The sequence below is a fragment of the Drosophila nasuta genome, chromosome 3 (genome assembly GCF_023558535.2).
Source record: "Drosophila nasuta strain 15112-1781.00 chromosome 3, ASM2355853v1, whole genome shotgun sequence".
NCBI lineage: Eukaryota > Metazoa > Arthropoda > Insecta > Diptera > Drosophilidae > Drosophila > Drosophila nasuta.
The window spans coordinates 25,002,551-25,468,894 of record NC_083457.1 but is presented as its reverse complement, the minus strand read 5'-3'; the positions used below and the strand labels follow the sequence as shown (position 1 = coordinate 25,468,894).

Genomic DNA, 466,344 nt, shown 5'->3' with positions numbered 1-466,344 from the left:
AAATAAAGTTTATTTTTTGAATAATTTAGTTTAGTGTTGTAATACAGTTAAATAATTACATCGGGGATTATACGAAACTTTATAAAAGATCAAAGATTTCCCTGTGAATGAGATTTCTTTATCAATTGTAACTGATAAAATGAAAATGAAGGAATGAAAATATTATTTTCTTTTTTATAATACTTTCTTGAAATAGAACTTTAAATGAAAAATATGATTTTATATATCTTTCATATATATCGAATCCCGAACTTTTGTTGCTTACTTCACTAAACTTAATTTAGAAGCTTTCGACTTCTTATTTAAAATATTAAGAACTGACTTTATGACAGAGTTTTCTTAAGCAATTAGGTTCTCAAAAAGCCAGAATTTCTTTCTGAAAAGCCTTAGAAATCGAGATGTCTATTTAAAAATGCATGACATGTGTCTGCATCCTCTTCATGCTCTTTGTAGTTGATGGCACTTAAAATTTTCAGCTGGGTCTTGAAACACACATGCGGACACACACACACACACACACGCATTGGGTGTGCAGCATCTTAAATTTGTTATTGGCGTCTGGCGACGTCGGGCAATTTGATTTTGCCGTCTTCTACTTAGCGTATGCCACATTGAGTCCTGTTTCAGGTCCTTGTCTGACTGACTGCGGCTATCCCTGGGATGCGTCTGTCTGTCAGCCTGTTTCTAATTGTTTTTCTTGTCTGCTTGTGGATCTTTTTTCTCAACGTTTGCCCCTCATCTCGACGTTTGCCTCATTAAATACTGCAAAGTAGCTGGCAGACCGTTAAGTATTTATTTGCTCAAGACTCTCGAGTGGCAACAAATAATGATTTTAGTTTAGCAGCCTCGATTTCGAATGTGGAATGAAGCTTTGTGTTTAATTGAATTTCGTCATCATCGTCGAACTCAGCGGGAGCCAAGGACAGAAGAGACACATCCTGTCAGTTAGTTGACAAAATACGCAACACATTTCCGTGTAAATAAAACGAGAAATGCGAGACGATTTTTCGAAAATGTGAACCAAATGAAAATTCGCCCTTTTGGTTTTTACTTGTATTAATTACATAAGATTTCTTTAGTTTTGTTTTCGTGTGAAAGATGGCAATCCGGACAAAAGGCGCTGCCAGGGTTGACACCCTCTGTCCAATGACATTTACCCCTCTATAGATATATCTATGACAAATGCTTTGCCTATTGTTTTGCATCGCATTGTTTCTCTTTTCTCGCTCTCTTGACGTAACCTTCCCCCCAGCTTCACCGTCGAGCCCAATTTCATAGCATTTTATGGCATTCGGCGAGTGCGTGTGAAATTTGTCAACTCTCTGCATAACAGACAGACAATGCCAGCAGCTATATATTTTATCGTTTTACAGTTGAATGCCTTAACTTGTCGCTCTTTCCCTCTGATATTTCTATGCTAAAATCCTATAGTATTTTGCCAAAAATTAAGCCACTTTTTTCCAGCTGACAGCTGTCATAAATTGCCTTCGTACTTTGAATAGATATTCGCCACAAAAACTACCAATAAATAATACTCTGTAAAGGCAAAGCAAGCTTAAAGGGTAGATTGGAGTTGGCAAGTAATGGGATAATTTTTAGTTTTTTTGCGTATATCCAATAACTTTCTTAGCTTGTGGCTCGATATTTTCGGTATTGAAAATATTTTTGATAGATTCAGATAGTTGGTGAAGTTAAAAAATAATTTTTAGAATTCTTTTGTTACCTAAAAGTTGCATATTTAAAGTTGTAACAGACTTAAGCAAAATAGTCATTGTCGTAGTCTTTTTCTCCCATACAAATTTTCAATAATTGGGCTATTATTGTAGCTTGATATTTTTGATTTTTAATTTATGATAAGCAAAAAATAATGGTTCAGCTCTCTTTTCAAAATTTAGTTACTTAAGAAATGTTTCCATTTTCATAATAGATATTTTTCTTTGTTATATATTTTAGCAAAAAGGAAACTGAGAAGTTACTCATTCATAATCTTTTATCTTGCACACAAATTTTCAATTAGCTACTTAGGTCGGGTTATACAAAATAAGAGTTCTCTCATTTTTCAGTAAACAAAATGTGTCCCCTACTCTTGTCGTTTCATATTTCCACTTGTCACCTCAAAATCCCTATTATTTTGGAATAATACTTGCGGAGACTACATTCATTAAAGCATCTATTGTATAGACAAATCCTTTGCATCGGAGACTTCGTTTAGAGATATCAATCTGCAATTTCGACCCTCGACACTTTGTGTGTGCATATTTTAGCATATCATCTGCAAATCCTGATTATTTCAGAACAATTGATAGAGAAACACAAAAGTTATACAAGAAGTTCTCTTTTTGGCTATTATTAGTTTTCATATCCTGTTCCACTTAGACGTACACGTTCAGAGATCATCTCATATTTCAATCAACAGCTACATTTTTGGCAAAGAATGGCAAAAGAATAAAGTTCTAACCCTCGGATAATCCTCAGATGCGGATTTGCCCAATGTACGAGTAGAAATTGACCATATGTTGGCTTATTTTGCCATTTCGGCGCCTTTGTACAAATTTTTGATGGATGGACTGTAAATAATTCGCTGTGTGGCCGACCGAGCTAACTAAATGAATTGTCTACCTGGCTGGCTGGCTGGCTGGAGGCCAAAGAACTGTCGGCACAAAAATAATGAAATAATGAAATTTTCGTAAATTATCATGACGCAGGTAAATGAAATGAATGAAATTTCGCATTAGTCATATGCTTTAATTAAGCGCAGCTACTTTCGTATCCAACTTTAAACATTTGCTACCCTCAAACACAACATTTAATTCTATTTCGATGCACCGGGGGGTGCATAACAATTAGTTGGATTTAATTGACTCGATGGCGTCGGCCAGGAATGTCCCATATGGTCACCCTGAAAACCCTTGGCGATTAGTCATAATTTGTGAGTGAATTTAGTTTGACTAGCATTCTAAATAATTTGTGCACAGTTGCCATTAGTGTTGTTATTTTTTATGGATTTATGGTCATGTTTCCTGATAATATGCATAATTCAACTGGAATGAGTTCTAATTGAATTGCTTGCCTAAGGGATGGACTTTTGTTTAACCCTTAACTTTTAGAATACTACGAAATTTATGACGCAAGCTTGAGTTTTGGGTAAAGAAGTAAACAAAATAGAATTTCTTATATAAACGCGATAATATTGTACTGTTATTTTCCATCTACAAATAAGAATTATTAACTTGAAACAGTTGCCTTTTTTTAGCATGAATATTTATAAATTAAAATTCTGTTTTCATAATTATTTAGCTTAATCAAGTAATCGAAGTAGCTTTAACAATTTCGAACCACATTTCAACTGTTTCTTCCTACTTTAAAATTGTCTGAAAAATCTCACTTTGCTACTCTGAAAAAGATGAAAGAAATACCACAAATATTGCGTATACGTAACATGGTCTGCTGCTCCATTAAATATTTATGTATTTACGTTATTAATGCCATATTTTCGTTAGGGTCAACCTGTTTACATTCATAAAAACCGAAATCAATGGCGTATAAAGTATAAAATTACATTGATCCGTAGTTTATGTATGCTTCAAGGGTACCTCAAAAAAAAATACGTATATATAAAAGATAAAAAAAAAAAAATTGAGAGAAAGAAAAATGAATGATAATAAACGAGAGGCAGGGTAGCGAGCGCTTCATTGATTGCCTTTTAAAGTGAAATACGAAACCACAAGTCATGCCCCAGAAAAAAAAGGATGCGACAGGATGTGTGTCGGCTACGACGGAGAACAGAGAACTCAGCACAGCTGTGAAAAGTGTGTGAGCGATGGACAAGCGAACAGGACAGCTGAGAGTGAGACTGTCTGGGACAATGACGTCTCTAATTAAACTGAAATATGCCCCCCTTCCATTACCTTCCCTTTACCCCACTTATACGCTCGTTGTTCCCTTTTTTTAATGAAGCTAATATTTCCGTTGCTCGCAAAAAATCCAGCAAATCCTGGTTGTGCTTAAATCCCTTGAACGTGTGCAACACGTGTGCGCATGCAACGTGTTAAACTCGCATAATGAACTATGAAAACATGAACACAACAACGAGACGAGTAAAACGAGATCTTTCAGGGCGTTTGTTGTTTGCCCCTTTGCACACAGCTTCGAGCACAACAATAACAGCAGCAGACTTCAGTTTTGAAATACGAGTACAACAGCAATTTCAAAATACACTTTTTCTGTATGCGTATTTTTCTTATCTCGCCAACATAATCTATGGGCTAAACTAATCCGCAAGCAAAACATGTAGCACACTCACACACACACACACACACACACACACAAACGCACACACACGCACGTAGAAAGAAAGAGTCTGAGCCTAAGTAGATGCAAATCTAAGAAAACAATGAGTTATTTTCAGTTTCGGATTTTTTTTTGTTATTTTTTTGCTGGCGTATCTTTAAGGTACATTTGTATAGCTGCCCGACCAATGTGCCCTGGAGGCAGCGTCAGCGGCAGCGGCAACTTCGCTTGCTTATTTGCCTCATTTGAAATTCGTTGAACTGAAAACATTTGATTTTTGTACCGAATTGCAGATTTATCTTTAGCTGCCTCAGCCTCTGCCTCTGGTCCTATTGAGGCTGCGCGTGGCTTCTCTTCGAGATGAACCTCAACTTGGGTTGGGCACGATTCAGCGATATCAATGACAATGATGAAAAGCCGTATGTATATTGGGCAATGTTATGTTTTAATTACATCTGAAATTGTAACTTCTTATTGCATATTGTTTTCTTTATCAAAAAACTCTTATAGAAAATGTTGTTTTCATCATACAATTTTTTTAAGAAAGTGTTTACTTTTTTGTATACTTTTACATTATTAAAACTCATATTGAAAATCTGATTTTTTAGAATAATGAAATAATAATTATTATTTCGGTTTTTCACTAAACTTTTGAATTTTAAGATTGGGCAATGCAAATTTTTTTTAAAATATTAATCTTAATTTAAGATTAAAGCGTCTTGGTTCAATTAGGACATCATATAGTATAATCGTAATTCAAGATGTTATTCTTGATTATTTTTCTTTGTAGTTATCTTATTAAAGGCTTGTATTTAAGTTTTTGTTTTCTGTGCTGGAAAATTGATCAACTTTCAAGATAACATGTCATTTATCACAAATAAATATCTGTCTACTCACAAGATATTTTTCTGAATTAAAAGTCTTATTTGAAATATTTTGCTTAAAATGTTATATTGAAAAACTATTAATTTTACTTTTAATTTTAATATACATTTATGTTTGTCTATTTAGTTCTTCCTTAGTAGCATTTTATACACATCAAATTTAATCGTCAACGAAACCCCATTACAACTCATCAATATATGTTATATTTTTCTATGTTTTCTTGTTTTGGTTTCATTCAAAGGCTTCTCTTATTGTATTTGCCATCATCAGCAGCAGTTCTGGATTCACTCACGCTTGGTTTCATCTCTAGTTTTAAGAAGCAGCGCAAAAAAAAAAAAGGGTTTTCATTTGGCACACTATTATGTTGGATTTAAGTTAACATTTTTTTATTTTGCTTTCATTGCGGAGTCATCAAACTATGAGATACAATTTGAGTAAGAGATTGTGAGAGGCAGCGAGGAGCAGAGACGAACAAACAATTAGGCCTGTCTACTCTAAAGGTAAATTCGCTTTACAGTTACTGCTGGCAGTTCTTTGACAAGATTATGTTCGATATTACGGCCGCAATTGAAATTCGTCTTTTGTTTGCACAGGACTTAAAGAAGGGAGAGAGAGCGACGAAGGACGAGTGTCGTACATATTGATGGGCCAGTTTTGCTTTGCTTGTTGACATTGTCTGGGAGCAGGGAGCAGATCAACCCCCAGTGAAAGGAACACAGAAAGCGATTGAGTGGGGGAGGCAGGAATATACAACATAGGAACAGAGCTAGAACATATCCTTTTAATTCATGCCTAACGAAAACCCAAATGCAATTTGACCAAAAAAGATTTAGAGGACTTTATTATTGAGCTCCGAAACCCGAGCAAAATAAATTGCCATTGCGATGAGAATTCTACGAGTAGAGCGAGAGAGAGTATGAGAAAGAGAAAGAGAGGGAGAAGTGTAGAATGTCTGGCCGCAACCCGCTGTGTTGATGTCAATGCCGGGGGCGGTATTCTATGTCAAATACAACATTTTCGGGGGTGTTTTCCTTTTAGTAGAAAAATACAGAAATACCAAAAATAAGAAATAACGAAACAAAGTTGCATAAGGAGTGCTGTGAAAATCAATAAATATTGTGGCAAAAATGCCATGTCAAAGCAAAATCTGAATTCCAGGAATGCTAAATGAATTTGTTTTAATCGTTATCTCTCCATCGTTGCAGTTGATAGTTGTTATTACCTCCCGCATTTTAGTGCCGTCGAACATGTCTCATCCTGTCTGGGAAGCAAGAAATAAAAAATCATTTCAAGTGCATTTCGAAATACACTCGAGTTTTGCCTTTTTTCATGCACGAACTGCAAAACGCGCTCGAGTGCAGCGAAAAACAATTAAAAGCAAATCAATTTTCCAGCGACGACGCTCGTGAAAAGCAGGAAATGCCATCCTCTCTCACACACACACCACACACTCACTCACACATACCAATATTGATGGTAGTACATTTCAAAGTACTTGATGCCGTTAAGTTATCAGCACCCAAGCGGCAACCATAAATGCGGTAGGCACCACAGACGACTGTGGCGGAGGGGGAACGTGGCAATGGGACACATGGGAGGGTTTTTGGTTTGAACATGAAACGTCCATAAGCCAAGCATAAAAACACTTGTGCGAGTGTGGTTGGTCTGAGATTTAGCCTCGACTTAAAATACCCTGTGAGCAAGAGCAATGAGGGAATGACGAAATTTTAAAGAAAAGTTTGTTTCTTGTAGAAACTTTTTACTCAAAGTTTTTTATTGATTATACATTTATAATCCTCTTTAACTCTTAGAAAGTTAACTATGTAAAAATATAGTAGATTATTTTGATAGAAGTGTTTTGATAGAAGTGTTATAAATTTATAACTTATGAAAAAAAGTAAACAAATATTGGGGAAATTTCTATTAAAGATATAGACGAATTACAAAAGATTTATATATCTATATGTACTAGATATATTAGTAAAAATGTACATTAATACAAACATTATAAAAGACAAATACTTTCCCTCTAGAAATATCAACTAAGGTGGTAATAAAGTAATGATAATAAAATGTATTTAAGAAATATGTACCATAATATTTACTAGGATATCTCCTAGTCGATACAACCCAGCCCAAAACTATTTACAGTTTGTTATCATTTAGCCAACGAAGCGTTTGATTAATATAATTAATTGAGCGGTTCCTCAGGCAAAGCGAACGCTAAAGCAGCAGCAGTTGAAGGAGGAGGAGTAGCAGGAAAATGGGTATGAAAATGAGTGCCCAACTCGGAAAACTCAATTGCACACGAATCTGAACAGTTGTGTTGTGAGTGCAAGTGCGAGTGTGTGTGTGTGTGTGTGTGTGTGTGTGTGTGTGTGTGTGTGTGTGTGTGTGTGTGTATGATAAGGGACAAGTTCAAGTGCATTCTGGGGTCGTTTTTCCACTTTCGAGGGGGAAGTTCAAATCGCTTAACAAATTCCATCTAATAGAAATGCATTTTTAAATCAATTTTAAAGCGCCGGCCGAGAGTCAACGCAGCTGGGTTCCAGTTTTCTTCGCTTTTCTTCGCAACACAATTTTCATTCCACAAATTTTCCCCGTGTCTCTCAGAACTCTCAAATAATCCGCACAGCTTCGCATTTGTCACGTTTTATCACGTTGTCCGTGCAGGGGAGGGTTGACTGTGCATAGACGACCCCTTGAAGATCCCGTGCACTGAATTTTATTGAAGATATTGCATTAGACTTTGGCCTAACTACACGCATCTGTATTTATATATGTGGGAGTTGTGGGAGTGTCTTCACATCATCATCATCCCCCTTTGCATGCAAATCCTTTCGCCTGCTTTTTGATCTAATGGAGCTATTTGGAAGGCGCATGCAAAAAGCTACGCAGTTGTTTCAATTGAACTCGAGTCCTGCCTAAGGGTATTGTTAGCTCCTTGAAGTATATCTTAAAGCCTCTGGCGCTTAATAGTTGATCATCATTTATTGTATCGCTTTAATGCGCATTTGAAATTGAAATCACGTTAGTTGTGAATTCCCAATTGGGTTAAGTAAGTCTTTTTTAGAAATGTTTTATTCATATTATCTGACTTACATATTAGTTAATTATAATTTGCTGTTCCCCTAAGGGGTTTTCCAAAACACACGTGATTTTTTTATATTAACTTAATTAATTTAAATAACATTTCGACTTGTGTTATATAGAATTTACACACGCTGAGTAATTAGCAATTTTAATTGAGTGTCAAAGCCAACAGCTTATGCGTTCATTACTTGTAACGTGAGTTACAAAGCAGCCAGCTTTTGTTTCAATCACTTTCTACACTAAGCTCGCTTTTAAATCATGTGGAATTTGTTAGTCTTAAAGTCTGAAAGGCATTTCTGCTCTACTGTCAACCGCAATTCATATTTCGCATGCACTCTGACCGCATTTGAAGTTGACAGCTTCTGCTAACTTGTTGCACATGAAGCGTAAACCACAAGACAACGCATAAATGAAGCTCTACTCAAAATTCTCGGCATCATTTGAAAGGTGTGAGTCGAAGCTAAAAAGCCAGTTTAACCGCAAGTTCAACATACATACATATATAAAGAGACGACTCAGAATTGTAACTTTAACCCTCAGCAACAACAACAACAGCAAAAAGAAAAACCCCACTGGTGTAATGTATGCAATGTGTGCTCTGGTGGCAAATGAATTTGCAGCTCATATTCCTGGCCAAGGCGTCCTGTGGGGCAAGTTGAAAGCAAAAATTCGATTTATATTAGTGTCAATGCAGCAAATATAGCGCAGACCCAAAGGAGCTATTTTTATTGACCATATAACACACATGTACTGCCTGTAAATGTGTGAGTAGTGTGTGTGTGTGTTTGCGGGGTGTGTGTGTTTAATACTTATATGTGTTGCAGTCTGTGATTCCCTGGATAGTTTTTGCTATTATTTTTCATGCGTATTGATAAAAGCCAACAGCAAACAAGAGAGAGCATGAAAGACAAAGAGGAAGAGATAGAGGTAGAGAGAAGGAGAGAGACTCATCTATATCCATGTGGTCCTTTATTGCATTATTATGATGTGCTCTATACTCTTACCCCCTCTCGTACCCCGCATTGAATCTATACCCCCGCATAGAACAACAAAATAGTAAAAGTCAGCGAAGCGCGAATCTTACACAAACCCAACAGGGGAGAGGAGCTGGCAATGAATTGGTTATCTAGGGGGTAAAGAAATCTCAGCCCACATGCTCTGTCTCTATATGAATCAGCAATTGAGAAAGCAGCTCAACTTTAAATTAGTTTAAACTGTCTGCAAAGTTAGTTAAAGGAAATAAAAAACTCGCTGATGCTGAAAAGTTAGTTTTGCGCTTAAATCAAAGTCGCATCAATGAATAGCCAGCATCAATTTGCAATTTTCAACAGTTGTCGAAGCACGACAGAAACTCCCCTCGAACTGTGAGCGAGGGTTGCCATTGTCATGCGTGCTTGACTCTGGCAGATACTCTACAAAAAAGTTGCGAGTACATAGCCTTACACGCGAAGATATCAAACGATTTTTCCATGTCTTAAAATCGACATTGTGGGAAACAGAAAGTCTGTAATTATCAGTGTTTTAATGTAATCATTATCTTGGGTAATTACAAACCTCATATGATCTTACATTTGGGGCATAAACTTGGGTAATTATATAACTCACATGATCTTAAATTTTGGGTTTTAAATAGTGTAATTATATAACTCATACGATCTTCAATTTGAGATCAAGTCGGAAAGAAGTACATAAACAGATGTCAAGTATAATTAAATATTCTGTATAATTACTGTTGCAATCTGAGATTATAATTACTTAACCCAACAAAACACTTAAGTGATTCAGAAAGAATTACAGATTATACAAAATCGAGAAAAATATTATATATTCGCAGTGTCAATTTCTGGCACAATTTTTTTTGTAAAATATGCTAATCGGTAAAACATTATAAATTAAAACTTAAATAAATTTTAGATGAAAATTTGATTATTGGAATTTATATTTGAGAACAGAAATAATCACAAAAATTTCGAAATTATAAATAATTCAACAACTTTTAGCGGCTTTTGAGTAAACAACCAAAATTCTGGCTATTACAAAGTAAAAATAAAAACAACAAATATATATACTCTAAATATTTCTTATAAAAACTAAATAGAAATTTTTAGGGTATCCGTAAGTTGTTGTGTTTCAACTTGGAATTTCGCGCATTTTTTATGCCCTGCACTTAACAATTTGGCACAGCAGCGACAACGACAAAGGCTAAAAGGGAAATTTCGCATTTGTGATTTTCTTTTGGTGCGTTTTTCTTTTTTTTTTATAGCTACCCCCTTTTTGTTTGTGTTGTTGTTGTTGGTGTTGCTGTTGTTGGGGGTAGCCCGTGTAATAGGCCTTTCGTCGCGTGCTAATGTGATTTGGCTATTAATTTTCCATAGTCTGGCGTTTCTAAGCCTTGGCAAATTGAATTGCGTATCGCAAGGACGAGCAGACGACGACGACGATGAGTGTGTGTCTAAGAGGATGTCTGGCAAGTGGCAGACAGACAGGATGCGGCGGCTTTGGTTTCCTTTATCAGTCGGTGTCTGTCTTCAGTGTTCACCTCAGTCGCGGTTCTTAAATTGTATTACACTAAAACTGATAAATTTAAAATCGATAGCGTGGAAAGGGACAGCGGATGATGGAGGTGCGCTGTGGTGTGGTGTCGACTCAAGTGGGCGGGGACTTTGTGGGGACACTCGCTGTGCTATTTGTCTTAGCGATTGCCTATTGGGTTAGAGGGAATTCCCCAAACGTTGCCTTACTAGACATTCGGGCTAATTTATTGTGTTATCTTTTCCAGCGGCTGCTCCTCTGGGTGCGTTTCGAATGCCTGTCCAAAAATAGCGCACACAAAAAGGCGATAAACGATAAAGGAATATAAATTGCTTTTCCCCAGCAAAGTGGCCCTCCTAATGGGAATAGAAAAGGCAGCAGAGGTGTATTATATCAATTAAATTTCGCTTTAAAGCGAATTTTTACCAAAAAACATAAAAAATGATGCAGTCGATAGCAGAATGCGGCCAAGACAGGTAGCAGTTCATTAGCAGTTGGCAGCGTGAGATGTGTGAATACCCTGCAAAGAAACAGGTAGCGAAGCATTATCCGATTGTGGATATACCCTAAAACAATATTTACCATTTTCTATAACTTACAGTGCTTAACATTTGTAAAGATTTTTTGACTATAATAATAATTATCTTATAGTAAAATTGCTAATGGTTGTTTTAATTTCATTTTTAATATTATAAAGAAGGTTGAAAAAGAGTTCGGCATAAAGATAAATTTTTACTTCGTAATCATACTTTTGCTAATCTTTTTGTGTAAAATCAGACTACATTAAATGTTATCAAATACTTTATTAAAAAAATATATTATTAAATAATTTATTAGAATATATATTATAAGATAGATTACTAATAAACCGGAAGTCTTTTTCGTGTTGCTGTCTGCAATGTTGAATAATAATGCTATACTAACATTTACAGGGTATGTAAATTTATAACACCTCTAAAAATTTCATCATTTTTACTTTCGGCAAAGTAGGAAAAACATAATATATAGAAACACCTTAAGTAAAAAATGTATTCCTATTGTTGCCATTCAAATCGATTTTCACAACGTTCTGGCACTTCAAGCCACCTTTACCTAATTGTCCTGCTTGCAGGGTAGCGAAAACTATCCTTGGTTGAAAACCCGTCCCTCTTTTTTTCCACATGACTCGACTGTTTGTCTGGCTCTGGCAAACATAATGGCAAATTGTAACAATTGAATTCGTTTGCTTTTGTGAAACTGCATTTAGAATTGATTTTTAACTCTATTGTAAAGTCTGGGCAAACAGTTTGATAAATGGACGAGACCGAGAGCAGGTGAACCTGCATTTCCTGTGGTATCTCATGCTGTGCAACCGATTGTGGCAAGTTCGCCAAACGAACCGAGAGGCAGCTGGAAAAGTGTCTCAGATGCGACACATTCACTTTTGATATATTAATTGCACAGAATTGAGTGCTAACTGTGTTGCGTTGCTCTGGGTATCAGTTGTCGCTTACAAATATAATCGAACAATTTCCTTTGATTATGCTCAGGATGTGTGGGAGTGTGGGAGATGAGGGAAAAGGTTGCAGAGGGTTGCTGGGTGGACTTTGGGTTGGGTGACTTTATCTGCCCCCTGAGCATAATTTGTGTTTGTTCAAGGCATTCGCTGTTAACGCCATGGCTGATAAGGTGGCGCCACGGCACGTGACCCCCTAATGAGCATTTGTTCAAACAGCAAATGGAGCAAAAAGTAAAGGGAGAGAAGCCAGAGAAGAGAGAGAGCAGCGGGGGGAAGCAATGCAAATATCACAGCGTTAGATTTTCGTGGAAGTAAAGTCGCTTGCTGTGTGTGGCAAGAACTAGATCATAAAAAAGTCATTTACTCTCCTTACCTTCGGTGACCATAAACTATAATCAACAAACAAAAACTGTGTAGAATTCTGCTTTGAGAGCTGCGCGTAAGAGAGACACCGTCAGGTAGCCGGATATTTGAGTTTGTTGGCCGTAATTAGATGCCGCGAGCAGACCCAAGATTTATATTGGCCCATTTGTTGCTGTGCCGCTTTGTGCGGTCACCGGAAATTGCCGCAACTTGGCCCATAAGTCAAAGGCCAAGCCAAAGGCAAAGGGCTTGGTTAAATTTCGAATATTATCAATTTCAATTTCAATTGCTGCACAATTTGTTAACAGATTTATGCCTGGGAACGGTTGACACCCTCTCTTCCTTCTCTCTGTATCTATGTCTGTATTTCCCCCAACAACTTTTCTAATTAAAATACGTAAATCAGTTGTCGCTTAGCCTCAGTCCCCCCTTCAACTTCCCCATCTTGTAGTTGCCTACACTGAGGGTTGCTTTCGCTTTGCCGCTTAATTAACAACCAATGTGACAATTTTTGTACTTCGCCGCAGACAATGAAACAATGAATTTCAATTAAAAAAGTCGTTTCCTCTGGCAACAAAAATATTGCCATCAAAATTTTAATATTTCATTTTTTTTTATAGAGCATAAATGGCTTGGTCAATAACCCAACTCCCATTTGCATTTGCATTTCCCTTTCCCTTTCCTTTGCCACTCACATTCCCATGTACATTAAATTCCTTTTTGTAAAAAAAGGTTCACAACAAGTGCATAAAAAGTAAAAGTAAATTGCGAAATGATAATTATTATGGGAAAGTCGACAATCTTAATACTCTGTTTGCTGTTAAAAGTGTTTATGGAAACCCGTTCTTTTAGTTATCAATTAATGTAAGATTAACTCTATTAAAACTGAATAAATTTAGATTTATGTAGCGATTCAATAATTAAAGGAGAATATCTTTAATTGATAAATTAGAGTAAAGTAGATCCCCAATCTGTAAAAATATTTGCTTCTTGATTCAATACAGAAAGTTTTTCAGTTTTCTTTATCAAGAATATCTTATAATTATTCGTCCAATGTAAGCCTCTTCATATTCATGCTCTACTTATATTTAAGTCGCTTCCAACAGCTAACTAAGCCTTTGCGAGTGCGAGTAGAGTATGTCAATATAACAAGGGAAAAAGTAATGCAAACAATTTTCACCCCACTTTTCTCCCTTTCGTTTACACGCTTCAGCGTCAACTCGAAATTGTACTTGAAGCGTTGGCCCCAGTGCAAAAAAAAAAAAATAACACAAAATAACACAAATATTTGTGCAAATAAGTATTGCCAAGTGGCTGGGGAAGAGGCGGGGGCATGGGCAGGAGCAGACATTACAGGAAGAGTGGGAGAACGGGGTGGAGATCCCCTCGTTTTTGGTCATACCTTAATGATTTGTCAATAGTCGCATGTGCCACTGGCGTTTATATTGGTTGAGTAACATGAGAGATGTTTATGAATGTGTAAGCGTATTATGAGTCGACACACACCCAAACTTCTTCACCTTCTTCCCTCGCAGTTACTCCCTCTTTCGGGTGAGCCCTTCCCTTTCGGTATTGCTTCAGACATCTTTCGGACATTGCCATCATATTTGCACATGCTGCCGAGTATTCGCACGTCTTATCGACATCTCTGGCTGCCATGTGGTATGACTTCCCCTTCGTTGGCATCCCCTTACCGGGCCATCAAATTCCGCATTATGCCACATATGGACAGGCCTTCAAAAGTGTGCCAAATGTATCGATGCAATACGTGTGTTCTCGATGTATGCTCGTTGCCCTTTTGTTTATATTGCCACAACGAGAAAGAGAGAGAGACTCCTGCGGCGGCATTTGGTTCAGAAATTTTATGCCAAGCAACAGCAGATGCTCACTTGAAGCTGAGCCCTAAAATGCAGCATACAGCAACAGCAAAGAGTAACGACAACAGCAACAACCACATCGAGTATAATAACAACAGGCAGCAAAGGTAAACTACAATGTGTGTTTGTGTCCAGCTGACATGCTGCTGTTTGGCCAGTTATGATGTACCTTTCGGTATCTCCACTTACGTTGTGTGCTCCTTGCTGTGCGTAAGTATTCATGAGATGGCTTTGACAGCTGCCAAACAATTGCTGTTGTTGGCTTATTAGCAAAAGCTGATTAACATTCACTGGCATTTATCTCGTTACCATTATTGCGAAATGTTTGTAGGGGAAGATTGAAAATTGTATCAAGTAGTTGCACCCTTAATTGCAGTTACTTATTACTCTAAGTTACTGCTCTTCAAACACTGCTAATTAAAATGCAGCTATTGGTGAGTGGTTTTCCAATTTGAAGCATATTAAATAGTTGCATATTCAAGTTGCTTAATAAAAAGTGTTGCATACCTTCAGGCTGTGTGTGAAAAGTTCATAGAGATTATGCTACAGCCTGAAAGTATGCAACATAGCTTTTGTAATGTTACATAGTTCAACAAAAACTCAACTTTCGCTATAAATGTGTGTTTAAAGTGTGGCACTTAATATTTATAAATCTGTATTTAACTATTACAAGATATAATTATTGTCATTCCAAACATATTCTTGTTGCAGTTAAAGTATAATTGAAACTATTTATGTATATTAGAACTGAATATTCTGCAACGCTCTGTTGTATTTGGCAATTTGGGGCGCGCTTAAATGACAATTAATTTTCATAATTGATGGCTGTTTTATTTGTGTGGCAAACTACGAGCGCAGCGCAGCTTTATTATGCTTACAACATTGTTACAAGAAGCTTAACACAAAAGCAGCTCAAAGCCAATTTCCGCCAACAACTTGCAGCTTGAACTGAAACAAAGCCAACAAAAACAACAAATTGGTTTGGGGAAAAGACGAAAAACTGATGAGTTGACTTGACTTGACTTGACCAACCACAACAATGACAACAACAGCAATAGCAACACATAGATAAAGACGATGAAGAAGAAGAAAAGTGTTCAAGTGGACGCAGACAAATGCGAGGTCAATTACACGCGCAATTGGTAGCGCCACAAAGAGAAGACAAGTGCGACTACAAGAAAAGGGCGCAACCGGCGCAACAAACCCACAAACACAAGCAGCGAGAGACAACCACATAAGTAACCAACACACAAGCAATTGCCATTAACATTAACATTCACATTAACATTAGCTCTGCGAGAGATCTGCCAAAGCAGCTGCCTGAAGCTGTACGCATTTAGGCAGAGATTAACAGTTTTTGGTTTTGGACCCCTTGGAAAATAGCAATTAACACGATGAGGTCAAGTCGTGCCCGCCAACGGGGCTCATTACAATGGGCCAATGGACAAGAGTTCCATTGCGCGGCTAAAGACTTGTCGAAAAAATTATCATATTTGACTATTTCTTGTGCTTGGCTTTTGTCTCTCATGTGGTTAATGTTTTGGTTCCTGCTTCGCATCAGTTTCAGTTTCATCTTCATAGTTTTCAGTTCAGCTGCGCACTTGTTGTGTGTGCTCTGACACTGAGATTTGTCTCAGACCTTTTGTTCTGGTTTCAAAAAAACGCAAATAGCAATCGGAAGTATGCCGCACCAAGAATTTTGATGAAGTTGATGCCCACCAAGAAATGTGTACCGACAGCTAAAGGGAACTATCTATTTTTGGCATTCTCAAGTGCCCTAGAAGTCAACTTAACTCATTTTTTGTGTATCTGACATCGACTGTGGGAGCGAGCAAAGCCATTTGGCTGGCTTAGCTGTTAATGACACGAGCTGAAAGTTAAACTCGATAACTAGTCTAACTTAAGCTTGTTGTATTCAATTTATTCAGTTTGATATTGAATGTGAAATATATTAAATAAAAGTGATGCACTTCTCATTAATATTTTCAGCCAGTGTCATTGATATTTACGGTAAAATATATTAAATATCTTTGATGCTTCTCTTATAGATATTTTCAGCCAGTGTCATTGACATATTTAGTAATAATTTGTTCAGGTTTTTGACTAATTTGTTGACTAGCCCTAGCTCAGCTTGTATGGCAATGCGATAATCGTCAGCCGTTTATCTAAATTAATTTGGCGACAGGTCGTAAGTTGAACTCGGCCCAAACTCATTTAAATTAATTCAATAAAAAAAATACATACTATAATTATGTACGTGTTTCTTGTTATATAATCACAGCCTGTCGGCGACTGAGTAGTCAAAACATGGACAACAACAAAAAATAAAATATACTTTCACCATAAATTAGATGGTCGGCACATTTGTGTCTTCAATTTGGGGCTAAATTTAATAAATATTTATAGTCGATTATGGTTATTTCATTGTCTATGTCGGTTGTTGTTGTCGCTTGTTATTGTTATGTGCTTTGACTTCTCAGATTGATGGATCTGTACATTGGAAATGCAATCAAACAAATGCCCAACTGTGAATGACTGATTTGATGAAACCCATACTTTGCCAATTTACACCTTAACCTGTTGCCCCGAGCTGAGATGTTTGCATTGTTCGCATTCCAGACTTTAGATATTTGCATACATGAGATTGAGTTGCGTTGAATTTTGTGTGGTTTTGTGCCCGCCAGGCTAAGGCTAAGACTGAGACTGAGTCTGAGGCTGTCTGTCGCTCGTTCATTAGCTAAACAAACTTTCTAGATTATTCCTCGCAAGGGGATTTTCCTCTGTTGCCCAAAAAATACGAATCACATAGCATCTTAATTATTTCTAATACTTTGGCTGACTATTCAAACATCTCAATTTAAAGTAATTTGCGCATCTTAAAGCTATTTTTGGCACGCATCGCAATTCCAGCAATTGTAATCGCTTTTAATTGGTTGATGAACAATTTATTAACTCTAGAAATAACTAAGAAATAGCCAAGACTTGGTTGTCTAGATAAGTGTTGAAGACGACGAGATACTCTATTAAAGTCTTCAAATATTTTAGGTAAAAGGTATATGAAAAAAAGTATATAAACGATAATCGATTGATGTTCAATTTAGATAGAAAGGATTTGCGCAAAATTTACTATAATGATGATAATGTTTAATTTATATTTAACATTTTAGATGATAATAATCAGAATCAATGGATTCAATGAGTCAATTTTTATTTAAATATTTTAGATAGAAGAAGTTTTATAATAATGAAACTAATTAGAATCAGTTTATGTTCAATTTATATTTAAATATTTTAGATAAAAATTATATGAATAAAACTTATAATGATAATGCTGGTAATCATAATCGATTGATGATTAAGTGAATAGTTAAAGATATAATTAAATTAATAATAAGAATAATAATCAAAATCAATGTTCAATTGATACTTCTACAATTCAAAATATTTTAAACAAATATTAAAACAAATCCGAATATAAAACTTCTTAACTTCTGCCTAGTTTAAAGAGTAAACCTCGCCTTAACAATCCGCGCAGATTTATCATAATTGAGCACATTTAGATGACTGCGTAGCAGACAGTCAAAACTAATGATGAAGAAGAAAAGAATTTACAATGAGTCAAAAAGCCGGTACTTAACATTGGCAAATGGCTAATTGCTTGGCCTTTGCGGGGGGCAGTATAACTGCTGCTGGTCAAGAGAGGTGACTTTGCCACAGTCTAGACTCTAGAGGACTGTCGTAGACTTGAGAGAGTCTTAAGAACTGGAAAGGTCAGTTGCCATGCAAATAATACAATTAACAATTATAAACAAGCGCGCAAAAACAAAAACAAAAACAATAAAGAGTAGTTATTGAAATAAACGCTTGATTAAAGCAAAGTTCAAGTTCGGCAATTAGAAAACAATGCGTAACGTATAAAAAATAGTTGTTTTATGGCAATTGTGTTGTTTTAGCCGGAATTGCAGGTGGTGGGTGTTTTAGCCAAATTGCCAAATGATTGAAAACCGAATGATATTTGAAACTTGAGAGATTCGCAATACGAGATTTAAGATTCGAGAAAAAGACATCATTAATTTAGTGGATTTCGTTTTTCGCTGTTGTGGTTGTGGTTTTGTTTTGCTTTTGTTGACGGTTTTGCTTAACGTGGCCATAACAACGGCTGCTGTTGCTTCTTCGGCTGTGAATGTGACTGTGACTGTGACTGCGGTGGCTTCTCAGTTTTAAATTGATTATTAACAACCTTAACGGTGCATGTTAATTGATGTTTTGGCGCCACCGAACTACTACTACATAGCAGCTACAACACCATCAACATTAGTGTTGAGCGTGCTGCAGATGTCCTTGCCATTTTGGCCAGGTTCATTAAACCGCCGACGAAATGAACTCATAACGCAAATCGAATCAAATTAAATGTTATCATTAAAATGCGTGCGCTTCACGGGGAGTCCATCAGCCGGAAATATTGCGCAAAGGAGAAGGAAAAAAACCGAAACAGAAAACGAAAACCAAGTCGTAGTCGAAGTCGAAGTCGGCGACCAAAACAAAAAAAATAAATAACCTAAAATATATATAAAATAAAATAAAAACAGGGAAAAAGATATTGACTGTTAAAACCATAAACTATTTTGAAATGTTTTTAAATATACAACTGTAGTTAACTTTAATGCTGAGGGCGGCTCCGGCACACTTGGCGTATGCGCAATCTTGTAAATACGCTCAACTTGCCGCTGGCAAATTGTATTAAGGTCTGTTTAACCATTTGCTCAAAGGCCACTGCAAGCTGCGCTATTAAAATATATACAACCAAAACTCAATTCAAGTTTCGAATTTAAATTACACGCTCAATCTTTCAGTCTCAGTCGCTGTCGCAGTCGCAGTCGCAGTCTCAAAATATGTTGCAAATAATACGCATAATTAACAAATGATAGCATGCATGGGGCGCCTCAAATGTATGGGGCGTTACCGGCCAGTCAGCCAGACAGTCGACAAGTCAACCAATCAGCCAACAAATACCTCAACAAAATCAGCGCTAAATCGAAATATCAAAAGTGGCGAATGCACGCGAAATATTGCCAAAATTTATTGACGAGAATATACCTGCACTGAAGTCAATACAAATTCGAGTGGCAGTGAGTGGACTAAATAGAAAAATAATTATTATCTACACCTAGATTAACAAAAATTAAAGTGACAGTGAATGGAATAAATAGAAGAAATATTTTGTTATTTACCCGAAGTGTAAACGAAAAATTTAAACAGTAAACTTTAACTTCAAATTCTTTTTCAAAGATTTTGTATAATATTTTATTTAATGAAACTTCGAAATACATTTGCTGACTAACCGGACGTCGTGCCAAATAACATTTTCATAATTTTGTTTAACTCTAACTGCGAATATAATAAAAAACATGACACATAAAAAATTTAATTACTCTCGAATTTTTTCATAATGAGTGGATGTGTAATATGTGCCTTTAGATATAAGTATTAAATTTTTTACTTAATTGTGGATTAAAATGAAATTTTAGAATGAATTAGAATTATTGAAAGAGTTGTTATTATTTATTTTAATATTGCTGCTCATTTAACTACTTTGTTGAATGTATAAAAAGAGTTGAGTAAAGTGTTTATTAAAATTTGCATATTTTATAAATATACTTTCTTAAATTCACTTCCTTTTAAATAGTGAATTTAACAAGTATATATTAGAGAGTAAACAAGTACTTTAGGGTATTAATTACTATATATTTTGTAAAGCTACAAGAAATAAAACAATTTATTCTATTTAATTGTAAACTATATATTTTTACTCTTTAGTAAGGTATCATGCTATAAAATAAGCAACTAAATGAATTATTTTACAAAGATACTTAATTGAGTTTTTTACGGAACATTTTTGGTTTGACGTTGTGAATTAATGAGGTGTATGTTAGCTTAGAATTAGTGCTCTTGAAAGATATTTTAACTAACCTGTTGGATACAATTTTAAAAACAATATTTTGCTTTTTAGACTTTTAATCTAAAAAGTATAAAAGAATATCTTTACGTACCAAAAATCATCTTGATTTCTAGAACATTTCTTATTAATATGAAAAACATTTTCTTTCAAAAAAATGTGTTATAAAAATGCAAAATATTAATTTTCTTATTTAGAGCAATCAAATAAGATATATGTAACTTATAAAAAATTAAAATTCTTTAAATCGTAATTGAAATGTAATACAATATTTCTTTATTTGTTTAATGAATTATCATTTAATTCATATTTATTATACATATTAAGTTGTACTTCTTCGTTTAACAAAACTATTGAAAGTGGTCTAGTATCTAGTCCTAGTATCTGCTTAACAAGTTGACCCTTCTGTTGCACTTTGGCAAGGGTATTAATATTGAAATTGAAAAATCAAGTGCAGCGCGTTTCATACGCAGTCGAATACCCAAAAGCCAAAAACCAAATTCGAAGGTCAGCGCCGCGGCATGCAACAATTTGGTGGCGTCGCACTTCACTTCACCTCGCTTCGTCGCATTCGGTTCCATTCGATTGGATATGCTGCAGTGTGTAGCTGCTGCCGTTGCCAGTTGCTGCTCTTCATGATGTTGCTGATGTGGCTGTGGCTGCTGCCTTGCGGCGCATTTTATTTCTTCATTATGTACGAAACAATAAAATTTAATTGAACGTTAAATTTAAAACGCAGCACGAGCGGCCGCAGCGACTAAAAAGGAGCAAATTAACTCATTGTTGCAAAAAGTTATGCAAATGGGGCGTAAGGTGCCGAGCAAATTAAAATGGCATTAAAATTTATATGCCAATAAAAATAAAATAAAAGAAAAATGCCACCAAAAAAAGCACACAAAAAAAGAGAGCAATGCGGTAAAAGTGTCGATTGGTTGTAAATAAAATGCTCGTTAATTTATGTGGGCGTATTTTATTTTATTTCTTTCTTTTGCTGCCCTTTTTGCTGTCGTCAGACTGAACAGTTTCCCCTTTGCTCTTCCCTCCCTCAGCAGCCTATTTGTCATGCATATGGATGCGCAAGAGGCAAATGTAAACTGATGACGGTAAACATATTATATGCAAATTAATTGAACTGTGGGAAAATCCAATTGCGAGATAGGCTTTAAAAAAAATGTTTTCAACACCTGAAGTTTGATACAGAAAAATCATTGTGGATAGCAGTTGAAACTTCGTTTGGAAATCTGTTGTAAATATATTTAATTTGAGATAAGAAATCAGTAATTTTGTAGAATAACAGTTTGTAACGGATAAAATTTATTGGTTTGTTTCCGGAATCCAATTATACTATACAATCTATTTGTTGATCTGTAGCATCGGAAAATGTTGTTTAGGAAATAGTTATTAATCTAATAAACGCCTTAGTTGATTAACAAGATTTCAATGCCAGAAGAACTCTTTTATGATCTACATAATAAGAAAAGACTTCAATAGATCTTTGGATAGCATAGTTTAAAGTTTAGATTGATTAACAGCCGTGAAGATTTCACACTACAACACGAGCTTTGTTTATCTACAATTGTTAATAATACTGTTGCTGTAATCCAGTAGCTGAAAATACTTTACAATCATATCTTTCGTGAGCCACATGTATTGAAGATGCTTTGGGAAAAAAGCAATGATCCATAACAAGATTACATAGCAAATAAGTGAGCAGAAGTTTACCTCGATTACATAGATCAATTGATCTACAAGAAGTAAAGATGCCACAACATTCCATTCAAAAACCTTCGCTGATCTACAATTACCATACAGAATCCGACCTTCTGGTGTAAGCATTAATTTTCCATAGACCTTAGAAGAGCCAAATTGTTTGGGATACGCCCCTAAAAAGTGCAGTCATAAGACAAAAGAAGAAAAGAATCGTTTGAACTATTATAATGTATGATATATGTGTTGTGATTATTGAGCATAAAACTAATATGCTGACAGTTAAGTTGAGAGATTAATGATCACTGCGCTTTGCATTGGCATCAGCATCGGTATCGACATACAATGCGCTTTTTGTTGCTTTTGTGGGCGATGATCATCGATGTTATGTTTATGTATTTATTAGTGTTCGATCACATTGTGTGTGGTTTCTTTGGTCGGTTGTTTTTTTTTTTGACTTCCAATTCATTTGACTCTTTCGACGAGTCATCGAACCTGTGGAATTGTACGTTTATAATTTATGCAGACAGACAATAAACATCAAGAACTGATGACTTCAATCAACCGACAAAAGTCCATTTGTTGTATGTATTATATTTGTGCGGAGGTTGGGTGTAGCTTTTGTTTTGAGCTCTCCTCTTAGCGCTCTCAGCGCTGATTCATGTTGACCTTCTTTGGTCTGATCTTGGCTTAAAATGAAATACATTTTAAATACACACACACATTCACACACATCGTGTAATAATTTGAGATCCAAAGTCACACAAATTAGCACAAAATTAGCTAAAAAGCATCTAATACTTAGTTGCTCGCTCATCCTAATTTCCATCTTCGTCACAGTTCGCGAGACTTCTGTCTCAATTTCAATCGCAATCTGAGTCGCAGTCGCAGTCTCAGTCACAGTCACAGGCAATTTACATCGTCTAACGAAAGCCCCCCTACAAACGGTCATAAATTCTAGTTTTAAGTTCCAACCGCAGCAACAAGTTTTTGTCGCTGTTGTCGTTCGCTCTCAGCTCTCAGTTGTTGTTGGTAAAAACCCGAAATTCACATCCGCCTACAGAAGCGTTGCCAGGGCGGATTTGGGTCTGACTCTGACTCTCTGACGCTTCGAATCGAGCTCACACAGCTCATCATCTAATGGCAAACGAATACGAATTTAGGGCATTTATTATGGCGGGAATTTTCGATTTTTCATACTGCAACTGCATGTTTACAACTTCATGATACCCTACAAAAAAGGTTGTTTAATATTTTATGCTAGCAAACCATGTAAACTATTAAATCACTTTTTTTATTTGTATTTTCATACACAACATAGATTATTTTAAATTTAAACATGAAGTATTTAGTACTGAACTACCTTAAAAAGCAAATAAAACTTAGCAATCGTTAGTTGAATGATTTATTATTTGAAATTTAATCAGTTTTCTATTCAAATTAAACGCAAATTTTGTTTTTGACACTAAGATAAAATATGGTGTGAAATGCAGTGATACCCTTTGTTTTAGAATTAAATAAATTTAACCTTTTTTTATTTTTGACACTAGGAGCATCGAATGCTCCGATACTATGAAAGTCAATTGAATTAGAGCATGAAAATAAAAATAAATTAAATTTAAAATGTAATCAGTTTTCTTTTGAAACTAGAAGCAAATTTTGTTGTTCACTCTAAGAAAATGAAAAAGTCAATGCTGTTCACTCGAGTTAAATAAATTCTACACAGTTTTAAAAGACATTGGCACTCCGTTACGTATACGTAATATTAGCATGGCATTGCAGTTCGTGTGTTCTAGCTACAGTTATGCCCCCCCCCATGGGCATAATTGATGTGAAACCACCTCATTAGCTTGACTGCGGCTGCTGCGGGGTATAATCAGTTATTTGCTTTGTTCAGCGGTTCAGCAGTTTCAGTTTTCTAATGACTTTTCACACACAAACGGATCGCACTACAAATGCTTGAATAAGGGGCAGTGAGGGGCAGCAGCAGCGGGGGGAGGAGACGGGCATTCATTGTATTAAAGTTGCACAGCTGCAATGCGCGTCTGCCTGTAATTATCAAGCAGCCGAATATCATTTTAATTGTCTAATGTCAGCCCCTGCCCCCGAGGCAGATAGTGAGGGGGGGAATGAAGGTGAGGAGGGGGCGTGTCTCACGCTGACCATTTGCCATTTTTGCATCTGCAATTAACGCGCGGTAAATGCGTGCAATGTGCAAAAGACTTGAGCACTTGAGAGACGACGATGTTTAAGCCAAAAAAGCCATTGACGTGACGAGCTGTCCGTTGACTGTCCGCTGGCACTGTAGTGCGGGGTCTGGAGATGTCTGTCAGTGGCTGTCAAAGTGGAAACTTCACTTGTAATACTTTAAGCTGGCGAGAGAGATCGTCGATCGTCTGGGCTGTTTGCCTTTTGTTCTACTACAACGAAAAACTCTTTCATAATGCTCCATTAAATTTTATGCTTTCATAGATCAAGATGAACAAATAAATTTGACTGCATGTGACGAGTTGTTGTTGTTGTTGTTGCCATTGTCGTTGTTGCAGTTGCTTTTGCTGTTGCTATTGCTGTTGCTTTTGTTGTTTTTCGGGGTACAGTGGAAAAGGTCTGCGATCATTGCTGCCCAACCAGCCGTTGAAATGAACTTGAGCCCCAGCCCAAGCTAGCGGCTTGGGTGCTGACTGTTTGGTCCATGGTTTATATGGTTGGCCCAGTTTTTCGCAGACGGTTTAAGCCATTCTGAACGGAAGCGCTTTGTTTAACGCGCCTTCAGACATTTTGCAAAACTCTTCAGCCGAATTTTCAGTAAATGAAAACTGAGACCTCTGAGAGAGGTTTTGGCTTTTGGCTTTTAGCTTTTGCCTTTTATCGGAAGCAGTTGAGCAACTGTTACAAAATAACTGAATCATATGGATTTATGATAGAACCCATTGCATCTGCCTCGCTTGGTCATAAAGCTGCCAAAACCTTTCTAATTGGCAGACACAAAAACGACAGTCGAAGGACAGTTGAGAATTTGTTGCATTTGTTGTCTTCAATTAGCTCATCAGTTCTCTTAATTATGCCATAAAATGAATCATAAATATAATCACATTTTTTGGGGCGTGTATTTCAATTTGATTTAGTTGATTTTATTGGTTTGTTTTTGGTGTTTAATTAAAGTGCCACAGCCCGGACATAGATTTAGAAAAAAAGTGTTTAGCTTTTTAGCTTCCTCGACTTTGATTTAATGGTCAAGTGTGAATACATGTGAGTAGTATTATATTAACATATGCTGGCACTTGAGTTCATTCAATGTTGACGTCACGAGATGGCATTCCTGCTCTCAATGATTATGGCCATTGGCTTATGGCTTCATTTGCCTCACAGCTGCTGCTACACACAGATATAATCTTTGGCTCTGCTACATTTTTTGTGTTTCATTTCACTTTTGTTTGTTTATTCATTTGTTGTTTTCATTGCTGTGCTGTTGTTGTTGTTGCTGGCCAGAAGGAGGCGTCAAGGTCAGACGTGACATGCACAGCAACTTGAGCGCCACTCAGCCAGCGGCTGCACATCAACATGGAGACAGACAACACGTCACATCATCAACAGAGGGCCAGCCAAGTCGAAGCCACGACACCGACTTCAACACACGTTGCTTGACCAGCTAGCAAGCTACCCAGCTCTCTTTCTTGACCGGATCACAACGCATTGCCTCGGAATCGGATCTGAAATTGTGACTACACACATATGTACTTTTGTACAGCGAAAATGCACGCGCTTTTGTCTCAAGTCATGAGTGAAACGGGACTTGCCACTTGCAACTTGAAATCTACTTATTTTGTCACGCCAATGTGCATGTTGCAACTAACTGATCGATGGCTATCAACAAATTGACCCTCACAAATGCAATCACATACATATATTCGTATCTTAAGCAATTCATTTCCATGCGAATGCAGACGAAGCTGCGAAAGCACATTAAAGCTTTATGCTGGCGCAACTTTGTGAACTGCATTTTATTGCAGCTTGCTTAATTGTTGAGGTGCGCAAATATTAAGTAGTTAACTTAAGTAAACTAAAGTGACATTGTTTAAAAGTACAAAATAATATTTAAAATAAAAACTTCAAATTATTTTAATTAAAAGTTTAACTATTAAATGATTGCACTACAAAATATTACGAAATATTTCAAATATTAATTCAACGGTTTAGTATTTTAAATATAATTTAATTGCAGCTTGCCTAATGATGCAGCTGTACATATAAAGTAATTAACTAGACATATTGAACAAATGCTTGGAGCAAAGCTAAGTAAATTAAAGCTTGAAATCGATTTGTTGAAACGTTATTCCAAAGCATTTAAAGTATATTAAAAAGTATGTATGCCAAGGGATTTAAAATATACTTGTAAAATATTGAAAATATTAATTATTTTAATATACCTCTTAAAATTTTATTAATTGTAGCTTGCTTTATGGCTTAGATACATAAATTAAACATCCGACTAAGTACTTTGAACATTGGTAAATTAGCCAAATTTATTGATAATATTAATGTCATGGAAACGTTTTTTAAACATAATGTTATTTATTAAAATATTGCATTGTAAAATAATATAAAATATGAAATAAATTATATAGCTCTAATTCATTAACTGAATTATAGCTTGCTTTACACATATCACGCATTCGTCTAGGTATTTTGAGCAAAGCAAGAGCTGTAGTAAATTTATGTTAAAAGTATAATTTAAATATATTAATGCCATGACTAGAAATTTTACAAATAATGAAAAAATAAACAAATTAATGAATATTAAAAAAAAAGCACTGCAAAGTGAATGTTTCACAATAATTGAATTAAGTGAGCATTAAAAATATAATTTCATTATTTAATCTTAATCTTAATCTTCATAAATTGACATATAAATTTATGTATATTTAGTAATTTACAAATTGTTCAACTTTATTTCGCCACGTCTCTTAAGCTTATCAAAGAATTAAATATTATTTGGAATCGATATTTTTATCTCTTTATTATCACCCCACATAAAGTGCATTAAAAACACATTGCTTTAAGCAAACTGCATTGCAATTAAGTCCTATTAGGAACACTACAGCAAGCAATTGTGCAGCTTTGGGTTTTTATCTTATCTGAGTATCTAAAATGTTAATTGTTGACTGATTACTATAAAATCGCATTTAAGCTGCAATTAAATTGCATCAATTGCAAGCTCGAACTTTGACTACAGTTAACACTAACTGGCTTTGGCTTCACGTATTAAGACATCATTTTGCGGTTGTTTGATTCGTTTCCAAATCACATGGAATTTTGATGGTTGAATGCAGAAATCTCCTCATAAAAAAAGGCACAACCAATTAAATTCTTATTATCGATATCAAATTTTTTTCGCTGTGAGCTTTAGCAACTTTATGGGCATTCTTTTAATAGTTGAATGTAAGTTTTTTTTGCGTTTTTTATTTATTTGGCGATTCTGAATGCTGTTCTCAGCAGCAGCAGCAGCAGCAGTTTTTTATATTTTATCAATTGAATTACGCAAAGTTCAGAGTTCGAGACAGTAGCAGAAGCCATGCATGCTGTAAAATATATTGGCCAATGTCTTGTTGCCAAAACTGTTGAAATTCTCTAATAAGATAATTTGAAATGCGCCAAATTTGCGTTATTTATGAACTGCAACTGCAACTGCAGCACGCAGAGTGTTAAACGCTGCATGCAGCATGGGGCGTGGGGCGTGAGGCATGAGGCACATGCAAAGTTGTTTTGGAAAATTTGTTTGGGGCGCAGCTGGCGCCAAATGTGGCGCCAAATGAATATTTCAAAAATGTTTATTTGACACTTTAAACAAAAACAAGTTTCAGCTGCGCGATTCTGACGATTGCAATAGTGTGTGTGTGTAGATGCTCTTTATGTGTGTGTGTGAAGTCTGTTTATGTGTTTTTGGAAACCAGTTCAGTGTTCATAGAAAACATAATGCGTGATTGATATGAAACTGATCTATTAGTTTTTTCGACTCGCATCAATGCAAATTAGTCACAGAAAAAAGCAAACAAGCAAAGCAAAAGGTAAGCGAAGCTTAAATGCTCTTTTAATTTTGTTATTTATCATATAAAACAATTGTAGAGTTTATTTACATTTTATATAGAATTACTTAAATATATGGTATATTCTAAATTAAATTTAAGCAATGCAAACAACTAACGAAAATTGTAAAATTGTTAGAATAACAATTTGAAAATATATTTAGATTTAATATAGAATCACTTATATACATATTTTTATGAGAATGTGCAAAACTAATACTATTTAACTTTTTTATTTGACAATTACTGAAACGCAAATGTATATATTTTTATTTAAAGTTGGCCATAAAATTGTGCATAACCATTATAATAAAAATAACAAGTTTTTAAATGACACCCGATTCTTAATGCGTTACACTTTTCCTCACAAACTAAGAACACCCAACTGCAAGGGCATTTAAAAAAACCAAACAGAAAAACAGACAGAAGAATTCAACAGGCAGCTAAGTAAGTAAATAAATATCGTTTCTCCTTGACGGCGTTATATTAATTAGTGGCTTCTTCTTCTAAGTATTTTAACCAAGTTCGTTCTATGCAGATGCCAATTTGGCGTCGTCGTCGTCGTCGTCGATGAGTTCTGCTGCGCCGAGTAAAGTGAGCAACTTTATGAGTATGTGGCTGACCGCCAGCCAGCAAAGCGGGCGGCAGTCAAGCGGACAGATACACAGACAGACGGACAGACAACTGGAAACAGTCAGTCCAATGGGGCGTATGAGCGATGCTTGAGTTTATGTTCAACTGGCGACGCGTTGCTTTTAATGTCGCTCATTATTTACGCATAATAAACAAAAACAGGCGGCGGCAGCAGCTACAACATGCTGGCCAACAGGCAGGCCAAGTTGGCAAAAAGCCACACACATTGCTCACAGCGTGAAGCCTTTTGCCGCAATGTCGCTATGCATTGGCGTTTCCGTTTCACTGAACTGCCACTTGGCACTTGCCGCTTGCCACTCACCTCTTGCCACTTGCCCGCTTGGTCGCTGCCCACGACTGCTACGTCTTGTGGCCGTAAAATTGCGTCACGCATTTGCCGTAGAACATAATTCAATTGTGGACATTAAAGGCGTTACACTAGACTGACAACGCATTGACTCGACTCTGATTCTAAACGATTAGATTTGAACACAATACATTCGCTGATGACACTTTTCTTGAAGATGGCGTTAAACTACTTTTGATAACAATTAAACATTTTAATGGTGACACATTTTCTACTAATTTCGTCTTGTATGACTCTTGAATTCAAGGCGAGATTTAATTCGAAATTAGGTGGGTTTTTGTTACTAATGAAAATTTAACAACATTTTTGAGATGACAACTGTGTATTCTCTATGTAATTTCAATTTATAGTTAATGAGTAAAAACTTCTTTCTTCTAAACAATTTTAGTGAATTTCATTGGCACTCGCAGTTTTATGCTAATATCATCTGCATGTGCATTTAATATATAATTGTATAATAAAATTCACACGCAACAAGAAAAACCAATAGGTGAATCTGTTTCGCAAGAGTTGTCACAGTTTAGTGATCTTAAAATCGTTTGTTCTTAGTCTTCGTGACTTTTGACTTTATGTTTAGAATTTAAATATAAATTAGGTATAGCTGCAGTAGTTTTCTATTCTCAGAAAGTTCTTTGTTTTATATTGAAAGTTCTATATAAAAAATGAAACTTTTATTCAGCTTCTTTTTATTAACTTGTATCGATTATTGCTGACACACATGTTAACCCATTAAGTATCAACCTAATTAGGCATACGACTACTGGAACAGTCATGTTTGGCAACGCCTTCTAATTCCAGTCTGCTGCTCGATCGAAGTACAGTTGCTGGCAACGGGAAGCACCAGCTGTCGTCAACGTTTCCCCACACATGGCTGACCAATTAAAAGTATAAACAAATCAAAAATTTATATGCATATAAAACAATTGAATGCCTAACGTGAATTTGCAAATTTGACTCTTGATATTTGTCGGCGTTCTTGATTTCAAATAATCTCATTACGAGTCTCTCGCTCCTTTTCAATCGCAATCGCAGTCCCAATCGAACTGGCAAAGCAAATGCATTTAAATGCTGCCTACAAATGGTTTAATAAGCGATTCGATTGCTTTGACAGCTGCGGCAAACAAATTATGGGATCTACCTAATGGCATGTTTAAAACAACAGTTAATCGATAAATTTCCTAAGTGACAGACAGGTCTGGGCCTATAGGGCAATCACTTAGCTTCGATCAATGATCGCCGATCTGGGGAGACCTTCGTTGCTTGGAGCGTGAAAGGTTTTAGAGCCGATTAAAAGCTGATCGGACAATCCAAAAGTTTTTTAATTAATAATCCAAACTTCTTCCTATAGAAATCGCCTCGAACTATGTGACAAACTCTGGTCACTCTCAACTTTGAAGAGCTTAAATTGTCACTGCCTGAATTTCAATCGCAATCGCACTCAGAGTCGTATTACTCGCCTCGATTACGTGATTGGCTTTGGGCCAATATCAAAAAGTCATTGGCTGTTACACGCCCACAACAATCACAACAACCACAAGATGGATTTCCCTCCTCTCTACGTCTCGGATCGACAACACTACACACACACATTTGATGCGCTTCATTGCCTGCGGTTGATGTCATAAGCTATTTATTATTTGTGTTGTTCATGCGCTTTAATTCACTTTCAGTTTCAGTTTTATTTTCCTCGCGTTTTGTTATTGTTTGCTCATTTCATCAATCAAAGTCACTGCCACCGCCATCGCCACCGCCTCTGCTACCTTTTCTACCATTGCCACTGCCACTGACACTTCGCACTTGGCACTTGGCACTTGGCACTCTGCTTGGAGGTTTTTTTCGTTCGTTACGCTGCTGCTTGGCAAAGTGTCAATGTCCTTGCGCTGGCAAGTGTAACAAATTTGATTTTAAATTTGGATTTAATAGTTCATCGTTTATGGAATACAGCTACCGAATGCGACTCAAATTGAAGCAAGTCAGTCAAGCTTATAGAATAAGCTCTTGGCCGAGCTTTAAAACACTATATTTTCTTCTAAAAGCTTTCAAAGTTGATAGAATCTTAGCTCAAATCTTTTTTAAATAATTAAGAACTGAGCTATATTTATATTTCTAAGAGCTTTCAAAGTTTCTAGAATCTTCGCTCAAATCCTTTTAAATAATTAAGAACATTAGACATTTTTTATAATTTATAGCAAGATTGTATCTATTTATGTTTTTAATGACCATTTAACTATATATTATAATTTCGATTTCTTATCGAAAGTAGTATATTTCCTTCTAAGAGCTTTTAAAGTTGTTATAAATTTATCTACTCTATTCTCTATGTTAATAAAAATATACAAATATTTTTTTTATTCTCCTTAATAATGTATATTATTTATTTAGATTGAATTTTAAGTTTTTTATTAAGGCTTGAAAAATTGTACTAGTTGTTTACTTAAAAGAACTTTCAAAGTTGTTGGTATTTAAGTTCAAGCCCCTTTTAGGAAATTTTAATTATTTATTGCAATTCTGCAATCGTTATGTTATTCTAATGGTCGTCTCTTAATATGCTTTAAAGATTTAAAACGTAATTTGAGCTCTTTATTGAGCTTTAATGTAAGAGCTTTTAAAGTCGCGGTACTTTAGCTCAGTCAACTCTTAGGCTCTTTTATAGTATTTATTGCAAGTCTGTTTATATCTTTTTAATGGATATTAATAATATGCTTTAATGATTTAAATTGTAATTTAAGTGCCAAACACTCAAGCTAGATGCCAAACATTCACGGTCTATTAATGCTATTTTTAGATTTTACAGTTTCGAAGAACTTAGTGGCCACTAAAAGAGTTAATGTGCTTTTAAAGCAAAAATAAATCTGTGCTTTAATTATTGAATTCTACAATTATGCTTGAACCAAGCGTTGTCATTGTTTCAAAGTCACGAAATGTGTTTGGGTTAAAGGCATTCAGTTCATATCATTTATGTGCTTACAAAGCTGTTTGCACTGTGTGAGTGTGTGAGAAAAACTTGAGGATGCTCTAATACAATTTTAATAAAACTGTCACGCTCTTTTCCGGAGTAAAACAAGTGAGTGAGGAAAGGGCTGTTCGCGCTTTGCGAGTGGAGAGTTCCGCATTCGCAAGCACAGACTTGGCGATTATTGCTTATTATGTGGCGGAATTAAATTGTGTTAGCGTGTGAAAAACGGAGGACACGAACGCACTTAAAGTAGCCCAGGTGTAGAATTATGAGCAATTTGTCGAAGCGTAAACACAGCAGCAGCAACAACCGCAACAGCAACAGCCAAGACAAATACCAATGGCCAAATGACATTGAGAATAGACATAAAAGTGGCCAAGAAGCATGTTCAGCTGATATTTCGCACCTTCTGTTTTTTTTTCGCTGCTGTTGTCTTTGACTGTTAATTATTGTGGAATCTAATGACAATGGGAATGGTTTTAAGCATGCATATAATTCTTTTGTGATGCCGCCTCAATCACAGGGAATCATCCCCGTTCAGCTGATCTCATTACGTGCTCTTCTAAATGCAAATTAAATCAATATGCAAATCGCCGTCGTCGAAGTTAATTTCTTATTGAGCTTCTTTCCGATTTGATGTTCTTAAGAACAACACCTAAACATTTCAATACGATATGTATTTAAGTTATATTGATATGGTTATGGTAGATGTTCGCTGCATATTCAAAAAACAAAAGCCGACGAATTGAGGAAGACAAACGTATATCGATCAAGCTGAGCCTTAAGCAAGTTCTCTATGCAAAAAATACACGTTCATAAATATAAATTAATTTATGCTCAACCCAAAACAACAACAGAAACAAAAAATTAGCAAACTTCAATCGGTTAATTAATATGAAATGAATACAAATCAATTTTGTTCCCCCGCGTAAAGCAATGATCGCTGAACAACAATAAAAAGCGCATAAAAAACGCCAAAATGATCGAGTTATAAACATAAATATGCATATATCGTATATAGTTCAGAATAACTTTGTCGTTATCTGATTCTCAGTCTGTTTAGAATCTCAGTTCTCAGGCTGAGATAATGTTCAGTTTTGCAATCATTAATTTCGTTTTATTGCCGGCACACTTCAACACAAAAACCATTTCAGAAACTGAATGAAACCATAACAAACTCCTTAATAAAATCATTTCGATTAAGAATACCCAGTAGTTTAATGGCTATCGGAATGGGGTGTGATGAAGGTGCAGCCATTAAATAATGGCATAAGGGATTATGTTAAGAAAGATTAGGATATTCTATTAAAGAGACAGAGATTAAGAATTTGTTATTAACAGAATATTATATTTTTAATGTCTTTGTGTCACATTTTAATGGCAACACCTACATCACACCTCGTTAACAGTATAACATATTGTTAATCTTTTTCTAGCATAATCTTTTCTACCATCATTTAATGGCTAAACCTTAATCTTTAAAATATTTGTAATAAAGTAATAGCAATTAGCTAAAAGATTATGTTAGAAAGTGATTTAAAATATTATATATTAAATCTATCATATTTGTGATAAGCTTAAAACCATAAAAAATTAAAAATAATTTGTTAGAATGAAATTAAAAATTGAAAAGATTTAAATGGAAAATATTCATTAATATAAAATACATAAGTTCTTAAACTCCCTTTTAAATACATTTTCGCAGCTATTAAAAATATTTCAGCCTAGTCCCATTATGAATTTAATTGCTTTACAATCAAAACAAATTCTCAGAACTTGTAGCGTATTTTCTCTTTTAGCACTATTCTTAGTTATTTTTCTTTGGAAACTAGTTGGTGGGTAAACTTTTACTTTTGTTTATTGCTTTTGTCGCCAGAGAAGGCAACATCTTTTATTCTCGTAGACACGCTCATTAATTCAGCTGTCTGCCCAAGTGTTTTTCAGCCATTGTGCAACGGGTTTTTTCTACTTTTTGGCCGCATAGAACATTCAACATTTAAACTTTTTGGAGGTGTGTGTGGGTCTTTTAAAGTTCTGTCTATCAGCTCCTTTGCCGCACAATGTTTATTGATGAGCGCACATTAAGTGACAATGTCTTGTTTTGACTAAATATTCCTGCTTCCAAGCTGTAATTAATTACGCCTAATTTGAATCTGAATGTGACTTCAACTTGCAGTTTTTCGCTATATTTCTTTCTCTTTCTCTCTCACTTAGGCTTTGACTGTTTGCAATTGTCATGAAAATTGCATACAAAACTCGTCTATCTCAGACGGCGCATTTATAAGTGCCAGTTGAAAGGCTTCGAATGCAGCTCGAACTCAATTAAAAATCTTATAAATTGCTCTCTGCATCGCTTAACTATTCAAAATTGCGCATACGTCGTGTGGTGCGCACAGCATTTTAATTAAAATAAACACAAACAAAAAACAGAATAAACCACGAAGGCTGTTGGCCAAAAGGAAAATCACAAGCAACTGTATTTAATTTATGCTTTCGACTGCAATCATCAATTTTATTCTCTGTGTTTTTCTACTTTTGAATAAATGCAACTAAAAATGCAAAAAAAACTGTTTTCGTTTCAATGTGCTGCAATGGAAATAAAAGTAAATATAAATGAATACCAAATAAAATATTTTTTTTATTTTATAAATTTTATATTAAATATTAAACTTAAATCACATATAATGATGCCAATATTTTCATTGCAAATCAACAAGATAAACGCTGTCTGAAAACATGTTTGAAATTATAAAAAAATAATTAAAATAAAAAGTTTCTTTGAAATATATTTTTTTCAACTAATATTTTGCTTGTTTTCGTTTTAATTAAAAATAGTTTAATCATTTTAAAATATGTGAATATCAATATAATTCAATTTGACAGCAACAAGATATCTTGTTCATTTATTAGCTAATTTCAGTTTATAGTTTTTTAATTATTGACAGACTCATCAAGTTTATAGCGTTACGAGTTGAAACGGCAAATTTAATATTGAAAAATATTCTTAATAATTAATTTTGTTCAGATCGTTAAATGTTTTGTATGGCTATGGCTATGGAGGAGGGCTGGGTCCAAGTCAAATGCCTCGACGCGGACAACTTACGCCCCATTCGAGTGGCATTTTGATCCAAGGCTTTGTCTTGGCAGATTGAATAATGATTCACCATTCACACCGACTGGACATGACTGACCTATGTTAATGCAACATATTAACGGTTATTTGTTATTTGTCAGAGTAATCAGAAAAAATGCAACAAGTGACAGCTGAATTTGCAGTCTCTGTCTGTCTGCCCCCCTCTTTTGCCCCCCTCCTTCGTTGACTGCCAGTTGCTTGTCAATTTTTCACAACTTAACATTATTTGTTGTGTTTATCAAATATTATTTTTATTCTTCTTCTACATCTGCTGCTGCTTCTGCAGCCTTGTGGCCAAATGCTGTAAACTTCAATCTTTGGCTGCTTCAATAATTTGTATTTGATTTTTATCGATCCGTTCGTTTCCATTGCACTGCTTCTGCATTGGGTGTATTAGTTTTGAAAGTGTGTTTGCCATGAATGAGAGAAATAAAAACGAATTAAGATCAATTTCAACTTATGATCGTCATTTAACAAAGGGCATTCCGCGGTCTGCCTTCGTTTTAACTGCTGTTGTTGTGGCTTCCCTTTTGCTGATGTTTTCTTCTCTTTTACTATATTTTATAATCGCAATAATCTCATTGAAATCATTGAGCAAATGGACATTTTATGCGCATGCCTGATGAGATTAAAAACTCGAGAGCTACTGTGCAAAATTGTCCATTGTTGTTTAACGATTATTTCGAGCCATTGATTGATATGCGGCCATTATGATTTTTGCATATTAAGCAAATTTTTATGATCAAAATATGAAAATAAAATATTAACTTTTGCTATAAATGCTCAACCGTGTGTGCATTAGTGTGTTTTATTATTATGGTTGGGATCAGTTTCTGAGAGCCAACACGTGTTGCCAGAGAACTCAACTCGGGCTGCACATCAAGTTTTGAATCAGAGTCTGGACATTAATCAAACGAAGCGAATCAATCGCAATATTGAGTTGACTATATGAAATTGCCATTGTTCTACGCTGTTTTGAATTAATTACAAAATATTATTTTACCATATCGGAAATACCAGAAATACATTCGTAAAAATCTAATAAATATCAATTATCAAAAAATAATAATAAAATTATAATATCAAAGGTACAATTTGTCATAAATATGCAAACATAATCGATGAGCAATGAGCGATTTTCGATATTCGATTTAAATTCGCGAATATTCGCGAAACTTGTTTGTTTGTCACTTCGAAAACGGAGAAAGAGAACATTTTTCTGTGTGTGGAGTCAACAGACCAAAAACAGTTGTATAAACTTAATTGCGATCGTTAAGACACGTAAATTTTTCATTAATTGCGACTTTCACAATTAACTCAAACGCTGAAGATGGTCAACAGATTAATTTACAGAGATTCTAAAAACAGACTTGCCCCGGCCACATTCCACATTAAGAACCAAAGAGTTGAACCACTTAATGTTGCACTCTTGGGGATTTTCCTGCAGCGACATTCTTAGCCTCTCTGACTCTGACCTTGACTGTGGTCAAGTCTTGGGTAGCATCTACAGCAATGTGAAGATCTCACTTGCTGCCGCCTTCAAGGCCGTTTGTTGACGCTGCTGATGAAACTGAAGACGACGTCGACGACGACGGCGATGAAGAAGACGAGCCGACAAAATAGAAGAAATTGCTCTGTGCTGCGAGCGTATGTTGTTACAAAATGTGGTTTAGACCCACATAATTATGGCCCAGAGAGCTACGTGTGTGATTACACACACATTTTGCTTTGTGACTTTGTCGGAACTACGCAACCAGATGACTGGCATCATCTCGTACAACACAACTCCCCATTCAAGTTCTCTTTATTATTTTTATACCCGCTACCCATAGGGTAGAAGGGTATTATAACTTTGTGCCGGCAGGAAATGTATGTAACAGGTAGAAGGAGGCATCTCCGACCCTATAAAGTATATATATTCTTGATCAGCGTCAACAGCCGAGACGATATAGCCATGTCCGTCTGTCCGTCTGTCCGTCTGTGTGTCTGTCCGTCCGTCCGTATGAACACCTAGATCTCAGAGACTATAAGAGATAGAGCTATAATTTTTTTTCGACAACATTTGTTATGTTTGCACGCAGATCAAGTTTGTTTCAAATTTTTGCCACGCCCACTTCCGCCCCCGCAAAACAAAAAAATCGAATAACAAGCGTAATTTTAAAGCTAGAGTTCCGAATTTTGGTATATATAATAACTACTATAGTAGTTATGATTTCTGAAAATTTGGTTGCGATCAGATAAAAATTGTCGAAGTTATAAAAGAAATATTTTTGTATGGGCAAAAACGCCTACTTACTAGGGGTCTTAGTTGCTTTGGCTGACAATCTGGTATATTGTGCCGTCTATGGTATATTTTGAATGCGGTACTATGTCGATATACCAAATATACCATTTGGTATATTTTTAGTATTTTTGCAGTATATTCGGTATATTTTGAGAAAATACCGCAAATTATATTTATTTTATTCAAAATGGGTAGCGGGTATCTCACAGTCGAGTACACTCGATTGTAGGTTAGGTTAGGTAGGACCGGCTGCCCCAGTACGGGGCAAAGCATAGACCAGTGGAGGTCCGTAGCTGAACCGGTAGCTTATCTACGTCTCAGAAATCGCGCAGTATGGATGCATTTTTGGCAAAAGCCAGCAGCATCCTAGGAGATAGCCGTGAGACGTCCCGAAGATCGTTGTGGCACGGCGAATTAAGGTATTTCAACCGGAGTCGGGATAACGCTGGGCATCTACAGAGAAGATGCTCAAGTGTTTCCTTAACCCCGGGTTCGTTGCATTTCCTGCACTGATCACTGTTCGTGATGCCCATCTTTACAGCATGGACAGCTGACATACAGTGGCCAGTTAAAATGCCTAGCATTAGCCTGCAGTCTTTCCTTGAAAGCTGCATGACGAATTTGGTTAAGTTTTTGTTAGTAGAGGCACACATCAGCCTTGCAGTTTTGCACGAGTTGGCATTACGCCAGCTCGCGTCCCACTGAAGTCTAGAGCGCACCTCAATTTCACTGCCTAGAGTTCGCAGGGATATCGGAACATTGCACATGTTGCCAACATCGAGCCCCACTCCCTCTTTGGCGAGAGTGTCTGCGATCTCGTTGCCATCGATGCCCTGGTGGCTTGGGATCCAATAGATTCGCACGACCGCAGATGCGTTCAGCGACTCTATTGCTCTTCTGCTGTCCAGGACAACTTTGGACTTGACCACATCAGAGTGCATTGATCTTATTGCAGCCTGGCTGTCAACAAAGATGTTAATAGAGGTGTGATCACGCTGTAAACCCCGAGCCAATTCGGCAGCCTTGCCAATGGCAAAAACTTCCGCCTGGAAGATGCTGCAATGGTCTGGGAGTTTATAGGATTGTTTGGAGACCGGGTCCGGGCAGTATACGGCCGCTCCGACACCATCATCCATCTTCGAACCGTCGGTGAAGAGGTTGAGGGCTTCGGGAATGCATAACCCTTCCCGCCAGCACTCCGGTTCCAAGAATATAGTGTTAATATGGTCAGTACTGGTAAGGGGATAGTATAGTCCAAGTCTCTACTAGTCTCCCTACCAATGGCGCTGTGACCATAGCCTAGCAGACCCAAATTGCCAGTTGCGGCAATCCGTAGGGACGATTTTGCGGCTATGGATTGCGCGTATAGGTGTAATGGTTCCACACCAGCTATTACCTCGAGGGCTTTAGTTGGCGTCGACCTGAGAGCGCCTGTGATACACAGTAGCGCTTGACGCTGTGTCCTTTCCATGATGGATAGGTACGTCCTTTTTTCAGTGGCCTGCCACCACACTAGAACACCGTAGGTGAGGATAGGGCGAACAACTGAGATGTATATCCACCGCATTAGATTAGAGAGAGGCCCCAAGTGCAACTAAGCATCTTCTTCGCCATGTACAAAGCTCCGGTGGCCTTCTTCACCCTTTCTAACACATTGAGCTTCCATGTCAGTTTGCTGTCCAGGACCACACCTAGGTATTTTACTGCTAGGCTCGGCTTTAGCATAGAGCAGCCTATTTTTGGGGGGGACCACGCAGGTACCTTATACCTCTTCGTGAAGAGGATAAGGTCCGTTTTATCCGCGTTAATGCTGAGCCCGGCTGATTCGGCCCATGCTTTAACTTCCCGCAAAGTAAGTTCCATTACGGAACTAAGGGTGGTTGGGCATTTCCCAGTTATCAAAATGCTTATGTCGTCAGCATAGGCAATTAACTTGGGGCCCGTCTAGTAAATTTTAGAAGTAGGCTATTTACGACCAAATTCCAAAGGAGAGGCGAGAGAACCCCACCCTGGGAGTGCCACCTCGCACTACCTTTGTAATGGCCGCATCGCCCCACGTAGCCACCACCCGCCTGTCACAAAGAAGGCGGTTGACCCATCTGTGGATCGCTGGTGCCGTGTTAATTGAGGTAAGGCCCTTCATAATAGCATCAGTGGTGACGTTATTGAAGGCGCCTGAAATGTCAAGAAATGCACCCAAGGCATATTCTTTATAGTGGTCCGCTTTTTCTATGGAGGCTACTAGAGCATGGAGAGCAGTCTCAATGGACTTGCCCTTTGTATACGCATGCTGATTTGGGGACAACAGATGCATTGAGTTGCTTCTGATGTGCAAATCAAGTAGCTTTTCCAATGTTTTTAGCAGGAAAGAGGTTAGGCTGATAGGCCGAAAGTCATTTGGGACCACATGACTGCATTTGCCCGCCTTGGGCAGGAAAATGACTTTCGAGGTCCTCCAAAGAGTGGGGATATGACCCCATGCGAGGCACGCCGAATAGATACCCGATAGCCACGGAACAATCGTGGGCTTGCTGGCTTGCAGCATTGCTGGCGAAAGTCCATCGAGACCGGGCGACCTGACCTTCGCAAAGGAGTTGATAGCCCAAATTATTTTGTTATCTGTAATTAGACTGGCAGGGAGTCTCATAACTGGGAGACTAGGAAAGAGCTGCCAGTCACTATTCTCTATTCCAATACATCCGGGAAATGAGTTGAGAGCAGTGCTTCAAGAGTTTCAGCACTGCTCTCCGTCCACGCTCCATCGCCCGACTTGAGCAGACTAGGACTGGAAGCCTGCTTGGACAGCAGCTTCCTCAGTCTGGAGGTGTCTTTGATGTTATCCAGGTCCGAGCAGAAGGTTCTCCATGAAGACCTTTTGGATGATCGGATCATCTTCTTGTACGACTTCAGGAGAGACCTATACTCGTCCCAGACATATTCGTTGTCCGCCTTCTTAGCAAGTTGAAACATGCTAGTAAGCTCTCCACGTAGCGATGAGAGATCTGGGTTCCACCAGGGTGGCTTCGATCTTCTCGTCGGTCTTGAGAGTCTACAAGATTGGCGAAACGCTGAAAGTAGTCCTGCAGAAAGGACATTGACATTAGTTTCTAGGTCCTGCACCGAGTTGATGTTACCCGGCGAACCAAGAGACTTGGAAACAAGGCTAGAGAATTTCGCCCAGTTCGTGTTACGGGGATTTCTGAACGGCTGAGCCGCAGGTACCCTGTTAAAAGGAATGGTAAATTGAATGTACTTATGGTCCGAGAAGGAGGGTCTGTCCAGGACCCTCCACTCTTCAACATTGGTACACTCAGTTGAAATCGTTAAGTCCAGCACATTACTGGAGGTGGGACCTACATAGGTAGATACCTCACCCCTGTTGGCTAGTCTAAGCTTATGGTTAAGGATAAAATCAAGAACTGACTCACCCCTGTCGTTGATGTCGGGACTTCCCCAGACGCTATGGTGGGCGTTGGCGTCCGTTCCGATAATAATATGCTTATTGGAGGAGCAGACCATGTCCACCAGCCTCCGCAGCTCGTCAGGTGGAGCCGGCTTGTCGTGGGCCATATAACAGGATGCCAGCAGCAAACATCCTTCACGGCTCTCCAGCACCACCACGGTTAGATCGTCGTTGCTGTAATTAGGTAGTAGATGAGCTTTTAGCCCCTTCTTTACAAGGATGGCAGTTCTCGATCTGCTTACCAATGTCGGGACGTATAAATCATAGTTGGGCGACTTCAGTCCAGCCACCGTGTTGCCCGACGCTATCCACGGTTCTTGGACCAAAGCCGCGTAGGCGGACACTTCCTACACTCGATTGTAGCTTTCTTACTTGTTTTTTGTGTAGCTCGCACTCTCTGCAGTCCAATCAAAATTTGGCTGTGGGTCAGCTGGCTATTAAACTGAATTTGTTGCGCCTTGATTTAGTGCGATAAAATGATATCGAAATGTGGTTCGACAGAAACCAGTTCAATCTGACTCTTCTCGATACCCAAGAAAATTTTTAAATAGTTCTAGTTCTCGCACAGCGATTCAGAAACTTTGAACGACTTGATTATGCCAAACTTATGTTAATCGCAAACGCCTTTTAGTGAGCCTTTGACGATGCGACGACAGCGCTCAATTACGTCAGCTTAGTGGCACGAGACCCATAACCTATAGAATCTATGGCCGCAGTCATTATCACGATTTTGGGGCCCCACAATCGGTAATCATATGCATATCCGCTTTTATGAGGGGAGCCATCACACCACGGGGTGCAATCACAACAAAGTTGCTCGATTTGGTTCATTGGGTTAACATACCCTGTATTGCCAGCTCTGGTTTACAGGGTATACTAAGCTTTGGGCAAATAATTACTTGAAATTGTGGATTACTGGCAAAACACTAAAGTATATACTGCTTAATATTGTGTACTGCACAATACTAAATACTGCACTAAAGTATATACTGCACAATACTAAATACTGCAATTAAGTATATACTACATAATAGTATATACTGAATACTAGTATATACTGCACAATAGTAAATACTGCACACTGAACTACAGTAAATATTGTACTGTAAAATAGTAAATACTGCACAAAAATATATACTGTCACTATAGTATATCCTGCATAATAGTTTATACTGCACTGTAGTCTAAACTGCACAATAATAAATACTGCACTAAAGTACAAACTGTTCTGTAGTATACCATATATATTTTAAAGTGTGAAATTAAATAGAACTTCTTATAGAAAATGACAGAACTTTTGGGTCCGACATACCTTTGAAGTGGACCCAGTCAATTATAGGGCATGTACATATAAAGTGAAATTAAATGTCATTAAATTTCACAGTATTCTGAAATTATTAAAAAATTCAATGATTTCGCTTAGACTTAAAAACCGATCAATGAATATTTAAAAACACTTCAAATTTAATTAACTTTTTTTTCTTTTTAATTTGCAAATTCCCGCTAAGTCAAGGGAATCAAGAAAATTTTCTGGCTGTTTAAAAATTTCAAATTTAAGTATTTAAAGAATCTGACACTAAATACTCAGAGACAATATGTGAATATCTGTGGGCAATTCATCAATATCGTATAGCTTTACATTTAATTTATTGCTTCTTCTTGCTAAACAATGTGGAGTATGTTGTAGTCGAAGCATCGCTCTGTCGTTCAGTGTCATTCTTAATGTGTGTGTTCTTGGTTTCTTAATTTTTTCTATTTTTTTTTTTTGGTAGTCTCTCATGCGCATACGGTAGCTTAAAGACATTTGTCAGCTTCACTGATTAATAAAGCAGCATTGGAACTTGATCTGAGCATGTTTTAAGAATCCATTTACAACTTTTATAGATTTAATGGGCATTTTGGCACCACGACCACGAGCACAATCACAACCATGATCAATCGCAGACATTTTCAATTTTTCCGCTGCTGGCTGCTGGTTGGTGGCTTTTGGTATTTGCTTTTTCAATGATGAACTCGCGTATTCTAATTAATTTTAACCAAAAATGTAATTTAATTATCTAACATATTCGACAACAAAATACAGAAAGAAATACAAGTAAAAAAACACAAGACAAGTTAGATATATACAAAAATATTCCACTCGCAACGAAATAGTTCTGACAATGCCAAAGACTTTAGTTCCGTTTGTCATAAAACTGCCGGTAAAGATCAAATTTGATTTTATATTATGTTATTGGCTATTTTGTTTTATAGTTTTGTTGTCTCACCCACATTTCGGCTTTTCAGTGTGGAGATTTTAAATAAATTATCACATTTTTTAAATATTTCCCAAACAAATTCGAGCACCAAAAATAGTTCAACGCATTCGCATTATGCAGCTCTTCAATAAATTTAAATCGTTTTCATACTCTATTAGGTAAATGTAGTTTTGTGAGTTGAGCTGCAGATTAAGTTTTTTTTTTGTACCCCCAAAAAGGAATGTAGAGTATTACTTCTTTCTATGCAAATTAGTCGCAGTCTTTCTATGGTCAGTCGAATAATATAAATGCTATTGGTAACAACCTGCCAGGGTATTAACTCATAAATAAATATATTATTTTTAAAGACTTCTGAACTACTGTCTAAGCTTTATTAATTATTCTTTTGTTTGCTTTGAAACAGGATTCGAATAGGAACAGTTTATCATATCATTTAAAGTTCAATCAATCTTATATTATCTTGATGCCTTGATCAAGTGAAAGGAGCCTGACGTCAGCTCTAAGTATAGAGCTAATGCTGATTCACTCCCATTAGAAATATCCGTATCATAAATGCTTAACCACTACTCATAATCAATGCAGTGGAAAGACACATGAGTAAAGCCCCTTCTTGGCCTCCATGCATTCTCGAGTGAGAAGTCATAGCGCCAAAAAGAAAAAAAACAATAAAATCAAATGACCTAGGCCTTTGTTTTGGTTAGTTCAATAACCCATGATGGATATTGTTATACTTCTAGCTAAATGCTAATAAATGAATATGAATCACAGGTGCAAAGTTGTGAAATGGTTTAAATTTAAACTATTAGTATTTAGTATCGTTAATCAATAACTATCGCTACGAATCTTTTAAGTATTTATAAGTTTTTCATTATATTAAATCTTAAAAGTTGAATCTGAATTATAAATAGTACTACAAACAATTCAAAGTATTTTCAATCGTTATCGTTAATCGATAACTCTCATTTCCATTATTATAAGTATTTATATGAGAATATGTTTTAAGCTTACATAATTTAAGCGAAACTTGTTTATATTTCATATCGACATGAGATTATTTTTTATTTAAATACGTATTTTATTTTAATTCTGGAATTTCTAGCATTAATTTAGTTAAATGCCCAAAACCGGTAACGAGACAAATAACTTGTTCTGATTCTAGGGTCCATATATAGTATATGTGTTACCTGTACCATCCACCAAGCAGCTCGGGTCACTTTTTGATAAATTCAACCTTAATATTTTTTGGCTATTTTTGTTCCGAAAATGTTCAAAGAATTCGCGTGCCAATTGTTTATATAATTATATTGCGGGGTTTACTCGCAGTTAAGATCGATAATTTAGACAAACTTGTTGCCATCATTTTCACAGCTCTGCGAATTATTGATTGTACATTATTAAAATCAATATTTTATTTCTGGAATTTCTAGCTTTTATTTTGGCCAAAATAAAAATGCCGCAAAACCTGTCTAAGGCGATGATACTCTAATAAATATTTATGTATACCTCTCAATAACATGTTATGACATGCTAAACATTCGGCTAGGAGGGACTTGGAGATTGCCCAAGTACAGACCACTACAGACCACTCACATTGTTTAATCGAATTTCACTAAGTGAATGCACTCATTTGGCTTTTTTGAACTCGACATAACAATAATGCTCCATTTCGAATGGCAGCCACACTCACAAAAAAAAGGGAGACTGAAATGCGTTAATTATAATGTGCATTTGATTTGCGAATCAGTCTGCTATTGACCCGACAGCTACTGTCCAACAGCTGTCCGGTAATTGCTCAATAATACCCCATGTCTATATATTGCTTTCATCAGTGGGCATTAGGGCGTCTCGAAGGCCTCAGGTCTTGGCTGGCCCAATAAAAACAGACCGCAACCTCGGACAATAGAAAACTCGATCAGAGTTTGTTGCAATCTCTCTCTCACTCGCGTAAATTGGAAAAAAAAGACTTTGAAAATTTCAGAGTATTCAACAAACAACCCACAAATGATAAGCTTTAACTATGACTTGCAGTTGAATTGGTTTGAATTGCTGAAACATTTCGATGCTGCTGGCATTATCATCAAGCATACTATTATTTTACTCGCAATCGTGGTAAAGTGCGAAATGTCGATGCTACCTTGACCTGCTTCACAAACTTGGTTGGCAAAAATCAAGCAGAACGCTCTATAAAACCCCCCTGAATGACCTCATTAAATTGTCATCAATTAACCATTTATTGTTAGCAAGTGATAAGCGTAGCGTATCAAAAAACTCATCTTTGCTTTTTGGCACATGCAAAAAGCCACCGATTTATAATTAGCGAGGCCTTAAAAACGTTACGAATCCAGTCGGAAGACAAATTGTATTAAATTTCGATTGCAACATAAATTGGTGTGTTACGGTTTTTCAGTTGATACCACATGGTTAACAATATATTTCAAGTTGGTAGCTTAATTTCTCCATGCTTCGTGTTGTTCAACTGGGTCTCTTGACTTGATTCCGACACTGTCTTTTATTTTTTGTGGCTATTATTTATTTTTTTTGTTGCGAATGTCTTGGCCAGGCATCATGATCAATATTTAATTTTGTTAATTAATTGTTTTGTTTATCTTGTTTAAAGTATTCGCATTTCTGAGCATCATCAACAACTGGTGGCTGTCCAATGTTTGCCTATGATTCAGCCATGTCTCTCTCCGTCTCTCTGAATATCTGTTAAACAAATGTGGCAATGACTTTGCGATGTTGTCTGTGACGTTTCGGTTAGAACATCTACCCGGATTTTGTTAGCGGCATTAATTGCTAGCCTTTAATGCGTTGGAATTTAATTGTTTCCCAGCCAACAAACTTTTTTGCGTGTATAAAGTAAATAGTAGTATCGCAATAATAATAAAATCCCCCGCTAAAAAGGAAACTGCGGGCATAGACAAAAAGATTTGCAAAAATATTTTAGCTATTTGACAAATTGCCTGTTTGATTAAATTGAATTACCTACCGTATAGAATACGAATAATCATAATAAAACAAAAATACTACTACTTATATTTGCCTAATTCTTTCAACTGCAAAACCAACAACAAACAAACAAAAAATCAATTAGCTGCTGGTCTTAAAATTCCACTCGAAAATGCAAAATAGCCCACAGAATACACTAAAACAAAAGGCAACAACAAAGCGGAAAGACTTTCAGAATAGTCGTAAGACCAAGAAACGCTCCCTCTGCTACGCCCCCTCTGCTGCCCATCAGACGTCAGTCGCTGCTCTGTTTAAGCTTGCACGCCCGCACTAGAGTCAACCATCGAGCCATCGAGTCACCAGCGTTGCCACCTGGCAAGAGATCTTGCTCTCTCGCACAGTTGCTCCTCAACCGCTCTCTTACTGAGAGCAGCAGCAGAGTGCGCGCGCTGCCAACGAAAGTGAGCAAGAAGCGCAGCAGCAGCAGCTTTGGCGTTGGTGTCAGCAGATGCTACGCTGCTTGTTGCTGCTGTTTTGTTATTGTCGTCTTCTGCTTAATTCCACTTGTTCGCATCTTACAGCAGCGCCAACGTCGGCGTCGACGTCGACGTCAAACTATTGTGTTTCGCTGTGTGGCTTGGGTGCTGCGCGTCAGAAGCTGCGACGTTGGCGGCGACGCTGGCGCTTCTGAACGTTTGCTGCGCCGCATATAAAAACGACGAACTTGGTAAAAATATTCACAATCATATTGAAGTATTGAAGTTGTACGTGCGTTCTCCAAATCGTTCAGTTTTTGTGCGAGTTACCCAAATAACACTAAATACAAAATACAAAAATATTTAAGTGAGTGCTCAGACATAACCTAATTTACCAAAAACAGAGACAATTTATAAAGAATAAAAATATTAAATATAAAAATTATATTAAAAACGAACTCTAAAGTTTAAAGACTTTGTGATGCAATTTTGTGAACAAGTGACAAGTGCCAGGCCCAAAGGATATTTAGTATAAAGCATAACTAACTATATTTTGAGCTTTGCTAAGGATATGGAAGATATCTTCTATCTATTAAAAGTCACACATACACACCCACACACACATAGACACATATTTTGTGCCCTCTCAGTGTTTGCAGTGTCATTGCAACCGAAATGAACCGTAAATTGTGCCGTGACTTTTGTTTTGTGGTTGAAAATTAAATTCATTTGCGGTTGATTGATTGATGGATGGTTTGATTGATTCTGCCAACCACACAGTTGCACTCGCAGTCACAATCCCTAGCTACCTAGCCAACGTCCGTCCGTCCGTCCGTCTGTCTGCCTGTCTTGGCTGTGCATTGTGTTTAACTCACTTGAAATTTATTTGCTAGAGATGCGATCTGAACTTTGCGCCGTTGTTGCAAAATTGCATGCAGCAGTAGCAGCATCAGAAGAAGAAGAAGAAGTAGACAAACATTTGCTGTTTCTTATTTTAATTTATGTGAAAAATCAGGCACAGAATCCAAACAGCTTAAGAGCTAACCAAACACACATAGACGGAAGTCACATACTTTCCAGCAGCAGCAGCAGCAGCTTAGTCAAACAAATTTGCATATGTATTTGTATGTCCAGGCAGAACCACTAGAACCACTGGAATCACCACTGGCCGTTAGAACGTCCGCATTCATATGTCCGTGTAGTAGACAAGTCAAAACAAAGCACACTGAATTAATGTGCTGCATTTCATTAGCAATTCTGTAGTTAGTTTATTTGGTTGTTCTAACACCACAAAACACAAAAAAAATTAAATACTAAATTGATCAAAATAAGAGAAAAAAGCGCAAGCAAACAATCAAGTTCGTTGCCTAAGTCTTTTGTTTCGCCATGTCCATCAATTCTACCCCCGCCGCAGCGCCTCGCATTGAAATGTGTGTCAATGAGACATTTCATACGAAACGTCCGCCTCGAGGCGGGAGAATTCCCCAACCAATTATGAATCTGCGCATCAATCAGAGATTTTTGAAGCGAGAGCGAGGGAGAGCGCAAAGCAAAGCGTCAATTCTGAGCGCCTTATTATATTTTATACTATATAGAGAGAAAGTATTAGAAACTCGCCAAATTGCCAGCTTTTTAATGAGCGCAAAATCACACACACACACACAAAAACAAACGAAAACAAAAAATCGCATAACATATTTTATGCAAATTGGCAGCAAACTGCGATTTGTTGTGGTAAAAACCAACAAATTGTGATTTGTTTTTATTTATATCCAAGCATATCCATATCGATATCTACATCTATATCTGTTTGTGTGCCATACACGCTGTCGTAGGGTGTTATTTATAGCATTGACTCATGTCGCACGCATCCCACCGAAAATCAAATGTGTTTGGTTTAGTTCTAAATCTTGTTTATGTTTTCAAATGTAAATCTATTCTTGTTTGTTTTCTTGAGTCAGCATTCAGGATTTAGCCAACTCTGTGTGTTCTAAACAGGTCTGCGACTACTTAGATGTCACTTGTCTGTTTATCTGTTGTCAGTTGTCTCTTGTCAGCACTTAGCTACTGATACGTCCTGTCCAAACAAATTGAAACTGCGTGTATCGACTAAACGCAAAATGCAAATGAATCAACATCAAGTTTGTCAATTTAGACGCTAACTTGTCAGCTGCCATCAATTATGAAATTGCCGCCGCAGCCGCCACGAAGAGGGAATCCGAGACGCTGAGAACTCTGACCAAACGTTGCGTCTCTTTTTTTGCGTAATCCAAGCGGCCAAACCGCTTGGCCAAATGCCTTAATGAATCGACAAAATAGACAAAGAGGCAGCCAGACAGTCAGACAAGCAGCTAGACAGATGAACAGACAGACAGACAGACGGACAGTTAGTTAGACGTATCCAACAGATACATCAACTCCAACAGCAGTCGCTTGGCTTTGTAATTTATCTGACTTAGAATCTTTTGACAAATTGCACAGCAGCCGCTGCGCAGGGGGCGAACAATAATGTGATTAAACATATACTAACTATATATATATTTCGTAGACTTGTACATATCAAGTCTTGGGCATATCTTTGGCCAGTTTTCGGAAGTCTGTTTGGCCAAAACGAGTTGGACTTCTGAAATTCCTTTGCGCAAACAACTTGTAGACAAGCGCCCAAAAGGCTGGCTAACAGACACCCAAAGTAGACTCCGACTCCGACTGGCCACCAGTCAGACAGTCTGTCGAACTGCAGCAGCAAAAGCAACAGCAGCAGCAGCAAGTGCCATTTGCCGTGTTAACCAAGTTGTTGTTGCTGCCATAGCTGGCGATCTGCAGCAACAGTTGCAAGCACAGCGTGTAGGCTGTTTGCTGCTGCTGCTGCTGCTGCCTCTTAACGTTGTCGTCTCATCGTCTTCGGGGCATCCGGCGCGTGCACTTTTATGGCATTTACATACGTTCCTGTTGCGAAATTATGTCATCACGATATTTTGCATTTCATTGATGACGATCAACTTGAACTACAACAACAACCACAGCGACAAACTTTGATCGCCAGCTGTTATTATTGCTGACGGATTTAGTCAGCACATTCTCAAGCTTAACAAGTAGAAAAGCTAGTTCACAGTTCTATTTTTAGCTGTTGTTGGGGAAATAATCAGGAATTTCAGCAATATACAAATTAATTTGACAGCTAGAAGATTCTCAAAATGTGCGACTCACTTCCTCGAATAAATAATTTATATATCCATATAACTTAATTTTAGCTGTGTTGTCAACAGTTTATATTCGAAAATTGTATAGAAATATTTTAATGTAATTTTAATATTTTGTATAAAATTTAACTGCCAATATATACAATTTCAAATCAGAATGGTTAGAAATATTTTACTTAAGTTTTCTCATTGTTGTCAACTGCGAATATATGCAAAAATTAATTAATTTAAAATTGGGAACAGAAAGTAATCTTTTCTCAATGATATGACAAAAATTAAATCAAGATGAATGGAATACTTTAATGTTATTTGAATATTTTAAATTATACATTCCATTTCTTTATGTTGTCAACTGCTGATATATTTAAATTAAATTTCAACAATTGTAAACTATTTTTAAGACCATCTAATAATGTTCACAATAAGGTTCCCATTTCAAGTTGTATTAAAAACAAACAAATTTAAATTGTTGAACTTTGTAGTCACATTTTTTTCCATATTTATTTCTACTTATTTTCTCTTATTCACTATACAATTAGATCACATTTTTTCAAAATTTCTTTAAGTAAATTTAAACAAGTTATGTTTAAATTACTCAATACTGTAATTGTGAATTTCCCTATGTTAATGTTTACTCATATTTTCTCTTCAACTTTTGCCATTTGCAGAGTACAATCTTTAAATCAAATCATCAAACATTATGTCGCGGTTTCGAAACCTAATGCTGCCACTGGCCACACTGCTGGTGCTGAGCATGCACGATGCCGTTAATGCCAACTACAATACGAACATGTTCCTCAATGGCCAATACCAGAACGAGATCAAAGAGCAGCCCGAAACACATTACTCCGTGAATCCCGCATCGAATGTCTTCCTGCACCACGCGGTCATCAGTCGTCAGGCATCGCCATTCCAGGCGCCGACATATCTGCCTCCACTGGAGCAACTCAAGTGCGGCAATGGACAGCAATGTGTGCGCCAGGATCAGTGCATCAATGGCTACTACAGTCAGCAGCTGCCAAAGATTCAGGTAAGCTATTGAATGAAAACGATGGGCAAGGGAAGGGGAAGGGTAGAGGAAGGGGGATTGGCTAGTCAATTGCATAATGCGCATTGATTGTGTCTGTCTGTCTTGGTTTTACCCAGACATTCATGAAATATACGAGTAAATTGTGGCAGACGCTTGACAAGCTGCTGCTGCTGCTGTTGCTGCCGGCAAACAGACAAAAGCAACAACAAAATAAAAATAAAACAATATTAAAAGCCTGTCTACGGCCGGATAATGTTGAAAATATTGCAATGCGCTTGATTAGCTCGATCTGATCAGCATTTCTGCTGCTGCTGCTGTGTCTGCATCGTTACCGTTATTTTCCGGTTTGTCAGCTGAGGGCTGAGAGCTGAGGGATGGCTTCATTTCGTAATATTCGCGCAGCCGAAATAAAAAGTGAAGTTCATGTTTAATTGCCGCGCCGCGAAAAAGAAATTTATGTAAATGCCGCAACAGTTGTGCTCAATTTTTTTTTTTTAGCCACATAAATAACATAACAGCAACAACAATTGATGCACCTGCCCCACAAAAAAAAACAGCGAATCAGCGCGTCAGTGAAACCCTTTCAGTTTCGGTTTGCTTCCTGACTCGGCAAAAAAAACCCCAAATAACAAAAGACTTAGGCAACAAACTTGATGCTATTTTGAAGTGCCTATCGAATGAGCTTGCACATAAACTATGCATTTTATTTTGCGCTTATATATTGCAAAACCAACTGAATTATGTTTTTTAATTAAAAATTATTGAAGACGATATGTTTGGCTGCAGCCGAGACTCTGCAACGATCGCCTGAAGTGCACATTTGACCCATTGACCAACGGCGACAAGTTTGGCAACTCGAAATAACAACAAATGCAATTTTATTGATGACAAACTTAATTACGGACGCGGCCTAGGAATGTGATAAGTAAACGGCAAAGAAATATGTTGTAGGAAGAGCAAAGGTAGATAAATAAGAATACACATCAGAGAATAGATTTTCTCGTTTAAAAAATTAATAGAATAAAACTATTAATAATCTTTTCAAAAAGAAGTGATGATATAGATCTTAAATTTTGACAGCTTTTGAAATGTAGAATTGTACAAATTATTTCTGTTTGCAGAATTCTATAGGCCTAAGAATTTTTGCAGATAATTGATTGTCTCAACTAGGAAATACTCTATTAAATAACCTGTTCTAATATTCCTCTACAAATTAACGCAAAAGAGTACAAATATTGATCTCAATTATGTTGTCAGGTTAACCAGATGTTTGCCTTGTCAAATTTTTGAAACTTAACAGCTTTGTTAGCAAATTAGAAGAATGCAAGTTGCCAAAGAAAATCAGATTTCAATGAGATTTAAAAAAAAAGGTGTGCCTAGACACGCTTATACTAACCATAAATCTTAAATTCAGTCTCGATCTTGACACTAGAAATACTTCAATAATAATTTATATAAACACCCAAGTGGAGACTTATCAAAACTGATCGTTGTTTTTATTTTAAATGAGCAGCCAAAAATTTTATAATAAATTAAGCTTATAATCAATTAGCAGCAGTGTTTAACAAAATATAAAAAGTAATTTAAGTAAAATAAATCAAATGAAATGAACTCATAGAATATAAATATATGTGCAAAGCAGAGCAGAGGAGTGAGAGAGAGCGAGATGTTGATGAGGCGTAGCTAATAAGGCTTAATTTAGTGCGTGCCAAAATGGGCAGCTTATGTAGACAAGTTGAGGCAATTTGGAGTGAAGTGGAGTGGAGCTCAGAGCAATGAACCTGGAAATTGTGTGTGTGTGAGAACACAACGATTAATAGACATATTTAGAAATCGAGCTGAGATATCGCGGATGATCGAAGCTGTTGAATGATTAAATTAATTGATTGCACGTTTGCTCACTGAGCTTGATTTGATTTGATTTGAGCTGAGCTGAGCTTCAATTAGCAATTAAATTAATTAAATGTTAATCAATCAAAACCATATCGGCAAACTAGCATCAAACTATTGGCTAAATATTTGCTGAGTCAACTTGTTGTCTGGCCATTCGAATAGACAAAAAAAAAAAAAACAAAAACATAATCATAAGGCAAACACTGGTCGCGTGGGCGTCCCTCGTTTTGTAGCTAGCTGGCTCTGACTCAGCTATCTGTTGGCCAAATTGGGTAAACGAGCTAACGAGCCAAACAACTACCAACCAGCTGCTGCTGCTGTCTATGTTAACTTGACTTTGACATAGAGTACAAACGGAGCAGGTTGACAAAAATTGAACTGACTAAACTGACTGCCAAACAACTGTTTGCATTTCCTCAACAATTCACAGGCAAATGCTAAACGGCAAACCAATTTTGGACATCGGAATGCTTCAACGATCTTCATTGCGAATTCTTTTCATTATCGCATCGCGTGTTATTATTTGATTTGATTATTATTATTCTTATTGTTTTTTGTGTTTTTGTTAGCACTCGGCGTGCCAAAGCTCTTAAATCAATAGTCAAACAAGCAATCAAATATTTGCTCAACAGACAAATTTTTGCGCACACTCGTAATTAAAATAAAATACGAAACAGCGAATAAAAAAAAACAATAAACGAAAATAAATAATTCCCAGCACGATGATGATGTCAAATCGCGGCTGTGATTATTATTAAGCATTAGTTATTTTTATCTCAATATTCGTGGATTGAGATTTACGTCTAGAACGTCGCATGTTCCGTTTGTTTAAGGGTTTAACAACCCAGACTCAAACTCCGAAAAATCCACATCCAGAACGCGAACGCGGTTTCTCATCCGGTTGGACGAGAATAGTTTTGAATACTCGTAACTCTCGCTTACACGTGCGCACTTGTCATGAATAGTTGACTTTTGTTGGCATAAACAAGTTATGCGTTCAGGCAAGTTCAAGTTGAAAAACTTATCATAAGAGCGACTGTGAAGTGTGACGCAATAATAGAGCTCTATAATCAATTTATGTATAACATTGCATTTTATGTCTTGATCGTGTAAACTAGTTATGCTAACACTCAATTCGGATTATATTTCATTTCATAAAATGTATTATAAGGAGAATACAAATTATAATAGTGCAAATTATATATAATACAAATTTATGTAATGTAAATTTTAAACAATAACTTAACTCTTAAATGCGTAGTCAACATTATGTCGAACACTTCGAGTGTTGTGTTCATCGTGTAAACGAGTTCGATTTGCATACTGAGGCTGCGACTTACTTTCAATTAAAGCCAAGCTTATAAATAACAGAGTGTTTTACAGCCATTTGATTTGCCATTTCATATATATCATCATCATAAAGTTGTTCGTTGGCACGATTTAGTGTTCACATTGATTGTTACCATGCAAATAGGAACTTAGCCCTATCGAGAGTAGAACTTCGATGTTCTTGACAAGAAATTCTTGTTTTAACGTGCGTTAACCATTTCTGAGCGTGTCCAGTGAGTAGCTGTGATTTTTTCTATTTTTATTATTTAATTTTTATTAGTCAAGGCCGATCGGTTCGTTATATATATGTATATAAAAAAAAACTATGTGTTGGTTTTTGTGACTGTAAAATGTGAACATAAATTAGGCAGCCATCAATTTGGCTTAAATAGAGAGCGAGCGAGAAGCGACCAATAAGCAGCTTGATTGATATACTAAATAAAGAATATAAGTATATATTCTGAACTGGTTTTTTGCCTAGGAAATAAGCTCAATTAAGATTAATGGCTCAATTGATGGACTTAGCAATGATTATGTTGAATGCTGAATGCTGCAGCAGCGTTTAAAAGAGTCGCACGGCCAAATTGGCCAAGTTAATTGATTTGCAGCGACAACAGCTAGAACGCCTTTGGCTACTGTGAAGAACACCTTGGGCATACTTGAACTGTTGAACCTCAGCGCAGATAACATCATTATTATTATCGTTATTAATTTGCAATTGTTGCCAGTGTGGCAGCAACAGAGGCAAGCAAATTAGTTGGCCGAGGCGTTGCGAAGGTTCCATTAGAACATCGTAAAACCGTTGAACGAAGGCGGCAAAGTTCAATGCGAATGCAGCAATGCCACAAAACAGAAAGAAAAACGAATTAAAACTATGAAAATTAGCGAAGCACAAGAACATGTGAAGAGGAAGGCAGGGGACAGTTGGGCAGCCATGTGAGGCATGCAGCATGTTTGGACATTATTTTAACACATCATTTATGCAACTGCAATGGCTGCTGACCTTTTGCCAGAGGCGGCAGCACTTGTTGACAACAACAACAGCAAACAAGAAGAGTCGCAGTGGCAGCGACAGCGGCGTCAACGATCGTTTAGGCCGCTTAATTAATGCCGATGCCAACGAGTGGCAACTTTATGGCTAACAGTGTTGGTCAAGTACGTGGCTACTAAAACACATTGATTGATTATGCGACAAGGCAACTGGACACTAAGCTCGGCCACAGAGCTACACTTCGCATTTGTCAAGTTCGTTGCTGCAGTCATTTGTTTTTTGCTCCATAAAACTAGATATGTAGCTTAATATATAATGAGGATTAGTGTTGTAAGTAGAAACAAGTTTGTTGCCTCAGTCATTTGATTACATGTAGTGCAATAAAAGATTTAAAATCTACTTTGCTGATGCAGTCATTAGAAATTGATTAGAAGTGAAAAATAAAAGGAATCGATACTTTTTCTTTAATATAAATTATTATTACATTTTAATTTTTTTGCTGTTTGAATATAGGTTGAACTGTAAATTAATATATTTTATTTATTATGAAGTATTTCTTATAATACAACTAATGATAAATATTTTAATTTAACAGCTATTTCATTAGAAACTGAACTTTTTTAACATTTTATTTATAGGAAGTATTTCTAATAGTTCAAAATTCATCAAATAGAAATTAACAAATGGAAGACAATAATTCAATATGAATTATTTCATATAGTTAAAAATAAACTTTATAGATTTTCCGTTTCATCTGGATTATTTATTAACTTGATGCAACTTTTATCTTCTCTTTACAGAACTGCAGTCCCGAGTCGAACATTTGCTGCACCTACCGTCCAGCACCGACGACAACGACAACCAGAAGAACGACGACAACAACCACACCTACACCATTTGCCACCTGTCCACGTGACTCCGATTGTGTGGCTCCACAAGATTGTCGCAATGGCGAAATCAGCGCCATCAACTATGTGAAAAAGCAAGGGGTAAGTTGTCTCCCAAAAAAAAAAACTCAAAAAATGAAGACAAATTTGTCAGCTTTAAACCGTTTAATTGGCTCACGTTGTGCAAGATACAAAAAGTCTGCCTAAAGAAAGAAATAATCATTAGCGTATCAAAAGCGATGCGAGACGCAGAAGAGGAAAAACCATTAGAAAAACAAACGTAGCAACTGCATAAAATCGCATTTTGATGTGCCAATGATGAGAGATGCCCCGAAAACAAAGCGTTCCACCGAACCACAGTCAGAGTCGGATTCAGATTCGGAGTCGAAGCTACCGTTGAACGGCAATCGTTGCACATTTCACAAGCAGCTATTAAGAAAACGAACAACAACAACAACAACGACGAGTTGCAGCTTATTAGCACACAATTAGTTTACATTTTGAGGCGAAAAATATTCTTTTGTTGTCGATCTTGTTGTTGCCTAAGTAGATACAAATTGCATTCACGCTTTGATCTGCTTTTTCTTCGACTGCTGCTGCTGCTGAGAATGACGAATTGTTTGCGAGATTGAAATCTAATCCGACATGACAGCGCATAGAATTTGCTCAGACATGAGTCAACACTAAATATTTCATGTGGGAGTTGCGAGGAGCGGCAACTCAAATTTCCAACGCGAACAGCAGATTATTCCGGCTTCCATAAGCTTTGTCTCATTCCAATCAAATTCGAATTGTAGATTTTATTTTTGCATTTGTTGAAATTCTAGAAGTGAGAAAACAGCAATTGATTAAAGACATTTTTCTGTGTCTGAAAATATCTCAGAAATCATAGATTTTAATCTATTTAGTGGAGTTCGTAATTTTTTTATCCATTTTAATTTTTCACTAAATTTATCATTTGGTTTTAAACTGAACTCGACATTTCGATCAAAAATTTACTGCATTTGCCTTAAAAATGTATTTTAATAATAATTTTAATAATAATAATAATAATAATAATAATTTTATTATATTGTCAAAATTTATGCCACGTTGCTTTCAAGAGAAAACTTCAACTGCTTTAGTTTGTAAACTTTTCATACAATAAATGCAAATAAATGCTGCTACCGCAAAAGACAATTGCATGCAGCGGTTGAATCTTGTATTCAGTTCAAAAATTTTAGAATAATTTCGTGCATGAAATAAGCAAGAAAGCAAAATTCGTGGTTGCCCGAAGCAACGATGCGATGTGATTAACATACAGTGCCATGCAAAAGTATCTGGTTTGCTTGTACTCGTATTTGCAATGACATTGCCAGCGACAGAGAGAGAGATAGAGAGAGACGGCGACAGATGTAGTAAGAGCGGGCGTCGGGAGTCAGTGGCAATGTCAAAACGAAAGACTCAGGCAACGAACTTGATGCCGTCAAGTGGCAATCAAGCAATGGAATGCAGTTGAACTTACGAAGTAATGTGCATAAAATGCATTCAAGCCAAAAAAGTGTTAAATTACGGCCTACCAGAATAATCAGAGAGTGAGATGGCTATACAACCAGCAAGAAAGAGAGCGCGAGAGAGAAGGAAGAGAGCGAGATGGCGCGATGAGACTTGATACGGAGATGGCGCTGAACGTTGAACGTTGAATGCTGATCGCTGGCATTGCAATTGCATAATTTGTTTACATGCAACCGGCCAACAAAACGGGTCAGTTGCGTAGCAGTTGTTGCACGCAAAAAAGCAAGTGAATTATGTTGCAGCAGCAGCCGAGTTGCTGCTGCAGCCACGCACTTAAGTAAAACTGCAAACTGAAATTGTTTCACTTAGCTGATGTTTTTCTGTTTTCTTATTTCGGTGGGCCACAGCCTCATAATTTGCCCAGCACAGAGAAAGAGCCGAAGTCGAAGGGAGTCGAAGGGAAGGAAAGGGAAGGGAAGGGAGCGACAATTACGCACCCAAAAAGAGTGCCTCGAACTCGTTAAGTTATGCAGGCATTGACGCCAATTGCGTGGCATGCTACAAAATGCACGCTGGGGACAACAACATCGCTGCTCGCTGAACCAGTTGGGGCAACGCTGTATTCCCCCCTAATTTACAAGAGTGCGAAGAGGCAGAAATAACTTAAGTAGTTTAACAGTGAAAAATGCGCGGAATGCAACGTTGCAAGGTCGTTGTTGCCCCTCCACACAGTTGCCAGACAACATGTGCTACATTACTATATAGAGTCTACTCAATATGGGGCACTTGGAGAGTGGGCCTAGGCCAGACATCACTCGCTCACATCGCTCTCTTCGTCGCTCTTGTAATGCGCATATCTGATCAATTAATGTTTACATGCAACAGACATACCAGCGCATGCCACATGCCACACGGCTTTGCTCCCCATATCGGATATTGACCGAGTGTGCTGACCTTAAGCATCAGCATTTGCCAAGCTGATTGATAACACTTGCAGCAACCTTAATGGATGCGATTCGCCTGGCCAAAGGATGTCTGCTATAATTATGCTGATGATTATGGCGCATATTTTCATTATGGCCATTTATCATTTAAGCTGCTGTGCATGTTGCATGTTTTACATTTTGTAACATGCCGAACATTGCGTGAACTTCACTTCTTCTTACCCCCCTCCCCTTCCGCTTCCCCAATCTTAATCTCCATGCTTGTTTTTTTAAGTTTAGTTCCAGTTCGAGCGTAATTTATGTAAAACGAAATGTTTTTCCCGAGCCGGTTTAACACGTGCAACTTTGACAAATTTTTAAGCTCTGTTTAAACCTTGTTTATTGACATTATACATAGTAAATTATGTACGAGGCAATTTATTGCAACCCCAACAGATATTTATAGAGAGACAGCCCGCCAGCCAGCCACGGCGATAAGTAGCTTAAAGCTTGCAGCAACTTTCGGAAAATTATCGGGCCTCATTTTAATGTTAAAGGTTTTCAATCAGCTTTTTGATTGCGTTCGAAAATGCATTTCAGTTGTAAGCGATTTTAGATTACTTTCAGTTTCACGTTATTTCATTACTTTGATATTTATTTTTTAAATCGATTTAAAATATATTAAAACAGTAATTAAATAGTTTAAGCTAAACCGTTCTAAAAGATAAGTTTATTAACTTAATTCTACAATTATTGATGTAGGCAATGAAGAAGAAATATTAAAAGCAGTAAAAATTAAAAAGCAATTAAATCAAGTACTGATTTTTCCTAGTGCCCTAAAAACAACTCTACAAATTTAGGCTAATGACTGACCTTTTCCTATAAATTGAGGATACAAAATAGACCTTAAGCATCATCATAATTTGCCTACAACATTCGACAGTAATAGGAAGCCGAGCTCATAATGAAATCTGTGCAAATCATGTCCATTAAGCAAAAGCCTGACCTAGCATTCCACTTGACATGCATTAGGCAGTGTTTTGGTTTTTTTTTTTTAGCTTTTTAAGACAGATTTGCCAGCTGTTAATGTTGCGTTATTTCAGCTTTTACTGGACACTCAGCCAGCAAGCTGACAGTTTGAAGAGCCAAAACAAAAACACAAAAAATTAACAAAAATAAACTGTGAGCTGTAAGACAAAACATGAGAAGAAGCAAACAAAAAACAACAAAAAAAACAGCAACAAAAGGCTAACTCAGCAAACAGAGCATGTCGCCGACTGCATGCAGAGACAACAACGACAACAACAAACGACAACGACAACGACAAGAGCAATAATAATGTTAATAATAATAATGATGATGCTGACGACGATAATGATAATCGTAATGATTATGATGACGATGACGACGACTATAACAACATCCAAGGTCTAGGTCGTAGTCGTAGTCGGGCGACAGCCAAAGAAACAGAGTTGGAAGCGTAGACGAAGGCGGAGATGGAGATGGAGGAGGGAGCGGGAGCGGGAGCTGACAACGGGCCAGTCGTTGACAGCGTTTAACATTTGTTTGTTGTTGCTTTTGTTGTTCGTATTTTATTGTTTTGTAGCTGTTTTTGTTTCTTTTGGCTGTCTTTGACTTGGGCACAATCATAATTATTATTAACATTATTAATATTGTTATTGATCGTTGTGACTGCCAAATGCATGCATTTGATTATCTATGATTTTCTGTTTTATGTAAAATAAACATAGAATCAAACACCCTCACACACACACACACACACACACACACACACACACACACAGAGATAAACATAGCAAGCATAATTTATATGAGTCTTTAATGACACTTTGGCATCGTCCATTGGACACATAATTAATAGCTCTTTGAGCTCGTCCAATTCGTTTGAATTTATTTGCCATCCACTTGGATCGCGCGATAAATTAACAAATTTTACAGGCGTTGTTGCATTATTTATGTATGCGTTAGAAGCCGTTGTGAGTTTTGCATGCATAAACAAAAGACTTAAGCGACAAACTTGCGCCATCAAATATGCACTTCAGGGCCGGACACAAAAGCAAAACTCTAAGCAAAAAGCACATAAAAGAAGCAAAGCAACAACAACAACAGAAAAAAAGAATCAACAAAAATGTGTTGTTTTTATAGGCGCATAAATTGTCGACGACTTCAGAAGAAGTTGCAACAAGAAGATGCAAGGAATTTATAACTGATGGTATTTGCCACATTAGCGCTGTCATAAAAAACAATTTCGAGTTGCCGCTGAAACATTTGTGTCATAAATTTCAATTTAACATAAGGTGCAAGCTGATCACTTGACATTTTCGCCAAAAAGTTTAACTGCAAGGTTTCAATTACAGATTACGCTAATGACACTAGCCGCAAAAAGCCAAGATTAATCTGCAAACTATGTGCGGGTAGGGAATTTGCTTAGAGCAATGATTTGCATTCAAAAATTCCAAAAACTTTTGAATAATATTTCAAATAAATTGCATAAGCTGCGCAGAGCTTTGACCAATCTTCTGTTACAACAAAGATTAATCACATTAATTAAAAATTCCATTAAAAATATGTAGAACATTAACTGTACTAAGCTAATTTTATTTGAGGCATAAATATAAAGAATTTTAAATACACTTCTGATGCAGTTAAAGAAAATACGAAAGCAGCATAAAATTGTGCATTAATCTGTCTTAGCTTAATCATTTGTCTATTATTATTATAATTCTTTAAAAAGTCTGAACCGAACCTATAAAATTTGGCATTAATCTGACTTAGTTTCAACATTTATCTCTTATTATTACAAAACTTATAAGTATTGATTGAGCCCCCTTTTTCAGGCAATTCATAAGCAATTATAAGACCTAAGCTAGTTAGTCAGTTTATCTTTAGGCAAGTGTCATTTAGTCTTGGCCAGTTCGTTGTCTAAGTCATTTGTTTTATTTTTCATTCGTTCCTTTTGGGTACCTTGCTTACTGAGCTGAGCTGAGTTGGGCTCGCTGTCCGATGCTTAGCAATGACATTAAAATAAATTTCATAAAATTTCATATACTTATTGTAATTGCAACATTATTAACAAATTGCAGCGTACACAGAAAACAAGCCGCAACAACAACAACAGCAACAACCGTGGACAACGTACAAGCTGTATGGCCAACAAAATTTATTAAAAGCATTTTGGCGTCATTGTTGTTGCTGGCGATTACATATTTTAGCTGTCGCCTGTACAAGCAGTCGCTGTTGTTGTCGTTGTTGTTGCTGTTGTTGTTGTCGCTGTTGTTATCTGGCTGCTGCAAAATGATTGATCATAAGCAAAGGCAGAGACAGGGACAGAGGAGGAGAGCGCATCAGGTGGAGGGCTGCTGGCTGCTACAGACTTGTCATTGATCGGCAACAAAAGCATAATAAAAAAAAACAATATATGTATATATGACCAGTTGTTGTTGTGGCAGACTTAATGATAACATGTATTACATAAAATTTAATGCGTGCGCCTCTCGATCAATGTGCAGTGAATGATGTCTACATTAAGATAACATTTGATTAGCGCCTTAATTGATGAAAATTATGCCAGAGGGTCAGGCTAATGATAATGATAAGAAATTAAGAGGGAAGAGCTGCCAGCGCGGAAGGACAACCACAAGTCGCAATTGTTGTTGTTGTTCTTGTTGTTGCCTTGGAACGGAAGCACATTCGCCATTTAATTATAATTATTAATTTGTCAAGTCAGGCAAATCTCGCCAGATGTCGCATTCGCTTTTCGCTTAATTTTTGACAAATGTGCACATTATTTGCTGTTGTTGCACGGTTCCCAGCAACAACACTTAACACGCCCCGCAGTAGCAAGATCAGCTGCTGCCGTCTGCTGCTGTTTGCTGTCTTCTCTCTTCTCTCGTCTGTCGGCTGCCTCTTGAATTATGAGTTACAAATTGCGCGAAACAATAAAACAGAAGGTCGCGCTCGTTGACAACTCGGCCGTGTGAAGAGCCTCAGCAAGCCACCGCCTGGGATCGGTTTCAATTTGTCTTCGTTTTCATTTTCGTTTGCTCATTTTCATTTTCATTTGCGTTATTTCTTCTTCTGAATTCGCATTGCGATTCTCTCAATTCTTTTGTCGTGGGTGTTATTGCTGCTGAGTAAACATTACGATTGCGTAAGCATTCAGATTCTACAACAAACTTTATTGCCCATATGCAAATGTGATGGCTACAAAAAAACACAACTAAATTACATGCTGCACAGATAAAAACTGCAGATAAATTGCATCTTTCAGAGGTGTTACTTAGAGCGCTTCAAAATCAAGACCAACTCACAAAACTTTGCGAAACTTGGCCTCATAATACCGCATAGATTTCCTTTCAGATTTTAGTCATTAAAAAAAGAATCGTTTGAGTACAAGATGATGGATAATTTTCAATGATAGAAACATTTCAAAACTTTACCTGAAATATAGAATAATTAGTTAAACAATTGTGAGCATCTTTTATTCTACAAAATATTTTTAAACATATCTATTGTTTCGATTCTAAAAAGTCCATTTATAAAACCTATATCATTTTCTTAATAATTGAATATATAGAATATGCATTCTTTCAATTCAAATCAAAGCATATTATAAATTCTACTAATTTGTTTAAGAATTAAATATCTAAAATTTGTATTATTTCAATTCTAAAAACTAACTCATTATAGAAGCATTTTTATTGAATCTAATTTAACTTGCATAAATCAACTGTGATTTATAGTATAGAGTAAAACGCATTAATTGGGCATTCGTAGTTTAGAAAACACATATAATTAAAATGTTGACGGAAATATTGTAAACAATTTAAGGAATGTTTAGTTAATTCTACGAATGATACAGCTACGCTCTTAAAAGCCCATTAAACTCAAATATATATTTAATTTCGTAAGCAAACCTGTCTGCGAATCGACTATAATAATTATAATTCTATTACTTAATCTAAAAAAGCCGCCATGACTAAGTCAGAAGGGTATTTGAGCATCAGCCAAGCGCTAACAAAACATTTTCTATTATTATGTTTGCTTATTAATTTCTATAATTTTGATATAGCGGCACTTTGATTTGCCAACTGACTAATTGCCCGTTGAACAAACCTGTTAATGCTCACACATATAGTATATAAATGTGTAGATGAATATATATTAATTCTATAAATGTGTCTAGACATTATTTATGCAGCTTTTCGTATGGATTTTCATAAATGAAATTCGGCAAAATTTATTTAGTCATCATTTATGCTTATTTTGCTTTTTTGTTTGTCACGCACCCACGGCGATGTGTGAGTTGGAATTGTTTTCCGTTTGTCATAATTGTGAAGATAGATGTTGGCATATAAATACGCAAATTAATAGACACATCGAGTGTGGAGTGTGGGTCTATGAGTGTGAGTAGGTGTTGCCATTAAACAAAAGACTGAGGCGACAAACTTGGCGCAGCGTGCAACATTTCCAAATGCTGTGCGATTGCAGCATGAAGAAGCATGCAATAAATAGGTGCTAAAAAAAAAAAGAAGAGTGAGGCAGCAACTGACAGGCCACATTGGCGAGTTTAATGAGCGGGTAGCATGCCGCAAGTCAAGCTGTAATTTGATGCGCTGCCTCACGGACATTAACTGCAGCAACACGACTTTGCTTCGCTTCGCTGTGCTGTGCTGTATTGTGTTGTGTGTGGTGCAAGTGCTGTTAATTTGTGTGCAAAATCGATGCACTAACCTGATCTCTCTATCTCTCTCTCTTTCTCTTACAGTCCAATCGCTGCTATGCCCCCGAGGTCTGCTGCCGCATGCCATCGACCACGCTGACTGAGGATGGGTACATCTTCAACCTGCCCGACAAGACCTTCCCGCTGCCCACCAACCCCACCGTGCCCGCCGTGCGCACCACCCAGCCCGCCTACCGCCCACAACCCACCACTGCAGCGCCCGCTCCCCGCCCCACCAACGAGTATCTGCCACCGACGACCACACGTCGCCCTTCGGTCGATTATCTGCCACCCCAGACCACACGTCGTCCCACCTATCAGCCACAGCCGACGCAGACGCGCGCCACTCTGCCGCCACGCCCACAGACCACACAGCCACCCTACCGCCCACAGCCAACGCAGCCAGCGACCACTCAGCCCGCCTACCGTCCACAGCCCACGCTGCCCACACGTCGCCCCACCAACGAGTATTTGCCTCCAGTGTCCTCTAACGAGATTCCCCATCGCGAGCCACGTCCCACGCAGCCACCACGCTACGAGCCCGACCGTGTGCCACAGCCCTCGAATGAGAAGCCCGTCTATCGCGGCGAGGATCAATTGTCGCCCCAGATCTTCCCCACTCCCCAGGCTGTAGAGGTTCCCAAACATTTTGCCAAGTGCGCTTCCGCTTTGGTCTGCACCCCGGAGAACTATTGCAATGCCATCGGTGTTCTGAGCGAGACGCCCCTGCAGCTTAGCGCCATGGAGGCTGCGTTCCGTGTGCCACTCACCGATTGTCTGGTGCCTGAGAGCGGTGCTCCCGGCAAGTGCTGTCGCGATCCCAACTACGTTGATCCCTGGCCCGTCAATCTCGCTGGAGTCTGTGCCACACGCAACAGACGGTAAGCAGAAGGTCTCTGATTGATCCTTATACTTAAGACTAATCTTTCAACTTTTCATTGCAGCACCAAGCCCACGGGTGTGAAGGACATTGATGCCAACTTTGCTGAGATTCCTTGGCAAGCAATGATTCTGCGTGAGTCGAGCAAGTCGCTGCTCTGCGGCGGTGCCATTATTGGCGATGAATTCGTGCTGACTTCTGCCAGCTGTGTGCAAGGGTAAGTTAACAAAATTATAGAGATTGAAGTTAGCTAAGTTGTCTTTTCTCTTTAGCGTGCCAGTTAACGATGTGCGTATTAAGGCCGGCGAATGGGAGTTGGGCAGCACCAACGAACCTTTGCCCTTCCAGCTGTCGGGTGCCAAGACCATCGAGGTGCATCCCTCATACGATCCATCGAGCAACTCCAATGACATGGCCATCATCCGTCTGGACAAACGCTTCGAGTTCGCCACCCATGTGCAGCCCATCTGTATCAGCGACGAGGATCCAGGAGCATCTGAGCACTGTGTCACCACCGGCTGGGGCAAGCAGGCGCTGTCAAGTAAGTGCCTAGACTATATATATCCATATAGATGTCAAAGTAATCCCACTTTTCCTTGCAGTCCATGAGGAGGGAGCCATCATGCATGTGACTGAGACGTCGACGCAGGCGCGCAGCAATTGTGGAGCTGATGGAACTGGAGTCTGCAGCGCCACCAAGTTCGATGCCTGCGAATTTGATGTGGGCAGCGCGTTGGCTTGCGGCAGCGGTTCCAATGTGAAGCTCAAGGGCATCTACAGTGCAGAGTCCAACTGCGGCGAGAATCAATCAGTGCGCTTCTCCAAGCCCGATATCAAATGGATTAACCAACAGTTTGCCGATCGCAGCAAGCCCCTGTTGCTCAAGCGTTTCTAGAGCGTAACCAACGTAATAAGCAGACAATGAAGATTAGGATGAACGAAAGAATGACGCTGCGGAAATCCATGAAGCGACAGCTCAACTGTTGCGCACACGTTTTTATTAGTTGAACTATTTTTAATTTAGCCAACTTTTGCACACTGCTGTTGAAAAGTCTTCCACCACCAAACCCCACCCCACCACAACCACCTAAACACACACTACCACACTCGCACACACACTACCAACACACTTCACGCACATACAATACTATATAAACTATGATCATAATCATTGACAGTCCCCACTTTCTAATTTATTCAAAAACAAGCTCTGCCCCCGTTTAGACTTCTCTCACTCCACACTTGTTTATTTTGTTTGCCAACTGCCAGCAAATTTCAATTCTATTTTTTTGTTTCTATAAATATCGTAATAATGTAGTTCAAATAAGCGTCAACAATTTTTCACTGTTGTATTTCGAATGCTCACTGAAGTCCAGCAAAGTTGTAAAATATTTAATTTTAAGTCTTAGTTTCTATGGACAAGCCTCGATATAAAATGCCAATAATACACGGATGAACGACAACAATAACAACAAATCCAGAATACCCGAAAATAAACATATAAGAAATTGAGATTATAAAAGTATAGAATTTTTTGTCGATTTTTTCTACTACATTTACTTACTACTCGTACCTAGGCTTAAGAATCTCCCCCTTAGCCGTGCACCCTTCACAAACACCCACACCCACACACCGTATCCCTGAATCGATCACGAGATTTACAGTTATTTAAAAACAAAAACAAAGCTTTTTCCTATATCGTAAATCTCTAAATCGTAAATATATATAAAATATGTATATGTTAAACATGTTGTATAAAGTGTCTATGCATCTAAATTTAGCTTCTTATTTAATTTTTAAATAAAGAGAAATTATTTAGAATATATATATTTGTATATTTGTCTTTTCTTTTGTGTGAGTGTGTGTGTCATCAGTTTCGGGCCAGCTCATAGTTGTCTATATACCATCTAACAGAGGCATCAATGGCCTGCTTAAAATCGGTAAACTGAAAATCGGGTAATAAGCTTCGCAATTTGGCATTAGATGCCGTCTTCTTGTACTGTCCATCAGCCTTGCTCGTATCACAGACGAGTTTACCCTGCAACGCGAATACAATTAACATAGTTACAGCTCTCACACATGTACGTTTTGGCCTACCTTAAAGTTAAACGCCTTGGCTATACCCTCAGCCACCTCGTAGATGGTAACCTCCGACGACTCGTCAACGCTGAGCACAATGGGCTCCACACTGTTGTAGCTGCGCAGCACCCAAATCATCAGCTTGGCCAAGTCCAGTGAGTAGATAAACTGACGCAACGGTTTCCCACTACCATACACTGTAAAGATCTTATCGCTCTCCTCGATTTCCGGCTGCTCGGTACGCAGCTTGTGCATGCGATGAATCATGCCCGGTATAACATGGCTAACCTCGGGCTTGTAGTTGTCATGTGGCCCAAATATGTTGCAAGGTATCACCGACGTATACAAATGCCCATGTTTATCATGATAGGCATGGTTCTGTATATCTATCAGACGCTTGGCATACGAATAACCGTAGTTGGATGGATGGGGTGGACCATTATGCACCATCGTTTCGTCGATGGGATAGCTGGTCTTGTCGGGAAATATGCAGGTGGACAGGCAGGAGACAACCTTGGTGCAGCCTTTGGTGTGTGCGGTTTGCAAAACATTATCGTTGATCAGCAAATTGTTGCGCTGCAATTTCATTGTATTTACTTGGAACTTGATAGCAGTAAATTGATGACTTACCAAGAAATCCAGATTGTTGTTCATATTGTGAAACAGTCCACCGACCATTGCTGCTAAGTGTATCACATGCGTTGGTTGCACTTTATCGAACAGTGTCTGCGTGGCAGCCAGATTCCTAAATTGTTTACATTCCGCATACAGTTTGCTGTGTCATAAAAAAATAGTGCAACTCACGTTAGATCCGCATCTTTGGAGCCGGCAAAAAACCATTCCTCGTCGCTGGGGTGTTCCTCTTTGATAATAGCCTCAAGGGCTTTACCCACAAGGCCTGTTCCGCCCGTTACCAGCACTTTTTTCATTATTATAATGCTACTTCAAAACTTTTTCTTATCAACAAAATAAACCGCCTGATGGGCGAACTAGCAGCGTGACCAGATTACAATAAGCTTTCAATGTTTACATACTCCACGAATGGTCACACTTTCGTAATGTCAGCTGTGTATCAAGTCACAATAATGTCGATGTGTCGCTATCGAAAATACCAAACACCAGGTTATCGATTACATTTCAAACGATATTTTAGTTGTTCGTCAACCAGCCAGCCGGCAGCTTGTAGTGAAAATTTGTTTATGCTCTGAAAATGCAAAATAAATAAATAAACAATATGGATACGCAAATTATTGATTCTGTTAATGATTTTTTGGTAAGCATCAGTGCAGCAGCAAATAAAATTTTTTAACACAACCAGCTAATTCAAACAGAAAGTGGACTCTATCGACGAGGCGTTTGTTAGCGTCATTGTATTCAAGCCGGAGGACGACAAAGCAAGCAATTTTACCAATAATTTGGGTGAGTACATAACTAAAATGCGTTTGATTTGGCATTAAATGACATTTTGCTGTAGTTACTACATTTGCCAATGTTGAGAATCGGGAACAAGTGCTGCGTGCGTATTTACTACGCGCTGCAGAAGCCCCCAGCTATCATATGCAGGTGTTGATGGGGGCTCTGCCGAAACTAGTGGATGCACACCTCATCACAGCCAGGTAAGCAAACGTGGACGCAAATAGGGTAGAAAAACTAACATTGCCAACTTCCAGAATGCTTTGCGACAAAGTCCTGTTCTGTGAGAAACTCGACTATGAGCGTCGAACATTTTGGATTGAGAGTTTTCGCCTTATTAAGAAGGTTATTGCCCAGGTAGACTACAAGGGTGTACGTGAGATTATGAAGGCTTGTCGCGACAAGGCACAATGGTTTCCACTCAACGTAAATGTCACATACCTGCCACAGCTGATGGCAGTCGAAGAGATCTTACGCTTCATATTCGATCGCAACAATTGCCTGTTGCCTGCTTACTTCATAGCTAACGAAATAATGCGACCATTTCCCTATCACTGGAAACTCAACAAGGTGATGACAGACTTTGTGGAGGAATTTCGCACCACAGCACAAATGGTGTCGATTATTGGACATGCAAATATGCTACCCATTGTGGAGCACTTTGGCTATGCGGATCATTTGATGAACTCGTGGCGTCTAGATCACAGCACATTAAAGTTCAACTTCAAAGGCAGCCTACCATATGAACCAGAGTTGCTAGAGGATCAGACCCCGCTGTTACGCTACGTGTTGGAGCAGCCATATTCTCGTGAAATGGTTTCCGTTATGCTAAATTTACAGAAGCATCAGAAGCAACGCTACAATGCACTGGAGGAGCAGCTAGTCAATCTGATAATACACGCTATGGAAATGACTGAATCAAATGATGCCACTGCGGGCAGTGGCTTTAATGCTTCCGACGAGCAAATCACGCCCAATGAATGGGTGTGGCTACATTTGTCTTCACAATTGATATACTTTGTGCTATTTCAGTTTGTCAGCTTTATGCACATTGTGCTCGCACTGCACGAGAAGGTAGAATAGCTTAATAATCACCGCATAAAAATCACCGCATCTTCACTAATATTTCATATTCCATTGTAGCTGTCTAAGTTGGAGCTTCGCAAGGGCCGCGACCAACTAATGTGGATTCTACTGCAGTTCATCTCGGGCAGCATTCAAAAGAATCCAGTAAGTTAGCTGTAAATCTACAAGATCAACTCACTGGAACTACTTTTTTTTATAGATAACCAACTTTTTGCCAGTATTTCGTCTGTTTGATCTGCTCTATCCCGAGCAAGAGCCACTGAAGTTACCCGACTACAATAAGTCTTCCATGGTGCGTCACATGGCGCCCATTTGCATCTGGATTCATTTAATGAAAAAGGCTCGTGTGGAGAACATGAACATAACTCGTCCACTGCCCATTGCTCTGAAGAATCATCATGAGTAAGTTAATACAATTTGTTTCTGAAAGAGTCTCTGGGTAATCTTGCACTCCTTGCAGCTTTCTTCAACATCTGGTGGCCCCAAATAACATGATGAACGCCACACTGGGCAACGATTTTCGCATCATTCTCATTTGCAACGCCTACTCCACGAATCAAGAGTATTTCGCACGCCACATGAATATATTATTGGATGCCATGAATGGCAATGCCAAGACAGCTAATGGTACCCCAATTCCAGCTGTTACCTACTCTGTGGCAGTGCTCGACAGTCTGACAGTGCACAGCAAGATGTCACTAATCCACAGTTTTGTCACACAAATGTTAAAGCAGGCACAAAGCAAGACAATGGTGCCAGCACCTGCTTTAATCGAAACTTACGCACGATTATTGGTCTACACAGAGATCGAGTCGCTGGGCATCAAAGGTTTTCTGAGTGAGTTTAGTAAAGATTTTGATTGTACATTTATTTTATGTGCTCTTGATTTTTAGCTCAATTGCTGCCAACGGTGTTTAAGAATCATGCTTGGGCCATGCTGCATACTTTGATGGAAATGTTCTCCTATAGACTACATCATGTGCCCACTCATTATCGCGTTCAGCTCTTGTCGCTGCTCTATTCTCTCTCCTCCGTGCCACAAACCAACAAAATGCAGCTTAATCTTTGGTAAGTTTTGCTATCGAGTCAATCGACCCAGCTAATAATTGAAATCTTGCAGCTTCGAATCGACAGCATTGCGCCTGATTACCAGTATTGGTTCCGCAGAATTTCAATCGCAATTTTCGCGTTACATGAATGACAAATCGCCCGGCACTGTGGCCTCCAATGAGAGCGAGGAGCTGAATCGTCTACTTATCCTAACATTAGCACGTTCAATGCATGTGCATGGCGGAGGCGATGAATTGGCTGGCTGGTGCAAGGATTTCTTGGGCAATATCATGCAACATACGCCGCATTCGTGGCCAGTTCAATCGTTAAATTGTTTCCCGCCAGCACTCAGCGAGTATTTCACACAGAATAATCATCTGGCAGAGAATAAACAACAGCTGAAGAAATCCGTGGAGGAAGAGTATCGCAATTGGACATCGATGTCCAATGAAAACGATATAATTGCTCACTTTATCAGACCCAATACAAATCCACTATTTCTGTGTCTGCTCTTCAAAATCATTTGGGAGACAGAGAGCATTAGTCCCGTGGCATACAAGTAAGTTATTTGTGGATAAATCCAAATTGACTTTAAATTGATATTTGCTTATAGAATTCTGGAAGGGATCAGCGCACGTGCTTTGTCCACGCACTTGCGCAAATTCTGCGATTATTTGGTCGCTGAAGTGGCCAGCTACTCAGATGGACGAGACTTTGTCCACAAATGCGTGGATACCATTAATAACATGATCTGGAAGTTTAATGTGGTAACAATTGATCGCTTGGTCCTCTGCCTTGCCTTGCGCAGTCATGAGGGTAACGAGGCACAAGTTTGCTTAATCATTATCCAATTACTGCTATTGAAAGCGTCTGAGCTGCGGAATCGTGTGCTAGAGTTCTGTAAGGACAACAATCCCGATCACTGGAAGCAAAACAATTGGTTAGCAACGCTTTAGAAACATGGTTTAATCATATCTAATTGTGGTATCTTTTTTTTTAGGCATGAGAAGCATCTGTCATTCCATCAGAATTACCCAGAGAAATTCGCTCCCGATGAATCTGCGTCACAAATTCCCCTGCCCGTTTATTTTAGTAATGTTTGTCTACGTTTTCTACCTGTCCTCGATGTGGTTGTGCATCGTTTTATTGAACTGACAATACCGAATGTGCATCAAATTCTTGGCATCATTCTGGATCATTTAAATATACTTTACAAATTTCATGGTAAGTGATTTATATATTGCTTCGTAATTCATTTTATTAAATTAATTTTATATTTCAGATCGTCCTATAACTTATTTGTACAATACCTTACATTATTATGAACGTATTCTTCGCGATCGCTTGCCGCTAAAGAAGAAGCTAGTCAGCATTATAACTAGCGCCTTCAGTGAAATCCGTCCTGCTAACTGGAGCGTAAGTGAGCCCTATAAAGTATATTTGCAAAGCCAGGATACCTTGTGGACCCCCGAATTAAGCTACTACATGAATCTCATTAGACGTTTGGCGGACAGTGAGTAAACTCTGCAATACGTTGCTATAGTTGTTCTCTAATTCATTCTCTCTTTAGCCATAAGCGGAAAGAACGTCTTCTACACAACGGACTGGCGTTTCAATGAGTTCCCCAATGCCCCAACTCATGCGCTTTATGTTACCTGCGTTGAGCTGCTGGGCTTGCCTTTGGCACCTTCAGTGGTCGCAGGCAACATCATCGATGTGATAGTCAATGGTTATGCGGTGATACCTCAAAAGGAGATCCATAGTTACATCAATGCAGTGGGCATTGTGCTGGCCGCTTTACCAGAACCCTACTGGAGTGCCATCTACGATCGCCTGCAAGACATGCTCAATACACCCAATATGCTCAACTGGACGTACCGCTTCAATGCCTTTGAATTATTCAATTTTAAGACTGTGCGTGAGGCAATGCTGGAGAAGAGCTATGCCGTTGTGCTGGCAGTGGCACATTCTGTCTTCCATCACATGGGCGCCTTCAAGCTGGCCACGATGACACTGTATATTAAGGAGAAGCTGAAGCCGTGTGTGCGCACCGAACAACAATTACTCTACCTTTGCCACGTCTTTGGACCTTTCCTGCAACGCATTGAACAAGAAAAACCGAATGCTGTGGCAGGCATTGCCATATTCCTATACGAAATGCTCGAGACTGTGGACAAACAGCATGGGCCGAAACCACTCGAGTATATGGATCAAATCTGCGACTTTCTGTAAGTCTATTGTATAGAACATTTTACGAAATTATTAATATTGGTTACATTTTATTCCTATGCAGCTATCACATAAAGTACATACATGTGGGCAATATTATTAAGAATGAATCAGAGGCGATTATCAAGAGACTCCGACCGCTGCTCCAAATGCGTCTACGCTTTATAACCCATCTGAATCTGGAGGATATACATACCGAAAAGGGGTGAGCCGTAAAGAAAAGAATTTTATGAAATATTCGGAGTAGTATTTTTACATATTTCTTTAATAATTATAGTACTGATAGCAATGCGAATGCCAATGCCAATGCGACAACGAATGCAAATCAAATGACACGCTCGCCACTGCAACAAGTGCAGCAACAGCAACAACAACAACAGCAGCAGCAACAGGTACAACAACAGCAGCAAGCAACAGGTGCTGTGTCGGGGAATGCAACAACGACAAGCGTGCCGCTGGGCAGCGGTGGCAATGCTCAGCAACAAATGTACTTGCAGCACATGCAACAACAGCAACAACAACAACAGCAGCAGCAACAACATATGCAAAATATGGGCATGCGTCACAACTAGACAAACTACCACTTTTACACCTAGCTTAAGTTTAGTTCTATGTATATGTATTAGTATTTATTAGTGTATAAATGCAGTATAGAATTCACAAACGAACGTAAACGTATATGTAATTCTTAATTAGCTTAGTCCGGAACTACTCGATGTTCTCAATCCGGTTTAAGCTATGCACGCCAGTTCACCTCGTGTCTCTCAGTTGTGCTGACGATACTGCTCGAGATGCACGCGCTTTACTCAGCTATTCTATTGATTTTTCTTATGCCAAGGAGCATAAAGAGTGAACTGTGCGACCGAGGAACCGGTGAGTGCAAGGAATTGACGGACACAGAGTGTCCAGACATCTTCTACAACCAACATCTAATTGGTGCGAATGTCAAGTACTGCAATGAGTTCGAAGACATCGTCTGTTGCCCCTTGCCGCTGAATGTGCAGCAACGTTTGATGGTGGATGAGACGCGGCCGTATGAGAAACGTGAGTGAAAAGCGATTGCATTGCAGCTACTAATCCTTATTATTCGTAGAGTGCAAGCGCTTCAACGAAATGAGACCCACTTGCCGCAATGTACCTTTTATTATTGGCGGTACTAAGGCCGAGGCTCGTGAGTTTCCGTTTATGGCATTAGTGGGCAGCAAGGAGCGCAACAAAACCGAAGTCAGCTGGGATTGTGGAGGTACGTTGATACATCCCAGATTCGTGGTAACAGCAGCTCACTGTCTGGTGACAAATGAGAAGAAGGAGCAGCGTTTGGATCCCAATTTCGATTCACCCAAGTTTGTGGTGCGTCTTGGTGAATTGGATTACAACAGCACTACCGATGATGCGCAGCCGCAGGACTTTGGTATTGTTAACTATGTGGTGCATCCTTCCTATGATGATGATGAAGATGGCGCCTATAAGCACGACATTGCGATTATTGAACTCGATAGGAATGCAACCCTCAATGAATATGTTGCGCCCGCTTGCTTGCCACCGAGTAGCGGAAATGATAATCTACAGCTTACTGCTGCCGGTTGGGGATTTACCAAAAACACCGGTAGCAAGTCATCTCACTTACGCAAGGTCACACTTGATCGCTTCGACGATGATCTGTGTATCTCGCGACTAGATCTCGAGATAGATAGGCGTACACAGTTCTGTGCAGGTTCAATCAACGGCAATGGAGACACCTGCAACGGCGACTCAGGTGGACCCATCTTTGTCCAGCATCCGAATTACAATTGCCTGAAAATACTCTTAGGGGTTACCTCTTATGGTCGGATTTGTGGTAAACAAGGTCTGCCTAGTGTCTATACCAAAGTACATCTCTACACCGAATGGATAGAGACCATTGTCTGGGCCGAGTGAATGAGGGAGAGATCCAAAATAGTTTCACTAATCGTTTTATTATACAATGAATTCTGCAAAATATACATTTTGTAAATAAATATGCTTAAAGTTAAACTTTAAAAATTAATGTAAATCATTATTGCCTTTCTAGTATGTATGTATGTATGTATTAGCAATTAGGAATTCCTGATTAAAAATTACCATGAAATCTGATTTGGGTAAACCGATTCAAACGTATACGTAATCATCATTATAAAACATTTAGACAATATCGCCTCTGCCAAAACAATAATGCATTTGATATATTTTTACGGAATCAATCTACAACACAACAGCACATTAGCAAAATGGGTTCCTGCATTAAACTATACACCCAAATATTATTTGGAATAGGTCTTACATTTGGACTTACAACTCAAGTAAATACATATTTAAATAAATTAATTAAAATACTTATTTTAATAAAATTTTTAGATTTACGCGCGATTTGAGTTTACTAACTTGGAATGTGTTGCAATAGATAAAGCGTTCGGCATATTCGACTATTGTTATCTAAAGTCCGTTAATCGTACTTATAAATACGCATCAGCGAAATATTTGCCCCTTCAAGTTCCCATCAATAACATCGTTGTATATATCAATCTTATTTATTTTTACTGTCTGCAAGCAACTTGCTAACTACATTTTCTTTACACCATTTCAGTTACAAATTGAACTTATGAAACGCTTGAATGGCTATAAACCATTTCTTTACAACATTTCTTTTGATTATTGTCGCTACATGAGAAATCCCAATTCAGGAAATAAGGTACAAACTTTCTTTTTAAGCCTTGTTCAACCTTATACTAATATTAACCACACATGCCCTTACAGCGTAAGTATTGGAGAATCACTTAAAATTAATAATCAAGAATTTAATTTTAATAGGAGGATTTACTTATGGATAAACTACCGATAAGCTTTCTCGACTACAAATTAACAAAAATCTTACCGCTTCCTGAGGGAGACTATCGCGTTCGAGGCACCGTGGTGGTCAGTAGCATTAAAAGAGTTTACGTCAATACCTATTTTAGGATATTTTAATGATTAACTTTATAGCTTGTTATCTGATTATTACAAGATTATTTATCAATATATTTGAAATCAACGTGACACCCGCAATATTTTCCAACTATTAAAATAATTCCTTGTCTGTCTGCTTCATTGTCTGAAAGAACTATCAACTCACTGACCAAGAGATAAATACTAGAAGGTTGAAATTTTTGTGTATCATAATACTATAGTTAACGATTCCTTATCATTGAATCGAACTTTGATGATACATACAAACTTCATACACTCATTCACATACCATTACCTAGAATTATTAATATTCACATTTTCCAATTTTGTTTAATTGAACGATTATCTTCATCTATGTTTTTTATGTTAAGCTTCAATAAATATCTGTAATACAGAGTTCGAAATTTTTTTTAGCGCAACCATTTGAATCAAGTACACAACACGGTGACATAATGGATGGTAGCAGTCAACTCCATACCAAAATAATAATTGTGCTAATCTTCATATTGGGACTCATAACTAATGTAAATATTCACATTTTAATAAATACACAAAGGGTGGCCTAACTTTTTACGTTCTTTCAGATATATTCGAAATTTGAATTTACTAACCTAGAATGCATTGCAACAGATAGAAAATACGGAAAATTCGATTATTGTTATCTAAAGTCTGTGAATCGGACATATAAGTATGCATCAGTGAAATATTCAACATCTGAGATAGTTTTCAAAAACGTAGTTGTATGTACAAATAGTGAAATTTATGTCACCAAGAAATCTATTAGTATTATAATTTCAGATAACATTAGCAGTCGAGAAACGCTTGAATGGGTATAAACCATTTTTGTACGACATTTCCGTGGATTTCTGTCGATACATGAAAAATCCCAATCCATCGATTATTGTTATCTAAAGTCTGTGAATCGGACATATAAGTATGCATCAGTGAAATATTCAACATCTGAGATAGTTTTCAAAAACGTAGTTGTATGTACAAATAGTGAAATTTATGTCACCAAGAAATCTATTAGTATTATAATTTCAGATAACATTAGCAGTCGAGAAACGCTTGAATGGGTATAAACCATTTTTGTACGACATTTCCGTGGATTTCTGTCGATACATGAAAAATCCCAATCCAGGAAATAAGGTAGCAAATTTCTTCTACGGTCTTATTAAACCGTACACTAATATTAACCATTCTTGTCCGTACACTGTGAGTATTGAAACCATCATAATGGAAGTCACAATCAGTTTTTTGAGCTACAAATTAACGGATCTTCTACCATTTCCTGAGGGAGACTATCGCATTACAACGTACATGATTATAAAGGATATTAAAAGAACTAAGATCATGATTTATTTTAAGTTATTCTAATCTATTGTAATATTTACTTATAGCAACCGAATCAATAAATCAATTTTCTCCATCTGTAATGTATAAAAATCTCAAAACAATACACATAGCAATCGAATGTTGAATTGCTTACTAACTGACTCAACTATTAACTCACAGCCCTACCGGTAAATATCGACTTTTACTATCTAATTCAACTTTAATAGTTGACAATCTGAATCTATACTAAGTTATGCTTCAATAAATATTCGCAATACAGAGTTCGCAATAGTTTTGAGCGCATCAATTTGAATCAAGCACGGATCACGGTGACATAATGGGTGGCAGCAGTTCACTCCACATTAAAATATTAACTGTGTTAATCCTTATACTAGGATACATAACAAATGTAAATATTAATATTAAAATAAATAAAAATAATTTAATTTTTTATGTTTTTGTTTTCAGATATATTCGAAGTTTGAATTTACAAATATGGAATGCATTGCAACGGATAAAGAGTTTGGCAAATTCGAGTATTGTTATCTAAAGTCTGTAAATCGTACCTATAAGTACGCTTCAATGAAATACTCAACATCTGAGATACTTCTCAACAACATAGTTGTATTTATAAAACACAAAATATATACCAGCTACGAATCTGTAATTAAATATATATTTTTTATTATTTCAGATAACAGTAGCAGTCGAGAAACGCTTGAATGGTTATAAGCCATTTCTTTACGACTTTTCCTTTGATTTTTGTCGCTTCATGCGAAATCCCAATCCAGGAAATAAAGTTGAAACCTTTTTCTACAGTCTTATTAAACCATATACTAATGTTAACCATACTTGCCCTTACACTGTAAGTATCACACCTATTTAAATTTTAGTCCAAATTTAAAATAACTTATCTATATAGGGGGATATAATTGTGGATAAAGTGACAATCAGTTTTCTGAATTACAAGCTAACGGAACTTCTACCACTTCCAGAAGGAGACTATCGCATTACAACGTACATGATTATAAAGGATATTAAAAGAACTAAGATCATGATTTATTTTAAGATATTCTAGTCTATTGCCAAATTATGAAAAAATTTTGCTACTGTTCTGACACAAGATTCTGTCAGAATTCGTATTGCGTAATAGCTTGGCTCTAATAATTTAAATGTAATAAATAGTATTTGTATTTTAATAATATAGTAAATTAAATCTCAATTAAAAACAAATAAACTTGAATGCAGCACCGTGAAATAATCAAAGAAATATTGATTGTATACTTAAATAAATATAGATATATAATATCATAACTTTATTTTGTTTTGTCAACCATTTGAATCAAGTACACAACACGGTGACATAATGGATGGTAGCAGTCAACTCCATACCAAAATAATAATTGTGCTAATCCTCATATTGGGATTCATAACTAATGTAAATATTCACATTTTATTAAATAAACAAAGGGTGACTATATTTTATGTTCTTTCAGATATATTCGAAATTTGAATTTACTAACCTAGAATGCATTGCAACAGATAAAAAATTCGGAAAATTCGATTATTGTTATCTAAAGTCTGTGAATCGGACCTATAAGTATGGATCAGTGAAATATTCAACATCTGAGATAGTTTTCAAAAACTTAGTTGTATGTACAAATAGTGAAATTTATGTCACCAAAAGATCTGTTAGTGTATATATTTCGTTATAATTTCAGATAACAATAGCAGTCGAGAAACGCTTGAATGGCTATAAACCATTTTTGTACGACATTTCCGTGGATTTGTGTCGTTACATGAAAAATCCCAATACAGGAAATAAAGTTGTAAATTTCTTCTACGGTCTTATTAAACCGTATACTAATATTAACCATTCTTGCCCGTACACTGTGAGTATTGAAAGCATCTTAATGGAAGTCACAATTTATAATATTTAATCTGAATAGGGTGATATAATTGTGGATAAGGTGCCAATCAGTTTTCTGAGCTACAAATTAACGGAACTTCTACCTTTTCCTGAAGGAGACTATCGCATTACAACTAACATGATTATAAAGGATATTAAACGAACTAAGGTCATGATTTATTATAAGTTATTCTAGTCTATTGTGAAACTTACTTATACAAACCGAATCAATATTTTAATTTTTCCCACCTGATGAAATAAATCTGTAATGTACATATAAGTACCTCAAATCAATGCACATAACAATCAAATTTTGAATACTTGTTTTAGAATTCAAGGAAATAAATAAATTAATCCATATCTATGCATAATATATGAAATTATTTGCTTGACTGTTCAATGACTGACTCAACTATTAACACACTGACCTAACGGTAAATATCGACTAATTCAACTTTAATAGTTGAGAATCTCAATCTGTACTAAATTATGCTTCAATAAATGTTCGCAAAAGTTTTGAGCGCATCAATTTGAATCACGGTGACATAATGGGTGTTAGCAGTACACTCCACGCCAAAATAATAATTGTGTTAATCCTTCTATTAGGATTTATTACTAATGTAAATATTAACATTTAAATATAAACAAAGAATAACTTCATTTACTTTTTCAGATTTGAACGAAATTTGAATTTACTATTGGGTTGCCCAAGAAGTAATTGCGGATTTTTTAAAAGAAAGTAAATGCATTTTTAATCAAACTTAGAATGAACTTTAATCAAATATATAATTTCCATTTTGTTCGATAACCTTTTGCCATCTTCCCGGCAAATTTTGTATTCCACGCTCATAGAACTTCTGGCACAAAGATCGAAATAAATGGTAGTCTGATGGTGCGAGGTCAGGGCTATATGGTGGATGCATCAAAACTTCCCAGCCAAGCTGTCACAGTTTTTGCCGGGTCATCAAAGATGTGTGTGGTCTGGCGTTGTCATGATGGAAAATGAAATCTTTACGATTGATCAATTCTGGCCGCTTCTCGTTGATGGCTGCATTCAATTTGTACAGTTGTTGACAGTAAACATCCGAATTAATCGTTTGGTTCCTTGGAAGCAGCTCAAAATATACCACACCCTTCCAATCCCATGGCTCATCTTTAAGTGAAAAATCTCCAGAACGGAATTTGCGAAACCAATTTTGACACTGTCTTTCTTTTAAGGCTTTATCACCATACACATCACGTAACTTTTTAGCAACTCTCTCTGCGCTTTTTCCTTTACGGAAATAGAAAAGTAAAATATGACGAAAATGCTCTTTTGTGGACTCCATATTAAAAAGGGCACCAATCAAACAAATGTAAACAAAATTACGCGCACTTTTTTCTAAAGCAAGCTAATAGTGACAGCTAATAACTGACAAAAGAAAGAATGCAATTACAGAGTCACAAGCAGTTAAAAAAATTATAAACGCCGACTATATGAAAAATCCGCAATTACTTCTTGGGCAACCCAATAATATGGAATACATTGCAACGGATAAAGAGTTTGGCAAATTTGAATACTGCTATCTAAAGTCTGTAAATCGTACTTATAAGTACGCATCAATGAAATACTCAACATCAGAGATACTTCTCAACAACATAGCTGTATATATCAAACACAAAAGATATGCAAGCTACGAATCTGTAATTAAATATATATTTTTTATTATTTCAGATAACAGTAGCAGTTGAGAAACGCTTAAATGGTTATAATCCCTTTCTGTTCGACTTTTCCTTCGATTTTTGTCGCTTCATGCGAAATCCCAATCCAGGAAATAAAGTTGAAACCTTTTTCTTCGGTCTTATTAAACCATATACTAATATTAACCATACTTGCCGTTACACTGTAAGTATCACTCATATTTAAATTTTAGTCCAAGTTTAAAATAACTTATCTAAATAGGGCGATATAATTGTGGATAAGGTGCCTATTAGTTTTCTGAATTACAAGCTAACGGAACTTCTACCACTTCCAGAAGGAGACTATCGCATTACAACTTACATTATTATAAAGGATATTAAACGATCTAAGGTCATGATTTATTTTAAGATATTCTAATCTATCGCCAAATTAGTTATTTCATAAGTTGGAATTTTGTAGTATGAAAAATTATTCGACCGTTCTGACACAAGATAGTATCACAATTCGTATTGCATAATAGCCGGATTCTTATAATTTAAATGTAATAAATAGCATTTGTATTTTAATAATATAGTCAATTAAATCTCAATTAAAAACAAATAAACTTGAATGCAGCACCGTGAAATAATCAAAGAAATATCGATTGGATATTTAAATAAATATAGATATATAATATCATAACTTTATTTTGTTTTGTTAAAGTAAATATACACAAATAAATCTAATTAAGACCTTACCTAACATTACTGATAAGCTTCTTAGTCAAAATGTCAATATACTCATCAACCGATTTATTTGAAATGGACGACAATCTTCTATATCATGTTCTGCTTCAATAATTATCCGCAATAAAATACCAAATAACAAAATATCATAATAATAAATTCATATCGAGTTACCAAGTTGAACGCGACACAATGGCAAATCTTAATGGAGCTTTCGGGATCGTATTAAATATCATAATTATATGTTATATCTCAACTCATGTAAGTATTAAAATAAGTTCAAAATTTATTAAGTGATATCCTAATTATTCCTCCTAGGTAAACAGCGATTTTGAATTCACAAATATAGAATGCAAGGTTTCTGATGAATTTTGCAAAATCGAAACTTGTTTTTTGAAATCTATAAATCGCACATACAAATACGCTAGCGTGAAGATACAACTGTTGAAACCTATAAACAAATTTTGGGTACGATTTAACACATATCACTAAAATGTTAAATACTTAAGAAGTAAAATATTTGTAATATTTTAGGCTCACGTGACTTTCATGAAACGTTTAAATGGATATAAGCCATTTCTTTATAATTACTCCGTTGATCTTTGCAAATTAATTCGGAATCCTAAATCAGCAAATAAAGTGGCGCTTTTCTTTTTTAGTCTTTTTAGTTCATATTCCAATTTAAATCACTCATGTCCTTATGTAAGTAATTGCAGTTGTTAAGTATTAACATTTATTACCAAATTGATTTCTTTTCAGAGTGGGTTTCTTATTGTGGAAAAGCTTCCCATTAGTCATCTCAATTATAAACTTAGCAAAGTTCTACCTATACCTGGTGGTGATTATAAGATTGTCTCCCATTGGATAATGGACAATTTTCGTGCTATGGATCTCAATGTTTATTTTAGAATTTAAATTATGCTCAATGTTAATGCTGCCCCATCAATGAAAATATATTAACTGCGGTAAATGTAAAATATGTGGCAACGCTTTAACATAGCTTTCGCTCTCTCATTCTCGCACTCTCAGTGGATGCCACTGCAGCTCAAGCTCAGCTTAACACAAGAGCTGCCAGTTTAGAAAAAGTCGTGCTTCGAAACAGACGTGTGCTGTCCAACAGTTGTAGTGTGTGAGCTTTTTATTGCCGACGCTGTCTGTGTGCAAGGCACGTACGAATAATACTTTTGACTTGTGCCGCGTTGCATTGCAATAAATCAGGCGAAAAAGTATTTGATTAATAAACAAATGCAGCCAATCGAAATGTACATTGAATGCGCATTCGATTTTAGTTGATTAACACATCGACAGTGTGTGGGTGCAATCTTCTTTTGTGGAGTGCGCAACATTCCGTTGCTTTAGATTTTTCGTATATTTGGAACTAACGTTAAAAAGTGCCGCGATTGCATTGTTTTTGTTGTGACTTTGATCGTGTGCTACACCTCGCGCGCGTTGTGCTCCCCTCTCTATTTCTCTCTCTCTCTCTCTCTCTGTGTCTCTCATCCATCTACTCTCATCAACTTCAACTACCTAACCGTAACTTGCAAGCGCGTGCGTGTCGTAACTTTTGATTAGCTGTCGTCTCATCGCAGTCGCAGTCGCAGCAAAGTCTTTACAAGTCGAGAAGCCTCAGTGCACCCTCTGGAACATTGCGCTTCGCGTCGTATATATTTTTGTTCGTTTTTCGTAAGTTATCGCCGCCTACATCGCATATCTTTTGCAGTTGCAGTTGCCGCATCGAAGGTGAGCATCAAAGGAATTCACGTTTCTTTTTGTTACTTCTTTTTCTGTTTGTTTTTGGTTTTGTCAGTTATTGTTCTTTGTGTTGTCAGGAGAAGCACACATTCACACATAGAGCTATAAATAAACGCAAAAAAGAACTGTCAGGGAGCTCAGGTGTTTTGGCATTTGGCCAGGTTGTTGCTTCAGGTATTGGGGAATCAGAAGCGAAACCTGCAATAATCATTTAGCATTCACAATTGGCACGAAAATATACTCATATTCATCATCATCATCATCATCATCATCCCCGGTCCCGGACAAGTATGGGATGCTGTCTCAATGATGATGACGATGATAATGCTGAGATGAGATCATTTCTAAAATCAAAGAGCAATTCTTTTCGAGCTCGAATTGGTGGCAACCGCAAGACAAAACAAAAGAATGGCCAACGACAACGACAGCAAACAAAACAAAAAACAATTCGACAAATTCCTGGTGTATTTGCTTGTAAATCATTAATCACTTAGGAAAGGTTTTCGACAGACTGACTCAGAGGTGCGCACTTAAAGACTTTCATTAAACAAATGAAGATTATTTTGTATGTTGTATTTTGACTGTTGCGTGCTGTAAGAACTTTTGTCTGGGACCAAAGAATCTGCTGTTAATTAATTGTAGGTTTCCTTACCTTATAAAAATACTTCTCTCAGATGTTGAGCCGCTTAGCCAAAGCTGTTAAAAGGTTTGATTGTATCTACACTTTGCGTTTTGAAAGGTGGCTTTTAAGAATCCGAAATGACGGAGCTGTTTGTCAGTCAACATCAAATTGATTTCGGCCTATAGCACAAAGTGGGCTAACAAATTGCTAAAAACAAACAACAATAGCGAATCAAATTGGAAACAAATCTATATCACATAATCCGCAAGTCACTTGCCACTAGCTGAAAATGCGGCTAACACAAATGACCTTGAGGGTAATAACTCTTCGGAGCAGCTAAAGTCTGTTAGTCATGCCTGGAATGCGGTTCGGCTGCATTGCCAATTCGCTGGCTTTTTAGCCAGCTGCAAAGCACAAAACAGCTAACAAAACCGGATGCCATCTGCATGCATCTAACAGCAACTGAACATGGTTCGAACACAACACAACTGCCCCTGATCCGATTCAATATCGAACCCACACAACGAACTCTCTGAGTGCAAGAAGTATTCTATTATATTCTATTGAACAGTCACAGAACAGACACGCAGCAAACGGAATTATGAATCGTTGCTTATATTTATAGAGATTTTTATTAACATACTTATACAATATGCCACAAGGAATTTCAATAAGCGAAACGACAATAAAAAATCAAGAAGAATCAAGCAACAACACGACTAAGCGAAACCAGTCGGAAAGATTTGTCTAATGGTGCGCGGGGGCCGAAACCGAAACGGCTAAAAGCAAACTGGTTAGAAATATACACACACAGACGCACACATACACACACACACATACAGAGAGTGGCTGATACTCAATTAGAGATTTAACGTAGTATTCGTTGACTGTTGTTGTTGAATAAAAACCTTGGAGCGCATCTTGACTCTTCAAGATTGAGTGTATAAACGACGGCAAAGCACAACATGTAATATTCGATTTATCCATCGATCTGACTAACTGCGCATCTTCTCCGATTCTCCGATTTACAATCTATAGATATACAAGTACAAGTACATGCACTTGTCTATGCCTGACTGACAAGGGAAGTGGCCGCAACGACTACAACTTCGATTAACATATCGCATTCCAATTCCAATGTTGAGTTTTGTCATTCGTTGCCGCTTGCGAAACAATTGCACACGAGTGTAATCAAAATTTTTATTTGGCCATGTTAATGCGTCAAGTTCGTTGCCTAAGTCTTTCGTTTCGTCTTAATTCCCCCTTAAGGTTAGCGTCACAGTGTGCCCGCACAGCCAAGACAGTAACCTGACCTCATCGAGCATACAGTAATATCCGCTGGAAACTAAAAAAATCTTTGTCGGACAGTCGTCTGAACAGTTTGGGGTCATTTTTGAGAGCACTTCCACCCGCTGCTCACACAGCTGTGACCTTTGGCTATTACCCTTTCGAATTTGTCGCCCATTCAAGCTAGACTTTGTAATGTATATAGTGAACTAAATATTGCACAATTATAGAAATGCATAGGCTTTCAAGGTGAAATTTTAGATACACTTCAAAAGGCGAGATGTGTGTTTTTCTCAGTTATTTATTTAAATTACATGAATATATAATGCATTTATTTTTTTTCTAAAATTATAATATCGCTTATGCAAGTTAAAACAACTAGACTTTGTTATGCTTATAGTTAACTTTATATTCCACATACTTGCTACGTATCCATAGAAATAAATTGTTGACTTTTTAGAGATAATCCAAGCACAAGTGTTGTATTTTGTAAACTTATTTATTTAAAGTATTATGATGCGCATTATTATCTTGCTAACATTATTATGTCGCCTATTTACCAACTCATTGCACAACTTAGCAGTGTGTTTATAGAAATGAATAGTTGCGTTTTTAGACAATTTATTTATCCTAATTATTATTATACACATTGATAATAATGTAAGGAAATAAATAGTTCGGGTTTCGTGAATTTATTTATTTAAAGTATTATTATACATGCCTATAATATAATGTACTTATCTCCCTTGCTAAAACTGTATCAATTATAGGTAATATGTTAAAATGAAAAGTAATTGTCAGATTTCACACACATTAAAAGATGAGCAACTCCCCAAGTAGTTGTAGCGTATATCGAAAGCAAAGTTAACTGCCTCGCTCGCACTTAAATTCCCAATATAGGGTATCTAATAGCCATGTGGTTTGCCATTTATAGCTATGCCAATTGCTTTGGCCGCATTCGGCAATTTATTTCAATGTCAGCACAGCAGCTGCATCCCAATTATCAGGGTTTGTCTGGCAGCAATTGACAATAAATGCCGTAAGCCGCACATATCATCAGCGATATGACGCAATGGTCTGGCAGTCAATCGGCTGGGCGCGTGTTAATCTATTACTGAGTATGTCTAAGTCAAATTGTAAATCAAAGCACGGCCCATTTACGTATGGGTCAACAAAACACCAAAATAGAAAAGTAAAGAAGAAACACAAATAAAGTTTATAAAAGTCACGCAAAATTTCGCTGAAAATGACACAGAAAAACGCCATTTAAAATTAAAATTATTCAGCGAAATTTGTTATTGTTTTTATACTTATTTGTGTGTTTTTATGTTTTATTTTTTGTATCTGCGAAAGTTAATGCAAATCATTTGGATGCGCCAAACAAAAGGCGCATCATTTATGCCGTTAATGAATTTTTTTTCATTTTTTAATATGTAAAAAATTAATAGAAGCGGCAAAAGTTGCAGAATGATGAGCATAAAAGGCCCGAAACGGGTTTTTAGCCAAGCCATCAATTTAACAGGTGTGTACAGGTGGTTGGCACCAGGTGAGCGGTGTCAATATGAAAAATAAAACTGCTTTAAACAATGATTTAATGTTTATAAATACAATTTACGAGCCACAAATCAATTTGTACTAAACGCTGCTCCTCTCCATGAAACTCAGCAAACAAGTTCAGCAAATTAAACACCCAATAACACAACAATAACAAACAGGTTGATGCGACAAGTCTCAAGTGCGGGGCCTAAGTCAAGACTCCAGTTGTCTCCTCTGGCTGCCATCTAATACCAACAAACCACTGAGGCAAAACGGCCATCATTTCATGAGCACAATTGTTGTGTGCTTGCCATCTTGATGAAATATGATCTTATAGGCAATGTTTATGCTGTGTCTATAGTAACTGCAATAAAGACAACAGCAACAAATGTTTAGGGATCAAGTTTGCCAGACAATAAACTCGACAAGTACTCGACTAACAAATAAACGCTTAACGCTGTCGCCTGAACCCTGACCTCGACTTTGACTAGCCATAACTATAGCTTTAACTTTAGCTATATCATTTGTTTTAGCTTTAGTTATTGCTTTGGCTTTTGGCTATTAAAAAAACCTTAACACAAAAACTTGTGTAGCTCGTTAGGCTTGATTCTTGTGAAAGTTGATTGCTGTGGCTTTCCATAATGCCATTCAAATTAAATAAATAAAACAAACCAGAACCGAAAATTCGCATAAATTCGCTTAGCAGTGATTATTGTACAGTATATCGAAGCTTTGCTGTACCACATTGCTGTCAACATATCTGTCGAGAGCTACCCATAACGATCGACAGCATTCAAGGCGTTGGACATTTTGTAACATAATTAAAATGGCCTTTGATAAGGTATTTAAAAACGAATGACTTAAGACACGAACTTGCTGCACCAGTTCGACTAGATTACAAAATTTAATTTTATGTTAATTTTGAAATCTAAATACGCAAAAGTATTTGTAGCACATCAGCTCAAATTTGTTAATTTTTTACAAATTATAACTTTTCGAGTGGCGCATTCCAAGGCAAATCGAAATAGAAAACAAATTAATAGAAAAGTGGCAACTTTCACTGTAAATAAATAAATAAGCAACTGCTTTGTTGCTGAATGTTGCTGAATGTGTTTATTTTACTAATTAAATTGATTAACAAGCGACAGCAAGACATCAAGACAGACAGACAGAGCAGCTAACTGGGCCCCCAAATGCCAAATGTTGCACATTTGCACGAGCACAACCACGCATCAACGTCACTTGAGGACGCAACTTGGTCAACTTGTTAATCAACGAGGCAAACACACAGAGAGCCAAAGCCAAAGCTAGAGCTTAAGCTAGAGCTGGAGCCACAGTTACAGCCACAATTTCGAGTTGGCCAAGTGGCGCTATTTATGTCACGAATAAAACTAAACCAAACAGTTGGACAGCTCAGATGGCAAATAGCCTGATAGCAATTATAGTAGGCCAAATTGGCATAAAATGTGGATTTGTCAATCGCTAACTCGTCGCGATTCAACTCGACGCAAAGCAACTCTCTTTCAATGCGTGACATTCCCCATTCCAAATCAAATTCCCAGTTACTCGCATGTTGAGAAATTTGTGCGCAAATTGAAACCGAATCACACACTCATAACACTCATCATACTCATCATAATGACGATGACTTTCGCAGCTTTTTGGCTCGCACAGCAGCAAACACTCAAGCAGCTCTGACACCGTTAATAGCCGTTGGCCATAACGCATACGCCATGTTTGCCCGTGTGTGTGTGTGTGTGTGTTTTGTGTGTTTCATGGTGCGTGAATCGAACTTATCAAACTCAAAATTCAACGTGCAGTTTATCAATAAAGCCTGATTAGAAAGTTTGTGTGCGCCTTGAATATCATTTATATATTTTATATTTTGTGTGTGCTATTAATTTTTTTTATTAGATAATAATAACAATAAATTTATGTGACATTTTCTGAGCAGCTTTGAGCGCACCCATAAAGTAATCCCCTATAAAGAAAATCTTATTGCTACGATAAAAATGTTTTATAAACAAATTATTACAGGAAAATTTGTTTTATTTATTACTACTACTATACTAAAATGTACTTAATAAATATATTAAGCCAATAATATATTTTTAACGAGTCTATTCTACTAGAAACAAAATTATTATCCACTCTTAAAAGTAGAGTTGAACATTGGTTAGCAATAAAATATTTAAAAACGCTTTCATTATTTTGTAACTTTATTTGTATTACTATACAACATAATTAAATGGCAGATATATATTTAATTAAAAATAAGAAAATCAAATAATTAATTTGATTCCTTCAAAGCGGGCAAAATAAATTACAAATTTAATGTTTGACCCGCATTTTGAGCTAACAAAATTGTGTTTCAATCAGCCCAACTTCCTGTAACGCGCCCAACGTTTATTACACAATTTTTAAACAACAATTTAAAATCAATTTCAGCTCTATTACTTTGGCTGTAGTTTTGGCAAATTTTTTTTCTAATTTTGGTAATTTCTCGTTAAAAATTGGAGCGCGCTTCTAAATTGTTTGCTTGTTTCTTTACCAATGGAGGCTGCCACATTCGTTACAGTTACAGATACAGATACAAACACAAAGATACAGATACAACAAAAAGCTAAAACTAAAGCTAGAGAGAGATACAGAGATAGTTGGGAGCACTTGTTGCTGTGGTGGCAGATCGCATAGTGTGAGTATCTATCTATCGTAAAACCATTAATAGCTGACTATTTTGTTTTGGGCCAGCAACCGGTTTCTGGGCACACACACACTCGCACACACTCACACTCTTCGCTGGCGGTACAAATTTGTGTACCTTTATTGAGCTGCCTGTGTGTATTTTGTGTTGTGTTGTGTTTTTTCTCTTTTCTTATTTTGAAAATTGTATCTCAAGCTGAACATGAATGAGCTTTTCGAATATTTCGTAACCAGTTGGACTGCATTTTTCCCGCAGCTTGTGCTCGGCTCTGCTCTGCTGTGCTGTGAATCGAACATGAGTAGCGTGGCCAAAATGTTTACGTCTTGGCCATAATCGATAGCCCACAGCAGCAGGCAAAGTCAAGTGTGTGCCTGTGTGCGTGTGTAACTCAAAGAACTTCAACGCACAAATTTCGACGCGGCTTTCAACAGCTTTAAATGTTTGACTTAATAGCATTTCAGCTTAATTAATAAAGCCAAGTTTCTAATTAATTAAGGGTCTCTTGAGCGCATAAGCGCAGCTTCACCTTTAAGCTTATGCAATGCCAGAAATTTTGCGTATTCATTGCGTGTGAGAGAAATGTATCTTGTATCTTTAAGACGTAATTGTTGTAGTTGCTTGTGTTATTAGCTGTTTCTTTCGTTACGTTTACGTCGCTTTCCAGCTGTGTGCCAAATTGCCTAAGCTCTTGGAAACATGTGGAAATGCGAAAAGGTGGAAAATGTGGGCATATTGCATTACCAAAAAAAAAAAAACAAACGAAAACAAAAAAACTTTTTGAATTCGATGCGGGTCGCATACAATTTCGTAGCGGGAAACCGCTCCCAATCAGCAATCTACAATCGACAATTGAGAAATTGGCAATTGGTTCTAACCCAGTTGTGATCTATGCTCTAAATATTTTTTCAATTAATTTTCGAGTGCTGCGACAGCAGTTTCTTTATTATACTTTATGTTTACACTTCGCATAAACTTAATTAGCCTTTTTTTTACATATGCACTTGGCGCTTTCCGTCGTTGTTGTTGTTGTTAACTAGCTTTTGATATGTATGTGGTTCAATGTCAAGCATTTTGTGGTCAACGTCTGTCATAGTTGTCGCTGGTGCGCGCTCTCAATGCCAGACAATTTCTAGAGTAACCAAACGAGGCAAGTCGCTCTCAACAAAAAAAAAAATAAAATAAAGCGACTATAAAAAACATGATGAACAACCCAGACGAAACCGAAGCAAATGGCCAACAGTCAACAGCTGTTCGGAAGTTGTTGCTACCGTTACGGCTTATAAAAGATTGTAGATTTTTTGTTGTATATATATTTATATATATATATAGTAGAGTCGTTGCTCGGTCTGGCATTGGACAATGACTTGGTAGATTATTGCCTTCGGTGTCCAGGCGCAAACTTTAATTACACTCGGGCTCAAAAGAAACCAGAAGTGGAACGTGTCTTCTGACTACTGATTCCAGCACCTCTCTTCTTTATCTGCGTTCCAATTCGCAATTCTATTTTAAATTGTCGACATTTCTTCTGCCATCTTTTGCCAATCATTTCGACCAACTAACACCAATTGCCGTTCATTTATCTTAGCCACATGCAATTTGCCTGTCAAAAACAGAGCCACAATTTTGTAGCCATATCAAAACAATTCGTGGCGCGGCACACAAAACAAAAACAAAGCCAACAACAAAAAACGTTCAACTTGTGCCACACATTTGAGCCGCCCATTTCGGTCGCCATTTGTTAGCCAGATTTGTTGAGATTTTCCACGCCCACCAGACAGCTTTCAGCTACGCTTGCAGGTAGCTGCCACAGTTTAGGTACAGTTTATTTATGAATTTTGCGAACAAATCAAGGCAGAATTCACCTGCAAATACCCTGTAAAATAAATTGATGGAATAAATGGTTAAAGACTAGATCTTGGCAATAATAAATATTTGTTTCTATCCTTACTATAAATAGGAACACAATTGTGATTTATGTTTTACTGTTCTCTATCATTTATTAGAGATTCAATATGCTAGGCACAAAGATTTTATAAGGAACAGTGCCAAGTTTAGTATTCCCAAATAATGCATCCATAAATTTCTTAGTAATGATAATTTTGTCATATGCAAATATGAGCACATTTAAAACAGCAATTGAAATGCAACTGCTGCACTATATTTTACCATTTTTCCTGGCCAAAAATAATATCTTAAGAACTGAGCAAGATACAGCATGCTGGTAGAATACATTTTAAACATTTTAAAGAACATCTACTCAGGTGAAAAGTTATTCTAAAACTTCATATAATTTGTGTATTATTATGCATAAATATATTTAATAAAGAGTGCAAGCTAACAAGACCTTCAACTCTATACATAGACTTCCTGCTGTTAATTATACGAGCATATACTTAAAACATTCTTCACTATTATACTGAAAAGGAAACATATTAAAACTTATAGCAGAAATACATTAAATGAACATTTAGTCTTAGTTAAAATCAACTAGAATTGTATTATAATTATTAATTTGAATAGGACATTCAACCAAACATGAAACTATACTATAAATACATTCTGCTCATATTCTAAAACAATGTTTGCATACTAAATTAACACTTAACATTAGCAATAATAACTAAATACCATATTATAATTAATCTTAAGATTTAGAATTTTAATCCGAAGGCAAAACTTCATTCTATATTTAGATCTCTTCATCTACCACTAAAAGATTCTTCCCATTTTTGCCTTCAAAGTTCCCTTGAAAGTCTTTGGCATTTACAGGGTACATTTGCTTCTTTTAGAGTCCAATGGCTGCATAATTCTTCGATGTTGTTGCTGTTGTTTCTCAAGCTGATTTGTGGCCCGTGTTAAGCACGTCATTTGCTTTGGCAGCTGTCATTGGCTTTGATTAGTTTGTTGAACGAATGCGGCACAAACAGAAAAAACCTTCGATTTCACTTCAAACTGAACCAGCTGAAGGAAGGCGTTGTAGTTGTCTGTAGTTGATATCGCATAGTCAAGTACTCTCTGCTCTGTACATTGAACTGCGTTTCACACGCAGCTTTTGGCTTTTTTTTTTTTTGCTTTGAGCTGTGTCCATAGCCAAATCTGTTGACGGCTTTTGATGTTTTGAGCTGGCTTTATGGCTTCATTACACGCCATGGAAAAGTCTGTCACCGGCTGCCCGAAAAATACAAATATAAAAATATATATACGTATATATCTTTCAACACATTTTGCGGGATTTTCCGCCTTGTCTCTTGTAGCTGTTATGAAAATCTATTTTAATGGTTTTTGCGGCTGGGAAAATGAGCAGGCATTGTTTTTGCTTTTACGAAAAAAAAAGGCAATAAATAATCTTTTTAGAGCTCAACGAATTATGCAATTGAACCTTTGACAGGCACTAAAACAAAACTCATTTAAATACTAATAACTAAACTATGTGCATAACACAAGAAATAAACACTTTGCTGACTGACTGACACACTTAGTCATTGGCAATCAGTTTAACAATGGAAATTTAAAGTAATGGAATTTTTTGTAACTGCAATTTAAAATATGTAATGACGAGTACAATTTTTTACATATTCTTATCGCTTAATTCAAAATCATTTAAAGACTTGAACAGCTGCTGCACTTGAAGAAAACAAATTCCACAATTTAAAAACTATTTTGTTAGTAGTAAAAAAACTCGAATTCCAAACTAGAAATTGTGTCAAGACTATATTAAAATCATAGCTGAAAATACTGGAAACACAAAGCTGTTAAAAATATATAACAATATTTTTAGAAAATTAATCTATTAATAAGAAATTTCTCCACTGCTTGTTTCAATCAAAGCAGCAATTTAACAAAAGACATTTTGAATATAAAATTAATTTTTTAGCTTTTAATATGTTCTTGACGCTTATCAATTAAAATCAATTAAATCTTCAGCAGCTGCTGCACTCAAAATACAAAATTTGTATAATTTAAAAACTATTTATTTAGTAGAAGAGAAAATTCAAATTCCAACACAATATTTTATTACAAATCATGTCAAGGCTACGCTTAAAATAGCAACCGGAAACACAAAGCTATTAAAAATATATAAATTTATTTTACAAACAAACATTCGATTAATAACCAATTTATCCTCCTCCTTATGTTTCTTCTCTTTACAGTGCCCCAGAAATTGTAAACAAGTGAATATAATAAATATAATGTGTCAATATTCGTAATTGGTCGGAATATTCGTGTAACGAAAGGTGTGCTCTAAGCTTTGGCTGATTGCTGTTGTTGTTGTCTGGCGGTTATATCATTCCGTCGACAGAGAGACGCGACAACAATACGCAATACATTTGCAATAACTAAGCAACAGAAATTACACAACAACAACAATAATAAAGACGACAACAACATCAAAAACATGAAACTGTCCATCGATAAAAGACCCAAAGGCGTGGCCTGCACCGCGCTCTTGGTGCCCTCGATTGTGTGTCTCTGCCTCGGCCTGTGTCTGTTGCAGCTGCAGCAACTGGGAGTCGAGGCACACGTGGCCCTCACGTATCCACCTGCACGAGCTTATGACTTGGATTTCTTGGATAATGCGCGCACAAAGGCGCCATGTGGCATGCCCAAAGGTAAGTTCCGAGTTTCCGAGTTTGGGGAAAGGCATCGCATCGAAAAGTAGGTCTGAGAAAATACTTTACTCCTGTGGTGGCCGGACAGGCAAAGATTTGACCTGCATTCAAGACAAGACACCAACCAACCAACCAAGTAACCAGTCAGCCTCCAGCTTCCATTTCTAGCCTTCAGCCCAAGCATTTATTTGCCTACAATTTGCTGATGTTTTTTATATATCTCTCTCTTTAAAAGTGTTGTTTTTTTTTTTATTTTTTGGCCAACAAAATATTTGGTTTTGCGGCTCGTGGGAATTATGGCCGGTTTTTTTTGAATGGCTTTTTGTTGCTTTTTTGGCCAGCACTTGCAGCTGGCGCCTGACTGTGCCACTTTGCCACCGGCAACTGTGACTGCAACTTCGACTGTGGCAACGAATGTGACTGTGAATGTGACTTTGACTAAGTCTATGTCCAGAAACACTCACATGATCGTAAAATGCTAGTGGCATGCTTAACCCTAATTCACAGTGAATCCTGCCACTTAAGTAAAGCCTAACTACGCTTGAACAGCCTTAAGCTTAATCCCTATCATAAAAGAATTTTGATGTTTTATGGTAAAAGGGGTAAAATTTCTGAGAGTGTATGTATATGAAAGTGCACTTTATTGTAGCCACACACATAAATCAATTAAATTCTAGTTAAAGTTTATAGTTTTATCATCTAAAGCTAAACTACTTTACTGAGCTTATCATTTGACATAACAAGCTATTTCACTCGCGAACAAATTTGCTATTAAAACTTGAGAGTTCAAAATGAATTCCTATCAATAACAAATCATCAGCAGTTAAGGAATTATTCCTATATAATAAGAAGACTTTTGTTCTATTTAGAAATACATCGATTAAAGTTATATCATCTAAAGCTAAATTACTTTGCTCAACTTACCATTTGGCATTAAAATCTAATTCATTCTCGATAAAAATTTGCTATTAGCAGATCTATGCCTTTTTCAACAAACAAAAGCTATAAATAAAGAATTATCAACAGCTACCTTTTATATTACCATACTATATATAATATACAATTGTTAAGGAAGTGTGCAATTATATTGAAATACGCTTTAGCGATTATTAAAGTTAATCGCAACTATTCTAAATTTATTATTTAAAAAAAGTTCGCTTTTAGAACTTGTATTTTAGAACCATCATTCAAATTTCAGTAAAAGCAAAATTCACTTAAAAACTTTATAAAGATGCTCTACATTAAATTTACCAGTTTTTAATTCCCCCTGCGGCACATTAAAAATAGACAAGTTTTGCTCGACTTGTTTATTAATTATAATTTTAAATTGTTCTATAATTACTGCTTAAATGCCAGGTATTAAGTTTATAACTACTTTTTATAGTTTCCCTCATTTTTTTATATACCCTGCGCCAATTGAATACACACAGAAGAGTAACTTCGTTAAATGATGATGAAGAACATACAAAAAAGTGACGATTACATATGATGAGAATAAAGAGATTATAAATTTGATATTTGAGTAATAAAGAAAGGGTATTTCGTAGTCGTGCAATTGCGTATAAAGTACTCTCACTTGTTTCAGAATATTTTTGCTCTATCGTCATTTGCTGAAACCTGTCGAACTTTAGAATAAAACTGGCCAAAACGTAAAAAAAAAACATTTATCTTACGAAGCACGTATTTATACTTTAAACACATTCATTCAGCTCACTTTTAGTACAGTTCAGTTCATGGGGTTAGTCATCAAATAATCGGCATGCGAGTTGTTTATGTTTTGGGGCACGCTCCAGCATTCGGTATTTCGTATGATTTAGTTTAGGTTTCTTGCTAGTTTTTTGAGCAAACAAAATGTTGGCATAATCCCATTGGTAATTGTTTTGTTTGGGCAAGTATTTTAGCCGCATTTAAATTGGCCATGCACGTTCGATTCACACAGAGCCCCATTTGTGAAATACATGTGCATACAGCGAGCATTCATGAGTGGTATTCAAGCATGATTATGATTAACATATACATACTATGAAGTATTCATATGTGCATTCGCGCTTGCATAACGATTTCAGTTTCAAACTCTGTATTTGAGTTGGAGTTGGAGTTGGAGTTTTGTATTGTTGCGTCTTACTTAACTATGATTATTATTGTTGTAAGTGTATGTAGTGTTATAGTAATATTTGTATTGTTGTTGTTGCCGCAAAGTGTTACCAATTAATTTGCATACAAAACAGCCGCGATGCCATTCACTTGTGCGCATATTTTTTTTAAATTGGGTCATCATTTGTTTATTTAGATGGATACCCTGGAATAGTAACTGAAGCAAGGCCTTAACAAATGCTGTAACTTTTACTTAATCCAAAATACGTGTAGGATACTCATAATACGCTTTTTGAGTTCACTTTCTATGTTTATTTGGTGAACAAACTTATATGATATATAATTACTATCTTGTAGACAACACTTTTACTACTCTATAAAGACTGTTTATCACCTTGCAGGGTATCTGACAGCTGTGCTCCGCATTATGTCTGCTTATTATTAACAGTTTATCTTACAGCTTCGAATACTTTCAAAAATGTTGCCCACTTGTTGCTGAAGTTTTCTGACATTTGATGTGCGGCTTCATCTCACCTCATCTCAAACATGTGTGCACAGAAACATACCTACATATACATATATGTACATATGTATGTTTAAGTAGATATCAGATATGTGTGTATATAAGTAATATTATAATTAAGCTAGCAGCTGGGCACATTCGGTTGCCTTCGGCTGAAAACACACACAACACGTGTGTGGCATCAAAATGCCAAATCAATTCAATAGCGCATAAATAATTACAAATTTTGTATATACGTATATTCGATTTTAAATATATAATACTCGCTCAACGGCATTTTTTTGCAATCTTTTATAATTTTTTTTTTTTTTGTTGCGGTTTTTTTCACTTTTCTTAATTATACACAAGTGCTCATTGCGTATACGCAACGTGCGCCGCCTTGAGCATACTTTAAGGCCTGTGCCCCGTGCCGCATGCGCTCAATTTCTTGACTAGCCCGGCCAGGTTGGCTAGTCTGGCTTGGCGGGTCTGTCCCCCCTCTTCCTGTCTCCCTGTTTCCCTGTCTGCCTACCGGTTGCACGTTTAACCCATTTCGGGGCATGACAACTTTTGCCTTCGTTTGCTTTGGCAGCGACTTTGGCTTTTATATTTTTTTTTACTTTTCTTTGCACTCCGAATCTCGTACATTGGCCAGCAGGTTCATTCCTCATGATGAAGACGACGCGGCAATAATGATCGTAATAATAATGATGATGTATGTTGCCAAGGCAGCGAGCGCTGCAAGTGAAAAACTTTCACTTATGGCCATTACTTAGTTTATGGCCATTGCGCCACACACACAACACACAGCACACAACTTGCAACTGGCCAAGAGATGCCATGCGTTGCAATCTGATGCTGCAATGTGGCAAGCTTAACAACTGTATCAGGCAACTCCCAGTGACCGCATTTTCCAGTTTCCAGTACTCTCCGTATTGTAGTTGCCCTTTCTAAGTGAAGCGACTCCAACTGGCAACTGGCAACTGACAACTGGGCCACAATGTGGCAGCCTCGTTGATCCCACGTTGCATCTTGTTTGCATTTGTAACTCAATTTGTTAACACTCGCTGCTATTGCTGTTGTTGTCGCTGCTTCAGTTAAGGACCACAACGTTATTTTGTTTTGATTTGTCTCTGTTTTTTCTCATCTCGTCGCGTCGCGTCGCGTCTCTCGACAACTGACAACTTGACGTTGTTGTAATTGTCTCGAAATGGAGGTCAAGTTGTGGTCTACAGCCGCATTGAGTCACACTTTACAATGCGGTTGCAGTCTAGCTTTAGGTTCAGGTTTAATTTCTGCTCTATGTTCGAAGCAATGGACAAATGATTGCACACACTAAAAAAATAGTGGAATGAACTCGTTCCGTTGATGGTTTCTTAAGTAGATTCTAATTATCGTTTATGGACTTGGCCATAAAGCCGTAAACTTCCGCGTGCTTCAGATAGAAACTGCTGCACCTTAATGAGTTCTAGACTAACGCCTTGCAACTTCAATGTACTTAAAAAAAATCATCAATTAATTTTATGATAAATTATCTTAAATATTGTAAACTTTAATCATTAAGCAAAAGCAATTTTAGTAAGTTTTTATGCATTAGACATAGCTATAACATAGCTATCTTTATGAAGCTTTTAATTACACATAGAGAGCTTCCATGTGCTTTAACTATAAATTAACGAACTTGGATGGTCAAATGAGCTTTACATCAACTTTAGAGCTTCAATGCGCTTTAGCTATAAATTTTCGCGCTTTAATGAGCTTTAGCTATAAATTTGCGTGCTTTGATGCAATTTCGATATAAATTAGCTACAAGCTACTGCTGATAGCAATGTGATTAACTATACTCTACACTAGGCGAAATATTTTATCAGCTGCGTAACTTTGACATAAACATGCAACAGAAATGTGTATATTCAGATGACAGCTCTACTTATACAACAACTGTTAAATTTATCATCCTAAAAATTTGTTGAATATTTCTCAAGACCCATTTATCAACAACTGAAGCGAATTGTTTTGCCATTGTTGTTGTCGATGTCGATGTCGATGCTAAGGCTGTTTTTGTTGATCAAGTTTATTATTGTTGCTGCTGTTGTGAGTTGTATTTGTAAAACGAGCGCCATATGAATACACTCATATTTCAATTTCAATGGCCATTCATTTGTTGCTGAAATGTCGCAGTGGGATTATCATACGAATCTCGACAGCATTCACTTGCACTAGACCCATAAAAAAAATGCCACAGAATATCAATGAGAGCGCGTACTACAAAACGACACTTCAAATGGCATAAGTGTGATGTATAAGGGTTGCACTGTTAGAAAAATATTGTGTAAAAGGAAATAATTAAGAGAAGCGAAAAAGTTAACAAGAATTCGAGTTATCAAATGGAATATAATCATATATACAAATAATTTAAACTAACGAAAGTTATGATTAAGTATCAAGATTTTCCTTATAAATAATCCCTTCCATAATACAAAGTAAGAGTATGTAAAATAACTTTATCTCAAAACTTTTAAATACAAAAAGGAAAAGTGTGCATATATTGTTATGCTTTATACGAAAATACAATATTATAATATAAAATATATATAAATACTATACAATGTACTATTGAAATATCTACTGAGTATTATGTTTAATTGGAAATATCTACCCAACACTTTTTCTTAGATTTGTAACACTAAAATCGTACATTTTTTATTTTATATGTTTTTTTTATGAGTTTTAACATACAAACAGAGAACTTAAACTTTTAAATGCCTTTCAACTTATATCATCTTTTAAAGTAGAATATACATACATCTAATTTATCATAATTTCTCTCAGTGTATTTGCCACCGTGCGATACATATCGAGTGGCATGCCATAAATAACAACCACACAGGCGCTGCTGTTGCTGCTGCTGTTGTTGCTGCTGTTGCTGCTGCTGTTGTTGCTGCTGTTGTTGCTGCTGTTGCTGAAGCTGACGCTGGGGAGCCGTCTAACTGGCTAAGACAACGTCACGAGCAATTAACTAAAGCGAAAACTCCTTGACCACAAGCAGGCCATGCCAGTTACCAGATACCTGTTGCAGTTGCCAATTGCTGTGGCAGTTGCAGTTGCAAATGCAAATGTTCAAAACTTGCTACGTAATTTGCGGCCAATGAAACGATGGCAACATTATGGCCCCATAGTTTTAGGGTTGCCAAAGTAAAATGAATTTTACAGCATGTTATACTTGCAATGCTCGTTGCCAATCGCCGCCACTGTCCAACAGTCACTGCTAAAATTTATTGCACACTGCGATGCTTCGTTAGCTGCCGACACTCAAGTTTATTTGTCAACCTTTTCACGTTGCCCCAATGTGTGTGTGTGTGTGTGTGCGTGTGTGTGTTGCGGAAGTCTTTGCAACGACACGCCATATTTGGCCTTACCCCCACCCCCTCTCTTGGTAATTCCCTAGCTACGCCATCGTACCTCACCCCTGACCATTCACTCGCCTGGTGCTGCAAACACTGCAATTAGAATGCATGCAAGCACCACATTCTTCCACACATTCTACATTCTACTACAATACAGTGTTCAGCATTCAGTATCGGGCAGCAAATTGGCCCCAAGGTTCGTTGGTTTTGGCATACCATTAAGAAAATGATGCAAAGACCCCAAGTTCTTATAGAGTGAGTGGCCTCCCCACATATTCCATTCGCCCATTCCAACCATCGACTCTGCAGCGAACAGATCTTGCAAAAGTTGGCTCAGAATATGGGTAAAAGCAAACATTGAAAATAAATCTGTGAAGTTTGTTAACCTGGCTAAGCACCTTGCTTACGTCAACATACGTTACGCAATTGATATATTACGTTTAAGGTTCTTTTAATAAATAACAAAAGTGTTGCCTAAAGAGCTTCTACTTGGCTGCAAAATATGAATGATTAAGTTTATCTTCAAATATTTTAAAATCTATATATATTATTTAGTTTATGACAGCATTCAGAACAGAATAACAAAACAAATAATTGCTTTTTATGAAAAACATATATTCATTAGATTCACACATTAATTCCAAAATCTATTAACTACTCTTTTAAATAATCGTTCAGCATAATGTCATTAAAAGCGTAATGCGGCAAATGGAATGCGGCTATAAGATCTCGCTTATTTGGTGATTGTTTAAAATGATAATTAATTATGGCAAATTAATGCTAATTGTTTATTTATTTAGTTATCACAATTTCCGCTTATTATTATTATTATTACTATTATTATTATGATGCCCGCAGTTCGAGGCAAATAGTCAACCCAATGATTACTTTTAATTTCTCTGCAGGTTTTCCGTAGCCCATCATCATTAGCAAGCATTTTGCGCTGAAATCAATCAATAGTTCATTAAAAGGCTTTTCCTTAGCAAAAATTAATTGCATTTTAAATAACATAAATAAATTAGTCACTCGTTTTTTTCCCATCTCGTGTTTATGTTAATAAAAACTGAATAAGCTTTCATGCGAAAACTATGAAAATGAATCGAACTCGCGTTAAGTTTGGTGCTGAGAATCATTATCATTAACATTATCAATTTCATTTTGATGTCTGGACAAACGACGCATCAGGTTCGACTTTCGAAATGTGCGGCGAGTTCAAGCGCAACACTCAAACTCGAATCCGAGTCTGAATAACGAATAACGAATACGAATACGAACTCGATATTCATGCAACGCAGCCTCCAAAATCAAAGGTGAACAACTTTCGCGCTCGTGAGAAATATGACAAGAGTAAAATCGAAACAAAATATGAAAAATAGCCGTAGAGAGGGACAGCAAAGGCGAGAGCGAAAGAGAGAGAGAGAGAGAGAGCGAGAAAGAGAGGCTGCATGTGAAATGAGAAATCACTACACCTGCCAATTTAGTCTCAGTCTGTGGCCCATTCCCTGTTCAGTTCCCATTTAACAACTGGTTCCGCCCAACCAAATTGCCTTGCTCCTGTTGTTGTTATTTATTAATGGCCACAATTGATTTATCGTTCGGCTATCAGCATATTTTTTTGTAATTTGGCGCTGTTTTTTTACCTTTTTTTTGCCATAACTTAACCCATTTTTCTGGCGCTTTGGAATTGTTTTTTCTTATATTTATTTTTTGGTTTGAAGTTGTCAAAACAACTTTGGCCAGATGTATGTGAAAAATGTATGTGCCACTTAAGTACAGGTGCAGAAAACTTCCATATACACTTGAATGATTCAATGATTCTGTTCGCATATCCACTTCAATTACGCCATTGAAATCAAAAGTCGCAAAAGTCGATTGGTGACCTACAAAAGCGGCAGCAACGTCTACAGATAGTGATCAGCATACCCTGTAAAAAAAGCGAGCTTAAAGAGGGGTCCCATTAGTTAAGAATGCGAAAGATACTTTTAGATTAAATTTAATATATTTTATTTATATATTATGTAGGTCTATCTATATCTACAAGTATATGTTTTATCATCCTTAATTATAATGTGCTTATATCATATCAAATTTAGAGCTTTAAGAAGAGTCGCATACGTTGAGAATGCGAAAGATACTTTATGATCTTTATATGTTATTTGTATCTATGTAACTTTGTATATGCAAATATTTATATATTGTTTAGATTTATATTTTATCTTCCTCTACAAACAACTATCACATTAAGTGATATCTATTAGTCTTACCTTTCAATTATTCTACTGATTCTTTATTGTTATTTTCTGCTCGTAATCAGCGACATCATCGACAACATCGCGACAAAAAACACTTCTGTCTATTGCTGTCTGACCATATTGGGCAAATTGTGCAAAAAAGACTGCACAAGACTGAGGCAACTGAATGCATTCAAGTGGTCATTCAATGAGTGTACTCATAATATTTGGCCAGTCGCCAAGCCAAGCATTGAGGATGGCTAACAGTCTGTTCAATCTGTTGTGCCACCAAAACAGCAGTCATCATAATTTTCCAACTTCCTTATTTGTCGACGCTAGACAGAGGGGCTAAAGAGTGGCCAGGGGAAGTGCGGGAAGGTGTAGCTTAAAAGTGAGACTATTGCGCTCCTGCTTTCGCTTTCAGCAGCTTGGAGTCTGGGCATCGCTATAACCATTTAATGGCTTCAATTAGCGGCTCGATCCGTGTGTATTGGCTGACAACGATGTGCGATCTACGCTTTTGCTTGGGCATTGATTGGCCAGCTTCCCCTTCCCCACTCCTGAGCTGAGGTAAACTGCAATTTTTCACAGCTGCGACGAGGTTATCGCATTGCTCTTATGCAATAGTTGCGAGCATATGAAATTTGTCGACTCGCGCGGCAAGAAGAAAACAAGAAAACTTGTAATGCGAAGATGTGTGTGGCACTTGGCCACACTCGTTGGTGGCTCGTTGATTCGCTGCTTCAGTGGCTCAGTGGCTCAATTGCTTTTGGTGGTTCGCTAACTTCCTGTACTTAGGCGGCCTCGCATGGAGACTGGGCTCGGCAATTGCTGGAATTTGGTACGCAGGTGTGCAGAGGAGAGTTCACAAACACAAGTCTATTCATGAATATACCCACTCGAGTGCACTCAAAAGCGCAATGCTACGCAATGCAGAACCATAAAACCTGTTCAGCTCGACTGCTGGCAAAACATTTAATTATGCGATACATATTTCAGTTAAGCCAATTGCAATTGGTTCTCTCTCTCTCTCTATATCTATGCAACTGTAATGCCTGATCAGCCAGGCCCAACTGCATGGCCTGTTAATCAGCAAAGACGATGACGAAGAATAATCATCGCGATTATCGTCATCATCATCATCATTATCATTGTTGTCTACATAATTGCATTGCCCCATTTGTTAGCTTTCTTTGAATAGACTGCAATTGACTTGTGACTCTTTGGCCCAGAGCTTGTTTGCTTGTGCTTCCCAAAGCCATTGTGGCAATAAGATTGTTAGAATGCCTATTTACGGTCATCGATAATACATAATCTTGTAGAGCTTCTAAAGGTAGTAATAACATAATGAATGCTTTAGAAATTGAACGCATAATTAAATGTAGCTTTGACCATAGAGATTATTATTGGGTTGTAAAACAATGTTTTAATAATTTGATCAGTATTCTATCTAATGAATACAAAACTGGTTGTTAATCCTCTCTGCACTAATGTCTCTAATCTAATATTATCTATTCCAGTTAAAATAAACTAATACTTTTTTGAGTAGTAATAATGAAAAATATTAAAGATATTAGAAGTTATTTGATTATTGCACTTTATATCAGTGATCGATTCATTAAAAGCAAATTCAATAATTAATTCATAATTTTTATTTATGCTACCTTTTTTAATTCCGAATAATGTTAAATCCTCCTTAATTAATTTCCGGCATCTAATGATGAACCCTTTTAATCTAATACTTGCAAAGTGCTTGGCATGTCAACAATAAATGCCCCTCATGTTTGTAGTTTAGTTAAAAGTATTTAAGCAATGTAAACAGTAAAACTAATTTGCTGGGAACATCTTGAATTAACGTTAATTAAAATTCTTATCATTTGTTTTCATTTGTTGTTTCAGGTTCCATACGCACCTCTTTGTTGTCTGGCACACAGTTTAATGTTACTTGGCATTTGGCCTATGCACACAGGGTAAGTTAAGGAGCCGACTGGGGAGCTGAGCTTGGGGCAATTAAGTTGCGCGCTAATCAAGATACCAGAGACGCTGCACAATGGCAGTCAGCGTTCTTATCTCGACTCTCGAGTGGAGCATAATTAGACAGACATGTGCATCATGCTGGGCATCGTAAATGATGTAATGATTGCCACACATGCACGACAACTGAAGCCTAGATATGTATAATACTCAGTATCAGACTTAGACCTAGCCTGAGTCAAAGTCAAAAACATTGCGTTAGAAGTTCTCATTATTGAAAAGGCCAATGGGAATTACCTTTTGAAAGCAAGTCACAAGTTCTCAGTCATTGTTTTGCGCAATCTTCATTATATATAACAGAGAATTGCCTTCCAAAGTCACGCCCACTCGCACCTCCCATAACCAAGTACATATTGGATTCAATGCGCAATTAAAAAGTTCATTTCATGCTTCAATTTTTCTAGGGCGGCTTCCGTTTGCAATTGCTGGATGCACTCGACAGACCCGTATTGGATCTAACACCTCACGTTAATGGCTCGGAATTTGTGCGCACAGATGCGACGTAAGTTTGCTGATAAGCTATGCTGTGATTCTACCTCTAACAGATCCCCCATCACCTACAGGGCTCAGTCGTATATGGTGAGCATCCCCAAGGATTTCGAATGCTTCAATTGTACGTTGCGTTTGCTGCGTCAGGCCGATGAATGGTCGACTGCCTATCGCTTCTGGTCCTGCGCTGATGTGGACATCAAGCAGCGCAAGGATTTCCGTGAAACCTGTTCAGGACATGGCAAAAACATTGCATCGCGCTGCAAGTGCGATAAGAACTTCTATGGTCCACAATGTCAGTATCACGATGAGTGCAGCAGCAATGCCGACTGCGGTGTCCAAGGCAAGTGCATTGATATCGACAGCACCTCGTTGCCCCGTCGTCAGTGCTACTGCAACTTTGGGTGGTACGGTATTGGTTGCAACAAGCGTTCTCCCTATAAGTCGACCAGCCTGGATCTGACTTCGTATACGATGAAGGAACTGTCGCCTGACTATCATATGTACTGGCGCCTGCTGGAGGAGCAAAAGGAGATTGAAGTCGTGCTCAAGGTTAACAGCACCTCTTGGGTAGGCTTGGGCTGGCGTCCACGTGGCATGACTCCGGAGTGTAAGAACTTCCCGTTGTTGCGTGATATGGGAGATTTGACAACAACCCTCGAGAGCTCGGCTCCCGAGCCAAAGAGCGAACCGGAGCCTAAGAGCGAACCGGAGCCCAAGAGCGAGCCAGAGCCAAAGAGCGAGCCGGAGCCAAAGAGTGAACCGGAGCCAAAGAGCGAACCAGAGCCCAAGAGCGAGCCAGAGCCAAAGAGCGAGCCGGAGCCAAAGAGCGAACCGGAGCCAAAGAGCGAACCGGAGCCCAAGAGCGAACCCGAGCCTAAGAGTGAACCAGAACCCAAGAGCGAACCTGAACCCTCAAGTGAACCTCAAGCAGAGCCAGCTGCCGAACCGAGTGCTAAGACAAAGCGCGTTGCCAAACACGATCCTGACTTCGGCAACATTGATGGCGTTACCTCAGTGGCCACCAGTGTCTCCTATCGCGTCAGCACAAAATCAGGACGTAGCCGCCGCCAAGCAACAGGTAAGAATTCTTGCACACTGCATAGTTTTCGCACTTGCATTCAATTAGTTTAGCTTAATTTTTGAATTAATACAAGTAGTTGCAAAACACACAACAAATCCTGCAGATCCTGTAGAGAACTTACTGCATTCAATTATTATTATCCTTGTTGTGCTTCTACTACGAATACTTTCAATCCCGCACCTAACACTAAGCACGCAAATCTATTCTCTACGACAAATACTATATAACAACAGAGCCAAATAGCACAGCGGAACCAAAGAGCGAACCAGAGCCAACAAGCGAACCGGAACCAACGACAAGCGCACCGGAACCGAAGAGCGAACCTGAGCCGAAGAGCGAACCGGAACCAAAGAGCGAACCTGAACCAAAAAGTGAGCCTGAGCCTAAAAGTGAACCAGAGCCCAAGAGTGAGCCGGAGCCTAAGAGCGAACCAGAGCCCAAGAGTGAACCGGAACCTAAGAGTGAACCGGAACCCAAGAGTGAACCAGAGCCCAAGAGTGAACCGGAGCCTAAGAGCAAACCTGAGCCTAAGAGTGAACCGGAGCCCAAGAGTGAACCTGAGCCTAAGAGCGAACCAGAACCTAAAAGCGAACCAGAGCCCAAGAGTGAACCGGAGCCTAAGAGCGAACCGGAGCCCAAGAGTGAGCCCGAACCCAAAAGCGAACCAGAACCCAAGAGTGAACCGGAACCTAAGAGTGAACCAGAGCCTAAGAGTGAGCCAGAACCTAAGAGTGCACCCGAGCCCAAGAGTGCACCTGAGCCCAAGAGCGTGCAAGCTCCCAAAAAGTCCGCAAATCTTGAGTCAGCAGGTAAACCCACACGCCTTGGTAATGGTATTGCCTTTTCGATCCCCCGATTTTCACTGTATACTAACACAGTAGATCCCACAAGCCACACACAATTCACAACATTCCTATCTCAATGGAGTATCTATTATTGACATAGTTTTATTTCCCTAGAACCCAAGTACAAACTTAACCCGTATACACCTCGGCACGACTTCAATCCCATGGACTGCACGGATATAGTCATTGGCTCGGCACGTGGCATGGCCAGTCGCGTGGGAGATTACTACTCTCGGGATCGTTCCACACCCAAATTGGACGAGGTCTTTGGTGGTAAATCCGATTTGGCTTTGGGTACCGGTTTCGAGGAGAATGGTGTGACCACCATTATATTCCGCAAGAAACTGGTGGCAACAGAACCAACCGATCACACACTGGACGATGCGCTCACTCATGTTATCTGGGCAAGGGGTCAGGAACCACAGAAGTATGTGCATGTGCCAGCCTCCGGTTTAGAAACTGAGCCCTCATCCGTTAAGGACTTCTATCAACCGGATGAGCTGAAATACCACGGACATCAAATGCAACGTGGCGTCACCCAAATTAACTTCTTTGGTAAGTATAAAGAAAATAGCAAATGAAAAAACATCTTATAACTCCACAATTCCCTATAGAAAAAGATAAGTCTGCTGCTGAAGTCGATCGCAATGATCTGAGCACAAATGTGCTTGATAATGATTGTTATGGCCACTGGAAATATCCCTCAAACTGCTCGCCCCAGGAACATACTTGCGAGTACTACGCTTCATGGGAAACCGCTGGACGTGGTGATGATATCCGCTGGCATATCGAGACAACAAACACACAAACCTGGACTGGCATTGGCTTCAGCGATGATCAGCGCATGTCACAAACTGATGCCATCATTGGCTGGGTTGATGGACGCAGTGGTCGTCCCTTCCTCATGGACACCTGGGTACTTGGCTACGCTCCACCCAAATTGGATGATCGCCAGGACATTACCAATGCATCCGGTCGCATTGAGAAGGGTGTGACCATCTTAGAGTTCAATCGCAAACGCATCAGCAACGATGAGCAAGATCTCTCCTTCACCGATGATCATTGTCTGTATCTGTTCTTCCCCGTGCTCGGTGGTGCCTTTAATGTTGTTAACAAGAAGACACGCAAGCACGAACAGGTGCCAGTAGTTTCGCCCCAACGCGTTTGCATCAAATCCTGCGGCAAAGGTATGAGAACTTTCTCACTTTCATCGGAGCGATATTAATAACTCTCTTTTGCAGAACTAGAGGCTGTTTTTGTGGGCACTAGCACACCAGCGCCAAGTCGCTTAGTGTATGCCGTAGGTGTGAAGTTGATGAACTTGGCCGAATCCTTTGAAGCACCCAAGCCTGGCACTGTGGACTTTAATAATCTGGCAGCCACCATTTCGGACTCCTTCAATGGCATACTCTCGCCCATTCCCGGTTACTACAAGACCGAAATTATTGGTTTCGAAAAGTAAGTTACTTCTGTTTATTGGAGATTCCAACGCAAAATTCTTATTATCATTACCCGAATGTTCGCAATAAGTTTGTAATTTAATGTAATCAAGCAGATATTCTTATTGAATAGTTAGCTATTCATTAGAGTCGCCAGATTGTATCCCTGACTTAAAAATTGCTGTTACATTTTAACTTCTTCTTGTAGAGAGGGCAGCTCCATGGTAGCCAAGGTACAGGCGCTGTTCGACAAGTCCGATGTGGAGAAGAAGCACGCCCTGGATACGAATAACATTGAGAAGACAAGCGAGGCGGCCGTTGAGAAGAATGCGGAAGTTATCAAGACAGCGCTACAAGATCAATTGGCTACCGGCAAGGTGGGATCTCTAACAGTGGATCCACAGTATTTGGACTTTGAGGCTCTCGAATGTGAGCAGCTAATAAAATGATAAAGATTTCAAATTTTTTAACAAGAACTCTATTTACAGTTAAGAGTGCTCAAGAACCCAGTGCTAAAGACACGTTGCTGTCCTTCTTCGATCTGTCGGAGACACGTTTGTATATTGTGCTAGGTTTGATTGCAGCCCTTGTCCTAATCGCCCTGATTCAAGCCTTCTGCACCATATTGAAAACGTCTCGCAAGAGCAAAAATACCAAGGTAAATGTTTAAATAATTCAATTTAATGTATTTAGTTGCAGCGTTTTTAGCATTAACTTGACTACTCGTTTTGTTTAGCTCTAAGCTTGGCGCACTTAATAAGAGTTCAATGCTGACACCGATTAATAATGTTTATTCAATTGTATAATGTTATTTTAAGCTGGTTTACGTAATACCCGATGAATGGCGCATATATCAACAGCGACAGCACCAGCGATACTATCAGCCCTCTAGCGATCTATAAATTCGAAAACAAAACCCACCAAAACTCTAAAAAAAAAAAAAAAAAACCGAAAAATTAAAAAAAATATTTAAAAAAAAAAAAAGTATAACTCACTGCCTGAACTGAACAAAATCGACAACTGCCCAAAGTACTTAAAGTATAACCCCAAAAATAGTTAGCCAAATACATATATCAGATCTGCGCGGATATCGTTAAACATGTACTATATACGCTCTATATGTGCTGAGTCGCGTTTATCAAAATTCTGTTACAAAAATGAATTCATTGGTAATTTAAATTCCTTTTTGTTAATTGTTTATTTGTTTTGTACTTATTAACAAATGACTTAATTTGTGACTACTACCAACAACTGCTAACATCTAATCAAAAACCCATAATACTGGAAGGTTTCTTTCTCTCTTACTTTCTTATTCACACTCTTCTCTTTCTTTCTCTTTCTTCATTCCTGAATACGATTTAACTAAATGTTGTTTTGTTTCTAATTAATTTCAATTTCATCTATTTACTTAATGTATTTCTTTTCTGTAGCCAAACCAGTTAGCATTTGATTTTCATACTAAAAACTATGGTCTCTTATCTTTCACTATAATATTTCCATTTACATATCTTCTATCTGTAGCCGATCTTTGCTTCTTTTTTGGCATAAACGCAAACACACAACAAAGCACATTCCAAAAAGCAATTATAGTACATAGTCCCTCAACGATGTCTGGCGCACTGTAATTCCCCAGAGTTCTGAGTTCCGTTTAGATTTTAGATCGTATTTGTTTCTCGAACTCGTAGCAAATGCTGACTGGTTATGCGCTAAGATCTGAGAATATCCCACAAACACCACCCCATACTCCAAGACTTGCATTGTAATTTTGGTGTAAATTCTATTTGCTTGCAGGAGAAACTCATACAGAACTCTCCCTGGAAAGAGTTTGCCTCCAACACGAACTATGCCTTTGATCCATATGGCGAAACCGAAGAGAAGCACATGACAAGCAGCACCACCGCAAAGGAGAAGGCACGCAATCGTTCCACGTCCAGCAGCCAACAGACCACGCTGCCCATGTCCCACTCACCCACAAGCAAATCCCAGATGTACTATGAAAACACCAATGGCAAGAGCAGCAGCAATGGCCATGGCAATGGCAACAGTCGCTCTAACGGTCGCCACATGACACAAGAGAGCAGCGCCGGCGGCAGTATGTCTACTGCTCCAGGACCTTATTCTCGAGGTAGCTATGCGGAACGTGCTTATTCGCTGCCCCGCCAGAATCATCATTATCAACAGAGCTCGGCAAACATGCAGCCATCTGGTTATTATACGCACGATCGTCGGGCTGCGCGACATGAGCGCGAGCGTGAGCGGGAACGAGGCGAGGAGCGACGTCATCGCCATGAGCGGGACTCCAGCTACGATAGATCCCGCGATGATCCGCGTTTGAATGGCGGCGCTGATACGCCGGACTTTTACTTTATGCCATCGCAACGCAAATACTCCGGCGAAGTAGTGCGCGTCTATGTGGACTACAACAAGGATCCGAAGAACTAGGAACAGACGCACACACGCACACAACAAAAACATCCTCGATGAGAGTGCATGCACAACAAGAAAGTTACAATTTATTTAAAAAATCTTGATTTAAGCTTTTCTTCTATCATTCCGTCCTTCTTCCACAACCTCAATCTGTTGCTTCTCGTTTCGATTGCCATAAAGCAGTTTCACTGCATACGTTTCACAATGTTGGGGGACAAGGGATTCCCCCTTTTCACTTTGGGTGCGTAAGCTTTATAATGACGCACACACAAAAAAACAAACAAACACACAGAGACAAACAGACACAAAGTTAATGATGCAGTTCAGGAAATGTTTAAACAAATGACAAAAAGAAATCCACAGTTTAGTAAATTGTAAATATTTTGCATAGAATATAATGGTCTGAACAAGTAAGTATTGATTCAGGACTTTTGCAATGTTTTCTCTTCAATGTGCAAAGAAAAATAGTCACTGTATTTAATCAAATTAAATATATGTATGTTAATCTAAAGTTTAATAATGTTGAGCGCATAAACGACGATAATACTCGTACAAAATGTTTAATTTTACATTACAATACATTAATTAAGTACATATTAATAAAGCTAGACATGTAATATACAGTAAATGCGTGCGTTTTATTTATTTACTTCTTTTTTTAAGTACGACCCTTTGGTAATATTTATGCATTTCAAAAATGACCGCCACGATAGCATTTTCGATTGTCAACAGTCGAATATAAGTGTTGCAAAGCAAGTCTATTATCGATAGTTGAGCTCGATAGCCCGTGTGACCATTCCCCTAGCGAAATATTCAATATGTAGCCACACTGAAAACAATCATATACCATCCCTATTGCTTGGAGATTCGCGCGCTTTTTTTTACTGAAAAAATCTGTATGCTCTGTAATTAGACGCATAATTATAAAACTTGTGTGTGTTGTGTGATAAAATAATTGAAAATAAACTAATAAAGCACTTCAAAACAATCGCAACACAATGGATGTTGATGCAGAAGAGGGTCAAGCGTACCACACGGTGCAGTTGTCTACAAAAGAAATGCTAAAAAACAATCGACGTCAACATTACTGCAAAGTGAGTGAAAAATCAACAATTATGATGCGTTTTCTGCTTACTTCAGCACTTTCCACGTACTTATGTGTTCATATATTTACTGTTTTCAATTAAATTAGATGATTGACCTCCTCGCCAGCAGCTGCAAAGCTTCAGGCTTGGTAAACACCTCGTTCACTAACGAGGAACTCGTTCAATTCTGGTTGGGCGACATTGCGCCTCTGATGTTTGATGATGATCGCAGTATACAGAATAGCGCTGTTGCTGCGCTAGCTGAGGCTCTGGTTGCTCTAGATGTGACTGTCATACATGAGGCCAAGTGCTGGCCACAATTGCGCAGCGAGTTTGTCACAAACTACACAAAGAACATTGGCGAGATGCGCGATGCCAAGAACAATAATTGGCACAAGATCTGGACCCTATTAGTGCAGATCATGGACAGCGAACTGCTGCGCGGCTGCACCTACATCAACAAATTCCTGGCAGTCGTCGAACTGGGCTTTCGCAATCCCGACAACGGTGTGCGCTCCGAGGCCTTCCTTTGCTGGCGTGTGCTCATCAAGATCTTTGCCGCCTACAATGAGCTGGCGGCGGGTAAACGTTTGAGGCTTTTGCTTATACCCTTGCGCACATCGCAGTCGCGTTCAGCACACGTCAGCAGCATAAAGTTGCGTGTGTGGTGGTATCTGATCACTTGCCTGGAAGATGAGCTGCCAAAATTGTTTGACAATGTGGTCGAATACTTCTTGAGCTTCCTCTTTGGTAGCGGCTCCAGCAAGGCCACAGCCACAGGCTTGGCGCACAGTTATCAGACAGCCCGTGAAATGGCCTTGCCCTGCCTCGTTGCACTGTGGAACATAGAGCCAGCGTCGGAGGGATTGCAACGCAGCTTACGCGAGCTACGCCTCGAGACGCTCTCACAACCATCGCCGCTGATGAACATCGAACACATGCAGGAGCACTGGCGTCCCATGCTGGCAGCCGTTATAGCGGCAATTAAATTGGTTTCCCAGCAGGATGACAGCACCGAGGCTGAGCAGGAGCTGCTGCACCTGCTGCTGCGCAATCTGACGCTCGCGATGCATAAGCTGCGCGTCGCTCCCTTCATTGTAGCCAGCTGTGCGGAGCTGCAGAAGACGCTGTCTGGAGATGGACGCATTGTGCGCTCTTTTTTCAACACATACGCTGGCGCCGCTGCGGTGTCGGAACGCGTCGACTCGTTGTCAGTGCTGGAAGCCTACATGAAACTCTGCCTAAAAGCGCGCTCCGAAGTGCCGCCTGCCATACTGCAGCGTTGCATTACACTCATCTATGCGCCCGAGCAACTGGAGGCTCACAACACCAGCGAATTTCGGCTGCTCAACGACTTTGCCGTGCTGTTGATGCAAAGCAACGATGACGATGATTACGAAGCCTTTGGCGTCAAATTGCACATTTGGCGACAGCTATCGCAATCGCTGCTTAGCTATCTGCGCGAGAATCCCCTTGAATATCGTGTAGCCCACAATGCCATGCTACTGGACAACTGGATTTTGTGGCCGCTGCAGTCGTGCGCCAGTTTTGCGGGACGTCGTGCTCACAGCGCCTTCGATGGTGTCTTCTGTGAGCAGTGGAAGCAACTCGTCAATGCCGGTCACAATGCCAACGAACGTAAAGAATTTGTCGGTCAACTGAAGACAGCTCTCGTTGATCTGCTGAAAAACAGCAGCAAAGAGGAGCCACATTTTGCGGAGCTCTTTGATATATATGTTGGCGCAGTGCTCAAGCTGGGCATCTGCAAGGATGCACCGCTCTACAAAGACGTTTTCGGCGTGCTACAGGCGCTCTTTGAGCGTCCAGCGTTGTCGCAGTCTCTTCTCGAGGGTTGCCTCAACACGCTGCGCAATCTGCTGCTGGAGCTGCGACAGAACGAGCTTATGGTCATCTTTGATGCACTGAAACCAACGCTGGCCGCTGCTCTGCAATGCTGGAGCAAACGTAAGTGCGACGGTAGCTTCCTCAACGAGTGGAAACGCGCCATACAGGAGAAATTCCGCAAGCTGGCGATGAAGAGCATGACCAATCAACTGAAGGAGCTGTTCAAGGGCGACGATCTGTTTGTTATTATACCGTCCGTGTGGAGTCTGAATCCCGACAAGCTCACTGATCGTCAGAAGGAGCGTTTCGCCGAAAAGTCGGACATACCAGCTCTCTACAATGACATGAGTCAGTCGCAGGACTCGTCCATCAAGCCCTGGACACCCAAGAAAGTGGTGATTGCCAAGAGTAAGCAGTCGGAACTGGCGATTGGCGGCGATAAGGAGGATGGCAACGAGGCTAACGATGACGTTGTGGTCATCGATGAATCGCCCCCAGAAGAGTTGCCAGCGGTGCCAGCCACGCCCACGCGTCGCCGTCAAACCATCGATGAAGTACATAGCACTGAAAAGTACAATTTCCGCAAACCACGCACACCACCTGAAGAAGAGGAGCGGGCTACAAACAAATCCTCAACCGTCACCAATGAGGACACACCCATTCGCCAGACGCGCCAACGCGCTTTGCAAAAAGACAACAAAGCCGAGCAACCTGCAGCTGCGGCTGCTACCGAAAAATTGCGCTCACCTCGCAAACAATCGGCGCCAGCAACCCCGACGACAGCAGGTAAAAAGGGATTATTGTGATCTGCTTCTAAGAACCTTTGTCTAATTTTTGTTCTATGTTTTTGCAGCTGGCAGCAAACCTGTTGTGTCTCTTGCTAACAAGTCGAAAGATGCTGTCAAAGCCATCAACATGCAAAGCGAGGATTTGTTTGCCGACTTGGCAACACCAACACCACTACAGCCAAGTGGACATCTGCCGTCCGAGCTGTCCAAGAAGGCATCAAGTGCGCCGGAAACCCAGCTGAGCTCCTCACCCGAACACCTGCCAGCGGAGCTCATCACCGAACCCTTGCCCGCAGCAGAGATGTCGCCTAGGAAATGCACACCACGACTATGCAATCTGGTAAAATTTATATGTACTTATAATATATGGGTAATCCTCTGGCGGAATTGTTGCGCGCGACATTATTTACAATGAAAAAAACTTAAACTGAAAGCATTGAAAAAATAAGTAAAGGTTTTTCTTATAGCTCTGGATTAGCATTATATTTAGAGCAAAGATCGATTTTACAAATTTTTTGTGTTTTACGATATATTATATAAATTCATTTATTATTTGGATTGTGTACGAATTCGTTCATTTTTACAAATATCTTAAAACTAACAAATAATTGCGAAATCATTCTTAGCTCTAATTAATGTGCTAATCAAGAGCAAAAAGAATCATCCTAATATAGTTTTATATATTATAGTTTTAATAATTAATAATTGCATAAATTTAAAACTATCCCAAAAATAGTTTACATTTTATATTCAATATTGGAGAAAATTTAACATTGTAAAATTATACTGATAGTTGCTTCGACATCTTTGAGCACAACCAAAATTATTTTACAAATTAATAGGAAAATCGCTAAATGCAGCTTATTTGCTCTAAATCTTTAACCCTTTCGGGACTACTGGGACAATACGTCCCAAAATTTTTCATTGCATACTTGGACAATACGTCCCAAAATTTTTCATTGCATCGTATTTTCTATAATTTTAATGCTAGAGCACTTGTGAAATACAGTACATAATTATTTTTAGTCATCTTTCAGAATCTGAAAAAGGATTTTCTCTAACTATCTTGGTTTTCGAAATAAAACCCCGTCCCGAAAGGGTTAAACGTAAATGCTTCGATCACTTCGGATTTCTGCATAAGTTTTCAGATTTTCTGTACAGCTATGAAATTACTATCAAATGGTGCCACTTGTCGACCTAACAAATGTATTCGAGCAATTTTTTGTGGAAAGTTTTAGATTAACGCACATCTGCCGTTGAGTTGAACTATTTATCAGCTCAGAAAAAGTATTGTACGATTTGCAAGTGTCAACTATTATGGAGAACACATTAGTTTGAAATTATTTCTTATAGAACTTTTGTAAAATATGGTTTTGCAATTAGCGACATTATTCCAATAATTTCTCTTTCACTCTGGGTCATTATCTAGAATATGAAATTAGATGCAGCTGCAATATTAATTTAATTGTATATTGTTGCACATTTAAACAGATCTTTACAATTTGAATTATATGTATAATTCAATTCTATTACTAACAAAAGTGAAGAAAAGATTGAAACTCAATCAACGAACTATCTCAATTAACCAGCTTTACTGCTTTGCTTACAGAACTCTCCGCCGGATCGCAAGCAGACTAACAACTCGTCGAGTCCCACGCTGCGTCCCAAGCCATCAGCTCATCTGACAGGACGTGGTGCACAGCTGATCAATATGATAAGAAACAAGAAACTGGATACTGCAGCGCTCTCCTCTTCCTCCTCCACCTCCAGCTCCGCCTCGTCGTTAGCCGGACCCTCGACACGTAGCCAGTTGACGCCGGCGCGCCTCACAGAGCGCTCTGAGCTGGTGTCGACGCCCACCTGCGAGCTGAACGAACTGCCCGTGGAACACACATCGACGCCCATACTGCAGGCCAAAGAACTGTTGATCTTCTCGAAACGATTGCCCTCGCCATCGGCTAGTCCATCGGCATCCATACTGAAGCGCAAGTTGCGCTGCGAAAGCATGGATGACTTTGAGTCGCCGGCAATGAAACGCAAGCGCGTCAGCTTCCACGATCCGCCCGTTTCGGTGACAAAAGAATATTTGCGAGATGCCGACGAGACGCGCAGCAACAAGTCAAAGCGTTGCCTGCTGCCGGACAAGACAACAGCAACAGCATCGCCATCGGAGGCACGACAGGCGTTGAAGCGACGCGGTCGCTTGGATAGCATCATTGAGATTGAGAAGTTTGCCCATGAACAGACGGCCAGAAGTGCGGACAAGTCGATGGACAAGAGTCAGGATGCCATCGAGGATGAGGCATTCGTCACGCTCAAGTGGAATGAAACCACAACAATGACAAACACCAGCCACGTTGCCGATAAGCCAGAAACAGATGGGGCAGCAACAACAAGCACAACAACAGTATTGCCCCGGCGTGACTTGGCCATTTTGGACACAGATGCCGCACTGGATCTGGTGGTGGAGCAATGCTCGCTGGACAATGTGCTGGAGCGCTACTTTGCCAAGGCCAGTGGCTCCAATCTCAAGAGCGCTCACACTCTGGCCAAATTCCTGTCCCATCAGATGAATAGCAACGACAAGTTGAAGACCAGCGTGCTGGAAACGCTCTCGGAGAATCATTCCAAGGAGTTTCTGGATCATGCCGTGCGCGAGAATCTCTCGTCTGTCGTGTGCGATCGTCTCAATCCCAACTCCGTGCTGGAGTACATCTGCGCCAAGTCCAAGATCAACAACAGCTGCCGCAGCAATCTGTTGGCCCAGGTGCCGGGCATGATACGCCTGGAAGCGGAGCGTATGTCGCTGCTCCAGCAACTGCTGCAGCAGTGCAGCCCCAGCGATGACCAGTTGCTCGATCTCATTGGCCAGCTGATGCAGTTGCGAGCCGACAAGACCGGCGAACGCAACAGCAACAGTGCCGGCAACAGCTGCGGGGGCATCGCCAACGACGACGACAATGTGGCCGAAACCGCTGCAGACTCATCCTCGAATTTGTGAGTCGCACACCTTAATTACTTTATTTGAACAAAGTATTTCGTATTTAATTCACTTGATTGCGGCAATTTGTCATCCGTCAACCGACCCTCCTCCATTATTATTTTTTCTTAGTTTAAGTTATATTTTTAAAGCTTTTTTCTCCCTGTTTTATGCCAGCTTTGTGGCTAATCTTGATTACAATTACATCAAATAAACACAAATATTTTAAACCCCAGTTGCTGGTACTTTTATTACTATATAAGTGGGTTATATGTTTTATGGAAGTTTAGAAATATTTCACAAACATTGTAATTCCTTGCTATGAAAGAAAGTATTACAAACTACTCTAGCTTTAATAATTTGCTGCACATTGATGTAGGCTTCAATATAAAATCAGATTTTAAGCAATTCGAACTATTTAAAAATAACTTTCAACTTGAGTGTCCGATATTAACCCACCTTTGTACCTTATTCATTAGTGGTAGTATGTAATAAATGCTGTGAAAACCACTTCTTGGCAATATTACATTGTTATTTAAGCGTAGTTAAATTTATTATTTTTACTTTGCTAAAATTTCATGATAGAATTGACCTATTTTTTAGGAACAGTGATACATAATTTCTACTTGGAACATTACCATCAAATTTTGTGTGTCTAACTCGTATAATCACTGAGATCTATGTAGTTATTTAAAGAGACGATCAGTTCGGCAATGAATAAACAGTTAGGGGTGAAACATACAATTTATGGCTGGTCACAAATTGTATCTGATATCAACAGAGACTGTGAATTGCGTACGCGCCTTGCCCTAGAGAAGGTGATTCGCTAATCCGAATAGCGTACAAAGTAAAATTCAAAGTCAAACACTCATATTTGTGTATTTCCATTTGCCCCTCTACGGGTAGAATGCCATTGATAAGGTTCACGTGCGCCCAAATCGTTTGCCGCTACAACTACATACATACTATATAGTTCTATACCGTATCTTGGCAAGCTTTATCAGTCTGCGTCGCGTCGCGTCACGTCGATGTCTATCCCGTTGCCTTGTCCATGTGTGTTTGTGTATGTGTGCGCGAGCTTTAAGCTTCCGCGTGGGTGTCAAGCACGCAACAGATGCGTGCGATGCAAAATTCTTTAAAATATATATTTACCTGAACAATTCTATAGATACGATATCATTGTGATATGATACAATGATCGTATACGATACGATACAATGTGAGTTTTTATATTGTTTTAGTTTTGGTAAAACGAAAATAGAGGAAGTCGCGTCGCGAAGGTTATTTGTAGGTCTGCTTGGCTTTGTATCTGTATCTGGGTCTGGGTCCAATTATAAAAATAGCAATGGAATATTTCAGTCTTTCTGTTTTTTTTTACTCGACTGACTAGTCTACAAAGTACTGGGCACTGACCTAACCCACCAGCGCAATGACGTCATACACCATCATCATGATCATCGTCTAGTCTCTGTCTACGGGGCAAATGACATCCACGGCATCTTCACTTCCCCTTGCACACGGTATTCCGACGTCAGCTGACAATTAACACTGGACTTGGGACACGTTTTTTGCTTCTTTTTTTTTAAGGGGTTATTCAATTTGTTAGAGTCTCTCTACTAAATGATTCATTCATAAATGAAGTGAAATGCGTTAAGCACTTGACGAAATTGCGCTTATCTTTAGGAACCGTTGAAGAATACACTAATCAGCATACAAGTGGAGCATTTTGGAAATTATGCTAATCCATTTCAAAGTCTTATCTGTTCCCAACTTGCTTGCATAGAAACTGATGGTCAGAGAAATAATATAAGATTCCATGTATTTCAATTCTATAGAAATATTTGAGTACTTCTGCTGAAGTAACATATAAGTTTATTTATTCAAAACAAATTCCAAATTCGAGTTTTATTTATATTGCGCGCAATTATCGTAAGCTTTGGCTAACAGATTCGACATTTGCTGAGCAGTGTGTTATTATTATTATATTTTTCCTTCTCATGTCGACGCATCGTGTCACAATTTGCCACTTTTATCAGCTTAGATATTTGAGCATATAGTGTATAGATAGACCCTCAAATTGAATAATCACTAAGTAATGACGGAGTCGAAATTCCTGCTCGACTAAGAGATTCCGCGGAAATTGTATATTGTTTTTGTTAATTTGATTTCAAATTCACATTGAAAGCACAGAGAACTTGATTCAGTTGATAAGCAAGTTAAATTTACTTGGGTGAAGCCTAGCAATAGTGTATGCAATCTACCGCAGTTCAAATCAAGTATACGCAGCGAATGCCAAGCAGAGACTCGCCGCATTACAGGGTAGAATCGAGCACAAATATGTACCCAAAGATATGAAATGAATATAGAATTCTGCTCGCTGTGTCGGCCAGTTACAAAAAGCAAAAAGCATAATATAAAACGACGCCGTGTTGTGTTCGGTTCATCCACAAGGTGAACTCATTCAACACACTCACGCTACACGATTCACACGACTGCGAATAGTTTTTAGTTTATTTCATTTTGGCGATTGCTTGCTATATAGAATTGTGCTATAGCCAATTAGCTGCTTGGAAGCGAGAGTGAGTGTGAGTGAGAGAGAGAGAGAGAGAGATAGGTACGTACGTACATATAACAGCTGTTTATTTTTGGGGGGTTGTGTCGTAAAGAAAGAGAGAGTGAGGAGCAGAGCACTGTAATTTGCAAAAGTTCTCTGAGCCAAAAAGCTGCACATGCAACAGCAACGACGACAACAACAACTGCATCCCCAGCCAACGAACCTGTCGGGCCATACAGCTGGGTCAGCCTACAGACCGACGACGACTATCAAGCGAATCAGAGCTACGCAGCGGCAACAGCAGCAGCGGCAGCAGCAGTTAGAAGTGTATTCCAGCTGAGACGACAACGACTGCTTCCAGCATCAGAACATCAACAACACGACTACGGTAAGCTTTAATACTCATTTTGACCTAACGCTAAGCGGACGCGGCAGCCACAGCGCCGCGAAGAAGAAGAAACTGAAAAAAGTGACTAAAACTCTGATGTAATCATTCGCTGTTACGCCCGCAAAATAGAAAAAAATTTTTTTTTTAAATTTCAATTCAGTTCCCAAAATCTTCTCGCTGCGTTGTCGTCGGGTTCGTCATTGTCATCGTTGTTTTCGTCGGCATTTTTGTGCCTGGAATCCTCCAAGGTAAACAATTCGTTTTCGTTTACGATCTGGATGAAGACGGCACGTTCTAGCGACGCAACTTAAAAATTGTGTGTGCCCACAATTCAGTTGCAATTCCCAAGTCAAAGCTCATGTTGAGTCGCAGTTCCTACATCCCCCCTCTCCCACGGCAAATTACTATGGAACACAACGCTCCGCGCCCATATCGATTTAACACACATATGTGAATGTGTGCATACCTAACGTATTATTTGTTCCACTCCCCGCAAACGAACGTTGGAATGAAACACACACTTCCAATGCTGCGTGCGCCGGCAGCGCTCATTAAAAAAAAAGTTCGCAACAAAAAGCTTTAGAGAGTACGCTCTCTCAGTTTGTAGTTCGAAAGAGAAAACAACACCTAGAGAGCGCGGGCATTTTAAAAGAGCAACAGTTAAAGCGGCGTTAATATGCCAATTAAATTTGTGTTTTAATTTGAAATTTGTCTTTTTAATTAGCAACAGCAAAAGCAAAGCAATAAGAGCGTGAGCGTGAGCGGGTTAAGAGAAGATGTCGTCGCGTATGTTTAAATTCGGCGTCACGGCGGCCAGCGCCTGTGTTGGCTCTGTGATAGCGTCGTGGAGCATCGATCGCTGGAACTCTCCACATGTGGTACGTGTTGCATGCCTTGCTTGACTTCCCTCCGGAATTAACTAAAAAGTGTACTCCTTTATTTGTAGGTCAACAATGCCGTGCAACGACCCCCTAAACGCAAGCGTACTCTGCCCATGCGCAGCGAACAAATCAAGTCTCTGATGAGCGGCGAGGAATTCGATGTGCTCATTATTGGCGGTGGCGCCACCGGAGCGGGTTGCGCCCTGGACTCTGTTACCAGAGGTATGTAGCATAGAAATCGAAAGTGCCATGGCAACTAAAAGTGGATATGCCACTACTATTGATGTCTATATTTCTTTCTGCCCGCCTACACCAACTTTAAGTCCTGCACCACGTTCTTTCTTAGTAACTGTCAACTGTCAAACAGATGAAGTCTGTTTTAAGAATAGGCAACCTACGATCCTACTCAAATCTCTTATACACGTAACCAGTAATGAAATATTACTCTCTCTTTTATGGCAGGTCTGAAGACGGCACTCGTGGAGCTGGATGACTTTGCCAGCGGCACCTCATCGCGTTCCACCAAGCTGATCCATGGTGGTGTGCGTTATCTGCAGAAGGCCATTCTAGGCGTAAGTGCTTGACAGTCATTGAAGTAGTTCATCCCTTAGTGCTAGTCGTAATGCTTGTTCTCCTTATCGCTCCGCTACAGCTAGACTTGGAGCAGTACAGGATGGTGAAGGAGGCGCTGCAGGAGCGTGCCACAATGCTTGAGTCGGCGCCCCATTTGACGCATCCGCTGCCCATTATGCTGCCTGTTTACACGTAAATAGCAACCAATCCTAGCTGTGATTATGTTATGTTAATGTGCAATGCTAATCGTTATCTCTTCCTCTGTGCAGATGGTGGCAAGTGCCCTACTATTGGGTGGGCATCAAGGCCTACGATCTGGTGGCAGGTGATCGAAATGTGAAGAGCTCGTATCTGTTGTCGAAGAACGATGCTCTTGAGTTGTTCCCCATGCTCAAGAAGGACAAGCTGTGCGGTGCCATTGTCTACTACGATGGCCAGCAGGATGATGCTCGCATGTGCCTTGCCGTTGCACTGACTGCGGCCAGACACGGTGCCACCGTTTGCAATCATGTGGAGGTCAAGGAGCTCATCAAGAAGGACGACGGCACCGGCAAGAAGGTGCTGTGCGGCGCCAAGGTAAAGGATCATATTTCTGGCAAGGAGTTCACCGTGAAGGCCAAGTGCATCATCAATGCCACCGGCCCATTCACCGACTCCATTCGCAAAATGGACGAGCCGACGGTGAAGAGCATCTGCAGCCCCAGCTCGGGTGTGCATATTGTGCTGCCCGGCTACTACAGTCCCGATCAGATGGGTCTGCTGGATCCGTCCACCTCAGATGGTCGTGTCATCTTCTTCCTGCCGTGGCAACGTCAAACCATTGCCGGCACCACAGATCTGCCCTGCGATATTACGCACAGTCCCCGCCCCACCGAGGATGAGATTCAATTCATTCTGAGCGAAATCAAGAACTATCTGAATGCCGATGTTGAGGTGCGTCGTGGCGATGTGCTGTCTGCCTGGAGCGGCATTCGTCCGCTCGTCTCCGATCCGAACAAGGACGACACACAGTCGCTGGCTCGTAATCACATTGTCCACGTCAGCCCCTCGAATTTAGTCACCATTGCCGGCGGCAAGTGGACCACCTACAGGGCCATGGCCGAGCACACAATCGATGCAGCCATTAAGGGTGAGTAAGCGTTAATATGTAGATTCTTCATCGATCTAATCCATTCCTCCTATCTGCCAAACAGCTTGCAACCTGAAGCCTGAGCGCCCAGAGGCTGTGACATCTTATCTGAAGATTGAAGGCGGTCAGGGCTGGACACCAACCATGTACATCAGACTTGTGCAAGATTTCGGACTCGAGTGCGAGGTGGCACAGCATCTGGCCAAATCATATGGCGATCGCGCCTTTGCCGTCTCCAAGCTGGCAACACTGACTGGCAAACGTTGGCCCATCATTGGCAATCGCATCCATCCCGAGTTCCCCTACATCGATGCAGAGATTCGTTATGGTGTGCGTGAATACGCTTGCACTGCCGTCGATATGATTGCGCGTCGTCTGCGCTTGGCCTTCCTCAATGTGCAGGCCGCACAGGAGGCATTGCCTGTCATTGTGGATATTATGGGCGAGGAGTTGCAGTGGTCCAAGGATGAGAAGGAGCGTCAAATCAAGCATGCCACCGATTTCTTGGCCAACGAGATGGGACACTCGATCAATCGCACATCGAAGGAGAGAATACCGATTAAGCTGTCCAAGGAGGAGATTCAGACATATGTGAAACGCTTCCAGTTGATCGACAAGGACAAGAAGGGTTATGTCTCCATCAATGACATTAGACGGGCACTCAAGAGCTTCGGCGATGGCGATGTGTCTGGCGAGCAGCTGCACGAGATTCTCAAGGAGATTGACACCAACATGAATGGCCAAGTGGAGCTCGACGAATATCTACAGGTAAATGGCATTTTATTTGGTAATCTACGAGCATTGCAAATTCAACTGTATGTATATCAAAATTATTAGATGATGTCGGCGATCAAGACTGGCGACGTGGCCTATTCCCGATTTGCGCGCATGGCCGAGCTGGAGGAGCAGAAGCACGAAGCGGCCAATCTCAAGCAGAAGATCAGTGTCGATCGCTCCGGTGGCGGCCTCTAAGCGACTTAATGATGTTAACGACGTCGATGGTTATGATTATGATGATGATGTTCATCTACAAATCATGCACATTTTCTATAGCATTAAGTTCCACAACGAGTATACAAACAAAGCTATCCAATTATTTCTCTTCTCTTCATTTTATTTTATTGTTAATAAAGTCTTGAAACTTACTCTCCCTCCCTCTTTCTCTCTCTCAGCCAATTATACAAGTCGATTGTTCTGCCTGTGGTTTATTAGCAGAAGGTGGTGCTGGTGCTACAGCTGGCTGTCCATTCCGAGGCCTTCGCTGTGGCTCTCCACGCTCCTCGCGATTGCCTGTAAATTCCAAGAGTATATTTTAATTTCCATAACAAGCTGCGATGCATTGCTGCACTTACTGTAGGAGGATCGCACAATTTGATTGATGTCACTGGTCAGATTGCCAGCGGCTCTCTTGAGGTTCGCATGCTCAGCTATAACACAGTTGAACATGTCCTGTCGCTGGGTCGGTGTGAAGGCAGCAAACATATCGAGATTGGGATCCCAGAAGAAGCGTAACTTGCCACGGCGCTGATTCACTGCCAAGCAACTGGCCAACTCATCGTACATCTATCACGAAGAGAGAGCAAACACTTTAATTGAGTTCGGAGCGATATCCCCAAACTTAACTTACATCGATCAGTATCTCGTAGAGTCTCTTGTTGCTCCAATAGGACACGGGACGCACCTTCACCTGCCACAGCAGCACCGTCTTAATGTAATAGCTTCGAACATTTGCCATGTTTGTCTTTGAATCACGGAATTTCTTCATCAGCTTGATGACATCCTTCAGCTTTTGTTTATTGTGCATCATTTCCTTTTCGGCATCATAGTAGGAGGCCCGGAATGAAATGTTGTTCGCTTGGAATGGCTTCATAGGTTTCGGTATTGCGTCCCAATACGGTATGTTCCGGAAGAATCTGAGCTCTTCGCCACCCAACACATTCTGCCGTTCACTTAGCCTTATTGCTGGCACAAAATCAACCGAATATTTGTAGGGTGAATTTAAAAAAATTGTATGAGCTGGACCGCATCGTCGGTAAATTATTTGCGAGGTCATGCCGTCCACAATAATCCGTTTTTCCATTTTATTGAGAGCTTTGGTAAATGCACCATTTATTAGATCCTGCAGCTTATCCTCCAGTAATAGATTTTGGGCCGTAACTATTTTCTTTAGGGCTGTAAATGAATCCTTTTGATGATCCTGTCGCTGCAGGATATTTAGCACCTCAGTCATGTCGAGCGTAACATTTCCCGGTTTCCGTGGATCTCTCTTAACGATGATCCGATCGTTTTCAGGAAATTTCAGGTAGATTACCAAATCGAACTCATCGGGCTTTGTAATTTTCACTTTATCGCCATAGCTTCCTGTAATATAAGATTTCCCATAATGCTATTACCATTACTTTTCTACTCTGGTGATCATATCTTATCGTAATGTTTAATAGATTATCTATTGCTAATAAAATTGACTAATGATTGCCTCTTCTTATCTTGAATAATTTATTAAACCTAGTCAACTAAATTCATCGCGTTTTGCAGAAGTTGATAAAACAAAGGAAGTAATAATAAGGTGAACGAAAAGAAACAACTTGGCAAACACTCCGTATTTGATATAAGTAATTGGACATTTTTATTAATAGGTACATATGAGTAATTCTCTGAGGGATGTCGCGTGCGACCATCTTTTCAGTTAACAAAAAAAAAAACAAAACCTGAAACAATTTTAAAAATAAGAAAAGGTGATTTTAATAGCTCTATATAAGTACTTTAATTAGAGTTAAGAATGGTTTTGGAATCTTCTTCCGTTTTGTTTTCAGTTCTGATAATTCCAAAAATTAACAAATTCGTACGCAAAACCAAAAACTAAACGAATTTATATTTTTTATCCTAAAACAAAACAAGTTTCTAAAATCAATCTTAGCTCTAAAAATAGTGCTAATCCAAAGCTATAAGAATAACCTTTACTTATTTTTAAAATTTTTTTAGTTTATGTTTTTTTCTTTAACTGTAAATGTGGTCGCACGCGACATTTACCAGAGAATTAACCATATGTTCTTTTTTGTATGCCTCGATATTATAGAAGAAATTATATCTTATTTATTTCATTACGTATTTATTGCTTCCTCGTCATCAATTAAGGAAATAAATCTTTTAATTCATATCTAATATTTATATTGAAAAAAAAAAAAACAATGCAAAATTAAAGGAATTGTATATTTTAAAACAATTTAACAACATCCGGTGTAGGAAATAAAATGTATCTTAAATTTGTTGTTAAAGTATCGCATAAACTTTATCAAATTTAAAGCACATAATTATGTGTATATATATTATATGTATATATGTATACATAGTATGCATATTCAAATATTTTGAAGGGGGTTGGTCACGATCTCTTGAATTATACCTAAACACTTCAACGTATTCTAAATGCACTGCAAATTTAAAAATGCCCTTTACAAAAAGTATCTAAGCAAACCGCATAAGGTGAAAATGACACTTGCACAAAGTATCTTTGAGATTCAATTAAATCAATCTGAACTCTGGCTTGCAATCTTGCAGTTGATAACGCCACGTAAGCAAAAGCTAGCAAATAATTAGCTCTCGCACTTTCTACACAGGCTACTGGGAATGTTCCCGACCATCCACTTAACTTACCGCCAAGTTTGTGTCCACACAACCATTTTCCCAAGGGCATCTCAGACTTAAGAGTGGAATAAATAGTATCTCGTAAGGCATTGTAATGGTTAGTGTATTTTTTTTCGATGTGCATCGATATTAATAAATTCCGCAATATTTCTTTGCAATTGATTCTCCAACGACGCCATCCTTGGACACTACTTTCGCTGCTTTAGTTAATCTCAACTCGTTGAACGCGTACTGCAAACTGAAGTCAAGAAACACAAACACAAACGATGAAGACTATAAAGGCGCACTCGCAACACAGACCGAGACGCCGCGGCAGTGAGAGAGACAGAAAGTGAAAAAGATTCCCAGCGGCACAAAGCAGAGTGATCGGAACAGAGATCTGTCGGAATAATAGGTTACCAATGTGGAAACCGTAATGGATGGCTGGCTCTAGTTCTATGGAAAGAATGATGCAAGGATAACCAAATGGATTTGTAATAATAATACAAATAATGTTTTGTGCATACATTTTTTTGTGTACTCCTACATTTTGAAATCGTTAATTTAAAAGTCCCAAAGCGTTGGGGTTTTCTGCTTCGGGTTTCGGCGAGAAAGAAGGTTTCATGTTCTCGCTGACTATGAGAGAGATAACGCTTATCTGCGAAAATATCAATACAAATAGCACTGGTCGCTTTACATCGGTTTTAATTTCACTACAATTATATTTCAAATTAAAAAACAATTTGGATATAATTCATCTGATTTGATAAAAATAAAAATGTGACTTCTGATTGGACTTATTTTCAGTTCAGTGACGTCACTTATATAAAAGTCAAGTAACTCGCATTCTTACACCATGCGAGAACCTATGGAATGTTTGCGAGAGTCTTCAAATTCTATATATGTATGTACATGTATGTACGTATAATCTATAAACAAACCAAGCATACTTCGAACGCACAAGCTGGTCAGCATGTTAACTGAATTTACAACCATGTGAACAAATTTGAGGCCTTATCGCATGTCTTCGGGCTGCTTGCAATACTTAGGGGAATTCCGGAATTATTATGTTGGATCTTTGGAAGCCAAAATAAAAAAGTGCGTTTCTCCCATGTGTACATTTTATGAAATTGACTAGATTCGTATTGTATTGACTGATTTTTTCGTGACTATAATATAAATTTCCCATCTATCCAAGTAAGGACGTGGATAGTCACACCTCAGCTTATTATCATGATATCTCTTTTGTAGTTTAGTATATTGTATACAAAATTTAGTGAACCTCGAAAACGGTGAGATATTGATTCTTATTATATTGACTGATTTTTTCGTGACTGTAATGGAAATCTCGCATTTATCCAAGTAAGGACGTGGATAGTAACACATCAGCTTATTATCATTATATCTATCTTGCAGCTTAGTATACTGTATACAATATTTATATACGGTAGAACGATAGATTGTCTCACAAACATTATTTAATTAAAACATACTCTCTCGTATCTGTCTTACCTTTGGCGTTAGATTAGTTAGTTACATATACCGTATTTTTATCATATACATAATTTTTCTCAAAAAAGTGAACAAATCAAAGTATTACATATTATTTAATTTAAATGTGATTATAATTAAAACAAAATGAGCTTGAAGATCAATAAAAAGAAAAATGTTTATTTATTGGAGATTAATGCGTTTGTTAGAGATGTTCTTGCACAAGATCCTAATTCCCAACTCCCATTAGCATGTCTCGGATTATGAACTTGAATTGCATTTTCATACAATAATAGAATATATGATATAATATCTTCAACGAATGAAGTCGAATTATTATAGCATTTACTACGATTTACATTAACAACAAAAATGGTTAAATAAATATACATCTGTATTATATTGTCAATATATATCATATAAAAAAATATATATAGAATGAATCTACATGTCAAAAGTTAACTTTTAATGGCACTGGTTATGTGATTTCTTGGAGAAATTCGGGGATCAAAAATGGCTTCAATATTAACCTGGCAGCCTGAAAAATATGAATGCAAAATATACAAAAATAAGGTGTGAGCAAAATAACTTACCGCTTTCCAGCAGAAACAAAGCACGATCGTATAGAATAATGCTCTCCACTAAATAAATAAAAAAAGACTTAAAATCAATATGGAAATTGTTTATAAATTATTTCTCACCGAGTGGTGCCAGCATAAGACGCAACGTATAGAAGCACACAATGCGTTCCCAGTGCAATAAATCACTCTCAATTTGTTTGTTGTCAAGCTGCGTAGTCTTCAGCGCTTCGAATTTCGTACCATCGATTGCACGCCGAAAGTAACTGTCAAGAAAGAGTGCTCTACTTAAATATCAATTCAATACTTCAAATTGATACTTACTCATTAAAACTCATGCCAGGTGAATGCTTCACATTGCGGAGAGCAGAATGCCGTTGATCGGGAAAATTATGCACAATGATCCGCTCGGCTGCGGCACGAAGTGAGTGAATCTTTAGATATTCATATTGATCGGCAGTGAGGCGATCGTAATACACTTCAATCGCGTGACAAGCAATTTCCCGTGCCTCATAGCTAAGCTGGCAATCGTCGTGGCAATGTAGTTGTCGCCGCAGTTGCGAACTGATCGGATAACCATGTAACTCCATTTGAGGCTGTGTTTGTCGCGTGCTCATCTTTTGGTAACAACAGCCAACGAAATTAAGAAACTTCGCCTGCTCGCAGTTGAGAAACAAACGCATTAACGTCGCTCCCAGATCGCCACAGGGATGCAGGCCAATGATACCAAATTGAAAGTCTCCGGCTGGCAACTGGAAAGCCTCGCGAATGCTCTCGATGAACTCCGCGGGCTTTGTGCTGCTGCTCAGACGCTGGGTCAGATGTGCGGGCCGTTTAAAGTGCTCTATTTCATGGGCTTCAAGGAATTTATGAGCCATGCTCTCCAACTTGGCATCAATAGCTACGGCTTGTTGATTCAATGCCGGCTGCATTTCCAAGCAGCATACTTTAATGCCATAACCGTAGCCCAGTATGCGAGCCAAGTGTCCCACGCCGGCTCCAAAGTCAACCACGAAGTTAGTTGCAGTCTGTTGACAGCTTCGGGCACAAATTGCCGCCATTCTCTTGATTTCGCGTGACTTTTTTGGCTTCACGCACTTCATGAACATGAACTTCAGCTTGCGATGCTCCAGCAGTGGACAACTTGGCAATTCAATCTACAAATGGATGCACACCAGTTTAACGAATCGCTCAGCATTTGCGTCGCATTTGTTTACCAACTTCTAGCTGTCGTTTTGGTGTCCTGCTAATGTTCAAAGTTCGCAACACCTGACGCAGGGCCAGCAGTTCCAAGGGCCAGGCAACACGTGTAGGCCGCAACTCATTGTCATCACTCTGCAGCAATTCAGCCAGCACCTCCACTGGTAACTTTTCTAATTGACTTTGCCAGCTCAAAGGAAGTTTGTTCCAATGATTGTCCACATAAAAGTCCTGCAAATCAATCAATTGTTAATTTCGCCGATAAGGCAATGTTCAACTTACTTACCGATACATAAGAATTAAGTAACCACTCATACTTTTTAACAACATTTAAACTTATAGCCAGTTTCTTGGGTAAATCGTGCATATTGACAGACTCACGCACTCACTTAAACAGCTGATTCCAATTTGTTGTTTACAATAACAAGTATTCTAATATTGCCAGTGCTGCCAATGTCCAATGAGTGTGACCTAAAATCCATTTTTAAAATACGATTTTACCGAAAAATACCATTGCATTAATGTAAGGTAAACTCTATTCACTTTTATTGAGTGTAACTATTATTAAGAATAAACATAAAATATTTAATATTTTTTATTAAACATTCCTTTATAAATCTTTCCAACAAACGCTTTGAAACCCTAAAATATTATTAAAATATTAACATTGTTATATGATATGCTGTCTTCTAAACGTTCAAAAACAAAATTAAAAACATGCAAAAGTTAAAACAAATTGAAGCTCGACTTAAATTAGACGCTTATACCAAGCATAATGCCATATTAATTTATTAAACAGAAAATAAAGTGAAAACAATTTGAAATTTGAGGACTGGTATATTTCAATATATTTTCAGAGCTAAAACGGTATGTTTTTAAATTAACCTTGCGGTTACACTGTTAACGACACAAAATAATAAAAAGCCCGAAGTTTCGGGTCTAATTGGACCAACAGAAACGAATAGAAAACAATTCAAAAACAGTTTGTGTGTGCTTTAAATAAAATTGTTGGGTACGAAGTGATTAAATAATTTAGTGTGTTTATTTGTTTATTGTGTATGTTTGAATACTCCATTCTTAGGTGGAGACAAATACAGATACACACAGTCACGAAGAGCAAACACATACATACACACATATTTGGCAGCTAAAGCGAAGTGAAAATGCATCTGCAAGAAACAAATGGCAATATTTGCGAGCAGATATGAAAGAAAACTACCTATTGATGACACTGAGGCCATAAGCTGCGAGATCGCAACCGTCGAGGAGGTCGACGGACATACGGTAAGTGCATTGAGCGCATACATATGTAATTGCAATATTCCACAAAAGAAAAATCAATAATCTGCGACGACGCCGCCGCTGCCAACGATTTGTTGATGATGACGCCGATATCGTATGACTAACTGACTGTGTGTGTGTATATGCATTTGTGTGTGTGGTCCTTTTTTCAGGAGTATTTGCTGCGTGTGCAGAGGGGAAATAGCTGCTGGAATGTTCTACATCGATACAATGACTTCAATAAGCTGCATCAAAGTCTTCGTATCTCTGGCATCGATCTGCCGTTGCCTGGCAAGCGCATCTTTGGTAATATGCGACCGGACTTCATAGCTGAACGGAAAGAAGCACTGCAAGTTTACATAAACACAATACTAATGAATCCCATTTTGGCATCATCGCTGCCAGCCAAGCGTTTCGTTGATCCCGAAAGCTACTCTCAGTCATTCCACGGTAAGTTCAATTGGGTTATCATCATATTGACCGTCCACCTAATCCCGTTTCTTTATTACAGATCATGCATTACAGAATGCGCTACTATGTCTGCGCAATGATACGGTTTGGGCTTTAGGCGCCACAATGGGCGCCATAGGCTGGCGACTGCGTAAGCATTACTTTAAGGTGACCACGAAGCCGCCAGAGAAGAGCAGCAACAAGTTGGTGAAGAGCGGTTCGCAGACGCAGCAAAGCAAACACTTTGCCTCGGGCAGCAATGGAGGTAGTCACTCCATCTCCATTGATGCGGGCAGTGTGGATCCCAATGCGGAAATGGTCGCTGAATGGTTGGAGTACGGTCCGGACAAGTATGTGGAGGAAAAGGAGATGAATGGTGTACTGAAGAGTTTGATGGGCTTGCAGCATCCGCACATTGAATCCATTGTGCTCGCTGCCAACACGGAAAATGGTTGCCTCTTTATCAGAAAGTGAGTTCCTCTACTCTCTTGTATTACCTATTACTTATATATGCTAAACAAATTTACAGATTCCATAAGCATGGTACTCTCAAGGATGTGCTTTGCATGGCCACGCCAAAGAATCCATTCCTGAGCAAATACGGCAATCCCAAAGGACGCACTGCACTCTCCATGAAACAAGTGGCCACCTACGGTAAACAGATATTAGATGCTTTGATCTTCTTGCACTCTAAAGGCTATGCTTATGGTAAGAATTTGTCGTTAAATCTTTTCGATTTAAACAAAAAACAAATCTCATTTTCTTATCTTTAAAGGTCACTTGCATTCAGGCAACATTGTTATTGTGGATGATTGTGTTAAGCTGTTGGATGTCGAGAATCATCTGCTGGGTGTGCCTGCTTTTTATCGACCATTCTTTGTGCAACACAGCAAGATTCATGCCATCGAGACAATCGATGTCTATTGCTTTGGTCATGTGCTCTTCGAAATGGCCATGGGGTATCCGCTGCAGGAGTCGGTTGTGCGGCAGATCACGGAGTGTCCCGAGGCATTAAGTATGACTTGATAACGAGATTACATTGCTTTGTATATTAAATCCACGTTTAATTAATCACACAGAATCACTATTGGAGAGCATACTGTCGAAGGAAGCCTGCAAGGCTGGTCTGCCCACATTGGATCAATTGATGGGTCACAGGTTTTTCACGCAGTATGCAACCGAGAGTGCATCCTCCGCTGAAAAGCCACACTTTAAGCTTTCGTTGGTAAGAGTGTATTAATCTGTAATTTAATACAATTGCTGACTAGTTAATCCCTTTCACAGAATGCCAAGGAACTGCTTCGTCAGGCTGCTGTGAAGAGCGAGAATCGTTTGCGCGACGAACAAAAGTCGGTGAAGAACCAAAAGCGCATTGTACGCGTCCAAGAGCTCATGAGTTCTGAGGAGGAGAAGCGCAAATCAAAGCAAAAAGCAGTTAGTATTCACTTTTGAGATTATTACTTATACTTAGTTCAAGTAGAGTTGCATTATGCTTTGTATATACTCTGGTTATTTATTTATTTATGCGCTTACTGAGAAGTTATTTTTTTGATTTTGTGTACGAATTTAGAAATTAGAGCACAAACAGTCGAAGCTAAAGCAACAGGGGTCACTCCAAGCAAGCAATGGACGCTTGTCGCTGGTCGCTGCGACTGCTGTTGCCTCAACAAGCGCAGCTGCTGTTGGCGGCAGCGGTGGCGGGGGCGTGGGGCTAAGCACAGCAGACTCATTCAATCGCTCCGACAGCACACCCGAAGAACCACCCATACTGGCTGGCCACAAAAGTATAGCTACATATTTAATTTAACCTTCATTGTAGTTGCTCTTAGCAGTTGATGATGGCTTTCAACTATGCATTCAAACTAATGCGATTATTAACTCTTCACAGCGCACACAACTATTGGAGGTCAGACAGCGCGCCAGGAGTTGCCTAGCAGCAGCAGCGGTGCTGTGGGAGCGTCCGTGGAGAGGCAAACATCGACACCGAATATGGCATCGGAGGACGCGGAAGCTGGCGAGGATGATGAACCCACACGCTCTGCGCTGCTCGAGTCAATTTGCAAGTTTAACCGCGGCTCGCTGCGCAAAGTGCGATCCAACGATTAGGATGCGAGTGTAGATGGAGGGGAGGAATGTTAGATGTGTCATGAATTTTTCATTAAATACATTTTGGACCAAATGTGGCGTTATGAAATAACGGTTCCATTAAATTAAAACAAAACCAAAAATAGCGAACAAAAGACGTTGAAAGGGACGCCTAAATAGGCTGCAGAAGAAATCAATTGAATAACCAGCAAATAGATAATTACAAAAACAAAACAAAAAAACACTTTGGTAAAACGAATGCATCTATTTATGGGCATCGACAACACAAATAACAATCCAGCATAAGTACTAAGTATAACTATATTTACTAACGAAACCCACTGAATCTGTGTCCACAAGCAACAAAAACAAAACGAATATTCGCAAAATGTTTTATGAACAACTCAATGATAAAAGATAAATAGTTAAATATGTACGTCTGTCTATACTCTCAATATATATACATATATATGATAAGTTATGAATCACACTCGGTCGAAGCGGCAAAAATGTACGCAACTAAAGCTTTACATATACATATACAAAACTACATATACATATATACAAAAAAAACATGACCACTACACGACTGAGAATTAAACCTTTCGTACGAATATCTTAAAAATGGAAATGGAAACAAAACCACAAAAAACTTTAAAAACTTTCCAAAAAAAATCTTAACTTATAAGTCTGCACCAAAAAAAAAACATTAATCTAAAACTATATATGTATATGTAACAACCACAAAAGACGCATATGTATATGTAACTTAAGTACACACATTGTAATTTGTTCCTTGATGTCCAGCTCCAATCGCCATTGTCAAAGATTGAGGCCAAAAACAAAAAAGCAAAAAAAAATTATGCTGCACTTCCATTGTTATTTTGTTTACTTTTTATTTTGTTTTTATTATGTTTTGTTATAGACAATTTCTTATTGATTATGTGTGTAATGGAAATAAAATCTCTGTAAATCAATTGATATATACAATATACTTAAATTAAATGTTTTAAAATATGCATAAATGCGAAAGACATACATACATATATAGAGCTACAGAGCGCATACACTCACACATACATATATATATATATAGATATATATGTATTAAATGTAATAATATAATTGGGCCATAATGAGCACGTACCATAAGATTTAAGTGGAAATCGTAACAATTGTAATTTGATATATTTACTCGTACTCGTATGTGCATGTGTCTACTATGTGTTTTTTATGTAACTGACTGTGTATATGTTCGTATGTATGTGTGTGTATATGACATATACATACATACCTATACTGAAGCAAATTCAACGTCTAACGAAATACTATACATATATATTATATACATATATACTATATATATGAGAAAGCATATTATACTATATGTAAACCGAATAAAGTGTAAAGTATTTATCGTTGTAATTGCAATTACTTTTTATGAGCCAACATTTATGTAATAGACATCCCTGACTCCTTAATATCTTTCTTAATTATTTAAGTCTATAGATTACAGACGTGAACTTTGGCATACTTAATGATGAACAGCTTGTCATTGATTCCCGAAACTTTCATTGCAATCAAATGATCTTTTGAGATAATCATCTGGCACTAGCTCAAGCAAGACTGACTGATTGACTGCCAGTTGGCAGCATTATCAAAGCAAAGGGTCGCGTGGGCAAGGTCAGGTCAACGCGCATAATTGTGGGCCATTTATTGATTCAACATTTGGCCAGAGATTGTGGCATTGCCAGGACGACGACTACGACAAGCCAAGTCAGGCGGCAGGCAGCAGGCAGCAAATGCCATCATAATAAATCTATATAATAATCATTTGCGGTTTTATGGCAAACCGCGACGCACTTAAGCAGTCAGTAAATTTGTGGGAACACGCCACATCGACATGGCCAGCGCAGCGAGAAATTGGTCGGGTTTGGTTACGCTTTGCCTGGGCCAGGAACGTGAGAAGGTACTGCGATTGATTTTGTGATTACCTACACCCGAAATTCGCGACATGAAAACATGGATACTTTATGTGTGTTTAATGAACAAATGCTTGTTACTAGCAATTTTCGTGGTGGGGGATTCCGTAGTTTAACCCAAAATTTGGCCAAGTCACGCATGCATATACATATGTACTATAGTTGTTGCTCCACGTGCAGTTCATCCAGCCAACCAGCACATGTAATGTAATCCGATTTTCCTTTTTATCCGACACTTTCGTTTTGGCACCATGCAGAGGCAGGTGAGCAGCCAGCGCGCATCCCTGACCAAGTCGAATGTGGCCGCCGCCTTGTGTGCTCCTCCAAAGGTAAGTGCTGGACAACAAAATCAAATAGGAGCTCTCATCTTGTTGCTTCCTAGACTGCCATACGGTATCTGCCCACGTATCGGCTGGATCCGAAGAACCCCTTGAATAAGGAACGCTTGGAAATTGCCATGAAGGAAATCATGCATAGGAATTACAACGATGAGTACTTGTTTCATCCCAAACAATCGTATCACTTGGCTGCCCAGGTCAGCGAAGAGATCAAGAGCACCATCAAATTGTTCAATTTCGATAGGTAAAACTGATATTTTTCTCTAGCTGTAACTATATGTATTGTGCTGATTCTCTCGAATTCCCGCAGATATCGATATATTGTGTTAGTAACGCTTGGAGAGCTGATGACTCAGGGTCTTTGCTCCATGGTGAACTTCCTATGGGATGCCGATAAAGATGGATATGTTTCATACGCCATCAAGACACCGAAATATTTCGCACTCTGCACCATATTTTACTTGTACTTAGATTGATAACTGAAAGTTTCATATATATATTTGTATAAGAATGCAGGAAATGTGTAGTAACTCAATGTCGATAAGATTCTAAGAATAAAAGCATTACGTTTGAAAAAAATTGAGTTGAAAATTAATGAGATTACTATTTAATATACTCTTATATATAAAATATTTTGCTTTTTTTTTGGTAATTAAGTGCTTTCTTTGCTAGAATCATTTTTTTGTAATAAAGTGCTTTATTTGCTAGAATCATATAAACTTATGAGTTGAATTAAATTCTTCCTATTTATTTCAAAACATTGGACTACATCTCCCATTAATAAGAACAATTTTGGCATTGCATGAAAAATTAAATTTGTAATTTCATTTATTTATAACCAAATTTCAAAATATTTTAATGTGTTGCAAAAAAATGAATGAACATTAATAGAGATGCTGAAAATTGCATGAATTATTAAGAAAAATGAGAAAAAATGAAGAGAGTTCCTTACAAGACTTTTGGGCAGCACCTTCTATGGCTGCTTTGGAAACCTGTGAAGAGGAATGCATTTTCGATTTTTCTGGGCACTTTTTCACTTTGTTGTTGCACAGTTGGAACACACAATAATCATCATTATTAATAAGCCACCACATCACTTGCCGATCGAGCAAAACAATATTAGAACACACACAGAATCGATTTCGGATTGTTCATATTTATTTGAATATTTATTTTAATATAATAGATATATAATATGGTGAAGCATAATTAAGATGCAGCATTATTCAGTTTGTTTAATCAACTCACAAATTCAATGTAATTACTTGCATTTCAGCATTTTCTACGATAAATATTTGTTGTAACTTGTGTATACATCTTCATCTGTTATTAAGGGAGTTTCATAAATACAATATAAATTTTATATATGTACTATATATGTGTATATATAGTGGCCACACACATGCACGCACAGGCACACACTCACACATTTTTTAGAACGAGAGAGTCTTGGGATCATCATGAGTAAATAAAGTATATAAATCAATTAAATTGTGACACTGTCGATATATTTGAATACACCACTATCGAGATTGACACAGAACTGAACTTGTTATTGATTAACTGATTGGATTGATCGTTGTTGTTTTTGAAGAGCAACCATAAGAAAACCAATGTAACATTTGCAAAACCCATTTAAACAATTCAAACATTTTGAAACAAATGCTACACGACGTTTTCTCTTCGGATGGAAAAATGAAAGAACATGACATAAGGAACAGAAACGGAACTACGAAGTACGCTCGAAACATTGCAAAAAACTTTCTTTCGGATCGGATCAGGTCACTGCACAAAAATCATGATTGATTGATATATATATATATATATAGGCAATCTACATATATGTATATAGTATAAGGATAAGAATAGAGTCAACCACTTTTGAATAATAAACGCACATCATACCTAGGGATTTTGCAAGGGATCCTTAAGAAAACAGATTCACTTTATGAGACTCATATATCATGGTGGGGGTCACTTTTTCCACTTTATCTTTTTTTTCCTTTTTCACAAAAACGAAAACTTTTTTTCCAAAACCAAACGATAACGCTCAAAACTGATTAAACTTATTAACACAATACAAAAGAAGGTAACACAAAACTTTTCTTTTTTTTCTTGTTTTTTACATAATTTTTAACTGCTTTTGTTTTGAAACTTTTTGTTTTTGTTGTTGTTGTTGGTTTCAAGATTGATTTGTTGCTTATTTTTTAGATTGCACAAATTGTACATGGAGAAATTTGCAAAAAATTTATGATAAATACAAAGCAAAAATTATTACACTGTTTTTCTTTGTTGTATATAATAATAGTGAATACAAAAATAAATAATTAGAATTTGAATACTTTTGGCACAATCGTAATATATACAAAAAAAAAAGAAACTGCAACTGTTAAACTGTATAAATTATTTAAACTGCAACAACTTTTACACTCTCACTACACAGAGAATAGTTAATAATCAGAATTATGCAAGATCATAACAATGATTCGATTGGTCTGCAAAAAGAACAATAATTAATATTGGATTAATAAAAAATAGAAAAACTCAGTTCGCATCGACTTCGACATCATTTGAAATCGAGTTGGTGTGTGTGTCTCTAGGTTGGTTAGTTGCTTGCGTGTTTTCTGATCCAAGGGATCATAGGATGTTAATTGTAACTTGATTTGAATTATGCTTCTACCAATTACAGCAACATACATCTCTATGTATGCTGCGTATATTGTTGTTGTTGTGTAAGTCTACGACATCTAGTTATGCATCATATATATGTTATATATGTATATGCATATATATATATTACGTATCTGCAGAATCTTCCTGCAGTTCTCCTCTTTTCTCTTGCTGAGCACTGTGAGCAGCAATCTCTATGTAGCCCACAGTTTGTCTTTAGGCGGTGCCACCACGCACCACCACAATGACCAGATGATCCTCCTTCAGTCCCTCCTCGGTGAGGCTGTGGCAGGTGCGCTTCAGCAGATCTGTTGAGAAGTCACACGGCGGAAAAGCGTATAGCACGCCTGTGGCTTCCGTCTCCTTATTTAGCAGCGATATAACGCCAGCTGCTTCCTTTTGCTTCAGATACGAGACGAGGTTGCGTAATGGGCGCGTCTGTACGCTGGCATCATCACAATCCGTATCCACTGTGGAGCCAGCGAGGCCCATGAAAATGGCATGCGATGATGAGGAAGCAATACGCTTCTGCACATCCTCCAACTTGGGCGGATCAAGACGTAATCTCTGTGTAATGCGCAAATTATGCTTGCCCTCCTCGTCACGCATCAGCGACTCCACAATGTCCGTGTCGCCGTCGGTCAAATGGAACTTCGCCGGGAATAAGGAACTCTTTAGGATGAGCGCACCAGTCCAAATTGTGCTGCACTTGCGCGCCACCTCGGGCACCGTAGCTGCCGAACCTAGTGCATCGTTGCGGCGCGTCGACGTATCTGAATCGGAGCCGGGCGAACGTGCACGCTTCAATGGCGAACGGGAGCGGGAACGCTCGACGCCCGGCTCGCGAGAACTGGAGCGAGCACGATCGTATGACTCGCCGGGGGGACGACGCCATTCATCGTCTGCACCACCAGGTGGCGGCACCGATGATGACACACCACCCATGGCACTCGGATGCGGTGGCCTGTGCACATCGTTGTGATAATGATACATGCCACGTCCACGGCCACGATAACCACCACCACGACCACGGTAACCACCACGCGGAGGATATGGAGAGTAGCCACCGCGGGGCGCATACACCGTTTGCTCCTCGTAGTAGGGATCGTATTCGGGTCGTCTGTACTCGATGGCGCTCTCATCGTATGCTGGCTTGGCAGTCTTAAAGGGAGCCGCTGGTGTTGTGCCCGGTAACTCGGCGAAATCTGTGCGCAAACGACGCTCCGGACCGCCCAAGGGGGAAGCCACGCATCTCCTTCACAGCGGCGGTGGCAGCTTCAACTGTTTCGTACTGAATGTAGGCATAGGGTTCGCCCTTCTGATATTCAATCTTTTTGATGGCACCAAAACGATCGAACTCACGTTCCAGCTGTGTCACCGATGTCCAGGCACCCAGACCGCCAATCCACATTCGTGTGGCCGGCGTCACTTTGCCGTAGCCAATTTTACACTGAAATTTGCCAATGTATTGGCCAGACAGCTCGATTTTGGCACGATGAGCCATGTCAAGATTCTGATAACGTACAAAGGCGAACGCATTGCCGGTGCCAGGTGGCGGTCGTTTAATGTCAATGTCATCGACCACACCATATTTACCAAAGATGCGACGCAGCTCGTCGTCGGCAATGGTAACCTCCAGATTTCCGGCAAAGAGCGTGCGCGTCGATAGTGGATCATCCTCGGGCTGTACGTGATGCAAATAGTTGGGAAACTTATCCTTTTTTGCTCTCGGGTTTCTCGTAGGGTACATGCGGTCTTGGAGCCATCGGACGCATTGGTGCATACTGATGTGGCGGCGGATGTCCATGCAAATGATGGGGATGGGCATGTGGATGACCGCGATGGCCCATCGGTGGGCCACGAGGTGGATGTGGATACTCATGGTGCATGGGACGATATTCGCGTGGATGCACCGCATGCGGATGAATGGGTGGACCATAGCGATCATAAGGATCGATGGGTGGACGACGATGGTCCAAGGGAACTCCCGGTCCCATGGGCGAGCGGGAATAGTGATAGCGTTCATAATCCGGTGGCGACATCGAATGACGCGGTCTAAGACACCGAAAGAAATATTGTAATAGAAGAAATCTTGGAGCTTAGCTAGCTTCTTTTACCTGTACTCCGGCCGCGTTGTCGACTTATAAACGGGTTCAACAATTGCCATCTTATCGTATATGATCAGTCGTGGCTTATGATGCTTTGCCTCGCGTGCATCTTCGGGCGTGCGAAAGCACACGTAGGCTACACGCTCGTCCAGATCGTGTGCCAGTCTAACGCTGAAATCACCAAACTTCTTATATTCGCGGTATAGTGTCTCCTCGATAAACTCATCCGGCGCCTTTGGAGGCAAAGCGCTAACGCACAACACCTTATAGCCAGCCGGGCGCTCGGCAGCTGGAGGACCACGCATATATGGCTCCCGATGCGGTGATCCGTAACGGCCGCGAGGACTTGGCGAACGCTCCAAGCGACGTCGCATGCGCTCAGGGGAAATGCGTTCGGGTGAATCCCCGGGAACACCACCGCCATTGTCATAGCCGCGACCCATGCTGCGTGAGTTACGAACGAGGTTGCCTCTACCTGGTGAGCGGGATGCGCTGCGCTTCATATTGTGGATTTTGACTGTAATTCGATCGAGATCAGCTCCTTCTCTATGAATACTCATGAGCAGGAGCGGATAATCGGATAATTACGCCAATTATGTGACTGCCTTTTGCTTGTGACAAAGTCTGTAAATATGCATATTTATTAGTAAAGGCATATTTACGATACACACACATGCATATGTATAAAAATCAAATAGCCGCAAAGCAAACGAAAAAAAAAATGGCGGCCCACGACTTTAGCGTCGACCCCGACGTATGTAAAAAAAAAAGAAATTACGACTATCATTTAATATACATTATACACGTTTCTAACTTAAATTTACTTTACGATTCTTCTCCCGTAACTTACCACCAACTTTTTATACGGCTTTTTAGTGTAGTGCACGTTTATTGACTAATTTTAATATTGGCACTGAAAATTCCGACTTTCTGCGGCTCGCAAATTCTTTCTGTATGTGTCGAAAAAATAATGCGCTGCAGCAAGACCAACAATTTCTCTTCTAAATATACTACATCGAAAAATATACTAATATACTAACAAAAAAGTGTAGAATTCCACGCACATATATCGCATTAGAAAAATATTGTGATGCTGCGTGCTTGAACAACACTGATATTTTCAGTTTTCTTAATTTTTCTGCAAATCATTATGAAAATAGCTCTCCAAATAAATAGCTCTAGTTAGTTTGGTATTTTTAGTGTTGTAAATTTAATAACGGGGCACTCAGGGCACCATATCGATGACGACGCTGTTTTTCTGATGTATCCGATGTAAAAAATGCCAGGGCGGTCGGATATTTCAGAGGTTGTTTTATTGTAATAAACGGCCACTGCATTCAACATTGTTATTGTTTGTTAAAGATTATTAGTTACAACGGATTAGCCCATAAGGTCCATAATTTTGTAATTATTAACAGTTGCATTGGCACTGTAATATATGTAGATATATGTTTCCGGCCGCATTCAAGATATGCAAAACTTGCACATTTCAACAAACCCTTAAATGTTTGTATTGTTGCTGTAAAATGCACTTCCCAGCGAAACGTCCAACAGCTGTTTAGCGATTTGAAGTTCATATTACTTACTATCTAAATATACAATACATACAAACACATATTGCTCTCTCGCTTGTTCTTGCTTGCGCTCTCACAGCATGTTTGTTGTTGTATGCCAAACAGATGATGACAACAACAATCACAAATGGAAAATAATAGAATTGAGCGGCGTACGCTTAAAAGTAAAATATGCCAGCGTCTGCTAGTCATTCTACTTGTAACAATGTCTGCGAGCGGTTCTCAAATTGTAGATGGCGCCTCGTCTTCCGAGGTGTCCCCAAAAGATCAGGCGCGTTACGACCATTATCGCATCTATAATGTCCAGTTCGACAATGAGCAGCAGATTGAGTTGTTCCAGAAACTGGAGGCTGAGAGCGACAGCTTAACCTTTATCGGGCATGCTCGCGAAGTTGGACAAAAACTTTCCATTCTGGTTGCTGCACATCGCGTTGCTGATTTTGCCGATTTGCTGGCAACGTACAAAGTGCAGCATCGTGTGTTGGTGAATATTTTATTTACTTGTTTGTTGGTTTCTTGATTATAAGTGGTGTGTGTCTTGCAGACGTATAATTTCCAGGAAAAGATCGATCGCAATATGCGCGAAGTGCTGCCAGAACATGTGGATGTCTCTAAATATGATTGGCAGCACTTTTTCCACCTCAAAACCATCTACGATTGGTTGGATCACATGGCCAGCAAATATCCTGAACAGATCAGTGTACTGGACATGGGCAGCAGCACCCAGGGGAACGCAATTAAAGGCCTTCAACTGGGCAAGAATCCGGCGAATAAAGCCATTTTCATTGAAAGCGGAATTCATGCCCGCGAATGGATTGCACCGGCCACAGCCACTTACATTATTAATGAGCTATTGACGTCGCAGGATGAGCGTGTCCAGCAGCTGGCAAAGAACTATAATTGGATTATATTTCCATGCGTCAATCCTGATGGCTATCGTTACACCTTTGAGCATGATCGTATGTGGCGAAAGAATCGCCAGCTGTTTGGTACTTGCCGTGGCGTTGATCTTAATCGCAACTATCCTGATCATTGGAACACTACGGGATCGAGCAGTGACCCAACACGTTACGATTTTGCCGGTCCCAGCGCGGGCAGTGAGCTGGAGACACAACGCTTGATGAGCTTTATTCGCGAACATGTGGAGAAGGATCAGATCAAAACATATATTGCCTTGCATTCGTATTCACAGATGCTCATGTTTCCCTTTGGCTACACCAAGAAACACGTGGCCAACTACGATGATCTGCAGGAATTTGGCAAAAAGGCAGCGGCTGCTATTAAAGCTGAGAGTGGTCGTGACTACGTAAGTGGCAATCTCTACGAGACGATTTATCCATCAAGTGGCGGCAGCATGGACTGGGCCCATGCCGAGGCCGGCATACCCATTAGCTATACTTTTGAACTGCGCGGACCACCCGATAGTCAGGATCTGTTCATTCTGCCAGCTGTGGAGATTCAGCCAACCGCCAGCGAAGCCTTTACTGCCATTCGCACCATTGTTGAGGCTGCTGCCGAGAAGAATTATTACAAATGATTACAAATTATCATCAGGATGCCATTATCTTTTAGAAAACTTGACGTGCAACGCATTTAAATAACATCTACTCTTCTCTTTTTATTAGTGCTACTATCTGAAGTAAGCTCAGACTGTTTTTATTGCGAGCAAGATAAGAAATATATATGATCAGATAAAGACAAGATATCCGAGTTGAGTGGTTTTACTGTTTTGCTTGTTTACATTGTACAATATGTTGTTATTATGATATCTCTTACATTTATTTATAACTGCCATATTGTATACATATGTACATCACATTTTCTAGAACTCTTTTGGTGAAAATTTATGGAAAACCTGAAAAAGATGTGCTTATTCTGTCATTCTAAAGTTTAAATTCATAACGATTAGATTAACCTACATTATTTAATAAGGCGATTAGAGATTCAAAAATAACGGCTATTCCGCGATATCGATAGTTGAAGTGAATAAACATCGATGTATATAAACATCGTATTTCGATTTTGCATTTTTGCGAAAGTGGCTTTTTTTTATAGCACTTTGATTATTTGGAAGAGCTGCGTCTGGGAATTAAACAAAATCGAAATCAGGATGTTATACAATTTTCCTAAATAAATCTCCACAATAAAACGTATATTTTGTAATATTACGATACGGTCATACTCAAACTACAATAAAGCTTTAAAAATTATTTTGTTTTAGGCAAAGGGTTCTGAATTAATCAAAACATGCATTTATGTTTGCCTAAAACAAATAATAAATATTTTGCAATAATTACAATGTTTTGGAACCATCAATGAAACATTTATACATATAAATACTTTTTGGTATAAGTTACTGAAAAATACTGGAAGAGCTTTTCAGAATTGTTTTTTTTTATTAAAATAATAACGAAATGATACAAAGAAAGGTGCACTGTTACCTAACTGGGCAACTTAAACAAATCAGAAATAATAAACAGAAAATTAATTATGTCAGCAACACATAATAAATATAAAGTAAATAAACATTGTGTAAATTGAACTTAAGGATATAAGGAAATCGCTGTTAATTTTTAGGTCAAGACCCGAGCCAGCAGGTCTTGAGGATGACATCGTTTAAGTCTTCTCCTGACTGTAGTGCGATGAGCTGGCGTTAGGCGCTTTGCCAGGCTATTGGGGTGACCTCCAAGCCTCTCTGTATATTTCAGAATTGTTAGTGCTTCGAAATGATGTCACTTACTAATCTTCAAGCATTCGTATAAAAACCATGTTTTAAGAGAATTTTATTCGAAAAAGAAAGACAATAAAATGTTTTGAACGGCTTCCAAATATATTATTTTTGTAACACAAGTGGCTGTTTAAAATAGCGCGCTACTTTATTGAAAATGTTGTGTAGTTCCTAGCAGGGTGTAACCAGGTGGCAATTATCGCAGCTTTGAATTTTGGTATATCTTGGTAATAACACGTATATTTTCAATAACTAGGTTGCGGCCACATCTCGACAAATAAAACAGCTTTGAGAAAGCTCTTTTTTTAAGAAACAAAACACCCATACATAGGTCTCTCTCTCGGCAGATAGATTTTTTTTATTAAACACTCTCACAATTTAACAAATAAAAAAACGCCGAAGTAGTTACGTTTTTTTTTATTGCTATAACGTAGAATAAGAGACGCATCTTTTGTTTTGCAACGTGTACGTACGTGGTCTAATAACTAAGGTAAAAGCAAGCGAAGCGAATGCAAAAGTGAAAGTCCCAGAAAAAGTACAAAGAGAGATAGAGAGAGAAAGAAAGAGAGAGAGAACGGTGAAAAAGAGCCTGGGTGAGAGAAAAACGATTTTTTCAGAGAACAACGCGGATTTTCGTACATTTGCTGAGCGTGTGCGTGTGTATGAGTGAGTGAGTGTGTGGACTGGACAGACAGGGAAACGTGTGAGCTGAGCAAAGCAAAGCAGAGCAGAGTAGAAAAGAAGAACCTGGTGAGTACAATTTTCTTCACATGCCTGTTTGCAATTGGTATTTTTGTATTTGTTGTAATTGTACGTCTATCTGATTTGTTGTTGTATTTATATTTCTATTTTATGTGTTTTTTTGTTATATTTGCATTTTCAATTGAAGCCGAAAATAATTTGAAAGCAGAAACGCAACGCAGCGCAAAGGCAACGGCAACGGCGCCAAAGGCGATACAAGAAAAAACGAGGAAACGAGCGAGCAGCAGCAACAACAATTGCAAAAACACCAGCATAATAGCAACAACAACAACAACAAGAACAACAACAATAACGAGCAAAAGAAGACAGCGCGCTGCCGAAGACCGTCAAAATTCTCAGCCACAGCCAGCACCACCACCACAACCACACACCACCTTACAGCACCTGCACCCTATTAGCTGCCACCACGCTCCACCACAAACAGCCAGCAGCCATTATGTTCGTCAATTCGATGACGTTCCGTGGAAATCCGGCTAACTACCATCAGCAGCAGCCGACGCTTAATCATCATACGCTCGCTGCTGCCGCCGCCCATCATCAGCAGCAGCTGCATCATCATGCCGCTGCCACCGCCGGCCATCTCGGTCACGGCATCTCTGGCGGCGGCCATGCCGCCAGTAATCATTTGGCGGCAGCCGCCGTGCTCGGACGCCATGGACATGGCTCGCTGAATGCAGCTGGCGGCGGTGGAGGCGGTCACACATCGGGCTCATCGCATTCGAGTGGCGCGTTGGCAGCGGCCAGCGGAAGCAGCGGCGGCAGCAGCAATAGTTCACCGGATAGCGGCAAGATTTACATCAAGAATCTGGAGCGTTCGATTGATAACAAGGCAGTGTATGAGACATTTTCGGTGTTTGGCAACATCCTCAACTGTAATGTGGCCAAGGATGAGGAGGGCAACTCTCGTGGATATGGCTTTGTGCACTTCGATACGGAGGAGGCCGCTCGGGCGGCCATTGAGAAGGTCAATGGCATGCTATGCAATAATCAGAAGGTGCATGTGGTCAAGTTTATACCACGGCGGGATCGCGAACAGGAGAAGGCCACCCATTTCAAGAATCTGTATGTGAAGAATCTAAGCGAGGAATTCACCGAGCAGCATTTGCGTGAAATGTTTGAGCCTTATGGTCGCATCACCAGTCACAAGGTGCGTATGCGTGTAATGATTCCACAAATCCATGGGCGGCAGCAGCAAGGAGGCGGTGTGAGTTGCGGTGCTATGTAGTAATCGCGATTCTTGGCCGTGGGGGGTGGTGCGCATATATATTGAGAGCCAATTGCAGATAATAAACCATGTGGCACAGTTAGCTCAACTCTTAAGTCAATAGCAAAAGCTGCTCTCTCAGCACTCTCGCTCAGCAATTGTCTCTTAGTATGCGCTCCGGCGCTGCCACTGCGCATGCCCAGCCTCAACCTCACAGCACGAAGAGGGAGGAATCTCAACTGCCGCCCACTCGTGTGTCAATTGCAATTGGCATTTGCAATTCATTATCCATTATCATTATTTGTCTAACCAATTTGATCGTTGCAGCTCATGCTAGATGAGGAGGGACGCTCGCGCCGTTTTGGATTTGTGGCATTCGAGAATCCACAATCGGCGCTGGCCGCCGTCATTGGATTGCATGGCAAGCAGCTGGGGTGACAACAAGTTCTTGTATGTGGCACGGGCACTCAGCAAGAACGAGCGACAGCAGGAGATCAATCGCAAGCTGGAGGAGCGTAAACGTCAAAAGGCCGGTCAAATATTCTACTATTAAACAAAAAACAAAAACAGCAACTATTGGCAACAATATAATATTGGGCTGCCCTTCGTCATGAAATCGTAGAGGAGCGCGCGATATATTGGAGAAAAAACAGAAGTTTATTTAGAGATACATCCCCCTTTAACACACACATACAGCCCCCCCTCTAGATCCTTACAATATATATATGCATCTAGCTATATATATTTATGAGTATATAATGTGTCTATATACTAAAATACAAATTATATTGTGCAACTAAACAGAGAACAAAACAAAAAAAAACACAGTTGAAGAAAAGGAAATAATGCAATACACAAGCACAGAAGAGACATGCAATTACATTTAGGCATAGGCAAACCCCCTTCCCACACACCACACACACACACTCCCCCCTTTAACAGAAAACATACTAGCAGCTGAATTCTGCAGCTGTGTAGAAAAGAATTGAGTGGAAACCAAAATCCGATTTCTATCGCATCGTAGAAATTGTATTATGCAAATTCGCTAGTTTTTCTTTAACTTCCCTTTTCGATTAGATGTTTGTCTCTTGTTGAATTTTGATGAGGAGATTAATTATGCTTCTAGACAACAAACAGAGTGCGTAAATGCAAAATACAATTCTAATCCATAAATATTACTTATAGAACACGCAATTAGCAAGTGAAATCTAAGATCGAGATCGATGAGAGACAGAAGCGTAGCTACACCATGTTCTGCATATGGTTGAAAATAATGAATATTTACACGTACTATATTAATGAAAAACAAAAAAGAAAAAAATCAAATAAATGAAAAAAAATGCAAATTACACAATTGATGTAAAATTCTATAAACAATTAAAGCACCCACTTTACGTATATAAAGGAAACAAAAACAAAAAAAAAATACAAAAAACATTACACGCTGTAGTTTAAAAGCGTTTATAATAATACTCACACATATACACATACACACACACACACGAACACAATGTCTAATGCTAATTTTTTTAAAAGAGCAACAATTGAAAAAAAAAACAAATAAACACAGCAGCAACAACAATAACAACAAGGGAAACTCTTGTGGGCAGTTATTGTTGTTGCGGCAGTTAACACGACACTTGAAGAGTATTAAACATTTTTAGCAATTACAAAACATTTTTGTAATTTATTGTAAATTGTTTCAAGTAGCTAAAAAAAACAAACAAAAACAAAAAATAAATAACAAAAACATTCAAAACAGCAGCAGGAGCAGACACAAAACAGAAACAATTCAAAAAGCAAAACATTAAGTAAATGACGAAACAATATGTAACACAATAAGGCAAATGTTTAAAAACAATTTTAGAAAAACATATACACATAACACACAAACACACACATAGGAATGAAACGACAAGAAAACAAGAAAATGAAAAATGGCGATGAATAGCAAAGCGTGTAAACAAAGCTCAGCACATTTATAAATTAACCGGAAAAAGCAAATACTACATTAATAATTTAAGATTATTGAGCTTAATTTTTAAAACAAATGGCAAAAACAAAACCAAGAATGTTTCAAAAAACTTAAAAAACAAAATGGAAATCCCCAAAATAATAATTAAACACTCGAACAAATTTGTATAGTTAAAAAACAGAGAACACAAACAGAGAAAAACAAAAAAAAATTGAAAAATATAGTAATTAAATAAATCACAAACCTTAAGCCCCCATAATTACACACACAGAGAGAGACACCTTAAAATATTTATTTTTATGAATTATTGAAATGATACCTTGTTTGATTCGAGTTTAAGAGCTGCTAAACAAAATATTCGTCAGCTAAAGTTATATATATAATTTACAGGAAATTTGGTAGTATTAATATACTCACATACACACACACTGACACACGCAATATGAATTTAGAAAAATGGAAAAATATTTATGCAAAATGTACAAAAAAGTAAAAAAAAAAAAAAAAAACAAGAAATCTTTTCGTTTGCAAAGCAAATGCGACATATGTGTATTTTTATCATTAATTGTAATAAAACGGAAACTTAATTGCTTTTGCAGAATTTAACTAAAAAAAAAAGAAAATGAAAAATCCGATAACTATGATTATGAATAGAATGAAAAAAAGAAAAACAAAAAGATAACCTTGAAATATAACCTTTTATAGTACTAAATTTTTAGCCAGTACGATTTAAACGAACGTAATGTAAACGTTAATGCAAAATTATACATGATATATATATGCATATTTACAAGGCGAAAACCCGAAAACAAAACCAAAATCGAATGAAAGAAAAACAAAAAACTTTAAAAACACAATTCCAAAATTTATAATAAATACTCTATTTTGCACATTTTGCTAAATGAGACATTAATTACAAAACATATAATACGGATTTTACTATTTGTTTTTTTTTCTTCTGATTTTTTTGATAAAATATTCTATTTCATTTTTCTGTGCAGTGAAATCTCACATTGAACAAACAGTTACATACACTTGACACAGTACGGACACACGCATACACATAGCGCAGACATATATGTATTTATATATATGTGTGTAATTCCATTAAAAGCGAAAACTCCTAATTATAAACATATTAAAGTGAAAAACCAAGTAAAAGAAAAAAGAAAATACCTACTTATTATAAAACAAGAAGATATGAAATTAATGATGAAAAATCCAGATGAAGTAATGCAGTAATATGAGAAATTTGAATAAAAATGCTTTTGCAAAAAGTGTTTAAAATTGACACAAATATTCTTATTTAATAATGATTTTTTTTTGCTTTTGTTTTTCAATAGCAGCTAATGCGATTAACAGAAATTTTAGAAATAATACATTAAAAACAACCACGATCAGTAACGGAAATGAAATGTTCAATGTTAAGTGTTAATCATCGATGATTTCGATATCGCTATTTGGTGATTTCAGTTCCTCGATTTCATCTTTCAGTTCCTCGATTTTATCTTCCAAGTCCTCAACCTTTTCTGCGTGTTTGCGATTAACTGAAGCCATCTTTATGAAAAACACCAATTAATATTACAATTAACGAAGTCTTTTCCATAGTACTATTATTACCTTTGCTTCAAATTCACGAGACTGCATGTTCAGCATTTTCTGCAGTCGTTCCTCGCCCTGCTTTATATTCATCTCTAAGCTGGCCTGAAATCTGTCGGTCAGCTCCTTGCGCAACTTCTCCTCCAATAGCTGCATCTGCAGCACATGCTGGTAGTTCATTTGATCAATTTCAGCCTGCAGTCTGCAAACATAATTAAATTGATAAGTTTCAAATTGTTAATAAACTCTAGAGGTATTCACTTACTTATAATTTTGTTCCTCCAATTCCTCGATGCGTTTCATATCTCTTATCGCTGAGGGTAGATTGCTCTCGGCGAAGCCCGAGTAACGTGTGTTGTGCTGTTTGATAATTGGCTTCTTAAAAATTATATCTTTCGCTATGGACGCAAAGCTCAGCACATTGAGATTCTCTTCGAAGTATTTGTCCAGGGGTGTTACCGTCACAATCATGGCCAATCGCTCCGTGCCCAGTAATGCCGGTTGTAATAACAATGTTAGCTTCGAGTCTCGATATGGTATAACGTCCGCATTATTCTTTTTTTTCGTCGAACTCGCTGCATCTAGGCAGCGACCCAGCACCATAAGTGATGTGTTAATCCTTTGTGCTTCCCGCAGTCGAGAGCCAATCGTGCCCGTTTTATCCACACGCTCAGAGCCAGCGAGATCGCAGAATTTGTATGAGCTACACGTTGTCATGCCCGATCGATGGTATTTTAAAACGTTCACAGTGAAGACACAATGTGATCGACTTGAATTTGCATTGACAGCTGTCGATGCGTATGTGATACGCTGCTGACCTAAGCGAAGCAATTTGATTGCCTCTTCGCCGCTCTTTACAAATATGCTGGTTAAACCCTTGATGAATACTTGGCCCTTGTTGCACACTATCTTGAGATTCTTTCGACGAGGTTCGCTCATAGTTGCCTGCTTTGGTGGCAGGGTCAGCAAATCGTAAACGAGCTCATTGTAGATCTCCACAAATGACACCCAGATCATGACGGACACATCCTCCGATTCCAATGGCACAAACTCATGATCGCCTTGGATGGCATGATGAAGTCGATTGTATTGGGCTGAGATATCTGGACAAAGCGCCAACAATTGGCGACGTGCTTGCAACTCTTCGAGAACAACATCATCCTCCAAAAGCAACATGTGTGCATTTACCAGCTTCACCTTAGGCGTTGTGTATAATTGATTCTTGTACATGGTGAAAATATTCTCCAAAGCACGCGGAATAACGCCAGCCATTGCATTGTCGCCTGCAACGCAAGAAAAAAGTCCATAAATATATTATATGTAGTAAAAGACTTAGAACCTGAACGTACCAAGCAGTGTGTAGGTTTTGCCAGAACCAGATGTTCCATATGCCATTATTGTGACACATTCCTCCTCCATGATTTTGGGTCCCACACACTTATCATAGATATCACGTTGACCCACCGAGCTATCAAAGATGCTGGAGAAGCTGTAATGTTTCTCCATCCGATTCATGTTATTGCTGCTATTCTCGTTGGGTGCCGCACTGGTAATAAGCACATTTCCATCGCCAGAAACAACATACAATTTGGATGGAGACTCCACGGGTCGCAAGCGTAGAAACACCTGTGGCCCAGATTCCACTTCACTGTGCTCTGTCGAGGAGCCCTCATCTTCGTAGTTTGTTGAAGCATACTCAGATTCTGTGTCCGAGGCATCTGTAGAACTGTTGTCGTCCGACTCCATAATCACCTCATCAAAGAGTCGTTGCTGTTTATTAGGACGTGGTCGAAATCTGCGATCTACGCTTGGATCGCGTGGCATTAAAAATGAACGCACTTCGCGGCTGTGTGGCACATGATGCACATCATGTTTTTCCATATTTCATGCAATTATTTCGCGAACTTGTGGGATTATAAAATATTTGCGACGTTTTGGCGGTTTCACTTAAAAGACGCTTGCTTTCGATGCTAACTGTTTCAAAGCCAGGGTTGCTGAACAATAAAAATAATCGATATTCGTTAGTTTCCCTTTTAAAAAATGCGACCATGCTATGCAGTAAAATACATGCTTGTTGGTATAAAAATACCAAATTCCAATACAGTGGCAACATTGCCGATCAAAACAATAACAAACTGCAATAAAGGCGGGAGTTCTGTCTGCTAACAAGTCTCTGAGTTTCAACAAATTAACGGTCGATATGAGTAAAAAAAGCGACGCGTTCCACCAAACCAAAGCCGGATCCAGATGCGGTGCCCCAAAAGCCAACAGTGAGTGCTGCAAAGAAAGTATTTTACATCGCCGACAACTTGTTGCAAGCGGACGATGGGAAACAACGAATGCGCCTGGAGCGGTTTTATCATCCAGGCAAAGGACAGCTTGCTTGGTTTATAACGCATCAAGATCGCCACATAATGGAGGTTCTGGAGTATGCGGAACCGCGACGCAGCTGGCTCCCTAAATAATGAAGTCTGTTCAAATGGTCGCACATACATGACCACACCATTTGATGCCACGCTTTTGGCCTTGCATCATCTTCGCAAGCATTGCTCGCAACGCGCCATGTCGCTGGACAGCATTGGCGTTGATGAGTCCAATACCAGTGTCAACCGCCTACTTACGAAATTTACCAACGCCACCAGCCTAAAGTGTGTGTCCGATGTAAAAGTTTCCAGCGATTTGACCTTCTACAAATACAACGCGGAGCGAACGCTCGCCTGGTTGGCGTTAAAGACACGTGGAATAGTTGCAGTGCTGAAGGCAAAGCAAGTACATTGTGGTCTTGGCGCCAAGTCAGAGAATTATGTGCGCAGCGAAAAGTTGGTGACGGAGACCGATGTCAATGAAATGGATTACATGAGGATGGCCTGCGATTACGTTGGACGCTATCTGGATGCAGACTTGCACGAGGAACTTACACGCTATCTGCACATACCAAGTGAGATCCAGGCATTGGTCGAAGAGAAGAGCACCGCACAGAAGCGTAAGTCCCAGCAAGGCCAGCAAGGTGCTAACAGCAAGAAGATTAAACTTGCCAATAATGAGGATGCAGCCAGCAAGCTGCGAAACAGCAGTCTGCTGGACAGTGACGACGCCAAAGAATCTGTTACGTCGCCACCAACGCCTGCACCACTCAAGGAGCGCACAATGACAGCCAAAGAGAAGGCGCTGGCCAAAGGTGCCAAGGGCAGCAAGAGTATTGCATCCTTTTTTAAAGCGAAATAAACAATCCAAGCCAATCGAAAATAGTATTGCAAACAAACTGATTTGCAGAGTTCGATGACTTGTTTTTCCCTAAAGAATGTGTCGCATTTGCCACAACTTTGTGTCAATGCGATTATTTAATCTTTGCTTAACATGTCTGGCTTGGCACGGTCAACAAGTTGTGTCAATAGGACGCCTCAACTACCCCAAGCAACAAATTAATTATCGCTGTTTGCATTATTAAGTACAAGTGTATACATTTTATGATTTACGTCTATCACTTTTGGACAAACGGCATGCGCAAGGCACACGCTCCGAATACCCTGTAAAGTTGGGTGTAATTGTTATGAGATCATTGATAATTATACATTTTAGAATTAACTATTTTACAACTCCTAAACTAAGTAGAGAATGGTTCGTTTTACAGAACATTTTTGCAGTTCTAGTTTTCCAATTTATTTTATTTTGATTATGTTGTACCACTTCTTTTATACAAATAAATTTAACTTTCAGCATGTTAGGAAAATCATTAAAAGTTGCAAATTGATTTGCGTTAAACTCTGCTAATTGCTTACAGGGCAGCAGCTACTCGAGTTGAGTCTTTATCGATTATCAAGGCATCCATGTTGGCAGCTCCAACTCGATTGCAGATTGAAAGCTGTCACTTGTCAATTTGTATGCCTGCAAAAATCACTTCTTTTATCTTCGTCATCCTTTCGGTGTAATGTCTGCAAATATAAAGCAAGAGGCTTCTACGGCTACTGTTGCCAGTGGCGCGCAGGAAGCATTCAAGCAGCCATTGCCCCTTAATGAGTCCAATCCCAACACTGAGTCGAAGAGCAGCAAGACGACGATTACTTCTCCTGGTTATTCATTGAAGCTCACACTAGAGGGACACAAGTGTTTCTTGAGTGCGTTGAAATTCAGTCCAATCGGGGATTGGCTAGCTAGTGCATCGTGCGATCGCCTGCTGAAGCTGTGGGACGTGAGAACGGGACAGACGACCAAGAGTTTTGAGGGACATATGATGGGCATTAATGATATCACCTGGTCGCCCGATGGTGATTGCTTGATTAGCTGCAGCGATGACAAATGCATTAGGCTCTGGGATCCATTGAGTGGGCAATGCGTGAGGACAATGCAAGGGCATGAGAAACAGGTGTTTGCCTGTAGTATGAATCCGCAGGGCAATCTGATTGCATCCAGCAGCTTGGATTGCACTGTTCGCCTGTGGGATGTGCGTAATGGCAAAACGCTTAAGATTGTGCCCGCCCACATGGACCCCATTACAACGCTGGACTTTAATCGTGACGGCAGTCTCTTTGTGACCGGCAGCTTTGATGGTCTGGTGCGCATTTGGGACACCATAAGTGGAGTGTTGCAGAAAACGCTGATCGATGAGGATAATTCGCCGGTGGGCTATGTGAAGTTTGCTCCCAATGGCCGCTATATACTCGCTGCCTATCTGAACAGCCAGATCAAATTGTGGAGCTTCCAGAAGCCGAAATGTCTCCGCGTCTACAAGGGTCACATCAATCTCAACTACTGCATCTCGGCGAACTTCTCGGTTACGGCGGGCATGTGGATTGTGTCGGGTAGCGAGGATCATTCTCTGCACATCTGGAGTCTGCAGCGCAAGGAGCTGGTTCAGAAGCTCGAGGCTCATTCAGAGGTGGTTATCTGTGTCGACTGTCATCCCAGCCAGAATCTAATTGCCACCGGTTCATTGGGTTGTAAGGAGAATTTGAAGCTCTGGCAGAGCAGCGAAAGCGACCCCACAGCCAAATAGTAAACAATTAGAATATATAGTATCATATGTATGAAGAGGCATTATTAATTAATTACAATTTTTATTTTTATTGGCGTTTAATTACGATCTGCATCTTTCCATTCGGCAAATTTGTTATCGCTGCGAAAGAGCGGCGTAATTGTAAATCGCCAGATAACGTGATGATAATCAAACTCGCAAATCATATATGGTTTGCTTGGAGAGCGTATATTGTATCTGAGAGTTAAGTGTTCGTTTGTGTGTGTGCGTTTGTGCTGGGTAATGTGACTGGGGAAGCGATTAGAGCGCCACATTCGAGTCTGGAGCGGCACACTGAGCGGACGTATTGTTCATTCAGCCGCGTCATTGTAATTTAACACGGAAAATAACTCGAACTTGAGCTCGAGCTCGATATCGAGAAAATTACAATAAAACACAGAGCTACAAAATAATAATAATACATAATATTAAATAATAACAGCCGCGATGAGAGCCGATAATATTAACGGTGAGTCTTTGAATTTTTAATTTAACGTTGAGGCGTTGCATTCGCTTTGAGTTTGCTGCTCGCTTCGACTGCGGGAGTTCCCGCTCGCTGTTGACAGCGATACCCCGGACTTAGCAGAGCAAACAGGTTGCTAAGCTTGATGCAACTTCACTTTTTTGTATAGGTAGTTAATTTGGGATCTGCCCTTTGGCGTTGTAGTATTATGAATCTTATTAAATTCAACATTTTTGTATGCTTCATTTCGTAGATTTTTTGGCTTGAAAGTTTTTTAGTTCTTAAGATTGCACTATTATAAGTAAGTAATAAGAAATCTAAATGAATGTGTACATTTATTGTTTGATAAAAACTATATTAGCTCTAATATTTTATAGCTCAAGATCACAATTAAAATCAAGCATGAGATAATAATTGGATATTTACTATTTATTTAACTAATTTGTAGACAGGCTATCAATTAAATTCAACAGTTTGATCTTAATCGTTTAAAATAATAAATAATAAAAAATATTTTTATAACCTATATATGTATATATACATATGTATATTTTAAAAAATATATTTCGATAAAAGTTACATTAGGTCTATCAACGTACTTGAGTAAGGAAAAAATGAAAAACTCTTACCTCGTTTTCGCTTACAATCATAAATATTGTTACACATAATTCTTTTATTATAAGAAATGGAAATGCTATTCAGCAAGTTTTCAAAGTGGAATTTTTCATTAGTAATATGATGCATAAACTTCCAAGTTGAAAGTGCAATTTAATACATAATATATTCAATGACGCATCTTTAAAGGTTTAATACACTTGCTGGATCTATCAAGCACCTATGTTACAGGGTGTCAGGCAGTTTAGCACGCTCAAATCCCGTGCTCTCATTATTTCTTTTAGCTGCTGCATTGCCAGTTAGAAAGCGACTGGCCATTGATCAAACTTGTGAGATCAGTATAGTATATACTTATATACATACATATAAAATCATCATATAATCCAAGTAATTAAACAAAGTAGCAGATGTTGTTTGCGAACTCGAATAACTCGCCAAACTTGCGAGCTCATTGTGTGTGGTAAGGTCTTACAGAAATTTCAGATAATTAGGTAAACTTTATTGGGGAGCTCTATTAAAATTCAGAAAGCTGAAAATTTCTTCTGGTTTTCCCAGCAATTACAGCAGCTTGATACGAACTACGTGCGGACAATAAACAAAGCAACAATCAAGTCCGCAAGCTCGCACTCGCACTATATATGGGTCTTATCTCAGGGTTATATAGCGTCCGTATGCTTTAGAGTGTATGTTGTCTTAGCTCGTTGCTACCAGGCAATATTATTAAATTTATGATTCGGATTCGAACTTGACAGTGTGAATGAGTGTTTGGCAGGGGAGGTTATCAACAACATTAACGCATTTGACGCTGTAAACAAATTGAGAATGCATTTCACAATTTCGGATTTCGCAGATAATCTCTATCGAGAACAAATGCCCGATGTGGGCTCGTTGATTCGCGATACAGAACGCAAGCTGTGTCGTCCCTCGACCATAACGAACAAGTATCCCATTCTAACGTGGCTGCCCCGCTATCGAGCCGCGTATCTGGTGCAGGATTTCATAGCTGGCTTTACGGTGGGACTCACAACGATACCACAGGCGATTGCCTATGGTGTTGTGGCTGGATTGGAGCCACAGTATGGCTTGTACTCCGCCTTCATGGGCTGCTTCATGTACATTGTGTTTGGTTCCTGCAAGGATGTCACCATAGGTAAGTCACTAACTAGCATATAATCATCTTGACACCATTTCTAATTGATTCTTTCGACAGCTACAACTGCCATCATGGCGCTGATGGTGAATCAGTATGCCACCATCAGTCCGGATTATGCTGTACTCGTCTGTTTTCTGGCCGGTTCCATCATCCTCTTGCTGGGATTACTTAATATGGGCGTGCTGGTGCGCTTCATATCGATACCGGTTATAACCGGCTTCACCATGGCGGCTGCCATAACAATTGGCAGTGCTCAGATAAACAATCTGTTTGGACTAACAAGTGAGTTTCTTCCCCCATCTCTACAGACATGTATTTGTCGAAAGCTTATCAGCTAAGCCCCGTAAACCAGTTCATTATGGTCAATTATCTTGATTTACTACTAACATATATTGTGGTCAGAGATCATAAAAGCTGAGATCCCTTAAAGTATGGTACTGACAATCAGTTGAAATAAAATCCTGTGTCCTGATTCAGTGACTAACGGAATTATCAATCTTAAGTATGATGGCCAAAGCTAAAATTAAAGCACAATAGATAAACCGTTAAGACTTCGTTTACATATATGTATATTTTTTTTAGAGACTAAGCTTAAAGATTATTTTATTTTTTATTTTACTAATTTTATTTTTAATTGTGATTTAATTAAATTACTATTCCTTGTGCTAAATTCAATCTTATCATTCTCCTACAGGTCCCTCGAATGATCTGTTGCCTGCATGGGAAAACTTTTTCACACACCTGCCCTCCATAAGAAAATGGGATGCCTTGCTGGGCGTCAGCACCTTGGTCTTCCTGCTGCTCATGAAGGTAACACACAAGCTGAAGAATCTCTGCTTATAATAATTTTATAATTTGCTATGCCTTGCAGCAAGTGACGAAGATCAAATTTGGTCATAGGCTCATTTGGAAGTATCTCTCGCTCTCCCGCAATGCGCTCGCCGTCATCTTTGGTACCTTCCTCGCTTATATTCTAAGTCGCGATGGCACTCAACCCTTCCGGGTCACGGGTAACATCACCGCCGGAGTGCCGCCATTCCGCCTGCCGCCCTTTAGCACCACTGTGGATGGAGAGTACGTTTCCTTTGGCGAAATGATTAGCACTGTGGGCGCTTCCTTGGGCTCCATTCCCATGATTGCCATACTCGAGATTGTGGCCATTTCTAAGGCATTTTGTGAGTACTCCAAAGACTACAATGATTGCCATTTCTTAACACTTTATTTTATCTACAGCCAAGGGCAAGATTGTAGATGCTTCGCAGGAAATGATTGCGCTGGGCATGTGCAACATTATGGGCAGCTTTGTGCTCTCCATGCCAGTTACTGGTTCCTTTACACGAACCGCTGTCAATAACGCAAGTGGAGTGCAGACTCCTCTGGGTGGTGCTGTGACTGGCACCTTGGTACTGATGGCTTTGGCCTTTCTTACTCAGACCTTTTATTTCATTCCCAAAACTACGCTGGCTGCCCTGATTATAGCGGCTATGATCTCGCTTGTGGAGCTGGAAAAAGTACCGGACATGTGGCGATCGAAGAGTGAGTAGAAGCAGCTTAATCCAATTTATTTTTCATCGCAACTATTTCCTGTAGAACGCGATCTCTTTCCTTTCTTGGTGACGATTCTCACCTGTCTCTTTTGGAGTCTGGAGTATGGCATCCTTTGTGGCATTGGCGCCAATCTCATCTACATTCTCTATAGCAGCGCTCGTCCACAGATTGTCATTACTCTCGAGAAGGTAGCAAGACATTCGTTTATCAAGCTGCAGCTTTTATAGCCAAGAATATTTCAGATCAATGGATATGAAGTTGCTCTAGTTGATGTCAAACAGAAACTGGATTATGCTTCAGCTGAATTCCTCAAGGAGAAGGTTGTGCGCTTCATCAATCGACAGCATACCAAGATACAGCTAGCTGTGATCAAGGGACAGGAGATCAACTCGATTGATTACACAGTTGCTATGGTAAGAGTAGAGAAGTCTCTTTATCGTCTAGAACTAAATTAAGCCCGTTGCAAACAGAATATCATCTCACTGCAAGGAGATCTCAAGGCTCTCAACTGTGATCTAATCTGCTGGAAGTGGAACATTGCTTCTGCTGGCGTCGTTTGTCGCTTAAAGACTGAGTTGCGACGTGTATTCGTGTTTGATTTCAATTTGGAAGAACTGGTGATTTCGCATTTCCAAAGTCCATCTAATACAGCCTCCACGGTGACCATTGAAACGGCACAAGAGCAGGCCAATGCAACAACCTAGGCTGGAACTAGCTCACACAAACACTATAAGTCTACAGTATTCACAAATATACAAAAGTTGTACTTACGTATTTAATGACAATGGAAATATAAACAAGCATGACGCATATTTTATAAAAATAGTTTTAAGGTTTACTTGCTTCACTGATGATAAAAGCAATTAAGTTGCCTTATCAGCTTCGCAAGTTCACTTTCCCAACTACCAATACAATGAAAAAGTGTTCTCAACTCTCCCTATCAACTTAGCTAAACTAAGACCCCCTAGACTGTCCTGTCCATTCGGCGACAGCGTGTCTGGTGGATTTATCTGACAGATTGTATTACGAGTTCGCTTCGAGGAACCTCACGCATTATGTCATAATAGTTGCAGTCCGAAAATTAATTGATCTGTTAACCACAGCAGACATTGAGGCAGACAGTCTTCGCCTTTCTCCGAACAATTGAGCGCAGTGTAATTTATGGCTTTCCCCGAGGCACTTGAGTAAGGCTGCCTGCTGGCTTGGGATGAGAGATACTAAAGGAGAGAGTCCCAATTTGAAGATGAGTACTGTAAGAAGATGATCGACCTTTCACCAGTTGGACGAGAAATGTTATTTTCTTGGAACAACAAAGTTGGGGTTTAATTACGAAATAGCATTTGCTTAATATTAGTCGAAGGATTATTTAAGGACTCCTCACTGATATTTTATTTATGGTTTTCAGAATTTTTCTTTTTAAAATTTATCTTTTATAACTTGAATAAAACGTTTTTTTTTTTTACATTATTGCCAACCAAATCAGGATAATGTGCAATTTATGCTAGAGTTGTGCATACATACATATATTAAATAATTTTCTATTACTAAAAACATAGTTTATACTTTCTCTTCAAATATGTTACTTAACTGTAGTTCCGAGAGAAAGATAAATATCCTTTTACGATCTGAATAGTGTATTTTAGTCGATTTTTATAGCGAACTTAAATAAGAAAATGTACAATTTATGCTAGTCTAGGATTTGCTCAATATTAGTCGATGGTTTATCTCAATGTCAAAGATTTCAGCTTGTCCTTAAGGATCCCTCGTTTTAAAGATGTTGTTGAACTTTGGAGGTTGGGTCAAGTTCAGCTCTTGTCAGTGGCGCGTGCATTTTGGGAGCCACATATTGTTGAGCATCCGGATGCGGTAGTGATTATGCTGGATTAAGCAACGATATCAAATTTAGGCACTATGTAGGCACCAGGTGGTTACAGCTGCGTGTAGCACGCGTTTACGTTCGCGTTCGCACCGTGGACATCCTTAAGATTGAGATTCACACTCAGATTGTGTGAGGATCGCGTAAACAAGATCGAAGCGGGGGCAGCCCAGCAGCTGGACCAATCTCGTGTGAGATCGCACCATGTGTTTGCCACTTCCACCAATTGTAGGCAGCGCAATATTACGGCGTACGCCAGACAAGGCACAAGGCACGCCTCCAAGTGCCAAAAATAGGCCATATGGTGAGAGCGAGAGAAAGAGAGGGACAAACAGTAAGAGAGCAAGAGAGCTCGTCGAGGAGAATCTGGTAAAAAGGAAGAATCGCTTGTGAGAAATAGTCAGAAGTGTTTGATGTGTGCTCGGCAACGGAAGCTACTACGGTTCAATCTCGAGTGATACGTATATATACGTGCATTAGTAATATTCACTACTATTTATCGAAAAGTGAAAGTGTTCAAGTGAAGTGTAATAGTTAAAGCATGCCACACAAAAAGCGCTCCTCCAGCCCCTTGGATATGTTCGACGATGACTTCGATGAGGATGCTAGTTCACAAAGTAAGTATACGACGAGTAGTACAGCTTGGAACTGCGGCTAATTGAGCATCCATCAAAAAATTAGGCTCTCAGCCGCCGGTGCAACGAAATGCGGCAAACGCACGGGAACGCATGCGAATGCGTGTGCTGTCGAGTGCCTATGGAAGACTGAAGACAAAGCTGCCCAACATTCCGCCGGACACAAAGCTCTCCAAGTTGGACACCTTGCGGCTGGCCACGCTCTACATTAAACAGCTAATTAGTGCCGTCGAGACGGGCAATGGCAATTCGCATGGCGGTCATCCCATGGCTGAGTTGCTGGACTCGAGGCATTCAGCAACAACAACGACAGATTGCAGCGGCAGCAACAGCTCCGCCGTCGCAGGAACGGCGACATCTTTTAATTTCCACAATGCTGGACATCTCGGCATGGTAAGTGTCAAGCTGGAAGTGATGTCAGTGGCACCACTTAACATCGGCGGGAATTACTTATGTATTAATAGCTAGCCACCACCATGTTGCCAGTAGCATCATCAGCAGCAGCAGCAGCAGCGGCAGCTGGACTGCGTCAATCTGTGGCAGGTGTCAGCGCAGATCTGCGCATGATAGGCACATCGTTGTTGATAGGCTCAAATCCATCCAGTTTGTGTCAGACGCGCGACAGTTAGCATTTAACCCAATTAAAATATCATTAGATCTGAGAAATGGAATACTAATTGAAATGCGAGTATTACACAGGGTTCATAATTATGTGGGCTACCTAATCTTTCGATAGAAAAGCTAATTAAATGTATGAACAAGCTGTAATAAAGATTTTGGAAAGGTTTAGATATAGGATGCTGTTTTTTTTTAGATACTCAATTTATATAGCATCCGAAAAATTCTTTATAGCTCGACCTTTCTGTTATATCAAGTATTATAAATAATTTCAAAATCATCTCTGATTGATTTTAACAACATTTTTTTTTCATTTATTGAATCGTTTTTATTTGAATTTTGATAAATATTATTCGAAATGTTCGTTGAATTTTTCTACAAATATTTGATAATTGAGTCATGTATCATTTGAAAATTCCTTTTTGTTTTATGAAATTTTATAGTTTCAATAAGTCAATTTATACGCCTCACTGATAAATTGCAATATTAATTTCACAATTAAAAGTTAATGATTTATTTTAATTGAATATTTTACCACTTACAATAAAAAGGAAATAAACAGTGAAAGGTGACGAAAATCGGAAATATGAATTTCCTACTTTTAAAAACAATATTCAATATTATTTTAATCTCCAGCTGTAAGTAAAATCGAATATAATCAATAGACTGAAATGTATTAACATATTCCAATATGTTGGGCAACATCTGCTCAAGTGTTTTGGTACCTTCGTTGGATACATACTCACAAGCATAGGTGTAGGGCCCCCCCACTATACAGACAAGTACTAAAATGAGAATTTGTGATTTCAGTTTGTCTTTGCTTTCCTGTAATTAGATACTTTTGTGAATTTCGAAAAATACTAAATATGAGTGACAGACTCACACGGAGACGGGCAGCACAGGCAACGGGAGCGGGAGCGGTGAACGTTGGTTATTCTTCATCATCGCCAGTTCTTCTTGTTCTTGTGATATTTTTAAAGATTGTCGACTTTGAAGCGAGCAAAGTGAATGACATCCAAGGGAAAAACTGTCGTCTTCGACTCTTTTCAATTTTTGATATTTAGTTGGTACTCGTAATTAAACGAAAAGTGTTCTCTTAGTCTTTACTTTAAAATGTATGATAGTCACATTCTCTTTAGCAAATGCAAATGAATCATAATAACATGGAAAAGGAAATTCTCAACTAATAAACAAATTGTTTACCCATTCGAATTGAATGCGTGAAAAATAATTGAGCAAATATTTGTGGCCTGTGAACTGCGAACTGCGTCTTGTGCCCATATGGCGGTGGCTATGTTTTGTTTGTATTTGTCAGGCACATCCTAACACAGCCAACAACAGCAGCACCCTAATTTCATCTCGAGTCGCACGCGCCGCCTTCACAGTTGATGGTCTGAGAATGGGAATTGGTTGCAAGTTGCAACCCATTGCCCTACCAAACGGTTGAAGCTGCCGATGAGTGTCTCTTGTCTCGTTTGAACTGTTTATGTTTTTATAGATATGTTAACGACGCTGTTATTGTTCAACTATGAAAACATTGCATCTCATTCTAAAGAGCCACTAAAAACAATCAAATCTGTGTAAACAAACAATGGCGCTGTCGCTTTTCCTTGGCTTGTCTTTATATTGTTCCATTTATAACCATGCGGTTGCCCCACAATTGCTTATGTTCATGGCAGCAATACATCACCATCATAATATCATTTACTTTTTCAGAGCTGGCCCTTTGAGTTTCATCAGCACTTGCAACAGCATGGTAACAATCGCACTTCGAACCAGACATTCAGCTCAACGCGCATGGATTGGCAAACTGCCCAGACGCAATCCTATCCTAAGGCGCCACGTAATGAACATCAGCTTGTGAGTGACGCCAGCTACACCCAATTACAGGATGCTCATTGGTATCCATCTGATATGGGTATGCAATTGGATCAGTCGCGAAGTGGGAACGGCTGCTGCGCCTATGAAACAGCCGGAGTTGGACAGCATCAGCATCAACGTGGCATTCCCATAGCCACCAGTCAGGCGCATAGCCTTTAGCTTAGCATTTAAATATCCTACTACTACTATAACGACTAACTAAAATTGTATTAAAATCGTGATTCATATTCTACTCTATTACTAAGCCAAAGATTAGATATATTTATAAACTCTTTTATATTATTGTACTAGCAAATAAACTATCCAAATGTATTTTGAATTTTTTACTTTGCGCGCCACTCATACTAAATGAGGTCTGGCAACGTTGTCAACAATAGGGCAACGTCTTCAGCCCTGGCACTCAGCTGACCATACACAATAAACAAAGAGAGAGAGTGAAAATATCTACAATTCGAGTGACAATAAAACAGATTAGCGTTTTTATTTTCCAATGCATTGGAACAACAAAAGATTGATTAAAGCACACTATTGCAATTATCAACCGAGAAGCTGATTACACATGTATTTTCCTATCCGACTGAGCGTTTAAAGTTCACTGTGCCTGAGCAGATTAGATTTGCGCAACCAACGACGATGTGATCGCAGCTACATAGGCACCCAGTACGCATACTACTCCATGGATTTATTTCTATTTTCAATTTAGTTAGTACTCGCCAGTTGTCGAAGACGCACGCGTACGTATCAAGCAAATAAGACTTGGGCTTTGACGTGTGTAACTTATTAGAAGCAGCAACATCAACAACAGCAATAAAATGCCAGCACTCGAAGTAAATCCTGATTTGCAAAAAGAACGCAATACTGCAACCTTTGACCCCCATGAGTTTTCCGTCTATTGGGCTGGCGGCGAAGACAGATACAAAGAGAAGAAGGCCTTGGGTAAGTTAGCGCTCTCTCTCATAAATGCAATTAACTGGTTTGTTGTAAGCTCAGGTTAAAGAGCTGCGCCAAAAAGTGGCAAGAGCTTTTTAATAATTACAGTAATAGCATGACACAGCACATAATATGGCGAAATACTAAAGCTCTGATTTGTCGCTCTTTTGTTCTCTCTTTCTCTCGCTGACCAGTCGGACTTAAACGGGATTAGGGATAAGCCAAGGTTTGGTTGTATTCAAAGTTATGTGGCAACTCCGCCTTCCCTCTATCTCTCTCTCTCTCTCATACTATACGTTAATATGCGGCTTATTAATTTTGATTGCTCTATTTTTTTTGCAACCTATGACCGGCGTTTTATTGAGTTTTGTTTTGCTTTGCATTTTCTTCACTTTCCCATTCGCTAACAACTTTACAAAAACATTTAAACGCATATTAGTGAAACATTATGAATTAATTGCTGTTGTTAGCTTAGCGCGACAGCTACCAGTTTTACTCTTCCTCTTTTCAACCAGTTAACTGACTTATGACAGTTAAATGGCCGTTGAACTTTGAACATGAAACCGTATCGAAAATCTCCCAATTAATTAGTTGGCATTAATATGCAACGACTTATAGACTTTGATAGTACTCGCCTACACACTCATACGTATATTTGTGAAATTCTTGAGAATGCCCACAATTTTCCGGCCTTCACCGATAAGGTTTGAGTTTATCTAGTGGATTACTTTAAATCTCGTCTGCTCAAAGGTTGATCAGTACCGGAAGAATATTTTGGATACGACCAAATTGTTTACGGGTCTCCTTCCTGTCTGCATAATGACATTAATGATTTATGATTAATGATTAATGACTCGCTTTTGCAGAAAAGCTTTTTCTGGAGGATCCGGCCCTGAAGGATGATCTGCCCACATCCTACATGTCGCACAAGGAGCTTTACGAGAACAGTCTGCGTAAGGCTTGCCTCATTGGCGAGAAGATACGCAAATTGCGAGCCGACGGCGAGGATGGCGTGGACACCTACAAGTATATAGCTGGCATTCCTTTCAGATAACAGTTTAGTAATCTTTTGTTATCCTTTTTTTTTAAGTGCATTGCTGGGAGGATCTCTGGGCGCCGCCTTGCTCAAGGAGGGTAATCCTCTCTCGCTGCACTACGTGATGTTTGTGCCAACGATTATGGGTCAGGGCACCATGGATCAGCAGGTGGAGTGGCTGCCCAAGGCTTGGGATTGCGAGATTATTGGCACCTATGCCCAAACCGAGCTAGGACATGGTACCTTCCTGCGTGGTCTGGAGACGCGTGCCGATTACGATGCCAGCACACAGGAGTTTGTGATCAATACACCCTCGCGTAGCGCCTACAAATGGTGGCCAGGAGGCTGTAAGTAATTATTTATGATGTAGCTCTTAGCTCTTACCGTTAAGACAAACTTATCCCCTTATAGCCACTTAGTAAGGACATTCAGCTTTTTTAGGAATATATACAAGATTCACAAGAATTGTTCATCCTTTCTTCACAGTGGGACATACCGCAAATCATGCTGTGGTTGTTGCACAACTATACACTAAGGGAGAGTTCAGAGGATTGGCGCCGTTCATTGTTCAGCTGCGCGACTTGGAGACTCATCAACCAATGAAAGGCATTGACATTGGTGACATTGGCACCAAGCTCGGCATGAAGGGCGTCAACAATGGCTATCTGGGACTGAAGAATGTGCGTGTGCCACTTAACAATATGCTGATGAAGAATCAGCAGGTGCTGCCCGATGGCACCTACGTGGCACCTAAGAATAGTGTGCTGACCTACGGCACAATGATGTTTGTACGCTGTGCGCTCATTCGTGACACTGCCTACAGTTTGTCCAAGGCCTCGACAATTGCCACACGTTATTCGGCGGTGCGTCGCCAGAGTCCCATTGATCCCAATCAGCCGGAACCACAGATTATGGATCACACTACACAGCAGCTGAAGCTATTCCCGCAAATCGCCAAGGCTATTGTGTTTAAGACGACGGGAGATAGCATCTGGAGCATGTACAATGTGCTCTCTGGCGAAATCGAGTTGGGTAATCTGAATCGTTTGCCAGAGATGCATGCGTTGTCATGTTGCCTGAAAGCCATTTGCAGTGCAGACGCTACAGCTGGTGTGGAGACGTGCCGTCTATCCTGCGGCGGCCATGGCTACATGGATTGCTCCAACTTCCCAACCATCTACGGCATGACAACTGCCGTGTGCACCTACGAGGGAGAGAACACGGTTATGCTGCTCCAAACGGCACGCTATCTGGTCAAGGTCTATGGCCAGGCTCTGAATGGTGAACAGCTGGTGCCCACAGTGGCTTACATTAACGAGGCAATCAAGCTGCAGGAATTCGTTAATTTCGACGGCTCCTTGGAATCGATTGTCAAAGCATTCCAATTCGTGGCTGCCAAGTAAGTCAAAAGTGCTGTAATCCCAATTGAAATCTCTAATTTGATTAACTTATAGCAAAGTTCGTGTGGCTTACGAACAGCTCGAAGTGCGTCGCAAACAAGGACATGGTGTCGAAGTGTCGGCCAATCTTAGTGGACCCTTCTTAACATCAGCTGCAGATGTAAGCAAGGAATGATTATAATTACTCAATTGTACAGTTAAATAATTTTTTAATTTAGCTGCATGGTCGCGCCTTCTTGGCCCAATCCGCATACACAGAGCTGACGCAGGTTGCCAAACATGTGTCCCCCGCCTTGGCTGATGTGCTCAAGGTTGTGCTGGAACTCTATCTAGTCGATGCCTGCCTCAATCGTATTGGAGACTTCTTACGTGTTCGTATATAACAATTATATCTGAACTGATAACCCGCGATAACTTGCTGTATTCTCTTGTCTATGCAGTTCATTAACCTAACTGATAAGGATGTGACCAATTTGGAGACGCGACTAGAGAGCTGTTTGAATCGTTTGCGTCCAAATGCCGTGGCACTCGTCGACAGTTTCGATCTGCATGATCGCGTCTTGGACTCTGCTCTTGGTGCCTACGATGGCAATGTTTATGAGCGCATCTTTGAATCGACCAAGAAGAATCCGTTGAACAAGGAGCCGGTGAACGCTGCATTCCACAAATACCTTAAACCTTTCATGAAGGCCAATTTGTAATTGGTATTAGCAAATTCATTTCAATTGAGTGCTATTCTGTTAAATAATTATTGCCTGTTATCGTCTGTATATACTTATCATAAAACCTTGTTCGTTAATTTTTATACTACATATTTGCAATCTGTTTTCTTTTAATCGAAATCTCTCGAATTATCCGTATCGAAAGGCCTTTTAATCTACTAAAAAGTTGTGAGTCTTTTGAATTAAGACTATGGTGTATTACATAGACAAGACATTTATGTGTTGTGTGGTTTAATAGAGCTTACACTAAACGCTTTATTAAAGTTTTTTACTTATAGTTTGTTTTAGATAGAGAGTAACAGTGACTCGTCGTGCATTTATGATCAGCTGAATCGTGTGCTGATGGGAGAACAGCCTTAACGCCATCGGGATGGGTCACTTATTATGATGTTCCCGCTGCATTTTTGATGTTGCTGGTGCGTTGTGCATAGAGGCGACGCAGAACGCGATTGCCACACAGGAATGTAAATACTGCGATTGGTATCAGTAGGCGCAGCGTTTGGAACATGTTCAGTTGCAGCCAGAAAACGAAGAACAGCGCCAAAATGCCACCGAAGCCAACATGGAAACCGATTGTGCTCGGCGACAATGACAAGTTTGAGACATTGATGCCCAATTTGCCCCAGAACACAAAGAGCAGCACCAGAGGCGTTATGCACAGACCAGTGAAGATATCGGATACAATGCGGGGCGGGCGCTTATCGGGTACACGGAATTGATGCACAATCTCTGGCAGAGCTCCTCGAACAACGCTTGGCTTAGGGTCTGTAAATTAGGAATACCTTAAAATAAAGATCTTAACAAGAGCTTGCGCCTTCTGACTTACCCTTGTCAGGCTGGTTGAACTTCAGCTGAACATCGGCCAACAGCCACTCGAAAGAGTTGGACAGGGAGGCATCGCCGACCGTTAGATAGATGTTGTAGACACCGCTTTGGTAATTGAAATTCTTGCCCTGATTGCCCACATCCATGTCAAACTTGTAGGCTTTGCTGCTGTCCTGCTCCGCCACAAAAATGATCTCCTTGTCTGTCTCTTTGTTGTACAGACGCACAAACGCCTGGTGCACTGTAATGGGTTTGCTGTTGCTCTCATCGATAAGCACAGCCTTGAGTAACAGCTTTTGTGTGCTGTCCGCAGACAGTGTGTCCTTCAATTTGCTGGGGAAGCTGACGCTTTGCTTGCGGGTGGCTGCGCTGGCATCGGATTCGGCAATACCCACCTCCAGAGACTGCACCTTAACGCGTCCGAGCACTTTCAGTTGCAGTTTCTGTGTGTAAACGCCATTGGCATTCAACTCCACCTGGTAGATGCCACGTGCTGGCTTCAGACTGCTCAGATCAGCAGCATAGGTGGTCTTGTCGGAAGACTTGGAAGCCAGCTGAACTTTCTCTGCCAACACTGAGTTATCCTTCTTCACAAGAATCTTGGCATTAATGCTCTGCACGGCTGGCGACAGTGGTTTGCCTAGCAAATCGACAACGGCCACATTCAGTGTTGGTGATTGCGCCTCTAGTTGTCCATTGCCAATCAGCTGAATGCAAATGGGAGCAATCTTTTCATTGCCACTAATCGTCTTGAGAGCTTCGATGAGCACATGCGCTCCCTTAGCGGTTTGCACCGAACGACGGCTTAACAAATAGTTGGCGAACTTAACAGCCTGTTCAGCTGTGACAGGAGCTGGCTTATTATAAGTCTTTGCCACACCAAAGGCTCCGTTGAGTATCAAAGCCGTAATGCTAAGACCACCTTCGAACTGAAGCAGTTTACCATCGACTTCGTCGGCTTGCACAATGGCATCCTCTATGCGATTCGCAACAAAACTGCCACTTTGTCCCAGTTCGATGGCCGCATTAAATCCGTAGCCTAGGCCACTGAGTGAATCATCTGTCTTCAATAGCTCCTGCAAACGCTTTGCCACCTTTGTCTGAGCCGCTTCACTGATCTGAACACCGAGAGCTTTGTGGGTGACGATGCGATAGTAAATCTCCTGCGTAGTTCCCAGCTGAGAGTCCAAAGAGCTGTAGATCTTTGAGAGCAAGGATTCGGGAAGTTTTGTTGTGCAGCGTAGATTTCTATTGGCACCAACTAGGTAATAGTCTTTTTCAAAGTTCTGCAAGAAAACAGCAGATGTTTCATTAGTTTCATTAGATAGTTTGGATAACTTGGATGTGGAGTACTTACGTTCAATTTGGATTCTTCGTGCAGCGTCAAAATCTTCTTGCATAGTGTTTCTTTTGTTGCCGCATCAGTGGTTTCAATGTTCTGGCTGGCAAAGAAGATCGCTTGCAAATCGTTTGAACTTAAGCCATCAACAAAGACTTTTTGTAGGCGGGTGAGATCCTTTGGCCCCAGGTGGCTGTCAACGGTGCGCGCACTCCATGTGCTTGCTAAAGCGCACAGGACGCACAGAAGCGTTAAGGCTGTTTTAGACAATAAAAGTGTGCAATTCATTAATGAAAGAAAGAAGAAAATGAAATGGTTTGTAAAGACAGCTCAGCCAGTCAGCAGCAGTCAACGCCAGCGTCGACGCCGGCAACTATCGTGAAGAGCGAGATAGCGAGAGCGACTTCTTAGCCGGCGTTTGACCGAACACTCGCATGAGGTTCAGAGCGACTTTTATATTACTTTAACTCTCGATTCAATGACTCACCTAATTTGAACATTCTCCTATAAGATGTGGCGTTTTAAAACGCAGCTTATATGCTATAGGATAAATAAATAAAAAAACACTTAATAGCCTGCACCGCCTGTTTTAGCTTCGATATTTTTTACAGACACGTCAGCGGCAGTGTTGTACTATAGCGTTAATGATAAGGGCTGGCAACTACACGGAGAACAGTGTGTACACACTTTTGAAACTATACATTTATCGATATGCATATTTGAGCGATTTCTGAAATTATATCGAAAATGTGAGCGACAATTCAAAAAGCTGCTCAGAGATCTCCTTGCAAAATATGTTTCATCACACTAAACCTCACACACAATACACATTACACTGTACACTAACACAGCTAAACCAAAAAAAAAAAAAAAATATTAAAAACGTTTTTTAAAAATTGATAGAAAAGCAATAAATATCACAAACCTACAAACGCTCCGCAAGGAATTGATAGTATTTATAGACAGAGTTCACGAATTTAATTTAAAAATGGCTGTTCCGCATTGGATGAAAATCGGATGGAATGATGATATCCAACAAAAGATGTTTAGAGACTGGGGGATATATTATTCCTATCGTCGCTTGAATGATACAGCCAACTATTACTATGATAATTCCCTGCAAATTAGTCCGAATGATTATATGACACTCTATCGTCGGAGTCAGAGCCATCGAAAGGCTGCACTAATAGAAAGCGCATTAGTCGATGCAAGAAAAGCTGGACGTAAGACCTTTCATTTTAGTCTATAATGGATTTATCTAACTTATTTCCTAATTAGAAATGGCAATGAAATCTAGGGGACCCAATGTGAACATCAATCTGGAAATATGTTCTCAATTATTCGAGTTGAATCAATTTGAGGCTAGCAAGGTCGAACTGCAGAATAATTTTAAATTTTTCAAGGGAAACGAAGCACAGTCATTTCGAAAGCGACTTGTAGTAGTAAGTTTTTCGAATAAATCAAATTATAGGCTGATTCTATTGAATATTTGGGGTAGATTAATGATGTCATTGAAGATGTGACTGGAAAAGCGATGTCCTTGCTTTTTTTGCGAAATCAGAAATTGATTCAACGTGTTAACGAAATCACCAAAGCGAAGGCAATAAAGGATGAACGTCCATTGTGGAGAAGATTAAGAGACCAGGGGAAATGCGATGTTGTTAGCATACCAGAAATAGAGGTAACACAACTAACTAACTAATAACTATATAATCCTTACGTCCTTACATTTTTCGAATAGGAAGAAATCTTATCCCCACTAGAAATAGCGCGAATAAGGCTTGCTTTTAATGTAGTTCATCAGACATATATGAATGACTCGTGGTATGATATTCTTTTCATGAAACTATTGCGCAAAAATCCAAGTTTGTTATTGGAACAGTGCAAACGTTCAAAAGAAATTATGGAAGATATATCAACGAAACAGTATGAGATAGTCAGACAGTTTATGGTGGGTAGTTTGCTTGAATCATATACCGGAAAGTAATTTAACAAAATTTTATTTTATAAAGAAAATGTTACAATCTCGAAGTCCACTTTACTTTGTGAAATACTTAAAGTCATTGGAAAAAAATAATGCGGCGTATTTCTTCCGTATACAGTCGCAGACACATCGGAATATGCTATCCGATCTGCGACAAATCCGTAAAATGCGTAAAGAGAAGAAGATTAAGGTAGATTCTGTTAGTATTGTATCATTTAATATTTTAATTTTGAGTATAATTTTAGAAACTCTCCGATTACGTTGAAAAAATCATGAGTCAATATTATGTAAAGAAAACAAATCGCGTCATGTGCTGGAAATTTGAATTTATCAATGAGGTATATAATATACTGGCGCTGGCATTATCCGATCAATATTACGCTCCAAACAAATTCAACGTCGATGAGCCTTCAGCCTTACTCGATCTCTTAAAGTTACCCATAGATAAGACAAAGGATATTACACCATTTGTATTTGGGGATCGTTCTACCTACCAAGAGGGCACTGATCAGGATATCGAAGGAAGAAAATTCCGAAAACTTTTAACGCATTTTGAACTGCGCATTAGATTCGCAAAGTCGAGAAATGTTATCTATATCATCAGGTTGCCAGTAAGCATTTATCACAAGGACACTATGATGAGTGTTGTTTTTATGCTCGTTTGTCTATTAAGGAAAGTCGCGAGTGTAACAATGCATTGTGGAACTTTCTGAGTATTATGCTTATTGTTAAGGCCAATGCGATGCAGTATAAAGTAGAACGGACTAAGGAGGCTTTGGATATGGCTGTTGACATTTTAGAACATATTAATTCGCCGGAGCTTAACAAGTTCATAGACTTGTGCTTACATTGCAATGAGGAGGAATATTTACTCAGACTATTGGCAATTTCGAGTCGTATCTCAAAAACATCAAAAGCGAGTTCAGCGTATAAAAACGACGACTACGAGTGATCTCTTATCCATATGTATTGATTATATAATTTTATTATATTGATAAGCTGCAATTAAATTTGATTTTTGTGTAATTTTTAAAAGTGTAAGTATATTCATGGGAATGCCATTGCTTAAACGGCGAAACAATTCAATCATATTTACTTGCTTACGTGATAAATGACATTCTTCAATAAAAACGATAGACTTTAGTAAAGCAGTGCACTGCTTGCAGCTGACAAGCAACGCACTGCTTAGTGACCAAACTTTATTTGCAATTAATTACAATAGTAATTAGTTATTTAAATTATTTGTTGTTGGCCTTATGATACAACGGTAAATGTAGTGAACTTAATTTATCAATTAATTAGTTAATTTACTATGGTCCAAACTTCTCGCTGCACTCGGCAAGAGGCCGAGTGATGGAGTACTTTGTCTTGAAGGTTTTTGTAACGTCGCCGTCGTGATTCCACACGGTGATGGCCGAAGTGCAATACAGTGGATACTTGTTGACACGAACTTCCATTCGCTCCTCATCCTCGATTGGCTTGTCCTTACAGTATTGCACAAAATATTCGGTGTGATCAGGTCCCAAGTCAGGTTTAACGGAACTCTGACGCTTGTATTCGTCAAAAAATTCTTGCCAAAGAAACTGCTCCATTCGATTGGCACGAGTAACTGCAAGTTATATGTGATGAATATGAGTCATATAAGGTGGACTTGGAGCCTTACTTAGTTTTTTATTCCTGTAGGGTACACCAAAGCTACGTTGTGTCTCAGTTGTTTCGGCTGGACAAGGTCCTTTGCCTCTCAAGCGGAAATTCTCATTCTGATTCATTTTGGTACCGTGTTTCAACAAAAAATAATTTTTTAATGCTGTTGTTGTTAAATAAATACTTATGACTAAAGGCGCCTGCTGTGCCGGGTAAACAAAATTGGTGCCAGGCAACTTAAAAGCTAGGCAACTGACTGCGATTGCGATGGGGATGGGGATTGAGCTGTGGGCTCGTCCTCGACAATCAAGGAGACATCCTTGGGTCGCAGCAAGCAATAGTAGACAACAATGGTAGCCAGAAAGAGTATGCCACTGTAGACAATCCATTCCCAGATGAAGCCAAACCACCAGGACTCGAACTCCTCATTTGCATACCAAATGGACGACATGGTAATGTTCTCCACCAGTATAAGCACCAAATACAATCCATACCAGACACGTATGCTCTTGAAGCACACCCGGAACTCGAGCAGCACAAAGATGTAGATGTAGCCGAGCACTAGGTAAAAAAGTGTGCGATTCCAGCCGCCACGACAACGTGTCTCCAGCGTCAAAGCAGCGAGCATGAGAGCATAGTGCACACCCATAATGATGAAGAAGGCGCGTGGATAGAAGAAACAAAAGGTGGCCAACGACAGCATACGCATAATGATGAAGGCAATCCAACCAAAGAAGGCAATGGTGCGACCCGCGAAATCATCCTGCTGTATGCCATTCACAATCTTCGTGCGTCGTGGGAAGTAAAAGTCAACCACATCCTCGGGTGTGAGTGGTGTGCCCTTCGGGGTCTGTGCCACAACCAGTGGTGTGCGCTCATTCTCCTCTGGCTCCTCGTCCAGGCGACCAACAAGCAGTTTCGGCGGACGCGGCACATGCTCCTTAATGTACAGCTGCGCATTGACCAGCAGCATGTCCTTGAATGTCTCCAGCTGTGAGAGGGGACGCGTTACCCGGCGACTGCGTCGATGCTCGTTGTCCGACATGGTGCGTCGCAGATCGGGCGTCTGCAGCTCGGGCGGACTATTCTCTGTTGGCAGCCGCAGCATGGGCAACGCTGGCGGCGCTGTGGCTGGTGGTGGGGGTGGCGCTGGCGTTTCTGGCACCGAGTCCAGCACATCGATGCGATCTAGGTTGGCCATCTGTTCGCGTTGTTGCAGCTGCAGCTTCGGCCGCACATGACGGTGCAGCTTATCATCGTCGGTGGCATTGCCGATGGGTGAATGCAGTAACGCTTGCGTCTGTAGCGTCTCCACCCCATCATTGTCCACTTCATCCATGCCGGTGACGTGCAGCACATGCGTGTCCACCTCGGGACTGTCTACTGCCTGCCTGGCATGAAAGTTCTCCATGATCTTGTCTGACTGCGGAAAACTGGTCGCCAGCGTTCGCTCCGATTCACGCTTACGTTGCTCCGCCTCGCCGCAGAGCCTTTGGTTCTGCTCCAGCTGACAGCGATGCGTCGCCACCTGCTGTGGCGTCGCCCAGGGATAATGGCGTCCCACGCGACGTTGACTTTCCATGCGATGATAGCTGGTGGTAATCCCAGCCAGATCGATAGCCGAAAACACCAAGCACATGGCCTGCAATGTAGCTACAATTGAAGTTCTCAGTTAATCTCACCAGCTACAAAAGTTCCTTATTGCTACTCACTTGTCTCGTAGTTGCGAAAGACGCCTTGCAGCAGCATGTGGTTAATCTGTAGAATAATCTGTGGAGCTGCTTGTGCGTATGCCTGGATCAACAGATACAGCTCGATGCTGGAGGTTTGCGTAGCCTTTGCCAAGCACTTCATGCGCTCCACGTCGTCTTCGTCATGGAATAGCGCCTCAATAGACCAAAAGAAGCGCATGGTGAATCTGTTAAGAGGAACGAAGTAAAACAACTGTAGTTGGGTTCAACTGTGTTTTTAGCTAATAATAATAATTCTCTTTTGAGAATGAATAAACGAATCTGATTATTCCCTTCCAGTTGGTTGGACAAGGAATGAGCGACTGTCCAATGAGATTTCACTGTAGTTTTCACCTCTTTAACGTTTTAATAAACACTTCCATTGGACGTCCAAAAATAACTTGTCAATGTCCGGCGGAGAGAGTTTTTAGTGCAATCTCTTAAGCAAAAACCCCTCAACTCACCTGCAAAGCACCGCGAATGGGAAAATCAGCAGCTGCAATAATCCCAGGCAGAAGCTCTTCCACTTGCTGCGCTCGCCACAAGCGCTGCAACGTTGCTCACGCGATAACAGCACCAGGATAAACGTGAGTAGCGGTGGTATCAACACTAAGATAAGTGTTCCCACGCCATAGCCAATCTCTTGCACCCGGAAATACTGTGAGCTCAAGGCCAAGTCCGTCGCTGTTTGCACCATAAACACCAGTAAACCGAGGCAGCTGGGTATAATGTATGACACATAGATGCGGGTGCGACTTCGGATCGTATAGCCCATTATATGAGCTGGCGGATCGGCCGCATGACCCACCTCTGCTGTAGGCATTACCAAGTTCCTTTTTGTAAATTCCCTTTTTCAGTCCCTGCTGCAGCTGCAGCCTTTGACATGCTTCTATTGCGAAATATTCGATCATACTACGCACGATACTATGAGTAAGCGCTGTTCTCACTCTTCTCTCTCGGTTCCATTATCAATGGGTGTGTAGGGCACCGATTAGATAAACGACGCGAATTGCGTGCGAGGTCTCCGGAGAAACGCGGTTTGTTTATGTTTACTATACACTCTCGAATGAGTTTGTACGCTGTGTTTTTGGTCAGTGCTGAGGAGCTTTGAGTTCTGAACTTTAAAGCTTTAGAGATTACAGATCCATTAAAAGATAAAACCTTACAGCACCAATCCATTGAGCTCGCATTTTTAAGTAACGGATACATTTACAATGTATGTAACAGGTAGAAGGAGGCATCTCCGACCCTATAAAGTATATATATTCTTGATCAGCGTCAACAGCCGAGACGATATAGCCATGTCCGTCTGTCCGTCTGTGTGTCTGTCCGTCCGTCCGTATGAAACACTGGATCTCAGAGACTATAAGAGATAGAGCTACAATTTTTTTTCGACAGCATTTGTTATGTTTGCACGCAGATCAAGTTTGATTCAAATTTTTGCCACGCCCACTTCCGCCCCCGCAAATCAAAAAAATCGAATAACAAGCCTAATTTTAAAGCTAGAGTTACGACTTTTGGTACATATAATAATTACTATAGTAGTTATGATTCCTGAAAATTTGGTTGGTCAGATAAAAATTGTGGAAGTTATTAAGGAAATACTTTTGTATGGGCAAAAAACCCCTACTTACTAGGGGTCTGAGTTGCTTTGGCCGACAATCTGGCACATTGTGCCGTTTATGGTATATTTTGAATGGTGTACTATATCGATATACCACACATTCCATTTGGTATATTTTTAGTATTTTTTAGTATTTTGCCTTTATTAAAATTGGGTAGCGGGTATCTCACAGTCGAGCACACTCGACTGTGACTTTCTTACTTGTTTCTCTCTTTGTTAAAACTTTAAGTATAAATATAAATATTTTTAAAAAAAATCTTTGAACTCTCATTAAAAAGCAATATGAATGAGTTCTTGAAGTTTTCACACAGTTCCCTTAGAACAATTTCCTCTTGGGGGAAGTTTATTATGACTCGAAAAACTTCCATAAGCTTAATTTGCTGTCCCGTTTCTACTATTCCAAGTAACATCTAACACTTCTTAAACAAACTTAATTAGCAAAGTCTTCCCCCTAATTACAATGCGACCCACATATTGTAGAATAGCGAACGAGGTCAATCAATAATTTACTCGTCGCGGACTTCCAAAGGGGAATACACTGATTTGTTTGTAAATTGTTTATTGCTTATTGAATGGAGTGCTTAAATTATTTAAAGATGGAGCTAAGAATCATACCAGGTCTTTTTCATCCAATTGGAAGGCTTGCAGGGTTCATCAAGGACCACAAAGGATCCCTGTTGTTGTTGTTGATGATGATGTTGATGTTGATTCTCCGTATTCTGTTTGTCGCGTCGACAGCCGATGGCGTACTTGGGATTGCCCTCGATGATGGAGGACTTGTCGCGACAGTTGACCGCATTCTGCAGCACGGAAGCACGTCGTCCGTATTTGGGCGGTTTCTTGAATGCCGCTCCACCAGCTGCCACATCCTCGAAACTGGGCACTAACTGAGGCGTCGGTTCTTTCACAGTGCGCTGTCGTGATGGACGCCGTTTGGCTTGCGATTGAAGCTGGCAAGCGTCTAGCGAGGAATCGGAACTCTTGCGAAGATTACCACCTGGTGTCGCTTGCACTGGAGGCTGCAGTTCACGTGGACGCTCTCTCTCGCGCAGCTGGTAATTGTACTGGGCACGTCGGTACTCGGGAGTGGCAGTTAGCTCGGTGGAAGTCATGTGGCTGGCAGCGGGTTCGCGTTCCAAGCGCGGACTGGATGTGGTGGTGGCGGTGGCGGTGGTATTGCTGGTGCTGTTGCTGGTGGGCAGCCGAAAGGAGGAGACGGGCTTGCGCACCACCGGACGGGAGCGTGGAAAGTCCAAGTAATTGTTGCGATACTCGGGATTAAATTCGATTTTGCCACGCAGCCGAAGATAAGGTTCGCGCACCTTACCCCGCTCGGGCATCTCGGTGATCTGGGGATCACGGAAGCTCTCATAGTACTCGGGTACCTCTTTAGTGAACTCGCCGCGCGGTCGCAAATGATCGTCCGTCTTCAGTGACTTCTCTTTGACCATGTGCTTGGGTGGGACATTGAACTTATCACGATACTCGGGCATATCCCCGCCACTTGGCTCCGTTGTGCTTTGCTGCTCGGCGCCTGAGATGCGCAAATTATCGTGCTTCTTGATCGGGGCACTCTTCGAGTAGTTGGCATACATCTTAAAGCTATCCTGATACTCGGGCACAGTTACAAAGTCGCCTTGCATCTTGATGCTACTCATCTGTGGTATCGAGTGCGCCTTCTCAATAGGGAATTGCTCCACAAATTGACGCTTGTACTCCGATGGCGATGCCTCGTAGTCTGTGCCTTGGGCACGCATCTGCAGATGACATCGCTGCTGCTCCTGGGCAGCCACATCGCGCTTGAACTTGTCACTGGACAGGTTAACCGGAGCTGGAGCTGGCACTGGAGCTTGACTGGACTTGCTCTGCGATTGCTCCTTCTCTTCGGTAAACATTTGACGTGGCAGTATTTGGGCACTGGCATCCAACATGGGATAGGTGAGATACGATGAGTTCTTCATCTTCTCCTGCTCGTTGCGGCCGAGCTGCAAGTTCTCCGGATTGCGCACGGGAAACGTACGAGAACTGCAAAAAGGAAAGAGTATCAAATGTGTATGTGAATTCTTATGTATTCTTTTCCACTCACAACTGCAGATCCTCGGGCGTGAACCAATGATATTTCTCCTGATGCTCCGAAAGCAAATGCATGAAGCCCTCCAGACGCAGCGATGTCGCACGTCTCAGCAGCGAACGAGGACGTTGTCGTGGTCGACTCTGACCCTGACCCTGGAAGCAATAGCGCTTGCGATACTCCGTCTTCAAGGAGCCAAAGGACAACGCTGGCTCCTGGCTATCGTAGAGACAAACGTTGCTCTGCGTGTGCAACTGTACAGGCTGGCGACGGCGAAAGAACTTCAGATCATCGACAGCAATGTGTTCGTGCGGATGCTTGATGGTAAACCGATCCTTCTGTCCCTTTTGATTGGTGCTTAGATCCGGTTCCGAGAACGAACGACCCCAACTGAACTCCGCCTCGGCACTGTGCAGACATAATGGAATAGAAAACAGACAAAAGCCCCTTTTGTTAGCCAGATTATCCGTTGAGGTGCTTGGCTACTTTGGCAACTGAGCAACGTTGCTATTGGCATCAAATAACAGCGAATCGAATCGTTGCTAATAATGGCGAAAAATGTGCTATAACAACAAAGGAAGTGTGCAATAATAAAGTCTATGCGACCACATACCCTGTAAAAGTTGGCATGTAGTCTAAAGTAAAAGTATTTATTTTGAAACGTTGAATTATTTATTATCTTATAAGTTTGTGTTTCTTTTAACAGGTGGGTTAATATACCCGCTTCTAAATTGCAAATACAGGATATGAGGATAATAGAAAATAAACTGTGCCTTATGAATAATACTGCTAATGCGTCTCAAGTCTAGTTCTACAGCCGACAGTCTAGGCAGCTGCAAAGGAATTTTTCATAGCGTGTCAACACGCACACAACAAGTCCACTCACATACACACACACTTGCAGCTGTTGCTAGGCACAAAACACACACATATAGACATGTAAACAATAAACAAAATTGCAATAAATTGGAAAATTATCTGTTTGAATGGAATTGCAATTGGTTGCAGCTGCAACCTAAAATCGATTGGGATTTTCCCCAATGCAATCACTCATCTCCATTTCAACTCTTCGTTAGCGTGTCCACTTTTAATAAGGAAATGTGCTTTTATGCAGGGCATGTCAAGGCCTCACTTAACTGTTCCTTAAGCCAACTATTAAAACTGGTTAATTGCAGTCATATTGTCTTGGACTAGGGGCAAGTCATAGAGTAAATGATATAGTACCACGTCTCGCATGCAAAAGAGAAAAATGTGAAAATATGGGAAAATGCACTGCCAGACTATTTCACCTGTTGCACTACATGTTGTTGTTAATTTTATTGCTTGTTGTTGACCGGCAAAATTTGCATATTTAATGGTCAAAAAGGCTTTTGCAGTTATTTCTGAACTTCCGCTGTGTCAGGCAATCAATCTTAACTGGGTCGTGACTGTCTGAGAAGGCAATGCGCGAATGCCAAAGCAGCAGGCACACAAGTGTGGAATAAACTGCATTTCCACTAAAGGTTAACTTTTTATTAGATTAAGAAATTAATGCAAGCCAAGTTTAAAGGCTCTTAAAGTTATTTAAAGCGAAATTTTTGAATTCAATTAAATAAGAATAACATCTTGAAATTTATTTAGAATTTATTTGGACATAATATTGAAAGCGAATATCAGATTGAACTATATTCTATAAGTTGTAAACTACAACTGAAGTTTGAGTGGTTCTCTTGTGAGATGTAATTATTTTGTCGAAATTTTATTAAAGACTATTAATAATTTATGTAACCTGCTGACGAAAATGATAAATGGCTTAAAAGACACTCCCAACAATACTCGCATTCCTTTTCCACTCTGTCTTTTATTTGCGTGTTATTTCGTGAATCGGCAACGTTCGTCATGGCTATAACTCATATTCGTGCTGTCAGCGTCCGAATTCTATCATTCAAAGAATGAGGAGAAGCTCTTCAAATGTCTGTTGCAGCTGCAATTGAAATTGCGTGCGATTGCTGGGCGATTGCGAAAGCGAGCGCAAAAGGCGCCCAAATCATGTCGAGCTCAAGTTTTAATAGCAACAGTGCCAAAAGGTTGACCCAATTCAACGCCCACCTCAAGGCAATAAATGAAAGCAAACTGAAAATTGGATAGGCAAGTTTTTAACGACGAACTACCAATACACTAGTCTGTTGAGCATTATCAAGTTGTTATCTTGTGCTTAACACATTTATGAAGTTTGAAGCAAAGTAAAGCTAATAGTAGTAAGTAAAAGCTGCAAACTTGTGAAATTCGCCATTTAAATATTCTAGATATTCTCAAATTCTTAATTGAAACTTTCAATTTTATTGCATAATCAATAAGAAAACATCAATGCCAATAAGTATGCTACATTTCTGAAGTTTTCAATAATTCAACATGGAGGCCGCTGACCCCAAAAAGTATGCTATGTTTTAGTATATTGTTATTTTAAAAGTTTTCACATGTAACATATAACGTGTTAAGCTTACGAAAATAAAGCAGTAATCCAGATTAACTGTGTAAATAACAACAAGTTTTCAATCAGCTAACAAATTACAAAATATTTGTTATGAATTAAAAATATAAAAATATTTGTTTCTTTTTTATTTTTGGTAAGTTGTACTTTTCAAATCGTTATTATTAGTTTGGTTTTTTTTACTAAGCTGCTGCATAGTAAGCCGGTTTAAGTAATACAAAAATAATAACTCACTTATTTTGACTTTATTTAATTTAAAGTGTATTTAAAACTTCGTTCTATTGCCTTTAGTTGTTGCTTCCTGTTTTCAATTTGTTACGTTTGCTTTGGTTTTTAGGGCTAATCTTGACAATGCCAAATGACCTTTGGACAGTTTAGCAGTGCCGCGAGAGTAAGAGTCGTTTTATTTTTAGACGCCGCATTTGGCGGTCAGGCGTAACGCAGTCGTATTTAAATATGCTAATCAATTGGCAATTACAGCAAACGATAAGCAACAACAAGAACAATAACGAGAACAACAAATAATACAACCACTATTACACATTCCGGTAGACATAATTATACAAATTTATAGACGCCATTTAGATTTTTTTGTGCTTTTGATGTAGTGATTTGCATGTCACGCCACGGGGCGTATACGTCATGGCAGGATACATGAATGCAGCATTAAGTTATGTATGTTTAACATATCGCACCACACTTTTAATGGCCAAGGCCACGTGAAGTGATTGCAGACAATAGCTAAAGCAGTTGCTTACCCATCGTTGAATTTCCAGTCAACGGTATGCATGTTGTGGCTTTTTACTTTTTATTAGAGGTATTGGAAGGGGAACTGCAACGGCAACTGGCGCATCACTCCCACCAATAAGGGCTGGCGGCCACTGTCCAAGTCCATGTCCGTTGCAGGCACGCGCGCCGTTTAAGCGCAAACAACAACTTGACCGCTCCGTTCGTAAATCCCAACTGAGCCACAAAAAACACTACCAAGTATTTCACACGCCACACTAGCATTCAGAAAGGGAGTCGCGTGAGCAAGAGCGAAAGTGTGACTGTGTGTTTATGTGTGTGTGGCCCTGACTGTGCGCGAATCGAGTTGGAGGTGTCACTTGGCGAAGCACTTTCACTGCTGACACAATCAACAAAACGGCAGCAGCTGTCACAGAACAGCTGTGCCTAGCACCTGACGCCCGACGCCTGCAACATGCATCCTTTAATGCAGCCACATTCGCAGCACATCAATCCAAATCCAAATCAGCATAATAATAATTTCCGCACACCTGGCACGCAACTCCCACTCCCGATTTGATTGCTTTCAATTGTCCTGAGTGACTCAAGAGAGAGTGTGAGTGAGAACGAGACTAAGCTCAGAGCCGCATGGGCGCGTTTCCGGCAACGTCGCGAAAATGTGGGTCAAGGGCCAATCAATTTGCTGGCTGACTGACCGGAAATGTTGGCTAGCTTAATGCGAATGTGGTTTTAACAATGTGCGTTAGTCGCTTTATTAACTAATGTTAACTAAACTGGTAAGTGCTTCAAATCTTCGATAGTCCCTCCCAGCGGTCGGGCACCGTATTAAAATACCGATCCATTGCGTCCACAAAGCGTTGCTTATAGAGATGAGGCGCCACCACAGTAGGCTTTTTACCCATGCCGCCGCCCATTAAACCCGTTTGCTTAAATAGCGACTCCAACTTTTTATCAAACGTATAGGTGCGTATGTAATCTACAAGCAAAGATATTAATTTATCTGCTCAAATGAATAGTTAAGGAGTTGCTTACCTATAATGCCCAACACAAGCACGTTGCGTTTGGTATCAAGACCCACGAGCAGCGAATAGTCCATCACCCGATTACGTTCAAGAAATGAGGCATCTCGTTGAATAGCATCACGCAGCACAGCTTTGCTGTGCGACAGCACATACAACGGCTTTGACCAGGACACTGTTTTGAGAGAGAATAATATAATATTAATATTGTCATACAATAGTTTTACAAACTCGCACTTACTTTGCACCAGATTCTCATCGAGCAGCACAATTTCGCCCTGCTGATTGCTGGGATCCACCAAGCGATTGCGTTCGGAGCCTTTTAGATCGAACTTGTTGGTGATGTCGCAGCCATAGAAGAGATTCTCCATGACCAGCAGCGATTTTTCTACAAAAGAGCTGTGAATGAATAAAACGAGAATTAGCATGGGTTAAACAAGAAAACTGTTGTCGAGTATCAGTTATGAGAGATAAGCATATGTATACAAGATACAATCAAAGCTGCATTTCACCTTTGAAAAGTATCTTACTAGGGAGTAAGAAAATTTTCAGATAATTGCCATTGATAAATGATAAAAAAAATCAAGTACCGCACGCTGCTTTCAATCTGTATTATTTTGTTTTTTTTTTTTAATTTCTTCTCAGTTCATAAATAAATTTTGAGGAAGAATTGTAATGGAAGTTTCATTTTAGTCATTCGGTAACTTGTGACAACCAATCGTTGATTAACTACACTTACTCCTTCTTCTTGACGCTCACTTTGAAGACACCAAAAATCTTCGTGAGGAGCGTGGGCTGATGCTCCTGCTGCTGGCACTTGCCAATGTACTCAAAGTACTCTGGCGCAAACTGCTCAATGAGGTTCATGTCTGTTTTATCCATCTCTTTGAGCACAAATCGGTCATCTGTACATTTCGAATAGATCATATTAGTAAGACATTAAAAAATATTAGACAAACACCTTAACAGATTACTTACCCAAAGTCTTGCAGAATCTGGAGCCGGATTTACCGCCACGGGCCTCCCATTCGACGCTGCTGCACAAGCTGCGTGCCAGCGCTATACGCGACTCTTTCTCGGCATCCGGTTGCTCGTTGTCAGGAGCTGTAGCACTGCCCACTTCGCTGGGTTTGCGAATGAGCTCCACTTCCGAGCCGTTGCGATTCTGTGAGATTCTCAATTCCTCGCGCATTTTGCTCTTCTCGAGCCGGCGATACACCTGTCTGTCCTGCTTCGGTGGATTCAGACTCTTGGCACGCAACGCATCAAACTCGCGGGCAAAGTAAACAATGCACTGAAACTGTCCATTGCCAAAGGCCAGAGTGACGTGTGCGCTGGGAGGCTGAGGTTGCGCTTGGGCTTTCGCCTTGTTGCGCTCCTCGGACTCGCCAGCGGCACACGTCTCCTCGACATCGCTGTCCAGCTGCTGCTGCTTGTGCTTCGGCTGTGGACTAGAGTTAGAATCGCTCGAAGTCACCGCCTCCTCAGCGTTTAGGCCAGCAACAGCGCGTTGATACTCCGTCGAGGTAAGCGCATAGGCAATCACCGAACTGATGTCGTTCTCGTTCACATTCATGGGAATGCTGCCCAGTGGCAGCGTCAAATGATCCTGTGCCGAGAACGGCGATTGCAGCGTATTTAACTGGCTGTTGTTTGTATGTCGCAGTGTCAGCAAACGCGACTTGATGGATTTCTTGTCCGCATTCACATTGACTGTGGAGGCCAGCATTTGATCCACCGTTAGCTTGCGCTCCGCATCTCCGCTTGCATCCTCTGTGGCTCCTTCGCCTGTGCTGCTCTCTGGTTGACTAGTCGCCTTGCTTTTGGCTTGCTCCTGCGTAACTGACGTCGCATCGAGTTGTTCGGGTCGCAGCTCCTCGGTGCAAATGGTGCCGGCATCAATATGCGTTTGCAATTGCTTCTGATGCTTCTGTGTCAGCTGTTCGATCTCGTGCAGGCGCGGCGCCCACAGCTCAATGCTCTCGGCCAGCGCACGTTTGGCCATGAAGAGCGCATCCCGAATATCGTACGAATTCACGTGCTGCTCCGTCAGCAACGTATGCACAATTTCCACCTTCTGCTTGAACGTGAATTGATCTTTGGTCAGCGTTGCCTTGAGCCGCGAAACCAGGGGAGAGTTCTCTTCCTCGGTGGCCAAATCGGCAATGCGTTCGTGAATGCGCGTATAAACCTCATGGCCACGTATCGAGAAACTTTTGATCTCCTCCTGCATTTGGACACCAACAAATGGCTTGGGCAGCTCCAACTGCAATTGCACCGATGGCAGCTCCGTTTCCCAGACCTCGACGGGCGTATACTGGAACTTGGCGCCCACGCCACGGAAGCTGAAGTGATGCACATAATCACGATGCAGCGAATGCTCGCAGAGACTGCTGCTCTGCTCCGGTAAGGCGGCATCTGTGGGTGGACGACGTCGATAGGCATGGCCATGAAATCGCATCTCCAGATACTTGGCCAACGACAAACATTTGGCAGCCGCTGAGAGCGGAACCGTTGGCGTCGTGGCATTGCAAATGCTGCACCAGGATGTGAAGTAGATGCGTGTAGGATCCGACCGTGTCAAATCCTCGGTGAGATAGACCTGAACACAGCCCAGGGAATGCACATAGCGACGCACATGGCCCAGCATTGGCAGACTGCACGAGGGACACATCGAGTTGAAGAGGCAACAGTAGCGTTGCAGGAACTGCTCCAGCATAATGTCGTGCTGGCCGTAGAACTTCATGTCCAGCAGCATGGGCAACTTGCAGAACGAGGACACGCCCTTGGGATTGTAGTGAAAGCTGCAGAAGAGCACGGGCAATCGCTGGTGATTCTGTGGATCGAGTGCATCCTTATACAGCTGCTCTTCGGTCACCTTCTGTGGACGCTGTATTTGTTCCGACTGCTTCTTGCGCATCTTAACCACTACATAAGGAGGAAAATAGCTAAATAAGATGCTCATTCCCATTTATATAGACTACTGCTACTCACTTGGCGCCTTGCCCTTAGGAAAACGTCCGCCAAAAGAGCGAAACTCCGCCAGCTTAGTTTGTATCTCGCGACTCGTCGCCGCTGCCGTGATCTTCATCTTGACGAAAGCATGCGCCGGCAGCAGCTGTTGATCGTTCTCCTTGTTGGCCAGCTCGGCGTTGGACTTCACTGCGTCCGCCTCGAGACTTTCGGGGCGCTCTAAAGCTGACGATGTCGTAGACCACAGCTTGGAGAAGTAGAGCTCTGCTGGAAATAATTTACGCAACTTGCAATTGCGTCCCTGTTCCGTTTCTAAGTAAGGCAACGGAAACGTCAGAAACGGACTAACCGACAACAAAGTCGAACTCAACGCATTGCGAAAGCGATTGTCGTAACGCATCTCCACGGCCAATGCTTCCACGCGTAGATTATCTGGCAAACTGGCGAGCATCTCCGCCTCCGAGGAACGCAAGGGATCCGTAAAGTCAGCCACATTCTCACTGACAACGCTCGTGATCTTGTCCTCGGATTTCCGCTCACAAAGTGGACGCTTGTTTGCGGAACGCAGTTGCGTCGCCTCTGCCGCGGGCTGATCCTCGATGGCATTCTCGGTGTTGGGACTCGACTCCTTCGAGTCAAAGATGGGCGGCTTGGGACTCAACGGTTGCGCATACTCATCCAGCAGAAACGACATCTCCAGTCGCCAATTGTAGCGGGCAAACAGCAGCGCCAAAGCGACTTTCTTGGCGCGTACTAGCTCCGCATTGCTGCCGCCACGCAGCAGGCAAGTGTAGCCACGTGGACCGTTCAGTTTCTCAAAGAACATAAGCGTCTTGCCACTTGTATAGGTATCAACGTAAAAGTTATTGCAGTGTCCCAGCTTCGGCATTGTAATATTCGATTCTATTGAGCTGACAATGTCGCATTGCAGCGTGCGTGACAAGCGTTCCATCACCGACATCTTGACGTCCAGCACCAAAGTAACGCCATAGGAACGCAGCAGATCCTGTGCAATACCGGCCACATTCTTGTGCACTAACACCACGTTCGGCTCAAAGTTCATGATGCGAGCACAGACATTACGCAGATATTCCTTCTCCTGCAGCAGCACCGCCTCAATGGTCACAAATTTGCCCTCGATGCGCTCGTAAACGATGGGACACTGCAGAAGCAGAATGCGTGGAAATGCCACTCGTGTGGCCATATCCTTGTGCGCCACATTCTTGGAGAACGCAACGCCATGCACGATTTTCGAATCTTTCGGCGTGCCGCCTGGCACCTTTTTGAAGTTGACATAGTTGCGTATGTCCATGAGATCATTGGTGCAATACTCGGGCTTGAAATGATTCGCTGCCGTCGAGCAAAGGGATTGTAACACTTTACCCCACTCGGCATCCAAGTGATTGGCGCGCAACAGTTGCGCTAACAGCTGCTCCTCGTGATCACAATACGATTCCAGCATCTTGGTGGATATCGTTGTGAAGCACATATCATTCTCCATCTCCAGCTCTTGGGCAGATTGAAAACTCTGGGACACATCCATCGACTTCGGCGGCTGCGGCTCCAACTGTGGACTAATGGGATTCGAGCTCTCGGCGCTAACATCGCGCGATTCATTCAGAGAAGCGCCCGCAAATCTATAATGCAGTGTGGCATCGAATTCGATTTGCTCGGCATCCGGTACAATGGGCTCAAGGAAGCCAGCGGCTAGCATAGCACTAAGAATGGCCACCGCTTGCACTTCGTTGGCCGACTTGTTATTCTTGTTGAGAAACTCAATGAGCTGCTGGCCGCAGTTTTGCATGGGCAACTCGCGTTGCATTTCCTCATGCAGCGTAATCAATGAATTCGATTGTTGCAATATATTCTTGCGGTCATCCATGGACAGCGTGTTGTAATTGTTCTGAGAACTAAAACGCTCCTCCTGATAACCGAGCGAAGTCTTGCGCGACAGCTGTGGACGCTGCTTTTGGTCATTGGGCACCTCAAGTTTGCTGCTCAATTGTTGCTGCAGCGCCGGCTTATCGTCGCCATTGCCCTTGTAGCAATAATTGCAGACCTTGAGGTCGCCCTCACAGTTTATTATGCTGCCAGGAACCACTTGATTGCAGCACTTCGAGCAAAAGATCTGGCCACAGAGACGACAATGATGCTTGCGTCGAAATGTGGAGAACTTTTGGGCGCAATCATAGCATTCCTTAGCCTTGGCGTCTGGCATCCACAGCTGTTGCAACTCTGTGTCTCTGTAATTGCGTAGCTCCTGAAATCATAAATTAATAATTAAATTTTAATAATTAAAACAGAACTAGTCAACTCACATTGTTGTTCTTGGAGGCCACAATATTGCTGATGTGTTTGAGCACATTGGACACGGTGCGTCCCTGATTCGAATTGGCTTCGCTGGGCAGCTCAGCGACACGCTCATTAGCCTCCGAGTCATCAGCTGTTGTGGTTGTATTGATGCTGCTGCTGCTGGGCATTTTGAGCGTTGTGGGTGGTTGTGGTCGCGTTGTGCTTAAACTGGAAGAGCTTGAGCTATTGTTTGTGGTTATGTTACTCATTGTATCCTCATTATTGGGTGATTTCTTCTCTGCATAAAACTTGGATTTGCCAACTTGCACGCTGCTGTTGCTGCCACTGGATATGTCGTTAACTGTGTTGTAGCTTTGATTGTAAACATTTTGGATCTTATTGACCATGCGATTGAGTATGGATTCGGGTTTATCCTCGAAGTTACGGGCGAATTCGGTGAGCTTATTGGGCGAATGTAGATGTTGATGTACGGCATTGTTATTGTTGTTGGTGGAGCTGCTGTTGCTGCTGCTGCTACTGCTACTCATTGTGTGGTGTTATTAATAATACTTGGGGTATCAGTAGCGTGGGAGATGTGCTACTGACACGTGGGCTGCTCGTCCTTGGTTAGATAGCTGTGATGTTGAGTTGATCGATTAAAGCAGCGTCCGGTGCCAATGAGCCCAATGCCAAATCCGTCCACTTTTGTTCCTGCAAAATGATTTTTGGATACATGTTACTCAAATACTTTTATTATGCTACTTTATCAGTTTTGGGGAATTCATTGCTCACCTGTTCGCTCAAAGTAAGGTGTGAATCACCACCATCCGCTTCGGGATCGGGTAACTTTTCAATGGGCACTAGTATCTGATCAAATGGCAACACTTCCATGCGCCAAGCATTGTCCACAATGTCCAATAATAGATCATCAATTGGTGCCTAAGCAACAAAATATTTAAGAAGCAACGCCCCGAAAAAATATATGACTATTGTACACAATATTGATAACTGATTCGTGTGCGAACTGAGACGTGTTAATTACGTCACTACCAACAAATTCTCGATTCACCTAATACCTATTGTTATGGCCTAATACTACATTGTGGGTAAATAGAAGATTTATCACAAAAGCCACTTTAAGATAACGAAAGTAGCGAAGCAAATTTGCGTGTAAAGCGATAATTTACTAGCAGTACCATGTCAATTGCACGTATTACATTATCGCATATCTGCGTTTGCTAAAAATTCAACTTACTTGGCTGTCCATTACTTAAGAAATGAATATAATTAGATTATCCAGCTTTACTTTGTTTTATTTCGCTAATTGTTTACTTTTTCCAGCAACAAAGTCTAGCGGAATGCAACGCTGAACAAATTGTATATCGATTGGCAGCAATCCGCAAAAAGTGTTGCGAAATGATTTGTGCCATTTACCGCCAATTTGAAAAGCGTGCTGCCAACTTGTTTTTATGCATATCAATTTGTAGATTTTAGGCAGTTACATTTTTTAATTTCGAGCGAAAAGCTCAAACAGAGATAAATAATATATTGAAATAAAAGCAGTGGTACCAAATTGTTTTAAACATGTTTTTATTTCTTATTAAGCTGTCAATTATTATATGACAATGCATAAATATATATTAAATAAACGGACATATTAATACTTTTTATTATATTACAGTTAGGCTTGAATTTGTTCAACTGATTAAATTATTTAATATTAATAAATAATATGAATTAGCCGTTAAGTTTTACAAAATAGGTATGTTAACATTGTAATTATTCAATCCATCGAAATCGTCTTGTTGGTATATCCTTGTTTATCCTTTCGTTGTACCATAGTCATTACTTTTATTGGAACATTTTCTCTCTGTAAAGAAAATGAAATATTAATATTTCTAACAAAATATAAGAAATACAATCCGAAAATATTTTTCTGATCAGCTTTCTGTTTATTCCAAGAATGAAAATCGTAGTTTTTTTCATTGAATAGCGATTAATTTGTTGATTGTTCCATTGAATAACTGACTAGATGCAGCATAGCGCTATAAAGTGCGCTTTCAAACGTCAGCTATGCCGACATCTTGCCAATTCACCAACAGATGCGAACCGCGAGATAAACCAAAGTAAGTTAAATCACACAAAAATTCCGGAAATAATACGCAAAACACACATTTTGTTATTGTTGTGTGTTATGAACGAAATGTGTATATTTTTATCAATGAAATGCTTGTTGTTTATTCGATGTTTTTTTCTTTGAGAGGCACTTAACAAGTTTTTGGTTTTATTTTTGTTTTTTTGTTCATGACAAAATATTTGTTGTATTGGCGCGAACAACAAGAAGCAAAGGCAATTGTAATCCGTCAACGATGGAGACTAATTGGCAACTGATTTTAAAGCCCCGAGTCGAGCTTAGCACCACACCTCGGCCCAGACTAAAAGTGAGCAAACAACGACGACAGCGGCGGCGGCGGCGACGACGTCGATGGAGACGACAGCGACGTCAACGGTTAGAAGCCCAAAAGCGACAATTGAAGAAGTTTCAATTTACGTGACGACTGTGCGTGTGTGTATGAGTGAGAGTGTGCGTGTGATGTGCAGCTCAGCACAAAATGTTAAACAATTCAAGTAAGAAGAAAAAACAATAAAATGTTGTCTAAAACGGGGATTGATACCCGTTGCCCGTAAATATCTATGCAAAGTGGGGGGTGCATGTGCCACAGTGTGTGTGTGTGTGTGTGTGTGTGTTCGTGTATGCATGTACATACTGTACAGACTGCCACTGGCTGGGCAGGTAGCAGACGCTGACGCTGCCACTTCTGTGGCCGGTGCTGCCACTGTTGCTGCTGCCGCTGCTGCTGTCGATGTCGCTGTCGCTATCGCCGGCGCCTGCCCGGCATATTAATGAACTCCCTTTTTCGAGTAAAGAAATATGAAATTAAATAAAATTTAGTTGCCAACAAAAGCCGTGTCCACGTCCGCCGTAATGGAATTTTAGCCGCCACATCGCCAAGTAAGTCAAAACTCTTTTTACCCAATGCGTTTTACCAAACAATCCCACTGCGCCGCAATCGTGCTACTTCCGCTTTATGTTCGAGTGGAGGAGTGCTCATAGAAGAAGCCACCTGATTTCAATAGAACTCCGCCAAAGAAGTTGTCTTCAGACGACAGTTTTCTTCGGTCGCCGTCAGGTTTGTTTCTTCAGTTACATTTATGTATTGATGGTCAATTATACAAAACAGTCACGTGTCGCACTTCTGCTATATATGTATCTCTCTTATAACTTACACTTCTATATACCAGAGACCATTATGTAGATTCCAAACTTATGTGCGATCGTGTCTCGGTCTCAGTTGTGGTCTCGGTTTCGACTTCGGTTTCGGTCTCGCTATAGAGAATGGCATCTCGCTTGATTTGTCGATCCTAAGAGCGAACTGTGCAGCACTTTTGGGACCCAGAGATCGGGACGTGTATGTGTAATAATTTGAATATTATTATTCATATACACACGTCCCACGTTTCGTTTCATTTCGTTAGCTATAAAGTCGCCAACTCACGAACCGATTTAGTGACCATATAGTCGAAAAAAACGCAAAGCTATAGTAGAATATGCAACAGTGCCAAGATACCCGGTATTTACAACTGGAATATATAATACATATGTATATGAAGAATAAACGAAAAGTGCGAAAACATTATTTCTTGCAAAAGTAAATTATGCTGATCATGCTGAAATTTGTAGAACAAATTGGATATTCTCTGAGTTATGTTGGTCATTAGTTAGTGAGAAAAATTATTATTAAGTTTGGTTTATATATGTATATACATCCGACATGGGGTCCGTCTATATACCCTCATCTCTTCAATGCCTAACGGGTATAAAAAACCATTTGAATTCCAATGTTCAAGACATCATCGCAATGATTCAAACAGTTTCGAAGCTATTTTCAATATCGTATATAGTACACATTAATGTCTATATAAATATGGGCTAAGCTTTACGAAAGTACCGTTCGCATGTGCCTCCCCCCCGAAAATATTTTCGATATTATCTATTTCCGTTTGCGGGCAATGCGATTCCCACTGTCTGTATGTTTCAATGGACAGTTTAATATGCAGCGCTCGAGTCATCGATTTGGCCATAAATGTTTTGACGCTTGCCCAATTGTTTCATAATACCTTTTGTCTAAGCAATTTCTATTATTTTTTATTGTTTCCTTTTATGCACATACCGTTTTACACAACGCCAAGTGCAGCAATGAAATTACTTTTAATTATCAATTTCATATTTTAAGCACATATTTTAAAATGCCGACAGGAAAGCTATATTCCTCCGCTTTTTCACAGTCATTGGCAAAAGCGATATTATCTTAAGGAATTTTTAAGCGGAAATGAGCAGTTAACAATTTCTGAAAATAACATTATTATTTTTTTGAGCAAAATCAAAATGTTGAATGAAACACACAAACAAAATGATTTTAAATTTGTAATTTTAGATGAAAAAGTCTTAATTATAACTATATTAAGAAATAATTTTAAGAATGTGTATACAGAAAAATATTTATAATAATCTTCATCTTCTTAAAAATTGACAATTCACAAAATTATAACATAATTATAACATAAAACATAAAGTTTGATTTAATTTTTTTTATTTTATTTTGATAATTCATTTGTTAATTAAGAATCTCCTTCATCGTCATTAGGAAAACTCTGTGCACATTTTCGTCAACAAATCGCAAACACTGATTTGAAAATGGCGCTTATCGTTAGGTCTCCCAATTTGTTGAAAAGCTCGCCAATAAATTATCGATAGGCAAACAGACAAAAATTAGATGGAAAGCACCTTTGACTGTTAAATTTAAAATATACCAAACTTATTTAATTATTGAGTATAGTTACTATATTTAAAACTCAGCTGTAATAAATCCTATAGGTAACTTAATTGTAAAGTAATGCTAGCTATTTTTTTTTAAATAGCACAGTTAGCAATTTGCTGAACTGCTGTTAATAACAGATGTAATTATGTTAATTTGCTACTGTTATTAGCCGGCTGTTATTCTGTGCAAAAACAAACTTAAAATAAATTGGCAACAATTGTACTAAATTGAGATTAAAATGCGTCCCAAACTAAGCATAAGAGATGAGCTTGAGCAGTTGTTTGAAAAGAAGTTCAAATACCAGAAACCGGTGAACGGAACAGCTTGGACGTTGCCGACGGAGCAGGAGCTGCTGTTCAGTGAATTCTATCAGTACGAATCTCTGCAGAATCTCAAGGAACAGCTGAACACCGTGAAGAGTAAGCTCAATAATTATGGCGTTCAGGAGTGGAGCACACACACAAATCGACGTGATCCGTCTGGTGAGGTTTCGTGGCGTCTCAAAAACGAAACGAAAGCGGAGTTTGTTACCGTAAGTCAAATAAATGAATCGTTGTAGATTGTATTAATTTGTTGTTTTAACTTTCCAGGTAGCTTGGTGCAAGCTCTTCGAGTGTCTGCATCGTTTCCCGGTGGTCACCCAACCGAAGTTAAATAGCTTGCATCTTTGTGAGGCGCCCGGTGCGTTTATTGCATCTCTCAATCATTACTTGCACTCACAGCACAAACCCGATGAGGTAACTGACTATACAAGTTGTATATTAAATATATTGACTATATTCGTTGACAGATTAAATGGAACTGGCGGTCGACCACCTTGAATCCCTATTACGAAGGTAACGCTCTCAATGAGATGATAACCGATGACCGCTTCATCTTTCACACGCTCGACAATTGGCTTTTCCACAAGGATTTCACGGGCAATCTGCTGAGCTTGGACAACATTGATCACATGACGCAATGTTGCACACAAGACTTCCCTGACGGTGTACAACTAATTACTGCAGATGGTTCCATTGATTGCTCCGCCCAGCCCGACTGCCAGGAGGAGATTGTGGCGCGTCTATTCTTCGCCGAGATTGTTAGTGCACTCAGCATTCTCAGCCAAGGCGGCAACTTTGTGATCAAAATGTTTACACTTTTCGAGGCGTGCAGCGTATCCGTGCTCTACATGCTCAACTGCATCTTCCAGCACGTTCACATATACAAGCCAGCGACGTCCAAGCGCGGCAACTCCGAAGTCTATGTGATTTGCTTGAATTATCAGCGGGAAACAACTGGTCTGTCGCGTCTCCTGGAAGCGCTGCGCGAGAAGCTGGCACAGCCCAACGATGCCATGATTATGCCGTTGTTTAGCAAAGCCCAGATACCGAAAGACTTTCTGCTGCAGCACGAAATTGGTTGTCGTCTCTACCTCAAGCTGCAGGTGGATGCCATCGAAGGCAGCATCTATGCCTACGAATCCAAGGACCGTCAGTATTTGCGCCATTTGCATCAGCTACGTGGCGTTGTCTCTGCCATGTACTACAACCGTTATAAGGTGCGTCCTCTTGCCCCGGAGTTGTGCATTGTCAAGCAGCAGAATATGTCCGAATCGTTGGGCTTTACAGTGCCCATCTATGGCGGTTCCTACACAGAACGTGAGGTGCTGCGTCAAGGTGATCTACTCAAGCAAATATATTGCCTCCGCCGCGAATTCAATCAGCTGGAAAAGTGTCCCACGGCCAAGCGAAGCTACTCACACGTAAAAACCCTCGGTCAGCAGTTGCAACTACAACCGAATCGTGGTGCTCCAGTGCAGCAGCTGCAGAGCAGTCTGTTTGCCTCGGAGCCGGTGTTGTTGCTGCGTTTGCGCATATGCGACACCTTTGATCTGGATCCGTTGTGGCAAACGGCAGCCAAGTGTCGCTTCTACGATATCGAAGGCTGCCTAATAAACACATTGAACTACGCACCGTTGTGCGTTGATGATGACTCAGTCATAATGTTTCAGCAAGTTCAGCGGCGTTTTTTCGTTAAGCTGCTTGAGTCATTGCTGGCGTTGCGACCACACAAGGTTGTGTTCGATAATTGCCTAATCCTCAGTCATTTTGCGGCCTCGCTGCTTTTGTTCCTGGCCGAGTTTTGTTACCAAGCGATGGAAATCGATAATGTCATCACGTTGAACGGCATATTGCAAGCACAAGAGCAATTGGAGCAACTGCAGCAGCTGCTGCTTGAAGATGAACAACAGGAAAAGGAGCAACACCCGCTGGTGCTGCACAGTGTGCTTCATCTGCGGCAGCTGCAGAAGAATCCGTTTAGCAATGCTCTTATTTTGCACAACAACAGCGTACTTGTTGCCTGCTATCGTCGCATGCTGGGCGAGGATTCGTTTCCACGACGCATGGACGTGGAGCAGGATCTTGAGATGAAAGAGACTGATACATTGAGTGTTAATTAAATGTATATATAGTATATTATTATTACATACATATGTTTGCTTTGCCTAAATGATCCATGATCATTGCTGGCGACTTTCATATTTAAAAACAATTAATGCAAATTCATTTCTACTACAATTATTGAACGGGAGTTTTTCACTTTCATTTTCGTTTTCTTTACAATTTTGACAAGTTGCAAAGTTTTCTAACTGCAACGCTTACATCATTCATCAACATTCTAAACAAAATTTTGTGGGGAGGATTACAATTCATGAAATGAGGAAGGAACAGGAAGGAGTAGGAAATTTAGTTTGGTTTTCTCTCGGCATCAGCTTCATCATCGTTATAGTGGCACTAATCGGCTGGACGCTTTTCGCTGTGTTTCCTGGTGTAATCCTCGGCATTCTTCACAAACTTCTTCTTATCCTTGAGAAACTCCTCGGCCAATTCAGCGCGCAGCGGATGCTCTGGCTCCGGATCGTTGATGAGGGCTATCAGTGCTTGAACCACTTGATCGGTGCGAGTTGCCGGCTTCCAGTTTTCGGTGCTAATGATGGGCAAACACACCTGACCTTTCTCATCGATGTTGGGATGATAGATTTTCGTTTTGAAACTAATCTTTGGTGGCTTAAAGGGATATTCGGCCGGAAAGTTGATTTCGATGCGGAACGCTCCCTTGTTGTATGGTGGATTGTCGGGCACAATCAAGCCCGTCCAGCGTAGCAGATTATCATCGTCGGCCTTGATGTCACGAAACGATTTTAAGCTACTTTCCTGCAAATCCACAAGCTCCTTGCGCAGACGTCGCGGTGCAGTCATTTTTTAAATATATGTAAATGTGTGTGTGTGTTGTTTAACTTGCACCAAATCGATGGTGGAATACACCGCTCCAAATATGTCGTCGGGATGTAGTCTACAGATGATGCAATCGCTTTTACTTTGTTATAGTTTTTTACGGCTATCGAGGATTCAGTGCTAATTTCGCACACTTTTTTCACATTTTATTGTGACAAGCTCTGTTAATTTTCTTTTACTCATCAGAGTTGTGCAGCTTTTCAATATCCGGCTTTTTTAGGCGATTATTGCAAATTGTATGGCAACTCAGGTGACAGCTCTATAATAAATGTTACTGTTGCTAGCTCTTTTTGACAAGTGACATTTGCTATGCTAACAGCAACATCTCTATAAGTACGGTAAATTGCCATAAACTATATTTATACCATTTTATTCTTAATTTGCCTATCCGCTTATATTTGTTCTTAATTTTTTTCTTTCTGCACACCAACAACTTTGAGCTTTATAGCAAATTTTAAAAACGCTGTGTAATCGAACGCAAAATGGAACAGGGAACGCAAAAACGGTCTACAAACGCAAAATGGAGCGATTAATTTGTATTCAAAAAAAATGTAAATAAACGTGTTTATCGATTAGTTATTGCAATCGAAATTTTGTGCCGCAACACGTGCGCCGCGTTAATTCGTTTTGTTTTCTCATAAAAAAATGACTAAAAAACAAGCAACTAAACGTAAGGTAAAGGATGCTAAGCCCACAAAGGAGCAGGAATCAGTATCCGAACAGTCAGAGCAAGAAGAGGACGAAGTGAGTAGCCCAAGCATAAGCAAAAGAAATGCATATATGTAATTTAATGTTTCTGCTTCTTTCGCCCCCAAGGACTTGTTGCAAGCAGTCAAAGATCCGGGTGAGGATTCAACTGACGACGAGGGCATAGACCAGGAATACCAGTCAGACAGCAGCGAAGATCTTGAATTTGAAAGCGACGAAGAAGGAAATTACTTGGGGGTCAAAGAAAACAACGCGGAAGAGTCTGAAGAAGACGGTGAGGAAGAAGATGAAGAGGGCGACAGTAGCGAGGAGGAAAGTGAAGGCAATGCTGAGACTGCCAAAAGCGAGGAGAAGCCAAGTGGCAGCAAAGCGGTGCAGGAATCCAAAAAATTAATTGGTGAAATAACTCCACGTGATCCCTCAAAGCCCGAGTACGCAGATTCTGACACTTCCGATGAGGAGGACATACGGAACACGGTTGGCAACATACCTATGCATTGGTATGACGAATACAAACACATTGGCTATGACTGGGATGCCAAGAAGATTGTTAAACCGCCCAAGGGTGATCAAATCGATGATTTCTTGCGAAAGATCGAGGATCCGAACTTCTGGCGCACCGTCAAGGATCCACAAACCGGCCAGGAAGTGTTGCTCACCGACGAAGATATTGCGCTAATTAAACGTGTCAATTCTGCGCGCATTCCCAACCCAGAGCACAATGAATACGAACCCTGGATCGAATGGTTCACCTCGGAGGTTGAGCGTATGCCCATAAAGAATGTGCCCGATCACAAGCGCTCCTTCCTGCCCTCCGTGTCGGAGAAGAAGAAGGTGTCACGCATGGTGCATGCCCTGAAGATGGGCTGGATGAAGACCACTGAAGAAGTCGAACGCGCCAAGCAACAGAAACGCGGTCCCAAATTCTATATGTTGTGGGAGACGGACACAGGTCGTGAGCATATGCGTCGTATTCATGACCCCGTTTCAGCGCCCAAGCGTGATCTCCCCGGACACGCTGAATCCTACAATCCACCGCCGGAGTATCTGTTTGATGAGAAAGAGACGAAACAGTGGCTCAAACTCAAGGATGAGCCACACAAGCGCAAGCTGCACTTTATGCCACAGAAGTTCAAGTCACTGCGTGAAGTGCCCGCCTATTCACGTTATCTACGTGAGCGTTTCCTGCGCTGCCTCGATCTTTACTTGTGTCCGCGTGCCAAGCGCGTTAAGCTGAACATTGATGCCGAATACCTGATACCCAAACTGCCTTCACCACGCGATCTACAGCCATTCCCCACCGTGGAGAGTCTGGTGTACCGTGGACACACAGATCTGGTGCGTTCCGTTAGCGTGGAGCCCAAGGGCGAGTATATTGTCTCTGGCTCAGATGACAAGACCGTTAAAAGTAAGTTTTCAATTGAACCCATATTTTTCTGTTTATTAATTTATATTTCTATGCAGTTTGGGAAATTGCTACAGGACGTTGCATACGCACCATTGAAACTGATGATGTGGTGCGTTGTGTGGCCTGGTGTCCGAATGCCAAATTATCCATCATTGCGGTAGCCACCGGCAGCCGTTTGTTGCTCGTCAATCCCAAGGTGGGAGACAAGTTGATTATCAAGAAAACCGACGATTTGCTAGCTGAAGCGCCTAGCCAGGATGTCATCGAGAATGAACGCATCAAGACAGCCGTGCAATGGTCCACAGCCGAGGCTGCGGAACAGGAGAAGGGCGTGCGTGTGGTCATCACGCACTTTAAGCCCATACGTCAGGTTACATGGCATGGACGTGGCGATTATCTGGCAACCGTGATGCCCGAGGGCGCTAATCGTTCGGCCTTGATTCATCAGCTGTCCAAGCGTCGCTCGCAAATACCATTCTCGAAGAGCAAGGGACTCATTCAATGTGTGCTCTTCCATCCCGTCAAACCTTGCTTCTTTGTGGCAGTAAGTAGCACTTTCATTTATTAATCTACTTTGTTAATACAACTGTTTCTTAATTTACAGACTCAACACAATATACGCATCTATGATCTGGTCAAACAGGAGCTGATTAAGAAACTGCTGACCAACTCCAAGTGGATATCAGGCATGTCTATACATCCCAAGGGCGACAATTTGCTTGTCTCCACCTACGACAAGAAAATGCTCTGGTTCGATCTGGATCTGTCCACCAAACCCTATCAAACAATGCGACTGCATCGCAACGCTGTGCGCAGCGTTGCTTTCCACTTGCGTTATCCGCTGTTTGCCTCTGGAAGCGATGATCAGGCGGTCATTGTCTCACATGGCATGGTTTATAAGTGAGTAGAGACAAATCCTTAAAAGTCGTAACATGCTCAACCTTGTTGTACTTTTGTTTTTTAGTGATTTGCTGCAGAATCCTTTAATTGTGCCGCTCAAAAAATTGCAGACGCACGAGAAGCGCGACGAGTTTGGTGTGCTCGACGTAAATTGGCATCCCGTGCAGCCTTGGATATTCTCCACAGGCGCCGATTGCACCATCAGGCTGTACACATAAGGCGTGCTACATTTTTTTTAGTTCTAAGGCACTCATTTGTATGAAAACTTGCGATAGTAAACAATGTCTATTCTATTTGAATGCGAGTCCTAAAATTAAGGGAAAGCTCTTAAATGCAACCCTGGTGACAGGTTACTTGCTCCCCGGGGGTCAGCGTCAAGTGAGGACTGCAGAGAGAGAGAGAGAGTGAAAGCTTTAAAGATTGCAATAGTCCAAAGTAAAAAAGAAAATTGCTTGTGATCCCAAATAAATTGGCGAAAGCACAAGAAAGCATGTAAACGAAATTCCAGCCAGCAAGCGAGCGAGAGAGTGGCAAACAGCTATGCGGGAGCGAGCTTTTGTTCTCTTGCTAAAGCACTTGGCGCGCACATGTCGTTTGTGTACCAGGAATCTAATCGGTTCGCTGTTCGGCTACTCGACTCTCGGTTCGTCATCGTTGTCGTTGTCTAGCTGCCAACAGTCAGTGTATAGCTATTTTGGAGCTTTTCCTTTGCAATCAGCAAGCAGCAGTCAGTCGCCAGCCTTTGCCCCATGCGAAGAGAAACGTTAGCACTTGTGCTCGTGCCGTCGTTGTCGTTGTCGCTGCCATCGCCGTCGCTGTCGTCGCAGTCGTCGCTCGTCGATTGTCGATTGTCTCGGTCGTTGTCGTCGAGGATTTTGGGTTTTGGCTATCAGAGCGCGCACACACACACGTATACAACTACAATATACAAAAAAAAAAAAATAGAGCCAAGAAGAAAATCACACACACGTATACAAAAAAAAGCGCAGCAGTGAAAATGAAATGGCAATAATGTGGTAAAAAGAAAAATACAAAAAAATATGGCAAGTGTTTTGTTAAAAAGCCGTGGAAAAGCAGCAGCAACAATGTGAATCTAACGAAATATGCAAATCAAAAGGCCAACAAAAGTAATTATCATCATCATCATTGAAACGAAATGAAGAAGAAATACATATAACGAAAGTCTAGTTAAATTGCAGGCAGAACTCCATCCCCATCCCTCTATCTCTATCCCCACTCCTTTCCCTCGCGCTGACACACGCATACGCACAGAGGAACAGCCAGAATTTCGGGCAATTCCGCTCTGCCTCTCGCTCTCTCACTCTTGCTCTTTCTCTGTGTAGAAGTTGAATCAAAGCAAAATCATTCAGAGCAAAAAAAAAAACGAAAAAAATGAAAAAAAAATTACCTACACATATTTTTAGTGTGGCAGAAGTGGCAGGCAAAAATTTGTATATATTCGTTGCTCCTAAATACACACACAAATACACAACGAAATCAAAGTGCTGTTAATATACATATGTAAGTGTATATGTGTAAGCGGAAGCGCATACGATTGGAAAATGTTCGATATATTTTAGCAAATCGAACAAATGGCTGCAACGAACAAAACGATCCAGCAACAACAACAACTTCGCAGCATCAAGTGCAACAATGAAAAATTAGCAGTGCTCAAACAACAACAGCAACAATACGTATCTGAGGTAGTAGTAGAACAGGCAGAAACAGTGGCAAGTCAAATCACGCATACGCCCCATCTGCCTCGCAGCAAAACCAAAAATAATAGCAATCAAAAAAAAAAAAAAACGAAACGAATCGAAACGAAAACGAAACAAAAGCAAAGCAGCAAATAACGGTACGCTCGGTCAGGCGACCTCGCGACCTCGTCAACGCCATCGATGTTTATAAGTGTGTGTGTGAGAGTGTTTGTGTGTGCTGTGTATGTGTGTAATGACTAGCACAAGAAATAAATAAAAATTTCGAGCAGCAACAACAATGCTTACTTTTATTAGAACACACACAACTGCAACAACAACAACAAGCATCTCTCCAGCTGCTGCTGCTGCTGAATAAAAATCAAGTGAAATCCCAACAAATTGCTCAACACTGGCTAGAAATTTCATTCTCCGCCTTCCTTTACATTACAAACTAATTTCGCTGTAAATGTGTAAATGCTCAAAGCAAACGACCCAACAACAACAATAGCCTTTGCTCGCCCTCTTCTATCCACCATTTCCTTTCCTCCCACTCCACGTTCTGCCACCTGCCCACGCAAATAATGAAAACGAGAGCGCGCCTAGCGGATATGTTGTGTACTAGAGCGTCGCAGCAACAAATGCAACGCATAACAAAATCATAATAAAGCGAAAAAAATATACCAAATACTTAACGATAAACTTTATTTAAGATAATTACATTTTTTATTGTGCTCTCATTATTTTGTGAACAGATAACAAATCAAAGCTCGGCGCAAAGGAATAAAAGGAGAAGCAGCAGCAATTATTTCTTTGCACATGCATGTAAAAACTAAAAAGAAATTAGAATTAGACGAAAAACAGCAAAGTACAACAACAACAACAGCATCAAGAACAACAACACGGGCAACAACAAGGAAATCAAGAGACGCGAGAGCAAAGCACAAGCAGCCGCAGCAACAGCAAAGGCAAAGGCAAAAGCACTCGATAAAAAGTTATTAGCAAAAACAGAAATACGTAACTTGCTCTCACACTTACTCTCGCTCTCGTTCTTGTGCTCGTTGTCTCCCTCCCTCTCTCTCGCTCGCTTGCTCTCTCTGTCCGTGGAGAGCGCAGAAAAGGGGCACCCAACACTAACGCCAACGCGCCTACCCTACACTAAGTGCTCTGTGTGCTGGGTGTGTGTGTGTGTGTGTGTAGGAGTAAGAGTGGGAGTGTGAGCTGAGGCTGAGCTGAGAGTGGGAGAGGCAGACAGACGGACAGAACGAGAGAGCAAAAGGGACGTAGGTAGATAGGTCAGTGGCTGAGGCTGTGGGCGGCCTAGCATCAGCAGCCAAAGCAGCTGTGGCAGCGACGCCAACGCCAAACAACATCAACAGTAACTTCAAAAGGGCAGGTAAGTGGCTAAATTGTCAATGTGTGTGTTCCGCTCCTTTCAATTTATATATTTGCAGCATGTCCTGCACCGTGTCAGAGCTGCCCAGCGGCTGTCGTTTGCGCGGCATGACTGCCAACTCGTCTTCAAATAACGGCAATGGCAATGGCGATAGTGCTGGCTCCGTTAGCGCTCTGAGCTCAACAGCTGGTGGGGGCGGAGGGGGAGGTGGAGTCGTTGGTGTTAGTGGCACAGGATCGGGCAACACAACGTTACCGGTTAGCGGTAGCGCCACATCGAATGTGTTGCAGGAATCAAATGCGCCTCTGCAGCGACCGCAATCACAGAAGCCATGCTGCTTTTGTTGGTGTTGTTGTTGTTCCTGCTCCTGGTGAGTACAAATCCCGTTACAGGTTGCAATATTTTCTGTGCCCTTTTGCTAAACCGAATCTCATTTCATTGTCGCTGTTGCTGCCGCTGTTCTTGCTGTTGCTACTACGCCGCGGGATGCCTAACCACAACAACAGGGCTAAGTGGTAAGTTCCTAGGCACACACATACTACCACAAACACATATACACTCTCACACCCACGCAGAGATTGGCGTTGCCTGTCAAACATTTTCAATAACAGCTGGCAACGCTGTTCGCTAGGCGAATAGTAAAAGCTCTCTCCAGCTGCGTTCCCACTCTGTTCATATCTATCGCATTCTCTCTCTCGCTCTCTGGTTCTTGCACACTCTCCTCTTTGGCGCTGCTTATGTTATTCGAACGAAATGTTTCATTCACAATTTCGAGAGCGCCAATTTGGACAGCGAAAAGCTCTCTTATTTAGGCACTTTTCAAATCACATCAAGTGGCTGCTGCTTCGCTGCTGTTTCTGCGAAAAAATCTTGCAAGTTTTCGTGAATGAAAATGAAAGCTGTCCTTGGCTGTTTGCGGTTTGTTCGGTTGGGTGGCGAATAAATTCTCTCCCTGCACCTTTGTATGCTTAGTTGTTGTCCATTTCCCTCCGCACATTTAATCATCCGAGTACATTTAATTCACAAATAAGCACACATGCACACACGCACATTCACATACTCTCGCCCTCACACACACGCACTCACACTTGCGCATGTTATTGGCAAACAGATAAGGAACTTTGATGAGCTATAGCTCTCTACGTAGCGTTGCATGTAATACTTACCTGATACTAGGCAGGCCAAATCTATTCGTTGATAACGTGTGGACAGTCTAGAGTGAACCACAATTGTCATTCCACCTGCTGCCTAAGCTATAGAAATCCGCCAAATACGTAAACAAAGCAAACTTTGATTAGGGCAACGCATAGCTTATCATCTTGAAGATTTAAATTAACATTTGCAATAGATTATATTCAATAGATGCTTACATACCCACATACTTGAGGTTTAAAGCAGAAAGCTTTACCTTGGATTACTAACTCGATCAGTTGCTTTAAAGCTCTTCGAAAGCTTAGCTGCATCACATACTTAACTAAAAAAAGGATTTTATGAAATTTAAAAATTTTAATTGGTAAAAGTGATACATATAGATTACACATCACTTCACATGAATGCTAACGTTTTATATTTACTTTTACACATTAAATATATTGAAGAAAATTAAAACTCTTGTTTAATCATATTTTCTTGTTTTTTATAGTCTTGCCATAAAGAACGCTGATGAAAATGCGCCCACCAAACGTGATCTCGTTAGCGCCGAATTCCTAGATGGCGATCAGTAAGTCTACTTAAGGTTACATTAATTATGGCATACTTATCAGATATCTACCATAATCTCTACAGACCCACATTAGAAGAAATACGTAGTTGGGGCAAAAGCTTTGACAAGCTAATGAAGAATTCAAGTAAGTTTGCGGCAATCAATTAAAACACCTTTAATGAGTTGATTAATCATTGATTTTTTTTTTTTGCAGCTGGTCGCAAAGTATTTCGCGATTTTCTGCGTAGCGAATTCAGCGAGGAGAACATATTGTTTTGGCTTGCCTGCGAGGATCTGAAGAAGGAGAACAGTGCCGAAGTCGTGGAGGAGAAGGCGCGACTGATATACGAGGATTATATATCGATACTGTCGCCACGCGAAGTGTCGCTGGACTCACGAGTGCGCGAAATTGTTAATCGCAACATGATCGAGCCGACGACTCACACCTTCGACGAAGCTCAAATTCAGATCTACACGCTGATGCACAGAGACTCATATCCCAGGTGAGCATCGATATAGTGATACAGATAGAGGTTGAGAGATGGTTATATGGTATACATTATTCTTTCAACAGATTCCTAAACTCGCAAAAGTTCAAGACACTCGCTCAAATGCAAGACAATTCGAATGCCGGCTCCAAAGCGGATAGCCCCACTTAGATGTTATGTTATGTAATGTGCTGTGTTGATTCTGTTGTTGTTTTCTCGTTTAACTTTAGTATTCTTTGGTTGTCCTGAAATGGTGGCAATAACTGTTTGCTGCTGCTGCCACTGCCACAAAAAGCGCCGCTGCTGCAGTTAACAAAGCAATATGTCATACCAACTAAATAGATCTATTCCATTTGGCGTGTGCAGTACCAAAAAACACAAAATAAAAAACAAAAATGAAAAAGAGAACATAACCAACGACAGCAGGATCGCAATTTGTGGAGTGACAGAAGCAGCATAAATCGCAACCAGCAGAGGATCCTTTCTTAAGGACGCAACCAACAATTTAGACGATATGATATATACACACATATATATTGCATTATGTGAAACCGATTCCTTCTTTACAATGTTCTAGTCGTTAACAAACCAAACAAAACTAGGCAATTTATAAAATTAGTTGTTAACAATACAAAACAAAACAAACAAAAGAAAGTGTGAGAGAAAAGTTTTAGCGCAATGTGCTATGCAGAATTGGGTGGATCTAGTTGATAATACAAATATTACAGAACCGCATTTCTAGGGACTCTAAAGTTTATATTGTATGGAGCATTATCCGAACTGCAAAGCCCCCCAAAAGAAAAAAAAACATACAAAAAACCAAATAACAAAAATAAATGTGGTGCGAGAAGCGAAACAATTAGCATACATTGTAATAATTGTTATTACTAAGACGTATTAATCAAATTGAATGAAAGAAAAACCAACTTTAAAAACGCAAATACTTTTTCCAAAAACAAATTTAAAAATACAAAAAAAAAACAAAAACAAAAACCAATATAAAATGAAAGCAAAAAAAAAAAAAAAAAAGAAATGAAAAGAAAATAAGCAACATTTTTAAACGTATTACTTACATTTATACTTGTACTTGTATGTAACTTAATTAGTTTTGAAAACGTTTTAGATCATACAAATACAAATATGGATACATATATATATTAATATATATGGATAGCGACATCGAAGCATTCTGTAAATACAATTACAACAACAACAACAATAATAATAGCAAAAGAAATGAATGAATGATTGAATACAAGTTTAGCAATTTAGAAGCGATTGCGACGGTCAAGTTCGTTAGCTGAAACAAAACCAGATGATGAAAAATACCTAGGACGACGAACTCGAGAACAAGACAATTGTGGATTGTGTCGAATGTTTATAGAGTATATATATATTTAATGCTACAAATAAACATTACTTATACATATATACATATATATATACATATATTTATTGTACATTTGTTTTAAAACTTGAAAATCATTTACAATAATAATGTCAAAACGGAAATGTTCTTAATAATCGATCTAAAAACGATACCAAAGCGTACCAAACTTACTAAGTATTTTATTTCGATAATCGCATTGATTTCGATAAATCGATCCAAAAGAAAAATGAAACAAAAAAAATTTATAAAAATAAAAAAAAGGAAAAAACAAATGATTGACAAAACTAAAAAAAAAAATGTTTCGCAATATCACTGCCAACTCCGCAAGAGATATATCATATATCTATATATAGCTATATATATATACGTATATGTATATGTATCACATACAAAAGCAGTTGCGTTTACTATCCGCACACACATTCACCCACGTACACAGACACACACACCCACACACATACACATACACCTGCAACTGTGGGCAATCCACCTACCCCTTCACTCGTTCCCCACTTGCTGAGGCGCGCTACCTTTTTCTGCATTCGAACAGTATTAACAATAAGAAGAAGACGCTGTGTTTCGGCACAAAGCCGACTTTTGAATACCCTTGCAGAAATATGTATGTATTTGTGCGTATGCCCTTAATTTGTGTTATTCTCTGCAAGCGTGTAAAAAAGCGTCGATTTAAATTGAAAACATACAAAAATTATACATTTTTAGCAAAAGTTGTCGAATTAACTTAACTACAACAAAATAGAAGATGTAAAATGAAACATGGCAAAAGTTAACATGAGTTTTAACAGGGGGAAGTACGAGTATTGGACTTATTGACGTAGTATTGATGAGGCACAACATTTTAAAGCACAAATTTGAATTTTGAATTAGATTTGAATTTGAATTTGAAGTTCGATCAGTTTGATGAAGCAGAGAATGTTTTTAGTAGCAATTAGCTAGTTGGTGTGCCTAGTTTTAATATGCATATGTACTTAATAATACACACACACACAAAACACTCACACATACAAACACAAGCGGAATGAGCTAGAGAAAGAGAGCAAGAGAGATAAGCTTGTCCACTAGCCCGCCCCCCTCCAAAATAAAAGCCTTAGCTTCAGTTCAAAATATATGCACTAGAAAATACCTAAAACGAAACCAAAGAAAAATACCAAAATACCATTGCATATATGCCGCGATCATCATTGAATTTACGTCACTCAGGCTGCTACTTGGAATTGAAAATTCGACAACCTCTTGCATTAGATAACGAATATCGATAAACGATAGCCAATAACGATGAAACGAGTTATCGTGTGTCATTTTCCATGGTTTGTTAACTTAATTTTAGGCAACAAATAATAAATACACAAGCAACCACAAAACAAACAAAAGCGTTTGTGTCTGTTTGTTTTGTTTTTGTTTTTATTTTGTATATGTTTTAATTAATTTTTCTACTTTGCAGAATAATTAAACAAAACTTTTTTATTAAATGTAAAACCAAAAAACCAAAAAAAGAACAAACACAACAAAACAACACACAACTGAATATTTAAGTAAATTAAATAAAAAGTAATGTCTACATTTAAGTTTTTAGGTACACTTAAAAACACACACACGAACACTTACAAATAAATACATATATGAATGTATATGTATTACATGCATACTTACATAAATGTAAATGTAATCGCAAAATAAAAAGAAAACTAAACAAAAAAAAAAAAATACAAAAACCAAAGAAATGAAAAGTATTAGTGAAAAGTTTCGACCAGTTAAAAACAAATAAAATTTATTATAAACAAATTTAAAACATACAAATTTCAAAATGAATACAACCAAAAACATAAACAAAAACAAAAAAGGACATGTTTAAACTAAGCATACATTTAGTTTTAAAAACAAATTTAATATATATTGCAACAATAAACCAAAAAAAAAAAACATGAAAATAAAACTGAAATTATATGACAACAAATGGTAAACCAATTGAGTTATTTATTTATTTACATATATGTATAATATAGATATAGATATTTATGTTAATTGGGACAAGCAAAAATAATTGATTATAATTTTAATATATTTTATATTTAGAAGTATAGTTTAAATGTGAAATTAATGCAGTTTCATTATCAGTTTTAATTTTTTTTTAAATAAAAATTTCTATATGATATAAACTATTAAATAGAAAAGGAAAAAAGTATTAAATTTGATTTAATTTTAATTTGCTGCTAAAATATATAATTTGATTCAAATGTGTAATTATTTATATATTTCTTGCATTGCTAAAATGAAAATCAATGCAGCTGCATGCAAAATTTCAATTAAATCAGCCAGAGCACCCTGTATGCGGACTGGCAGAAAACACGGCAAAAAGCACACTGAGCAAACAAACAGTCGCAAAGCGTTGATTTCGCTGCCGTTGTCGCTACCTCGACGTTGTTGTTATTGTTGCTGTTGTTGTTGCTGTTGTCGTAAGGCGGCGTCGGAGTCTGTGCCGACGGCTACATGGCATTCATTTGTGGTACATGCATAACTATTTTCGTGTGTATGTCTGTCTATATGTGCATGTGCGAGTAAGCGAGTGTGTGTGTGTGTGTGCTTGACTCTCGCAGCTCTCGACGTCTGTCTCTTCTACCTGGTGTCCAACTGCACTACCACTTTCACAATGCGCTGTCGTTGTCGTTGTCGCTGCCACAGTCGCAGTCTCAGTCGCAGCAGCAGCAGCAGCAACAAAAGCAAAACAAAAAATCCGAGTCACAATGTTTGAAAGTTCGAAAATGAATGCACGCCACATGAAATGAACATTGAAAGCTACAAAAGTGCAAAACGCCAGGGCCGCATTCAGTTAACTGTCGATGCTGCTGCGAAGTCAAAGCGCCTAAATATTTGCTTCACATACATACATATGTATGTATGTGACGTCACGCAGCTGGACCACAACGCGCAGAGAGCGCTGTTTTGGTTGTGGTATTGCCTAGGCGCACTTAGTTGGGTTTCAAACCGAATTTCGAAAGAGTTTGTTGCCTAAGTCTTTTGTGTAGTTGCACAAAATACGTACCTGCGAATGCTGCCACTGCCACTGCTGCTGCTGCTGCGCACTAGAGTTATGCAGGTGCACGCACACACACTCAAGAGACACATGTTGTTGGCTTGCAGACAGTGCGGACAGACAGTGTCTACCTGTGTGTATGCGTGTCTGTGTGTCTGTGTGTTGCCAGTGTAGAGACACAACACCATCATCATCATCGATTCGATGAATTTCAGTTTCGCTCTGTCTCGCTGCCAGCGTCGACAGCGACTGCGGCAGCAACTGCGACAGCAGCTCGCTCAATATCAGTTACGAAAGAGATGAAACCATAAAAAGCAATAATAATCGAGCAACGCTGAACGCTCTCTCTCTCCCTCGCTCTCTTTCTCTCATATACGCAGGCACACTCTCTCACCTGTGCGCTCGCCTGCACACACACACACACACACACACACGCACAGCACCTTGCCCACACACACTCACACAAACTGCGGGCGCTGCGCTGACGCGAGCAGAGCAGCAGCCACAACAGCGACTTCGACGTCGACGGCGACGGCGGCAACAACAGCAACACAGCCAAGCACATTCAACAGTTGAACAATCTCCAATTGACTCTTTGGGCATTATAGCCGAGCTCAACGTTCATCCGCGACAAGTTTGAGTTTTTCGTACCTTTCGTGCAGGCGAGTTACACATTTTTTCGCTTTTCGCTATTCGCTGCTCAACACACACGAAAAATTATTATTAATATTAACAAAATTACTGCAGAAAATTCAATGTGATTTAAGTGAACAACAGCAACAGCAACAACAACGACAACGCAAAAAGGTAAAATACAAAATACGACACACAAAACGAAAAAATAAAAACGAAACGAAAAAAAAGAAAAAGAATTCGTTCGTTTCGCGTGTGCATACGTATGTGTGTGTGTGTGTGTATTTGTGTGAGACTCCATATGTGTGTGAGTGCGACTCAGTCGCTCGATGCGTATCTGTGTGTGTGAGTTTCGATGTGCGCTGCGCTTGTGTGCGTGAGCGCGCTGTATTTGTATTTGTGTGAGCCAAAACGAGACGCCATCACAAAGCTGAGAAATAAAATTCAAAATAAAAATAGTGATTAATAACAAAAAAGCGCAAAGCGAAGCGAAGAACAACAACAATAGCGACGACAGCAACAACACAAACAGTGCGAGAAAAAAGCGCGTAAAATTATAAAAAAATACTTAAAACAAGCAACAAAAGAAAAAAGGCGCGCAGCACAATGAAAAATGTATAAACTGTTAACTGAAGTGCAAAAGCAGAAACAGCAACAACAACTACGACAACAAGAGTGCAAAGAAGAAGCAGCGCAGCAGCAGCAACAACAACAACAACAACAACAAAGAGACACAAATGAACCGCGCATCCGTCAGCGCCAGCCGCCCCCGCATTCCCCCCGCCGCGCAGCCCGCTTCACACCAGTGTTTCTCTCGTGTTCGTCGTGGCAATTAAAAAGTTTTATGCAAAATACGCAAATCAAATGTTAATGCTGTGACTTGTCACTGTCTGCGTACGCGAGTGTCGACTGTGTATGTGTCTGTGTGTGTGTTCAAAATGCACAAACAGCCGCCAGCAACAACAGCAACTCCAACAGCAACAACAACAACACATCAGGCAACAAGAGCTTCGCTCAGTCGACAGACAGGCCAAGGAGTCGCGCATTAGAAGCTCGAAAGCGCCCCCAAAGCACAAAGCCAGCAGCCACAAACGCATACCACAGCAGCAGCAACAGCAACAGCAGCACAAAAGTGGCGAAAGGTGCACCCACCAGCAACAACAACAACAACAACAACAACAGCAACAATCGCAGTCAACAAGTCAAAGCGACTGGCTTGCCTTACGTTCCACTTACGTGACGTTAACGCTTGTCTTACGTTAACGTAGTTAGTTGCCTTCCAGCCTAGCGTGCCATAGAGATCCTTACGAATTGTAGTGCCAATATACAACAACAACAACAGCAACCAAGCAACCAACAACATACATTTTTACCTGGCCCAGGCATATATTATACATACATACACATACATAAATACGTAAGTACTACAGTAATTATAAATGCATAAAATGCACAGGGGCTCTTTAAGCCAGGCTTAAGACACGACAACGAACAAACGAACCAACGACATCAATAAAAGCCAAATATAAAGCACCCTGTAAGGTGCTGCGCAGACAGTTTTCTTGCTGTTTGCGTCGTAGTCGCAGCCGCGATGGTAACAACAGCCGCAGCACCAGCAGCAGCAGCAGCAACAGCAGCCAACATACTTTGTTAGACAGAGAGAGAGAGAGAGAGCGCGCAGCCAAAAGAGCATAGCGCGGGAGCGAAAAGGGATCAAAAGGTGTTTGTCTGTGTATTGCGCGACGTCACGTCTGCGCACTGCCAACTCTCGCGCTCTCGCTCTCTCTCTCTCTCTCTGCGTGTTGCGCTGCCAGCGTCGCAGTCGACATGTTCGAAAATCGATGTTGTTGGCCATTTGTGTGAGTGTGTGTTTCTTTTTGATTACGTTTTCTCGTGGCTTCGACTTCGTTGACTTCGTCGTCGGCTTTAACTCTGCGCTGCGTGTTGCTGCTGCTGTTGCTGTTGTTGTTGCCTCTTTTATATGATTTTTTTATTTTTGTATTATGTATTATTCTTGATACTTTTTGTTAGTGGTCCGCACATTGATGATGGCGATCAATTTGGGGCTGCGATTATGGTACAGTAAAATGAACAGCGTCGACTTCGTCGTCGTTAGCCACTACGCAGCACACACACACACTCACACACGCACGTACGCATACAAGCATACATACAATGGCACTCACATGTGCACGTCAGCTTACACACACACACACACACACACATACCTGTACACGGTTGAGGCACACTTAACCCACACACAAAAAGGCAGCGCGCCAAAGAGGGCGAGCAGACGATGTGGGAGGGGGGAAGAGTAGAGGTTCACTTCGTGAGAGAGTTATTTTATTTTCGTGTTCGTGTTAACGTTTATTGTTTTTCTTTTCTTTTTCTGCGTTTTCTTACCTTCTTGGCTCTCAGTCTCAGTCTCAATCGCAGTCGCAGTCTCAGTCTCAGTCTGTGTTTCTCCTCCACCTCCAACTTCTCTCCCCCGCTCCTCATCATCTGTGTTGCTCTATCTCCATCTCCGTTTGGGTTTTCGACTTTATGTGTAGTTATTGATGCCCGGCTTTGACCGATGGCTTAGGGTTAGCTTCGTACATTTCTTTCTTCTTTCTGTCCAGGGTGCTTACACACTCACACACACACACATATATTTATATATTCATGTATATGTGTGTGTGTGTATCAGTTCTATCAAATGACTGTCTGGAGCTAAATTATGTCAAATCTTGATGGCATTTCAAATGCTTCGAATTGATTATTTCGTTTATGCTCCTCTAAAACTAAAGGGGAACTTCAGCTGATCAGTTTTCCAGCATGAATAAATTAAGCAGGTGCATATATGTAGATGGAAGAAAGCTTTAATTCATTTAAATTACCATTCTATATGTATTACATTTCATTTAAAAATATTGAATTTACAAATATTATTCTATTCTATTAAAACCAAGTAATAAAATCGATTATTTGTATTTCCTATGCAATACAACGATTGTATTTTACATAATTAAACGATTTATTTTTATTTTTATGACTTCAAGGTATTAGAAATGCTCTACTTCCTAGTTTCAGTTAAAAGCAACTTTTAAAAGCGCCATCTGATCTGAATTGAAATTCATTTATCTACCATCATGAATAGAATATAGATAGCTATGTTTAATTATTATTAATTGTGTAATCGTGAGTTCAAAGCTTTTGCTAATCCTCATATGTCGATTTATTATAAATGTTCTTGCCCAAAGCCTTGGCTTTCAAAAGTTAAAGCTATTAAATTTTACTCTTCTTTTAAATACTAACTTATTAAGAAATGAATTGATATAATAAATGATACATTAGCTGAAAATGTAATAATATTAATATAACAATAAAAAATGAAATATTTGAAATATGATAAAAAGAAACGATATACAAGCTAAAAATCTAATAATTTTAATGAATATAACATAAAATTATAAATAATATAACATAAATTGAATATTTAAAATATATTGAATCTTAAATATTATTTAAAATTCAATATTTAAGCTATTCGGTCATAATTTACTTTTATCTTTCATAACAGAATACCAATAAAGTCAAAGTACTGAATTTGTATTTACCTATTTAGTACCGTTGATATCAATAAATATTTTCAACATATTTTCCAGTGGCCAATTGAGCATCTTAATCATAATTAATTAAACTCTCAATCATAGATCAAAATGTTCATTCTAATCTCGTTGTAACCCAATTAAGTGCCAGAGTTAATCACTTGATAAATAGACAAAGCTTTTGTCTGGCATACAAGCTTTGGCATAGCGAAAGCTCTCGCGAATGTTCGCACACCTTCTTCGACACTCTCTTTTATACCGTGGCATAGCCTGAGGCGAGCTTTCAGTCAGGCGATGGAAACGAGCGAGAGGCGTCTTTACCTGTTACCTGTTACCTGGTTGGATTGACCCCATTTCTGGCAGTGTTTTGGCAATTTTTGGGCGCTAAATTGGCCAAAGTGCTGATATGAATTTAATTGTTTTCTAATTGCTCGCACTCACAGCTTTCTACGCTGCCCGATGATGATGATGATGATGATGATGATGATGATGGGCGTCAGCGTCTAATCGCATTACGAGCAGAATCGGGCCACGTGCCGCAGAAGCTAAGCGAGCTCATCAATCGACGATTGACCGGTTTTGTTGTACCCCGCAATGTTGTGTGCGGTGCATTGTGTGTGCCAAAATAAAACCAAGAGCGAGCGAGCGAGAGAAAGAGAGAGAAATGAAAAAACTAGTCTATAAGCGCGCCACATGACACTGACCTCACCTACTAACGGAACCAGCATTGCCAACGCACGAGAGGAACAGGCAAAAAAAAAATAAAGTACAACCGGGAGGAGAGGAGGGCTGCTGCTGCTGCTGTTGCTGCTGCTGCTGGTGGGAGAGTTGAGTTGAGACTCAGAGTCTCTGACACTCGACTCGAACTCGAGCCGGTTCACTGACAAAACACAAAACAAGTTTATCCACATCCCCAACAGACTTGACTCTCAGCCTCATGAACTTTGCAGCAGCAGCAGCAGCAACGGCAGCAGTTTTTGGTGGCGTTTTATCAAACAATAACTGGCAGAGTGTGGACGTGCCACCTGAATGTGAACCTGGTTCGGGGGCAGCAGCCGAGCTGGAGAACCAGAAAGTCAGCATCAACATCTCGGCATCGGCAACTTCTGGATTAGGTCAAGGATTGGCGACTCGTTGTTGTTGTTTGGGCCTGGTACCGGACAGCCGCCGGTACCTGTTCTAAAAAAAGCAGAAAAAACAAAACCAAACAACAACAACAACAACAACAAGTTGTTGCCACTTCTCGTTGTTTGTTTCGGTTCACTTAGCAAAATCCCTCGAACAACAACAAAATGTAAACATGTTTTGTTTGCTAAACTCAAAACTGGAAAATTGTTATTGAAACTGAAATTGGAAACTGGACTAAGTATTTCATCCAGCAGCTGATGGATTGGATCGCAATTGAGTGTGTGTGTGTGTGTGGAACACGGGAATGGCGCGCGAGCTTTTGTTTAATTTTCACGCAAACACACACACTCTTTTGTCTTTCTTTTTGCTGCTGTAAACAAAACAAAAAAAAAACAACAAATCGTCGCAAAGCAAAACACAAATAAGGCACACCGTCGACGACGTCGACTGCGCTGCTCGCGTCACATCAGCTGTCTGCTTTCGTCGCTTCTTTCCACCTGTTGTTGCTCTGCCACCGTCGCTGCCGGCGTCGTCGTCGCTGGCGTTGATGTGATGAGTTATGCAGTTACACGTTTGACATTTGCGAAGGAGTCAAACTAGTTCGACGGGCACGTGTGGCTGCTTTTGTTGTTGTTTATGCCCCCTTCTGGCTGTCCGTCTGTCTGCCTGTCTTTCTGTCCCTCTTCTACTCCGCCCCGTCTCGCTCTGCCTACGTTTCGGTTTCTGTTTCTGTTTATGTTTGTTTGCATGTTTGTTCCGTTTGTCTGTCTCTGTGTTTGTGTGTGTGTGTGTGCTTGCAAATCGTTCAACTCAACAACAATAACTCAGTGGCTCATCAACGTCGTCGGCTCATCGCAGGGGAAAAGCTGCCGAAACGTTTGAACTCGTTCCATGTTCCGCGTTCCTTTTTGCTGCTTAACACTTGTTTTTATTGGGGGGCGCGTCTCAGCTGAGAAGAACGACGAGAAAGAGCAAAGTGAAGAGTGCAAAGCTTTTAGAGTTCGATTGTGCAAGGAGCTTTCTTTCCTTTAAGTTAGTGATAAAGAAATGGCACATCAAAAAGCTTTTACTGTCTGATCTCATCTGCAGCTTGGGTTGCGTAGTTTCTATATTAAGTATTTACTATAAAAATACTTCTGAATTAGAAGCTGTAGATAACTCATAACTCAAGTATTTTTATGTTCATTGTGTTTTATTAATGAGTATTAATCTTAGCTTAGCTAATTCAATAGGTAATAAACATAAACGTATTCGTTTTATTTCATGTATACCAAGAATTCATTTGATTTCGTGATTCGAAATATTTTCAAGAAACAATTTCAATTTATCTTCTGGCTAATTTTAACCAAATTTAAATTCTTTATCCTCGCATATTATCAAAGCATCTTTTATTAATAGCAATTTGAAGCGAGTCATACTTTATTGATACTTAAAAAAAGAAAGACAAAAATAAAAATATTCACTTTCATTCTTTGGTAAATTGAAATTTATTCAAGTGACAATTTCTCTACTTCAAATTTAGCTTTTGACTAATTTTAGTTAATTTTAAGATCTTTATCTTCTCATTGATATTTAAAATTGAAAAGAACATGGGAATATTCAGTTTTGTTTATATAGGGGGAGAATTCATTGCACTTTGGTTATTTAATTATTATTGATTTAATTATTTTTTTTTATAAATAAATTTTTGTTCAAAGTTTATATAGCTACATTTTAGCAAAATTAAAATTAATATATTCACAGATTAATTGATAAGTGATAAGTTTTACTCTTTAATAATAATAAGGAATTAGTTAGATTTTATTACTATTTTCATTTCAAGTTGTTCAACAGTGTTTCTAATTTGTTGTTTATTAAATTTGATTGTTTACAAACTTTTACATCGTTTAATTGTGAACAGAATAAAGCTTTGCCTCTTGATACTTTTTTCTGTTGGTATTTGGATTGCAATTACTTGAAGTTGACTATAATTTATCGACTATTTGCTTTTTTGCGCGTTGCTTCTGCGAATGCTTTCAATCATCACAATCTCTTGAGATCAGTGAAGAATTGAGTTTGTTTTTTTGTTGATTTGAAGAGTCATTCATATCAGTTGAAATTGATCGTTCGTCTGTTTAGAAAGAGCGTTTAACGGTTAGATTAGTGAAATGAGTGTAATTAAAATCGTATTAATCAATTTGTTTTTTAAACTTGTTTATTGCAGCTAATTACAACGTCTAAAGCAACAACAACGACGAGATCGACGACGACGAGAATAACACAGGGGCTACTTGTTGGGTTACCCAAGTTCCTTAGTGCCATACAAATGCAATATTGAAAACAACAACAACAACAACAACAGATACAACGATTGAAACTACAAACAACAACAGCTACAATTGAATCTACAACAACAAGTGCCTTCATTGAGAACGTGATAGTGATATTTATAATGTTTATATACTCGTAACAACAACAACAACAACAGCAACCACAACAGCATCTTAAGCTTGCCAGCAACGATAACAGATAACAGAAACAACGATAACGATAACGATAACAACGATAGATGCTCATATGTTTTCGCCAAGCGACGCCAAGCTCAACACGCAACAAGTCTTCCAATTAGCTCGTTAAGCATACGCCCCACTGTACAAGAAACGCATCCCTTGTCTTGCCATCGCGCTCATCGCTGGCAGAGACAGGTTAGCATCATAGCATCATATAATGTCCACATCCACAGCGACAACCAGCGTGATCACGTCCAACGAACTATCGCTTGCCGGCCACGCCCACGCGCACACGCACACGCACACCCACGCCCACAATCATCCACATCTCCAGCAACAGCAACAGCAGCAGCAACACTCACAACAACAGCAGCAGCAACATCGCCTTGGTGTTGGGGTCAACGTTGGCATCGGGGTTGGCATCGGAGGCGTTGCGGGTTTAGGCGGCATTGTTGGGGGTCATCTTAGCGACGCTTCACTGTCGCCTATCCAGCAGGGCGCCAACATCGTCGCCAGCAGCAACAGTTCCCCGTTGGGTCAGAACGGTGTTCCACTGTTGACCACAATGCATCGATCGCCGGACAGTCCGCAGCCCGAGTTGGCCACGATGACGAACGTGAATGTGCTCGATCTGCACACCGATTCCTCGAAGTTGTACGACAAGGAGGCGGTGTTCATCTACGAGACACCCAAAGTGGTGATGCCACCGGATGGCGGCGGCAATCCTGGCGGTGGTTCGAATGGCGGTCACGATGATGGCGGTGGTCAGGTGATTGATGCTCGCATTGCGGCACAGTTGAGCACACAGCATTTGGCGCCGGCTCCGCAACAGACGGAACATCAGCCGCTGGCCAAGATCGAGTTCGATGAGAATCAAATCATTCGCGTTGTGGGTCCCAATGGGGAGCAGCAGCAGATCATTTCGCGGGAGATCATCAATGGGGAGCATCACATTCTGTCGCGCAACGAGGCGGGCGAACACATTCTAACCCGCATCGTCAGCGATCCCTCGAAGCTGATGCCCAACGATAATGCGGTGGCCACCGCCATGTACAATCAGGCCCAGAAGCTGAACAATGAGCATCAGGGCGTCTATCAGACGTCGCCGCTGCCCCTGGATGCCTCGGTGCTGCACTATGGCAACGATAATGTGATCAAAACGGAGGCCGAGATCTATGAGGATCACAAGAAACACGCTGCGGCCGCAGCGGCTGCTGCTGCCGGTGGCGGTGGCAATGGCGGTGGTGGCTCCATTATCTACACCACCTCCGATCCGAATGGGGTGAAGCAATTGCCACACTTGGCTGGTGTGCCGCAGAAACTCGATCCGGAGCTGTATCAGCCGGACAAGCACATCGATCTGATCTACAACGATGGCAGCAAGACGGTCATCTATTCCACCAGCGATCAGAAGGGACTCGAGATCTATTCGGGTTCGGACATTAGCAGTCTCGTCTCCGACGGTCAGGTTGTCGTCCAGGCGGGATTGCCTTATGCCACCACAACGAGTGCTACAGGACAACCGGTTTACATCGTTGCCGACGTCGAGGAGCATCTGCAGGGGTAAGTCACAATCACTTGCAGTATTATTTATAGACTTAAGCATTAGGGGGATCATTAGGAGAGTTAGAGTTATATGTCAGGTTTAAGTAAATGAAATGAAAATTTCATTTAAGTCTTGCTAAGCTGTTTTTGAAATCCAAAGAGTTGTAATCCTTGCTTAAGATTAAAGTTTAGTCAAGTTTAAATTTATATTATAAAATCTTTTCTTACTAGCATTCTTTTTACACGAAAATCCTAAAGTACAGTCAGCTAATATGCATTCATCTTAAGTGGTGTCGATTGATATTAATGCAAAATAACTTAAGATTAAAGTTTGGTCCAGCTTAAATTTATATTATGAAATCTTTTTTAACTAGCATTCTTTATAAACGAAAATCCTAAGATGCATCCGTCTTAAGTTTTGTCGATTGATATTAATGCAAAATAACTTAAGCTTAAAGTTTAGTCAAGCTTAAATTTATATTATAAAATCTTCTCTGACTAGCACTATCCATAAAAGATGTCTACACTTTAGACAGCTAAGATGCATTCATCTTAAGTGATGTCGATTGATATCCTTACAAAATTGATTAATCCTAATCCTAATCCTTCACTAAATATAATATTTGTTGACAAAAAAGTTTTCTTGGATTTGTCGATTGATATTCAAAAGATTTTAATTACTATATAAGATCCTAAAGACTTTCTTCGTGAGTAAAGTCTGAAAAGTATTCTTAAGGCTATCTATTGATATCCTTATCAAAAAATACATCATTAGTTTTTGAATACTTTCGTCATGAGCAAAGTCAATAAAATATTTCTATAGTTGTCTTTTGATAACCTTAAAACATTATATATGAGCATAATCAGTAATTATTTATAAACAGCAAAAGTATTCTCAAAGTTTTCCATTTATATCTTTACTGTCCTTCATTATTGTGAAGTTTTTTATGTTATGGATCTTTTTTTAAGAATGCAAATTAATAAGATGGCAAAGCGTAGATGCGATTAATATTCGTTGTAAACTAGTCGATTGAACTACAATGTCTTTTAATTGTTTTTGCCTAATTTCGGTTTTAAAAGAGTTTTTTGTTGTTGTTTGTTTATTATTAAAATGTGGCCTGAAATTTTTAGAATGAATTGTGAAATACTTTGTGCAACAAATAATAAATAATAAATAATATGTTGTTATTCGTTTACCTATTATTTAAAAATATGAATTGAATGCTAGGCTATAAATTTGAATGGTAAATCAAAGTATGTGACCAAAATTTAAAAGTATGGTATAAGAATATACTAGAAATATGATATAGGAATACTGTAGTATGCTAATGTGATATATAATATACTGCTGTATATATTATTTCTAGTAAATTTCTACAGTGTATACTGTAGTCTATTCCTATATCATATTTTAAAATCTTGCTTTTACACTTTAATTTACCATTCAAATTTACAGCCTACCATTCAATTCTTATTTTCAAATCTTGGTCTTTTTAATGAATTTCTAAATCAATAAAGTCAGAGGAGAGTGTTTTATTACTTATGATGCTAATTTTAGCTAATTTTCGTAGCATACTTACTTCATTAGGATTGCCTTAATAAAGAATAATTAATATTTGCTCTAAAAGTAGAGTTGTGTTTGCAGTCTGCAAGTTTGCCACTTGATTGTTTTATCTGCTTGACTCGTTTCCACATTTTTATTTGGTACTTGAGAGACGCTGGCGTGCGTCGTCGCAATCGCTGTTTGCAACACACACAGAGACTTCATCTTATCTTGGATCTCAGCTAATTGTTGCACATCTGGGCCCACAGTTGATTTCAATGGCAATCGCATTGCATTCGAGTTGAGATTGTTGTTGTTCGGAGCATGTGGCCGTATCGCTCTAATATCTCCATTGGCCCGGTTAACAGTTGTGGACGCGTCCTTTTGGCTAAAATGTTTGGTCATTTGCATTTCTCATGCATTTGAATTAACCGCTGCCCGTTTTTTTACTGTTAATTATTGCGATAGGCAGCACAACAACAACATCACTAACAAGAGCAACCAAAGAGAGTTGCTGCAACGAGGAGGTGCAACAACGACGAGGAGTTGCAACAACGCCAGCGCAACGTTTGCGCCTGCAACATTCGCAGACCAAGTTGCGATGCGCCTGGCAATCCTCAGTCCCCATTCCCAGGGGAATGACAGCTTCCGTTGTAACTGTTTCTACCATACGTTATTGCAACAACAGCAACTGCAACACAGGCGAGCTTGCAACAAAACTCTGGCATTTGGCGTGCATCGAATCTGCAAGTAGGCGAGAAGGCTAATAATACCACAGCCATTGCCACAGCCACAGCCAAAGCCAAAGCCAAAGTCGCTGCCAAAGTCGAAGCCAATGTCGATGCGATACACTCAAAGAAATTATCTATCGATTTTCTATTAAATCGACAAGATTATATACTGAGATTCTGAATAGACAGCTAAGTGTAACCACCAAACAAAGCTCTCTGTTTATTATAGAATAGATTAACAAAAGAGAAAAAGATTAACAATAAACAATAAGGATTTTATGAATTATATCCTCTCAATAAAACTTGCACGATATTAAATTGCTGATTTTTATTTTCTGTTAAAGTGATATTTTCTATAGAATTTAATATTATTTTCAATAGATTATAATATTAGGATTTTAAGACCTTAAGAATGATTTTCTCACGATAAAAATTGCATGATTTTAAATTTGCTAAACTCTATTTTTAGGCAAAAAGAAAAATCTTGGTTCCAAAGGATATTTTCTTTACATTACTGTTGATCCTTAGATCAACAAAGTAAATTGAAAATTCTTTTTTTTTGCAATAGAATCAACCAAAAATGGTTGATGTAATAAAACACAATCTTTATTTAAGAATTTAAACTGAAAGCCATAGAGTAACAATTAAATTGATCAACAAAAAACGTAGAAAAATCTATAAAATTATAACTAAATATGCTTATATCTTATGAGTATTCTCCCTAAATAATAACTCTGAGATTTTAAAGTGATTTTGATTTGATCTTAATGCATTATAACCAAAAATACATAGATCTATCACAAATATCGAGAAATGTTGCATAACAATTATGTGATTAAAATTATAAATCCTTCCTTATTTTTACAATCAAATCAAAAATAAATCGATACATCAGAAATGTCCAATTCTCTTTATATAAAAGCCATGGAATTTCAAATTGATAATTATGTCATTAACTTTTGAATTTAAAATTGAAAATTATATCATTATCTTTTAAATCGAATTAATAGTTATTGACCACTTTTCATGTTAACATCTTCAAGAACCAACTTTTCAGAATCAATACTTTATAACTTTTAATTCAAAAGTGCTTTCCGAAATCACAGATTGTAATTTGATATAACAATAATTCTTAAAGTGAATTTTGTCCCCTTGACTTTGAGTTCACATTAATTTTTTCGCTGTGCAAAGCAAAGTCGCTGCAACACGAGAGTTTTGCTGTTGCAGCAGCCTCCACGCGGATGTGCCACAGCCGCCGCAATTCATTTTGGAGCAGCCGCCGCCATTCTCAATCCTCGTTCCCCACCTCTGTCCCCATGTGCATCACCATTCTCATCCTCATCGTCAGCTCCAACCTCCTTCCCATTCCCATTCCCATTCTCTGCCTCATCATTATCATCATCCACAGCATCGTCGTCGTCGTCGTCGTTGCTTTTGGTATGCGCAAGCAATAAAAATTTGAATATAAATTAATCTAATAGAGAACCGTTACGACGCCAATGCACCTCGAGCAAGGTGCTGCCAGTTGTAAGCTTGCCACATGCGGCAGGCGAAACACCAACTAAGTCATCGCCAGCTGAATCTGAATCTGCATGCCGCAGAGAAGCTAGAAGCTTCGTCAGCTTCATCTGCTGCTGCTGCGGCTGCAACGTCGATGGTCATCCTGTTATAGCGGAGGCAGCAACAGCATCAGCATCATCAACAGCAACAGCAACAGTCGCTGCCACACAGCGGCCGCTGGATGCCGCTGCATGCTGCATGCTGCATGCATGTTGCATGCACGCCAAGGTCCATAAATAACGACAAAATTGCGTTTCCGCATATGGACGCCTTGGACGCCTCGCTCGGTTGCAAGTTGCAACCTCGGGGACACCGCGCTACATCCCGAGACGCCTCTGATGTTTGGCATGCTGTTTGACCAACGCGCTGAAGACACAAGAATCACAAGAAGAAGAAGAAGCGAGCAGCAGAGGAATCAAAAGAAGCTGCAACATCAGTTCAGTTGATGGCATTGCCCGCCGCCTGTTTTGTTGCCTCTTGTTTGCCTGTTGCGATTCTAACAAACGTGCCACATTGACCATTGGCTGCTGCCCCCTTGCAATCGGCTTTGCGTGTTGCACGTTGCTGTTGCTGTTGTTGTTACTGTTGTTGCATGTTGTACAGTTGCTTTTTGCCTTGTTTGATATATGGTCGAGGCGAATGGATTGAAGCTTCAGCTGCCGCTTTGTGACACTTCTGCCATTGTCTTTGCCTAATTCGGATACCCTGTAATTGACAGCACGCCTAAATGGGTGTGTTGTTGTCACTAAAATGCTGAGAACAGCTGGGTATGCTGTTACAGTAGATACCCTGTAATGCGCATTCATTATTCACTTTGGTAATTCCAGTCTAATTTCGATAACTATGAGATACCCTGTAAAGCAGATACATTTTTTCAAACTCCACATTACACTTTGATTGATGATTTGAGAATGTTTTTCATCATATTTAAAAAGGTTAGCATGTTATTCAAAATTTAAAATAACATATTATAAATTAAACATTTGTTTGATATATGGTCGAGGCGAATGGATTGAAGCTTCAGCTGCCGCTTTGTGACACTTCTGCCATTGTCTTTGCCTAATTCGGATACCCTGTAATTGACAGCACGCCTAAATGGGTGTGTTGTTGTCACTAAAATGCTGAGAACAGCTGGGTATGCTGTTACAGTAGATACCCTGTAATGCGCATTCATTATTCACTTTGGTAATTCCAGTCTAATTTCGATAACTATGAGATACCCTGTAAAGCAGATACATTTTTTCAAACTCCACATTACACTTTGATTGATGATTTGAGAATGTTTTTCATCATATTTAAAAAGGTTAGCATGTTATTCAAAATTTAAAATAACATATTATAAATTAAACAAATACATTTTAATTAAAAAGGTATAATAAATAAAATAACATACTATATAATATATTTAATTCAATTTTTAAAAAATCAGAAGTGAAACTGATTGAAGAATATAAAAAATTAGCATAAATAAAAAAGCTATATACGAAACGAAGTCCAAAAAGCTATAAAAAAAATGAACAAGCTGCAATAAAATTAACTGATTGCTGTAAATAATGTAAGGGCAAAATAATGTGAGGGTTTTTAAACAACTGATATAATGTACGATAAATAAAATCAAGTTTAGTTTAAAGTTTTTTAGTATTTATTTGTTTACAATAATCAGAATACAAATAAAGGTACTTAACATAATTTAAGTAAATTATGCTTGATTAAAAAATAACAATAACATAAAAATAATAATTAAATAAATGTAATTATTTAAATATTTAATGCCTAACAATTTTCCAAACATTTCTGGCAACAAATTAGAATTTTGAAACTAAGTAATGGTAAATTACAGAGTAAGTGGCAGTCGATCAGTTTTCTGCTTCAACTTTAAGCTCACTTTAAGCTACATGTTGCACGCAGTATCAGCTGTCCATCTGCGTGCATCACTCAGCTCCGACCTTTCATTGCAGTTGTTGTTGTTGTTGGCGTTGTCGTTGTTTTAAAGTTTTAAGGTTGATTGTGACTGAGACTGAGACTCTGAACATCCTTTCGCGAGTGGCTGTCACCACATCTCCCCTTGATCCCTTAAGCAGCTTACGGCCAAAAACTACACTGCACAACACGATTAAAGCTCTCTCTTTGAATTTGTCAGTTGTGCTGAGCTTTTGGACAAGCTTTTGATGAAATGTCAAGGCATCATGACGAAAGCTTGTGACGTTCGTTGGCCGCCTCAAGCGTCAACAGTGTTTTTTTTTACAACCGTTTATTGCCCACATTATTCGGTTAAGTGCAATGCAATGTACATTCACACACACACGCTTACATATACACACACTTACACACTCACACAAAGGTGTATTTATTGCTTAGGCGCCATAAAACGACTTTACGATTCATGCATTCGCTGTTTGAAATCGCAATTGTGCAATACTCAAATGTGGGAATATATATCTTAATATCCATCATTAGGCTATCTTTAGGCTGCATTTTATGAGAGCTCAGCTCAAGTGGAGAATTAACCCAAAACTAAATGAAAGTCTTGTACGGACAAAAGTAATTATATGCGATAAGCATATGGACGAAAGCTTCTGAAATTTATGTTACGCTTGAATTGACTTTCTACCATATTTGGCACATGTGCAAATGGCATGGAAGATGAATTTTAGACTATCTAACTACCAAATTTAATAACTGCTAGCAAAGTGCATTGAAAGAAAAAGCTTTAAGCTTCATTTACAGAACTCTCCAAGGAATAGAAAGTATTGTTTTACTCTTCTGACATTAAACGAGAAGAGAGTTAAGACATTTGCTTATAATTCATTTTAGATAAACGAAATATATATTATTATATATTTTACTTATTCTATATAAAAAGATCTTGTGATTGTAAACTAGTTGAACTCATCTATCCAAGACGAAGCTTTTATTTATATTCTCTTGAATATTTTAAAACCTAACTGTAAAGGACAAAAAAAGAATTCACACAAAGTCATACACACTGAACTTTTTCTTGTTAAGCACATTAAAAACAAAAGTTTTATGATCTGCTTTACCCCAAAGTTCGCTTTTATTGCATACTTACTCTTCAATATCTTGAAATCCCCTTATAACAATCGATTATTCAACTCTAGACGCAACCATGCAGCGCAGTGTGTTTTTATTATGCGGAAACCACAGAAAATTGTGCTTAAAATGAATTGCATTTTATGAAATTTCCATACATAAGGATGCCCTTCATGATAGCCTTCCTTGTGGGGCGTTCGCGGTCACGCACACACACACACACACACACATGGGAATACAACTGGACAGAGCTTCGGAGTGGTGCAGAGACTGACACAACACACTGTCAGGCTGGCACACCTCATTTATTTAGTTACTTTCACTTTAGTGATCATATTAAATTTCCGAGCTGCAAAACATATTTTTGCTTGGTATTTTTTTTTCGTTCGTTTTTTCCCCCCATTTTTATTCAATTTTTATTTTTATTTTATTTTAATATGACATTTTAGTCACGATAAAAAAATCGAATGAGTGTCTGAGTATGTGTGTGTGTGTGTGTGTGTGTGAACGATGCACAGTGCTGGTCAGCAGATTGTTGACACCTTTTTATGGCCGCCTGCAAATGTTGTTAAATGTAAACAGTGACTGTCTCAAATCATCAAGTTAAGAGCATTTCATTTGTTTTATTATCATTTTTCTCTTATTTCTCTTGTTATTGCATTTGTTTTGTCCCTAACTACCCCGATTGACAATATTTCAGTGGGTTTATTGGTGTCACCTTTGCGCACACTCATACACTCGCACAATCATCGGAAATGGAGCATTTCGATTTAAATATTCAAGCCTTGGGCATATCAGCTGTGTCAAACGCTTTGTTGGCGGAGACTACATTAAATGAGCTTTTAAGTGGCTTTTGGGAGCTGCGCTTAAAGTATTTTAGGCTTCCGCTGAAAATCGTTTAATAAATAAAACTTCAAATGAAGGAGACTACAAAAGTGAGCTTTTAATCTAATCTTAAACGGCTTTTGTGACATGCTTTTAAAGTAACATTTCTGAAGCTTAAATTTGATACAAATTTTAAAACAAAAAAACATTATACAAAATAATAATATAATTCTAATAAGAACACTTCTTCATTATAGTTGTATTTTGTGATTCTTTCTACTGCTGTTCTTGTCTCTTGTATTTTTAGATTTTAGATTGTTAATCGAAAGTATTTAAGTATAAAAAGAAGAAGCTCACTTTTTAAGAAGCTTCAAATGTTCACAAAGCTTATAAGTTCATTGTTTATGAAAGCTTTTTCGTAAGAAACTTTACAAACTAACATCATTGATTGCCTGGAAAATGTTCGATGAGCTTTTAAGCTCAACTTGGCAGATTTCTAAGCTCTTTCGAATCCTTTAGTTCAACTCCTTGGCACGATCATTTTTAAGGGCGACTGCACTTCGTTGTGCAGCACTTGTCATTGTTGCTCTTATTGTTGTTGTTATTGCTTTGCTTTGTTTTGTTTTGCTTTTTTTCCCCTCTCGCGTCTCATTTTTATTATTATTAATATTAAAGGTGCAACAGCGTTTGGACATTTTGATACAAAAAACAAACCTGTTCACCTGCGCAGTCTACCTGCAGCAACAACAACAACAACGTCAACGATGTTGAGCGAGACAAGAAAGAAACATGTTAACACAATTCAACGTCGTACGCTTTCGACTGTTTGTCGTCAGTCGCTGTTGCTCTTGCTGTTGTCTGTCTCTCTCCTCTCTTCACTCTGCTCTGTTCCTACTCCACATCTCGACATCCACACACATCAACACACACTCGCACACTTTTATACACTGTGAATTGGCGCTACAAGTTTATCGAACGCTCAAAGTGGTTTTCAGTTGATATCGAAAAGCCACAAGGTCGACAACAGCATCAAGTTTATATTTTTATTCTTTGCCGACTTCTTTCAATAACCGAATTCGTATCAGTGCCCGCGCCGCCGCGTCAACTCGTTGATCGTACACCGTAACAGCAGCAACAGCGACGAAAGCCTAAAAAACCGAGTCAACAAAATGTGCTTCAATTACAATTTACAATGGGCGGCATGAAGGAAATGGAGCACATAATGCAGGATGCCAGCAGCAGCAGCTATGCCATATCCTACACCGACTGGATAGCTGCTGAGTCACGGTAGACAAACAAAACACAAAATAGAAAAAAAAACGCGCGCATTGTGGACGGCATTCAAGTGCGCCCCTTTAGCATCCACTTGGATTCCAAATGATCCACCCACCACGTTGTGTGTGTGCGCCCCTCTCTCTCTCGCTCTCTCTCCCATTCTGTATGAGTGTGTGAAATGCAATGTAATGTAACATTGTTGCTATTGTCAAAGCTTTTAAGCTGCTGAGCTTTACGCCATACAGTCTCCCTCCCAGCCTCTTTGCGTCTCTTTCTTGCTTGCTTCGTCTGTCTGTCAACTCACTTGATCTCTGCATTTTTTCAATATGGCCGCTGCGCTATGCGTTCGCTGTCGCAGCCTCTGCTGCTGCTGTTGTTGTTGTTGTTGCTGTTTCGTTTTTATGTTATTTTTTTTTGGTTTTTCTGTTTGCTGTTGATAATATTGTAGTAATTAATGCGATACGAATGAGAAATTTATAGCCCCCACGCCCGAAAAAACCAAAACCAAAAAAAAAGGAAAAAACGCTGGCGGCTTCGCTTTTGCTTTTGGCTCATGTTAAACCGTTTCGACAGTTGTTGTTGTTGTTGTTGGAGTCTGCAGCCCCATCCCTCTCTCTCTCCCTCTCTATCGCGGCCGCTGTCTTTGTCTATATTACAGAAATCCATTTGCATAAAAAATGAGCATGTAAATGCCACAAAACGCACACAAAAATAACAACGCGCTGCGCATTTTCCAAATGGAATCGCAGCTGCGCGCTTTCCAATCAGACGTCAAACGTTTCTCACGACGCCGGCAGAGCGACGTCAACTGCGTCAACTGCGCGTCGCCGGCTGCGCCGTGGTCAGACAAAAAGGATGCGCGCAGCGTGCATTGTGGACAAATTAATGGACCTCGCGCTTCGTTCACCGTTGTTCTAGTTGTTTGTGTAGCCCAAGATCAGCGAGCTGGGCAAGAAAAGGGGTTGGGGGGAGGGTGTTGCGGACAACAACAGTAAAAAGGATTTGTGATTTCGATGTCTCTCTGGTCTTTCTGTTGTTTTGTATTAATAGCATCAAGAGCCGGGGGGTTGATTGCACTCTACGCTACGCTTCGCTTTACCTGGTCTACAAATATCATCGCTCAATGTGTCTGTGTGTATGCTTGAGTATTTATGCAAATTGACTGCCCAGAGGAAGGGGTTGTTTGCTATCCGTTCCAAGGCGAATGTCCTATGCGCCGGACACGGACACGGATCGAGAAGAGAATTGAGGTGCGATGTCCAACGTTGAGAAACAATGACAAACAACAATTGCGCCCCGAGCAGCTTCATTCGACCGTATCAAATGCTTAAGACATTGCCCCGTCTCAACCGTGCAGACCATGTGAAAACTGCAGGCGCATCCCGAAACCGTCGTCGATAGTGAATCCTTTTCGTAATGTTAGGCTAGCTGAAAGCATTATGCAAATCAGTGCTTTGTATTGAAAGAAAAGAGGGTCGTCCTTTAGCATTGGACGCTGTCCGAGCTGCCGCTTTATTGTCTCCGCTCCTTGGTCCTGCCGCAGATATCAATTATGATCTCTAACGGTTGCGTCTTCGCCGTCGCCGTCCAGCAAACAACAAAAATAGCAGCTGCCATCGAAAGTTACCGGTTTTTTACGCTTACGCTTTTCACCTTACCCGCCACTTCCCAGGCTCGATACCACAGCGGCCAGCCTCCCGGTACAGCCTTCTCTCTCGGTACAGCTCTTTGAACTTCTTAGCTTCGAGTCCAGATCTCTCAGGTGTTAATGCGCTGCATGTGCCAAATATCCACAGGGTAGCAACGCCTCTAAGGGTTGTTTGCAAAAAAAATGTTACAAATCAATAGAACAAAAGCGAAATGCAAAGAAAATTGCGCTACTTGTTGCACAGCCTTCCAGCCTTGCAACCTTCCAGCCTTACCACCTCCTGGGCCAGGACGCTGGCTTGCTAATGAAGTGCTGTTGCACTGATTTCGCCTAATCACAGGCTCACTGTTTGGCACAATACATGCACTTAATAGTTGTAAAACGCCAACAATAGCATGGGAAATGTATAATTAGTGGATATTTCATTTGTGGACCACTTGCAGTGTTGGCAGTAACGCCAATATAGCTTGCCGTATTGCCGGGAAGCGTACGCCGGCATGACCAAAGTGTTAACTTAGTAAACTGAGCAGGCTGCAGTCGACTTGCAAATACCCGAAAGCTGCTTTATAAGAGGAATGTACGTTGAATAACTTACAGGAAAATAAATAAGTTCATTTACAAAGAAAGAAGGAAATCATTATGGAATTAAAAACAAACATTCTTAATTTTAAAATTAAAGAAAAACCCGAATTTTTTAAATTTAAAATTGAACAGCTTTCGATTCCAAAATTGTTCAGTCTAAGCTATCATAAGTAGCTTTGATGTATTTTAATCGTGAAACAGGATTGATTTAGCCAGTTAAATCTCAATGAGCTCAGAATGAAATATTTCATCATATCATAAATGTCTTTTTCTGTGTTAGAGAATGTATGTGATGTGTTCACACTTTAATTAAAACATATTCTAAGGAAAGTTTTCTGTTGAAAAAGTGTTGCTCTAGCTTTTCAAGCTTCTTATGTTAGATATAGCTAATAACAACAACGGACAGACAGAACGCCGGAAGAATTTGTCCGCATAGAATCCTACATTGCTGCTGTAAAATTGATCGCTTTTAAATAAAGCTTTATTTCTGCCGAAGTTGCAAATATTTCTAATAGCCAGAAGCTTAATATACCCTTTGCAAAGCTAAGTTTACCGCGTATAGCAATTTGAAGCTCTGCGTTTTGGGTTTTTTGTTTCTTTTTTGTTGTTGCTTTATTGTTGCTGGGAATTTTAACAGCACTCATCTAATGGCGCTAATAACGCTAAACGAATCAATTTCGCTGCCGTCGAATGCTGTTCACTGATTGAGCCCAAAAACCAAAAACCAAAGCTCAAAAGCTGCCGCAAGAGTTACAGCACAGAGCGAGAGAGAGAAAGGGAGTTAAAGAGAGAGAAAGAGAGACACACTCAGCGGTCTGGCCAAATTTGTTATGTAAATAAATGCTAATGGGAATCGCTCGACTGGCAAAATGCACGCACTTGAACGCCGTCTCCTTGCCTTTGACTGCCTTGGCAGCCTCCCTCCAACGATCGATCTGTCTCCCGCTGACCTTACCTTGCCTTTGTCCCCCCCTCCACACACTTCAATCGTCAGACGCGGCGCCAGCAGCTACAATCTGGACACAGAGCATCATCAACATCATCATCCACAGCAGCAACACGAGCAGCTTCATCATCAGCAGCAACAGCAACAGCAACAGCCTCAACATCATCATCATCATCATTACTACGAGGCAGCCAAGGACGACCCAGCACAGCTGCAACACCTGCCACTGACTGCCGCAGGCATCGAGCTGCAACTGAACGAACAGCAGCAGCAGCAGCAACCTTCACATCCACCGCCCCCAACACTGCCGCAGCCAGCGCCAACGGATGATGTTGTTGCCGTGCCGCCCACCTCGAGTGCCTCCTCCTCCTCGTTTGCCGTCTACAACTATTACAGGCATGAGGAACACGAGGAGGATCAACAACAGCAACAGCAACAGCAACAGCAGCAGCAGCAACAACAGTTGGTGTGGAGGTAAGTGGAGGCTGATGCCTCGACTTGACCTGGCTTAAACGTATTTGGAATTGGGTTGTCTTCCTTTTGCATGGCTTCGTGGAAATCTGCGGCAATGCGGCACTGTGGCACGTAGCCCGCAGCGGCGCTTCCGAAAAATGGTGTTATGAAATAACTTCTGTGCTGCTTTTCCACTCACACACACACACACATGCTGCGGCCTTTCGCTTTGACTGCCCAGCACAGTGACAGTGGCCGTTCTGTTTTCATTATGCCCTTATTTCATTAATGGGGTACTTTAACTATGTGCAACGGTTTGCCAAATAGTTACGAACTTTAAAAATGTCTTTTTAGCTACATACTTTGGAATAAACTTTTCGGGTATCCAATGTTATTATCATCATTCGATGAAAGTTCTTCTTTCTGATTGATTTTTCATATTTTCGAATCTGTTTGCCATATTATTAATTGCTCCATTAACTTGTTAAGGTCTACAATTTTCTTTATAAAATGTTCTTATTTTCAGTTGCTATATTTCTGCAGACATTGTATAGATTATTTTAAAGTGTTCTGTATTAATTATTAGATATGATTGCCCTAATACTATACTGAAAGTCTTGTACTTTTAAAATATATATTTTTTATACTTATTTGCCATATTTCTTTAGATTTCAGACTTTTTCACATAAGATTTCATATTTCGAGGAGTTTATTATTATTTTTAGTGATCGCTGCGAATTGTAATTTAGGTTTTGTATTTTTAAAATACTTAATTACCTTTACTTATTTATTATATTTCTTCTGAGTTAACATGGAAGCGATGCTTAATATTTTTATAAGAAAATTCTTGATTTTCTCAAATTATTGTATATTTTATGACAAATAATGATAGCTTCAAATTTAGTGAAGTTTTATGCTTCTAAGCAATATCATGACAATAATGACCGTAATGACACTATTTCCAATAATACTTAATTTACATTCACAAAATATATTCTTATTTCATAATAATTATTTTATATTTGTCTCATTCACAACTCATAGAGTATTCATACTTCGTGGTTGTTCAACATGTTTCACGCAGTTTCTTGTTTTCTCGTTTTTGACTCTTTTTTTTGTGTATTTTTATTATTATTTATACTTTTGTGTTGTGTTGTCGTTTATGCCAAGTTCAGGTTGAGGCTGTCGAAACTGTAACGGGAGGCAAACGGTGTGGCACCGCTAAGGGGGCATGGAAAAGGTCGTCTTCGGATAGCACTTGGCTTAGAAACACAATTAAAAGACAGTTTTACCGAGTTCGCTACTGTGTGGCATCTAAGTGTTTGTGTGTGTCTGTTCTGTGTGTGTAAAATGTCTGTCGTATCTAATAAATGTTTTTGTTCTACGTGATTTACACGAGCTGACCCTAAAAACGGGCGGTTGGAGGCCCCAGCTAGAGAGAAGCAGCCACACATCGCACATATCGCATTACGAAAAATGTTTTTTAATAGCGAAAATGTTCTGCAGAACATAAAAACCAAAACGTAGCATGTTCCATGTCCGAATCGGAGTACGAATCCGACATAAAATACAAAAAAAAAAACCCAAACCAAGTGCGATGTCAACCTTAACATTAAGTCGGCGCGCAATTCGGGTGAAATCGGGCACGACGCGTCGGGCGCTCTTAAAGCTTTGGACAATGTGTGTTACTCAATACACAAACACTCACACACACTCAGTCAGAGAGATGGACACTCACATGTGTGTGCATTTAGATACAAATGTATCTCGCAATCGCAGAAAACTAAAAAAAGAGCAGCTGCTCGCTAAAGAAATTGCGACATTTGTTCTCATTTTGTGCTTCTTTATTTTTGCGGTTCCGTTGCCAAACAACGACAGCAAAACAACAAAAACTTTACGAGACCCTCTCAAAGACGTTAGTTAAATTCTTACGCTATAAACGCAGCTGTCATATAAAAGTAAATTCATTGATAAACGTCTGGCTTTCTATTATGAAACAATAATGTTTAATAACTTGGACATAATAAAAACTTAATTTGTCTAGCTAATTACAAACAGGATATAGAAAAAAAACTTATTGTGACCTCCCTAAATAAAAAGTACGATCTTTTGGATTATGATTAATGCAAAATGCTTGAGACTAATTAAGTTGTATAGTTATGATCTAAGTAAGTAATACTTTTAGACTATTCCCTAAAGTGTTAGCTTAGTTTAAGTATTACAGCCTCGCGGTAAAGCAGCTACTACCACTCAGAAGGATATAGAAAATTACTTATTGTGAGCGATCATACTAAATAAAAAGTACGATCTTTTGCGTTTTGATTAATGCAAAATGCTTGAAATTAGTTTCATGATTAAACAAATCTTTTTGTTATGAACTAAATAAGTAGTAACAATTACTTCTCCACTATTCCCTGAAATGTTGTCCTAGCTTAGAGCATTACAGCCTCTCGGTAAAGCAGCTACTACCACTGAAAAGGATATAGAAAATTACTAATTGTGAGCCATCTTCCTTAATAAAAAGTACGATCTTTTGCGTTTTGATCTTTTTGTTATGAACTAAATAAGTAGTAACAATTTCTTCTTTACTATTCCCTGAAATGTTGTCTATGCTTAAGCATTACAGCCTCCCGGTTAAGCTAAAGCTACTACCACTCAGAAGTACAGCCACAGAAAAGTGTTTAACTGATGTTTCATCACCATTTAAAGTGCTAACTAGCGAATGACTAATCGGCTTTTGTGTTTCTAATATTTATGAATGTTTTTTTTAGCAACTTTTGAATGAAAATTATTAAAGTCTTATCGTTAGTCGCCCACTCGATATCGCTTGTGTTAAAGGCATAACTTTTAATGCTTATAATTAGAAGCAAAATCGTAAGATTTGACGTCAGAGCGGGTTTCATTTCATTTCGTTTCGTTTTATACTTATGTATGTATATTTTTATTTTTTTTGGTATTAATTCACGCGCTGTATATTCTTAATATATGCCTTTTTGATACGCTTTAAGACATGACTCAAGAAATTCATCCAAATTTGGTATGCCACTTGTACTTGCGACCTTGAAAGTGTAGCACTCTTTTGTTGTTGTCGCTTTGTTGTTGTTGTGGTTGATGCGGCGGAGGGGGAAATACCAAATAGCCGTAAGACATTAAGCTTAAAGTTATCGATATGCGATTAACTGTCACGAGCAGAAGAAGAGACGAATAAGAAGAAGCAACCAAGTTGCGTTGATGCGCGATTCGCTTTTGCTTGATTTTCATTGAATGCAATTTGTTTTTATTGTGCAGATATTGTTGCCGTTGTTGCTGCAACTTATTGTAGTTGTTATCGTAGTTGTTGCTGTTGTCGTTGTTTGTGTTTGTGTTGTGTCTTTGACTGGCCAAAAGACGTCGACGCTGCGGCTGCGGCTGCTTTCGGCCTGCAGCTGGAATCTGGTTTGGTTTTCAGTTGTTGCTCCTATTCGGGTGTGTTTGTGTGTGTGTGTGTATGGCGAGTCGATTGGCCAGTTGGTAACAGGTCCAGCTGCAACTACAGGTGTAGTTGCTGCTGTCGTTGTTTTGTTGTTGGCAAATTAGGCGCAGCCAACGGATTAGCTATTGAAAATTGCAATTGCTGCATATTTTGCGCTCTTGATTGTCAGATCTCTGATTGGCAAACACTAAGATAACGATAAAGATATATAGCGATTTACAGCTAGAATTTAAGACACACTTCTGTTTTTTTCTTTTTTTTTTGTGGGTGGCAATTAAGTTAATTGTTTTGTAATCATCATATTGCAATTGAAACTAACCAAGCGTTCTCTTTCTCTCTTTTATGCTCTTGCTCTCTCTCTCTTTTCTCCCTCTCTCTCTTTTTTTTGTTGTTGTTTTCTTGTTTTTTTTTTTTGCAGCAATGCGAGCAGCGCCGGCAAATTAAATGGCCAGACCACACCTATCGATGTCTCTGGCCTATCGCAAAATGAAATTCAAGGCTTTCTGCTTGGTTCACACCCCTCATCGTCGGCTACCACAACCGGCGTGGTGTCCACCACAACCATCTCGAATCAGCAGCAGCAACAGCAGCAACATCAACAACAGCAGCAGCAGCAACAACAGCAGCAGCATCAACAACAGCATCCCAGCGATATTGTAACCATCACCACAGCGGGTGTGGGGAGTGCGGGCTCAATTGTCTCCGCTGCCGTTCAACAGCAGCAGCAACAGCAACAACAACAGCAGCAGCAGCTGCTGAGCATCAAACGAGAACCCGAAGACTTGAGCAAGGATCCCAAGAATGGCAACATTGGCGCCGTCGCAGCCAATGGCGGCACCGTGATAACGCAGAAGGTAGGAAAGCTCCCTAAAAAAGCTTACAAAAGCTTTTAACTATTTAAACGCTTTAATGGACACGCACGCAATATCGAAATCGAAATTGAAATCGTTATCGACTAAATTAGTTTTACATTTTGGCAATTAGGCTTTGTTTTTCCCCTACACACACACACAAAACTCTCCATTCACATTTAGCGGCAGCGCAGCGACTGCGCAGCGGGCAATAGCAAAAAGCTACAAGAGCTACAAGAGAAGAGCGAAGAGCGCACATCCTGCGCTCTATTTTGTCTGCCTTAATTAACATGCTGTGATTGCTGCGGTTTATGTGGCGTTGTTGTTGTTGTTGTCGTCGTTTGTTTGCTTTTGTCGTCGCTGCTTCTCTAAGACCTGCAATTGGTCTGTCAACTGCGTGTGTGAGTGTGAGCAATGAGTATTAGTGGCTGCAGCCAATACGAATCAGCGTCGTTGTTGTCGCTACTCGTCGTGGTTCTATTGACGCAAAAGCAATGAGACAACAACAACAACAACGACAACACAGCTCTCAACTCAATTCAACTCAGCAGGCAGGCAGGCAAGCAGGCAGGCAAACGAAGAGCAGCAGCAACAACAACAACAGCGACAGCCGCAGCAGTTTGCATTCGAAACTGTTATACACTCAACTTGTTATACACGATCGTGTCGTCGTCGTCGTCGTAGTCGTTGCCTCTGCCGCAGTCGCGCCGTCGTAAGCTGTGTGTGTGTGTGTTTGCGTTTGCGCCTTTGCGTGAATGTGTGTGCCTGTGTGATTTGTATATTGCGCTCGCTCGCACTCAAGGCTCACGCGCATTAAACTAGCTCGCTTGCGCACTCGTTGGTAGGCGCTGGAATCGGTTCGAGTTGCAAGTTGCATGTTCGATGGCCTGCCTGCTGCTTTATCAATTTGCAGGCGCATGCAAAAACAAAAAAAGCAAAACCAAAACTATAATTAAAGACTTTTGCAACAAAAACAACAAGTATGTGAAATGGTGGGAAATTGCGCGGCTCACAATGTTCGTATGCGCACATATGTACAATAACCGAAGGCGACAAAAGTTAAGTGCGCACTTCCGGCGCACTGTGTTACGTTCTTCCTTCGATCTGCTGCGAATCAATGAAACAATTTTTTAATGCCGCGCTCGTTTGTATATCGAACAGCAACAGCAACGACAACGGCGGCGACGTCGAGCCGCGACGTTGTCGCTTGTAACGCCCTGTCCGGCCGCTGCGCATGTCAGAATATGCGACAGCCACAGAGATTCCAACCATTTTGAACTGATATGCGTGCGCATGTGTGTGTGTGTGCGATCGAGCAAATCTGTGTGAGTGTGTGTGTGTGTGTTTGAGCTCACTGGTCCAACTGGCCGACGCAACGCTGACGTCTGTCGGCATGTCCATGCGTGTAAGCCTGTGTGTATGTGTGTGTGTGTGAATGTGCTGAGGTAGCGCCGTCGTCGTCGTCGCCGCCGCCGCCGTCGCCGACGTTGTCATACGTGAATCGCTCAGTCAGTCGTATCACGCTGTCGGAGTAGGATCGTTTTGCGATTCGTCTGATTTCTGAGCAGTCCGCGCAGATCGCGAATGCTTCCTGCGCGTAAATCTTGTAACGCGACGCGCAACAAACGACAACAACAATAATAATCATAATCAACTACAATACAGAGTGTAGTGTCTTAAACAGTGTTGTACAGTTCAGTGAGCAGTGCCAATAACCTAAAGCCTCACAATCAACTTCCCCCCTAAACCCCCCAAAACACAATTGGTACATAATTAATACTAAGAAATGTAAGTGGATTTGTGTGTGTGCTTATGTGTGTGTGAGTGTTGTGCCCGAAATTGATATGCTGGCAATTTGCATATTAGGTTTATATACCTATACGATATATGATATAGTGCCGCTTGATTGGAATGTGGGCGCCCAGTTGCCCAGTTAGCTAATGCAACAGTCAACAACAGCAGCAACAGCAACAACAACAACAACATTAAAGCAACCAAAAACAACGGCAACAGCAATCGAACCAAATAAACACCTGCAAACAAAATGCAAACGCGCGCCGAAAACGTATCAAACTCCCAGTAAAAGAAAAATGAAGAAAAAAAAAAACAAAAGTCAAACGCAACAACAAAAACTACACCGAACACAAATTGAGCGAACATGCGCAAAGACAAATAACAACAACAACGCGCAACTACAACTACAACGAACAACAACCTGTGTGTGGGCGTCCAGCCAGCTGAGCCGCAACGCGTTGCCTTTCAACACCCACACAGAGCGAACAAGTTTGAGCTCTAAGCAACACGAAGTCTTTTGTTTGGCGCGCGAGAACCCAACCGCAGCAGCACCCAGCACCAATAACAACAACAACAACAAGAGCAAGAGCAACACAGATAATAGCCACAGTAACAGTTACAGTTGTCTTGTAGTTGTTGCTTTTTAACGCTTCGATTTGCAGATGAGAGTGTGGGCAACACACAAATGTGCGTGTGTGTGTGTGTGCCGTGTGGATTGAAAAATATAGAAAAATTCATTGAACAAATTTTTTAGTTAAATTTAATTGCCTTGTTTTCTTGCTGTCCCGCTGGCTTAGCTCTTGTTGTTGTGTTGTGTTGCGTTGTTGTTTTTTGTTTTTGTATTTATCTGCAATTTGCATTGCACTCTAATTTATTGTACGTTCGTATTATAAATACGTTTTTCTCGCATTGACAGTTAATTATTCGCAATATTTGTCTTATTCATTTGCATACACGCGGCGACATAGCCATAACTAATATATATATAGATTTATATCTATTAAGCATCTATATCTCTAAACACATACATACAAACATATCATGTATGTATATTAAGTCTAAAGGTTCCGTAACATATTGCCTAACTAATTTATGGCACAGAATTCGCATTCAAATACACAAACACACAACACACAACACAAATTCTATAAATGAGAAATGAAAAATTGATATTGCAATTTGTTGCAATTTTAGACCGGAAAGTCCAATCATTAGACCCAAAGAAGTGGACACAGACTAGTGCTTACTCTTTGCTAATTGTTGCAACATTGAATAATCATTAATTTAGCAAGAAAACCGATTAAGAATGCGCTCAATCAGATGTGAAGGATTTTGTGTGAATTTTTCCACAACGAAATCAAAATTTGTTAAAATAGTTTCTTATTTAAATTCAATTTTGAAGTATCCTTTTTATAATGCAGCAATATATAAACATAGTTTTCAAATATTTAGATTTCTTATCATTTTTTGCTAGAGAATGTTTAAAAAATGAATGAGATTTTCCATTTTCAATTAATTTTCCATCACAAGTTTCAATTTAAGCTAAATATTATCTTTCGATATGATAAATTCTGTAAAAAGAAGCAATTTTATAAAACCAAAATTAAATTTGACAATCAATATTCCTTCAATGCTTAAGTTATACAATTTTGTTTAAACTTATGCCGATTATTAAATATTCAGAATATATTAAACTTTAACTTTGCTGTGCCTACTTAAATCAAATGAATTGCAAAATGAGCACCCAAAAAAATCCTCATTCCAAGATTAATTTTTTGTTGTGGAATGTTTATTAAAATCAATCTCAATTCACAGAATGAAAAGAGTTGGAAAATTACCAAAGTTTATACTTATGGTAAATGCTATATATAGTACCTATTATATAGATAAATGTATGCAAGTAACGCTTCTCATTAAAAAGCAAAATGAAGTTAAAAGCGCCAAAAATTAAAGAGACACTTTAGAAAAAAAAACACAAAAACAAAACTATAAAAAACAGAGTTGGAAACAGAAACAAAAATATATAATAAGAATAAGAATAATAATAATAATTTTGTTGTATAGTATTCATTCTACTGTATTAGATTATTGCTTTGCCTTGGTTTATTTCCGAGAATTAACGATATGCATAAAAATGCCAGCTAAACAGAATATCTCAAAAGTAGACAAAATACATACGGCAACAACAACAGTAACAACAACAACAACAGCTATAGCATTAGCAACAAACAGAAGAAGAAAAAAAAGTTTCACTTTTTATCATCCAAAGGCATTAAAATAGTTAATTGGCTTTATTTAAATTTTTATTTCTTCCTCATACATAAATATGTGCCAGAGACAGGGACAGAGAGTGTACGAGCGAACGATAGAGAGAGAGGGAGAGCGAGGGGGACAGCAGATCGCTTAGCATAATTCTAGCTGCCAATAGCTCAGTTTAGTCGACTCGATAGACTATAGACTATACTTATATATGGCATATATGCTAAAGATTCAAACGCGACACGCACAAAAAACAAAAAACCTAAAAGCGATGAAAAAATTGAAACAACAACAACAAAGACGCGTCGATCGTTGGCTTAGAGACTCACTAGCCAAGGCCTTTTCTGACGTTGCACGTTGATGCTGAAGTCGAAGCTGAAACTGAAGCTGAAAATAAAACACACACAAAATGCAAATTGATTTTTATGAACAAATTTAATTAGCTCGCAGCTAGAATCTTTGGGGCGATGCGAGACAAAACCCCCAAAAAAAGAAGCAACACAAAAATATATTTCAAGAAAACAAAAATCAACAACAAAACGAAAAAAAAAACAAGGCTGCTAAATTATACAACAGTTGAATTTCGTATAAATAACAATTGGAAAGACTAAAATTATAATATTGTTAATTCTTATTGTTTTGTCAACTTATTGTATACGATCTTTGATGATCTTTGTTGCTTAATGAAACATATTTAGAACCGATTGTCAAGTTATTGCCTCAAATCGGAATCTTAATCCGTGACGTCTGTTGATCGACATCGACTGGGTTTCACTTTCTTTCGGAGTTTTAACTTAATTTTTTTTTTGTTGCTTTTGATTTTGATTTTTTGGTGTTTGGCGCGTGAAAAAAGTCATCAAGTAAATGTTAATTTTGCGCCTAGACGCTCGGTTGGCTATTAAAACAGGGCGTGGCATGCATATATCTAAATGTATCTTGTATCTCGTGGCTGTATCTGTATCTCTTTGCCGTATTACCTCATTTAGCGCGCGCGTCAACCAAAAAAAAAAACATATATAATATATATGTATATGCATAAGAAATCAAAAAAAAAAAAAGAGTCGAAAAACGTTTGACATTTTGGTGCGATCAATAAAAAAAAGCAATGCTAATTAACATATGCACATACATATACATATACAAATACATATAATTATATACCATATACTATATAGCTATGTATATATAGATGTGTGTGTATGTGTGTGTGTGTCTCCCTCTCTGCTGCTGTGGACAACGCATTTTAATTGGTTTCTTTCCACTCGACGACTGTTGCGACTCTGTGACTGTGTTTTTTCTTATTTCTTATTATTATAAACTGTACTTATTGGCCCGCTTGTTGGCTTGGCTTATGAATCAGCTACAACAGCAGCCAAGAACTTGACGAGGCGAAGGGAAGAGAGAGAGAAGACAGCGAGGTAGACGCACTCTTTTGTCAACTTTTGTGGTCAGCTAGGTTTTGACCTTCCGCCGTCGCAAAGCCGTCATCAATCAACAAACGACAATTAATAAATACACGTGCTTAATGTTATTGTTGTTGCTAATGTTGTGCGAGTGTGTGTGTATGTATGTGTGTGTGTGTGCAGATCAATCAATGTAATAGGCTGAACCAATTGTTGGACAGTCGTAGCTTTAAGTTCAAGTCCAAGTCACCAACCCAACAACAACAAAATTTCACAGATATTGCGCGTGGATGCCAACCAAACAGAGGCACAACAACAACAAGAAACTAACCTTAAATCAGCTGCAACAAGTGCAACAGCAACCGAAGCAGCAGCAACAACAGCAACAGCAACAACAACAGCATCTAGTCCCGCCAGATCATCGACAGCAGATCTAGAGATGTATGCTTCCACGGGCGGCACACAGATTTATCTACAGGTGAGTGAGAGCGAGCGAGAGCAACTGAGTGAGAGTGAGAGAGAGAGAGAGATTGATCCCGAACTCCTGCAGACCTCACACCAGAGCACAACTGGCCCCACACAGCAGCAGAGCTCGTTGCAAGCCCAAAGTCCCAGCCCCGGACCGTACATCACAACCGATAGCTATGGCATGTATACGGCCACCCGACTGCCGCCCGGTCCCCCGCCCACGACGACCTTCATAACGGAGCCCTACTATCGGGAATACTTTGCCCCCGATGGCCAAGGTGGCTACGTTCCCGCCGGCTCAGCGCGCAGTCTCTACGGCGAGGATGTTTCCGTCTCCGCAGCCACGCAGGCGCAGCCCGTGGGCGGAGTTTATGAGGCGCGTTTCACCAGCAATGCACCGACCACAACCACAGTGCTTACCAGCAGTAATGCACACCATCACAGTCAACAACAACAGCAGCAACAGCAACAGCAGCAACAACAACAGCAGCAGCAGCAACAGCAACAGGATACGGGCAAAAATGGCAGCACGCCGTTGTATGCCAAGGCCATAACGGCAGCGGGTCTAACGGTGGATTTGCCGAGTCCCGATTCGGGAATTGGCACGGATGCCATAACGCCGAGGGATCAGAATCACATACAGCAGGTATAAAACCGTACTCAAAGTACTTCTCTCATTCTTAGCGTTAAGCTCCACACAGCGTTTTGCAAATGTAGCGAGTAGCGAGTAAAATGTAACGAGTAGCGAGTAGCGAGTAACGTATAACGAGTAGCCAACAAATGCGTGACGTGTCCATTCAAGCCATTACCTTTTTTTTTTAATCATAATTAATATGTATTTATTGACAACTTGTTAACATGTAATATTCTAAACTCCTTTTTTAGTCCTTTGACTACACGGAACTCTGCCAGCCGGGCACGCTGATCGATGCCAATGGCAGCATACCCGTCTCGGTGAACAGCATCCAGCAGCGGACTGTGGTCCACGGCAGTCAGAATAGTCCAACCACATCGCTGGTGGATACCAGCACAAATGGCTCAACACGCTCGAGGCCCTGGCACGATTTCGGACGTCAAAACGATGCTGATAAAATTCAAATACCAAAAATGTAAGTGTCACACATTGATTTCACCTTATGACTAACGAGTTTAAACTCTAACTTAACTTTCCCACTACTTTGTGTTCCGTATTTTTCTTTCATTAGCTTCACAAATGTCGGCTTTCGCTATCATCTGGAGAGCCCGATTAGTTCGTCGCAGAGGCGTGAAGACGATCGCATCACCTACATCAATAAGGGACAGTTCTATGGCATCACCTTGGAGTATGTGCACGATGCGGAAAAGCCAATCAAGAATACAACAGTTAAGGTAGGAGTTCCAAATCTTTGGGTTATTATAAACAGTTGCACTGAGAGTAAATTCATTTAGAATTCTAATAATAGGGATTTAAAGTCTTTACTTTATTATAAACTGCACTAAGAGAAAATTCATTTGGATTATAATAATAGGGATTTCAAGTCTTTACTTCATTATAAACTGCATTAAGGGAATACATTTATAATTTTAATCATGAGAAATAACTATAATATACGAAAAGACAAATACTAAGTTGAAAACAGCTTAATCTTTACACTTCTAGCACAAACTTTTTACTTATTATAAACTAATCCATTAAGAAAAATACCATTTTAAATTATAATAACACAATATCTTTAAAAAAAGAAGATATCTGAAAATTATTTATATTCAGCTAAAAATTTCTAAAAACTGAATATTTTAAAACTTAAGAAGTTTCAAGTCTGAACTTATTACAAACAGATCCAATAGGAAAATTATAAATTTAGAATTCCGCAAACATAATTCTTTAGTAAAACAAATTATGAAATGCTAAAAAAATTGAGGTTGATCCACGAAATTTAATACTTATTCTCTCTATATCTTCAAACTTGAGTCAAAGTAGTGAAAAAAAACGAAGTTATTCGAAAAAATACTAAGATAATAATCATCCTAATACTAGGATAATTTCGAAAGATTTATAATCTTAATATTATTATAGTTATAATGAAAACAAGCTTAAATTGACAAATATTGTTAAATTGCTGATGTTGTGTTTTCCCTCTTCATTTTGATATTGTTCTTTTCGAATTATTTTTATTTACATTAAAATATTCACATTTCTTGAGTTAAAATAGTGACAAAAACTACGCTATCCGAAAAATACTGAGATAATCATCTTAATAATAATATTCATTTCAATACTAGGATTCTTTTCTTAAGATTCCTAGTCAAAATTTTACATTAGAATTCATCTAGATTTAACACAAACTTAAAGACAGCTTGTTTATTTTAACCTGGTTATAATAATTAATGATGTTTGAGGTACGAAAATATTCAAATTTTGTATGATGTGTATGGTATCCATAGAGTCTTATACTAGTATTGTTATTGCCATCAACACCCAATGTTTAGGGTAGGGGCTTAATGCCCAAACCCCTAACATCAGTTTCAGCCTTAGGATCTATTTGTCATTGCCTCAGCTGAAGTTGAAGTTGAATCTGAATCCGAATTTGATGCCCCGAGCTAGGCGAGCAGTTTGTCAGTTTGCCTGAGCGCTAATCAAGTTTGTCAGCTCTCGGCACCCTTTGCTCAATTACACAACACGTATGTATATCCATCGTATCCTGTGTCTTCAATCCTTTCTTAACATACATACGTATGTATGTATGTATATCCTGACGCTCGATGATAAATGATAAATGATACTCCGGGGCGGCTTTATGAGAATTTGAATATCACGCTCAATGCAAATTGTGAGCCTTTCAACACACACTCGCTCTCTTAAGAAATGTCCATGTGTGTGAGTGTGTGTGTGTGTGTGTGTGTTTGTTCAGGACTTTCGTTACGGAATTGGGCTGAGGCTCAGGACATGCCGAGGACAATACACATCAACATCATCAATCAGATAAGCTTAAATGACGTCTGCTACTGGCAAATGCAAATGCAAATTGTTAACTCAACCCGTTGAGATCCGTTCAAGAATCACAATCAAAGTAACAGTTGAAATTGAAATGAAACTCGATTTGAGGAAGTGGAAATGGAAGTGGAAGTGGAAATAGAAGTGCCAACCATGGGCTAAGTAAACAACAATTGAGTGTGTACCACTTCTCTTATAGCTCTTATTTCAGTCTAGGGCTCGCAATTTGCATATTTAGCAAAAAAAAAACTGGTGACAAATTCAAGAAAAAAAACGTGGAAAAAGATCTTGAAGATTTGCTTGATTTGACAGTTGAGTTTGCTGCGGTTCTCTTTGAGTAAATAATGCAATAGCTAAGAGATAGAATAGTAAAGATTGGAAAGATAAAATTTAAACTGAATTTATCTTGATGATCTATTTGCTTTTTCTCATGAAGTTTTTTTCTTTAAATTGAAGACGATTTTAAATCTGAACTGTAAACTAAATTTTCTGTTCTATTATGTTTAGGACATCAAATTATTATAGAGGTAGCTAATTTTATATTCTTCATTGATACTTCAATGTACCGTCTAGCTAAGCTATTGTTGAACACCCTAAGAAATTACAATGTACAATGAAGATCTATGATCTATAATCTATGATCTATTATCTATGATCTATGATCTATGATCTATGATCTATGATCTATGATCTATGATCTATGATCTATGATCTATGATCTATGATCTATGATCTATGATCTATGATCTATGATCTATGATCTATGATCTATGATCTATGATCTATGATTTCATTATAATGCAATTTTTTAAACTGATTGAAAAATTTCAACATATTTAAGTTTAATAACCAATAGAAAATTATTATGCTGCCCCTAAAGATCGTATTATTTTATATGAAAATTCTTTCTTAAGTGAAAACGACAATTTTGAAAATGAAAGTTACTTTGAGCAGCTCATAAATCTGAAACTCTAGCGTTTATCACTATCCTGGGAGCCCTTAATGCATTATGATCTCGTATTACCATAAAACGGCAATATATTTTTGCGCTTCGAGAAAAAAGTGTCAAAATTAATTTACGAGTTTATTTGTTTAACCCTCTAGCCCCTTTTTTGGTCGATCACGGCCCCCTGTGCTGAATGGGTTAACAAAACGTAAAGATGAAACTTAAGAATCTTAAAGTAAATTGAAGTAAAAATCAGGCAACGAGCATTTGCATTTGCATTTCACTGCATTACGATACGGTTTTCATTTCCATTTCCCAGCTAGTAACGGTGAAAAACTGACAAAAATGAAAAAAAAGAGCGAGAGTATAATTTACGAGCTGATTAGCCCATGAATATTTACGAGAACGCAAAGAGAAAATACCCCACAAAGCAGCTAGGAAAAAAGGCGCATAAAATACACAAAAATATTTATGCCAAGTAATCAGTTAGAGCGTTGCGAAAGACTTGAAGGAAAACAAAAAGGGAGGGAGATGAAATGAAAACAAAAGGGTTGCAATTTCATGAAGAAGAACTCCGGACAACACGGGATCGTCTTCGCTATCTCTTAAGGATCTCTGTATCTATCTCTGCGCTTCCTTTTTGCCTGTCGCCATAATTATTCAAAATGTTTCAGAATTTATGTATAAATAATGCACAGAAAATGCAAATGCGCTGGGAAACAGAGATCAGTCTCCTGATCTCTGGCAGGACAAATGTGCTAGATATTTTTCTGCTAAATCGAATTCGTCCTTTTGTCTGCTAGCGCCTAATCCTTTTGACTTTTGTAAGGGTGCGAGCAGTAAGCAGAAAGCAGAAAGCAGCCTGGCAGCAAATGTCACAACTCGTATACGTCAAGAGCGCTGCTGCAGCGTTGTAAGCGAGGGCGACTACGGGATACCCTAGCAAACAAAAGAAAAGTGAGAAGCACTGAATTTATTGCTGCACAAATTACATTCTATTATTTTGGGATACATCTTTTGTGACAAGAAAGAACTGTAATAATTTCTAAAGCAGCAAATTTATTACAAATCATTTTTTAATATTTTAGGGAACTTTTTCTTGACTAGAATCGATTTTAATAATAGCGAATATTTATTACAAATAATTTTTAAATATTGTAGGGAACTTTTTCTTGACGAGAATCGATTCTAATAGTGACGAAACTTGATATAAATGGGTCAACTTTTTTTCTGCTGTGAAATATAATAATTTCTAAAACCGCAAACTAATTTAAAATCATTTTTTAGTTTCTTTAGAAAACATTCTACAGATAAGAAATTGGAAAAATTTCAAAAATTTATATAAATATACAAATATTATTATTACTATACATTCTGAACTTCTTTACCTAATTTACCATCTTATACATTAACGAATAACTAATTTTAAAAATAATTTATTATCCATCTTAAGTTTTGTAAGGTTATTTTATAATCGATTAGAATGCAAATTTATAAGACTTAAGATTTATGCAGAATTTTGAATTTGAATTTGATTATAGATAAAAAATCAACTAATGGTGTTTATAAATATGTGGTAAAGTCAAAGGCATAGCTAATTTAGATAAAAGGCCAAATAGTTTGATTGCATTTTTGAGATAAGCTTAAACTTCACTTTGATTTGAGCTCACTCTGTTTACAGGGTATTGAGAAAACAAAGCTAATTAATATGTATTTTATATTTTCTTTCGCAGAGTGTGATCATGTTAATGTTTCGCGAGGAGAAGAGCCCCGAAGATGAGATAAAGGCCTGGCAATTCTGGCACAGTCGTCAGCATTCCGTGAAGCAAAGAATCTTGGATGCAGGTGCGTAAATCCAACGAACTCCAACAGCGAGTCTGTCTTTCTGTCTATATATGTATATGTGTGTGTGAACAGTGGCCATTGTATAAGATTTCTAGCCGTAAATTGTTGGTTTTTATTGAGTGAGGAGGCAGCGGATCAACTGCGCGGGTAACCAGAGACACCGAACCGAGTTATGACATTGATAAACGCGCAATGCGTTCGGGTTTGTTTGATTGCAGATAATCTGGCTAGTTTGTCTGTCTCTGTCTCTTTCGCTGTCTCTGTCTCTGTCTGTGTTGCAGCTGCCGCTGTTGCAGCATCCTGTTGCGTTTGCCTGCCCCATCAGCAGGCATAACTCATTAGGCACTTGTCACAGAAGTTTGCCTTAATTGTTAAATACAAACGAAACGCAACGACTTCAATGCGTTCCACTACGATCCACATGCGTTCCACTGCCGTTGATCACTTACTTATGCTTCTTCTTCTTCATCTTTTCATCTATGCTTGCAGACACAAAGAACTCGGTTGGTCTCGTTGGCTGCATTGAGGAAGTGTCGCACAATGCCATCGCTGTCTATTGGAATCCGCTCGAGAGCTCTGCCAAGGTAAGTTCTAAGTTATTACCCCCACCTCCACCTTCGCCTTCGCCTCCTCTTTCGCACTCGCACTCGCACTCAGTGTTGTGCCAAGTGTAGAGACGACGCCATTTTGTTTGTGTTGAGCGCCGCCTTAATTTAAAAAGAAATATACAGCGAACAGAGAAAAACACACAAAACAAACAAAACAACAACAAAAATAAAGTGAGACGGCAAATCGTTCTTTTCCCCCTCTCTACACTCTCCACTCCTCCTAATCCTCACCCATTTGTGTGTGCGCTTGTGTGTGTGCAAGAATTAATTTGTGATTTATTTTCAATTGCAAGTACAACGCAAATTATTCAACGCGCGTCGCGCAGCAGTCGCCTCTATTGCCATCTCTCTCTCTCTCTCGCACGCTTGACCACAACGCTAGCCGTCTCGCTTCGTTGTTGTTGTTGTAGTTGTGCTTTATTCAAAAGAATAATTTATGCATTTATTTATTTATGACACTTGGTTTTAATCACCTGCCTCGACAATTTTCTGTCTCTCCATCTGTCTATCTGTCTCTGTGTGTGTATGTGTGTGTGTGTGTTTTATGACGCTGTATTATTGCCACAGCCACAGCCACAGCCAAAAGCAACAACTACAACTATGGCTAATACAGCTACTAGTCGGAGTTTGAGTCTGAGCTCCCAGCGCGTTTAATTTAGCAATTATCAGCAATTTTAATCGCCTCAAATATTTGCAATTCTATCGAGCGTTGAAGCGGCTAGCGCCGTCAGATTACGTATACGCCCCGCTCACTCGCGCACTCGCTTGCTCGCTGTAACCACCACCGCAATCACCGCAGAGCGCCTTTTACAATATCGCCATGCAGATGCTTAGATTAAAGCTCCGCCCAAGAAAAACAACAACTACGAACGAAAACAATTGCAATTGCGACGGCAAAATATCAAATTTCAATAGGCAAAAAGGCTCGTAGTAAAGTGCAAGGCTATTAGATACCCTGGGAGTAGCTTAAATTTAATAATTCAGTCTTACATCAATATTTGATGTTAATAGAAAAGTCTTAAAACTCTTGAAAAGTATAAATAGCAATATCAGATTTTTGAGTAATAAATCTTATAAAATAATAAAATACTAAAAATACCAAAATAAAAATCTGAAATAGTACTTAAAAAGTTTTTAATCAACCTTAAGTTATGTAAAGTTCAGAAATAAAATGTTTTTTAAACAAAAAAAAAACATTTTTCTTAGAGAATCTTTTCAAACATTGTGTTAAATACCCTAAAATGAGTATTCACTTTTTACTGCTAACACATTCCTTAGTACGTTTAATCTCTTCAATTTAAAAATCAGTACTTAAGATGCCCCTTTTTACAGGGTAGTCAGTTATACCATAAACTTTTCGCTTGATGTTTTTTGTACCCCATAAAGTACATTATTTTACATGAATATTCCTAAGGACATCTCTTCTTTCATATTATCTTAAGCTTAAAGATCATCACCTAGCATGCCTCTTTGTGCCTGCAATTTACAGGGTATGTGCATTATTGCAATAGAAATGCAATTGCGTTGATTTTTACATTTATTACCATTTTCCGAATGCCATTTTATTGCACATGTTTATTTTTTTTGGTTTTGCTGCTTTTTGTCAAATGGCAAGTTCAGTGACTTGTGTCAAATTGGTAAGCAGTTATTAAATTGGCCAAGAGGCTGTCAGGTTGGCCAATTGGCTCGATGGCTAGCTGGCTAGCTGGCTGGCCATAAGCGCAATCTTGACTGCATTTTCGATACGCGCTTTTTATTTACAAATTGTTTACGCGCTGAGATTTTAATCCCAAAAACAAAATGCACAAAATACAAAATCGCCAGAGACATTGAGAGAGAGTCGCGACGTTGCACGTTGCACGTTGCACGCTGCAGACACTGCGGCCGCATAATGTCGATTTCGTTTTATGCCGTTAGGCAGCTAGCTCAGCATCCCCCTCTCCCCTTTCCACTCCTTCTCCTCTGTCTTGACTCTCGCACGCATCTGTTATTGCCTTTCCCAGCGGTGGCGGCGGCGGCAGCAAAAAAAAAACAGATATACACTTACATACAATATATATAAAACTTTCGTACGCACTGACACGCAGGTGCTGTCCCCCCCTCTGTCTCCCCTCTACACTCCCTTGCAGCTTGCAGTCAGCAGTCTGCAGTCTGCAGTCTGTGTCTCCTCTTATATGGTACGCGCCCGCTAATTATTCACATTAAATACTGCTCCACGTCCAGCAGCCAAAGCAGCAGCAAAAGAGTCACATCCACATACACGAAGTTGTTGCTGCGTTGACTGCGACGCTGACTGCGACGGCGACAGCGACTGCGACTGCACGTTGCACTTTTACCATTAAGATTGTTTCCTTTGGTATTTTTGCGTTGATGGATTTTCTACTCTTTTTTTGTGTTGTTTGTCTTTGGCTCGTCGCATCTGGCTTGGACATGCTTAAAATGCCTTTAAACACACACACATATATGAACTCGCACACACACACACACACACTGCGACTTGAAGTCTGTCGTTGAGCAACTGAATCCAAGTCGACAACAACAACAACAACGCAGCAAAGAAAAATATATATAAAACGCAGAGAGAGAAGCAGCAGCAGAAAAAAAAAATGAATTGGATGCCTTGCAAAAGTCAACTGGCCGCAGCAGCCCCTCCCCCCCTCCCTCTCTCTCCCCCCTCTGCTGCCCACTCAGTTATTGCCACAGTTCGGGCTGGTCCTCTGTGTATTGCCTTGTTATTGTCTCCAGCTTCCATTGGCATTGCCATTGCCATATCCAAACTGTATCCCCCCACCCCTCCCCTCTCCTCTCTCTTAAGTTGGGTGTGTGTGTGCGTGTGTTGGAATGTTTTAAACTGTCGTGGGCATAAAGAGGACATCGACTTAATAGAGAGAAAACAATTGGCTTCTAATAACAGTCCCAGTCCCAATCCAACTCCAACTTCAAGTCGCCATCGCATTCATGCGTCTGTCAATTTGCACTGTTTTTATATAGTTTTCTTATTTTTTTTATATCGTTGGTTTTTCTCTCCTGTTGCTCGCTTTAATTTCTTTTTTATTTCAATTCATGATTAAGCATTTGATTTTTCTTTAATTGTTTACATTTGTCGCAACTTTTATACAACAACTGTTTTTATGCATTTTTCTTTGCTTTGCTCTTTTTTTCTCCCCCCCTTCCCATTTTTACAGATCAACATTGCCGTACAGTGTCTCAGCACGGACTTTAGCAGTCAAAAAGGTGTCAAGGTGAGTGCAACTTTCATTTGGCTTTTAAAATCATCATAAATTATAAAGAAAATATGGTTTAGCTTTACTCTAGAAAGCGCAAAGCAGACAAATTTCACTAGTTTTTTAAATAATTAAAATTAAAGTTGGATAAAAAAAACATTATTCAGTTGCTAAAGCAATTAATATAATTTCTTAGCAAAAATTGACTTCAAGATCTAAACTTAGATTAGTTAAAATAACTATTCCAATAATAAAAGAGCTTTAAGTCTTAAATAGCTACAAAATTTGTAGTCCCTATTTGAATTATAACTTAATTTTGAACTTAAATAGCCATAAAATCTATAATTACTAGTTTATGTGATTAAAGTAAATTATTTTTTATTGTTTCCTAATTGTTTCGTATGTCAAAAGCATTCAATATTTAGCAAAATGTTAGTTCAGGCATCAGTTATACCGTTTTAATGATTAGTACGCTTTGTAGCTTCTTTTTTGCTTACAAATTGAAACGAAGATGCACAAGAAATAGACACAAAAGAAATGGCATAAAGCAAAGCAAATGCAAAGTGCAATAAATCTTGCTCAATTGCCAACTGAAGATGGCTAATAATTTGCCTATTAGAAGTTAAGTACAGTCAGCGGTTAAGCGCAGCCAACTTAACACGCCCCACAAATACCGCCAGTGTTGCCAGATCGCCGCAAGCCGCGCATCAGCTGCATCAGCATCGAGTTGAATCTGTTGCAATGCATTGCGCTACATAAACACCTGTGCCTACAAATTGCGGGGTCTGTGCAAAAGGAGGCGTTACCCCTAGGATCTAACCGTGTTACACACTTAATCACATAGTCATAATACCCGTATGGCAAGGCCAGCGTCATAAAAAGAGGAAGAAACAGATAGAGAAGAAGGGAGGGGGGAACAGCAAGAACAGCCAGCGGCGATTGTCATTTGTGAGTTTTGCTACAGTTCTCTGACTTTTTACGTAGGTAGAAAGATGGTTGCTTCGTTGTTTGTTTGCCTGCTTCGCTTGCTTGTTGTGGCAGGTTGTTGCTGTTGCTGTTGCACGCTGGGCTGTTGCAGCATCCTTTGTGTGTTGTAATGCGTACCATTAAGTTGATATTTCATTGACAGAAACACAGGCGACTGCAACGTCGACTGCGACTGCAAATTGTGACAGCTACAGTGAAGCCTGCCTCAAGTGGCAGGCGCAGTTAGTTAGTTAGTCTTACTTAAAGCTTGATTATGATTTTATTATAATATTTAACAACTCTTCCTTCCATTTCTTGTGCAGGGTCTGCCGCTGCACGTTCAGATCGATACGTTCGAGGATCCACGAGATGCGACGGTCTTCCATCGGGGCTACTGTCAGATAAAGGTCTTCTGCGATAAGGTAAGTGATTTCAATTTCACAATGTTGCAACATGGGGATCTCAGTAGCTAGAGACACACACACACACTTACATGGATAAGGGGAGGGAGCACACATAATTACGCAGCTGCCACGTGCAACAGGTTGAATGAGTTGAGCCAGCTAACTAAAAGACGCTCAAGACGTGACTTGCGGCAGCGTTGTGTCTCTGTTGTTGTTGTTATTGTTGTTGCCACTTGTCGCTGACTGCTTTTATCGAATTGGGGGCAACTGCCTGTTGCCTGATGCCTGTTGCTTGTTGCACGTCTGTCCCTACATCATGAGATGCTCAGGGCTCAGGTGGAAAGCGTAACGCGTACAAAAGTAAATGGACAAAGTCGGCTCCTCTTCAGCTCCCCCTTCGTTCTCCCCCTTTACCTGTCCTCCACTGGACACTGATTCCCGACATCATCCATCCATCCTTTCGCCTTGTGCCCATTGCCCTTGTTTTCAGCATCGTTTCGCCTTGGTCTCTTCCTCTTGTTTTATGCTTTATGCGAACTGTTTCGATGCCTGGAACCCTTCACTTTTTCTTCTCCAGCTCTTTCGATTTTTATTTTGTATTTCATTTTTTTTTTTTTTTTTTGTTTCGTTGCGTTTTTTGAGCTTGATGTGCTTTATTAATAAATCATTTCGTGGATTTCCAATTTAATTTTCTCATATCATTACACTTCTTCGCGAATGCAAGTTCCCTCACCCCGGCTTCCCTTCCACCCCGACTACATTTTTATTGTGCTCTCCCAGTACTTCGATACACGCAACACCCTACAGCTTCAGCTACAGCTTTACACACTTTACACACTCGGCCCTCCAGGCGGCCAGGACTACTACCAAACTGCTGTGTGCTGTAGCCCTGTGTGAGTACCGGGCGTGTATTTATCGGTAAATGTATCAATTAAATTTCGCGGTACCAGCTTATTTTATGGCTATATACCGCATATGGACTCCTCCCTCTTCTTTTATTTACCACACATTTCTCGGTCTTCTTTTGCTGATTTCTCTACATTTGCAATCGACTTGCAATTACCGCCTTTTGCCACCTTTTTTTTTTTTGTTTTGAGTTGTTTTTTATGAAGGGGAACCCTACATAAAAAGTTCACATTGCAAAACGTTTAAAAAGTGCTTCCAGAATTACATTTTATTGCAGTTCACGAAATTTACGATCATCTCGGGTAAATTTGGGATATTGCAAAATCGATAATATTAATAATGTAATAATTAGGACTTTAGCTTTTCACTTTGACAGACATTGAATTATAGAAGAAAGAGTTTCACTGTGAAAACATAAAAAATAGTTTCTTTGCAGCATTTTTTGCTTCTCAGCAATATTAATTCCCTGAGGCAAAAATTGTTATAGTTAAATATTATTATTGACAAATTCCATTTTGTGAAATTCCTTCGCTGAACACCAAAAAAAAACGTCTCAGTCTGTCAGAACGCTTTTGGGTGTTTCCTTTTCGTAACTGTAAACAGCATGGAGAAAGTTAATATCTATGGGAGCTACGCAGTTTGGAATTTATCGATACAAACACAGAAGAAGATGGAGACGACTGCAAAAAAAAATAAAAAAAAATACCAAATTGGCATATCGAAAATTGCGCTTAGTAATCGATGTGGCTATCGCAGCGCCAAATGTGCATGGCGAGTTCCCCTCCCTGCTCCCCGTCCAGTCTCTCACACACACATCTTAGTCAGCGGCTCGCTGAGCGAAAAGAAGAAGATGGAGAGACAGAGGATGCAGAAGCAAAAGAAGAAGAAGAAGCAGAAGCAAAGATAGAGTTGTGCAGGCGACGTCGACGTGCATTGACCGCGATTGGCGTCGATTCGCGTCGCTGTCTGCCGCAACTTTGGCGATATTTTTGCCAAGATAAAATAAAAGTATGTAATAAAATACAGTTATTTACATGCAGACAAACACACACACATACACGCAGCGTGCAGAGTGAGCGGGAGAGGCCCGATATGATGTACAGCAAATGCGCTCTAGGCAAAAAAATTTGTAGTTGTGATAAGCGAAGCGAGAGCAGCTTCATTCAGTGCAGTGCGCAGTGGTGTGAGGGAGAGAGCAGCGTAGAGTGGAGACTGCAGTGTGTGGAGAGTGGAGAGCTACATGAGAGATGTAGGCAGATAGGCACATCCTCAGCCTTGCATAACTCTAAGCATATAAAAAAATGACTAACAGAGCAGCAGCAGAATATGTAGAAGCAGTGCATGGAGAGGGGGGAGGGAAGCACAGGAGCGCAGCGCGGGTATATATAGCACTTCCTGCGCCTCAATTGCTGGATTTTTAATTACAAATGCAAAGTGCAGCAGCAGCAGCAACAGCAGAATCTGTTTACACGCAAACCAGCAATCAGCAGCTGTATGCAAGTGTGTGTTTGTGTGTGTGCCGCTCACTCAGTCACAGGCAATCAAGCGGCAAAGCAACAACAGCAACAACAAATGGGCAGCTGGTCAGGTGGGCAATTGAGCCGGAGCTTGCAACAACTGCAACTGCAATGGTTTGGGGCGCCGCCGCCGCCGCCGCCGTGTGTATTATTTATGATGTATGCATATTTATGCGGCATCTCCTAACTATTTTATAATAATATCTGCCGCTAGTCCCCCCTCTTGCCCCCTTTCCTCTCTCCCCATTTCCTCTCCTGCTTTTTGGGCGCTGACCCTAACGGTGCTAAAGCCTGGCAAATGCAACAAGTGGCTGCCGCGTTGGTGGCAAAGCAACAAAAACGTGTTTTCTCTCTGTATGTGTGTGTCTCTACACATTTTGCAGTCCAGTGTTGTCTGCCACAGGCTGTGGCAGGCTTATGCCACTTGAAGCACGATACACGAATTTAATTAATAAAACAAAAACCAAAAAAAAAAAACGAGAAACAAGCAAATGTGCAATAAGCAAAATGTGTGCATCCCCATGCATTTTGATTGATTGCTAATTACAGCTGGGCATTGCTTGCCACCTGGTTGCAAGCATTGCAAGCCTTGCGCAAAACTCCCGCTAATACTCAACTCTCTACATCTCTCTTTCTCTTTCTTGCAGGGTGCGGAACGCAAGACGCGCGATGAGGAGCGACGTGCCGCAAAGCGCAAGATGACAGCAACTGGACGCAAGAAGCTGGATGAGCTCTATCATCCGGTGACGGATCGCTCCGAGTTCTATGGCATGCAGGATCTGGCCAAGCCCCCGGTGCTCTTCTCGCCCGCCGAGGACATTGAGAAGGTAACAACAACAACAACAACAACTAGCGCTAGCATGCCACCAGTTGAAGAACAAACGTTACACTCAATTGCTTATGCTCCACAGAGCTTCTATGGCCACGAGACTGACTCGCCGGAACTGAAAGGCGCCTCACCGTTCTTGTTGCACGGCCAAAAGGTTGCCACGCCCACGCTCAAATTCCACAATCACTTTCCGCCCGACATGCAGACGTGAGTAAAAATCGTCATCCTTTCACTAGCCCCCAAAACGGACTAGTTACGTAATGAGAGCCTGACTAAAGCGACCTTTTCTTTTGCATTTCATCTTCCCCACGCATAATTTAGTGACAAGAAGGATCACATATTGGATCAGAGCATGTTAACCAGCACTCCCATGTCCGACTTTGGGCCACCGATGAAACGGGGACGAATGACGCCGCCAACCACGGAGCGTGTCATGCTCTATGTGCGGCAGGAGAACGAGGAGGTCTACACGCCCCTTCACGTGGTGCCGCCCACCACAATTGGCCTGCTCAATGCGGTAAGCAAAAAGAACAAAAAAACGAATGCTTGCAACTGTAATGTTGAATTAAGAGACCCAGCATGTGTTTCTTCCCCCCACTCTTCCTCTATCCCAAAGTAATATTCCCCAAAAAAAAAGAACTCACTCTAAAAATCTCTAATACTTGTAACGTCTGTAATTTTGTTCATTTTGGCCCAATTGGTTGTTAAATTCAAATATATATATCTATATAATATGAATTCATGAAAAATTCACGATCCAAAATGTTCAAAGCCTCAAGATGGGAGGTCTCTAAACAATCAAAACCAAACCAAAAAAAAAACAAGTTCTTAAGCATAATCCAAATAATAATAATTCATAATTCTTAAACCAACAACAACAACAACAACAAAAACCAAACTCCATATCAATCGTAATATTCATATTAAAACCAAATGGAAATTAAATTATAATACCAATCAATAATAAACAAGGCTGCAAAACTGATTACGTCAATGCTAAAACCGGTTTAGTTTTTTAATAATTCCACAAATTTCAATTAAATGAAGTAAAATCAATGCACTTTTTCATATTTTGTTAAAAGAAACAATTTTTAAAACAAAATGCTATTTTTAACCCAAAAGCAAACTGTTTGTCTATAGCTTAATATTATTTATTTCTTTGTCAAAAATCAAATTTACATTTCAAATCCAATTAAATTTTATTTTGTTTACGCATTCAAAGCATACAAACCGATTAACCCAAAATTGATATTTTTAAGATATTTGTAATAATTTAAAACCAATATTCAATCTTAAAGAGAAACCAGGCTTGCAGCCTTGAAAAACAAAAAATATATATGTGAAAGGATCGTATTGTAGTTGAAACTAATTGAAGCGTCGTAACCATGTCTCATAAAAACAGCTGTCAACCTCATCAAATCAAAACAACCAAAACACATCAGTAGATGATCCAACCAATTAAAATTTATATATATATTATATATAACTACACTTAACACACAATGCAATGTGGCACAAAAACAAAAAAGTTGGGAACGAACGACTTAAAGATTGGCTAAGAGCAGAAAACAAAAGAAACGAAAAATAAAAAATCAAATTGAAAATTGAAAATTGAAGAAAGAGAAAAGAGAAATCGCAAAAACAAATGAACAAAATCACAAACACACACAAGAGTTATAAGAGAAATATTTTAGTTTTCTAGTTAGTTTTTGAACCACTCTCTCGTTACTCGTTACTCGCTACTCGTTACTCGTTACTCGTGCAAAACACAACAGACAAAACATCATATTTCTCTCGTTTCTCAATTGCAGATTGAAAACAAATACAAAATCTCAACAACGAGCATAAATAACATTTATCGCACAAATAAGAAGGGGTAAGTAAGGCGGCAATTCTTTTTTGCCCAGTGCTAAACACTACACTACACTATACTACACCAAAGTGACACTACACTACACACGACACAACATCACGAACCACCAGCAACCACCACCATCACCCACCGCACCACCAAACACCATCATAATAAAAAAAACGAAGAAGAAACGAAATTACAAAATTTTATCACACGTTCATCCTGTAGTTAAGTCTAAGACTAATTTCTGGCATGAGGCATGGGGTGCTAAAAAAAAAACAAAAAAAAGAAAAATAAATAAAATGGATGCGAACCGACGAAATAATACGCTCTCTATTGACTTTCCTCTCCTTCACAAACTCGCAATCTATTTAATAACACGAGTTGTCTTTAATCTATTGCAGGATTACGGCGAAAATTGATGATGATATGATATCTTTCTACTGCAACGAGGACATCTTCTTGCTGGAGGTGCAACAAATCGAGGATGACCTGTACGATGTGACGCTCACGGAGCTGCCCAATCAGTAGTCGCGTGCTCTCAAAATCAACACTTACCCCTCCCCCCGAACATACACTCCCCCACAACACACACACACATACACACTCAAAAATGTGGACACAATTTTGCTAACAAAAAAGTTGTTTCAATAAGCCATTTATATACATATTTAGAAATGTTAAGTTTAGTCCTTAGAGCAGCGTAATATGTCTATCGATAACGATAACGATAACTGAAAACTGAACAAAAATCGAGAACAAATTCGGCGGCGATAACAAAATGTTTAGCTGTACTTATTATGTATATGCATGATATTTGTTTTTTTTTATACATATATATCTGTTATTTTAGTAACAATGAGATTACAACAATTCTTTAACAAATTTCAATGCTGTAATTAAGTGAAATTATTCAGATACATCAGATAGATATATCTATACCCATATATATATATATATATATATATATATACAATACATATACACGTATCTATGCGTATGTCTTAAGTAAATTTACAAAACAAGAATAGAGTGCAAAATGTCTGTCCAGTAAAACGTAAGTTCGCTCTTCCCCCCCGCTCCCTTTAGCTAGACCATAGGTCCCGACCTCCCCCTCAAAAAAAAAAAACTCCCCTTACTTTGCTCCCCATACTCTATTAAAATATATATGTTTATCTTTATCTATATGCTAACTGATAAATCAAGCTAATGAATTGTACTCGTCTTAAGTCAACATTTTTATTATTGTTAAATATACAAAACAACACAACAAATTGTAATATTTTTTTTCCAAAAAAAAACTAAAACCTCCTTCCTTCCCCTTCCCTTGATCGTTTGTTCTACGCCCATGCCCTATTGCCCTTTGACCTTGTTATTTGTGGCTATACATATATATAATGTTGAAATATCTAGGATCTCTGCTTAATGAAAACAAAAAAAGAAGCAAGTTAATTAATTAATTCGTTAATTAATGTCGAATGTTTGCCTCCCAAATGCCTAGAACAAAACGAGAAGAATGAAAAGATAACAAAATAAGAATTGTTAACGAAATGGTAAAAAACAAAACAAAACAAAACAAAACAAAAACAAAAAACCACACTTTAAAGTAATTAAATTGTAGTTAATTAAGTCGCTCTGCAATAAAACATGTTGATACAAATCTTAATTAAGTCCAAGTTAAGGCAAGAAACAAAAAAACGAAAAACAAAAAAAAAACATAAACTAAAAATGGAAAAAAGAAACAAAAAACAATTGTGTGCATTTGTTGTAAAACAAAAAAAATCTACAAAATAATCAACAAAACGTTAAAAAGTTGATACAAAACTAAAAAAGAAGATAATATAGAAAGAACGAAGAGTAAGAGAAGCGAGACAAAATCTGAGAAATGCAGAAAAAAGAAATAAGAACGAGAGTTTAATAATAATATGATATCATGCATATATAATAATAATTATAACGATGAGAAATTAAATGAAATGAGATAATTTTATACTTACACATACACATACAGATACACAGTTACACATACAATGACATTTGTGCGTTTACAATCTTTGTTTGCCATAATTAACAGCTTACTTAATTTAATTAACAATTGTTTTACTCGTATTCATTTACCAATTATTACTCGTACATTTAGAAAAGCTGGAAAATTCTTTTGCAGTCCATCTCTTCTGCTTTCCACACACAAATACTCCGCATCAATTGCTACAATCTTGAACAGTACACAGTTCAATGCTCAATACTATTATTACAATTTACAATTTGTTTATAAACATTGCCCCCTTTCTCCCCTTTTCATCCACCTGCCCCCCTTTTCTACATTTGTAAGCAATAATTCTTTTCAATTTGTCATCTTTTCGGTGTTGTACATCACAATTTGTTTTTAGTTATAGTTTCAAATGCAACAACAAAACGAAACAAAACAAGAAAAAAACCACACATAATATTTTATAAATAATTATTATACTTATTATAAATGAGAGAAGTTATTGAAGAATGTGAAGAGTTGAGAGATAGAAGATAGAAGATAGAAGAAGCAGAAAGAACAACAAAAAGATGAGAGAATCGAATATCTTGCCGAAATGTTATAAATCTTTATGTTTAGTTATTAGTTGATAAGTTTTATGCTCTTTCTATCATAAACAAATACATATATGCGTATATACATATACACCTATATATATTTAAAAAGCCAATAATTTATTTTTTGTTACCTGTTGGAAAAGATTCCGCGAAAAATAGTAAAAGTTAAAACTGAGAAACAAGTGAAGAACAACACATACAGATTACACTCATGTATGCATGTACGAACTTGACAAATTTTCTAAAACAAATTGTACAATATTATCATAATGAATACACAAAATTTAAATAAAGAACAAAAAATAAATGTGTTTATGCTCTCTGCTCCTTATTGTTGTGCAATTCGTTTACAGCTCGCTGTTAAAACATGTTCGATGCAACCAGATTACACCACATGCGTATCATACAACACCCCTGTTAGTTAACAGTGCGACAACAGCGCATCTGATTAGCATACGACTGTTAATCAATTTCGGAGAAAGCTGCTGTTGCTCAACAAACCTGACCGCCCACATGTGTTATGCTGTGTTAACAGTGTTGGAGCGCACATTGTTTTGTTTTTGTCGGCGTTGCACTTGAGACTTGTTGCTATAGCAACCGTAACGTTGCGTTCTCGCACTCGCTCTCTTGCTGACTGTCTGCTGTTGAACATGTCTGTTTGGACTTTTCGTAGTTCAGTTTAAGTTTTTCTTTTTGGCTGTGTTGTTGTTGAAGCAGCGAGCAGACCGAGTGTTTTGCCAATAGTTCGCTACATTAGCTTACAAAAAATTAAATGGCAATTATATGAAAGCGTAAATATTTTTATTGCTGTTGGCACTAATATAATTCTAAGAACACACAACTGTGCCTATGATTACCCTTGTTTTCGTTATAACGAGGCCTGATTTTTTTTGTTTGCCGTCAGTTTGTGTATGTGTGTGCGAGATAAGATCCCCGATGATCTTTGGTGTCAGTGTGAATGATAAAACTGATTATAATTAGGGGCACGACGCATCCCGCAAACAAAACTTAACATTTTTGTGTAGCTAGCGGTCTAGTGAAAAGCCCGACGAGTCGCATTTCCACTTCTCAGTTCTCTTCTGCGTGTCTTTCGTGCCGGTTGTGAGTTGCCACTCAGTCGCTGTCCTTCTCTCGCACATCTCCCACTCGACCCCCACACACACACACACACATACAGTTGCACTCGTTACGCTGCACTTTCAAGCTGTGGAATTTGGAATGCCTTAGAAAGCGACAACAGTTGTTGTTAGTTGTTAAAACCGTTACACAAACGACGCTTATCGATCCATTTGTAACGGTTAACCAAAGCAAATGCCAACTAATTGCGTGAGCGAAACATAACGGTACGCCCAAAAAGGATACAAAGAGAGGGACAAGAACAACAGCGACAGGATCATCAACAGCAGCAGCAACAACAACAACAGGTAAGCTGCCATTCTGTGTAATTTATTGTGTAACTGTACTAACACTTTCATTTGTATACCCTGTAATTTGTTGTGTATTGGGGTGGCTTTGATTTTTAAGCGATTTATGTTTTTTTTATTCAAGCAGTCTAATTTGAGCAGCTGTCTAGCCTTATTTGACAATATAATAATAATAATCCTAATTATTTAAATTACCTGTAATCTAAAAATATTCTACCAAAAATATTATTATTGTTATGTGTCAAGTTTGGCACATTATAATAATTTCAAAATTTGACATTGTTCAATTGTAATTACATTGCTCAGCTAATTAGTTTTATATTGTCAAAACTGTAACGATTCATGTTAATGATTTACGAAAGTCTAATAATAGAAGGTACATTTAAATAACCCACAAAATTTTATATTTTCATCAATATAATCATAGTACAATAAGCGAGATAAAACAGTTTAATGAGCTCACTAATTTAAATTAAAAAAAAAAACTATAATTTAAATAATTATAATACTTAATTTAAATTTGCAAATGCAATATTTTTTCGTGGCTTTAAAAAAAGTTTGAAAAGTGGTATCCTTTAGTGCAGTTTAAGTAATTAAAAACGCTAAAATATATTGCAGTGCAGCTCATTGAATATTTTGAATGATTATAGACGCTGGAATTGTAAAAAAAGTGTTTATTTATTTAAATGAATTTAAGTAAATAGAATATAACAGTTTATGCGGTAGATAACAGAATTATACTGTCTTGCAAACTAGGAAAATTTCAAATTGTTAACGCTAGAATTGTAAAATTGTAAAATTCCTTATGGGGTAACTCAGACTTAAAGTGTCGTTTATAATAATTGATACTTTTAAGAAAATCGTCAATTATTTATTTTCATTCTCTATAATTTTGCAAACTTGTTTTTTTCTTACATTCATTACCATTACAGGGTATTTGCTCATTGAATATTTCACTTCCCTACTCAAATTCTGTTTTGCGTATACAAAGATTGAAACTTTCTTAGCGTAGTTTGGTAGTCTAGCATATCTGCTATTCGATCATTGTCCAGCTCTGGAAATGCATTTTAATTGGCTGCCAATTAGACTCAATAAAAAGGGCGCGAGCCAAGTGCACAACAAAGCGGACTGCAGAGCAGTGTGACATTTCGATTCCTGATTCAATTGTGGCACGCGATTGTCAAGTGAATGGAAAGGTTTTTCCAGTAATAACAGTTATTTGCTCATTTCTATTCTGTTGTGTTGTGTTGATGTTGATGTTGACCATCTCGTGTGTCGCAACAGTTTGTTTGTTTAGTCTGGCAGCAACTATTCATCTTCTGTGTGAACAAAAAATGCAACAATCTTATTTATTTAACAATTAGTGAGGGCATTAATTGCTAATCTGTGTGATTAAAGTGCTTGCGCATGTCTCATTTTTTTAGTATACTCGTATTTATCATTTATCAACATTTATAATTACTCTCGGTAATATGCAGATAGTACTTCTGAGATACATGCATAGATGATTAAGTTACAAAGTTCAAATCATGCTCACATCGAATTCCATTCAATGGAAAGAATGATTCGAGTCACATTTCCATATGCAGCTTCCAATTTCCAGTCGCCAGTTGTTAATGAGCGCAGTAACCTTTTTGCCAATAGAACTTTTGCAACTTCCCGGTTTCCAGTTACAGTCACGGTCTGTTTGCATAACTATAAATTATAAATTATAAATTACGGATAGATTATTTCTATGAAAATTTTGATTACTCAATTCAAATTGGCAATGGAGCGAATTAATTGCACAATACTTGATTATGGCATATTTCAGAGTTATTCCGTTTGAAAAACGTCTGGAATATAATTTATTAACCAACTGGCTGGAAATTGAATTCCGAGAGCTGAGATCCAATAAATCATCTTATATGGCTTCTTTCTCACAATGCTGAAGAGATACCAAAGACAATTTCGATGACTTGTGTAAATTGACTTTGGCTTTTATCTTGGCACACATTTCCCAATGTAATCAATAAACGAAACCCAAACAAGCTGAAAATGTCTTGTTGCCTCGTTTAACGTTTATGAACTGTTAACAAGGCCTTTAAACAATATTTCGTTGATCTTGTTTTCGTTATTCGCTTTCGATTTCTGTTCCGATCGCAATTGTTTTGCTTTGTTGTCGGCAATGATGATACACATCTATTTACAATTGAGAGTGAACGAATATCGCTGTAAAATGTGTCGCAAGTTATACTTGTTTTATGATTTATTCATAACAAATTTTTATGGGAAGTGGGTGTGACTTAAAATTATGACGCATGACACCAATTAAATCATTTCTACTGGAAGTGAAGTTAGTAATAAATCTAAGGAACCTATCATATTATAAAAATTCAGGAATTAACTTGAAGTTTATTCGATAAAGTTCCTTAAGAAATAAACCTTTCTTGAACCTTAAGGGTATTCAATATTCGTTGTGTGTTTACTTAATCCGTCAGAGCGACTTCAATGCACTTAAAGCTTGCAGTTGGCTGCCGATAAAGCTTCGTCATGCGATCAGCTGCGCTGAAAGCTTTCGCACTGTTTACTGTGGAACGCATTTACATACATGAATGCTACATTGATTGTTGTGTGGAACACGTTCGCTTAGGAATTTACTGTAATAACTCCGAGCTTGAGAAATTCATAAACCCGTTAGATACGTGAATTTGCGTTCGATGCTATCTTGACAATTCGTGTCAACTAATAAACATTTATTATCGTAAATTAAAAATGCATTAGACAATACAGTTAAGGAGTGCATTACAAAACCATTAAAAATAGACGTGCAAATAATGCAAAGAATGCAAGATGTGCTTATCGTTGTCTTTAAATACACATAAAAAAAAAGTTCAACATTTTTCCCCCATTCAAACAGCAGCTGCCCATGCTGCTGCTGTTTGTGACAAGCGGGTCGCAAAGAGCGAAGTTAACCGCAAAACGTTGTGCTTTTAATCAAAAGTTTTTATAGATTGGCGTCGCGCTTGAGGAAATTGTTAAATGCGCGCAAAGTAATTTCAATTTTTCAATGCGCTCCCCAAAGTCGGAGCAAAGTGAAGAGCGCAACTCTACACGCGTGCTCTCCAATCTCACTCACACACACGCACACTCGCGCCCATGCACGTACAAAGTTTACTTGTTCGCTCTCGCTATCTTTGTCTCGCTAACTTTACGAGCTTTGGCTGCGGCTTTCGCGTGCCTTGCTTGCGGTTGGGCGCTTCTCGTTTTCGTTATTGTTTTCGTGATTTCAGTTTTGAAGATCACTTTGCGCCGAACGGTTGAACAGCGCTCTGTGTGTGCGTGAAACCGAAGCGTGTGCAAGAGAGAGAGAGAGAGAGAGGGAGCCTATAATTAATTTGTGTACTTAAGGCATTAATAAATACAATACGAAACAATAAAAACAAAATCAAGCTGTGCAAACCAAACAGCAACATAAACTTCCCCCCTTGATAACGATTGCGATTTGTGTGACTTCTTCAATCGCGGGTCAAGCCGATCAACGATATCAATGTCAAGTGATCGAGCAACGATCGATTGACAAGTGCGGCGGGGTCAGAAGTGCGCTGATTAAACACCGTTCAATAGAAGCACGAAACGAAACAGAGAAAAAAGAAACGACAAAAAAAACAAAAAAACAAGGTGGAAACGGCGCGAAACACGTTTTGGTTGTGTGTTTTCCAGAAAGCAACGACAACGAACAACGCACAAATCAAATAACAACAAAATAACTGAAATTATTGTCGCTGAAAACAGGCCCCAAAAAAAAAGTGAATACGAAAAAAAACAAAACAATAACAGCACAGCGCAGCCGGCTGTTGTGCTCAGGGCCAGGCTAGATCGTTTTAGACCAGATCGGAAGTGATCGCAGTGAACTTGCCAGCTGAAGTCGAAGCTCAAAGCTCGAACTCGAGCTCGATCTCAATCTCGGAAGCGTGTCGAGTGCTCTGGCCAAATATGAGCATAAGCCACTAGCCTACAGAGACAGACGCGTAATCCAAGCAGCCGTGACTTGCACACATACACATACCTACACACACACACTTATAATAAATATATCGACCTCTCACTCGCACTTGAAGAAGATGGAACGCTCGCATAGCTGCAGCAATTTCGCTGCGCAAACGATTGCGCAACTGCAAGCGGAGCCGCCACTTGCCACCAGCAGCGACAACTTGCCTCAGAGCTGCCACAACAGCCACTTTCCGCCCAACAAGCCGCTGCGCAAGCGCCGCAAGCTGCAGCGCCAACAATCGGTGCATGTAGACGATGCGGCCATGGACTGTGAATGCGCCTATGCCGCCGATCTCGAGGAGAATGTGGATGCGGATGCCGATGATGATGATAATGTGCCGCATCTGCTGCCCAGCAAACATGCCACACAGCTGCTGCAGCGTCATATCTCGTGCAGCAGCCAAAGCAGCGGCGGGCACAGTCGCTGTCTGCGGCACGAGGATTCCTTCGATTCGTGCAGCACGGCACCTGACATGAGTCCCCAAGCGGTGCGGCAACATCGCTTTAGCAGTCTCCTGCTGCGCGACAGTTCCGTCTCCATGCAATCCGACTCGAGTCGCTACTCGAGTGTGGACAGTCTGCTGGAGTCACGCAAACCTGATCCCGAGGCCATACTCATCAATCTGGGCTTTGGCCCCGTCGGCACCGAGGACATGTTGTCACGCATTCCCAAGCGTTTCCTCAAACCCTCCAAGGTGCCGGGCATCGACACGGAGGCGTTCGTCAAGCGTCTGCAGTTGGCCAGCTCGTTGGCCGATTCGAGTGCGCTTGGCTATCGGGGACTCACGTCCAGTTCGGATCAGCCGCCGTCGTCGATTGTGGCGAAGATTATGCAACGCTTCGAGGTTAACAATCAGCGCAAAAAGTCCATGGGCAACATTGGCCACACGATACGCTGATCACTCTGATCACTTGTCAGCGGGGAATTCCCACATTCCTCTTGTATCTTGTATTTTTAGTTGTTAAAATCCCTCATGTCAATTGCAATCCCATTTTATTTTTTGGTTTTAAGTTTTATTCGTAAGTCAGCCAAGCCAAGCCAGCCAAAGGGGATTTTCCCCCGTTTTGTGATGTTCATCTTGTCCATTAGCTGTTAGTTTTGTGCCGCGTACTTAGCTCCATATTATGTTATGTATTGTATTACTGTACCATTCAGAACCCACACATTTGCCCATCTATTTACCATTGTTTAGCATTACGAAAAACATTGTTAGAACTTAAGATTTTAAGCATTAAAAATACGCAAATTTACAAATTGAAATGATGGAAATTTTATTTATTTATTTTTGCTTAGAATGTAGGTTTCTATACGCAACAACAGTAGTTCTAGGTCAACAAATCGAGTATCTGTTTAAATATTTGCCACGCTCTAAGCAACCGTTAACAGCTGTGTCAGCATAGCAGATACTGTTATGCTAACAGAGAGCTTAAACGAACGTCCTGCAAAGGTCTGTTAATAGTGCATGTTTTACTCTCTTAACTTAGCAGAGTTGTTGATATATGTAAACTGTTAGGCTAACAGAGCAATTGTCCTATCTGTTAAGAGTGCTTGCTTTACAGTGTAAAGTTTACACTTTTAACTTAGCAGAGCTGTTGACATACACTGTTCAGCTAACATAGCGATTGTCCTATCTGTTAAGTGTGCTTGTTTGACACTTTTAAGTTAACAGCGATCGTTCTATAACTTAACAGCGCTGTTGCTTTATCTTTAAACTTAGCGCAGATCATTCTATCACTTAACAGCGCTGTTGGTTTACACTTCGAACTTAACAGAGCTGTCAGCTGCATATTTATGAAGCTTCAACAAATGGCGTATTTTTTATTGATTAGAATTATGTATGCTGTGCTGTTAAATTTAGCAACCTTCGTCATAAGCCAGACAAACAAAACGTCAACACCAAGCAAAAAATAATAATAACAAAAAAAAAGTACAAAGTATAAGAAGCAGAAGGAAAATAACAAACAAATTCATTTGCAAACTTGAAGATATCTACACAAATACATTTTCAAGGGCCCGTGACTGTAGTTGGGCATATCTAGAAAAAATACTTAATATATTATAAATATTTGTTATTGTCGTTGTTGTTGTTGTCGATTGTTGTTTCTGTTGTCGACTGTTGTTGCTATTGTTGTTGTCGCTACTTTGTTATCGAAAGGCAATTTTCGTTCTGAGAATTATGGTTTATTATTAGCTCGATGACTTGACGAAAAAATGTAAACGAGGCTCTGAAAGAGGTGAGCTGAGCAAGTAGAGTGCTGCTTGGAGGGCGATTTTGTGAGTACTACAAGTATTTATTTGTTGTACTTGAGTTTATTGATTTTAATTGGCATTAATTGTGCTGGGCCCAAACGTGTGCCGAGAGCAGAGAAGTCGAAGCAAGTTCCTGGTCCACAATCCACAATCATCATCACGATCATGGCGTATGCAATTGAAATGAGACTCCCAGTTGAACCGTGTGACTCTTTGTCTATTTCGAATTGTCTATTTGCCGTTTGCCGTTTGCCATTTGCAAAAGCAAACAAAGCGTCGCAGTTTGCTGATAGTCTGATAAGAATTGTATTTACGCATATTTGTGTTTGCGACACCTTCAAAGGTGGCGCAGGGCAGGCAAAAGAAGAAGCAGAAGAAGAACCCCCACCCAGGAAATCCATTAACAAAAAAAAAACCCAAAAGCAAAATAAATAATATAAAACGATACTGATGCGGCACATGACTCGACCCAGGCACTAACTGTTGCTGTAGCTGTTGCTGTAGCTGTATCTATTTGCCAAATTAATTCACAAGCAAAACCAAAAGCAGAATCCGATAAAAGAAACTATAGGTAAAAGACATTTACATACCGATTTATTTACATATCAATCTGTATCTGTATCTTTGTTGAGGCTGCAACTGTATCTCGCAGATACAAGTACTCAAGTACAATTACTATGTGTCGCTCAGGTAACTGATTGACAGAGCGCTTTCTTCGGCGACTTGTGGCAAGTTGCTAAGCTGGCAAGTTCAAGGCATAGACAGGCAAACATATACACACATGTATGTATGTGTGTTTGCTTGACAAAAATAAAAGCAGCTCGTCGAACGCCCACGCCGGAAGCGAAAAAAGCAAAACAGCAATATCAACAAAGGCAAAAACTGCGAAAGCGTAGCGAGACAACAAATATAACAACAGCAGCAGCATATGCAAAATTAAAATGTATGTCACTGCTAGCGGAGAAGAATGCATTTCATTTATTTGCGTTCAAAATAATTTAATTAGCTCACAATTCGTGGGCGTTTGATTAATGGGCCTAACGGCATTTGCTCTTTTTTATTCATTTTATTCTCAATATATTTAGCTTTTTGGCAACATTGGCATTCAAATTACCACACGAACATAATTTATGGCCAGTGTTTTAATTTTAGCATTTAAACATTTGTTTAAGCTTATTTGATTACTTTATTTATATGTGCCATATTTAAAGATGGCGCGCAAAATGGCAGCGCTGCCAACTGCAGTTGCAGTGCAGTGTAGCGTTGCCACCGTACATAATAAACGACAGTGAGTTTCTCAGTTGAGCAACGCTTTTCACATAATATTTTGAAATGCAATAAAATGGCTAAAAACAAATGAGGAAAATAGAAAACCTATTCTATAGCCAATACATATATTATTTGAATGCTAAATACAAGCAAAAAAGATTTTGTCCTCTTCTAATCATGTTGCAACTTGCAAGACAGTAAACACAACCAAGAAACTGAAAAAAAATTCGTTAAATTATAAATGGTATATTTTAGGGCTGGAGTAGTATTCATTTGATATATTGGGTATTTCTTAAAGCCATTGGCGCGGTCACACTGCCTGCTGATTATTAGTCTGATTTTGTTGTCTCAGTTGTTCGCACTGTTGACGCTAGAAAAAAGCGCGTACTTAATATGTGAACATAAGCAATACGTCTTAATAATAATTAATATGTAAATTACTGTCGTATACAGCTGTTTTAATTTTAATTTACCCACTGTTCCTAACGTACTTAATCCACCAACACAACTTGTCTCTTGTCGCGCCGTCTCTGTCTGTCTCGTTCGTCTTGTGTATTGTGTGTGCTTGTTTTCTTATTCTTCTGGCGTCTTTATTGGAATACATACAAACAAAATGGGTGCTTTCTCAAGGAATTTGGACGCCGCTTTCGCCGCAACTGAGAAGACGCCCCAGTACTGCTCAAGATGTCTGTGTGGCACACAACAAGCTCAGCTGGTGTTGGCCTAGAGACGGTCAACGCAACCTCAGCATCCAATCAATTGCAACAACTGCAACAGCAGCCACAACAACAGCAACAACAACAATCGACGACGCCAGCGTCAATCAAAGCCCTACGCCATTCTGCCGGCAATTTGAACTTGAGTACATTCGTACACCCAATTGGCAGTGAGATTAACACGTCAGCGAGTGCTCAGCATTTTCAGCACGTCGTCGCCGCCGCCGTCGCAGCAGCAACTACAATAGCAACTGGTCAACAGCACCAAAATCAGCAGTTGCATTTCCATCCATACAACAATAACAATAACAATCACAGCAACAATAATAATAATCACTTTGGCAGTAGTTCGGGCAGCAGCAATAACGGTAACGGCAACGGCGGCGCTTTCGCCTTCAAACGTTCCAGCTTTAGCAACTCGGCATCACAGCTGCCAACATCCAGTCAGAATCTCTCAAAGGTAAGTTCAAAAATATATTTACAAATCAATCATATTTGCACACTTTTTTTCCTCATTATTCATTCCTCCTCCCACTCACTCATTCTCTCTCGCCTTCATCTTATACGCGATATTTATTTGGTGGAAAGTTTAAGCCGCAAACGCGCTGCTGGCAATTCTCCAAAGCGAAAACAACAACAAATTGCGGCGAATTCGTCGCGTTTCACGGGCAACGAATTCTCGCCTTAAACTTGGCCTCCATTTCAAGTGGAACCAGATCCCACTCGCTTTGCGTGTATTAGGAGAGCGTCTCTCGCTCTATGCTTATGTTTGTGTGTGCGTGTGTAATATTTAAAAAAATATTATTTTTACCTGCGACTTATTTTTGTTGCTTTTTCACATTGTACAATCGATCTTGCCGCTGACGTCATGTGAGGCTCTCTCTATTGCTGTTCTTTTTTTGGATAACTCAGAACTCAAAATGTTTTCGCCCCATCCTTAAATTCAAATAAATTGGCCTCGTGCTGCGTTTATTGTTGTGCACACCCTTGGTAGGGTTTTTATCACATGTTGGCATGCGATAAACAAAAATTTGGCGACTTTAATGATGCCCCCTCCTTGTTTGCTTAATCTGTTTGTATTCCAATATCAATTTTGCTTTCAATTCCAACGGCAACGAAGCGAATTCGAGTTGTGATAACGTTGTAAAGAACTTAACACAACATAAATACACACAACGCGTAAACTTCGATTAAACATGAAATAAAAGCAAATTCCGCTAAACCGACATTTGTAAGCTTTTTAGGAGAATAAGTGGGTTAAATTTGATAAAGACATTAAGGTCGTTACTTGCTATTCACAATTGCAAACTTCAATCAACTTTAAAAACAAGCACTTGTTTGACAGAATTGTAATTTAAAAATACGATAATGATTTCATAGTGTAGATGCAGCCTTTTGTTAATTATTATTAGGTGAAAGCCTTGTATAAAGTTCAGTATTAATAGTAAGTTTATTTATGCGGTTAATTTATTTTCTCTAGATTACGAAACCTATCGGACTTATAAAAAATAAATAAATAATAAAGTCTACAATAGAACTAGCACTTTCCAAAGTATATAATTATAATAATTCATTTTAAAACAACAAACTAAATGTTCATAATAGTTATTTCAATTTGAAGAGATATCGTTGCTTATCAATTGTAACTTGGCAAAACTTGTATACCTCTCATTGGTTGAGCTTCTCGACCTATGATTTGATTATTCTTTAAATAGACTTAGTAGTTAGGTTATCAGATATCACTTTGAGATAGTTATGAATACAGCAGACCTCAGGAATTACATAAGATTACTTCATTTTATAACAAGTGAAAGTAAAAATAATACTGTGAAATATTTTTATGTAAGTAATATTGCATATCCCAAAGACTTATTCCAAATTGTACTTATTAAATTTCAATTTGGTATTTCTGCAAACCTTCCTATATTATAAATTCTAAGTTGTTAAAATATTGTGTATTTCTTGTTGATTTCTTTAGTAAATATATTAATTACACAAAAGTTTAATAATAAAATCTGCTTAACATTTTCTTATCTATTATTTACTTTGGATTTAAAATCATTGTAGTTTCCTTCAAGAGACTGGAATTGAAAGTTGAAAATGTACAGAGTAGGGAGATTCAAAATCTGTGGTTGAAGTATTGAATAAAAGGAACGCGGTTTATTGATATTTATTTGTTTTGTGGTTGGGCATTAATCACACTCCGTCAAGTGTTAACCGTTCTCCATTATCATCATTACTGTGATATATATATTTAAGGAGAAAACCATCAATACTGGAAATTGCAATCGGATCGTTAGCTTCGAACGACAGTTCTTTCCAGAAGTTATTCGTGGAACGGGGTGCGACACCTGTGTATGAGTATAAGCACATTAATTGGCCATTTGTATTACATTCCAGTCGCTTTCTGTCGATGCTTTCCCTTCATTTTGTTAATTGATTGGTGTCAACTGAATGGTCAGCGTTGTCATCTATAAAAATCTAATTGAATGTACATTCAATCACTGCATAGTTCAGGGTTATGACCGACCAACAAATAATATGCCAACTGCCAATTGTGCCAAGTGGTGAACAAGCAGCATTTTGTATCATTTCATTTCCCCATTGATGAGCATCAGATGGGCGACAGGTAGAAAATACGCTGATTGATCGCTGCCAAGAGAGTGTGGGAGAGAGTGAGACAGTGGGAGAGAGCGAGAGCGAGAGTGGGAGCAAAGACTGTCCACACCGACGCGTCGCACTTCTGTCTCGTTTTTGCATTTTGTAATTTTGGTTGTTTTCCGCTTTCCGTTCTGTTTCTGTTTCTGTTCACATGTGCTGCCCCTCGAGCCGCCAATGTTTTTTTTAGTTTCTTTTCTATTCGGTTTAATTCAAATGGCACTTTGTAATTCGATTTTCTATTGTTATATTGTAGTTGTTGTTATTGTTGTTGTTTCTGTCGTCGCAGGCTGCCGTTGTTGTCGTCGCCGTCGTCGTCGACGTCGTCGCCAAATTGATTGTCGAATTTGAATATCACGCGCGCCGCCGCCGACAGTTCAGCAACCAACGCCAACGTCGTCGCATCGACATCGCCATCGCCGTATCAGTATCAGTTAGTTGTTAACTAGACGTTGTCGCGCGCTCGCACCTTCAACCAACCGCCCACCACCCACTACTTACCGATTCACGCAGCAATCGACCGACCACCACAGCAACAAATCTCACCGGCGCGTTTGTGCATGTGTGTGTGTGAGTCTGGCAAGGAATACGGAGAGTGCACAAGACCAAAGGAGAGAGTGAGGAACAAAAACTGTGGCTAAATAGTTGAAATTTGTCGATATCGAGCCGCATTGCAATTCAATTTAATTAAAATTAATTCATTTGTCTTCGTCGCTTCGTTCCGTTGCCGTGAACTTGTCCCCGTGATCGTGATTAATGCCTTTTGTTTTTGTTGAGCGCACAAAAGGAAACGATAAAAGTTAAGTGCGCCTAAAACGCGTCTCCATAATCGCAGTTCTAATGATCGGTAATCGTTTATCGATTCGGAAAGCTTAGCTCACGTACGATACCAATACACGCATACATGGCAGACGTGCTCATAAATATGTGCTAAATTGTGTTATTGTGCTTTATTGACACATTCATTTTACATTTTTATATGCTATAAAATGTTTATAAATAAAAAGTAAATATTTAAATACGCTAGACTAGCCACAAACACACACATTCGCACACACACACACACAAGCTAATGCCAAAACACGCAAAGAGCTGCAAGAAGAAAGAGAGAGAGAGAGCACTAACAAGCTGCTAAACAGTTTGTTGCCAAGAAGCCGACCGACAATTAAACCAAGCAAACGATTATTGTGTGTGCGTGTCGCAGTGTGAGTGCAATTGCCTTCCAATCAATACGCGAAGACGTCGGGCAAACAGAAAACAAGCAAACAATAAAAATTAATAAGAACAAACTGGAAACTGCAAAAACAACAAGAAACAGCAAAGTGAGCGCTATCAGCAACAGCCATCTATTATACTGAATGGCAAGAACGCAGCCAAGTGAAGCGAGCTTTTTTTGTGTCGTGTATTGAGAGCAGCTTAGACTGTTCACTGCTCAGAGAGCGAAAGCTTAAAGTGATAGTGCAAAGGAATTGCCAAAGTGTTACGCTCTCTTTTACTTTTTACACTTCGACTTACACTTAAAGTTTGAGCGTTTTAACAAAAAAAAAAAAACTTTGAAATTCAAAATAAATTCTAATACACAACATGCAAATAAAGAACCGTGTGTGTGTGTTTGTGTAAGTGTTAAGGCTGATAAGCAGTATGTACGCATAAACAGAAGGGAGAGAGTAGTGAATAAGTGAGAGCAAGAAAGTGAAGTGCAACAAAACAGCCTAATTAAATTGACAATACAAACAACAACTGCACATGCGTTCCAATTGCTTTGAGGTGCCGCTTAAACCGCCGCGACGCCAAAAGCTTTCGCAATCAACAGACAACCAAAGGGAGAAGGGCGAACTGCAAGGAGCGACAAAGAAGGAGAGAGAACAACTGTTGACACAGAATCTATCCGGCAGCAAAAGTAGCACCAACATAATGTACTCAAATCTACGCTACGCTCGCACAAATCTCAGCCACAGCAGCCTGCTGCTGAATCAACAGCAGAGCTCATTTGATGGCAGCGAGCATCCCACATCGACAACGGAGCGAACTGAGAGCAGCGAGACGCTCGACACGCCGCTATCAACAACAACCCGGGAGCTACCCAACGAGAGGGAGCGCGAACGCGAGCGAGAGAGCGAGAAGGAAGTGCTCTCTCAACAAGCGTTGCCACTGTCACTGCCATTGGCTGCCGCCAACCGCCCGCTGCTGCCCCCTGCGGCAAGCAGACGCTATGCGCTAGCAAGTGCGCTGCATGCCACAGCGAAGCTAGCGGCCAGCGTGGATGCCTATACAGCAGCGGCCACTGCCAATGCGGCGAACAACTCAGCGAGTGCTGCTGGGCATTGCCATGGCGACTACAGTCTCTGTGATTCGTATCGCCCCTCGAGACTGAGTCAGTACCAACAACAGCAGCAGCAGCTACAGCAACAGCAACAGCAATTGGGATTCAGTCGTTACACCCACTCGGTGCCGAGCAGCATTGTCGGTTCGACGCGATATTTAAACTACAGCAATTTGCATTCGAATTCGCCGCACGCGAGCTCGCGTCGCTTCAACGCGCAGCAACAAGCATCGCCGCCACCTCCGCTGTCGTCGTCGTCTGCTTCAGCGTCAGCTTCAGCGACTTCGCCACCGTTGTTCCCATTGCCAGGGTCAGGGACAGGGACAGGGTTAGGGCCAGCAGCAGCAGCAGCCGCAGCAGCTGTAGCACCACCACCCCCTATAGTACAGTCATACTCCAGTGCATGCCCTCCTATTAAGTTGCGCACATATCAAGAGCATCAACTCTCTCGTTTTCAGCCACGCCGCACCGCCCGCAGCAGCATGTCGCAGTCTGGCGAGGATCTGCACTCGCCCACCTATTTGTCCTGGCGCAAGTTGCAGCTCAGCCGAGCCAAGCTGAAGGCGTCCAGCAAGACATCAGCGCTTCTATCTGGATTCGCCATGGTGAGTGTACTTCTTATCTTTTCCTTCTTTTTTTTTTACTAAAGTTATCGCATTAAGTACGTAATTAGTTGGGCTGATTTGTAGCAGCATAACTGTATAAATATAAATATAATTTAATTAAAAGTTCAAATATTTTTGAATGCCCTGTAAACATCAAATAGTTGCATAGAGCGTGCTAGCCGTATAACTACACGCAAAATAAATAGGATAGAGCATTTAGTATCCAATGAAAACTTAAATTCGATTTATACATTTATTAATGATATTTGCCTAAATTATTTCTATATTATTTATTTATTTTACCAAAAGGTACACTGAAATTCGATTTATATGGTACATTTAGTATAGATAGCTTGTCTTCATTATTTGTATTTTATTTATTTTCATTAATATCCAATGAAAACTTCAATTTGATTTATACATTTGTTATAAATAATTTGTCTCAATTATTTATATTTAATTTATTTTTCCTTATCATACATTCACTTAGGCTTATGATACATCATTTAGTCATCCAAATTTGTATTATTTTTTTTTACTACAAACATTGTTAACAATATTATAATTACCAAGATAAAGTGTGGGAAGGAAAAACTAACTTCGTTATAAAGAGTTAATCTTGCTTATCTATATAAAAACATATTTTATGGTTAATACACGCAAATCTTAACTTACTATACATGTAATACTTCAGTTCTTCAAACTATAGAGTAATATTACCATTGTTAAACATTCAAAAGCTTGCTTTAATATAGAGTGAATTTAACAAACAGATTATTTATTTTAGTCGGGGAAAAAGTTTAGTTAGCTGACGTGATTTCAAGTTTATAACAAACATGTATGTTTTTTGTTTAAAATTTTAAACATCTAATTTGCTTTCATCAATCATCTGTATGATGCATGTTCGAACATATTATATATAGGGTATTTAGGGAAACAATTTTTACTTGATTAACTTTAATTTCTATTATTCACCATACATACTATATTTTTAATATTAATATACTCAACATGTCGAGCATGTTCAATACAATTTAGTCATACATTATGTAAAAATTAATAGGATGTGTAAACAGGGTATTTATCATTCGATCAGTCTGTGTCGGCACTTAATTGTTGGCATACCACTGTGAAATATATAGCGGGCAAACAAACAGGCGAGGATAATCGCATAAATATGCATGAATATCTATCGAATATATTCGCACTGCTGCTGCTTCGGTTGCTGCCAAAAAGGCCGCAACAAGAATTGGCTAATAATATAATTAAAGCACACACACATATATACATACATATCTATCATATTCTACATAATGAAAGGCGACAAGTTTGCTAGCAGAGTGCTTCCGCTCTCGGTCTCGCTCTCTCCTGCTCAGTCTTCCGTTTCGGGTTCTCTCATTCCAATTCTAATTGCTCTACTCTCGCTTTTCGTCGCAGGTGGCCATGGTGGAGGTGCAGCTGGATAAGGAGACACTTGTGCCACCCTCGATGTTGGTGGCCTTCGCCATTTGCACCACGCTGCTGGTGGCCGTTCACATGCTGGCGCTGATGATCAGCACCTGTATTCTGCCCAACATCGAGACGGTCTGCAATCTGCACAGCATCTCGTTGGTCCATGAGTCGCCGCATGAGCGTTTGCATTGGTACATTGAGACGGCCTGGGCATTCTCAACGCTGCTGGGACTGATACTCTTTCTGGTGGAAATTGCGATATTGTGCTGGGTGAAGTTCTACGATCTGAGCAAGGAAGCCGCCTGGTCGGCGGTGGTTGTTCTCATACCCGTCATGGTCGTGTTTCTTGCCTTTGCCGTGCACTTTTATCGCTCGCTGGTGACGCACAAATATGAGGTGACCGTGTCGGGTATACGGGAGCTGGAGATGCTCAAGGAGCAGATGGAGCAGGATCATCTCGAGATACACAACAATGCACGCAACAATGGATTTAACTATGGTGCTTCCGGCGATATTGTTTAGCCGCCGAAAGACGAACTCTGGCACCCGAGTAATCGAGTAATCGTTAACATAGAAAAGACATAAATAAGGCCATGGCCAAGAGACGTTAACATTAATTTTTAGACTACAAATCGGTTCAGATGTGGAATTTGTAGCAAATGCAAATTGTGATACGCATAAGGCAATATACTATACTTTATATATAAACATACAATTAAATGAAAAGAAAAGAAAATGAGAAACTACTTTACATACACTTATTAAACGAATAATGTAAGACGATATACGATATTCGATCCGTTTGTTTTGTGTGCACGGATCCGAGTACTTACTGTATATTTATTGGTAGTCCCTATATGTAAGCGATATCTCGCTCGTAATTTATATACTTAATTAAAGAGAATGTTTTATTTTCCTAGACATAAGCAAAGCTGTCGCAATTTCTAACTCCTTTGCTAAGTCCCCCAACTCCTAAGCAGCAGGTTGGTTGCGTGTCAGGCATTGGCCTCCATTCAGCGGGTTAACCTATTGTGGCACAGACAAGACATGTTAGCAGCTTGATTAGAAAAGCAGAGCCAGCCCCCGTCCACGCGACACCCGATTGTGACTGGCACGGTGCAGATGGCAGATGACAAACAACTCAGCGAAGAGTGCACTCGACTGCGGGATACCTGCTACCTAATTTGGGATACTATTAACATTGTACTTACGATTAATTTGATACTTACTGGGTATAAGATCTTTAAACAGCGTGGCTAAATCCTAAAATAAACTATCAACTTGAGTGTCTTTAGCTCTTATGGACTCCGAGATCTAAATGTTTCTGCAGACGGACAGACAGAAAGCAGGATAAATGAGTACTACGCTATAAGAGTGTGCACAACAGCGAGATACCTGCTACCTAATTTTAGATACTATTTGCATTGATTAAACTTAATTGATTGTACTTAAATTTAGGGAGTAATTTGATACTCACTGGGTATAAGCTCATTTTCATGGAATGTATTTAAATCCTAAAATAAACTACCAACTTAGAAGTCTCTAGGTCTTATGAACTCCGAGATATAGTTGTGTTTACAGTCGGATAGATAGAAAGCAGGATAAATGAGATTTAGCTTGCCACAAACTTATTATACCCTGTCACCACACTGAAGCACTCCGTGAAGACTGCGGCGCTTTCCCATTCCTGTGCCTCAGTTGAGGACAATATGTCGCGGCGAGCAAGTGGTGTGCGCTGCCAACGCTATACCGCCGATGGTGGCCACTACGAGGGCAGGTGGCAGCAGGGACAACATCATGGCTATGGCGTGAAAGACAACGGACGTGGCCTCATCTACGAGGGTCAGTGGCGTCTTGGCCAGCGTCACGGCAACGGCACGCTGCGTAGGCAGTGTGGGAATGGGCATGCGGAGCGTGTCTATGTGGGTCAGTGGGTGCAGAATGTGCGCTGCGGGGAAGGGAAGCAGTACTACAAGGATGGCACCGTCTACTATGGCCAGTGGCAGGCGAATGGACGTCATGGCCATGGCATTCAGTGGCATGCGGATGGACGGACCTACATTGGCGAGTGGCAAAACGATGCCATGCACGGCAAAGGCGTGCTCTACGCAGGTGAGTCCTAAATATGAGGGAATAAATTGTATAATTACGGAGGCAATTCGCAGCCAATGGCAATCGCTATGTGGGCGAGTTTGAGCGCGGCTGCAAGTCCGGTTTGGGTGTCTACTACCATGAGAAGAACGGCGAGCAGCTACTGCAGCATGGCATCTGGAGTCAGGACAACTGCCAGAGCTCTTTGCTGTCCATGACGAGTCACATTGCTTAAGAGGTTGCAACGTTTATTTTACTTTTTGTAGAAAATTCAATATAAATATCAATGCGTAATAATTAATTGTGCTAAAACATATATTAAAATTAGTTTAAAAATCAGTTCCTTTGGCGCCGTCGACTGCTCACCGTGGTGGGCACTATCACTGGCTCGACAATCTCCTCTCGCTTGGCGCGTCCTCTGGTCCGAATCGTTGTCGTCTTGGGTGTCACCTCGGGCAAGTCATGGCGTTGCTTGCTGCTGCTGCGGATGGGCACTTCGAGTTTCTTTGAAGCGGACGCATTGCGTCGAGTCGTTGTCGCGGGCTTCAGGCTAACTGTTGGCTCGTCGTCGCTTAGGTCAATGATTTCGATCAGCTGACAGGCATTGAGATCTAAGCACTCCAGGCTGCTGCTGCTCTCCACGCTGTTTGTGGCGTCGCTCAATGGGCTCGCATCATCCGTGTATATCACAATTTTCAGCGGCTTCTTGCTGGAAGCACTTGCTTTGACCTTCTTCTCTGGCGAAATGTTGAAATCGAGGGCCCGCTGCTTTGGCCTTGGTAGCTTTGGTGTCGGATGCAACTGCAACTGTGCTGTGCGCAGCTGCAACAGCAGATTGCTGCGATAGTTGACATCGATGCGATGCTGCGCCGGCTCGCTATTGGCCAGCTGCAGTGCAGGCTCCGTGATGTCAATGGCACCGCGATACTTCTGCTTGTCACGCAAATAGTTGGCCTGATAGATTTGCAGCACAAACAGCATTGGACCCAAGGCAATGCCGCGCTGTTTATCGCCCAGCAACCAATCATTTGCCATGGCATAGAAAGTGTCCAGCTGGTCATGCTCCCGATTGAGGAAGTAGAGATGTGCATGCAAGCATCCCACGGTAAAATAGACGCACTGCAGCTTGAGGCTCTTAAGCGGCGCAGGCAATGCATGTTCCATGTAGCGTTGCAAGGTCAAACGGCTGTCGACTGCAGCTTGCATATCCTGTTGAGTGAGAACAGGAATTACTTAACAATCTATAGAGAAAACCATGAGTTACTTACAAGTCGAGGCGCAAACCCTGTGGCAGACTGTGGCAGCTGCTTGCGTATGGGTTCCACAAACTGCTCCAATTGCAATTGACTCATCAGCTCCTCCATGGGCTTCGATTTGCCATCCAGCGGCGCATCAACCAAGTCTCTGGCTTTCTTTTGCGACGGTCGCAATTCGGACGGTTGAATGCAGAGAAAATGCTCGATGAGCCGCAGCTTGGAGAGCGCCTTCTCCAGGCACTCCATGCGCACATTGGTCCACATCCACGAGATGAGCACCTCGACGACACGCAGCACCATGCCACCTTGGAGCAGCACCTGCAGCAGACTGCTGCCGAAATTGGGCAGCTCACTCAGACGATTCGCTGTGCACTCCGTGGAGTCGCGCACCAGATCGCCCAGCAGCAGCACAAGTGCACCGTGATCCACGGATGAAATGCTGGTAAAATTGCGCACACTATCCGCCAGCGTGTCCAGCTGCTGCAGTGCCGTGGGCATCTTGGCGACCAAGCTGCAGTGACGCTGCTGATAGCAGATGCGAAAACGGACCGATTGCAGTGTCAGCTGAATAATGTCGCATTTGCCCACACGCTCCACAAACTGATCGCGCACTCGCTCAGCCTGCAACAGCAGCAACTGGACATGACTCATGCTGCCCAGGCGGGCATAGTACAACGCCATGTGGCAGAGGCACAGCATCAATATGCTATGCTCACGTTTGTAGTAGGTAGCGATGTGCAGCTGCGGCCAGAGCTCGTCCAGCAGCAGCTGAGCATGTGCCACCTCACTTGCCAGATCAACGAGAGGATGTTGTGCATAATTTGAGGTAAAATGGCTGAGCGCACGCAGATAGTTGAAACGATCACCGAGAAGGCGTGCGATTCGTAGAAGCAGCAGCCAAGCTGCATCCGCCTGCTGTGTGTAGCCCATGGTGGAGAGAGTCATGGCGACCACAAGGATGTCCTCGATCAGCGCCTCCCAGTCAATGAGCGCCTCGTCACTGCTCAGCGGCTCGGCGTCAGCCTGCAAGCAAAGTCAAGAAATATAATAAGTAAACAGCATTTAGAGAGTTTAGGTTTGGTGTTGTTAACATCTTCAAAACAAGTCAAATATTAATAGAACATTAATATTACAGTCGTATTATCGGAGTCTGGTCATCACCCTAATGATTACGTTTTTATAATGCTGTTGTTAAATTTAACAAAGCAACTGTAAATGATCTTAAATAATTTAAGAGTTAAATAAAATTTAAATTATAAATTATTTATATTATCATTATTAATGTCATACTAAAGTTGAAGATTATAGCACTGGTTTTATTCCGCTTTTTGGGTGCGAAGGGAAGCGTGTCCAAATTCTAAAGCAAACTTGATTTGCTGTCTGTTTTGGGTATCGCTGCTGATCAAGAATGTAAGCTATGAGATCTCTATTCCCATTTCTAGTTAGACTATTCCATTTAAGATTAGCTAGCACAAAAAGTATTACTACAATATCTTACCTCATTAAAGAAGACTGCGAAGGCATCTATGGCCGCTGTGGCCAGCTTCAGCAGCGGCATCTCAGCCAAAATATTGATGCTCTGCATATTGGTTTTGTTGAGCAGTTCCTCCAGCACTTTCTCCGCCGTCTCCTTGATGGATACCGTGATCTTTTGCCCCTCAAGCATTTCCAGCAGTTTGCCCACACTCACATGGCCTAGCACCAATTGTTCTAGTCGCGACAGTCGCTGACTTTGTGCCATATTCTGGAGACGCATCCGCAATACCTCCAACTTCTTATGTGTTTTGGAATCTGTGCGCAAGTGACGTCCCAGCAGAGCCATATGATAGTCGGTGTGATAATGAAGTAACAGCGACTGCAGCATTGCTGGCGTCTTTCTGCTGCTCAGGACTGTCAGCATATCCAGTTCATAGAACTTGCGCTTCTCTGCTGCGTTCATCTCAATGGCCAAGGGACTCTGCTCATGCAGCTCATAGATGCTGATGGACAAGGGGCTGGTGCGATAATAAAGGCACAGCTGCTGAAACTGACGCGCTGGGCAGTTGATGGCCGCAATGTAGGAACTCTGTAACTGTGCCACGAGCATTGGCTGCTTAGTGCAATTGGCGCTGCCTTTGTAAATGCGACGCAAGAGTTGCCGCATCGCATTCGCTTCGAGAAGCGGGAACAGTTTCTGCAGCGGTTTAAACAAACGCTGCATCAGCTCCAATTGTGCGTCAGTTGTTATCTTGTCTGCTATGTTGGTCAGATGCCACGTTAAGTTGACCAGCTCCACGCTGTTGGGCTTCATGCACGCTGTAACCTTAAGCACATCCACGGCGTAGTTGAAAATGTTTCCAATACCCTTTTGTGCTATCTGCAAGACAAGAGTTCTTTAAGCTGGACTGGGAAGAATTAAGTACTCTTTTACTTACCTTGGACAATTTAGCCTGATCTGTGGGTTGCCAAGTGCTGTATGCGGCAATAGCACAGCAGCCCAGGCTAAAGACGCAGTGCTTCCGCATGCTCTGGCAACTAATGTCATTACTGCAGCTGGCGACCAACGAACTCTTGCCGCTAATGCTTCTCGAGCTGTTAATCAAGCTTTGCAATAGTTCAAAATGTGCGGCATAAGCTTCAGCCGTATTTTGGCCATCCAATGAACGCCAGAAGTGCTCAAAGCAGTTTGTCCTGCCCTCTGGTTGATGCATTTGCCGTTGTAACCGCACAAACAGCACTAGAAGATCAATGAACCATTGCTCTTGCGACTGCGCTGGTGCGCATTGTGTACCTAAAAAGTGCTGCCAATTTTTGACTAAATCAATATAGGTCTTCTTCGCATCGGTATCCGTTTCTCGTTTGAGCAGCAACTTCATGTGATAGTAGAGCAATTGCAGAGCATGCCCCTCCAGCTGCAACTCCATGTACAACAAGCGCAGGCTATGCAGCAGACGGACAGCAAGTGGTTTCTGCAAAGCAGCTGCCTTTTGCTGCCACGCGAAGCCATCGATCTGGATGAGCGCCTGCAGCGCACTCAAATACTCCGGCAGTTGTTTACTCAGTGATTCAGTGCTGCCGACATTACTGGCAATCAACTTGAAAAGGGGCTCAAACATTTTGTTGGACTCAGCTACAGGTAGCGAGCCAATGACTTTGAGAAAAGTACCGCTTCTTTTGCCAAGAATCTGATTTAGTTCCCCAATCAGTTCGCTGTAGCCCACATGCTGCTGTTGCATGGTTTCAAAAAGGGTTCCCATGGCCAGCATTGCAGAGCAAAGCTGCTCCATGGCATCCTTCGTAGCTGTTGATGGTTTCTGCATTTGTTGGCCATAGAAATAGAAGTGCTTGATGTGCATGTTGATATAGAATTTGTAGTCAGTCTTTTGCTGCAATTGCACTCGCTGTGCATTGACCAAGCTGTAGAATCTTTTGCATTCCGCATTTGTTTGCTGCAATCAAAATTTGTTAGTTTTCTATCTTAAAACCTTCCATATCATATCGCATTACCTGCTGACAAAGCGCATGGTGAATGTACTGCAAGCTGGTTAAATGATTTACCCAATACTCCGGTTTAGCTGCAATGGGCTCAACGTGTGGCATCAAGCACGCCACAATGTTGCAATATATGTCCGCATATTTATGGTAATTGTCTTGAAGCGCACAGCATAATTGTCTTAATATTCTTAGAGCTGCTGAAGCGACGCTTGATGTCCCGCCCTTTCTAATTAGTTTAAATTGCTGTTGAATTGCCTCTGCGGCATTCTCGGCGTCTTTTCGTGTGCCGCGCAATTGTTTTGTCACATTTTCTAGTGACATTTTGACTATAAAGTGCTTAAAATATATTTAAAATTGAAATCAAATTCACTCTCAAATAAACCAAATTACTTTTCAAATCGACGCGATCTGTTTGATTGTGCTGAAGTATTTTTCGCCGATAACTGATGATAACCATCGAAAGCAACCATGTAGGTTCGATGGGGCTATCGGAAACTGATGCAATTAATGCATCGATAGCTCGACGTGCATTTTAAATGACAGTACTATTTACTATATTGTATTTTTTGTTGCTTCATAGTTAAAAAATGAAGAATACAAAAAAATATTTGAAAAGTAAAAATAGAGTTGGATCAGCAGAATTTTTTAGTAATTTTATACCACAATGTACTTATGGTCACACTGGGGTTTCTCAGCTGAAAGCTGTGAGAAAAGCCGCAACGCTATCCAACACTTAGAGCATATGTTTTCATATGGCGGGATTTTTGTTATTGTTTCGTTATTATTACTCCATTTTGTAGAGTCCGCATTATTGTTTAAATAATAGAGCACGTAATTAAAAACTTGATACAAATTATAGTGATTTTAATGAATTTAATATGAAACTATGAATTATAGTCCACATGATCGGCTATCAAAGCCAGAGTATAGATAATCATGTTGTAATGGGTTGCTTACTACGAAAACGTGTGAAAGGTCAAACGAAAAGGTCAGCCATGTTAAATTGAATTGCGCAAAGCATTGAAAGGGTTCGCTTAATTTATGAGTGCTGAATGCTGCTGCAACGAAAGCGTGTAATGAATGTGGCCGAATACGACTACATTGATTTATGCTGCATACTACAGCGATTCTTGCAAAGCTAAAACCGGAACAGGTTGGTATGCAACATGCAGTTATGCGCATTATTGGCCCACGCTTATCCACACTTTTTGGGCCAACTGAGCGCGTGTGTGTGTGTGTGTGAGTGCTTGTGGCTTACTCTTAGATGGAGACATATTGCTGTAATAAATACTTCTGTATGCTTACACATTCACATGCTTAAGGGAAGACGACACGTTGAAACTATGGAAACTCTCCAAAGTCGGAAGTCACGTTTAAACGTTTTCGCTAAAAGTTTCACACACACAATTCCCATCTTGATGATTGATGAGACAGCTCACCGCACATATTTATGTTTGTGTAGAATTGTCTGTGCGGCAAGCGGCATGCGGCATGTGGCACTATGTATCAGACAATTGTGTTTAATTTGGGCATCACTTTGGCTTAATTGAGATTGAGATGAACTAAACACACATGTGAAAGTGTCATTTGTGGGTCATTCAGTGTATTAAGATTATTCTAGAGTATTATTTTCTATTTGGCTTATAATTTATGGCCCGTCATGCTGGCTTGGCCAAGTTTACTCTCATTTTCAGATTGGGTTTCCAGGTCTACAGTTGATTTACTTGACCAAATATTTGTGCAAGATTTATGGGGTTTTGTTTTTGGCTCGCGATACTTGAAGGCTGAAAATGTGCCATTTCATTTGAAAATACTAGAAATAGAAACCACAAATCGCAATACGTAATCAACTGTCATTCAGCTGTCAATATTTGTTAAAAATCAAATACTTGTTTACACAGCGAGTGCGCGAAAAATACTTGTGTGATGAATACATTTTGGGGAATTTGCAAAAGTTTCGCCCATTTGCTGCCAAAATCAACAAAACTCCCAAATGCATTTCAGTTGACTCTTCCTATCATTGTCTGTGTCTATTTCGAATTACGTTTTAATTGTGTGCAAACAGACGAACCAAATAGACACACAGACAGACGGACGGACAGACAGACAGATGACAGTTGGACTTGGCAGTTCATTAAAATGATTTGAGTGTGAAAATTTATGCGATTTCTCACTGCGTTGTAATTAAATTAGTCGCTTGGCTTAATTTAAAATGCACTAATTTGTCCACATCCCAGAGATAAACAATGTGCTCTTCCCAATCTGTGGCTCCCCACTCATATAATATACTACTCTATATATTCTCTCTCTTTTTTTTGCGCTGTGTGACAGCCAACAAGGATTTATTGGCTTAGCCTGGCGCTTCACAATTGCCTAGCAACAACAACAACAACAACAGCGAGGAACTGCTCTTAATTAATTTCCCAGCAGTAAGTGAAAAGTTGTCAGCCGAAGACAAGACAAAGATACAAGCGCAAAGTAAATGTTGAAAAGCTCTCTTGGGCGTGTGTAAAGTGGAGGATTACGCAGCGGGGAAAATTGCACAAGGATGTCTCAAATATTCCTACGAGTTACACGTGCTCATCTCATCTCAGCTTTCGTTGTGAGTTGTATTCTGAATTCAACTTAATTGGATATAATGTGTATAGGTTGCCTCTTCAAATGTATCTTATTAAGTTTACTTTGTGTAACAAATTTCTACGGAATGGTCTTCAACTTAAGAGTATATATTTTTAGGCAATTCAATTACGTATATAAATAATAATAATTTATACGGATAATTTTGCAAAAAACTAGATTTTATTTGATATTTATAAATAAATAAAATATAAACATTTTTCAAACATAAAAATATTATTCAATTATATTCGATTTGAAAACATGGATATGAATAGATATTTTGAAAACCATAAAGTAAAGATTTACTCTTTTGTTGTGGATAAAAATCTTCAAAAAGTTGGAGATAAATATTATTCATTTAATTTGTTCACTTTGAAGTGTGAAACTTATCCCCAAATTCACGTAGAAACCATAGATTTTTGTGAAATATATAAATAAATAAAATATAAACATTTTGCAAACATAAAAATATTCAATTATATTCGATTTGAAAACATGGATTTGAATAGATATTTTGAAAACTATAAAGTAAAGATTTACTCTTTTGTTGTGGATAAAAATCTTCAAAAAGTTGGAGATAAATATTGTTCATTTAATTTGTTCACTTTGAAGTGTGAAACTTATCCCCAAATTCACGTAGAAACCATAGATTTTTGTGAAATATATAAATAAATAAAATATAAACATTTTGCAAACATAAAAATATTCAATTATATTCGATTTGAAAACATGGATTTGAATAGATATTTTGAAAACTATAAAGTAAAGATTTACTCTTTTGTTGTGGATAAAAATCTTCAAAAAGTTGGAGATAAATATTATTCATTTAATTTGTTCACTTTGAAGTGTGAAACTGATCCCTAAACTCACATAGGTTTTTTTGATATTTGTAAATAAATAAAATATATACATTTTGTATAAAAATATTAAATTGTATTCGATTTAAAAACATGGACTTAAATATATATTTTGAAAACTATAAAGTAAAAATTTACTCTTTTGTTTTAAAAAGAATCTTAAATAAGTTAGAGATGGATATTATTCATTTAATTTCTTCACTTCGAAATGAAAAACTTTTCCCCAAACTCATATATAAATCATTGATTTTTTTTACCACACTATCTTTTTAACTTTTTTATAATCCATCAATAAGTTCAACATGTTTCCATGTATGCTTTGCTTCACAATAATCTCCGAGCTATTCTCACTTCATCTCAGTTCCTTGTTTTTTGCTCGCAGCTCATCTTTCAAGTGAAAAGATTTGCTGGCACGTCGCTTTTAACGTCCTGTTAGCTGTCATCTTTCAGTAGAGCCGAGAATCCACTCTGATGTGCTGCATCCCTTCACTGGAATCAACCCCTTTCACCCTCTCCTCAACCCCCCGTGTGGCACACTCCATTGGAGCAGCTGTCGCTTGCATCTTTTGACAGATTTCAATTTGGTCGCTCCACGTTTTTCCTAGCCTTGACACAAACTTGACCATTGCTACGGATATCCGACGCCAAGTTGCTCGCAGGCTGTCAACGCTTTTGGGCGCCAGTGGCTGTGACTGTGGCTGTGGCAGTTGCAATGCAGCATGCCCCATCGCTGAGATCCGTTGCAGCCACTCGACATGTGCGCAAAATTCACGCTTGAGAAGCATGTGGAAAATGCTGTCGCTTGTAAATTTTTTTGGCATGCGACATGCGGCATGCAGCGTGGGGCAAGGTGTGGGCAAAAAGGGGTGACAGTGTGTGTGTGTGGGGGGCAACTGCATTAATTTATGGGCTGCAGCATTGCACATGGATGCAACTGCAACAGCTGACTGCGAGGAGTTGTAAGTTGCAACCCAGCCAAGGGACTGTCAGTGGCGTTAACGAGTCCATTAGAGAGGCAAGCACAGGGGTGAAGGACAGAGAGAGAGAGGAGAGACACAACACTAACCCCACTGTGGATGGCACCCTCCCTAAAAAGATGAGAAGTTCTTCTTTGCGATTAATTAAAATAGTTTCGCTTTGGAGCTGACTAAGTTATTTTTATTGCCACATTTAACGGTTCGAATGCATTCATAAAACTTTGTCGAGTGTCGAGTGAAATTATGTTTGGCGTCTTGACTGCCATGCGTCATGTTTGCTTGGGGTCTAATAACCTTACGTAAGCTTGAGGCCAGAACTCCACCCAGTTGTCTTGATTTCTGACTCACTCCAAAGAGTCGAAGTTGCTGCTGCTGCTGCCGATTTAACTGATTAAGCCAAATGTCAATGGCCAAAACTTTAGACATGGCCATAAAGAAAGAAAAGCCTCCGCTGTCACAGTAGCGAGCGGTATAAATATCATAATTATGCTCTATCCACGTACCAAATGTATTAATTTATGCAGATCATCTACATATATATGTAGACATATGTTATATGGGTAAGCATTTCCTGTTTTTTGGCCACTTTCTTAGCCGCTTTCGAATTGCATTTAAAAGCAATTATCAAATCATGTCGCTGCCGCCTGACAAACTCATTTATTTAGCTCAAAACTCGAGACATGTGGCATGCAACAAACACTTACTCACTCACACACACACACACACACACACATACAAGCACACAACTTTGTAGACCAAGTCCAAGTGCAAGTCAAGTCCTAATTTTGCTTTCGTTTCACACCAACTAGACACATGTAAAGCGATACACTAACGAAAGGCGCATTGACTTTCTCAAGTGATTTGTAACATGAGATTATTCGAAGGGTTCTTTAATCCTGTTCAAGTTTTTAATTTATTGATCTGAGTTCTTATTGGCACAAGGACAATTTATAGAATGCTGTTTTTGTTTTTTTCTTCACATATGTATTGTATTTAGACCCTCTTACATAAATAATACTACATGTTCATAATAATAAAAACTCAATTAAGTTTGAATATTGTTAAGTTAACTACTTTTCAGAATATTTCATGAATAACAAATTGTAATTTACAATATAAACAAAATCAGAGTGTGCACAAAAGTTGTTTCTATATATTAAATAACGATTTTAATGAATAGAATAGGTTTTTATTTTGTAAATCATTTTAATAAATTTTATAAATAACATAATCAAAAAATGTAAGTACATACATACATTAATAATTGGTAAAGCAAAATAAATAATCAATATAGCATTAATTTCACAAAATGTGTTTTAGAAATGCTATCGAAATAATCCATAAGAGTATTTGATCATCAATAAAACGAGCCTATAATTGTTCATTTCTGTTTTTCTATGAAGCAAAGAGAGCCGGAGATCCACAAGCTGTCAAACTGTCGCCAGCGCCTGAAATTGTCATTATTCAATGTCTTGAGGGGAGCACTGAGTAGGGGAGAAGGGGCAAGTTATAGGGGCACAGGTTGAGGTTCGGTTTGAGTTTGGGGCTTTTGGAATGGGGGCGTTTTCCAACTAATTTTAATGTGTGAAAATTCAGTTTTGTTTTGGGGGAGAATAAAACTGGAGCGAACTGATGTGCCTACCAATTGGTTTATTGTTGTCTCTGGTGAGAACCTGTCGAATGTTAAGTGCAATTCCCTCGTTTCCCCCTCGATTCCTCGATGCAATATCTCGTTTTTTTTGTTTTCCTCATTTTAAGCTCGCCAATTCGAAAAATCCATCGGCATAAATCATGTGGCAAGCGCCACAAACACGGCGACATATTAAATTTACAAGTTGATTTTGATTTATGCCCGTATGCATATGAATATAAGTATTTATTATTTTCGTTGTTGACGTTGTTGTTGTTGTTATTGCTGTCAAGTCGTCTCGTCGCTAACTTAATTTAACTCTCGTTGTAGTCTCCATCTCCTTCTCTCCCGCTCAGTCTGCATCTCATCACAGTCTATCTCATTTTCGCACAGCCAACGCAATTTGCGGTTTGCGTCGAAGTCACTTGCAATTAAGGTACAAAAACACTGGGTATAACCTCCGAAGCCGGGTATGCTATGTAAGTGTGTCAACATGTACGTGACGTTTAAAAAAAATGCATTTTAAATTACATCTAACTAATTGATTAAACCACTTAACTGAGACAAAGATTGAGGTTATGTTTATTTGGTATTGCAAAGAGATTAATAACAATGTGATACCCAAGTCTTAAATGATATAGATGATAAATATTTTAATTACTGTTTAATACAGTTGCCTCAATTAACATTATTCATTCGCATTAGCTGTGCATTCATGCAGCATTGCAGCAAGTACTCAGCTTCATGCTGTTTGTGGGCGGCTTTAAAGCCCGTAGAAGTAACTTTCTTCGCCTTCGCCCGTCATTTCAAATGACAAACTAACAGACAGACACCGACAGCTCCATTAATTAAAATGAAAATTAGTGGTTTCGAATTGCGCCGGAACAGGATGGATGCGATGGGATGGGATGGGATGAAGGCAGTGAGCAGTCAGCTGGCAGCCCAGCATCATTCCAGGAAAGCCATTGAAACGCTGCAATTAGCGGCGAGCTTGTAAATCTTTTGCCTGGCAATTTGATAAATCCACATAACTTGACCCACTTTCGAGTTTCACTGATGAAGCCTCCACCATCCTCCATCTACCCTCCTCCATCTACCATCTTCCATCCTTCATTTCCTCTCGCTCTTCCTTTCACGTTCTGGCCAAAATGCACAGAGTAAATTCATTTTTTAAACATGCTCCTCCCACTCGACTCTCCATTCTCCACTTCTTATGACCATTTTCGGGCAATTTGCGCAAATGTCTGTGCATTTAATTTTAAATTTATCATTTTACTGGGTTCCTTTTCTTTCTTTTTTTTGCTGCTGGTGCCGCTTTTGACCACTTAAAGGCAAATTTAAAGCCTAACTGAGCTGAACTTTTTCATTTTTATGCATAGAACGAGTTGGCTGAGAGCTTTTCTTTTGCTATGGAAATTTGCGGCTACAACTTTGAACCACAACCTGGCAACTGGGCGCTGTTAAGGGGTGGCAATCAAACGAATTGTGACCGCGACACTCGGCGGAAAATTAAAACATATATGTATGAATAAAAAGTTGTGAATTTTTTATTTTATGCATATGAATGCAAAAAAAAGTTAGACATACTTTGTGTTAAACAAATTGCAAAAACGTAAAGTCAAAAGGGCATATGGAAATAAATGAATAAATACTTGTACAGATGACAGTTGCAGTTAATTGAATCAGTCGACATTTTGCTAGACATGCGCCGCGACATTGCTGTTAAATCAATTTGCATGGTAAACATATAAAGCAATGCAATAGAAATCAATTAAATCAATTTAAATCCAAATGGGTTAATTTGTCCCGTCAATTCAAATTGTCGTCGACTGGCGCCAGCCAGTGCTGGAAAGTGTAGCTGCCGATTAATATGGAGCAAAACTAGCAAGGTGCCAATATCTATAAATGTTACAAATCGATTGACTAGAAAATAATCTAATCTCCCACAATTTATAATTATTTTGACTCCACTCACCAAATATCTGTGTATATCGAAGTCTTTCTCATAGTGGTATTTGCCTTCGATAGTGTGTATCGATATATGGCTTTGTGGCGATGAATTTTTCTCTCACAACACTGAGGGTTAAATTGTGGCGCTCATTTTCATATACTCTCTCGCTCTCTCGCATGCAGTTTGAATGTCTGCATTTTTGCTTCTTGTTCAGGCGCCTTTCGTCAGTCTCTTTTTAATTGTGGTCGCGTAAGGTTGTTTGCGCGCGTATTTTGCTTCTTTTTTGATGTATTAAAACCGCGATTTAATCAAACAAAATGTTAAACATATACATTTAACTAAATGTAAAGTGCAATAACATAAACAAATATAATACGTGCAACATTTCTAATACACAATATAAGCAAAAATCATTCCATTGAGAAAATACAATTCGCGACGCTTGCCTGCGACGAAAGGACAGTTACGTAGGTTAGAGTGAGATAACGCTACTGTGTGCGCAATTTGTTGATGTCGCTGTTGTTGTTGGTAGTGCCTGGCGCTTGTGCTCATAGTAATTGTTGTTGGATGCGCCACGGTAAAAGTGTTTTGTTTGTAAAAGAACAACAAATGCACCGAAAATCGATCTAATTAGTTGTTGCTCTTCCGGCTATTGTTGTTGTTTATTATTGCAGCCGGCAAAACAAAATCAACAGCTAGAGTTCAATGGATATATTCCTCAAGTAGCCGTCGCAGGTTTCCAACGAAAACGCAAGCAAGAACATCGACACGCCAAAATTCGGCGAATACACAACAAAAGTGGAGTGAGCGACAAAAAAGGAAAAATACAAAAAGCTAAAGAAAGAAATAAGTGTATAAAATGTGGGGAATGTGTAGAATGTGTGTGCGAAAGTGAAGACAAGAAGGAAAACGAAACCAAAGCAGAATTTGAGGCCGTCAAAATGCAGCGCAGTGGAAACAAAAACAAAGACACAACAAACATAGCTTAAAAGGCAAAGCAAAATCGTTACTATTCAAATAAGAGCGCAAATAGCGCAAACAACGGTTTCACAGTTTTCGTAGCAGAAACAACAACTCACAATGGCAAATAACGGAAGTAGCCGCAGGACTAACAAATGGCTGTGGATGTGGATTGCAATTTCGATTGGCCAATTACAACTGGCGACAGTTTCGCATGCGAGTCAAGGTAAGAATAGGAGTGTGAATCGAATGCAATCCAAATACGAATATAACAAACTATCGCTACATTGCCATATGCTTGGTTGGTTGGTGACAACCTGTCTGGTTGACGTGCAAAAAAGCAGGTTTAGTTGCAGTTTCTAACTAATCATTATTCCCGAATTAGTTTATTACTGATAAGGACAGATTGTGAGTTCGTAGCGCATACATGTGAAAGAGCTTTGACAATCACACACAATCATGCGACCCTATCCATAATAAACTAGTCATTCGATAATTGACAGAGTGTAGTTTACTTTGCCCATAAGATAAGACAAGGCCGTTGCCAATATTCATTTATCAGCAATTCGTTATCTTTATTTATTTTTTTTTTGGATGGTTAACAGTCCTAATGAGTTGAGTTCGACTCATACTCGGGTTCTCGACTCATTCGTTAGCAAGAATTTGCGACATGATGAAATGTGTCGCATTTGTTTACCAGCTATTAAACTTGAAACCCGTCGAATTTCTTGAATATTCAGTAAACATTGAAACGATTGGGAATAATCGATTTGAAGTTTAACTTGTCTCCTATGATCTGCACTGACTGACAGCAAAAAATGCGAAACGAAAATCGATATTGTATATCGGTAACAGTAAATACAGTGTAATTATGTTGACTCGTTACTGCACTTGTTGTAACTGCTCGAGTATAAATATTTACGTGTATTCGATGCCAAACAACAAGTGTCTCAACTGTACAGGTAGATAAAGAAAATCCCTTGGAAACAGGTCAGATATCACGACTCTGGCAGCTGTAACGCATTAGTTGATTAATTTTACGCAGGCAAGCGCGCAAAACGTCTTTCAATTTCTCAGTTTTCTATCTAAAAATAAACCGTAGGAAAGGAAAAGAAAATCCTCACAAAATGCGCAAATAATGCAAACAAATTAAATGCCTTTCGCATAACGATAGGGGAAAGAAAATGCCGTCAAGGCAACCAAAACACCCTCAGCTCTGAGCTCGTGGGGTGCCTCAAATTTATCACTGCCACAGCCAGGACAGCGCAGAAAGCAAAAAAAAATATGAACATCCCCGGGAAAGTGGGAAAAAGTCAAACAGAAAATAATGATAAGCTCTCGCCTTGCTATGGCATGGCATGTGCTTTATCATAACAACTTTTGGGCTATTATACATACATACTACTACACATGGATATATGCAAATTGCGTGTAACAAACAGTATGTCAAAATATATGGGTCAGAGACCGGCTTTATCTAACTAACCAACGGATCAATCGCAAACAGCATGTCATGCTGATTTCAGCTTTAGGCTGTACTCTTTTGCGTAGTTGCCATGACGGGCTTTTTGGGCTTAGCGTTATGACAGAAAGCGTCACCTCCTTATAATATATATTCTGGAAAGTAATTGACATAATCTGAAAAAGTACCAAGCGAAAATATAGGTCCTATTAAATCTGTAGAATATTTCATTCTAAGTATTATTACGGTTTAACATAATATCTTTACATACTATTTGTGAATACTTACTTCAGATATATTCCAAAACAGAGTATAGAATATTTAATTTTGAATATTTTTTGGCTTAAAAGATTTTTATGCTTGATACTTCAGATATAAGCCAAGACATAGTCTTGAATATTTAAAGCCCAATATTGCGGTCTTCAAGATTATTTTTAAATACTTTTTAAATGTTCTTAATTCACTGGTTAAGAAGTATTCTTTTTGATAATAACTTTAGCTATATCCTTAAGCAGTCTTGCACACTCAAATAACTTCTTGAAAAAGTCGTTGAATTTAAAAAAACAACTTTACACACCTGCATTTGATATTATAAATGTTTCTTAAGAATTCTGTCTTATCGTAGCCAACCATTTTATGCTTAGCGAAAGTACTTTGCTCTCTTATATGATTCTTAAACTCCGGTGGAGTAATTATAATAATCCTGTGAGTACTTTCACTATATACGACTGCCTACAAAAGAATTGCTGTTCTACTGCTTGAAAGACACATTTCACTTGCTCGCAAAGTGCTTTAAAAAGGCAATTTATGGCTTGAACATTCACCTACACAGAATGAGAAAGAGAGAGAGGAAGAGTGGCCTTAATTAATGACCAAGCAGTAATTAAAAAATCTTAGTGCCGCACACAGGAGCAGCGAGAACAACGCCAACAACAATAACAATAAAAATAATGAACTGGGTGTAGCCTGAAAGCAAAGTCCTGCTGCTGCTGTTGCTGTTGCTGTGGCTGGCTCCATTCTCTCCCATCCATAAATACAAGTAATACCTGCTTCCTTTTCACTTTTTGCTTTTTTAATGGCCATAATTCACTGCTTACTGCTTTGGCCAAGTCCCTTCTGTGAACTGTGACAATTGTTTCGTTATGTGTTTCGTGCTCATGTTACTCCTGAATACCAAAGCGAATCCTGCAGACTTTATGAAGAATACAGGCTAACTGTCAGCCAGCATATTTGGCCGCATTACGTGATATACGGAATATGAGTGACATGTTATTCTAATTTCACACCCCTTTTTGAAGGGTGCGCTCGCTCGCTCGTCGGCCATAAACATTTCCATATGGTCCGCTTTGGCCTCAGGGCGACAGACTCTGTCGCAATGTGTACACAATGTACTACACACACATTAAAATGTATGCGATTGTGATGTGAGGAGGACGTGGTGGAGTGAATGTGCCCAGAAATGAGGTCATTTCTTTGCTTGAGTTCGGTTCAGTTTCATTTTCTGTTTCTCACTCATTTTGCCTGCTGCCTGCTGTCAACTAATTACAGTCCATTGCCGTGTCTTTTTCTCTCTCTCATTTGCCACAAAACGGAAATTGCCACAGCTCTGTGACTAAGTGTAAGGGCAGGTCTAGAAAGGACCTAGCCTTATACCTTCCGCCATCATTGTAGGGATTGGCGGTGCAACACAGAAGAGAACTGAACATAACAACTGTGAATTCTCTCAACATTCTGTCAATTTTCAATCAGTGCAAACAAAATAACAACAGCAGAGCAAAAGTAATTGTCGTTCTTCTGCAACCAGCCAAGTCCAAGTCTTTGTGCCAACTTGGCTCCTTTTTAAGTCTATTTGTGTTTGGCTGTGTTGTGTGCTTAGTTTGCCGGTGGCTTTGACATTGTTCAAGGTTGCAATTGCTATGGCAACTCCAACAACTATTTTCCCTAGACAAATGCAATTCTAAACAAATATTGCAACTACTTACGGAGCTAGCAAATACACTTGGAAGTATAAGAATAGGATTTAATATCAATATTGAGTGCTGGTTTCGAAATCCAACACAATGGAATGCTGAAGAATAGAAGAGAAACTCTAATATTAGTTAAATATTTATTTTTAAATCTTGTTAGATTAAAAGATGAAAAATATCTCTTAGATTTAACAGATTAAAGTAGATTTTGTTGAAGCTTGAGGGTGATAAATATCTCTGCATTCCTTAAAGTTGTTAACCATTTTTATGCTAAATTCCTCAGTTGGCAATCTATTTATTTGCATACACTTTCTTAGGGGGCTTTGGCCACTTTCATTATTTACAATTCCCAGTTCAACTCAACAACGCAGCAAATTTTATTCCTTTTAATTCCCAGTCAAATCATCCATTTCGTAAACCTCTCACATTTTTCCCCTGTGTGAAATGTTAACGCATTTAATTCACACTTTTTATTGCCGCTGCTGTTGTTTTGCCTTTTTATTAACAGTTTGTGCCGTTATATTCGTTGCTATCAGGAAACTAAATGATGAAAAAATAAGGAAATTTAAGAGCAAAAATTAATTTTAATTTGTGCACACATAAATTTTCGCACGAATTAAACAATGAATTGCATTTTTGGCATGTCGTGTTTTCCTTGTTTCCCTTTTTTTCACTGTTATTTTTATGTGTGTTTTATGGTCTGACCACAAGCATAACAAGAGCAACAACAGCAGCAGCAACAGCAGGGGGAACATGCATGTTGCAAACATTTTTCAAAAGCATCGAAGAGCAAACTTGCCACAAACTTTGCATCACGCTCTCGCTCCTTTTTGCTGCAATTTTGGGCCGAGTTCTCTTCTGCCTTTTTAACCAATTCGAAAAGACAACATGAATAATTCAAAACAGCAAAAACAACAACAAGGGTATGAGGAGGAGAAGCAAAAGGACTGCAGGGAGAAATCCCAAAACACAGCTCCAAAAGCGAGACGAATGTTGTCGTTGCTTCGGGTTGTTGTTGCTGCCGCAATTGTAGTCGTTGTTGTTGCTGTTGCAGCTGCAGTTCAACGCACCCAACGCTCTGGTCAGAGATCTGTCCCAGCTTCTTGTGCTGATCTCCACAGCAGAGCAGCATCCACAATTCGCATGAATATGGCAGCAGGAAGTGCCATAAAATTCACTTTTTCTCTGTCTCTTTTCTTGCTCTCCCTTCCTCTGCTCTGGTTTCTTAGTTATTTATTTTATTTTGCATTGCAATTACTCGTAACATTGGCAATGGGCCCAAGCGTAGGGCTGTGGAGTGTGGGCGTGGCTGCCAATTTGCATAGCAGTGTGGGAGACGGAGTTGGAGTAGAGCAAGCCAATCAGCCACAACAATTGCAGCTGAAACCTTTTAAATTCTAGCCACAACAATGCCAAGAAAGTGTGAACTCGCCAACAGACAACAGACATATCGACTAAAGGCAACAATTGTACTTAACCTTGTCTCTTCAAGCCGCAGGTAATTTAAGCGTGCTTTGTTAACGGCACTTTAACAACTGCAATAAGTGCAAGACACCTCAGATACCGATACCGAAATCAAGTCCAAGTCGATGCCAAGCGAAGCGAAGGCGAGGCGAGAAACTGGCTCATAAAATTACACTCGGCTTCTGCACAGAGGCTTCTCGACCATTAAACGCCCCAAACATTATTAACTCTGACTGCGGACTAGGACTTCAACTAGACTTGCCTGGCAATTCGCTTAATCACAGGAAGCACAAGCAACACCTCTCAGCAGCAGCAACCAACAACAAGCAACAACCTTGCAACCTGAAGATCAGCTTGCAGCTGTGTTCACAAACAAACTCAATTAAAAGTTGACGTTGTTGCTCTTTCCCTTGGGCCATGAGTCAGAGAGACTGAAAAGCGAAATGAAACTCGTTTCATAATTATTTTATTTTTTTTGGGAGAGAACAACAGTTGTTGTCGCCGCCTTGGGGGCAGCATTAATTGAAAATGCGGCGGCAGCCAAATTGAGTTGGTCATTTTGGTGGCACGTCCGTGAGTCGCCACACTTATCAGACGCTTATCGGTTAAACGTTTCTCTCGTGCTCTTCGTCTAACCCAATGCTGGCCATGGGGCTGCATTAAAGTCGATCGATCGTTCAAATCCCTCACAAAGTCCCCTCACTACTTCACTGTTTCAGTCTATCTATCGAATACTCGTATCTCTCAGTCTGTTCGCTGGCTGTATCTGTATCTGTATCTGCTGTTTTAATCTAGCGACTGCAATTGCCACACAAAATAGAACATGAAAAACGAGCAACGCTTACAACGGCGACGACAAACGACGCGTCGTGAACTCGCTTCAGCCAAAGAGAGAGAGACAGAGAGGAACGTGGTGGGGAGTAAGGGGGGTCTGGGGTGTTGCCAACCCAAGTAATTTGTTACAAACAGCACAAGACAAAAGCAACAACTGCAACAACAACAACAACATTGTCTACAGCAGCCGATCCCAAGTCGACTCTGTCTTCGTTTTTGTAGCTTTGGCTCTGACTCGAATGCTCAGTCTTTGCTATTATTTCAATATTATCTACAAAATGCACGTACTTCATACCACTTACAAGCGGCAGCGGCAGCGTCTGTGCCACTGTTATTGTCCTCCTCCCAGCGCACAGTGGTGTGATGTCGATGGTTTTGGGGAAGCGGAGATTTAGGGATTATTTATTTTTGATGTTGAGATCACAAAAAGAGTAAAGTGTTACAAAAATAGTTCAAGATATTCCTACCCTAGCGACAGTCCAATATTAAACAAAGAAAAGAAAAGAATCGGGATCTTAACTTTGCACAGATTTATAGACAATAGACATATTGAATGGGAAAATATTGAAATATAATAGAAAACTCAGGTAGATGGCTCAAAAGGATTAAAAAAAATATTAGACACTTTGCTGTTTTCGAATTCAGACCTTAGGGAGCAAGATATGACAAAAGAATATAATAAACAGCTGGTCTAGAATTATATATTGAGTTTCCTTTCTTATTGTTCCCTCGCACTTAATCCCATAGAACCTATAGACAACATTTAAGCGGTAATTCGCAAAGCCAGCAATTACTCTAATGATGATCTAGCAAATTGTGAATAATTTTACCAAATATTATACACTTTGCAATAATACTCATGACACTGTGCCACATCTGTATTTGCGGGCAGCACGACAAGCCCCCCCCTTCGCCCCTAACCGAGGTGGGGAACAGATGGTAGCTGCAAGCAGGGGCACACTGGCAGCGATCTTTGTTGGCAGTTGCCGTGGAGCCGTGATCTTATCTCAAACGCTGTTCGTCGGAGCTCGCGTTCGCGCAACTTAAGTAGGTACTAAGTGCTGCATATATCATAGCCATGGTGCGATCTGGTGATCTGAGAAAGAGGGAGAGAGAGAGAGAGACTGGTCGCGATCTGTTGAGCTGTTGAACCCGCGCTGTCCGTCTTTGTCTGAGCTCTGTTGGCATTTGCAGCGATTGCAATGCCAAAAAGTCGATTATTTTGTGCAGTTTATGACGCGCCCGCGACTCGATTTCTGATTAATGGCAATTATCTGTTGGCCAACATCCAGAGAGAGAGAGCGAAAGAGAGTCAAAGAATGAGTTGGAAGGAAGTCAGAGAGATCTTCATCTCACTGGGGTGGCATCCTCAATTGAGCTGTCAAGTTTAGTTTGTTGCCGTTGCTATTGCAACTTGGCCACAATCGAGTTGCGCTTAAGAGTTGCTTTGCGCTAATTTACGTGTCGCTGCGGACATTTGCATAAAATGCTTAAAATGCGACTGGTCTTAGTCGAGCAATCGGCTCCAGTTGTTGCTCCATTGGCTTGGCCCATTAGACTCCACACTTTATGTGCCACGGGCAAACACTTGACTTGACTTCGTCGTCTCCTTCAGTCATCGCTGTCCACTGCAGACCAGGCTAAGCACATTCACTCGACTTCCAGTTTCAGTTTGGCTCGGAAAAACTGCGTAAGTCTGCAGCAGAAACGCTGTCAGCGTTAGTTTTTCAGACCAGGCCAACTTCTCATTCACTGACTTTTGAGTGCAGTGTTGACATGAGGTGATGTTATTTTTGTCTTTTGGTAGCTAATGACTTCCAACTGATTAACTAACTGAGCTCGCTGCATTAAAGCTTGCTGTTCATTCAAACGGTGAAGTGTTTACGAATGGGATGCCTAGAAGTAGTGTGGAATTTAACACTAAAGTATAGAAATAGTAGACGGCGATTCCTCAGATTCCGAAGCTTTATAGAGTGTCTAAATTCCATTCTGCGAATAAATGCCAATGAACGTTAGTCCGTTTCATTAATCAGATACTTAGGTTCATCAAATGTACATCTTAAACAAATTAATCATCACACTTTGTTATGCAGTTAAAAGTCTCTGACAACTTCTCATTCAAGTCGATTTATTAAATGTTTTTAGGACTGATTTATCTCTGTCAAACCAAGGGAAAAGTTCTATTCTAATTAGTGCCATTGCAGTTTATCATTTGCTGTTCCGCTTGTCTTTCAACTGGAACTAAACTGCGCTTAGGTTATTTATGAAGCCTATTCCCACTTTAAATGCATTCATCAGCTGCTGCTGGCGTTGGAATTCAATTACGTACTTGCTGCCACATTAGGGCATAGCTAAACAATGTTGTACTCGACTCGTAATGTGTGTGTAGATGGCATGTTGTGTTGTCATAGATAGTTACGCTCTCAGCACTTCACTCAGCACTCTTAATGATGGTCGCAAGACAACAGCAAATTTGTGTCATTGCCATCGCACAGAACAGAACAGAACTGAACGTGAACGTGAAAAGTGCAGTGGAGTCTACTATTTTACCACCTAGATATTTGCATATCTGCCGAGACAATGTGGAAGGAAGGAGAAGCCAGAACAATGACAGCGGCGAGACAATCTACAATATACGATACGATGCGATATGATATGGACTATGCTGGTAGTTGGTAGTTGATGACTACTTAGCATATAAATTACGCTTTTATACTTGAGACCGAGTCTCAATCAATGAATACAAATAATTGCGAGGATATTAAATTGTTTTGTTCTGTTTTATACAGTGGTTTTGTTTGAATTGATATTCTTAAGCTTTGCGGCAACTTTAATCTCACTTCACCAATAAAGTTTTTTTTTGATTACTTTTATGCGTTTTGACATTTTAAATCCATACAATATAAGTTCGTACACACTTTTTTAAACGATACTTATAGGTTATCGATAATCCAGGGTTTCCTTAATCTTAGTGAAGTATTTGTTCAAAGTGAGAATAGCTATAAAACAGTTTTGATTCAGACTGTCACTTCCTTCTCAACCATCACGAGGAGTCAACGATTTGCAATTGAAACTAAAGTTTGTTTTCTCATTTTTGTCAAATAATAATTATATCTACGCCGCGATTTTAGAACCGCATAAATGAACAATAAGAAGTTTAAGGGTCATTGGGCTTCCCTCTTTAAGTGCATCCAGAGTCGCAGCATCAAACTTCGTCAGCCATATCAGAAGCGTGTCCTGGACTTACTCAAGATGTCCAAGCAAAAGCGTGCTCTCCAGTTCCTGAAGCGTCATCTGCTCACTCAAATAAGGAAGAGCCATATTTCCGGCATTCTTGCTAAAATTCGCAAACGAATGGCTCAATGCAAACAGTTGCTAAAAGAATTGAATGTAGATCAAGAGCCGAATTAAATTGTGTATAATTTTCAATTGCGTATTCAGCAAGTATTAAATACAACACATTATATATCTACATATGTATGTATATTTATTGAATTGCATACATAGAAAGCAGGTAAATGTGTGCTGGAATATTCACACACGTGTCGAACATGACTCGAGGCGGCACAAAGCAAAATATATTTTGCATCAATTATGTATGGATTACGACCACACTTGTCCATGCTTAATATATTTATGCCATTAATGCCATTAGTGCACAGAAAATATATAATTGAAATTCATATTAGCTTAGGGGTAAAAATCCAATTCGCTAATTTCAACTTATTTATATTGATTTACTGGCAAAAAAGTTGCATGTTTTGATACAATTGATTTACAATTAGAAGTAGGGATGCAAGAAGCGCAGGGATGCTATAGGTTTAAATAAATATAACGATAACTAACGAATACTTTCAGGGATTCAATAAATATATCGTGTAGAGCTAAAATCGGTATCGAAGCATGTTTATAGTTTATATAGAATCTGAGAAATATTTAAATTTATACAATATTAGTAATCGATGCGGAAATCCCATTCGCTGAGGAGTTTGTAAAATTGGCTTGTTATGCGAGCGGGTTAAACTTTGCATTCGATTAGCCGAAAAGTCAGTACAAAGAGCCACAGGGAATCGGCTGACTGCCTCACGCTGTGGCAAGTTGTGTTGCGCTGACAGGCGTGAAATTACGCGTTAGAATAACAACAAACAAAGGGAGCAGGAACAAGAACATGCACAACAAACACGACCAAGTCAAGGAAGCACAATTCGAAGAGACACACGCACTTGAACTTTTGCAGCAAAGTGTTTGACACGACAGCTCAGCTCAGTACAAGAAAACAGAGCAGAACACAGCGCAGCTCAGCAGTTGCAGGAACAGTTTCAGAATATGCCACTAGAGGCATGTCTGAGCGTAGATAGACTGCAACAAAGTGGGGGGGGGGCAAGTGACGAGGCTGCTGCTGCTGCCTGCCAAGAGATCTAAGTTGCCACCCAGCGGAAGTCACGTCGCATACGCAGGAGCTGTTCCAGGAGCGGAGTGAGGGCATAGATTCGGCCCAGTGGCTGCCAAAATGTGATTGATGTGCTGTTAAGTCGAAGTTGAATGCTTCCCTACGCTTCCCTCTGCCACTGCTTTCGCATTCAATTAAAACTTTGGCCAGATCAACGCATGCTTTATATGCAAAAGTCGTCGCAACTCAAGCGAGTACTCACTGAATACTATTCGGCGTTTGGCTTTGGCTTTGCCATTGCCTTTGCCATATGCAAATTATCGGGCATTTGTAGCATTTGTGTGGTGTGCGTTATAAACTCGACTCGACTCTCTCAAACCTGCAACAAGTTCAGGGCCACACACACACACCTCAAATATCACATTCATCGTTAGGATTGGGTGTTTTTTTTGTGTTGTGTAAATATTTTGATATCAAATATTTGACCTGACAGCCAAGCCAAAGCCTCTTTCCAACGCCAAACCCGTCTCAATGTGCGACTCTCTGTCGAGGCGAGTGTCGAGACCTACCTGTAAATATTTGCCACATTATCGTCTGACAATGTACAAACAAAAGCCTTTAATACCTTTGACTAGCAATAGGACTACTATTCGGGAGTTCCCCTTCCCCTCCGCTCCTCTCCTCTCTAGTCCCTCGCCCACTCAAAAGACACCACATTAATCTTAGTTGAGCAAGAAATTAACATTTGGCAGCTATACACAAGCATGGAAATATTCTCTTCCCAAGTCTCCCCACAATGTAGGCACTTAATTGCCTTCTCTGACCCGCCATTGGTTCAATAAACTGTGCTATTTGTTTTATTGATTGCCTTATCAGCACAACAAAATATATGCTTTTTCTTATACCCTGTAAAACTTCTTCGTTTGGGGAATGAAGATTTAATGTTTAATCTCAATATGTCATCTTTATTTCTGGTAGGGATTAAATAAGTTAATATTTTATTGCAAAATGTCATCTTATTTTATTTTACTCTCATTTGCACTATTCATAGAGAATCTTTGTCTTATAACAAATCTCAAATTTGTCTGCCTCATTTAAGTATTTCTTCAACGTACGAAGTATTTTTTTAATAATGCAACCCATTAAATCATTTTTCAATCTATGCACTCCCTGCACTTTTGCTTTCTACACTTGCTATAATTGCCTCATCAATTACAGAGTATCTGTTAGTCTCGCAACCTTAATTAGTTACACTTATTTACTTATTTTCTCTGCATATCTGTGTACAAACAAAACACCATGATAACTGAGCTCCGACCATCGATCTATAGATAACTTTTTTCTGGTGTTGCGTCGAGGGTCAATTTTATAGTTTTTTTTCTTTTCTTTAAATTGGAAAATTTGTTTTGGAGTTGTGCGTGCTTAGGAGTTATAGTGGAGTGTGAGGGAACGAGTGTAGGGCCGGTAATAAATAAATGCGTTGTGAGTACACTCATATGCACTCACAATTTATGACCGAGTCGATATCATGCCACTGCCACTGGGCATTAGCCACATCCACAACGCATTATGTACGGCAACGCTTTCTACTATTTATGAAAGTTGTTCCCGAAACAGCTTTGGAACTGCTCAGGTTAGAGTTCAGGTCTCGACACTCACCTCCTTATTAGACCTGCATTGAAAAGAGCTACAGCGTTACCTTTTGGCCAATCGGACACTTTGCATAACAGTCACGTATATTGTAATCGAAAAGATCTACTATGGTAGCATAAAGAAGAATTTAAATATATTTTGAGCGAATAGTTGTTACACCTTTAGGATTTATAGCTTTATGTTGATGCAGATTACTAACAGAACTTCGTCTACAGATGTGACTTTCAAATTATATTTATAGAATATTCAAAATAATATGAGCAAATATTTGTCATATAGTTATATCATTAATATCTAAAAATTCGAGACTTTAAAAACAGTTGTGTTCTATTTTTAATTTTTTTATATTTTTTTTTTCGACTGCTAGTGAGTATCATCATCAATGAGCAATGAAAAAATGTTTGAATTATTTAAAAGTAAATACGTCTTAAAGTTGTCTTAAAGTTGTGTTTATAATAGTATTTTTAATTTTCAAACGCATAGGTCGTAAGCACTGCTATTTCAAGGAGCACAGCAGTAACTTAACTCTTGCCATCAAATTATTCAATATTTTTATGAGAAGTGTGATTTTACATGTTTAATCTGTAGACCTAGATTTGTGTATATTTTTTTAGTCAGTTCTTGTGGATATATTATATGCATATTTCCTTTTTTTGTGGAACCAATTGATGGTCTATTTGAAAGTTCTCTTTTCCCAATTTCTGCACTTGCCTCAGTTGCGGTTTCGCTTTTACATTGATTTGGCAACATAGTTGCTCGACTTTGGTTAACCAACTTGCGGCACCACAACACATATTTTTGCCAGAGTTGCCCCCGAAAACAATTTAACAACTACAACTGCTGCAACTACAGCGGCAACTGGAAAACTGCAAAACTGGGCGCCTATCAAATGCGGTCACAGTGGCGACTCGCTGTGGGCAGTGGCTACATCAGAAGCGTGTGTGGGCTGACTGTAAAAATCATACAAAAAAATAATACAAAAACAAGTCAAACTCTAATGCGTCTGCAAAAATTAAATGCTGAATTGACGCCGAGTCATAAAAAACAAACAACCGAGATGGGAGACAAACAAGGCAGAGAGAGAGAGAGAGAGAGGAGACTAAGAAGGAGTGTTTGACAGGGCGCAGTGAGTGGCAGTTGAACTTTTAGCCGGGGCAGAAGCTGTTAAGCAAGTGCTGCGATTGTTTGTGTGTGTTTGTCCCTAGTCAGACACATAATTCATACAGCATTCATTCAGCATTTATCGATTTTCTCTTAGCTAAAGACTCAGCTGGGAACTTCGCTTGTCCACAGTCAACTTTAGTTCGCTTTCAGCCCTTGAATGCTCGCAATATTTTCACGATTTGCAACAGACGTTTCGCTCGGTCGCAGCTAATGCGACTTTCAACAGCCTCACTTTATTATATATCTACAGTTAGAGCCACAGATACAGATACGTTTGTATACACACACACAGTTGCAGCTACAGATACACATATATACAGACAAGAATCTTTGTTGTCGTTGTGGTTGGCCCCAACACGACAAATGTTTTGACGCACACTCAAAGTAGACGCTGAGGGGCAGAGTGAGAGGGTTGGAGAGTGTGTGTGAGTGAGAGAGAGAGTGAGGGTCTGGGTCATGCCATTAAATACACAGCGAACGAAAACGGGAAGCCGCCACACATAAAAGTCATGGCAAATGATTCTCAGTTTGCAGATGATTCAGACAAGCGAATTCTTGCACTTTTTATGCTTTTGATTTGAGTCCTGTGCTGAGGACACTAACGGTACCCAGGTTTTTGGCACCTAACCGAAACCGAACCGTACCGAACCGAACAACCTTTTGTTTTTAATGGCTTTTGAGTGTTGTTGAACCCGCCCATAAATAAGAAGGCCCCATGACAAAATCAGATGATTTACAGCGCTTTGATGGCACTTTTCATGGACATAATTTGTTGCCAACCGGCTGCGCGCTCACAAATTTTACGCGTTGAATATTATCAGTTCGCTCCCACTCCCCCTTTTTTGTTTGTCTATGCGTGGGCGTGGCTGCAACACTAAAGAGATTTTTGTTCAAAACTTTTATGCTTGACGTCAGAGAAATCATTAAATCAAATTGTAGTTGCACCCAAGCTCCGAACGTCATTCTTATCTTATAATTTTGTGTTACAAATATATGCACAAATTAGCTGTAAATTATGTCAACATTAATTATAGAATATTATTTAATTTGAGTATCTTTTTTTCGTATCTTTACAGGTAAGCAAAGTTCTAGAAAGAGGAATATCTGTAAGGAAATACTTTAGCTGCAGATAAGTCTGAGATAAATACTTTCTCCTGGTTTCAATGCCCTCATAAGTAGGCACTTTGTGCTGCCAAAACGAACATCAGGTGCAATTCAACACACAAAGTTTCGAAAGCAACTTCTGTGAAAAAAAATGATTTTTAAAAAGAGAGGAAAATTATTGACACGATTTTGATAAAATGGCAAAAAACAAAAAAAAAAAAATGAAAACTCGTTTTGATTGCCTGCCGTCAGCAATTGCAGCTCTTATTACGCTTTTGCGACTCTGTTAAGTCTTTTATTATTTGTAGTTGAAAAATTCAATTAACGTGGCATGCAACGTGTGGGCAGGCGCCACATACAAGCGTGTGGCAAGCTGACTGGCGTGGGATGCGACTGCAACGGCAGCTTCAAGTGCTCCAAAGGGGAGTGTTGGGTTGCAAGTTGGAGTTTTGCAAACGTTGCGTAAGCCGACAGCCTGGCACCCAATACCTGGGGCGTGGCCCACTTTTTTTGTGGCCAGACAAACCGATCAAAAAAATATAATGACGAGCAAACAGTGTAAAAAACAAGTTAAATATTGTAATTGCATAATTGCATTCGAATAATATTAATTCAATTAATTTAAATTATATTACACTTCACATACAAAATTCGATTAAATGCAAAAGGCCAATTTAAAGCCTAGTCTCAGTGGTCATGAGTCATGGGAGTTTGGGGCGCCACCCAAGTGGTGGATGCATCCACTTGTCAACCATTCACACTCTGTTCACGTAGCCAACGGAGACGTCTGACAAGTTGGCAATATTAAACGCTTCAATGGATTTTATGGAGCATAAACAGGAAATTTGCCAAAGAATGCGCAATTTGCGAGTGGACAACAAAGGCGACGAGGCCCAAAGGGATAGCGAGACCAAAGAGATAGAGGGTGAAAGAGAGAGAGAGAGGAAAGACAGCTGACCAAGGCAGGAAGACAGCGACAGGATGAGGTCAGTTGAATGAGAAGCGCGTTTCCTGCAAACCAATTCAGTTACAATTTTCACATTCGTTTTCATTTCAAGCATTAGAAGTTGGCTTTGCGTTGATCGAATGAAAAGGGTAAACGACTGAGAAATACGCTGAAAGCAGCAATTTCTTAACTTAACTATAAAATTAATTTGAAAACGGAAATTGCTCTGCTCTTCAATTGTTGTGAAATTTTCAAGAGAGCAAGATAACTTACTGAATTATTAATTACGCATTCCAATCCAACGTTATTTAAGTGAAATATTTGTAATGTGAAAGTTGTTCCCCAGGCTCTTATCACAAGATCGTGCTGAAATATTCAGGACAGTAAGTTGACTTCTTAAATTAATAATTGAGCACTCCAATGCAACATTATCTTAGAAAAATGGTTTACATACGAAAGTTGTTTCCCAAACTCTTATGATTATTATGAGATAGTCATACAATTTTCAGAACAGCAAGTTGATTTCATGAACTAGGATTCTAATTCTGATTTACTTAAATACGAAAGGTGTTTCTGAAACTCTTTTATCATAAGATTGTTCTGAAATTTGGAGGATAGCGAATTGACTTCCTGATTTAATAATTTAGCTTTCCAATTCAACGTTCTTGCACTTTACTCTTTTCATGTTTAAAATATCATGGTAGAATGAAAGACAAAGTTTAACTTCTTTTTCAATTCAACTATAGTCGTATATCTCACTCATTTCCACATTTTATCTATAATGCCCTTTGTTGCTGTCTATTTTCCCTGGGCATATGGTATTCAAAGACGTAGCAAAATGGTCATTATCTGTCTGTCTCTGTGTGTGTGAGTGTGAGCGTGTGTGTTTGACTGTGTGGTCGCCATGAAACCATAAAACATTAATTTCAATTGAAGGAATTACACAATGAAGAAAGCAAGAAAAGCAGTCACGGTATTCGATATCCCCCAACTGCCTGAACTTAACTATTCGTCGGGCCCATTGAAAGAAAGAACCGCACGTAACTCGAATCCAAAAAAATAAAGGGGCAGGAGTATAGAAATAATGCCGCTTTTCTATGGCTAAACGTTGCAAGAGTGTGAGTATGCATGTGTGTGTGAGCGTGTGTGTGTAGGTAATTAATTTGTGTAGCACAGCCAACGAGTTGTTGGCAAGTTGTTGCAACGATGTTTTCGACTCGGAAGTTTGTCCAGACAGAGCAGCTGTTGCCAACCTAAACAGACAGCGAGGAAATACTAGAAACAGCAACTAACAAAGGCAACAACAACAACAACAACGAGGAAAACAACAACAACATATGTTAATTAGCAAAGGACTTGAAATTCAGTTGATTACAGCTGAGCGTTGAAATTTTCAGCATTTTCGACTTTCACATTTCACAGCCAGCAGATCAACAATGATGCAACAGAAATTGAAAATTGAATCGAGTGTCTGGCTGCCTCTCTCTCTCTCTCTTTCTCTCTCTGTCGGTGTCGCTGTCTCTTTCGGTTGCTGCCTCATGTGTCAAAATCTGTCAGCGACACTTAACCTTAGGCATAATTCAGTGTTCGCTGCTGAGAAAGTTGCCATAAATTTTGATATTTTCTCAGCTATTTTTAGAGTAGTTCTTCATTGTTGTTGCAACGCGGTGCTGCTTGCGTCTGCTGCTGCTTGTGGCAACTTCCGCTTGGGTGCTTTAATTTGTTTTAATGCTGTTAAATTATAATTCCCCATATATACATACAATATAGAGACACAACTTTCCCGTGGAGCGTTGTTAATATTTTGAGTGCTTCTTAAGAGTGCTTCACTGTGCTTGTCTAGTTTAGCAATTGTCTCATTCTAGTTTCAATTAGTTGCTGCTCAATTCGTAGTCGAAACCTTTTGACTCCTTTTCCTGTGCTTGCCACAAATTTGTTGCGTGCTCTGTGGCAACATGCGGAAGCTAAAATGCTTAAAGGTTATAAATTTCAATGTGCGCCATGATTTGACTCGAAAGTTTCCCCAAGGACCCAGCGAACTCGATATTGCAAACAGCTGCCATGGGAAGCTAGGGAACCCGAGACATCTGTCTCTGTCGATGGCATAGAGGAGGAGGCGGGGTCGAGGAGTGTTTTTGTGTTCAATGTCATCTGTCATTAGTCGCAGCAGAGACAACAAAGTATACAATAGGGGAAAATGGGAAAACTAACATTAGAGATCAATCGAATGCACATCTTTAAACTATAAATGGGAATGGAAACACAGAAACAAAATATTTGCCAGCTCAAAGCCAAAGCTAACTCGCATCGAAGTGCTTCCAAATGCGACGATTATTTGTAATAGGCCTATAATAATAATTCTGTGGAAATTGCGTAAATAATGCACTTTCAAATGAGCAGCAGCAATTCATTGAACTTCTCGAAGAAAACTAAATAAAAAAATGAAGAGCAAGCGAGGGAGGCCTAAAGAAAGCATATGCTTTCGATAAATCATAAATTTATATTTTGTTTGCTGGCGCGCTCTTTGACACAGCAACAGCCACATGCAGCATTGGGGCACGGCAAGGCAGACATCAAACGAATCAGATGGGGAAGTGAAAGAAACCGGGAGAGGGATGGGGAAGGGAATGGGGAGGAAAATGCAGTCGCAGCCAACTGAGAAATGCATAGATCAATTTGAAACTTTAACAACTGGCCATTAATTCTGGAAATATGAATTTCCCTTCGCTTTTTTTCTCATTTTTTTTTTTTGAATGACTCTCGAAGCAGAACGGAACTCGAAACTCGGGGCAAATGCAACAAAATCCGTATTTTTATGGCACGCCGGGATTAGAGTTTGTCAAACCAAACTGGGGGAGAAATGCTGCCGCACTCATCCCTTATTTATAACAACAATTTATGCAACACACGCCTGCCACACGTCCTGCCACCTGACCCAATACCAAATACTCAATACCACCGGCCAACTTAACCAACTTAACCCAGAAGCGGGTTTCAGGGGTTGAGGCGAGGGTAGAGCCGAGATTGGGCTGCTGAAAATCTCATCAGATCAATAACAAACCTAATAAAATCAATAACAAAGAATTCAGTTCCCACATTCGAAGGGGAAACCTTCGACGTCGACATTGCCACCCCGTTGAACCACCCTCAAAGTGACCTCGGTTAAGTTTGCAGCGAGGTATAACTTCATTTGCAATATTTATGTACCTGACCCAGTGAAGATGAAAGAATAAATTTTAGGATAGGTGTAGAATTCATTTCAGAATAGCTAAATTGTTGATAGATAAATGAGGGGGGGAACGTAGACAAAATTTTAGATATTGAGAAAGAGCATCTAAGAGATATTTGTTTTGTTTGTAGACAAAGAAATACATTTTAATTGTGAAAAGAGGTAGTAAAGGGAAAACCAAACAGATTATGTAGATTATTTAACTATACTAAGAAATAAAACAATAACAAAGACAATTAAGCGTATAAAATAATTAAAGAAATTCCTTCAAGTCAACTTGCAGTAAAAAGAAAAGTATTCATTTTAGACCACATTTGAGAATAGCTTAATTAAAAATGAATATTTGAGGAGAACAAGTCGAAACATTTTAGATATTAGATACATATGTATATAAAAAAAAGATGTAGGTTTAGCAGAAGATAAACAAGTCAATAAGAAATTTGTGTGTGGAGAAAGAGCTACAATTTAATCAAGAAATGAGCTATGAGAAATTAAAAGATCATAACTGAAAAGAAATTTTTTCAATAGAGCAGAATTGAAATTGTGGTGAAAAGGAATGAATACATTTTAGAATAGAAGTGAAATCATTTTAGAGTAGCGAAATTATTGATGAATAGCAGAGAAAAAAAGCTTAAGATATGTTATTATAACACAAAAAGAGGAAGAGTTTTAAACATAAGATCAAAGAAATGTTGGTAAAATGTTTGGTTATAGATAAAGAGATGCATTTTAATTAGGCAAAGAGTCAAGAAAAATAAGATAGATTAAAAAGATTACAAAAATTGAATGCAAACTTCGTTTCAAATAAATTTCTTCAATAGAGCAGCATTGAAATTGTACAAATTTAATTGGCGGCAAGTTGAAAGCGCTGCCAACCAACTGATAAGATATTCAAGTTGGCTCTATCAGCAGCTTACGAACTTGGGGAGCTAATGTTCGCCTTACAAACATATATAATTTGTATGTATGTCGTATATTCTTAAGCTTATACAAATCTTTTTGCGTTAAAAACAATAAGTTTCCTTTTGCAGCGTTTGCAAAATGAGGGGGACAAACTGAAGATGAAGTTGTCTGCGTTGATAAGAATTTAATTCCTCATGCCACACAAGCGCAATGCAATCAAAATCGAAGAAACAAAACGAAAACAAGATGCGAGAGCGAGAGAGCAGAGCGTTAAATTGCTTTGGTGGGAAAAACTTTAGCTTTGGCTTCGACTACGACTTCTTCGACTTCGACTTTGCCATCAGCTTCAGTTTCAGTCGTAGTTTTAGCTGGTGGCCATCTGTGAAGGCATTTTCTAAACCTTTTTGTCGACTACCAGCGGAAGCAACACTAGACAGCAAAAGAAATTGACACTGAGCAAAACTTGGCAGATTCTTTGAGCGCAACACAAGAAACGAAAACTATTTAGGAGGAGACAAAGCAATATCTTGCAACAAATTTGTGTGGAATGCATCAAAGACAACATAAGCAAAGTTCCATTGATGCTGAAATGCTTTTAGAATATTTTGTGTGTTGCACAGTTTAAGTTGTGTATGTGGCGGCAACATTTACAATTTCATAATGCAAAAGTTGCGCTGTGTGCAACAAGCGGCGCCACAGGATGCCACAAAAGGACACAATGCGCACAGACACAGCGGAAAAGTGAAAAAAGCGGAAAAGTGGAAAAGCGACGCTGAGGAAGAGCAGAGCTTAGCCAGCAGCCATAAGCAGTGGCAATGGCAGCAGCAGCTGCATGGAATTGTGTGGCGTCTCCGCATGTGGCCAAAGTCGTCATTTGCAGTTTGGCCAGGAAAATGCACGTTAAGGAAGCATTGAACCCGTGCGCTGGTGGAGGTGGGCGTGGTCGATTGCGGGGGCGTCGTATTAAAGAAAATTATATAGCAGGTGGCTGTGTGCAACAGCGACCGCGCCTAGAAGCTGCTCCACATACTTGTATGTGTGTGTGTACTTCAGGAGCGTCATGCAACTGCCCCATTTTGGTGGCTCAATCGCAATGAATGATTAAGCGACCTGGTTGAGTGAGTTGAGTGAGCGCATGCATAAGTGAATGAATGATTGGACGGGCCGTGAGACTGGCAACTTAATTGGTTGCATGCCGCGCCGCGGGGAGCAACCGAAATAAGCGCTGACAGCGTCTCATAGCTTGGACAACTAAATGCCACACACACAGTCAGACAGAGCGAGACACACACGTTGAGCACGTGGCTGGAGCTGGCCACGAAGCCAATGTCCGATATGCCACTCGACGCACGACGCGCCGCATTGACGCCAGCTGAAACCCCCCACCTCCCCTCCCCCCGACTGCTCCGTTGACCAGCGATTGAGCAGCTGGCCGACAGACGTCTACTCGACGTCGCCACCTTTTTGATTATACCCTGTGCCGCTTAGGCGAGAGCTTGGGGCCTATTGGACTTGTCAGCAAGTCGAACGAAGTCTTTTCAACTAACTCTGTTAATTAATACATCGGACAAAGAAGCACATTTAAGGGCTTAAACACACACGCTCTCGCACACACACACACACACTCGTAAGCCGCTTAGGTGCCGCTCTCCAGTTTGCCTTTGATCTTGTAATTATTTGAAGCTTTTCACTGGGGCAGCTGCAAATTGATTTACAACTTGTGGCAGCTTGCGACACAGTTTCAGTTTCACTTTAATTTCGATAAGCCTTATCATCGAACTTATGGCGGCAGCTGCCATTGGCTGTGGTATTTGTAAGCATATCTTATCGCCTTATCAATTGGCTGTCATCGATAACGATAGCTGGTTTCGATTACCCACATTGATGACCCCCATTGTTACAACGGGCTGCGTTGTAAACATTTCCATTTATCAAACTCATATCTCGATTCCCAGTAAAAGCACTTTGGGCGGCCCTTAAGATGCCCCACAGACGCACCACAAAAAGTTGTTACAGGGTATCATAACGTATGCTTAGCTAATCGGCAAGTGCTGTCGCCTTTGTCCCAACATATTTTCCAAGCAATTTTCCATTTAATCTGCACTCAGCATCAGCTACAACATCAACATCAGCATCAGCATCATGATGAAGTTGCACTCGTGTCATAAACTGTTTGAAAAGGCTTAACACCCGATGCGCAAAATACAAAAAGGGGGGAAGAAGATTTTCTTTCCTTGAGCCAGTTGCAAAACAAAAGCTGAGCAAAAACTCAATAAGCTGTCCAATCGATTCGCATTGAAAAGGAGCAGCAGGCTGACAATGCTGTGCAGATGATTAACGAGGCAGAGACTGAGAGGAAAGAGTGTGTTTTTGCAGTTAGTGATGCAACTTATGCAATCTGTGTGCTGCAAGTTAACAAAAAACCTGCAGCAGATGAATAATACATGCATTGAAGAACGTAAACTTCGAGAACTGTTGCAGCCTAGTCCGTTGGCCTTTTGTTGCTGTACGAGGCAACTTGAGTGACGCAACAATGCAGTCTTCTCAATGGCTGCCTGCCTCCTGGCTGATAAAACTTTAATCAGGCTTCGCCTCGCACGCATTGCGGAGGCAAGTTGGGGTTGTGTTTTAAATTAAGTAGAACTCGCTGCCTCCCTCTCGCCTTCGTTTCTGCTAAGTAAATGGAAGTCTTGATTTCGCGTCAAGCGTTTATTACTTGTGCGCCTTTGACGTGGCTTTATTACAGCCAGCAGCTATTTGAGTGCTTCTCCTGCTGCTGACGCTGCTTCTTGGCCATGTTGCCGCATTAGCAATGTCTCAACGTCATCTTTGTCTCTTGCGCATTTCTTGGGAAATTGCAGCTCACTGCCATTTGCCAATTTGTATGCAAGGCCCAAGCCCAGTTGGCTTATGATAACAAGCTCGTTTTCTCTCTCTCTCTCTCTCTCTCTCTGTCTCTGTATTTCTGCTGCAGCCACCTTTATTTATGTGGCCGACAGTCGACAGTTCAGGGCCAAGAGCGAAGAAGGGGGAAAGGAAAAGAGTCGTCGGAGTGGCGCTCCGTTTGCCTCAAACAATGCCCAAGCTCTTTGCATTGTGCATGCTTTATTATATTGCCTGCTCATATATACCATTTGGATAGCAATCTCATCCTTCTCCAGCTCCAGCTCCACCTCCAGCTCCTGCCACTTCTTATTGTTCCCTCTGGGTTTCACAGCTGAGAAAACTATACGCAATATTCGTATCTTTTGGCGATAAACTTGTCGCCGTGCATAATAAAATTTGTTGTACTCAAATTATGTGCCATAGATGACAATCGTAGACAACTTTCAGCTCCATCTCTCTCTCGTTCCATCGCCAGCTGCGACTCGATCTATTCTCCTTGCTGTTGTTCCTTGCGTAATTTGAGCTTACTTTGTGTATTTGCCATTGTCAGAGTACGACGAGTAAGTAAGTACAAAGACAGCTTGCTCCTCCTGTTGCTCCGCCTTCAGCTTTCAGTTTCCCATGCTGCGAACTTCATTTACGCCATTTGCTTCAATTTCATGGCCCAGCTCAATATACACGTACATAAAAGCATTCTACGGAGCCATCCTTTCGGCTAGTGCCTCAAATGAACCCTTAAAAACAACTTGCTAAACTATGCGGGACATTGCTCGACTAGTAGATGTTCTTTCAAAGAGAATGCAAAAGATGAGAAAAGAATTTTTGGGGAATATTAAATAGTTTTGCTTGGGAAATTCATAAAGAAAGCGAGGAAGTTTAAATTGATTTGAAATGTGTGAAAATTAGAAACATAAGATGATTTATAATATAAATTTATAACGTAAATTTAAACTAAAGGTTATTACTTATAAATTGCTATTAATTTATGTAGGCTATAAGTATTGAATTTAAAATTGGTCAAAGTAACAATGAGACTTGGAATAATACAAAAGTATTGAATGTAGTGAAAGGATTTTAATCAACAATACAGATAATAATTCATTATCATTTTCTATGGAATCTTGAATGAAGTCAATTCTAATTTATGAAGTACTGAAACGTTAAAAGATGTAACTTGAAATAATGATGTATCAATATTTCCCGACATATCATAGATTTCTTAAATTTATTACCTATGAATTTCTGTTAATTTATTGCTGTATATTTATTGAATTTAAGTTTATCAGTTTTTGAATATAAAATTGTTCAAAGTAACAATGAGACTACGAATGATACAAAAGTATTGAATGTAGTGAAAGGATTTTAATTAACAATATGGATAATTCATTAACATTTTCGATGGAATCTTGAGTAAAGACAATTCTAATTCATGATGTAATAATATGTTAAAAGACGAATTTGAAATAATGATGTATCAATATTACCCGATATATTAAAGATTTCTTAAATTTATTCGAGATCCTGCGACTATTTTTATTATATACAACTATTTTCTATTTAGATACTAGTCTGATGTACCCCATTCCTGTAGTATTGAAAGCTCACTGCGGAAAACGCCTGCTTGCTCGAATGAAGTCCTTTCGCATTCATTTTTGGTGGTGCGGCACGGCATATAAAAACTAGAGCCACAATTTTATTTATGCGCAGTCGGGAATCCACAAGAAGCGTCGGCGTTCAAGAGCAAGAAGAAGAATGTCTTGGCTAGGAAGAGGGGAAAATAAGACAGGAGTGAGATAGGAATTGGGAGTTGGGGAATTGGCGTTGGCAAGCTCATAAATTAGCTGCAAACCGCAATTGCTCAATGACAAAATGAAGGAAGCGACAGGCAGACAGACAGTTCAACATGAAGAGTTGCATGGCGAGGAGGCGTGGCAGACAACACAGTTGGGGGCGTCACATAAATCCTGGCCAAGAGCCATTAGGTGTTTGATGGCTGCTTGTAATTAGCATAATTGAAATGTTATAAAAGAGGAGTCAAAGCTGATTGAAAGCAGCTGCTGCAGCAGAAGAGAAGAGGAGAGGGAGAAATATGAAGGGATTGGTCATCAAATCGATTGCATGTTGACTTTAAAGCCAACTGGCAAATGTCAAATTCAGTTGAAAGAGATATACATATATATAGAGAGAGGGGGAGAGAGAGAGAGAGTAGAAAGCTAAAGGGAAATCAAACGACAAAGCGTAACTGCCCTTTGGTCAGGCCTCTGTGTCTGCTGCCCATTTCTCTCTCCCTCTTTCCCATCCACGCTGTGCATGTCCATTCATGTTTTCACTTGATACGACAATTTCGCATGATGGGAGGGCAGCCAGACGGAGCGCAGGAAATGCGTTGGGGGTTGTGGGGCTGGGGGAAGCTGGCAAGGGCGGCGTCTGGGTCTGTCTAATGGTAGGCAGACGTTTATAATTATATTTGTGCAGCTTTTCGTGTCGCCCGGGCAAGCGCAGACAGCAAAAGTGCCCAGTCTACGAGTAGGAGGGGGACAGAGGGGAGCTGCTGTTGTGGCATCATGATGCCGCATGCGGCTTCGCTTATCCTGCCGCCTTTTCACTTTAAATCTCTGCACACAGCACCCTCTCTTCTCTCCTCTCTCTCGTTCTTTCTCTGACTGCTGTCTCGCATTTGTTGGCGCTGTTTTTGTCACCCGCAGGGCATCCAGCATTTTGCCTTTTTTCAAACGTTTTATCATCTTTTTTTAGCTTGGGTGTTATTGCTATTCTTTTTCTTTTAGTCCTATGACTGTGACCATTTTGTGGCTTCAACAAGGCGCCGCTTTAAAGCGCAAAGTGTCGCTCCAAGTGTTAATCAAAGGCAGCCAAAGGTGACACGTCTGCGTCTATTAGCCCAAAAGTGAAAAGCAATCTAACAAAACACCTTTTGGGCAATGTACTAACTTTGGCTGTTACACTCTCTCGCAGACTTTCTTTTTCTTTCGCTCTTCTGGATGGATAAGTTCTTAAATCTGTTTACTAAGCTTTTCTTAGCTTTAAGGCAGTTTCCATTTAATTGTATCATCATAATTGTGAGTTCATATTTTATTTGTTTGAATGGCGTATGTGCTGCATCCTTAAATATTTCGCTGTCTCTTCATATCTCTTTCTCTCTCTCTGTCTGCGTTTTAATCTTTTCTTGTTATCTAATTTCTTAAATCTGTTTTCTAAGCTTTAAGTCAGTTTTTAAAAATGTTGTCTTCAGGATTCCCATAATTCGAGTACTTTAATTGTTCAATTCCTTTTTGTGCTACATCCGTGAACGTTTGGCTCTCTCTGTCTCACACTCTTTCTTGGACTCTGTTTCTTAAATCTATTTTCTTAGCTTTTAAAGCAACTTCTTAAAATCGTTTTCTTCCCCATTTCCAAAATTTGAGTATTTTAATGGCCATTCCGCTTCGTGCTGCTTCCTTAAACGTTGAAATTCGTAGCTCTCTTTTTCATTCATCTCCTCTTTCTTCTGCTCGTCGCTCTTTGCTGCTCTTACACACACAATCCCATTATCGTAATTGACATTTTCAAGTGTTTATTCCCGCTCTCTCCGCACGTTTACTCAATTGCACTTTGTGTGGCACATTCTGCAACGTTACACAGTCGTCGTTATATATTCAAAACTGTAATCGATATAATCCAGAGATTTCCATTTATTTCCATAATGTTAAACATTCAACTTCATTAAGTGATTGCTGTGCAGAGCGGAGCACAGCGAGTTCATTCAAGTCCCAGACGCACATACTTCGACAACCCTTTCCACGCTCCTCCCTCCACCCACCAAATTAATTAAATAAGTGCGAGAGGGAAGGGTATAGACTGCTGTGCACTTGGCAATGCAATTTGAATTGCAGCTGCCTTTGGCTTTTGCTGCATTTCACACGCCGCTGCCCATTTGGAGTCATCGAATCGAATTCACACGCACAACACAGTTTGGCCAAAGAAGAAGGGGAGAAGGATTGGGGGGAGTAGTTGGCGGGGATTAACGATGCAACATTTCCGCCAACAACTTTTTGCGCTGTGTTTTTCGCCGTTGCCAGTTGCCAGTTGCTGTGGCCGTTGCTTTGGCTAACCAAATGGAATATCAACAAGCCAGGCCAAAATCGATGGCCAGGCAGTAGAAGTTGAGGCTGGAGTGGAAGCCATTGGACTCTCTACCTTTGCTTCAGCCCCTGCCTCTGCCTCTGTGTTTGCGGCCAAAGTTATATCCGTCTTTTGGGCACAGTTCGCTGTTAGCCCCCAAGGCTCTGGGTCGCGTTGCGAGCGTGCGATGCACATTTCCCGATAGCCAACAGCTGAAGTTGCAGTTAGAGTTGGAGTTGGGACACGGGAGTCCAAGTTGGCGTCGGGGCAACGCTCTCCCTAGCCAAATGCAAATGCAATTGAGTGCAGCGAGTGCCTTAGCTTGGCATTAACTACAACTATGCACGGAAAGAAAAATTGGCAACCTTCAATATTACATAGATAATTTAACCAACAATATTCCGAGTATTCTTGTAAGTTGAGCAAAATAAAATTGACTTGCGATTGATCTTGGGTCTCGTCATTCAATTTGATTAAACGTTTAATGTTATCTTTTAATTGAATTAGAATATGTGTTTCTCTATTAACTCAATTTGAATAAATGTTCAATGTTATCTTATTATTCAAGTTAAATAAACGTTTAAAGTTTGAAAATCAAACAGTTTAATTTCGAGTAATTTGATAAAAATGATGCTTATATATCAAATTATTAATGCTATATCTGCATTTACAGATGGAAACAATATTATAAAGATAAATCCATATTCATTTATATATTTTGTATAAAACGAAACCGTATTCAGATTACAGTAAAAACAAGATTTTCAGTATCAGCAAATCAAAATTTAATTGAATTAAAACCACAATATTCAAGTCAAAATACCATTAAGTTTTCTCTCTGTGTAGCTGTCTATGTCTATGTAGATTTGGCCAAGACGATTTAAGCATTTGGCCCGCATTTTGGCCTGGCTTATTGGCACATTTTAACCCTTAGCCATCGCGAATTCGGCGGCTGCTGCGCATAAATTTCGCTGGCGATAAGACGCAGCCTTTATTTATTTTTTGCAAGCTGGACTCGACACATGCACTTCGATCTGTCCCGCCTCCTCTCTGTCTCCATCGCAGGCTGTTGTTGCTGCATTTTGGCTGCCCAATTTAACCTTAAAAGGTGCTACCATTAGCCCGCTCTAATGGCCTTTTCTCTCGTTCGCTCTTTTGGCTTAGCGATCTTGGCCTCGCGATAGCCACATTTGTTGTTGGCTGCTTCTTTAAATATTTGCCAACAGTTGTTGTTGTTGCTGGCGTTGCAGCTACTGCAACGATTACTGTTGTTGTTGTTGCTGTTGCAGTTGCAGCTTGCTCATACATACTATTTTGGCTAATTGCGCGCGGCTCTTGCGTGTTTGCATTTTGCAAATTTTCTTTCTTTGTTTTCTCTTTTACCTAAAATGCAAATTTGATTGGTTTTCCTGGCCGCTGCCGTTGGCGAGGGCGAACCCTGCACGAGTGGGCGCGGTCAATAGGCCAAGCAATTAGCCAATTGATTTAAGCCTAGAAAAAATAAAACATAGCTGCTTCAGTTCCAGTTGAAAGAAGAAAAAATCTCACTTTGGCCATCAATTTTGCTTGTGTCTCGCAAAAAAAAGGAAAATCGACAGCTGAGAAGAAAAGTTGACAGTGTTTTTCTTACGAACTGCTAATTTTTTATAGTTTACTTTTTGTTGCTGTTGCTTTTACTGCTGCTGCTGCTGCTGCTGTTGACACAAACATTTGCATATTGTGAGGTGGATCTGGACCTCAACCTGGACATGGGATGCAGATGGATGTGAAGATGGAGCTGTTGCTCTGACTTTGACTCCAACTGTAGCGTCTGCTTAGCATGTCGATGCGGTTGTTGTTCATTTTTATCGCTTGCAAATGAAAAATCGTAAAATATGCAAATTCATTGGAAAATCATAAATATTCATGCTGCTCTCTGTTCGCCACTGAAAACTGGAACTGGCCTAGACTGACTAGTTGACTCCGACTCTGACTCTGTTGCACGGCTTTCACAGTCAAAGTTGCTGCCTCTCGTCTCTCCAAGTGGTTGCCGCCATCTTTGGCACTTTCAGAATAACTAATGCTTTAAATGCTATGCTTATAACACAGGAGTCTGCAGGCATCTCTTGCAGTTCTGTTTTGTGCAAGATTCTTAAACGTTGCGATAACTACGTTCTATAGGGAAAGATGCTTGTGAGTAGTGTTGGTATTTTGTACGAAGCACACAACTTATCAATTGCTGCTTGTTCGGATATTATTGAACATTGCCTTTGTTTTATATTTGACAAATTAACAAAACCATTTTGTATCAAGTCTCTCTTCGATTTGAAAAGACCATCTAATAATTAATATTTATGTTTTATATAGTATTTTTAACTGACTTAAATGTTTTGATGCTTGCACAGCTCACTGTTAAAGATTCTTGCAAACAGTATTGTTGTTTCTTTTTCATCGAAACAGATCTGTCTAGAAAATTAAACAATCTGGATATCTTACTATATAACAATATTGTTTATATTATGAAAAAAATAATTGTAGATAGCATAATTCTAAAAACAATTGTCTGTCAATTAATGCTTGTAAAGATATTACTGAACATTTACCACTCTTGTATTTTATATATCATCATTTATATATCATCTTCAACACTAGTTTATTCCACTTCTTCGTAAAATGACATCATTTAATGTCAAATATTTCTTTTTTATGCGGTATCCTATTTTGTTTGCAGCAATTCAAGTATTGATTTACTTCTTTTACTTATCTCACTCTCCGATTTTCTACAATCTTAAATGCTTTATTAGGTTTCAACTTTTCAAATCGAGTTAAGCGTCGCTGAACTTTGTAACGTATAAGCTGCCCTCGATGCAGACGCTTTACTGCTCCTCCGCCTTCTCCTCTTCCCTTTCTCCTCGACCATTTCTCGCTCTGCGTTTTTCAGCTGCGTCTGCTGCACTTTGGCTGGCATTTCCATTCGAATCGATTGGCCGTATCTAGAGATTATTCAATCTTATGTAAATTTCAAGCCGTGCGTGACTGGCACATTTGTGTATCTGTGTGTGTGTTGTCTGTGTTTGCTGTTTGTTGAAGTTGAACAATTAAAGTCAATTAAGTTGAGCACATATTTAATAGTAATAATAAAAAATCTACATTGCTTTTCCTTCCCAAAAAATTTCAATTCAATTCAATTTCTTTGGCTGCAATTTAAAGTGGACTTTTTTCCTAGGGAACAGCTACGCACAAATCTCTCTCTCAAATTATAATTGTTTAATTTGATTCAATGAGCAGCAAACGACTTCCAGCACTCATAATTAAAGCAAACTCAAAAGTCGCAAAGGGGCGAGAAGAGTGAAACGGAAAAGGAAGGGATAGAAGGAGGAATTGCTGGCAACTCAATTAAGCGACAACGAGGCATTATAATTTTTCATTTTTTTCCTTTTTACGTAAAAATATTTTTGCTTTTATTTCGTTAATTAAAGTAAATATTGCTGCCATTTAATTTGGCGTTGCCTTTTTTCACACGATATACGAGAACCCACATATTCAAAATTTCTGCTTAGTCGTCTTTAATAAAACTCTCGGGGTTTGCATATTAGATATAGAAATTAGAGTACTTTTTCAGTGCGCATTTCGCATGCAAATCGCTTGACAAATTTTAAAGATTTCACATAGCATTTACATTTCTATTTGCCAAAAGGGAGTACAAGAGAGAGAGAGAGAGAGAGATAGAGAGTGGGGGAGAAATGGAGGGGTGCATAGGATATTTGTGTAGCCGGCAGTCCATTATACATTTACATATTTTACAGCCTACTCCTACGCTTCGATGAATGTACAAAAAAATCTTTTCAAGCGCAAAAAATGCGAAATAAAAAAGTCGCTAAATTCGCCATTGCAGCGAGGAAGGTTTTGCGGTCTGGCGGGGAGTCGGGGAGGTGGAAAGTTGGGGGTAGGTAGCGGTAAGCTACAATAATAAAAGTAATGCAACATTCCCCCGCTTTGACTCTCCCTTCAATTTTATTGTTTCCGCTGAAACAAAGGCCAAGCAAGAGTTTGGTAAAATGCATAAAATGTAAAAACTTGCGCAATGTTCTATTGAAGTGTTCCGGGTTGCATTTTCTGCACGAATTCCAGCAAAATTAAAGTACTTTAAAAACTCGAACTTTTCCAACTGCTTTTGTTAATTAAGTTTGTTTAGCTTTGACATTTCTAATTTAATTATGCTGAGTCAATTCGTCAATTCGTCAATTTGACTGTAGAAGTTATGTTCATCATAATTTAATTTCACGAGACATTTAGTGCGTAATTTTGGGAGTTTTTGGACGGCAGAATGTCGTTTGCTTTGACTAATGTGCTTAAATGGATTGCGGAACAACTTGGACACATGGAAATATGCTAGTCTAGTGCCTCACAGGAAGCTAAACAGACAGCCATGGAGACGGGCGACTGATGAACGTTGCCACATGACGAAGCGTGTGGCATATTAGCCCAACAGCAATGTGGCAACGTCAATGGAAGCAGAGGCAGCTGTAACTTTTGCCTCATTTAATTGCCAACGACACAAGCTGCAGCCGGACAAAGTTTCCATATGCCTGTGGTTCCCCATGTGGCAAGGGAGCGAGGAAGCACAGCAGACAGTGGGGATGGGGGCAAGAGCGAAGGGGAACTAAGTGAAAGGCCCTGCTAATGGCGGCGATACGAAAATTTAGCCGAAATTTACGAAATTTGATTATGATGCTGAGTTATCTGTTGTGCGGGAGACAGAGCAACTTTCCACATGCTACAACTTCAATTTGTGGCAAGCAAAAAAAAAAGGGAAAAAGAGAAATGAGATGTTGAAAAACATCCTTGAAGAGTTTGAGTCTCTCCTTTGCTCTCCTTGCACATTTAATTGATTATTTCAATTAGCATTTAATTAATTCTCATTTGATTATTCGGTTGTTGTTTATTTTTGACATGTGAATATAATTGATAATTGATTTAATTTGTGACAGTCAGCCACAAAAGTCTCCACCCTCTCTCTTTTATTTTTTTGTGTTGTCTTTTATGACTGGCGACAGTTGCATGCTTTTTGATAAGAGACTTTCACGAAAGCAAACGAATCGAACACTAAAACCAATTGACATATATTCGGGAGCGACAGTCAAAAAGATAGAAAGAGAGGCGAGATAACCTCAATTTGCGTCTTTTGAAATGTATCTATGGGCTGTCTCTGTGTATCTCTGACTGTATCTGCAGATAGAATGTAGAAACAATAAAAATCAATTCGAGCAATAAAAACAATTTTAATTGAACGCGCGCGCCCCGTTGCGTTTTACGTATTTCTGTTTTTTTTTTGTGTCTCATTTTTTGATTGTGTGCGATGTCTTCATTTGATTTAGAGAACCATTATGTTTTTATGATTTTGGCATATTTTGGAAATTATTCAAAAATGCAGCTGCCTTGAATACACTCTCATACAAATATTATTTATGCGGGCGTGGCATATAATTGAGACGTGCCACAAAAGTGCAGGTAGCACGAAATGTGAGCTCAATTCGATGCATGATGAAATCCAATACCACAACACAGACCAGAGACCTCTGAAAGAGCAAATGTCAATCAAAATGCAGCTGCAAATAGGCGACAGACAACCAGACAGCAAGGGGCAAGAAATTGGCAGCGAAAGAGTGAGAGTGAGAGTAAAGTGCCTGGGAGGAGGCAAGGTAGACCAATCAGTTATATGCCGCATTCAGTGTGCTTAGTCTAATGGAACAGCGCCTAAGAGGTGACATTAAGAGCTAGTGACAGTTGTTGTTGAGGAGTGAAAGGCCATGAGGATATCCTGCAGAAAGTACGGAGACAACAGACAGTTAAATTGGAAATATCTGAGCTTTGATTTAAGCTCAAAAAACTTTGACTCCTTAATTTCATTATTTTAATTCATAAATTTAACGCTATACAGTTTTGTAATATTCAAGTAAAACCATAAACTCTTCGTCGTGAAATTTAAATATGAATTTCTCAAACTGAAAAAACACTAAAAACTTTTAAATTCTAAACTTTTTCAAATCATAGCTAAAAAAGTATATTATTGTATTTGAAATATTTATATACGAAGGAATGGAAAATAAAAGAATTGACGTATAAAACTCATTTACCCGTTATCGCAAATATGTTAAACCGAGGGTATATTTTATACGCAACTTAGAGTCATGTGTCTGGAGTGAACTGCGAATAGAATTACTTAGCGACGAGTGAAATGTGACAGCCAATGAGTCGCGGCGTTCAAGAAGAACCTTTCCTACTTTTCTGGGGACAGGGAAAGATGCAGAGAGCGGGGGCAGTAACCGTAAAAACCACACGAAGGGACTTTAAATGCATGACTTAACCAGAGAACAAAAATGGCATGGGGGCAATATGAAACCGAGCTTACCCGAAATGGAATAGAAACTGAAATTGAAATTGAACGGAGCAGAGAACACAGAGTGAAAAAGAGAGAGTAAGTCAATTGACTTGTGCTCAGGTTCAGGTTGCCGAATGCATTAGTTGCAGATCCATCCAGAGGTACTTAGCTGCTTTTTGCTGCTGTTGTTTCCTGGTTCTGTGTGCAGCGCATAAATTTGTTACCCTAATGAAGTCGAGGAGCAGCACCCAGGGAGACGAGACTTTTCTCGCCCGGCACGCTTCGCAAACTTGGAAAACTTCAGAGCAGAGCAGAGCTGCGAAGAGAGAGAGCGAGAGAGAAAGAGACTGAAACGTGGCGGAAGCAAAACAAAAGCAAGCAAGCAAATTGCCAGCATACTTGGCTCAAGTCAAACTCAAAGGTTGTAAACTCGTTGAGGTCAACATACTGGTGGCATGTGAAGGAGGGCAGCGAAGGGAGGCGGACATGGCTCTTAAATTAACCCCAACTGGGTGGATGCCAGTCCGCTTCTTCCTCTTCTTCTGCCCGCCCGCACCTGCAACCCATTTGCCTCATTTACTCAGCTGGATAAATTTTGCAAATAACAGTATGAAAGACCAGGATCTCGAGTCCTTATGGATGCCTAATTAATGCTGTACAAATATAACATTAATGCAACAACCGGCAGCTGCCGGAAAATGGCAAGATAAAGCCAAGCGTTAATAAGCTGCTGGTTCGCAAGTGGTTCACAGGTGGTTCACAGACATAATGCACTAAGCTATAGAGCTACAATAATGAAAATTGGCATGCAAACAGAGTGAATAACAATAAAGAAAAATGCATTTGAATGACTAATTTCGATTGGCATTTAAGAGTTCTAGGGATTCTTAAAAAAATAGGGAAACAAAAACTGGAAACTGGTTCACAGGTGGTTCACAGCCATAATCTATAGTGCTATACTAATGAAATTTGGAATGCACAAAAAGTGAATAACAATAAATAAATATGTGTTTGAATGACTAACTTTTCTTGGTATTTAAGAAATAAAGAAATTCTTTAAAAATTGAAAAATAAAGAAAATAAATTTAAACTTTCTCATTTCTCAACCGAGCTTAATAATCAACTTACAACTGGTTCAAGAACGGCATCAAAGAAAGTTCCAAGGTACACGACTCGGAGGCTGAAGGCGACAGCTGAATGAGTCATTAAATCACCCTGCTTAGGCTCGAGGGATATTCGTTGGCTTTGGCTGTTGCTTAGGGGAAGGCTGAGCACACAATTGTTAGCTGCTGGGGGTAGGATTCGATTCTTAGGCTGTTGCCATTAAAGCATGTTAGGATATTCATTGGCAGCCTCATCGTCGTCGTCCTCAGTCAGACATCAGAGACTGAAGCCAAAGTGGAAATGCAAATATTTGTCTGGCCTAAGGACGACTTAAGAGCAAGAGACTCGGGTAGGCTTTTGTAGCGTGAATTATTCAGGCATGTTTACAAGTTGACAGATTGCAGCTGCCAGCCGACTAAAGGCTACCCATCCATTCATCCATCCATCCAGCTATCAAGTGGAGGCGCGTGCTCCATACGGGTCAACCTCATTTGGGGGGTTGACTGTTCCACTTGACAGCCACATTCGACAGCAACTGGAACAACATCAACTTAACCACTTGTCCTCCTTCTGCTTCGCTTTACTTGCAGCACTCACGTTCACACTGGAGCCCCAGGACTCGGTGGTGCCCGAAGGCCACTCCGTGCTGTTGCAGTGCGCCGGCAAAGCCGCTGGCAAGGGCAAGGCCACGCCCACCACGACAAGCATACGCTGGCGCGGACCCGATGGACAGGATCTGGGCGTTGTCGGCGACACCTTTCGCACCCAGCTGAAGAATGGTTCGCTGTACATTAGCTCTGTGGAGGAGAATCGCGGACTCACCGGCGCCTATCAGTGTCTGCTCAGTGCCGATGGCGTGGGCAGCGTGTTGAGTCGTCCAGCTTTGGTAGCGATAGCTCGCCAGCCGGAGCTCAATCAGGACTTTATCGAAACGTATCTGCTGCCCGGCCAGACGGCCTACTTTCGCTGCATGGTTGGTGACCATGTGTGGCAGCCAGGACTGAAGCATACGGTGCAATGGTATAAGGACGATATGCCGCTGCCGCTGGATAAGCTGCGCATGGTGGTGCTGCCCAACGGTGCCTTAGAGATCGATGAGGTGGGACCCAGTGATCGGGGTGCTTATCAGTGCAACGTCACCTCGGGCAGCGCCTTTCGGTTGAGCAGCAAAACCAATCTGAACATCAAGAAGGGCGCCGAGTCCGGCATGGATCAGACGATGGCACCCTCGTTCCTCGTGGGACCTTCCCCGAAAACAGTCAGCGAAGGCGATACTGTTACCCTGGATTGTGTAGCCAATGGCGTGCCCAAGCCGCAGATCAAATGGTTGCGCAATGGCGAAGAACTCGATCTCAATCACCTGGACTCGCGCTTCTCCATCACGGGCACCGGCTCACTACAGATCTCCAGCGCCGAGGACATTGATTCGGGCAACTATCAGTGCCGTGCCAGCAACACTGTGGACTCTCTGGATGCCCAGGCAACTGTGCAGGTTCAAGTGCCGCCCAAGTTCATTCAGTCGCCGCGTGACAAGACCGCCTCCGAGAAGGAGGTTCTCAACCTGGAGTGTTCCATTCACGGCAAACCGAAGCCAAGCATCCGCTGGCTGAAGAACGGAGACGTCATCACGCCCAACGAGTACATGCAGTTCGTCAATGGACACAACTTGCGCATCCATGGACTGCTCTACTCCGATGCTGGCATGTTCCAGTGCATCGGCACAAATCCCGCCGGAAGTGTTCAAGCTTCGGCTCGTCTGCGGGTTGTGGCACCTGGAGGTAAGTGCTTTAGTTGAATCTGTAGATACGTAGACGTCGTAGTGTCTATCTCTCTGTACCTAGCTTGGTGTTCAGTATTACTCCAGCTTAATCAATTGGCGCCTCTTTCAACTGGGGTCTCCTAACTGTATTATAATGCCGAGAAAATGAGACCAAAATTACGCCTACTCCTTTTCCTCATTTTCCCCCTCTCAGCTATTGTAACATAATTTCATACGTGTGTGTCTGTATGTTATGTATGTGTGTTTGCTATGGTTTATGTACTATATTTTATTACTTTGTTTAATCGCTTTTGCCCTTAAATTATGATATAAACTTCGGCAAGCTGAAGATACCAGAATATTTACGTTTTATTGAATAACATTAAAGATTGAATCAAAGGCACTTAATTTAATAGCTTTATAAATATTGCGTTAGAAAGATCGAATCTTATATTTTACTTCTATAATATTTAAATACCAATTACAAAAACTTACAAACTTGTATTATTTGTCGGTCTGTCAGAAGTATACTCAATTATCCTTTAAAATCCCTGTGATATAATACCCACTTTTAATTTAAGTATTTACAATGAAAAGCGATTTTAAGTTAAGTTTTGCTTACATTTATTATTAGTTAATTTCTTTACTTTGTGTTTATTTAATATTTTTTGTATTTTTTCTTCATCCATCTTCAACCTCATTATTTCCACATCGCAACCACATCCCAATCCCATTCCCAACCAAATTCCTAACCCAAAGCTAAACTCAAGCAACGCAAATCGCAGGGACAGACAACGAAATCTCTGCAGAGCTTCGACTCGAGCACAAAACGACGACGACCTTCGAATTCCGGGGAACTGCGCACCAAATCGGGTGGCAGCAGATTCCCCGACCCTAACACGGACGAGGACGATTACAACTACGCCAACGACAAATCCGCCGAGTTGCCACAGCGGAATCTGCGCAATATGCTGCGTCCCGTTGTGCAGCAAGCGGATGAGGCGGGCGCATTGCGGCGTCAGGGTCAGAGCAACGATGCGGACGAGGACGCCGACGATGACGCAGACGACGATGACGATGACTATGACGAGACTGGCACCAAACTGCCTTCTTGGTCCAATAAGAACAGGAAATCCCAACAACAGCAACAACAACAACAAATGCCCCCCACATCCAATTTTGCCTCAACAGATTTAACAGCAGGCGACGACCATACCGGAGATGCAAAACCCCTGAGCAGCGGTCTGTTGGCTCGCCTGCCAAGTGCACCTCGGAACCTGGTGGCGCAGATTGTGAAGCCACGCTTCGTCACACTTAGCTGGCAGGAGCCACAGCTAAATGCCAACGAAGTGGTATCTTACACCGTCTACTATCGCGTCACCAACAGCGAGCGGTGAGTCTAGTATCCATTCAATCCCTTTAGTTCCATAGCTAACCCGTCTCATATTCCATCACAGCGAGCAGAAGATTGTCACGCAGTCGCATGAGGATCAACAGGTTAGCATACAATCGCTATTCCCGGGACGCACTTATCAGTTCCGAGTCGTGGCCAACACAAACTTTGGCATGGGCGAATCTTCGCAAGCACTAGAAGCCAGCACACAACCGGAGGTTAACATTGCGGGTCCGCCACGCAATATCGATGCCTATGCACGCAACCATAAAGAAATCTTTGTGCACTGGAGTCCTCCCAGTGTGACCAATGGCGAAATTAATAAGTATCGCGTTTACTACACCGAGGTAAGACATAATCGAATGCAACTGGAGTTTCTAATCCTCAAATTTGTCCACAACACCAGAACGACAGCGGGGCAGAGCTATATAACGACAGCAAATCGCTGGAATTAACATTGACGGATCTGCGACCTTACACCGACTATGTGATCTCTGTGGTGCCTTTTAATCACAATGGCATGGGCGATCCCTCCGCCGAACTGAAGGTGAAAACCTTCTCTTCGACGCCCTCGGAGCCACCCAATAATGTCACACTCGAGGTGACCAGCTCCAGCGTAAGTAACTGCATAACAACTCCATCAAAAGAATCTAACTAACTTTGTTTTGTTTTAGTCTATAACGGTGCACTGGGAGCCACCAGCAGAGGAAGATCGCAATGGACAGATTACTGGCTACAAGATACGCTATCGCAAGTTCAAAGATGCGCCGCAGGTAAAGAGCACGCCGGCCAACATACGCTACTTTGAGCTGAACGCGCTGGAACGCAATGCCGAATACCAGGTGAAGATTGCAGCGATGACTGTGAACGGTTCTGGACCATTCACTGAATGGTATCGTGCCAACACGCTGGAGAATGATCTCGACGAGACACAGGTGCCAGGCAAACCGATTTGGATTAACATTCAGCCAGGAGCGAGCAAGATTGAATTGCACTGGGGTCCGCCACAGCAGCCGGAGATCAAGATACGCAACTATGTCCTGGGCTGGGGACGCGGCATACCCGATGAGAATATGCTCGAGCTGAAGGAGACGGAACGCTATCATGTACTCAAAGGACTCGAGTCCAATACCGAGTATGTGGTGTCGCTACGGGCACGCAACGTTAAGGGCGAGGGACAACCGATTTACGATAACATCAAGACACGTGAGGAGGAGCCAATGGATGTGCCAGTGCCGCTAGAGGTGCCAGTCGGGTTGCGTGCCATTACCATGTCCAGTTCGTCGATTGTTGTTTACTGGACGGACACGATGCTTAACAAGAATCAGCATGTCACAGACAATCGTCATTACACTGTCAGCTATGGCATCACCGGATCGAATCGCTATCGCTATCACAACACCAGCGAGCTCAATTGCATGATCAACGAGCTCCGACCCAATACACAATACGAATTCGCCGTCAAGGTGGTGAAGGGACGTCGCGAGTCCGCCTGGTCGATGTCCGTGTTGAACAGCACGCATCAAAATGTGCCTGTGACGCCTCCCAGAGATCTTAATGTGCGCCTGGATGAACTGAATCCACAGAATGTGATCATAAGGTGGCTGCCACCAAAGCATACGGTGGGTCAAATCACTGGCTACAATGTGTACTACACGTCGGACATGTCGAAGCGAGACAGAGACTGGATGATCGAGGCCTTCAATGGTGAGGAGACAATGCTGCTGCTGTCCACTCTGAAGCCGCACACCACCTACTACTTCAAGGTGCAAGCTCGCACCAACAAGGGCAGCAGCAATGCACCTTTCTCTGCGCTGGCCACATTCACCACGAGTGCAGCGGTTATTATGCAGCCACCGGACACCATTGCGAAAGGAATTGATAATCAGAATCTGCTGTACATCATCATTGGGGGCACGGCGCTAGTGCTGCTCTTGCTGCTGCTGGGCCTGCTGTTGCTCTGTCGCCGGAAGCCGCAATCCTCGCCAGAGCATACCAAGAAGAGGTAAGTTTAATTGTTGTTGATTTCTTTTTGATGTTAATTGACATTTCCCCGTGTTATAGCTATCAAAAGAACAATGTCGGCGTACCAAAGCCGCCGGATCTATGGATACATCACGATCAAATGGAGCTGAAGAACATTGACAAGGGCTTGCACACCGCCACGCCTGTGTGCAGCGACAACGCTTCCAGCAGCGGCGCCCTTACGCTACCGCGCTCCGTTGTGCATAGCGAGTACGAGGTGGAGACGCCAGTGCCAGCACATGTGACCAACTCGCTGGACAAGCGCTCCTATGTCGCGGGCTATATGAGTGAGTGCAAGACTTCAAAGAGTTTACCATAATTCATGCTAAATTATGCATCTTCCTTCCAGCAGCTACCTCGATGAACTCGACCATGGAGCGTCCGCAATATCCACGCACTCAGTATAACCATCAAAATCGCTCGCACATGAACATGGAGGCGGGTCTGTCGCAACAGAGTCTCACACAGCCGCAAAACAACTCGATGGCCCAGACGCCCGAGCATCCTTACGGCGGCTACGACGCCAATTTCTGGTGAGTATCCTTGTTTGGCATCAAAGTATCCCCATTTTTTATTTTCAAATTTCCACAAACATTTTACATTTTATTTTAACAAAATTCTCTTGCAAATTGAGCAATCTTTTTGGCCTGTTGGCATTCAGAGAAAGACATTTTCAGTCGAAATTCGAAAACAGTATGTGCAGTCGAACACGTTGGGGCCGCATCGATCCCACCGTGCAGGTGAATCTGGTGCAAGGACCCGCCAAGCGTGTGCTACAGTTGGACAAGCGAACGCTGCCGCGATTCGTGCAGCAGCAGCTGCTGCTGATGGCATCGCCGTCGCCGTTCCTCAATTTCCTGAACAAGTTTCGTCTGGATAAAATACTGATCAATCATGAATTCAGGGGCGTCTACACGATGCGCACATCGGCGACTGTCACCGAGCTGGCGGCGCACGCGTGGCGCATCATGAGCACCTCGGATCGTCAGCCGTACATTAAGTTGGCCCGCAAGGCTCAGAAGATACAACAGTCGCGCTTGCTGCACTTCTTCTCTCAAGACGCCACTTGAATTAGCTCAATTTCTCATTGTCTGCCCTTATTCATACATCGTTTATCCTTAGATTAAATTGTTTATACTTGACACTAAACAAATGGTTTTCATTCAATTTTGCAGCAATGCTGGTTACACTGGCGGTCAGGCAGGTGGCAATGGAGCTGCTGGCGCTGGCTGTGTGTCCACCATTGAGAGCGCTAAGCGGGGACATCCGCTGAAGAGTTTCAGCGTGCCTGGTCCGCCGCCCACAGGCGCAGCCACGCCCGTCAATAAGCACAGTAAGTGAATCTCGATCTACATCTTAGCGCACCTGTATTTAACCTCATATTCTGCCTTGGCTTTCTAGCTCCTGCTGTTACAATACGTCCACAGAATCAATCACCATACAAGAAGCCCTCATTCTCGGCCGCCACGCCAAATCGGTTGCAAGGCGGCAGCTCCGTGGCGCATTCCACCGATGAGATACAAAGACTGGCGCCCAGCACTTCCACCGAGGAGCTCAACCAAGAGATGGCCAATCTGGAGGGGCTGATGAAGGATTTAAGTGCCATAACGGCCAACGAGTTCGAGTGTTAACACGGCTAACAAGTATTAGACGACGATTAGGCAGCGCATGCGATAAACATTTTTATAATGTTCATTGTTTTAATTTGTAATTATAATTTGTGCGATTCATGTTTTTAAGTTACAATACTTGCATTCGTCATTAATTTAAAAATTAGAACTTAAATTACATTAAATTAAATTTAGTTGAAATGTGCGAATTGAACTGTAAATACGAGATACGAACGAAGCCATATAAATATAAATACGAGTAGTTACATATAATTAACTATAATTAGCACATAGCATAGTTAATTTTAACAATATCAAAATAAGCCATAAATTACTAATAAGTCAAGCATCTGAAAGCATCTCTCTCAGCCAGTGGCATCACTTGAATTGAATTGAATTGTTCAGAATGGAACTTCCACTTTATCTCCATAACTACGTAACTAATCATGCATCATCTAAGCTAAGTCTCATCGTACACTTTATAATCTAACTAACGAAAATCAAAAACACAACAAACTTAACATTCGACTTATCTATTATAGTATATACAAATGTATGTGTATCTTGACTGTATTCTCGTTTGGTTTTGAGTTTGAAACGTGCCATTTTGTTTAAGTTACAAAACTCTTAACTACTTAAGCCTATTAAATGTCAACATTCTAGACTTAGTGACGCCAGTAAAGCTACCAGCAGCGCATTTAAAACTTAAAAGACGAGTTTAATCCAATACTTGCATACACACTTATGTATGTGAGTAATACAACTCTTTTATGAATATTTTGAGCTCATCAAAATTCAATAACTAAAAGTGTTTTTCGTTTCCAATTGATTACTTTTATTGTACGGCAGCTGAACAAATTGAAATTTATACAATTTTTATCATATTGCTATGCACAATAATCTCAATTCAAATCAACCCAAAAACAATGCACAACATAACAAAACGAAAGCGTACATTTAAATCGAGTACATTGCAAATTTATGAAACTATTTTATTTGATACAATTTTGTAAGCAAATTGTCAAGTTTTGCCAAATAAATTTGAAAACACATTGTATACATATAAATGTATTTTTACTTTTCATATCAAGGGAATAATTTATAAGACAATATATATACATATATGTATATATGTATATATATCAATTGAAAAATTATTTATAAGTAAAAACAGGAACTGCATTTTTATATTGAAAGCAGAGTTTCTTTGTCTCTATTAGACAATTGCACCTTGTAATCGCCTTGAGGTATTCCCAGAATTTGAAGGAAATCATTGTGGAATGTTAAATCCTTAACTATGACGTCTAAATTTAAATTAAAGTTAGTGTGAACAAATAAGATACTCACTCAAATAGGACAAGTGGTATTCAGATTAGCACCAAGGATTGGAAAGATATTCTGAGGGGATGGGCGAGTCTTCTGACAAATATCGTTTAATAGAAATGGTTTGTACATACTATACGGCTCCACATGCTCCAGTTAATCTAAATGTATTAAAACGAAATAAACTTTATAAATCGAATACAATATTTACGTATACGTCGGTGACTGGTAATTTTAGCACGTTGATGTTCACATTGACCCGGACTATTGCCCTGCTGAGCATATGTATTGAACCTTATATAGTCGAGATCGTAGGATTCACACTTCAGATTGGTAAGCCTTGAGCCAGATTTTCTACAAATGTCTATTGAAAACAACGAAATGACAAAAATTAAAAAGCACCAAGCTGTTGCGATCTTTGATATTCCATGAATGATTTAAAACTGTTTAGTTATTAAATCTATTGACTATCAGGCATGCTCCGGTATTCACTTTATCTTTTATTCGGCTCAATAATTTCCAAAATATCACTAAATTTTGTATATTAATTTCCAATAATTGTATTAATTGATGACCATTTAAAGTTATATTAGTAATAAGTAGTTTTCTCTTATCTAAAATAAATCTTTTAAAATTAATTTGTATCTTATAGCCTGAAGCAACGACTACTATGAATTATCCATTATAAATCCAATGATTCGACTAGATTCACTCCTCTCTTAAAATGACGATATCGACTTGAACTCTCCAAATGTTGTCGGAGCCAAATAACATTTGAATCTTGTATTCACTTAGATATACCAAATGGTATATTTAGTATATAGGTATAGTACCGCATTCAAAATATACCATAGACGGCACAATATACCAGATTGTCTGCCAAAGCAACTAAGAGCCCTAGTAAGTAGGCGTTTTTGCCCATACCAAATTATTTCTTTAATAACTTCGACAATTTTTATCTGATCGCAACCAAATTAGGTATCATAACTACTATAGTAATTATTGCATATACCAAAATTCGCAACTCTAGCTTTAAAATCACGCTTGTTATTCGATTTTTTTGATTTGCGGGCGCGGAAGTGGGCGTGGCAAAAATTTGAAACAAACTTGATCTGCGTGTAAACATAACATTATAGCTCTAACTCTTATAGCCTCTGAGATCCAGTGTTTCATATGGACAGACGGACAGACACACAGACGGACAGACGGTCATGGCTAGATCGTCTCGGCTGTTGACGCTGATCAAGAATATATATACTTTATAGGGTCGGAGATGCCTCGTTCTACCTGTTACATACATTTCCTGCCGGAAGAAAGTTATAATACCCTGATATAATACCCTACAGAGACTCATCGACAAAAGAGACGAAATTCCGAAAGAGTGACCAACTAATAATGGATTTGCGATGAAAACTCATCATAAATTAAAATCAGACAGTAAAGCAAATTATCAATTTACGGATTCCATTCATAGATTAACATGAGTAATTTCATTTCTTTTTTATTCTAGTAATTATTAAGTGATACTTATTATCAGACACTGACCACAAATAAAGAATCTCGAACTACGAAACATAATGCAAATTTTAAAAATTTACTTTTGGTATATACAAGAAATAAAAACATTTATTTAAATAATAAGTCAAAGTTTGTGGAACATTTTCTTAAAAATAAGACAGTTCTGTTGCTCTATTTAGCTTTGGTCCACTTCTCGCTCTCCTCCCACAACCGATTGGCGGAGTTCGCATCCTTCGCAGCAGCAGATACTTCCTTAGGCTTGCAGTCGCTGAAGTACAATCCAGTTACACCATTCAAATCAGGATCAAGAGCTGCATACAATGTGGTTTGTGCGCCATTCTTGGGAGTCTTGAAGATCAGCCAGATTAATGGGCTTATCAGGAAGCTGTAAGCAATGTATTAATCAATCATTGTCTAACAATAGTCACTTAATGTTACTTACCCAAAAATGGGGTTATTGAATATCGGCACATGCCTACTCAGTTCTGTTTCAACAACACCAGGATGCAGAGCATTAACAGTCACATTAGTTCCCTCCAAGCGTTTGGCCAACTCCCGAGTAAAGAGTATGTTGGCCAATTTGCTCTGGCCGTAGGCCTTGCGTGGCGAGTAGGATTTCTCACTGTTCAAATCATCAAAGTTGATAGTTCCGTTAACGTGCGCCAAGGCAGAAACGTTCACAATGCGGCTAGGTGAAGATTTCTATGGTAAAATAAAAAAATGTAAAAAACGCATATCATCATAGTTATTAACTAATTTACGTTTAGTAGATCGAGCAGCAAATTGGTTAGCAAAAAGTGACCCATATGGTTGACTCCCAGCTGCATTTCGAACCCTTCCTTCGTCAACATGTGGGGACAAAGCATTATTCCTGCATTGTTAATGAGAATATCCAGTTTGCTTTGCTCCTTCTTGAACCTAACATAATATAATATCATTGCCAATAACTGAAACCAATTCTTACTTATTCAATTTTGACTTACTCATCGACAAACTTGCGAACGGATTCCAAAGAAGCCAAGTCAAGTTCGCGGAAGAAAATGTTCTGGTTGTTGGTTTCCCTAATGACCTCCAATCTAGCCTGTTCTGCTCTCGACTTATCCCGACATGCCATATAGACAGTGGCTCCACGGCGAGCCAATTCCAGGACCGTCTCCTTGCCAATGCCGGTGTTCGAACCGGTTACAATCACAACCTTACCGGTTTCATCAGTTTGTTTCTCGAACTTTCCACCTTGCATGTACTGCCTAATAAATTCAGTATGCATTAAATTAGAATTGAATTATAAATGACTTTTAACTTTTCACTTTCCTGATAAAATAGGCAGCAATTCCTATCAAAGCTGGCCAAACAAAACACGAACACAGACAATCTGTTAAACAGCACATTTTTTGATTTTTTTTTTTTGAGGTGTTGACTATTCCAAATTCAATTAAAGACTGTTCAAACACCGAGTAACGTTCTGCCTTTTATACCAATTTATAAAGGGTTGGGGGAACTGATAAAAGTTTATAGTCATGCTGGCGATATTGGCACGAGTGGGAATCAGAAGAAGAAGCTGACAAAAAAGTATTTCGCATTGGTGCTTGATATAGTATAATCAATACATATTTGACAATACATAATTATATAGATACTTAACGCAGTATATTCTAGAACTTAATTGACTAAATATAGTAGATACTTTGTGAAACTACTAATCGAAGTATTCCAATATCAGTAATATACGGTTAACTGGTGTAACTTCTCATAAACATATATCTGCTATTATTAACTTTAACGGCGCCTCTACCTCTCTCTGTCTCTTTATCTTATAAAGAGCGTAAAAAACTAATCTATAAATAGAGAACAAGTTATTAAAATTTTATGGCTGGCGCTTTGGGTCAGTAGTAAACGCAAGATTATTCCCATTCATAGATATCAATATACTATATATTTATCAAGATCGTATTTTCGAATATTATCAATCAAATGTAAGCAAATTTGTTCTTTGATGATACTATAGAAAGTAAATACATATATTAAATAAATAATATATTGAGTACATATATAAATAAGTGAATGCAATACGTTAAAGAAATAAATATTAAGTCACAGAATAATAATTTAGTAATAAAATGGGATTCCACTGCTTGGCAGTCACTTCAGTCATTTCTCGCCCTCTTCCTATGGATTTCGCATCCTTTGCAGCTATTGAAACATCCATTGACTTGTATCTAATAAAGCCAGACAACTCAGGAAAATAATTTAGAGTTGAGTTCCATTCAAATTTAAATAACAGAAGAAAAATACTGGTTGTTGGTCCCTGAAAAATGATTAACATAAGCCTGTTCCATTCTTGTCGTAGTTCATATTTGTTCTATCTTTTAATAGGCTCCCCTATCAAAGCTCTTCAAACACTCACTGGACAACGCAGATAATTTTCGGGAAACGACTTGCAAACTTCGAGCAACAATTTATGAGTCAAACGGCAGCAGATAGAAGTGCATAGTCATTGAGCTGGTTTCGATACATACCACGTAATAAGTTTAGAACATATTCAACTAATGTTTCAATGGTTTATTAGAATCAGTTCATATATAATAATATATGTTTGACAATATATAGATAACTTATACAGTGCTTTCTTGAATTAAATTCTCTGTGAAACTATGAAGCAACTAATACAGTTTAGGTGGTTTAGTCCATTTCTCGCAGTTCAAATCAGGATCCAGCAGCATACAAAGTGGTTTGGCCACCACTCTTTGGTGATTTGACATACAGCTATATTAAAATGTTTAGTAAAATGCTGAAATCATAAAAAAGTTAATGTCAAAATAAATACATTAACCTACATATAACTTTATTTCACTTACCGTCCAATAAATGTTTGGAAAAATGGCATATGTCTACTGATTTCTGTGTTGACTTGACCAGGATGCATGCAGTTTACAGTCATACCAGCAGCGCATTTAAAACTTAAAAGACGAGTTTAATCCAATACTGGCATACACACTTATGTATGTGAGTAATACAACTCTTTTATGAATATTTTGAGTACATCAAAATTCAATAACTAAAAGTGTTTTTCTTTTCCAATTGATTACTTTTATTGTACGGCTGCTGAACAAATTGAAATTTATACAATTTTTATCATATTGCTATGCACAATAATCTCAATTCAAATCTACCCAAAAACAATGCACAACATAACAAAACGAAAGCGTACATTTAAATCGAGTACATTGCAAATTTGTGAAACTATTTTATTTGATACAATTTTGTAAGCAAATTGTCAAATTTTGCCAAATAAATTTGAAAACACATTGTATACATACAAATTTTTACTTTTCATATCAATAATTGTATTATTGATAATATATATATATTTATATATATCATTTGAAAAATTATTAATCAGTAAAAACAGGAATCAACTACATTTTTATATTGACAGCAGAGTTTCTTTGCCTGTGTTAGACAAATAGACAGTAGACAAATAAACAAGAAAAATCTTTTATTTTGAAGATAAGATTCTGTAACATGATAAACTTTAAAAATTATCATTTCTTACAATCGTTCTGCAAATTTCACAACAATTGTAATAAGATAAGAGGAGTGTAGATTTTATTGAACTCCATTTGTAAATTGATAAATATGTAGTTGATATTTCAATTTATTTTTCGTACTAGAGAAATGCTTCCCCTTGAAACTTCCATTTTTTGCTTGTGGCAAATCGACAGAGTTTGAAAGAAATCATTATTGAATGTTAAATCCTTCATTATGATGTCATGCAGAAATATGATAAATTTAAATTAGCACCAAGGATTGGAAAGATATTCTGAGGGGATGGGCGAGTACCTGACAAAAATCGTTATATGGAAATGGTTTGTACACACTATACGGCTGCATGTGCTCCAGTGGATCTAAATGAAACTGTATTAAATCTTCATGTATTGATGTCGAGATCGTAGGATTCACACTTCAGATTGGTAAGCCTTGAACCAGATTTTGTACAAATGCCTTTTGAAAACTGACAAAAATTAAAAAGCTCCAAACTGTCGCATCCATTGCTATTCCATGAGTGATTTAAAGCTGTTTAGTTATTAGCTCTATTGACTATATCTTATATTCGGCTCAGTAATTTCTAAAATAACTCTAATTTCCAATAATTGTATTAATGCTTGACCATTTAAAGTTATATTAGTAATAAGTAGTTTTCTCTTACCAAAAATAAATCTTTTAAAATTAATTTGTATCTTATAGCCTGAAGCAACGCAATGACTACTATAATGAATTATCGATTATAAATCCGATGATTCGACTAGATTCACTCCTCTCTTAAGATGACGATGTCCACTTGCACTCTCCAGATGTTGTCGGAGCCAAATAACATTTGTATCTTGTATTCACCTTGTGGCAGTGGCAACGACTGCAGGAAGTTGTCGTTAAACACCAGATTATTCACAATGATATCATGCTGAAATTGGAAATATAAGACCACCATGAAAATACTCCACTAATATATATCGATGCAATATACAATTCTCACTGTATAGGGGCAAGTGTGATTCAGATTAGATTTGGTGGCAATAGCGTCGAGAACAAGTTTCTCGAAGGACAATTTCTTCGATTGCTTTGCAAACTTGCAGAAGTCAAGTGTGGTGTTGTACATAAATGGCTTGAATCCATTGTATCGACGTAGTACACTCAAGTTGGACTAAGGAAAAGTACATTCAATATTAGAACAAAATATTTAAACACTCTTTGTAAGTTACTAACGGATACAGTGTTGATCGGTACTATATATAACTTGAGATGCAGCTGAACACCGATGACGCCTCTGCCGAGCACATTTAGTTTACAGGTTTCGAATTCGCCAAAGGTTTTGTTGTACGACTTGCAAATAATATTGGTAAATCGTGATTTCGGCATTTTTCCATCACAAATTACTATTATCACAATAAGAACTGCTACCAAGCTCAATACTCGACAAGATGCTCCAACCATCGTTATTCCAATAATAGGTCGCTAAGCATTTTCCATTAATCCATAAAAAGCACTTAGTACTATATGTATGTATGTATGTGCTACGTCAAACCCCGTTGATTTTGGCTATTGACCGACACGTCAATTTGAATATTAAATTGCAATTATTTACAAAAAAAAAACATTTCAAAATGAAATCATAGACCTTTGGTTAAATGCCAAAAGCAGAGACGAAATTGATTTGGACAATGGCTATATAAAACAAGTAAGAAAGTTACAGTCGAGTGTGCTCGACTGTGAGATACCCGCTACCCATTTTTAATAAAGGCAAAATATTTCGGTATCATTTCAAAATATACCGAAAATACTAAAAATATACCAAATGGTATGTTTGGTATATCGATATAGTACACCATTCAAAATATACCATAGACGGCACAATGTGCCAGATTGTCGCCCAAAGCAACTCAGACCCCTAGTAAGTAGGCGTTTTTGCCCATACAAAAGTATTTCTTTAATAAACTTCCACAATTCCACAATTTCCGTATGAAACACTGGATCTCAGAGACTATAAGAGATAGAGCTATAATTTTTTTTCGACATTTGTTATGTTTGCACGCAGATCAAGTTTGTTTCAAATTTTTGCCACGCCCACTTCCGCCCCCGAAAATCAAAAAAATCGAATAACAAGCGTAATTTTAAAGCGAGAGTTATGAATTTGTGGTATATACAATAATTACTATAGTAGTTATGATTCCTGAAAAATTGGTTGCGATCAGATAAAAATTGTCAAAGTTATTAAAGAAATACTTTTGTATGGGCAAAAACGCATACTTACTAGGGGTCTTAGTTGCTTTGGATGACAATCTGGTATATTGAGCCGTCTATGGTATATTTTCAACGCGGTACTATATCGATATACCACATATATCATTTGGTATATTTTTAGTATTTTTGCAGTATATTCGGTATAATTTGAGAATAATACCGCAAAATATATTGCTTTTATTCAAAATGGGTAGCTGGTATCTCACAGTCGAGTACACTCGCCTGTAGCTTTCTTACTTGTTTTATTCTCGTATTTATTAAGTGATACTTATTATCACCCACTGACCACAAATAAAGAATCACAAATTATGACACATAATGCAAATTTTCAAAATTTACTTTTGGTATATACAAGAAATAAATACATTTATTTAAATAATAAGTCAAAGTTTGTGGAACATTTTCTTAAAAATAAGACAGTTCTATTGCTCTATTTAGCTTTGGTCCACTTCTCGCTCTCCTCCCACAATCGCTTGGCGGCGTTCGCATCCTTCGCAGCAGCAGATACTTCCTTGGGCTTGCAGTCGCTGAAGTACAATCCAGTTACACCATTCAAATCAGGATCAAGAGCTGCATACAATGTGGTTTGTGCGCCATTCTTGGGAGTCTTGAAGATCAGCCAGATTAATGGGCTTATAAGGAAGCTGTAAGCAATGTATTAATCAATCATTGTCTAACAATAGTCACTTAATGTTACTTACCCAAAAATGGGGTTATTGAATATCGGCACATGCCTAATCAGTTCTGTTTCAACAACACCAGGATGCAGAGCATTCACAGTCACATTAGTTCCCTCCAAGCGTTTGGCCAACTCCCGAGTAAAGAGTATGTTGGCCAATTTGCTCTGGCCGTAGGCCTTGCGTGGCGAGTAAGATTTCTCACTGTTCAAATCATCAAAGTTGATAGTTCCGTTAACGTGCGCCAAGCTAGAAACGTTCACAATGCGGCTAGGCGAAGATTTCTATGGTAAAATACAAAAACGTAAAAAAACGCATATCATCATGGTCTTTAACTAACTTACCTTTAGCAGATCGAGCAGCAAATTGGTTAGCAAAAAGTGACCCATATGGTTGACTCCCAGTTGCATTTCGAAACCTTCCTTTGTCAACATGCGGGGACAATGCATTATTCCTGCATTGTTAATGAGAATATCCAGTTTGCTTTGCTCCTTCTTGAACCTAATATAATAAGATATCATTGCCAATAACTGAAACCAATTCTTACTAATTCAATTTTGACTTACTCATCGACAAACTTGCGAACGGAATCCAAAGAAGCCAAATCAAGTTCGCGGAAGAAAATGTTCTGGTTGTTGGTTTCCCTAATAACCTCCAATCTAGCCTGTTCTGCTCTCGACTTATCCCGACATGCCATATAGACAGTGGCTCCACGGCGAGCCAATTCCAGGACCGTCTCCTTGCCAATGCCGGTGTTCGAACCGGTTACAATCACAACCTTGCCGGTTTCATCAGTTTGTTTCTCGAACTTTCCACCTTGCATGTACTGCCTAATAAATTCAGTACGCATTAAATTATAATTGAATTATAAATGACTTTTAACTTTTCACTTTCCTGATCAAATAGGCAGCTACTCCTATCAAAGCTGGCCAAACAACAAAACACGAACACAGACAATCAGTTAAACAGCACATTTTGTGATTTTTTTGAGGTGTTGACTATTCCAAATTCAAGTAAAGACTGTTCAAATACAGAGTAGCGTTCTGGCTTTTATACCAATTTGTGAGGCAAACGGCAGCTGATAAAAGTTTATAGTCATGCTGGCGATATTGGCACGCGTGGGAATTGGAAGAAGAAGCTGACAAAAAAGCATTTCGCATTGCTGCTTGAAATGGTGTAATCAATACATATTTGGCAGTACATTCTAGAACTTAATTGACTAAATATAGTAGATACTTTGTGTCCAGTATCAGTATTATACGGTTAACTGGAGTAACTTCTATTATATCTGCTATCATTAGCCTTAACGGCGCCTCTACCTCTCTTTATCTTATCGAGAGCGTAAAACGCTAATCTAAAAATAGAGAACAAGTTATCAAGTTATTATGACTGGCGCTGTAGGTCAGTAGTATTCGCAAGATTATTCCCATTCATTAATGTGAATGTTGAATATTCAGTATACTATATATTTATTAAGTTCGTATATTATCAATCAAATGACAACAAATTTATACAAACTTATTTATGTTGAATATTGAATATCTGCATATAAATAAAATACCTTAACGAAATAAATATTAAGTAACAAAATAATAATGTAGACATCAAATGATATATCACTGCTTGGCAATCATATATTTCTCGCTCTCTTCCTACGGATTTCCCATCCTTTGCAGCAATTGACACATCCATTAGGTTGTATCTAGTAACGACAGTCAAATCAGAAACAAACTTGAGAGTTGAGTTCCATTCACATGAAAAGTGCAGATGAAAATATACTGATTGTTCGTCGTAGATTATATTTGTTCTATCTTTTAATAGGCTCCCTATCAAAGCTCTTCAAACAACCGCCGGGCAATACAGATAATTTGTTCAGATTTCAGGGAACGACTTTCAAACATCGAGCAACAATTTATGAGTCAAACGGCAGTAGATAGAAGTGCATAGTCATTGAGCTGGTTTCGATACATACCACGTAATAAGTTTAGAACATATTCAACTAATGTTTCAATAGTTTATTAGAATCAGTTCATATATATAATAATATTATATATGTTTGACAATATATAGATAACTTATACAGTGCTTTCTTGAATTAAATTCTCTGTGAAACTATGAAGCAACTAATACAGTTTAGGTGCTTTAGTCCATTTCTCGCTCTCCTCCCAAAGAAATTTGGCAGTATTCGCATCTAGAGCAGCGGGTGCCACCTGCTTTGGTTTGCAATCACTAAAGTACAGTCCAGTTACGCCATTCAAATCTGGATCCAGAGCAGCATACAAAGTAGTTTGGGCGCCACTCTTTGGTGTCTTGACATACAACCATATCAAAAGGCTTAACACAATGCTAAAAACATTCAAATATAAAGTCAAATGTAGTCCTTGAGCTTACAAATTATTAATATTTAACTTACCGTCCAAAAAATGTTTGGAAAAATGGCATATGTCTACTGATTTCTGTGTTGACTTGACCTGGATGCAGGCAGTTGACACCCGTTCCCTCCAAGCGTCTGGCCAATTCACGGGTATACAACACGTTGGCCAACTTGCTTTGATTGTAGGCGCTCTTTTCATCGTAGGATTTCTCGCTGTTCAAATCATCCACATTGATTGTGCCTCGAGTGTGTGCTCTGCTGGACACGATGACCACGCGACTAGACGACGATTTCTGTTGGAGAATTTGATTGAATATAATATTTGACGTTTAAACTTAAAGCTACGCTAAATATGGGCTTACCTTAAGTAAATCCAGTAGAGAGTTGGTTAACAAAAAGTGGCCCATATGATTGACGCCCAATTGTAGTTCAAACCCATCCTTAGTCAGTGAGCGTTGACAACGCATTACTCCTGCATTGTTAATGAGAATATCCAGTCTGTTCTGTTCAGCTTTGAACCTAATTACGTAGGAAGATTCTTATAGTATCTGCTGTTCATTGAAATTTATTAATTCGATTTACCCAGTCACAAAGTCGCGGAGCTACTGTTAGTACTGTACCATATAGACAGTAGCTCCGCGACGTGCCAGTTCAAGGACAGTCTCCTTACCAATTCCCATATTCGAGCCGGTTACAATCACGGCTATCTGTTTTCTTTCTAAACTGACCACCCTGGATGTATTTTCTAAAGTATAAATACATTTTTTTAAATTAATTTATCTTTTTATTATCCATTATAAATACGAAGCTTCGACTAGATTCACTCCTCTATTAAGATGACGATATCGACTTGTACTCTCCAGATGTTGTCGGAGCCAAATAACATTTGTATCATGTATTCACCTTGTCGCAGTGGCAAGGACTGCAGGAAGTTGTCGTTAAACACCAGATTATTCACAATGATATCATGCTGAAATTGGAAATATATGATATACAATGAAAATACTCCATTAATATATATCCATGCGATATACAAGTCTCACTGTATAGGGGCAAGTGTGATTCAGATTAGATTTCGTGGCAATAGCGTCGAAAACAAGTTTCTCGAAGGACAATTTCTTCGACTGTTTTGCAAACTTGCAGAAGTCAAGTGTGGTGTTTTACATAAATGGCGTGAATCCATTGTATCGACGTAGTACACTCAAGTTGGACTAAGGAAAAGTACATTCAATATTAGAACAAAATATTTAAACACTCTTTGTAAGTTACTAACGGATACAGTGTTGATCGGTACTATATATAACTTGAGATGCAGCTGAACACCGATGACGCCTCTGCCGAGCACATTTAGTTTACAGGCTTCAAATTCGCCAAAGGTTTTGTTGTACGACTTGCACATAATATTGGTAAATCGTGATTTCGGCATTTGTCCATCACAAATTACTATTACCACAATAAGAACTGCTACCAAGCTCAACACTCGACAAGCTCCTCCGACCATCGTTATTCCAATAATAGGTCGCTAAGCATTTTCCATTAAGCCTTAAAAAGCATATAGTACTAACAACGTTAAGCCCGTTGATTTTGGCTCGGCACGTTATGTCGATTTGAATATCAAATTGCAATTATTTACAAACAAAAAAAAACATTTGAAAATGAAATCATAGACCTTTGGATGCCAAAAACAGAGACTTATCGACAAAAGAGACGAAATTCCGAAAGAGTGACCAACTAATAATGGATTTGCGATCATCATAAATTAAAATCGGACTGTAAAGCAAATTATCAATTTGCGGATTCTATGGTTAGGTTATTGCCATTCATAGATTAACATGAGTAATTTCATGTTTTTTTATTCTCGTATTTATTTAGTAATACTTATTATCAGCTATTGACCACAAATTAAGACTCACAAACTATGACACATAATGTAAATTTTTACAATTTACTTTTGGTATATACAAGAAATAAATACATTTATTTAAATAATTAGTCCAAAGTTTGTAGAACATTTTCTTAAAAATAAGACAGTTCTATTGCTCTATTTAGCTTTGGTCCACTTCTCGCTCTCCTCCCACAACCGATTGGCGGAGTTCGCATCCTTCGCAGCAGCAGATACTTCCTTAGGCTTGCAGTCGCTGAAGTACAATCCAGTTACACCATTCAAATCAGGATCCAAAGCAGCATACAACGTGGTTTGTGCGCCTTGCTTGGCAGTCTTGAAGATCAGCCAGACTAATGGGCTCACCAAGAAGCTGTAAGCAATGTATAATCAATAATTGCCTAACAATAGCCACTTAATGTAACTTACCCAATAATGGGGTTATTGAATATTGCCACATGCCTCATCAGTTCTGTTTCAACAACACCAGGATGCAGAGCATTAACAGTCACATTAGTTCCCTCCAAGCGTTTGGCCAACTCCCGAGTAAAGAGTATGTTGGCCAATTTGCTCTGGCTGTAGGCAGTGTCTGGCTTGTAGGACTTCTCACTATTCAAATCATCAAAGTTGATGGTTCCGTAAGAGTGTATCAAGCTAGAAACGTTCACAATGCGGCTAGGTGAAGATTTCTATGGTAAAATACAAAAATGTAAAAAAACGCATATCATCATAGTTTTTAACTAGCTTACCTTTAGTAGATCGAGCAGCAAATTGGTTAGCAAAAAGTGACCCATATGGTTGACTCCCAGTTGCATTTCGAAACCCTCCTTTGTCAACATGCGGGGACAATGCGCTATTCCTGCATTGTTAATGAGAATATCCAGTTTGCTTTGTTCCTTCTTGAACCTAACATAATATTAGATCATTACCAATAACTGACACCAATTCTTACTAATTCAATTTTGACTTACTCATCGACAAACTTGCGAACGGAATCCAAAGAAGCCAAGTCAAGTTCGCGGAATAAAATGTTCTGGTTGTTGGTTTCCCTAATAACCTCCAATCTAGCCTGTTCCGCTCTCGACTTATCCCGACATGCCATATAGACAGTGGCTCCCCGGCGTGCCAATTCCAGGACCGTTTCCTTGCCAATGCCGGTGTTCGAACCGGTTACAATCACAACCTTGCCGGTTTCATCAGTTTGTTTCTCGAACTTTCCACCTTGCATGTACTGCCTAATAAATTCAGTACGCATTAAATTATAATTGAATTATAAATGACTTTTAACTTTTCACTTTCCTGATCAAATAGGCAGCTACTCCTATCAAAGCTGGCCAAACAAAACACGAACACAGACAATCTGTTAAACAGCACATTTTGGGATTTTTGTTGAGGTGTTGACTATTCCAAATTCAAGTAAAGACTGTTCAAATACCGAGCAGCGATTCGCTTTTTATAGCAAGCGGCAACTGATAAAAGTTTATAGTCATGCTGACTATATTGTCACGCGTGGGAATCAGAAGAAGAAGCTGACAAAAAAACATTTCGCATTGCTGCTTGAATTGGAGTATATCGATATAGTACCGCCGTCAAAATATACCATAAACGGCACAATATACCAGATTGTCAGCCAAAGCAACTAAGACCCCTAGTAAGTAGGCGTTTTTGCCCATACAAAAGTATTTCTTTAATAACTTCGACAATTTTTATCTGATCGTTACCAAATTTTCAGCAATCATAACTACTTTAGTAGTTATTGAATATAGTTTTAAAATTACGCTTGTTATTCGATTTTTTTTAATTGCGGGGCGGAAGTGGGCGTGGCAAAAAAATATAGCTCTATCGCTTATAGTCTCTGAGATCTAGGTGTTCATACGGACAGACGGACATGGCTAGATCGTCTCGGCTGTTGACGCTGATCAAGAATATATATACTTTATAGGGTCGGAGATTCCTCCTTCTACCTGTTACATACTTTTCCGATCGGCACAAAATTATAATACCCTTCTACCCTATGGGTAGCGGGTATAAAAATAGAGAACAAGTTATCAAATTATTATGACTGGCGCTGTAGGTCAGTAGTATTCTCAAGATTATTTCCATTCATAGATTCAGATGTGTGAATGTTGAATATTCAATATACTATATATTTATCAAGTTCGTATATTATCAATCAAATGTCAACAAATTTATACAAATGTATTTATATTGAATATTGAATATCTGCATATAATTAAATACCTTAACGATATAAAAATTAAGTACCAAAATAATAATTTGGAAATAAAATGATATATCACTGCTTGGCAGTCATATATTTCTCGCTCTCTTCCTACGGATTTCCCATCCTTTGCAGCAATTGACACATCCATTAGGTTGTATCTAGTAACGACAGTCAAATCAGAAACAAACTTGAGAGTTGAGTTCCATTCACATGAAAAGTGCAGATGAAAATATACTAATTGTTCGTCTCCTCAAAAATTATTAATAAATGCCTGTTCCATTCTTGTCGTAGATTATTTTTGTTCTATCTTTTAATAGGCTCCCCTATCAAAGCTCTTCAAACACCCACTGGACAACGCAGATAATTTTCGGGAAACGACTCGCAAACATCGAGCAACAATTTATGAGTCAAACGGCAGTGCACAGTCATGGTGATGGTTTCGATACATACCACGTAATAAGTTTAGAACATATTCAACTAATGTTTCAATAGTTTATTAGAATCAGTTCATATACAATATATGTTTGACAATATATAGATAACTTATTCAATGCTTTCTTGAATTCTTTTAAGAAAACTATGAAGCAACTAATACAGTTTAGGTGCTTTAGTCCATTTCTCGCTCTCCTCCCAAAGAAATTTGGCAGTATTCGCATCTAGAGCAGCGGGTGCCACCTGCTTTGGTTTGCAATCACTAAAGTACAGTCCAGTTACGCCATTCAAATCTGGATCCAGAGCAGCATACAAAGTAGTTTGGGCGCCACTCTTTGGTGTCTTGACATACAACCATATCAAAAGGCTTAACACAATGCTACAAACATTTAAATATAAAGTCAGAGGTAATCCTTGAGCTTCCAAATGACTAATGTTTAACTTACCGTCCAAAAAATGTTTGGAAAAATGGCATATGTCTACTGATTTCTGTGTTGACTTGACCTGGATGCAGGCAGTTGACAGTCACACCCGTTCCCTCCAAGCGTCTGGCCAATTCACGGGTATACAACACGTTGGCCAACTTGCTTTGATTGTAGGCGCTCTTTTCATCGTAGGATTTCTCGCTGTTTAAATCATCCACATTGATTGTGCCTCGAGTGTGTGCTCTGCTGGACACGATGACCACGCGACTAGGCGACGATTTCTGTTGGAGAATTTTATTGAATATAATATTTGACGTTTAAACTTAAAGCTATGCCAAGGATGGTTTTACCTTAAGCAAGTCCAGTAGAGAGTTGGTTAACAAAAAGTGGCCCATATGATTGACGCCCAATTGTAGTTCAAAGCCATCCTTGGTCAGTGAGCGTGGACAACGCATTACTCCTGCATTGTTAATGAGAATATCCAGTCTGTTCTGTTCAGCTTTAAACCTGATTGTATTAGATGATTCTTTTAATATCTGCTTTTCAATAAAATTTATTAAGATTCGACTTACCCAGTCACAAAGTTCCGAACGGAATCAAGAGATGACAAGTCCAATTCACGGAAGAAAACATTCTGATTATTGGTTTCTCTAATAATCTCCAATCGAGCTTGCTCTGTTCTCTTCTTATCTCTGCATGCCATATAGACAGTAGCACCTCGACGTGCCAGTTCAAGGACAGTCTCCTTGCCAATTCCCGTATTCGAACCGGTTACAATCACAACCTTCCCGGTTTCATCTGTTTTCTTTGTAAACTGACCACCTTGGGTGTATTTTCTAAAGTATACAACTGAATTACATTTCGATATTTATAGAGATCTCATATTCTTACCTCAAAAAGTAAATTCCAAGGGCAAGCATTACCGGCCAAACAATTAATGGACTCAATAAGCAATCAATGGAGCACATGTTTGTGCTGGTCGAGTTGTCGTCATAAACTGTGGCAATAACGAAACACTTCGAGCCTTATAACCAATTTCAAATGCACTTGTTTAACTAAAATTCGACGTCATGATGATAAATCAGCACAATCAGCATTCTCACAGCGAAATGAGTAATCTACAAATAAGTATCTTTGCGGTGCGTATATTTTAGGAATACAGTAAAGTTTTGTACAATATACATATGCGTATTTCTAAGATGATATTCATAATTTAATAACCACAAACTCTTAATCTAAAATTTGGTACGGGTCCACTTCTCACTCTCCTCCCAGAGGAGCTTTCCAGTCTCTTCATCAAAGGCAGCGGGCGCCACTTTCTTCGGTTTGCAATCGCTAAAGTACAGCCCAGTTACTCCGTTCAATTCGGGATCGAGAGCGGCATACAAAGTAGTTTGGGCGCCACTTTTAGGTGTCTTCAGTATTGGCCACAACAAACATGTTATAACCAATCTAAATACAATAGATACTCTTAAGTTATTGGATTAATAAAAGTAAATTTATAATACAACTAACCGTCCGAAAAAGTTTTTGAGGATCTTCATGTGTCTGCCAAGCTCAGTGTTGACCATACCAGGATGGATAGCGTTGACAGTCACGCCTGTTCCTTCTAAGCGTTTGGCCAACTCGCGAGTGAAAAATATGTTGGCCAACTTGCTCTGGCAGTAAGCTTTTCCTTCATCATAGGATTTCTCACTGTTTAAGTCATTAATATTAATTGTGCCATGATTGTGAGCCAAGCTGGACACATTGACTATTCGACTGGGTGCCGATTTCTGAAAATAAATTGGGATTAATTAGGATATCACAATATATGCACATACATATATCTGTGTTAAGGGCTAACCTTCAGCACATCGAGCAATAAGTTTGTCAGGAGGAAGTGACCAATGTGGTTGACGCCCAGCTGCATTTCGAAGCCATCTTTGGTAAGCGTTCGGGGACAACGCATCACACCCGCATTGTTGATGAGAATGTGTAGTTTGTCCTGTTCGCCCTTGAAACTGAAAAGTAAAATATTAAGTCATGATAGTTTCATTTTGCGCACTATATAACATAAAATTAAGTTAAAAATAAATCTATTGCATTCTTTATCCACATATGTATGTTTGTTTTGTCTATTTTGTAACTGCATTTACAGTAGACACTTCGAATAAGAAATCACCCAGAAAATTTTAATTGAATTTAAAACAAATGGGTAGAATATGCAAGCGTCTACTGCATTGACTTTAACTATTTGCTTTAGTAATTTGCATTATTAATAATAATAAAAAACAAACAAACAGTTGCTCACCCCGTGACAAATTTGCGAATGGAATCCAGAGAAGCCAAGTCGAGTTCACGGAAGAAAATGTTCTGGTTGTTGGTTTCCCTAATTATTTCCAGACGAGCTTGATCCGTTCTCTTCTTATCCCTGCAAGCCATATAAACAGTGGCTCCTCGGCGTGCCAGCTCCAAGACCGTTTCCTTTCCGATTCCCGTATTCGAACCGGTTACAATAACAACTTTTCCCGTTTCATCGGTTTGCTTTTCGAATTGTCCGCCTTGCATGTATTGCCTGAAATATAAATTACATAAATCGATTAAATGAGTAACAGTTGGTATTAAATTTAGCTGCTGTTTGCACCTTAGGAAATAAATTGCAGCGGCACCAAGTGCAGGCCATAGAACACAAGGAGACAACAAACAATTGATAAAGGTGCACATTTTGGATAAGTTGCACTTTATTTAAATATAACTTGTATAAATACACCGGTGCTAATTATGTTTAGAGTGACGCAAATAGTAAATGATGAAATCACGATGACCAAACAATTGCCAGTGGAACGCCCAATAACGGACTGATAAGTCGACCGAATATTGTGTACTGATTGTCGCCGGTAGAATATAAGTAACGAAACATCGTTGGGAACTATCGATATTAGTTTAAAATACAAACAAGAGATTTCTTAAATAAAACTGTTATACATATATTTAACACCTATGGCATTGGGGTGTAACCCCACGCCAAATTCTGAAAAATACGTTTTTACAGAATAATTTAATACAAAAATGCCAATAAGTGATATCTGGTTACACTTAACAATATATACGTGTTAATTTACAAACAATTAAAAAAAACGCGACATTTTAAAATCCAAGATTATTTTGCATGTTTTTCACGAAATATCTGCCAGTGAAGTGATTCCTATAAAAGAGAAACTCGAATTCTTCGAGAGCGTAAAACATGTAGCGGCGTTTTCATCTGCATATGAATGGGGAAGCTAGAAAATACTGAAATAATATGCACAGTATTTTTCAGTGTAACCACAACACCTGTTGAGCTATAAAGCTTTGTGCATCGATATAATAGCAAATGAAATACACGAAAGTTGATTTAATAGCGCTGTCCAATCTCTTTAAATTTACGTTTGTCATTGTTCCTTTGGCGGCTACTTCTTAACCAAACAACACCCTTCAACGAGAACGCAATAGTTTGAAAGTGCTAAAATGGGAATTGTTTATTACGTTGTCTTTGAGGAAGAATTAGAATCCTTACCAGGCTTTGTTAAGGCACTTGAATTATTAAACAAGTCCAGTAAAGAGTTGGTTAATTAAAAGTCATCCATATTGTTGACGCCCACTTGTACTAAAAGCTATCCTTAGAGAATTGATGATGAGAATATCCTGTCTGTTCTGCTCTGCCTTTTGATCCTAATTATATTGCATGGTTTATTAAGCATTAGTTATATTGCAATCACAAATTTTCCAAATTGAGTTCGCGAAAGAATTGATTCTTTGATAATCTTTCATAGAACTTGCTCTAATCGATGTTAGTCTCCTTGCCAATTCGCTTATTTAAACTAGTTACAATCACAATCTTATCGGTTTCAGTTACTCCGTTCAATTCGGGATCAAGAGCGGCATACAAAGTAGTTTGGGCGCCTCTTTTAGGTGTCTTCAGTATTGCCCACAGAAAACATGTTATAACCAAGCTAAATACAATAGATACTCTTAAGTTATTGGATTAATCAAAGTGAATTTATAATACAACTAACCATTAGAAAAAGTTTTTGAGGAAATTCATCAGGATGGATATAGTTGACAGTCACGCCTGCTTCTTTCAAGTTTTCGGACATCCAATCATCATCATTAATATGAGATGTGCCATGATTGTGAGCAAAGCTGGTCACGTTGACAATTCGACTGGGTGCCGATTTCTGTAAATAAATTGCAATGAATTATGATATCACAATATATGCACATATATCTGTGTAAAGGACTAACCTTCAGCACATCGAGCAATAAGCCTGTCAGGACGAAATGAGCAATGTGGTTGAAGAACCGCTGCATTTTGAAGCCATCTTCGGTAAGCGTGTTGATGAGAATGTGTAGTTTGTCCTGTTCGCCCTTGAAACTGAAAAGTAAAAAAATTAAGTCATGATAGTTTCGTTTTGGGCACTTTATAAAATAAAATTATGTTAAAAATAAATCTATTGCATTCTTTATCTACATATGTATGTTTGTTTTATATATTTTGTAACTGCATTTACAGTAGACACTTCGAATAAGAAATCACCCAGAAAATTTTAATAGAATTTAAAACAAAAGGGTATAATATGCAAGCGTTAGTAATTTGCGCTATTAATAATAATAAAAAAAAACAAACAGTTGCTCACCCCGTGACAAATTTGCGAATGGAATCCATAGAAGCCAAGTCGAGTTCACGGAACAAAATGTTTTGGTTGTTGGTTTCCCTAATTATTTCCAGACGAACCTGATCCGTTCCCATTTTATCCCTGCAAGCCATATAAACAGTGGCCCCTCGACGTGCCAGCTCCAAGACCGTTTCCTTTCCGATTCCCGTATTGGAACCGATTACAATTACAACTTTTCCCGTTTCATTGGTTTGCTTTTCGAATTGTCCGCCTTGCATGTATTGCCTGAAATATAAATTACAAAAATCGATTAAATGAGCAACAGTTGGTATTAAATTTAGTTTATGTTTGCACCTTAGGAAATAAATTGCAGCGGCACCAAGTACAGGCCATAGAACACAAGGAGACAACAAAAAGTTGATAAAGGTGCACATTTTGGATAAGTTGCACTTTATTTAGTTATTTAAATACGACTTGTATAAATACTACGGTGCTAATTATTTTGAGAGTCACGCATACATATATGTAGTAAATGATGAAATCACGATGACCGAGCAATTGCTTGGAACGCCCAATATTGGACTAAGTCGACTGAATATTGTATACTGATTGAATACGTTTTTACAGAATAATGTAATCCAGAAATGCCAAGAAGTGCTATTTGGTTACACTTAACAATATATACGTGTTCATTTACAACAAATTAAAAAAAAAACGCGACATTTTAAAATCTAAGATTATTTTGCATGTTTTTCACAAAATATCTGCCAGTGAAGTGATTCCTGTAAGAGAGAAACTCGAATTATTAAAGATCGTAAAACTTGTAACGGCTTTTTCGTGTGCATGTAATGGGGAAGCTAGAAAATACTGAAATAATATGCATAGTACTTTTCAGTGTTTTTATACCAATGTTACCACAACACCTGTTGAGCTATAAAGCTTTGTGTATCGATATTAATAGCAAATAAAACACATATCGCTGAACAATCTCTTTAAATTTATATTTGTCATTGTTCTTTTGGCGGCTACTTCTTAACCAAACAACACCCTTCAGCGAAAACGAAATAGTTTGAAGGTGTTAAGATGCGAACTGTTTATTACGTTGTCTTTGAGGAAGAATTAGAATCCTTAACAAGCTTTGTTAAGGAATTGTTAAATATGTATGTGTTTACCTTAAGTAAGTCCAGTACAGAGTTGGTTAATTAAAAGTCACTTAGAGAACTGTTGATGAGAATATCCTGTCTGTTCCGATCTGCCTTGATCCTAATTATATTGCATGGTTTATTAAGCCATAGTTTTATTACAATCACAAATTTTCCAACGGAATACAAGGAAACCAAATCGAGTTCGCGAAAGAATTCATTCTCTGGTTTCTTTGAGAATCTTCCATAGATCTTGCTCTAATCTGTTTTTATCCCTGAATGCCACGTAGGCAGTAGCTTCACGACGTGCCAGTTCGATGTTGGTCTCCTTGCCAATTCGCTTATTTAAACCAGTTACAATCACAATCTTATCGGTTGCATCTGTTTTATTTGTAAACTTACCACCTTGGGTGTATTTCCAAGAATAAACTCCAAGGGCTTGCATTATCGGCCAAACAAGTAATAGACTCAATTAGTAAATGAGTAATCAACAAAAAAGTATGTTTGCGGTGCGTATAATTTGGAATACAATAATGATGTGCATAATATACATATATACATAAGTCGATATAAATTATAATTGAATTTAATAAAACATTAAACTAGAATTTAGAATGGGTCCACTTCTCACTCTCCTCCCAGAGGAGTTTGCCAGTCTTTTCATCGAAGGCAGCAGGCGCCATTTTCTTTGGTTTGCAATCGCTAAAGTACAGTCCAGATACTCCGTTCAATTCTGGATCGATAGCCGCATACAAAGTGGTTTGAGCGCCACTCTTGGGTGTCTTCAGTAGTGGCCACAGCAAACCTTTGAGAATAAAGCTAAATGCAGGAAATACTATTAAGTAATTGGACTAATATAAATCATTTTATAATACAACTAACCGGCCGAAAAAGGTATTGAAGATCTTCATGTGTCTGCCAAGTTCAGTGTTGACCACACCAGGATGCAGAGCATTGACAGTCACGCCTGTTCCTTCCAAGCGTTTGGCCAGCTCGCGAGTGAACAATACGTTGGCCAGTTTGCTCTGGCTGTAGGCACTTCCCTCATCATAAGACTTCTCGCTGTTTAAGTCATTAATATTAATTGCGCCGCGAGTGTGAGCCAAGCTGGACACATTGACAATTCGACTGGGTGCCGATTTCTGTAAATAAATTGGAATGAATTATGATATCACAATATATGCACATATATCTGTTAAGTGCTAACCTTCAGCACATCGAGCAATAAGTTTGTCAGGAGGAAGTGACCAATGTGGTTGACGCCCAGCTGCATTTCGAAGCCATCTTTGGTTAGCATTCGGGGACAACGCATCACACCAGCATTGTTGATGAGAATGTGTAGTTTGTCCTGTTCGCCCTTGAAGCTGAATAATAAAGAAATTATAGTTTGTTTATACAAGTTAGATAGTTTTGAAGACTAAAAAGAAAAAGAAAAAAAGATGCTCACCCCGTGACAAATTTACGAATGGAATCCAGAGAAGCCAAGTCGAGTTCACGGAAGAAAATGTTCTGGTTGTTGGTTTCCCTAATTATTTCCAGACGAGCTTGATCCGTTCTCTTTTTATCCCTGCAAGCCATATAAACAGTGGCTCCTCGACGTGCCAGTTCCAAGACAGTCTCCTTGCCAATACCAGTATTCGAACCGGTTACAATTACAACTTTTCCCGTTTCATCGGTTTGTTTTTCGAATTGTCCGCCTTGCATGTATTGCCTGAAGTATAAATTATAAAACTCGATTAGCTGAACCACAGTTGGTTTTAAATTTAGCTGTTGCACCTGAGAAAATAAATTGCAGCGGCACCAAGTACAGGCCATAGAACACAAGGACACACCAAACAGTTCATAAAAGTGCACATTTTGCAAAACTTTTTTAAGTTATTCAAATATGACTTGTACAAATACAACGGTGCTAATTATGTTGAAAGTCACGCAAATAGTAAGTGATGAAATCACAATGACCAAACAATTGCCGGCAGAACTATCCAGAACGAACTGATAACTGTCTGTCTGTATTCTGTCTGTCACCGGTAGAATAAAAGTATTAAAACATCGATGGCTAACTAACTATCGATGTCTATTTTAAATACAATCAAGAGCTTTCTTAACAAAAGCTACTTTATATTTAACACTTGCGATATCGCTGTGTAACCACACATCAATCTTCTGAAAAATACGTTTTACAGAACAATTTAATACAGAAATCCCAAGAAGTACTATCTGGTTACACTTAATACTGGCTCGTTGCCAAGCAACTAATAAAAAGTGCGACATTATAAATTGCATGTCTTTTGTATGTTTTGATAAAATATCTGCAAGTGAACGGATTTCTGTTAAAGAGAAACCAGCATATGTTGAATTCAAGATCGTAAAACACGTAACGGTTCTTTTGTCTGTGTATAAATGTGAACTCGAATATACCAAAATAGTGTTCATAGTACTTTTCAGTATTTTTACACCAATGTTACCACAACACCATCAAAAAAAATTCAATAGTTTGGAAGTTTTAAAATGCGAATTGTTTATTACGTTGTCTTCGAGGAGGAATTTGAATCCTTACCATCTGAGGACGAAATTGAATCCTTATTTATATCTATCACTTCAGATCGCGTCCACTTTTCGCTGACAGCCCACAGCCATTTGGCAATGGTGACATCCTGCGCCGCAGGAGCTGCTTCCGTAATTTGGCAATCGCTGAAATATTTGCCAGATACGGATGCTAACTCAGGATCAAGTGCAACATACAAACTTGTTTGTGCTCCACTCTTTGGCGTTTTTACGAACGGCCAAAACAAAGGCTTAACAAATAAGCTGCAATAGAAAAAAATGTAATAGATTGTATAATCGCATATCCTCAGAATTAAGCACAAACCCTGCAAAGAAATTGGTAAAGAATCCCATGTGCCTAAAGAGCTCCGTGTCAACGATGCCCGGGTGCAAGGCATTCACAGTCACGCCTGTTCCATCCAAGCGTTTGGCCAATTCTTGTGTAAACAATACATTGGCTAACTTGCTCTGACTGTAAGCTTTGCCCTCGTCATAGGACAGTTCACTGTTCAAATCGCCTATATTTATTTCTCCTCGCGTATGCGCTAAGCTGGAAACAACGACGATTCTGCTGGGTCTCGATTTCTAAAAGGTTGCAAGAGGTTACACCGAATAGTCTATATATTCAATAATCATCACGAACCTTTAGCAGATCCAGCATCAAGTTGGTGAGTAGAAAGTGACCTAAATGATTAACTCCTATCTGCATTTCGAAGCCATCTTTGGTAAGAGATCGTGGACAGCGCATTACGCCCGCATTGTTGATAAGTATGTCCAGTTTCTTCTGTTCTCGTTTAAACCTATCAATAGCAATCGTCACATAAATAAATACAACTATGTAATTTAACTGATCAATCAACTTACGCGGCCACAAAATTCCTAATCGAGTCCATTGAAGCCAAATCACATTGCCGGCAATAAACATATTTGTTTTGCGTCTCCAGCACGATCTCCTGCCGTGCCTCCTCGCACTTTTCCAAATCCCGACATGCCATATAAACAGTGGCTCCTCTTCGTGCCAGCTCCCGCACCGTCTCCTTGCCTATTCCCGTATTTGAACCAGTTACAATTACAATTTTGCACGTTTCATCTGAGTTTTTTGTGAACTGGCCGCCTTGCATAAGATCTCTGCAGAACACAATCACCTTTGTTATTTTCATCAATTATAATGATAAGAAAATATATTGTAACTTACTTTACAAAGCAAGCACCGCCCACCGCAGTACCCGTGACACTTAGCCAAAATAATGGGCGGCTTTTGAGGAACGCGAATACCGTCATTACTATGCACTTGCCAAATAAAAGTAAACACGAGAATTCCAAAACTACGCGCAGTAGCGAACGAATGTAGATCACGTTAATCTAGGGTAGTCGTGCCGCAAATACCCTGTACAACTCGAACCCGATGCATTTGGTGTTCACATCAAAATATCCAGGTCGCAGGCTCATTGCTTAACAGTTATGTGAATAAAAGGAACCAAAGCGTATGTTACAAAGTTATGTTTGTGTTTAATTATACTATACAGTTATTTTCTAAATTTGAAATATATATTGTGGGAAATATACTGTTAACTGTGTGTACTCTGTCTACAATCAAAATACTGGGCATTGCAGCCAGGGTTGTTTAACTGTCAAGAATGCAATTTAATTCCATTCAATTTACTTACTTTAACAAATAGACTGCTATTCCCATAACCAGAGGGCAATCTAAAAGTGAACCTATGAATCCGTTTGTATTTATACACATTTTAAACGCGAGTTTTGCAATAATTTTAATAACAAAATTTTAAGCTGTGCTTCTTTGTACAAGCAGAGCACAGGGCGATTGTGGTAAGTAAAAATAAATTTAATCAGCTTTAGACGTGGGTTTGTTATGTTTGTTTTGCTCCAAAAATTCACGTTGTAAATATCGAGTGTGTGTGTGTTTTGCCCATGAATATCAGATCACTGTCAAGGAGGTGACATTAAGTGCAGAGCCAACGAAGACGATTACCGAATAAACATCAGAGGCATAGCAAAATCTATGCAAATAATGCGTCGCAATGTGTAAGTCAACGCCAACTCGACTGTTGCTTCACAGACTCTGTAATGTAATCGTGTTTCGTGTGTTTCCCATTTCAGGCGCCAGCAACAACAGTACAACTGGGATGATGGCATCATGGATGATGACAACGAATTTGTGGACATGCAACAGTTGCCCAATAGAATGGTCAATGGCCACGCAAGACTGCCACGCTTCGAGAACACGCTCGAGGTGAAAGTACAGGAAGATGATACGTTGCAAGCGCTTGCTTTGCGCTTCCATTGCTCAGTGGCTGACATTAAGCGATTGAATAAGATTGACCGCGAGAACGAGATACATGCCCGTCGTATTATTCGCATTCCGGTCACCGTGCACAATGTCCTTCTGGGATCGCACGATCCGGATGCACTGCCCGCTGTACATCGCAGTGGCAACAACAGCCCAAGGCACAATTTGGAAAAGGAACTTGCGATTGAACGCAATCCGTTGGAGGATGCTCGCTTAATGTTGGACGAGCGACTGCTGGTAGCTGCTGTGAACGCTGCTGAAGGACAGCCTTCACCTCGAAGGGATGTCAATAAGTTCTATGATGGCTCGGATGATAACGGTGAGTCCAAATAAATCTTAGTTGCCTAGCATAGAGTTTTCATGTTAACAGCTGGCATTTAGCTGGCCAATCAGACAGTGTTTTGTGTGCGTGACTCACCCTGTACAACGGCAGGAGGAGCAATTCTGTTAAAGTGCTGTTAAGTACTACGTTAAGTTAGGCGCAACAACCAATTTGTTTAGTCATTGCGCGAACGGTCACACTCGCCATTACAATTGCTTTAAGAAATCGACGAGCGTTGTTGGCGAAAAAAACAATAAATTTAGTTAATATTTCGCTGTTCAAATAATAAAAACAAAATGCCGGACTATCTGGGAGATGATCAACGCAAGGTGAAGCATGAAGAGAAGGGCGAGGACAAAGAAATCAAGTCTCTCGACGAAGGCGACATCGAGCTTCTGAAGACTTATGGCCAAAGTCAATATCACAAGTCCATAAAAAGTATCGAGGAGGACATACAAAAGGCTGTTAAACAGGTCAACGAGCTGACGGGCATTAAGGAGAGCGACACAGGTCTGGCACCGCCCGCTCTGTGGGATCTGGCTGCCGATAAGCAAATCCTGCAGAACGAGCAACCGCTGCAGGTAGCGCGTTGCACAAAGATTATCAATGCAGACTCCGATGATCCCAAGTACATCATCAACGTGAAGCAGTTTGCAAAGTTTGTGGTGGACCTTGCCGATTCCGTGGCACCGACGGATATTGAGGAGGGCATGCGTGTGGGCGTCGATCGCAACAAGTACCAAATCCACATTCCTTTGCCACCCAAAATTGATCCCACGGTGACTATGATGCAGGTGGAGGATAAACCAGATGTCACCTACAGCGATGTCGGCGGCTGCAAGGAACAGATTGAGAAGTTGCGTGAGGTCGTCGAGACGCCCCTCCTGCATCCCGAGAAGTTCGTCAATCTGGGTATTGAGCCACCTAAGGGTGTGCTGCTCTTCGGTCCTCCTGGCACGGGCAAAACGTTGTGCGCTCGTGCCGTGGCCAATCGTACAGATGCCTGCTTTATTCGTGTCATCGGCTCGGAGCTTGTGCAGAAGTATGTGGGCGAGGGAGCGCGCATGGTTCGTGAACTGTTCGAGATGGCGCGCTCCAAGAAGGCGTGTCTCATTTTCTTCGATGAAATCGATGCCATTGGCGGCGCACGTTTCGATGATGGCGCTGGAGGCGACAATGAAGTGCAGCGTACAATGTTGGAGTTGATTAATCAACTGGATGGCTTCGATCCCCGAGGTAATATCAAGGTTTTGATGGCCACCAATCGCCCCGACACGCTGGACCCTGCGCTTATGCGTCCTGGACGTTTGGATCGTAAAGTGGAATTCGGACTGCCCGATCAGGATGGACGCTCGCACATCTTCAAGATCCACGCTCGCTCGATGTCCGTAGAGCGTGACATTCGCTTCGATCTGTTGGCGCGTCTCTGTCCCAATTCGACTGGTGCCGAGATTCGTTCGGTGTGCACGGAAGCTGGCATGTTTGCCATTCGCGCCCGTCGCAAGGTGGCTACTGAGAAGGATTTCCTGGAGGCTGTCAACAAGGTTATCAAGAGCTATGCCAAGTTCAGCGCCACTCCTCGCTATATGACCTACAATTAAGTTATGATTTATACGCCTTTTTCATCCATGCAACGGGCTTTGGCCTAATCTGTAACATCTTCTGGAGCCTGAGCATTTAAGTAAAATAAAATAAACGATATACAATAAACAATATAAATATCTGTTTATGCTGAGTCAATACGTCAATTACCTTTGTTTTTAAATGAAGACTAAAAATAAATAGGACCTGGTCTGTAAGGTAAACTTACATGACTTCAGTTCATGGTTGGTTCGCATTGAGAAAACACTACAACAAAATGAATATACACGCACATAACTTTAATGACTACATGTTATTTGAAACTTAAAGGTCTTTAAAGACCTTTATTATCAATACTTATCAAATACTAGTTTCCAGAGGCAAAGTTTCCATTAGTTGCTGAGAAATCATCGTTAGTTGGTCTTAGGTCTTAGTCAAGCGTTTGTGACGTGGCATTTCTTTGGTGCATAGTCGGGGTTATCAAGTCCCAATATTGCTTAAAAACTATTTTTCCACAGAAAGCCCTTTTTGTCCATTTTTGTTTGAAATTTGTATATTTAATTCAATTGATGTTTTCAAAATAAGTTGATTAACGTTATTGATGACATTCCTTATATACAGGCAACAGGGAGCAGACTTTGGATGACAGTACAGCCTTGCTGGACGACATGCTAGTGGACAGACATGCGCCCCGTTTGCGTCCGATACCGGGTCCATCGTTGCGGGCCATCGACTGGTCTGGCTCGGATTGCGACATGTCCTGGATATGCCTGCTAATATTTATTCTCGCACTATGTTTCGTCATCCCTCTGGTGTATGTCATCTATCTGGCGGAGCATCCACATCACACCCACAGCACACCATAGTTGACAGTGGGAAAAATGAAACGAAGTGATCATCATTCCAAATGTGCTAATTGAAATGATATGATAGGAAATCACAAAACTCCAAAATAATACGAAAACACCCTCAATCACTCTCTTGGCTCTGGAGGATCGCATTTTGAATGTAATTGGGAGCAATATAATTTATTTTTTTATATAAATATACACGCATAGAAATAAAATACCAATTGTGACTTGTACAAATCGTATAATATTAGAGATGATACCATATTGAATTAATTAATTTATATTCCCATTGCCCAAATTATTTTAAATTGTGAATCATTTGAAATTACGTATTTATAAATCTCAACTGGCAGCCGGTAGATAGAATCGATGTAATAAAGCTGTGAACAGGTAAACAATAAATAGTAACACTCAATTTGTTTTTCTTTAATTTTAATGTAATATTTAAATGATGATACATCGACAATTTTATGTTTATATCGAGGTACAGGTCCGGTAAATAACAAATTCAAATGATGTTTGCATAGCTTAAAGCTAAGAACATTTCTTATAAATAGATAAAATATGTAATAAATAGTATCCATGGATAGTTAATTAATTAGTAAAGTATCAACTAGAATTAACATTAGATAACGCACACTGGGCGACAATTGTTTAAGTACTTCTTATCATCATCTGAATACTTTTGAATGTGTGTCTGGCCATGGCACATGATTATTTGGTTGTGAATTGATATATTGATTTGGTATCCAGGTGCATATGATGCTCTGCTCCCATTGTTGTGCATATTCCTGGCGTGGAATAGGCAACCAAGGGCCGCGCGCATCTCAAAAAGGGATCTTGGCGGCATATTCACTTGAACTTTAAATTCTCAAAGAAAGCAATATTACTCCTAAGGAAGCCACGACGCACGGGCACTGGACTCGCCTGTGCCGCAACGGAAATGGGACTGGGTTGGCTCTCCGAATGTATGGATGGATCGCTGTGTTAGGAAAATGTCATGTAAAAAACGTAAAATATAATAGATAACTAACTGACGTTTCGAGTGATGACAAATCGGAGGCAATTGTGGATTCATCGGCCACCTCAGCCATGGAGACGGCATGTTGCAGCATATGCCTACGTGACACTGGCGTGGATGGTTTCTCTGGTGTCTCGGGTGGCGCAATCAGTCGCACAGTCTGCAATGACGTAACCAGTCAATAATTAAACTTTTACTATCTCGAATAATTAAACTACCTTTCGCCAGCGTCGTTCGGGCTGCGTTCGTTTGCTGGTTAGCAGAAAGGCTTGAGCCAGCGCCTTCACTGAGGGCATCGCATGTGCCACTTCATCTTCGATTGGCGGTTTTTCCACCGGCGTGCTTGGTTCAGGCTGCTCAAAAGGAAATATTAAACACCCTCATCACTCGTAAAATTGCAATTACCTACCACTTCATCTTCGTCTATGGACAGAACTTGGCTTGGTTCGATTAGGCGTCGCTTTGGTTGCAGAAATCTAAAAGCTGGCGGCGTGGAACCGCGTGTCGGAGTCATTGTGGGTGACGAACAGACTGTGGGCACCGCATCAGCGGGTCCAAACTGCAGCACGACGGGTCTTTCACGTTTGCGAGACGCATCTATGGAGGAGGAGGAGGCGGAGGGTGCACTAAGTGCCGACTCCATAGATGATGTGCTCGATGTGCTGGGCTGTTCGCCCACAGTTTCCGACTTGCTGATGACTCGCGTTTCCTGGTTATTGAAATCGTAGACACGCACCGTATCCGAGTCATCGCTGGTTGTGTGCTGCGATTGCATCGATGGATTCGATTGCGTCTCCAGACTTGCATTGCCCTCTTCGATCACCTGGACGGGCATTGCTGTATAAACACAGGACGCGTCGGCTGCATTTTTGTTTGCATTTGAAGCCTTTCGAGAAAACATTTGAGGCGTGTGTACAAGTTGTGTGTGTTGTTGTTTTGTTGTAGTTTTGTAGTTTGTTAGTTTAGGTAGAAGTTAAACATTGATATGAAAAGAAGAATTGTTGAGTGTTTAGTATAAGATATTTGCTGGTAGCAAAAGCCATAGCAGTCGTACATGTAGAATGCAGAATCCTTGGTGATTGACATTCATATGTGTGGGATGTACAAATGCGTGTATGTGTTGTGATTCATGTATATACTTTTGTATGTGTGTGAGTGGTTGGTGGCAGCATGCAAATCATTCCGCTTAGTTACAGCTACAGCAAGGCAGAGAGACTTCAAATTAAGTAGCAAATACGTGAGTTTAGCATCAAAGTGAAACAAATGTTGTTAGTAAAATTCTCTTAACAGTAATCCGATTAAATAAAATTAATTGTCTGCTGCAGGTACTCACCATTTCAATAGATTTACTATACAATGTATTTACTAAAAACATTTGTTTCATTCATTATTTGGTGGTTTGGTTGTTTGTTTAACTTTTGGCTTTATTTCTATGATATTGGTTTGTTGTTTATAATAGAAGTTAGCAATATGAATTAACTAGTGTGTGCATACAAAAGATTACAATGTTTACATTAAAAGAATTAACAGCGCAAAATCATAATTAATCAATAAAATAATAATAAAAAGAGACATACAAAATGCTGCATACTTTCGGGCGCAGTAGCATTAGGCAATTATTATTAGCATTTAGAATAATTATTATTATTATGATAATTGTTTTTGTATTATTATTTAGTTTGTTGGCTTTGATAGATAGCAGATACGAGTACATTTATGATAGGTATATATGTAGATAGATATAGAACACTAGCTCTGGTGCATCGTTGTGCGTCTACTTGAGCAGATGGCACTGCCAGCTTAAAGCCTAACCGTGCTTGCAGTTGGAGATTCTAGTATTTCGATTCTCTTTTCCTCTTTTAAAGTTCTTTATCTTGGAATCGATTTCATAATTGTGTTTATTTTTTTTCTCTTGCGCAAAGTACCGTGAAATTGCTTTTTGTGTTGCGTTTACTGACTAGTGTGTGTACTATATATTGTATATGTGTAAGTGTGTATATGTGTGTTCTTTAACTTGACTATCTTTTTCAGCTATGCAGATTTTGGCAGATGTGAATCGTACCTCTAGGAGCTACAACTACAAACAACTCACCCCAGTGACCCCTTTAAAACCCATATACCCGCCCTCTAACTACGTGTGTGCTAGAAGAGTAGACTATTGTTGCTGTGCTTGGCATCGGCACCGCTGAAGCCATTCAGACAGCTATCGACACCCGAGTCCTGATCGTCTATGCAGGGCTTCACCTGCAGTTCGCTCTCGAACAGTGGATTCATAACGAAATCCTTTGAGGTGGCGGACACAGCACGAAAACTGTTGCGCTTGAGGTCTTTGTGCAGCAGCTGCTTCTCGAACTGCGTGAGCACAGCTGGCGAGGGACCCCCGGACCCCGAACCCTGTCGCCTCTTGGAAGCGGACGAACCGAAGGACATGCCGCTGCCATTGCTGTGCAGACTTAGCGAGGATTGTGTATGGCGTTTGGGCAGCGTGCTGCCAAAATAGCTGGGCGCATGCCCCAAGCTGCTGCGCCACGATCGATGCGAGCGTACGTCAAAGTCATCTATGTCGGGATCTATGCCCAGGCTGGAGTCGCGATAATGCGATGCCGATGTGGATGGACGCTCAATGGCGGGGTGTGCACGCTCATGACCGAAGGCAGAGCTGTGGGCGTGAGCGTGGGCGGTTAATGTGGGGGAATTACGTTTGTTAATGAATTTGAGCGAGCTGCTACGTCGCACGGGCGTGGACATCGTCCAATGCGTGAGGTCAGCAAGGTTACTTTGAGCGCTACCATGCGGTTGATTTACCTCATTGATGACAATATCCTCATCGGTTGGCGCTGTTGTTGGCTCCATGCTGCAGGCGCTGGCACTGACGCTGCCAGCCAAAGACTGCGCTTTGCTGCTCTCGCTGGGCGCATCGTTGATGTAATAGTCCCGACTATAACTGCTCGAAATAATGAAGGCGAGTTCAGTTATCCAGCTTCATTGCTCCTTTTGAGTATACCAAACTTACCGCTTGTAGTCCTCGGCACGACTGGCAGGCTCCACGATTTCGGTGGTCATCTGAGCCAACGCCTTTTGCTCCACACTAGGACTGATGTTGGGTACGTCCATGAAGCGCTCCTGGGTGCCGCTAATGCGTTGCTTGAGCGCCTCGGGCGCATAGGGATTGTTGGGCATTTCGACAGCATTGTACCACTTTTTGACTTCGCGTTCCGCAATTGAGCCTACAATGGAATCAACATTTAGTTAGGTAAGCAGTTACACAAAGCAAACGATAGCAGAAGCAACATGTTAGCCGGTCTAGGAACAGAAACATAACAGAACAGAAGCATTTACGAAAGGAGACAACAAACACCGAGTGATGAGAGTGTTGGCCATAGAGTGCGTGTTACCTGGGGCAAAGCGCCGCAACAGAACTACATCATCTTCATTATTATTAACATCATTCACATGATCATCATCATCTTTCTTTTGAACGCCATTTTGCGGGCCAATATCGGGCAACGCGATGGCCGTTTTATTAGACCATCTTAGTGAACCATTTGTTAGTTTACCACTCAGCCGAGTTCGGTGTATTGTTGTGTTAGTATTGTTGTTGTTAGTATTTTGGGTGTGATTAGTAAGAGTTCTTGTTGTTGTGGTGGCATTTGTTAGCGTACTACTAGAGACTGCCTCGTCCACAAATTCAGTTCTATAACTACTCGTATCATAATCGTACACTGTGTCAGCGTCGCCGTTAAAAGTCTCATGCGAGGTGGACGGCTCGCTTTCATTGCTGTCGCTTGAGTTTGAGCTTAATTGATCTGAGAAAAGAATATGGTTAATAAAATTATACCCGATTTCAGTGAAACTACCAATGATGAAGAACTCATCATCGATATCTATACCGATATCATCGGCAAGATCAACTGATGTTTGACTGGCGATATCTGAAAAATGTGAAACTAATTCTACATAAGCCTCTTTTTGAGTCTCATGAGTTGTGAATTCTTCAGCTGAATTGCCATCAGTCTCTAACCTAACTAAATGTGAATCTATATTTTCTGCACTCACATTATTATCTAAACTAAAATGCTGATACGTATTTAATTCATCAAACAGACTTGGATTCGTCTCATACTCTACATCATCTATACTATCATCATCAAAGGAATCAAAGGAACTCAGGTATTTGTGCATTATAAGAGCGCGTCGTCGTCGTCTTTCAATTGTCGCCAAAAGTCGTTTGTCTTTAATATAAACCTTGCAAATGGTCCCCAAGAGATTTATTGGTCTCGTCGTTGCGTCTCCGTCGCTCGGTGTTGTGTCTAGGATATTTGGCTGTCTTCGCAAGCACTTTTGAGGCGTTTTACCTAGATTCAATTCACTCTGCATTGTGTCTGCTGTCATTTGCAGAAGATCCATCTCAACCTGCGTCTCTGCCGGAATTTCTAAATCAATTTCTCCCACATTTTCAATATGTGAGTCAATTATCACGTTCTGAGGAAAACACATTTTTGTATTTGCCTTCGTTGAAAGCCTATTTTTATCTACATTTGTTTTCTCATATGCTGACGCAGGGATCTCTGATGCAACAACCTCCTGACCTGTTGGTGCAGGAATCTCTGTAGCAGAGATCTCCTCTATTGCTGGTGAACTAGTTTGCGCAGCAGCAACTTGCCCTATTGGTGGTGCAGGAATCTCTGCAGCAGCAACCTTCTCTATTGCTGGTGAAATAGCTTCCGCTGAGGCAACCTCCTCTGTTGCTGGCGCAGAAGTTGCTGTCCTAGCAACTTTATTTATAGCTGGTGAAGTAGTTTGTGCTGCTGCAACCTCCGGCGTTGCTGACGTAGGAGTTTCTGTCACAGAAACCTCCTCTATGGCTGGTGCTCGAATTTCTGTAGCTGGTAGAGGAATCTCTATTGCTGGTGAAGTACTTTCCGTTGCTGCAATCTCCACTGTTGCAGGCGTAGAAGTTTCAGTCATAGCAACCATGTCTGTTGCCGGCGTAGAAGTTTCAGTCATAGCAACCATGTCTGTTGCCGGCGTAGAAGTTTCAGTCATAGCAACCTCTATTGCTGGTGCTGGAGTTTCTATTACAGCAACCTCTTTTATTTCTGGTGCAGGCATCTTTGTCACAGCAACCTCCTCTATTGCTGGTGAAGTAGTTTGCGTTGCTGCAATCACTTGTGTTACTGGCGCGAGAGTTTCTGTCACAGCAACCTTCTTTATTGATGGCGCAGGAATTTCTGTCACAGCAACCTTCTCTATTTCTGGCGCAGGAGTTTCTGTGACAACAACCTTCTCCGTTGCTGGTGCTGGAGTTTCTGTCACAGCAACCTCCTCAATTGCTGGCACAGGAGTTTCTTTCACAACAACCTCCTCAATTGCTGGCGCAGAAGTTTCTGTCACAGCAACCTTTTCTATTGGTGGTGCAAGAATATCTGTAGCAGCAACCTCCTCTGTTGCTGGCGTAAAAATTTCTCTCACAGCAACCTCCTCTGTTGCTGGTGGTGGAGTTTCTGTCACAGCAACCTCTTCTATTGTTGTTGCAAGAATATCTGTAGCAGCAACCTCCTCTGTTGCTGGCGCAAAAATTTCTGTCACAGCAACCTCCTCTGTTGCTGGTGGTGGAGTTTCTGTCACAGCAACCTCTTCTATTGTTGGTGCAAGAATATCTGTAGCAGCAACTTCGTCTATAGCTGTCGCAGGAGTTTCTGTCACAGTAACCTGTTCTATTGTTGGTGCAAGAATATCTGTAGCAGCAACCTCCTTTGTTGCTGGCGCAGGAAGTTCTGTCAGAGCAACCTCCTCTGTTGCTGGCGCAGGTGTTTCTGTCACAGCAACCTCCTCTGTTGCTGGCGCAGGTGTTTCTGTCACAGCAACCTCCTCTGTTGCTAGCGCAGGTGTTTCTGTCACAGCAACCTCCTCTGTTGCTTGCGCAGGTGTTTCTGTCACAGCAACCTCCTCTGTTGCTGGCGCAGGAGTTGCTGTCACAGCAACCTCCTCTATTGTTGGTGCAAGAATATCTGTAACAGCAACTTCCTTTGTTGCTGGCGCAGGATTTTCTGTCACAGCAACCTTCTCTATTGCTGGAGCAAGAATATCTGTAGTAGAAACCTCCTCTATTGCTGGCGCAGGAGTTTCCGTCACAGCAACCTCCTTTGTTGCTGGCGCAGGTGTTTCTGTCACAGCAACCTCCTCTGTTGCTGGCGCAGGAATTTCTGTCACAGCAACCTCCTCTATTGTTGGTGCAAGAATATCTGTAACAGCAACTTCCTTTGTTGCTGGCGCAGGAATTTCTGTCACAGCAACCTCCTCAATTGCTGGTGTGAGAATATCTGTAGCAGCAACCTCCTCAATTGCTGGCGCAGGAATTTCTGTCACAGCAACCTCCTCTATTGCTGGCGCAAGAATATCTGTAGTAGAAACCTCCTCTGTTGCTGGCGCAGGTGTTTCCGTCACAGCAACCTCCTCTGTTGCTGGCGCAGGAATTTCTGTCACAGCAACCTCCTCTGTTGCTGGCGCAGGTGTTTCTGTCACAGCAACTTCCTCTGTTGCTGGTGCAGGAATTTCTGTCACAGCAACCTCTTTTATTGCTGGTGCTGGAGTTTCTGCCACAGCAACCTCCTCTGTTGCTGGCGCAGGTGTTTCTGTCACAGCAACCTCCTCTGTTGCTGGTGCTGGAGTTTCTGTCACAGCAACCTCTTCTATTGCTGGTGCTGAAGTTTCTGTCACAGCAACCTCCTCAATTGCTGGCGCAGGATTTTCTGTCACAGCAACCTCCTCTATTGCTGGCGCAGGAATTTCTGCCACAGCAACCTCCTCTGCTGCTGGTGCTGGAGTTTCCGTCACAGCAACCTCCTCTGTTGCTGGCGCAGGAATTTTTGTCACAGCAACTTCCTCTGTTGCTGGTGCTGGAGTTTCTGCCACAGCAACCTCCTCTGTTGCTGGCACAGTAGTTTCTGTCACAGCAACCTCCTCTGTTGCTGGTGCAGGAGTTTCCGTCACAGCAACCTCTTCTATTGCTGGTGCTGGAGTTTCTGCCACAGCAACCTCCTCTGCTGCTGGTGCTGGAGTTTCCGTCACAGCAACCTCCTCTGTTGCTGGCGAAGGAATTTTTGTCACAGCAACCTCTTCTATTGCTGGTGCTGGAGTTTCTGCCACAGCAACTTCCTCTGTTGCTGGTGCTGGAGTTTCTGTCACAGCAACCTCCTCTATTGTTGGTGCAAGAATATCTGTAACAGCAACTTCCTTTGTTGCTGGCGCAGGAATTTCTGCCACAGCAACCTCCTCTGCTGCTGGTGCTGGAGTTTCCGTCACAGCAACCTTCTCTGTTGCTGGCGAAGGAATTTTTGTCACAGCAACCTCTTCTATTGCTGGTGCTGGAGTTTCTGCCACAGAAACTTCCTCTGTTGCTGGTGGTGGAGTTTCTGCCACAGCAACCTCCTCAATTGCTGGCGCAGGATTTTCTGTCACAGCAACCTCCTCTATTGCTGGCGCAGGAATTTCTGCCACAGCAACCTCCTCTGCTGCTGGTGCTGGAGTTTCCGTCACAGCAACCTCCTCTGTTGCTGGCGAAGGAATTTTTGTCACAGCAACCTCTTCTATTGCTGGTGCTGGAGTTTCTGCCACAGCAACTTCCTCTCTTGCTGGTGCTGGAGTTTCTGTCACATCAACCTCCTCTATTGTTGGTGCAAGAATATCTGTAACAGCAACTTCCTTTGTTGCTGGCGCAGGAATTTCTGCCACAGCAACCTCCTCTGCTGCTGGTGCTGGAGTTTCTGTCACAGCAACCTCCTCTATTGCAGGTGCAGGAGTTTCCGTCACAGCAACCTCCTCTGTTGCTGGTGCAGGAGCTTCCGTCACAGCAACCTCCTCTGTTGCTGGTGCTGGAGTTTCTGCCACAGCAACCTCCTCTGTTGCTGGCGCAGGTGTTTCTGTCACAGCAACCTCCTCTGTTGCTGGCGCAGGAATTTCTGTCACAGCAACCTTCTCTATTGCTGGTGCAGGAATATCAGTAACAGCAACTTCCTCTGTTGCTGGTGCTGGAGTTTCTGTCACAGCAACCTCTTCTATTGCTGGTGCTGGAGTTTCTGCCACAGCAACCTCCTCTGTTGCTGGCGCAGTAGTTTCTGTCACAGCAACCTCCTCTGTTGCTGGTGCAGGATTTTCCGTCACAGCAACCTCTTCTATTGCTGGTGCTGGAGTTTCTGCCACAGCAACTTCCTCTGTTGCTGGTGCTGGAGTTTCTGTCACAGCAAACTCTTCTATTGCTGCAACCTCCTCAATTGCTGGCGCAGGAGTTTCTGTCACAGCAAGCTCTTCTATGGCTGGTGTAGGAATATCTGTAGCAGCAACTTCCTCTGTTGCTGGCGCAAAAATTTCTGCCACAGCAACTTCCTCTCTTGCTGGCGCAGGAATTTCTGTCACAGCAACCTCCTTTATTGCTGGCGCAAGAATATCTGTAGTAGCAACCTTCTCTATTGCTGGGGCAGGAGTTTTCGTCACAGAAACCTCCTCTGTTGCTGGTGCTGGAGTTTCTGCCACAGCAACCTCCCCTGTTGCTGGCGCAGGAGTTTCTGTCACAGCAACCTCCCCTGTAGCTGGCGCAGGAATTTCTGTCACAGCAACCTCCTCTATTGCTGGTGCAGAAATATCAGTAGCAGGTACTTCCTCTGTTGCTGGTGCAGAAATATCAGTAGCAGGTACTTCCTCTGTTGCTGGTGCAGAAATATCAGTAGCAGCAACCTCTTCTATTGCTGGTGCTGGAGTTTCTGTTACAGCAACCTCCTCTGTTGCTGGCGCAGGAATATCAGTAGCAGCAACTTCCTCTGTTGCTGGTGCTGGAGTTTCTGTAGCAGCAACCTCTTCTATTGCTGGTGCTGGAGTTTCTGTCACAGCAACCTCCTCTGTTGCTGGCGCAGTAGTTTCTGTCACAGCAACCTCCTCTATTGCTGGTGCAGGAGTTTCCGTCACAGCAGCCTCCTCTGTTGCTGGCGTAGGAATTTCTGTCACAGCAAACTCCTCTGTTGCTGGTGCCGGAGTTTCCGTCACAGCAACCTCCTCTGTTGCTGGCGCAGGAATTCTTGTCACAGCAACCTCCTCTGCTGCTGGTGCTGGAGTTTCTGTAGCAGCAACCTCCTCTGCTGCTGGTGCTGGAGTTTCTGTAGCAGCAACCTCCTGTGTTGCTGGCGCAGGAATTTCTGTCACAGCAACCTCTTCTATTGCTGGTGCTGGAGTTTCTGCCACAGCAACCTCCTCTGTTGCTGGCGCAGAACTTTCTTTCACAGCAACCTCCTCAATTGCTGGTGTAGGAATATTTGTAGCAGCAACTTGCTCTGTTGCTGGCGCAGGAGTTTCCGTCACAGCAACCTCCTCTGTTGCTGGTGCTGGAGTTTCTGCCACAGCAACCTCCTCTGTTGCTGGCGCAGGAGTTTCTGTCACAGCAACCTCCTCTGTAGCTGGCGCAGGAATTTCTGTCACAGCAACCTCCTCTATAGCTGGTGCAGAAATATCAGTAGCAGCAACTTCCTCTGTTGCTGGTGCTGGAGTTTCTGTAGCAGCAACCTCTTCTATTGCTGGCGCAGTAGCTTCTGTCACAGCAACCTCCTCTGTTGCTGGCGCAGTAGCTTCTGTCACAGCAACCTCCTCTGTTGCTGGTGCAGAAGTTTCCGTCAGAGCAACCTCCTCTGTTGCTGGCGCAGGAATTTCTTTCACAGCAACCTCCTCTGTTGCTGGCGCAGGAATTTCTGTCACAGCAACCTCCTCTATTGCTGGTGAAGGAATATCAGTAGCAGCAACTTCCTCTGTTGCTGGTGCTGGAGTTTCTGTAGCAGCAACCTCTTCTATTGCTGGTGCTGGAGTTTCTGTCAAAGCAACCTCCTCTGTTGCTGGCGTAGCAGCAACTTCCTCTGTTGCTGGTGCTGGAGTTTCTGTAGCAGCAACCTCTTCTATTGCTGGTGCTGGAGTTTCTGTCACAGCAACCTCCTCTGTTGCTGGCGCAGTAGTTTCTGTCACAGCAACCTCCTCTGTTGCTGGTGCAGGAGTTTCCGTCACAGCAGCCTCCTCTGTTGCTGGCGCAGGAATTTCTGTCACAGCAACCTCCTCTGTTGCAGGTGCTGGAGTTTCCGTTATAGCAACCTCTTCTGTTGCTGGCGCAGGAATTTCTGCCACAGCAACCTCCTCTGTTGCTGGTGCTGAAGTTTCTGTAGCAGCAACCTCCTCTGTTGCTGGCGCTGGAATTTCTGTCACAGCAACCTCTTCTATTGCTGGTGCTGGAGTTTCTCTAGCAGCAACCTCTTCTATTTCTGGTGCTGGAGTTTCTGTCACAGCAACCTCCTCAATTGCTGGTGTAGGAATATTTGAAGCAGCAACTTCCTCTGTTGCTGGTGCTGGAGTTTCTGTAGCAGCAACCTCTTCTATTGCTGGTGCTGGAGTTTCTGTCACAGCAACCTCTTCTGCTGCTGGCGCAGTAGTTTCTGTCACGGCAACCTCCTCTGTTGCTGGCGCAGGAGTTTCTGTCACAGCAATCTCCTCAATTACTGGTGTAGGAATATCTGCAGCAGCAACTTTCTCTGTTGCTGGCGTAGAAATTTTTGTCACAGCAACCTCCTCTGTTGCTGGTGCTGGAGTTTCTGTCACAGCAACCTCCTTTGTTGCTGGCGCAGGAATATCTGTAGCCGCAACTTCCTCTGTTGCTGGCGCAGAAATTTCTGTCACAGCAACCTCCTGTGTTGCTGGTGCTGGAGTTTCTGTAGCAGTAAGCTCCTCTGTTGCTGGCCCAGAAGTTTCCGTCACAGCAACCGCCTCTGTTGCTGGCGCAGGAGTTTCTGTCACAGCAACCTCCTCTGTTGCTGGCGCAGGAGAATCTGTCACAGCAACCTCCTCTGTTGCTGGCGCAGGAGTTTCTGTCACAGCAACCTCCTCTGTTGCTAGCGCAGCAATTTCTGTCACAGCAACCTCCTCTATTGCTGGCGCCGGAATTTCTGTCACAGCAACTTCTTCTATTGTTGGCGCAGTAGTTTCTGTGACAGCAGCCTCCTCTGTTGCTGGTGCAAGAATCTCTGTAGCAGCAACTTTTTCTATGGTTGGCGCAGGAATTTCTGTGACAGCAGCCTCCTCTATTGCTGGCGCAGGAATTTCTGTAGCAGCATCCTCCTCTGTTACTGGCTCAGGAATGTCTGTAGCAGCAACGTCCTCTATTGATGGTGCTGGAATGTTCGCAGCAGCAACCTCCTCTATTGGTGATGCAGGAGTTTCTGTAGCAGCAACCTCCTCTGTCGCTGGGGCAGGAGTTTCTGTCACAGCAACCTTCTCTGTTGCTAGCGCAGCAATTTCTGTCACAGCAACCTCCTCTATTGCTGGCGCCGGAATTTCTGTCACAGCAACTTCTTCTATTGTTGGCGCAGTAGTTTCTGTGACAGCAGCCTCCTCTGTTGCTGGTGCAAGAATCTCTGTAGCAGCAACTTTCTCTCTTGCTGTCGGAGGAGGTTCTGTAACAGCAATTTTTTCTTTTGTTGGCGCAGGAGTTTCTGTGACAGCAACCTCCTCTATTGCTGGTGCAGGAATTTCTGTAGCAGCATCCTCCTCTATTGCTGGCGCAAGAATCTCTGTAGCAGCAGCCTCCTCTGTTGCTGGTGCAGGAGTTTCTGTAACAGCAACATCCTCTGTTGCTGGTGCAAGAATATCTGTCACAGCAACCTCATCTACTGCTGGTGAAGTAGTTTCTACTGCTCCAACCTGCTCTATTGGTGATGCAGGAATTTGTGTAGTAGCAACCTCTTCTATTACCGGGGCAGGAATTTCTGCCATAGGGAACGCCTCTGGTGGTACAGGGAATTGTAGAGCAGCAACTTCTTCAATTATAGGTGCAGGATTCTCTGTTGCGGCAATCTCTTCTATTATTGGAGCAGGATTTTCCACCACAGCATCCTCCTCTATTTCTTTTGCAGGAGTAACGTCATCTATTACAGGTGCAGGGACTTTTAATGCTGGAGCTTCTTCAATTATAGGTGAAGGAATCTCTGTTGTAGCAAACTCTTCGATTACTGGTGCAGGGATTTCGTGTGCATCAATCTCTTCTACTGCTGGCACAGGAATTTCCGCCACAGCAACCTCCTCTGGTGGTGCAGGGATTTCTGGGGCAGCTGCCTCTTCAATTACAAGTTCTGGAATCTCTGTGGCAACAATGTCTTCTATTACTGGGGCAGGAATTTCTGGTGTAGCAATCTCCTCTGGTGGTACAGGGACTTCTAGTGCAGCAACTTCTTCAATTATAGGTGCAGGTATCTCTGTTGCGGCAACCTCTTCTATTACCTGGGCAGGAATTTCCGGCACCGCAACCTCCTCAATTTCTGCTGCAGTAACGTTATCTATTACAGGTGCAGGAATTTCTGCCACTGCCATCTCCACTGGTGGTGCAGGAATTTTTAATGCAGGAGCTTCTTCAATAACAGAAGTAGGAATCTCAGTTGTAGCAAGCTCTTCTTCTTTTGGTGCAGGTGTTTCTGTTGCAGCCATAGCCTCTTTTGGTGGCGCGGGAATTTCCGCCACAGTAATCTCCTCTATTGATGGAGCTGAAATCTCTTTGGCAGCCACCTCTTCTAATGCATGTGCAGGAATTTCTAATGTTGGTGAGGGATTCTCCACTACTGAAACGTTTTCTATTACCGGTGTAGAGATTTCTGTTATAGGTGTAGGAAGAACCTTCGTTGATGGAGAGATGAATGCTGTCGTGTCTAGAACTGATGTTAGATCTGTTTGTTCTGGTGCAGAAAATTCCGTAGGAGAAAGCAGTGGCGTGGGTAAAATATCCGCAAAAGCAACAATTGTAAGAGGTGCTACAGGTGTTTCATCTGGAGTGAGCATAATTTCCGAAATCTCGATTGCTTGTGCATTTATTACCGTCGTAACTTCGCGAACTTTTTCTGCTAACTCTGTGCTTTCAACGGCAGCAACAAAGGGGTTTGAAGCTTCATCATGTGGAGTTAAAATTTGTACAGGTTGTGCATCCGCATACTCCTCTTCGATGATATCCAGTGAATGGTGAGTTAGGTCCATTGTGCGCGCGTTAATTTCAGCTAGAGCTAAATCGCTTAATTCCTTGAGTGTATGAATTTCGGTGGCCGTCATAATCGGGGGCTGCTCAGATGCTGGAACTGCTAGCATGGGTCCCAGCGCCATGGCAGCTAATATTTCGATGACAGATGGTGTATTTTCAACTTCTTGATTATCATCAAAATATTCAACGTCCCCAAAGCCCGTACAACCCTCGAGATCGGCAAGATCATCTGTTTCGTGTAAGCTGGCTGTAACACAAATGCCGCTGCTTCAAAACAATGCACAAATACACCAAGGTATTTTGAAGGATGTTCCGGAGTTACTACAGTTTAAATTTTACAACTTTCAAATTCTAAGGGGCTACATACTCTAATTCGCCTAAGCTAATCAAACTTCAAACAGGATATTTTCCGAATAAATGTTTGTTTTGTTAGCAATAAGAATGAAATATGGGAAAGATGTATAGATAAGAAAAGCAACAATGCAATTACCTGCTATTAGAGTTTGGGCAGGATCTTCGTTTTCCTGGTCATCTTGAAAACTCATTGGTGGCGGTGGAGCCATTTGTTCTTTTGGCACTGAAATTGTCGAGGGCTGTGTGACAAATGTATTTGTGGTCTCAGTAATGGCTGGTTCGTGCTCTTCTGGTAAAGTGTTTGAGGTTAAGCTCGTGCGATCCACTAGCTCATCCAGCACTAGCTTTGTGTTTTGTCCTCCAATCAGATGCTTGCTCAACAGTCGATCGTTTAAATCATTGCATCGCAATAAATCCAGAGATGACTCTTCGGCATCTGAGCCTATCTCGGACAGATCGCTAACCTCATCGGCGGTTCTATCGCCAATCTGGGCACGCACATTCTCTTTGGGTGCCGGCACCAGCATTCCAATGCTGCTCGGTGTTGCCGAACTTTGCAAGGTGCTGCGCTTCTTCTTGAATAACCAGTTGTCTTCCCAGGTGGCATCACCGACCATACTCGATGACATGGAGGTAATATCTAAGATGGGAATACAAAATTGCAATAAAGTTTAGCAAGTGGAATTAGTCGCTGACATACCATCTTCTGATTCGGTAACAGACGCTGAGAAGTCAGGCAGCGGCACCATGTGAGCAGCAATATAGTCACTCAAAACCGATTCGCGTTCCAGATCAGCTTTCAACCCAGCATGTGATTCGGTTTTGCCAGCCTACAAACAGATAAAGCACGGAATTGAAAAATAGATTTTATAAATAATATTTCAGGGAGGGGGACGCACATTGAGTAGCAGTTCATTGTCGGTTAGGCTGCAGTCGCTGCGCGGTTCTATGGAGCTACCGGACGTAGTGCTCAACGCTTCGGCATTGTAATTCTCATCAATGTTGTGACCACTCAGGTCCGGTGTGCTCTCCGATATAAGTCTGGCATTGCCTTCCTTATCCGCAATCTGTAAGTAAAAAAGAAGGTAACAACTGTAGCGTGACCTTGATTTGATTGTAGACCGTTGAACCGAAGGCTGACTTTGCTGACTTTGCAACCGGCTAAATGTGTTGAATATCTATTATGTTGTGGTTGGTGACTTCAACCATTGTTTAGTTTGTGACGTCATGGCTGTACTCAGATTTAGATCGATGGTAGCGTGACGCAGCGTGAAAATTGTCTAAGATTTTGCTGCCAATGGCAACTAATCAATAAGTTAAGCAACTTATGTTAAGTCAGAATGATATGTGTACTCCGCTGATAAGATACTTGTTTTGAGGAACTTACGAGTACAAGTCGTAATTAGATGGTTAACTTTTGAAATTGTTTATAATATTTACATGCTGCGCAGGCTCTGCCATGGCCAAGACAAAGCAATTATCTATGAGAAAACTCTAGAATTTGATCCAATTAACGCTTTAGTTGAATTCGTTGTCAGATAGTCCGTTGAATGCGTCTGCACGCTTGTAACAATGGTCAGCAACTAATTAGCGAAACTAGCGACTGTGGCACTAGTTTTGGTGCCACACGCGAAGCCCAAAAAGTGCCCAACTAACTGGCGGAAATTTGCCAGAAGGGATTGAAGGGATTAAATACAAGCGAGGTCAGCGTGTCAGCCATGCGCAGAAGATGTGCAACAGTTGCCACACACACATACACTTTACTTGATTCTTACCTTATTGAGCACCGCTGTGGCCAACAGATCCTGATAGATCTTTGGCTCGAAATAGTGCTCGGTGCGATGGCGCCGCTTGTTGCCATTGCTGAGCTGTCCAGTCGAGCGGGTGTCCAGACTTATCTCCGAAACAGCTGCGCTGGGACCCAAGGTGTTTGCCCCAGTGCGCAGCGTCTCCGCAATGATGCTCTCAATAAGATTGCGCAGTCGCGTCTGCGAAATGTCCGACAGCTCATTGTTGTTGCCACTGTTGTTGTTGCTGCTGTTGGTGTTGTTATTATTGTTGTTATTGTTGCTGTTGCCGTTGACAATGGCGGGCAAATCTGTAAGCATGCGAAATGGTCAACAAAGCTTCGAGTCTTAGAATGCTCTACGACTAAAATAAACTCAATAGTGTTAGCACGAAAGTCAGTTAGGTTAACAAAACGTACAACGAACAACGGAATGCATAATGGAAAAGTGAAAAGTCGCAATTATCTGGCGAGTGTGAGTGTAGAAAGTGATTGAGTATTTGAGTGAGAGAGATGAGTGAGTGTGTTTGAGTGTTTATCATAGGTTACGAGTATTTTTAGTTGAAAGGCATACCTAATTTCACCTCAATGACGTAAACCACGTAGAATATAATTACGGCCAAAACGGCATACATGCCCGTTACGAGGCCCAACGTAAAGTCCATGCTGCATGCACGCTCCACACACACACACGCACTCACAATATTCAATTGAGTTACATATGAATCACTTGGCTTATTCGCTTATTTGCTTAGTTGTATTTGCTTTTGGCCTGTGCATAGATATTTATATCTATCTTTAGTTTAATTAATAAGCTTTACGCTTCGCAACTGCATAAGTCAAATTACGCATACGCGGCGTTGTCGCACAGCAAAATACCAAAACATTAATACAATTCTGTTCGCTTGAGCAGTCAAGAGCCCCCAGGTATTGGCTTACTCAGCCAGCAAATCGTATTCACACACACACACACGCACACTGACAACAACAACACATTTGCAAATCCTATTGTGGGCTCATCATTCGGCTAATGTTTGGTTGCGGTAAACATAATTAATAACCTGAACCTGAACCCAAACTTATCTATTTTGTTTTACAAAAGGCCCCGTAAATTTCTTTATCGTTGTTTCGACGCCTTTCTGACATATTCCTACTTGTAATTCCATCTATCTATTTCGCATTTCGTTATTATGTTTATTTCTTTTTTTTTTTGTGTTATTGTCTAACGCTTCGTTGCCGTTACTCATTCATTGGGTTTTGCTGCTTGTCAAAAGATTGAAATGTATCTCACTTAGCATACTACGTCTGGCATTAATGAAGCACAGCCATTAAACCGGACTAACAGACCTATTAGATCATGTAAATATTCTGTATTCTGTACTCTCTGTGTACAAGGTACAAAACAAGTCAAGTTCAGGTTCAGCTTTTGTTTTTTTTTTTTAGTTCACAGTTCAGTTCACAGTTCAATTCGGGATCAGATAATTACGAAAGTTATATATATTAAAACTCTGCGATTAACTTTTGTTCTAGCATTTTCACATTTTATAGCGTAAACGTTAGTAGTTTCTTTTTAATTTTTATTAAAGTTCGTGCTTGAGGCTCACGATTTGCATAATCTGTGCGCATAATTTGTTGCTGGGGATTAGCCGATGGGCTGTCATTAATATTTATTAACGTTGTTTAAACATTTTCCCCTGCTTTCTGCCTTTTTGTGACACGTTTGAAGCTCTGCAAAAATTTGTTGTACTTATTTTTTGATTTGGGGGTCAAGGTTGGCGATAACTTATGAACTGCCTTTTCAAATTTCGCATATCTCTAAGAATGTCTAAGTGTGTGTGTTGTGTGTGTGTGTTATCTGTTATCTGCATGCGCAAAGCAAGCATATAACAGCGATCTCAAGCGCTGATTTACGAGTGTCTTTTTTTTTTGTTGGGGGAACTTCTTAATTTTTATGTTATCATTATCACTTTTATGATTTTGGTTTTTGGCTTTTACTTTGCTCTACGCGTTAATAACGTTTTTCTTTCCTTCTTTCTTTTTATAATTTTGTTGATTACTATTTTATATTTTTTTTAGCCGGCGACTCGTTTTGCTGCCAAAAACGTTGCGATCGGAGCGCGTTGCTTCGAGCAACTGCCATCAACACACAACAATCTCCGTGTGAGCGCCAAAGCAACTCTCTCGCACACAACTGCAAAGTGCTCACCTAAACACCTAACGAAGTCTCACACATACTTAAACAGCGGCATATCTCTGTAATGCCATACAAACAGTTCGCTTTTCGATGATGAGCATTTCGATATTTGTGGTCTACAGACACTTTTGCGAATGTTTTGAAAAAGTATCGAAAATTATAATTCATAAATATGTTAAAAAATATACATTAGTATTCATAAATAAAACCTAGTCTCTATAATTTTGTATTTTTATAATATTTCTAATTATATTTATGACATAAGCCACTTCAATATTATTTATGTTGCTCATGCAAAAAAAAGTTTGACTTTAAAGTCGGCTAAATTCCAGTTTTCGAATTGTTTTGTTTCCTTGGTCTAAAAGTTATTTTTATGCAATCTTCTTTAACTGATTGACATGTTTATTTGCAATCAGCGTGTTAGCGTGCCTTTGGGATTGTTGCTATTAGTGTTTGTTGTTGTGCCTGCGAGGCACTTACATGTTTGAGTTTGTAATTTGAATGATGAGGCCAAGTAAAAAACTAATAACTTGAAAACTCTTGGCAAACTCGTCAATTTGTTCGGAATTGTTTCGAGCAGCCGTGTAAATCGTCAATTTACACCTGCTGCGAACATATTGGAACCAGTTGGTCGCTGGGCGCACATTGCGTATGATTAATGCGCGTATCTCAGTTTGTCATCTGGTTAAGGCCAACTGTGGCTACAAATGCTCAACTGCGATTACCAACTGCGCGCTGTATTGTGTATTGTCGGTACTTCAAAACTGTCAGAGAGACGCTTATCAGGCCTTATTACGGCTGTCTAGAGTCTGTTTGGTTGTGTGTGTGTGAGTGTGTGTGTGTGTTGCTGTTATCAACGAGAATTGACCGCGATTTTAGTTTGTGTTGTGTTGTGCTTTGCTGTGCGTTTTTGTACTTGCTCTTTATTTTTTTATTACTGAATGATAGTCAATGATTTCGGTAGTATTATCGCAGATTTCTACATTCTTTCAAATATTACGTATACGCCAACGATAACAAGTATATAGGGAAAAAGAAAAGAGAACGAACTACGTGCGTTATTTTTAGATATACAATTTTTACGGTCATGATTCATGCCGGATGCGAGCTAGTTAACATTGAATTATACTACCAGTCAGGCTACAACAACAACAACAACAACAACAACAACGAAAATACTGGTTAGCTGTGGTAGGTGATTCAACATGCCGGGGCAAACTCGAAGGACATGCCTTGCTTTCCATACTTACCTCCTTTGAGCGCACGAACGCACAAAGCGTTCTCCACATTGATAAGCAGGTTGCTCAGTTTCGCATGGTATCTATCAAACAGCTGCATGTCTGTGTGCAGTTCAATTACATTCAGATTTGAGTATATTCAGCGAGTTGTTGTTGTGATGGAAAAGTTTAACCAAAGTATGCAATGAACTTTTGCCCACCAAAAGCTGCAGCTTTCGCCAAGCAACACAAAGTATGCAATGAACTTTTTCGAAAGCTTGAAGCTTTTGATTTCCAAATTGATCTTCGTTGATTGCCTAACTAATACTTAGTATAGATCTGGATGATCTTTTAGCTGTATTTAACCTAGACACTTCTGTTCAATTAATTAGCATTTTATGCGATAATCGCTTTCAATTTGAATAAGTATATATGGGTTGATATAAACAACATTGTTGCTGAACAGTGTAGACAAATGATGAATAATGCCGTAAGCGGCTCTTTCAATTCGCAACAATTGAACAAATTGTCGCGCTTTGCACTTTTCGAGTACTCGTTGACGGACAATTGCATTTGCACTAATCAAATCTATAGCAATAATCTCAGTCTGAGAATTTGCGTACTTACAGTTCTCGCTCTTGGACAATTGACCGACTTTGATGTGATCCAGATTGCTGCCAAGCATTTCGGCAACAATTTCCTCGACATATTCACGTATCCTGTTGCGTTCGTCGCCCGTCATGTTGGTCATGCTATTCGCTCCCGCTTGACTGACGCTCTCAAACTCTGTAAATACGGTAAACATTTAGTAGAATTCCAGGGTATCTTTAGTATGTCAACACTTACGCATTGAGCTGTCTGTGATGGGTATGTAGACTTCGCTGCGTGCCCGCAGGGGATAGACGAACTTCTGCTGATTGAAGCACATTTGCTCGGCAACCCACGAGGAGGTGTGGGCCAGCGATTGCTTCGAGCTGTGGCACAGCTCGCACTCCCATTGGGCATCCTTTGGCCGCCAGTCGGCGCACTTGATGCCACGGCACACGAATTTGCCACATGTGCAACACGTGACATAGCTGCCAAAATGGTTCTTTAAATTAGTTCAGTGACGCGGACAAAAACACAAGATAACACCTACTTTTTGGCACTGCTTGTGTCGAGGTCCGCACCGCAGACATTGCAGCTTTGCAGCTCCTCGCCGTTCTCCTTCTTCTCCTTCTTCTTATCGACTATTTTGCTGTAAGAAAGAGAATTTCGAATTTAATTTAAGCAAACAAGAAAGCATTATTAGTTGTGACGTTTTATGGGGAATAACAAGAACAAGAACTTATGCAAATTTTGCAAGATTTGACACAATTCCAGTCGATTGCTTTTGTCTACTTTCATTTTTAATATATTCTGATTTTGATTCTGTTGCTGTATGTGATGATTATTGGCTTCGAGTTCTGACGCAGAATATTTTGAACAGTTAGTTAAGCCTTAGCTTTGATAACCGTTAATGTTAAATTCATAATTAAAAGGTGAAACATAGAGTTGAAGGTTGCCGTTTTTTTGCGAATGCTTCTTATTTTATTCTGATTAATTTATAATTTTTGTGTTTTGAAATATTTATAATTAGTCGAGCGAAAAACAAAAGATATTAATTGGTTTCCATGTTTCCAAAACAAGTTTAGCAATCTACTTATTAGTTTTACGTATCGATTTTCACATAAACACACTTTTCCTCTGGCTCTTGTTGCGTAAGTGAAAATGTGAAAATGCGGAAGACAAAACCAGTTAAGCAGCTCGCTTGGCAACTGAAGAGTTAAAAAAGTAAAGTAAAGAAAAAGGCGATGACTGGCAGAAATTTGTTTGTTTGTTTGTAACATACAATTGCACTTTTATTCAATGAATTAAACATGTTGCTCTTATAGGAAAAACACAATTATGTATCACACTTACAGAACCCTATAACTAATTTTTATTGATTAACGATAAATTGTGTAATGTGCGCGCACACACACACACACATGATTATGTCAGTCATTTACAATTTATGCAAATTTCTTTCCACTCGAAAAACAAATACAAGTACTCACAAATATATACACATACATGTACTTTTATTTCTACTTATATAAAACTTTTGAGTTGACGGTTGACAACGTGCTTAAAATATCAACATTTCATTTCATTTCATTTTTGGTTGCAATGAATTGCCAGAAAATTTCGCAAGACATAAAATTCGTTGACTTTAATCAAAAGATTATTTCCATTCTGCTTTTTACGTATTTTTGCGCGTATTTCAAATTTAGATCTATTGGTGAAAACTCAGTCAAAAACTTATACAAATAATATCTATCTATCTATCAAATAATTATTGATGTTGCTGTTGCTGCCGCTGCGCAATGCGAAGTTGTTGCTGTTGCTGATGAAATCTTCTGCGTCTGCGCGCCCAATGCTCATAGTTGTTCTCGAGATTCTCATAGTAAATATCCTCCTCGTATTCGCTGCCATCGTCTCCATCCTCGTGGTTCGGCGGCCGTCCAAAGATGTGAGGATTCGTGGTCATCTTTAGAAGCACCACCTCCATGGTGCAGGCCATGAAAAGAAAGGCAAACACCGCAAAGCTGATGGGTGTGCACAACAATTTCTCCACTTGGCACACCAACACCGATGCGAACACCATGCTGAGTTTGTCTTTTGTCTGTCTTCTTTTGTTCAAGTGTGTTTTGTATGTTTAACTGTGTTTATGTGTTTGTGTTATTTTGGCACTTGTTGATGTCTTGTTGTGTTTTGTTTATAGTTTTAATGTTTTTATGCTGATTACTGTTTGATTGTGAACACAGTGTTTGCTGTTGCTTTTGTTTTGCATCGCAATTTCAGTTTTCAGCTTTGTTTTTGGTATTGGAATTTAAATTGGATTTCAATGCGCGCGTTTACCATGCGAACCGACAACTTTCTCGCACCAGCTTTGGCTTTGTTATGAGCGCAGTTTACGCCAAGCATCAAGCGCCAAGCGCCCCGCGGCCAACAGCTGAGCGATGGCCAGCGACGGAGACAGCGACGCTAGCAGCGACTGCGACTGCGACAGCAACTGCGAATTGCTCATACGACGCGTGTTCGCAGCTCATGCCGGTTTTTGCATGAGAGAGAGAGAGCGAGTCTCACTCTGAGAGCATGTCTGTCAAACAAACAATTCGCCAGACAAGCTGCTAGACAGGCAGACAGAACCCGTTGATGACGTAAGAGTTGCTGTTGAGACTCGTTCGCTCCCTCAACTGACAACAACTTTCAGCTGGTTAATTGTAAAAAATGAAGAAGAAGTGGCCAAGCTCACTGGAGTCTCAGCTGGACACGCTGAGCTGAGCTGAGCAGCTGATGCAGCTACTACTTTTGCTGCTGATGTTGATTAATTAATTAGCTAGAATCTTGTTTAATGATTCCTCGCCGACTTCATTATTCATTGCGAATTGAAATTGCTCAGAGGGAAAAAAAATACAAAAATAGATAACGCAAATAACGAATGTAGACAAAAATTCCGCAAACGGGTTTTGCCAAAAATAAATTTAATGCATAATTCTTTAGAATTAAGCGATTGGAATTATAATTAATTTGTCTAATGATGCGATACTCAAATTCCCTTTTCTGGTAGCTATTGATTAATAAATGGCGCCTCAAATTACACGCAATATGCGCTGCAAAAACGAGTTTTAGCGACCAACAAAAACAATAAACAAGCAATCCTATTCATCAGAGATTTTTATCAAAAATCCGCTAAATGCTACGTTAATTGTTTGTTTCATGTACTCGTACTTGAATTGTTCGCCAGCCATTGCCAGTGTCATTGCCTTGTTTTGCTAATCTCGGACGATGTATAATTGCTCAATTGTGACTTTGCTCGTTTGATTCGTGTACTTGTAATTCACGATTTACAGCTAGCACTCAGAGTGTCGCATTCACAGCATTCATTTGTTAATGCTAACTGCAAGTACGACAAAATGTAGCTACAACAAATTTGCAAGCGTTTGCAATTCACAAGATAGTTTTTCTGACCTTCAATTGCGCGCAGCCTAAAACTAGGCAACACAAAATTTCAATGGCGCCTGTTGGGTGTGCAACAAATTTTTGTATAAACTTAGATAACTTGAATTACTTTGTTGATAAAACGTAGCGATAAATATGTCAACAAAATGTTTATTTTAATTGATTGATGTATTCATTTATTGCGCATTTGACTGCTGCTTATAAATCTTATTTTCACTTTAACCAACAGCTATGCAAAAAATTTGAAAAGTCTAGCAATTACACTACTCCTCATTAAATCAACTTACACTTTAACGTATCTAGTTTACTTTTTTCACCATGGCTAATAGCGTTAACTTGTCATAAAAATCTAGCTTAAAATGTTGCCAGCATAATTGCATTTGTGTCTCCTTTGGCACATCATCGTCCACAGTCTTTATTATCCCCATTTTGATTTGAGGTTAATCTGTGTGAAATTTGTTAGTCGCTGCAGTCGCTGCAAACTCGCTTTTTAATATAACCACTTTCATAAGTCACACAGCAAATTCTCAGACACACACACACACATACAGTTATACATTTTTGTGGCACTTTTAAGTGCGTCGTGACTTGAATCGTAATTCAACCTGTTTGATACGCGCATCAAGAATTTGATGTACATCATTTGGTAAAGCAGGTTAAGAATCAGATAAATATGAAATTTGTTTAAATTTTAATTGAAGAGAGCATTTAATGTAGAACAAGCTAATTAAATGAGCTTCACCGCTTTCAAAGTTGCTTCAAATAGGTCACACTTCTCATTAGTTTCTCTCAGTGTACAAGTGCATAATGAGTGCGAGTATTTACATGCGTTGACAGGCGTCAATTGTAATTATTAAGCCATAAGTTAACTTTCCATTTATGCACATCGCGTCTCTCACTCTCCCCACAAATCGTGTCATATCTGTGTCAGTCACAGCTCCAATCGAGCTGAAAGCGTTGCTTGTTAGTTCGCGTTAAGCGTTTCAGCTGATTGTTGATTGAACAATTGGAATATATATTAACATAGGTGTGTATGTGTGCTGCCATTACAATAATATAATAAACAATAAACAATCTACTAATTAAGTTTGCTGTTTACCACTCGTTTCTTCCCTCTTTTGTTTTGTTTTTTGCATAAAAGGAAAGCCGCACAATTGGGTTCTAAGTTGGCCAATTGTTATGGCCACTTTGTGCAGTTATTTCTTTAGCTTGGCTTAAACACAAATTGACCGTTAGCTCAGACTTGTGGTTCTTAACGATTTCCGCTTTGGCCACTTGCCAAATTCGTACCTCAACAACGGAGTTGACATAATTGTTATGAAATATTCGTGTCGATAGACAATTGGTAAACAAATCAAATTGCTTGTTGGCCAATTACAGCCACGCGAATTGGCGAATCAATGTTTGTATTACACAAGCTTCAATACTGCAGAGAGTGGCTGAGGAAATATCAAATTGGGAGCCAGTTACCAAGTTACCGGCTGCCAGCTGCCAAATAAGACAAATGCAACTCACACATAACAACAGCATCAACAACAGCAACAACGACGACAATAACAACCTCAATAGAGGCAACAACAACAAAAAAATACAATATATAAGCATTAAAATGCGGCATCAATTATGTCAAATCGCATTTTATGTGCAATTTTTTAAATACTCTCGAGATAGTTTTGCACTTTTTTCCCACACGCAAACGTAATCAAGCCGAGCGAAACGCGCCACACGTAACTGCAAATGATAACGCGTTAAAGTATCCGACTGATACGATACCCTGTACAGCACAGCATCTAATTTTTGTTGTACACTCAAACAGAAGCTATGCTAGCTGGAAAATTCTGATACTGAGCAAAGATATCTTAATTCAAGTACACTTTTTTAGTCTTACAAATCGTGATTTTAAATTATTTCTTGACTTGATGTCAAATTATATTTAAGAATTCAATCTCGCATTATTTGTATATATATATGTATGTTATATCTATCTATATATTGCTGTATACAATATGTTATATTTATTAGTAAGTGAAATTTGTAGCATTGTTTATTTATTCTATTATCACTTCTGTTGCTATTCTTGATACAATCTGTATTGTGCACTTAACAAACAGAATACTACAACAGTATTTACTTTCTTTTTTTCAAGGTGAAGCTAAGAAGGTGACCAATCAAACGTACTTTTGACAACATTGAAAGTCAACATTTAAATTATTTCGATTAGAATTATTGCCAATTAAAATTTTTAGTATTCTAGATATTTTTGGTAATCTAAAAATACTAAACAATGTGTATTCTTTTCTTCAAGGTAAAGCTAAGAAGTAAACAAGTCTTAATTCAACAATAATTTTGTCAGCATTGTATGCCAACATTTGAATAATTTCAATCTCGGGATGGGATCAATTGTTATAAAAACTGTTATTTGTTTGTTATTATGTATTTTAATATATTTGGGATATTATATTTAGTATCAAATTTAAATTTGTGGCTATGGTTATTATTTCTATTTTATTATGAGTTCTATTTATATTCTTAAAGCAATTCAATTCGAGTTTAGAACCGTTTAAATACTACAAAGCAAATTGTAATTCAGGCATACTTTTGTTCTTTTTGGAATTAGTGACTCAAATAATTAACTCAATTCAAGTTCTCTAGTGTTTAAATTGTAGTATTTAAAAGTAAAAGTATTCTTTTTCAAAGCCAGAGCTAAAAACCTAAATAAATTCATATGTATTTTATATTTTTCTATAAATTAAATTCAATATTATATATTTTTTAGAAAGTCTGCACAGGGAGAACAAAAATCTATATTGAAAAATTCTTTATTCTTTATTTATTTAATGTTTTTTTTTTATCCTAAAAATAACAATCTTGAAGTAAAATTTTAAGGTTGAAATAATCTCAAAACTTTTATGCTAAATTTGCATTTTAGATAAAAAACATCTTATTTTAAGATTAAAAACTTTATTCAATATTGTTTTATTCAAGTTTGAAGAGATTGTTCTTGTTTCTATTCTTAATGCAATTCAATCTGAATTCTGTGCTCAACATTTGAAATACCACAAAATTTTGCTTACTTTTCTTGCAGTTCATACCCCACCCTTCCACTCAACCTTACTCTAGGGTATCGTGAAAATCGAATTGAACCTGTAAAGCTGCTCACTCTCGCAGCAAATGCCGCTGTGGTGCCATCACCCGACACACGACACCAGCTTTGACTTCAACTTCAGTTTCAGCTTCAGCTTCAGCTTTGTGAAGTTATCTAACTATGCGATTCGCTGCACGTGCGTCTAGCTTTGGGCTTTAATCGTGCGTCTCACGTAGCAAGTTCAGTTGGTTGGTGGCCCAGCATATCGCAACGCTGGCAAAGAAACGTTTGCCACAACTCACCTGAGCAGACGCTGGGCGCCACACTGCAGCAGATAGGCGCCTCCAATGAGACCCAGCACACTGGACAGGCCCAGGAACAGGTTGTGGTTGCTCTGATACATTGGTAACTCCAAGAGGCGGATGTATGGTCGCATGCAACGTTTCCAGCACTGTGAATGTGATGGTGTCATTGTCGTTTATGGTTTATGGTTTATGGTTTATTTCAGCATTGAAGCACACAACTATATTTATGCGACAGCTCCCAACCAACTAACAAATTAGGCCCACTAAAGAGCCACTAAAGACAAACCCGAATATTTTGTGGGATTATCAGTTGAATGCCAGCGTAGTTATCACGCAGCCATTGACTTTGCTTGAGGCTTATCTAACAAACACTAGAGTTGAGTAATAAATTTAAAACATTGAATACTCTATAGTACTCAAGGTATTTCAGTTTCATTATAGAATTGAAAAGGGAAAGTGATGGAGAGCTTTTTTTTACAGCTAGAGAAAAGCTGCTTAAAGCTACTGCTAATTGTATGACTGATGTTTTCATCATCTAAGCAGCTTTCGGCTTGACTAATCAATTATAACTTTAAGCCCAAAGCTTGAACTACTAATTGCATTTGCCATGATTAATCGTTGATTTTAGTGTCACTCTCGACGGCAATTTTAAGCACAGGTTGTGTCGTAAAAAAAACTATTATCTCTATACAAGTATCTCAACGTGTGTTCACAGTAATTGAATTTAATTTTTGGACTAACCAAAAACTCGTGTTTATAGCTGCTGCTTATCAAGCGACACAAAGAAAAACACACACACTCGCACACACATAATTATATTGTTTATGTTCTTGAGAGTTTAATAAAAACTGTTTCGGTTGTTCAACATTATCAATCACGAATGCATTTGTTTCTCCTCCTCAACTGCTTTGTTTGTCGATTCCAGATTAAGTGTTTCAGATTATTACTGAATACTGAATTTCCTGTGTTTATCACACTCTTGAGTAAAGTCTAGCTAGCTGACTAGTTGAGTTATCTAACACTTGGCATCGTACTGGCAGGTTATGTGCTTCAATGCAGTAAAATAAAGAGCTCATCATTAAAGCAGATGACAATTCACTTGGCACAATATAAAGTCATTTGCTTTTGTATTATTTTTCGTTCCGTTCAACTTCAACTTCAACTTCACTGGGCAAACTTTGCATAAATAATTGTCAAAGTCGAGAATTTCTGTTGGCAATTAAGTATTTTTACACCGATTATCAATCACTTTGTTTTCATGCTGGAATTTTTTACTTAATTTTATTTTCAACGGCCAACGGCCGAAACACACAAACGCTAATTGCCAGTTGATTGGCCAGGCACACTCCAACACTTTGCCAATGCCACATCGACATCGACATCGACATCGTCGTCCACTTGGATATGCGATATCATATAGTTGATTAAGATCACGCGACTTTGCTGTCCATTTTTTTTTTCTTGCTTTTGTCTTCTATCATCGCCAATGGGCCACACACAAAACACTCACTTACACACACTCACACACTCACAGTGTTTTCCCAGTTTTTCCCTGGACACGATCTCAGAGATCTCCCAACGAATGGAGCTCAACTTTGCGACTGCGACTTCGACTGCGAATGCGTTATTAACGTTTTTTCCTTTATTATTTTTTTCTTTTTGCAGTTTCGCGCGATTTGTTTAACTGTTTTTACTCTGCTTCTTCTAGTTATTGTTACTCCGCTTATTGTTGTTGTCGTCGTTGTCGTTGTATATAGCTGGGTATTATATAGTCTTGTATTTTGTTTGTTTTAGCAACAACAACAACAACAAAAAAGTCAGCTATTCGCCTTGCGGCTTTTGATTTGATAACAACGCGCCTCGAGTACAATGATAAATAAATAATCATAAAAAAATAAAGCAAAAAAATGTATATAATACGAAGAAAAAAAAAACAACGCAACGAAATTTCACAGATAAGTGTTAAGATTTTTATTTAGAGGTTATATCACAATCGCCTTATAATTATTCCAATTTTGTTCAAGAGCAATATATATATTTTCTGTTTGGTGGAAAATTATAACTTATAGGCGGGTTTCTTTATTTGGCTGTTGATCAAATTTCAGGTGTATTTTTTTTTGGGAGGGGAATTTGTTGTTTTTGTGTGCGTTGTGGCGAGTATCCAAAGTGGAACTGGAACTACTTAGTCATACTCATTTGTTAGTCAGTCCAAAAGTCGCCATAGAAATGTGACAAAAATAAATCGCGTTTGTCGCTCAGATAACGCGACCCAAAGACCCGAAGACAGCGTGAAGAGGGGGAAAAGGGGGACGAAGAGAAGAATAAAGGGCAGCTCAATGACTTTGGCTTGTTACGCGCTTGTGGCAGGTTGCATTATGCAAATGTGTGGCTGCCACACAAAGTGCCACCTGAACTTGGACAACTAAATCTGAAAATCGATGGCACTTTGAAATGGGTTTTGCTTCAGGCGGTGCTTGAAAGGGAATTCGTTTTGCATGAGGCCAATTAATTGGCATTAATCAAATTAATTATGAATGGAACTGATAAGATATCTGCCCTAAATTAAGCCAAATAATCAGTGAGATAGTGTTGAAGGTAGTAAAGTACTTATTCGAATAGTGCTAAATGTATTGCAAGTGGATAGTTTGTTTATTTTGATAAGCTGGACATCAGTCTAAACTATATTTAGAAATCAGACTAAAGAATTTAATAACAATAATCAGCAGTAAAATACTACAAACTATTTTAGAACCCACAAAAGAAGATTAACTGGCAACTGTATAACAAAAGAAATAACTAAACTATGATATTCTGATTATCATAAATTAATTATATTTACAATATCAAAAAGATGCTTTGAAGTTGGGTTAGAAATTCCAAAGCGAAACTTAAACTAGATCTTATGAATATATCTATAAATATTTACAACTTCTTTGGCACTCACAAAATGACAACAAAGATTTCTGTGGGAAAGAAGTCTGGAATGAAAGTACCTTATGCTTTAGTTCGTAGTTCTTTTTTACGAATTCTATGTGCTTAGTTAACCAAGAAAACAAGCACAAAGTTCGGAAACTCCGAGATGTTTGGATGTTGCGACTTTAACGATGTGTTCACGTTAGAGTGCCTGACTTGGCAATAAAAGCGATTGGGCTGAAGATGAGTAATGAGTTGAGGTTGTTCTTTAGTTTTTTTTTTATTTTTGCCTTTTTTATGCCTCACTCAAGCGCGTGTGTGGCAAACGCTTGATAGTGGGAAAGATAGAGACTCGGTCTCACATTCGTTTGTATTCCCAGAATAAAATACTCTTAAGATGCGCATCGCATTATTTTATTGTCGACTGCACCTGTGATTTTTGTCATTTTCGGGCAATTTCCTCTTTGCATTGGGGTCGACAATTTACATAAATAATTGAAAAAAACTGCAGGCGAATGCAACAATAACAATGACAATACTCGTAATAATGCAGTTCTTGCACTTTGTCTTGCGGTAATAAAAAAAAGACGCATTCATAGCGCTCCCAAACAAAATGCTAATCAAATAGACAACAAAACTACAAAACGAAAAAACGGCAGCTGCAAGTGCGTTGTTGTTGTTGTTGTCGTCGATCTTAAGAGATCCGACAAAGATGTTTGCCAAGCCCATCAACAACATCCGTCAGCGTCAGATGCTTCAAGCTCATGAATATTTTTCATATTCCCTGCCCTGAGGGTAACATCATAAATTTGTAATTATACGAGCATCGCGCACATTCGATCAACTATTTGGTAAACTTGAAAAATATGCGTTAAAAATATTTGTCTTTACTGGCGTTGCCGAAAGAGAAAACTTTTTTTTCTTTCTTTGGATATGGGCTTGGCTAGGAAAACTAGCAAAAAGCGTAAAAAGAAAGCGAAAATTTGTATATAAAAACTTGACGCAATCAATTTATAGGCGCATTAAAAATATTGGAATATTTGACACTTCAGAAATATAAAAAAGGTTTCATTGCGGAAAATACCACACGATTTAACCATGAAACTTAAATTTACTACTTTGAAGTAATTGCTTTTATCTATTGGAATATACAAACAAAGATGTTGTAAGAAAGATATAGTGTATCATCTGGAAAGATGTAAAATTTAGAGAACAACCATTTTCAAAGATTATTTCGCTAAAATAGTTTCTTTACAAAAACGGCTTACCATCAACTTAACATCAACTTTGTGCCATCAGGAAATGTATCTAACATGCAGAAGGAGGTACACTCGATCCCATAAAAAATATAAATATATTCTTGTCCATTCGTATGAATACCAACATATTTCTCAGAGACTACAAGTAATAGAGTTACTATGACAGCAATTATTATAGCAATATACCAAATATAATTTACGGTATATTTCAGTATTTTTAGTATATGAATCTGATATATTTAAATATTAATACCGCACTGTTTTACCAAATGTACATTTTGGTATATTTTAATACTTTTTCGGTATATGAATCTGGTATATTTAAATAATAATATCGCACTAAAAGCGATATAGCTACTATGGCAGCAAATGTTATATCAATATACCAAATATTCATTTAGGTATATTTCAGTATCTTTTTGATACATGAATCTGGTATATTTAAATAATACCGCACTGTTTTACCAAATGTACATTATGGTATATTTTAATACTTTTTCGGTACATGAATCTGGTATACTTAAATAATACCGCACTGTTTTGCTTTTCTTGGAAAGGTGTATAGGGTATCTCACAGTCGAGCACACTCGATGTATCAAAACGTGCAGTTTCTATATTAAACATTTATGCAAATTTTTTGTGTACAATTTATAAAATACACTTTAGCAGTTGCTATCACTATAAGTGTGAATCATAAAACAGAATTAACTTCACTTATACAGCAAAATCAATAGAGAACTCTGTTAATAAATAAACCAAGGTGAATCTCAGCATGAATTTCTTTCACTCTATCATCAGTAGTTGCACAATAATGATGACTAATTATTGGAATATTTGTTAAAAAACGTTGTCTTCAGATTAGATAGCAGTAAATGTGGAGATTGCAACTCACCTTAATCTATCGCGCAGCAGCTGATACGTAGTGTGATCCCGCTGCAGCACCTGAAGAATGCGCTGACATTGCTGCAACCGCTGACGCAGCTTGAGGCTTTGTGCCTCCATCTCCGTGTCGAGGACTGCGATGCCGCTGTCCACGCTACTGTTGAGCTGATGGACAGGACTGTTCTCCGTGCTGCTGCCGCTGTTGTTGATGTTGTTGCTACTCCTGTTTGTTGTGGTTGCTGCTACTTCCGCTGCAAGCGATGTTGCAACTGCTGTTGCCGCTGATGTTGCGTCGACTGTCATCGTTGCTGTCGTTTCTGGCTGTTGCTGTTTGCTGTGGTTGTTATTGCTGTTACTGGCTTTAGGTATTTGGCGAATTTCGCGCTTTCGTTCGCTTGTTCGTTTGAGGCACGCTAGTTTGACGTTGACCCCCTCTTGACACACAAACGTAACGTTCACTTTTAATCACAACATTTTTGCCAACGCACTAAGCCATTTCCGCACACACACACACACACACGCGAAGAGGGATTTACGCACACACACTGATACCGATCTTATGCAAGTGGATGTTGCATATAAAAGTCGAGTGCGACCTGCCTGGGAACCAGCCGGAGGCGCCTCAGCTTCACGCTTCCAAGTTCACTACTCAATGGAATTCTCGCTCACACACACAATTTTCAGTTCACTTCACTTTGCTGTTTCAGTTTGCTTAGCTATTTTTATTTCTCTTACTTTTTCTTCATTCAGTTGTCGCTCGACGCGCATTTTTGTTAATTACTCGACCGTTATTGCCATTGTTTTGCCTTGTCTTGCCATGGCTTTCGGCTGAGGAGGCGCTGCTGTGCTTCTTTTTTTTTTATTTTGCGTGTGTTCGTATTTTCGTTTTGCTTATCAGCCACAGCGATATACAAATTTAAACGAGTGGCGAAGGAGGAGGCGCAGCGACAGCGTTTACTTTACTCGTGTTTATATGAAATTTTTGTTTCGTGCTGCAAGCGAAAAAAAAATATATATACATTTTGAGGTTTACTTTATGGCCACAATAAACAAGTCGCGTTTATTGTTCTTAAAGATAACGATATGCCCAAAAACTGCGAGTGAGAATGAGGAGAAGCCAGCAGCCGGTTCCTCACACACGGAAACTGTTGCGACTCTCGAGTCGAGTCGAGTCGCGTTGGTCTCCCAAAAACTGTTGCTGCTGCTGCACCCAAGAGCAATGTGGCAATAGCAACAGCAAGAGCTACAGCAACAGCAGACGCGGCATGTCTCAGAAGCTCAAGTTGTAGACTATTTTCAGAGTGATATGCGAGCACATTTTGCCGCTACGCCTAAATATGTAAATTGCTGAGACCTAGAAAGGCACGTAGTACCGCATTTGGTAATTTCGTTTAATGCACTGCCATCGATTTGCATGCGGGTTGTCGTAGGGGGTCAGTGGGACAGCAACAGCAATAGCAGCAGGTGTACTACGAATATGTATGACAACGACAACAACGACAACATCAACTGACAACAAGCCCTCAGCGTCGCATTTGCGAGAAAGCTGCTCGGCTGCTCAGCTAATCTCCTCAAGCGCTGCTCATCAAGCCAAGACACACACACACACAGAACACTTTAGTCGCATGTGGCAAGACATTCTCAGCCCCAGGGCAGAGAACAGTCAACATCAAGTTGGCATTTACAAAGATTTGCAAATCAAAATCCGCCGAAAGAAGAGAAATTCTAAAGCAACGCATACGAGGGCAGCTTAACAAATTACTTGTAATTGGGCAAAGCAAAACAATTAAATATGCAATTGAGGTTATCACGCTTTCAAACTTAACTGTTATTGGAATTTTAAGAACCAGTTTTTTTTTGCGTATTTGACGAAAAAACACCAAATTGTGCTGCATAAATTTTGTGTTAAATTTAGAATGTTTTTCAAGTGAATTGTCATTAGAACACAAATCCGATAATTATTAAACCTGCCAAATCTACATAAATTGCTTAGAACGGGTTTCGAAAATTCCAGCTGAAAAAAACAATAGATATTAAGTTCCTACAGAACTTCAAGAGTGCACCTCGCTCAGTTGCATATGTGGCAGCTAGATGCGGAGTTGGGGCAGTTAAATAGATGACATGAAATGCCGCAGACTCAGTCAAGAGTCTCACTTGATGATGGGAATGAGGATGACGATGACGATGACGATGACGATGATGATGATGATGATGATGATGTTTGCCGCTTGGCCATTTGCTCAGTTGCAGATACATTTGCTGGTACAAGATACACATGTATCTTTGTATCTTTTTGTATCTCTGTGACTGGCGAAGCATTAAACAAGCGACTGAAAAAGACGATTTTGTATCGCATTTGGACAAGCGGACAAACAGACAGACGGACATTGAAGACGCACTTGTTGATTGTTTTTCTATTGTTGTTTTGCGTCTCGAACATTTCGAATGCTCAACTAAAAAGTTCACTTGTCTTCTTTTTTTTTGGGGAGGCAGTTGGAAGATTGAAAGACTGGCCCCTGGTCAAGACAACAAAAGAAATTTAGTTGTCTGTCAGGTGAAAATGCTGTCGGTGTGTTTTTTTTTAATTTTTGTTATTTTTGTGAGATGGGGGCATCTTTTTTTAGGTGCATTTGGGACTCACATAGTCGTAAGTGGAAAATTCAGCAAAGCCAAAATGATGATGTGCGGTTTATGCAGTCGAGCATAATTAAAAATGCATTTCCGAATGCAGTTGGGATGGCGGCATCGTCGTTGCCATTGGGATCATAGGCATTTTGCATATCATTTGGCAACTGAATTTTCGTTTACATTTTACAAATGCGATATGCAAATGGCCAAGTGGAGAGTTGTCTAATCTCCACTCGTCTCGTCTCCACTCGAGACGGCCTTTGTGGGCATCAAATTGATTTAAAATCCAGATCTCTGTCTCATTGCCCAATGCCAGGTTGTAAGTTGTTTGCTGTGTGTTACGTGTTGGGGATTTGTGCAATTTTCACACAATTGTTTCGCATTGCATGTCGTATTAAGTGGTTACAGTAACTAATTTGATAATTAATTAAACAATGACAGCAATTCTGCATGCAATTGGGTCACATTTTCAAATGGGTCGGACGGATGTATTATAAATAGTATAGTATGATGCTATATGATGGGTCATACTTGATGTATGCACATATAAAATACAAAACACAACAATTTGCAATTAGTTAATCAGCCGGCTAAGTACAGACATCCACATCAGCTGACGATCTCTTCACAGCGGGCAAAAAGCACTTCATTAACATTTGTTGGCTGTTGGTTTGTTGGCTTGTTGGCAAATATATTTTGCATGCCGGCGCAAAGATGATTGATGTTGCTGCTAGCTGCTATTTGCTTGTTTATTGTGGTGTCTGTTTGGCCAAAAAAGGGAAATTTGGTATTAATTACGCGCAACGCTTTGCCAGATGTATCAATATTGCTTTTACTAACGGTTTCACACATTTTTCACCCGCTTAACACAGCAGAGGGAGGGTTGCGAGGAGGGAGTTTGGTGAGACGAACTGTCGATTCATTGAGAAATTAAACAACTTGGCTACAACCGCAACTGCTGAACTGAAGCTGCTTAGACGCCAAAACGCGCCTGACGAACGGAAGTTGGTAAGTAATTTAAACGCTGCCACAACGGCTGCGATAATATTGTTAACTGATGCTGGCGGATTGGTTTTGCTTTCAGCTTGCTGCAGCAGCTTTTCTTTGCTGCTGCTGTTGCTGTTCGTTACCTAAGTAATTGTCTTTCTTTCATGCGAGTACGAAAAAGTTGTTTCTTAAAAATTGGCGGCTGCTGTTAATGAAAAACCAATCGATCCACACTCTACTTAATACAGCGTTAACACTCTCCTCTGTATGGAGTCTACTACACTCGAACAGTCTGACGGAAGCAATTTGCAGCTCTTTCCGCCGTTGCTTTTATTTCTCACAGTCGGCTTCGAAAGTTAGATTCGCAGGGTTGCATTTGATTTCAATGCTAAGCCAGTGACATTGACACTTGTCCGCTGCCCCCTGCACTCCGCCCCCCTTACTGACCATTGTGACTCTTACACTGTTTGTCCCTGTCCACTTGTCACTACTTTTCGTCATTTTATTATGCACTCATTTTTCGTTTGTTTGCTGTTGTTGTCGTCGTCTGTCTGCTTTGCGCATGAGTCGCTTGTTTTACTCGCAGCTTAACACTGACATATCGCACGCTCCAGTGACCCACTAGGAGTGCACACAATTACACTCGCTCTTTCACACACGCACACAATTAGAAAAAAGAACTGCAAATTCCCCAAGGGTTGCCTGTTGATCGCGCTCTCTTTCTCTTCCATTCGCATTCGAACTGTCCATGAGCCCTTTTTTATCACAAGTTTCGGCGTTGCGCTTCAACGATTTTAGTTTTCAGTTTGTAGGCTAAGGTTCACTTATCATTGCTTATTGCACGACACGTTTTGTTGGTTTTTTGTTTGAAACACACAATACGTTAAGCGAAATATACCAAATTAATAATAACATCTAGCAATAACAACTCTCTTAGCGTACATTTACTTCGAATCCCGTTGATGCTAACTCCGCTCTGACGTTGCGTGAGAGTCGCGCAAAGGTTGAAACGCGAATGAGCCGTCGACGTCGACGCTCTGGAGTCGAGCTTCGAGCTGCCTGCGCTCAACTCAACTTATCGCAGCTGTTTGTGATTGTTGTTGTTGAGCTTGCATTTTGCTCTCTCGCGTGCACGCGCGTGGTCGCTCTCTTTGTAATTTACCTCACTCTCAGCTGCTACTTGTTGTTCTTGTTTCACTGTTTACTGCCGCTTGCTGTTGTTATTATTGGCTGTTTTGTTCTGATCAACAGCTGGCGGTGCGGTGCCATTTGGCAATTTTTAACTGGATTTTGGGAACTAAACTAAACTAGTTTCTGGCCGAGGGGTTGGAGTAAATAGGGTTGTTTATTTGGTCGCCAAGGGCAACTTCATTCACAACTTCTTTTCGTCTTTTTGCCATTCATTCTTTTCTTCCATTTACGCCTTAGCAATGCCTGCCGCCAAAGCTTTTTTCTCTTTTTGTGTCACACGACTAAACTTTGGTACTTTGCACAAGACGCAGCCCATTAATTTGTATGCATAAGGAAGCGACGCGAACGAAGATGGGAAGTGCAAAAAGCGAGCCGTAAAAGCACTTAGAGATCCCAACGAACGAAGCCAACACAAGTTCGTATTCGGTATTCGGTTACACAAGTTCAGTTAGAAAGAAGTTGAGCTATAAATACACCCAGTTTATGGGTCGGTCAAGTGATTCGGGAAATGCCCTACGCCAAAACTGTCTAACTGACCAACTGACTAGTTGAGTGCTGCTTGTCCAACTTGTCCATGCAAAACGATGCGGCAACATCGCAGTATAGCATAGCTTAGTATACTGACTGCAATGGCAGCGACATGCACGGAATAGGAAGCGTTTAACTACCTATGAAAGACATTTGATACGTCAGGCGGACCAACAATAGTGACAGCGATATCCACAGTTCGACATACACACACACTTTTACACATTTACGCTTATAAGCTTAGACTGAAAGAGTGAAAAATACCCTGGAATGTTCAAAAAAGGGAGTGCGTCACATGAAGCGAGGCAACTCTCTAATTAAATATAAAAGTCAAGCAGACTAAATAGATAAAACAAAGCTCTTTAAGTCTTTAAAATATCATATTACAACTAATTTATTGACTTTATTTTATTATAAATATATTAAAGACATGATAGAATTTAAAGATATTGATTCTTCTGTCTGTTTAGTTTATTACAGGGTATCTCTCAGTCGCTGTCCGCTAGCTGCTGCGTTCTCAGTTGTGTATTTTTTTAGCTTTTTGTTTTGTTTTTTGTATTTTTTATAAACTTTTTGCGTCTGGCTGGCGCAGCTGCTGCTGCTGCTGCCTCTGCTGGTCAACAGCACCGGCACATTGCACCTGACACGAGGCAGAGAGGCAGGGACGAAGCCAAGAGAAGAGGCAAGGCGAGATGAAGGCGCTTCAGTTTTGACCATTTTTCAAACATTTTGCCACTCACTTTTTTTGCGCACATCGTATTGATATGAGATGTTCGTATGTGTGTATATTAAAGCTTGCCTTTTACCCCCACCTCAACCCCCACCAACAACAATGTAAGCAGCAACAATCACCGTTGCTTAAAGCCTGTCTAATGGCACACAAAGTTGCCCATCATCCTGTTGGAATTCCGCCCAAGTCATCATCAGTCAACACTGTCACCCGAACTGAAGCCGAGCTGAGGAATGCACAGAACATGATTGACCGTTAAGATAGGCATCAATGGAAGCGTGTGCAAAGCACGAATGATGAATGGAAGAGGGAAACGAAAAAGAAAAACAATAACAAACACAGCATTGAAATCCCATGGAGACGCATTCCACAAAAGGCAGCAACAACAACAGCAGCTGGCAAATCGTGAGCTAGATCTTTACATCAGAGACATAATTCAGTTGCCAATCAAATTTATTCGCTAGTTAGCGTCCAACCTGGTGAAAGTAATTCAACAAAACCACTTTCGATGCTTGGACAATGTACAATATTTGGCGTTCTTTTTGTATTTATAAGCTAATAGCCATGACTAAATTTAATGTATGAGAACTTGGTCAGCAGAAGAAGTAGGTGTGGCCTCCAAATATTAATCATTCATTGTTCAAGGTATTTTTAACTGAACACTCTCTTTTATTTATGATCTCAAAACTGTCCTTTTAGCATAGGGTATATTTTTAACAAGAGGAAGTAATCAGTGAGTATAAATAAAAACAACAGCAGCAACAAGTGTGAGCTGTCACGAATCACCCTGTTCTCTAACTGATAGCAGCACACGAAATATTCATTGCATACTTTTAGGCAGCACGAGTTAAACTTGTTGCCAACAGTAAAAGCTCGCTACAAATACATTCTAATGAGGGCACAAAACTCATTTAAATACCAAACAGCGACTATTTATAAATATTACTGATAACAATGATTTATCTCTTCTTTTTCAGGCGGTCTTGCCCGCTTGTTTGTACCTGCGCAGCACGTAAAATGAGAACGCGCCAGAGTGAGAGAGCGAAAAAGGGAGAGATGTGAGAGCGTAGCATCCACAGCATCCAACAGCTGTTGTGGAACGTGACGAGAGTCCTATAAAACGACCAATGGCAATAGAATTTGCAGTAGTCCTGTTCAGTGATTCCTACCAAGGTGTTGGCAGAAGCAGCTTCAACAGCAGCAAACCCCACAAAAGGGACATTTTATAGAGCGTTTTCTGCAGTTCCTGAGACTTGTGCAAACAAAAACACACAACGAAGACACACGGGCGTGAATGTGAATTTCATTTTAATTGTGAATGTGCTCAATGCGAAACGAGTAACGAGTGGCAAGTGGCAAGTGGCAAGAAGCAAGTTGCAAGTGCCAAGGTGGCAAATGAATAAATAGACCTTTGCATTGCGCTCGTTTGACTGTCGCTTTAATAAATAAATTCCATTTCCATTCAAAAGTGGCGCGACTGCCTGCAAAACTTACGCACGCTTTCACACACACGCACACAGACGCAATCGTTCACACTCACACGCACGCACACACACACACAGATGCCAAGGCATTTTAGCGCGCTTTTGTGTTCATCGACGTGGCTGCAGCGATAGCTACAAAAGCAAAACGGGGTAAGTTTCATTTCAAATAAAAAAGGTAAAAGTAAAGAGTACGAAAAAAACACAAGAGTAAATGAAATGTTGAGTGCTTTACGTTTCATTTGATTGCAATTAAGCGCAATTGCATTAATTGCGCCCGCACAACGTGTGAAAGGTGTCGAAGGCCAAGAAACCTTGGTTAACGAAAGAGTACGAGAAAGAAGAAGAATGCCAGATCTTAAGACTGACTTGCAGCAGCATCAAGCAAATGAAACACGTGTTGTTGTGAGCCTAAAACTAAAATCCATAAATTGATTTTTCCGCATGCATCATTTTTTTTTTGTACACACACACATAAATAAATATAGCACAAGATTAAGCAGCAGAACAGAAAAGAAGAAGAAGCATCAGCAATGCAGTTTAGTTCCAGGTGTTCAACGCTAGCCAAGCAAGCAAGCAAGCAAGCAAATAAAGCAAAGCCCACTTAAAGGCGACGCTAGACAATTGCAAAAGCACAGACCCCAACCGGTTGACTGTGACGAGCCCTCTCTTCATCTTCACCTTCATCTTCCTCTATCCCTGTTTCGCTCTCGCCTTTGCACTCTCGCTCTCTCACTGTGCTGTGCCTCTCTTTACGTGTCTCAGCTGCCTGTTAGCAACTGGCGAGTTTCAGCTTTGCAAAGCTTCACACTCGGACGACAAATTCTATGTTGTCTGCGTCTGTGTTAGTGTGTAAGCGCTCGCAGCAATGTTTTTTTTTTTTTTCTTTGCATGTGTGTGTATGTTTTGTCTGTGGTGAGAATATTGTGACGCAATGCTTGGAGGTTTTTGAACTGAAGCACTCTCATACTTACACTCGCTCCCTCTCGCTCACAGGCATGCTACTGCTGAAGAGCTTAGACATTGAATAAATAGTTAAGCATATTAAAGCTTTAAATAATAAGATGGACAGAAGTGGGGGACGTAGGATCAACAGGAAGGCAATAAATTGAAGGGTCACACAAGCTCATGAAAAGGAAAAGTTTTCAACACGTCGCCGCTGCTGCTACTGCTGCCTGCTGCCTGCCACATGCAACATCATAGAACTGCACAATTGCAGAGCCCGATTATTGATTGGACTTTTGAAAGTAGAGCACTTGCACTTGCACTTCCGTTTTCCACTTGCACTTCCACTTCCGGCTAACCCTACAAGTAAGCACGCGCAGCATGACCAGGCTCAACTTTGGTTGAGCGTTAAAGAAAGGTCTCATTGTTGATACACTCGACTGCAGGAATGTGCAATGAATTGACAGATAACAACAAATCTGCAGCTAAATGCGACCTTGCCACAACAGCAGCAGCAGCAGCAGCAGTGACAGCAAGAAGTAGCAACTACAATGAATAGGAAACCACCAAAAAGCTAACGACTAGCACATAAATAACAACAACAACAAGAACAGTAACATGAAAAAAGGACAATGAGAAAACAGTTACTAGGACCCAAAGGATTCGCCACCGCATCGCATCGCGTCACATTTTCCCTCCCGACCCACGAAAAAAAAAGCGAAATAAAAGTCCAGTGCACAATGTGAAAAATGAGCCATGCGGAAGTTGATAACGGAAAAACAAGAAAAACTCAACTGAACTGTACTAAATGGCGGCAGCACAATCGCATTGAAGTTAATTACAAATGTCCAATTAAGAAACTGACAACGGCAGCAAAGTGCCAACCATCAAATGCAAAGACCAAGCTCAAGTCCAACTTGCTGCAATTAAAAATGCATCTGGATTGCGAACAAAGCCACAAAAATGAAAAACTGAAAAACTGAAAAAGTGCACAACTGAAAAACTGAGAAACTGCTAAACTGTAAAAGTGCTAACTAATCGAGAAGCACGCATATGAAATGAATGCCCCAAAAATGCTGCCGCAGTAGCAGCAGATGCAGCAACCACAGAAGCACCACCAACAATAACAACAACAACAACAACGGCGGCTGCAGAAATTGCATAATGGGCCATCCGCCATCCGTTGGCCACCAAAACCAAATGGCTTAAATTGCTCGACGGCAAAGTGTCCTCCTCTCTAACACATGAATAACGAGCTTCGTTAACTAACAAAAGCTTCCATAACCGCTGCGCCTAAGAGTATGCTTCATTTAATTTTATGGTCATCTAAGCGATCCAGTTTATGGTTGTGGCCCACTTTTGTCGTTAGTTTCTTTTGTATTTAATATGCACTTCTACTTTTTAATGATTCTTACTTTAAATCATATAAATTGAAAGTTTAATAAACGGAGATAGAATACAAATTTTTTGAATTTGCTATTAAAACAATTTGAAAATGCTACCATAAATATAAATGAAAGTTTTGCTATAATACAGTTCGACAATTAGTATTGCATTCAAAGTTGTTTATTAGCTTACTAGAATGAATTTAATGCATAACAACAAAGTGGAATGAATAACGAGCTTCGATTACTAGCAAAAGCTCCTTTAACCATTTCACCTAGAATAATGCTGCATTTATTTTTAAGGCCATCTAAGCGATCCAGTTTATAGTTTTGTTTGTATTTAATGCAGCAGTTCTGCTTTTTAATTATTCTTACTTTAAATCATATAAATAGAAAGTTGAATAAACGGAGGTAGAATACAAATTTTTGAATGTACTATTAAAACAATTTAAAAATACTACCACAAATAAAAAAAAATGAAATTTTTACTAGAATATAATTCGAAATTAGATAAAGAATTCATACATAGTTATTTACTTTTGTAGTTATATGAATCAAATACATTACGACAGAATTTGTAGAATAAAGAGTTTCGAATACTAACAAATGCTCCTTTAACCGCTGCGCCTAAGAGTATGCTTCATTAATTTTATGATTATCTAAGGACTCAATTGCAGCGTGTTCTAGTTTATAGTTGTGGCCCACTTCTGACATAAGTTTCTTTTGACTTTAATAAAGCAGTATACATATTCCAAAATTAGTTTCGTATTTATCATTATTTATGTCTCTATTATCCTCTGCTATTATTTCATTCAAATATATTACCGGAGAGTGTCCTCTGATAGCTTTGCCAACAAACCAAACTTTAATCTTTGCGCCTACGAGTATGCTTTATTTAATTTTTCAGCTTTGCAGATTCAACTGCAGCGTGTTCCAGTTTATAGTTTATAGTATGGTTTATAGTATAAGAAGGCACTTTTGGCAAAAGTTTCTTTTGTATTTACGTGAGCATTCCCGCATTGTTTTATTGTTTTCCCTTTTCTATTTATTTTACTAGCGGACAACAAAGTTGGATTTAATATTTTCCCTCGTATTTGTATTTACATTCATTAAACAATTGCTCCCTTTAAACAAATAATTTAACATTCACATTTATGATATTATATATTTGTATGTTCATTTACTTTGTTTTTCATTGATTCTATAAAATATATTCTTTTTATATCGATTCATCTGTAACAAGAAATATATTTCGTTTTTGTGGGAACTTTGTTAAGACTTAACTTATTTATTAAATTTACATTAAGTAAGAAATACCAATAAGGAATAAGCCAAGACCAAAGCAGCCAGCGTTAGGTTAGAAATTAATTTATAATCCAAGTCTTATAATAAAAAATTATATATAAATAAATATAAAAATATATAAAATATAAAATAATATATAAAAATAAATAAAGAATATACAATATAGCAATAGCTACAAATCCTGTATTATGAATTGAATTCTTAATTAAATTAAACGTTGAACTCTCATACATATACATTCACATTTTCTAACTTATGTAGTTTTAATTTGATACTTGTGTCATATTTCATATTTATATATATAAATGTTTAAACATATCCTTTTTGTATTCTAGAAGTTTTAAATTGATTCAACGTAATCCTTTTCTCAAATTAAATTGTATTATTTAAATTTTATTTGTATTCAAACAATAATTTGATCTGCATAAGTGATAACTATTTATTTTATATTTTATACTTCTGTCATATGTATATCATATTTATATAAATATATAATTTTTAGCCTGAAGGTCTCAGTTACTCTGGCTATATATTGTATTGTAGAATTAGTTCTAAGCTACAATTAATAATAAATAAATAAATAATATATTTCATTCGTATTTCAATTATATTGTTAGTTAGCTCCATATCAGCATTTAAAGCTGAATTTACTCAAAAGATCGCCAACATTATTGACAGTTAAACCCCTTTTGAGGCTATTTTCTAAAGTACTGGGTATTTGCAGACCGCAGAACAACAACAGCCGGAACAACAATAACAATAATAATAGCATTAAGGGAGAAGTGAAGTGGGGGCAGGAAGAGAGTGGAAGACAACGCAACGGCTGCTGCGTCGGAAACTTGTCTGATAATTGGAGAGTTTTGAAAATTGTGCGGCGCACAAAAGTATGCTACGCTTTTTGTTCGAAGCATGAAAAGTTTTTTCGGGCAAATAAAATAAGATTTATGGTAATTAATCTAGCTTACCTACTGGAGTCCAAATTGAGCCTTGGCGGCTGCCACACAGCCGCAGCACTGATAAAATGCCTGTGGCATCGCAGTGTCGCCCCTTTTTTGTGGCAGCCCAAGTTGCACAAATTTTTTAATTAATAAATAAATGTTGCGGAAATTATGTGGCATTCAAGAGAGGCGTCCCATAATTACACGATTTGCTGGGGCTTAAGAGGCGCTTGACAAATGCGTGCAGCGAGCGGTAATCGCAACAGGAATTACCCAGGCTCCTCTCTCCCTCTCTCCCTCTCTCTCTCTCTCTCTCTCTCCTCTCGCTCGTTTAGTCAATCCATGGCGCCCCCTCCTCTGCCTCCTACTCTTAGGAGCCATTAATGAGGCGACTCAAAGAAAACTGCGCACAAGAGCGAAACGCATATAAATACTATATATAAGAAAATATAATATGCGAGTACATGTATTTGCTTGGCATGTTTGTGTTTTCCGTGGGTGTGAGTGTGTGACTGTTTGTATATGTGTGTGTGTGTGTGTTTGTGTGTTAGGCTCGCTGTTGATTCCTCATTGCTTGCATTTGATGGCGGCCCATGAAAAATTCATTCAACTTATAGCCCTAGGAGGTGTGTCGTTTCCTCAAGCAGAAGCAGGCGACGAAGTGTAATCGTCAGAGACAGAGGGGGGAGGGAGGTAGGTTGGAGAAATGAGAGCAACAGACGCTCGACCATTTGATTTAATGCCCTGCTAACTGTAATATCTTTGATGAGGTTTTTGCCAAATGGTTAAAACGGCCGCAAGTAGCAAAAAAAAAAAGCCAAATAAGAAAGCTACAGTCGAGTGTGCTCGACTGTGAGATACCCGCTACCCATATTGAATTAAAGCAAAACAATTCGGTATTATTTTTAAAATATACCGATTAATATACCGCAAAAATACTAGAGTATGCCGAAGGCCATATTTGGTATATCGTTGAAGTATTCGAAATATACCACACAGAGAAAAATATACCATATAAAATACAACTCAATTGCAGTAGGTGTAAATTGAAATACACAAGTATTTCTTTTACAATTTTTATCCAATCGCAATAAAAGTTTAAGGAATCAAAAATACTTTAGTCAGAATTGTTTGTATACAAAATTTGAAACAAACTTTATTATAGCTCTATTTCTTATAGTCTCTGAGATCTAGGTACTCATATGGAGAGTCAGTTAGACGGACATTTTGAATAAAAGCAAACACAAAATACGAAAATATACTACTTATTTGGTATATCGTTCAAGTACGAAATTCGAAATGTATCTTAGAGGTCAAAATATACCAGATAGTCTCTGAAATCTTGATGTCCATACGGACAGGCAGACAGACGGACAGACGGACCTGACTATATCGTAGCGGATGTTTACGCAGATCAAGAATATATATACTGCTGTTACATTAAATTTCCTGTCCACACAGTTAGAATACCCTTCTACCCTATGGATAGGGGGTAGAAAAATATGTATAGATATAAAACGTGATAAAAAGGCACCAAGAGCAGTTTAAGTAAATTGTTTGCATTAATATTTTAGCTTCAATTTAAGCCTAAAGCCTTTAGGCCATCATCCAGTCGCTCTCGCCTAATTGGCTCGACTGTGAGTTGCTCAGCTGCCCAGTTGGCCAGTTGGCCAGCGAGTTGGCCACTTGCTCGCCTCTTGGCCATTTGCAGCGACAAATTGCATTTGGAATTCATGTGAGATTGAAATGAAGACAAAGCGTTTGTTGCAACACTCAACACTCAACAGTGGCGGGGCAGTGGCAGTGGCAAGCTGCAACTAGCAAGAAGAGGCATGTGGAAAGCGCATGAGAAATGTGGCAATCAGTGGAATGGCTTTGTTCCTTATATGCCTAATGAGTGGCTGGCTGCCTCTGAGCCTTTTGTTGCACATTTAACAACTGTTGCCGCACACCGAGAATTCATTAGAGAAAGTCAGAGAAATAGAGAGAGAGAGATGCATAGAGAGATAGAGACTTTAAAACAATGACTGAAGTGAATGCAATTTATGAAGCAACTCTCGACTGCAAATTTGCTGCAAATAGTTCTCAAATCTATTTACACAGCAGCGAAGCGAACTTACGCCACTTTTTGCTACATTCAAAACAGTTTTATTCTGAGATGCAGCAAAGGAAAATCGAAAAAACTTTGCTTTGACAATAGAGAAAAAAAGAATTGATGCCATTATTTGCTTAACATCCACCAAAAGCAAGCGATTCGTGGAGTAAAAATATAAATATGCAAATTGAAAATGCAGAAATGAAAAATAAATATGTTCTCAATAATATTCTGAATTATAGAATATGAATTAAATTTACTCGCTTTTATACTTGAAATTTAAAAGGGTTTTTTGTTTTATATGTATAAATGATTTATTGACTTGCAGCCACTTAAATACTTTAAAAATGCTTAACCACATAGTCGTATACGTAATATATGTATAGTACGAAAAGTTGAAATTGTTGATCTATTTTCTACAATAACATAGTTATATAGGACATTCGAGAATACTTCGAATTGTACAATTACAAAATGTTTTTAAAATTTAAAAATTCAAATCAATTTAATTTGATTTGTTTTGCATCTAAAGCCATAAAATAGTGTAAAATATTTTTAAATCTCAACTTTTTACAAATGATTTATCGACTTAGGGTCAAATAAATAATTAAAAATTTATAGCCATTCAGTCTAATCGTATTTAGATTTCAATAAGAGGCTTAAACTGATTGCGTTAAAATGAATTTCAATAAAGAGAGCAATAAAAACTTATTTCGCAGCTGAATAGATGAGTAATTTAGTGAAAATGTCAGTCCAAGTTCTAATAAAAAGCATCTATTTATATATTTTATACTTCACGTAGCTGAGACGTCGCTTGTCTGTGGTTTATCCAGACTTATGGGATTCCCCATAAATACCTGTTCCACAACAATTGACCTTCAAAAAGTGTGGGCTTAAAGGGTTTTACTTGTTGGTTTGGGTTTCGCAGTGTAGCAATGCAGCAATGCAAAAGGTCAGCAAAGTGAACGTGACCAATAATACTCGTAAGCGTATAATAAATCTTATCCGCAGTTACCTGTGATTTGCATGCAAAGTGGTTAGATTGTTCGGGATAGTTATGGGGTTTACAGAAGACCAGTTAATCAGGTATTAGTTTATTCTGATAAATATTCAAAACTAGTTAAATACGGGAATCATTACTATCATTACCCACATTACAAGGCCATACTATGTTAAGTGAATTGTGATTAAGTACTCACATTAAACACATTCTAAAGTCAAACTGCAATTAAGCGAACCTCATGTGAGTTTACTACGGTGGGAATTCATCTAAAGAATATTTTACTTATTTTCCAGACTTATAATAATCTGGTTATATAAGTTCCGATTATTGTTAATTATTATTTACTTTTAAGTTACAATTTAAGTAATCAGTGATTAACTTTAATATCGCTAAAAATAAGTTGTATACGTTTTAATTGATTTTACTACTAAATATTCTCAACTATTAATAAGTTAACGGGATGTAATAGCTCATTTCAAAAAGAATTTAATGTAATTCTTTATGTAGGTTTTTCTTAGTTGGCAAATTATTTAGAAACCGCCTGAAGAACTAAGTTAATCTGACTTATTATTGTACTGTAAAATTCCATTCAAAATAAATAAATTAAATTTGATTATAAGTAAATAAATAAAAAAACTATTTTTCTTTAAATTTTTTAACTTTATACTTACTTTTTTTGAACTCAAATGTTGCTTAAAAAAACTACTCTGTTAATGAAATTATTGAAAAGAATAACTAAGAAAAGACAAAATGAGTCCTATAAACTATTTTTTGAATATTTGTTTTTTAATATAATGAAAATAGATCTTATAAATTTCGACATTTTTTAGACATTATAGGAATATTGATATATTTTTAAAAGAAATTTTAAATTCTAAGATAAAAAAAAAATAATTAGCTCCATGGCTAAGCGGGTTGCCAACAGATGCCGTCAGAATTAATAATATTAGCTATAGTTAATAATGATTTGGCACAATTTGCTGTCGAACAAACAATTATATGTAGTACGTGTATCTGGCATATCTGGCGTATGGCATGTTAAGCCCTTATCGACACTCGACTTCGCATTATCTTTGACGGCGGAATCGCGCGAACAATTCGCACACAAAGTATTCGTCGATTAGATGAGTATACTCATGAGTGTGAGTGCTTCACGAGAGATAACCATGGTTTGACAATGGATCTGTTGCGATTATTTACCCTCCTTTCCCCCCTCCGCAACAACGGAACACGTTCCAAGTGCCACTTGTATTTGAAATATGAAGACACATAGAACAACAACAAAAAGTGAAAAAGAATTATAATCATTTGGCTTAATCGAATAATGACCCCCAACCACTTGGACGATGCCAACGACGACGAGCTATATGTCTGAGATTGGGTTTGGAACTAAAACTGGGACTTGGACCTTGTCTCGGTGATTTGACAACGAGGAAGTTCCCGCAGGCAAATTATTCAATAAAAAAAATCACGAGAAAACAAGTCCAAAATGCAAATAAATTATGAGCACAACACAAAATATTTGACAACACGAAACGGGGGGAAAGGGGAAGACGAGCGACAAGATTGAGTGAAACGAACTGCAAGAAGAGCGCAAGAGAAAGAGAGAGGAAGCGAACGAAAGGGTGGGAGAAATGCACGTGGAAGTGGAATTTGTATGACGAAGTTCGAGAGCAAAAGAAAGAACAATATAACGGGGCAAATATCGCAACAAAAAAAAGCAAGCGAATTTTCAAGTGCTTTACTATTGCAATTATCGTTTATTGTATCGTGAATCAGCTAAAGTGTGCTACAGTGTGCACTCAATAAAAGCAAATCAATCGATTGACACTAAAGTGCGAGTCATGTCAGCTGCACTTCTTATATAATTCGCAATTTAAAACTGATTAATATTTGTATCAGTCTATATACTTATTTACATTGTCACATCTGGTTGCTCAAGTGTGCTATCAATGTCAAGACCCTTCTACTTGCTACAGTGAACACACGCCATGTTAAAGTTAAAATGATTTTTTTGCAATGGCTTTTTCAATAACTTGTTGTAAAGCAACTCAAGTGTTGGGCAGTCAACACTTGCAGTGTTACACATCAATCCACACACTCAAGTTTGCACTAGTTATATCGAGTATTCGATACTTTGGACCACTGTGCAGCAAGCAGCAGGGAGTTTCAAGCACGGACAACGACAGACAATAATGGACATGTCCGACTTTGAGCGGCGTTGCTACGGTTAATCTACATACATAAGTCGACATGTGCATTTCTAGTTCATGTCTCTCACATACATAGTTGCACAGTTCGTGCAAAAAGTATACTTTCAAAACTTGACAGCTGTTCTGCCAAACAAAAGCTCTGGCAAAATGCGTGCTATACAAATCTCAAGTTTTTTTTTATGACCGTCTGATTGAAGTGCAAGAAATTATTTTTAATGAAGTGCAATTTTGCGGATTTTTTAGATAACACAAATCACTTTTTGCTGAATAGCTATTTATTCAATAGCGTGTTGATTATAAAAGCTTAACGCTTAAGGCTTAACTAATCTCATGCTACTTAATTCAGGTGTGGTCATTTAATTGCACTTATGTTAATTACTACTTAGGAATTGCTAAAAAAAAATTAATAAGTGGTTTGTGCAAGCTTTAATGTAAGATATAAAAATAATTTAATGTAATAAAAATGGTGTAATATTTTAATTGAGCATCACTTTCATTATTTCACATACAAGCATAAAGATGAACAAACTTAATTGTACGTTAAAGCTTATTAAAGCTTTATTTGTAACGTTACCCTCATGCCAGTAAATTGTGTATTTTATTGTTTATCAAGCTACTCAAAATAAAAGCTCTTATTAAAAAGTTTTTATTCCATTATCTTAAATATAAGCTTTACAAGTTGTTAAAATATCTTACACGAAAGCTTATGAAAGCTTCACAAGTAATGATAATCTCAAGATTCAAATAAAAGCTATTATTGCAAAGTTTTATGTTTTTATTGACTTTCAAAATAAAAGCTTTTTGATAAGAAAAATAATGCTACTCAAAAGCATAATAAAGCTTTATGAGTAAGGTTAATCTTTTAAGCTTATGGAAAGTTTTTATACTTTTTTTAATTAAGCCAAAACCTGTTGATATATTTGTTTCACATTAAAGCTTATTATAGATTTCTAATTAATATTATTCTCATTAATTTGATGTGTACTTCTACTTAATTTTTTTGTTTTAAAGAAAAGCTTATTAAAGCTCAATGAATAATGCAAGACGACAGCTGGCTGTCAATTTGCATGATTAATCATTTATGTAAGTTTGTTTTTGCAATTACTTTAAAGTGTCGCCATTCCTAGTTATCTTAATCACAGCTGAGCTTTGACACGGCTTTACTCACATCTCTTATCAGCACATTTGAGTTGAGCGGAGATCATTTAGGTGACGGAAGTGAACGTAAAAAGATCTCTTGAAGTTGCGTCCCCAGCAAAGAGACTTCTTGGCGTGTTAATTATAAATGATAAAGTAATTTACGTAAATTCAATAACGTATAATGTAAATACTTGTTGTATTTACTTGGTGTAATTACAAAGCCATTGAATTTTGTTTTCTTTTTTTACGACTTTGTAATTGTTTTGTTTAGTTGTTTTTAACAAGGTGAACACAGCAGAAGCACGCTCACTGTAAACTTAACGGCTCGCTCTGTGTGTGTGTGTGTGTGTGTGCGTATTACTAATATTTAGCATGTTCAAAGAATCAGCTGTTTACAACAAATAACAGCAAGAGCAAAAGCAGCAGCAATATAACGACAACAACATTTTGCAAATCAACTTTATGACGACGAGGCGACTGAGCGACTTTTCGGATTTAGTTTCAGTTTCAATTTGCCCGTTCGCCCATTCGCGCTCTCTCTCCCGCCACCGTCGTCGCGTCGCGTCGCGTTGTGTTCGCTTTCACGTTCGATGCGTGTTTTAGAACCTACCACAAAAAATAAGAAAACAAACAACAACAGATAAAACAACAACAGTTGTAATATTTTATTAATTGAAGCTGCAATTAATGTACGTGTTAAGTGTGTGTTTAAAATGTCATCAACGAGCAGCACAAAAAAACAATTCCCACATATCTTTGATATACCATCAACAATATAATGCTTAATACGTATTCTTATGCTTGTGCAAGACCAAGTTTATGAACTTGTCGCATATATAAATACGCTCGCAGTTCTCCGTCTCCGTCTCCGTCTCTCTCTTTCTCTGTCTGTCTCTTGCTCGTGGTCACTCTTATCATCTATTTCCACTCATCGAAGTTGTTGTTTCTGTTTCTGTATCTGGTTGTGTTTTATGTTCAAGTATTTTGAGTATTTATCATGTTTTTTTTTCGGTATCACCTCAAATCGTTTAAGGCAGCTGTGAGCTTCTCGCATGCGACAATTTTGAGTGTCGCATGAGATAGAATCAGTTTTCGATCAGCTGGAAAACATTAGCAAAATGATGGCAATTTCACAGCTCGAAATGCAAATCCAAATACAAAACGTAATTTAAATTCAAATCCAAATGACAATCGAATTACGCTGCACAAAACACACACAACGAGAGAGTGAAACATGTGCAACCGCCACGTACATCATTAGGGGCAATTTACGCAGTCTCCCCCCGAAATACAAAAATTATATGAAAACCTGAAACATGTCACTTGATAACGTTGATGTTGTTTGCCTGCTTGTTGCTATTATTATTGCTGTTGTTGCTTGTCGCATTTTTAATGCAAGCAAATTGATTTAAGTGCCGTCGTTAACAAAGTTAAATCAATTAGGGAACCTGCAACGTTTCCACAGTTTTTATTTTTCTTTTTTTTGTGGCACATGCAAAGGGCGAAAAGTCAAAAGTGAGGCTGCAAAACTGTGCCACCACTCGAGTGCCACAATTCAGTTGCAGTTGCAGTTGCAATCGCTGTTGCAGCTCCATTAATGATGCCGAATTTCGATGTTGAGCTCATGAATTTTGTTGGACTTTGATTGCATTTTTGCCAGTTGAGAGCACGCAACAAGTCCTCTTCATTTGCTGTGAGTTTCTCCACACACACACACACACACACACACATTCCAATTTCACATTCGCTTTTGGCAAATTCCCAGTTAAATCCCTCGTAGAGCCCCAAAGACTTGATTCAATGAGTGCTCATTTATGTTGCGAGCGCAATTTTCAATGTCAGCGATTGAATGCTTGAATAACTGTGAACTGTGAATTTAAAAAGGTGAATGCTGTGAATAGTTTATTGAGTTAATGAATATGCATAAATAATACTCACTTAATAATGTTTTTAAATCATTTCGCATGCGAAAGCAATTTGTCTAATGGCAAACAAAATACTAGCGCAAAAAAACATTGTGACCACGCTTTTAAGCTCAGCATGAAACCACTTAAAAAACGGTTATAATTGAGTTATTTCGACTTGCAGATACCCTGTAACGAGTGATAGGAATGTGGACTCATGAAATAGGGTCAAGTGTGCGTCAGAAGTACTTTAAACACTGATCAGTTTTGACAAGTCCAATGCTTTATCTTTTTATAAAGATTATTTTTATTATCTTTACCTTAATGGTGTCTAGGGCACAGGTAACCAAACAATAATATTGCATATGAGCAATAAAAAAAAGCACTCACGTGGCTAGAAAGAAAGCAAAAGAAAGACAGAGAGAGAGAGAGAGAGAGAGAGATAGCGAAAGGAAGTGCCGCATTATGTGCTGTAATATGTTGCCTTTTGTGGCCACAGGAAATGTTTATGCCAGTTGTTAAAGCTGCCACATACAAACTCACACATGTGTACACACCTGTCTCTCTGCATGTGTGTGTGTGTGTGTGTGTTTGAGTAATGCTGTTAAAAAGTTTTAACAATTTCTAGCCACAAAGACCGCATCAAATGCGCATCAGTTGCGGCTTATAAAAAATGCTGCAACTTTATTTTGTTGCCTACTTTCAGGCGTCGCTTTAATTCCCTTGCACTAAAATCTACCCAATTTACTTTACAGCAATTTTAAAGCCAATCAAACTGCCCTAGTATATACACATCTATATAGAGAGAGAGACAACGACACCACCGATATCACAGCAATCTAAGTGTGAAAAAAGACCGCCCAAGCATATATTAAAATTTAGTTAAAAAACAAAGGAAAGAGACACAAAAAGGGTTTTGTTAATGGATCTAAAACACAGCGCCAGTGGCGCAGCTGAGAGCACCGATTCCTATATAGCGACGAGCAAATCAACAGACATGATCACGCCCAAGGAGAAGGAGAGCAAAGCCACCAAGGCAGCCAATGCGCCAGGCGAAGGTAAGTTATTCAACTTGGCAAATCACTCATAGAATACCAAATGCGTAGTTAACATGGCTGACGAGTCGCAAATCTAACAGGCATTAGCTACCTTTCAATGGGTGTGTGTGCCTGTGGCAACTATGTGTGCATGTGTGTGTGTGTGTGTGTGTGGTAACTAAACATTTGTATGCAAAACATTTTAGACAAACAGACAAAACGAACATTCTGACTTAACTGCACCTCAAGGTATGCAATAGTTTTGTTTGCAGTTTCTCAATTTGCGTGCAAGTGTCTATGTGTGTGTGTGTACGCGTGTGTGTGTGTGCGTTGTCGACTAAAAATAACAAACATCAAAAGCTCTTTTTGCATTTTCAATGTCACGTAACTGGAAAAAAAAAGAAACTAGTTAAAGGACATTCAATTCGCAAGTAATCGACTGGAAGATGCCCTGCAAGCGATACTCAAAAGTATTTCGGGTATATATACAGTATTTTAGTATTTTATCGTTCAAGCGAGTGTGCAGCAAGTCCTTGGGGCATAATTTGTATGCAGCTGCAGCGGTCAAAGATATTTCGTTGATAACAATGAAGCATTGAAGCTATTTAAATGAGAAAGTGCTGCATTTGTTTGCTAATGCGATAAATAGCAATGCTCCAAGGTAATAAATAAAGCAGACTCCCATATGCATATGCATACGAGTACGTTAAACAAAAGTCCGGTGCAATAAAGTCATTCCGCAACTGCACACAGGATGCGTTTATATGAGCTTGTCGTTGCTTTTATGACGTCGTTTTCAATTGCCGCAAAAGTTGTAATGGAAATTGAAAAATATAAAAAGAGATGAGCGAGCGAGAGAGATAAAAGTTACCGTGTTGCAAGCACACATGCCACATGCCCCATGCCACACGCCACCTGTCAGGCTGGGCGAGCATTGAGGCGTCACATCATTCACATGGCGTGGATTACATATGGCATATAATTTATACTATATATTCCACGTAGTATCTGACAGTTGGGTCTATAGGCAACGCGCCAGCTAATCCAGTTAATCTTATGTGGGGTGTCGTCTGCCATGCAGCCTTGACAATAATAACAACAACAACAACGACGACGTCAAGGAGAATGAAATCCTTTCGAGGCAAAACTCAAGTAGCTTTTACCTGTGCATGTGTATTTCTATTTAGAATTTTTGCGTATTATTCCGTATTTTGCAGGCTACAAAGTGTATGCAAGACGCTGGGCGGTGCTTATACTCTTTGTATTCTATTCAGCCTCGAATGCCATGCAATGGATACAGTACACCATCATCAACAACATAATCACACGGTAAGCACCTCATAGACAACACGGCGTATGCTTAACATTAAGCCAGCTGAGATTTTGGGACTCATTTGCAAGGCTTATAATGCAAATTAAAAGTTTCTCTCTTTCTCTCTGCAAACAAAGTCCAATAAAGCTTATTAAACGAGTTTTGGTAAATGCTGCAAGGACTTTACTTTAAACTCATTTGCATGCATTTTAATGACAAACACTTTATACATGTTTATGGTAGGATTTTCTTTAAAAATGTATATACAATGAAAAATATTATTTAAATACTTCTGATCGAACTAACTAAAAGTTACTATCGATAATGGTATTAAAAACTTATTTAAAGAAAATCTGCATTGAAAAATGTACAACATATTTTTTTATAAGTAAATAATGTTATATAATTAATTAGCTCAATAGAAAAAAGTCCTAGAGTGATTTCACAACAAATTAAAATGCTATAATGTTGTAATTTAAACTGAAGATACGTTAAGCAGACATAATACACTTCAATTTTAGCAAATTATTTTCCTCATCTGCATTAATTTAAGCTCTATTGAACTTTAAATAATTCTAAAAACCTTTTTAAGCTCATTATCGTATTATAAAAATTAAAGTGCTATAATTTTTTTAGTTGAACTTATATTAAAAACCTTTTTAAAGCTTATTACGATATGAAAGACCCTATAATGCTATTAGAATAATTTAAAGTGGTATAATTATTTTAGTTCAACTTATATTAAAAACCTTTTAAAGGCTCATTACAATATGAAAAGCCCTATAATAGTGTCAAAACAATTTAAAGTGCTATAATTATTTCAGTTCAATTAAATTTTCATTAGGAATATAAAGCCAGTCTCGATTAACCAAAATAACTATCTTAAAATGTTTCCAGCAATGTTAATTACCTAAATAATCCACAAAATGTGATTTGATTAATTATAAGCTCTTTTATAAAAATCAATATATTTTATATTCAACCACTTTTAATTACTTTTAATACAACATTTACATTTTAAAGCTTACTTTTATTTAATAAGAAAATTTAAATCAAAGTTACATTAAGAATATAAAGTCATCGCCGATTGTGCAACGCAATTAACCTTCTTATCAATAGAAATGACTTGACTTGCAAATTGTCAAAGCTAATTTATTTTTGCATTAGCGCTAAAAGTTAGTTCGAATCATAAAAGTAGTTTTGATTAAAAGCATTATATATAATTCTAAATATTTTATTTCGATCAACTTTCTACCACTTTAAAGAAAGCTCATTAAAGCTCAAGAATATTTTATTACTCTTTAATTTTATAATTTAAATTAAAGTTACATTAAGAACGTAAAGTCAGCCTCTTATAAATGGAAATGACTTGAAATGCAAATTGGAAAAGCTAATTAATGTTTCCCTCTGCGTTAACTGTCAGTTCAAACCATAAAATGTACTTTTGATTATCTGCATTCTCTATATATTGATACTATTCTAATTATTTTATTTCAATCAAGTTTATACTACTTTAAATAAAGCTCAAGAATATTTTATTTCTATTTAGTTTTATAATTTAAATTAAAGTTACATTAAGTACGTTAACTCAGCCTCGATTGTCGGACACAATCAACCATCTTACAAATGAAAGTGACTTGAAATGCAAATTGGCAAAGCTAATTAATGTTTGCCACAGCGTTAACTGTCAGCTCGGGCCCAGATAAATGTACGTTTGATAATCAGTGAAATGTTTGTAATGGCTTTTGCAGTTACTATGGCATCAGCGACAAATGGGTGGACTGGACGTCCATGATATATATGATATTGTACATACCACTCATATTTCCAGGCAGTTGGTTTCTGGACAAAGTGGTGAGTATCTCTCTCTCTCTCTCTCTTTCTCTTGTTTGCTCTAGTTACAAATGACCCGCGATTGTTGTTTGTTTGATTGCATGGGGATTTGTATTTGTTTTTAACGTTTTTCTCTTTTTTGTTGTATCATTTTTTGTATTTGATGTAGGGTTTGCGCATCACGGCATTGGTCGGCATTGTGGGCACTTGTGTGGGTGCCTGGATCAAAGTGTTTTCAGTGGATCCATCGCTGTTCTACGTCAGCTTCATAGGACAGGCAATTGTCGCTCTGGCTCAGGTAACAATCCCCTCAACACACACACACGCAGTTCTATTGGCTTTGCACTGAGTTGTTTTGTTTTGCCACTTTTTCGTCGTTTCACAGGTTTGCATATTGTCACTGCCAGCGAGATTGGCTGCAGTTTGGTTTGGACTCGATCAAGTATCATCAGCCACCAGCGTGGGCGTCTTTGGCAATCAGGTAAGCGTCGTCAAGCGTAAATTACGCATACGCACCATGTTCTCGAAAGATTTCACTCGCATTTTCATTACATTTTTTGGAAGGGGGGACTAAGTCGTTGCGAAATTTGCATGAACACGAAAAAGGCAGCACTCTCAGTAGCAGCAGCATTTTTGGCCAGATTGATGTCAAAGAGCGCTGCACTGACATTTCGCTTTTACTCTCTCTCTCTCTTTCAATCTCAATCCCTATTTCTTGCTGGCACTTGGGGTTTCCGGCCACCGGAAGTGGCTGCTAGATGGAGCTCTATGCTTGCTTATATGATGTGTGCAATCATGAAATTGCCAAAAAGAAAGAATCAAACAAAATGATGATGATGGAAAAGGGAGAAAATAGGTAAAGTTAAATAGAGGCAGGAACAACAACGATTGCATTCTGTGTCCACACAGTTACAGTTTATTCAACTGTGAAAACAAAATGAATTGACCTATTCGAAATGCACACTCGCATTCGCATTCGCTCCTGCATTCGCATTTGCAATGCATATGTAAGTGAATTGTGGCTAAAGTGGGCGTCGCATAGAAATGTCACTTTGAGGTCAACTCAACCACATAACTTGCGTCTCCAGCATGACCACAAGGCATGGCCCACAAATTTACTCTGCTGCTGTTGCTGCTGCTGCGCGAACAATGTAATTAAAATGTGGCCTAAATAACTAAGCCCTTTTGCTGCAAACAAAGCAAATGTCGGCGACATCGCTGCCGTCGTCGTCGTTCGCATACGTTGCGTATGCGTAATTGCCTGAATAATTAATGCTAAAAAGAGACTAATTAATGCAATTCAAAACTTATGTGGCATTCGCAAATTCAATTTGGCAACTTGTGAGAAAAATTAGATTAACAAAAAGTGTGCTATAATTGTATGAAGACATCGGATCTGAGCTGCGTTTGCTTACAATCTGGCATATTTCGAATCATCGATACCAAATATGACATTCAGTATATTTTTAGTCTTTATATGGTATATCATTTGGTACATTTTAAATTTTTACTTTAATTTAAAATTTAAATTTTACTTTAATTTAAAATGGATACCGGATATCTCACAATCGAGCACTCTCGACTGTAGCTTTCTTACTTGTTGTTTTTTTAATTTTTGTAAACAAAAGCAACTAGAAACCTATGAACATAAAAATCTTCGTGATAGTTTATACTGTATTCATCACACACATTTAATTTTAATTGCAAATAAAAAAACATAAAGATAAATTGGAGAATTTGAAGAGCAGCTTAAAGCTCATAAAAAAAGAAAAATAAATTTCACTTATGCTAGAACGTAAAATGCTATTCAACATAATTTCTAGCTTAATTAACTCTTTTTATACATGTGAAACTTTCTTTACACTCAAGTTTTAAAAATGTATTTCATTAAATTTGCGTCATTATTTATAATTAGTTTTATTCTCTCTCCAGTTATTATTTTACTTTGTGCCGAATGACTTTTTTGTACTCTCATACTTTACAACTCTTATTATATATTTTATTTTATACTTAAGCCAGAAAGCCAAATGCTATTTACCATAAATTCTAATTTAGTTCTGAAACTTTTTTATTAGCTTAATGCTGAACTTATTTGCTTTGAAATCTTTAAAATATTTTCCATTATGCACAAATATGCACATTTATGTTTGTCTTTAAATTGAGCTACCAACCATCAATTTCTTAAATAAACGTTGCAACTTCTTCAAAAATGTTCAATTTTAATTTTTTACAAAATACATTTTTTTTTGTTTAATTTAAGCTGTTTGCTTTAAATTTGATTATTTCAATTTTAGTATTTCAATTTTATCAATTTCTTAAGATAAACATTGAAATGGTTAATTTGAATTCATTTATCAGATATCTTGTCCGTTTAATATTTTCTTTTATATTTTCCTAGCTGTGTAAATTAAGTTATTTGTTTTAAATTATCATTTTGCATTTTTGCATGTCTTAAACAAACATTGCAACTTCTCTTTCCACAACGTGTTGCAAACTAATCTTGAACAAAGTGCAAAATAAATCGCAATAAATGCAAATAAATGGAGTTTAACTATTGGACATAAGACCAAAAGTTTGCCATTTTAATTGGTGTGCAAACAAAACAAAAGTTTTGCATGTATCGCGGGGGAAGGAGGAAAGCAAAGAAACGTGTGTGTGTGTGTGTGTGTGTGTGTGAAACTTTCTTTATGGGAGAGTGCGAGAATATGATTTGTGGCAGTTTTAGTTAGTTGGTAACTTTTTCACACACTTTTCCCCATATGAACTATGACATTTGATAATTAACAATTGGCGCAGTCTCGCTGTTAATGGACGCAGAACAAAGCAAAGCAATTAGTTTGCTTGCACTGCCATTAGAGCTGATAAGCCAAAGAGAGGGAGGGGAAGAGAGAGGAGGGGGAGAGGTACATCTCTTAATGCTGATTTACGAGCGCATAATGTACTCACGTGCAACGTGTTGCAGCTCAGCCAAAATGGGAGCAACATCATCAACTCACCTGCATGACTGAAAGTGCAAATATGTACACACACACATACATGTGTGTGTCAGTCAGTGTATTGGTGTGTGTGTCAGTCTGTGTGTGTGTATGCTGTCATATTTACCATACGCTCGAGTGCCGCTGAAAAGGCTTATAATTTCCGCTTGTTGTGCTGCCAGGATACCGCTTCCCCCCCTCGTCTCTCGCTCGGCAGGAAGTCTCAATGGGATGTGCATGTCACAAATAGTATGAGGCATGCCCCCACGCTGCGCCACCTGCTGTCTGTCTGTCTGTCATTGTATGCGCCACAATACAGTGCCGTCGAATAGTCAGTGGACGGTGCAGTCGGAGAGACTGAGGTCAAGTTGCTGCCGCTGCAGCTCAATGGACAAAATGCAAATGTTTGGCATTAAAGAGTTTTGCCACTTGCCACTTGCCACACACACTTTTGGCAACACAGTTACCCGTGACTCTCGGTGGAAATGTCAGCACCGAAGTTGGCCAAAAATAAAGCAAGCGACAGCAAAAGAAAAACTAAACTAAACTGAACTGAAAACGCAGCAGGCGATGGCTATAGCTTTTGACATTGAACACAACGAACATGCCCCATGCCACAGCGCCACGCCAGGGCTGCCGATGCCCCTGTCTCCGCCTCTGTCTCTGCCTCTGCCTCCGCCTTATCTGGCAAGGACAACGCCACAGGCACAGCCACTTGCCACTGAATCCCAACATGCGGATTTGCTAGAGAAACAGCTTTGAGCACACGGGTTTTGGCTTTGCCGCTGCCTCGATGTTGCCTCGAAATGTTGCCTTTGCCACACGACGTCGTTGTTGCCAAAGTGCTGAACAAACATGCTTTCTTTTTCTTGGCTTTCTTTTTTTCTGCTTTTTTTTAGGTATTTTTGTAACTAGTTGCAACAACATCAAATGCAATCGAGCGAAAGCAAGAAAGAGAGCGAGAGCAAAGCATATGTAAACAAGCCGAGGAAATGCCTCTCCACCTCTGTCATCCTGCTTGATGCTCCTCTAGCTAGATCCTCTAGCTTCTCCTCCTCCTCCTCCCCTTACATACATATGCCGTTGAACAACATCCTGTGTTTGTCTTTTATTGCGGTTCCATAGCTGTTAAATTTCTCTAGTGGGCATTACATTGCTTCTCCCTTCCTCCTCCCACCATCTACCATCTGCCATCTTCCATTTTCCATTGCCAACTCAAAGCAAAGCCTCAAGTTGACTATATTATTTCGACGTCGCTTTTGAATTTAATTTATGCAAATTGATGCATTGACAATTCCGCGAAATTGAGAATTCCCATCGCAAAGAGCAAATATACGTAGACCAAAATACCAAGTTGGGTTGCATCTTCACGAAACATCTTGAGCCATCTCACAAATCTGAAATTAGAGCTCTACGAGTATCACTTCAACGGCAGCGCAGACGGATTGCAATTATAACTAACTCAGGAGCTCAGAAGCGTCAATTAGCAGAGCTTTAAGCTGACTTTCATTAAAAGTTTCAATTGCAAAAGCTTTCCACATAAATTATGTGCAATGAAAGATCCTTGAAAATAATGTACTTTTAAGAGATGACAACTTGAAAGCGAAAAACTACTTTGAAAGCACTTTAAAAAGGCATAAAAATTATATTACCAATTATAAATATAATATAAAGAAATATACAAATATAATATTGATACATATACGAATATATGAAATATAAATTAAAAATAAATTCATAAAAATTATAAACATAAATAAATCATAAAGTTCAGCGACTGGAAAGCGATGCCTTAAGAAAAGCTTTCACATAAAAGTTTTGTGTTTGATATGAAACTATCTCAATCGCATTAAGTTTTCAAAATAGAGCTAGCACAATCTATGAAAACGCTTTAAATATTTTTGGGAATCTTAAATATCAGATTGATGTTTAAAAAAAAATATAAAAATACAAATTTGGAATTGGATAGATATTAATAAAAATTTAAATCATAAAATATACAGAGTTTTGTAAAAGTTGAAATTATGAATTTTAAAAGTAAAAGTAAAATATTACAAAATTGAAAATTCTCATAACTAAATTTATTTTTTAATCCCTTAGTATTTAAAGCAAATTAAAATAGAACTGTATTCAATAACATTTCTACTATCACTAAAAAAAGAGTAGGAGCAATACATTTTAATACTCTAACAATAATTTTTCATAGATTAATAATTTTTTATATTTCATATTCAAGCAAACAAATTGAAATTGTAATTTGACAAGTTGAGTTTCCTCCCATTCCGTTAACCATTAATAATTTTAAATACCAATATTAAACATTGCTGCTGTCAAATAAATTTTCGAAAGCAAATAAATTATGACAAACATATGTATAAATATATATATTCAAATACATAGTTAAAGTCATGTACCATAAAATTGGGATTATCTAGGCGATTTATGTCTCAATGAATTGAATTGCAAGTGCACTCAACTTTAAATGCACTTTGCAAAGCGCTGTCAAAAGTTGTTTGCGGGCTAACTACGATTTATAGGCCAAACAATATTGCCCATAAACAAAATCAAGCTGAAAAACGAGTTGAGCAGACAAAGGTGAATAAATAAACGACTTTGTAGATACCCTGTAAAAAGAACTATGTCAGATTCTAAAGCAGTTTTTAAACTGACAGAATGTAGATGAGAATCTTTAATAGTCATACTCTCTTAACTTTCACTTTAAGTACAGGGTATGTGGTCCGACGAAAAAAACATCACACAAGTTGCAACACAACAACAGCTGGGCATGCAACGTGTTTTTTGTTTCTCTGCTAGCCATGAAAATGGCGCGCAAAACTTTTGACGAAAACAACAAAATTCAGCAACTGTCACTGCAACTGTGGGGCATCAACAATGGGGCACGACACACACATAAATCAATTTCATTGCAAGCACCGACATCAACATAAATAAAACTAAACCCTGAACGCAAAAACCAGAAACGAGAAGCGAGAAGCGAGCTTAGCAAACCGGAACGGAAACTCGAAACGGAAGCGGAAGCGACCAAGTTTTTCAGTCCTGACTTGTAATCTTCATATCAAATTGTTACAGCTGGGCGTGGCCGTAGGATTTGTGCTGCCTCCCATGCTGGTGCCCAACTCGGAGAACCTCGAAACTGTGGGCAAGGATCTGCAGATGATGTTCTATCTGGTGGCCGGACTCACCAGCATCCTCTTGGTGCTCATGATATTCTGTAAGTGTTGATAATGCCAACAAATTAAGGGATTACTTGAGGGTTCCTCGATGCTCTGCAGTCTTTCAGGATAAGCCACCCACACCGCCATCTGCAGCCCAGGAGGCGGCACAGCGACTGGAGGGTATGGGAGAGCAGCAGGTTAGCTTTGCACTGTCGCTTAAGAATCTGCTGACCAATCGCAACTTCATCTTTCTGCTGCTCTCCTATGGCATCAATGTGGGCGTCTTTTACGCCATCTCCACGCTGCTCAATCCGGTAAAGTCCACGCATATTTTCACTTAATTGTGTTGACTAAAGAGTTGGATTTATTCTTAAACATTCTTTCAGGTGGTGTTGAAGTATTATCCAGGTCACGAGGTCGACACTGGTCGCATTGGACTCAGCATTGTGCTGGCTGGCATGTTGGGTTCGGTTGTTTCTGGCATTGTGCTGGATAAGACGCACAAATTCAAGTAAGTACCGTGCAATTAATTTCAACAGCTTGCTCATTACGCATACGCCGCGTGCGTCAAGCGAAACTTTTTATACACGATACCCGTAGGGTAGATGGGTATTATAACTTTGTGCTGTGAGGAAATGCATGTTACAGGCAGAAGAAGACTGCTTCCATAAAGAATTTATATTTTTAATCAGTTCGTCTGTCTGTCTGTCCGTTTATTTGTCTAACATATCTGTCTGTCCGTGTGACACACTGGATATCAGAAACTATACGCGAAATAGATATAATTTGGTTGCCATTTGATAAAAATGTGGGAAGTTATTTAAGAAACAATTTATTGGCAGAAAATGACATCCATAATTGGTTTTCTTTAGTTTTCAATCTGGTATAGTTTATAGTAGATAGGAAGTTTTGAGTATAACAGTATATCGATATACCAAAATAAAACAACCTAGTAGATTTTATACTCTTTAGTATATTTTAAATGTGGTAGAATATCAATATACCAAATAAAGCCTTTCGCATATTTTCATAATTTTTGGTATATTAATTTGGTATATTTCAAGAATAATATCTCACTATTTTGCTTTTATTTAAAATGGGTAGCGGGTATTTCGCAGCCTTCTTACATTTTTCTTTCCTAAATTTTTCTGCATGCGCAACTTTAATGACTTTCTCGCAGGGAAACTACTTTGGCGGTTTATGCACTCTCTATGGTGGGCATGTGGATCTTCACATTCACTCTGGACACCGGACACATTGCTGTGGTCTATTTGACCGCCTCGCTGTTGGGGTAAGTCGGCTAGGATTACGTTTTATAATTACCAGCGCACTTAACTGACCCTGACTGATAATGTGCAGCTTCTTTATGACCGGCTATCTCCCCGTGGGCTTTGAGTTTGGTGCCGAGCTAACGTTTCCCGAGCCAGAGGGCACTTCATCGGGGCTGCTCAATGCTTCGGCCCAGACGTTTGGCATCATCTTTACGCTCTTCTACTCGGAGCTGTTGGACACGTATGGCGATGTGCCGGCCAACATGGCCATGGCCGTTATGCTCATTGTGGGCTCGCTCATCACGGCGGCCACAGGTTCCGATTTGCGGCGACAGAATGCCCAAGTGGCAAGCGGCGGCGGCGGCGGTGGCAGTGGCCGGGGAAGTGTTGCCGCTGCCGGTGGCGGTGTTGTCAACGCTGCTGCCATCAATCCGTAAACACAATCCACATCCACCTCCCAACACACCCAACACACACCTCACACTCCACTCTCCACTCTCCACTTTGTTGCATAGTTCGAGCAACTCGAGCTTTGCATTGTCTCCCGTTTTTACGTTTGTGTTAAATGCATATCACTTTTGCAAAATCTGTTTTTAATTTAATTTATTACATTGTTTACTCAATTCTTGTTATGTGCTTTTGTTGTAGCTTTAAGTGCAAAATGTGTTAAATTTAAAATACATACACACACACATACAAACTCAAACACACACACACACTCACACGCATACATTTAAATACACATAAATTTAGCTTAAGCAGTTATTTTTGCAATTTTATAGATTGGCCTGAACAAAATTCTAGATTTTAGCTTGTAAGTTCAATAATTGCATAAGACTTGGATCGAAAAATTAGCTTTATCTTTATTCTTTTGCCACATCAACGACAACAACAACAACAACAGCTACAAAACAATACAACAATAACACCAAACACTTGTTAACAAAGAACTTGCTAAAAAAAATGAAAAAAAGAAAAGAAAAATCGAAAAAGTAGTTGAAAATTGTTCAAGTCCCTTGAGGACAATACTACCTATTATACTATACATAATCCTCCAGTATTATAGCCAACCATATGATAAGTATATTTACTATATTATGTAGAGCAAATGTTATTTAGCACAACGCGTTTTCATTTCTCTATGAAATCTCTCTTAATTTTCTTGTTGAGTTCCACACAAGTGTCGAATCTTTGTAGAACATTAAAGAAACCACAACAAAACAAACAAACAAACAAACATTCCAACAATAGTTTAACAATATAAAGTGATTCAGGGGGGAAAAACAGTTGGACGCTTTACAAAGTTCTGGAAATCACATTAATAATCAGCAGCGAAATTTTTGCCGAAAGCTCTCGCAATGCGAAAAGTTATCTTGAAATCCAATTAAATTGGAAAATTTCAAAAAGTAAAATAAGCAAGCAGACCGAAGATTAAATACCTTTGCAGCTATAACCACAAATTATACATATTTTAAACCAGTTCCCAACTTTAAATCAAAAGTACCTTCAATAACTAAAATACAGATCTATAGCCAAATTTATTGGGATAGCTTTAAAGGCGGATGAACAGACGAAGAGAAAAGATATGTTAACATCACAATATGTGAAATTAAATTATTTCTAAAAAAAAAATGGAATCTTTTGGGAATTGGAATTACGCTAAACACTCTATTCCACATTATGTATATATTTCTGAAAAAAAAAATAATAATCTGCTGTTCCATTATGTATATACAGTTATACAACACACACCTACACACTCACACACACACACACACACACACATAAGCCACACTCAAATCAATTAAATTACTGCAATCATATCTGAGGCAAGTTGTCGTTATTTTGAAATATTTACAATTTAACTGAAATATATAAACTATATACATAATGAAAAGAATATATATACATATATATTTGCGTCTATAATACGTACAATTGTTGTGAAATAGATGAATTAACATTATATAAATGAAATGCAAGTAAATAAATTGCACACTTTTAACAAACACACACAAAAAGATAAAAAAAACACACAAAAAATAAGTACTTGAATCGTATTAAATTTTTGTAGATAGCCTTTAGGCCAATTGCCACAGCATTGCATTATTGTATGTATATTAACCTATACTATATACTATATATAGAGTCAATTTGTAAAAGGCGCTGCATAACACTACCAGAGACTACCTGACAAGAGAGCGACAGCTACTTGTACAACCTACAACAACCACCTGAAAGACAAAAACAAGAAAACATCCAGCAACGAAATGGGAGATAAACATACTCCTCTACTATATGCCATAGTATATATAGTACTATATATACTTATGGTATGCACCTACATGACAAGCAGAAACATAGCCAAAAGTTATTATATGTATGTGTATGTGTATAGTAAAAAGTATTTAATAAAACTTAATCCGAATGTATAGAACAATTCGTTTGGGTTTCGGTTCAAATCAATCAACATATTCAAAAGAGCTCTGCGATTTAGAGATTTACTTATTTTAGCTTCCATTTCCAGCCAAAAGAAAGTCTCAGCTTACGTTTCGATATCTTTTTACATATAATTTGCGAATACTTTCATCTTGCTGCACATTCAAGTCGATGGCGACTTCATCTTATTGTATACGATTATGATATTTGTTTTATATAGTTTTACAGATAATTTAAATTGACAACACAAGACGCACGCATAAAAAGAGGCGAATTGATGAAACAAAAAAAACATGGTTATAAAAATAAACTAAAAATAAAACTGAAAACATAAAAACGTTGCGATGCCCCCCGCCCACAAAAGGTGCTGCTTCTCTCCGTCTGTTGTCTCCTTCTCCACTTGCTCAATGGGTTGTTCCCCAGGCGCGCAACAACGTGAGAGCCTTGTTCAGATAGGCAGACCACTCCTCGCGCTCCTCCTTTGTGTCAGCGGACAGCAGATGACGTATGGTCGTTGTGCGTCCGTTGGGCACTATAATCAACGATTCCTTGTCCGACTCCCAATGCCGGACGCTCGCACTCCAGCAGCATTGTGTTGAGACGCGCACAAATGTCACGTGGCGCAAGGCTCACCTTTTGCGAGGTGCATGCATTTAAATCGATGCTGCCCATGGGTGCCTTCTTCTTCTCATCGTCTGGATACTTCCAGTAGTTGAGCGCCGAGCCATTCAGATAGCACCAGCGTCGATGCCAGGCGCCAAAGCCGGATATGTCCTCGAACATGGTCAGGAATCCCTTGTACTCCACACTCACCGACAACTCGCAGTTGACTTTCATGTGGACGGCGCCATCGAGTGGACTTACGCCCAGCACTTGCGTCAGTGTCCAACTGGTGCGCTGGATCTCACGCAGCGAGAAGATGGCGAAACCATATTGCACCAGCTGCGGTGTGCGCACCACATGCGGACCCGCTGGACTCTGCACCGGTGGCATGACCAAACGATTCTCGCCGCCCTTCTTTTTCGGTGTTTTATTGCCGCCCTTTTTTGTTCACATTAATGTGATACTTGAGCTCATGTGGCAGCTGATCCCGCTGCGCCACCATTCCGTAAATCTCCAGCGTAATCTGTGCAGCAATTCGAGAAGAAATTATATATTGAAATTAGTTGCTTCTATTTAAGTGATGACTGAGGACATACCCGGAAATCAGCGTAGACATTGTTCAATTGCAGCACATCGGGAAATTTGACAGAGAGCAGACCAGGCATAGTTGGCACCGTTTTGGTGGCCAGCACGTGCTCATTGTACTTCAGCAAGCAGACCAAATGATGTCCATTGTTGTTGCCCGTGGCCATTTTACGCACGTATTCCTGTCTGAGTGGTATTGTGATATCCTTGACGGTCAGCAAACCCTTCTCCTTGGGCGCACCCACGGGACGTATGCTGTTCTCCACACGCAAACGCTGCACCTCATCCAAACAGGCCTGGCGACGATGGGCTGTAAACATTAAATAACTTGCTTAGCATTGATTCAAATTAATTGGTTAAAGGGAAACTCACTTGCTAGCAGCAAATAGCGTTCGCCTTCCACGGACTCTGTGGAGCCAGAGAACTCCACGGTGGCAGCGCACAGATTGAGAGCCTGACTCGCTTGGCCAATGACCTGCTGCTGCTTGCACACTTCGCTAAGCAGCTTCTTGATCTTCTCCTGCGCCTGTGCTGCCTCATTCAATTCCCGAGCGCTCTGCAGCTCTTCATCCTCCTCGCTGCCATAATCATTGGCGATGGCAGCTGCCTCGCCATGCTGTGGTGAATCATACTCCAGCTTGTGCTTGGCATGACAATCGGCAGCGAGCGCTGAGCGCACCACCTGCTGCTCCCTGCAGATTTTGCGCATGGGCGTCGAGTTGGAGCTCTGTTGAAGTAAATAAAATAAGTTTGCTATTGGATAATATATATTTGTGATTACTTACATTAGCGGACTGCTGTTTGCGGTAGAAACTGACGGTGTGCACTAGTGTGACCAAATTATCGTTGTCCTGATTCACGCTCAACTCCGACTTAACGGGCTGTGCGCCATTCAACAGCGGTGTCTGCACATCCATCGCCTCGTGCTGCTCCTCAATAGCCTGGCATGCATTGCTCAAGCCAGCACCCGATATGCGACGAAACGAGAAGCTATTGGAGGCTGTGGTACCTTTGCTCTGCTTACGAAGAGAAAGGGAAATTAGCGGGAAGCTAATATAAGTTGCAACATCACATTACTTACGCCTAGGGACAAGTGGCTGGCATTGTGTTGATCATCGTCGCTGTCATCGTCTTCGTCCTGTGTGCTGCCATATTCATTGCCAAGCGCCTCGTCCAAATAGTCATCAATGCCACCCGAGACTTGCGACGAATTCATTGAGCTATCATGACTGTAGTAATGATCCTGCTCAGCATAGCGTACCTGAAGAGAGAGTGTGAAGAGAGAATTATCACCACCCGCTGCGATTCGAGTTTTCTACCTGCGACACTTACCTTTTTCCCCTGCTGCTGCGCTGCCTCATTGCGTTGCACAGTGTGCAATATGGCACGGCCAAGGCTGCCATTGCACATGCCTGCGCTGCTGTCCTCAGTCTGCGACTGATCCGCGTCCTCAACCGACTCATCATCCATGCAACTACAAGACAAAATGAAAGAGCAACATAGATTAGAGATTAGCTTAAACAGCGGCATATATTTTATGGTTTATATATTTTTTTTTGCTTGGGCCTCTAGAATGCTAAAGCTACGAGTCTTATACTGTGATTAGATTATGGTTAACGATTTACGGTTCTAAAGTCAGTCTCTTGGCTAAATGGAGAAGCAGTGCTATGGATATGTGTGTGAAGAGATGAGAATCTATTCTATGCAGAGCAGAAATAGCAGGCAGGAGTAGAATTTATCGGCGCACCTTTCGAGCTCCTCCTCGGTGTCATCGTTAACAGACGCTGTTGCCGTCGCACAGCAATTGTCGTCGCTGGAGTCCAGATCGGATAAGGCGGGATACAGGCGATCTGTATTTGATTTGCGTGCACGCTTCGACTCCTCGTCAATGACATCGCCAGCTGCAAAGATTGCAACACATTTTAGTAGCTAATAGTAGAAGCTTTACTGACTGATCTTACGTGATCGCCGCTTGCTGCTGGCGGCATTGGCCATGGGCGGTGGTGGCGGCGGTGGCATAGGACGCACCACACGACTAGCTGCGGCAGCTGCATATGGAGATGGAGCAGGTGGTGCAGTTGGTGCAACAACTATTGGCTCCACATTGAAGATCTCTTTCTGCTTATTGAAGCGATTCGCTATGATTTGCATATCCTCCTGTCGCTGCCTGTCAATGTCCTTGATGCGATTCTCAGCGCTGGATTGCGCCGAGGCCACCAAGGCGGCCACTTTGTCGCGCAGCTTGCTCTCTGGCTTGGGCTGTGGCTTCGCTGCAGGCTGACTGACATTAATTTGCGCTGCAGCGGTAACTGGATGCACTGCGGCAACGTGTACTACAAGATGAAAAAGAGGGAAAGTTCGACAACTAAACTAAGTTTATGGCTTCCGCTGCTGCTTACCCTTGGGCTCCTCGACTGCGGCACGTATCTGACTTATACTGGGCGCTTGGCCAATGGGCGCCTTGGGCAACATGGCCTTGGCATTGCTGGTCTCAAACAGTTTCATGCGCTCCTTCAGCGACAGCTCGCAGGGATCCTTCTGATTGCGTTGCGCTGCCTGCGACTGGCTGCCACCGGCCTTGTTCTCAAATATAGCAGCACGACCTGAAACCAAGCCGGACTTGACGTTGGCAACGGGCGCTGGAGCTGGCTTGTTGATGGGAGGCGCCACTTTAGCTGCATTGCCAAATACCTTGGCCACTTGGCTGACTGTCGTAGATTTCTCTGGAACTGGCGGCTTAGGCGCTGTGGTTGCTGCTGGTGCTGAAGTTACTTCTTCCTGCTTGGCATAATCATAGGTGTGTTTAATCGTTGACGACTCTCGACGCTGAAAACCTTGGGCCTCCAATGAGCTCAATACCTTTGGATCCCATTTCAATTGCTTCGTCTTGGCGGCGTTACTGGCATCAACTGCATCCGCTGTCGTCTTCTTCGGCTCTGCCACCGGTCGACTAGGCAAGTCGGGTTTGGGCGGTGGCACTGCATCCAGCAGCGGACGCTGCACATCATGATGCGCCGTATCATCCTCCCATTGATTGATGGTGTTTGCCAGCGCCGCCAGTTTGCCAAAACGTTGTTTGCCTTTACGTGGACTGCGCGCTGTTAGCTCCTCATCATCGTCGCCAGCATGGAACTGCGCCTCAGTGCGATGTATGGGCGAGCTCAAATCGTCCGTGTTGGAGTACAAAGCACCCATGCGTTGCAGCCGATTGCGTGAAGTGTCTCGAAGACGTGCTAGCGGTTGATTCACAGGAACCGACTGAGTCTCACTGTTGGAGGTGAGGGCTTGCTTCTCCTGTGCTTCCACATCGTCGTCCTGGTCGTCATCCTCATCGGTCATGTCCTGCTCTTGTATCTCAACTTGTACCTAAAAAGAAGAAGCGACGCAGCGCGCGTAAAATGTAGACAGACATGTGAGACAACGAAATAAAGCGAAAACAAAGACGTGGAAAAAACACCACCGAAAATGCAAAAACGGAAAAGAGGAAGGGAGAAGAGCGGGTGCTGCTTGCAACAAAAACTTACCCCAATTGGCTGCGCCGTGGTTATGTTTATCTCAATTCCCATTTCCATATTCTCCTTGTTGACAGCAGCATAATGACGAAGGGGCTTCGATGGCGATGCCTCCAGTGTTGCCTTCTCTAGGATAACAATTTTGTTGTTGCCGCTGTTATTGCTGCTACCGCTGTTAACAGACATTGGCGCTGTCGCCGTCGCTGATGACGCTGGCTTTGCTGCTACCGTCGAAGCTGGCGTCGGCGTCGTCAAGCTGCATTCCGACAGCGGAAATTTGCTGGCATTGCTGATGCCCAGGGCGCGACTGCGCTGTTCGGCCTTCTCGAGCATGCGCTGCAAATAATGAAAATGCAATATGTTTTTCATTGCATTTGAACAATGCATTTCATTGTTTCACACAATTATTGCGCGCTGTACTTTACCTGAGTGAAGGGATCCATTGTTGTTGTTGTGGCTCTCGACTGTTCTTGCAAATACTTGTGAAAATGCTAATTGAGCGCGCACTTCTTACAAATAATATTAAACACACTTGCACTTTCACTAATACACTATTGAGTCGTATATTTTCTATTTAAATTCACTTTACCAACGATTATTTAGCACTTTTCACGAATCCTTTGTCATTCGAAATTGTGCGCGTCTCTTCTTTTTCGCTCATTCGCGACGTTGAAATTTTAAATGATGAAGCGTCGGTATGCATTCGATATTGCGATAGAGTTACCATTGCACCCCAAACAGCAACTATCGATTAACTGCTGTTAGACGATATAAATGCACATTTAACATTTCTGTTATTAAAAGCAATATACAAAATTCTTTGTTATTTTTGCAAATTAGATACATTTAATTAAGATTCATTGTTAAAAAATACTAAATCTTATAATTTATAATTTATTTGCATTTTTTTTTTAGCACAAACTAAAGGAAATCAGTGAATAATGCACAAATTCAAACTTAACAGTCAGTTCTGGCTGCAAACTGTGAATGCTAGCCGTAACAGCATTTTAACATCGATAATAATACCGATTGCCAGTGCAATGTTATCCAGTGGCAACGCCAAAGTGGCAGCACGTAAACAAAGTGTTTTAACATCAAATCAGATCGCGTAGTTGATAATTGTGTATTTTATGAGTTAAACAGGCAATATAGTAAGTAAATCAAGTTTTAAGATACTTTGCGAATATAAATGATTAGGTTTACGGTTTTTGTGAATGCGTAGTTTGTATTGTCAATCATCAAAGCTGTTGACATGGTCGACCATGTGGCGCGCTATTTAGTGCATAATAGTTATGTATATATTTCATTTAAATATTTTCAGGAATGGTTGAGGAAAAATCCATAAATCTACTATGGAACTGCGCCAAAGAGCTGACAACGGCGACACACGCCGAGCGATTGCTCAAATCCTACTACACGTGAGTTACCATTTCTCATTTTCTTTCTATTGTTCAATAATCGAAATATTCGCATTTCTCTACATAGAAATACCTGTCGCAAGCTGGCCAAGCACAGTATTCAGTTGCCCGCTGACTGCGTGGGCGCAGCAAGGATGTGCAAGCGTTGTGGCAATCAGTGGGCCGATGGCAATTATGAGCTGCAGTTGCAACCACAACGCTTGGCAAACAATGCAAAAAGAAGGCGGTTAATCGCTCGCCTGGATGTGGAAAAGGAAAAAGCCAAAGCGAAGCAGGGCAAGTTGAGCATTGGGGCGAGGAAGCGCGCAAAATGGCTAAAGAAGCGCATGGCCAGTAATATTGTAAGCCATCTTTTTGTTTGCCATATTTATGCCACCTTTGTAACCATTCATTTCGCAGGCTGTTGACTGCTCGCTCTGTGGACACAACACAATGTTGCCGCTTGAAAAGCCTAAAAAACGCTCGAAAGCTGCCGAAACAATTGCACCGCCAACAGCAACAACAACAACTGAAGTGGCAAGCAAAAAGAAAAAGAAGAAAAACAAAAATCAAGATGTCAATGCTGGGCTGAAGCTTCCCCCGCCCCAAACACAATCGCAACAGCAGCAGCAGCAACTACAAAAGACGCCGACAGCGCAGAAAGCAGCGCCCACAACAACAAAAACCACAAGTACGCCCAAGGCAGCAGGGCAAAACAGCAAACAAAAGAAGAAAACGAAAACAACGCCCGCAGTCAGCAGCGCAGCACCGAAAGTGCAATCGAAAACACAAAAACAAAATGCATTGCTACAATTGGCAGCGCAGCTAAAATCGCACGCGTTTAAAACCGCCAGCAAAACGCCACAAGATCGCTTGCAAGCGTTGCTCAAGTAACGACGTTTGCAAATGGATTTAAAGTACAAAAGTTTGTTGTTTTTTAGTTCGAATTAAGAAAAGACTTGTTATTGCATATAATTAAAAGTTAGCATAAAAGCACAGACAACAACAACATGAATCAGCAGGCATTGTTGCAACTGGCAGCAACTCGTGGAGCGAGTGAATCACTGCAACTGTTTGCCACTTCTCTGATAACCTGTTATCCCAACAGCAGCAACAGCCACATAAAGTCACGCAATAAGTCGAGGCAAGTCGAGTTATCAGTGCCCAGCATTATTGGCCAGTCAAGGTTGCGAACCAAGTTTCCCAGAGAATTCTTAATTTATTTCGCAGCAAACATTTCATTAAAATTGAGTTGTTGTGCAGCAAAGATGCCAGCACGTCCTTTCTGCCAAAAAAGGCAACATCTCAAACTACAACAACAGCTTCAACTTCAGCTTATCTGCCGCCAAAAACAACATGAAGAGTGAGTGTGGGGCGGAAGCGGGGGCAATCCTGTAGATTGGCTTTTAAACAAGGATCGAATTTCTAAGTTGCCCCGGCATCGGCAACAACATCTGCCACAGTTGCTGCTCTTCTCTTTACTTGCTGCGCACATTAGAAGAAGATTTCTGGTTTTTATTTCTGTTTTGGTTTTGGTTTTCATTTTTTTCTCTTCTTTTTCGGGTTGGCGAGCCTGTTTTCGTTTTTTGGCCATGTTGGGGAACGATGCTTCAAATTGTGCTGTGTGGCAAAATGGAGCATGCAGTCGAAATTAACATTTTCATATTTTCGGCTTTATGCAATGCATGAATAATAATAACAACAACAAATGATATTACTTAGTCGTTTCGTGGTTGTAGTTGTTCCGCTTTGCGTTCTACAAAGCAAAAGAACAACAACAACAAGCAAAACGATTCGTATTGCTGCCTGGGCGCCTCATCGTGCGTGTTCGTCTTCGGTCTCGGCTTCGGCTCCCCCACGAACAGCAGCAGACAACAACGGCGGCAGCGACAGTTCTAGTATCTGGCCTCTGGCTGAGCTGCAACCAGCAGTCAACAGTCAGTTGCGTTCGTGTGTTTCACGGTCGCGCACACACAATTCGCGCTTAAAAGCTCTTAGTGAGAGCGCGTTCGCGCTCGCTTGCACCCCCCACACACCGTTCGGTTAGCCCGTTCACACACATACAACTAAAGTGCGGCTTCTCGGATTCGCAATGAAAAGCGCGTCTGTGTTCGCATTGGTTCTTCGGAGAGCGTAGAAAAGCTGTTGTTAAGCTTAAGCAGAAAAGGTGTCAACGTCAACGCAAACAAGCGCAAAGTGTATGGGTAAAAACAAAGAAAGAAATACAAGAAATGAATAAACCGGATGCTAAATTCAAGGCATACTATATCAAAATATATCGAATGCCCTCGCAGGAAATCGCTGTGGCATTTGAAAATGACCGGAAATGCACACGAAAGACAGACAGACGTTAAGATTTCAAGACACGCCTGCGCTTTAGCTAACGGTTTAAATGCCGGAAAATGGTGTCGCTAGAAATAACTATATACATGTGTATGTGCTATATATGGAATATACTCTTAGAATCGAAAATACCTGAAAACAGAACCCAGTCTCAAGTGCAATAAACATAGTAATTCGATATGTTAAAATGCAGCAAGTGTTAATTATCCATATCGTACAGTATATTGTTTATGGCTGCCTTTTATTATTGTTATTTGTTATTGTTATTGTTAGAGACAGTGGCAGAAGCGCTACGAATTATATTTCATTTTCTTTCTCTATTTTATGTGCTGTCACCAACAGCAATAAAAAAAAGTAAAAGTCGCTAATAGAATCCCAAAGAGTCTATAGAGTCGGGAAGTGTCAAGTGCCAATTGGCATTCATTCACTTGTTCATTTGCATTCGCAAAGGAGACGTCACGATGTCGCCAAAAAAACATTTTTAATGGGCAACGACACGCGTCGCCTTTTTTGGGATGAGTCACAACAAAGTGACAAAAGGCTTGGCCAAGTCCAGTCATCAGAGACATCGCAGCAGGCAGCATAAATAAAACATTGATAGGGCTTTGCCTCTAAGCCTCTAGACCTCACATCACACTCCATGCTTGACTTGGCCACAAAAGCGTCACAAGCAAACACAAATAAACCGCAGTTAAATCGACAGACTGACTTTACAGCTCAGAGGCTGAACCCCCCTCCCTCCCCCATCCCCTCTTGTACCCCCTGCAGAGACCCTGGAGTTAGATACTAGCCTTTGCTAGTAGTTGTGTAGTGCTGCATAAACTAAGTATCGCATTATGAAAATCGGCCCCAAAGCCATTTCGTAATAACATTTAATGACACATACTATGACTGCCAATATACAAACATATGTGCATGTGTATTATTGGTGTGTGTGTGTGTGTATATATGGTAACTGCAATCAGATATATACAAAAAGTGTATATAGCAAATGAGTGATGAACAACAAAGAAACATAACGTCATCAGCGCCGCCGGCTGCGTTGATTTTCCATGAGCGCCAAACGAAGCGTGCAACAAAAAGAAAATTACAACAAAACAAAAAAAAAACTACCAAAACAGACAATGAAAAACTTAAATAAAATATCAAAAAATTGAGAATGCTGGTAGCGAGTATGCTCGGATAAACATACTCTGTAATGCAAACTGGAAAGTTTTCTAAAAAGATCTTTACTTCGTTTAAGACGAGATAAACGTAAAACTTCTTAAAAAGTCTTAAGTTCTTCTTTACTTTAAAAGCAAATTCATCCTACAAATAATCGAAATATTATAAAAAAAAATAAACGAATTTTTTTCAAAGAATCTTTTCTTTTTATTAACGAACTTTAATCAGATTCTTTTTCAAATAAAAAAAAAACAGAGTTGATTGAATATACTTTTATTATAGGACTATCAACAGTTTTCTCTTTTTTTTTTTAAGTAATATTTCTCATGAATTTTATATTTATTTTCCTATAATATTGTACTCTATCTTTAAGCCCTCTTTCATAAATTGACTCAATCAATTTTAATAATCCGCCTTCATTAATTGCATTAAAGTCATTGAACTCTTTCGATTTCGATCGTACGAAATTTACTTAACAATCAGTTAGCATAGCACTTCCAAATATGGCAGCTATTGTCTGGCAAAATGCTCATTACATCAACATTAACATACTAAGTGGATACACCCCATTTGCAGGCGGGCAGGGTATTATTTAAAGCGAGAATTGAGCACAATACTCGAATAGAGACTTTTATAGAATTTCGACAGAGTTGCCGCCTTCGATGCGTATCTGTTAGAATCAACAGCAAAAACAATAGTCACAGTCGACAAATACTGAATCTATTAATAATCGCAAACATTTCGTGGTTCGTTTTACTTTAAACACAACGCAGATGAAGATAAACACTAAAGACACCACGGCGCGGATTGATTTTGGTGCGGTTTCGTTTTGATTTCGCTGTGGGGGAGATTTCTTAAACGGTTTCTCATTATTTATGGAGCTCGAAGAGGAGACAACAACAACCAGACAGTTGTTGTGCGAGGCTACCTGAGTGTAATCGTGTGTGTTTATCTGTCCCTCGATACAGTGCGATACAGTCGAGTGTCGTGTATCTGTGAAATTTTCGCCAAATTGTTACTATTTATTGCATTTACAGGCTGTGCTCCCGGTTAACGCTGATCCGAGCGAGTGCATGTGATTTTTAATAGAATGTGCTATTTAATTTTGACAGTAAACTGTTAATTGTTAACAAAAATCTCAGTGTGCATATGCCTCTCTGGTTGTTGTTGTTGCACAACAAAAGGCCAATAACAACAAAAACAACATAATAATAACAAGAGCAAATCGTAAATCAAACATCAACAATAACAACAACTACAACAAAAAAAAAACAGAAAACGCCATATAAAAAAATAGAAATAAACATTTCAAATTAACGCTAACTCTTTATCATGGATATGAACATAAAGGCGTCTAAACGCGCCGAAATTGAACAGTTTTTATTAGGTAAGTTAATAGCAACTACACAAAAACATAAAAAAAACTATTGTAGTAAGAGTAGTTGAACTTGATGACGAGGCAAAAATACTCTATGTGAGAGTTGTGTGATTCTTAAGCCACGAAAATGTTTTCGTTTTTTCTGTGATGTATTCTTAACGTGTAGAATAAAATATATAAATAAATGAGGTATTTTAGAAATCTAAATTTCGAAAGATTTAAATTCTGCTTACTCTGACTCCTACAAAATTTTATATTTCATAAATTAAATTGTTTCCATGGACTACATCTATTATTATTATTTTTTGTCATACTTTATTTTCCCCCTATAATACATAAGGAATATATATCATCCTTGCAAAATTGAATAAAACGTTTATTTTCCTATGCCATAGAATGACTTCTGGATTCCAATAAATCTTGACAATCTTGTTATCTTTCCGCAATGCTCGGTCATTATTAATGCATTACTAATTCCATCATTAATTTAATTACCCCCATTGAGAGCGTATTTAAATGCGTTGATAATCGTTTACCACACATACAACAAACCAAGCACATCAACTATAAAAACAATTTACTTACGAACATCTACGCATTTAGTTATTATGTATCTAGTTAATGTATAAAATGTTATTAATTTAGCAAAACATGGAAATTTGAAAGATGTTTGCGGCACAAGTAACACATAATCATCTAAGACACAGTCGATGTCTGAGTCTCGTCTGGCCCCCGGGGCATATAATTTTCTTGTATGGCAGAACACAAACATTAATAACCCGCAAGAATATGAGAACACCAGTTTACTCGTATTCCAACTCTTATTCGCACTCGTATTCGTTTACATACACATATAGTATATTGACTCATGGCTGACCGCCTCGTATCTGGAACTGAAGCTGTAGCTGAAGCTGAAACAACTTTAATTGCGCTTTGTTCTTTTCATTCTTGTGCACATTTTATTGAAAGCGTTTTGGGTTTGGTTTTGACTTTCGGTTTGTGTCTTTTGCGTGCTTCATTCGCTCTCTGTTACATAGTATATACTATATGCAAAAGATTGGACATGAAGCGAAACTATGCCCAAAGCGCTTGGTTTAAGCCCTTCTCTTAACGTGCCGCCATAGAGTATCTCTTGGGAACTAGCGGGTATTTTGAATTGGTCAAGTAACTTGTGACACGCCTGAGAAAGAATTGCTGATGATTTGAAGAGTTGGGTTAGGTGTTATTATTACTTCTTACTTAGAATAAAGAATTCCAGGTTGAACTTTTCGATTCATCCTCTTTGCGTAAACTCCTTATTAACAAAAAAAGCTATTGTATTCAATAAATTCTTATAACTTTAGTTTTCATATATATTAGGAGATCTTTATCTGAAAGAAAATTTAATGCAGTTGACAAAGTGCGACGTAATATGCAAATTAAAGGGAAGTTACTCCAAATACGTCATGGTGAGACCTTAGATTGTACTTTAACTTTTATAGAATAATTTATTTAAATTATTATTACATTTTTCTAAGCTGGCTCTGCCGGCATCTCCAAAATTTAAAGTCTTTTAAATGTTTTCTAAATTTGCAAAATGGTCAAGTTTGTGAATAAATTGTGGAAGAAATGTAATTTGATTTAAGAGCAAACAAATCAAGCTTTTTTAGCGCTCTTTCCGCCTGTGACTCATCTACAGACAAGCTTCGTAGACCTCTCATGTTTATTGTGGGGAGTTAAAAACTTTCTTTCGTTTACGGCAGTTAGGAAACAGTATTTCATATTCGCTAGAGTTAAGATTCGCTTGTTTCTTAATACTAATTACGTATGGACTATACGTTTATTTCTGTCTGTCTGGAGCTCTGCGTGTTTAAATGTTAACAAGATTTCTTGCAAATTCCCAAAGACTTTTTGTCTGACTTCAGTTGTTGTTATTGTTTTTTGTCGTTGTTCGTCTTTACCGTTAAACCTACATAAAAGTCGGGAGATTGGACAGTACTAAGGGGGGCGGGGTGGGAATTGGGGATAGAGGGTCTTCAACTTAAGTGGAAACTGGACTGAACTGAACTGCTGTCTGCTCGGTACGCAGTGAAATTGCTTTTAATTGCTGCGGTCAATTCGCAGTTGACTCCGTTGGGGGGTTTTATGAGGTCATAAGTAGCTGGGGAGACTTGTTGCTGCTATTGTTGCTTAAGTTTCTGTTTCTGAGTCATCTCAAGACCCGAAGACACATGGCTAATTGCCACAGCCCAGTCCCAGTCTCAGTCCCAGTTACAGTTCCACTAACCCGTCGTAGTTATGGAAATTGCTCAACAAACAGCAATGCTCTCGATGTCTGCCATTAAGTTCAATGAGGCGTTCCAGAATTAATAGCCAATGAAGCAATCGTTCTCCATATTTAGCTTTACAGGGGGAACATTAGAATTATAATCAAAACCGATGATGATCGATCTTCATTCCACATTTGCAGATGTGCGTGCGCACTTTCGAGCCTCGCTGGAGACATCCGAGTATGAGAACACTTCGAATCTGTTTCATGTCACGGCCTCGGAACAAACACAGGAGCTGCTGGACAGATGCGAGCAACTGCTCTCGGGTTATGGAGCAGACGAGCAGGCGGCAACAAATGCTGCTCAAGTGCCAACGACGGTCATTAAATCGAATGGCCACGATGCGGATGGCAAAGTGGGCGCCGAGACCGGTTGCTATCTCGAAATGTTGTCCACCAGCTCCACCGCCTCCTCCTCCTTAGTAGCGGCAGCACCAGCCAAAGCCACAACATCTTCCTCATCGAGGAACTCACGTGAGTGTCTCATTCAACCGATGAATGTAGTTATCTTGTGGCATGCAGTAATTGACTTTAATTGCAGTCTCCGCCTCGCGCGAGTACATCGATCTGAGCAGCAATCCCTCGCTCAACAGTGATAAGACCTTTCGCTGCTCCAGCATACAGGCGCTGGCTGCCGATGAGCTCCAGCCACAACAGGACCAGCAGCTCTACGACATCTGCCAGCATCAGGGCGAAGAGGAGGCCGAAGCGGAGACACAACAGGTCTTTGCCCACGAGCTGTTCATCAATTGCCCCTATGCCGATCTGCCCGCCGGCCACTTGGCACTGCAGCGATCCACCAAATACGGCCAATTGCAGCGGATCGAGAAGCGACTGTTCTTCGACCAGAGCAAGAAGTATTACTGTGGCATACTGAACGATTGGATGTTGTGCTATGCAGATGGTCCGACCGCCTGTCGGCCCAGCAGCAGCCTCTACCTAAAGAGCTCGGCGATTGAGATCGAGCACTTCGGTGAGGGCAAGCGGCGTGAGATTTGCTTTCAAATCACAACCGCCGATCCGAGCAAGAAGTTTGTGTATCAGGCAAACAACGAGGTCGATGCCAAAGAGTGGATCCATGCCATTGAGGCGGCCATACGTGGCGATGCCATTGCCCAAGCATCGCTTAAAATGCTACGCAAACTGCCTACGCCGCCGACGATGAAGAAGCTTAGCTATTCCCCTCCAGCAGCGGCGATAGCAGCAACAGCAACAGCTGCAGTCACATCGCCAACCGACAGCATTTATGAGGAGCCATCGCCGTTGTACAACTTTGGCGATGCTTCGACGCCGCCGCGGCTGCCGGAAAAATGCAACAGTCCGAGTGCATTGGCCAAACGTTTCGAATACGATATACCAAAGTGTCCACCACAGCCGCTAGTTGTGGCGAATGAATCGACTGGCGGTGCCGAAGTGGAGACCACCGAGCTGCTCAATGGCGGCGAACTGAAACCGTTGCCCATACCATCGAGTCTGCACGGCAGTTTGGCTCTGGACTTTCAGGCCAAGGTGAAGACGGTGCACAGTGAGTTGTCTAGTCAACTGACCAGTCCGGAGCGCCTCAAGAAGGCGGTGAAGAAGAGCTACTCCAGCGGCAACAGTGACACCGAAATGCTATCGCTAACGAATCCAAATCCCCAAACGAATCTCACCCCAAAGGAGCAGAAGAAACAACGCAAATCGCAAAGCCCTCAAGCGAGTCCGCAGAAAACGCCCGCAAAGGAATCCGATAAGGCGGCTAAAAATTGGTTTCTCAGTCGCCTCAATAAGTCCGCCACCGGTCTGAGCACACGCTCCTCCAACTCCAGCAGTAGTGTCAGCAGTAATACAACCAGCACGCCACCAAATGCCAAGTGCAAACAGAGCGAAAAGGAGAATCTGCTCAATAGCCTCGATCTCTGCGATGGCAATTATGATGGGGCGCCCAACGATCAGCAGCCGAGCAGCAATCCCACATCCCCATGTTTGAAGGCCGAAGCCAAGAGCAAGGTGAACATGATCATCAATCAGTTCGAGAGCAGTGGACATCTGTCGACTATGTTCAGCGTGGAGGCATTGGCGGCCAATGCGTTGGCCTCGCTCACCTCCTTCTGCGAAAGCGACAACTGCAACAACTACGAGCCAATTATGCCGCTCTCCTCGCCGCCCAGCAGCTTTCTCAAGAAGGTGTAGCGTTCACCTGGGCATCCTGTGAAGCGATAGCACTTTATGATTATGATTACTTAGGCTAGTGACAAGTCCACACATTTCTTCATGTTTATCCTCAACATTGACATAAAATTTTTTAATATCAAAACATAATCTGTTAATATACATAAGGTTCTATGTAGTGTGTTGCTATTTCTCTCGATCCAATGATGCCGGTGAGTTGAAGCGTGGCGTGTGTTATCATACATAAATAATGTAGTAAAAGCAATCAAATTGTAAAAAAAATTCAATTGGTCGGATAGCGAGAGCTGGGTAAATGGCTGTACTTGCTATCCTTATGTTGAGATTCGATAATGCCAAATAGAGTCTCCCGTTTGCGTGGATCCGTCACCAATATGAGTTTATTAGGTGATTCACCCGATGAGAAGAGTCCGCCCAGCAAGCGTTTGCCTTCACGCTGCACCGTAAACTGGACACCGCGCCCCGTGCTTGTCACAGCACTGATCTCCTCCCACTGATAGGACCACATTGACTAGGCAAAGAGAATTATATAGATTATCAAGAGTGAAGTGAAATTATTCTTTATGTGTTTACTTACCACCCAGACGCCAAACATTTCGTTGCGTTGTGTGTAGATCAGTCGATAGTTGGTGACCAGCAAATACTCCTTCTTCTGCACGATCTCCTCGCAGTGTATAAAACTGTCGGTGGTCGCAAATTTACCCTTGTCCAGCTCCCTGTGCGAAGAGCAAGCAGTCAGCAAACAAAAGGGTTGAGGTATTGCAATTTATGATGCAAAAGAGTGCATTTCTTTTTTTTGTTAGGATTGCTCTAATTATGTACATTCTGAAGTACGCTACGAATGAGAGGCATTCTAACTACAAGATCAACAACTCTTTATTTATTCAGTAACCATTACAAGTGTAAAAAAATAGCAACTAGACATCTGAGACTGTTAATCGGCATAGAGTGTATAACCGGTCTCGGAATATTCATGATTAGATAATTAACATAGAAATTATGCAGGAACTTATTCTACTATAGTGAATAACAGTAAGAAGTGCTAGTTTCTTAAGCGAAATTTGTACATTGAATTTAGTTTAGTTTCATGTTATCTATTTTAGTATGAAAATATATAACTTTAAAGTTGATAGTTTATTAGTAGTTAAAATTAATATTGATTGCGATTGCAGTGTGTAGTGTTTTCTGTGGTTCTAGTATTGTTTTTAGTTATGATTTATCTGGGTATCTGTGGAGCCAAAAATTCGATGTGTGTCAGTGGTTAGCTTGTTAAAGTGGAACGTGACAAAATTTTAGCAATAATGGGAACATATTAGACGGACAAATGCAAATGAGATTGGCATGACTAATTTAGACTACACGTTAAGCGAAGATGAGTGGGTTATAGCAGGCACAAATCCAAACAAATAAATAAACAACAGATAGTACTTACTTAAGCATGATGTTGCCCAGAGCTTCGCCGTGACAATAGGGACGTAACACATTATCGTAGTGCTGGAAGCGAGGTGGTCGCAGTCGTTTCACCTCATCGGTGCTCTCGGTGGCGCGTTTAACAGCCTCAAAGCTGCCGCTGGCAAAGTCGACAACGCCAGCGGTGGGTCGAGCTACTAGACCAATGGCTCCCTTGCCCAGACCCTTGAAGAAACCTTCGACACCCTGTTCGCGTGCTCCACTCACTGGTTTGGTGACCACTCCTGTGACACCATCCACAAAGCCCTAAGAGTCATGAAAAAGTGATGATTAAATGCTTGATTAGGCCAATTGAGATGTGTGAGCTCACCATCACCAGACCCTTGCCGCTGCGTGCCAGACCCTCATGGAAATTCTTTGGCTTGTTATGCATGCCCTGGCGACGTTTGCGTTGATAGTCATCGTCAAAGGTCAGGGCAGCCAAGCCCTTGCCCATGGCACCTGTAATCCTAGAGGTGGATAACAAAAATAAGCAATTTAATTCTGTTTTATAGTGCCACACATGTTGTGAACTTACTTCGACACCGCTCCAGCTGCGCCACCCACTGTGTGGCCGAAGAGCGACTTGACGCCCAGCATCAAACCCTCGGCGAACTCGCCGGGCCCTTGAATGGCGCCCTGACAAAAGAAATAGTGAATTACAGCACAGTCCTTGAGGCTATCATAAAGTTCAACTTACATGGAATGGCTCGTAAAACAGATCTTCGACGCCCTTCTTGATGCCCACCACAAGGCCATAAGGATTGCCCAACACATCCAAGCCCAGCGCCAGCACATATAGTTGCTTCAGCGCCTGGCCAGTGTAATGAGAGCTGACCTCAGAAACGAGCTGCGATTGGCTGAAGAACTGATATTCACGCTCGAAGAACGCCAGACGGAAGACGACATCATTGATGTCGGTCAACGTAACGCCAACGCCTTGAACCAACGGTCCAAGGAATCCAGGCAACGCTGTGGTATCGGAGCCAGCCATCGAGAAGCTAACGTGTATTTTCAATGGACCCAAATGCAGATTATCATAAAAGTTCTTTTGCTCCTGCTGCGAATGCTGCTCAAAGTGAGCCGTCAACGGCAGCTCAATGGACTCTACATCAGTGCGGAACAGTTTGGCAGCCTGTTCGTCCGTCACATCCGCGGCAAACATCTCAGCAATAGCAGTTAGGAAAAGTATATCCACCTTGAAGTGGAACTCCTGTATAAGAATGGAGGCATACTTGAACTGCTTGATCTGAGAGTTGGGTATTACTCGCTCGATCATGCTGCATTCGATGAAGGGTTTCATTGTCGTGCTGCTGGCGACGCTCTTGGGCGGTGCAATGGGCGCCAATACTACTGGGAATACGGGATCAATGAACTGATTGTCCATCTGTATGCGATTGATCTTCAGATGCAATTGCTTTTGGAACGGCGATGATTTCATTGACATCCAAATGGCTGGGTAGAAACTGCGCTTAAGACGTCGATCGCATTGCTTTGTCAGCGTCATTGAATCGAAGTTAATCTGCAAGAGATTCGCATTAGTAAAAAGCAAATAATTGAAATAATAATGTAGTCTACCAGGTATTTGTTGTCCAACTTGTAGGTCTTCACATCATTGACCGACTTGTGAACGAGGTAGCGCTGGTACTCGGCTTCCATGAGCTCCGTGTCCTGTATTGTCATTTCCTTGAAACGCTTCTTGTTCGGTTTCCTTGATTCCCAAACAATGCCCGAGCTGGTGACGCCTAGATAAAGTATATCCAGTCCCGACTCGTTGTTAACCACAGAGATACCAATGCCATGAATATGCAAATCAATGTTCTGTGTGATTGTTTGCAAAGTACCGCTCGTCTCTGTGCGCTTGGCAATCTCCTCGAGTTCAGTAAAGAGCAGCACACGCTGCATGCCATCGAGGAAGGACACCATAAACGCTTTGCGGCCATCTGGTAAACTGCAAGTGAAATGTTTATAGAATTCAAAGAATTCCCTTCAAAGTAAAATAAACTCACGCTATGTTCTCGATGTGATCGCGTCTCAGATCAGTTTCATGTTTGTCCTTGCCAAACACAAGAGTCTTGGGACCTGTAGGATCGGCCCATGCGTACATCGTATTATGCTTGGACTTTAAGACATGCTCCTGCTTGACGTTCTTCTCGTAGTACACGATATCCTGGCTGGTGTGATTGATGATCAGGCCAGGCGCCAGGCTTGGCTGGTATTCGGTAAAGGTTATATACACACCACCCTCTGTGGTTTGCACATCCACATGGATGCCACCATGCTTGCTGTCGTCGAGCTTCAGCAATGTGCACGTTACTTCGGTGTAGTCAAAAGCGGGCGTTATTTTGTCATCAACGCGCACAATCAATTTGTGATTTGAATCAGTTTTGGGCCACAGCGGTTCCACTTGGTTAGGCTGGAGCACCGTCCAGGGATCACCGGGTCGCAAAAGCTCTTGAAGATCGATGGTAAAGCGACATTTGTTGCGCATGATGTAGAAGGGTATAAAGGTGATCTGCTTGGTCAGGGAGTTCTGTGTCAAATGATTGTGCACACCAATCTGATAGGTCTGCTCATTGGCATTGCACGTGACACCGCCAATGGAACCAGCAACATCCAGTGGGATCTTCTCACTCCACTCGCCATTATCAATGCGTATCGATGCGCGCTTCTTGTCGAACAGTTTCTCGCGAGCGGTGAACAAAATTGGGCCAGAGTACTCGGGAGGATGGTAAAGCACTTCAACCGAAGCAATCTCTGTTTTGTAAGTGAGCATCATGCCCGTCTTGTTGATCATCCAGAAGGGACTGTAAATGGTTAGCATGACGCTGCCATGACGATTGGTTGTGCTGCAAATACAAGTTAATAAGTTACTTCAGCAATTCAATAGAATAAGCTCTGCTGACTCACCGCACATTCAGATCCATTTCCATTTTAACGTCCGAATCGTAGGAAGCGAATGTCCAGACAGCTACTTCGGGGTTATTTTCCGATATTTCCGTGGTATAGGACCAGTCCTTCTCCAGGTAACCTATCAACTAGTTGCATGCCAAGAAAATTCATGTAAAATTTTGTTTTTTTTTTTTTTTTTTAAATTAATGCCTACTTACGCGCACTACGAGAACACTCTTTGATTCCTTGCCCTTTTTGGAACATGCGCACGGTGGGCAAGTGCAGCACATGACCAGGATTCACTTCCTTCTCGCCATAATCAAGGAAATCTTCACCCTGATACTGATCAAGGTCCGTGTACCGACTCAGCTGCGTTCCACGCTCGTTTTCATCATTAGCCGGCGATTTGCGCACCGAACAACCAAGCACAGATACCTTGATGTCAATGGGCAGCGAATTGCGGAGGTAGAGCGGAGGACGCAAGTGGAGCGTATAGGTAACGCTCATAATGCGATACTTGTCGGATGTGCCGAAGTAAATATCTCGCTTTTCACGTTTCACATTGATATACAGCGCCTCATAGGTATCGATGGGATCGCATTGCAGCTGTTGGTCATAGTCGAGTTCCGAGGGTTTGTTGTTCCAGACAATGCCCTGCACCGAAGTGCGGTAGCCACTGAGCGAAAAGTACAGTTCCTTGCTATCGGAATAGATGGCGTGCAAGGGCACATTCAATACTTTGCCAGGCTTAGCTTGGCCAACGAGTATATACTCCAGATCTGACTTGCGGCGAAATACGCTGATTGTGGTCGTAAAATGATTGTGTATCTACAAGAAGAGAGAATCGACGTTAAACAGGAATGAAGGTATGGATTGTATAGGGGATTCATACGCTGACAACGCCATGAATGTTGACTTTGGTGGTGCCATACTCAAGTGTGACTTCAGATACGATAGCCCAGTGGTCTTTGCCGAAACCCGTTAAGGGGAAATAGCGTGTGTCAGCCTTGGACACAGGCAGGACGACTTCCAAAGGTAGATCACTAATCTGTAAGCGCACAAAATTAAATTAAACAAAGCTACAGTAAAGTTGCCAGTTATGCTAACCGTCACATAGAGATTGTAGTCCTCATGCATATCCTCGGGAATGGTGCTCAAGTCCTTGGTTTGCAAGTAGACACGTCCGCCGGCTGATACCTTGCATACTTGTATATCTTCCGGCTTAACTAGATGATCCTCCTTGTCGCTTTGCAGCACCAACGAGTTGTTAATCGAATGTCCACCGCGATGCACTTCGTGCAGCGTAAATATGCCCTGCGATAGATCCAGTGTAATATCAACGCCCGTATCGTTCTCCACAATATACGGGGCAACCACATCAGGTTTACTCAAACCCTTCTCGTGTATAGCTTGCGAGAAAGCGTCGCCCAGTTCACTCAGCAAACCCAAACACGTTTTGCTCAAGGTAACCTCGAGAGTTTCCTTGGAATGTATGCGAATGTTGGTCGTCTGATTTTCGTCTGTCTCATCGAATTCGTTTGTGACCTTCTCGATCTTCAAATCAAACTGCAGTTCCCAAGGTATATACTCGCTCACACCGTTGCGTCCGACAACCTCGTTCAGCTCTATGATGGGCTCCCATTCCGCCAAGATTTGATTGTAATAGTTCTGCAATCCAATAAAGAATTTAGTTAAATTAATTGCTACAAGCCTTCGTCAACTTACCATATTCAGCGTTAGAGAACCGTGAGCTGTCAAATTGCGACTCCAGTTGTTAAAGACCGCCGTCATGCGTGTGTCCAGCGATATGAGGGGCTTCGTGTAGTAGCCCATGCCGGATTCAATGACAACAGTTATGCTCGGCATCTCGATCACACATTTCTCCGTCTTTCCTTTGTCGCTTGCTGCGACTACATTATCTAACTCTTGAGCCTCAGTGGCACTTTCCACCTTGGTGAACCAGTACGATCGCGAACTGAATGCTTTTGGATACCAGAGCTGGGAGAAATCGTGGCTTTGCTGCTCAATGGCTGCCTTCTCTGCCGTGCCCACGGTTATGCTCATCATTGCCTTGTTTAGTAGCTCAATTGTTGCTGGCGATACATTGATGATAATATCGCTCAGCTTCAAGCTGATGTGCATGCCCTCCTCCTCGGGAGTGGAGCCCTGCAGACTAATCACACATGGATGCAGTATATAGTGACGAGTTAGTTCGCGACGCTCGGGCAGAAAAGCGCACATAAATATCTTGAGCGCATCGATTTGACCATTGATGATCTGCTTGTCGTTGATTGAGCGATAATTCAGATGAGCTTGTGCCTGAGATTTGAGACAATTGATTAATTCTGTAAATTAAGTGATTCAATTACTCACATTGAAGATAATTGCATTGGTGTTCAAATCATCGAGATTCTCCACCAAGATCACATCGGGCTGATCTACGTGTAGTATCAGATGCATTGTTTTCTTTGGACCTTGTTCTGCAATTTTCAAGTTATTATTAAAACTTTTATCAACTGCATTTCATCAATGGAACATACGTGCTTCAAGGCTTAGTTTTGTGGTACGTGCACTGTCCCTTGCCACTGTTTCCAGTTGCGCTGGGTTGATTACAGCTGGAGCTTCTTTCGTTGTATCCGTTGGCAACGCGAGGAATTTTGTCAGCTCCAGTAGGAAATCAATGCAGACAATCAAATCGAAGCCACGCACACGAACCTCAGCTGAAATTATAAGAATTGAGAATATGATAAGAATTATACAAACACAAATGAATTATATGTGCTTACCAAAAGTATCGTTCTCTTTGATGATGGCTGTCACGTCTACCATGTAGGTGGGATCCTTTTTGCATGCCTCAATTATTTCATTCTTGTCGGAAATATTCCAATTCTTGCAGCTCAAATACTGGCGAATTTTGCCCTTGTTGCCTGGTCGCGTATCATCCAACTGTATGTTGCAGAGCACAATCGAAGTGCTCAGCGTATTGTTGTTCAACTGGGTGCCCTTCACAGACAAGAAGTAAATGCCAAAACAGGCCAAGCCACGATCTTCGGCCTCCATCAAATTGATAGTGACACCATCGAATTGGAAGTTGAATTTCAGTTTCTCGTACACCTTTTCAACCACAGGCGTGATGAGGGATTGAACACGATCCTCTGTTGTCCTTGTACGCCTTGCCTCTGCTGGTAATGGCTTCTCCGGAGCCTTAACCTCTTCTGGAGGGAACTCTGCGTTGCCCTCGCTTAGATTATGATTCAAAATGGACATAACCAATGCGTAGTCATCCATGAATAGAGTAAGCTGCAAAAAAAATGTTGAAGTCGTTAGACAGTTGAAATTCTAGATCGATTTGCAAGACCTTACTTCAACGGACTTCAGGTGGCCCGATAGATTGAGTTCTGGCACATCCTTGTACCAAGTGCTCGACAGATTGCGGGTAACGGATAACGTGAAACTCATGGGATTCATCATAACCTGCGAGGATCTAAGGCCAAATGCAGCATCCACATCTAAAGAGGATTTATTGATCAATAATGGTTTGTTTTAATGCTGCAGCAACTTACCGTCGTAATCCTCCTCAATAGGAGTATCGGAGTCCATAATGATTACTTTGGTTACCTTGACATCGTTGAGCTGCAGCTTGATCTCATCGATGACACCTCGTTCCTCCATGTCCGGCACACGCACCTCGCTGGTGTTGTTCGTCAACTCCAGAAGACCCAAATCAAGTGAGAGCGCATTGTTGCTCTTCGAATCCTCAGGTATGATAATAATTGGCGCCTTGATGCGCACATTCAGCTTCATGCGGGTCGCCTTCTCATAGGCATCCATTGCATTCTGACGCGCACTTTCAGCAGCTGCAGCGCTGGCATCCGACAGCGCCTGTTGTGCAACTTGGAAGTTGTTTAGGAAGTTCTAAAAAGCGAAGGTTGAGTTCAGTTAATTAAAACAAAAGTAAATACGATGAACTTACCAATACACCAGCCACAAACCAATTGAGGAATATAATCTTCATGCAGCCAATATCCACAGTGATTTTCATATCGTCCGAATTGTAATCCTTGGTGTACTCCTTGTTGAAAAGCACCACCTGGCAATTAAACGCATCCTGACCCACAATACTCAAGATCTGCATAAGAGGAAATTAATTAGTAAATAAATAATTTAGTTCATTTTTAAAATTTCTTACATTCTTGTGTATTGTGTGTGGATTCAGATCCTCGACCATAATATCCTTGAGACCCAAATTCACTTCTGTGTATGAGTTTTTCAACGTGACATTTGATACAAACTGTTTGACATGCATCCAGGCTAAGGGACGATTGCGCGAGGTGAGCTTGAGGCTAACCTCATTCAGATTGGCCACAATACGCATCTTAATGCTCTCCACACGGGCAGCACGTCGCTCTGGAGTGCGTCGCACTGCATGTTGGGCTGTGGTCAGAATGGTTTCCGTATCCTCCATAATGACATGCAATTTGTGCCGAATGCCATCGCCATCACCAGCCGAAGCATAACGATCTTTTGGCCCCGTGGAAACCATAATTTTTTTCCAGTCGCTTCTGGAAATTGTCGACGAGCGCCAACAGACGCTGCAGACACTCCTGATGCAATACAATGTTCAGCACCTCAAAGTTCGCCACAACGAGCTGCTCGGTGGAATTGTACTTGGTGCTAAACTCTGGCGATATTTTATCGGCCATGGTGTAGGAAACTGTGAGCAGACACATCATATCCTCAGCGAAGCGTGGGGTGTCAATAATGTCCAGCACTTGCTCCTTATCGCCGATGCAATCAAACTGTTTAATATTGATGCCGCCCAATCTGTAAAAGAAATGAAATTTAATTAGTCCCAAATTTTATTAAAAAAAATAAAGTTAACACTCACTTTAAGGTGGCCACCGTCTCGTAGGTGCGTTGCGCGAGACTCGCCTCCAGCTGAAGCACCTGGACAGAAAGTATATGCCGCGAAGATAACGATGTGCGACGCAGCAGCATGTCGCTATCAACGCCGGCCAATGATTTTACTGATAAATTGGCGCTGCGTTCTTCATCGGGCGTTACGAATGGTGTCGTTGGATCTGATACTACGTTGATCAATTCACTGGGCTGATACGATTGGTAGAGCGTGAGCGAGACCTCTCTGAGCGAGAAGTTGACCTCAACATTGGTATACTGTATGATCTCATCCACGGTCTCCACGGGCTTTGGCACCGACGTGGTGCTGCGCTTTTTTGAGCTCACGATTTATGAAATTCGATATGGAACTGCGAGAGCGTGTCAAGATGGGTTGTACAACGGTATCCTCGTTCTTGGGCAGCGGTATGCTGGTGGCAACGCCAATGGCTTCAAAGACACGATCCTCGGTGATATTCAACAGCACCGATGGCACCACAATATCAACCTTGATCTTGGGCAAACGTGGATCATCGTCGACCACACACAGTGCGGCGGTTATCTCCAGCGATGTGGGCTGCAGCACATGCAAATCTGTGGATACAGCGAGACTGAGGACATGTTGCCAGTTCTCATTTGGTCGCGCCACCAGCAATTGTATATCATTGAGCTTCACGATGAATCTGTCGTACGCATTATCCATGACATTCTGCATTATTTCGGCCTTTTCGCTGCCTAGACTGTGCAGCGCTTGAACCGAGTTTGCTATGCGATGATGCGGCGCTGTGGTGACATGCACTTGACCCAAACTGACCACAATCAGTGACTTTTCGTGCTCCACATAACGACCGCCATGTGGCACTACAATCACATTCGGCATTAGCAATATGTCTGCATCCAGCACAGATTTCTGATCGATAATATACTGCATGCCTGTGGCCGAGCGCTCCTTGATGCCCACAAGTTGTGAGGCAGCCGATTGCTCTAGTTGAGATAGATTCACATTCTGAGGCGGCTTAAAGACTTCGAGTAGACTCAGTATCGTCTCTGCATCGTAGATAATTTGCAGCGGACGTGCGACGACTTTTACGCGCTGATTGCACTTCTGGTCAATGGGATTTGTTTCGAAGAATATGTCCAGCAAATTGAATTCATCGGTTACCATCGACTTGACCATCATTGGCGTGTAATTCTCACGCGTCAAGCCCATCAGCTTTAGTTCCTTCATGCCGGCAGTCACACTAATTGCCTCCGCCGAGGGACGCTGCGTAATTGAAGCTGTGGCCATGGAGAACTGCAGCAGCATGATGCTTGGCATCTGATGGTAGTCGAAGGAGGAGTCGGCTTGTGCAATGCGCGGTTCCTGATACAATCCAATATCCAGCGCAATCAGCTTGAAATTCATGACAATTGCCACATATTCGATGGGCGCATCCTGCGGCTTTACATTCTCCTCATAGCCAATGGCCTTGAACATCTTTGCCTTCTCCTCTGGCGTCATCGCAGCCTCAAATTTACTAACTGTAAGCGTAGTAAATAGTCAGAATTATACATAAACATTTATCCTGCATTAGTTTAGCATTTACCAATATTTTCATTCCCGTCGTTTTGCTCTTTCTTGGCACCTCCGCCCCACCAGCCACCGAACCATCCTGTGTTCTCTGGCGGCGCCGCTTCGCGTTGCTTGGCGATCTCAATGTTGACGCGCTGTCGTATCAGCAGAAGATTAAACACATCTAGCTCCTGTTCCAGCAAATTGCAGGCCTCCAACAGCATCGCAGGTGGTTTCTTGCTGAGCTCACGTTCTTTGTATTTCTGCAAACCAAATGGGCATTAGAAGATTTTTATTAATGTGGCAGCATTGGCAAGATGACAGACCTCTCCATAGGTATTGCAGCGTTCGCGATGCTCCTGCATATACTTCCAGCTCCAGGTGCGTCTTACTCGACGCACATCATGCTCCAGCACAGCTGTTATCGCAAATTGCCACCAATCTCGGTAGTGACCCTTGTAGGCTACAGACGAGAAAGATTGTGTTAGTGGAAACTGATTCATCGTCGCGTTGATAAGCTGACACACTTACGTATGTCGTAGGGGCGATACTTTCGATAAGGCACGCCGAGCTGCATCCGATTCATTGAATCGCCCAGTTGCATGATGTTGTGAAACTGCGTGTCCGTCAGTCCAACATTCAGCGTTTCCATTTCCATGCTCAAGTCAATCTTTGGATTCTCATAAGCTGGCACATCTAGCTCTGGATTCATGTTCAACTTTAGCTTGGCATTGCAGGAAAGTGGACCCAAAACTACAATGAATTTGTGCTATAAATTAAATGCTTCATTCAGCTTAAACTTTGGGAATTACCATAACAAAAGTTTGCCGGCTTAAAATCTTTTTTGGCAATATCTTTTTCGAATGTGTTTGACAACGTCGTCTTCTCCTGTTTACCATAGAGATTGCCATGACAGTTCATGTATACCGACAGGCAAGAGAGATTCGCAATTTTAAACACCTGCGGCGCACGCTCTGTCATATAGCATTTGTCCCAGTTTTTGTCTGTTGTATACAGCTCCAGTTCATGCAGCGTAATACCAAACGAGAAGGGATTCCCTGTGGTTGTGGTATCTTCGTAGCGCACGTGCACATTGTTGATCGTCACCTGCAAGTTATTGACTATCTGTACAGTCAACTTCTCAGCGAAGCCCGCATCAGCCTTGGCCTGGACTGTAAATCAAATAGAGTGAGTTTAGAAACACATTCAATTTTAATTATAATCTGCATTTGTTTTTACCCTTCTCCAGCTCTTTTTTGCGTGCTGCTTCCAAGGCGTCGAGTGCCGCCTTTTTGGCTGCCAACTCGTACTTGGCCTCTTTTTCGGCATTGTATCGCACATTGTTGTTGGGCGAGACGAGCGCATAGAGATTCTCAATATCAACAATAACTGGCTGGCTGTACAGATTTTTCCAGGGTATTTTCAGCACCAATTTACCTAGCACAAATAAACAATTTCAATAAGTATTATATCTATACATTTTGCTATACATTTAACTCACCTAAATAGCCGTAGATTAATTGAACAGGCAAGTCCAAGTCATCGAGCGCATTCTCACGTATCTTGAGGTTCGTTAAAACCACATCACCTGCAAAAAATCAAAAATAAAACTTTTAGTAATTAAATAATTATAAATTGATTCATTGCTGCAAATGCGTGGAATTGTGCAAATAAACAAAATAGTAGCGGTAAAAATACCCCAAAAACATTATCTCTATCTAGCTCGTGATGTGTGTGTTGCTTCTATGACTATATACTTTCGCTTCCTTATATCGAGTCCAATTAAGCGTGTCTGGCATTCAAAATACTTGGACAAGCGGCACTTCAGCTATGTCTGGAATGCCAAAAACAAAAATACACATACGCACCTCAAGCTCAGCGAATACTTATTCGATTACGTATACGCAATATATGCATACCAATGTGGGTCAATTTATTTAACTAGCCAACCCCTATAAATCTTTTCGTAACTTGAGAAGTCATATGGAAGTAACAACTGTTGCATGATAATCAATTCATTGGCATTATCAATATTTCTATTGATAAGCAATATAGTTTGAACAATGAACTACTTTAGTTGTTAAGTAGGGGATATATAGGTAATCTCGTCTAATAAAGTTACCAATCTCAAATCAATTTTCTGTAATAAATCATCGGGTAATATGTAATAGTTGATACGATCATTTCGAACAGTGTTAACAATCTAAAAACAATATTTTGTAATACATAAATAAGTAGTAGGTAATAGCTGATAAGATCTGTTCTAGTAATGTTTTAAAGGTGAAACAGTTTCCCTTTAATACAAATGGTAAAATGCAATTGCAGAAACAATTCTCTTCAGCACATAAATAAAGAAATTTTCAATTTGAATTTGCAAAACAATAAACAAGACACTTTTGTTGTATGCGGGTTTTGCAATGTGGGCTTTATCAAAAGGTATTGAAATAAAAAATTTCGCAACTTAATGATTCCACACGATAAAAAAAAGTCTTACGTTGTAAATTCAATATCGATCACTGACTTACGTAAAAACGATACTATAAATAAATAAAAAAAGAGTTGGTACTAGGGGAACTTTCTCACTTGTGTTTCGAATTCAGTCCCCTAAAAGCTGTTATCACAAAACTGGCAGCTGTAGCTTATCAATCGATGGACTAATTCAATATTGGGTTAATAGTCTGAGTAATTATGTATACGCATAGTTTTTCAATTCAACAGCCAAAAATATTCAAGAACTCGAAACGAGTTATAAATAGTGTTGCTTTCAAACAATGAAATTTATTCATGAGATGCAAATTATGTCATCAGGTTCAAGTTCAAATTAGGCTCGACGACAGACTTGATGTCATTGACAGTGGAAACAAACCAGTTTAAGCACATTTTGTTTCTTTATATATTCTTTTTGGTTAATCAACATTTTGAATGTGCGTTAGTTGCTTGACAAAGGTGTTAGGTTATGTCAACTGGAGCTGAGCACGTTACACGACAACTGAAGTAGTCTGAGAAGCCATTGATGCATCATGCAAAGCGTCGCATTCCTTAGGGGCAACGATTCCCATTATTCTTTCACAGAAAGTAATACTAGAATGTCAGATTGTAACAGTCAACAGAATTGAGAGATAAGAAGGAATAAACAGAAACCGCAAGCGAAAACAATAACACAAAAACTTGATGATGTGACGAGAGTTGGGGTGGGGCTCTCTCTGTTTCGCTCTCTTGCGAGCATAACGGAAGCGCAACAGGCGGACGAGAGAGAGGAGCGTTCTAATCGCACATGCATGCCAAATTTGCAGACTCTCTATTTTTGTTGAAATTGTGTCACTGTTCGCGGCATGAAGGATAAGGTCATTGTATTGGGGTGGCAAATAATCAACTGTGCGTGACAGATAACGCAAAAAAAAACAGAAATGTGGGTGAGAAATTAATTAAGTCAGCTAACTGAGTCAACGAGTCAGTTGCGTGCTTGGGGGTCATCTAATTGGAGGAATGTGCTGGGAGATCATTTGGTGGATGAAACTAAAACTCACCTCCCCAGATGCCGATTTTCAATTGTTTATGATCCAAATTCTCAATGTAGTCGCCCAGCACCTTGTTGAGAACATCGGCAACCACGGCCTCGAATACCATCCTGTTGCGGTCGCCGTTTCCCTCTCCTCCTCGTCTTCCAACTTCGGTTAATCCAAAAAGCAGCTGTTTCGCAGCCCAAAAAGCTGCTGCGTATTGATTTTTCGTAGTATTTGTAATTACTTGTGTTTACAGCTCGTACATGTGTGTGAGTGTGCGTGCGTAGCTTTTTTTTGATGGTCGTTTTGTTTTTGTACACTCGATGTATGATTTTTTTTTTAGCTTTTCTAAACATTAAAACAAAACAGAATAAAAATGGTATTGAGAGACAACGAAATATAACACAGTGATGATGTCATCATCATCATCAACCATCAGTTGCCGAGAACAACCAAAAGAAAAAACATGCAAACAAATAGGCACACACAATATCTAAATGTTTCGTGAAGCATTACACAAAAAACAAAGCGTAACATTTGACATTGTTTGCAAATATTATTCACTCATTTCACACACAAAATTGCTACCATATGTGGGTATTTTTTCTAGCTTGCTTGTTTTGCAAATTAATTTTTACACTTTTCTTCACGCGGTTTCAATGCATATGCATTGGTTTATCTTTAATTGCTAAGTGGTTCGGCACAACAACAATAACATCAATAAGAACGTCGCCGTAAAATTTACCTATTTGACTGAAAACAATGCGCAATAATAAAAACACGCGCGCTGCGGTGCAGCTCTCGGTTGAAACTAAACTCTCACAGCGACAACAGCTGTAGTGTTTGCGCTTCGGGTGAGTGGTGGTTCCGAGGGAGGTTTGTCAACTAACTGTCATACAAAAATCCGACATATATAATAATTTCTAATATATGGGTTCTTGTTTTATTTACAAGTTTAGAAATAACAAAATAAATAGTGACAAAATTGTAAGAGAACGCCTGATTAAATTGTTGTTAACCTTATGTAAATATTAAAAATAATAAATTTAAATAAATAAATATTAATTAATTCAAATTTAAAACTGAATACTGAGAGCAAAAAGGTCGTTCGGAACGACTCGTTCCATGAACATGACAGCAATCATTGTGAATGGCAAATATACAAAACAGCTGGGCGAGTTCTTCTTCATTGTCTATATAAAAGGTGGTAGTAAAATAAAAAGCTGACGTGTGAACCAGCATAAACGCATTTAATTAAGAATTAAATCAATTAAAATGAAAACAAAGTTTATACTGCTTTTCTTGGCGCTTGTGCCCATTGTATTATCGAAGAAGTTTAAGGATGGGGAAAAACCAGAATGGGCAAAAAAGGACATTCGCGACTACAGCGAAGCGGATTTGGAGAGACTGCTGGATCAGTGGGAGGTTTGTTGAAAAGCAATTGTTTTGGAACCTTTCAATAAGCAGAAAATACGATTGCAGGAAGATGAAGAGCCGCTAGAAGCCGATGAGTTGCCCGAGCACTTAAGACCTCAGCCAAAGCTAGACTTTTCTAATTTGGAAAGCAAAAATCCCGAAGATTTACTGAAGGTGTCCAAAAAGGGTCGCACACTGATGACATTTGTGTCAGTCAATGGAAACCCCACCCGCGATGAAGCCGATGAGATCACCAAGCTATGGCAGACGAGCCTATGGAATAATCATATTCAAGCCGAACGCTATATGGTCGACGATAATCGCGCAATATTCCTATTCAAGGATGGAGCGCAAGCTTGGGAGGCAAAAGACTTTTTGGTGGATCAAGAGCGTTGCAAAGGTGTCACCATCGAAAATAAGGAATATCCCGGCAAACATGTAAAGGACGAACTGTGAATATAGTATTTGTGACTTATCTAAGTACTCCGAACTCTATACATTCTCATGTAAAAAACAGTAATTTTAAGCGCACAATGAACAAACTGAAATAAACAAACAGAAAATTGGAAATGTACCCGGCCTGTTTTGCCATTCGCATGTTTTCGTTGTGTTTGCGCTGCCCTGGTTCGCATTGTTTACGTTATAAGACGTCAAAACTTCGAGCCCCAGCTCCCCTTAGTTTGACCTTAACACGCACAACGGCTTCACCGCACCGACCAGTTTCGTCACAGACCAACTGTTGTGGCTGCCAAAAGAATTCCAAAAAGATGTCGATTCAAGCGAAAATTGGACCCTCTATTCTAAATGCCGATCTTGCCAATTTGGCGGCGGAATCACAGAAGCTTTTGGACAATGGAGCGGACTATTTGCATCTGGATGTGATGGATGGTAACTTTGTTCCTAATCTAACATTCGGTCATCCCATGGTCAAGTGTTTGCGCAATAAAATCAAGGTAAGACTTCAATGTGACTAATTGATTTCAAACTAAAGCAGTTGATCTAACTTTAGGATGCCTTCTTTGAGACGCACATGATGGTGGATAATCCCGAACAGTGGATTGCGCCAATGGCAGATGCGGGCGTCAATCTCTATACATTTCACATAGAGCCCGTCCAGGATGTGGCCAAGGTCAGCCGAAAGATACAAGAGGCAGGCATGAAAGTGGGCTTAGCTCTTAAACCCGGCACCAAGGTAAGTTGAGGTTATGTCTACAAGCGAAGTAAAACACATGTTGCCTTTCTTTAGGTGGAGGAAGTACAAAAGTATATCGATATTGCCGATCTGGTGTTGGTCATGACAGTGGAGCCTGGCTTTGGTGGCCAATCATTTATGGCCGACATGATGCCCAAGGTGGAGTGGCTACGCAAAAATTACCCCAATCTAGACATCGAAGTGGACGGTGGCGTTGGACCCAAAACCATTGACTGCTGTGCCAAGTCGGGTGCCAATTGGATTGTCTCCGGCACTGCGGTGGTCGGTGCCAGCGATCAGCGTAAGGTCATCAGCGATATGCGTGGTGTGGTGCAGAGCTATATAAAATAAAATCATGCAGTGCATTTCTAATGAATTTATCCTTAGCTATTGTAAGTCCAAAGTTTTTGTCCTGCATTTAGAACAACAAAATTCCCTGTATAAGACGATATTAAAAGACAACCGTTTTATTAGATTTCCAATGAATTTATCTTTAGCTATTATATGTTCAAAGTTGTAAATTTTGTCAAACCATTCCAGCACTAAGAACTACAAAATTCCCTGTATATGAAGACGATATTAAAAGACAACCGCATTTTATAGTTTTATACATTTATTTTTCAACATTTATATATAATATATATATTAGTATATAGTATGTATATATGTGTGTTTGTATGCGTGTATGATATTTTTGCTTATAGCATTTAGTTGGTTATAAGTGTGTCTGTGTGGGTGTAGTGTCTTTGTGATGCACTTTTTATTTGTCTTAGTTATTGTGTGGCAAATGTCAATGTTTGCCCTTATATTCCATATTCTGCTTCGATTCAAAAAATTCAGTGTAAAACGTCTCATATCATAAATTCTCCAATGCCATTATAGCAATGCTTGCATTTTAGCAAATAAAGAGAAAAATCAGTTTCCATTTTATTGTCAATATTTCAATATGTAAATTCTTACGATGTTTTATTTTAATTTTTTGTTTAAGTTATTTCATCGTTCATTCTGTGCATAATTAACAAGTGCTTTTCACCAAGTGATCATCGTCTAGAAACATGTATTTCCGTTTACATATGTTTTTTTCTTTTTCTTTGTATGTAAATTCAACTAGTTTTTAATCAGCTTTTATTTATTTATTTTATGCTTTTAATTTTTAGTTTTTCATTTTTTAGCTTTTCGTCTTTTGCAATTTTGCTACATTTACATTTAACATTTTGCTACATTTATTATATTGTCTCGGTTTTTTGCATTTGCCTTTTTATTAGTAAGTAGTATAGTATGTTACGATCTCAAGCACATTGAAATTGAACAGTTTTTGAGCGCATCTGGTAATTCATAAGACAAATATGGTTGTAACAAAAACACGCATAGGCCCATTTCGTTTGAAGCATAGCAATTTCAACTAATTTGTGTATGTTTGTTTGTTTGTATTTTATAATCTCGATCTGGGTGTGTGTTTTCTTGTGGATCTTAAGTATGAAGGGTGTTGATTGTGTTTATCTCATACTCCTTTTGCCCGAGTCTTACATACATGTATCTCTATATATATCTATATATGTATATATGTGTTGTATTCATGTATATAGTATATATGTATATATAACTTATTCCACTTGCCAATGCTAAGCATTATTACATCTATATATGTGTATATATATGTATTTGATATAGACTAAATATACATAAAGCTAAGCGTTGGTTTTGTTTGATAGTAGCCTGGAGCATAGGTATAAAAATAGCTCACCCTTAATATGTTATGATCCATAAATGCGCAAAGTAAGGAAAATGTTCGGAAACTAAGAAACGGAACACAAAACTAGTAAAATTCATTGAAGACTTGTCGAAAGGCAACAGGAAATGAAAAATCGGTGTTAGAAATAACTACGAATTATGCGTTTATATATTATGCATGTAAGTATGTATGGCGTTGCACGATATTGAACATTATCTTTAATCTTGTTTTTTTTTTGTTTCATTTAAATAAGCAAAAGGTTTTGCTGATATACATATGTAATTGTAATGTCCTGCCCAGTCTAACAGCTAAGCGCCCATGAGGGTCTGTTTATGAACCGATTTTATGCATGTACTTTGTATGTAAGTAAGTATATACTTATAAAGGATGCTCGTTTTACAACAGCCCACTGTTTTACATATATATGTATGTATGTATAGTTTTTATTTTATTTTATTGTATTGTATAATTATTTGTTTTTGTCACTTTAATATGCATGTATAAATTTTAGACACCATCACATCTGCTTAAAGCTACAGCTACATGATATATACCCCATATATATAGTGTGTATATAATATGTATGGGTTTTTCTTATTTTTTTTCGTTACCATCATGTTTTATTGTATATATCTTTGTATATTTCACGTACATCATATTTTTCTTCATTTCGTTTTTTTGGGGGGTTCGCTAAAAAAGTTTTCGTGTGCCTTGTGTAATATGCGCTTCATTTGCCGCTTATAAATAATCTCTATGTATATATACGATATATGTATTTCATTAAATTACTACTAATACCATACGTTTATCCTTTGTTTTTGTAAACTGATTGTACAAAACATGCATATATACGAGTATATGTAATTTAGTATTTACTAATGGATTATACATTTGCAATACACGTACACACACCTTTAAATTTCCTTTTACTTTTTGTGTCATTTTTATATAATTCTTACAAGTACTCATCTAAAGCATTTTTCAACAAGTTTAGCTAGAAATCATAAGGAATTGAAATCATATTTAAGCCTGCACGTTCTTCTATGTGATGATCGTGTGTGTGTGTGTGTGTTTATTTCTTGCAGAAACAACCAATTTTGAGTCTTTAGTTACGCATTTACTTCATTTTAATAGTACACATTTGTTTTCATTTTTTATTGTTTAGCAAAATAGTTGTAAAAATCGTAGCACTCCACAGTAAGAGACAGCCCTAGATACTAGATACATTGAGTACTCCTAGATGGCATAGGCATAGGTTATTTAGTGTGGTATGTACTGGACCAGCGCCTAAGCAGAACTATATATCGAACTATAAATAATATATTTAATACTCTAGATTTATGGCTTGCTTTGTTGCGTGTCTTGACAACTTAAAATTTATTTATTTCATATTGTACCCAAGCAGAGTGTATGTTAATCAATTGGGACTCTTGAATTGCGGCCCACTGTGCGTATGGAAGAAGTTCTTCAAGCTATCAAATTTAAAGCTAATTTAACGAAACTTTGGTTCATCTCTTGTTGCTGTTTACCTATTGTTCTTTAAATACTTTGTAGTGTTACACTCTGCTAGGGTATTTCAACTTCGGTGTGCCGAATATTCAGTTTCATTACAGTTATTTCAATTTGTTGTGGCGGCCAGTCTAATGCGCATGCTAAACAAGTACATAAGTTTAGTTGTATATAGCTATAAACGTTAGTTAGACTATTAATTA

At 39.7% G+C, this 466,344-nt stretch overlaps 59 protein-coding genes and 1 pseudogene across 111 annotated transcripts; 34 read left to right on the top strand and 26 right to left on the bottom strand.

The window, feature by feature from the left end:
* The first annotated feature begins 47,081 nt into the window (after window positions 1-47,081).
* Window positions 47,082-66,998, top strand: LOC132788955 (inactive serine protease scarface). Its single transcript, XM_060796651.1, has 7 exons — window positions 47,082-47,170; window positions 50,672-51,033; window positions 56,047-56,235; window positions 64,339-65,174; window positions 65,238-65,390; window positions 65,446-65,714; window positions 65,776-66,998. The coding sequence occupies exons 2-7, from the start codon at window positions 50,704-50,706 to the stop codon at window positions 66,066-66,068; spliced, it is 2,070 nt and encodes a 689-aa protein (XP_060652634.1). The 5' UTR covers window positions 47,082-47,170; window positions 50,672-50,703; the 3' UTR covers window positions 66,069-66,998.
* On the bottom strand, window positions 66,935-68,267 carry LOC132788958 (probable GDP-L-fucose synthase). Its single transcript, XM_060796653.1, has 4 exons — window positions 68,057-68,267; window positions 67,883-67,997; window positions 67,271-67,828; window positions 66,935-67,211 (listed from the first exon to the last, which is right to left on the bottom strand). Exons 1-4 carry the CDS (start codon window positions 68,179-68,181, stop codon window positions 67,044-67,046), a joined length of 966 nt encoding a protein of 321 aa, XP_060652636.1. The 5' UTR covers window positions 68,182-68,267; the 3' UTR covers window positions 66,935-67,043.
* A 148-nt stretch (window positions 68,268-68,415) lies between these two features.
* Window positions 68,416-73,602, top strand: LOC132788954 (mediator of RNA polymerase II transcription subunit 23). The gene is made up of 15 exons (XM_060796650.1): window positions 68,416-68,525; window positions 68,584-68,671; window positions 68,727-68,868; window positions 68,923-69,739; window positions 69,809-69,895; window positions 69,951-70,153; window positions 70,212-70,588; window positions 70,645-70,819; window positions 70,872-71,360; window positions 71,415-71,741; window positions 71,802-72,025; window positions 72,084-72,314; window positions 72,372-73,029; window positions 73,095-73,235; window positions 73,308-73,602. Exons 1-15 carry the CDS (start codon window positions 68,487-68,489, stop codon window positions 73,600-73,602), a joined length of 4,293 nt encoding a protein of 1,430 aa, XP_060652633.1. The 5' UTR covers window positions 68,416-68,486.
* A 219-nt stretch (window positions 73,603-73,821) lies between these two features.
* Window positions 73,822-75,025, top strand: LOC132788957 (serine protease snake). The gene is made up of 2 exons (XM_060796652.1): window positions 73,822-74,074; window positions 74,124-75,025. The coding sequence occupies exons 1-2, from the start codon at window positions 73,822-73,824 to the stop codon at window positions 74,945-74,947; spliced, it is 1,077 nt and encodes a 358-aa protein (XP_060652635.1). The 3' UTR covers window positions 74,948-75,025.
* A 2,858-nt stretch (window positions 75,026-77,883) lies between these two features.
* On the top strand, window positions 77,884-78,425 carry LOC132788447 (uncharacterized). 2 transcript variants are annotated; one of them, XM_060795875.1, is made up of 3 exons: window positions 77,884-77,950; window positions 78,021-78,191; window positions 78,322-78,425. In XM_060795875.1, exons 1-3 carry the CDS (start codon window positions 77,909-77,911, stop codon window positions 78,349-78,351), a joined length of 243 nt encoding a protein of 80 aa, XP_060651858.1. In that variant the 5' UTR covers window positions 77,884-77,908; the 3' UTR covers window positions 78,352-78,425. The 2 variants fall into 2 exon arrangements, with proteins under 2 accessions (XP_060651858.1, XP_060651857.1); XM_060795874.1 differs by having other exon boundaries at window positions 78,249-78,425.
* A 3,408-nt stretch (window positions 78,426-81,833) lies between these two features.
* On the top strand, window positions 81,834-82,556 carry LOC132788113 (uncharacterized). Its single transcript, XM_060795432.1, has 4 exons — window positions 81,834-81,902; window positions 81,960-82,109; window positions 82,176-82,343; window positions 82,401-82,556. Exons 1-4 carry the CDS (start codon window positions 81,834-81,836, stop codon window positions 82,554-82,556), a joined length of 543 nt encoding a protein of 180 aa, XP_060651415.1.
* A 170-nt stretch (window positions 82,557-82,726) lies between these two features.
* LOC132789821 (uncharacterized) lies at window positions 82,727-111,047 on the top strand. 6 transcript variants are annotated; one of them, XM_060798101.1, is made up of 12 exons: window positions 82,727-83,381; window positions 93,694-94,152; window positions 104,286-104,356; window positions 104,825-104,922; window positions 104,984-105,990; window positions 106,227-106,802; window positions 106,953-107,393; window positions 107,453-108,025; window positions 108,080-108,296; window positions 108,486-108,706; window positions 108,766-108,935; window positions 110,069-111,047. In XM_060798101.1, exons 2-12 carry the CDS (start codon window positions 93,939-93,941, stop codon window positions 110,717-110,719), a joined length of 4,239 nt encoding a protein of 1,412 aa, XP_060654084.1. In that variant the 5' UTR covers window positions 82,727-83,381; window positions 93,694-93,938; the 3' UTR covers window positions 110,720-111,047. The 6 variants fall into 6 exon arrangements, with proteins under 6 accessions (XP_060654084.1, XP_060654083.1, XP_060654088.1 ...); XM_060798100.1 differs by having other exon boundaries at window positions 104,966-105,990; XM_060798105.1 differs by lacking the exon at window positions 110,069-111,047 and adding an exon at window positions 109,096-109,437.
* Window positions 111,048-111,550: 503 nt separating this feature from the next.
* Window positions 111,551-117,637, top strand: LOC132794491 (telomere-associated protein RIF1). Its single transcript, XM_060804966.1, has 4 exons — window positions 111,551-111,798; window positions 111,897-114,420; window positions 114,488-114,762; window positions 116,032-117,637. Exons 1-4 carry the CDS (start codon window positions 111,703-111,705, stop codon window positions 117,421-117,423), a joined length of 4,287 nt encoding a protein of 1,428 aa, XP_060660949.1. The 5' UTR covers window positions 111,551-111,702; the 3' UTR covers window positions 117,424-117,637.
* A 2,523-nt stretch (window positions 117,638-120,160) lies between these two features.
* LOC132794492 (glycerol-3-phosphate dehydrogenase, mitochondrial) lies at window positions 120,161-124,072 on the top strand. Of its 3 annotated transcripts, none has more exons than XM_060804969.1 (8): window positions 120,161-120,344; window positions 121,075-121,222; window positions 121,291-121,447; window positions 121,688-121,797; window positions 121,878-121,990; window positions 122,068-122,927; window positions 122,992-123,695; window positions 123,765-124,072. In XM_060804969.1, exons 2-8 carry the CDS (start codon window positions 121,121-121,123, stop codon window positions 123,897-123,899), a joined length of 2,181 nt encoding a protein of 726 aa, XP_060660952.1. In that variant the 5' UTR covers window positions 120,161-120,344; window positions 121,075-121,120; the 3' UTR covers window positions 123,900-124,072. The 3 variants fall into 3 exon arrangements, with proteins under 3 accessions (XP_060660952.1, XP_060660950.1, XP_060660951.1); XM_060804967.1 differs by having other exon boundaries at window positions 120,163-120,344; window positions 121,069-121,222; XM_060804968.1 differs by lacking the exon at window positions 120,161-120,344 and adding an exon at window positions 120,505-120,592 and having other exon boundaries at window positions 121,069-121,222.
* Window positions 124,066-126,815, bottom strand: LOC132794493 (cyclic GMP-AMP synthase-like receptor 1). Its single transcript, XM_060804970.1, is given in 5 exon segments — window positions 124,066-124,217; window positions 124,280-124,490; window positions 124,555-125,288; window positions 126,582-126,684; window positions 126,686-126,815. Coding segments are annotated over 5 exon segments (1,236 nt in total). The 5' UTR covers window positions 126,752-126,815; the 3' UTR covers window positions 124,066-124,095.
* A 1,623-nt stretch (window positions 126,816-128,438) lies between these two features.
* Window positions 128,439-130,277, bottom strand: LOC132789532 (methyltransferase-like protein 25B). 2 transcript variants are annotated; one of them, XM_060797598.1, is made up of 6 exons: window positions 130,107-130,277; window positions 129,842-130,051; window positions 128,945-129,777; window positions 128,744-128,886; window positions 128,636-128,683; window positions 128,439-128,580 (listed from the first exon to the last, which is right to left on the bottom strand). In XM_060797598.1, the coding sequence occupies exons 1-6, from the start codon at window positions 130,185-130,187 to the stop codon at window positions 128,501-128,503; spliced, it is 1,395 nt and encodes a 464-aa protein (XP_060653581.1). In that variant the 5' UTR covers window positions 130,188-130,277; the 3' UTR covers window positions 128,439-128,500. The 2 variants fall into 2 exon arrangements, with proteins under 2 accessions (XP_060653581.1, XP_060653582.1); XM_060797599.1 differs by lacking the exon at window positions 130,107-130,277 and having other exon boundaries at window positions 129,838-129,977.
* Window positions 130,278-130,722: 445 nt separating this feature from the next.
* Window positions 130,723-134,626, top strand: LOC132794174 (PX domain-containing protein kinase-like protein). 3 transcript variants are annotated; one of them, XM_060804454.1, is made up of 10 exons: window positions 130,724-130,832; window positions 130,902-131,104; window positions 131,275-131,551; window positions 131,613-132,021; window positions 132,081-132,259; window positions 132,327-132,566; window positions 132,631-132,776; window positions 132,836-132,985; window positions 133,122-133,335; window positions 133,440-134,626. In XM_060804454.1, the coding sequence occupies exons 2-10, from the start codon at window positions 131,003-131,005 to the stop codon at window positions 133,655-133,657; spliced, it is 1,935 nt and encodes a 644-aa protein (XP_060660437.1). In that variant the 5' UTR covers window positions 130,724-130,832; window positions 130,902-131,002; the 3' UTR covers window positions 133,658-134,626. The 3 variants fall into 3 exon arrangements, with proteins under 3 accessions (XP_060660439.1, XP_060660437.1, XP_060660438.1); XM_060804455.1 differs by having other exon boundaries at window positions 130,791-130,806; XM_060804456.1 differs by lacking the exon at window positions 133,122-133,335 and having other exon boundaries at window positions 130,723-130,832.
* A 135-nt stretch (window positions 134,627-134,761) lies between these two features.
* On the top strand, window positions 134,762-136,542 carry LOC132794176 (dynein light chain Tctex-type protein 2B). Its single transcript, XM_060804459.1, has 4 exons — window positions 134,762-135,605; window positions 135,876-135,947; window positions 136,001-136,200; window positions 136,267-136,542. Exons 1-4 carry the CDS (start codon window positions 135,540-135,542, stop codon window positions 136,430-136,432), a joined length of 504 nt encoding a protein of 167 aa, XP_060660442.1. The 5' UTR covers window positions 134,762-135,539; the 3' UTR covers window positions 136,433-136,542.
* A 435-nt stretch (window positions 136,543-136,977) lies between these two features.
* On the bottom strand, window positions 136,978-141,721 carry LOC132794172 (RNA-binding protein spenito). Its single transcript, XM_060804453.1, is given in 5 exon segments — window positions 136,978-139,865; window positions 139,867-140,349; window positions 140,351-140,681; window positions 140,744-141,358; window positions 141,585-141,721. Coding segments are annotated over 4 exon segments (2,388 nt in total). The 5' UTR covers window positions 141,295-141,358; window positions 141,585-141,721; the 3' UTR covers window positions 136,978-138,842.
* Window positions 141,722-142,420: 699 nt separating this feature from the next.
* LOC132794175 (zinc carboxypeptidase) lies at window positions 142,421-144,013 on the top strand. The gene is made up of 2 exons (XM_060804457.1): window positions 142,421-142,792; window positions 142,853-144,013. The coding sequence occupies exons 1-2, from the start codon at window positions 142,436-142,438 to the stop codon at window positions 143,843-143,845; spliced, it is 1,350 nt and encodes a 449-aa protein (XP_060660440.1). The 5' UTR covers window positions 142,421-142,435; the 3' UTR covers window positions 143,846-144,013.
* Window positions 144,014-145,331: 1,318 nt separating this feature from the next.
* LOC132793975 (polyadenylate-binding protein) lies at window positions 145,332-149,516 on the top strand. Its single transcript, XM_060804165.1, has 3 exons — window positions 145,332-145,786; window positions 145,926-146,945; window positions 147,330-149,516. Exons 2-3 carry the CDS (start codon window positions 146,235-146,237, stop codon window positions 147,438-147,440), a joined length of 822 nt encoding a protein of 273 aa, XP_060660148.1. The 5' UTR covers window positions 145,332-145,786; window positions 145,926-146,234; the 3' UTR covers window positions 147,441-149,516.
* Window positions 149,517-150,267: 751 nt separating this feature from the next.
* On the bottom strand, window positions 150,268-152,575 carry LOC132793973 (kinesin-like protein subito). Its single transcript, XM_060804163.1, has 4 exons — window positions 151,926-152,575; window positions 150,842-151,859; window positions 150,598-150,778; window positions 150,268-150,534 (listed from the first exon to the last, which is right to left on the bottom strand). The coding sequence occupies exons 1-4, from the start codon at window positions 152,455-152,457 to the stop codon at window positions 150,409-150,411; spliced, it is 1,857 nt and encodes a 618-aa protein (XP_060660146.1). The 5' UTR covers window positions 152,458-152,575; the 3' UTR covers window positions 150,268-150,408.
* A 49-nt stretch (window positions 152,576-152,624) lies between these two features.
* Window positions 152,625-154,279, top strand: LOC132788112 (ribonuclease H2 subunit B). The gene is given in 3 exon segments (XM_060795431.1): window positions 152,625-152,634; window positions 152,782-153,032; window positions 153,034-154,279. Coding segments are annotated over 3 exon segments (1,029 nt in total). The 3' UTR covers window positions 153,802-154,279.
* Window positions 154,280-154,402: 123 nt separating this feature from the next.
* On the top strand, window positions 154,403-160,235 carry LOC132793974 (sodium-independent sulfate anion transporter). Of its 2 annotated transcripts, XM_060804164.1 has the most exons (9): window positions 155,859-156,056; window positions 157,516-157,815; window positions 157,876-158,100; window positions 158,513-158,628; window positions 158,690-158,993; window positions 159,052-159,354; window positions 159,409-159,554; window positions 159,609-159,779; window positions 159,837-160,235. In XM_060804164.1, the coding sequence occupies exons 1-9, from the start codon at window positions 156,035-156,037 to the stop codon at window positions 160,068-160,070; spliced, it is 1,821 nt and encodes a 606-aa protein (XP_060660147.1). In that variant the 5' UTR covers window positions 155,859-156,034; the 3' UTR covers window positions 160,071-160,235. The 2 variants fall into 2 exon arrangements, 1 of the variants encoding a protein (XP_060660147.1); XR_009633178.1 differs by lacking the exons at window positions 157,516-157,815; window positions 157,876-158,100; window positions 158,513-158,628; ... (3 more) ...; window positions 159,609-159,779; window positions 159,837-160,235 and adding an exon at window positions 157,221-157,509 and having other exon boundaries at window positions 154,403-156,056.
* Window positions 160,236-161,733: 1,498 nt separating this feature from the next.
* LOC132788060 (uncharacterized) lies at window positions 161,734-164,626 on the top strand. The gene is made up of 3 exons (XM_060795355.1): window positions 161,734-161,859; window positions 161,924-162,270; window positions 164,212-164,626. Exons 1-3 carry the CDS (start codon window positions 161,784-161,786, stop codon window positions 164,533-164,535), a joined length of 747 nt encoding a protein of 248 aa, XP_060651338.1. The 5' UTR covers window positions 161,734-161,783; the 3' UTR covers window positions 164,536-164,626.
* Window positions 164,627-164,840: 214 nt separating this feature from the next.
* LOC132788056 (probable peroxisomal acyl-coenzyme A oxidase 1) lies at window positions 164,841-168,556 on the top strand. The gene is made up of 7 exons (XM_060795350.1): window positions 164,841-165,312; window positions 166,173-166,332; window positions 166,397-166,689; window positions 166,829-167,741; window positions 167,797-167,902; window positions 167,961-168,113; window positions 168,183-168,556. The coding sequence occupies exons 1-7, from the start codon at window positions 165,189-165,191 to the stop codon at window positions 168,441-168,443; spliced, it is 2,010 nt and encodes a 669-aa protein (XP_060651333.1). The 5' UTR covers window positions 164,841-165,188; the 3' UTR covers window positions 168,444-168,556.
* Window positions 168,557-168,686: 130 nt separating this feature from the next.
* LOC132788058 (dolichyl-diphosphooligosaccharide--protein glycosyltransferase subunit 2) lies at window positions 168,687-171,277 on the bottom strand. Its single transcript, XM_060795353.1, has 4 exons — window positions 171,116-171,277; window positions 170,647-170,885; window positions 169,291-170,575; window positions 168,687-169,229 (listed from the first exon to the last, which is right to left on the bottom strand). The coding sequence occupies exons 1-4, from the start codon at window positions 171,126-171,128 to the stop codon at window positions 168,847-168,849; spliced, it is 1,920 nt and encodes a 639-aa protein (XP_060651336.1). The 5' UTR covers window positions 171,129-171,277; the 3' UTR covers window positions 168,687-168,846.
* Window positions 171,278-171,460: 183 nt separating this feature from the next.
* LOC132788059 (uncharacterized) lies at window positions 171,461-173,638 on the top strand. 2 transcript variants are annotated; one of them, XR_009632617.1, is made up of 6 exons: window positions 171,461-171,851; window positions 171,907-172,070; window positions 172,127-172,309; window positions 172,374-172,579; window positions 172,641-172,802; window positions 172,858-173,638. XR_009632617.1 is itself a non-coding variant. In XM_060795354.1 (6 exons), the coding sequence occupies exons 1-6, from the start codon at window positions 171,617-171,619 to the stop codon at window positions 173,323-173,325; spliced, it is 1,422 nt and encodes a 473-aa protein (XP_060651337.1). In that variant the 5' UTR covers window positions 171,463-171,616; the 3' UTR covers window positions 173,326-173,638. The 2 variants fall into 2 exon arrangements, 1 of the variants encoding a protein (XP_060651337.1); XM_060795354.1 differs by having other exon boundaries at window positions 171,463-171,851; window positions 172,370-172,579.
* A 112-nt stretch (window positions 173,639-173,750) lies between these two features.
* Window positions 173,751-174,397, bottom strand: LOC132788061 (uncharacterized). The gene is made up of 2 exons (XM_060795356.1): window positions 174,276-174,397; window positions 173,751-174,221 (listed from the first exon to the last, which is right to left on the bottom strand). Exons 1-2 carry the CDS (start codon window positions 174,379-174,381, stop codon window positions 173,923-173,925), a joined length of 405 nt encoding a protein of 134 aa, XP_060651339.1. The 5' UTR covers window positions 174,382-174,397; the 3' UTR covers window positions 173,751-173,922.
* A 93-nt stretch (window positions 174,398-174,490) lies between these two features.
* Window positions 174,491-177,026, bottom strand: LOC132788057 (uncharacterized). The gene is made up of 3 exons (XM_060795352.1): window positions 176,451-177,026; window positions 175,969-176,174; window positions 174,491-175,909 (listed from the first exon to the last, which is right to left on the bottom strand). Exons 1-3 carry the CDS (start codon window positions 176,807-176,809, stop codon window positions 174,501-174,503), a joined length of 1,974 nt encoding a protein of 657 aa, XP_060651335.1. The 5' UTR covers window positions 176,810-177,026; the 3' UTR covers window positions 174,491-174,500.
* A 1,141-nt stretch (window positions 177,027-178,167) lies between these two features.
* LOC132789105 (uncharacterized) lies at window positions 178,168-182,999 on the bottom strand. The gene is made up of 3 exons (XM_060796882.1): window positions 182,910-182,999; window positions 179,697-180,089; window positions 178,168-179,635 (listed from the first exon to the last, which is right to left on the bottom strand). The coding sequence occupies exons 1-3, from the start codon at window positions 182,939-182,941 to the stop codon at window positions 178,213-178,215; spliced, it is 1,848 nt and encodes a 615-aa protein (XP_060652865.1). The 5' UTR covers window positions 182,942-182,999; the 3' UTR covers window positions 178,168-178,212.
* Window positions 183,000-183,516: 517 nt separating this feature from the next.
* On the bottom strand, window positions 183,517-189,730 carry LOC132789104 (putative 1-phosphatidylinositol 3-phosphate 5-kinase). The gene is made up of 7 exons (XM_060796881.1): window positions 189,209-189,730; window positions 186,912-189,150; window positions 184,896-186,845; window positions 184,657-184,822; window positions 184,159-184,316; window positions 183,931-184,092; window positions 183,517-183,874 (listed from the first exon to the last, which is right to left on the bottom strand). The coding sequence occupies exons 1-7, from the start codon at window positions 189,728-189,730 to the stop codon at window positions 183,684-183,686; spliced, it is 5,388 nt and encodes a 1,795-aa protein (XP_060652864.1). The 3' UTR covers window positions 183,517-183,683.
* Window positions 189,731-189,760: 30 nt separating this feature from the next.
* LOC132789106 (anaphase-promoting complex subunit 13) lies at window positions 189,761-190,542 on the bottom strand. Its single transcript, XM_060796883.1, has 3 exons — window positions 190,438-190,542; window positions 189,975-190,121; window positions 189,761-189,893 (listed from the first exon to the last, which is right to left on the bottom strand). Exons 1-3 carry the CDS (start codon window positions 190,447-190,449, stop codon window positions 189,810-189,812), a joined length of 243 nt encoding a protein of 80 aa, XP_060652866.1. The 5' UTR covers window positions 190,450-190,542; the 3' UTR covers window positions 189,761-189,809.
* Window positions 190,543-194,214: 3,672 nt separating this feature from the next.
* Window positions 194,215-196,505, top strand: LOC132794405 (cap-specific mRNA (nucleoside-2'-O-)-methyltransferase 2). The gene is made up of 3 exons (XM_060804844.1): window positions 194,215-194,594; window positions 194,653-194,799; window positions 194,853-196,505. Exons 1-3 carry the CDS (start codon window positions 194,301-194,303, stop codon window positions 196,503-196,505), a joined length of 2,094 nt encoding a protein of 697 aa, XP_060660827.1. The 5' UTR covers window positions 194,215-194,300.
* LOC132794408 (ubiquitin-conjugating enzyme E2-18 kDa) lies at window positions 196,491-197,574 on the bottom strand. The gene has a single exon (XM_060804848.1). The coding sequence runs from the start codon at window positions 197,302-197,304 to the stop codon at window positions 196,840-196,842; it is 465 nt and encodes a 154-aa protein (XP_060660831.1). The 5' UTR covers window positions 197,305-197,574; the 3' UTR covers window positions 196,491-196,839.
* Window positions 197,575-197,912: 338 nt separating this feature from the next.
* LOC132794404 (ribosome biogenesis protein BOP1 homolog) lies at window positions 197,913-200,647 on the top strand. The gene is made up of 5 exons (XM_060804843.1): window positions 197,913-198,084; window positions 198,157-199,456; window positions 199,513-200,000; window positions 200,061-200,356; window positions 200,421-200,647. Exons 1-5 carry the CDS (start codon window positions 197,986-197,988, stop codon window positions 200,572-200,574), a joined length of 2,337 nt encoding a protein of 778 aa, XP_060660826.1. The 5' UTR covers window positions 197,913-197,985; the 3' UTR covers window positions 200,575-200,647.
* Window positions 200,648-201,078: 431 nt separating this feature from the next.
* LOC132794406 (regulator of G-protein signaling 20) lies at window positions 201,079-208,784 on the top strand. Of its 3 annotated transcripts, XM_060804847.1 has the most exons (8): window positions 201,079-201,483; window positions 202,806-203,446; window positions 203,505-203,816; window positions 203,953-203,961; window positions 205,089-205,166; window positions 205,232-205,293; window positions 205,363-205,651; window positions 205,723-208,784. In XM_060804847.1, the coding sequence occupies exons 3-8, from the start codon at window positions 203,506-203,508 to the stop codon at window positions 205,805-205,807; spliced, it is 834 nt and encodes a 277-aa protein (XP_060660830.1). In that variant the 5' UTR covers window positions 201,079-201,483; window positions 202,806-203,446; window position 203,505; the 3' UTR covers window positions 205,808-208,784. The 3 variants fall into 3 exon arrangements, with proteins under 3 accessions (XP_060660830.1, XP_060660828.1, XP_060660829.1); XM_060804845.1 differs by lacking the exons at window positions 201,079-201,483; window positions 202,806-203,446; window positions 203,505-203,816; window positions 203,953-203,961 and adding an exon at window positions 204,324-204,364; XM_060804846.1 differs by lacking the exons at window positions 201,079-201,483; window positions 202,806-203,446; window positions 203,505-203,816; window positions 203,953-203,961 and adding an exon at window positions 204,922-204,959.
* A 1,866-nt stretch (window positions 208,785-210,650) lies between these two features.
* On the top strand, window positions 210,651-260,675 carry LOC132791443 (protein grainyhead). Of its 7 annotated transcripts, XM_060800358.1 has the most exons (16): window positions 210,652-212,125; window positions 217,630-219,478; window positions 235,965-236,400; window positions 242,131-242,331; window positions 242,404-242,967; window positions 243,207-243,430; window positions 243,527-243,689; window positions 247,975-248,086; window positions 248,576-248,670; window positions 251,880-251,936; window positions 253,208-253,306; window positions 256,359-256,538; window positions 256,623-256,747; window positions 256,862-257,057; window positions 258,352-258,416; window positions 258,800-260,675. In XM_060800358.1, exons 2-16 carry the CDS (start codon window positions 218,133-218,135, stop codon window positions 258,924-258,926), a joined length of 3,990 nt encoding a protein of 1,329 aa, XP_060656341.1. In that variant the 5' UTR covers window positions 210,652-212,125; window positions 217,630-218,132; the 3' UTR covers window positions 258,927-260,675. The 7 variants fall into 7 exon arrangements, with proteins under 7 accessions (XP_060656340.1, XP_060656342.1, XP_060656343.1 ...); XM_060800357.1 differs by having other exon boundaries at window positions 210,651-212,125; window positions 256,359-256,747; XM_060800359.1 differs by lacking the exon at window positions 258,352-258,416 and having other exon boundaries at window positions 210,651-212,125; window positions 258,800-258,918.
* A 1,275-nt stretch (window positions 260,676-261,950) lies between these two features.
* On the top strand, window positions 261,951-278,642 carry LOC132791445 (calcium release-activated calcium channel protein 1). Of its 3 annotated transcripts, XM_060800368.1 has the most exons (4): window positions 261,951-262,405; window positions 270,588-271,133; window positions 276,113-276,259; window positions 277,697-278,642. In XM_060800368.1, exons 2-4 carry the CDS (start codon window positions 270,642-270,644, stop codon window positions 278,231-278,233), a joined length of 1,176 nt encoding a protein of 391 aa, XP_060656351.1. In that variant the 5' UTR covers window positions 261,951-262,405; window positions 270,588-270,641; the 3' UTR covers window positions 278,234-278,642. The 3 variants fall into 3 exon arrangements, with proteins under 3 accessions (XP_060656351.1, XP_060656350.1, XP_060656349.1); XM_060800367.1 differs by lacking the exon at window positions 261,951-262,405 and having other exon boundaries at window positions 270,292-271,133; XM_060800366.1 differs by lacking the exons at window positions 261,951-262,405; window positions 270,588-271,133 and adding an exon at window positions 273,669-276,037.
* LOC132791446 (uncharacterized) lies at window positions 265,672-267,698 on the top strand. Its single transcript, XM_060800369.1, has one exon. It carries the CDS (start codon window positions 266,509-266,511, stop codon window positions 267,334-267,336), a length of 828 nt encoding a protein of 275 aa, XP_060656352.1. The 5' UTR covers window positions 265,672-266,508; the 3' UTR covers window positions 267,337-267,698.
* A 707-nt stretch (window positions 278,643-279,349) lies between the features above and the next one.
* LOC132791447 (MORN repeat-containing protein 3) lies at window positions 279,350-280,043 on the top strand. The gene is made up of 2 exons (XM_060800370.1): window positions 279,350-279,823; window positions 279,877-280,043. Exons 1-2 carry the CDS (start codon window positions 279,421-279,423, stop codon window positions 280,035-280,037), a joined length of 564 nt encoding a protein of 187 aa, XP_060656353.1. The 5' UTR covers window positions 279,350-279,420; the 3' UTR covers window positions 280,038-280,043.
* Window positions 280,034-284,971, bottom strand: LOC132791444 (protein three rows). The gene is made up of 5 exons (XM_060800365.1): window positions 284,545-284,971; window positions 283,473-284,486; window positions 282,557-283,414; window positions 281,071-282,081; window positions 280,034-281,011 (listed from the first exon to the last, which is right to left on the bottom strand). Exons 1-5 carry the CDS (start codon window positions 284,851-284,853, stop codon window positions 280,139-280,141), a joined length of 4,065 nt encoding a protein of 1,354 aa, XP_060656348.1. The 5' UTR covers window positions 284,854-284,971; the 3' UTR covers window positions 280,034-280,138.
* A 7,831-nt stretch (window positions 284,972-292,802) lies between these two features.
* LOC132789412 (neogenin) lies at window positions 292,803-334,952 on the top strand. Of its 4 annotated transcripts, none has more exons than XM_060797413.1 (10): window positions 292,803-293,752; window positions 327,703-328,890; window positions 330,063-330,264; window positions 330,329-330,611; window positions 330,671-330,880; window positions 330,939-332,269; window positions 332,329-332,576; window positions 332,642-332,822; window positions 333,465-333,622; window positions 333,691-334,952. In XM_060797413.1, exons 1-10 carry the CDS (start codon window positions 293,647-293,649, stop codon window positions 333,918-333,920), a joined length of 4,137 nt encoding a protein of 1,378 aa, XP_060653396.1. In that variant the 5' UTR covers window positions 292,803-293,646; the 3' UTR covers window positions 333,921-334,952. The 4 variants fall into 4 exon arrangements, with proteins under 4 accessions (XP_060653396.1, XP_060653395.1, XP_060653394.1 ...); XM_060797412.1 differs by having other exon boundaries at window positions 332,639-332,822; XM_060797411.1 differs by having other exon boundaries at window positions 329,631-330,264.
* LOC132792255 (large ribosomal subunit protein eL36-like) lies at window positions 302,252-302,725 on the top strand. The gene is made up of 2 exons (XM_060801530.1): window positions 302,252-302,331; window positions 302,385-302,725. Exon 2 carries the CDS (start codon window positions 302,395-302,397, stop codon window positions 302,662-302,664), a length of 270 nt encoding a protein of 89 aa, XP_060657513.1. The 5' UTR covers window positions 302,252-302,331; window positions 302,385-302,394; the 3' UTR covers window positions 302,665-302,725.
* LOC132789413 (uncharacterized) lies at window positions 332,848-333,450 on the top strand. The gene has a single exon (XM_060797415.1). The coding sequence runs from the start codon at window positions 332,985-332,987 to the stop codon at window positions 333,357-333,359; it is 375 nt and encodes a 124-aa protein (XP_060653398.1). The 5' UTR covers window positions 332,848-332,984; the 3' UTR covers window positions 333,360-333,450.
* Window positions 334,953-336,837: 1,885 nt separating the features above from the next.
* Window positions 336,838-338,141, bottom strand: LOC132790892 (retinol dehydrogenase 14-like). 2 transcript variants are annotated; one of them, XM_060799640.1, is made up of 5 exons: window positions 338,048-338,141; window positions 337,724-337,983; window positions 337,502-337,658; window positions 337,183-337,442; window positions 336,838-337,125 (listed from the first exon to the last, which is right to left on the bottom strand). In XM_060799640.1, exons 1-5 carry the CDS (start codon window positions 338,126-338,128, stop codon window positions 336,912-336,914), a joined length of 972 nt encoding a protein of 323 aa, XP_060655623.1. In that variant the 5' UTR covers window positions 338,129-338,141; the 3' UTR covers window positions 336,838-336,911. The 2 variants fall into 2 exon arrangements, with proteins under 2 accessions (XP_060655623.1, XP_060655622.1); XM_060799639.1 differs by lacking the exon at window positions 338,048-338,141 and having other exon boundaries at window positions 337,724-337,989.
* Window positions 338,142-340,377: 2,236 nt separating this feature from the next.
* LOC132792320 (uncharacterized) lies at window positions 340,378-341,710 on the bottom strand. Its single transcript, XM_060801626.1, has 4 exons — window positions 341,502-341,710; window positions 341,272-341,439; window positions 340,948-341,199; window positions 340,378-340,877 (listed from the first exon to the last, which is right to left on the bottom strand). Exons 1-3 carry the CDS (start codon window positions 341,652-341,654, stop codon window positions 341,050-341,052), a joined length of 471 nt encoding a protein of 156 aa, XP_060657609.1. The 5' UTR covers window positions 341,655-341,710; the 3' UTR covers window positions 340,378-340,877; window positions 340,948-341,049.
* A 1,256-nt stretch (window positions 341,711-342,966) lies between these two features.
* On the bottom strand, window positions 342,967-344,233 carry LOC132790624 (retinol dehydrogenase 13-like). 2 transcript variants are annotated; one of them, XM_060799226.1, is made up of 5 exons: window positions 344,104-344,233; window positions 343,780-344,039; window positions 343,558-343,714; window positions 343,238-343,497; window positions 342,967-343,180 (listed from the first exon to the last, which is right to left on the bottom strand). In XM_060799226.1, exons 1-5 carry the CDS (start codon window positions 344,185-344,187, stop codon window positions 342,967-342,969), a joined length of 975 nt encoding a protein of 324 aa, XP_060655209.1. In that variant the 5' UTR covers window positions 344,188-344,233. The 2 variants fall into 2 exon arrangements, with proteins under 2 accessions (XP_060655209.1, XP_060655207.1); XM_060799224.1 differs by having other exon boundaries at window positions 343,780-344,233.
* Window positions 344,234-345,304: 1,071 nt separating this feature from the next.
* On the bottom strand, window positions 345,305-347,252 carry LOC132792825 (retinol dehydrogenase 14-like; annotated as a pseudogene).
* Window positions 347,253-347,460: 208 nt separating this feature from the next.
* Window positions 347,461-348,908, bottom strand: LOC132792823 (retinol dehydrogenase 14-like). 2 transcript variants are annotated; one of them, XM_060802319.1, is made up of 5 exons: window positions 348,765-348,908; window positions 348,441-348,700; window positions 348,219-348,375; window positions 347,899-348,158; window positions 347,461-347,842 (listed from the first exon to the last, which is right to left on the bottom strand). In XM_060802319.1, the coding sequence occupies exons 1-5, from the start codon at window positions 348,843-348,845 to the stop codon at window positions 347,629-347,631; spliced, it is 972 nt and encodes a 323-aa protein (XP_060658302.1). In that variant the 5' UTR covers window positions 348,846-348,908; the 3' UTR covers window positions 347,461-347,628. The 2 variants fall into 2 exon arrangements, with proteins under 2 accessions (XP_060658302.1, XP_060658301.1); XM_060802318.1 differs by having other exon boundaries at window positions 347,465-347,842; window positions 348,441-348,908.
* Window positions 348,909-349,698: 790 nt separating this feature from the next.
* LOC132790622 (retinol dehydrogenase 13-like) lies at window positions 349,699-351,629 on the bottom strand. 2 transcript variants are annotated; one of them, XR_009632816.1, is made up of 6 exons: window positions 351,442-351,629; window positions 351,123-351,386; window positions 350,901-351,057; window positions 350,572-350,831; window positions 349,929-350,504; window positions 349,699-349,851 (listed from the first exon to the last, which is right to left on the bottom strand). XR_009632816.1 is itself a non-coding variant. In XM_060799218.1 (5 exons), exons 1-5 carry the CDS (start codon window positions 351,516-351,518, stop codon window positions 350,282-350,284), a joined length of 981 nt encoding a protein of 326 aa, XP_060655201.1. In that variant the 5' UTR covers window positions 351,519-351,629; the 3' UTR covers window positions 349,699-350,281. The 2 variants fall into 2 exon arrangements, 1 of the variants encoding a protein (XP_060655201.1); XM_060799218.1 differs by having other exon boundaries at window positions 349,699-350,504.
* A 50-nt stretch (window positions 351,630-351,679) lies between these two features.
* Window positions 351,680-360,626, bottom strand: LOC132790623 (retinol dehydrogenase 13-like). 5 transcript variants are annotated; one of them, XM_060799222.1, is made up of 5 exons: window positions 360,541-360,620; window positions 352,844-353,107; window positions 352,397-352,553; window positions 352,066-352,325; window positions 351,680-352,002 (listed from the first exon to the last, which is right to left on the bottom strand). In XM_060799222.1, the coding sequence occupies exons 1-5, from the start codon at window positions 360,618-360,620 to the stop codon at window positions 351,786-351,788; spliced, it is 978 nt and encodes a 325-aa protein (XP_060655205.1). In that variant the 3' UTR covers window positions 351,680-351,785. The 5 variants fall into 5 exon arrangements, with proteins under 5 accessions (XP_060655205.1, XP_060655203.1, XP_060655204.1 ...); XM_060799220.1 differs by lacking the exon at window positions 360,541-360,620 and adding an exon at window positions 353,177-353,432; XM_060799221.1 differs by lacking the exons at window positions 351,680-352,002; window positions 352,066-352,325; window positions 352,397-352,553; window positions 352,844-353,107 and adding exons at window positions 356,698-357,148; window positions 357,212-357,471; window positions 357,537-357,693; window positions 357,777-358,040 and having other exon boundaries at window positions 360,541-360,626.
* On the bottom strand, window positions 354,379-355,840 carry LOC132790626 (retinol dehydrogenase 13-like). Its single transcript, XM_060799228.1, has 5 exons — window positions 355,542-355,840; window positions 355,209-355,472; window positions 354,817-354,946; window positions 354,588-354,749; window positions 354,379-354,524 (listed from the first exon to the last, which is right to left on the bottom strand). Exons 1-5 carry the CDS (start codon window positions 355,619-355,621, stop codon window positions 354,480-354,482), a joined length of 681 nt encoding a protein of 226 aa, XP_060655211.1. The 5' UTR covers window positions 355,622-355,840; the 3' UTR covers window positions 354,379-354,479.
* Window positions 358,829-360,642, bottom strand: LOC132790621 (retinol dehydrogenase 13). The gene is made up of 6 exons (XM_060799217.1): window positions 360,541-360,642; window positions 360,069-360,324; window positions 359,738-360,001; window positions 359,517-359,673; window positions 359,199-359,458; window positions 358,829-359,137 (listed from the first exon to the last, which is right to left on the bottom strand). Exons 2-6 carry the CDS (start codon window positions 360,152-360,154, stop codon window positions 358,852-358,854), a joined length of 1,053 nt encoding a protein of 350 aa, XP_060655200.1. The 5' UTR covers window positions 360,155-360,324; window positions 360,541-360,642; the 3' UTR covers window positions 358,829-358,851.
* A 189-nt stretch (window positions 360,643-360,831) lies between these two features.
* On the top strand, window positions 360,832-364,353 carry LOC132790625 (lysM and putative peptidoglycan-binding domain-containing protein 4). The gene is made up of 3 exons (XM_060799227.1): window positions 360,832-360,919; window positions 360,995-361,503; window positions 363,709-364,353. Exons 1-3 carry the CDS (start codon window positions 360,897-360,899, stop codon window positions 363,951-363,953), a joined length of 777 nt encoding a protein of 258 aa, XP_060655210.1. The 5' UTR covers window positions 360,832-360,896; the 3' UTR covers window positions 363,954-364,353.
* On the top strand, window positions 361,682-363,254 carry LOC132790620 (26S proteasome regulatory subunit 7). The gene has a single exon (XM_060799215.1). It carries the CDS (start codon window positions 361,803-361,805, stop codon window positions 363,105-363,107), a length of 1,305 nt encoding a protein of 434 aa, XP_060655198.1. The 5' UTR covers window positions 361,682-361,802; the 3' UTR covers window positions 363,108-363,254.
* Window positions 364,344-400,667, bottom strand: LOC132790618 (mucin-2). 15 transcript variants are annotated; one of them, XM_060799201.1, is made up of 18 exons: window positions 400,583-400,667; window positions 396,036-397,017; window positions 384,694-384,792; window positions 384,402-384,631; window positions 384,183-384,341; window positions 383,589-383,678; window positions 380,134-380,456; window positions 379,258-379,425; window positions 379,059-379,188; window positions 378,495-378,998; window positions 371,842-378,251; window positions 369,315-371,724; window positions 367,973-368,186; window positions 367,765-367,903; window positions 365,369-365,845; window positions 365,178-365,312; window positions 364,977-365,119; window positions 364,344-364,920 (listed from the first exon to the last, which is right to left on the bottom strand). In XM_060799201.1, exons 2-18 carry the CDS (start codon window positions 396,326-396,328, stop codon window positions 364,791-364,793), a joined length of 12,054 nt encoding a protein of 4,017 aa, XP_060655184.1. In that variant the 5' UTR covers window positions 396,329-397,017; window positions 400,583-400,667; the 3' UTR covers window positions 364,344-364,790. The 15 variants fall into 15 exon arrangements, with proteins under 15 accessions (XP_060655184.1, XP_060655182.1, XP_060655191.1 ...); XM_060799199.1 differs by having other exon boundaries at window positions 369,315-378,251; XM_060799208.1 differs by lacking the exons at window positions 369,315-371,724; window positions 371,842-378,251 and adding an exon at window positions 368,355-368,765.
* Window positions 385,627-386,519, bottom strand: LOC132789755 (uncharacterized). The gene has a single exon (XM_060798001.1). It carries the CDS (start codon window positions 386,221-386,223, stop codon window positions 385,912-385,914), a length of 312 nt encoding a protein of 103 aa, XP_060653984.1. The 5' UTR covers window positions 386,224-386,519; the 3' UTR covers window positions 385,627-385,911.
* A 2,591-nt stretch (window positions 400,668-403,258) lies between the features above and the next one.
* Window positions 403,259-430,493, top strand: LOC132788798 (heme transporter FLVCR2). Of its 3 annotated transcripts, none has more exons than XM_060796385.1 (11): window positions 403,259-403,723; window positions 417,254-417,556; window positions 418,753-418,864; window positions 420,599-420,701; window positions 420,850-420,978; window positions 421,066-421,161; window positions 426,746-426,887; window positions 426,949-427,145; window positions 427,218-427,342; window positions 428,012-428,122; window positions 428,191-430,493. In XM_060796385.1, exons 2-11 carry the CDS (start codon window positions 417,421-417,423, stop codon window positions 428,537-428,539), a joined length of 1,500 nt encoding a protein of 499 aa, XP_060652368.1. In that variant the 5' UTR covers window positions 403,259-403,723; window positions 417,254-417,420; the 3' UTR covers window positions 428,540-430,493. The 3 variants fall into 3 exon arrangements, with proteins under 3 accessions (XP_060652368.1, XP_060652370.1, XP_060652367.1); XM_060796387.1 differs by lacking the exon at window positions 403,259-403,723 and adding an exon at window positions 414,687-414,747; XM_060796384.1 differs by lacking the exon at window positions 403,259-403,723 and adding an exon at window positions 415,064-415,283.
* A 93-nt stretch (window positions 430,494-430,586) lies between these two features.
* LOC132788797 (anillin) lies at window positions 430,587-435,923 on the bottom strand. Its single transcript, XM_060796383.1, is given in 13 exon segments — window positions 430,587-431,101; window positions 431,103-431,588; window positions 431,590-431,667; window positions 431,741-432,039; window positions 432,102-432,456; window positions 432,515-432,745; window positions 432,811-432,990; window positions 433,062-433,203; window positions 433,477-433,630; window positions 433,691-434,062; window positions 434,129-435,095; window positions 435,254-435,577; window positions 435,667-435,923. Coding segments are annotated over 13 exon segments (3,762 nt in total). The 5' UTR covers window positions 435,685-435,923; the 3' UTR covers window positions 430,587-430,945.
* A 355-nt stretch (window positions 435,924-436,278) lies between these two features.
* Window positions 436,279-437,654, top strand: LOC132790444 (uncharacterized). Its single transcript, XM_060798966.1, has 4 exons — window positions 436,279-436,392; window positions 436,563-436,659; window positions 436,727-437,000; window positions 437,059-437,654. The coding sequence occupies exons 2-4, from the start codon at window positions 436,565-436,567 to the stop codon at window positions 437,530-437,532; spliced, it is 843 nt and encodes a 280-aa protein (XP_060654949.1). The 5' UTR covers window positions 436,279-436,392; window positions 436,563-436,564; the 3' UTR covers window positions 437,533-437,654.
* Window positions 437,655-438,580: 926 nt separating this feature from the next.
* On the top strand, window positions 438,581-446,003 carry LOC132790442 (uncharacterized). 3 transcript variants are annotated; one of them, XM_060798961.1, is made up of 4 exons: window positions 438,581-438,836; window positions 441,183-441,532; window positions 443,973-444,305; window positions 444,373-446,003. In XM_060798961.1, exons 2-4 carry the CDS (start codon window positions 441,478-441,480, stop codon window positions 446,001-446,003), a joined length of 2,019 nt encoding a protein of 672 aa, XP_060654944.1. In that variant the 5' UTR covers window positions 438,581-438,836; window positions 441,183-441,477. The 3 variants fall into 3 exon arrangements, with proteins under 3 accessions (XP_060654944.1, XP_060654945.1, XP_060654946.1); XM_060798962.1 differs by having other exon boundaries at window positions 438,581-438,842; XM_060798963.1 differs by lacking the exons at window positions 438,581-438,836; window positions 441,183-441,532 and adding an exon at window positions 443,015-443,133.
* A 262-nt stretch (window positions 446,004-446,265) lies between these two features.
* Window positions 446,266-461,172, bottom strand: LOC132790439 (intermembrane lipid transfer protein Vps13). The gene is given in 31 exon segments (XM_060798959.1): window positions 446,266-446,511; window positions 446,578-446,716; window positions 447,433-447,716; window positions 447,781-447,919; window positions 447,988-448,088; window positions 448,150-448,971; window positions 449,028-449,400; window positions 449,459-450,298; window positions 450,360-450,487; window positions 450,560-450,601; window positions 450,603-451,169; window positions 451,234-451,389; window positions 451,449-452,009; window positions 452,067-452,660; window positions 452,715-453,061; window positions 453,128-453,641; window positions 453,705-453,850; window positions 453,905-454,256; window positions 454,315-454,470; window positions 454,531-454,890; window positions 454,892-455,165; window positions 455,230-455,535; window positions 455,537-456,758; window positions 456,824-457,052; window positions 457,116-457,252; window positions 457,321-457,542; window positions 457,602-457,961; window positions 458,029-458,226; window positions 458,291-458,377; window positions 460,317-460,640; window positions 461,038-461,172. Coding segments are annotated over 30 exon segments (10,002 nt in total). The 5' UTR covers window positions 460,417-460,640; window positions 461,038-461,172.
* Window positions 461,173-461,478: 306 nt separating this feature from the next.
* Window positions 461,479-462,282, top strand: LOC132790445 (LDLR chaperone boca). Its single transcript, XM_060798967.1, has 2 exons — window positions 461,479-461,717; window positions 461,775-462,282. Exons 1-2 carry the CDS (start codon window positions 461,568-461,570, stop codon window positions 462,162-462,164), a joined length of 540 nt encoding a protein of 179 aa, XP_060654950.1. The 5' UTR covers window positions 461,479-461,567; the 3' UTR covers window positions 462,165-462,282.
* LOC132790443 (ribulose-phosphate 3-epimerase) lies at window positions 462,278-463,510 on the top strand. Its single transcript, XM_060798964.1, has 3 exons — window positions 462,278-462,661; window positions 462,718-462,900; window positions 462,955-463,510. Exons 1-3 carry the CDS (start codon window positions 462,278-462,280, stop codon window positions 463,249-463,251), a joined length of 864 nt encoding a protein of 287 aa, XP_060654947.1. The 3' UTR covers window positions 463,252-463,510.
* The last annotated feature ends 2,834 nt before the right edge of the window (window positions 463,511-466,344 follow it).

What these genes read in the sequence shown, in the direction of transcription:
- LOC132788955 (XM_060796651.1), top strand. Translation starts at nt 50,704, where the DNA reads ATGTCGCGGTTTCGAAACCTAATGCTGCCACTGGCCACACTGCTGGTG. An exon ending in TGTGCCACACGCAACAGACG is followed by an intron (nt 65,175 to 65,237) that starts GTAAGCAGAAGG and finishes TTTTCATTGCAG; the next exon opens with CACCAAGCCCACGGGTGTGA. An exon ending in TCTGCCAGCTGTGTGCAAGG is followed by an intron (nt 65,391 to 65,445) that starts GTAAGTTAACAA and finishes TTTTCTCTTTAG; the next exon opens with CGTGCCAGTTAACGATGTGC.
- LOC132788958 (XM_060796653.1), bottom strand. Translation starts at nt 68,181, where the DNA reads ATGAAAAAAGTGCTGGTAACGGGCGGAACAGGCCTTGTGGGTAAAGCC. An exon ending in TCCAAAGATGCGGATCTAAC is followed by an intron (nt 67,998 to 68,056) that starts GTGAGTTGCACT and finishes TAAACAATTTAG; the next exon opens with GAATCTGGCTGCCACGCAGA. An exon ending in CCAAGGCGTTTAACTTTAAG is followed by an intron (nt 67,212 to 67,270) that starts GTAGGCCAAAAC and finishes TTCGCGTTGCAG; the next exon opens with GGTAAACTCGTCTGTGATAC.
- LOC132788954 (XM_060796650.1), top strand. Translation starts at nt 68,487, where the DNA reads ATGGATACGCAAATTATTGATTCTGTTAATGATTTTTTG. An exon ending in CATTAGACGTTTGGCGGACA is followed by an intron (nt 72,315 to 72,371) that starts GTGAGTAAACTC and finishes TTCTCTCTTTAG; the next exon opens with CCATAAGCGGAAAGAACGTC. An exon ending in GATATACATACCGAAAAGGG is followed by an intron (nt 73,236 to 73,307) that starts GTGAGCCGTAAA and finishes TAATAATTATAG; the next exon opens with TACTGATAGCAATGCGAATG.
- LOC132788957 (XM_060796652.1), top strand. Translation starts at nt 73,822, where the DNA reads ATGCACGCGCTTTACTCAGCTATTCTATTGATTTTTCTTATGCCAAGG. An exon ending in GACGCGGCCGTATGAGAAAC is followed by an intron (nt 74,075 to 74,123) that starts GTGAGTGAAAAG and finishes TATTATTCGTAG; the next exon opens with AGTGCAAGCGCTTCAACGAA.
- LOC132788447 (XM_060795874.1), top strand. Translation starts at nt 77,909, where the DNA reads ATGAAATACTCAACATCTGAGATACTTCTCAACAACATAGTT. An exon ending in TACTTCTCAACAACATAGTT is followed by an intron (nt 77,951 to 78,020) that starts GTATTTATAAAA and finishes TTATTATTTCAG; the next exon opens with ATAACAGTAGCAGTCGAGAA. An exon ending in ACCATACTTGCCCTTACACT is followed by an intron (nt 78,192 to 78,248) that starts GTAAGTATCACA and finishes TTATCTATATAG; the next exon opens with GGGGATATAATTGTGGATAA.
- LOC132788113 (XM_060795432.1), top strand. Translation starts at nt 81,834, where the DNA reads ATGGCAAATCTTAATGGAGCTTTCGGGATCGTATTAAATATCATAATT. An exon ending in TATGTTATATCTCAACTCAT is followed by an intron (nt 81,903 to 81,959) that starts GTAAGTATTAAA and finishes TATTCCTCCTAG; the next exon opens with GTAAACAGCGATTTTGAATT. An exon ending in TAAATCACTCATGTCCTTAT is followed by an intron (nt 82,344 to 82,400) that starts GTAAGTAATTGC and finishes ATTTCTTTTCAG; the next exon opens with AGTGGGTTTCTTATTGTGGA.
- LOC132789821 (XM_060798100.1), top strand. Translation starts at nt 93,939, where the DNA reads ATGAAACTGTCCATCGATAAAAGACCCAAAGGCGTGGCCTGCACCGCG. An exon ending in ATTTGGCCTATGCACACAGG is followed by an intron (nt 104,357 to 104,824) that starts GTAAGTTAAGGA and finishes CAATTTTTCTAG; the next exon opens with GGCGGCTTCCGTTTGCAATT. An exon ending in GCAAGAGCAAAAATACCAAG is followed by an intron (nt 108,936 to 110,068) that starts GTAAATGTTTAA and finishes ATTTGCTTGCAG; the next exon opens with GAGAAACTCATACAGAACTC.
- LOC132794491 (XM_060804966.1), top strand. Translation starts at nt 111,703, where the DNA reads ATGGATGTTGATGCAGAAGAGGGTCAAGCGTACCACACGGTGCAGTTG. An exon ending in GACGTCAACATTACTGCAAA is followed by an intron (nt 111,799 to 111,896) that starts GTGAGTGAAAAA and finishes CAATTAAATTAG; the next exon opens with ATGATTGACCTCCTCGCCAG. An exon ending in CACCACGACTATGCAATCTG is followed by an intron (nt 114,763 to 116,031) that starts GTAAAATTTATA and finishes CTTTGCTTACAG; the next exon opens with AACTCTCCGCCGGATCGCAA.
- LOC132794492 (XM_060804969.1), top strand. Translation starts at nt 121,121, where the DNA reads ATGTCGTCGCGTATGTTTAAATTCGGCGTCACGGCGGCCAGCGCCTGT. An exon ending in GCTGGAACTCTCCACATGTG is followed by an intron (nt 121,223 to 121,290) that starts GTACGTGTTGCA and finishes CTTTATTTGTAG; the next exon opens with GTCAACAATGCCGTGCAACG. An exon ending in ATTATGCTGCCTGTTTACAC is followed by an intron (nt 121,991 to 122,067) that starts GTAAATAGCAAC and finishes TCCTCTGTGCAG; the next exon opens with ATGGTGGCAAGTGCCCTACT.
- LOC132789532 (XM_060797598.1), bottom strand. Translation starts at nt 130,187, where the DNA reads ATGCACGATTTACCCAAGAAACTGGCTATAAGTTTAAATGTTGTTAAA. An exon ending in CCTGGCATGAGTTTTAATGA is followed by an intron (nt 128,887 to 128,944) that starts GTAAGTATCAAT and finishes CTTTCTTGACAG; the next exon opens with TTACTTTCGGCGTGCAATCG. An exon ending in TTTGTTTCTGCTGGAAAGCG is followed by an intron (nt 128,581 to 128,635) that starts GTAAGTTATTTT and finishes CATATTTTTCAG; the next exon opens with GCTGCCAGGTTAATATTGAA.
- LOC132794174 (XM_060804454.1), top strand. Translation starts at nt 131,003, where the DNA reads ATGGCAATATTTGCGAGCAGATATGAAAGAAAACTACCTATTGATGAC. An exon ending in AGGAGGTCGACGGACATACG is followed by an intron (nt 131,105 to 131,274) that starts GTAAGTGCATTG and finishes TCCTTTTTTCAG; the next exon opens with GAGTATTTGCTGCGTGTGCA. An exon ending in CATACTGGCTGGCCACAAAA is followed by an intron (nt 133,336 to 133,439) that starts GTATAGCTACAT and finishes AACTCTTCACAG; the next exon opens with CGCACACAACTATTGGAGGT.
- LOC132794176 (XM_060804459.1), top strand. Translation starts at nt 135,540, where the DNA reads ATGGCCAGCGCAGCGAGAAATTGGTCGGGTTTGGTTACGCTTTGCCTG. An exon ending in TGGGCCAGGAACGTGAGAAG is followed by an intron (nt 135,606 to 135,875) that starts GTACTGCGATTG and finishes GGCACCATGCAG; the next exon opens with AGGCAGGTGAGCAGCCAGCG. An exon ending in AAATTGTTCAATTTCGATAG is followed by an intron (nt 136,201 to 136,266) that starts GTAAAACTGATA and finishes GAATTCCCGCAG; the next exon opens with ATATCGATATATTGTGTTAG.
- LOC132794175 (XM_060804457.1), top strand. Translation starts at nt 142,436, where the DNA reads ATGGAAAATAATAGAATTGAGCGGCGTACGCTTAAAAGTAAAATATGC. An exon ending in AAGTGCAGCATCGTGTGTTG is followed by an intron (nt 142,793 to 142,852) that starts GTGAATATTTTA and finishes TGTGTCTTGCAG; the next exon opens with ACGTATAATTTCCAGGAAAA.
- LOC132793975 (XM_060804165.1), top strand. Translation starts at nt 146,235, where the DNA reads ATGTTCGTCAATTCGATGACGTTCCGTGGAAATCCGGCTAACTACCAT. An exon ending in GTCGCATCACCAGTCACAAG is followed by an intron (nt 146,946 to 147,329) that starts GTGCGTATGCGT and finishes TGATCGTTGCAG; the next exon opens with CTCATGCTAGATGAGGAGGG.
- LOC132793973 (XM_060804163.1), bottom strand. Translation starts at nt 152,457, where the DNA reads ATGGAAAAACATGATGTGCATCATGTGCCACACAGCCGCGAAGTGCGT. An exon ending in CAAAACCTACACACTGCTTG is followed by an intron (nt 151,860 to 151,925) that starts GTACGTTCAGGT and finishes CTTGCGTTGCAG; the next exon opens with GCGACAATGCAATGGCTGGC. An exon ending in CTCGTGAATTTGAAGCAAAG is followed by an intron (nt 150,535 to 150,597) that starts GTAATAATAGTA and finishes TTTTTCATAAAG; the next exon opens with ATGGCTTCAGTTAATCGCAA.
- LOC132793974 (XM_060804164.1), top strand. Translation starts at nt 156,035, where the DNA reads ATGAGAGCCGATAATATTAACG. An exon ending in GGACATGTGGCGATCGAAGA is followed by an intron (nt 159,355 to 159,408) that starts GTGAGTAGAAGC and finishes TATTTCCTGTAG; the next exon opens with AACGCGATCTCTTTCCTTTC. An exon ending in TTGTCATTACTCTCGAGAAG is followed by an intron (nt 159,555 to 159,608) that starts GTAGCAAGACAT and finishes AGAATATTTCAG; the next exon opens with ATCAATGGATATGAAGTTGC.
- LOC132788060 (XM_060795355.1), top strand. Translation starts at nt 161,784, where the DNA reads ATGCCACACAAAAAGCGCTCCTCCAGCCCCTTGGATATGTTCGACGAT. An exon ending in TGAGGATGCTAGTTCACAAA is followed by an intron (nt 161,860 to 161,923) that starts GTAAGTATACGA and finishes TCAAAAAATTAG; the next exon opens with GCTCTCAGCCGCCGGTGCAA. An exon ending in ATGCTGGACATCTCGGCATG is followed by an intron (nt 162,271 to 164,211) that starts GTAAGTGTCAAG and finishes TTACTTTTTCAG; the next exon opens with AGCTGGCCCTTTGAGTTTCA.
- LOC132788056 (XM_060795350.1), top strand. Translation starts at nt 165,189, where the DNA reads ATGCCAGCACTCGAAGTAAATCCTGATTTGCAAAAAGAACGCAATACT. An exon ending in CAAATGGTGGCCAGGAGGCT is followed by an intron (nt 166,690 to 166,828) that starts GTAAGTAATTAT and finishes CTTTCTTCACAG; the next exon opens with TGGGACATACCGCAAATCAT. An exon ending in TCTTAACATCAGCTGCAGAT is followed by an intron (nt 167,903 to 167,960) that starts GTAAGCAAGGAA and finishes TTTTTAATTTAG; the next exon opens with CTGCATGGTCGCGCCTTCTT.
- LOC132788058 (XM_060795353.1), bottom strand. An exon ending in ACGAAGAATCCAAATTGAAC is followed by an intron (nt 170,576 to 170,646) that starts GTAAGTACTCCA and finishes GTTTTCTTGCAG; the next exon opens with AACTTTGAAAAAGACTATTA. An exon ending in GTTCAACCAGCCTGACAAGG is followed by an intron (nt 169,230 to 169,290) that starts GTAAGTCAGAAG and finishes CCTAATTTACAG; the next exon opens with ACCCTAAGCCAAGCGTTGTT.
- LOC132788059 (XM_060795354.1), top strand. Translation starts at nt 171,617, where the DNA reads ATGGCTGTTCCGCATTGGATGAAAATCGGATGGAATGATGATATCCAA. An exon ending in TTCGAAAGCGACTTGTAGTA is followed by an intron (nt 172,071 to 172,126) that starts GTAAGTTTTTCG and finishes TATTTGGGGTAG; the next exon opens with ATTAATGATGTCATTGAAGA. An exon ending in GTAAAGAGAAGAAGATTAAG is followed by an intron (nt 172,803 to 172,857) that starts GTAGATTCTGTT and finishes GTATAATTTTAG; the next exon opens with AAACTCTCCGATTACGTTGA.
- LOC132788061 (XM_060795356.1), bottom strand. Translation starts at nt 174,381, where the DNA reads ATGAATCAGAATGAGAATTTCCGCTTGAGAGGCAAAGGACCTTGTCCA. An exon ending in CTACAGGAATAAAAAACTAA is followed by an intron (nt 174,222 to 174,275) that starts GTAAGGCTCCAA and finishes TATAACTTGCAG; the next exon opens with TTACTCGTGCCAATCGAATG.
- LOC132788057 (XM_060795352.1), bottom strand. Translation starts at nt 176,809, where the DNA reads ATGCCTACAGCAGAGGTGGGTCATGCGGCCGATCCGCCAGCTCATATA. An exon ending in CCATTCGCGGTGCTTTGCAG is followed by an intron (nt 176,175 to 176,450) that starts GTGAGTTGAGGG and finishes TCCTCTTAACAG; the next exon opens with ATTCACCATGCGCTTCTTTT. An exon ending in CTTTCGCAACTACGAGACAA is followed by an intron (nt 175,910 to 175,968) that starts GTGAGTAGCAAT and finishes CTTCAATTGTAG; the next exon opens with CTACATTGCAGGCCATGTGC.
- LOC132789105 (XM_060796882.1), bottom strand. Translation starts at nt 182,941, where the DNA reads ATGCATACCGTTGACTGGAAATTCAACGATGG. An exon ending in GACTGGAAATTCAACGATGG is followed by an intron (nt 180,090 to 182,909) that starts GTAAGCAACTGC and finishes ATGTCTGCACAG; the next exon opens with TGCCGAGGCGGAGTTCAGTT. An exon ending in ACGCCCGAGGATCTGCAGTT is followed by an intron (nt 179,636 to 179,696) that starts GTGAGTGGAAAA and finishes TCCTTTTTGCAG; the next exon opens with TTCTCGTACGTTTCCCGTGC.
- LOC132789104 (XM_060796881.1), bottom strand. Translation starts at nt 189,730, where the DNA reads ATGAGTAGCAGTAGCAGCAGCAGCAACAGCAGCTCCACCAACAACAAT. An exon ending in TGGCCTCCAAGAACAACAAT is followed by an intron (nt 189,151 to 189,208) that starts GTGAGTTGACTA and finishes TTATGATTTCAG; the next exon opens with GAGCTACGCAATTACAGAGA. An exon ending in GTGAGCGTCAAGAAGAAGGA is followed by an intron (nt 184,317 to 184,656) that starts GTAAGTGTAGTT and finishes ATTCATTCACAG; the next exon opens with CTCTTTTGTAGAAAAATCGC.
- LOC132789106 (XM_060796883.1), bottom strand. An exon ending in ACCTTACTTTGAGCGAACAG is followed by an intron (nt 189,894 to 189,974) that starts GTGAGCAATGAA and finishes ATCATTTTGCAG; the next exon opens with GAACAAAAGTGGACGGATTT.
- LOC132794405 (XM_060804844.1), top strand. Translation starts at nt 194,301, where the DNA reads ATGCGTCCCAAACTAAGCATAAGAGATGAGCTTGAGCAGTTGTTTGAA. An exon ending in CGAAAGCGGAGTTTGTTACC is followed by an intron (nt 194,595 to 194,652) that starts GTAAGTCAAATA and finishes TTAACTTTCCAG; the next exon opens with GTAGCTTGGTGCAAGCTCTT. An exon ending in CACAGCACAAACCCGATGAG is followed by an intron (nt 194,800 to 194,852) that starts GTAACTGACTAT and finishes ATTCGTTGACAG; the next exon opens with ATTAAATGGAACTGGCGGTC.
- LOC132794408 (XM_060804848.1), bottom strand. Translation starts at nt 197,304, where the DNA reads ATGACTGCACCGCGACGTCTGCGCAAGGAGCTTGTGGATTTGCAGGAA.
- LOC132794404 (XM_060804843.1), top strand. Translation starts at nt 197,986, where the DNA reads ATGACTAAAAAACAAGCAACTAAACGTAAGGTAAAGGATGCTAAGCCC. An exon ending in CAGAGCAAGAAGAGGACGAA is followed by an intron (nt 198,085 to 198,156) that starts GTGAGTAGCCCA and finishes TTCGCCCCCAAG; the next exon opens with GACTTGTTGCAAGCAGTCAA. An exon ending in AACCTTGCTTCTTTGTGGCA is followed by an intron (nt 200,001 to 200,060) that starts GTAAGTAGCACT and finishes CTTAATTTACAG; the next exon opens with ACTCAACACAATATACGCAT.
- LOC132794406 (XM_060804847.1), top strand. Translation starts at nt 203,506, where the DNA reads ATGTCCTGCACCGTGTCAGAGCTGCCCAGCGGCTGTCGTTTGCGCGGC. An exon ending in GAATTCCTAGATGGCGATCA is followed by an intron (nt 205,167 to 205,231) that starts GTAAGTCTACTT and finishes TAATCTCTACAG; the next exon opens with ACCCACATTAGAAGAAATAC. An exon ending in CAAGCTAATGAAGAATTCAA is followed by an intron (nt 205,294 to 205,362) that starts GTAAGTTTGCGG and finishes TTTTTTTTGCAG; the next exon opens with CTGGTCGCAAAGTATTTCGC.
- LOC132791443 (XM_060800357.1), top strand. Translation starts at nt 218,133, where the DNA reads ATGTCCACATCCACAGCGACAACCAGCGTGATCACGTCCAACGAACTA. An exon ending in GCACCGTGATAACGCAGAAG is followed by an intron (nt 236,401 to 242,130) that starts GTAGGAAAGCTC and finishes AAAATTTCACAG; the next exon opens with ATATTGCGCGTGGATGCCAA. An exon ending in TCAAGAATACAACAGTTAAG is followed by an intron (nt 243,690 to 247,974) that starts GTAGGAGTTCCA and finishes TTTCTTTCGCAG; the next exon opens with AGTGTGATCATGTTAATGTT.
- LOC132791446 (XM_060800369.1), top strand. Translation starts at nt 266,509, where the DNA reads ATGGAACGCTCGCATAGCTGCAGCAATTTCGCTGCGCAAACGATTGCG.
- LOC132791445 (XM_060800366.1), top strand. Translation starts at nt 275,078, where the DNA reads ATGCGTTCCAATTGCTTTGAGGTGCCGCTTAAACCGCCGCGACGCCAA. An exon ending in TAGCACCACCACCCCCTATA is followed by an intron (nt 276,038 to 276,112) that starts GTACAGTCATAC and finishes TCTCGTTTTCAG; the next exon opens with CCACGCCGCACCGCCCGCAG. An exon ending in TTCTATCTGGATTCGCCATG is followed by an intron (nt 276,260 to 277,696) that starts GTGAGTGTACTT and finishes TTTTCGTCGCAG; the next exon opens with GTGGCCATGGTGGAGGTGCA.
- LOC132791447 (XM_060800370.1), top strand. Translation starts at nt 279,421, where the DNA reads ATGTCGCGGCGAGCAAGTGGTGTGCGCTGCCAACGCTATACCGCCGAT. An exon ending in CAAAGGCGTGCTCTACGCAG is followed by an intron (nt 279,824 to 279,876) that starts GTGAGTCCTAAA and finishes GGCAATTCGCAG; the next exon opens with CCAATGGCAATCGCTATGTG.
- LOC132791444 (XM_060800365.1), bottom strand. Translation starts at nt 284,853, where the DNA reads ATGTCACTAGAAAATGTGACAAAACAATTGCGCGGCACACGAAAAGAC. An exon ending in ATCAGGCTAAATTGTCCAAG is followed by an intron (nt 283,415 to 283,472) that starts GTAAGTAAAAGA and finishes CTTGTCTTGCAG; the next exon opens with ATAGCACAAAAGGGTATTGG. An exon ending in CAGGGTTTGCGCCTCGACTT is followed by an intron (nt 281,012 to 281,070) that starts GTAAGTAACTCA and finishes CTCACTCAACAG; the next exon opens with GATATGCAAGCTGCAGTCGA.
- LOC132789412 (XM_060797410.1), top strand. Translation starts at nt 293,647, where the DNA reads ATGGCAAATAACGGAAGTAGCCGCAGGACTAACAAATGGCTGTGGATG. An exon ending in CGCGTCACCAACAGCGAGCG is followed by an intron (nt 330,265 to 330,328) that starts GTGAGTCTAGTA and finishes ATTCCATCACAG; the next exon opens with CGAGCAGAAGATTGTCACGC. An exon ending in CACGCCCGTCAATAAGCACA is followed by an intron (nt 333,623 to 333,690) that starts GTAAGTGAATCT and finishes TTGGCTTTCTAG; the next exon opens with CTCCTGCTGTTACAATACGT.
- LOC132792255 (XM_060801530.1), top strand. Translation starts at nt 302,395, where the DNA reads ATGAACAATAAGAAGTTTAAGGGTCATTGGGCTTCCCTCTTTAAGTGC.
- LOC132789413 (XM_060797415.1), top strand. Translation starts at nt 332,985, where the DNA reads ATGTGCAGTCGAACACGTTGGGGCCGCATCGATCCCACCGTGCAGGTG.
- LOC132790892 (XM_060799640.1), bottom strand. Translation starts at nt 338,128, where the DNA reads ATGTGCTGTTTAACAGATTGTCTGTGTTCGTGTTTTGTTTGGCCAGCT. An exon ending in TGCTGCTCGATCTACTAAAC is followed by an intron (nt 337,443 to 337,501) that starts GTAAATTAGTTA and finishes ATTTTACCATAG; the next exon opens with AAATCTTCACCTAGCCGCAT. An exon ending in TTCAATAACCCCATTTTTGG is followed by an intron (nt 337,126 to 337,182) that starts GTAAGTAACATT and finishes CATTGCTTACAG; the next exon opens with CTTCCTGATAAGCCCATTAA.
- LOC132792320 (XM_060801626.1), bottom strand. Translation starts at nt 341,654, where the DNA reads ATGCCGAAATCACGATTTACCAATATTATTTGCAAGTCGTACAACAAA. An exon ending in TACCGATCAACACTGTATCC is followed by an intron (nt 341,440 to 341,501) that starts GTTAGTAACTTA and finishes ACTTTTCCTTAG; the next exon opens with TCCAACTTGAGTGTACTACG. An exon ending in ATCACACTTGCCCCTATACA is followed by an intron (nt 341,200 to 341,271) that starts GTGAGAATTGTA and finishes TTCCAATTTCAG; the next exon opens with CATGATATCATTGTGAATAA.
- LOC132790624 (XM_060799226.1), bottom strand. Translation starts at nt 344,187, where the DNA reads ATGTGCTGTTTAACTGATTGTCTGTGTTCGTGTTTTGTTGTTTGGCCA. An exon ending in CTGCCTATTTGATCAGGAAA is followed by an intron (nt 344,040 to 344,103) that starts GTGAAAAGTTAA and finishes TTTATTAGGCAG; the next exon opens with TACATGCAAGGTGGAAAGTT. An exon ending in TTCAATAACCCCATTTTTGG is followed by an intron (nt 343,181 to 343,237) that starts GTAAGTAACATT and finishes CATTGCTTACAG; the next exon opens with CTTCCTTATAAGCCCATTAA.
- LOC132792823 (XM_060802319.1), bottom strand. Translation starts at nt 348,845, where the DNA reads ATGTGCTGTTTAACAGATTGTCTGTGTTCGTGTTTTGTTTGGCCAGCT. An exon ending in TGCTGCTCGATCTACTAAAG is followed by an intron (nt 348,159 to 348,218) that starts GTAAGCTAGTTA and finishes ATTTTACCATAG; the next exon opens with AAATCTTCACCTAGCCGCAT. An exon ending in TTCAATAACCCCATTATTGG is followed by an intron (nt 347,843 to 347,898) that starts GTAAGTTACATT and finishes CATTGCTTACAG; the next exon opens with CTTCTTGGTGAGCCCATTAG.
- LOC132790622 (XM_060799218.1), bottom strand. Translation starts at nt 351,518, where the DNA reads ATGTGCTCCATTGATTGCTTATTGAGTCCATTAATTGTTTGGCCGGTA. An exon ending in CTTGGAATTTACTTTTTGAG is followed by an intron (nt 351,387 to 351,441) that starts GTAAGAATATGA and finishes TGTATACTTTAG; the next exon opens with AAAATACACCCAAGGTGGTC. An exon ending in CTCTACTGGACTTGCTTAAG is followed by an intron (nt 350,832 to 350,900) that starts GTAAAACCATCC and finishes ATTCTCCAACAG; the next exon opens with AAATCGTCGCCTAGTCGCGT.
- LOC132790626 (XM_060799228.1), bottom strand. Translation starts at nt 355,621, where the DNA reads ATGTGCACCTTTATCAACTTTTTGTTGTCTCCTTGTGTTCTATGGCCT. An exon ending in TATTGCTCGATGTGCTGAAG is followed by an intron (nt 354,750 to 354,816) that starts GTTAGTCCTTTA and finishes ATTTATTTACAG; the next exon opens with AAATCGGCACCCAGTCGAAT. An exon ending in CTCAAAAACTTTTTCTAATG is followed by an intron (nt 354,525 to 354,587) that starts GTTAGTTGTATT and finishes TATTGTATTTAG; the next exon opens with CTTGGTTATAACATGTTTTC.
- LOC132790621 (XM_060799217.1), bottom strand. Translation starts at nt 360,154, where the DNA reads ATGACGGTATTCGCGTTCCTCAAAAGCCGCCCATTATTTTGGCTAAGT. An exon ending in GGCGGTGCTTGCTTTGTAAA is followed by an intron (nt 360,002 to 360,068) that starts GTAAGTTACAAT and finishes TGTGTTCTGCAG; the next exon opens with AGATCTTATGCAAGGCGGCC. An exon ending in ATTAGGAATTTTGTGGCCGC is followed by an intron (nt 359,674 to 359,737) that starts GTAAGTTGATTG and finishes TGCTATTGATAG; the next exon opens with GTTTAAACGAGAACAGAAGA.
- LOC132790623 (XM_060799221.1), bottom strand. Translation starts at nt 360,620, where the DNA reads ATGTGTATAAATACAAACGGATTCATAGGTTCACTTTTAGATTGCCCT. An exon ending in ATTCGTAAATTTGTCACGGG is followed by an intron (nt 357,694 to 357,776) that starts GTGAGCATCTTT and finishes TTTATTATTCAG; the next exon opens with CTTCAAGGGCGAACAGGACA. An exon ending in TATTGCTCGATGTGCTGAAG is followed by an intron (nt 357,472 to 357,536) that starts GTTAGCACTTAA and finishes ATTTATTTACAG; the next exon opens with AAATCGGCACCCAGTCGAAT.
- LOC132790625 (XM_060799227.1), top strand. Translation starts at nt 360,897, where the DNA reads ATGCAAATAATGCGTCGCAATGT. An exon ending in CAAATAATGCGTCGCAATGT is followed by an intron (nt 360,920 to 360,994) that starts GTAAGTCAACGC and finishes TTCCCATTTCAG; the next exon opens with GCGCCAGCAACAACAGTACA. An exon ending in TGATGGCTCGGATGATAACG is followed by an intron (nt 361,504 to 363,708) that starts GTGAGTCCAAAT and finishes CCTTATATACAG; the next exon opens with GCAACAGGGAGCAGACTTTG.
- LOC132790620 (XM_060799215.1), top strand. Translation starts at nt 361,803, where the DNA reads ATGCCGGACTATCTGGGAGATGATCAACGCAAGGTGAAGCATGAAGAG.
- LOC132789755 (XM_060798001.1), bottom strand. Translation starts at nt 386,223, where the DNA reads ATGGTGTTCGCATCGGTGTTGGTGTGCCAAGTGGAGAAATTGTTGTGC.
- LOC132790618 (XM_060799199.1), bottom strand. Translation starts at nt 396,328, where the DNA reads ATGACAGTCGACGCAACATCAGCGGCAACAGCAGTTGCAACATCGCTT. An exon ending in GACACAAGCAGTGCCAAAAA is followed by an intron (nt 384,632 to 384,693) that starts GTAGGTGTTATC and finishes CCATTTTGGCAG; the next exon opens with CTATGTCACGTGTTGCACAT. An exon ending in CCACAGCGGTGCTCAATAAG is followed by an intron (nt 379,426 to 380,133) that starts GTAAGAATCAAG and finishes TTTTACTTACAG; the next exon opens with ATTGCGGATAAGGAAGGCAA.
- LOC132788798 (XM_060796385.1), top strand. Translation starts at nt 417,421, where the DNA reads ATGGATCTAAAACACAGCGCCAGTGGCGCAGCTGAGAGCACCGATTCC. An exon ending in CAATTGTCGCTCTGGCTCAG is followed by an intron (nt 420,979 to 421,065) that starts GTAACAATCCCC and finishes GTCGTTTCACAG; the next exon opens with GTTTGCATATTGTCACTGCC. An exon ending in TTGACCGCCTCGCTGTTGGG is followed by an intron (nt 428,123 to 428,190) that starts GTAAGTCGGCTA and finishes GATAATGTGCAG; the next exon opens with CTTCTTTATGACCGGCTATC.
- LOC132790444 (XM_060798966.1), top strand. Translation starts at nt 436,565, where the DNA reads ATGGTTGAGGAAAAATCCATAAATCTACTATGGAACTGCGCCAAAGAG. An exon ending in TTGCTCAAATCCTACTACAC is followed by an intron (nt 436,660 to 436,726) that starts GTGAGTTACCAT and finishes TTCTCTACATAG; the next exon opens with AAATACCTGTCGCAAGCTGG. An exon ending in AGCGCATGGCCAGTAATATT is followed by an intron (nt 437,001 to 437,058) that starts GTAAGCCATCTT and finishes TTCATTTCGCAG; the next exon opens with GCTGTTGACTGCTCGCTCTG.
- LOC132790442 (XM_060798961.1), top strand. Translation starts at nt 441,478, where the DNA reads ATGGATATGAACATAAAGGCGTCTAAACGCGCCGAAATTGAACAGTTT. An exon ending in AATTGAACAGTTTTTATTAG is followed by an intron (nt 441,533 to 443,972) that starts GTAAGTTAATAG and finishes CCACATTTGCAG; the next exon opens with ATGTGCGTGCGCACTTTCGA. An exon ending in TTCCTCATCGAGGAACTCAC is followed by an intron (nt 444,306 to 444,372) that starts GTGAGTGTCTCA and finishes CTTTAATTGCAG; the next exon opens with TCTCCGCCTCGCGCGAGTAC.
- LOC132790445 (XM_060798967.1), top strand. Translation starts at nt 461,568, where the DNA reads ATGAAAACAAAGTTTATACTGCTTTTCTTGGCGCTTGTGCCCATTGTA. An exon ending in GACTGCTGGATCAGTGGGAG is followed by an intron (nt 461,718 to 461,774) that starts GTTTGTTGAAAA and finishes ATACGATTGCAG; the next exon opens with GAAGATGAAGAGCCGCTAGA.
- LOC132790443 (XM_060798964.1), top strand. Translation starts at nt 462,278, where the DNA reads ATGTACCCGGCCTGTTTTGCCATTCGCATGTTTTCGTTGTGTTTGCGC. An exon ending in GTTTGCGCAATAAAATCAAG is followed by an intron (nt 462,662 to 462,717) that starts GTAAGACTTCAA and finishes ATCTAACTTTAG; the next exon opens with GATGCCTTCTTTGAGACGCA. An exon ending in CTCTTAAACCCGGCACCAAG is followed by an intron (nt 462,901 to 462,954) that starts GTAAGTTGAGGT and finishes GCCTTTCTTTAG; the next exon opens with GTGGAGGAAGTACAAAAGTA.